We start from the raw sequence: 576,716 nt of genomic DNA, 5'->3' as shown, positions 1-576,716 counted from the left end.
ACATCCATGAAAATGCCTAGAGATTAGGGTGTATTTAACAGGAATTGGAACATCGAATGATAATCCGGCTATAAACTAAAGAGAAATTTAATATTCATGCCTCTCTTTTATGTCCCTCTTGATTTTCAAGAGAAACGGGCAGTATTCTTAATTACCTATTTTTCCTGCTTCTTCATCCTCACTGCCACCACCCTCTTTTGGGTCTTAATTTTGACTCCCCTAGAATTTTTAATAGCCTGTAACTGACCTCTGTGGCTCTAGTGCAAGGCAGACTGAAGTTTCTGAAATTCAAATTCAATGTGACGCCGCCATGTAAAACCCCTGAATACTCTCTACGGTAGAGATGCCTTGTCTGCACTCCTTTTCCTACTCACCTCCTGTCCTAGACCTTTTTCACTTCTGCTGAGCTGGCAACTGCCCAAATATTCCCTGCATCTTTATACTTGCTAGTTCTGACAATTCCTTGCCCTTTTGCAGCCTAGCCAACTCATTCTTTAAAATCTACCTCAAGTATTTCTCCTGTGAAGCATTTATCATCTTATCCCACAGTCTAAGTTAAGCATGTTGTCTGCATCTCACATAGCACCAGTATTCTAATGCTTATAATGTGGTTTTTGCAGTTACTTCATTCCACAGATGGCCCCAGCTAGACTGAACTTCTTTAGTAGAGGAAGCATGCTAATACATGTCTATGTCCCAAGCTCCTACTATAGAGCCCAGCACATACTAAACAAAATGTTTCAAATAAATGAAAATGGCCCTCTTAAGCAGCCAACAGTGGAAACAGTCCTGAAAGCTGGTAAAGCTCTGCAACTAGCTCCCTGCATGCAATACCATCTCTTTGATTCTGCTTTCTTCACCCATGTACCAGGAGATAGATAAGCCTAGTCACTAATGTGATTACAGTAGATGCCTAAGTTTTTCTTCACTGTTTGGACGGGAAGCAAAAATTACTTAATTTTTTTGTCAGATTCACAAAAGCTAGATTTTAAAATTTAATTTAGAGATAAAAAAAATTTTAATTTATTCTTTTTTAGTAACTTAAGAATAGTTAATTATTCATAAAGAGTTTATGACAAACATGTAAAAGAAACTACTACTCACATATTCCCATGACGATGGAACAGTGGTTAAGAGTACAGGCTCTGGAGTCAGACTGCCTCAGATCAGTTCCTACCTCTGCTCCAAGTTATATGACCTTAGGCGTCCTAACCACATTGTGCATCAGTTGCTTCATCAGTAAAATAAGAATAGCAACTAAACCTACAGTAAAGAATTTATAGGGGGCTTGTGAGTCAGTACTGATAAAGAACTTAAAATGTGTCTAGTACCATTGCTCAATACATGGCAGTTCTAATTAGCACATTCCTTAAAGAACTTAAGCCCCATTTCATCTCTCAGGATCTGTAGAGTAGATGGCAATGAGAAGCATGTCTGATTTGTCCTGTTACTTCATATAGCAAAAGGTAGACAACAAAGGAACAAGATTGTTCTGGCTAAACTGAGAAAATGTAAAACTTTGAAAGGTAATGAGCTACACGTTCTGCTGACAAATTGTAGAGTTGAGTTTTTTAACATAAAACATTTACTATCATCATGTGCTCTTCCGGTACTTGGTACACCAAGCCCAGTACAATGAAAGTAGAGATTAGAGATGGTGATGTGGCTAAATCTCCATGGTTACTCTGGGTTCCTCAAGAGCTACATTGTACCCCCCACCCCCCGCCCAGACCAAATATTCAGAAACTCTCTTACCAATAGATGAAGACTTTTTTTTAAGTTTAAAATCTAGTTCAAGCACAACAAATAAATTTGTCTTCAGGATATAGAGAAAAGTGGCATAACTAGTGGGTTACTTTAGTCTCTTCATACTAAACCAGAGGTTGAAGAAGACTTTCCCTAAAATGAGGCTAAAGCCCCAATGCTGAAAGCAACAGGTATTAACTAAATGCCTCTATATTCTAAAACCCACCTAGCAAACCTCTGCAGGACTCATTACGATGCTAGTAGCAGCAGTCTCATCCACAGCCCTCAAGATACATACAAAGAAGATGACCTCGGGCTGACCTGGGAGAAGTGAGCAAGGGTAAGATGTTATGGACTGAATCCACCTCTCCCAAGCCAAACAATGTTATGTCCAGAAGAGAGTCAAATACAGAGATTAAGAAACTCATTACATTCCACTGAATATCTGCTAACACAGTGGACTTACTGATGTGCCGTCTGTGTCTGAGCAAAGAGAAAAAACAGTGAAGAGGGATTGGCAGTGAATCACCTGACAAGGAGCCTCACCATTTGCAGGGCAGGGATATATATTCTTACAGGACAAGCAGACCCCTGTTGAGGCAGCTGACCTTGAGCCATCTTGTCACAAGAACACAATACCCCAATACAAAAGGACTATGATTTGTATGCCACTGGACCAGGCATGAGGGAACCCTGCCACCGAATATTTTCTGTCAGTAACAGTGAAAAGAAAAAAAAGTTAAAACAGCAAGAGAAAAAACATACAAGGGAACCCCCACAGGGTTGATTTTTCAGCACAAGTTTTCAGTAGGAGTGCCATGATATATTTCAAGTGCTAAAAAGTAGAACTACAACCAAGAATTCTCTATTTGGCAAGGTGATCACCGAAAATTAAAGACAGAATTTCCCAGACAGGCAAAAACTTTTTAAAGAGTCCATCACCACTAAACCAGCCTCATAATAATGTTAAAGGAAAGACAGAAAAGGGTACATGGAGAAATAAGAAAATATATAAAAGGGAAAAAGTTTATATCACTGGTAGGCAAAAACATAGTAAAGGCAATGGATCAACCACTTAAAGAGCAAGGATCAAGGTTAAAAGACAAAAAAAATCAGCTATCACTACTAGGAGTTAAGGGATATAAAAAAAAATAAAAAGATACTAAATATGATGTCAAAAGCATAAAATATTGAGGTAATGTGGTAATAAAAAAAACCTAAACCTTTTAGAATGTGTTCATACTTAGGTGACTTCTAGCTTTAAACAATTGAACGTCATGGTAACCACAAAGCAAAAACGTATCACAGATACACACAAAATAAAGGAACCTTTATGACATTAAAGAGTCAAACGACAAAAAGGAAGATTTAAAAAAGAATAAAGAATTACAAAGGCAACCAAAAAACATTTAACACAATGGCAGTAAAGATATACTTATTGATAATCACTTTAGATATCAATGGACTAAATGCTCCAATCAAAAGACACAGGGTGACTAAATGGATAAGGAAACAAGACTCATATATATTGCCTACAAGAGACTCATTTCACTCACTTTATGACTCATTTAAAGACACCCAAAGGCAAAGCAAAAAGATGGGAAAGATATTCAATGTAAATGAAAACAAAAAGAAAGCTAAGGTTTAAAAAAAAAAAAAGCTCAGATAGCAAGACTTATATTAGACAACAGACTTCAAAATGAAGATTATAGGAAAAGGAAGAGCATTACATAATGATAAAGGGGTCAATCTGAAGATTCAGAAATACTAACTCACCCAGTACAGGAGCACCAGAGCATATAAACCAAATGTTAGCAGACATAAAGGGAATAAAGGGAGAAACTGACAGTGAGGCTCTATACAGGCAGCAAAAACAAGACCAGGAGCTGACTGCAGCTCAGATCATGAGCGTCTTACTGCAAAATTCAGACTTAAATTGAAGAAAGGAAAAACCACAAGGCCATTCAGGTACGACCTAAACCAAATCCCTTATGATTATACAGTGGAAGTGACAAACAGATTCAAGGGATTAGATCTGACAGAGTGCCTGAAGAACGATGGATGGAGGTTTGTAACCCTGTACACAAGGCAGTGACCAAAACCATCCCCAAGAAAAAGAAATACAAGGCAAAATGGTTGCCTGAGGAGCCTTACAAATAGCTGAGTAACGAAGAGAACTGAAAGGCAAAGCAGAAAGGGAAATATACACCCATCTGAATGCAGAGTTCCAAAGAATAGCAGGAGAGATAAGAAAGCCTTCTAAAGAACAGTGCAAAGAAATCCAGGAAAATAACAGAATGGGAAAGACCAGAGATCTCTTCAAGAAAATCAGAGATACTAAGGGAACATTTCATACAAAGATGGGCACAATAAAGGACAGAAATGGTAAGGACCTAACAGAAGCAGTAGATACTAAAAAGAGGTGGTAAGAATACACAGAATTGTACACAAAAGGTCTTAATGACCCGGATAACTACGATGGCGTGGTCACTCATCTAGAGCCAGACATCCTGGAGTGTGAAGTCAAGTGGGTGTAAGAAAGCATTACTACAAATAAAGCTAGTGAAGGTGATGGAATTCCAGCTGAGCTATTTCAAATCCTGAAAAGATGATGCTGTTAAAAGTACTGCACTCAATATGCAAGCAAATTTGGAAAACTCAGCAGTGGCCACAGGACTGGAAAAGGTCAGTTTTCATTCCAATCCCAAAGAAGGGTAATGCCAAAGAATGTTCAAACTACTGCACAACTGTTCTCATTTCATGCTAGCAAGGTAATGCTCAAAATCCTTCAAGCTAGGCTTCAACAGTACATGAATGAAGAACTTCCAGAATTTCAAGATAAATTTAGAAAAGGCAGAGGAACCAGAGATCAAATTGCCAACATCCGTTGGATCATAGAAAAAAACAAGAGAAATCCAGAAAAGTATATGCTTCAGTGACTACACAAAAGCCTTTGACTATGTGGATAAGAACAAACTGTGGAAAATTCTTAATACCAGACAACTTTATCTGCCTCCTGAGAAACCTGTATGGAGGCCAAAAAGCAACAGTTGGACAATGAACTGGTTCAAAATTGGGAAAGGTGTCCATCTAGGCTGTATATTGTCACCCTGCTTATTTAACTTATATGCAGAGTACATCATGCACAATGTGGGGCTAGATGAAGCACAAACTGGGATTAGGATTACTGAGAGAAATATCAACAACCTCAGATATGCAGATGATACCACACTAATGTCAGAAAGGGAAGAGGAACTAAAGACCCTCTTCATAAAGGCGAAAGGCAAGAGTGAAAAAGCTGGCTTAAAACCTAATATTCAAAAAACTAAGATCATGGCATCTGATCCCATCACTTCATGGCAAATAGATGGGGAAAAAATGGAAACAGTGAGAGACTTTATTTTCTTAGGCTCCAAAATCATTGTGGACAGTGATTGCAGCCATGATACACAAAGATACTTGCTCCTTAGAAGAAAAGCTATGACAAAACTATACAGCATACTAAAAAGCAGAGACATCACTTTGCCAACAATGGTCTGTGTATTCAAAGTTATGGTTTTTCCAGTAGTCATATATGCATGTGAGAATTGGACCATAAAGAAGGCTGAGCTCTGAAGAACTGATGCTTTCAAGCTGTGGTTTGAAACTGTGGTTTCGAACTGTGGTGCTGAAGAAGCCTCTAGAGAGTCTGTTGGATTGCAAGGAGATCAAACCAGTCAATCTTAAAGGAAATCAGTCCTGAATATTCATTGGAAGGATTGATACTAAAGCTGAAGCTCCAATACTTTGGCCACCTGAAGCAAAGAGCACACTCATTGGAAAAGACCCTGATGCGAAGAAAGATTGAGGGCAGGAGGAGAAGGGGGTGACAGGGGATGAGATGGATGGATAACATTATTGACTCAATGGACACGAGTTTGAGCAAAATCTGGGAGATAATGAAGGAGAGGGAAGCCTGGTGTGTTGCAGTCCACGGGGTCATAAAGAGTCAGACATGACTGTGCGACTTTCACTTTCACAAAATAGAAACAGATCCACAGATATAGAAAACAAACTTACGGTTATCAAAGGCTAAAGGAGGTAGGAGGGATAAATTAGGAGTTTTGGATTAATAGATACAAACTACTACATATAAAATAAACAGAGTCCTACTGTAGAGCACAGCAAACTATGTTCAATATCCTGTAATAAACCATAACAGAAAAGAAAAAATACCTTGAAAATGAAAACAGAAATACAACTTTTCAAAATCTATGAGATACAGCAGAAGCAGTTCTAAGAGGAAAGTTCATAGCAATGCATACCTATATCAAGCAAGACATAAGAGAAAGCTCAAAGAACATAATCTTACATTTAAAAGAATTAGGAAAAGAAAAACAAATAATCACCCAAGGTTAGTAGAAACAAGGAAATAATAAAGATCTGAGTAGAAATAGATAATATCAATTAAACTAAGAGGTGGTTCTTTTAAAAGATAAAATTGGCAAACCTTCAGACAGATTCTTCAAGAAAAGAGGGCCCAAATAAAATTACAAATGGAACAGCAGAAGGTACCAATGATACTGAAGAAATAAAATTAATCCTTGAACAATACAAGAGTTAGTGTACTGACCCTCCACACAGCCAAAAATCTGTGTGGACCTTATAGTTGGTCCTCTTTATTCATCATTTCTCCATATCTGTGGTTTCACATCCAAATTCAACCAATCATGGGTCTTGTAGTACTGTAGTATTTATTATTGAAAGAAATCTACAAATAAATGAACCCATGCATTTCAAACCACTGTTTTTCAAAAGTTAATTGTACAATCATAAGAGACTACTACAAAGATATGCTAACAAACTGTACAACCAAAAAAAATGGATACATTCCTAGAAACATAATTTTCTAAGAGTGAATTTAAAAAAAAATAGAAAATCTGGCCTGACCAATTACTAGTAATGAAATTAAATCAGTAATCAAAAAAACCAGAAACTCCCAGAAAACAATGACCAGGACCAGAAGGCTTAACAGGAGAATTCTACCAAACATTTAAAGAGGAGTTAATGCATATCTTTCTCAAATTGTACCTAAAATAATCACAGAGAATGAAGCACTTCCATACTATGAGACCAGCATTACCATTATACCAAAACCAGACAAAGATCAGACAAAAAAATTCTCAGTAGAATATTAGCAAATGGAATTCAACAATACATTAAAAAGGTCATACACATATGAGCAAGTAGGATTTATTCCAGGGATCGAAGGTTGATTCAGTATTCACAAATCAATGTGATACACCACATTAACAAAACAACAAACTCACAGCTAAATCATACTCAATGGTAAAAAGCTGAAAGCTTTTCCCCTAAGATCTGGAATAAAAAAAAGATGCTCACTGTCACTACAAGGGACACAGGTTCAATTCCTGGTCTGGGAAGAGTCCAAAGCCATGGATCAACTAAAGCCTGTGCATCATAATTTTTTAGTCTTCACTCTAGAACCCGCAAGCTACAACTAGTGAGCCCACATGCTGCAACTACTGAAGCCTGTGTGCCCAGAGCCTGTGCTCTGTGACAAGAGAAGCCATCACAGTGAGAAACTCATGCACAGCAACAGAGTAGCCCCTGCTTGCCACAGCTAGAGAAAGCCCACGTGCAAAGACCCAGCACAACCAAAAATAAGTAAAGAAAAATTAGGAAGGGAACAAGTAAAACTGCAACTATTAGTACACGACATACTATATACAGAAAACCCTAAAGACTCCACAGAAAAACTATTAGAACTAAACAATACCATTTGACATAGTGATTTGATATTTTTATACATTACAAAATAATTACCACACTGTACCACTACAGTACACAGATTAATACACTGAAATTTGTTCAGTTTTATACACTAAAAACTATCAGAAAGAGAAATTTAGGGAAAAATCCATTTGCAGTTGCATTAAAAAAAATAGCGAGGAACAAATTTAACCAAGATATGAATGACCTATACTCTGAAAGCTATAAGACATTAAGGAAAGGAACTGAAGGCAATATAAATAAATGGAAAAACAGCATGCTCATGGATCAGAAGAATTAATATTTTGAAATATCCATACTACCAAAAGAAATCTACAGATTCAATGCTATCACTATCAAAATACTCGAGGCATTTTGTAATAGAAATAGAATAATCCTAAAATCTTAATGTAACCACAAAAGACCCCAAATAGCCAAAGCAGCCTAAAGAATAAACAATAGAGTTATCATTATCATCTTTCTAAATTCCATATATATGTGTTAGTATACTGTATTGGTGTTTTTCTTTCTGGATTACTTCAATCTGTATAATAGGTTCCAGTTTAAACAACAACAACGACAAAAAATTAATAGAGTTGGAGGTATCACACTCCCAGATTTCAAACTGTACTACAACACTACAGTAATAAAAGCAACATGGCATCAAAACAGACACACAAATCAATGGAACAGAATACATAGGCCAAAAGTAAACCCACACTTATATGATAAATTAATCTCTGACAAAGGAGGCAATATATAATGGATATAGGATTCAATATATAGTGAAGAAAAGACAGTATCTTAAATAAAGAGTTAAGAGAACTGACAGGTACATGCAAAAGAATGAAAGCAGACTACATTTATACACCATACACAAAGATCAGTCAAACACTTAAATTGAAGACCTGAAATCATGACACTCCTAGAAGAAAACATAGTATGATCTTTGGCATTGGTCTTAGCAATATTCTTTTTGGATCTGTCTCCTTTAGGCAAGGGCAACAAAAGCAAAAATAAATGGGACAACATCAAACTAAAAACCTTTTACACAGCAAAAGAAATCATCAGTGAAATAAAAAGGAAACCCACTGAATGGGAGAAGATAGCTGCAAATGATATATTCCATAAGAGGTAATAACCAAAATATACAAAGCACTCATGTAACTCAACAAAATAAATAAACAATTTGAATAAAAACGGGCATAGGACATAAATAGACATCGTTTCAAAGAAGACATACAAATGGCCAACAGGCACGTGAAAAGATGCTCAATGTCACTACTCACCAAGGAAATGCAACTCAAAACCAAAATGAGATAGCACCTCATACATCAGACAAGAAACAAGTGTTGCTGAGGATGTGGAAAAAAGAGAAACCTCAGGCACTACTGGTGAGACTGTAAATTGGTATGGCCACCATGGAAAACAGTATGGAGGCTCCTCAAAAAATTCAAAATAGAACTACCACACGATCTAGCAATTTCACTTCTGGGTATTTTTGCAAAGAATACAAAAACACTAATTTGAAAAGATATATGCATCCCCCCATGTCTATTGCAGCATTTTTCACAATAGCCAAAGAATGAAAGCACCCTAAGTGCTCATTGCTAAATGAATGGATAAAGATATGGGGTGTGTGTGTGGGTGTGGGTGTGTGTATGGGGGTGTGTGTGTGTGAAATATTACTCAGCCATGAAAAAGAATGAACTCTTGCCATTTGCAACAACATGGATGGACCTAGTGGATATTATGCTAAGTGAAATGCGTCAGACAGAGAAAGACAAATACCATATGATTTCACTTATATGTAGGCCCTAATACACAACAAACAAAACAGAAACAGACTCGCAGATACAGAGAATAAACTTGTACTCACCAGAGGATATGGTGGTGGAAAAATGGGCAAAACAGGTGAAGGGGATGAAAACGTACAAACCTCCAATTATAAAATAAGTCACAGAGATATAACGTACAGCATAGGGAATAATAACTTGGTATTACTAACAGGCAGTAACTAGACTTATAGTGGTGATCATTTTGTAATGTATAAAATATCAAATCATTATGTCAAACATCTGAAGCTAATATTGTCAATTCAACCTCCATTAAAAAAATAAAAGACAATAACCTAGTGAGTGACCTCCTAAAGAACCCGGACATTAACTCAATGACAGAGTTTACATTTAGGGACTTACTACATAGAGGAAATAAAAAAATGCACTACAATAGCACTCGTGAAGCAAAAAAAATGTTGCTCCCTTAACTCTTCCTCCCCTGTCCCAGTACTGAATAATCAGAAACATAAATGTGAAGCAGAAGAGTAGAAAAGAGTAAATCTTGCACCTTCTCTTCTCCAATCCCTGAGGTTGAAGCCGAGCAGGATTGGGAGACAGTGGACAGGATAGATTGAATTAGAATGTTAATAACCAGACAAGAAAAAAGAGAACCAATCATCAAAAGTAGCAATTAGAGAAAAAACATCATACATTATTATCTTCGCAGCTCATTAGTTTCAAAGTGCTCAGTTAATGGATTACTAAAAATAAAGCAAAAATCCTTTCACTTCAAAGAGATTTCCAAGTTTCCTTAGCTTAAAGAAAGAAAAAAAAAAAAAAATCAAATGCAGGTGGCCATCATTAGAGGGTCCTTTTCTGGGAAGATGCTGTGAGCTGGGTGGATCCATTTTCTTTCTCTGGAAAAACTTCCTGCCTGGCAAGTTCAATCGTCCAGCCCTTGAGCTGCAAACTCTGGCTAACTGCCGCCCCCATCCGCAACGGTCTCTTCACTGGAGATCCTCTCCTCGTCACCCAACAGTTTAGGGTCCACTCTCATCCCCAAATCTCCCTTCAGTGCACACATTCCTTCTCCTCCAGTAACTACGCAAAGCTCATGTGTTAGCTTGTTTAGGGAGTAAATATATGGGGCCTAAAATAGAACATCTGGCAGCATCTTACCCAGAATATCAGTGACAGTGCTGAAATTACTCTCAAATAGAGCTGAACTTTTCCCTGAAGAAATGTTCCAATGTAAAATGCAAGGTATCTTTGCGGAAAATTAAAGTTAATCACAGACACCTAGGCCCTAAGGCTATTCAGACATGAGTCAAAAACAGCAGTGCCAAGGTACTTACTCGTATGAATGTTTAATCAAGAGCAACTGGCAATATTATTTATCTGGAATTTCTTGCAAAATAAGGGAGACTCGATGGTCAAAAGCAAGACTAATGTATCTCTATTGGACTTTTTAATCAGTGCTAACATCATTAAACATTTATACAGCACTCTGCGCTTGGGAAAGTTTGAGCTTTCGTTTTCAAGGTTATGTTTCCCAAATCTCTTACGAAATGGGAACAATACACTTGGTATATTCTCTTCGCACACAGAGAAAATTGATAAGCCAGAGAACAAAAATGAATTTCCCTCAGTCGCTCGACAATTTCCAAGCACAGACAATTATAATGCATCAATTAGTCCCACTCTACACACTAGATATTAAAAACAGACCTAAAAATACTCAGGTAAGATCTCAGCAATCCTTCCGTGGACGAGAAAGGGATCTAAAAGTGAGTGAGTTGCCTTCACCTCTTACTGTAGCAGGAGTGGGCCAGGACAATAAACGCGTTTGCTTCCTTACTAGTTGTTTTGCTTTTAATTCAGAATGATTTGGTAATTGGTAAACAGTATCAGCAAAGTAAACAGAATCAGGTAGCTGAAGGTGAACTATGCACTGGAAGTTCTGCAAAGTGATCAGCGGTTTGAGAATTGCAGAGCAATCTGCATTTCAAAGTGGCCTAGCACTATGGGTCATTTCAGCTAGCCAAGGTCAATGTGTATAAATAGCTATTTTGTTAGTAATCTGCTGTGTATGTTAAAAAGAGGCAAAGAAAAGGGTATGTTACAGCATGCCATTTCTCAGCCAAAGTGGTTAACTGCTTGATTCAGTGAGAAACCAATTAACAAGAAAAGGGAACAAATTAGTATTCTCACAGGTTACATCAAAAAACGTGTTTCATTTGTGAAGCTCCCGTGTGTAACACAGAAACACTTTTGGCCCCCAGGCTGTTAATCTCTGAGAGGCTATAAACTTGTTAAGGACACTGCAAATTCAGCTTGAATATACTTTGCTTTTCACATTAATAGCACGTAAGGACACTTACGCCTCTCATCATCACTTCAGCACCTTGAAAAGACCAATGTTCTTATTCTCCTCTCAAAAGACCACTATTACTTCAGCGCGTGACTTCTCAATCCTTTGTGATATTAACCCCTTAAATTAAACTCACTTGGAATTGAAGATTGGCTCAAGAGCACTTGTTTTCCTTTAGAGTTCCACCTGTAAAATTCAGAAGTATTCAAACCCTCCACTGTTGATTAAAATCTGTTCTGATATCAATAAGGAGAGTCAAGCGTTCATTTACTCAGGAGAATGGCAGGGATTTGATAAAACATCACAGATAAAATGCTAAATCACAGCAGAGTTTAGCAGTGCTCATGCTCTAATTTTGAGTTCTTTAGCTAAGTGAAACTGCAGCATTCTCAAGATTTTACTTCATGCCCGCATTTCCTCACTTAAAGAGAAGAGTTAACACAGTAAGTCCTTTACATAGGAACAAGTTCTGTTTCTGAGAGTACATTTGTAACAACAAAGTTAGCCGAGGTACCCAACTAACACAATTGGCTACATAGTTCAGTTCAGTTCAGTTACTCAGTCGTGTCTGACTCTGCGAACTCATGAATCACAGCACGCCAGGCCTCCCTGTCCATCACCAACTCCCGGAGCTCACTCAGACTCAAGTCCACAGAGTCGGTGATGCCATCCAGCCATCTCATCCTCGGTTGTCCCCTTCTCTTCCCGCCCCCAACCCTTCCCAGCATCAGAGTCTTTTCCAGTGAGTCAAGTCGTCGCATGAGGTGGCCAAAGTATTGCAGTCTCAGCTTTAGCATCAGTCCTTCCAATGAACACCCAGGATCGATCTCCCTTAGAATGGACTGGTTGGATCTCCTTGCGGTACAAGGGACTCTCAAGAGTCTTCTCCAACACCACAGTTCAAAAGCATCAATTCTTCGGTGATCAGCTTTCTTCACAGTCCAACTCTCACATCCATACATGACCACGGGAAAAACCATAGCCTTGACTAGACGGACCTTTGTTGGCAAAGTAATACTGTAATGTAATAGCTTTATAATACTTTTTACACAAACAGTACATAAAAAGACAAACACACACAATAAATAAAACATTTTTAATCTTACAGTACCTTACCTTGAAAAGTACAGTAGTACCAGCCATATTACCACTGCTTTTATGCCTGCATCTGGACATCCTGGGCTGGAAATAAAGATACTGTACTACTGTACTCTGTAAACTACACGAAAGCACAGTCGCTTGTAGAGGATGCACTCACCTGACAAAATATGCCAGACACATGAACCAGCTTACATGAGTGGATGTGCGAACACTGGTTCAGTTCAGTTCAGTGGCTCAGTCATGTCCAACTCTGCGACTCCATGAACTGCAGCACGCCAGGTTAACATCTTCTAAAGTCCGCACCTTGAAGGTTGGTATGTAGGGGCCTTACTATATGACAGAGACACAGTAAAAATTCATGGGCAAGTTTAAAAGACTTTAAATGGCTTTGGTGATGCTCTCTACATTTTTTAAAGTATATATTCCTAAATTATTTACATGTTTTTATTTTTTACAAAGACCAGGAACCAGAACTCTTTCATTGATTGTTTATAGACTATTTTTTCTCAATCGCTCTAATAAACTATCTCCACATATTGTTCCACATCTCATCCAAGTTCTTAGAAGGCAATTCCAGAAACTTGGTCATCTCATGGGAAAGCCCTGAGAAAGCATTCTTGCCTCCAACAATATCCATCCATAAATTCAGAAGTCATTAGTCCACGATCTCCTTCTTGTCATATAAAGACACACGAGAAATGTTCTGCCCTCATTCAAGTCAGATCAATGACTGCCATTTTTTGTTTTTGAAACTCTAAGCAAGTCATATCATCTCTCCAGGCCCGTTTCCTCATCTACAACATATCAAGTATCAACTAAACTTTTTCTATTAGATTCTTTCAAATTTACATATACCTGGGGAGGAGAACATTACCAAAATGGCAACATAAGAGACTCTTGATTTTCCCACCTCCCACAGATGTACTGAATATATAGAGGTACACAACCCAACCTAAGAGAAATCCAGAAACTAGTTGAATGACTCCTACACATTGGACAACTGAGAAAATCTAAATACATCTAAACAGAAAAGCTAATACACTCTTGCCAAAAGCCCAATAACAGCACAGCACCATTCAATCTCAGAGAGAAACCCCAATTCCAAGCTTCTCCTTGAGGAGTGAAGGGGTTGATAAAAGGGTACAAACTTCTGGTTAGAAGCTAAATAATGTATAAGAATGTAACCACAGTTGATAATATGGTATTATGCAACTGAAATTTGCCAAGTATGACCTTTGTTTTCACCAAAAAAATAAAGGTAAATATAAGAGGTATGGATGTGTTGACTAACTTGATTAACTTGATTGTGAAAATGCTTTCACAATGTCGATACATATCAAATCATCAGGTAGTACACTTTAAGTATATTACAATTCTATTTGCCTATTATACTTCAATAAAGCTGAAAATAGAGAGACATGAAAAAGATATATCTAGATGGCAAAATGTTCTATATAAACTATTTTGGAGAAGGAAATGGCAACCCACTCCAGTGTTTCTTGTCTGGAGAATTCCATGGATGGGGGAGCCTGGTAGGCTACAGTTCATCAGGTCACAAAGAATCGGACATGACTGAGCACACACACACACAAACTGTTTAGCCTCTTGATCAGTACTGTGAAGACAATTTTGAAAACTTGCATTTCCTTGACATTGGAGAACCGGTGTTGTCGTTTTTCAGCTGCTAAGTCATGTCCAACTCTTTGCGACCCCATGAATTGCAGCACCCCAGGCTTCCCTGTCACTAACTCCTGTAGTTTGCTCAAACTCATGTCCATTGAGTCAATGATTGCCATCCAACATCTCATCCTGTCACCCGCTTTTCCTCCTGCCCTCAATCTTTCCCAGAAGTGGAGAAGTTAGCTCAATGACACACGAGTTATATACACCTGATCTGATTGTTGGGACCCCTATCAATAATAATCCAGAAGCACATGCATGACATGTTTTAGACAAACATATACTTTCAGTTGAATTTCAATAATGCAGGAATTTGGAAGTCAACAATTTAAGGCAGAACTGCTAGGAGACTTCTGCACCAGCTTTCACCTCACTACATGGATGTCTCTGGTATGTTATTAGGTGATTAACTTTAGGGACTTCCTAGTTTAGTTCTGAGTAAGATTAGTGACGTTTTGTTTCCATCAGGGCAGTAGGTTTGCTATAAATCCCTAAGTGTTAAGTTTTGGGAGCCCAGAGATAAGTAGCAGCAGCTGAGGACTTTGCAGTCTCTTCTTTTATCTCAAGACACCCACAGCACATACTGCAAAACCTACCCACTTGAAGAAACCTTTAAAGCAAATGTGCCAAGTGTGAACTTATTTGAGGCATTATGGATGAGTTATTTTCATGGATCGGTAGACCCGGAAGGTCTCTCAAGAGCTCACCCTGTTTGGCTTCCCGACCTCATTGCTTTGTCCTTGTTAAGAGATATGCACACCACATGCCATCCAGAACCAAGCTTGCCTGGATTTCTTGACTAAGAGCTGTTTGCTATTCTTGGTCAGTTCATAACATTCCTTCCAACTCTAAGAGGGAATTCATAGCCTGCACAGTAATTTTTAGTTATATAAGCTGAAAGCAAACACATATTCTTAACAGATGACCCAAACTTCTGGTCATACGAAAATTTTTAAAGTATCTTTAGAGACAATTATGTTTCTTTAATATATAGGTTAAAATATAAATATTCTATATATATTCTAGCTCACTGTGAGTCAAATATTACCAATGCTTCACCTGCTAAGATGGATTATGTTTGACTCACTGGTTCAAAATTGGAAAAGAAGTACATCAAAGCTGTATATTATCACCCTGCTTGTTTAACTTATATGCAGAGTACATCATGCAAAATGCCAGGCTGGATGAAGTACAAGCTGGAATCAAGATTTTCGGGAGAAATATCAATAACCTCAGCTATGCAGATGATACCACTCTTATGGCAGAAAGTGAAGAGGAATTTAAAAGCCTCTTGATGAAGGTGAAAGAGAAGCTGCCTTAAAACTCAACATTCAAAAAATGAAGATCATGGCATCCAGTCCCATCACTTCATGGCAAATAGATGGGGAAACAATGGAAAGAGTGACAGACTTTATTTTCTTGGGCTCCAAAATCACTGTGGACAGTGACTGCAGCCATGAAATTAAAAAACGCTTGCTCCTTGGACGAAAAGCAATGTCAAACCTAGAAAAAAAGCAGAGACATTACTTTGCCTATAGTCAAAGCTATGGTTTATCCAGTGGTCATGTACAGATAGGAGAGCTGGACAATAAAAAGAGACTGAGCACCAAAGCATCAATGCTTTCAAACTATGGTGCTGGAGAAGACTCTCGAGAGTAGCGTGGACAGCAAGGAGATCAAACCAGTCAATCCTAAAGGAAATCAATCCTGAATATTCCTTGAAAGGACTGATGCTGAAGCTCCAATACTTTGGCCACCTGATGCACAGCACCAACTCATTGGAAAAGACCCTGATGCTGAGAAAGACTGAGGCAAAAGGAGAAGGGGACAATAGAGGATGAGATGGTTGGAAGGCATTACCGACTCAGTGAACATGAGTTTGAGCAAGCTGCAGGAGATGATGAAGGACAGGGAGGCCTGGCGTGCTGCAGTCCACGGGGCTGCAAAGAGTCAGACATGACTGAGTGATTGAATAACAATAACACACACACACACACACACACTCTCTCTCTCTCTCTCTCTCTCTCTCCCTCCCTCCCTCCCTGTGAGTCAAATATTATCAATGCTTCACTAAGGTGGATATTTTTGACACACTGTCAAATGGAAAATTCCACACCACATACCTTTACTGATAAATGTTAATATTAGGGACAAACAATTGTAAACTCTCTATAGTAATTTTACATCAATTAACTGTATGTGTGTATATGTCAGTGCATTGAGAAAGGATGTAATCTGAAATTGGTTTAATTGAAAAATATCCCGAAATACTAGCTGTGTCATCATTAATGATTCTTTACATGATGATGAGAAAGATAATTGAACTATTTGTGACCTAGTTTCCTTATCTATAAGGAAAAAATGGTACTACAGACTCTCATTTATTTAAAATAACTTGGGAAAAATTAAATAAGCATTATCTTGAAAAGTTCTGAAAAGACTATTCAAAATTCATTAATAATATCATGGAAGGTGCACTGCTTTGACCACTGTGAATGAGTGTGCTCACACATGGCTAGTTATTCCATCTTTAAAGCGAAGGTAGGAGGCATTTCTTGTGAGACAGTCACATCCTTACTTGAGGCACCCTCCTCCCCTGATACTAATCGGCACACAGCAAATCTCTTTAGTCGGTGTTAAAATTGTGACAGTCTGCTGCGCCTGCTGTCTTGACATAGCAATTACAGTGCAAGAACAAGACATTATTATCAATCTCTAGCTGCTGAACCAGTGACAGTCCCCCCCAAAAGAGAGTAAATCAGAAGAAATGGAAGAAAAAGACAAGGAGACAACTGCATAGAAAGGACGAGAGTAAGGGAAGGCAAGACACAGAGATAAAACAAAGCTCTAGAGGAGAATAAAGATATTAGAAGGATGGAGAAAAGATGGCACCAAAAATCCACTGCTGAGCCTCCTTTTATTTTCAACAGGCATCTTTAACATATTGGATTAGAGTTAATAAATAAAACTTATCAGAACATGTCAAGTAGGAAGTAAGCCTGCAATTTATTTTCCACCATTAGAGATCTGAAATGAGAGTAGGAATAATTTCAAGGAAAAAGTATAAAGGAGGAAAAGGTCATTCGGGAAGGTCATCCTTTCCATTTCATTCAACACACATTTGTTGAGAGTCTATATATCCAGTGTCCTATATAAAATAATGGAAATGAGACACAGTCCTTACTTCGAGGTCTGGGGATGTGGTGGGAAACATAACGAGTTAGAATGGAATGAATCAAGGATCTACTTGCAAGTGTGAACAGTCTCCTTGTTGTTGGTAACACTTAACCCAGAGGATGGGTACCCTTAGGGCAGCCATCCTCAACTACACACTCAGGGTTAGAGGTCCTTTTTAGCTTGATTCTTTCTGGCAATCCCCCATGCTCTGGAATTTTCTCATCTTTAGTATCCTTGTCCAAGAATATTCCTGGAAATTTCTGCAGGACCACTGCTGCCTATTACCTACCAAGCATAAAAGAAACTTCATATTGTAATCTAGGAGCATCATCTAGAAATTTAACATATCTAGGAATTAAAGGTATTGACTTGGAGTCAGGCAGCAGGTAGTCAAAAATCACTGAACTGCATCTTACTAGTTTCATGATTTTTGACAAGTTACTCATCTTAAGTATTTTCCATAGTATTTACCTCATAGTAAAGTTGAGAAGATTAAATGAGAATATAGTAAATGCTTATAATGGTAGCTATTATTTTCTATTTGGGGGATTGTATTAGTTTGCCAGGCTGCGATAACAAGATACCACAGACTTCATGGCTTAAACAACAAAAATTTATCTTCTCACAGTTCTGGAGGGTAGAACTCCAAGCTCAAGGTGCCATCAAGGTTGGTTTCTCCTGAGATATGTCTGCCTGGTTTGCAAATGATCACCCTCTTGCCCCTCTTCACAGGGTCTTCCTTCTGTGCACACATGACCAAATTCCTGTGTGTTTCTGTGTGTGTCCAAATTCCTCTTCTAATAAGAATACTCGTTAGAACGGATTCACACCCATGTAACTATAATTACCTACTTAAAGATCTTATCCCCAAATACAGTTACATTCTCATGGGGTCAAGACTTCAACATATGAACTTTTGGCTGAATTTAGTCTATAACAGAGTGTATAACATGCTTACAGTAAATTTACACACACACACATATCTGTAACTACATCTTAGAAGATGACAGAAATTTTTCCTTCATTCGAAATGCTCTATCATGTGCTATCCCAATCATTAAGTGTATAACATGCTTACAGTAAATTTACACACACACACACATATCTGTAACTACATCTTAGAAGATGACATAGAAATTTTTCCTTCATTCGAAATGCTCTATCATTTGCTATCCCAATCATTACTATCTTCTCTTCTAGAAATTACCATTAGTTTTTATTTCATCATGATAAATTTTACCAGTCTTCGAACTTCATTTGGGCTTCCCTTGTGGCTCAGCTGGAAATGAAGCAGCCTGAGAAAGCAATATATAGATTCAATGCAATCCCTATCAAGCTACCAACAGTATTTTTGACAAAACTAGAACAAATAACTTCACAATTTGTATGGAAATACAAAACACCTCGACTAGCCAAAGCAATCTTTAGAAAGAAGAACGGAACTGGAGGAATCAACCTGCCTGACTTCAGACTATACTACAAAGCTATAGTCATCAAGACAGTATGGCACTGGCACAAAGACAGAAACATAGATCAATGGAAAAAAATAGAAAGCCCAGAGATGAATTCATGCACCTATGGACACCTTATCTCTGACAAAGGAGGCAAGAATATACAATGGAGAAAAGATAATCTCTTTAACAAGTGCTGCTGGGAAAAGTGGTCAACCATTTATAAAAGAATGAAACTAGAACACTTTCTAACACCATACACAAAGATAAACTAAAATGGATTCAAGATCTGACATAAATCACAGCAGGATCCTCTATGACCCACCTGCCAAAGTAATGGAAATAAAAGCAAAAATAAACAAATGGGACCTAATTAAACTTAAAAGCTTTTGCACAACGAAGAAAACTATAAGCAAGGTGAAAAGACAGCCTTCAGAATGGGAGAAAATAATAGCAAATGAAGCAACTGACAAGAATCTCAAAATATACAGGCGGCTCCTGCAGCTCAATTCCAGAAAAATAAACGACCCAATAAAAAAATGGGCCAAAGAACTAAACAACATTTCTCCAAAGACGACATACAGATGGCTAACAAACACATGAAAAGATGCTCAACGTCACTCATCATCAGAGAAATGAAAATCAAAACCACATGTGGTACCAGCTCAGGTCGGTCAGAATGCCTGCTATCAAGTCTACAATTATAAATGCTGGAGAGGGTGCAGAGAAAAAGGAACACTTTTACACTGCTTGTGGGAATGCAAACTAGTACAGCCACTATGGATAACAGTGTGGAGATTCCTTAAAAACCTGGAAATAGAACTGCCATACGACCCAGCAATCCCACTGTTGGTCATACACACCAAGGAAACCGGAACTGAAAGAGACACATGTACCCCAGTGTTCATCGCAGCACTGTTTACAATAGCCAGGACATGGAACAGAGAAGGTGATGGCACCCCACTCCAGTACTCTTGCCTGGAAAATCCCATGGACGGAGGAGCCTTGTAGGCTGCAGTCCATGGGGTCTCAGAGTCAGACACGATTGAGCAACTTCACTTTCACTTTCATCCATTGGAGAAGGAAATAGCAACACACTCCAATGTTCTTGCCTGGAGAATCCCAGAGACCGGGGATCCTGGTGGGCTCCTGTCTATGGGGTCACACAGAATCAGACATGACTGAAGCGAGTTAGCAGCAGCAGGACATGGAAGCAACCTAGATGTCCATTGGGAGACAAATGGATAAGAAAGCTGTGGTACATATACACAATGGAATATTATTCAGCTATTAAAAAGAACACATTTGAATCAGTTCTAATGAAGTGGATGAAACTGGAGCCTATTATACAGAGTGAAGTCAGAAAGAAAAACACCAATACAGTATATTGATACATATATATGGAATTTAGAAGCCAGGAAATTAAGAGACACTTACTCCTTGGAAGGAAAGTTATGACTAACCTAGAGAGTATATTAAAAAGCAGAGACATTACTTTGCCAACCAAGGTCCGTCTAGTCAAGGCTATGGTTTTTCCCGTGGTCATGTATGGATGTGAGAGTTGGACTGTGAAGAAAGCTGATCGCCAAAGAATTGATGCTTTTGAATTGTGGTGCTGGAGAAGACTCTTGAGAGTCCCTTGGACTGCAAGGAGATCCAACTAGTCCATTCTAAAGGAGATCAGTTGTGGGTGATCATTGGAAGGACTGATGCTAAAGCTGAAACTCCAATACTATGGCCACTTCATGCGATGAGTTGACTCACTGGAGAAGACTCTGATGCTGGGAAAGGTTGGGGGCAGGAGGAGAAGGGGACAACAGAGAATGAGATGGCTGGATGGCATCACCGACTCGATGGACATGAGTTTGAGTGAACTCCGGGAGTTGGTGATGGACAGGGAGACCTGGCGTGCTGTGATTCATGGGGTCGCAGAGAGTCGGACACGACTGAGCAACTGAACTGAACAATGACCCTATATGCGAGACAGCAAAAGAGACACAGATAAAAAGAACAGACTTTTGGACTCTGTGGGAGAAGGCGAGGGTGGGATGATTTGAGAGAATAGCATTGAAACATGTTTATTACCATATGTGAACTAGATCACCAGTCCAGGTTCGATGCATGAGACAGGGTACTCAGGGCTGGTGCACTGCGACGACCCTGAGGGATGGAATGGGAGGGAAGTGGGACGGGGCTTCAGGATGGGGAACACATGTACACCCAACGCTGATTCATGTCAATGTATGGCAAAACCCACTACAATATTGTAATTAGCCACCAGTTAAATAAATTAACTAAAAAAAAAGAATCTGCCTGGGAGACCTGGTTTGATACCTAGGTTGGGAAGATCCCCTGGAGAAGGAAAAGGCTACCTACTCTAGTATTCTGGTCTAGAGAATTCCATGGACTGTATAGTCCATAGTGTAGCAAAGAGTTGGACATGACTGAACTTCATTTAAAGGACATTATAAAGTATGTGCTCATTTGTGTGCCTGGCCTCTTTTCGTCAACAATATATCTATAAAATCCATCCATGTGGTTGGTCCCATGCTGCAAGAGTCTCTTCTTTTTAGCTGCTATGTATGAATATATCATATTTTGTTCATTTACCCAGTAAAGGGCAGTTTATTTTCTGTTTAGGGATATTATGAATAGAGCTGCTATGTACATTCTTACAAATTCTCTTGGTAAACATATGCATTCATTTCTCTTGCGTGGAATTGGTTCTCTAGAGATATATTGCTTAATTTACAGAAAACAAAATGATTATCTTTTTATTTCTAATTTAATTCTAAAGTAGTTAGAAAATATACTATGTATTGTTTTAATTCTTGGAAATTTATTGATATTTGCTTTGATGCCAGTGTATGGCCAATTTTTATAAAAACTCCTTGCAGTTGAAACAATGTCTGTTCTGCAACTGCACAGTATGATATTCTATAAATGTAATTGGAACCAATTAAATTAAGTTGGATACTTACACTTTTTTTTTCATTTCTTATATGTTTTACACTTTTGATTGTTAAAATCTCTAGTGAATTATGTCTTTTGTCTATTTCATTTTTTGTTTTACTAACATTATTTACAGGCTTCCCAGGTGGTGCTAGTGGTAAAGAACCCACCTGCCAATTTGGAGGCATAAAAGATGTGGGTTCGATCCTTGGGTCAGGCAAATCTCCAGGAGGAGGGCAGGGCAACCCACTCTAGTAATCGTCCCTGAAGAATCCCATGGACAGAGGAGCCTGGCAGGCTACCATCCATTGGGTCGCAAAGAGTCAGCCACGATTGAAGTGACCTAGCACACATGCAACCTTATTTATAGACTTCCTACATGGCACAGTGGTAAAATAGTCACCTGCCAATGCAGGAGATACAAGAGATGTGGGTTTGATCCCTGACTCAGGAAGATCCCCTGCAGTAGGAAATGGCAACCCACTCCAGTATTCTTTCCCAGAACATCCCATGGACAGAGGCGCCTGGGGGTCACAAAGAGTCAGACATGACTGAGTGCACATACACACATACAACCTTATTTATACATTCTGAAAACTACGGTATTAGTTGCACATAAATCTGGGCTGTTACACATTCCTATTGAATTGACTTTTATCATTATGAAATATTCCTATTTCTGATAATATTTCCTCCTTAAAACCTATTTTTCTTCTACAATAAAGCCACAAACATTTTCTTTTGATTAATGTGTTCATCATACATTTTTTCAATACTTTTAACACTTCTTTCTCTACATACTTAAAGTGTGTTTCCCATAAATATATATAACTATGTTATTAGCCAGCAAGATCATCTTTATTTTTTTAATTGGAGTATTTAGACCAAATGAACTGCAATTAATTAATCATATACTTGGGTTTAAGACTATGGTCTTGCTATTTGTTTTCATATATTTTTGTTTATGAATTTCTTGATTTTTTGCCTTCCTTTAAATAAACTTTAAAAAATCATTCCAGTTTTTTATTCCATTATCAGTTTTTCAACAATACAGTCATTTTTCTCTTGGTAATTACTAAAGTTACATTTTTCTGTTTTAAAACTGAATTTATCTGACTTACATTTATAAAATCCAAGTATATTCTGAAAGTACAAACACATTTCTCTATTTTCCTGAACATACTAACTGCATTCATTTAAAAATCTTTTCTAAAAAAGACTTTTCCTGAAAAAAAATCTAAATCATCTCTGTGTCTATTAAGTGTTGTTTTGTTGGTTTTTTTTTTTTTTTTGCTTATTATTCTGATTGTAAGCTAGACGTTATGGATGGGAACTGTAGAGGTTCTTGTTTTAGAGTTCAGGTGAATCTAGAATTCTAAGATGAGTTTTAGTCTGTAATAGGTCTGAAACCCTAGGATATGATCTTTTGAGGCCTACAGGAATGTGCAAGTGTTTACTGGAGTCCTCTAATTTAACAGGATTTGAACATCCGCCTGTAGGTCCCTCAGAGAGCACTGAGATCTCTACTAACCTCTTCAAGCTCCCACTGCTGCTGCTATTTTCATGGTTTTGTAAAATCTTTCTCTAGGCAGTTTAGGAGTCAATAAGGTAAGGTACACTCATACATGAAATTTTATCCTCTCTTCTCTATGCCTCCTTTCTCTCTGGGACTGTACCCCTCTTATATCAGCAGCACTTAAATTGATATCTTCAGCCCATAAAAATCAATGTTTGGGTTTGTGCTCTATTCTCTTGCTTATTTTCTGTCCAGTATCATTACACACACACACACACACACACACTCTCTCCATTTCTTATTTGTTGGTCAATGGTTTGATCCAACACCAGTTACTCATTCATGAACAGAACAGGCACTTACTTCCAGGCTACCGTTTTTAATGTATTAGTGTGATTTCTCCCAGATTTGACATTTATTTGGGTTTTAAGAAGGGGTGGGCTTCCCTGGTGGTAAAGAATCTGCCTGAAATGCAGGAGACCCAGATTCAATCCCTGGGTCAGGAAGATAACCTAGAGAAGGAAATAGCAGCCCACCCCAGTATTCTTGCCTGGAGAATTCCATGGACAGAGGAGCCTGGTGGGTTACAGTCAACAGGGTCGAAAAAGAGTCAGATACAACTGAGCAACTAACACTTTCACTTTCAGGAAGTGTACACCAAGAAAAAGTGAATAAATGAAATGAGAGTAGATTAGGGAGTTGGTAATTATGTGAAAAATGGATGTCAAATAAGTATCAAACAAGTATGAAGTATTTGTGTATTAGTTCTCTACTAGACACAGCGGTAAAACTGAAGGCTATTTATTTCAGAGTATTTGATCCCAAGAATTTTACAGTTTTCTTGAGCAAAAAAAATTACACGGAAAATTACAAAAAAAAATTCAAACACTATACAGCAGTTTAGAAACATAACAAGATTTTTGGAAGAATTACAAAGTAGAACTCAGCATGTCCATCATATATTGAGCTTAAAATAAGCTGAAGTTAATAAGACAAAAAATGAGGATATTTAGTTCCACTTATCAGCAGGATAAAAACTTAAGTTTCTGTACCTTCCAAAAATGAAATAATGCCAACCTGCACTTTACCACATGGGCTGGGCAGGGCAGAATACACCAGTCTGCATGCCTTAAATGAAAATGTTATGGTTCAAATGAGAGCTTTTGTTTTGCTCCCTTTCTTTCCTTCTTTTTTACTATCAACAAATTCTAGGACTAATTAGATGCTGGTTTGTAACATCTTAGACTTGGTGCACCACAAGATTTTTGAGGCCATGAGAGTATGGGGACATATTTGAAGTGGGATTAAGAGTTAATTCCATTTATACATGGCTGCACCCTAAGTTTACTGAATCACGATCTCAAAATTATTATCACCAAGCTCTAAAAATTTCTCTAACACAGAGCCAGGTTTACAAACCATTGTTTCAAACTAGAAATTACATTTTACCACTCCTGAATTCACACAGAGGCATTCAAAACTGAACACAGAATACACTTGCATGTTCAACTTCAGTAAGATATTTTATGAGTCCAAAAGTTAGTGAATACATTCCTCCCAAAATAAAATTAATAGATAATTCCAAATATAAAGAAATCTTTTTTGACCGTTATGACTTTCATATGTGATTCACACAGAAGCAACTTCCATTTTTTATGTTTCAGAAAATAGTATGGAATTTCTGGTCAGGCAATATGATTATCTGTGGCACTGAAATATTTCCTCCTAAAAGTAAAAATGCTGAACACAATAAAAGTAATTGGAAATTCATAACAGGGCTTACAAGGATGGAAAGAAAATCTCAAGGTGCAAGAAACAAAGAGCAAACTGAAACTATGGTAATAAGCACATGAACTCATATCATTGCTGCTCAAGGGGCTGTTACTATTATGAATCATGCAGGAGAGGACTGTGGAGCTGAAGACTCTAGAGTCCCTTGGACAGCAAGGAGATCCAACCAGTCAATCCTAAAGGAAATCAACCCTGAATATTCATTGGAAGGACTGATGCTGAAACTGAAGCTCCAATACTTTGGCCTCCTGATGAAGAACTGACTCACTGGAAAAGACCCTGATGCTGGAAAAGATTGAAGGCAGGGGGAGAAGGGGACGACAGAGGATGAGATGGTTGGATGGCATCACTGACTAATGGACATGAGTTTGAGCAAACTCCGGGAGATGTTGAAAGACAGGAAAGCCTGGCATGCTGCAGTCCATGAGGTTGCAAAGTTGGACATGACTGAGCGACTGAGCAAACAAACAAATGGGGGGGGGTCTTATTTTATAAAATTCATGTCAAAGAAAGTTGATAGGACTGTGGGCCCTTGCAACATAGGAACTAAAACTGAGATTCCTACATAAAGCTAGGATCTCACAAGGCTAAAAACTTAGCAAAAGGCAGATTGTTAAAAAAATGTCTGCACATCAACACAGGGTATTGGAAAAGAAGCTTACCCATCTCAACCTAGACTCTAGACAGAAAACAAGTATCCTTTGAAAATTCGAAGCGCTAAGTTTTGAAAAATCCCACATATTTAGATCTTAAAAGTACAATACCCTTAAATTGATAATGTGAAAAACAGTGCAAAATAAATACAGATCATATTTATTGTGGTAAGGAAATTTTTTTAAAATAAAGACAAAAAAGCAATAAAAATTTGAATAAGGACCAAGTAGGACATCTAGATATAGAAACTGAACAACTAGAAGATGGAGCTGATTCATTATAGTGATATTCCCAAGGACTACGAAAGAGACCTTAAAAACAAATCAAGCAGAAAGATCACATACATATGAATAAACAGACTAACAGAAATTTTTTTGCTTTCCAGCAATGAAGATATAACATGAACAAGACTAAACCTCTGTAAATAATTAACCAGGAAACTAACTGAAAAAATGTTCAAAAAACAACTGTTTTCAGACATTGGGCAATAAAAAGTTTCCAATTCAGGAACCGAAAGAGGTAAAAATTAAACAGTATATAGCATCTTATAGAGCTGAAAAATTGGAGGGGTTAAGGGAGACCAATGCAAAAGAAATCTGTGGACAGAGTTCCAGAAAAGGAGAGAGGTATGCAGAAAAATTGTCCCGCATATCTGCATTGGCCTCTCTTGAGTCTTTGCCAAGGACTATGCCTCACATGCAATAGAGTAAAACTCCACAACATAAAATGAAGAACAATGAGAGAGTTCTAAGGTGAGCAATTCCCACAGCTCACAGTGGGTAGGGAGTTATCAGAGTTCCAACCAAAGTAGGAAGTCTTCACTGATCATCAGGTCATTCAGTGGAGACCCAGCTGCTTCATGTCTTAGCAGCACAACTGAGTTATCCCTAGAGGGCAGGCTGCTCTAGACTCACTCTGGTTACTCAGTTGGGTCCAACTCTTTGTGACCCCGTGGACTGCAGCACACCAGGCTTTTCTGTCCTTCACCATCTCCCAGAGTTTGCTCAAATTTATGTCCACTGAGTCGAACAAAACTTAAAAGAAGGACCTCAAAAAGAAAAAACTTTAAATAACTATAAATAACTTACTGTTAAACAATAACCGTCAATTACTTATTATTAAAAGAAAGCCTAGCAGCCCTTCAAGTTAGACAACAAAATCCAGACCTTCAACAAGTGATCATCATAATGTCCAGCATCCTGTCAAAATTACTAGATATGCCAAAAAGCAGGAACATGTAACTCATCACTAGGAAAAATTCAACCAATGGAATCACTTGCAGAATTGTGAGAAATGACAGAACAACATAAAAGTATATCACAACAGCTATCACAGTTTGTATATGATATTGTTTAAGGAAAATATGGATAAAATTATATATAGAAATGTTAGCTATTAAAAAATAAAAGAGACTTCTAAAGATGAGACCCACAATGTCTGAAGTTAATATTTCACTGCCCTGGCTTAACAGCAAATTAAATATAGTATTTGAAGATATAGATGCAAGTGGCCCAGTGGCAAAGAATCCACCTGCCAATGCAGGAGACACAGAGACACAGGTTCAATCCCTGGGTCAGAAAAATCCCCTGGAGGAGGGAACGGCAACCCACTCCAGTATTCTTGCTGTGAAAATCCCACAGAGAAGTCTGGCGGGTTACAGTCCATGGGGTTGCAGTCATACACAACCGAACAGATATAAAACACACACACACACACACACCACACACACACACCACACACACACCACACACACACAACACACACACACACACACACAGGATTGGCCAAAACGTTAATTTGGGATTTGGTAAAACCTGAATTAACCTTTAGTTATATAAATCAACAGCATATATCTGAATGAAGCACAAAGAAACAGACTGAAAAAGCAGCAGCATCAGTTGACCTGTGATCCATTCCAAATGTTCTAACATGTAAAACTGAAGAATCAAGAGACGAGAAGGGCTTAGGAAAAAATATGTGGAGAAATATTGTTTGAAAAATTTGAAATTTGGAAGAGATTATTCCTCACTGACTTAAGGAGTATCATACCAAATCACACAATTTTCAATTCTGAAAGACAAATACTGAGAGAAAAATCTAAGCAGTAGCTCCTTCCCCATCCAAAAAGAAATATTACATATAAAGATAACATTTTTAACATAATAAAAGAAAAACTCTCAATCTAGAATCTATATCCTGCAGAAAACAAAAAACAACAAAATATAATTTTCTTTTAGATAAACAAAAGCTAAAGTCATTCAATTTAAGCCCAAGATGACTGGAAGAATAGAAACTTCCATAAAACTATCCACAGGGTAGAAGGAATTCCAGGTTTCAAGACCATTTCATTTGATGCCCAAAAGACAAGGTAACTTTTTCTAATCTTTGAGATACATCATGTTGTAATTTCAAATCACTGGGGAAAAGCTAGGCTGTCAAAAATGGCTTTGGGGGGCTTCCTTGGTGCCTCAGAGCCAAAGAATCCACCTGCCAATGCAGGAGACATGCGTTCAACCCCTGGTCCAAGAAGATCCCACATGCTGCGGGGCAACTAAGTCTGTGCAGTACAGCTACTGAGCCTGTACTCTAGAGCCCATGGGGCTAAAAAAATAAAATAAACAAAATTATAAAAAAAAGAAAGGAAGCAGTCACATTTACTGAGTAGTTAGCTCCTTGGATTCATGCACACAGGGAGACAGCTTGGTTCAATCGGGTTCACATGTCCACATGACACCAGGCATGAATAAGGAGATGTATAAGGCATGAATAAGGGGAGGAAAAGGAGAAGTTAATTCCAAGAAGAAGCCCCAAAGAGATAAGAAACTGAGGCACTGCGGGAGAGTAAGGAGATTTTAGCATCAGAAGAGTGGACAACACCATCACACTGGAAAATGGTCAGGTGAAGGATGCCCAGGAAACTGACCAAGGATGACAGGGGCTGTTTGGTGAGAGAAAGGGGTGTCTGAAGGGACATTTGGAAACTCACAGGTAACAGTGCTGAGAAACAGTACAGGACCATGGACAAGATCAGGGCACCGCAAGAGAGGTCAGCTGTCAGTTCGGCATCCGATTTTGGATGGTTTCCCACTCCAGTATTCTTGCCTGGAGAATCCCATGGACGGAGACGCCTGGTAGGTTACAGTCCACGGGGTCGCATAGAGTCGGACACGACTGAGTGACTGAACGGAACGGAATTAATATCTGCATGATTTCATATGAAAAACTGTCACACCTATTGAAGCCTGTGTACCTAGAGCCTGTGCTGTGCAACAGGAGAAGTTACTGCAGTGAGAAGCCCATGCACTGCAACTAGAGAGTAGTCCCCCCTCACTGCAACTAGAGAAAAGCCCACGCAGCAATAAAGACTCAGACGGCCAAAAATAAATCAAGTTTTGTTTTATTTTTAATGGCTTTGGGAATTTTAAAGTGTAAATTTAAGTTGCTATCTCATACAAGAAATTCGAGCTGGGGTGAAGACTTACATATGCAGGATGAAACCATAAATGTGCTAGAATACATTGTGGGAGGACTTCCCTGTAGCTCAGCTGGTAAAGAATCCATCTACAATACAGAAGACCCTGGTTCAATTCCTGGGTTGGGAAGATCCCCTGGAGAAGGAAATGACAACCCACTCCAGTATTCTTGCCTGGAGACAGAGGCAGTCTGGCGGGTTACATTCCATGGGGTCGCAAAGAGTAGGACACGACTGAGCGACTAAACACACGCACATGCGTATATAAAAAATGATGGTGAGCATGAATAAGAAAGCAACTTTAGGTATAAACTACTGTTTAAAAGGAAAAGATGACTTTTCTAACCAGTAAGCAAAAGAAGAAAACAAAGATTTCCTGGACATCTACTATGCCCAAGCCCTAAGCTAAGATCTTCTATCATCTCGTTTATTATATACAGTAATACATACAAGGAAATTAAGACTTTGCACAGTTAGATAATTTGCCCAAGGTCACTCAGCTAGTAAACTGTCAAACTGAGTTTTCTTCCTAAGGCTAGTCTGACACCAAAACTTATGCTTTATTCACTGTGCTATGAGAGAAAGTGAAAATTGCTCAGTCATGTCTGCCTCTTTGTGACTCCATGGACTGCAGCCTGCCAGGTTCCTCTGTCCATGGAATTCTCCAGGCCAGAATACTGGAGTGGATAGCCATTCCCTTCCCCAGGGATCTTCCAAACTCAGGGATTGAACCCAAGCCTCTTGCATTGCAGGCAGATTCTTTACCAGCTGAGCCACCAGGGAACCGTGGTGCTATGAGAGAAAAATACCACAGTTCCCCATATGGCTGGTCCTAATGTAATTTCCAAGACATTCTCGTTTCAAGGCCAGGCTTTTAATACCAATCCATGGCACTGAATCAGGAGGTAACTCATGTCGGTGATGAGGCTGTGGCCTCTTTGCCCCTGTCTGAGGGTGGCTTGGCTCTCTTGCTAAAGAGCTGGAGGACTGGCCCCACAGGCAGCAGTATTTCAATTGCAGGTGTGTGATTCCTAGATGTGTGTTTTCTAATCAGGTTATAAAGTACTCTGGGATTCCTCCAGATGAAATGTATCCTATAAATGCAATTTGTAGTTTCATTTACTCTATAGTTGGGAGCTGCCTGGTAATTTAATTCTCAGTGCACTGTATTTTTTAAAGTGTATTTAAAAAGCATCTTTCATCTAGCTCCAGACTTTCTAAACTGCTCTCAGAAGTTTTCAAAACAAGGGGGAAATTCTACAGCAATTTTCCCAAATAACCATTTCTTACCTCTGGACTTATTTGTGCTTGGGACTTTATACTCTCGTTCTAGCCTCAGCCTTTGAGCTGTTGTGCAGTAAAATTATCCTTCAGCATAATGCAAGATGCTTTAAGGTGAGGTATTAGAGGAGTGTGTCTGCCTTATTCAAAATTCCTAACTCTACAGTTTTAAAAACAGAAATGCCTTCTGCAGCAACAGGAGTAGCCAACATATTTTAAGCATATTTACTTTCCGAAAGCATGAGAAGCTAAATACACATGGTCTCTTTTCCTTATGGAGCTGTAACTTGACACACAAGGTAGAGCAGTAAAAAAAACTGCACTTATGTTAGAAGCAGGAAATCCTGCTTTATCTACTAATGTAATTGCATATGATTCTATAACTGTGAGCAAAGCACATCAGCATTCTGAAAAACCATCAATATGGTGATACTACAAAGCAGGGGTAAGCAGTTTCCTCTTCTGTTAAATAGACAGACATCCCATGATTCTGTGAAGCTTATAAATTGACATCAAGATATGTAGACAGTCAGGTAACTTTATGGTGCCCTTGGGTTTTTACCATGATACAGTCCACTGAAACATCCATCATTTCTTTCTGTGTGTGGTGACAGGCTTTATAAATCACTTAGATCAATTCCTCACCTAATACATAAATATTGCCCCAAAATTCCCATATGATAGAGATCCAGACTTAGTTTAACTGGTTTCCATTTTAGGTCAACCTTTAAGATTTCTTACGTGTTTTGACAGTTTTTCTACAACTGGAAAGTTTCTTAATCAATTACTGCTGTCTTTGTTAGGTGACATAGCACCAGAGAGAGACTGTTGGGCCCACAAACTGAGTGGTATGGATTTAGTTTGTAAGGCACAATATTTCTCCAAAAATGTTTTGAATTTTCTTAGAATCTTTTTTTTTAATTTATTTTTTTTTGTTTTCCTTTTTCCTTTTTTTTTTTATTGGAGGCTAATTATTTTACAATATTGTATTGGTTGGTTTTGCCATACATTGACATGAATCCGCCCCGGGTGTACATGAGTTCCCCTTCCTGAACCCACCTCCCACCTCCCTCCTCCCTTTATCCTCCCTCTGGGTCATCCCTGCACACCAGCCCCGAGCATCCTGTAACATGCATCGACCCTGAACTGGCGATTTGTTTCACATATGACAACATACATGTTTCAATGCCATTGTCCCAAGTCATCCCACCCTCACCCTCTCCCTCATAGTCCCAAAGACTGTTCTATACATCTGTGTCTCTTTTGCTGTCTCGTATACAGGGTTATCATTTGCATCTTTCTAAATTCCATATATATATGTTAGTATACTGTATTGGTGTTTTTCTTTCTGGCTTACTTCACTCTGTATAATAGGCTCTAGTTTCATCCACCTCATTAGAACTGATTCTAATGCATTCTTTTTAATGGCTGAGTCAATACTCCATTGTGTATATATACCAAAGCTTTCTTATCCATTCGTCTGCAGATGGACATCTAGGTCGCTTCCATGTCCTGGCTATTTCAATTGTGAAGAACTGATGAGATTGACAATCAAAAACATTTTGTCATTCACTAATCCAGAGTTCTTTATTACTTTTGGCTCTTTGTACTAAATGTCTTTGAAATTAATTTTCACTTATCTTTTGGTTAGATCTCTTTTCTGTCTCCCTTGAAGAAATGCATAGCCCTGCATGCATCACAGCAATTTAAAGTTGGGCAAAGAGGGGTTCAGAGACTGTAGCTATATAACACATTTTTGAATGAATGACCTCAGCTGTAGATATGAAATTGGCAGATTGGTTTAGAAATGCAGGCAGAAAGTTACTGAAGTAGATTTCATCTTCTAAGTTCAGTGTCTCATTAGGAGGCATCTCTGAACTTTTCCACAATTGAAGAATACCCTAGATTCTTCTCATTTACCTTAATAACAATAAACTCAGTATGATTCATCTGTCCCATTCTTCTGGGATTTTACTGTCTTCTTAAATGTGAATAGTATGAAGGTCTTTATCATAAGTAAAAAAAAGAAATATTACTTTATTAAGACCCAGGATATATTTCCTTGCATTCACTATTTGGTTATACAATATCTGAAAAAGAGGGTTATAAACGTATTTTACTTACAATGGAGATTTAAAAGGTACACATTTGTATATTTAGCAAAGCAAATGCAAAGTATACCGGTATTAGAACACTGCTCACAAGGTATCCAAAAGGATAATTTAGTTATTTTATTATAATATGATCCAGGACCATCTGGGGCAGTTTATGGGCATACAAATAAAACAAGGAATTAGTAGATCACCCTTATCTGTGCCTCCATTTAATCTCCAAGATTTTGGATCATCTTTACTACCATTACTCTGAATTCTTTTTCAGGTAGAATGGTTATTTCCTCTTCATTTGTCTGGTCTTGTGGATTTCTACCATGTTCCTTCATCTGCTGAATGTTTCTCTTTTTATTTTGTCTCATTTATTGTGTTTGGGGTCTCCTTTCTGCAGGCTGCCCCTCTATGGATGGGTTTGGACCAGTGCCTTAAGAAGGTTTCCTGGTTGGGTATACTTGTGCCTGTGTTCTGGTGGATGGAGCTGGGTCCTGTCTCTCTGAAGGGTAGTGCCATGTCCAGTAGTGTGTCTGGGGATGTCTATGGGCTTAATATGGCTGTGGACAGCCTTTCTGCTAATGGGCAGGTTTGTGTGACCAAGGTAAATCACCTTTAAAAAAAAATTCTCTGGGCATTCTACACTTTTCAAAGGGGTCAAACATTTTATTTCTATTCCAATTATGCAGTTTCACTTTTTCATTCACTAATTTAAAAGTATTTGGAAATGTCCACTATGTGCCAGTCTGGGTGCCACAACTAAATATTGAGAATACTATAATGAGTAAAAGCATATAGGGTACAAATTTTCATGGCTCTTTCATGGAACGGCATTGCACAGATAGAAATGCTTATTCACATCTATAATGAACTGATGCAAGTTCAGAGACAGAAAGAAATACAGTTCTAGATTTAAGGATAATCAGGTGTGTATTCAGCAGCCTTCCAAAGGTGGCCCAACTAGTCAGGTTGGGAATCTCAGACTGACACCCCCTCCCTCAGTCTTCAGACAAAAGTAATAGGGACTGCATCAAACACCTAGAATCAACCACCACTGCTAGCCTTCTAACTCTCTCTCTTCACTCCAGAGCTACCCAATCGTGGTAACAGCTCCAGAACCACATTGAGCAGGGGTACTAACAGTTGTCATTCCAAGGCGAGCCAAAGCTGAACCAATTGCACACCTCTTCCACTCTGCTAGGAAGTCTGAGGTGCTGGAGTCTGCCCCAGAAGATCCTTAAGAGCTGCTTATGTGCATGTCTTCCATTTTCAATGACATCCTGTTGATAGCTTCAAATTGGCCGTGATGTCATACAGAAAACTTACATTATGAAAACACTTAACATACAGTTTAGGGCTCCTCTACCCCAGTGTTCTTTACCACTCTGGATATACCCCATCCCCAGTGTTTTTAAGGGTCCTAGGGTCTGGAGTGTCAGATGTGAGGCACAGGATAGAGCTATGGTCAATATTACTATTATGAAGTGGGGAGGTCTGTCTATGCTAATCATTCTGGGTGAAACATCAGGCAGGTCTTCAGAAAGAGCTCAGTGCCCTTAGAACAGTCCTGTCTCCAGTCTGCTGGCCACCTACTTCCTGGGCACAGGTAGAGTGGGTTCACCATCAGAATGAGGGTCATACATCAGGAAGCTACAACAGAAACTACAGCATTTTAACATATGACTCCACATATGACTCAAAGATGCTGGACAAGTATTTAACAGAAACAGCATCACAAGGTGTGTCTCTACTGCATAAATTTCTACTTTTTTGAGAACACTGTTGTTCAATTATTCAGTACAGTGTTAATGACTGTATTCACCATGTTATACATTAGATCCTCACAATGAATTCACCTTATAACTGAAACGTTTTCTCCTTTTACCCACATCTCCCTATTTCTCTATATTCTACCACTCATACCAACCCCCCCAACCCAGTGCCAGAAACCACCATCCACTCTCTGTATCTATGACTTTTTAAAGAACTTCTACATGTAAGTGATCAGTTCAGTTGCTAAGGCATATTGGACTCTTTGCAACCCCATGGACTGCAGCACGCCAGGCTTCCCTGTCCATCACCAACTCCTGGAGCCTACTCAAGCTCATGACCATTGAATCGGCAATGCCATCCAACCATCTCATCCTCTGTTGTCACATTCTGCTCCTGCGTTCAATCTTTCCCAGCATCAGAGTTTTTTTCAAATGAGTCAGTTCTTCGCATTGGAGTTTCGGCCTCAGAATCAGTCCTTCCAATGAATATTCAGGACTGATTTCATTTAGGATTAACTGGCTGGATCTCCTTGCAGTCCAGCAGACTCTTAAGAATCTTCTCAAACACCACAGTTCAAAAGCATCAATTCTTCGGTGCTCAGCTTTCTTTATAGTCCAATTTTCACATGCATACATGACCACTGGAAAAACCATAGCTTTGACTAGACAGACCTTTGTTGGCAAAATAATGTCTCTGCTTTTTAATATGCTGTCTAGGTTTCTCATAGCTTTTCTTCCAAGGAGCAAATGTCTTTTAATTACATGGCTACAGTCACCATCTGCAGTGATTTTGGAGCTCAAGAATATAAAGTCTCTCACTGTTTCCATTGTTTCCCCATCTCAGTTCACTTGCTCAGTTGTGTCAACTCTTTGCGACCCCATGGACTGCAGCATGCCAGGCTTCCCTGTCCATCACCAACTCCTGGAGCCTACTCAAACTCATGTCCACTGAGTCGGTGATGCCATCCAACAATCTCATCCTCTGTTGTCCCCTTCTCCTCCCTCCTTCTATCTTTCCCAGCATCAGGGTCTTTTCATATGAGTCAGTTCTTCACATCAGGTGCCCAAGTACTGGAGTTTCAGCTTCAGCATCAGTCCTTCCAATGGATACTCAGGATTCATCTCCTTGCTGTCCAGGGACTCTCAAGAGTCTTCTCCAACACCACAGTTCAAAAGCATCAATTCCTCAGCACTCAGTTTTCCTTATAGTCCAACTCTCACATCCATACACGACTACTGGAAAAACCATAGCCTTGACTAGATGGACCTTTGTTGGCAAAGTAATGTCTCTGCTTTTTAACATGCTCTCTAGGTTGGTCACAACTTTCCTTCCAAGGAGCAAGCATCTTTTAATTTCATGGCTGCAGTCACCATCTGCAGTGATTTTGGGGCTCAGAAAAATAAAGTCTGTCACTGTTTTGTTTTCCCATCTATTTCCCATGAAGTGATGGGACCAGATGCCATGATCTTAGTTTTCTGAATGTTGAGTTTCAAGCTAACTTTTTCACTCTCCTCTTTCACTCTCATCAAGAGGTTCTTTAGTTCTTCATTTTCTGCTGTAAGGGTGGTGTTATCTGCATATCTGAGGTTACTGATATTTCTCCTGGCAATCTTGATTCCAGCTTGAGGTTTATCAGCCTGGCATTTCTCATGATGTACTCTGCATATAAGTTAAATAAGCAGGGTGACAATATACAGCTTTGATGTACTCCTTTTCTGATTTGGAACCAGTCTGTTTTTCCATGTCCAGTTCTAACTGTTGCTTCTTGACCTGCATACAGATTTCTCAGGAGGCAGGTCAGGTGGTGTGGTATTCTCAACTCTTTCCCAGTTTGTTTCCACAACAACAAACGTTTGTTTCCACAAAACTTTTCCACATTTTGTTGTGATCCACACAGTCAAAGGTTTTGGCATAGTCCATAAAGCAGAAGTAGATGTTTTTCTGGAACTCTCTTGCTTTTTCAATGATCCAACAGATATTGGCAATTTGATCTCTGGTTCCTCTGCCTTTTCTAAATCCAGTTGGAACATTTGGAAATTCACGGTTCACGTACTGCTGAAGCCTGGCTTGGAAAATTCTGAGCAGTACTTTGCTAGCATGTGAGATGAGTGCAATAGTACGGTAGTTTGAACATTCTTTGGCATTGTAACCATTCAGTATTTGTCTCTGGTTTTGGTGGCTCAGAGGTTAAAGCGTCTGCCTCCAATGCGGGAGAACTGGGTTCGATCCCTGGGTCAGAAGATCCCCTGGAGAAGGAAATGGTAACCCACTCCAGTATTCTTGCCTGGAGAATCCCATGGACGGAGAAGCCTGGTGGGCTACAGTCCACGGGGTCGCAAAGAGTCGGACATGCCTAAGCGACTTCACTTTACTTCTTTCACTCAGCATAATGCCCTCTGAGTCCATCCACATTATTCCAAGTGGCAAGATTTCCTTATTTTTTAAAAATAATAATATTCCATTCTGTGTGTGTATGTATATACATTTATACATAATATCACATGTATATACATATAACACTGTATCTGTGTATATATACAAATATATATATACCATTATATAAAACATTTTACATAGTTTTTCTTTACCTATTTGTCCATCAAAGAACACCTAAGTTGTTTGCATACCTTTGTTATTGTTATAACGCTGCAATAAACATGGGAATATAGGTATCTCACTGTGATAATGACTTTGTTTCTTTGGATATATATGTGGAGATGGGACTGCTGGATCATATGGTAGTTCTATCTTTAATTTATAGAGGAAGTTACATACTCTTTTCAAAGTGCCTGCACTAGTTACATACCCACTAACAATACAAAAGATTTCTCTTTTCTCTACGTTTTCATCAACACTTGTTATTTCTTGCCTTTTTGATAAAAGCCATCATTACAAATGTGAGGTACTGTCCATTTTGGTTTTGATATGCACTTCCCTGATTACTGTTGAGAACCTTCTCATGTTGGTCATTTGTATGTCTTCTTTTTTAAAATGTCTATTCAGGTCCTCTGCCTAATTAAAAAAATTTTTTTTCTCTATTGAATTCCATGAGCTCCTTGTCACCTTGGATATTAACTCTTTATTGGATGTGTGGTCTGCAAATATATTCTCCCATTTGGTAGATTGCCTTTTCATTTTGTTGATGGTTTACATTGCTCTAAGTTTTTTATGTTGATTGTTGCTTTGTTGCCTTTGCTTTGATGTCAAATTCAAAGTCATTGGCAAGATCAACAGCAAGGATCTTACCGCTCTAAGGTTTTCTTTTAGGTGGTTTATAGTTTGGGGTCTTATTCAAGTCTTCATTCCATTTTGAGTGGTGTGTGTTTATGTGGATACGATAGGGGTCTAGTGTCCTTCTTTTACATGTGGATATTCAGTTTTCTCAGTACCACTTATTAATCTTTTCTATTGTCTTTCTAGGCTTTATTTCATTTATTTCTACTCTGATATTTGCTTTTTTTCCCTTTCTACTAACTTTGGGCTGAGTTTTTTCTTTTTCTAGTTTCTTGAGGTTTACAGTTAGGTTATTTGAGATTTCTCTCTTCTTAATGCAGGCATTTATTATTATAAACTTCCCTTTTAGAATCACTTTTGCTGCATCCCATAAGTTTGGTGTGTTTTGCTTCTATTTTCATTTATCTCAAGTAATTTATTTCCCTCTTGCTTTCTTCTTTGATTGGTTGTTCAGGAGCATGTTGTTTCATACCCATGTTGGTGTATTTTCCAGTTTTCCTCTTGTAACTGATTTCTACTTTCATACCATTGTGATGGGGTTTAAATAGGATTTAAATCAGATTAAATTCGTTAAGACTGTTTTGTGGCTTAACAAATGATCCTGAGTTCTCTGATCCTCTCATTTGCTAAACTGGTCTGCTATAGAACTGCTTACTGCATTTTTTCAGTTCAGTTATTGTATTTTTCAGTTCTATGGTTTCTAGTTGGTACTTTTTAATAATTTTTCCCTGTTGAAATTCTTACTCTGCTCATGCATTGGTCTTCTTACCTCAGTGAGAATCTCTATGACCATTAATTTGAACTCACGCATTCTTATTTATCAGATAAATCACTTATCTCTGTTTAATTACAGTTGCTTTGGGGAGATTTATCTTATTTTTTTGTTTGGAACATATAACCCTGTCTCTTCATTTTCCTTAACTCTCTGTGTTGGTTTCTGTACATTAAACAGGCATTTCTATCTTGACAGGCTGCCTCAAGTAGATGAACCCTGTCAATAAGCCAGACTGAAGCTCCTACTTGCCTCTCAAACCTTTGCGATTGTCCAAGCCACCATCTTTGTAATTAGTGGCTCTCAGAAATTGAGGATATGCCAAGACCTGTCAGTTTCCCAAAGGCATGGGAAATGTCCTTATGCCTGTTCGGGCTCTGGGATGACTACTAACTGCTTGCCCCTTCAGCTCTCCAGGGCACTAACTGAAAGCTCAACTTCCAGGCAGCAGCTGAGAAAGTCAGGATGTTAGATATGCAGTCTAGCCCTGATTAAGGAGAAACTGGGAGCTGGGTATTTTGTCCAGTCACACTGTGCTGAGTCAGAGGGAGTAGTCTCTGGAATTGTTTATGCACCCAAACAGAACTGCCTCTTTAGTTTGTTTAGTCCCTGGGGACTCAAGAATGACAATCCCTGTAAAGCTTCTAGTGCTAGGTGACTTGGGAGTCACTAACAGTTGGGTGACAGCCATAACAGTTGGGGTCCTAGATAGGTAGATACGTTCCTTCCAGGGAGAAAATGGACATTTGATTTTATCATTGGAGTAAGCTGTGGGGAAACAGCAAAAGATGTGCCCACCAGCTCTCTCAGATTCCTCGGAGGATCCCAGTTAGCACCTGCAGCAATCAGAAGCCAGAACCTCAAGTAGCAGCTGGGGAAGCATGCAGTCATATCCCTTCCAAAGAAACAGGAAGATGAACATTTTTGCCTGCTCCCTCTGTGCTTAGTCCTAGGGAGACAGCTGCAGGAAGCGTTTGTTTGGCCCATTTGAAAACTGCTTTTTGTGTTTGTTTAATATGGTCCTGTAGTACTTGTAAAGGCTTCACTCGAGTCCCCAAGTTGTCCAAAGGTGTGGACAAGCTCCTTCCAGGGAGGAGATTCGGTTTTACCGCTGGAGTGAGACAGAAAGTGAAGACAGGGTAAGTGTATACTGACTCCTCTGGGCTCCTGGGAGGATCATAGTCAGCAGTTAGATTGATTAAGTCTGATCAGAATTCCAACCCTCAGGGACTAGCCCTGAAAGTACTTAGGCAAATTGCTTCCAGAAAAAGATCTCAAGAAAATTAGAGATACCAAGGGAACATATCATGCAAAGATGGCAATAAAGGACAGAAACGGTATGGACCCTAGCAGAAGCAGAAGATATTAAGAGGTGGCAAGAATACACAGAACTATACAAAAAAGATCTCATGACCCAGATAACCACGATCGTGTGATCACTCACCTAGAGCCAGATATCCTGGAGTGAGTAGTCAACTGGGTCTTAGGAAGTATCACTATGAACAAAGCTAGTGGAGGTGATGGAATTCCAGCTGAACTATTTCAAGTCTTAAAAGATGATGCTGTGAAAGTGCTGCACTCAATATGCCAGCACATGTGGAAAATTTAGCAGTTGCCATAAGACTGGAAAAGGTCAGTTTTCATTCCAATCCCAAAGGCAATGCCAAAGAATGCTCAAGCTACCACACAATTGCACTCATTTTACATGCTAGCAAAGCAATGCTCAAAATTCTCCAAGCCAGGCTTCAAAAGTATGTGAACCAGGAAATTCCAGATGTTTCAAGTTGGATTTAGAAAAGGCAGAGGAATGAGAGATCAAATTGCCAACATCTGTTGGATCATTGAAAAAAGCAAGAGAGTTCCAGAAAAACATCTACTTCTGCTTTATTGACTATGCCAAAGTCTTTGACTGTGTGGATCACAACAAACTGTGGAAAATTCTTCAAGAGATGAGAATACCAGACCACCTGACCTGCATCCTGAGAAATCTGTATGCAGATCAAGAAGCAACAGTTAGAACTGGACATGGAACAACAGACTGGTTCCAAATAGGAAAAGGAGTACATCAAGGCTGTATATTGTCACAAGCTGGAATCAAGATTTCTGGGAGAAATATCAATAACCTCAGATATGCAGATGACACCATGTTTACAGCAGAAAGAAGAACTAAAGAGCCTCTTGATGAAAGTGAAAGAGGAGAGTGAAAAACCTAGCTTAAAACTCAACATTCAAAAAACTAAGATCGTGGCATCTGGCAAAATAAATTCATAGCAAATAGATGGGGAAACTATGGAAACAGTGATAGACTTTATTTTTGGGGGGCTCAAAATCACTGCAGATGGTGACTGCAGCCATGAAATTAAACGACACTTGCTCCTTGGAAGAAAAGCTATGACCAACCTAGACAGTGCATTAGAAAGCAGAGAGACATTACTTCTCTGACAAAGGTCCATCTAGTCAAAGCTTTGGTTTTTCCAGTAGTAATGTATAGATATGAGATTTGGACTATAAAGAAAGCTGAGTACCGAAAAATTGATGCTTTTGAACTGTGGTGTTGGAGAAGACTCTTGAGAGTCCCTTGGACAGCAAGGAGATCCAACCAGTCAATCCTAAAGGAAATCAGTCCTGGATATTCATTGGAAGGACTGATGATGAAGCTCCAATACTTTGAAAACCTGATGTGAAGAACTTACTCACTGGAAAAGACCCTGATGCTGGAAAAGATTGAAGGCAGAAGTAGAAGGGGACACAAAGTATGAAATGGTTGGATGTCATCACCGACTCAATGGACATGAGTTTGAGCAAGCTCCAGGAGATAGTGAAGGACGGGGAAGCCTGTTGTGCTGCAGTCCATGGGGTTGCAAAGAGTCAGACATGACTGAGCAACTGAACTGAACTTCAGGAAAAAGACTAGGAGATGGATGCTTTTGCCTGGACCCTCTGCACTGGGCCCTGGGGGAATAGCCACAGCCATTGCTCCTGTGCCTTTTAATGACTGCCTCTTCATTTACTATGGCCTGTGAGACTCATGAATGCAAGCTCTGTTGGCTTTCAGAACTAGGTGCCTTGGGGGCCCTTCTCTCAGGTGGTAGCCTTAACAGATGGGGATCTAGATATATGGCCCCAAACTTTTGCTCCTTAAGGTAAAGTTGGGATGGGGTTCCCTCCCCATTTATGGCCCTATGGCAGAGGTAGGGTTTTTGTTGAGAGTGTGTCTCAAAGACTTTCCTGCTTTGAAATTTTTTTTTTCCCCAGTTGCCTGATGTGTACACTGAAGTGAAGTCACTGAGCTAGTTTCTGAATTTCTCTCAGAGGGAACTGATGTGTGCAGCTCTATAGTCAACGTGTCCATGGGAGGAAGAATTCAGGAGCCTCTTATGTCACCTTCTTGGTGGCATCATCCAGATTTTCACTTTTGACACAATTAAGGGCTTATTCTCCAACTGGATCCTATTAGTCAGATTGAAAAGGTGTAAACTCTATTTTCCAGACTCCCTTGCAACTTAAGATTTTTTATGTGATTTAGACCCTGTTATATGAACCAGTTTAATATTTGGAAGGCTTAAGAGAGGCAGTGTTAAGAAGCAGTGTTTATATGTCTATTCTCTTTCTTCCTCCATGTTAAGAGAGGGTTTCCATGGCAACGTCTCATATCCAAGTTTACAAAGCCTGAATCAGAACCCCAGGGGTGTTCTTAAACTCTGAACTCTAGTATTGGCCTCTAGTGAATTAACACTCTTGTGAATCAGTCCTGTATAAATCTGGAAATCAGGCCACAGGGCAAAGCTACAGCTTTCTTAAGCCCTTCGAATGATGTTCTAACCACTTAGTTTTCTGTATTAAACTTTAACTTCTGAATATAAATGGTTATAAGTGGTTTCTTTTTTCAACACATAAAATATTTGGAGTAAGAAGTTAACACAAAGATAATTATCTGGGATTATTTTACTTGGTTTGGATTAAAGGCAGTAGTGGCATACTATCATTGGAAAACAGAATATGCAAATAGAGTGCATGAAATGATCAAAAAAGCTACTTAAATTATCATACAATGTCACCTGGAATAAAGAACAGAGTTTGTTAACAATAGGTTTCCAAAATGAGCCTTGACAGAGACAAAAAGGAATACAGAGACTAAATTGGACTGGTAGCTTGTTAATTCCATCAGATACAGATTAAGAAAAGGGGGGAAGAGAAGGAGGAAAATAGGAAGGAAGGAAGGGAGGGAAGGAAAAAGAGGGAGATGGGGAAAGAAGAGCAGGCAGAGAGACAAAACAAAGGATGGTGGGGGAAAGGGAGGGTGCTTTGAAGAAAATGACAAAGTCAAAACGACAAAGTCAAGATTTTACATTCTTTGCTTTAAGATGTTACCATGTACCAGAAGCCGGTGCCTGCTCTAAAATGTTCTCTATTAGTGTGATACAGCTAAAAATCAAACGCACAGTCTGATCACATAGGCTATCAAATTAAAATAGAGATCAAAATACAGTGTCATCAACTGTCCTATACAATTTAGTGTAATTTTCCAGAAAAGTTTTTCCCAGTGTCAATGAATATACCTAGGCAGATTCAAAGGAATCTGAACTCTCTGCCCTCCAAATCTACTGATCTTCTCATGTCAGCAGAAGCAGCCTCTCCTTCCTGTCTTAAAAGGTTATTCTACTTTGTGTGGAGATTCCTTAAGTTCTCACACAAAGTAGTTACCTCATAAGCAAAAAACCCACTATCCTCATGACATGCTACAAACAGTCTCCTGACTTAGAATAACTGAATTCTGCATACCAAGGGGCCAACACCAACCAAACAAACCCAACATGGGATGAGATAGCTTTACAGCAAAATTTTAAGATTTTGCCAATGTATTTGGCTTGACCATGTAAAAAAATGTCCAAGAATAGATTCCTGAGGTCCTAAATAGGAAGAGAGCTTCAATTTTTCAGGTTAGGTCTAATCTATCAATGTGTGTACATTTTCCAGAGATTTGTAATTCAGTGTGCTAACAAAAGCGTCTGGGAGTGCTTCGAAGACTAGCTTACATGGAATGATATAGGCATTCAAGAAAATTCTTATTATGATGGAAAAAAGAATACAAAGATTTAGGAAGATAAGAATGATGGAGTAGATTTATTATCTGTAGCTTACTTATCCTAACTAAAATTACATCTGTAGGAGAACCCAAAGAGCATATTCTTCACCAAAGCACTGAGAAATGCACAAGTCAGAGAGGCACCAGCTTATTATAAGGCACTACAGAGATTGTCCCTTACAGGCCAGCATTAATGTGGGAAATGTCTCCATTTAAATGGTCTTATTTCATGAGTTGATGTATCTGCAAAAGAGAAATGTGGTGGTTAATGTTATGAGTCAGTTTTGACAGGACAGAGTGCTCAGTTATTCGCGTAAACATTATTCCTGATACTTTGTGAGGGTATTTACTAAATGAAGTTAGCAACTATAATCAGTTGACTTTAAGGGGATTAACCCTGATAATCTGGGTGACCCTCTAAAGCTTTAAGAGCAAAACTGGAGGGGATGACATCACCAATACAGTGATATACATTGTTCCAGACTTTAGAGCAAGATAACACTGAAAGAATCCTACAACATGGGGTTAAGGCTAAAACATCACCCTGAACCATAAAGCCCAAAACATACTGCGCTAGAAGGTTAAGAGAAGTGGAAATATGTTGATTGATCACCTCTCACCTAGGTCAGCTCAGCACCTTGCAGAGAAGTCTCCCTTGAGCTTCTGGTTCCTCCAATGGGAAAAGACATCAGCCCGCTCCAGCACTGTGGAAGCCCCTATTCTGATCTTTCACCACTGGGACTGCAGGGGCATCTGTGGGACCCAGGCTATGCGAATTTCACTGGGATGGAGAAGGGGGCTTGCAACATACCAGCACATGGAGCTTGAAAGACAGAGTTCACACTTCCAGTGCCCAGCAGATACCAGTCAGAGGCTTTGCTCATCCACATATCCAATTCAGTGGCATACACTGACCAGAGAATCCAGCAGGGTGCAGATCTGCCTGATGCAGATTCTCAAATAAGGAATTTTGCTGGCCCTAAAGGTTGATTTGCCCACACCCAGGCAAGGAGCTTCCCAGGTGGCACTAGTGGTAAAGAACCCTCCTGCCAATACAGGAGACTTAAGAGACATAGGTTCGATCCCTGGGTCAGGAAGATCCCCTGGAGAAGGGCATGGCAACCCACTCCAATATTCCTGTCTGGAGAATGCCCATGGTCAGAAGAGCCTGGCAGGCTACAGTCTATAGGGTCACAAAGAGTTAGACATGACTGAAGCAACTTAGCAGGCAAGGAGCTTAATCACACCTCCACCTGCTGTGGAGAATGTCTTTTGGCCACTTCTGACTAGATGGGCTGCCAGGAGCATTTGGGAGCTGTATAGCCCAGCAGAGCTGACTTCTTCCAGAGCAAAGCCAACACTGGGTACAGGTAGAGGAAGCAATTCACAGCCAAGGCTAAGGGTGGTACTCAGCTCCTCCCAACTGGAGAAACTGGGAAACTGAGAGTTGCCATGAGTGGATTCTCCTCCACCCACCCAGGCAAGGGAGCTGAGACACACCCCCACTGACTGTGGCTCCTGATCCCATCTGACCAGAAAGGCTAGGAAGAACCTGGAAGCTGTGCAGCCAGGGGTACTCAAGCCAACACAGGGGAATGCAGAGCCAATGGTTTACAGAGCAAAGCCAGTGGTCCTCTTTGGCCAGGGAGCTTGGAGCATAGATCAAGTTAATGACAAGTTAAAACAATAAACATAGTATTACCAGCCTTAGAGCTGCTTCTCCCACTGCATTCATACAAGGAAACAGGTCCATAGCCCATTCATTCCTGAATAAAGCCTCATCCCACATGACCAGGGAACTGAACCAGAGCATAAGAGAAGCTGTATAGCCCATTCAATTATGCTGCTTACAGTAGCACTTGAACAGATAGCACAGCCCATGACTGTGGCCTGTAAGGGACAGCCCATGATCAAAACTGGTCATCTCATACGACCAGGGAGTTCAGTGCACATTGTTGCTTGTTTCAGGTTCCCAAACAGTGAGCTGTACAGGCCCTTGCCAGGACCAGCGAGGGAAATCCTACCCATGGCAAAGGTCAATTGGGGAAGAGGCCTGACGGGCAAAGGCTAATCAGGACTCGAGGAACCCCCTGGATTTACCCGAGCATCTATCCCAAAGAAAATCAGAGTCTGACTGCCTTACTATCTTACGCCTCTTACCAAGTCCTCTAATACTTACGGGGGCTTTCCCCCAACCACCTTTCTCTGAAAACATTAATTCAGAGCTGTAGTTAAAAAGTTCTCCTCAGCTTAATAGGAGTGTTCCAATCCAAGCCCCTCTGATAGCTTTCTAACTTGCATGACAAGTTTGTCCAGGCTCTTACAACTACGAGTGTGACTGTTTACAGCCTCCCAGCCATGCAAGGACAGAAAGCCTAATATTCTAAAATACAGGAATTTGTTGAAGAAGTTAAAATCATTAGAATAGTACTAAAAAAGATTTCATTGTTGAATCAATGCTTGCTGCAAAGTTTCCTCTATCTATTGTATCCTTGGAAATATATTAATTACATATAGAGAAAATAAGTAGTAGCCTTTGATTTAACCACATCAGATCTAAGTTAATAAATTCCTTTCTTGTAGCTCATTACACCTTTGCCTTATAGGAATGTAACTTTGTCATGTGTCTAGCACCTGACTTTAGGAAAATCACCTTAAAAGAATATAAGCCTTTTTCTAGCTAACTAACCTTTGTTAGGAGAGAGGGCCATAAACTGTTAGCAGGCCTCCTGGCCAGAAGATGATGTAAACCACCTAAAACTTTTGTATATCACGAGACATACAAAAATAAGCCCTGATCCTGATAAGGGTCAAGATTGCTGACCCCGCGTGATTTTGGCGTGACTCTATACCACCCTTTCTCTATTTTTTATGTGCACAACTTAGGGTATAAAGGCAGCACTGGAAAATAAAGTTTTGGGCCTTGCTCACTGAAGCTTGGTCTCCCCGTGTTGTTCTTTCTCTTTGTCCGTCCTTTTCTCTATTCTCCTTTTTCTGGTTGAGATCCTTGGAGCGCCGGGCCCTCTGCGTTTACTTATCTGCCTGGGCTTCTAAGATCCACTTGCGGGGGTGCGCTGGTGGGGTGCCTCCAGTGATTCGAGAGGGCGCCTGCGGCCTATGTAAACAGAGCAAACCCGGTGTTGGGGTTTTATTGGTTTCCTGCGTAAACCAAGGAATCATCAGCCCCTGTCTCTCTCTCTCTCGCTGACGCCGACGCCATTCATCCTGAGGATACCCTGGGCCATATCGAGGCAGGTCCCCGATAGGCCCTGGATTTAATCTTGCTGTCCTGCCATGGCTGGGAAGCTAATTCATAGCCCCATGTAGTACTGAATACAGTACCCCATCTTAGTCACTTTGTGAGCCTGAGCAGAGAATCCAGGCAACTGTGGAGCCCATCCTATATAGAGCCTCACTTAGGTAGGGGACCAAGAAAGCAGTCCTATTCAACTGCTCTCAGCCAGTGGCACAGTCCAATCTTGGAATTTAAATATTTGACACACTCCCCAAACAGACAATAATAGCAGGTCCCTCTTGTTAAAAGGCATTACCACCAGACATGCCCAGAAACCCAAACTGAGTTGACTGGTGAAAATCTGTCTCTGTCAGAGCAAACCTGTAAAGTCTGGAAGAGGAACCCAGTTATGCAAATACAGAGATGCCAACATAAGGAAGAGTCATGAAAAGGTAGATAAATAGGACACCAAAGGAAATTAAAGAATTCCAATAAAGGACCGAAGGGATGATATCTGTAAGTTGTTAATTCATTTATCATTGCAACAGAAAGACAACCTAGGAATAAACCTAAGGAGGCAAAAGACTTGTACACAAAAAACTGTAAGACACTGATGAAAGAATTCAGAGATGAAACAAATAGATGTAGAGATATACCATGTTCTTGGATTGGAAGAATCAATATTCCAAAAATGACTATACTACCCAAAGAAATCTACAGATTCAATGCAATTCCTATCAATGGCATTTTTCACAGAATTAGAAGAAAAATTTTACATTTTGAATGGAAACACAAAAGACCCCAAATAGTCTAAACAATCTTGAGAAAGAAAAACAGAGTTGGAGGAACAAGCCTTCCTGACCTGAGACCATACAAAAAACTAGAGTGATCAAGAGAGTATGGTATTGGCACAAAAACAGAAACATAAATCAATGGAACAGGTTAGAAAGACTAGATTAAACCCACACACTTATGGTCACCCAATTTATGACAAAGGAGGCAAGAATATACAGTGGAAAAAAAACAGTCTCTTCAATAAGTGGTGCTGGGAAAACAATAGCTACAGGGTTAGCAGAAGGAAAGAAATCATAAAAATTAGGGCAGAGATAAATGCAAAAGAAACAAAAGAGACCATAGCAAAAATCAACAAAGCCAAAAGCTGGTTCTTTGAGAAGGTAAATAAAATTGACAAACCACTAGCCAGACTCATCAAGAAACAAAGGGAGAAGAACCAAATCAATAAAATTAGAAATGAAAATGGAGAGATCACAACTGACAACACAGAAATACAAAGGATTATTAGAGAATACTATCAGCAATTATGTAGCAATAAAATGAATAACTTGGAAGAAATGGACAAATTCCTAGAAAAGTACACCTTGCCAAAACTGAACCAGGAAGAAATAGAAAATCTGAACAGACCCATCATAAGCACGGAAATAGAGGAAGTAATCGGAAAGCTTCCAGCAAACAAAAGCCCAGGTCCAGACGGTTTCATAGCTGAATTCTACCAAAAATTTAGTGAAGAGCTAACACCTATTCTACTCAAACTCTTTCAGAAAATTGCTGAGGAAGGAAAACTTCCAAACTGATTATATGAGGACACTATCACCCTAATCTCAAAACCTGGTAAAGATCCCACAAAAAAAGAAAACTACAGGCCAATATCACTGATGAACATAGATGCAAAAATCCTTAACAAAATTCTAGCAATCAGAATCCAACAACACATTAAGAAGATTATACATCATGACCAAGTGGGCTTTATCCCAGGAATGCAAGGATTCTTCAATATCCGCAAATCAATCAACGTAATACACCACATTAACAAACTGAAAAATAAAAATCATATGATTATCTCAATAGATGCAGAGAAAGCCTTTGACAAAATACAACATCCATTTATAATAAAAACTCTCCAGAAAGTAGGAATAGAAGGGACATATCTCAACATAATAAAAGCTATATATGACAAACCCACAGCAAACATTATCCTCAATGGTGAAAAACTGAAAGCATTTCCCCTAAAGTCAGGAACAAGACAAGGGTGCCCACTCTCACCACTACTATTCAACATAGTTCTGGAAGTTTTGGCTACAGCAATCAGAGCAGAAAAAGACATAAAAGGAATACAAATTGGAAAAGAAGAAGTAAAACTTTCACTGTTCGCTGATGACATGATCTTCTACACAGAAAACCCTAAAGACTCTACCAGAAAACTACTAGAGCTAATCAATGAATACAGTAAAGTTGCAGGATATAAAATCAACACACAGAAATCCCTTGCATTCCTATACACTAATAATGAGAAAATAGAGAAATTAAGGAAACTATTCCATTCACTGTTGCAACGAAAAGAATTAAATACTTAGGAATCTATCTACCTAAGGAAACAAAAGACTTGTACATAGAAAACTATAAAACACTAGTGAAAGTAATCAAAGAGGACACTAATAGATGGAGAAATATACCGTGTTCATGGATTGGAAGAATAAATATTGTGAAAATGAGTATACTACCCAAAGTAATTTATACATTTAATGCAATCCCTATCAAGCTACCAACGATATTTTTCACAGAACTAGAACAAATAATCTCACAATTTGTATGGAAATACAAAAAACCTCGAATAGCCAAAGCAATCTTGAAGAAGAAAAATGGAACTGGAGGAATTAACCTGCCGGACTTCAGGCTCTACTACAAAGCCACAGTCATCAAGACAGTATGGTACTGGCATAAAGACAGAAATATAGATCAATGGAACAAAATAGAAAGCCCAGAGATAAACTCACGCACCTATGGACATTATCTTCGACAAAGGAGGCAAGAATATAAAATGGAGAAAAGACAGTCTCTTTAACAAGTGGTGCTGGGAAAACTGGTCAGCCACTTGTAAAAGAATGAAGCTAGAACACTTCCTAACACCATACACCAAAATAAACTCAAAATGGATTAGAGAGCTAAATGTAAGACCAGAAACTATAAAACTCCTAGAAGAGAACGTAGGCAAAACACTCTCTGACATAAATCACAGCAGGATCCTCCAAGACCCACCTCCCAAAATATTGGAAATAAAAGCAAAAATAAACAAATGGGACCTAATTAAAATCAAAAGCTTCTGCACAGCAAAAGAAACTCTAAGCAAGGTGAAAAGACAGCCTTCAGAATGGGAGAAAATAATAGCAAATGAAGCAACTGATAAAGGATTAATCTCCAAAATATACAAGCAACTCCTGCAGCTCAATTCCAGAAAAATAAACAACCCAATAAAAAAATGGGCCAACGAACTAAACAGACATTTCTCCAAAGAAGACAAAGATGGCTAACAAACACATGAAAAAATGCTCAACATCCCTCATAATCAGAGAAATGCAAATCAAAACCACAATGAGATACCATTTCACACCAGTCAGAATGGCTGCTATCCAAAAGTCTACATGCAATAAATGCTGGAGAGGGTGTGGAGAGAAGGGAACCCTCTTACACTGTTGGTGGGAATGCAAACTAGTACAGCCACTATGGAGAACAGTGTGGAGATTCCTCAAAAACCTGGAAATAGAACTGCCATATGATCCAGCAATCGCACTCCTGGGCATACACACTGAGCAAACCAGAACTGAAAGAGTCACATGTACTCCAATGTTCATTGCAGCACTGTTTATAATAGCCAGGACATGGAAGCAACCTAGATGTCCATCTGCAGATGAATGGATAAGAAAGCTTTGGTACCTATACACAATGGAGTATTTTTCAGCCATCACAAAGAATGCATTTGAATCAGTTTTAATGAGGTGGATGAAATTGGAGCCTATTATACAGAGTGAAGTAAGCCAGAAAGAAAAACATCAATACAGTATACTAACACATATATATGGAATTTAGAAAGATGGTAACCTGAACCCTGTATACGAGACTGCAAAAGAGATATAGGCATATAGAACAGTCTTTGGGACTCTGTGGGAGAGGGTGAAGGTGGGATGATTGGGGAGAACGGCATTGTAGCATGTATACTATCATAAGTGACAAGTCCAGGTTCGATGCATGATACAGGATGCTTGGGGCTGGTGCACGGGGATAACATGGAGGGAGGATATGGGGAGGAGGGAGGTGGGAGGGGGGTTCGGGAGGGAGAGCACATGTACACCCGGGGCGGATTCATGTCAATGTGTGACAAAACCAACCAATATATTAATGTAAGGTAATTTGCCTCCAATAAAATAAATTTTTTTAAAAAGTGACGAAATTCTACCATCTGGGACAGTGCAGTCAGACCTTGAAAGTATTATGCTAAATATACTAAGTCAGAGAAAGAATACAAATAGTGTACGAATTCACCTATTTATACAGAATCTCAGAAAAATATAAAACAAAGCAAACTCAAAGAGGTCAGACTTAGTGTTACCAGAGGCTGAGGGTTGAGGGAGAAGAGCTAGAGGAAGGTGGTCAAAAGGCACGAATTTCCAATTAAAAGATAAATAAGCACTAGGAGTTTAATCTATAACATGATGACTATAGTTAACACTGTTATATGATATACAGAAAGTTAAGAGTGTGGCTCATGGTAAAGAATCTGCCTGCAGTGCAGGAAATGAGGGTTTAGTCCCTGGGTTAGAGAAATCCCCTGGAGAAGGAAATGGCAACCCACTCCAGTATTCTTGCCTACCTAGCAAATTCCAGGGACAGAGTTGTCTGGTGGGCTACTGTACATGGGTTAACAAAAGAGTCAGACATGCCTTAACAACTAAACAAACAACATGATATACAGAAGGTTGTTAAGAGAGTTAACAGGTTCTCATCATAGGAAATTTTCTTTCTTTGTTCTTTTTTTGTATCTATATGAGATGACAGATATTAGCCGAAATCAAACCATGATGCTATGAGCCTCAAACCTGTACAGTGGTGTGTGTCAACCAACTCTTAATAAAACTGGGGTGGGGGAGAACAAAACTGAGATGTCCCTGAGAGAAGAAATTCCATCTGTGGACCGCAGTTAGCTCCTGCATGAGAGTGGCCAGCCTTCTGGTCTGCCCTGCAGATCTGACTTCCCAGCCCTCACAATCATGGAAACCAATTCCTTGATCTCTCTTCCCCACTGGTGCAGGCAGAGACAAATGACAGCACCAAAATCAGTAAGCATGGCTGCTGTAATAGAAATCAAGTCCAGAATATCGATCAAAATGTTTTGATAATTAGGAATCATTGGCTGTGGCTTAAAATATTTGGGTGGAATACTGTTGCCAAACAGAGTTTTCTTTGAACAACAAACAAAATCCTATCAAGCTACAGGTCTGACCTGTGTGCACCTAACTTGAATCTCCATCATTATAATGAAGTGTCACTACCTCTGAGTCACTTCCAGACAGGTTTTATCTAGACTGGCTTATCTAAGAACCTCTGAATCAGGAGATGAGGTATCCCTTTGACACTGTCACAAGTATGAAATGTAAAGCTTCTTTACAGCCTTCACAGAGGTGCTGCATCTCCTTACTAGTTACAGTCAACCAGGAAAGGACGTTGGCTCTGGGAGTCTGGATTCCAGCATGAGACATGACAGGCTGAGGGCATGGGGGTCAGGAGATACACCAAACTTCAGCCTAAGTGCATATCAGAATAGGCCGAGTGAGTCTGCAAATACACTCGAAGGTCATTTTCCTTGTTTCTGAATGCATTACTGTTACATACATACACTGCAACTAACACAGTCCTACCACTGGCTCCCTGAGCAATGGAGTGAAGGCTGCTAAAATGAAAAGGGCATATTTGAAACCCCTAAAGTAATCCTTACCCATAAAACACAGTACTGAACCTTTGGGAAAATGTCAAAAGTGAGTGCCAACATCAAGTGTTGAGAAGATATAAGAGTGCTGGTCTGGGTGAAGTTGTGTCCCCCTCCATCCTCAGCACCTCAGAATGTAACCTTATTTGGCAATAGGGTTGTTTCAGATATAATTAGTTAAATTAAGATAAAATCAGACTGGTGTGGTTTCTTAATCCAGTATGACTGGTGTCTTTGTATTAGAAGAGGAGAGACACAGAGAAGAGAATGTTAAGACACAGATCCTCACAGAGGGATGTTCCCATGGGATGATGGGGGCAGAAACTGACGTGATGAGCTGCAAGCTAAGGAATGCCAAGGCCTGACGGGCAGGGCCGGAAGCCAGGAAGAGGCAAAAAGCAATTTTCCTTCGCAGGTTTCTGAGGAAGCATGGCCCTACAACAATTTGATTTTGAATTTTTAGCCTCCAGGACTGTGAGACAATATATTTTCTGTTGTTTTTAGACACCCAGCTTATGACACTTTGTAACAGCAGCCCTAGGAAAGTACAAGAGACCTGATCCCTTTCCTATCTTCATTTAACTTCCATTTCATCAGTGAAAACATTAGATGAGTCTTGAAGAATTCAAGGTCTTAGCAGATCAGGTAGTAACCTCAATTATAGCTGACTAATCAGATGTGCCTTGCCTGAAGAAAATCAACAAAACCTCTAGTAAATGGTATGAAGTTACTGAGAAGGCAGATGGTTTATTTTTAATATTAAGCCAAGTCTATCAGAATCCATTTTCTTTCACTTGGAAGAGCCAATAGTATTTTTTACAATCTTAATTAATCTCTGTGTTAACGTTCTAATTCTCCATCATACGTAGGTCCACAGGATTTTCATCATCTCACATTTCCATCGAACATTACCTGTCTGCAACCCAGTCATTTGTGTGCCTCCTTCATGAGGATTCAGTGCGGCTGTGGTGCTGTTATCCCTCTGATAGAACTCTAACTCGGAGTAAAGCCCCAAAGGTCTGTTACTTATATTTTATATTGTACTATATTTTATTTATAGTGCTGTGTTTGTTTCAGGTGTATAGCAAAGTGATACAGTCATATATATATATATGAATTATACAGTCATATATATATATGAATTAACAAAAGCTGTTCCCGTCTTTTGATGGGGAGTTCATGGTTTATAATATAAATAGCATTATTTTGAGAGAGGGATAACTTAGGTAAGGCATTGGGTTTTTTTTTCTTTTTGCAGCTTGAGGCAGTTGTAAAATAACTTAATGTAGCTTTTTGCAACTGTGTATTCTATAGTATTTTTTTTTCATTTGGTGATATTTTAACTGTTAATGTTTATGGCATTGTGCTTTGGACCATTTATTAATTAAAGAATAATAAAAAAAAAAAAGACTTCATGTCTACCAGACTTGATGAGCATAATACACATACTATCTCAGGAAGAAAAATGCATGCAAGATAATGCACAATAAACCCCAAGAAAATTCAAGGACATGCCAGTTTAGGGAAATTTCTGGATGTCTGTTTCCAGGCATGGTGCAGTTGTAAAGGAATGACAACTGCTTCACTTTGTCCTACCAACCACAGAGAAAAGGTTAAACATTCAGTTCAGTTCAATTCAGTCAGTCATGGCCGACTCTATGCAACCCCATGAATCACAGCACGCCAGGCCTCCCTGTCCATCACCAACTCCCAGAGTTCACTCAAACTCATGTCCATCGAGTCGGTGATGCCATCCAGCCATCTCACTCTCTGTTGTCCCCTTCTCCACCCTGCCCCCAATCCTTCCCAGCATCAGAGTCTTTTCCAGTGAGTCAACTCGTCGCATGAGGTGGCCAAAGTATTGGTGTTTCAGCTTTAGCGTCAGTCCTTCCAATGAACACCCAGGACTGATCTCCTTTAGAATGGACTGGGGGCCTCTTTGATTTTGGATGCAACATAATCATATTTGGATGTGCCGCTCTATCTACCAAGTAACCTGCACAAGTTAAAGTAGAACCTAGAGTAGGTGCCCCAGCTGTCCCAGATTGCATTACAAGAGCTCTATCACCTGAGTCTTCAGATGATCAAACAGTGTTGAACTATCCCATGGGCCATAATGAGTGAAGTTGCTCAGTCGTGTCTGACTCTTTGAGACCCCATGGACTGTAACCTGCCAGGCTCCTCTGTCCATGAGATTTTCCAGGCAAGAATACTGCAGTGGGTTGCCATCTCCTTCTCCGTGGGCCAGTGGAATGCTAAAGGGAGCCTGCAGCAAACTCTATATGAGTGTTTCAGAGTTTCAAGCAATAAAACATTCTCTTCAACAACTCTCCTTTTGAGACATAGCTCTGGATTGTTACGGGTTCTAGTAGAGACTGGAAAAGTTGGTCACCAAAGAGCCAGGAGCCGGGAACCTGAACTACCCATGTTACACTGAGCATCATCCATGGCCCTAAGCAACCTGGGCATGTGGAGCAGCAGAGCAGCATCTAACAGCGCAAGAATTTTGCATGAGCAGGTGACTGATATGCATAGCGCACTTAAACCCGATGCACTGATTTCTCTCCCTTGACCCACATTTTTGGTCTCATGAGAAAGCTCCCTATGACAAGTTGACTGAAGAATAAAATGGCAACTGCTTTACCGACATTCTCTTCAAAGACATGGAAGATTTGTCCCTTTAATTTAATGTGAAGTGAAAATCATTAACAGAAAATAGAGAAGGATGCAGAAGTCTAGGTAAGTACCACAGGTGTTCTAATACATAAGGTCAGAGTGGCAATTGTACTTGTCTTGAGGGTACAATAAAGGGAGCTTCCAACAAGCGAAACAAGGCTGACTGGGGGGAGGGAGTGGGTGTATGGAAAAAACCCAGCAGGGAGATTTTTCAGAAGAGACTAGGCAAACAGGTATTTGAAATTTGAGTTAGATTGGATGTTACTATGTGTTATCTAGTAAAGAGAATTTCCACATAAGTATTTAAGCCTTCACAAAAGAATCAAGCTTTTGAACATTTAAAAAAACTAGAAATTCCTATGTGGAATTCTAACATTTAAAATACACAAAAGCAAAGACACTCTGACTGAATGGGAGACATGCTGGAAGCTGACTGCTTCCCTGTGTCGGTCTCCTTCCTACCGTTAAGCTGCCAGTGGTTTCAAAAATATCAGTGTTCATGTGTTCCTGTGTTCCCCGTGGCAGATTCATGTCAATGCATGGCAAACCAACACAAGATTGTAATTAGCCTCCAATTAAAATAAATAAATTTATATGAAAAAAAAAACCCATCAGTGTTTAAGTTTTTACTGAGAACAAAATCATACCTGCATTTTTAAAAAAACAGCATTTTTTTTTTTTTAAAGGAGAAAATTTATTTATTTATTTTTTTGTTGGCAAAGTAATGTCTCTTCTTTTTATTTTTATTTTTTTTTTTAAAGTTAAAAGTATTTTTATTAAAAAAGCACAAATGCAAAGAAATGAACAGAGGAAAATTTACGCGTCGAACCTGGACTGGTCACTTATGATAATATACATGCTACAATTCCAAAAAAAAAATAAAATAAAAAAACAGCATCGAGTTAAAATGGAAGACAACCCAAGCTTTCCCCAAAAATGTATTTGAAAATTGTAAAAATGGTAGTTATAAATTATCCTCCTATATCTTTGACAATTTTTACATTTATAAGTCTCTTATTTTTTCTGCAGTCTCAAAAAAGTCTCAGTGTGATTCCGGAAGCACAGAGTAATGTACATGCTTGAAATAAGGATAAAATATTTGTTTACCAATTGTGTCTGGGCCCCATGGGGATTTAATAGTCTTATCCTACACCTACCTTGAAGGGGGAGTTAACATTTCAGTAAAACCTATAGCAGTTTCTCAGGCTTTGTGAAATTAAATTTGTCTTGGGGGATTCAACACAGATTTTGTAGGAAAAAGGAGGAGAGGGCTGTATTTGCATGCCACACAAAAATATTCACTATAACTCCCCCCTTAGACTTCTGAGTTCTATCTCCAAAGTTCTAATGCATCTACAGTCATTTTATTTCCCTCCCATCCTTTCAGAACTCAATGTTTCCAGCTCTCTTCACTTTGGATTTCACCAACACTTCTATTCTCAGGTCTTGCTATTAATATAATCTTTCCCTTATTTCCTCCCCTAGATACAGAGCCTTACCAATTGTTCAGCAAAGAATGAAATCTCCCTACACTCCATTTTTCTGAGAAGTCAGTAAATAGCTGATTATTCTGTCATTTTTTTTCTATCATATTTTTAACTTACCTAGGTTCATGTAACTGGTGGAACAAATCTCCATTGACACCCAGTTATATATTTTTCTCACCTCCTTAATTATATAGTTCCTACCTACCCCTACCTATGGCCTCTTCATGGCATTATTACAGCAAACTTCATAATACCATACAGGCAGAAAAAGCTAGATTAAGTTATAGTAATAAAGGAATTGAAACTCCTGGTGACAGGAAAAAAAATAAATATATGTCTTGCTTTTTCTACATACCTGCTATGCCTTCCCACCACACTCCAGAATTTAATCTGATGAAGTAAACAGCATCTCAAACATTCCTGGTCACAATAACAGGAGAAAAGAGAGCTCTGGTGGCATGGAGGTGCGGGTGCTAGGCGGGGTGGGTGGTGGTTTGAAAGCAATAATTGAATGCACAGGTTCAGATGTGCTATATATTTTCTTATACCTTATTACCCATCCACAGAGAGGCCAAAAAGCACATTATTCTATATGTAGAGAAGGTGGGAAGCCAGAAATACTTGCAGTCATCACTAATGATTACCACGCTGTATTAATAACATCTCAACCCACCTCTCATTTTCAGTTCAGTTCAGTCACTCAGTTGTGTCCGACTCTTTGCAACCCCATGAATCACAGCACGCCAGGCCTCCCTGTCCATCACCAACTCCCAGAGTTCACTCAAACTCCCGTCCATCCAGCCATCTCATTCTCTGTTGTCCCCTTCTCCTCCCACCCCCAATCCCTCCCAGCATCAGAGTCTTTTCCAGCGAGTCAACTCTTCGCATGAGGTGGCCAAAGTATTGGAGTTTCAGCTTTAGCATCAGTCCTTCCAATGAACACCCAGGATTGATCTCCTCTAGAATGGACTGGTTGGATCTCCTTGCAGTCCAAGGGACTCTCAAGAGTCTTCTCCAGCACCACAGTTCAAAAGCATCAATTCTTCGGCGATCAGCTTTCTTCACAGTCCAACTCTCACATCCATACATGACCACGGGAAAAACCATAGCCTTGACTAGACGGACCTTGGTTGGCAAAGTAATGTCTCTGCTTTTTAATATGCTATCTAGGTTGGTCATAACTTTCCTTCCAAGAGTAAGCATCTTTTAATTTCCTGGCTGCAGTCAGCATCTGCAGTGATTTTGGAACCCAAAAAAATAAAGTCTGACACTGTTTCCGCTGTTTCCCCATCTATTTCCCATGAAGTGATGGGACCTCCCCCACAAATGCAGAGGTGTAATTTCTAAGGTTTTGACACTGTTTGTTCCTTGCTACTTATTTTATATCTTGCAAGGATGTACTGCAAAAACAGCTCTTTCTACTCTACCATCTCGTTTTTCTCTTATGAATCTCCAGTTTCCTTTTATCTAAATATTGTCAACAAAATATTTTATACACACTATAGAAGAGCTGGAGGATGAAATGTGGAATTTTGCCAAATTCACTCTAAAATGTTGTCTGAAAGCTTTCTTGCATGAGACTCATCAGAATATAATCTGAAGATTCTTAGCCTCTTCAATTACCCCAAGGAAAGACAAGCGAGCCAAAGATTTGTAGTGGATATAAACCAAAATGAATTTTTGTCACTTATATCATTTAGTCTAAAAGTGAGGGGAGTGTGTATGTGCACGTGCTTGGTCACTCAGTCGTGTTTGACTCTCTGCAGCCCACAGGCTCCTATGCTCATGGAATTCTCCAGGCAAGAATACTGGAGTTGCTATTAATGCTTTGGCCCAGATTCATTTGTCAGAACATATAGTTTGAATCTCAAGCCCTGAACAAATGATATGCAATAAAGGTGAAGAATACTGCAGTTACAAACATAGAGGAAGAAAGATTATTAAGAAAAGGGACTAAGTGAAAGTGAAAGTGGCTCAGTTGTGCCCAACTCTTCGTGACTCCATGGATTATACAGTCCATGGAGTTCCCCAGGCCAGAATACTGGAGTGGCTAGCCTTTCCCTTCTCTAGGGGTTTTCCCAACATAGGGATTGAACCCAGGTCCCCTGCATTGCAGGCAGATTCTTTACCAGCTGAGCCACAAGGGAAGTCCGAGGGTAGTGGCTAAAGAGGGCATTACCTGTGGTGATGGTATCAGTGACTGAAAGTGGAGGATAGTTAGGAAGAAGGGACTGAACCAAACACACCTTCACAGAATTGTGTGTATGTTCTTAGCTCCAAGTAGAGTCTTCCTGAAAATTATTAAGAAGTAACCTAGAGTGAAAAAAAAAAAAGAAAAAAAGAATACTAGAGTGGGTAGCCATTTCCTACTACTGGGGACCTTCCCGAACCAGGAATCAAACCTGCGTCCCTTGCATTTCCTGCATTGGCAGGTGCGTTCATTACCACTACCACCACCCAGGAAGCCCATAGTGAGGGGGCAGCAGTAATTCACCATTGGCTTATAATCAATTTGTAAAAATTTCTCCTTTCTATTTAGATTGGAGTTGATTGGTGGCTAACCTCAGATAAGCAGGTGACACCACCCTTATGGCAGAAAGTGAAGAACTAAAGAGACTCTTGAAAGTGAAAGAGGAGAGTGAAAAAGTTGGCTTAAAGCTCAAAATTCAGAAAACTAGGATCATGGCACCTGGTCCCATCACTTCATGCCAAATAGATGGGGAAACAGTAGAAACAGTGGCTGACTCTATTTTTCTGGGCTCCAAAATCACTGCAGATGGTGATTGCAGCCATGAAATTAAAAGATGCTTACTCCTTGGAAGGAAAGTTATGACCAACCTAGATAGCATATTAAAAAGCAGAGACATTACTTTGCCACCAAAGGTCTGTCTAGTCAAGGCTATGGTGGTAATGTATGGATGTGAGACTTGGACTATAAAGAAGGCTGAGCACAGAAGAATTGATGCATTTGAACTGTGGTGTTGGAGAAGACTCTTGAGAGTCCTTTGGGCTGCAAGAAGATCCAATCAGTCCATCCTAAAGGATATCAGTCCTGGGTGTTCACCAGAAGGACTGATGTTGAAGATGAAACTCCAATACTTTGGCCACCTGATACAAAGATCTGACTCATCTGAGAAGGCCCTGATGCTGGGAAAGATTGAGGGCAGGAGGAGAAGGTGACAACAGAGGATGAGATGGTTGGATGGAATCACCGACTCAGTGAACATGAGTTTGAGTGGACTCCGGGAGTTGGTGATAGACAGGGAGGCCTGGCGTGCTGCGGTTCATGGGGTCGCAAAGAGTCGGACACGACTGAGCGACTGAACTGAACTGATTGGTGGCTGGTATTATAAATTATTTTTTCATCAGAACACCCAATACTGATTTGCACATAGCAGGCAGTTCCAAACTGCCAGTTACATTGTACAATATAACACTAATTGCTTCTAGGAATGTTAAATAGGCTGTAGAAGCAAGAATTTTTTTTTTCTGCAAAGAACCTTTTTGATTAGAATTAATGTTAATACTCGATATAATTTACTTTCACAACAACTTTATAAGTATGTATTATTTTGCCAGATTTTAAAGTGGAAGAAAATGTTCTCAGAATGATTAAATTTCTTTCTCAGTTGTAAGTGATGATTTGGTCATCAGGAAATCTGCAACAAGAATTCATGCTTTCTGAGCACAAATCCAGGATTGCTTCCATTAATAATCTGTTATAACTCTTGAAGCCAGATATATCAATCAGGATTGGGTTTGGCTGCATATACCAACAATGGAACAAGACAGAAGTTCTCATTTCCTGTTGCCTTTATGTGGAGGTAGACAGATTTGAGCTACTGCCCTGACCCTCTGGAATGATTCAGGACCCCAGCTGCATCTTTATTCCTCATCATGGCTGCCACCCTCAGCAACAGTTTATGCTCCAAGAGCACAATTGGTCTCCTGGGGTTTCCAGCCATCACCTCCCTATTGAGGGTTAAATGGAGAATTACTAAAAATGAGCATTTCCCAACTAAGTCAGCTCTTCTTAAGTAGCATGTGACCAATCTCACTCTAAGGGTGGATGGAAATCTGTGGAATTAGTCTTTAGTTCTGAGAGACATGAACTTCGTAAAACTCATGGACCTGACACCGAGGAGGAGGGGGAAAATGGACACGGAATAGGACAATGGCTGTCTCTGCGACAGTTTGGTACCTATTTTAATCTGAATATTCTCTCCATCTTCAGTTCAGTTCAATCTCTCAGTCATGTCCAACTCTTTGAGACCCCATGAACCGCAGCACGCCAGGCCTCCCTGTCCATCACCAACTCCCGGAGTTTATGCAAACTCATGTCCTTTGAGTCGGTGATGTTATCTAACCATTTCATTCTCTGTCGTGCCCTTCTCCTGCCTTCAATTGTTCCCAACAACAGGGTCTTTTCAAATGAATCAGCTCTTCGCATCAGGTAGCCAAAGTATTAGAGTTTCAGCTTCAACATCAGTCCTTCCAATGAATATCCAGGACTGATTTCCTTTAGGATGGACTGGATGGATCTCCTTGCATCCCAAGGGACTCTCAAGAGTCTTCTCCAGTACCACAGTTCAAAAGCATCAATTCTTCAGCGCACAGCTTTCTTCAGACTCCAAATGTCACATCCATACATGACCACTGGAAAACCATAGCCTTGACTAGACGGACCTTAGTTGACAAACTAATGTCTCTGCTTTTTAACATGCTATCTAGGTTGGTCATAACATTCCTTCCAGGAAGTACACGTCTTTTAATTTCATGGCTTCAATCACCATCTTCAGTGATTTTGGAGCCCAAAAATTAAAGTCTGACACAGTTTGCACTGTTTCCCATGAAACGATGAGACCAGATGCCATGATTTTACTTTTCTGAATGTTGAGCTTTAAGCCAACTTTTTCACTCTCCTCTTTCACTTTCATCAAGAGGCTCTTTAGTTCTTCACTTTCTGCCATAAGGGTGGTGTCGTTGCATATCTGAGGTTATTGATATTTCTCCCACCAATCTTGTGCTTCATCCAGCCCAGCGTTTCTCATGATGTACTCTGCATATAAGTTAAATAGCAGGGTGACATTATACAGCCTTGACATGCTCCTTTTCCGATTTGGAACCAGTCTGTTGTTCCATGTCAAGTTTAACTGTTTCTTCCTGACCTGCATATAGGTATCTTAAGAGGTAGGTCAGGTGGTCTGGTATTCCCATCTCTTTCAGAATTTTTCACAGTTTATTGTGATCCACATAGTCAAAGACTTTGGTGTAGTCAATAAAGCAGAAGTAGATGTTTTTCTGGAACTCTCTTGCTTTTCTGATGATCCAGCAGATGTTGGCAATTTGATCTCTGGTTCCTCTGCCTTTTCTAAAACCAGCTTGAACATCTGGAAGTTCACGGTTCACATATTGCTAAAGACTGGCTTGGAGAATTTTGAGCATGACTTTACTGGCATGTGAGATGAGTACAATTGTGCAGTAGTTTGAGCATTCTTTGGCATTGCCTTTCTTTGGGATTGGAATGAAGACTGACCTTTTGCAGTCCTGTGGCCACTGCTGAGTTTTCCAAATTAGCTTCCATATTGAGTGCAGCACTTTCACAGCATCATCTTTTCAGATTTGAAATAGCTCAACTGGAATTCCATCACCTCCTCTAGCTTTGTTTGTAGTGATGCTTCCTAAGGCCTACTTGACTTCACATTCCAGGATGTCTGGCTCCAGGTGAGTGATCACACCATCTTGATTATCTGGGTCATGAAGATTTTTCTGTATAGTTCTTCTGTGTATTCTTGCCACCTCTTCTTAATATCTTCTGCTTCTGTTAGGTCCATACCATTTCTGTCCTTTATTTAGCCCATCTTTGCATGAAATGTTCCCTTGGTATCTCTAATTTTCTTGAAGAGATCTCTAGTCTTTCTCATTCTATTGTTTTCCTCTATTTCTTTGCATTGATCATTGAGGAAGCCTTTCTTATCTCTCCTTGCTATTCTTTGGAACTCTGCGTTCAAATGGGTATATCCTTCCTTTTCTCATTTCCTTTTTGCTTCTCTTTATTTCACGGCTATTTGTAAGGCCTCCTCAGACAGCCATTGCTTTCTTGAATTTCTTTTGCTTGGGGATGGTCCTGTACAATGTCACAAACCTCAGTCCAGAGTTCATCAGGCACTCTATCAGATCTAGTCCCTTAAATCTATTTCTCACTTCCACTGTATAATCATAAGGGATTTGATGTAGGTCATACCTGAATGGTCTAGTGGTTTTCCCGACTTTCTTCAACTTAAGTCTGAATTTGGCAATAAGGAATTCATGATCTGAGCCACAGTCAGCTCCCAGTCTTGTTTTTGCTGACTGTATAGAGCTTCTCCATTTTTGGCTGCAAAAAATATAATCAATATGGTTTCGGTGTTGGCCATTTGGTGATGTCCATGTGTAGAGTCATCTCTTGTGTTGTGTGAAGAGGGTGTTTGCTATAACCAGTGCATTCTCTTGGAAAAACTCTTCTTAGCCTTTGCCTTGCTTCATTTCATGCTCCAAGGCCAAATTTGCCTGTTACTCCAGGTGTTTCTTGACTTCCTACTTTTGCATTCCAGTCCCCTATTATGAAAAGGACATCTTTTTTGGGTGTTTGTTCTAAAAGGTCTTGTAGGTCTTCATAGAACTGTTCAGCTTCTTCAGCATTACTGGTCTGGGCATAGACTTGCATTACCATGATATTGAATAGTTTGCCTTGGAAACGAACAGAGATCATTCTGTCGTTTTTGAGACTGCATCCAAGTACTGCATTTCAGACTCTTTTGTTGACCATGATGGCTACTCCATTTCTTCTAAGGGATTCGTGCCCACAGTAGTAGATATAATGGTCATCTGAGTTAAATTCATCCATTCCAGTCCATCTTAGTTCGCTGATTCCTAGAATGTCGATGTTCCACTTCCAATTTGCCTTGTTCATGGTCCTAACATTCCAGGTTCCTATGCAATATTGCTCTTTACAGCATTGGACCTTGCTTCTATAACCAGTCACATCCACAATCAGATGTTGATTTTGCTTTGGCTCCATCCCTTTATTCTTTCTGAGTTATTTCTCCACTGATCTCCAGTAGCATATTGGGCACCTACTGACCTGGAGAGTTCCTCTTTCAGTATCCTATCTTTTTGCCTTTTCATACTGTTCATGGGGTTCTCAAGGCAAGAATACTGAAGTGGTTTGCCTTCTCAGTGGACCACATTCTGTCAGACCTCTCCACCGTGACCCGGCCATCTTGTGTGGCCCCACCCGGCATGGCTTAGTTTCACTGAGTTAGACAAGCTGTGGTCCGTGTGATCTCCATCTTCAACCTCCACTAAATAATGATTAACCCAGGAAATTATTATGAAATTTTAGTACTGCATTGTTATCAATTGTGAGATATACTCTTTCACCACCACCTTTTCACATGATGCATCTTATTGTCAGTAGAATCAATAAAATCAGTGAGGAGAAACTTATCATTACTTGTCCCCTTCCCTAACAGCCAGATTCTGTTTGCCTAAGTTTACCACAGATGATGCATAGATATTGCTTGTTGTGTTGTGTTAGTTTGTCAGTCATGTCCAACTCTTCGTGACCCCATGGACTGTAGCCTGCCAGGATCCTTTATCCATGCTGGAGTGGGTAGCCATTACCTTCTCCAGGGTATCTTCCCGACTCAGGGATTGAACCTGGGTCTCCTGCACTGCAGGCAGATTCTTTATCATCTGAGCCACCAGGGAAGCTCAGACATAGACCACATGGAGACTTACATTCATAAGAGCTCCACAATCTGAGCCTCTTTTGACTGAGGAAGGACAAAGCTCCATGCCCTGCCACACTTGGATAAATTAAATAATCGTTTATTAACTAATTATTCTTTCATTTACTCGATAATTCAAAAGCATTTCTTGATTACCTAAAAACAACTATTGTACTGGGTCCTGAGGACATGCCAGATACCATGTCTTTGCTTTCATGGGTTTGGCACTCTTCTGGAGACAATGTGACACAGAAAACAAATTATATAAAAATATATATACCAGAAGTGCTAAGTGCAAAGAAAAATAAAATAGGGTATGTGATAAGGGGGAGCAGGGTCATCTTAGAATTTACAGTCAAAGAAAGTCTGGTAGGTGATACCTGAGTGGGTACTTAATTGAAGCAGAGTGCCGATGTGCACACCCAGAGGAAGGACATTCCAGGCAGCAAGGGATTTAAGATTAAGCTTCTCTCTCAGACCCAATATTTGATCCAGTGACAAAAAAAGAAAAGAACTATCAAACCATGAAAATACATGGAAGAAACTTACATGCATATAGCTAAGTGAAAGAAGCCAGTCTGAAAAGGTTCTCCACTGGACGATTTCAATATATGACAGGCTTGAGAAGGTAAAACTGTAGCAACAATAAAGCATCAATGGATAGATACTAGAGGTCTGTTAGGAAGGAATGATGAAAAGTGGAAAGCAGGGCACTGAGCCTATTCTCTATGATGCTGATAGTGAACACACCGCATTATGCATTTGTCAAGACCCACAGAATGTACAACAGAGTGAACCCTAATGTGAACTATGGACTTTAGGTAATTATATTGATATTGGATCATCAACTGAAACACAGATAACACACTAATGCGAGTTGTTAATAGCAGGAATGTGTATGTGTGTGAGAGGGGGAGAGAGGAGGGTTGGGGAAACGGAGTATATGGGGAATCCATTCTTTCGGCATAACTTTTCTGTAAATTCAAAATTCTCTAGAAAGTCTTTTAAAAAAATAGCTAGGGGAAGAAATACGCATAAAAGGATAAGAAGAATCTGTGACTGCTTTTGCAATCTACCACAGCATTAAAGACCGTCTGCCAAACCTTCGGAATCATCTCCTAATTCATCTTGCCAGCCTTCTGGTCAAATGACCTAGCAACTCCAAACCCAGGCCCTGAATACAACTAACTACACCCAGGTTTCTCCACCATGGTACATTTCCTGATGTTCTTCCCTTAGCTCGAGGGCTCCAAACTCCCCTTCTCTGTGTATTAAAGTTCTTTTCATTTCTTAACCAGATTCTCTAATTTTCTCCATAAATCTTCTTTGTGTCCTTTAGTCAAAAATTATCTTCCTTCTTTTGTTTTCCAACAACATCCTGCAAGTGCCTTATTATTGATCCTGGTTGGCCTTATGTTATGCCGTTGTTGTATGTTTTTGAATCTGTTCCCCTTGAGAGCCAGTTCTTTACCTTAATTTTCTTTGATTCAATTATAACACTAAGCACAGTGCAAGGCAAGTAAGTGGGACCAAGTGACTATTAATTGGAAACAGCAATTTAAAACATAGAAGAGAAGTGATAATTTAGTCACAAAAGTCTTGTTTTCTTGGTTTCCCAAAGTAGTTTGGATTTCCTGGTCCTCTTTCACTGCTAATGACCCAAATGCCATTTTACTTATAAAATACAGAGAATGATATGGAGAGTCAGTGTATGTATATGTTATTAAATTACACAAACGATAATAGCAGCAAGTGATTTCATGTAAAGTATGTAGTGGAAAGGGAAATCGGATCTATTGAATATAAAAAATATCACGTTTAACTATGGACTATGGTGAAGGAAAATACATATAAATTATTAGCTATTAGAGCTAGCAGATTCCTATTGTAATTGACAATGCTAACACTATAAACACAGACAGAGTTTCATGAGAATGAATTTGGAGTCAATGCTATACCATTTGGGGGTACATTTTTCTTTATTACCTTGACAATCAGAAACAGTGGGGATTTGAGTTGTTGATTTTAATTGATAAGCAGATTGCTTTTTGCCAAATTTTGAGCTCTAATGGCCTAAGGTCTGCTCATTTTTTCAACATCATTTCTGTGCAATTGAATAAAATGATCAATTATTCTTTTAAGCACAGCATCTGTGTTTCGAGGGCAAGTTAAGAACGGATGTAAAAATTGACTTTGTGGATGAGTCTCAGAGGGGTACTGGCTCTTTCCCTCCAGGAAAATTCCCATCTTTGAGCAGAAGGCAGCTGCTACAATTAGGGCACAAGTGGCAGATATGTGTAGGTTTAGTACACAACCTATGGAGCAGTCTTAAACTGGTAACAACTGACGTAAGTGAGAACTAATCTAATGCCACATTAGCTGAGAAAAACAAGTGACCTAAAGAGAGCAATAACTACTCAGTGTTACATACCTAGAAGGGAAAGAAGGCCATGACCCTAAGAATACACAGCCTCTCCTGCTGCCACTGCAAGGGACATGTCGGGCAGGGACAAGAACCACGGAGGGAGAACCTCCATTGATGGGAAACTTTATCTTCTTCAAAATTAGGTAACAGCTTCACATAATCCCCTGGGCTTTGTAATATACACTTATTAATACAAATGTTTGTAGGGATGTGCTTAGTGATAGAAAATGGTGCTCACAAATGTATGTATTCTATTATATCTATATGTATATCTGTATTATTTAGAGAACGCATGTACATCTGTATATCAGTTCAGTCACTCAGTCGTGTCCAGCTCTTTGCGACCCCATGGACTACAGCATGCCAAGCTTCTCTGTTCATCACCAACTCCAGGAGCTTACTCAGACTTATCTCCTTTGAGTTGGTGATGCCATCCAACTATCTCATCCTCTGCCATCTCCTTTTCCTCCTGCCTTCAATCATTCCCAGCATCAGGGTCTTTTCAAATGAGTCATTTCTTCACATCAGGTGGCCAAAGTATTAGAATTTCAGCTTCAACAGCAGTCATTCCAATGAATATTCAAGACTGATTTACTTTAGGATGGACTGGTTGGATCTCCCTGCTGTCCAAGGGACTCTCAAGAGTCTTCTCAACACCACAGTTCAAAAGCATCGATTCTTTGGAGTTCAGCTTTCTTTATAGTCCAACTCTCACATCCATACATGACTACTGGATAAACCATAGCTTTGACTAGACAGACCTTTGTTGGCAAAGTAATGTCTCTGCTTTTAAATATGCTGTCTAGGTTGGTCATAACTTTTCTTTCAAGGAGCAAGCATCTTTTAATTTCATGGCTGCAGTCACCATCTGCAGTGATTTGGGAGCCCCCAAAATAAATTCTGTAATTGTTTCCACTGTTTCCCGATCTATTTGCCATGAAGTGATGGGACCAGATGCCATGATCTGTTTTCTGAATGTTGAGTTTTAAGCCAATTTTTTCACTCTCCTGTTTCACCTTCATCAAGAGGCTCTTTAGTTCTTCTTCACTTTCTGCCATAAGGGTGGTGTCACTGGATAGCTGAGGTTATTGCTATTTCTCCCAGCAATCTTGATTCCAGCTTGTGCTTCATCCAGCCCGGCATTTCACATGATATATTCTGTATATAAGTTAAATAAGCAGGGTTACAATATACAACCTTGATGTACTCCCTTTCCGATTTGGAACCAGTCGTTATCCCATGTCCAGTTCTAACTGTTGCTTCTTGACCTGCAAACAGATTTCTCAGGAGGCAGGTCAGGTGGTCTGGTATTCCCATCTCTTAAAGAATTTTCCAGTTTATTGTGATCCACACAGTCAAAGGCTTTGACATAGTCAATAAAGCAGAAGTTAGATGTTTTTCTGTACATACATACATAAATGCATGCATATACATATATACATAAATGCATGTATATCTGTATACATACATAAATGTATGTATATCTGTACTTTAGAAAATGTATATCTGTATATATTCTATTATTTAGAAAATAGTATTCACAAATGTATGTATTCTAAAGTGTATATGTAGAACCAAGATAACACCAGAAGAAATAATCTGTAGTAGTAAGAAAGAATCTTAGGTTATTGCATATAGCCCAGAATGTAGGGGGAAAAAATGAGCAGGACTATGATATGCATAAACCAAACTGACTTAATATTCTACATGACATCCAAGACATGCCTAGTTCGAAAAGCTCCACCAATTCACTGACATCCCCAATTTTGATTAAAAAGATACCCTCCTGTTGTTTCATTTTCAGTGATGGAGCCTAGAGCTCATCAGATCCATTCCTCTGCTGTGAACACCAGCTCAAGCAGCCATCTGTATACCTCCCCCACCCAACACACACACACACACCACACACACTCCAGCCTCAAGGGAGAAAAGATAAAATTCTTCATTTACCAAAACCATAATAAAAGTATTTATTTAGTTGTTTTGACTATTAACTGAGCCAAATTTTATAAAATGCCTTGTACATGGCAATCTCATAAAAACTGCTGTTACTGTTACTACTGCTGCTACTACTGTCTGATTCCACGGCAACACATAATCTAGGCATTAACCGTTATGCATAATGAGTTCGTTGTGATATAATGTAAAGTGCTGAACGTGGAATCACAATCAAGAGAGTTTGGCTTATTTACTCTACCTCCCTGAATCCCCACTTCTCCCTCTGTAAAATGGAGCAGTAACATTTACCTTAGGAATTGATGTACAATAATTAGGAAGTGGGTGTTGATGGATAAATGTATCTTCTGTGATCTCCTTCTAAACCTTTCCTGTGAGTGTCTCCACTTGAGACAAGAGGATGCAGCACTTGAATCAGTGGGTTGTACACCTGCCATCCCCTCCTACTCTGAGTGATGGATGAAAACCTGTTATCTCTTTCTGAGCAGCAGCTGCTGTTGACTGCCACACAAGTGTTCCTGGAACATGCTGTGAGCAGATAGTGATGCTTTATTGCCCATAGTCAGCTGACCATTTCTCTGGAGGAGTGAAAAACCCAAATACGGTATGTGAACCAATGCAGTCAACCTATTCAGAATTTGGACCTGGATGGATACGAGAGTGATCGCATCCTTAACTACCCCATTTCCAGCAACGCTGCATGCTTATGAAGCACTCAAAAGCCCATTCGTTGTAATTGTGCATTTAAAATGCCCCAGTTTTTATGTTAATCTCTAAAGCCAATTATGTTCCTAAATTTGTTTTGCAAGTTTTTTCCCAGGAAATTTCCAGTCATTCTCCAGATTTGAGCTATTGTATGACTTTTTATCTCCTTCCAACATCCTTTCCTATTCTACTGGCCACCAAGAAGTTTGTTAAGAAATTCAAGATGAATATTAACATGAATCCTGTACTAGCACTTCTGCAAAGAGGCAGAGTAATCTTGGAGGCAAGCAGGATACAGTCCTGATCGTCTCTCTGTAGGGGATCTATATCAGTTAAGCCTCACTTCTCTCAATTGTGAAACAGAGAGAAGAATGCATTCTGGTAAAGAATGGTTGATGCTTAAGTGAACGCATGAAAGGAAAATGCCCAGCACATAACTGATGCTCAACTTTTCTATGGGTCTGCCTTCTCTGCACACTGATGTCCTCAGTCTATCTTCTTGATCCCCCTGGTTAAAAACTTACTCTGGGCCTCTTGCCTAATTTTAACTCAGCCCTGTCACAACTTCAGAGAAGCAATTTGTGAGCAAGTGGCTGCAGAAATACCTCCAGCTGTGTAATTTCAGAGCTCCAGTGCTTGGTGGCAGGGATGGGAAGGATGGAGCCTTCCTGGGAAGAAGTAGTGACACTGTGGCACCACCCACTATGAGACCACAGGCAGCCTGACAGACAGGAACATTTTCCAGGTGCCCACTGGGCTCAAAGCAGCTGATTAGGCTCAGTGAGGGCAGACAAAGGAAAGAGATGATGGACCTCCTGCCTGGCTGCTCCTTCTACCAACTGCTCAGGAGCCTGAGAGAAGCCAGGGAGTCAAGGTTAGATGGAAGATGTCATACCACAATACACTCTACTCAAGGAGAGCTCATTTTGAGCTGGCAAGTATTGTCAGCACAGAAAATATTCATTCCTGGAGTAAGGAAGCTGGAAGTTAACCAGATTCAGGGCACTCAGGGGGCCTTGTAAATCACAGAGCTGCTGAACAACCTGAAAACTCCACTGAGAACAGTGAGAGTATGTATTCCAGTCACAAAGGAACACAGAAGCTTTTTGTAAACCCAGTGAAGGTAGATGCTGTGCAATCGCTTCGCTGAGAGGACAAAATCTAGGACAGTAACTACAATAAAGCCACAGTGAAGCCACAGTCCTTCTGGTGTCTTTATTTTTACTCAGTCCTTCTTAAGTTTTTGGATCTGTCATTTGTGAATACTGCCTGATCAAAAGGAAAACTTGTGTGAACAGAGAAGGGCTGGAGAGGTACGCAGAGGCCGGTCAGGGGCTAGTTTATCTCTGCAGTGGATCCGTCCCTCCGCCAGGCCTGAGGAGCTTGGAAGAGAGGACTGTTCCAGCTGGAGATAATGGGGAGCATGATCGCCCTGCTGTCTCAATTATTTCTGAAATGCAAACGTGCAAGAGCAGATTTGTGTTTAAACCCAAGCCTTCCCACACAGTTGTGGGCTTTGTTCTCCAAGTTTTCTTCTCAGAGTTCCACTCTCTCTGGGAGAACTAGATTCTCGCAGAAACTGAACCAAAGTGGAAGATTAATCCAGGTGGGTTACATGCCAGTTGTTTTTCGACAAATCTTTGAAGGTGGACGTGTAACAGACATTTCTAATTATTTATAATGACACTTCTATTACTATGGCTCTTTTCTCCTAAGGACTTAGATTTCAGCATGCTCTGCTGGTGCTGCTATTCATCACAGGTTATTTGTTTAAAAATCGAAGTAAGGTGGATATGCAATAGGCAATCTAAAAATCACATTTTATGCATCTTTCCATTATTAACATTTTTATATTACCAAGAGTGAATACTTTCCTGTGTCAATTAAATTATATTTTTAAAACACAAATTTCAAAGTTGTAACTTAAAAGATTTAAAAGCAAAGTCAACTGTAAACTTAAGTATAGGAGAAAGAACTTCAGATTTGAGACAAAACGCTAGGTTTAGTTTAACTGTACCACTTTAGAAAATGTTATTTACCCTTTCCAGCCCCAGTGTCATTAGGTATAAAACAAGGATGAAAATGTCTATGAAAATGTTGTGGTTATTAGAGTTGAATTGTAGCTGTAAGAGTTGAATATGATCAATTAAATACACAAAAGCTACCAGGTGAAACAGTTTATGATAATTAGTGTTTTCCTGGGTAGTGGTTTATGTTCACAGAACAGAAGAATAGCTTTGAACAGAGGTCCCATATTTGAGGACCATGGATAAAGTTTCAAAGATGGATTTGTCCAGGAAGTCCAAGAATACCCTGAAAACAATAAGCAAAACTTCCAGGCACCTGTGTGTGTTAGGACTCTGAGTTGCAAGTGACAGAAACTGAACCCATACCAACTTATCCAGACAAGAAATTAAAGGTAGAAGCCTGGGGAGCTTGGAAACATGTGGAACCAGGGCTTGGAATATAGCCAAGGTGCTCGACCCACTTGGTAGCTGTTTCTTTCTCAAATGGGCATTATTTGTAAGCAGATAGGGTGGGGGATCCTAGAGAAAGAGAACCAGGCATGGCTTTCTTTACATAAGAGAAACTATTTTGGCCTTAATCATTTTGTGATCTAAGCCTACCTAGAATGCTTGCTCTTGAACAGATCTCAGTAACTGATGTTCTTAAGGGAATGCAGAAACAAAGGAAAAGTAGTCAAGAAACAATTGTTCAAAATACAACAGAGTCCTGTTTCCTCCTCAAGGGATATACACAACAATCTGATACAAATCTGAGTTCTACAGGAACTAGGTCCTCCCACCCAAGTGGAGGAGGGAATGATGATGTTGACCCCTGCAAACTTCAATCAACTAAAGCTTGGACTCTGGCAACCTTTGCCCAAGTTGTATGATAAAATCTCCTCTGCTCAAGTCCCTTCAAGTACACACATACCCTTTGCTCAAAGGTTCCTTCATTTTGGTGTTGGGGAGATACTGCTTTGTGAAAGATCCCTCGTGTTCTTCATACTTGCTGCAAGTAATAATAAATCCCTCCTCCTCCTGATCTCTGGGTTGGTGTGTCTTTCAGCAAACCTAGTTTTTGGGTAACATACCCACTTTTACACAGCTGACCAGCTTCTCAAAGACATGTTGAGGGGCATGGATTCAGATTATCACTTCACCCATACTCAAAAGGAACTGGTTCTCTCTCTTCCCAAGAGGTCTCAGGAGGCGACTCCTTGGAGAGAGACTTCTGTCTTTTTAGAACATCACTGTGACCAGGAGGCAGAGTATTGAAGATGCTAATGCGTACCACTTGCATGACGCAGAGTAGGAAAAAGGAAAGCATTTCCCAGGATAAAAAGAGGTTGAGTATGGGGAGAGAAAGTTCACATAAATGGACTATTTTGTGGGAATTCTTTTTTTTTTTTTTTGGTAATTAATTTATTTTTTATTGGAGGCAAATTATTTTACAATATTATACTGGTTGATTTTGCCATACATTGACATGAATTCGCCCCGGGTTTACATAAGTTCCCCCTCCTGAATTCTTTATCAGATTTTCAAATGTTTACATTCACCATAGAAGAACCACTGCTGCTGCTGCTAAGTCGTTTCAGTCGTGTCCGACTCCATGCGACCCCATAGATGGCAGCCCACCAGGCTCCACTGTCCCTGGGATTCTCCAGGCAAGAACACTGGAGTGGGTTGCCATTTCCTTCTCCAATGCGTGAAAGTGAAAAGTGAAAGTGAGGTCGCTCAGTCGTGTCTGACTGAGTGACCCCATGGACTGCAGCCTACCAGGCTCCTCCATCCATGGGATTTTCTAGGCAAGAGTACTGGAGTGGCTTGCCATTGCCTTCTCCGAGAAGAACCACACTTACCTACAGATTTGAAAATTAAAAGGGTGTTTCCTCTTGTGGAAATGTCTTAAGGCAGGTATTTCTTAAAGAAACCCAACGGTTCTGTGACATATAAAAAGTTTTCACTTATATTTAGTTCTGTGATTAAAAAGTTAAGTTACTCACTAATACCTCCACATAAACAAATTAATATTCCAATTGACATGCACAGAAGACTACAGTTAAATTCTCAGTGGGCATCTTAGGTTCCATAAAATAGCTATTATCTGTAAATAGACATCCATTAACTTCAACAAATATTTGAATACTTGTTATGCATAAGATTTTGAGCTTAGATAATGTCAAAGTATAGCTGACCACTATAAGGAAACATCCTTAACATTTGTGATGATTAATTTTACACATCAACTTAGCTGGGCTATGGTGTCCAATCATTTGTCAAACACCAATCTTGACGTCGCTTTGAAGGTACATTTTAGACGTGATGAACACTGCAATCAGTAGACCCAGGAAAGCAGATTTGTCTCCATACTGTTCACAAACTCATCTAAACAGCTGAAGGCCTTAAAAGCAAAGACGGGTTTCTCAAAAAAGCAGTTTGGCCTCAAAACTTCAGCATAAGAACCTTACCTAGGTTTCCAGCCAGCAGATTCCCAGTTTGCAGATTTTGGACTGAATACTGCAACACCAACCCTGCCTTGAATTTCCAGCCTGCTGTACAGAGCTCAAGACTCTCTTGAGCCCCACCATCATGTGAACCAATTCCTTAAGGCAAATCTCTTTCTTTCTACTACTGGCTTGGTTTCTCTAGACTCTGGCTAATACAAGATCTCTAAAATATAAAGAGTATCAAAAATTGAGCCGAAAACCCAAAAATTAAATCAGCAGAAGAAGCAGACCTTCTGCAAGTTCACCTACCTTGACGTGGACCTCGATCACCCGCTTGAAAACATCCCGCAAGCAGCAGGGACAGCGCGGCGGGCAGGACAGACCTTCGCAGGAAGCCTGCTTTAGGTCTACGCGGCCGCGTGAGGCCGAAACCCAGGCGCCGCCCACGAGAAGCCTGCGGTGGTAACGATGCACGTGTGGGTCATGATCGTACTGCCTGAGATGGTGGTTAGCATGGGGTGGGGGGCGGGGGTGGCTGCAACTATAAGAGCTTCAGTTCAGTTCAGTTCAGTCGCTCAGTCGTGTCCGACTCTCCGCGACCCCATGAATCACAGCACGCCAGGCCTCCCTGTCCATCACCAACTCCCGGAGTTCACTCAAACTCATGTCCACAGAGTCGGTGATGCCATCCAGCCATCTCATTCTCAGTCGTCCCCTTCTCCTCCCGCCCCCAACCTTTCCCAGCATCAGAGTCTTTTCCAGTGAGTCAACTCTTCGCATGAGGTGGCCAAAGTATTGCTTCAACCAGGTGCAAATCAAGCCTGATGGGCCCCTACCTGAGCAAGTTCTCGATCACCTATAGGCCCGTGAAGCTCGTGGCGTGCAGCGGAGCCGGGTGAGGGGAGTGGACGACCCACTCCTGGGCTCAAGTAGCCTGCTCCGCCAATAAAGGCACAGAATTCTAAAAAAAAAAAAAGGAAGAAGAAAAGACAGTTCTGTGACTGTTTCACATATAAAGAAATACAAAAGATAATGTTCTTCAAGATTAGGGAAAGCACATTAACAGTAAATTAAAATATCTATATTACATAACAGAACGACAAAAAAAAAAGAAATAGTTTCAATTTGTATTAGTAAACAAATGAACTCTGTTGTTAGGTAACCACACAGAGATAATTTTTTAAACCTGTGGTCACTTAATTACATTACGGTAGTTAAAGAAAGAGACTTTCACTGTGAGAAAGCAGAGAAAGGGTATGCAAAGTGAAACAAGTTAAAAAGTTAAATGTAAAACTGCTAGCTTAAATTTGAATTGGAAAGTCATTTTTCTCTTAAAACAAGCACATTTCTTGACCCTGTCCACAGACAACACCTAGTAGCAACGAGAAGCTGTGTAGTTTGTGAATATCTCTCTCTCTCCAGTCGCTCAGTCGTGTCCGACTCTTTGCGACCCCGTGGACTGTAGCCTACCAGGCTTCTCCATCCATGGGATTCTCCAGGCAAGAATACTGGAGTGGGTTACCATTTCCTTCTCCAGGGGATCTTCCCGACCCAGGAATCAAACCCGGGTCTCCCGCATTGGAGGCAGACGCGTTAACCTCTGAGCCACCAGCTGTGTGGTTTGTGAATATAATTTCTACTAAAATATTCCAGGGCTCTTGATGAAATAAGTTTTATAGCCAGACCTGGGCCAAATGATGGGAACATGAACTTGAGACATCTTACTGTAACAGGAAATAATGAGTTTATCTAGAGCAATGTTCTCATATCAAAAGAAAACAGAAACCAAAATGTAAAGTGCTCTCTCCCAATTGGCCTAAAATGTGGAGCCCTATACCAAGGTCACAGGTATGGAGCATTGGACCACAGTCACAGGACAAAAATCTCTGGAATTTACCAAGTCCCATAGCAATTGTTGCCTTGAATCTTGTGATCTAAACTGGCCAGGTCTCTGCCCCCATGTTTGGTAAAAATACCCACGCTATTACCCACCCTGTAGCGTCCTAACCAATCACCTAATTTCACCCTTCTAGAAAGAATTTTCTCTGTCTTGAGCTATAAAAATTGGCTACTAGCCTGTGAAACAGTTTTGCTTTCCCTTGAGCAGGCCTGCTGTTCAAACAGTATCTCCCACTCTAATAAATTTTATTTTCCTCTCATTCTGCCTCGTGTTTAGAAATTCTTTTCAACCTGTACACAGACCATGATAAATAGGACAATGTGAGCATCAAAATAATAATAATGCCAATGATAGATTGAAATGCATATGATATATAAAAATCCATTAGCTCATTAATATTCCTGAGGAAAAACTATTCCTTGGTTACCATTTGGAGTTTGTAAGACCCAATGTTGTTCCTCTAAAAGTTGATGCAAGAAGAACCAGGCATCTGTTCTTCCTTTCCTATAGAAACTTTAGGGTAGGGTAACTAATTAATGTGTGTAGTTATTTATAGAAGACTCTCCTCTAATATCGGAGAAGGCAATGGCACCCCACTCCAGTACTTCTGCCTGGAAAATCCCATGGATGGAGGAGACTTGTGGGCTGCAGTCCATGGGGTCGCTAAGAGTCGGACACGACTGAGTGACTTCACTTTCACTTTTCCCTTTCATGAATTGGAGAAGGAAATGGCAACCCACTCCAGTGTTCTTGCCTGGAGAATCCCAGGGACGGGGGAGCCTGGTGGGCTGCCGTCTATGGGGTCGCATAGAGTTGGACACGACTAAAGTGACTTAGCAGCAGCAGCAGCTCCTCTAATATATGCTGAAATAATGATATAATTAGAAAATCATCATTTGTAACCTCCAGGTTATCAATGGAACTGGAAAAATGTCATCAATGGATGTTCAACCATTTGTTAAAGATTGATAGGGAAATTCATAAGAAATATTTGAACCCTAAATCTAATCATCATTAAAAGTGTGACTACTACTTAACAAGTGTTAGTGAGAATGTGGAAAAATTGCTACCCTTGTGCACTACTGGTTGCCATGTATACAACTGCTGTAGAAAACAGTACAGCAGGTCCTCAAAAAATTAAAAATAGAATTACAATATGATCCAGCAATCCCACTTCTGAGTGTATATCTACCAAAATTGTAATTAGGGTATACACAAGCAATTGAATATTATTCATGCTTAACAAGGAAGGAAATTCTGAAAATGCTACAAGATGGATGAACCTTGAGGTTATAATACTAGGTGAAATAGTCCAGTGACAAAAGACAAATATCCTGTGATTTCTCTTGTATGTGGTACTTTTGATAGTCAAAATCATAAAGACAGAAAATGTAATGGTGGATGCTAGAGGCTGGGGAAAGGGAAAGTAGGTTGTTGTTTTATAATAGTTTTAGAGTTTTAATTTCATAAGATAAAATGTTGTAGGGATGGTTAGTGTTGACAGTTGGATAACAATATAAATGAATATAATTCTCCTGAACTGTACATTTAAAAGTGATTATGCTGGTACCTGGAGAAGGAAATGGCAACCCACTCCAGTATTCTTGCCTAGAGAATCCCGTAGACAAAGGAGCCCTGGTGGGCTGCTGTCCATGGGGTCGCACAGATTCGGACACGACTGAAGCGACTTAGCAGCAGCAGCATGCTGGTACCTAGGTGGCGCAGTTGTAGGAGATGCAAGAGACATGGGCTCAATCCTAGGGTTGGGAAGATACCCTACAGCATGAAATGGCAACCCACTCCAGTTTTCTTGCCTGGAAAATTCCATGGACAGAGGAACCTGGTGGGCCACAGTCCATGGGTTCACAAAGAGTTGGACACGGCTGAGCAACTGAGCACAGCATGCAGGTACATTTATGCTATGTATATTTATCACAATTTTTTTTAAAACTGAGACTATCAGGCATGAACCTCCTGATGTGATACAAAAGGAACTACATATTACAACCTACAAGAGATGTTTGCCTAGCTAATTGCAACTAAATCTACTCAAGCTTCTGCATTTAACCATGTGTTTACAAGGAATGTATGTGCACGTACTCAGTCACTGCTGCTGCTACTGCTGTTAGTTCACTTCAGTCGTGTCCGACTCTGTGTGACCCCATAGACGGCAGCCCACCAGGCTCCCCTGTCCCTGGGATTCTCCAGGCACTAAGTTATGTCAAACTCTTTGCGACCCTATGGACTGTATCCCACCGGGCTCCTCTGTCCATGGGATTCTCCAGTCAAGAACATTGGAATGGGTTGCCATGCCCTCCTTCAGGGGATTTTCCTGACCCATGGATTAAACCCACATCTCCTGCAATGGCAGGTGCATTCTTTACTGCTGAGCCACTTGAGTTGAATTTGGAATGATAAGCAGATTGAAGTTTGATAGGAGAAGGGAGGGCTTAGAGGAAAACATTGAGAACAGGGACCACATCACAAGAATAAAGGAGGAGCAAGCATTTCCTGTAGGAAATAGTAGGCATTGAGCTGCATTCTGGAAGACCTTGAATGTAGATGTGAGAAGACACAGATAAATAAAAATAATGGCAATCACTTATGAGTGGTTTATATCCAGCAGTCTTGTATGAGAGGCGTTGCTGTCACTGTTTTACAGATGAAGAATCTGGGGCTTACAAAAGGATAAGTAATGTCCTCAAGGACGTATGTGCTCACATGCTCAGTCATGTCCAGCTCTTTGCGACCCCCTGGACTGTAGCCTGCCAGGCTCTTCTGTCCGTGAGATTTCCCAGGCAAGGATATTGGAGTGGGTTACTCCAAGATCCCCAAGGACACTCAACACTTAAAAACAAAGACGATTTCAAAGGTTCAACGTCATTGCTTTCTTGACAGTAGAATAGGAAATTCTTGAAGAAATTATTGCTATACCTCTCTAGCTAAAATGCAAATCACTCTTTGTGACTTGTCCCTGGATTATTTCTTTATCATATACTATATTTAATTGATTTAAAATACCATTAATTACAAGAGTCAACGATTTTATGTACCAAGAAAAATGCTGTCAATTAGGGTAAAATACAATGTTTCATCATTTAGAATTTTTATTTGCTACCCATTGAAGGAATTCCTATGGTATTATTTAGACATTTATTTTGCATCACATATCACTGTTATTATATATAAAATTAATGATATTAGCAAACTATGTTGGCTAAGGGTTCCTAAAATTTCTTAGCATTCAATGTGGACTCTCCTACACTGCTTTTCAACTCAGTCAGCAAGGTTTATATTCTTCTATACATTTTCCTTTGTGCCATCAAGAGCCAAAATGTACTTAAAGTCCACTGGTGTTGGGTACTTGTCTTTTTCGCCATAATATACAGACAGATAGTCTACTTTTGAGTTCCATTTAGAACTTAATCCATTTTTTTTTCATGTCCTTCCCACCACCTCCTGCAAATGCCTTTGTCCTATGAGTTAAAAGAGTGCCTCTGATTTTCCTCCAATATACTGAAATTCAATTTTGCAAGCTTTGATGCTATAAATTTTCATATTTTCTTGTAAAATGACATCTATGGCACAAACGTTGTGAGTCAAAATAAGGTGTCATTGGGTATAACTTGTATCTTGATTACAGAGGTGTTAAAATGTGAGAAAGAAAAATGCAGGCCTTAGCATTGCTAAATATGGTAGCGAAAAATAACGTATTTGCTTAAACATTATGAGATGTGGAGACAGAACCAGCGTAGCTAGCTGGGAGACTGCCTGGGTTGAATCCTCTCTTGAATTACTTACTTCCAGTGTTTCAGCCGGAGAAGGCAATGGCAAGCCACTCCAGTACTCTTGCCTAGAAAATCCCATGGATGGAGGAGCCTGGTAGGCTGCAGTCCATGGGGTCGCTAAGGGTCGGACACGACTGAGCGACTTCACTTTCACTTTTCACTTTCACACATTGGAGAAGGAAATGGCAGCCTGTTCCAGTGTTCTTGCCTGGAGAATCCCAGGGACGGGGGAGCCGGGTGGGCTTCCATCTATGGGGTCACACAGAGTCGGACATGACTGAAGTGACTTAGCAGCAGCAGCAGCAGCAGCAGTGTTTCAGCAACAGCCTCCCTTTCTCCCTAATTTCTCCCTGTCTTTCCTTTCTTCCTTCCTGCACATATTTTTTGAATGTCTGTCATGAACTAGACATTAGTATAGGTACTTGGAAGTCATTAGGAAATAAAATAAGGATCACACCCTTATCCATTTTGATTTTAATCTTAAGGAAGAGAAACATCTGAAAATTGTAGAGAAAAAGAAAGATATTTTAGATGAGTGGGCTATGCAAACAAGTAAACAATCAAAACAAAAATATTCTTCCTACAGTTTAGACTCTTCAGAGATTACTTTCTGATCTTTATATTCTTCATTTGCATATTATGTGGAAAAATTATGTATGTGTGTGTATTACTCTTTAAAATTGAAATTCATATGGAGCTATTTGTACAGAACATCATATATTCGTCAAGGTGAAGAAGAAAGACTTCTGCCTAAAATGATGATCAGTGAAATGAAAAAAAGGCAACAGCATGAAAATGAAACATAAATGAGGTTTATAAAATTATCTTGGATATATTTCTCTGTGGTGTTGTTTTCAGCCCAGATGATCCCCATCCCCCACTTTAGCACATGAGTTCTTGTTTAAATAAGATGCCTTTGGAGTTACTTTGCTGTTATACTCATGTGTGTTATGAATTTTATTTTTCCTCCCTTAAATTCATGGAGAATATGTATACTCCCGAAATGCATTCAGTCATTTTGAACTTGAAATATTTCCTTGGATTCTTTGTACAGGAACAATCTATTATTTTGTACAGGGAATTTTTTTTTTCCTTTGCCTGATGTCACAGGATAAAGAGCACATCATTTTCAGCAATTTAAATTTAAATGAATCAGTGTGGTAACTTTGATTTGCCTCTGTTCCTTCACAGCCACATATAGTAGTTTGCATTAATCAAATTAATAATAAAGGGATTAAAACTGCTAACTTCTGAGGGAAGGATGTGTCAGTGGTATTAAATGTTGCACTTGGAATGATTGTTCTTGCATGTTAATTATTAGCTGCCTGAGATACAGAGGAAGTTCAAGGAAATGATACTCTAACCTTGTGTTACCTTAATTTAGGATAAGTTCTTTTTATTTATTTATTTAAATTTATTTTATTGGGGGCAAATTACCTTACATTAATATATTGGTTGGTTTTGCCATACATTGACACGAATCCGCCCCGGGTGGACATGTGTTCCCTTTCTTGAACCCCCCTCCCACCTCCCTCTTCCCCATATCCTCCCTCCAGGTCATCCCCGTGCACCAGCCCCAAGCATCCTGTATCATGCGTTGAACCTGGACTGGTGATTCATTTCACATATGATAATATACATGCTACAATGCCGTTCTCCCCAGTCATCCCACCTTCACCCTCTCCCACAGAGTCCCAAAGACTGTTCTATATACCTATGTCTCTTTTGCAGTCTCGTATACAGGATTAAGGTTACCATCTTTCTAAATTCCATATATATGCGTTCCGTTCCATTCCGTTCTGTCGCTCAGTCGTGTCCGACTCTTTGCGACCCCGTGCTGTAGCCTACCAGGCTTCTGCATCCATGGGATTCTCCAGGCAAGAATACTGGAGTAGGTTACCATTTCCTTCTCCAGGGGATCTTCCCGTCCCAGGCATCGAACCCAGGTCTCCCGCATTGGAGGCAGACGCTTTAACCTCTGAGCCACCAGGGAAGCCCAAGTATACTGTATTGATGTTTTTCTTTCTGGCTTACTTCACTCTGTACAATAGGCTCCAATTTCATCCACCTCATTAAAACTGATTCAAATGCATTCTTTGTGATGGCTGAAAAATACTCCATTGTGTATATGTACCAAAGCTTTCTTATCCATTCATCTGCAGATGGACATCTAGGTTGCTTCCATGTCCTGGCTACTATAAACAGTGCTGCAATGAACATTGGAGTACATGTGTCTCTTTTAATTCTGGTTTCCTCGGTGTGTATGCCCAGGAGTGAGACTGCTGGATCATATGGCAGTTCTATTTCCAGTTTTTTGAGGAATCTCCACACTGTTCTCCATAGTGGCTGTACTAGTTTGCATTCCCACCAACAGTGTAAGAGGGTTCCCTTTTCTCCACACCCTCTGCAGCATTTATTGCATGTAGACTTTTGGATAGCAGCCATTCTGACTGGTGTGAAATGGTATCTCATTGTGGTTTTGATTTGCATTTCTCTGATTATGAGGGATGTTGAGCATTTTTTCATGTGTTTTTTAGCCACCTTTATGTAAATACTTAGGAATATATCTACCTAAGGAAACAAAAGACTTATACACAGAAAACTATAAAACACTAGTGAAAGTAATCAAAGAGGACACTAATAGATGAAGAAATATACCGTGTTCATGGTTTGGAAGAATAAATATTGTGAAAATGAGTGTACTACCCAAAGTAATTTATACATTCAATGCAATCCCTATCAAGCTACCAACGATATTTTTCACAGAACTAGAACAAATAATCTCACAATTTGTATGGAAATACAAAAAACCTCGAATAGCCAAAGCAATTTTGAAGAAGAATGGAACTGGAGGAATTAACCTGCCGGACTTCAGGCTCTACTACAAAGCCACAGTTATCAAGACAGTATGGTACTGGCATGAAGACAGAAATATAGATCAATGGAACAAAATAGAAAGCCCAGAGATAAATCCACGCACCTATGGACACCTTATCTTCGACAAAGGAGGCAAGAATATGAAATGGAGAAAAGACAGTCTCTTTAACAAGTGGTGCTGGGAAAACTGGTCAGCCACTTGTAAAAGAATGAAGCTAGAACACTTCCTAACACCATACACCAAAATAAACTCAAAATGGATTAGAGAGCTAAATGTAAGACCAGATTCTATAAAACTCCTAGAGGAGAACGTAGGCAAAACACTCTCCGACATAAATCACAGCAGGATCCTCTAAGACCCACCTCCCAGAATATTGGAAATAAAAGCAAAAATAAACAAATGGGACCTAATTAAAATCAAAACTTCTGCACAGCAAACGAAACTATAAGCAAGGTGAAAAGACAGCCTTCAGAATGGGATAAAATAATAGCAAATAAAAAAACTGATAAAGGATTAATCTCCAATATATACAAGCAGCTCCTGCAGCTCAATTCCAGAAAACTAAGTGACCCAATCAAAAAATGGGCCAAAGAACTAAACAGACATCTCTCCAAAGAAGATATAAGGATAAGTTCTTTTAAAGGATGAACTGCATTTCATTGGGCTTTCTAATCTGATCATGCACTAATTTAGATCAATGACCTCCAGTCCTTTAAGTCCACTATCATTGGCAGTCATTGGGAGGCTTCTGCAAAGCTGTTTACAAAGTTATATATCAGGACACAACAAAAGATGCATTTGTTTACAAAATCGAATTTGTAATTGTGTGCAATAGAAAGGTCATCTCATTAGTTGCACTGGTGAACAGATAATTTGTGGCATCCTGTTTTTGGTGTGTGGGTAGACTTGAGAAAGAGGAGAAAGTGGAAGGAACAATAAGAAAGAAATGATCACTAATGTGGTTTTTATCAATTGCTTAATTTCTTTCAGCAGCCTAACTGCTGCCACTTATGGATTCTACAACACAGATGACCATTTTTCCTTTGTTAAGCCTAGGTATACAAATAATAATAGGGCTAAATCAGTAATTGTTTGGTTGCTGTAGTGTCCATTCAATGACTTTCAGTCTAAAGAACCAGACATGCCAGAAGAAAAGAGCCTTCTTTTTGAGTCCCCTACCCCTGGATGGAAACTTGGACAGGACTCATGACTTTTTGGCTCACTGAGAGTTAATAGACAGTTCTGTAATTACTTGAAATCACAAAACATAGTCTCATTTCAGCAAGGTAGAATGTCCAGTCCAAGATATTAGTAGACAATTTGATAACTCAATCTTCATTGTGAAGGAAGGCTTTCATTTTCTATTTTGCTCTAACTAAAGCTTGAGCACAGAAGTGCAATGTGACTGCTTTTTCCCCATTCCCACCACACCCTTGCTTTGTATCTGGAGCTTTGACTTTTGGGACTTGGAGTATGGGGAAGGAGGAGGGAAAAGGCTAGAGAGGTAGGAAGTTTATTTACTGATGGTTTCAAGGTCTCTGGCTTTGGAGGATATTTAAAGCCATCTCTTCTAATTATTTAATTTTTTTCCCCTCCAATATAGCACAGTAGGTCACAGTTGCCACAAAGGAAGGAAGTAACTAACTGATCGAATTGGAAGAGGTAATGTCACACCAAACTTCACTCTATCAGTCTTAGTTGTACTGGGTCATCTGCATCCATATTGCTACAAACTGCAGTAGACTAGAACAGAGTAAGGTGAACGTACATCCATCCAATGTCTCCTATTCATCCGGTCCTGTGGTCCTTTTGCCTATGTCAGACCTTGACATGGCCATTGAGCCTGCTGACAGCGGCACAGATCCGACTTCAAGCTAGAATGAGGACCATTCCATAGGTGTTTTCCAAGGTCTTGTTTTCCAAGACCATTTCCAAGGATAACTACAAACAGCTAGGCCAGCATTTGTCCAGGAGCTAATCTATTAGACAACATAGCACCAGCACATCAGCAGTCCTCAGAGACTTTGTCTTTCTAATGCAGAAAAAGATACTGTTCATGGTTTTGATATTTTAAAAAAAAAATCTCTTTTTTTTTGCTTACTGCCTCCATCTTTGTAATCTACACTCTGTTTTACCGGGTTTCCCTGCTCTGCCATAAGCTCCAATTTGCACTCAATAGTGCACACAGAGTAATTTTCTCCTTAACATTTGCATTTTATTCTTTAAAAGACAATTGTCTCTGATGTAATCAGCATTCCTGCTATTTTACAGATGAGATGACTGAGGCTCAGGACTTTGAGTCTTGTGCTTTAGTCCTCACTGCTAAATAAGTTACAGATCTCTATTCATTTGGGAGTCCATTCAAAGCCTGCTTGTTTTTAAAGACTGCAATTTTTTCATTAAACCAATAAGTACCTCTGTCTCTTAAGAATAACCTGTGCCATTTGGGGAACACAAGAAACAAAGGACCCTTTTCTCCCTTCATACCATCATCACCATTACTTTATCTAGGAGGTAGTGGAGAGTTGGGTCTGCAGGATCTGCAAAGGTTGCAAGAGAATGTTGTGAGGGTGTGTGCATGTGTATGTCTGTTTAATAATGCCTTTCCAATTATTTGTTATTTAAATAGCCCTGTTCATATTTTCCTCTGCTTACATCGAACCTTCCTGCTGAGAACTTTTATGTCTTTAAAACTTGGTGCCTGAAATGTGAAAACACAGGAAAAGGTTAATGAAAGCAGAGAGAGAACTTTCCTGATATCTTTTGAGTTGTTGCCTGTGCTCTTTTAGATTCATGTTCCGACTTAGTGCCTGAATACCTGAGTGCTTGCTGATTTGTATGATTGTCCTAATGACCAATGACATGAATTACTGAAAACCTAATTAGGCCCTTTGAGCTAAGAATATTTTTTAAGAGACTCTGACATTTGGTGAGAAATGTGGTGTCAGCGGAATATCTAGACTGAATATAATTTCTAATTTGGGGAAAAGTATTGGCATGTAATTATATGAGCATATAGAGAGAGCAATTATATGAACCTGTCTTGAATGCTGAACTTTGGAACAATGAGAAGGGATGAATGTGGTCCAGAGCCAGACAGAACACATAATGACCCCAGTCTGCCCAGAAGCTTGTATATACACTTACAGCTTATATGCTTAAGATCGCTAAATAACTACTTGGCATTGCTCCATATAATTCTATGTGTTGATGCCAAAGTGCATTTAATGCCACACAGAAGAGTTGGAAGTCCTGGGGGGAGAACATTGGTCCCAGAAAGGTCAGAGAAGAGGGAAGCATTTCAGAAGCGCAAAAATCTAATCATTGGGGTTTTAATGAAATGTCTCTGATATTTTGAGGAAGGACTCTTTTTGATATTAATCTGACCTCAGAAGTCAACCAGGAACTTACTTGCCTCTGCAGAGGTGTGCCAGTTAGCTACTGTCACATAACAGTAGTCTCAAAACTCAGTAGCTTGAAATAACCTTCTATTATTATAACGCTCATGTCTGTGGGTCATCTGACAGCTGATGTGGCCTGGGCTCAGGTGATCTTGGCTGAGCCTGCTCACATGACTGTGGCTGGTGAGGAGCTCTGCCCTAGTTGAAGCTTGTTTGAGGCACTTGACCTGGTACAGATCTGCTCCAAAGGTTGTCAGCCTCCTACTGGCATTAACAGGCTTGCCTTGGCTCATCCTTCTCATGGTATGACAAGAAGGCAAGAAGAAAAGTGGTAGGTCTCTTGAGGCCTAGGTCCAGAATTAGAAAATGGCTACTGTGTCACTTCTATGCAATTTTATGGGTCAAAGCAAATCATATGGCTGAGTCTAGAGTCAAGGGGTGGGAAAATATGTTCCACCTTTTTCTAAGAAGAACTACAAAGTCACATGCAAAGGGTATGAAGACAACGAAGGGTAAATAATCAGGATAACTATTGTAACAGATAGACCATAGAAGGAACAGGAATACTGCCTGCAAAAGCATTTAATTTTAGGAAACATCTTCTGAAACATACAAAGACAGGAATGGAAGGAAAGGACTTATCCTATGGTAGAGCTCTGGTGTGTCTTCTTCTAAGAAGAAAATAAGAGCCAAGGACAAAATCAAAGGTTGTAGAAGCTTTGTGACATGCTTCATATCACCAAGTCATCTTTTAGCAAAAAATCAGTTAACTGCAGTTCCAAATAAATTTGGAAATACGAACTGATTTGGAGAATCAAATCATAACTGAACAGTTCCCTGTGCACCTCTAAGTTCTCAGACCTCTGCTGCTCTGTTTTGCTCTTTCATTTCTAACTTGGAATGTAAATTATTTTGGTAAAGCCCATTTGACTTTGCTTCCAACCACATTGCTTCACCATTGGATCAAAAGCCTGGAAAAAACATTTTAAAGAAGAAAATGAGAAGTCAATTTCCAACCTCAGCCTATACACATCCATATACTACTTCAACTGGTAAGAATGAGGAATAATGGAGCTAGCCCAACAAGAACTGTCTTACTGGCAGTTTTTCTGTGGTGCAATGTCAACAGTCACTGGGTAATGATACTGAGGTAATGATACTGAAATGTAAATTTCATTCCATCAATAAAACAGCACAAAAACCACAGCATTACTATTTATAAATCTGAACAACCCTTTGAATGGAACACTAATTCCATTTATTGCTATTGTCATCAGGACAACAAAAAATATAATGAGTCCTATGGCTGTCTGAGGAGACCTTACAAATAGGTGTGAAAAGAAGAGAAGTAAAAAACAAAGGAGAAAAGGAAAGATATACCCATTTGAAGCAGAGTTCCAAAGAATAGCAAAGAGAAATAAGAAAGCTTTCCTCAGTGATCAGTGGAAAGAAAGAGAGGAAAACAAAAGAATGAGAAATACTAGAGATCTCTTCAAGAAAATTAGAGATACCAAGGGAACATTTCATGCAAAGATGGGCTAAAAAAAGGACAGAAATGGTATGGACCTAACAGAAGCAGAAGATATTAAGAAGAGGTGGCAAGAATACACAGAAGAACTATACAAAAAAGATCTTCATGACCCAGATAATCATGACGGTGTGATCATTCATCTAGTGCCAGACATCCTAGAATGTGAAGTCAAGTGGGCCTTAGGAAGTATCACTACGAACAAAGCTAGTGGAGGTGATGGAATTCCAGTTGAGCTACTTCAAATCCTAAAAGATGATGCTCTGAAAGCACTGCACTCAATATGCCAACAAATATGGAAAACTCAGCACTGGCCACAAGACTGGAAAAGGTCAGTGTTCATTCCAATCCCAAAGAAAGGCAATGCCCAGGAATGCTCAAACTACTGCACAACTCAAACACTAGTACAGTAATGCTCAAAATTCTCCAAGTCAAGTTTCAACAGTACGTGAACGGTGAACTTCCAGATGTTCAAGCTGGTTTTAGAAAAGGCAGAGGAACCAGAGATCAAATCGCCAACACTCGCTGTATCATCGAAAAAACAAGAGTTTCAGAAAACACCTATTTCTACTTTATTGACTATGCCAAAGTCTTTGACTGTGTGGATCACAATAAACTGGAAAATTCTGAAAGAGATGGGAATACTAGACCACCTGACCTGCCTCTTGAGAATCCTGTATGCAGGTCAGGAAGCAACAGTTAGAACTGGACATGGAACAAAGGACTGGTTCCAGATAGGAAAAGGAGTATGTTAAGGTTGTATATTGTCACCCTGCTTATTTAATTATATGCAGAGTACATCATGAGAAACACTGGACTGGAGGAAGCACAAGCTGGAATCAAGATTGCTGGGAGAAAAATCAATAGCCTCAGATATGCAGATGACACCACCCTTATGGCAGAAAGTAAAGAAGAACTAAAGAGCCTCCTGGTGAAAGTGAAAGAGGAGAGTGAAAATGTTGGCTTAAAGCTTAACATTCAGAAAACTAAGATCATGGCATCCGGTCCCATCACTTCATGGCAAATAGATGGGGAAAGAGAGGAAACAGTGGCTGACTTTATTTTTGGGGCTCCCAAATCACTGCAGATGGTCACTGTAGCCATGAAATTAAAAGACACTTACTCCTTGGAAGGAAGGTTATGACTAACCTAGACAGCAGAAAAAAAGTAGAGACATTACTTTGTCAACAAAGGTCTGTCTAGTCAAGGCTATGGTTTTTCCAGTGGTCATGTATGGATGTGAGAATTGGACTATACAGAAACTGAGCACCGAAGAATTGATGATTTTGAACTGTGGTGTTGGAGAAGACTCTTCAGAGTCCCTTGGACCACAAGGAGATCCAACCAGTCCATCCTAAAGGAGATCAGTCCTGTGTGCTCACTGGGAGGACTGATGTTGAAGCTGAAACGCCAATACTTTGGCCACCTGATGCGAAGAGCTGACTCATTTGAAAAGACCCTGATGCTGGGAGAGATTGAGGGCAGGAGGAGAAGGGGATGACAGAGGATGAGATGGTTGGATGGCATTACTGACTCAATTGAGATGAGTTTCAGTAATCTCCAGGAGTTGCTGATGGACAGGGAGGCCTGGCTTGCTGTGCTTCCTGGGGTCACAAAGAGTCGGAGACAACTGAGTGACTTAACTGAACTGAACTGAACAGGCCAATATCACTGATGAGCATGTACAAAAATTCTCAACAAAATTCTAGCAAACAGAATCCAAAAACATATTAAAAATATCATACATCATGACTAAGCAGGCTGTATCCCAGGGATGCAAGGATTCTTCAGTATTCACAAATCAATCAATGTGATACACCACATTAACAGATTGAAAGATAAAAACCTTATGATTATCTCAATAGATGCAGAGAAAGCCTTTGACAAAATTCAACATACATTTATGATAAAAACCCTCCAGAAAACAGGCATAGAAGGAACAGACCTCAACACAATAAAAGTGGTATATGTCAAACCCACAGAAAATATTATCCTCAAAGGTGAAAAATTGAAAGCATTTCCCCTAAAGTCAGGAACAAGACAAGGATGCCCACTCTCACCACTACTATTCAGCATAGTTTTGGAAAGTTTAGCCACAGCAATCAGGGAAGAAAAAGAAATTAAAGGAATCCAGATTGGAAAAGAAGTAAAACTCTCACTGTTTGCAGATGACATGATCCTCTACATAGAAAACCCTAAAAAACACCACCAGAAAATTACTAGAGCTAATCAATGTGAGAGTTGGACTGTGAAGAAAGCTGATCGCCGAAGAATCGATGCTTTTGAACTGTGGTGTTGGAGAAGACTCTTGAGAGTCCCTTATACTGCAAGAAGATCCAACCAGTCCATTCTAAAGGAGATCAATCCTGGGTGTTCATTGGAGGGACTGATGCTAAAGCTGAAACTGCAATACTTTGGCCACCTCATGCGACGAGTTGACTCACTGGAAAAGACTCTGATGCTGGGAAAGGTTGGGGGCAGGAGGAGAAGGGGACGACGGAGAATGAGATGGCTGGATGGCATCACCGACTCTGTGGACATGAGTTTGAGTGTACTCCGGGAGTTGGTGATGGACAGGGGGGCCTGGCGTGCTGTGATTCATGGGGTCGCGGAGAGTCGGACACGACTGAGTGACTGAACTGAACTGAACTGAACTGAATCAATGAATATAGTAAAGTTGTAGGATATAAAATTAATACACAGAAATACCTTGCATTCCTCTACACTAACAATGAGAAAACAGAAACAGAAATTAAGGAAACAATTCCATTCACCATTTTAATGAAAAGAATAAAATACTTGGGAATAAATCTACCTAAAGAATCAAAAGACTTAAATATAGAAAACTATAAAACACTGATGAAAGAAATAAAAGATGGAGAAATATACCATGTTCCTGGATTGGTAGAATCAATATAGTGAAAATGAGTATACTACTCAAAGCAATCTATAGATTCAATGCAATGCCTGTCAAATTACCAACAGATTTCTTCACAGAACTAGAACAAATAATTTCACAATTTGTATGAAAATACAAGAAACTTGGAATAGCCAAAGCAATCTTGAGAAAGAAGAATGGAACTGGAGGAGTCAACCTGCCTGACTTCAGGCTATACTACAAAGCTACAGTCATCATGACAGCATGGTACTGGCACACAGGCAGAAACATAGATCCATGGAACAAAATAGAAAGCCCAGAGATAAATGCATGCACCTATATACAACTTATCCTTGACAAAGGAGGCAAGAATACACAATGGAGGAAAAACAATCTCTTTAACAAGTGGTGCTGGGAAAACTGGTCAAGCACCTGTAAAAGAGTGTAACTGGAACTTTTTAACACCATACACAAAAATAAACTCAAAATTTATTAAAGATCTAAATGTAAGATCAGAAACTATAAAACTCCTAGAGGAAAACATTGGCAAAACACCCTCTGACATAAATCACACCAGGATCCTCTATGACCCACCTCCCAGAGTAATGGAAATAAAAGCAAAAATAAACAAATGGGACCTAATTAAACTTAAAAGCGTTTGCACAATGAAGGAAACTATAAGCAAGGTGAAAAGACAGCTTTCAGAATGGGAGAAAATAATAGCAAATGAAGTAACTGAAAAGAATTAATCACAAAGATATACAAGCAGCTCCTGCAGCTCAATACCAGAAAAATAAATGACCCAATCAAAAAATGGGCCAAAGAACTAAACAGACATTTCTCCAAAGATATCCAGATGGCTAATAAATACATGAAAAGATGCTCATCATCACTCATCATCAGAGAAATGCAAACGAAAACCACAATGAGGTACCATCTCACGCCAGTCAGAATGGCTGCTATCCAAAAGTCTACATGCAATAAATGCTGGAGAGGGTGTGGAGAAAAGGGAACCCTCTTACACTGTTGGTGGGAATGCAAACTAGTACAGCCACTATGGAGAACAGTGTGGAGATTCCTTAAAAAACTGGAAATAGAACTGCCATATGACCCAGTAATCCCACTGCTGGGCATACACACCGAGGAAACTAGAGCTGAAAGAGACATGGGTACCCCAATGTTCATCACAGCACTGTTTACAATAGCCAGGACATGGAAGCAACCTAGATGTCCATCGGCATACAAATGGATAAGAAAGCCATGGTACATATACACAATGGAATATTACTCAGCTATTAAAAAGAATACATTTGAATCAGTCCTAATGAGGTGGATGAAACTGGAGCCTATTACAGAGAGTGAAGTAAGTCAGAAAGAGAAACCCTAATATGGTATATTAACCATATATATGGAATTTAGAAAGATGGTAACAATGACCCTATATGTGAGACAGCAAAAGAGACAGAGATGTAAAGAACCGACTTGGACTCTGTGGGAGAAAGTGAGGGTGGGATGATTTGAGAGAACAGCATTGAAACATGTATATTACCATATGTGAAATATATTACCAGTCCAAGTTCAATGCATGAAACAGGGCACTCAAAGCTGGTGCACTGGGACAACCCTGAAGGATGGCATGGGGAGGGATGTGGGAGGGGGGTTCAGGATGGGGGACACATGTACACCCGTGGCTGATTCATGTCAATGTATGGCAAAAGCCACTGCTGCTGCTGCTAAGTCACTTCAGTCGTGTCCGACTCTGTGTGACCCCACAGACGGAAGCCCACCAGGCTCCCCTGTCCCTGGGATTCTCCAGGCAAGAACACTGGAGTGGGTTGCCATTTCCTTCTCCAATGTGTGAAAAGTGAAAGTGAAGTCGCTCAGTCGAGTCCGACCCTTAGCGACCCCAGGGACTGCAGCCTACCAGGCTCCTCCATCCATGGGATTTTCTAGGCAAGAGTACTGGAGTGGCTTGCCATTGCCTTCTCCGCAAAAGCCACTACAATATCATAAAGTAATTGGCTTCCAATTAAAAAAAATGTTATATGGTACATGTATATGTGACATATATATGTATGTGTGTGTGTAGGAAGTACTTAAAAATGTGATGTGATATATTAAATTTAAATACAAAATTGTTTGAACACATTATACAATTACATATATAATTTCTAATATATAATATTAAAATATTTTAATATTTGTCTATTTAGTTATTTGAATATCTTGGAATAATCCTTATAGATGTTATAACCAGTTCATGTACCAATTGATATTTCTCAGTTTTACATATGATGAAAAGGAGGATCTCTTTATTAAAGAAGTGTGGAAACTATAATAGATTCTGGTGAGCCCAGCCTTTAGAATCAGATCTGGTTTGATACCTGACTTACCTACTTAGAAGCTAAATGTACTCAGGAGTTATAGTCTCTCTCTAAACCTTAGCTTTCTTCTATTAAATGGGGGATATTTAATACTACTTATAACTGTTAAGGGTTAAATAAGATAATATATAGATGGGCAGAGCTCACAGTATGGGCTCAATAAATATTAATTACTTTCTCTGGCATGCTGCAGTCCATGGAGTCACAGAGTTGGACATGACTGAGTGACTGAAATGAACTGAACTTCTTCTGACACACATAGCTAGCTTTACCTTATTTTGAGGGGGAGGCATTTCTAGGTTCACTCCTGCTGCTGCTGCTGCTAAGTCGCTTCAGTCGTGTCTGACTCTGTGCGACCCCACAGACGGCAGTCTACCAGGCTCTGCCATCCCTGGGATTCTCCAGGCAAGAACACTGGAGTGGGTTGCCATTTCCTTCTCCAAGGTGTGAAAGTGAAAAGTGAAAGTGAGGTTCACTCCTAGGTAATGTCAAATAGTATGCTGAATGGAGTGTTAGAGAGGAAGTGAAGAAACCGGCAAGGGTCCTCTTAATTCAGTTCCAAGGACAGCCATATGGGACACCCACAGTAAGCATGATCCTATGGTTGAAAATGGAGACACACATTATAGAAATCACCACTTGTGAAATCAAGGACTAGCTGAAGTGGCCCACCTGACATAATAGGAGGGCAGAGACAATTTTATTTTGCTGTGTTACCTCTCCAGGGAGATGGGGACGCACAATGAGTTATCCACTCTATAATAATGACAACTACTTTCTATCCATCGACATTGTAGTTTAGACAAGAGGCAGACCAGCTGTGAGAGACGTGAAGACATATTTCAGTTTTATTATTTTAGGTATAGATGGGTATGTTAATCCATTTCCACATACAATTCCTGTAATCACAGATAGGGAGTGAATCTTGAACTGGCAAAACCTGTCTGCTGTTATCAAAATGTTAAGTTGTAAAGATTGAACCTCAAAGTTGAGAATTGGTGTATCATCTTCCTTCCCAGCCTTGCTGTGCTGATGGCTGCCGGCACACACACAAGCTTTCCTTTTTATCCAGGCACTGATCCACTAATAACAATGTTGTCTCTTTCTTCCCCCTGGCAAACTTTCTGCTCTCAGTCCATAGCTCAGAGTTTCCCATGTTCTGCTCTCTAGGTTGACAGCTGCTTTCAGACTTAACCATAGAAGCCAAGAAATATAGTATAAAACTCACTTTCTATTGTCACATTGCTTCTTTCTGCAAATATATCTCAGGAGTTAAAATTTGAACCTTTGATCTCTCACACCAAGAGAAAAAAATATTTATAGGAAAGTAACTTAATTTTAGTGTTCATGGTTTACTATGGAAAGGAGGTGTTTAAAATTTTTAGAATTTTTTTTAACAAAATTCTAAGATAAAAGAAAAAAAGAAATCACAGTATTTACAGAGATAACAGAATGGCATAGCCATGCAGAACAAATAACTTTGGTTTTTCCCCTTTCACTTTGGTTTAAATATTGACCAAGATTCAATTTCTTTCCTGCCAAATAAAACTTCAATAAATCAAAGTTTAGAGGCAAAAATAACATATTTTTTTTCCCATTATATTTTATACAGCATTGAGTCTAATAGGATATTTTATGTATTTAATTCATACCAATACACTATAGGAAGCTTTTATTAAACTGAGTCACTATTGCTCAGACAGCAAACGGTTTACAAATGTACAACAATGTGTATTTCTAAATAATGCAAAAGTGGCAAAGTATTTATTCCTAATCTTCTTCTGACTTTAACCTTTAATTTATTTTTCATTGTCTTCCTAATTAATTATTCCATCAATCTAAAAAACAAACACCAGTTTTCCTTTCCTCCCAAAGAACACAGTTCTATACCTGGAAATCTGATGTTCATTTTTTTTCGATAAAGTTATGTAAATCCTGGGATAAAAATGGCCATGCCATGTTCTCCCAGAAACCAGGCTTCTGCTTAAAAGAGCAAAGTTTAAAAGTCTAGTCACAAGTAGCTATTGGCCCATATCCAGTCTACCTCAAAAAGTTTTCATTTAACACTACCACCCTATAGAGTTCCTCCAGCATAAAACATGTTTATAAAGTTACAAATTTGAATGTAACTAAAGATACATAGACATTTTATTATTACACTTTAACATACTGCTTGATAAATTATGTACCAGTTAAAAACACTAAATGATCTCAAGGTGCATTCAATATCTGTAGCGTAGTTAACAAAAACACACACGAAAAAAATATATATTCTATATTCTGTGGAAAATAACACAGCTTTGATAATGATCACTGTTAAAAATCTCCAATTCTGACTGATATCTTTTTTTAAAGTAAATAGGTATAATTTTAAGGCAGTGGATAACCCAAAGGATTTAACTCCAATTTTCAGTTCCAGTGATTTACATTGTAACCTATGAAAATGGGAATGTTAGCCATGAGTTTTCCAAACTGTCTCGCACATATTGGCTTTTTTTTTTCTTATTTTGACAGAAAATAATTTACTAGCATGTGTCTCTAAATGTAAATGCTACCCAAGTTCTTCGTGATGTTTTTTTTCAGAACAGGCAAAAGCGTCAGTTTGGGAGTACTATTTATTATTATGTGTGTGTCCGTATGTGTGTGTGATTGCTTCTGAGAGTCAGCTGGCGGCACATTCACAGAAATAGTTCATCTGGTGCTTATCAACTTGACTCTCTGCCTCCTCCTCCCTAGAGATAAAAATCAGTTTTTGATTAGGGCAATGTGTGTCCCCAATCTTCACAAGCTTCCACCTTTGGGATTTAGGTGCTTGTGAGAAAGTTTGGGGGCATTACTGATAGCAATCAGAATCAGAAAGGTACCTGCTCAGATTATTCATATAAACAATTGAAATAAAAACATCACATTATACATCAGATTAACAGCAACTCCCAGAACAAAGCTTACAGTGTATAAAAATAGCTACGTAAAAAATTTACATAAAAGGCAAACCAAAAAGAAATTCTCAGTGCAGACATTTACAGAAAAAAATCAAACCAACACAATATATGACCTATCATCATGGCTGCCAAAACTTGTTATTGTTTGTAATTTCATTTCATTGTTTCACTTGAGATAATTCTCTGAAATCCTGTGACAGTTTGGTAGAATGAACTGCTTAATACTTGAACCATGAATTGCTGTCAGTGTCTTTGTATATGTCTTAAATACAATCCATGTTCATGCTTCAATTGTTCTATATAGTTTTTTTCTGAAATTATAAAAAAAACGACAATTCAGATAAGTTACCATAGCAATCACTTTTCACAATCAGTATATGCTTTATACTAAACGTGATACTTCACAAGAACTTTTTATAAAACTCCATCATCCCTGAACCTAGCTGTAATTCCAGGTATTGTTGCAGCTCTTCAACTAATAATTTTTTTTGAATTGTTGAAAGTCTTTATTTTGGGGAATCCTGCTTAATTCTTATGAAAATTATAAGGTTTTCCAGGAAAATATTTCATTCTGTTTCTCTTCAGGTTAAAAATCTCATTTATCCCTTCAAATCACACCCCATTTTGTAGGCTTTGAACTCAAGCTCAATTTTCCTTTGAGAATTTACTTTATCTGATTTTGAAGAAAACAGAAGGCAAACTCTATGTTTATAAAGGATTGAGGAATGAATCCTAGAGAAGCAGAAATAAAAATCAGGTGGGAATGTTGCATGCTTGGCCTCCAATGGAAGGCAGGATAGGGAAGGAATTCAGTTTTTACTCCTCTCACCCCATCATTTTGAAATTCTGGTTTTCAGATATTCAGTTCAGTTCAGTTCAGTTCAGTCACTCAGTCGTGTCCAACTCTCCGCGACCCCATGAATCACAGCATGCCAGGCCTCCCTATCCATCACCAACTCCCGGAGTTCACTCAAACTCATGTCCACAGAGTCGGTGATGCCATCCAGCCATCTCATTCTCGGTCATCCCCTTCTCCTCCCGCCCCCAACATGTCTTATTTCAGTCATTTTATTTTTCTTTCCTGTGTGCATCCTTCTAATTTCAATTCCTCCCCTTGTTCTCATCTCCTTTATGGGATAAACTTAGGTGACCTACTCAAACTGTTTAACTTGTGGTTTACTTACAATCAACCAAATTTCACTGTAGTTGTTGGGGACTTTTACATATATGAATAAAGTACAGTAACACTTATTCTCAAGGACATAAAAAATAATTTGTCCAAATGACTTCTCTGGACTGGCTTGAGAGAACATAAATAAAAATAAAATGTTCAAACTACAAGTGGCAATACCATGGAAACATACTGTCTTTAAAATCATACTCATATAGCTATTATATATAGCTATATGCAATATATATGTATATATATAATATCAATATGTGCATTACATACACAAATATATGCATATATTGGAGAAGGCAATGGCACCCCACTCTAGTCCTCTTGCCTGGAAAATCCCATGGATGGAGGAGCCTAGTAGGCTGCAGTCCATGAGGTCGCGAAGAGTCGGACACGACTGAGTGACTTCACTTTCACTTTCACATGCACATATAGATACACATATATAATATATACACTATTTGGAAAAGTTGTGTGTACACATACAAATTTGTTAATCTTTTCATTAATTTAAGAAATGGCTGCATAAATACACTGACACGTCTAAGTATATTAAACCCTTGGATTAAAATTTTTATATTTTAAAATTGTTCTCATAATTGCTTTTTAAAGTAAAATATGAGAATGGCTCTTACCTAACCAAAACATCAATTTATAAAATTAAGCTTTTTGCACTAAGCAAAATTTTTGGCATTAGACTGAAAATGCTCATTGAATGTTAAAATCTCTAAATTGAGTTCAGTTATCCTGAGGATAATGATTTTCTTGAGGGGGGGAGTCCATTGAAATTCCATTCTTCTGAGAATACCTTTCTGAGTAACCAAAGTTTTCTTTGGAAAAAATCTCTCCCTATTTTTAAGGCTGCAATTATAATGCATGTTAATGTCAAAGCCTTCCCTTTCATCACTAGAACGTTTCATATTTTCCTGAGAATTATCTTTGTAAACCTCACACAGCCTACCCACCTGGACGACAAGTGGAACAGTTTCTCTCTTAGGCTTCTGTTTTGTGATTGTTTTCTTCTAACTTTTTGTTTTCTTCCATATTACCAAGGTCCTTGTTTACATGTTTTGATGCAGTCCTACAAAAGAATTAAATACACATTATCACATTGACAAATAAATTTAACTTTTCTTAAAAGCTGTTTTAAAACTCAACTTTCAAAACACAAAGATCACAGCATTCAGTCACTTCACTTCATACCAAATAGATGGGGAAACAATGGAAACAGTGACAGACTTTATTTTCTTGGGCTCCAAAATCACCGTGGACGGTGACTGCAGCCATGAAATTAAAAGACGTTAGCTCCTTGAAGAAAAAACTATGACAAACCTAGATAGCGTATTAAAAAGCAGACACATTACTTTGTTGACAGAGGTCCATGTAGTCAAAGCTATGGCTTTTCCAGTAATCATGTATGGATGTGAGAGTTGGACCATAAAGAAGTCTGAGTGCCAAAGAACTGATGCTTTCAAACTGTGGTGTTGGAGAAGACTCTTGAGAGTCCCTTGGACTCTAAGGAGAGCAAACGAGTCAATCCTAAAGGAAATCAGTCCTGAATATTCATTGGAAGGACTGAGGCTGAAGTTGAAGCTCCAATACTTTGGCCACCTGATGTGAAGAGTCAACTGATAGGAAAAGATCCTGAAGCTGAGAAATAGTGAAGGCAGGAGAAGAAGGGGACAAAAGAGGAGAAGATGGTTGGATGGCATCACCTACTCAATGGACATGAGTTTAGGCAGGCTCCAGCTGTTGGTGAAGGACAGGGAAGCCTGTCCCATGCAGACCATGGGGTTTCAGAATCAGACACGACAGAATAACTGAATGGCATTTTTAATATTAGAGTTTACATTAATGTATCTTTGAAAAGCAAATGTCTTACATCAAATACACATATCCCCTTAGGATGAACAATTCCACATCTGTGAGCCTAGAACACATTCCACTGAAACTACGTTGGACAAGGGGTTGCATTAAATATATGCTAAGAGAAATAGAAGTCATCAGGGAAACCACAGTGACGGTACTTCAAATTATTATTGCTTTATAATTCCTAGTAATTGTGATTGTTGTTCAGTTGCTAAGTCATATCTAACTCTTTGCAGTCCCATGGACTGCAGAACGCCAGGCTTCCCTGTCCTTCACTTTCTCCTGGAGTTTGTTCAAACTCATGTCGGTTGAGTCAGTGATTCTTAGTAATACTTATACTTTTAAAAATTATATAATACCAGATGTGTTTCTTGATTGAGGAAGCTGGGGTAGAAAATGCCATTTTTCCGTAAAAGTGAAAAATTTTAGGGAATTTGCTATGCTTTAAATAGAATTCTGTAACTCATTTGCTAAGAATCACAACTTAATAGTGTTAATAGTGTTTAAGAGTGTATGCTTTATGTCCAAGTGAGATAGACATATGGCTCACTCATACTGGGACATTCATTATATTTAGCCTAAATTTAATTTGTGATTAAAAAAACTTTAATTTAGCTTAAACTGCTGCTGCTGCTAAGTTGCTTCAGTCGTGTCTGACTCTGTGCGACCCCATAGATGGCAGCCCACCAGGCTCCCCCATCCGTGGGATTTTCCAGGCAAGAGTACTGGAACGGGGTATAATTGCCTTCTCCATAGCTTAAACCACAGTCTTCTAAATTGTTCATAAGCAGGAGAGCAGCCTCAAATCCTGCCAACATGACTGAGTCCTATAATATGAAACAGGATAGATATGAATTTACATATATAATATAAAGGTATATATACCATATATATATAATGTAGATGGTATATATATATAATGTAGATGGATATATATCCAGTAATTTTGGCTGGAGAATCCTGTGGACAGAGGAGCCTGGTGGGCTGCTGTCCATAGGGTTGCACAGTCGGACACGACTGACGTGACTTAGCATGCATGCGTGCACTGGAGAAGGAAATGGCAACCCACTCCAGTATTCTTGCCTGGAGAATCCCAGGGACAGAGGAGCCTGGTAGGCTGCTGTCTATAGGGTCACACAGAGTCACATACAACTGAAGTGACTTAGCAGCAGCAGCATACATATCGCAGATTTTTTGAGTTCTATTCTTTTTCTAATTAGTTACTTTGGGTGTGTGTGTGCTCAGTCACATCTGACTCTTTGCAACCCCAGGAACTATATCTCACCAGGCTCCTTTGTCTCTTAGGGTTTTCCCAACAGGTATATAGCAGTGGGTTGCCACTTCCTCCTCCATGGGATCTTCCTGACCAAGGCATCAAACCCATATCTCCTGCATTGACAGGTGGATTCTTTACCATTGAACCACCTGGGAAGCTTAATTAGTTACTTAACTAGTAACAAATAAAATCTTAGTAATCTCAATAATGGAGTTTTCCAGGTGACTAAGTGGTGGTGGACAGGGAGGCCTGGCATGCTGCCGTCCATGCGGTCACAAAATGTCAGACATGACTGAGAGACTGAACTGAACTGAAGTGGTAAAGAATTCACTTGCCAATGCAGGAGACCCAGGAGATGTGGGTGTGATCTCTGAGTCAGAAGATCCCCTGGAGGAGGAAGTGGCAACCCACTCTAGTATTCTTGCCTGGAAAATCCCATGGACAGAGCTACAGTCCATAGGGTCCCAAAGAGTTGGATATGACTGAGCAACTCAGCATGCACACATGTAACCTCAATAAAATCCATAGAAAATAATGTACCTATCAAAGGTGTACAATGAATTTTCAAAAGTGGATGCACGAATGTAACTGGTAACTGGCAACTAGCTCAAGAAACAGAATGGCTTTAGATGCAAAAGTCCCCCATTATACTCCCTTCCAGTCACTGCTACCTCCCCAATGATTATCACAATCCAGATTTCTCACAGAATGGTTTTATCTGTTTATACAATTTGTTATAAATGAAATCGTACCACATATATTCATTTCTATCTGCCTTTTATTTAAACTCAACTTTATGTTTGTGATATTCACATATAATGCTGCATGCAGTTGTAGGTTGTTTATTCTCATTACTGTATAGCTTGTAACTGGGCTGATTTATTTCATAAATGATGGACATTCTTGCTCTTTATTCTTTCTGGGATTTCACTTATGTTGATACATAAGTTAGACCTATACATGTGTCCCACATGTCTCTTATTCTCTTAAGCATCCTATCTATTCTTTTCCTCTCTGTGCCTCAACCTCTATGTGTTCTATTGATCTGTATTCTAGTTTGCTTCTCTTGTGTTCTCCTGTGGCCAATCTACTTCTAAATTTATCCACCAGAGACGTATTTTTAATAACCTAAACCTTAACCCTTTATCGAGTCCATCTTTGCATGAAATGTTCCCTTGGTATCTCTAATTTTCTTGAAGAGATCTCTTGTCTTTCCTATTCTGTTGTTTTCCTCTATTTCTTTGCACTGATCGCTGAGGAAGACTTTCTTATCTCTCCTTGCTATTCTTTGGAACTCTGCATTCAGATGCTTATACCTTTCCTTTTCTCCTTTGCTTTTTGCTTCTCTTCTTTTCACAGCTATTTGTAAGGCCTCCTCAGACAGCCATTTTTCTTTTTTGCATTTCTTTTCCATGGGGATGGTCTTGGTCCCTGTCTCCTGTACAATGTCACGAACCTCCATCCAGAGTTCATCAGGCACTCTGTCTATCAGATCTAGTCCCTTAAATCTATTTCTCACTTCCACTGTATAATCATAAGGGATTTGATTGAGGTCATATCTGAATGGTCTAGTGGTTTTCCCTACTTTCTTCAATTTAAGTCTGAATTTGGCAATAAGGAGTTCATGATCTGAGCCACAGTCAACTCCTGGTCTTGTTTTTGCTGACTGTATAGAGCTTCTCCATTATTGGCTGCAAAGAATATAATCAATCTGGTTTCAGTGTTGACCATCTGGTGATGTCCATGTGTAGAGTCTTCTTTTGTGTTATTGAAAAAGGGTGTTGCTATGACCAGTGCGTTCTCTTGGCAAAACTCTATTAGCCTTTGCCCTGCTTCATTCCGTGCTCCAAGGCCAAATTTGCCTGTTACTCCAGGTGTTTCTTGACTTCCTACTTTTGCATTCCAGTCCCCTATAACGAAAAGGACATCTTTTTTTGGGTGTTAGTTCTACAAGGTCTTGTAGGTCTTCATAGAACCGTTCAACTTCGGCTTCTTCAGTGTTACTGGTTGGGGCATAGGCTTGGATTACTGTAATATTGAATGGTTTGCCTTGGAAATGAACAGAGATCATTCTGTCGTTTTTGAGATTGCATCCAAGTACTGCATTTCGACTCTTTTGTTGAATATGATGGCTACTCCATTTCTTCTAAGGGATTCCTGCCCACAATAGTAGATATAATGGTCATCTGAGTTAAATTCACCCATTCCTGTTCATCTTAGTTAGCTGATTCCTAGAATGTCAATGTTCATTCTTGTCATCTCCTGTTTGACCACTTCCAATTTGCCTTGATTCATGGACCTAACATTCCAGGTTCCTATGCAATGTTGCTCTTTACAGCATTGGACCTTGCTTCTATCACCAGTCACATCCACAACTGGGTATTGTTTTTGGTTTGGCTCCATCACTTCATTCTTTCTGGAGTTATTTCTCCACTGATCTCCAGTAGCATATAGGGCACCTACCGACCTGGGGAGCTCCTCATTCAGTATCCTATCATTTAGCCTTTTGATACTGTTCATGGGGTTCTCAAGGAAAGTATACTGAAGTGGTTTGCCAAGGGAACATTTCATGCAAAGATGGGCTCGATAAAGGACAGAAATGGTATGGACCTAACAGAAGCAGAAGATATTAAGAAGAGGTGGCAAGAATACACAGAAGAACTATACAAAAAAGATCTTCACAACCAAGATAATCACAATGGTGTGATCACTCACCTAGAGCCAGACATCTTGGAATATGAAGTCAAGTGGGCCTTAGAAAGCATCACTACGAACAAAGCTAGTGGAGGTGATGGAATTCCAGTTGAGCTATTTCAAATTCTGAAAGATGATGCTGTGAAAGTGCTGCACTCAATAGGCCAGCAAATTTGGAAAACTCAGCAGTGGCCACAGGACTGGAAAAGGTCAGTCTTCATTCCAATCCCAAAGAAATGCAATGCCAAAGAATGCTCAAACTACCGCACAATTGCATTCATCTCAGTTCAGTTCAGTTTAGTTCAGTCACACGCTAGTAAAGTCATGCTCAAAATTCTCCAAGCCAGGCTTCAGCAATACATGAACCGTGAAATTCCATATGTTCAAGCTGGTTTTAGAAAAGGCAGAGGAACCAGAGATCAAATTTCCAACATCCGCTGGATCATGGAAAAAGCAAGAGAGTTCTAGAGAAACAGCTATTTCTGCTTTATTGACTATGCCAAAGCCTTTGACTGTGTGGATCACAATAAACTGTGGAAAATTCTGAAAGAGATGGGAATACCAGACCACCTGACCTGCCTCTTGAGAACCCTGTATGCAGGTCAGGAAGCAACAGTTAGAACTGGACATGGAACAGACTGGTTCAAATAGCAAAAGGAGTATGTCAAGGTTGTATATTGTCACCCTGCTTATTTAACGTTTGTGCAGAGTACATCATGAAGAACGCTGGGCTGGAAGAAGCACAAGCTGGAATCAAGATTGCTGGGAGAAATATCAATAACCGCAGATATGTAGATGACACCACCCTTATGGCAGAAAGTGAAGAGGAACTAAAAAGCCTCCTGATGAAAGTGAAAGAGGAGAGTGAAAAAGTTGACTTAAAGCTCAACATTCAGAAAACTAAGATCATGGCATCCGGTCCTATCACTTCATGGGGAATAGATGGAGAAATAGTGGAAACAGTGTCAGACTTCATTTTTCTGGGCTCCAAAATCACTGCGGATGCTGATTGCAGCCATGAAATTAAAAGACACTTACTCCTTGGAAGGAAAGTTATGACCAACCTAGATAGCATATTAAAAAGCAGAAACATTACTTCACCAACAAAGGTCTGTCTAGTCAAGGCTATGGTTTTTCCAGTGGTCATGTATGGATGTGAGAGTTGGACTGTGAAGAAAGCTGATCACCGAAGAATTGATGGTTTTGACCTGTGGTGTTGGAGAAGCCTCTTGAGAGTCCCTTGGACTACAAGGAGATCCAACTAGTCCATTCTAAAGGAGATCAGTCCTGGGTGTTCATTGGAAGGACTGATGCTAAAGCTGAAACTCCAATATTTGGCCACCTCATGCGAAGAGTTGACTCACTGGAATAGACTCTGATGCTGGGAAGGATTCGGGGTGGAGGAGACGGGGACGACAGAGAATGAGATGGCTAGGTGGCATTACCGACTTGATGGACATGAGTTTGAGTGAACTCCGGGAGTTGGTGATGGACAGGGAGGCCTGGCGTGCTGTGATTCATGGGGTGGCAAACAGTTGAACATGACTGAGTGACTGAACTGAGGTGAACTGAAACCCTAACCTATTTTAATATATTTTCAGACTTATTTTAATATATATTTTAATATTATATAATGTAATATGGTGGTTTAGACAGTGGCTCAGATGGTAAAGAGTCTGACTGCAATACAGAATTATATCATATTTAATATTATATTTTAAGAAATACTTTAAAGTTCATGTCAATTTTTAACTCCATCTCCCTGGCCATCTTTTCTTTCACTTTCAATATATTATTTATAGTTTTAGTAATATCCTTGTCTGTTAAGTACAGTACACAAATAAAGTCTGTTTTTCCTCTTGATTATTGATTATATTTTCTTGACTTCTTTGTACATCTAGTCCTTTTTATTTTGCATGACACCATATACGAAATAACAGAAGAGACTACACACAAAGTTATTTTCCATCCCATAAGGTCCCCCCTTTACTTTGTTAAGGAGAAACGTGAGCAGATAGGATGACTTCAATTTGGTCAGGGTTTGAGCTAGGTTGAAGCTCAGTTGCAGTTTTAGTAAGATTCAGTCTACATCTGGTTTGTCCCTATCCATAATCATGGTCTTCTCAAGCTTCTGATTGAGATTCTGACGTGTCTTTCTTTCTCCAGACCTTAAACATAGAGAGATCCAGTTCTTCCCATCAGAGAGTCTCCACCCCAGTCTCCAGGCATCTGTCCTGTGACATTTCAGATGTGGTCAATCTCTTTAGTCTCCATGACTTGAATGTAAATTCCTTGATAGTAAGGACCATATTTTATTTATACCTTCTTGTCTGAATAAGGTAGGCACCCAAAAGATATTTCTTTTACTGAATTGAACTAACTGGCCTTATTACACTTCGTATGTAATTTCCTTTTACTGTTCCTTATAATATTAGTGTTCACCAATATCAAGTCTAATCTGAAGAGACACTTGACAAGGGTGAAAAAGAGAGTGAAAAAGCTGGCTTAAAACTCAATATTCAAAAAATTAAGATCATGGCACCAAGTCCCATCACTGCATAGCAAATAGATGGGGAAAAAGTGGAGGCAGTGACAGATTTTCTTTTTTGGGGCTTCAAAATCACAGCAGACAGTGACTGCAGCCATGTAATTAAAAGATGCTTGCTCCTTGAAGGAAAATAATGACAAACCTAGATAGTGTATTAAAAAGCAGAGAAGTCACTTTGCCAACAAAGGTGCATTATAGTCAAAGCTATGGTTTTCCAGTAGTCGTGTATGGAAGTGAGAGTTGGACTATAAAGAAGGCTGAGTGCCAAAGAATTGATGCTTTTAAACTGGAGAAGTTGGATGCTGGATGCTTTCAAACTGGATGCTTTCAAGTTGGAGAAGACTCTTGAGAGTCCCTTGAACAGCAAGGAGATCAACCAGTCAATCCTAACGGAAATCAACACTGAATATTCACTGCAAGGACTGATGCTGAAGCTGAAGTTCCAATACTCTGGCCACCTGATGCAAAGAGCCAATTTATTGGAAAAAAATGTGATGCTGAGAAAGATGGACGGCAGGAGGAGAAGGGGACGACAGAAGATGAGATGTTTGGATGGCATCATCAACACAATGGACGAGTCTGAGCAAACTCTGGGAGATTGTAAAGGACAAGAAAGCCTGGCTTGCTGTAGTCCATGGGGTCTCCAAGAGTCAAACACAACTTAGTGACTGAACAGCAACAATATAAAGTCAATACACACCTATCTGCTTTTTCACAGATAGGTAAAATAGAGAGAATACTTTTGACAGCAATCAGCATAGTGATCGCCTAAGGGAAAAAGGATGACAGGGCTGGATAGGAAGGAATTCCACAAGGGTAATGGGGTGTTCTATATCATGATTGGAGTAATGGCTACAATGGTGTATACATTTATCAAAACACATTTAATTGCATATTTAATGTAAGCAAATTTTACTCGATAAAAAAATATTGTATAGAGAAAAACTAAAGCGTTATTCTCATGGCCAAGAATTGCAAGAATCAGGTAAAAAGTACAATGAGCAATTGGATACCATTCCCAATTCCAATTCTATTCACCTTCTGGGTGGATTTAGTATTTGTGTAGGGATGAAGGGTAATTTCTGTGATTCAAAACTTTCTATCAAATAAAAGAAGGGGGTCTTGAGAGGAAGGGAGTGACTAGAATTCTAAGGAAGTTGTGGTTTTCAGGGCAAATCACAATATTTTTCAGCATATTGGTCAGATAAAATCAGGCTAAGAATCACTGCTTACAGTTTGGCATTATGAAAAAGAGTTTGTTAAGGGTAACATGAAACATATTTGTAGAATACGTTTGTAGAAGAAGAGTTGAGCAACTTTAAACTGATTATTTTTAAAATTAAAAAAAGGAAAAAAATTTCCCATCTTTTCTTAATCTCACTATCCAAAAAAATAACTGCTAAAACTCTTATTATGCCTCAGTATTTTAGCTTTAGGATACCTCTGTTTTACATTGAAGTACACTAATAAACTTGCTTTTGGTTACACGGCTAGCAAACAGCAAAGCCAGGATTCAAACTCCAGTAGTCTGGCTCCAGTATCTATGGGCCAAGTTACACAGTTATACAAATATGCTAAGTGTTAACCACTGTGAAATGTATTAAATAGAAATAAAATAGTGTTGCTGCTGGGGGAGGGAGGTATTCACTGACTGCATGTATGTAAGATTTACTTGAAGTTTTCATGATTTCTCCATTTTTCTTACTGAGAGTCTGCTCTCTCTAGCTGGGAAAAAACTCTAGAACTTACTCTGATTACTTTTGGGCTCAGTTTTGAGATTGATGTGGTAAAAATAAATATAATTTTATGGATGTGTCATTTTTAATTTATAGAAATTTTAGAGGTTTGAAAGCATTATACAGGTTAGAAATCTATGTACTACTGGAAGAGAACAAAGCTTTATTTAAACCATTCTTTTGAGCAATATTTTCAGTCAATATTTTTTTCTAAGTTGATTGATTTAAGGAAGGAGGTTAATGCATTTATAAAGAATGAGCATTTCAGTTAAAATACAAATTATTATAGTTACTTGTCTGAAGAGTTATGCATCAGTCAGCTTTTTTATAATTTTAAAATGAGATAAAATTTAAATAATAGAATAAAATAATATTGGAAGAAGCTCTGGAGGTGACCCTCTAATCAGTAAAGTGGAGAGAAGAGTCTTAACCCTGGGGTTAGTAAACCTGGGGTCTAATCCTCATGTGCCAAGTCTGAGCTGTGAGTCCTTAGACAAGTCCCTCCTCTTAAGATGTTTGCTCTTCTGTAAATGGGGACAGTAGGGTCGACTCCCAGGGCTGGTGTGAGGATAAATGTAGCATATATGTGAAATTCCCCAGAAAGTGACAGGGACTCACAAAACAATGGTGAGTCTTGGATTGTTGCCCAGCCACATAGCTACTGAGTGGCTGAAGAGAGTTCAATCCTCGCTCTCAACTACTCTTCTGTGTTATTTCTATAAGTGCAGCGCTATTAAGCATTCAAGTTACTTTTAAGTAACATTTTAGAAGATTCTTTAAGTTTTTTGTGAGTTTTCCCTCAATACTATAAATTTGTTTCCAGATCTCTTTGAAAGGAGGTAGGGAACTAAATCTAGCAGTGTCTTCTAAATGTGCCTTTGCTTTAGAGTACTAAGAGATGGGATAGAGATGTTACTAATGCTATAGTGGAAATCATATTGCAGTATATAAGTGTAAATCAACACATGGTTCACTTTAAATTTATTCAATGTTATACATCAATTATAGCTCAACTGACATAAATTTAGAAGGGGATAAAGGAGGTAGGAAAAGTGAAGGGGGTAGGAATGGCAGACATAGCCAATATATCATAATCTTGGAATGTGGTGTCATTTGAAAGGATACATAAAGTGCTCTAACAGAGTTGCACATTTGAAAAATAAAAATAATAGCTATGTATAATAACTTATACATGAAAGAGTTCATAGGACTTTAGGTTTTCCAAATGTAGGTATATGTATAACAAATTTGAAAACTGAGAGGCAACATGAGGAATTATTAATACTTCTCAGTTTAAAAGGGCATTTTCTATGATTTCTACTTTATAGCATGCCTGGAACACAGCACAGAAGGGCACCAGGATCACATGTATTTACGACTGGGACCCTGGAAGTATGGAATTGTCACTCTCAGCAAACTGGCTATTGATACCTGTGCAGGTAATCAGGGTCATAACCATGAGAATAGTTATTTTTCTTGATTCCTTGGTCACAGCTCTCAGCAAAGTAAGCTTCCCCCTGGGCTAACGTTAATAGTTAGGAGAGGAGGGCTCTAAAGCCCCACATCTCAGAAGGACATATGTCCTTGGGGTTTGAAGAAGGAAAGAAAGAAACATGAATAGTTGGGCTTCTTAAAAGTTTTGATTTAATATCCTTAGCATTTCTTCAAATGACTCTCCAAAGAAATTCTCTACCAAAATAGGAAATCCTAATATCCTCAGTGAAAAATAGAAGATACCCTTTTATTTGGGCAATAGCAAATATGGAAACCACCATTATGTTAGTGGATCAGTGGATCAAAATAAATGTAACAACAGTGAATGTGCATGAAAGCAGGATGCCACTGGCATGTATTCAGCATCATGGTTCAAAGCATTTCCTTTAGGTGGGTGATTTAGGTATTTCCTTTAGGTGGGTAATGTGGTAACAGTATGGGCAGAGGCAGAAACTTGAGGAATAGGACTTCCCTTCACGTTTGAAACAATGATTAAAAAAACGCATGAAATTAAAAAAATTAAGTGAAATGCTGAAAGACACTTACTCCTTGGAAGCAAAGTTATGACCAACCTAGACAGCATATTAAAAAGCAGAGACATTACTTTGCCAATAAAGGTCCGTCTAGTCAAGGCTATGGTTTTTCTAGTGGTCCATGTATGGATGTGAGAGTTGGACTATAAAGAAAGCTAGGCACAGAAGAATTGATGCTTTTGAGTTGTGGTGTTGGAGAAGACTCTTGAGAGTCCCTTGGACTGCAAGGAGATCCAACCAGTCCATGCTAAAGGAGATCAGTCCTGGGTGTTCATTGGAAGGACTGATGTTGAAGCCGAAACTCCAATACTTTGGCCAACTGATGCAAAGAGCTGACTCATTGGAAAGGACCCTGATGCTGGGAAAGATTGAGGGCAGGAGGAAAAGGGGACGACAGAGGAAGAAAGAGATGGTTGGATGGCATCACTAACCCGATGGACATGTGTTTGGGTGGACTCGGGAGTTGGTGATGGACAGGGAAGCCTGCTGTGCTGCAGTTCATGGGGTTGCAAAGAGTCAGACATGACTTAGTGACTGAACTGAACTGAACTAAACTGAAGTGAAATGCATATATATAGACAGGCTTCCCTGGTGGCTCAGTGGTAAAGAATTCACCTGCCAATGCAGGAGACACAGTTTTGATCCCTGGGTGAGAAAGATTCCCTGGAGAAGGAAATGGCAACCCATTCCAGTATTCTTGCTTGGGAAATGCCATGGACAGAGGAGCCTGGTGGGCTACAGTCCATGGGGTTGCAAAGAGACAGACAGGACTGAGCGACTAAGCACACAAAGAGAGATAGAAATGGAAATTTTGATGCTATCTCTTTCTGCTGGAAATGTTTCAGTTCACATGCAGTAGGAGACAGCAGGGCCATGGACAGTTCTGCCCTTTTAAGGGGGCCATGACCTTGTGACTGACTGAATGGGGACTCCAGCATTCCCATATTATCTTATTTCCTCTTTAGTTTCTTCCATTATTTATGCTTTGAGAGAATAATGGGGTATTGTCTTTTCTTCCTCTTTTGGCTGCCTGCCAGGCTATGGGGTAGTTAAGGAAAAAGAAACCATAGCTTGGATTAGCTTGATGTCTAATATAAGGCAAGAGGCCACATCAGTCTGCACTTGAAAACACATCCTTCCACCCCTAGCATTACATAAAATGCCAGCAGGCAATTAAAGTCAGAGATGAAGTTTTAATTCCATCGAAGTCCTTGTGAGGCAGCAAAATATATTTGAAAGTTTATACGGGATATGGAATAAGATACTGCATGCATTAGCTTGGGCAGGTAATATTCACTGAGCCTTAGATACTATGAAATATGTTTAATTAAACTTACCTCATTAAATTTTGAGGATTTCAGTTATGTAGTAATACACTAGGAAAGTCACTCAAAATGTGCCATAAATGGTCCTTCAGCCCTGTATTTTCAAGTCATTCAGTGGGGAGTCAATCTTTCTTTATGGGAACATTGATTTTAGAGAGAATAGTGATTGAAAATAAAATTCAGTTAAAATTAAATTTCTTGCAAGATCCTCTTCCATATACTAAGAGATACTAATGAGAAGAGTTTTAGAAAGGCTTAATATAACAATATTTCTTAAAGTTTTGGGGTTAAAGACTAGTCTTTTTTAGCCTTTTGCCAATTTAGGACTGTCTGGTTTTTTTCCCTAAGACAGTAGGAGAATAGTAAAGCATTATATAAGGCAGAACTGACAAAGGATATTTGTGAATTTTAGACTTCCATATTGTCCTCATATTGTACAAAAACTTCATGAAAATAGTCATGAATTCCACAGCTGCAAAAGATAAATCTCTTGGTAAATTTCCAAGATCCATACAACATGTATTTTGAGATTATAAATGTTTGGTTAATGCTTACTTTCAGTTTAGTGATAAGAAGTATGGTGGCCAAGGGTCTCTTAAATGCAACCAATCAGGAAATTATGGTTTTAATATACTTCTGAATAAGCTTGTGGCTACATCATGCTGCCTTACATTTTTTCCTTTATCTCTAACTCTTTCAATTTTTCAGCAGTTCTTGTACTATAAAAAATGCAGGAGAGAATTTAGAACTCAAAAAGTAACATTTAACATCCTCCAGATACAAAAACAATGTTCAGAGAACATGATGGAGTGAAATGGAGTAAATAATTTAAAAAGTCATTGAATTATTTCTAGGTCTAGGTCTTTATGTTTCCATGTTTCCTATTAAACATGGCTCAGATGGTAAAGAATCTGCCTGCAATGAAGGAGACTGGAGTTCGATCCCTGGGTCAGGAAGATCCCTTGGAGAAGGGAATGACTACCCACTCCAGTGTTCTTGCCTGGAGAATTCCATGGAAAAAGCAGCCTGGTGGGCTAGAGTTCATGGGGTTGCAAAGAGTTGGACATGACTGAATGACTAATAGTTTCACTTTTTCACCTGTCAAACAACTAGATATGAACTGGGTTTAGTCAGTTAATACCTTTTGCCTGGAAATGACAGTTAATACCCTGAATGCATAGGAAATGATGAGTCATCATTCTTACTATCAAAATATCTCAAATTAAAAAAAAAAATTCCAGTGAGAAGTTATATGAATCAAAACAGTAGAGAAAGCACGAGTCCTTATTCTACAATGAACATACTATATCACAACGTCAAGCACAACTGCTAAGCATTTCCTGCTGAAGTTTTCCATATTTAAAATAGATATAAAAATATGTATCTTATATGAATGGAATGGGGAGTTCCTGTTGTTTGAGTAGTCACTAGGTATGTTGTACTCAAATTCTACTTGGGCATAAAAGATTGTTTCTCTCATTTCTCTCTCCACTGATGCTAAATTGCCAATGCAAAGAACTAATATAATTGTTGCTACAAGTTGTTTGCAATAATGGGTGACTCACTAAGATTGTTGATGGTATCATTTCACAGGAGGGTAAACACAGGGGTATATTTCTTTAGGTATCTGAGAAAAAAGTCTGAACCATATCTTTATTATTAAATTCTCTCATATTCATATAAAATGGTGATGAATTTAGCTAAACATAGAAATTAAACTCATATTGACTTGTAAAGGTGAAGTTACCTAGAAGAAAAGGAAGAAAGGGAGTATAGTGGACCCAAAAATAGACTTAAGCATTCTTAACCTGAAAGCTCTTATTATGAATCTGCACTTGCTCTGGGCATAAGTATTAACAATAACTCATATAGTAAAAATGCTTGCTTATCTCAGAGGACATTAAAAAGAATAGCTAGTCAGGAATGTGAAGCACTTTCTAGGAGAAGGAAATGGCACCCACTCCAGTATTCTTGCCTAGAAAATCTCAAGGATAGAGGAGCCTGGCAGGCTACAGACGATGGGGTCACAAAGAGTTGGACACGACTGAGTGAGCACAAATGTGAAGCACTTAGCAAATCTGAAGAGTTCTGCAAAGTCCTAATAAAAACACTTTGATGCTTGGGGTAAAAATTGCAATTAGTTATTTTGATTACCAATAATACTGACTGTAGCAAAGCTGGTGCACTTTTCAATTAATAACAGTTATTTAGACAAATGTTCAAGTCAGATGGTAAAATAAGCACTTCATTAAATGAAGTACTTCAAAAGAAACGCATTCAATCTTAATCCTTAAACTAAAGACACTATGAAGCTAAATGTCCAGCATTCATTTATCCATGATTTTAATTCTGGGTTACCATATGGTAATATCCAATGACATAACTTAAAACACAACAATCTTCCTGCCCTCCATACACAATTTTTTTTTCCTATTCATAGAAAGACAAATAGGATATGATGAAATATTGGAAATCAGAGTAGGATGATTAAGGACACTGGAGAGCGCCATGAATTTCACATTCATTTGATCATAATGTAGAAGACTTGTTTATTTTCCAGTGTAATTCCAGGATACAGAGAAATTTTATTTTTATTCTTTAACAAGTAAAATTACTTTGAAGTACCCTAAATAAAAATTACATTCAGAAATCCTAAATAAATAAAACAAAAATAATTTAGAGGCCAAGTTGTTAGATTTGTGAGCACCTCATTGCAGATTATAAAGGAAGGATAAGATTTTGATAGGAAACTTAGACACATAGAAGAATTTCTAATAAGATAGATACCGCCTCTGGGAAACTGCATATCCTTTCTTCTACATGGTACAGACAGTCTTCTAAACTTTCCATACAAACCATGGGTACAAAGCAACAATGAGGAGTTTGTTGGTAAAATGTTCACTGAGAAAAAAACCCACATTTGTTATCAAGTGATAGTGTGGACTGTTCAAGACTGAGGACTGAAGTGCCAAGACTAGCAGTGGCTGTGCCCTAGTGTGACAGTGGACATGTGTATCAACTACAATATACAACAGGAATGTGTTTCTGCCTCTTTGAAGAGAGGAAAAAGTAAGGCATAATGAGAGAAAATAAGACTTAGGGATTAAACATAAATATTCTAAAACACTACTGCCGTAAATAAAATACAATTCTGTCCCTTACAACTGTATGATCTTAAGCAAGCCTTGTAACCATCCTCTGCGTTAGTTTTTTTCCAAAGTGAAATATGTATAATAAGATTATCTACTTCAGGGATGGACTGTGAAAACAAGGCAGAACTCAATCCATGCTCATATTATGTGAGTTTAAATATTCTAAGCTACTGCCTTCCTTTGATGGCAGATCTGTTCAAATATTACCTCACTGAAATTTGTATCTGTAAAGAGTAGAATCATGGATCTGATTCAGTCTGTTTTTTCTTTTGATTTTAATTTGACTCAACCTGAGTTGCTGATAGGGGTTGTATCAAAACATCAAAAAAATACAAAATAAAGTCCAAAGTTGCCACAAGCTACACACATTCCCTTGTAAAATAAAATTTCCTCATTTATAAGACACAGGGGTTTGAAACCCATGATTGAAACCAAGGGTATGCCACAGAATCACTAATGGAATTTTTATAAAATGCAATGCAAGAACCCCATCTCTGCCCAATTGCATCTGAATCTAGGGTCAGAGCTGGGGCAATGAGGAGTACTAGGCACACGTGTATGTTAAGAATCTTCACTGTTAAGGGTGAAAGAAGGAGTAAAAACATGTGCTTAAAACTCAACATTCAGAAAACTAAGATAATGGCATCTGGTCCCATCACCCCATGGCAAATAGAAGGGGAAAAAGTGGAAACAGTGACAGATTTTATTTTCTTGGATTCCAAAATCACTGTGGATGGTGACTGCAACCATGAAATTAAAAGACGCTGGATCCTTGGAAGCAAAGCTATCACAAACCTACACAGCATATTAAAAAGCAGAGGTATCACTTTGCCAACAAAGGTCTGTATAGTCAAAGCTATGGCTTTTCCAATAGTCATGTACAGATGGGAGAGTTGGATCATAAGAAAGGTTGAGTGCTGAAGAATTGATGCTTCTGAACTGTGGTGTTGGAGTAGACTCTTGAAAGCCCCTTGGACTGCAAGGAGATTAAACTGGTCAATCCTAAAGGACATCAACCCTGAAAGTCACTGAAAGGACTGATGCTGAAGCTAAAGCTCCAACTGGGCCACCTGATGCAAAGAGCCGGCTCACTGGAAAAGAACCTGATGCTTGGAAAGATTAAGGCAGGAGAAGCACGACAGAGGATGAGATGGTTGAAAGGCATTGCTGACTCAATGGACCTGAGTTTGCACAAACTCCAGGAGACAGTGAAGGACAGGGAAACCTGGCATGCTGCAGTCCATGTAGTCCAAAGAGTTGGACATAATTTGGCGACTGAACAACAACGGTTAATTGGGTTTTCATTATAAAACACTATTAGATGATTTGTGAGGTTGACTCTATATGTATTATTGTATCATTCTAATAATCTTTCATCTAAAGTCCATTTAGTCATTTTAAAGTAATTTTATTACTTTAATCATTTTTTTTAAAATTCAACACAACATAATGACGACTTTTTCCCTGAATTAGATCCTCCTATGAAACAAAGTGACCTAACCAGAATCTAAGAGGAGTAGTGACAGCAAGACAGCTTGACCTCACCAACAATTTCACTGCTGGCCAAACCTGTCACTGTAAAGACACCTGCTGTACCCATGGGATGTACTAACCACTTTCAATTAATGTCCACAAACCTCAGTCAAACAGTTCAGAATGGCTGACTCCTAGGGACTATGTGCTTTTTAAAAATCTACCTATGCATTGAGAAAAATAAGATAATTCAATTCGGACTACTGACTGAGAAAAATAAGGGGACACGTGTGAAATCACTCCAAGCCATGTCCCCAGTGTTGGTAATGTAGCCACAGTGAGCTGAAGGGAAAACATCATCAGCCTGACTTTGGGCAAAATGTCTTTCCTCTTAGAGAAATTTACATGCTCAGCTGAAATAAACATAATGAACACATTGAATTTTCTCCCCGTGAAAGTCAATGAACAATGAAGATTTTTTTTCTTCAACTTACTTTGATTTCTTCATGTATAGCCAATAGACGACACCAGCAACTAGGGCAGCGAGGAGGAGACCAACAACAATTCCCACAATTAGTTTTGCCTGGTCATTAACCTTTTCTTTGTTTTCATCTACAACAAAGAAGAAAAGCCCATGCAATTACAGACAATGCTAAGCATTTCTGAAAAGAAGTCAATCTAGTTATTATTTCTGATTAAAAATGACCAAGGCTCACTACTAAGAGTAACATGCAAACTTGTGCTTCTAAATGATTAAAATTTTAGCATTCTTACTACCTCGTCTCATTTGCTATTTTAATTCAAATCAAAATGTGGCAGCTAGGAAAATTACTTATGCAATGACACTTCATAAATCTTGAGCAGATAGTCAAGGAAGAAGAGCCAGCAGCATAGTACCTACCACTTATCTCGTCTGCCTCATCGTGTTCTGGAATACTTACTGAAATGAAAAATGTTAATATGAAATTAAAAACAAAATTTGTTGATATATGAAAGTCACCTTTACCATTTTAGTATGATGTAATAATACTCAAAGATAAAATATCTATTTGACAGCTGAGGGTAGAAAAATTTACATTTAATAAAGCGTGAAGTTCCATACAAAGAAATTCATCTTATTTTAAAGAAAGGACAGTAGCTAAAACTGCAAAGGTATTGATCTACCATAGAAAGCTTCACAACTGACAAGCTAATAGTATTAATCTGAAATCTATATTAACTTTCCCACTATCTACCACCTTTTAATAGGATTTCTTTTTTTAGGAGAAACAAGTTGCAGTGCATGGAATCTACAGTGTTGTGTTTCTCAACTTCAATTTTCCTGCCTCAGTGGAGGAGAATTTATTTTCATACTCTAGTGTCAGAAATTTGCCACTTAGAGACATTTTCAAAGTGGTAGGGGTGGTGGTTAAAACTGGGGCCATCTCAGAGGTGAAGGTGCAATATATGTGATGCTTGTAAAAGCCCTCAAAATGACTAATAGCACTATGATCCTGGCCCATTTAAAGGATTGTCACTGTGGTGGATTATCATTTAATATTAGACTAAATAAATATTTTTCTATGAACATGGGCTTGTATCAGAATTTTCAGTGATGAAGATAAAATGCAGATTCCTACAATATTGGAATTTTAGGAGGTGCTCATTGACTTTGAAAATGATGGTATTAAATGTTGATCAAACCACTGCAAGGTCTATAAAACCACTATTCAACGGGTTAGAATTAAAAAGAGAGACTTGTGTTCAGGAAGAAAGGATAACTTCTCTTTTAGGTAGGACAAATCAATACTCACTGAATTGAATTCAGAGAAGTCAATGCTCCTATTTTATAGTTAAATTCATTTGATTCTTTTCTCCTGTCAATCCAAAAGGCTTTTATATTCCAGTCATATTCTGTTAAGGGCCATTATCTTTAGAAAATTATTTTCTCCTAGCTTCAGCTAATTCCTAGCCAGTATATCTCAATCTTGCTAAAATCATGTAGAGGATTCCAACTGACTGAAGAATGAAAGTTTGGAGAGTCAGTTAGTATCCTGTACAGATCTGAGTCTCAGTCTAGGCCAGCCCTGATTTAAGACTAACACAGCAAAATAAAGAATTATAGAATTGAAGATGAGACATAAGTACAACTTAAATAAAGAAGCAGCTATTGTTATATATCCATTACCTTGATTTCAGCATTGACAGATTTTTTTCACTTTCTCTGAGATTATCTCATTTGATTTCTAACCTATGATCCAAATATGATATTTAAATGCATCAATTTTTGAAACTAGATTTTTGGATTCCTGATATCAGTTTTACTACCAATTTGCTGAATGACTTTAAGCATGTGGCATTCCTTTGCAAAATAAGAATAGGATAAATACCACAAAGAATTGAAACGCAAAATAATAGATTAAAGGGAATTAAAAATTTACTAAAATTAAAACTGTTGGAGAAATGTTTTCAGGTAATCTTTGAATCATGTGTACTCTGAACACAAAACATGGATTAAATAAGAGCAACATAGTCCTTATCCTCTGTTGATCTTGGAAATATTCCTGTACAAGATAAAGTCTCTGATCCATAAAACATGAAATGATTTAACTGTGAAGACAAGGATTGTAAAGAATGGACACCAGGGAAAAAAAAAGAACCTTATGATGATGATACCAAATGCAAAATAAATGAATAAAACTTACCATAATGCAGTACAGGAAGATGGAATTGAAGATTTTAAACTAATGAAGAATAACTTCAAATTTTCTTACTTTTTTTAATGCCAGAAATGAAATACTCACTAGCAGAGACATTCAAGGAGTTTACTGTTCTCTCCAGCTGGTTTTCTGCTGTGCAAGTTAATGTAACATTCTCTTCAGGGGAAATGATAATTTTACTATAGTACCTGCCATTGATATATGGAGATTCCTCTGTCTGGAAAGAGAAAAGGAAAATGACTTTAGAAATGGAAATGAATTAAAAACATAGGAAAGAGTAGCACTGGATAAAACAAGATGGGTGTGGGGCTATGTGGCATCACCTGGCATGCAAGAGGACATGTAAGTTCACAGATGAGGCCAGTTCAGGTTTGCAACTACATCAGAGAGGACAGAGTGGTGAATCCATACTTGGATTTCTCTTTATGTTTCTATTATTAATTTTAATAATCAAACTAACTAAGCTCTTCTTTTTCAATAGATGCTCAAGTTAGTCTATATTTTGGCATGATAGTACCTATCTCAAAATAATTAATTAGTGAGTTAACCAACTCATCACGTTTTCTCCTAATAAACTTATGAGTTTAATTCTATTTGTAAACTACGTCCTCATTTAGTAGAGCATGGAATTCTTAATCCCAGGGTAATGGGTTCGTGCCCTAAGTTGGGTGGTTGCTCTCCTATGTTTAGGGCTTCCCTGGTGGCTCAGCAGTAAAGAATCTGCCTGGAGTGCAGGAGATGTACGCAGGAGATGTGGGTTCAATCCCTGGATCAGGACGATCCCCTGGAGAAGGAAATAGCAACCCTTGCCTATATTCTTGCCTGGGCAATCTCAAGGACAGAGAAGCCTGGTGGACTACAGTCTGCATAAGAGTTGGACATGACTTGTCGACTAGACAACAAAACTGTCATTCCCCTCCACTATCATGGTGAATTCTTTTGTTTTACACCATGATACATATGTGAATATGTATGTATGGTTTTCTCATGGGAAAACCAGACTCTCTCTCTCTCTCTCTCTCAATTTTATTGAGTTAAATATAGAGGATGGGTTCTTTTTCAGTGACTGGTGATGAGGGTAACCACTGCTATTTAATTTCTTCAAACATAAGAGACAATCCACACTACTCTCTTCCCTAAGACTTGGATTCTCAGTCCAACTCCACTAAAGCAAGCATGTACTTGCATTGTTTTCTGAGACATATTATACACACCATGTCCTCTAGTCCTCTATTGCTCTATATTTGCTTCCCTCTCAACTGCATTGTAAAGGCCTTGAGGACAGGAGAGAGTTTCATGATTAGAGATATCATGGAGTCCCTGGGATAGGGGTGGGACAGAGGTATCAGTAGTTGTAAAATAATAGATTCACCATGTGATTGAGGAGGGAACAAATAAAAAAATTATGGCTGGATCAGCACAAGCCTAGGACAAGAAAAATAACATATCACATAGTGGGCCAGAATCAATCCTTCTCCTTGACAATGAAGAATGGAATTATTATTTTTATCCTCATAGTAAGTTCACCTGCTATTTTTCCAATTCCCGCCAGTATTTTTCCTATGACTTTCTCACTGGACTTTTCTCATATGACTTTTTTTGTTTTTATTACTTTTATCTCTATAAAATGCATTTGCTTATTTCTAGGTTGACCTTTTAAATCTTTGTATCTTTTCCTTCATTAAACACTTATCTGATACTTATTTTTCTATTTTTTATGTTGCATTACCCAGAAACAGAAGGTTTTTTTGATGTAATTATTATTAAATTGAACTAGAGAGCAAAAAAAGAATAAAGTAGAATAGAAACAGTCATATTTGATGCTAAAAAAGAGACCTAAACATTGTCAGCAATTCAGGTCTTTATTCTGAAATCAAGAGCCTCTTTGTCATCCTCAGGCATGTTCTCTTGCTTGTGTGTTCCATTACATATAACCAAATCAGGAAGCTTGCTTGTGTCCACTCCTTTAGGGACATTCCCTACTTGAGTTATGCAAATAAATATGCATCACTCATAGTCGAAAGAGACAAAATTAACCATGTTCTGCAAAACTAGACTATATAAACTAGACCAGTAGCCTACCTTCCCTAGACAGAGAAAGAGTGGACACTTTAAATTACAATTCTGGTTTATGCATGCCTTCTCAGATTTCAACTGAGTCAAAAGCTGGGAAAGAGGGAACACAGAAGATTCAAATAATCAAATGGCTCATGTGGGTATTCCTGAGGAATCTTTAAGTGGCTCCACTGAGAAAAGGGACATGAAGACTGTCGTAGAGAGAAAGGAATTAACCAGTATATCAGTAACCCAAGCTGACTGGCAATTTAATGGGATTACAACTCTGAACAGTTTGTGATAAGATGGATTCTCATATTTTTTTGTCTAAGAGAAAATTATTGGTAGTGTTCATACATTCTTAGCCTTTTACTACTGCAAACTAAAATGGTGTGACAAAGGTACAAATATTACTGTTATTATATACAAGTTTGTTAAACAGAAATAATCCTAATACTATATATTTAGCTAGCCTTACTTTGGCCCTAGTACACACAGATCAGACCATATGTTCACAGTAACTATGTTCTTCACCATTCCCCAGGGCCCAGTCTCAAGAAGAAATAACCCATAATGTGCATAAAAGCAAAGTGTAAGTGAGGCCACTTATACTGAGATGTGGAAGTTCAGGATGTAGGTAAATGTATACCTTAATGTTTTAATCACCCAAATTTCAGGAATTAGTGACCATGGGATAATACCTAACTTATATATTTTTAAAATTTATTTTTAATTGGAGGATAATTGCTTTACAATGTTGTGTTGGTTGCTGTGGTACAACAATGTGAATCAGCCATAAGCATACATATATCCTCCCACTTGAGGCTTCCTCCCACCCCTACCCTATGACACCCCTCTAGGTCATCACAGAGCACTCTATGCTATATAGCAGCTTCCCATGAGATATCTCTCTTATACATGGTCATATACATATGTCAATACTACTCTCTTAATTTGTCTAGACACTGACCACAACAAAATAAGTCTTCTGTGCTCCATGACCCTAGGATTTTGAATTTCTCTTTGAGCTATGGTCTTCCTTTGGGAAAATTAAGAAGTTAGCAAAAGCTTCCTCTGAGGATATACTATGAGTTTCGTATTGATAATAAGTTAGCCTACAGTTTAGGTACCTAAATAAAACCCCACACTGGACCAAGTACAGCACACAACAAGAAGACAAATACTTGCTTGGTTTATGACACTTCCACTGCCAGTAATTGTCCACTGTATAGCTGGCTTCGGAAAACCTTCCACATGGCAGATTATTGTTTTAGACAGTCCACTAGGATCAGTCTTCTTTGTCATTTTGATTTGAGGTTTTCCTAAAAACATTACAATTAAAATAAGATGTTGAACTGAGATCATAAAAGAGACAGATATTAAACTCTCAAAGAAAATTTTAAATTGGTGCTCATGTATTTTATTACCTTCTACAATCAGAGTCAATGACTCTCTTTTCTTTAATCCTTCAACCTCTTGCAGAGCAGTTTCACAGACATAGTTTCCAGCATCCTGATAATGAAGACTAGAAAATGATGGGCTAGATCGAAGCTTGATGTTATCCTAATTAAATAAAAAGTTAATTATGTCACAAGGCACAATTATAGCTCTCCATGTATAATAATAAAGACTGAAATTTTTCTTCTAGGTCTAATGAAAATGAAAACTTCTTTTCTTAACTTCAAATGCTTTCACAAATAGATTTCCTTTTCCCTCTATACTTTTAGAGTTAGACAAATCAGAGTTTTATTTCAGACTCCTCCATTTACTGAATTTATATTTGGAACAAGTTCATAAACTTCTGAGATTCAGCTTCCTTACTTGTAAATAGGGTAGAATCTTACCATATTAAAGACAGTTATCAAGACATGGAATCTATTACAGGACAATTAAGACAAAAATGTTTTTTAAAGAAAAATTTTAAATGGCTTACTATACTAAAATTTCTATGAGCAAAGAAAATGCAACATTTAACTTTGAAAATAATTTGATATATAGAAAATAATACTATTTACCAGGAATTGAAATGCTCCTAAGGCAACTAAACACAATCTTAAGATTATATGGTCTTTGTACACTATAATTTTTTTTCCATTTCCATCAACTAACCAATAGCCAGGCAATATTGATCAGCACTACTGATATAAGTTATTCAATCAACAACAGTGACTGCAGCTTATGTGGAAACTGGTTTAACCAAGTAAACTTAGCTTCTCTAGTTCTGAGTAAAATACACCATGAGTGTTCATATACAAAAATCCTATCAAGCCCTTTGACCATTAACTACCACAAACACATCATGTTAAGTATTCAGTCTATGGAGTGACATTTTAACTATCTGAGCAAATGAAATGTTGTGATGAGGCTGTGTTTAGAGAAAATGAAATAATAAACTGAGTTTTAAGAGTTAAGATAACAAGTAACAGAGGATCTGGCATGAAAAGAGATCAAAAACCAATAGAAAATAATTTACATTTTCATCTAAAAGAAACTGGAACAATACATTTCCCACAACTTTTTACAAAGATAATCCTTGTCAACCCCTATTTTAAGTGGTTTGATGTGTTTTTGTCAACTCATTACTGGTTAAGTGCTTCTGCTACATGTCACATTACAGGAATAAACAGACTGGGTGTTTAGATATACTAGTTAAGGATTTGAGTGGAGGGAACATAGTAACAACCTTTCCCTTTGTTGATAAAGAAAGAAAGTGAATGTGAAGTCGCTCAGTCATGTCCAACTCTTTGTGACCCCATGGACTATAGCCTACCAGGCTCCTCCATCCATGGGATTTTCCAGGCAAGAGTACTGGAGTAGGTTTCCATCGCCTTCTTGAACCAAGGTCTCCCACATTGTAGGCAGATGCTTTACCATCTGAGCCACCAGGGACAACCTTATCTATGTTGATAACCTTATTTAATAACCTTATCTCAAATTAGCAATTTCCAATCCTACTGATTTCACTCTAAAAAGATAACAGTAATGCTTGGGTCCCCAGGTAATGACCTAATGACCTACATTTCAGATGATAACAAGAATATAAGCACTCAGGACAGCATATTAAAAAGCAGAGACATTACTTTGCTGACAAAGGTCCATCTAGTCAAAGCTAGTAGTCATGTATGGATGTGACAGTTGGACCATAAAGAAAGCTAAGCACTGAAGAATTGACACTTTTGAACTGTGGTATTGGAGAAGACTCTTGAGGGTCCCTTGGACTACATGGAGATCCAACCAGTCAATTGTAAAGGAAATCAGTCCTGAATATTCATTGGAAGGACTGATACTAAAGCTGAAGCTCCAATACTTTGGCCACCTGATGCGAAGAACTGACTCATCTGAAAAGACCCTGATGCTGGGAAAGACTGAAGAGGGGAGAAGAAGGGAACAGAGGATGAGATGGTTGGACGGCATCACCAACTCAATGGTCATGAGTTTGGGTAAACTCAGGGAGTTGCTGATGGACAGGGAGACCTGGCGTGCTGAGGTCCATGGGGTCACAAAGAGTCGGACACACCTGAGCGACAAAGCTAAACTGAACTGAAACACTCAAGAAATACAGACTAAGCTCCTAATATGTTCCAGGTGTTCTACTATGGCCCAGGGGTGAAAAGAGATCGCTACCATCAAGGAGCTACCAATTCATGGAACCCACATTCAGACACTTAAGGTCAGTCTCAACAGAAAGGCAAAAAGAAGGTTATGTGACTAAAGTGTGGTGTTCATGCTGGGTAAGGCCTGAGCTTGAGCCTCTACTCTGTTACCTATGAGCTCTCTGATTTCTCTCACTTCAAGTTCTCTCAAATAATGCAGGGAACTAACCATTTTCTTGCATATTTCACAGGGTTGTTATAAACACATTGTTAGCAACATAATGGGTTAAAACACACTGAAAATTGTTAACCCCTAAAATATATAACTGTATATGCGTGTGTGTCCATATGCATGTGTATATGTGTATAATTATTTAGTAGATACACATAATTAAATTAATGCCCCAAACTCAGTTTCAGAGCAACAATTATGGATGTCATAGTGATGCCGAGTACCTCTAAATTTTATTGTAGTAATATTTATTATAATATATAAAAAAAGAGAGTATGAGTTTGGGTGTATAAACATATTACACATGAATATACAAGAGAAGCCTAAAAGGAGTCAGTCCAAAAGTAGAACATTACCAAGAATATTACTTACTTTCATCCATACCACAGTTGCATTCCTACTGGCAGATATTGTGCATGACACAGGCAGAGCATCGCCAATCTGCTTGGTCACCTCCCCACTTGGGTTTAAGGACAAATCCAAATCTGTGAATCAGAAGAATCTGCTTGAAATACAACTCCAGAAAGTAAGACAGTCAAAATATTTTTGGAGAAAAAAATAGATGAAAGAAAGAAAAACTCCTGCTAACTCTACTTGAAATTCAGAAGTGATTTATATGACTGAAATAACTCAAGTGTAGCATAATCACTCTAGTTTTTCAAGCCAGTTTTGAGACCAGTTTGGACAAGTGCGAATGGTCAATTTAATTGATTATGTGTTTATATGCAGTTAACATGATTGATGTTTTGAATGCATGTAAGTATTCATCTGGAGTCTATCACCTTCAGAAAAAAATTCTTAAATCACTTCTGGAAGAAAATAAAGAAAGATGATGACTAAGTAAATATTATGAAAAGAATTGATAAGACATACCATGGGAAATCAAGTATATTTAGACAGCAGGTGATAAACTAAAATATCATATCAATAAAATATGTTTCTTCAGACAGAACTAACTACAGTAGCTAGATATTAAAAAAAAATGCTATCCCATTTCTCATGCAGGTGAAATTTTAAACTTAAATTTTTTTTTGTTGAAGGATAATTGCTTTATACAATTTTGTTGTTCTCTGTCAAACCTCAACATCAATCAGCCATAGGTATACATATATCCCCTCTTTTTAGAACCTCCCTCCCATCTCCCACCCCATCTCACCCCCTAGGTTGATACAGAGCTGCTGTTTGAGTTTCCTGAGCCATACAGCAAATCCCCGTTGGCTATCTATTTTACATATGGTAACATAAGTTTCCATGTTACTCTTTCCATACATCTCACCCTCTCCTCCCCATGTCCATAAGTCTTTTCTCTATGTCTGTTTCTCATTGTTGCCCTGAAAATAAATTCAATACCATTTTCCCAGATTCCATATATATGTGCTAGCATATGATATTTATTTTTCCCTTTCTGACTTACTTCACTCTGTATAATAGGCTCTAGGTACTAGAGCTATTATTACCACTGGCTCAAATGCATTCCTTTCCATGGCTGAGTAATATTCCATTGTGTATATGCACCATAACTTTTTATCCATTCATCTGTCTATGGACAACTAGGTAGCTTCCATGCTTTAGGTATTGTAAATAGTGCTGCAGTGAACAATGGGATACATGTGTCTTTTTCAATTTTGGTTTCCTCAGGGTACATGCTTAGGAGTGGGATTGCTGGGTCATATGGTGGTTTTATTCCTACTTTTTAAAGGAATCTCCAAACTGTCTTGCATAGTAGCTGTATCAATTTACATTCCCACCAACAGTGGAAGAGGGTTCCCTTTTCTCCACACCCTCTCCAGCATTTACTGTTTGTAGACATTTTGATGATGGCCATTCTGATTGGTGTGAGGTGATATCTCATTGTAGTTTTGATTTGCATTTCTCTAATAATGAGCGATGTTGAGCATCTTTTCATGTGCTTGTTAGCCATCTGTATGTCTTCTTTGGAGAAATGTCTGTTTAGGTCTTTTTCCCACTTTTTGATTGGGTTGTTTGTTTTTCTGGTATTAAGTTGTGTGAGCTGCTAGTATATTTTGGAAATTAATCCTTTGTCAGTTGTTTCATTTGCTGTTATCTTCTCCCATTCTGAGAGTTGTCTTTTCACCTTGCTTGTAGTTTCCTTTGCTGTGCAAAAGCTTTTAAGTTTAATCAGGTCCCACTTGTTTACTTTTGTTTTTATTTCTGTTACTCTAGGAGGTGGCCAGTCCAGTACTCTTGCCTGGAAAATCCCATGGATGGAGGAGCCTGGTAGGCTACAGTCCATGGGGTCGCAGAGTCAGACACGACTGAGTGAGTTCACTTTCACTTTTCACTTTCATGCATTGGAGAAGGAAATGGCAACCCACTCCAGTGTTCTTGCCTGGAGAATCCCAGGGACAGAGAAGCCTGGTGGGCTGCCGTCTATGGGGTCACACAGAGTTGGACACAACTGAAGTGACTTAGCAGCAGGAGGTGGGTCATTTAGGAACTTGCTTTGATTTATGTCATCAATTGTTCTGCCTATGTTTTCCTCTAAGATTTTGATAGTTTCTGGTCTTACATTTAAGTCTTTAATCCATTTGGAATTTATCTTTGTGTATGGTGTTAGGAACTGTTCTAATTTCATTCTTTTATATGTAGCTGTCCAGTTTTCCCAGCACCATTTATTGAAGAGGCTGTCTTTGTGCCATTGTATATTCTTGCCTCCTTTGTCAAAAATAAGGTACCCATAGGTGCATGGGTTTATTTCATTGCTTTCTATCTTGTTCCATTGGTCTATATTTCTGTTTTAGTACCAGTACCATGCTGTCTTGATGACTGTAGCTTTGTAGTATATCTGAAGTCAGGAAGGTTGATTCCTCCAGCTCCATTCTTCTTTCTTAAGACTGCTTTGGTTATTCGGGGTCTTTTGTGCTTCCATATGAATCATGAACTATTTTGTTCTAGTTCTGTGAAAAATGCCATTGGTAATTTCATAGGGATCGCAATGAATCTGTAGATTGTGTTGGGTATTATAGTCATTTTCACAATATTGATTCTTCCTACCCAGGAATAAGGAATATCTCTCCATCTGTTTATGTCACTTTTGATTTCTTTCATTACTGTCTTATAATTTTCTGTGTGCAGTTTGTCTCCTTTGGTAAGTTTATCCCTAGATATTTAATTCTTTTTGTTGCAGTGGTGAATGGGATTGATTCCTTAATTTCTCTTTCTGATTTTTCATTGTTAGTACATAGAAATGCAAGTGATTTCTGTGCATTGATTTTGTATCCTGCAACTTTGCTAAATTCACTGATTAACTCTAGTAATTTTCACATACTATCTTTAGGGTTTTCTATGTACAGTATCATGTCATCTGCAAACAGTTTACTTCTTCTTTTCCAATCTGGATTCCTTTCATTTCTTTTTCTTCACTGATTGCTGTAGCTAGAACTTCCAGAACTAAGTAGAACAATAGTGATGAAAGTGGACACCTTTGTCTTGTTCCTGATCTTAGGGGGAATGCTTTCAGCTTTTCACCATTGAGAATAATGTCTGCTGTAGGCTTATCATATATGGCCTTTACTATGTTGAGGTAGGTTCCTTCTATGCCCATTTTTTGAAGAGTTTTAATCATAAATTGGTGCTGAATTTTGTCAAAGGCTTTTTCTGCATCTATTGAGATGATCATATGGTTTTTATCTTTCAATTTGTTAATATGGTGTATTGCATTGATTGACTTGCATATATTGAAGCACCTTTGCGTCCCTAGAATAAACCCAACTTGATCATGGTGTATGAGCTTTTTGATGTTTTGCTGAATTATGTTTGCTAAAATTTTTTGAGGATTTTTGCATCTTGTTCATCAGTGCTATTGGCCTGTAGTTTTGTGTGTGTGTGTGTGTGTGGTCTTTGTCTGGTTTTGGTATCAGGGTGATGTTGGCCTCATAGAATGAGTTTGGAAGTGTTTCTTCCTTTGCAATTTTCTGAAAGAGTTTTAGAAGGATAGGCATTAGCTCTTCTCTATTTGATAGAATTCTCCTGTGAAGCCATCTGGTCCTGGGTTTTTGTTTTTTGGGAGATTTTTGATCACAGCTTCAATTTCAGTGCTTGTCATTGGGTTGTTCATAATTTCTATTTCTTCCTGGTTCAGTCTTGGAAGATCGAACTTTTCTAAGAATCTGTCCATTTCTTCCAGGTTGTCTATTCTACTGCCATAAAGATGTTTAAATCAGTCTTTTATAATCCTTCGTATTTCTGCATTGTCTGTTGTAACCTCTCCTTTTACATTTTAATTTTGTTGATTTGATTCTTCTCTGTTTTTTTCTTGATGAGTCTGGCTAATGGTTTGTCAATTTTGTTTATCACCTCAAAAAACCAGTTTTTAGTTTTATTAATCTTTACTATTGTTTCTCTCATATCTTTTTCCATTATTTCTGCTTGGACCTTTATGATTTCTTTCCTTCAACTAATTTTGGGATTTTTCTTTTCTTCTTTTTCCAGTTGTTTTAGGTGTAAAATTAGGTCGTCTATTCAATGTTTTTCTTGTTTCTTGAGGTAGGATTGTACTGCTATAAACTTCCCTCTTAGAACTTCTTTTGCTGCATCCCATAGGTTTTGAGTTGTCACGTTTTCATTGTCATTTGTTTCTAGAAATTTTTTGATTTCCCTTTTGATTTCTTCAGCAACCTGTTGGTTATTTAGAAATGTGTTGTTTGATCTCCATGTGTTTGTGTTTCTTACACTTTTTTTCTTGTAATTGATATCTAGTCTCATAGTATTGTGGTCAGAGAAGATGCTTGATACAATTTCAATTTTCTTAAATTTAGTGAGGCTTGATTTGTGACCCAAGATGTGGTCTGTCCTGGGGAACGTTCCATGTGTACTTGAGAAGAAGGTGTATTGTTCTGCATTTGGATGGAATGTCCTGAAGATATCAATGAGATCCATCTCATCTAATGTATAATTTAAGACTTTTGTTTTCTTATTAATTTTCTGTTTTGATGAACTGTCCATTGGTGTGAGTGGGGTGTTAAAGTCTCCTACTATTATTGAGTTATTTTTAATTTCTCCTTTTATGTCTGTTAGTGTTTGTCTAATGTATTGAGGTGCTCCTATATTGGATAAATATTTATGATTCTTATGTCTTCCTCTTGGATTGATACCTTGATCATTATGTAGGGCCTTCCTTATCTCTTGTACTCTTCTTTATTTTAAGGTCTATTTTGTTGCTATGAGGATTGCTACCCCAGCTTTCTTTTGCTTCCCATTTGCATGGAATATATTTTTCCATCCTCTGATTTTCGGTCTACATGTGTCTTTAGGCCTGGAGTGGTTTTCTTGGAGATAGCATATATATGAGTCTTGTTTTTGTATCCATTCAGCCAGTTTGTGTCTTTTGGTTGGAGCATTTAATCCATTTACATTTAAAGTAATTACTGACATATATTCCTGTTGCCATTTTCTTAATTGTTTGGGGTTGATTTTGTAGATCTTTTTTCTTCTGTTGTATTTCTTGACTATATAAGTCCCTTTAACATTTCTTGTAAAGCTGGTTTGGTGGTACTGAATTCTCTTAAGTTTTACTCCTCTGAAAAGCTTTTTCTTTCTCCATCAATTTTGAATGAGATCCTTGCTGGGTACAGTAATCTTGGTTGTAAGATTTTTCCCTTTCAGTACTTTAAATATATCCTGTCATTCCCTTCTGGCCTGTAGAGTTTCTACTGAAAGATCAGCTGTTAAGCATATGGGGTTTCCCTTATATGTTACTTGTTGCTTCTTCCTTGCTGCTTTTAATATTCTTTCTTTGTATTCAGTCTTTGTTAGTCTGATTAGTATGTGTCTTAGCATGTTTCTCCTTGGGTTTATCCTGTATGGGACTCTTTGTGTCTCTTGAACTTGAATGACTATTTCTTTTTCCATGTTGGGGAAATTTTAAACTATAATTTCTTCAAAAATTTTCTCATACCCTTTCTTTTTCTCTTCTTCTTCTGGGACCTCTATAATTCGAGGGTTGGTGTGTTTGATATTGTCCCAGAGTTCTCTGAGACTATCCTTAGTTCTTTTCATTCTTTTTACTTTATTTTGCTCTTCAGAAGTTATTTCTACTGTTTTATATTCCAGCTCACTGATTCATTTTTCTGCTTCAGATATTCTGCTATTTATTCTTTCTAGAGTAGTTTTGATTTCAGTAATTGTGTTGTTTGTCTCTGTATGTTTATTCTTTAATTCTTCTAGGTCTTTGTTAATTGATTCTTGCATTTTCTCTATTTTGTTTTTGATGTTTTTGATCATCTTTATTATCATTATTCTGAACCCTTTTTCAAGTAGTTTGCCTATTTCCTCTTCATTTATTTGGACTTCTCCGTTTCTAGTTTGTTCCTTCATTTGTGTAGTATTTCTCTGCCTTTTCATTATTATTTTTTTTAACTTAGTGTGTTTGAGGTCTCCTTTTCCAAGGCTTCAAGGAAAGTTGAATTCTTTCCCTTAAGAAGGTTGAATTCTTTCTTCCTTTTGGTTTCTGCCATCCTAAGGTTGGTCCAGTGGTTTGTGTAAGTTTCCTATAGAGTGAGATTTGTGCTGAGTTTTTTTTTTGTTGTTTGTTTTTTTCCTCTGATGGGAAAGACTGAGTGAGGTGGTAATCCTCTCTGCTGATGATTGGGTTTGTATTATTTTTTTGTTTGTTGCTTAGATGAGGTGTCCTGCACAGGGTGCTACTGGTGGTTAGGTGATGCTGGGTCTTGTATTCAAGTGGTTCATTTGTATGAGCTCTCACTATTTGATACTCCTTAAGGTTAGTTCCCTGGTAGTCTAAAATTTTGGAGTCAGTGCTTCCACTCAAAAGGCTCAGGCTTGATCTCTGGTCAGAAAAAAAGATTCCACAAGTGGTTTTTTTATGGTATTAAGTGAGATTAAAACAAATATCCAAAAATGAGAAACCAAAGAAGAACCCCAAATGGCAGTTACAAAATCAGGCAAATAATAATTAAGATAATGGATACACACACACACACATATATACATAAACCCATGAGCAAAGTCAAAACTGTCCAACAAAAATAAAGTACAGTTGATTGACCAGCAAATAAAGAAAATAAAAATTATATTTACCAGTTAAGAACAAAACTAACTAAAGCACAAACTCAAAAAAAAAAAAACTAAAGTAAGGTGCCAAACGAGGAATGAAGCTATGAAAACAAAACTAACAAATATGTTGAGAGGAAAGAAAGAAAAGAAAGAAAGAATAGATATGCAAAGTTAAACAGAGATAGATGAAGAAGATTTATACTTATTAAAGATTAACTGCAAGGGGAAAAGAACAGTAGGAAAGGCAAACAAAGGAATAAATGTAGAGAAAATAGAATCGGTTTAAAAAAATTAAAAATTAAATTATTAAAAAGAGAAAAGAAAAAAGGAAAAAAAACAGAAGAAGAAAGAAAAAAGGAAAACTCCACTGAACTTCAAAAGCCCAATGTAGAGGCAGAGGTTTATAACAACAATAAAAAGTGTGACTGAATATATACATTACATATACACCTATAAGCAAAATCAAAACAGTCCAACAAAAGTAAAGTACAGTCGATTGACCCAGAAAACAAAGGAAATAAAAAATTATATCTACCAGAACAAAACTAACTAAAGCACAAACTGGAAAACAAAACTAAAGCAAGGTGCCAATTGGGGAATAAAGCAATAAAAATAAAAGTAACAAATATGTTGAGCAGAAAGGAGAGGAAGAAAAGAAAGAAAAAATAGATATGCAAAGTTAAATAGAGGGAGATAAAGAAGATTTATAATGTTAAAGATTAACTGCAAGGGGAAAAGAACAGTAGGTAAAGCAAGCAAAGGAATAAATGTAGAAAAAAATAATAGTAGTTTAAAAAAATTGAAAATAAAAAAAGAGAAGGTTAAAAAAAAAGGAACACTCTACAGAATGGCAAAAGCCCAAAATAGAGGCAGAGGTTTATAACAATAATAAAATGTGACTGAGGAAAAAAAAAAAAGCTCAAAAACTTAATTGGATTTCATAATGCCAATAAAATTGACAACTACAACAGAGGGGGTTCAAAAAAGGAAAACAAACAGAAAAAAATCCAAAAGATTATACAGAACAAGTCAAAACATAAGGATAATAAATGTTTTTCTTGAGTCACTGCTGTCAGGGTCCCTACCCTTGCTGGGAGTCACAGTCCACCTTACCTCCCTAGGATGCCCTCCAACACTGTGTTGATCTCTGGACTTGCTGTGAGGGCAGCTCAGATTCTAATCTGGTCCTAGTCCTGTGTGTTCTTGCCTCCAATGTCCACAGCTATCAGAACTAGTGTGTTTTCTTTTGTGGGAGCTCTCAATGACCTTTTATATATTCCATAGACAGAGTGTGCCTAGGTGATTGTGTGGATTTAATCTGTAGCTTGCACAGCTGGTGGGAAGGTTTTGGGTCTTCCTTAACCACACTGCCTATGTGTTTCAATTGTGGTTTTATTTCCACCTTTACACGTAGGTCATCCACTGAGGTTTGTTCTTGAGGCTGCCCTGGAGTACTTGGATTTGTCCCTATGAGAGCCAGGTGGAGGTGGTGCAGCTGCTTGGGTCGCAGGGGTTCTGGAAGCACTGGGTACCCAGGGGAGTTAGCAGCTAGGGCAGCAGGGAATATAGTGCTTTAGAAGGGTACAGCAACCAATATTGGCCAATACACTCCAGTATTTTTGCCTGGAGAATCCCCCTCCATGACAGAGAAGCCTGGCAGGCCACAGTCTACAGGGTCGCAAAGATTCGGACAGGACCGAAGTGACCGTGTGTGCATAGATGAAAGATGTTTTTTGCCTGTGGCAGCTCTGCCCCAGTGAGTTGAGTGTGAAGGTGGCGCAGCTGTTTGCCTTGCGGGGACCCTAGCAGTGCCAAGTGTGCAGGGACACAGACTGCCTCCGCTGCAGGAGTTATGGCCCTATCAGGGTCTTTTTTCGAGCCTCTTGTAGCTGGCGATCAGAAGGCCTCTTTGGCCAGTCTTTCTCCGTAGCTCCACCCATTCAGGCATTTAGTGGGTTCCCTTGCCTGGGGCCCTTCTCTGTTGTTCGGCACATCAGGCACATAGAGGGGCCCCCTGGCTGGGTTCCTACTCTTTAGATTGGTGTGTCAGGTACTCAAAGGTGCACCCTGGGTGGGGTCCTACTCTAGTTCTGCACCTGCGTGGGGTCCTACTTTGTAGTTCAGTGCGTCAGGTGTACAGCCTCTGTATTGTTCGGCTGCTGATGCTGGCAAGTGGGGAGAGAGGCTATGGTGATGGCTCCACCCCCTACACGTGACTCAGCATTACTGCCTTGCTTCCATGGCTGCCTGGCTTTCCTCCACTGGCATTTCCCACCACAATCTCCGCCCTCACATCCTCTCGATCTGTCTCTGTGCAGTCAACAGCATCCCTTGCTCTGGGATTGCTCCACAATTTCTAAACCCCAACTCCCAGCCGCTGTGCCTTCCAGGAGACCAACATTCCTGTCTGAGGTATGTATGGCTGCATCAAGGACTGTCTGATTCTCATTCCATTTAGACTGCCAAGGATCAGCTGTTTCACTCTCAGCCTTAAATGTTTCTCCTCTGACTCAGACAATTGTCTTGATGTAGAGATCGGACCATTGCTTCAGTTCCCCTACCCAAGAAGGGCAAGGCCAGTCCTACTAATACTGCTGTTTTTTCCCCTAGTTCCTTCATCCTACTGAGCTTGGCATGGTTTTATATATTCTTTTCCACTGGTCAGGTACTCCTATCTGCTTTCAGCTGGTGTTCTGCATGCACTTCTGTGTCTGAAGGTGTATTCCTGATATATGCGTGGAGAAAGATGTGTTCCACATCCACCTACTCCTCACCACCTTGTTCTCTCCAGTTGAAATTTTAAATAAGATTTATTGTTAGGTACATTGTCAGCAGATACCATTTTTTAAAAACAGCATAAACACATCTAAGGAAGTATAATCTTTCAGATGGAAAGTAATTTCTATAAAAAACTGCTGTCATAGTATGATTTGTATGAGGAAAATGCAGTTCAATAGAACCTTTATTGTACAGCTACTATGTTCCAAGCACTGACAGGAGATACTGAGGTGAATAATGAGCTTACAATTCACAATTTGAAGTAGAGGTAATATTCACTCAACTATGTAACGACACTACACAGCAGCATGAAATCAGCATCTAGTGGTAAATGTGCTATAGATCAGGAGCTCAAGAAGTATTTGCTGAAAACCTAGAGTAAAGGCTACAGACAGAGGTACAAGCAAAGACTTACAGGAGAGTGGAGAACAGAACCAAACTGGGTTTCAAGGCAGTAATAAAGGCTTTGTATGGGAGGTGATATCTGTTTATGGTTGAGAAAGCCTTTGATAAGTGGATATGTTGGTAAAACTTCTGCCACAGAAGCAAAGGCAAAGAGGTGAGAGAGGGTGGTGGATTTCACAATGGTGAGTAAAATGGTATGAATGGTTAAAACACATGGAAGATAAACATATACAAGTAATTAAGGGTAGCTATGAAGGACTATGCTTGCCATACTAAGTGAAGTGAAAGTGCTAATCTTTGTAACCCCATGGACTGTAACCTGCCAGGCTCCTCTGACTTTTGAATTCTCCAGCAAGAATTATGGACTGGGTAGCCATTCCCTTCTTCAGGGGTTCTTCCCGACTCAGGGATTGAACTTGGGTCTCCTGCATTGCAGGTGGATTCTTTACTGTCTGAGCCACCAGTGAAGTCCATTTCAATTTGGTGATTTAGATGTATTCATTCATTAGTTCAATAAACATACAGAGATGACAAAGCTTATTAGACATTATTAGAGTTATTGTTATGGGCTTCCCTGGTGGCTCAGAGGTTAAAGCGTCTGCCTCCAATGCGGAAGACCCGGGTTCAATCCCTGGGTCAGGAAGATCCCCTGGAGAAGGAAATGGTAACCCACTCCAGTATTCTTGCCTGGAGAATCCCATGGACGGAGAAGCCTGGTAGGCTACAGTCCACGGGGTCGCAAAGAGTCAGACACGACTGAGCGACTGAACGGAACGGAAGGGAGAGTTATTGTATGCGTGTGTGCTAAGTTGCTTCAGTCGTGTTTGACTCTGTGTGACCCTATGGACTGTAGTCAGCCAGGTTCCTCCTGTGTCCATGGGATTCTCCAGGCCAGAACACTGGAGTGGGTTGCCATGCCCTCCTCTAGGGAATCTTCCCTACCCTGGGACTGAACCCACTTCTCTTAAGTCTCCTGAACTGGCAGGCGTGTTCTTTACCAGTAGCACCACCTTGGAAGACTGCCATACAGAGTTGGGACTTTATCCTATGGCAGTGAGGATTCGCCATTGCACCTTGTCCTTCCTGTTGGTTTTTCATGTTATAATCACAATTTGTTGATTGTTTGCAACATTATTTTTAATACTTGTTTCACCTTCTAGGCTATAAGCATCATGAGGGAAGGGACCATGACCTGAGTTGTCACTGTGTATCCACAGTGCCTGCCACATTGTTCAGTTCAGTTCAGTTCAGTTCAGTCACTCAGTCGTGTCCAACTCTCCGCGACTCCATGAATCACAGCACGCCAGGCCTCCCTGTCCATCACCAACTCCCGGAGTACACACAAACTCATGTCCACAGAGTCGGTGATGCCATCCAGCCATCTCATTCTCCGTCGTCCCCTTCTCCTCCCGCCCCCAACCTTTCCCAGCATCAGAGTCTTTTCCAGTGAGTCAACTCGTCGCATGAGGTGGCCAAAGTATTGCAGTTTCAGCTTCAGCATCAGTCCTTCCAATGAACATCCAGGATTGATCTCCTTTAGAATGGACTGGTTGGATCTCCTTGCAGTCCAAGGGACTCTCAAGAGTCTTCTCCAACACCACAGTTCAAAAGCATCGATTCTTTGGCGATCAGCTTTCTTCACAGTCCAACTCTCACATCCATACATGACCAAGGGAAAAACCATTGCCTTGACTAGACGGACCTTGGTTGGCAAAGTAATGTCTCTGCTTTTTAATATACTATCAAGGTTGGTCATAACTTTCCTTCCAAGGAGTAGGACGTCAAAAACTATTGTTGAATGAAGTGAAGAAGCATGTTTCTCAGTTTCTCATTAATGTAAAAATATACTTTATCACATAGAAAAGTGGAGTTTCCTCACACTATTTTGTTGAGTTATATTTAGATGAAAATTCAATTCAGGTAGAGTTAAAGCCTTTATTAGTTGGACAGATAACTTGACAGTGAGAAGACAGAAGTTATTTTAAAGAATGATGATGGACTTTGAAAGCTCAGATGAAGAATCTATATGTGAATGAATCAGCAGAGGACTAGTACTTTAGCAACTATGATTCTGTGGACTGAAAGCCTGATGAGAGATCTGTTCTGCTATCATGTGCAAGTGGTGGTGGGCATGTCTCTATCCACTCCCTTTAGTCATCTACGAAAAGAAAAGTAATCATGCTTTTTTTGAAACAGTTTAGGATAAGTAGGCTAAAACATGATTTTTATGTTTTCATTTCATGTGAAAGTGAAAGTGTTAATTGCTCAGTTGTGTCTGACTGCGACCCCATAGACTGTAGCCCTCCAGGCTCCTCTGTCTATGGGATTTTCCAGGCAAGAATACTGGAGTGGGTTGCCATTTCCTTCTCCAGGGTTCATTTCATGTAATTTAGAGTAAAATCTTGATTTACTTGCAATGCTGGTATCTCAGCTGGTAAAGAATCCACCTGCAATGCAGGAGACCTGGTTCAACTCCTGGGTCAGGAAGATCCCCTGGAGAACAGATAGTCTATCCACTCTAGTATTCTTGGGCTTCCCTGGTGGCTCAGCTGGTAAAGAATCCACCTCAATGAAGGAGATCTGGGTTCAATCCTGGCTTGGGAAGATCCCCTGGAGAAGGGAATGGCTACCCACTCCCAGTATTCTAGCTTGGAGAATTCCATGGACTGTATAGTCTCTGGGGTACCAAAGAGTAGACATGACTGAGCGACTTTCACTTCCTTCACTACTTAAGCTTTTAAAGAGCAATACAGGCTTTAAAGCCCAGTGTTGGAGCCTACTTTTCAAAACCTAAATGTACATTTCTTCCAAGTTATTCATTTTATTGCCATATAATTGCTGATAGTATTCTCTAATAATCCTTTGTATTTCTGTGTTGTCGGTTGTGATCTCTCCATTTTCATTTCTAATTTTATTGATTTGGTTCTTCTCCCTTTGTTTCTTGATGAGTCTGGCTAGTGGTTTGTCAATTTTATTTACCTTCTCAAAGAACCAGCTTTTGGCTTTGTTGATTTTTGCTATGGTCTCTTTTGTTTTTTTTTGCATTTATCTCTGCCCTAATTTTTATGATTTCTTTCCTTCTACTAACCCTGGGGTTCTTAATTTCTTCCTTTTCTAGTTTCTTTAGATGTAGAGTTAGGTTATTTAGTTGACTTTTTTCTTGTTTCTTGAGGTGTGCCTGTATAAGTCTACATGCAATAAATGCTGGAGAGGGTGTGGAGAAAAGGGAACCCTCTTACACTGTTGGTGGGAATGCAAACTAGTACAGCCACTATGGAGAACAGTGTGGAGATTCCTCAAAAAACTGGAAATAGTACTGCCATATGACCCAGCAATCGCACTCCTGGGCATACACACCGAGGAAACCAGAATTGAAAGAGACACATGGACTCCAATGTTCATTGCAGCACTGTTTATAATAACCAGGACATGGAAGCAACCTAGATGTCCATCTGCAGACAAATGGATAAGAAAGCTTTGGTACATATACACAATGGAGTATTTTTCAGCCATCACAAAGAATGCATTTGAATCAGTTTTAATGAGGTGGATGAAACTGGAGCCTATTATACAGAGTGAAGTAAGCCAGAAAGAAAAACATCAATACAGTATACTAACGCATATATATAGAATTTAGAAAGATGGTAACCTTAATCCGGTATACGAGACTGCAAAAGAGACATAGGTATATAGAACAGTCTTTGGGACTCTGTGGGAGAGAGTGAAGGTGGGATGATTGGGGAGAACGGCATTATAGCATGTATACTATCATATGTGAAATGAATCACCAGTCCAGGTTCGACCCATGATACAGGATGCTTGGGGCTGGTGCACGGGGATGACCTGGAGGGAGGATATGGGGAAGAGGAAGGTGGGAGGGGGGTTCAAGAAAGGGAACACATGTACATCCGGGGCGGATTCATGTCAATGTATGGCAAAACCAACCAATATATTAATGTAAGGTAATTTGCCTCCAATAAAATAAATTAAAAAAATAAATAAAATAAAATGAATCCTGAACAACAACAACAACAACAACACCTAAATGTATTTCAATCAAATCTAATTAAATTGCGCTGAAATTTAATTAAACTGTTGCATGCTTTTAATTTTTTCTTTAACCACAGCTGATCACTGAATTATTATGCAGCTGCAGCCAAACCTTTTGCCTAATCCTTCTGCTCTCTCTCCCTTTCTGCCTGATATCGAAGTGATAAAATGAGAGTTCTCTTTCTTTAGGGTTCTGAGTAGCTAGTATCTCTTAAACATAACCACATTGTACCATCTCTAAGCACTGGATTATTGGTTACTGGTCCAAAGATCTCATGAGCAATGATTACAGAAAGTTATTCCACAGGCAATTCTATCTACTGGTTATACTCCCTCACTTCACGTCTTTTTCCCTATGGAGCAAAATGGATAAATGATCCCAGGACAGACTAGTTCTCGGAGAAAAGGTAGCACAGTTGTTATCTGAGAAGTTGCTGCTTTCTCTCTAACTCACCCCTGATGATGACACATTCTGATCTGTTCAACGTGAAAATGAGCAGACAGAGAAGTAGCTTGGTTGTGAATCTTAGTATTTGACTGTCACCACAGTGCCCTCCAGGTGTGCTCCCAACGTGAGACACTCAAATGCAACTGTCTGGTTACTCTATTCCCCAATGTACTGCCTTACATCTCCTTCAAAGCTTTAACTCCTCTCCTACATGTCTTCCAAGCATTATGGGTAAAGTGAACGATTTAGAAACATTTTTTCAGAACAGTTTCTAACATCTCTTTTCATTTTGAAACAAAGAAACACTCATAATGAATGGGATTGTAATGGATCATGTCTAGAGAAAACTTACTTTTCCATTGTAATGGATCATCACTAGAGGTGTTGCTGGGCACAAAGGACTTATTAAAAATTTTGATCTATATCTCCAAGCAAAACTGACATTTGCCCAAAGAATGCTGTGAATTCTAGTGTCACCAGGGAAAAGTTCAAATTAGTTTCCCATTTCTACAATGCATTGGGTACATCAGTAATATAGACAGTCAGGAATTACAAAAAAAAGAATTGAAATAAAGGACTATTTTCTATATATATTTATTATTTTCAATCTACTGGAATAAATATAACTTTTGGAGCATTTGGAGTATAAAAGAGGGTTAAAAAGTGTGTTCAGGGTGATTTTGAAGTTATGTTTCCAGAAAATTTCTGTCCTTCTGTACAGAGACCATTAAACTCTTGGTGGTATCCACCTAATCCTCCAAAGTTGAGTCTATTCAACTTTATGTTGCTTGGGTTGAGGAATTAAGAGTACTCTGTAAATTAAAAAAGATACTTAATCTATACTTTTCTAGGCCAAATGAAAACCTTTTAAACTTCAAGAATACTCTAAAATTGTCTTAAAATATAAAACAATTTGTTACTTTACCACGTATGTGTTGTTGTTATTGTTTAGTTGATAAGTTGCATCCGACTGTTTGCGAACCCAAGGACTACAGCATGCTAAGCTCCCCTGTCCTTCACTACCTCCCAGAGTTTGCTCAGATTCATGTCCATTGAGTTGTGATGCTATCTAAACGTCTCAAGCTCTGCTGCCCCCTTCTTCTTTTGTTTTCAGTCTTTCTCAGCATCATGCTCTTTTGCAGTGAGTTGGATCTTCGCATCAGGTGGCCAAAGTACTGCAACTTCAGCTTCGGCATCAGTCCTTCCAATGCATATTCAAGGTTGATTTCTTTTAGGTTTGACTGACTGGATCTCTTTGCAGTCCAAGGGACTCTCAAGTCTTCTCAAGCGCCCCAATTCAAAAGAATCAATTCTTCGGCACTCAGCCTTTTTTGTGGTCCAACTCTCACATCCGTACATGACTACTGGAAAAACCACAGCTTTGACGATACACACAGTTGTCTGCAAAGTAACGTCTCTGCTTTATAGTACTCTATCTAGATTTGTCAAAGCTTTTCTTCCAAGGAGTCAGCATCTTTTAATTTCATGGCTGCAGACACCATCTGAGGTGATTTTTAGCCCAAGAAAATAAAGTCTGTCACTGCTTCCATTGTTTCCCCATCTATTTGCTGTGAAGTGATGGGACCAGATGCCATGATTTTTATTTTCTGAATGTTGAATTTTAAGCCAATTTTTTCACTCTCCTCTTTCACTTTGATCAAGAGGCTTTTGAGTTCCTCTTCACTTTCTGCCATTAGAGTGGTAACATCTGCATATCTGAGGTTGTTAATATTTCTCCCAGCAATCTTGATTCCAGCTTGTGATTCACCCAGTGCGGCATTTTGCATTATATACTCTGCATATAAGTTAAAAAAGCAGGGTGACAATATACAGCTTTGATGTATTCCTTTCCCAATTTGGAACCAGTTGATTGTTTCATGTCCAGGTCTAAGTGTTGCTTCTTGACCTGCATACAGGTTTCTCAGGAGGAAGGTAAAGAAGTCTGGTATTCCCACCTCTTTAAGAATTTTTCAGTTTGTTGTGATCCATGCAGTCAAAGGTTTTAGCATAGTCAGTGAAGCAGAAGTAGATGCTTTTTCTGGAATTTCCTTGCTTTCTCTATGATCCAATGAATGCCAGCAACTTGATCTCTGGTTCCTCTGCCTTTTCTAAGATCAGCTTGTAAATCTGTAAGTTCTCAGTTCACACACTGCTGATGCCTCTCTTGAAGGATACTGAGTAGAATCATTTGAAATGAGCACAGCTGTGTGGTAGTTTGAACTTACACACAAGAACTATACAAAAAAGTTTTTAATGACCAGGATAACCACAATGGTGTGGTATCACTCACCTAGAGTCAAACATCCTGAAGTGTGAAGTCAAGTGGACCTTATGAAGCATTGCTACAAACAAAGCTGGATGGAATTCCAGCTGAGCTATTTCAAATCTTAAAATATAATGCTATTGTGAAATGAATCGCCAGTCCAGGTTCGATGCATGATACAGGACGTTCGGGGCTGGTGCACTGGGATGAACTGGAGGGATGGTATGGGGAGGGAGGCGGGAGGGGGGTTCAAGATGGGAAACACATGTACACCCGGGGTGGATTCATGTCAATGTATGGCAAAACCAATACAATATTGTAAAGTAATTAGCCTCCAATTAAAATAAATAAATTAAAAAAAAGAATAAAGTGCTGCACTCAACATGTCAGCAAATTTGGAAAACTCAGTAGTGGCCACAGGACTGGAAAAGGTAGGTTTTCATTCCAATCCCAAAGAGAGCAATGCCAAAGAATGTTAAAAGAAAAAGAAGCACATGAATATTTTGTTAATACCACAAATTGAAGACATTTAGATAGAAGACAGAGGTTTATCACTGCCAACAGTTACCATTATTAGATCTGTTCAAGATTTTAATACTGTAGGGCAAATTTAATATTGTAGGGCAAAGGGTAACATCAGATATGCAGATGTTACCACTCTAATGGCAGGACCAAATTTGGGTTCACTCTGATGGTCTCTAGTACATCTATTGAAATCACATTATTTAAGAAAAATATAATGCAATTTATTTGAAAAGACAGCAGAGTTAGACTATGAGAAAAGGCCTTTCAAGTGAAGTTAGTAAAGAAGAAATTGACTTACAGTGAACTGTGATGGCTGCTGAAGCAATCATGCTTTTTTTGTCTACCAGGGAGCATTTATAGTCTCCTGTTGCATTGCGTTTCACATCTGTCAGTGTGTAAGTATTTGAACTTCTAATTCCTTCAGGCTGTCCCTTTTGATAGAGGCAAAAACGTCAGATGATTATACTTGGTAGCTACAATAAGAACAGTTGTATTTGCTGATAAAAATGACATTTTTCTCAGATAAGAAAAAAAAAAAGGAATGTGTTTCTTCAATTGGAAAAATGATATTAGATTTTGTATGATCTGAATCCTGGGAAAATAATTGATAATTTGATTCTAAGGAAATTGAGAAGGTAATTTACATTGTATTGATGGCATATATTTTGACATTATGGCTTGTGTTAAAGTAAAATTTAAAAAATAGCTAATATTTTATTTTTACATTTATCTCTTAATTTGACAAAAAGATTTGAGGGTGCTTAAAAGAAAACATAACATATATTCAAATTAAAGAAAGCAAGCAAGGAGGGAAAAAAGAAAGGAAGGAAGAGGGGAGAAAATAAATTTTTAAAAGAAAAAAGAACTAGTAACTAAGAATTAAAAAATATATTTTAAGTATTAGGAGTATATATTAACAAAAAACATAGTGACTGCTAAAAATAAGACACAAATTTGGCTCTGTAATCCCTGAAAATCAAGGTAGAAACATAATTAGTTTCAAATTTTCATTTGCATATCAGACAAAAACACTATGTCAGTTTATTAGGATACATAGAATCATCTGTCAACATTTAAATATAAAAGTGAAAGTGAAAAGTGTTTAGTTGCTCTGTTGTGTCCAACTCTTGGCGATTCCATGGACTGTAGGCTACCAGGTTCCTCTGCCCATGGAATTTTCTAGGCAAGAATACTAGAGTGGGTTGACATTCCCTTCTCCAGGGAATCTTGACACAGGAATTGAACCTGGGTTGCCTGCATTGCACGTAGATTCATCTGAGCCACTAGGGAAGCTTCTTAAAGGAAATCACTTATACTTGTCTTCTGAGTAATCAGTGGTTGATAGTCTTAAGCATTACTGAACTATGCAGTGGGTGGCATTATGAACAGACCCCTGCAGTAAACACAGTAAGAGTTGCATATGGCTCCTCCCAAAAGAATGTTTTGTCAAATACAAACCTGAGAAGGCTGTGGGAGAGCAAGCAAGTGTCCTCAGACGTAGCTCTCATTTAGCCTGGCTCCACAACACTATGACATCTAGAACACAGCCAAATTATCCTCTAGACATCACTTCTTTCAGTTCCAATACTGGTAAAAGTTAAGAACATGGTCCTTCAAGACTATGTATGATGGCAAGATATAGCCAATTGCTTTCCTCTATCAAGCTAAATATAATGGGTAACACAAGTGTCCCTATCTTGAAAATGCAGGGACATGTTCAGGAACACCCTCTGTGTGGATTTTGAATCCACATCAAATCATTTGCTATCATCATTCTACGTTTTGTATTTGTCTGCTTATGAAGAGCAGATTCTTATAGTTTATTTAGATAATGAGACTTTGAGTTTCTACCATTATGGTTTCCTATGATCAGTTCTTATCCTTTTTGTCCCTGATTCCACTTAACATTGAATTAAAAAAGGCAAGAACACTGGCATATGCCAAAAAACTTTTAAAGGACATTCCACAGGTGTCTGTTGTCTCCAAGAATAACATCCTTTCTCACTTAAGCTGCCCAAGAACATACAATTCTTAATGTCAGCCAACTGCCAAACAATAGGACAGAATGATAGCAGTCTAGCTCACGTAGAAATCCTAAATCACTTACTGGTAAGTAAAACAAAAACTCCTCAGGAGGAGGGTTACCATTTCCCAAGCATTTAAGAGTGATATTGTCCCCTTCTTTGATGGCATTTTTTGATGGCAGCACTTGTATTGTCACCTGCTCTGTAGGATCTGCAAGAGTCACAAACACAAGTTAACCATTTCATCAAGTACCAAATTACTTTGTACATATAATGTAAGTGACTAAATTATACACAATTTTCTCAAGAAGCTAGTAATGGTAATTACTTAAATGTATCTTTTTATAGAAGGACTGAAGTTAATAGCTGCTTGCTATAACAAGTACTAATCTTGGTTAGAGCAAACTACAAAGAAGCTCTGTTACATAAAAATCAATTTCTTCTTAGCAAAATGTCTTTACCTGAAATAGGAATGACCATAATTATTTTATGTGTAAAGGTCCAGTAGGAACAATCTCATTGTATAATCTCATTATAAGGACATTTAACTATATTACACATATCTTACAGTTTGGAAAGATTGCTAGAAAAAGAGCTAAAACTATCAGGCACCCCTACACTCATATTACACAATAATATTTTATATTAAATATAAAGGGACATGGGCCAAATAATACCAGGAAGATTTTTGGTCTGAAGAAGAGCAGATTTGCTTTCAGAAAGATGAATCCCATAAACAGAGCAAGACCCTTAATATAATACAATCAACAGAACTGTGAATGTATTGTAATTCTTTTCTGTTCATTGGAGCCAAGATGCAACTTTAAATTCCACTTTGGTCATTTTTAAGGAGAAAATAGGGCTAAAGGGTATTCTTTGGTCAAGGTTACTGCTCAACAGTAGAAAGCTAAAGGAATTAAAAGCTGGATGCACAGTGGACCATATCTACCCAACAGGAAATCAAAGGAGGCGGAGTTGGCAGTTATAAATGAGCCACTTTCTAACATATTCACTTGCTATGTAGCTGATAATACAATGAACAATGAATTTTGAAATCATATAATGTAAAGGTTTATTTTAGAGAGCCTTTTCCACAAGGCTTAATAACTACTGAGGCATGTGTCTATATTTCTAAACTGGCAGCACTAAAAATAATCCATCTATGAAGACTTACTTTGCTATTAGCTAATAAAGTGAAATGAATAAGTGGTAGACTTTAAAGCTGTTTTTTCTTCTATCTCTTGCAATCATTTACTTGCCTTTCTAAGATTAAAGGCAGAAAAAAAAGAAACCCGGAAGGGTTGTTATAGATTGCCTCTGACTTTTTTCATGCTTGGGCATTTTTGAATATTTTCCCAGAAGGCTCTGAGGCTAAACAGTAATTGACTTAATATACTTGTTCATTTTTCTGAATTTGCCTGAGGTAGTTCCCTGACCAGTTCTCAGTACAGTGGGAAAGTAAATAGAGTTTGTCCCCCACTGGCCTTCCATTTCTAGGCCTCCCTCACTCATTCACATGGCCCTTCTCTGCCTGGTTTGGTCTGTCTCGCGTCACTGCAGCACATCTCTGACCAAAGCTGACACCAGAACTGCTAGAAATCGTAATCGATCTGACTTTCTGCTTTATTTTAACCCTGTTTCTCGGTATCCCTTCTTCAATAGGCTCTGCTCTGTACTGGAGAGTTGAAGACCCAGACTGAGATCAGGGGGTTAAGGTAACAAGTTGGAGTTTTAACAGTGGCTTTCTGGATGCCCGCTAATGTGTGTCCAATGAAACTAATGATTGCATACTCTCCCTTTGACTTTGAATTTTACTCTATTAGTAAATCATCAGTCTGCCAGTTACTCCAGCTTTCTCCTTTGCCCTCTCTAATCCACTCAATCACCCAATCTTAATGACTGATCCTTATATTTTGCATCTGATTCTTCCCTTCTATTCTCCCAACACTTCCCTAGTAAAGGCTCTAATTAATCTACATCTGAAACATTGCCACTAAACGTCATTTAGTTCCACACCATAAGCCTTTCTCTTTTCTACATCTTTATACATATTTTCTCTAAATCAGTTTTGGAAATAGTGCTTTGACTATTACAATGATATTTAAAAGTCTTCATGCATGGCAACCCACTCCAGTACTCTTGCCTGGAAAATCCCATGGACGGAGGAGCCTGGTAGGCTGTAGTCCATGGGGTCTTGAAGAGTCGGATATGACTGAGCGACTTCACTTTCACTTTTCACTTTTCTGCATTGGAGAAAGAAATGGCAACCCACTCCAGTGTTCTTGCCTGAAGAATCCCAAGGACGGGGGAGCCTGGTGGGCTGCCGTCTGTGGGGTCGCACAGAGTCGGACACGACTGAAGTGACTTAGCAGCAGCAGTAGCAGCATGCATTCCCAACAAGCAAAGATTGAAATAAAAATTTCTTAATCTGGTATCCACAACTGCTTTGAACTTACTTTGGGTAAGAATCATATATCTCACTACTCCATATATACCCCTGCTGCTGCTGCTGCTGCTGCTAAGTCACTTCAGTCGTGTCCGACTCTGTGTGACCCCACAGACGGAAGCCAACCAGGCTCCCCCTTCCCTGGGATTCTCCAGGCAACAACTACATAATAACAAATGGGTCTACTCAATTTCTCTTTTTCTCATCTCTCCATTTATCTTATGTTCATTCATTTGGTTAATACTTGTTTAGTTTAAGTACTAACTGCTGGAGTTACAAAGCTGAAAACAGCAATTCCCTGTCCTTAGTGAACTCTCAGTTTATTTATGATGACATCAAACTTATAAATTAAGACTGTAACAACATTAAAACTGCCTAAGATGCATAAGCATAGCAATCACTGGTAGCTTATAGATTCACCAGATGAGGAAGCTTCCAATAGGAGTTGACCCCGGAGTTAGGTTTTGAAAAATAAGATGTTTGCTGGATAATAAAGGTGACAGCTTAACAGCATATGAATAGGAATGTACACAGTATTCTACAGGAGGAATCTGGAAAATAGAACAGATTACAGAAGGCAGTGAAGTGGTGAAGGTTGAGAAAGGAAAGGACCACAGCTATAGGAGACTCAAGGCATTTTGAAATTGAGAATGTAGACATCATCCTGAGAGATCTGGGGAGTTGCTTAAGAGTTTTCATCACAGGAGTAACATGTTCACATTTGTGTTTTAGAAAGATATTTCTGGCAGCAGTTTGCAGGGCAGTTTGGGGTGAATAGACAGGAAAACTATTTTTGAAGCTGTTACAAAAATACCAGCAAAGAGGAATGGTGGCATAATCTTAGGCAGTGTCCAAAAGGCACAATTAGATACACACAGATGAAAGAGGTATACTGTAAATCAGATATACACAGATGAAAGAGGTAGATTCTATAAAACTTTCAAGATGAATTGATCACATTTCTTTTTCTTGAGTGTATACTTCTGTACTTTTCATTTAGCTCCTCCTTCTCTTCTCTGAAGTCATCCTGGAGCAATGAAAATCGCTGAGTCATGTCCAACTCTGTGACCCCACCGACTATACAGTGCATGGAGTTCTCCAGACCAGAATACTGGAGTGAGTACCCATTCCCATCTCCAGGGGATCTTCCCAACCCAGGGATCGAACCTAGGTCTCCCGCATTGCAGTACCAGCTGAGCCACCAGGGAAGCCCATGAATACTGGTATGGGTAGCCTATCCCTTCTCCAGCGGATCTTCCTGATGCAGGAATCAAACCAGGGTCTCATACCTACTGGATGAGAAACTCTAGAGTCAGGTCCAGTAGTCTGTATTCTCACAAGTCCTTCAGGGGTTTCTGATGCACACTGATGTTTGGGGATCACTGTTCTTGGACACCTGAATTTTAGGACTATTCACTGTGTCTCTGTGGCACTTACCAGCTGCAGCCGGGCACTGACAATTTCCTTCTGATGCACGTATCTTCTCTATTGGAGAAACCCCTTGAATGTCAGGACTAGGTCTTAAATACTTTTGGGTCTTAGCTTTGAAGGCCAACACTGCATACATTGTACCTTCTCAAAAGCTCTGCCAAATGTGCCCCGCACAGCCAGCCACAGTAAAATCATTTCCTTCTTATTCATCCAAGGACTTTTCTGCCCATCTATTTCCCCATGCCTGATATTCACATATATTCTGTTCTTTCTAAGCCAATTTTCCAATCCTTTTCACTCATCTTGATGTTCTTTCCTATCTTGTACTTCTGTACTTACACCAAGATAGTTTATTTCCAATTGAATATCTCTGAGCAGAGTTCTGCCTCCACATACAGAAATAATAGTTTGATTTTAGATAAGCTGTACATGATGAAATCCTCTCAATCCTTGCTTTTAAATCAAGTTGAAACTTGTTTACAAAGTTTAAGGCAAAACATCTCATGATGGTTAGAGCAAGTGGAATTTCAGTTTCGCTCTTTATATAAGATTCTGCACTTCATGGAACCCAAATAGAAATGTAGCCGAGATAAAACTCTCTGAAGGTTTAATGGGCATTTCTACCCTTTCTCTCAAATAGATGTAGAAGTATTAGGTTATTCTACAACATATGACAGTATTATGGGAATTTCTAATTCATTAAAAATAGTAAAATATTCTGTATCATTCCCTGAAATATATCTTGTCTATATGCTTATTAGGTAAAAATGATAATAATACTTACTAACAGGCATCTAATGTTCTACATATTGTGCTATTTTAGATTTATTGTTTCACTTAATCTCCATAACACCACCATGAGGTAAGTATTATATTTTTCTTATTTCAAAATATGAAAACTGAGACAAAGTAGTTAAGCTTCTTTTCTAGAAATACATAGTAACTAAGAGCAATGAAACTGGATTGACAGCATCTTTGCTCTAAATCATATTATCTTGACTTCCGTCTTACAGGAAGGAACACAGCATTGAAGAAAAGGATTCTAATCCAGTTGCTAAAGCTAATTTAGTGCAAGTCTCTGGGTCTCATTTTGCTGTTAAATAAAATAATGGACTTAGATCAGATGATCAAGAAAGTTCCTTTGTAGTCTAATATTCCAGGTTTTAAAATCTGTGGTATAAAGATAAAATACCTTGAAATTCAACATCCTATCTAACTTATGCAATTGATCGCACTATTAAAATATTTCTCTTTATTAAAATGGAAATTCCATATCTAGAAAACCAGTCAGTCATAAGTCTCTATTCATCTGTCATTCATTCAGAAAAACATCAGGCGGCATTCTCAACTCCTACAAAATCCATGACTATGTGCCAGGGTTGAGAATTAGCAGAAGAAATCAGACTAAGTTAGAGAATACAAAGGAGATGATTATAAATAACAAAGTAGAAACTGAAAGCTATCATAAGATGAGTGAGAATTTATTCTATAGGTCTTGCAAAGAGGAAGATATTACTTGGGTACTATGGAATAGGGATGGGAATTTGGAAATAGATTCCAAAGAGCTTATGAATTGGGCCTTAAAATAACATTGGAACATTTTTTCTAATACATTAAAATTGTATAATTATATTGAGTTACTTACAGTAAATATCAAAAACTGCTTGTTCAGAGTAAACTGTTTTCTGGCCAGACGGTCCATAATATGTCACAGAGCAGGTGAATGGCATTTGTATGTCAGCCTTGGTTGTCTTGTACTCCAGGGATGAAGTCATGGTATAGAGCTGAGTTACTGGGTCCATTTGCTTTCTAAAAATTATGACCACCACTGAAGAAAATAAAGAACACTAATGGTAGAATCTTTCATCGGAAAATCACAGCCCTTAATTAACTGTCATAGCAACTTTGAGAAGTGGTTTTGTCCTTCTTACTGCATTTAACAGGAGGGAAAATTGACATGTAGTGAGGTAGATGTCTTTTTAAAAGCATGAATCAGAGACATGGACAGAAATAGAATCCTGGGAATTTTATCTCCCACTCACTTTAATTAACTTTTAGAACATGCCATATACAGAAATAATTTTCTCTGCTCTTGATTCTTCTGCACAAGGTCTAAGATGATGTTTTAAAAAATCCCTTTCTGATTTAATGGATACTTAAGTAACAAAGAATATAGAGTCATAAATCAAAAGAGGGCAATGCATTTAGACTCAGGATAGTCTAAAGAATGCTTAGACAAGAGAAAGGCAAAACAGGTCACCTGAATTTATTGCCCACTTCTTACCCACCTCCTTCAAGAGGTTGCAGAACTTTTCCATTCCTGTACCACGTGATGTTGCCATCTGGATAACTGTCTTTTGAAATGCACTCACCCAACTGCAATATAGAGAGGAAATATTACAACCGTGGTTCATCAGGGGTTGTCCATTTGAAAGCCCCAGACTCCTCAAGGGATGCAGAGTTACTCCAATGATTTCCTGACCCATTCATTTTACAAGTCCCAACTAAGGACTGAATGAATGCACTCTGACATAAAAACACTGTCTTGTGTTTAAAATTATAGTCTTGCCCATTTTAAAACGTGCAGTAGATGCTGCCACCATTAATAAAATCACATTCATTTAAAAGCATTACCCAATTCATTCTGACAGTATTCATTTTTAACATTAACTAAATAACATAACAGTATTAACATTGGCTATTACCATGGTTGATAGATCTGCATTTGAAAGAATCATTAACGGTGTTAAAATGAGGCTGCCTCTCCAACTTCATGCTACATTTCAGATGACATATACTTACCACGAACTGTAATCCTCACCACTGTACTTCACATGTGTTTTTAATATTTGTGTGTGCGTGTGTGTGTGTGTCTGTGCATGCACTTACGTGCTCAGCCATGTACAATTCTTTGCAACCCTGTGGACTGTAGCCCACCAGGCTCCTCTGTGCATGGGATTCTCCAGGTAAGAATACTGGAAATGGAGTAGGATGTCATTTCCTACTCCAGTTTTTAATATTTCAGTTCAGTTCAGTTGCTCAGTCGTGTCCGACTCTCCGCGACCACATGAATCACAGCACGCCAGGCCTCCCTGTCCATCACCAACTCCCGGAGCTCACTCAGACTCATGTCCACAGAGTCGGTGATGCCATCCAGCCATCTCATTCTCTGTCGTCCCCTTCTCCTCCTGCCCCCAACCTTTCCCAGCATCAGAGTCTTTTCCAGTGAGTCATGTCGTCACATGAGGTGGCCAAAGTATTGCAGTTTCAGCTTTAGTATCAGTCCTTCCAATGAACACCCAGGATTGATCTCCTTTAGAATAGACTGGTTGGATCTCCTTGCAGTACAAGGGACTCTCAAGAGTCTTCTCTAACACCACAGTTCAAAAGCATCAATTCTTCGGTGATCAGCTTTCTTCACAGTCCAACTCTCACATCCATACATGACCACGGGAAAAACCATAGCCTTGACTAGATGGACCTTAGTTGGCAAAGTAATGTCTCTGCTTTTTAATATGCTATCTAGGCTGGTCATAACTTTCCTTCCAAGGAGCAAGCGTCTTTTAATTTCATGGCTGCAGTCAGCATCTGCAGTGATTTTGGAGCCCAAAAAAATAAAGTCTGACACTGTTTCCACAGTTTTTCCATCTATTTCCCATGAAGTGATGGGACCAGATGCCATGATCATTGTTTTCTGAATGTTGAGCTTCAAGCCAACCTTTTCACTCTCCTCTTTCACTTTCATCAAGAGGCTTTTGAGTTCCTCTTCACTTTCTGCCATACGGGTAGTGTCATCTGCATATCTGAGGTTATTGATATTTCTCCCAGCAATCTTGATTCCAGCTTGTGCTTCTTCCAGCCCAGCGCTCCTCATGATGTACTCTGCATATAAGTTAAATAAGCAAGGTGACAATATACAGCCTTGACGTACTCCTTTTCCTATTTGGAACCAGTCTGTTGTTCCATGTACAGTTCTGACTGTTGCTTCCTGACCTGCATACAGGTTTCTCAAGAGGCAGGTCAGGTGGTCTGGTATTCCCATCTCTTTCAGAATTATCCACAGTTTATGGTGATCCACACAGTCAAAGGCTTTGGCATAGTCAATGAAGCAGATATAGATGGTTTTCTGGAACTCTCTTACTTTCTCCATGATCCAGCGGATGTTGGCAATTTGATCTCTGGTGCCTCTGCCTTTTCTAAAACCTGCTTGAACATCTGGAAGTTCACGGTTCACATATTGCTGAAGCCTGGCTTGGAGAATTTTGAGCATGACTTTACTAGTGTGTGAGATGAGTGCAATTGTGCGGTAGTTTGAGCATTCTTTGGCATTGCCTTTCTTTGGGATTGGAATGAAGACTGACCTTTTCCAGTCCTGTGGCCACTGCTGAGTTTTCCAAATTTGCTGGCATATTGAGTGCAGCACTTTCACAGCATCATCTTTCAAGATTTGAAATAGCTCAACTGGAATTCCATCACCTCCACTATCTTTGTTCGTAGTGATGCTTTCTAAGGCCCACTTGACTTCCCATTTCAAGATGTCTGGCTCTAGGTCAGTGATCACCTTATCGTGACTATCTTGGTCATGAAGATCTTTTTTGTACAGTTCTTCTGTATTTAGTGTTTATCAAATAATATTATGCAGTCAACATTAATCTGACTCAAAGAATTTTGAACTTGCTTTTTCCTCCAATAAAGGAAATTTGGGCTATTTTAATTAGTGAAAATGAGATTATGAATCAAGTGATGTGCTCATATATGGAACTCCAGTTTTGTCCTTCCTTCAAATCTCCACTAATATGATTGTACAAATCTGATCTCTTATCTTTACTTCAACTTTTCAATGGTTTGTCAGTAAGATAGAGACCAAACATTATACATTCTGCTGCTGCTGCTAAGTCGCTTCAGTCGTGTCCGACTCTGTGCGACCCCATAGACGCAGCCCAACAGGCTCCGCCATCCCTGGGATTCTCCAGGCAAGAACATTGGAGTGGGTTGCCATTTCCTTCTCCAATGCACGAAAGTGAAATGTGAAAGTGAAGTCGCTCAGTCATGTCTGACTCCCAGCGACCCCATGGACTGCAGCCTACCAGGCTCCTCCGTCCATGGGATTTTCCAGGCAAGAGTACTGGAGTGGGTTGCATTGCCTTCTCCAAAACATTATACATGACAGAAGGTTTGTCATAATCCAGCCTCTCTTAACTCTCGAGATTTACCTCTTACTGGACTCTCTTGCCCACTGACCGAGCACCCAAAATTCCAGCAGTACAAATAATGTGTTTCCAAACCATGCCATTTCCTTTCACATGGTGTTATTTCATATTGCTGGAAAGCCTGTTCTGTCTGTGGTGTTCAGAAAATGTACTCATTTACCATGACTTCATAAAACATTCAGTTCTTTCAAACAAGAAAGACTTACGCCTTTTAAAAAAAGAAACTCTCATCTCCCTCTCCTCCCTTCAGAAGTAACCACACCTTCCTCTATGTTTCCTTTCTACCTTGTGCAGACTTTCTAACTGGTGCCTGGAACACTGACAACTCTACAGAGCAAAGTCTACCTTATTTGTCCTGGCATCTGAGGACAAGAAAGGCATTCAACAATAGGCTAAGGAAAGGCAATCAATCTAAAGTAAGTCCTTACCTTTTTAAGCTTGTCTGTCTCAAGAAATGGGGCTTTGCTTACAATTTCAGGTTTAGATGGATGCTCTAAAGTTAAACAGAGAAATATTTTAAGTATGCATGGAAGAAGAAAATGGACATTTGTGATCTGGTTTACAGAAAAATAATTAATTTACTCAAAGTAGAAAAATAAGCAACACAATAAAGTTTTTCCATATAATCTATAATTAAGAAATCTGGTTAGCTACCCATTCCAGATATTTGCTTTCTTACATTAAATATTATTTTAAATGCTTATTACTTCTGTGAATAAAATATTGGTAACATTTTCTGGATGCTTTATAAATAGTGAGTATGGTTTAGATGTCAACAGAGATTAATGTATTAAAGAGGATATATTATCTGCAATGGATTACAATAGGCACTTTCTACTTATCAATAATTTCCAAATCTTTAGATGAAAACTGGAGTTCACATGAATTTGAATCACAGGGGCACTTATTTAAAATACAGATTTCTGAGCTCTACCAGGCCAACTGAATAATATCGAGGGGAAATCCTATAAACCTACTTTTAAAACAAGTTCCATCGGGGATTTTGGGGCACAGCGTAGTTTAAGAATCACTGCTCTAAAATCAAGGGAAATATATAGTAGTTAAGGGATGTAGAAGCTCAAGTTTCCTATTATCCCAAACCTTGTCTTTTAAGTGAACTTATATTCAGTTCAGTTCAGTTCAGTCGCTCAGTCATGTCCGACTCTCTGTGACCCCATGAATCACAGCACGCCAGGCCTCCCTGTCCATCACCATATGAAACTATAAATGTGAGAAAATCTTTCAAATTTGGAACCTAAGATAATGGACAGAGGCATTTTCAATATAGGAAGTTCTATAAGCATATATTCTAATAGAGGCTTTGGGAAAAACTGATTACAAATTGGATCAACGTGGTATTATTTAAACTTATTTTATTCTAGCCTTTAGTTGTCTATCATTGATGGATTTTTTTAACTTATTAATTAGCTCTAACAATTAGTCTATAGAAAATGGATATTTCCTCACATTGTCATTGATTTCTGTGAGTCTTATGGAGAACTATTCTATTCTCAAATAAACAGACAAAGACAACCAGATATCCTTTCTTCCATAATCTTACTGTCTACCATCACTGTACTTTTACTACCAAATTAAACTCGCTTTTCTATAATTATTATTCAGTTTGGAATTCAGTTATCAGACACGTTACCTAACCAGACCATTATAGGAAACATAAAAGAAGACAAAAAGTCTTTGGAACAGCAAAATGGGTATCACCAAGATTCCAGGCAAAAATAATGTAATCTTCTTCAAGTTACTATCCAGAGTTAATTTTCCCTTTGCAATTATTTTATATTAGAAATTAGAATAATGAATAATAATAGTGAATTTGCCTATGTGTTGAACTTGCACTTCAATTATAGGAGGCCTGCTGCTGCTGCTAAGTTGCTTCAGTCATGTCTGATTCTGTATGACCCCATAGACGGCAGCCCACCAGGCTCCCCCATCCCTGGGATTCTCCAGGCAGGAATACTGGAGTGGGTTGCCATTTCCTTCTCTAATGCATGAAAGTGAAAAGTGAAAGTGAAGTCGCTCAGTCGTGTCTGAGTCCTAGGGACCCCATGGACTGCAGCCTACCAGGCTCCTCCATCCATGGGATTTTCCAGGCAGAAGTACTGGAGTGGGTGCCATTGCCTTCTTCGGACTATTTACTATTAATTCTAGAAATGTAATTTTCTTGATACAGTTTCCTGAAGAGCAATTATCTATATTCTAAATGCACAGATTGAAAAGAAAATATAAGAAGGATTAAAGAGTAGAAGAAAAATAGAAAAATAGAAAAGAATAACAAACAATTACATTAACACAAATAAGAAGTGACCTGGCTACCTGATTGTTAAGAATGTGACCAAAAATTATGAAAAACTGAAAAAATACTCAACATAAATAGCAATTTCTGGGAAATATGTAGCCTTCTACACTTCAGCAAGTCTTAATTTTGTCACTATTTTAAAATACAATCATTAATGTTCATAATTACAACTTGAGTTATTGATAAAAACTTAAATTATGTTCAGAATCCAATCCAATATTTTATGGCAAATGTCCAATGCCTTTGCGATAGGGCTGCATCCAAAATATTTAAACAGAACAAAAATTTTGGGGTTTGAGTAGTGAAAGTTCTCTGGGAACTAAAGTCAGTTACTCAGTGACACATCTCTCAGAGGTCAAAAGAGGTAGGGTATTAAATTAATTTATGTGGTTGATGAAAAGTCAAGATTAACAAGAAAAAAAGAGCAAATAGTTTTCTGTTTCCTCTTCAGTTACTATCTATGCCTGGAATATATATAGATTTGAAAAGATCCTCTAAAAAGTTAGATTTTTAATAGAAAGTGCAGGTGTGCAGTTTTGTTAGGTTGCACTAATGTCTAGCTCATGAAAATCAGATGACAACTTGGTTAGCCACATATTTCCTCTAATGTAGAATATATTCCTCTACTGTAATTTATAAACTCTGTATCACTGTCAATACTGGTGTGGTAAAATTGTTGGTCTTTTCCACATGTCCATGTGTGCTTGTTTCCATAAACACTCTGTAAAATTTATTATTTCAATAAAAGAAAGCTGCAGCAAACCCAGGGAAATCTGATGAAAGGATACTTAAAATTTAGTTCTCTTTGTACAGTTGTTCATTTTTCTATTAGAAGAGAGAGTCATACTGAATATTGAGACATTAATGCTAATACCAATTGCATTTCTTTGAGTTATTTTCTCAAACTTTTGTTTCAAACATTTCATATTAAATACATATTTTGCAGGTAACTTTCTCTCATATTAGCTTATAACAATCGATGAGTATCGGTTGGAGGACCATGAAAGAGGACGTGTACTATTTTAGCCAAATTGCATATTGATTCCAAAGTGTTTAAAAAAGCTTTATGTGAATTACATCTTAATATGATTCATGGATTCATAACTAAGTATAGAATTGAAAGGAAAAGTCATGTTACAAATGTATTAGCATTATTAAAATAATTTTGTCAAGGATTTCACAGCCAGGTGAGGATGAAGTGATGAACACAAAACTAGTCTATATCACCCACAATGCACTAGAGTTATTCTCAGAAACCACACAGAGGGCAGCTCAATTTGATATGGGAGAAGAGCACAAAGAGGCAGGTGCACTGGCTGCAGTGAGTCAAGGATGCTTCTCTCAGTATTTCCTCGACAATCACCTCTTGATGTACTTTAAGTAATCATCATGAGCATGAAATTATAGTTTATTTTCCTTATGAGATGGGAAGAGGTATTATTTTTTACATTTAAACGATCAAAATGAAATATAAGGGTAGATCTCATTTGTTGAAAGGGTTATTTTCTGCTTCTTTCATTAAAAAAAAGAAGTGACTTGCCGTTGAAGTTGAATAATTTTCACAGGGAGGGTTGGAGGAGTGATGCTCAGTTCTGACAAATATTGAGCACAGTGTCCAAATGAAAGCTCTAAAATAACACTGTGATGTCAACGATTACTCGGAGAAGAGCTGGCTGGTCCAGGTAGACAGACTCAAAGTCACAGAAATAGTTTTCCTTTTAACACCACACACACCAGTGTAGAAGGTTAGGCTGGACTGTGATTTTCAAAGGCTTTTTAGTGCTCAAGCCCTTCTCTCTTTTTTTTTCCCCTGAACAAAATATCATGAAAAACCTTTGAAACATTGAGTGACTAGAATTCTAGTTAATCAAGTAGAAGCAGCTCCTCACTTTCCTCAGCCTTATTCATTAGCTCCTCAAGAGAATCTTAGGAACAGAGTGGGAAAATCAGCACCTAATCTGAAGTACTCACTTACAGATGAGGAGATACTCGCACCCCTTGCCCTGACTGGTGAAGTCACTTGTCCAAGGTCAGAAATTAGTAGCAGATCTAACAAAGCTAGATCTCCTGATGACCAGTTCAGTGATTTTCCTATTATACCACCAACAGCCATTCAGCCATTTGGCTCTCTGGGCACGCATTCAACCTCTAAGTCTTTTGCACAATCACAACAATGAATCTTTGGGAGAACTTTTAAAGGTTTGCTCTTGCTAAGGGGTAGTTTTATTAACTTCAAATGTACATTAAATGCAAACAGTCTGATTTTAGTGCCATGTAACTACCAAACAAACAAAAATGCCTTATTAGTGGTGACAAAGCATGGGACTTATTTTGGATCTGGTCTGTTTTACCGACATGATTTCTTGCATGAGAGATATAGCTTAGAACTGAATAAACAAACCTTCATCAGAGTAATAAAGTCATCAGTCATGGCCTCTAGTTTGAACGAAAACAGTTTGACTTTGCTTATGAGGCGGACATTCTGCAGCAAACTGATTTGAGATTAGCTCACGTTAACCATACTCATTCTGTGGTACACAATGCATGTTGCTAGGTGACACGACAGAAGGAAACAGAGGACTGATTGATGAGCCTAGTAACTCTTAAGTGACTGCAATATATACATGCACAGAATGAAAGCCTCCATGTCACAGCTGCTATTTGCTTCACAAATAACGACCCAAAGTAAATTCATTATTTTTTAAAAAAGCAAAGTCCCTATATGCTCTTGCAAACTCTTTCTTTATCATGAGCTGTGCTGTTTATTTAATTGGACTTGGAGGGTCCCACAGTTTCTAGTATAAAACCCCATTTTCAAAAATGTATAAGTCATCTATTTAAATTCTCCCTGGCCCAGAGCCTGGAATGCAAATTCTGTTTCTGAGAATCACTTTGTTTTCAACAACATTCAAAAGAGAAGGGGGGTAGCGGGAGCTGATGGTATGCAGGGTGTGAGTTTGTTTTTACAATCATAGATATCCCTTGTATTCCAAAGCAGCATACAAATTTTATTGAATTAAGCCAACTGAATTTCTGGGCATTTAAAAAATTATATTCTAAAAATTGTATTCTGAAAATGGAACAACCTGGATTTTCTCAACTTTCTTGTAGACTGTCTTGATATTTGGTAATTTTAACATAATAACAAGAAATGTGACAATGACATCAATACACATAATCTTTGGAGTGATGTGACTTAATCTCTGTACCTACTGCAGTATATTCCTGTATACTTATATTTATGACATCATGGTCTAATTAAAAGATTTTGGATGATCTCTTTAGAAAAAGTGTTTCTAGCAGTTCAAAATTCATCTTCCTAATAACATAAAAGTGAAATAAAAGGAAAGAAAAAAAATACATGGGACATTGGCAAATACAGGATGGAGATTATTTGCGGTGTTTACTAGAAGGAGGCATAACTGAGAAATACTTGGTACTTGGTTTGATCCATAAAATAATTGAGTTGAGTTGATGGTTTCTGGAAAGTGCCTTCTAAGCTGAAAGGTAATCAACTGAAACATGTAATATGCTTTTACACGGTTCTTCTGGAGAACAAAGGCTTCTTTGATAGTATAAGCACTCTTTGAATCCTTGTCGTGAGCCCAAAGGAGCTTTGAAGTCCATATAAATGCTTAAGGGACCGTCCTACTTAGTTGCATGGGCTATTACAAGAGGAACAGGAAAAATCCAAGGTTACTTGCTGTAATAGCAAGGCCCTCTGGGTTTCTTTCTTCCCTGTTTATTTTAATAATTTCTAGGTGCTGTCAAGTTATCAGAAAACAGTGGAAAAAAACTGAAAAGTGAGACCTTCTTCCCTAATTAAAAAAGACTGGCATTCTGAAACCTTTGAGACCTACTTTTCTCCCCGTAATTTCTAAGATATTATGATGTAATCAAGGTGGGATATTTTATTTAAATGTTAAAAGATAAAACATTTTAATTAGAACTTCTCAAGTCATTTATTTTCAGAGCTATTTGCACCCTCACATTAACTACATAGTATCATTAGCAAAGTAACCTACAGTAATTATTCCAAGCTTCTTTACAACTTTCTCTTCTTCCAATCCTACTCTACTTTTTCCCACTGATGGATTCTACATACACCTTCAGAGTGTGGTGAACTTCTTTATTTTATGGCAATTTTCAAAACCACTGGAACACTCAGAACGTAAATCAAACAAGCATTAAGAGCTTAAGGTCAGAATGTGTGTGTGTACACACACATATACATATATGCATATACAGAAAACTTAGGTCTCCTGCTTGCATTTTGTTATTTTTATACATCAAAATGGAAATTTTATATGGTTTAGCCTAATGCATATTTATGTATGCATTGATATGCATAAATATGTGTATCAAAAATGTTCACATTTTTCTATAACATTGTACAGAAAATCCCAATGAACTTTCTGGCCAACCCAATATTATGTATCTATGTATTAGTATCTATCACATAACATTTATTTGTACATTTCAGTGAAAGTAAAAGTTCACAGGATAGTTTTTATTTAACAGTACTTCATATCACAGGGATTTTTATCCAACAAAACAGAATATTGTTTTATATCCTCACTGCAAATAAAATAATATTGTTTCTTTGCAAGATAAAATTCTTATTTGAATTTAAGGTTTTTGTTTTTCTCATTGACAGCATGCATGAGCAGAATGAAGATCTCTAGAAGTCCTCTTATATGATACCTGCTGTGGAGACACTACAGAGAGCTCAGCCTTCTTTCTAAAGAACATTTTCTAGGACCAGTCGTCAATCCCACTTAGCAGTTACACTCGGACTACTTACTGAACACCTTGACTACTGTAGGAGCCTCAAACACGTCGTCCTCAGTTACTAGCATGCACACAAATCTCTTTTCATCACTGATCCTTGCATTACTGATAGAGAGAGTGTAGTTTTCTGAGAGGTTCAATCTGTCTTTGTATTCTGGTACATCGTCGTACTGCACACTTTTCTTTGTAGAGGACCTGAAGGCAATAAATACTGGGGAGCCATCGGGCTTTTCCTAAAAGTTAAAGTAACAATACATTAAAAAACAGGTATATTTAGACATTTCAGAATTATAGTCAGAGCAACAAAATTTTCTTGGCCATGTTATTCCATCAAAATTTGTAGTTCTGTCCAAGAAGAGTAATTTTGGATATGAGCCTCACATAAATCTTTGGTTACAGAGGATCACTCTTCATAAGGGAAAAGCTTTAAGTTCTTTTACAGGTATCAGTAAGTATACAAACATGAAAGGATGGAGCTTAAGGGATCCCAGCTTTTCTTGCATCTGAAGGACAGAATTGGTATCTGTTTTGAAATTGACAAGGGTTGCCCTTATGCCTAATATAAAAGAAAAATAGGTGAAAACAAACATGTTTTGTGTTATGTTACAAAAGGATTTTCAGCTAACCATCACAGCAACATACAGTTGAGCTGCAAACACTCATTTAGAAATCCTAGGCAATTATCTTTAGCATGCTCATTACTTTAATCCATATACTTTATGTGCCTACACTTTTCAGTTTCAGTCAGAACTGACACAGCTGACCTTTACACATAACATAGTTTAATGAATCTTCATGGAGGAACAGTATATTTGCCCTTGCAAAAGGATCATGTCCATTAAAGCAATAGAATCCGATTAATCACTGAAACCCATGGTTTTGCTATCTGAGTCATAAAACTTAGGTCAGAGGGCTTTAATACAAAAACTTATTATCAAAATAAAATATAATCTGGCATATACACTTATGCCAAGAGCACTGACACATATAATTCATTTCTTCCTTTGCTCTCACAAACATTCTCTTACCTAATAACAATAATCAAAAATAAGGGCCAATCTCTTTTCTACTTGGGGCTTCCCAGGTGGCGCTAATGGTAAAGAATCTGCCTGCAATGCAGGAGCCACAGGAGATGTGGGTTTCATCCTTGGGTCGGGAATATCCCTTGGAGGAGGGCATGGCAATCCACTCCAGTATTCTTGCCTAGAGAATCCCATGAACAGAGGAGTCTGGCAGGCTACAGTCCATGGGGTTGCTACAGTATTGGACATGACTGAGCAGCTGAGCATGCATGCGTGTACTCTCTTCTACTAACCTCACAAGGTCTTGAAGAAAATAAAATATAATAAAACATTTTAAAGTTTATGACAAATTTCAAGGTATTAAGAGAAGTAACATTTTAAAAATTATTTTATTTACTACTGTTATGAACTCAGTGCTTGTGACCCTCCCGGAGCTGTATGTCTAAACCCTAACCCCCAGTGTGGGCCTTTAAGAGATGATTAGGTTTAGATGAGGTCTTGGGGATGGTACCCTCATGATGGAATTAGTGCCCTTATAAGAAGAGGAAGAAGCACAAGCGCTCTCTCTCTCTCAATGAGAAAACAAAGAAGAGGTCCTGTGAGCGCATAGCAAGTGGCTGCTGCTGCTGCTGCTAAGTCACTTCAGTCGTGTCCGACTCTGTGCGACCCCATAGACGGCAGCCAACCAGGCTCCCCCGTCCCTGTGATTCTCCAGGCAAGAACACTGGAGTGGGTTGCCATTTCCTTCTCCAATGTGTGAAAGTGAAAAGTGAAAGTGAAGTCGCTCAGTCGTGTTGGACCCTTAGCGACCCCACGGACTGCAGCCTACCAGGCTCCTCTATCCATGGGGTTTTCCAAGCAAGAGTACTGGAGTGGGGTGCCATTGCCTTCTCCAGGTGTTGGCAAATTGGGAACAGGGCCTTCTTCAAGAACTGAATTGGCTGGCACCTTGATTTTGGACTGCTCAGCCTCCAGAACTCTTAGAAATAAACATCTGTTTATTGAAACTACCAGTCTGTGGTAGTTTGCTATTGCAGCCCAAGGTGACTAAGACAATTACTAAGCTAAAATTGGAATCCAAAAGGTTCAGTTGGTTGAATATCTGAATATATCAGTAACATTCTCTTTAAATCTTTTAATATTGCTACAGGTTTACAGCGCAAATACTTGTACTAAATCATTCCTTCATTAAGAAAAATATGTTAGACCAGTATCTTAAATTTCTATAGCTGTTCACTCATGCAAAAAATGACAGTTATTACATTTTGAGTACTCAACTATAAGCCAGGGTACTTTCTTTGGGCTTCCCATGCATTAATGGATTTAATACTCATAACAACCCTGTAAATTACACATAATACTGGCCTCATTTATAGACAATGGAGACAGAGGTTGGTTAAATAACTGGTCCAGGGCCCGAGCCAGTGTATCTCAGCAGGGCCAAGACTGGAGCTTCACAGCCTGGCTCCATTATGACTATATTATATCACTCTTGACAGCCTCAGACGCTTCTTCTGTACCAGGCACGGAGATGGATGCTGGTGATGAAGCAGAGGGAGTGGGATAGGGTGGGGTGCACAGGGAGGTATGATCTCCATTCACAGGGAGATTACCATGCAGTAAGAGAGAAACGAATCCATCTTTCCTCTGGGTTTGCTCCCTTTCACTCTTTCCAAATCTGCTCTTTGTCTTTCAGGTTACATTAAATTAGAGGTTGTATACTGCATCTGGGAATCAAGACTGCTTTCAGAGCATATGGCACTTCAAATATAGCTCATTAGTTTATTGCTAAAGCTTTTTATTTCATTAACAGTTTGAAACCTGCCATTCTTGTTTGTTTTCACTGCCATTGTGCCAGTTCAGTTTAGGTGAAAAGTATTCCCTGGGCATCAGAAATGTCGATAATCACAGAAGTTTTTCACCACTGGATTCCATTTATGTTAGCACGAAGTTTGACTCTAGGTGGTAGCCTCCCAGACCCTTGGGATTTTAGGATTGTGAATAGACTTTGTCCTCATAGGCCTTAACTTTGTATTTCCATTTTTATACGGAACCAGAAATAGTTAAAAATTACCCAGGGTGAGCTGGTTATTAGCAGGAGGGAACAGGGAAGCACCATGCCGCTTTACCTTCTTCTTCTGCCTTCACCTGCCCCATCACACACTGTGTTTATAACTCAGTGGTACTACACTCACAACAGTTTACACTTTTCATGCAATTACCATGTGCCAAGTACTAGGTAAGTATTCTTATATGAATTACTTCATGTAACTTTCACAACAGTGTAAGGAAGATTATCATTATCATTATTACCTCATTTTTTTCCCATGAGAAAGTGTAGATTAATTCACTTGTCTGGAATTCTATAGCCAGTACATCATAGATTATGTCAGTCTGACTTCAGAGCCTGTACTTTAAGAGATTGTGTTTCACTACCCCTTGGATGTAACTATGCACATTTCTATTCTGTGGAACATTTGTTCTTTCAGATATCTGAGAAAAAGTTGTGTGGTTCAATAAACCTAAGAAATGAATGAACTCAGACAATTCATCACATACCTGTATACAGGAAGGTCTCTGAGAAGTATTGTAATAAAACAGTTTTCAAAAATTATTGGACCATCAAATCCTTTTCCTATTCAAATATCTTTAAACATTTCAAGGACTGAGGGAAAATTTGCCAATTGTGTTCAATGAAACATATGTCCTCTGTTCAAACTTGCATACTATTGTGTCTTATGTGATCTAGCACTGGGAAATGGGGCCACACAGATACTTTTTGTTGGTTTTGGTAAATAGATTGAGGTATTTTATCAGTCAAAGTTTTCTAGCCTTTCCACTTCAACTACTAGGATAGCTACCCTGCATTCCCAAACCTATCTGTACCTTGATACCTGAGAAAATCTGATTTTGCTATCTGTAAGAAATGAATGGATGAGATGGTTGGATGGCATCATCAATTCAATGAACATGAGTTTGAGCAAGCTCCGGGAGTTGGTGATGGACAGGGGAGCCTGATGTGGTGTCAATGGGGTCGCAAAGAGTCAGACATGACTGAATGACTAAACTGAACTGAAAAAATGAATAAAATCAGCAATGTTAAATTTTAAAAGAAGCTACCACATCAACTGAGTTGTAAGAACAAGTACCAGAAACAGGCTTGTAATACTGATGACTGGTTTTCAGTGAACATTTGAATGCTCTGGTTTCTGGTACATCTTGCCTTTAAAGTAACCACACCAAACAAAACATGAGTATGTAGAGAATGGCAACCATTTTCCTCTAAGTTCTGTCATATACTCCCTGAGTTTATTCTAGAATTCTGCCATTTCTTTTGCTTTGAACACTTCAGGGTGACTCTTTCAGACTAATTTGAGCTAAGAATTATCTGTTTATTGACTTTATTTTAAAATAGCATTTGTTATATAAGGAATTATTCTTTTGATATACTCAATACATTCATTTCATTTTCTTACATTTATACCCACAGTTGAATATTATCATTATGTTATTTGAAATTCACATTTACTCATAGAAGGAATTTTCTTTAAAAGACTAGAGGCAACTAACCAAGTCCTAGATAGGTCACACTTACATATTTCCATTTGCCAAACATGAGATTCTGAGGTACATCAACTCTGCAAGGCATGATAATGGTATCTCCATATGCTGAGTTTACAGTGTACCATCCAAGACCTTTAAAGGAAAGGAACAAAAGAGAGACAGAAGAGTTCAAATATTCTCTTGAAGCAGCAAAGCAAATAACTTCAGTACAAGATGCAAGTCTTAGTGAAGGTTATGTATTATAATTTTATCTTAAATGAAATACAATAAATTATGCAGTTAGAACATGCTGCTAAGTCACTTCAGTCACGTCCGACTCTGTGTGGCTCCCCCGTCCCTGGGATTCTCCAGGCAAGAACACTGGAGTGGGTTGCCATTTCCTTCTCCAGTTAGAACATATTTCCTATTTAAATATCAACAGCTCTTATTTAGCTACTAAGTCTTTGAATGTCATATGATTCAAATCTATAAAACTCTCAATTTTACTAGGGAATAGATAAGTGCACAGGTGCATGATAAGTTGCTTTAGTTGTGTCCGATTCTCTGTGGCCCTGTGGTATGCGGCCTGTCAGGATCCTCTGTCCATGGAATTCTCCAGGAAAGAATACTGGAGTGAGTTGCCATGCCCTCCTCCCGGGAATCTTCATGATGTAGGGATAGAGCCTGCATCTCCTGCGGCTCCTGTATTGTAGGTGGATTCTTTACCACTGAGCCACTGGTGAAGCCCCATATAAATAAGTAGTACATGCCAAAGGAACTATATAGCATCTAGGGTTTATTTTCACCTTCAACTGTATTATATAAGGAGAAAATTCACTGTATTTCATAGAAACATAGGACTACACAAAGAGATTAATATGCTTAAAATTTTCAAAACTAGGTTCAAATATATTTGTGCATTTCATTTGAAAATACTCTTAAATTTAACTTCTGGAAAATGGCAAAAACTATCAAAAACTAAGAACAAGTACAAATAAGCCCACAACTGAATCTTAATTATAAGTGGCAAAATGAGCATGGAAGTGTCCTGCTTTACTGTAGTAATGATTAAAGTACTAGTTTTCATTTTAACTATACACAAAATATTAACATGATAAGAATCTGTAGGGAATTCCTTGGCGGTCCAGTGGTTAGAACATTGTACTTTCACTACTAGAGGGAGGGTTCAATCCCAGGTTGGGGAAACAAGATCCTGCAAGCTGGGAGAGGGCAAAAAAAGAAAGATTTGTAGTATGAAATTTCTTCATGAAAGGATTACACTGCTTTTTTGGTAGACAATCTAACTCAAACAATTGTTTTGTTACTAAAGTACAGAAAACTTCCTTATTTAATTCTTTATTGAAAAATGCAAATTATAACTAATTGAATTATCAGTAATTCTCACATTTTTCATAGACATGTAACATACTATTCAAATTTATGACATTTAAAGAAACATAGGCATTTAACTTGGCAATAATATAGTATTTAGGAATTCTAGCAGATCTTTTTACCTTACTTTATTTACAACTGTCTTTAAGATTAGATACATTTACAACTATTTAATTGTATTAAATGATTTAATATCTATTAAGATACCTCACAATGGGATGCAGAGTGTGAAGGGGCTAACTAAACGGAAGAGAAAAATAAACGATATTTTGTCCACCAGGTGGTGCTAAAGTGCAAAGCTAAGGCAAAGTACAATACATAAACAAGACCATCTTATGACTTTCTAAAGAAACAAGACAGGGTGGACACTATCTTTCACTGTTACCCATCAGTCACATGTACAAAATTTCATATTAACCTTAGTCAAGAAAGAAAAGGAATTCTGTCAACTGAGAAAGGTACTTTCCTTTAAAGCAATTTTGCTCCAGTGAACAAAAACATTACTGAGATCACAAATTTCCACAAAAATAAACCACACAACTACTTTTCAGGATTTTTAACATCGTTAAAATGAAGAATACAAAGTATAGTATAAGCCATAGAATGTGTTTTTAACTTGCTATTAGAGACAAAATTTGACTAAAACTTTCATTACATATTATTTTATAATGAAAAATTAAATTTTTCCATTAATAATTTTCAGTTGTTTAGTGTCAATCATATTGTGATTTAAATTCCTTTTTATGATAAATCATTGAAGAGCATAAGACTGTAGATGAAGAAATGGTCTTTTCAGCTTTATTAAAATAAAAATTGTAAGGATTTAGACATGTGGTTGCAATAAGCAAACTTATGGCAGTTAAGAAACTACTTTATTTCACAAAATAGAACTTGGTTTTGTACAATACTTTGGATTCTAAATGTGGAATTTGTATCATGTATTTTAGGATCTGTTCAAGCACTGTACACAGGGTTTTCCAAGCCATGGAAACAATTTTGTGATTTAGTATTTTGTTTTTTTCATGACTATATAGCAAGACACTTGAATATGTAATGACTCTAGAAAGTTGTGAATCTCTTTCTTAAATTATGGCAAGACATGCATGTCTAATTATTATCTGTATTATAAAAATATCTTCTTTTGACAACTGATGGTGTTCCCATGGTTGGTCCAGGAGTGAAAACAGATTACAGGGCCTATGTACCAATGAGGTGATCCTTTGCTAGGTATAGAGAAATAAAAAATGCCTTTTCCAAAAAATGTAATGCTCTGCTCTATCTTACAGACCATTTTTCTTTCCTCTTCTCTATAAAGTTTCAATATACAGCAAACTTTATAATTGTATAATTGATTTAAAAATTTAAAATGTTATAATTTTATAATTGAAATTAAACCTATATGAATTTCAAGTACATAATATATTAGCATGATGAAAGCACAATTACAGCAGGGAAGGGAACACATTTTTTTTAACCACAGTATCCCAGAATAATTTCTGGCATTTAATGGACATCTAAAAGATAATTTTTCATTTGAATCTTGTGGAGTCCTTTCCACTTTAGTTATCAAATTAACATCTTTGTTAATTTGATTGGCAACACTGGAACTTTCAAAATTCTTATTCTTGTCACCTACTGTAAAGGCTGTCATGTACTGTCTTCAATGTTTAGGGAACATGGATTTGAGCTTGAATGGCATGCTCTTTCTTGAAGAGAAACAAACACAAATTCGATGTTTTTATGAGCTTATGGGTGAAACTACAGGAGAGAACATTTCTTCTTCCCTTTCAAAAGAAATGAAGGACTGTTTGTACTCCATGATTTGCAAAAGTCCCTAAGAAATGCCTTTTCCTTACCTGTGAGGACAGTAACACAGAGTTGTTTTTTAAAGTATTTGCAGAGTTATGGATTGGGTTTTTTATTGACACCTCGATATCCAAAATTAGCCATGAGGGACTTCCCAGAAACATAGAGCAATAAGACATTTGACAAGAATGAGCCCAGTAGGTAAAAGAGCAAGAGAGAAGAGAGCGAAGCCCTGGTCCACAGATTGAGGGCAAAATGAGTGATAATCATTTGGAAGGCTAATGGAGCCACAATCACAATGATTTTAGAAATAATTTTCAAGTTTGTCATATTCATCAACTTTCCTCTTCAGGAAGGAGTATAATGGCTCCCAGGTTCATCTGAAAGAAAGACTTGTACATGTGGGAGAGCTAATATTGTTAACCCTCTAGGGATAAAGTAGCTATAAAGACTACTATGATTTCATGATACACTGGCTTCCTGACACCTCTAGGGCATCTCAGTCTTTGAGATGAAGTGCCAGGTAGACCCTAAGCACCTGTCAACACAAACAATTCTGTTTATACTTTTCATGGAAGCAAGAGATTTTATCTTTGAATTGCCAAGTCTGAATTAAACTTAGCTTACTAGAATCCCCCTGCAATTACTTCCCTGTAATATTAATTTGTTAAATTATTCATGGTTTTGTAGTCTAGAGATAATTGGATATTATTGAAAATGTAGAATACCTATGATGTCCTTTCTCAAAGAGGCTAAATATATAATATAGAAGGAAATGTGTGTGTGCACAAAGGTTTGCATTTCTGTTCTATACATGTCTATATGTAAATGCATATATCAGAAGATACTTTAAACTGGGCTAAATCACCTTCTGTATTAAATGTGTTCTAAAAATTTAGTGTAATGTTATTCATTATTATTACTGTTGCTATCAAAATGTCATGACATAGGATAAAACATAAATATATGCTATACTTGAATAGCATTCTGTAGTTATTTAGTCATTCTTATGAAGAGTTATTAGCTACAGATAAAGAACTATAGAACTAGAAAGGTGACATAGGAGAATTCAGTGAGAAAAAAATAAGACAAGCACAACCCAAGAAAAATCTCTTGATCAAATAATCTCACATATAGAATTCTCAGGCAAGTGATCATAAAATACAAGATAATTATAGTTATGCATTTTATACAGCAAATAATTTAAAGAGGCACTAAAACAGACTCTGGCAACCTTTTGAAGTCAGGTGAATGCTTTATATTTCTAATTAAAATAATAAAACTGTAATAATTTGGGCCATATTGGTGAGAATTTCTTTTTCTGTGTAAAGTAATTCTTAAGGATGATCAATGTCCGAGTAATCATTCTCTTTGCATTGTTGACAAATAGACATCTGCATTGAGGTCACTTAAAAGTCAATCTGCTACCATATTTCAAGCGGAAGTGCAGCAAATAATATAGAATAGTATAAGACCAAAATTCATCAGAGTCTGTTTTACATGCTGTAATTTAGTGTGGTTAATTATTTTTTATTGCACTGATACTTTGAAAGCATCATCATCCTTAAAAGCACTTTTATTTTTAGCTCTGTAGCTCAGGTCAGTGCCATAGAAGGGTAAATCATTTTACAATGGGCTCACAGCTTATGACATAAAAACTAAATTCCAGTTCTACAGAAATGTTAGAGAAATTTATTTGTGCAAATGAACTGTTGGGGGAGGAAGCAGGTAAAAATGAGAGTTAGCCTTAGAAGTTACTTTCATAGGTACTTGACTGATTTTGACAAACATGCCAGTGTCCCTATTTGCTTTATTAATGAATTAAGATATGTACAACTCTAATTAAAACAGGGAGTGTTTCTTAATTTCATCACTGTTGACACTTGGGGCTGAATAAATCTTTACTGTGGGGGGCTGCCCTACATAATTCTAGCAGCACCCCTGTCTCTGCCCCTCAGATATCAATAGCACCTTCTTCTTACTAAGACAACAGGAAAATCTTCAGTCATGGCAAATGTCCCCAGGAGGCAAAACTGCCCTCAGAAATCCCAACTAGTTAAGAATGACTGGTTTAGACCTTCATTCATTTAATAAAACTGTGGTTTCCAATAAAGGGATCATTGCTGTAAAATAGAATCTTAGTGTAGGACTAAATAATCACTGAGTATGAACAAAGGGATGGAGGAAGCAATTGTACATAATAACATCTGGTTATTATCAAATTGGTTTTCTTCACAAAAACATATTAAACTAAGATAGGAGGATTGATTTCTGACTTTGAAAAATTGGGATACAATCCAATCTAAGAAATTACAAAAAGTCAATTTCATAGAAATCTACTTCATATGTTCATTATAATGAAGCACAAATTGTATCTACTATAGGAAACGGTAACCCACTCCAGTATTCTTACCTGGAGAATCCCATGGACGGAGAAGCCTGATAGGCTACAGTCCACGGGGTCGCAAAGAGTCGGACACGACTGAGTGAACGGAATGGAACGGATATATGCTTTCTAAAGTGTATATATCACATGTATCTTATTTGATATGATAAATATAATAGCTCTACTGACAGAAGATTAAGCTGATGTCTTTAAAGAGTCTTCCAAAACTGACTTTATGATTCAATAACACATAATTATATCTCATAATTCCTCTCGTAAACTATTATATTAAACAAGAGTTTAAAATATTTGTCAAGGTCATGTAATAAACAAGTAAGATTTCTGTGTGTGTGTGTGCATGCGTGTGCATGTGTGATATGAGTTCTTGTAATTCCCAAATAACTTGGTTGCATGGCAGATGGGAGAAGACATCTGAGAGAATCCAATGTCACTTTGTGAAACTGAGAAAACAGCTATGCAGCCCCCTTTTCCTTGTTCAATTTCCCTTCATAAACATGGGTAATTGGGGGGTCAAGTTGGGTCTTTGCTGAATCAGAATTAGGAACAGTTTTTCAAAGTTTATTTTCTACATTGCCTTTCATAAGTATCATATATTATAATGTAGGTATAGTTGTGCAATGCCTACATAACAGAAAAATAGTAATTCTTCCTTTCTTTTTTTTAATTTAATTGGAGGCTAATTACTTTACATTATTGTATTGGTTTTGCCATACATTGACATGAATCTGCCCCAGGTGTACATATGTTCCCCATCTTGAACCCCCTTCCCACCTCCCTCCCCATCTCATCCCTCTGGTTCATCCCAGTACACGAGCCCCGAGCCTCCTGTATCATGCATTGAACTTGGACTGGCGATTCATTTCACATATGATAATATACATGTTTCAATGCCATTCTCCCAAATCATCCCACCCTCGCCCTCTCCCACAGAGTCCAAAAGACTGTTCTATACATCTGTGTCTCTTTTGCAACATAGGAGCACCGCAATATGTAAGACAAATGCTAACAAGTATGAAAGGGGAAATTAACAATAACACAATAATAGTGGGAGACTTTAATACCCCACTCACACCTATGGATAGATCAACTAAACAGAAAATTAACAAGGAAACACAAACGTTAAATGAAACAATAGACCAGTTAGACCTAATAGATATCTATAGGACATTTCACCCCAAAACAATGAATTTCACCTTCTTCTCAAGCACACACAGAACCTTATCCAGGATAGATCACATCCTGGGCCATAAATCTAGCCTTGGTAAATTCAAAAAAATGAAATCATCCCAAGCATCTTTTCTGACCACAATGCAGTAAGACTAGATCTCAATTACGGGAGAAAAACTATTAAAAATTCCAACATATGGAGGCTGAATATCACACTGCTGAATAACGAACAAATCATAGAAGAAATCAAAAAAGAAATCAAAATATGCATAGAAATGAATGAAAATGAAAACACAACAACCCAAAACCTATGGGACACTGTAAGAGCAGTGCTAAGGTGCAGGTTCATAGCAATACAGGCATACCTCAAGAAACAAGAAAAAAGTCAACTAAATAACCTAACTCTACACCTAAAGCAACTAGAAAAGGAAGAAATGAAGAACCCCAGGGTTAGCAGAAGGAAAGAAATCTTAAAAATTAGGGCAGAGATAAATGCAAAAGAAACAAAAGAGACCATAGCAAAAATCAACAAAGCCAAAAGTTGGTTCTTTGAGAGGGTAAATAAAATTGACAAACCACTAGACAGACTCATCAAGAAACAAAGGGAGAAAAACCAAATCAATAAAATTAGAAATGAAAAGGGAGAGATCACAACAGACAACACAGAAATACAAAAGATCATAAGAGACTACTATCAGCAATTATATGCCAACAAAATGGACAACTTAATGGACAAACTCTTAGAAAAGTACAACTTTCCAAAACTGAACCAGGAAGAAATAGAAAATCTTAACAGACCCATCACAAGCATGGAACTTGAAACTGTAATCAGAAATCTTCCAGCAAACAAAAGCCCAGGTCCAGACAGCTTCACAGCTGAATTCTACCAAAAATAATTCTTTTTTTTCCTCTCACTAGTTACTACAATTTTAGAAATTCATTGTGTGCACACATGCTTCAGTCATGTCTGACTCCTTCAGACCCTTTTAACTGTAGCCTGCTGGGCTCCTTTGTCCATGGAATTTTCCAGGCAAGAATACAGGGTGGATAATATTCCCTTCTCCAGGGGATCTTCCCAACGCAGGGAGTGAACTCACATTATCTTGCATCTCCGGCATTGCAGATGGATTCTTTACCACTGAGCCATTGAGGAAGCCCCATAAATGCATTATATTATGTCTTTTAGATAAATGGTTAGGCCACTGTGGAATCACATTTAGATGAAAAAAATCTTCTTACTAAATTATAAAATACTGCTAGTATTCAGGAATACACTATAATATATATGTTTTTAACATTACTTACAAGTTTTGCATGTTATAATGCTTAATATATTTATTATTTTAGTGGAGTATAAGTCAATTTAATAATTCATATTATATCACAGAAGGGACGTCTAGAAAAACAATATAATTTTAAAGAATATAGTAACCAGTTTGCATTACTGTGCTGAAAATTACCTTTTCAATTTACCATGTGAAAGTAAAAGTGAAAGTCACTCAGTTGTGTCTGACTCTTTGTGGCCCCATGGACTGTACAGTCCACGGAATTCTCCAGGCTAGAATACTGAAGTGGTTAGCCTTTCCCTTCTTCAGGGGATCTTCCCAACCCACAGATCGATCCCTGGTCTCCCGCATTGCAGGTGGATTCTTTACCAGCTGAGCTGCAAGGGAAGCCCGAGAATATTGGAGTGGGTAGCCTATACCATATGCCTCATTGTATAAATATCCTAAACATATAATGATCTATGAGCTTGATAAGTCACACTTATTTCCACTTAGTCTAGGTTTTACTTCATCTCTGCTTCATTTTTTTTATCATTGCTCCTTGGGACCATGTGCTTTGACTGAATTCCTACATATTCTTTAAGGCCCATCTCAAAAAAATCACCTATTTATACATTAAACAAGCATCAAGTGTTTACTGAACACCTACTACAATCAAAACCTACTACTGCTATCAGGGCTTCCCTGATAGCTCAGTTAGTAAAGAATTTGCCTGCAATGCAGGAGACCCTGGTTCGATTCCTGGGTTGGGAAGATCCCTTGGAGAAGGGATAGGCTACTCATTCCAGAATTCTTGGGCTTCCCTTGTGGCTCAGTTGGTAAAGAATCTGCCTGCAATGCAGGAGACTGGGGTTTGATCCCTGGTTTGGGAAGATCCCCTGGAGAAGGGAAAGGCTACTTACTTCAGTATTCTCGCCTAGAAAATTCAATGGACTGCATAGTCCATGGGGTTGCAAAGAGTCAGACACAATTGAGTGACTTTCATTTTCACTACAGTCAAAGTGCTAGATGTTCTTTGTGGGCGAAATATATAAATAAAATAATGAGGCCTACTTCTCAAAGAACATGATGGAATTTGTACATGATGGAATTTGTAGGAGGTGCTTACTAAGTAAAGTAAGTGGTATGGCAAAGCAGAGAAAGGAATCCAAGCAAGGAGTTTGAGGATATTGGTTAAGGTGTCTTAGAGGAAATTTTATTTGATGTGAACACTGAATTTCTGTGATTGGAAAGATGAGAACTACTTCACTGGCCTGCCATAACCAGGGACCATGTAGACGCATTGAGTGATACTTGGTTTTCTGTCTTATGGCAGAAATTATTATATATTATAGTAATTTTGACAAATTATATCTTTGATCATCATAAGGAACATGTCCTAAAACTGGCAGTTTACCCAAATTCATAAATGCACATAAAATTTTCTTAATAAAATGCAATAAACTGTTACATTTTTTAAATTTTTCTTTCCTTTCACCATCAACACCATGATTTGGATTCCATTTGGGGTCACTTTTAAATTATAAAGCAAAAATTTTACTTAGAAATGATTTAAAAGCAATGGAAATGATTTAATTTATGGACTTTTTTCTTACTTTCTGTGAAATGCCTCAAGAATTTTAAACCAGCAAAACACAAACTCTACCGTACTTGTGAGAATTTCTTAACTTGGGATCCATAAATGGACTTTATGGCATCTATGAATCCTCTAAAGATATTTTTTAAAAAACCCAAATTGTGGTATATTGAAGCATCTATTTTAAAGAAAGAGAATTCATAACTTTTATTAGATTGTCAAAGATTGCTTTGAGTTAAAAAATAAAATATTTAAGGTTCATTCTAAATTGAATAGATCTTATGGAAGTGTAATTTGATGGTATCTATCAAATTTTAAATGCTAATACTCTTTGATCCAGTAATTATACCATTGAGGATCTAGCCGACAAAAAGTTTTTGCACAAGTGCATGACTGTATATAAAGATAACACAGAATTATTTTGAATACTAAACACCTGAGGAAACTAATGTTCATTAAAACAGAAATATAAGCTAGAGGGTGTATCTACACATTGCTCTCCATGAATCCACTGAAACAAATAGGCAAATACATCGTTTCCCGTTTTGTCTGTATATATTTCAATATTTATTCTTTATCATTCATTTATTGGCTATTGAGTGCTCGCTTTGTGCCAAGGGCTATCTAGGGTAGGCGATTCATACTGATAAAAGGAAAACACCCTGCATTCAGAGTTTAAATTCTAGACATATACATATATATATTTATATGAAGTTTAATTTCTTTTCAAAAGAGGGAGAAATTATCGGTTTAATTTATGCTGCAACCTATTTGAAGGAAAAACCTACAGTGCCCTCACTTTGAAATTCATCGCAGCACCATGCAGGTTGCAGGTGCTCAATAATGGTAAAATAAAGCCCCATTGCAGTGCACTGAAAGGAACTCTATCAGATCATACTCTTACAGCCCTTAATTTTCAGTCTTCATTTAACATTTCAGAAAACCATATACTATTCTTTGGGATTCTAGGGAATCCGGGAAGGTGGGGATAAAGCAGATATTGAAGTAATTAGAATTCAGTATCTTAGCATTGTCCCCCACCAAAAAGCTACTGTGTTTTAAAAATATTTTTAATGGAATTAAACATACACTCAAAACAGCGCACCGACCTAGATTTACATTTGAAATGTCACTAAGAGCGTCAGGATTTAGAGTTTCTTTGACAGTTCTCTTCACACTCTTTGTTCTGAAGATGAGACTGGGGTTTCCAAAAATTTGTTTCCCAGGGGAGCTGTGTGTCCCCAAGTCCTCATTCCTCAGTGATGAGGTTTTGACCGGACTATACAGTCTTGGTAAACACTGGTCCCTTTGTGGGGACAAACTCAAATAAAAATACTTAAAAATACTTCATGCTCGATGGCGAGGCAGGGGGAAGGCAGGAAGACTACACTGAACCAGAAATTTAAAATTTGTATATGAAAATAACAATCCTCTATATTTTATTTTAAAATGGATATTTTAGTAAAGGACACTAAAGAAAAGAATGTTTAATCATGTTTCCCTTTATATTCTACAGTTCACATATTATAATAATTACAAATATTTATGTAACTAATCCAAAATCACTGCGGATGCTGATTGCAGCCATGAAATTAAAAGATGCTTACTCCTTGGAAGGAAAGTTATGACCAACCTTGATAGTATATTAAAAAGCAGAGACATTACTTTGCCAACAAAGGTCCATCTAGTCAAAGCTATGGTTTTTCCAGTGGTCATATATGGATGTGAGAGTTGGACTATAAAGAAAGCCGACTCAATGGACATGAGTTTGAGTGAACTCTGGAAGTTGGTGATGGACAGGGAGGCCTGGTGTGCTGTGATTCATGCTGTGATTCATGGGGTCGCAAAGAGTCAGTCACGACTGAGCGACTGAACTGAACTGAATGGAAATTCATAAAGTTGACTATTTTCTACTATCATGCTTCTCTGCTAATTATCTAGGACTTGATGCTGTGTCATTAAGGAGAATCTACTCAGACAATTAATCAATAAGAAAAGAATCAGTAAAATATTATTTTCCTTTTGTTTCTCTCCCCCAATTCAATTTCCAGAATTATTTCTTGCAATGTCTCTATTCAGATCCTGAGGACTTCATTTGTGAATCAACTTAACTAAAAGAGGTAGGTAGAAGAAACCCCTATTTGAATACTGCCCCATGTTAGATGCAAAGGAAAGATGAAAACACTTATGCTCCAAGTTTAACTAAGTGTGTCAGTTCTATTTATACTAAAAAGTTACATTTTCCTATGCATTTTCCCACATAAGTTGTATTGAAATTGTGAATATGACGTAATTATTTTAGCAAAGACAATAACTGTGTTGTATTCATGAAAATACTAACAACAGGAAAGCATGCACAATGCTTCACAAAAGACCTTAAGTGCATCATCTGAAGTAATGGAAACTTTTGGAATTTAGACTAGAGCCTGTCTTCAGAAAGAGTTCATAGTTATTGTGACATTATTAAACTTGTTGTCTGCAACTAATTTAATGCCATGACAACAAAAAGACCTCTTGATTAGAGATAATCAAAGCTGTCCTTGATAACACTCTCCAACTCCCAAACAACAAATTCCTAATAGCTTTTACATTTCTCAAATGTCTTAGAAAAAACATATCATAAATATCTTTAGCCAGTAAGATCATCATTGTTTTCAGAGAGCTTCTGTTAATAACAGCTTGTGCTAATTTTATTGCTTTAGCATTTAAAGTACTATTCAATAGCATTAGAGAATTTTACCCAATAATTGAGGTAATGAATTACGGGGGGATAGCAAATAAATTGTCAAGGCTCCTGAACGAGCAGAGTAGTAAACTTTTGCTTCCTAATTGGTTGAGTGATCTTGTCCAGGATGCCTGCTTCTGGAATATTCCCTGTTAAGTATTTAACTAGGTACCGAAAAATGTTTACATAGGTTGAAATAGTTTTTTGCTCTTTTCTTCACATGAATCCCACTTAGCACTGCCTATGTCTCCTGAGGATATAGATTTGTACAGTCAAACATGGTAAGTAATAAAGGTTAAAAAGCTATTTAATAATTTCCCCACATATTTCGTGAAGTTTGCTGGCTGATTTCCAAGACTTAGATTCATGTAAAACCATGCTTTTAAATTGACAACTTCCCACAGGGGTTGTAATATCAGTTAAGGTCATAGGAAGAAAATGATGCCTTTCTAAGGCATTTGCCCTTTTTTAAGAACTAAACTCAGCTTACTATGAAATCTAGTTTTCTAGTTCTGATGAGAAAGAAGAAATAGAAACATTTGTACAATATATTTTTTGAAAGCAATTAAGACCACAGGAAAAATAAAATTTTCTTTAAAAAATTTTACAGTAAAACAAACAGTTGCATAATAGGAAACTGGCATAGTCTACCACATAAAAATGAAATCATCCTCCAGTCTTAAGAGGTTTTGTGTTGCTTCAAGGACAGGTAAGCACAGAGAATGGTACCTCCACTGTAACCTGTCCACAGCACAAGCTCAGTGGTGTTGCTCTGAAATGCATGAACTTAGACAATATTAACAATAACTTTGATATATTCCACTTTCCCTGACAGTTGTCACTCTTAATTGATGAGTGGGAGGAAAAGTGGGATAGAGAACAAGATAATTTAGGAAGGCAATGAGTAGAAACGAGAAATATAGGAAGTTGTATCGAAAGGTAGTTTTATCATTTCTAAGGATATCAGAATGGGGGAATGATTTTAAAGAGCTTGTAAAATCTGGACCTTAATTTGGCTGAGCTTTGAAACTCTCCCTTACTCTCAAAGATTTTTAACTTGCTGAAAACTTTGTAATCCCGTAGGCTCACTGTAACTTTAAAATGTGTCATATTTATACTGTGATTTAGGAAAAGGTTTAATGAGTTGCAGAGTTTTTGGAAGACTAGCCATCATGGACAAAATGGTAAAAACGATAACAACAACAAACACCTAGAAAGGTGAACAAGTCCTTACAGCAGGAAATGGCTCTTCTTCATTCAGTTGAATTCTCTAGGCCAAAATACCAAAGTGGGTAGCCTTTCCCTTCTCCAGTGATTTTCCCAACCCAGGGATCGTACCCAGGTGTCTTGCATTGCAGGCAGATTCTTTACCAGCTGAGCCACAAGGGAACTGACCCTCTAAAATTAGTAGGTTATTGGATCCTAGAAAATTCAGATTGCAATAGTAGTGAAAAAAAAAAAAAACAACCTACAGTTTGATTAAGGAGTTAGCTAAATTAAAAGCAAAAAATACATTAGAGCAATTGTAGCAATAATAATGGACATTTTATCATGCTTTATAGTTTGTAATGCTCTTGTATGTATATTGTACATTTTTACATTTGAGTCTCACAATAGCTCTATATGATGAACAAATAAAGATTTATGGTGAACACATCCTATGATGCTTCCTTTGCTGATGAGATCCTGTTCACCCTTCAAAGCCAAGAGACTACTACACAAGAGACTACACCAACAACGTCAAGCCAGTATGTAGTGAAGCTAGAGTGCCAAATTAATTCTCACCTGAAGTCCAATACTCATCACTATTAGATACATAGAGAATGATGACATGTTCTTATTTCATTTTAAATTGTGGTTAAGCTAGGAATATTGTTTGAAAAGTATAAAATGTTTCCATATGTATTATTAAATAAAACTTTCATATTTAACATTATAAAACCTATAGATCAGAAGGACAGAAGGACTAGCAAGAAAATAAACTATCAAGTTTACCACCTCTTTATCAATTGGATCTTATATACCAATCGAACATTTATTGCCAGGAAATATGTGAAGTCTTGTCTATGACAGCTCATCTGATTCTCAGAACACAACAGAAAACTGCTAATATCTGAGATAGATGTCTTATATATAAGGAGTCAGAGGTATAATAAGGCTTTTAAGTGTAGACAAGGCACATTTGACAGGTGGAGTAGCACTTTATTTAAGCATTTCAAACACTCAGCACAGTAGAGATAATAGAGCAGACTACCAAGAAAAAATTATTGGATGAATAAAATGAAGGTTAGGATTCAAATCAAGTCTAACTTTAAAACTTATCCTTTCCTCTCCATCAAAAATAGTTTTCACAATTACAAGTTTTTGAAAATTTGTTACTTTTTTTTGGAGTATAGTTGACTTACAATGTTGTTTTAGTTTCTAGTGTAGTAGTTGTAGTTTAGTCCCTAAGTCATGTCCAACTATTGTGACCCCATGGATTGTAGCCTGCCGGGCTCCTCAGTCCATGGGATTTCCCAGACAAGAATACCAGAGTAGGTTTCCATTTTCTTCTCTAGGGGAACTTCCTGACCCAGGAATTGAACCTGGGTCTCCTGCATTGAAGGAAGATTCTTTCCAGAATGAGCTATGAGGGAACTTCATCAAAGTAAATAACTTTATCAACGTAAATCAGTTATACATGTACATACATCCACTCTTTTTTTGATCCTTTTCCCATTATAGAGTATTGAGTAGAGTTGTTGTACTGAGTTGAAAATGTTTAAGTTCACAAAAAACCTTAACATAATGTTATTCATAATTGCCAAAATCTGGAAGCAACCAAGATGTCCTTCAGTAGTGAATGGATAAACCAGGTGGTACATACAATGGAATATCAGTAATAAAAAGAAATGAGCTATCAAGCTCATGAGCTCAAGCTCATGAAAAGGCAAAGGAAACTTAAATGCACATTCCCAAGTGAAAGAAGTCAATCTGATTGATCTTCTGTATCAATCTGTACGACTCTGACATTATAGAAAAAGGTGAAACTATGGAGATAGTAAGGAGAGGAGTTCCCAGGGGTTTGATGAGAGGAAGGATGGGATGGATAGACAGAGCACAGAGAATGTTTTGAGTAGTGAAATTATTCTGATACTATGATGGTGGATACAAATCATACATTTGTCAAAACCAATAAAACAAACAACACAAAGAGGAAAACATATATAAATTATAGATTTTACTTAATAAGAATAATGTGGCAATATTGACCCCTCAGTTGTAACAAAGTACCACACTTATGCAAGATGTTAATAATAGGGAAATAGGGGGGTGGGAAATGTTTAAGAGTATAGGGGAACTCTCTTCTTTCTATTGAATTTTTCTATAAACCTAAAACAGATAAAAATACTCCATTAATTAAGAAGAACAATGCACATAGTTTCTTCAGCCTATGGAATGTATACATTCTATATTCAGACCATCTCATTTAAATTCCCTTGGTTAAGATGGAAGGAAGGAGATAAAATCTTCAAGGGCAAAGCTTTGCATCCACCAGCAAAGGTGATCTCTGTCTAACCAGCTGCATCCCCAGGCAGTTCTCTGCAGGTGCTGACAACATCAAGACCTCTGCTGAACAGTGTCCTGGGTGGTTGGGCTGCTGCAAGAAATGGTGTTTTATGATTATGTTTTCTACATATTCTCAATCCCACCAAGGTGCTAATATATTTGGTTCATTTTTGGATTAAAAGAGATAATGTCTTGGTTACTGCTCGGGAAGATGATGATGCTCAAAATTCCCCTAAACTTCATATTATAATATTACCTCCTTGGCTCTGTTATTCTTAACAGTTTTTAAAGACAATAGTGTCATTCAGTTTAAAAAAAATTAACTGTTCCTACACATTAAAAGAATACCAGGTTACAGAGATGAGCTGCTGGAGTGTTAGCAAGGCTTCATGTTATATCATGTGTTTGGTTTATGAATCTTATTTGAGTCCTATAACTGAAAATACTCCTAAGGCTTCCTCTCAAGGAAGAAATTAATTAAAAACAAACAAACCAAATAGAAACGACTGGGATGCTTACACTGTGTCACTGTCTGAAAATCCAATGGCAATTTTCAAGTTCAGTTCAGTTCAGTTCAGTCGCTCAGTAGTGTCCAACTCTCCACGACCCCATGAATCACAGCACGCCAGGCCTCCCTGTCCATCACCAACTCCCGGAGTTCACTCAAACTCATGTCCACAGAGTCGGTGATGCCATCCAGCCATCTCATTCTCTGTCGTCCCCTTCTCCTCCCGCCCCCAACCTTTCCTAGCATCAGAGTCTTTTCCAGTGAGTCAACTCGTCGCGTGAGGTGGCCTAAGTATTGCAGTTTCAGCTTTAGTTCCCCCTTAAGAGCTTTACCAAAACATGCTGTAAGTGTGCATTCTTCAGCTACAATTTTACCTGTGTATATAGAACAAATGATAAAGAACGTCTCTGAAATCAGCTTTAAAATGTTTTCTTCATTATCATTTTTCAATTGTCAGTATCCTCAACATACAAGTATGAATATTGATGCATATTCAATCTCTCTCTATATATATATATATACATATATCTATATTCCATAACTTTATAGGTAGTCAGTGTGATTTTAGAGTTTGTTATTCAGAAATTCATTGTTTCTTACCTTTAATTTTAAAAACCAAGAGATATTTTACAAAGGAAATTTCCAACACAACATCATACCTAGTAGTCACCCAAGGTAAACCTATACAGTCAATGAAAATAACTCATACACAAGTACTTCAGAAAGATATCACTAGCTGCTAAGTTAAGTTGCTTCAGTCGTGTCCGACTCTCTGTGACCCCATAGACGGCAGCCCACCAGACTCCCCCGTCCCTGGGATTCTCCAGGCAAGAACACTGGAGTGGGTTGCCATTTCCTTCTCCAATGCGTGAAAGTGAAAAGTGAAAGTGAGGTCTCTCAGTCGTGTCTGACTGAGTGACCCCATGAACTGCAGCCTACCAGGCTCCTCCATCCATGGGATTTTCTAGGCAAGAGTACTGGAGTGGTTGGCCATTGCCTTCTCCGAAGTGTGCTATTCATTCTAAAACTTTTATAGCTAAAAGATAATTTATAATGATGTACATTGGAAAGCCAGTGCAATCTACTGAAAGTGGAAAACTGCATGTGCCTGAAGAATAGTCTATAGTAATTACAAGTTAAACATTTATTGTTGATGTAACTGAGAAACTATAAAAGATATATGCTAAACACCAAGCTCCACAGTTTGCATCTCAATATAAACATTTTATTATTGACTTGTGCCATATTTTCCTTAATTTTTTCTAAAATCCTATGAAAATAAAATTTCCTTAAATTTTCCAAAAGATTCTATTTCAGGTAATTTATAAATGCATTGGCATCTGGTCCCATCACTTCATGGGAAATAGATGGAGAAACAGTGGAAACAGTGTCAGACTTTATATTTTTGGCTCCAAAGTCACTGCAGATGCTGATTGCAGCCATGAAATTAAAAGACACTTACTCCTTGGAAGGAAAGTTATGACCAACCTAGATAGCATATTAAAAAGCAGAGACATTACTTTGCCAACAAAGGTCCGTCTAGTCAAGGGTATGGTTTTGCCAATGGTCATGTATGGATGTGAGAGTTGGACTGTGAAGAAAGCTGATCACTGAAGAATTGATGCTTTTGAACTGTGGTGCTGGAGAAGACTGTTGAGAATCCCTTGGACTGCAAAGAGATCCAACTAGTCCATTCTAAAGGAGATCAATCCTGGTGTTCATTGGAAGGACTGATGCTGAAGCTGAAGCTCCAATACTTTGGCCACCTCATGCGAAGAGTTGACTCACTGGAAAAGACTCTGATGCTGGGAGGGATTGGGCGTGGGAGGAGAAGGGGACGACAGAGAGTGAGATGGCTGGATGGCATCACCGACTCGAAGGAGGTGAGTTTGAGTGAACTCTGGGAGTTGGTGATGGACAGGGAGGCCTGGCGTGCTGTGATTCATGGGGTCGCAAAGAGTCAGACATGGCTGAGCGACTGAACTGACTGACTGAACTGACCATAAAGCAATTGGTTGGCTATAATACATCAGATACTGTATTCCTGTTCGGCACACAAACATAAATAATCTATTTGAAGGAGATTAAAATCTAGAAAAAGAGGCAACAGACAACACTACACAGGTATAATTCCAGTCCTGATACTAAGAAGATAAGTGACCTACAGAGTTATTTGTACTGTATGTTCTCATGTTTTCCAACCATTAAATGGAAGATAATAGTATCAACCTCAAAGGGTTATTTTGAATATTAAATAAAGTAATGTGTAAACTGCTTAAAGGGCTTCTCTGGTGGCTCAAACAGTAAACAAAACTGCTTTCAATGCAGGAGACCTGGGTCCAATCCCTGGGTTGGGAAGATCCCCTGGAGAAGGAAATGGAAACCCACTCCAGTATTCTTGCCTAGAGAATTCCATGGACGGAGGAGCCTGGTGGGCTACAGTCTCTGGGGTCACAAAGAGTTGGACATGACTGAGTGACTTAACACACAAACTGCTTGAAAGAATACTTCCATATACAAATGCTCAGTAAATGTTAACTATTAATAAAAAATGCTCAATATCATTAATCATTAGGGAAATCAAAACCACAAGATACCACCTCATACCTCTTAGGATAGCTCTTACTAAAATTGTCAAAAGGTACGTGTTAGTGAGAATGTGGAGAAAAAGGAATCTTTGTACATTGTTGGGTGGAATGTAAATGGGTACAGCCATCATGGTAAAGTAGAGATATAAATAGAAATACCATATGATCAGCAACCCCACTTCTTGGTATAAATCCAAGAAAACAAAATCACTATGTCTCAATGATATTACACTTTCACAGTCACTGTGGCATTATTCACAGTAGCCAAGATATGTGAACAATTTAAATGTCCATCAATAAAGAAAATGTGATCCACACACATACATACAACCACATAATACAATGTTATTCAGCCTTAAAAAAGAAGAAAATAAGGAAATTCTGCCATTTGTGACAACATGGATGAATCTAGACATTTCACTGAGTGAAATAAGCCAGACACAGAAAGACAAGCACTGCATAATCTCACTGATAGTTGAACATAAAAAGCCCAACACATAGAAACAGAGAGTAAAATGGTGGTTGCTAGGGCCTGGGGGAAGGGAAAATAGGGACATACTGGTCAAAGGCTACAAACTTTAAGTTATGAGTAAGTTCTGGATACCTCATGTACATGCATGTGTGCTTAGTTGCTCAGTCATGTCTGACTCTCGTGACCCTGTGGACTGTAGTCCACCAGGTTCCTCTGTCCATGGGATTCTCTAGGCAAGAATACTGGAGTGGGTTGCCATACCCTCCTCCAGGGGATCTTCCCGAACCAGGGATCAAACCTGGGTTTCTTTCATTGCAGGAGGATTCTTGACTGGCTGAGCCATAAGCGATTATAATTAATAGTAATGTACACCTGAAATTTGCTCAGATTAGATATCAAGGTTCTCATGATATCCCCCCAACAACACACAAAGGGAAACTATGTGAGGTGATGGATACACTGATTAGCTTAAATGTGGTAATCACAATGCAATATGTGTATCAAAGCATCATGTTACACACTTGGCACATATACAATTATTTTTCTGTCAATAATATCTCAGTAAAACTTAAAAATGTTAGCTATTATACCTCTGTCTTTTATTATTTAGTGGAATTAAAGAGATTATGTGCCAACTGTTGTACAAGCAGAGGAGATATTAATGAATAGACTGAAGAAGGCTTTATTCCAAAAGGACATTCATATTGACCTTCACAGACAAGGATTTCTTCAAGTGAGAAGGAGAATGAAGGAAAGTGCATGCAGATGAAACGCTGGGAACAAGAGGTATGATCTCATTCAGCCAGTGTGGCTAAAATTTAGGGCATGTGGGAAGTAATGGAAGGAAATGCAGCTGGGAATGTTGCTTCTGGAGTGATACTAGGAAAGCCCTTAAACAATAGCTTAAATAATCTAGATTTTACCCTATAGAGGAGAAGGCAATGGCATCCCACTCCAGTGTTCTTGCCTGGAAAATCACATGGACGGAGGAGCCTGGTAGGCTGCAGTCCATGGGGTCGTGGAGAGTCAGACACGACTGAGCGATTTCACTTTCACTTTTCACTTTCATGCATTGGAGAAGGAAATGGCAACCCACTCCAGTGTTCTTGCCTGGAGAATCCCAGGGACGGGGGAGCCTGGTGGGCTGCCCTCTATGGGGTCGCACAGAGTCGGACACGACTGAAGTGACTTAGCAGCAGCAGCAGCAGCAACCCTATAGAGAGTGTGGAAGCAATAAAAGGGTTTTTGGTGTATTTTAAGGATGGCAGTGAAGTGGTCAGATTTTTGCTGCTGAAAATTCTCTTTATCAGTATTGTGGAATATAATCAACTGCAGAAGGGACCAGGGGATGGTAACCTTGTTAGAAACTTAAAATGTTTAGAAGGTCAAGTAATCATAGTGAAATATGGCAAGAGAATGAAGAAGAGAAAGCACACTGAGAAGGAGACATTTCCAAAGTGGAATCTATGTGAGCTTCATGTGATCACAAAGTTCACATTTCCCAGCCTAGCTGGGTACACTGCTCATGTGAAGAAGAGGTAACACTTTGTCTTGTAGAAGCACATCATGCACCATGTGTGAAATCACACACGAACTAGGCAAATAGGAGAGCTGCCTTTTTATGTTAGCTTTTTCCAAAAGCATGAGACTAAACAATCAGAACTGTCCAAAGCAAATATTAAGTCTGGTGGTGTTAAGTGCTTGGATTTCTAAATGCAAATTGTTAATGTAACTTGCATTTTGCTTTTAACACATGTAAGCCCTTTTCAGTAAACACCACAAAATACAGATAGAGAAAAGCCATGGTGCTGGAACTTATATAGTCCTAAAGAAATTTTCCTGCTTATTGTTCCCCTAAGGCTTTGTGTTTACCAGTTAGAACTTTTGATGAAAAAAGCAAAAATGAAATGTAAAAGAAAAAGACCTACAATATTGAGGTTTTAGGTCACTACTAATTTTTCTTTTTTAGAGCAGTTTCTGAATTCAATTGGGATTCCAGAAGTGTTTCTTCAAGCACTGATGAGTGGGTCAAGGACCTCATAAAGCTCTGATATAAAGTACAAAGCCTGATACTATGTATAAAATAGATAATGAATGAGAATATAATGTATAGCACAGGGAACTCTGCTTAATGAACTGTAGTGACCTGAATGGGAAGGAAGTCCAAAAGGAAGGGCATATATGTATATGTGAGCTTCCCTGGTGTCTCAGATGGTAAAGAGTCCACCTGCAATCCACCTGTAGGAGACCCAGATTAGATCCCTGGGTCGGGAGGATCCCCTGGAGGAGGAAATGGCAACCCTCTCCAGTATTCTTGCCTGGAGAATTCCATGGACAGAGGAGCCTAGTGGGTTAACGTCCATGGGGTCACAAAGAGATAGACATGAACGGGTGACTTTCACATTTTTCATGTGTATATGTTTTTGGTACAGTAGAAACTAACACAACATTGTAAAGCAATTGTACTCCAATAAAAATTAATTAAAAATACAAAGCCACTGTACTATTATAGTTTAAACATTCCAATTCAAGTGACAGTGTGGCCAAAGATGGTTGCCAAAGACTATAAAGGGAGAGGGTGGAAAATATTACTTCTATATCTTTCAAATATCCCTTTCAGAAGTTGCTGGTAGCTGGGAGTTAGCAGCCTCTGGTGTTGTTCTCTTTCTTTCCTTGCTGTACAAAAGCATAATCGAACAATCTGTGCCCTTGTCTGCCAGGAAGTCAATCAATTCGGCTAACCAGCACATGCCTGTCTAATGTCCTTTCTCCTGTTCACCATTCAGCTGCTTCTGTGTGCTCTCTTTAAATGCCTGGACTTAGGAAATGATTTCCAAATTATGGCCTCAAGTCCCCAAGATCATGGACTGTTATCTCCATCCACTTTTTCATTCTTAAAATGTCTGTCATTAATGCGATAGAGTAGATTATAAACTGTCTTTATTAAAAATTCAGTATAAAATATCGAATCTACAACACATAGTTGAAAAAACGCTGGTGTGGTAGTCTAGGAACCTGAGTTGAGAATCTGCTTTCCCAGGCCTCTATTCATGTATAATATGATATAAAACAGGGTTTAAATATTCTAGGCTTAAGGTTCCCAAAAATGAGAAAAGGATTCCCATATTGGATTCTCATAAAGGATTCTCGTTAATTTTCAGCTGGCATTTGAAGCCATATTACTTTTTAAAAATCTTTTAAAAAAAGAGAGAACATGTCTGATTTCTTATTTTCACTTTATAACTTAATTTGCTGGTGGCATTTCCAGTGAATATTTTAGAAACTTGACACCGACAAACTTTGGTTTTGGTTTCTAACTTCGCATCAATCGATGAGTGTTTTTAGATTTAATTTTAGTTTGTTCTATATTGGTTACCAGTATCACTCAAGGATTATTAAAAACTCTTATTACATTGGCTCAGCATGTAGTATGTTTTGAGTATTGGCATGTATCATATTTTGCATTACTCCAACAGTATGCAATACTATCATAACAGGCTCATGAGTCTAGACAGTGTTGCAGAAAATTCTAAACTGAGCACATAATAATTCTGTTTAATTGTGGAGCAAAATGAATTAATATTATTTTATCTTAATTACTCCTACTATAGATAATAAAAAATACTGCCTTTCAAAATTAGAGTAGCACTTCATATATTTAGGATTACTCAGATATAATTTTTAGGTAATTGAAATCTACCCCATTATGTACCATATTACATTAAATTTTTAATTTTTTCAGATGGAAAACATTTGTATCACATTGCATACTGTCCTGAACTTCAAATCAAATTATATGATAATACCTAACATTTATATATTACTTAAAAATGCACTTTCCAAGAAATTATCTCTTAAACCAAATATTATTCAGAATATAAATGAACTTTCTTGTGATAATTCAGTTATTTCTATAAGCACATACTGTGCTATAATTCAGAGAGGATCTTGGAAACTACTGAAATGATTAAACCTATTTGCCCTAGCATGCTAAACAGCAGAACCCAATAGAATTTTGACATCACTATGTTTGTCTGAAATGATTTATCTTTTCTCTCACTGTTCCTGTCAGGTGTCATTCTTACTAATGAAAACAGCTCAGATTTGCACAGTACTTGAGAGTCTACAAAGCACTTTCCCATACATTGTTCCATCTCGTGATTGCCTAGTAGTCCCTTTCCAAATTGCCAGGCCTTTGAAAACAAGATAATCAAACTTAAAAAGAGATTCTATTTAAAGAGTAAACAATCTCTGAGTGAGGGCCCCAAGGACTTTCCCAAAGAATAAGGTTAGGAATGCTCATGGACACCAGCATTTATTTTGGCTGCTGAGAACCTATGTGTTTCCCATAGATTCTTGGCTGGGCTCTAAATGGTTGAATTTGGCAGATAAGAAGCCTCTGACTCAACAAAATATTCTGTTATTGCACTTTATACAATGAATTGTCTAGTGATTTAAAGGCATTGTACGTTGGAATGAGAAATAACCTTAGAGATTATTCACTACAGGTTCAGTTCAGTTCAGTTCAGTTGCTCAGTCGTGTCCGACTCTCTGCGACCCCATGAACCACAGCACGCCAGGCCTCCCTGTCCATCACCAACTCCCAGAGTACACTCAAACTCATGTCCACAGAGTTGGTCATGCCATCCAGCCATCTCATTCTCCGTCGTCCCCTTCTCCTCCCGCCCCCAACCTTTCCCAGCATCAGAGTCTTTTCCAGTGAGTCAACTCGTCGCATGAGGTGGCCAAAGTATTGCAGTTTCAGCTTTAGCATCAGTCCTTCCAATGAACATCCAGGATTGATCTCCTTTAGAATGGACTGGTTGGATCTCCTTGCAGTATAAGGGACTCATCATACAACTAAGGAGGCTGAAGACTAGAGCATTTTTAGTGCTAAAGGTAGAACTGACTTCAGGAAACAACTCTTCTGCTCCCAATCAATGTTCTCTCTATTAACACTACAATGTGCACTTGTTCTAAATCTCCCTGGTATTTTTAAGATACTGAGCTTTAGGAATCTAGCCAAATGATATGAAGATAATGTATTTTCAAGTGTATGAGTATGACATACAGTTAAGCATGTAACGGAATGACTGCCTTTCCCACTATTAAACTGTAAATACTTTTTAGGTATTTTCTCCATAGTTTCAAAAGTTGGAAAGAAAACATTGTAAAAGACATACTGAGTTTTGAAAAAAATGTTACCAGACTACTCCCACATACAAAGAATATATTTTGAAAATACAACATCCTAAAATAAAAGGAAAAGAAAAGGAGTGAGAAAGGGAAGAAGGGGAAAAAGTAGGAAAGGAGAGAAGAAAGGAGGGAAGAAAGGAGGGTGGAAGGTTGAAAGGAAGGGGAGGAGTTGGGGAAAGTAAATCATTCTTCGCATTTTAATATTAGGGAAGTGTAGCAATTTTCGTGTTTCAGTAATTTTCTCCCATTCTATTAATAATATGAACTGTAATTAGTTTACAGTTAAACCAGCATAGATGTTTCAATTACAGCTTTCTGGCAGCAGGGAAAGAGTGGCTCTATTGGTCACTTGTATTCTAAGTGATGGCGTGTGACAAGACTGACTACTATTCCCCCTAAATGCTTCACTTTCAACTAACCAACACAATTAATACCAAACATTTTGGTGTTCAAGTGAGTGACAGTTTTGACTTGATATTTAATTCTTCTCAGGTGTTAAGAGTAGGAAGAAATAATTGCCTATTACAATCTATTAGTAGTTCATTCTGACAAACGATCCTGTTTGTCAAATGACAGCACTGGAATAGAAGAAAAATGAATCAAGTACTTTAATATTTCATTTTAATAAAAAATGCATAATGAAATAAAAGCAGACTATATATTTCACTGTAGAAAAGTCAGTTGTTTTGTTTTTATTACCTAACAACTTTTTACCATGGTCACACTTAACAACAACAACAAAAATGAAAGTACACTTTTTTCCTTGGTTAGGAGAAACTGACTTGAATATTTGCAGATTTTTTCTCATGACAAATTAATGAGGATTCACATATTAGCTTTGGAAGTAGAATTCTGGAGAAGAAATTCTACTATCAATTAATGTAGAAACTGTGCTGGTAAATCAAATATAACATCTGAGAAATAAATTGGAGGACTTTAATTGGTCAATATGTGTCCTAAACAAAACCTATAATGAGAACCTTGAGTAGACTGTGTGAGTTAAGCAAATCCACAGCAGGTTTGTCTTCTTTAAAGAGGCTCCAAAAGCAAAGTGGTTGTTAGCTAAAATAATTTGAAATAAAAAACAGGCAATATCATATTAATTTAAAGAACCAGCATTCACCAGTACAGCAATTTTAAAATTCCCACTTTTAAAAGTAGCTCTCCTGGGGATTCCAAGAGTTAAGTGGAGATGGAGCAGTGAAGAATGTATCCATATCTGAACTGAGGTCATTAGGGTAAGATGTTCTCTCTTGAAAGCACATCAGCTTTCCACCTAAAGATACTGAGGATATATGTTTGGTTCTGTCTGCTACCATTTAATTATTTGATCATGTGTTTAAAAACAATAGATCAATTACACCAAACAACCACATTTCTACCTCCAGAAGACTATAACCAATGAATACAAATTAGTTGGTAGGTAGAAAGATAGATGTGAACTAATTTATAGAACATATCTTTAAGGTAAAACATATTTCTTGTCACTAGAAGTTCAGTTCAGTCACTCAGTCATGTCCAATTCTACGACCCCATGGACTGCAGCACACCAGGCTTCCCTGTCTATCACCAACTCCTGGAGTTTATTTAAACTCATGTCTATGGAGTCAGTGATGCTATCCAACCATCTTGTCCTCTGTCGCTCCCTTCTTCTTGCGCCTTCAATCTTTCCCAGCATCAGGTTCTTTTCCAATGAGTCAGCTCTTCGCATCAGGTGGCCAAAGTATTGGAGTTTCAGCTTCAGCATCAATCCTTCCAATGAATATTCAGGACTGATTTCCTTTAGGATTGACTGGTTGGATCTCTTTGGAGTCCAATGGACTCTCAAGACTTCTCTAACACCACAGTTCAAAAGCATGAATTCTTCGGCTCTCAGTTTTCTTTAGAGTCCAACTCTCACATCCATACATGACTACTGGAAAAACCATAGCTTTGACTAGATGGACTTTGTTGGCCAACTAATATTTCTGCTTTTTATTATGCTTTCTAGGTTGGTCATAGCTTTTCTTCCAAGGAGTAAGTGTCTTTTAATTTCATGGCTGTAGTCACCATCTGCAGTGATTATGGAGCCCCCCAAAATAAAGTCTGTCACTGTTTCCATTGTTTCCCCATCTGTTTGCCATGAAGTGATAGGAGCAGATGCCATGATCTTAGTTTTCTGAGTGTCGAGTTTTAAGCCAACTTTTTCACTCTCCTCTTTCTCATCAAGAGGCTCTTTAGTTCTTCTTCACTTTCTGCCATAAAGGTGGTGTCATCTGCATATCTGAGGTTATTGATATTTCTCCTGACAATCTTGACTCCAGCTTGTGCTTCACCCAGCCCAATATTTCGCATGATGTACTCTGCATGTAAGTTAAATAAGCAGGGTGACAATATATAGCCTTGACATACTCCTTTCCTAATTTGAAACCAGTCTGTTGTTCCATGTCCAGTTCTAACTGTTGCTTCTTGACATGCAAACAGATTTCTCAGGAGGCAGGTCAGGTGGTCTGGTATTCCCATCTCTTGAAGAATTTTCCACAGTTTGTCATGATCCACACAGTCAAAGGCTTTGTTGTAGTCAATAAAGCAGAAGTTTTTCTGGAACTCTCTTGCTTTTTCGATGATCCAAAGGATGTTGGCAATTTGATCTCTGGATCCTCTGCCTTTTCTAAAACCAGCTTGAACATCTGGAAGTTCACATGCTATTGAAGCCTGGCTTGGAGAATTTTGAGCATTACTTTGCTAGCGTGTGAAATGAGTGAAATTCTGTAGTAGTTTGAACATACTTTGGCATTGTCTTTCTTTGGGATTGGAATTAAAACACTGGAAGGATAGAATTAAAGGACTTTTGTATTCATAAGCCATGTTAATATTATGTGAATATTTTTGGCCTGGGGATTTGGGAAAGAATTAATAAAACATACCTTATCACTAAACTGATAATATTATAGTATGAAGATAAAACTGCATGACTTCTATATACTGTTTTAGCTATAATTTAACATTCTAGTCTGATCTTTGTCTTAACTGATAATCCACTTATCAATTTCTGGTTTTCGCTTTCCTAAGTTCATTTACTCTTTGGGGATATGAATGCAGGCATATTTTAATTTATTTTCTAGGTCTTAGATATTGAAGATATGAGATCTCCATTCTACATGGCTTTGAAAATTCTACTTTGCTTGGATTTTTACAGTGATTTAAATATTATTTCTAGTCAGCTGGTGTATTTTAAGCACTTTCATGAATTCAGAAATAATTTGTGACATTGTACCATCAAATTTTATTGCCATTCATTTGCTTTTAAAAAGGTGAGATAGGTTGAGTCCTTCTCATTCCTAAACATATACATCATTTTTACCATATACAATTTAAAAAACTGAAAAACATTAGTATTTATATAATCTAATGAAGAAACTGTTTCACCTATTTTAGAGCAGCTTATGATGAATTACATCTTCATTAATGGAACAAAGCCACTATCTAATATCACATTGACCATACCATGGCAAGACAGAAAAATGCATATTATACTAACAGGCAGATAAGGTACTTCCCCATCCCCCTCCCACGCCCCCCCCCCCCGGCCCCGCACACACACACACAGAACAAACTGACAAACAAAACATGCTGGTAAAAATGTTGTCAAACTTAAGAAAAACTGCATGATTCTTCTCTATTTAGTATGGAGACCTAAGTCCAGAGCACACTATTCACACATTCAACATTTAGAAAACTTCTCAGTAATGCTGATGATTAACATTTAGTTTTTCTGACCAGAAAGTGTAATAACAAGCAGAATATTATACAGCAGGGGTCCTTGACCTCTGGGATCTAATGCCTGATGGAGCTGAAGAAATATAATAGAAATAAAGAGCACAATAAGTGTAATGTGTTTAAATCATCCTGAAACCATCCCTCCCTAACTCATCTCCACCCCTGATATTTGGAGAAATGTTAGGGACTGCAGCTATAGAGCATGAGGGAAAAGCCCAAAGTTTTGCTTTTCAAATGTTCTGGTTTGAACCCTAGCATCATGACTTCCTAGATGTAGAAGTCTTGAATATATCATTTAATCCTCTGTGTTTCTCTACTTCACAAACTGTAAAATGGGAAAAACTGTACCTCTCTTCCAGCGTTAAACAGATAATGAATGTAAGACATCAATCACTCTGACATGGTAGGTGCTTCACAAAGGATAGCCCAATTTTCACTTTCAAACAATAAAAGCCGAGGAAATTCTGCTTGGCAAACATATGAATTCAGTGACCACATTTTCCAAATGAAAAATTGAGACATAATCTGCCAAGTATGAATGCATTTTTGGTGACAGCAGGACAGAGCATTTGAAACTGGAAATGTCACTGAAAAACCATGATGGGTGTTTATCATGCTATGAGGAATGTAGCCATCAGGAGAACATCCAAGAACATTCATTTTTAAAGGAATTTTATTTAACAACCTTTGGTATTTTCACTTCAAGAAGAAAGGAGACTAACTAGAGCGCAATACACACCCCAAAAGTCATTTTCTCTGAAAAAGATATTCTTATGATACATTTCATGTTGTTATAAATTGTAGAGATGAGCAATTCTGATGAATTGTATATAGAGTCAAATATAAAGAACACTTAAAGGAAGCTCCTTATCAGTTAGGATGCTTTCCTTCCTTCTCTACCTCCTTTTTCTATTTAGTGTCTAGAGAGAAACCATTGCTTATCTTCAGTGCATTCCGTGACCTTTCAGAAGTTCCCCTTACCTAGCAAGAATGATTTGATGTTGTTTAAAGAAAAAAAAAGAGAACATCCTCATGGTTTTCTGTGCTTCAGTGGGAAGTACACTTTATTTGAATTTCTTCCTTAAAGGATACCATAAAACTTTCTTTTCTTCATTGACTCAATTCAAATATAGAGTAGAAAACTTTTTTTTTTAAGTCTACATTTTTAAAAAATTATTTATTTTTATTTTTATTGGAGGCTAATTATTTTACAATATTATATTGGTTGGTTTTGCCATACAATGACATGAATCCGCCCCGGGTGTACATGAGTTCCCCCTTCCGAACTCCCCTCCCACCTCCCTCCTCCCCTTATCCTCCCTCTGGGTCAGCCCCACAAAACAGCCCCAAGCATCCTGTAACATGCATTGACCCTGAACTGGCGATTTGTTTCACATATGATAATATACATGTTTCAATGCCATTCTCCCAAACCATCCCACCCTCACCCTCTTCCACAGAGTCCCATAGACTGTTCTATACATCTGTGTCTCTTTTGCTGTCTCGTATACAGGGTTATAATTTGCATCTTTCTAAATTCCATATATATGCGTTAGCATATTGTATTGGTGTTTTTCTTTCTGGCTTACTTCACTCTGTATAATAGGCTCTAGTTTCATCCACCTCATTAGAACTGATTCAAATGCATTCTTTTTAATGGCTGAGTAATACTCCATTGTGTATATGTACCAAAGCTTTCTTATCCGTTTGTCTTCAGATGGACATCTAGGTTGCTTCCATGTCCTGGCTATTATAAACTGCTGCAATGAACATTGGAGTACATGTGTCTCTTTTTTCTTTCATTACTAAGAATAGTTAGAGCGGGGTAATAGAGTGAAAGAGGAGACGTAAAAAGCCTATACATTTCATATTTGAGGGCTAATCTTTACTGAATTTGTTCATTGCTCCTTCTTGTCTCTTCCTTATACTTCTGCCATAAACACATACATGCATATTTTTTAAAAAACTGGACAACCAGAATATCTAACCTCACTGAGTATGGTAGAAAGTAATCTCTTTATAAACTATCTCTTCTAGTAATAATTTTATCCCACAACTTTACCAAAGATTGTCTTATTTATATCAGTTACTGTATTCTGTTATTGTATTTAACACCAAGAATGTCAAAAGACCTTGTAGAGAATGGAGAATGAGAGAGTGTGTGCAGAATGCTGTCTGCAAAGTCAAACAACACTGAAGATAAGGAGGGAGCTAGGAAATATGTATTTCTTCTTCAGTGATTGAGGAGGGGAAACTTTTTTTTAAACTCTGTTTAGATGATAGTATTTAAAGATGTAATTTTTCTTCTTTCCCTCCATCCTTAGTCCGTATTTCCCCCCTTCTTTGCATACACAAAATAAGAAGCAAAATTCTTTGTAAATTCTTGGAAAAGAATTGATTTTTTCTTAAAGGCTATCAAATCCATTTTGAACGACATAGACAATAACATGAAATGTACTTAAGCAATGAAAATATACTAGCAGTATCACGCCTCTATCTAAACTAAAATCATTGGCCAAGAAATCATTCAACTGATTTGCAAAATCTAGATATATTCCTCTACATCACAAATATTATTTAATGTAAAAAACTGCAATGTATTGATGTACTTTGTTGTCATGATGTGCAATGTTTCATATGTAGAAGAAATTCTCTGATCATATTTTACTTTTTATAGCTCCTATAAAGTCATGCTCAAAATTCTCCAAGCCAGGCTTCAGCAATATGTAAACCGTGAATTTCCAGATGTTCAAGCTGGTTTTAGAAAAGGCAGAGGAACCAGAGATCAAATCGCCAACATCTGCTGGATCATGGAGAAAGCAAGAGAGTTCCAGAAAAACATCTATTTCTGCTTCATTGACTATGCCAAAGCCTTTGACTGTGTGGATCACAATAAACTGTGGGACATTCTGAAAGAGATGGGAATACCAGACCCCTGACCTGCCTCTTGAGAAACCTGTATGCAGGTCAGGGGGCAACCGTTAGAACTGTACATGGAACAACAGACTGGTTCCAGATAGGAAAAGGAGTACGTCAGGTTGTATATTGTCACCCTGCTTATTTAACTTATATGCAGAGTACATCATGAGGAACGCTGGGCTGGAAGAAGCACCAGCTGGAATCAAGATTGCCAGGAGAAATATCAATAACCTCAGATATGCAGATGATACCACCCTTATGGCCGAAAGTGAAGAGGAACTCAAAAGCCTCTTGATGAAAGTGAAAGAGGAGAGTGAAAAGGTCGGCTTGGAGCTCAACATTCAGAAAACAAAGATCATGGCATCTGGTCCCATCACTTCACGGGGAATAGATGGGGAAACAGTGTCAGAATTTATTTTTTTGGGCTCCAAAATCACTGCAGATGCTGATTGCAGCCAGGAAATTAAAAGATGCTTACTCCTTGGAAGGAAAGTTATGACCAACCTGCTGCTGCTGCTGCTAAGTCGCTTCAGTCGTGTCTGACTCTGTGTGACCCCATAGATGGAAGCCCACCAGGCTCTCCCATCCCTGGGATTCTCCAGGCAGGAACACTGGAGTGGGTTGCCATTTCCTTCTCCAATGTGTGAAAGTGAAAGTGAAGTCGCTCCGTCGTGTCCGACCCTTAGCGATCCCATGGACTGCAGCCCACCAGGCTCTTCCATCCATGGGGTTTTCTAGGCAAGAGGACTGGAGTGGCTTGCCATTGCCTTCTCCATGACCAACCTAGATAGCATATTAAAAAGCAGAGACATTACTTTGCCAACAAAGGTCTGCCTAGTCAAGGCTATGATTTTTCCCGTGGTCATGTATGGATGTGAGAGTTGGACTGTGAAGAAAGCTGATCGCCAAAGAATTGATGCTTTTGAACTGTGGTGCTGGAGAAGACTCTTGAGAGTCCCTTGGACTGCAAGGAGATCCAACCAGTCCATTCTAAAGGAGATCAACCCTGGGTCTTCATTGGAAGGACTTATGCTGAAGCTGAAACTCCAATACTTTGGCCACCTCATGCGACGAGTTGACTCACTGGAAAAGACTCTGATGCTAGGAGGGATTGGGGGTGGGAGGAGACAAGGACAACAGAGAATGAGATGGCTGGATGGCATCACCGACTTGGACATGAGTTTGAGTGAACTCCGGGGGTTGGTGATGGACAGGGAGGCCTGGCATGCTGTGATTCATGGGGTCGCAAAGAGTTGGACACAACTGAGCAACTGAACTGAACAAGTTTTTCTGATAGAAAAATAATTAGGTAATTTCAAAATTTATTTATTTTAAAGAAAGATCTTGACATTTCTAATAAGCATTTTAAACTTAACACAAACAGAAGTATTTATGCTTTGAGAACAGCCAACTGAAAGTTAAGAAAAAACAAGAGATGGAAGGCAGAAATAGTTCAGTTTTCTTTTATTAAAAAGTTTATATGCATGGCTCATAAAATACACTCTGTAATTCTATGATTTTCCATGCCCTTAACATTTTTTTATCTTTATATAGAATCATGAACCCATTCTTAGATAATCATTTATTTGCTGTCAAACATAGTCAATGGCACTTGATCTTGTTTGCTAATTTTAGACATAAATTGACTCTAATCTCTTGCTGCGCTGTGTAAAATGTATCCCACCCTGCTTGCATATTTTGAGTACAACCTCAAACTCCTACGAAAACAAATTCTTATGTTCCTTTTTTTGTTTTTACAAGTTTGGCATCTGATTCTTCCATTGCTGGTGTTTGAGTCTGTCATTTTTTTGGAACCAGGACTCTGTCTCTCCCAGATTCCCTTTCTGTCTACAGTCATCATCATGTTCTTCTCCTGTAGAACAAACAAGCTTCATTCTCCCCCTCTTCATACCAAAATGTCCTTGTATTGCAGTTCATATCAAAGAGGATCCTTCTTAAAGAGAGATGAAAATACAGCCAGCCCCTAAGTGGCCTCAAGGACTTGCAGCACCAAACAGGAGGAAACCAAAGGGCTACAATTACTGTTGGTCCTCCAGATTTCTGATGTGGAATGCGGGGTCAGGTGAAGCATCAAAGAGACCTCAGAGCTCTCAAGAGCACGGGCTCATCACCTCAGACATCTCTCAGACACGGAACAAGTGGTGTTATTCTGGTAAAGAGGATATAAAATGTTCAAAGCTCCCAGGTTAAACAAAAAAAAGAAAAAAATTCTCCCAACCTGAATGAGTAAGGAGGAAGTTAGGAAAGCTTTTGAAAGAAGGGAGAAAGAAGCATTAATGCATCAAAGACAAGAGAGGCATCTTGGAGTAGCAATATAAATAAGAGAGAAGGCAAATAGATGAGAAGCACCGTAAAAGTAAGGATAAAGCATTGCTGCCTGGCAAATTGGCATTGAAAAATTTTTTTTTAAAAAGAGACAACTTTTTTCCTTCTTCTCAGATACACAAGTTTAGCTACTTAGGCTGAGGAAAACAAAAAAGAGAAGGAATGAGAAAAGGAAGGAAGAAAGGAAACTCCATCATCAAATAAAAGATCCTTTGCTACATTCTAGAATATGTCATATTAGTGATGTTATGCTTAATTATTCCCTTATAAAATATTATCAACATCATTCATATTACAAGAAAAGTAAAGTTGATGATTTTAAAGAGATATAACTAATTTGGCACAATGAGCACAATAATTTTTTTCTAAAGGACCCAAAATCCTCACAGATATCCTCATTGGCCCTTCTTTCCAGCAGGTAACTGGCAAAGAAATATTGATTTCATTCCATGGTAGGAAAAATGAAACTCTTGCTTGGTTTTGATATATAAAAGGATTTTAAACATATCATCTTTAGAACAAAACAGTCCAGGGATCAAATGCTGGCTTCATCATTTACAAGCTAAGCTTGAGAAGTTATTCAAGCACCCTAAACCTCAATTTCCTCATGTATAAAATGAGGATAATGATAGTCTTTATTTCCTAGGGTTGTTGTGAGTTCAAAATGAGTTCATTTAAATTACTGTAGCAGAGAGCCTAATACATCAGAATTTTTTATTGCTGCTATAACAAATTACCACAAATATGAAGCAAAGTGTTAGTTGCTCAGTCATGTTTGACTCTTGCAACCCCATGAACTGTAGCCCATCAGGCATCACTGTCCATGAGGTTCTCCAGGCAAGAATACTGGAGTGGGTAGCCATTCCCTTCTGTAGGGGATCTTCCTGACCTAGGGATCAAACCCGGGTTTCCTGCATTGCAGGCAGATTCTTTACTGTCCGAGCCATTAGGGAAACCACAAACATAGTGACTAAAAACATAAGAATTGATTATGTTATAGTTCCTGGAGGTCAGAAGTCTGGCCTGGGTCTCACTGGGCTAAAATCAAGGTGTCAGCAAGGTTATGTTCCTTTCTGAAGGCTCTGTGGGAGAATCCACTTTCTTGCCTGCTGTGGCCTTCTAGAAGCTGTGCGCAGTGCATTCCTCTTCTTGTTACCCGACTCCTGCATCGTCAAAGCCAGCAAGATTGCCTGTTTTTCTCATTGTAGCATCAAAGCTTCTCTGCTTCCAAGAACTCATGTAATTAAGTTGGGGCACCTGGAAAATCCAGGATAATTTCCTCTTAATCTCAATGTCCTTAATATTAATCACATCAGCAATGTCCCTTCTTCCATGTAAAGAAATATATTTCTGGGTTCCAGGGAACAGAAGGTGGACATCTTGGTTGGGGTCAGGTCATTACCCTACTTACCACAGCTTAGTACCTCAGAATTTACTACATAAATGTAATTACTTTACTATATTTATCATTACCATTACTATTTTTATCATTACCATTACTATTTTTATTGGCATTAGCGTGGTCATATGCCTACAGACTCTCATAACAGGTATTATTCGTGACTCTGATCTCCCATACTTATCCACACCTCTCATTTCACAGTTGAAGAATTAGAAACCAAGAGATGGGAAATGACTTACTCAAGGCCATCCAGCCAATTGATGCCGATTTTCCTCAATTCACCTCATTCTTGGCTCCACATAGTGCTTCCCCAATATTACACGGCTGAGAACAGTAATCTAAAAAGTACACCTAATATTTATACTGAAGTTTATTTGCATAGAGCCTCAAAAATATCAAACCAATTACTTAATTAGCATAACCAACAACATAAACTAAAACAATAATTATTCTACTTTTCATAGAAAAGATATATTAGGGAGGATGCTTATAATTGCTAAACTTCACTGAAGCCAGATTTGAATTTTGATTTAGAAAAAGTGAGTTTTTAGAGCACAGATATTTTATCTGTAAGCCTCTCCTTTCCTTGCTTGTTTTTTCTTGTATATTTCTTTCTTCATTTCGTACCCATAGTTCTGAACGAATATGTTTGTTCAGCAGGAAAAAATTAACACCACAAGAAGACAACAATTTATTTAATTTCTAATTTATGATAGCATTATATCACTAACCTATTATTCTATTTTTTTTCCAATTTTATTTATTTATTTTTTTCAAGTTGAACAGACTAAATTTCTTTAAACAAACTTACTTATACTCCAGAGTCCTTTAAAAACTTAATAGCATTTATACATTGAAGGTATTTGATTTTCTTGTAACTAGCACTTCAAATGCAACAAGCATTTGAAGCAACAAGCATTTGAAGCAACAAGCATTTGACCCAACAAGTAAAACTTTCTACAGTTCATAACTTTTATAAATAAAATAAATTAAATATACAGTAAATAAGTTCTCTGAAATATTTCAATATTTCTGCAGGTTTAGTAACATCGTAAAATACATTTCAACTAAAATTCACAAATCTAAAAACCTGTTAGGCATTTTTAGGCATTTTAAGATGGAAATGAAGACCAATGTTACATCGTAATATGCCAATTACAAATAGTACTTCAAATAGCAAATACTACAGTTTGTCCCAAACTTTAAAAACTATTCATGAACTCAACACTGAACTATTGATGGCTATGAGAATTGTTTCCTAGCCTTTTTGAAAATTTCAACCCATTTACGTTTAAGGTAATTATTGATAAGTACGAATCCCGTAGCCATTTTCTTTATTGCTTTGGGTTCAAGTTTATACACTCTTTCTGTGTTTCCTGTCTATAGAAGATCCTTTAGCATTTGTTGGAGAGCTGGTTTGGTGATGCTGAATTCCCTCAGCTTTTGCTTGTCTGTAAAGCTTTTGATTTCTCCTTCATATTTGAATGAGATCCTTGCTGGGTATAGTAATCTGGGCTGTAGGGTATTTTCTTTCATCACTTTAAGTATGTCTTGCCACTCCCTTCTGGCCTGAAGAGTTTCTGTTGGAAGATCAGCTGTTATCCTTATGGGAATCCCCTTATGTGTTATTTGCTGCTTTTCCCTTGCTGCTTTTAATATTTGTTCTTTGTGTTTGATCTTTGTTAATTTGATTAATATGTGTCTTGGAGTATTTCGCCTTGGGTTTATCCTGTTGGGGACTCTCTGGGTTTCTTGGACTTGGGTGATTATTTCTTTCCCCATTTTAGGGAAGTTTTCAACTATTATCTCCTCAAGTATTCTCTCATGGTCTTTCTTTTTGTCTTCTTCTTCTGGGACTCCTATGATTCGAATGTTGGAGCGTTTAACATTGTCCCAGAGGTCTCTAATATTGTCCTCATTTCTTTTAATTCGTTTTTCTTTTTTCCTCTCTGTTTCGTTTATTTCTACAATTCTATCTTCTAGTTCGCTTATCCTGTCTTCTGCCTCTGTTATTCTACTGTTTGTTCCCTCCAGAGTGTTTCTGATCTCATCTATTGCATTATTCATTGTATATTGACTCTTTTTTATTTCTTCTAAGTTCTTATTAAATCTTTCTTCCATCTTCTCAATCCTTTTCTCCAGGTTATTTATCTGTAACTCCATTTTGCTTTCAAGATTTTGAATCATTTTCACCATCAAAATTTGAAATTCTTTATCAGGTAAATTCCCTATATCTTCTTCTCTTGTTTGTGTTGGTGGGCAATTATCTTGTTCCTTTACTTGCTGGGTATTTCTCTGCCTCTTCATCTTGCTTATATTGCTTTGCTTGGGGTGGCCTTTCCCTCTTCTTGCAGTTTGTGGAGTTCTCTTTATTACGTAGTTTCTTCGCTGTGTGTGGAGTTGGACGGGTGACTTGTCCGGGTTCCCTGGTTAGGGAAGCATGTGTCGGTGTTCTGGTGGGTGGAGCTGGATTTCTTCTCTCTCCTTTAGAAGACAATGGGCTGCTTTTCTGGGAGCCTGATGTCCTCTGCCAGTATTCAGAAGTTGTTTTGTGGACTTTACTCCGCGTTCAAATGTTCTTTTGATGAATTTGTGGGGGAGAAAGTGGTCTTGCCATCTTATCCCTCCGCCATCTTGTTTCTTCCTCCCCAGAACACTAGATTCTTATATTCCACTTGGTCGTGGAGTATCTCTTCCCAGTTGCTCCAGCAAGGCGCAGCCGCTGTACCTTACCTTGGACGAGGGGTATCTCCTCAAGGCCGCGCCTCCTGCTTTGAATGTAGATCAGCTCCTCTTGGCCCTCCGGTGCCCAAGCAGCCACCGCCTCCTGAACATGGTACAGCTCCTCTCGGCCACCGCCCTAACCCTGGGCGCGGGGTAGCTCATCTCAGCCACGATTCTGCACGTGGTCGGTTGCACCGCCGGAGCCGGGCGTCTCCCGCGTCTGCCTATTATTCTATTTTTATTCAAAGAGTTTCTATGTTGATTCAAATAGGTTACCCTTTGGGATTGTTTAAAATATTCTGGGTTATAGTTTGAAAATATCTACCTGTATACCTTGCTACAGGGAAACAAGCACAGACTAATGATATATTACAAATCTAAAAGCCAATGGTCTGTTTTGGTTCGATAGACACTTTATATAGACAAATTTTAGACATAACTATGTTTCTGTTCTCTAATACATATCAATCACATTATGATAAGGTGTTTGATGAATATCCTTTCTTAGTCCCCTAATAAATTCATGCACTTCACTTTTTAGTTGTTCTTCATGGCAACCCACTCCAGTGTTCTTGCCTGGAGTATCCCAGGGACGGGGGAGCCTGGTGGGCTGCCATCTATGGGGTCGCACAGAGTCGGACACGACTCAAGTGACTTAGCAGCAGCACCAGCAGCATGGTATTCCCAGTTGGCACAGTGGTAAAGAATCTGCCTTCCAATGCAGGAAACACGGGTTCAATCCCTGGGTCAGGAAGCGCCCCTGGAGAAGGAAATGTCAACCCACTCCAGTATTCTTGTCTGGAAAATTCCATGGACAGAGGAGCCTGGTGGGCTACAGTCCAGGGGGTTGCAAAGAGTTGGACACAACTGAGCATGCACTCCTAATAGGCTACCTTTTCAAATTTCTAGATATCTGATGCATGGCAGTATTGAATTTACTTGAATAAGAAACAAAGTACCAAAACTACCTCACAATTGCATTCATCTCATACGCTAGCATGGAGAAGGAAATGGCAACCCACTCCAGTATTCTTGCCTGAAAAATCCCATGGACAGAGGAGCCTGGTGGGCTACAGTCCATGGGTCCTCAAAGAGTCAGACCAGACACAACTGAAAAACTAAGCACGTACATGCTAGCAAAGAAATGCTCAAAATTCTCCAAGGCAGGCTTCAACTGTGGGTGAACTGTGAATTTCCGGGTGTTCAAGCTGGATTTAGAAAAGGCAGAGGAACCAGACATTAAATTGCCAACATCTGTTGGATCATCAAAAAAGCAATCTCCAGAAAAACATCTACTTCTGCTTTATTGACTATGCCAAAACTTTTGACTATATGGATCACAACAAACTGTGGAAAATTCTTCAAGAGATGGGAATACCAGACCACCTGACCTGCCTCCTAGGAATCTGTATGCATGTCAAGAAGGAACAGTTAGAACTGGACATGGAACAACAGACTGGTTTCAAATTAGGAAAGGAGTACATCGAGGCTGTGTGTTGTCATCCTGCTTATTTAACTTATATGCAGAGTACATCATGAGGAACGCTGGGCTGGAGGAAGCAAAAGCTGGAATCATGATTGCCGGGAGAAATACCAATAGCCTCAGATATGCAGATGATACCACCCTTATGGCAGAAAGTGAAGAACTAAAGAGCCTCTTGATGAAAGTGAAAGAGGAGAGTAAAAATGTTGGCTTAAAACTCAACATTCAGAAAACTAATATCATGGCATCCAGTCCCATCACTTGATAGCAAATAGATGGAGAAACAATGGAAACAGTGACAAACTTTATTTTGGGGGGCTCCAAAATCACTGCAGATGGTGACTACAGCCATGAAACTAAAAGACGCTTGCTCCTTGGAAGAAAAGCTGTGACCATCTTAGACAGCATATTAAAGAGCAGAGACATTACTTTGCCAACAAACTTCTGTCTAGTCAAAACTATGGTTTTTCCAGTAGTCATGTATGGATGTGAGAGTTGTACTATAAAGAAAGCTGAGAGCTGAAGAATTGATGCTTTTGAATTGTGGTGTTGGAGAAGACTCTGGAGAGTCCCTTGGACTGCCATGAGATCAAACCAGTCAGTCCTAAAGGAAATCAGTCCTGAATATTTATTGGAAGGACTGATGCTGAAGCTGAAAGTCCAATACTTTGGCCAACTGATACAAAGAATGGACTCACTGGAAAAAACCCTGATGCTGGAAAAGATTGAAGGCAGGAGGAGAAGGGGACGACAGATGATCAGATGGTTGGATGGCATCACCGACTCAATGGACATGAGTTTGAGCAAGCTCCGGGAGCTGGTGACAGAGAGAAAAGCCTGGTGTGTTGCAGTCCATGGGGTCACAAAGAGTTGGACACGACTGAGCGATGGAACTGAACTTAACTGAACTGAATGAGAAATATTAATAGAAAAGTTCTATCAATAGCTAAATAAATCATTCTTAATCATTACTCTTTTGTGTAAATTCTTCATCCTTTTTTTTTTCTTTTAGGACACTGTAGGAAAAGGTTAATATTTATTAACAGAATAACTGGTATTGTCTGGCCAGAAGCCTATCCAAGATAAATTTAGCTATTTGAAATTTCTAGGTGACAGAATTCCTAGTTCACATGTAACTGATAAATGGCAAGTACATTTTTCCACAATGTTCCTGCCTTGTTGAGTATATCTTCTTATGGAAGTGCTCATATGTGCTCAGTTACTCAGTCATGTACAACTCTTTGCCACCCCATGGACTGTAGTCCGCCAGGCTCCTTTGCCCATGGGATTTTTCCCAGAAAGAATACTAAAGTCAGTTGATATATCTTCCTCCAGGGGATCTTCCCGACCCAGTGATTAAATACACATAGCCTGCATTGGCAGGTGGATTCTTTGCCACTGAGTCACCAGGGAAGTATTATATTCCTTAATATCCAAGTGTCCTAAGTATATACAAGTATAGCAAACATGATACTTACAGTATGTATTATTCTGTGACAGACTGGATTTTTTGGATAATTCTTCCTTGTTAATTTGCATTGAAATTATAAGTTAACATTAACAAGAAACTGCAGACACTGGAAATTCATTTCTCATTTACAGGAGCCTATACAGGGTCAAAGATAATGGCTATTCAGAAATGTTAGTGCCAAAAACACCCACGATTTACTGAGTCCAATTCAATAAATGATGAAGAGGGAAACAGTCCAATAGGAATATATTTTAAATTTAATTTTACATGAAAAGAACATTTAGAGACCACAATCCTAAATCCTAATGTATATCCTACTTTTTTCTCACCCATTTCTTCCAACCAACACACACACACACACACACACACACACAGAGTTACATTTCAAATAACAGAAAATATACAGGAAACAAAGAATCACAAGACACAAGTGTGTACTTATGAAAGTAATATTTCACTTCTGTTTTCAAAGGTACTACAGGCTAAGAGAATTCAGTGTTACAAAGTAAACCCGAATAGTTATCTTTATTTATCCAATTTCTTTCACTAAGTGTTAAAATAATTCTATTGAGTACAGTCATTTGACATCACTCTTCTAGCACAAGGCATCGACCAAATGTTTGTGAAAGGCTAGGAACATAAGAGGCTCAAACATTTGGTATTTAGAAAATGAGAGATTATAAAAACTTGACTACAATGCCTAAATAAGGAAGACACTTGCAACCTAGAAATTCTCAATAAAGAAGACTTTCAGAAGGGAGGACACTTGCTGCCTAAGATGTCATATATTATTAGCCTCACTTCTCCAAATTCCTTAGTTACTTTGCTAGGGAAACAAAAGTTCTTAAAATGTACACTGGAATCAGACCTGAGAGGCAGGAACGGATAGCAGCACTAACTCTACTTAGAAAGTGCTATTGGCACAACGACTGGAATGCGAAAAACAAAACAGGTGAAAATCATTAAATGGTGACCTAGCTAAGTGAGTTCAAGTGATGGATGGGGAAAAGTACCCAGATAAATTTTTTTATGGTAATAAGTCTTTTCTCTATGCCAAGACAGTCTTCAGAAAATGCAGTTTATATTCTGTCCCATAAAACAGATTGAATTACACCTAAAGGCAGCATAAATGTACATATTTACACTGACACTTCTTTTATATCTTTCCCTGGAGAATAAAATGTTCTGGATGAGAAAATTTTCAAGATAACTAAATCATACCCGTTTAATTATAAAATTATATCAACAAAACATGTTTTGACATTTTGGGTGGCGATTTCTCTAAAATGCACTGAACATTCCATTGATTTATCCATCAAACTTGATCACATTCTAAACAGAAACTATCCTATTTTAGATGATATAAGGGTCAAAATTATTGCTCTGTTATTTAAGCGAATGAATTCTCTAGGAGGTACCGTGCAATTTGAGTGATGGTCTATCCACTAAATGCCTTCTGGATTGCTGTGTTTCTCTAGATTCTGATACTTCAATCTCCTTTATTACTGTCAACCATCATTTCTTTATCATGTCTGGTTTGATTTTCCCTTCCTTTCCTTGCTTCTTTTAAACTATGCTCACTAAAATGAACTAAACCATAAGAGAGAATCAGACAACTGAGATATAATTCAGGAGTCTTAAATAATCACCAAAGAACCTCCAGGTAGCACTTTCTTCTTCTTGCATAAGGATAGATACAGAACTAGTTTTGGATGAATATTATTGAAATAATTGTTAAAAGCCTGACATGAATATTATATACATGAATTTGCTTTCTTTTACCTCAAACTATTAGAATATTAATATGCATTAGGATATGAAAAATGTGGTACTTATTGATATCACATGGGCGTTTGCTAGAAAAAAGCTCAGTACTATTCCATCTTGAAATCTACTGAATCAGAATTTTGACAATATCCCCACAAGAACTTTATGCATATTAAATTTAAGAAAACACTGATTTAGAACATAATACTCTCCAACAACAGGCTCTCCAATGATGAAATTTCATTACTACCACCTGAGAAATCAGGAATTTCTGTTCTGAGAACTCAATTTTTCCCTTTAATATACTTCAATTTACCTTCATGGATTATTTTTACTATCCAACATACCCTTAGCAAATCGTTATTTTCAAGAAAAAAACCTGAGTTGAAATAAATTTGTTGCAGATAAAGGGATATATTACTCAATTCATTTAGAGCCAAGAATCATAGATTTTTAATTATTTGCGGAACATTATATATTTTCAGGATCAATCTAATCCCCTCAATTTGCACAAGAGAAAACTGAAGTCCAGAAAGATGAAGCGACTTGGTTTAACACACTAATCAAGTATTAACATGCTTTACTCTATCTTAGTCACAGATCCACTCATTCAGTTATGTCCACTCAATTCATTTTGTTTGCTTAAAATTTTTTTTTCTGTTGAAATTCATGCACTCTTTTCTACACATCAGTGTCAAAACTGTTCAGTGGGTTTATTCTCCCTTAAACGCTACATATCTTTATCAAGACTTATAGTAGGAGTCCCATGTATTTATGCCTTAGTTCAATCTCCATCCAGTATTCTTGCCAGAAAAAATCTTATGGATAGAGGAACCTGGCAGGGCTATAATTCATGGGGTTGCACAGAGTCAGATACAACTGAGTGACTGGGTCTAAATTAAAGCTTTATTCATTTTTCCACAGAGTTTTCCTGATCTCCATTTCTGCCTGGATTGACCTTTGCATTCAGGTTGGTGGCACTCTATGCAAGCTCCTTAAATTTTACTGGCTCAGCCTAGGAACTCTTCTTAAGGTAGCAACTGAATCTTTCTCTACTACATCATCAGCTCTTAGGAGCTAATCTTACTCTCTACCTTTATAAGTCTTTAGTCACATCTTGTAGGGTTAGGATAAAAAACTCAACTCTACCTTCCTCTCAGACCTCATAACAATAAAGTACTAGTGTTAGTCATGGCAAGGGCATGATTGTAGAAGATTATGAGCTCTGGTGAAAGAAATAAATATTAAGAGCTTTTTTGTTTCTGACCTCTCTTTCTTGAGACCTCTTATAGCTCTTGGATTACTTGTTCTATTTGCATTATTTTCTCTTATTCTTTCTATGCAGCTAACAGGTGAGCAAAGGACAGGAATACATCATTTTCTTCTCACAAGCCTATGCCATAAACCAGGAAAACAGGGAATAGGAGTTGATCCCAAAATTAGATTTTAGTCTCAGGCTTATTTAGCCTTATCTGTGCTCAGCCCAGGAGCACAGATTCCATATGGCTATAAGTTTAAATCTAATTAGTAATAAAAGCTATACTTTACCTAGAATCTCCCTCACACAGGACTCTCCATGAGGATTTGGGAGATGGATGTGAGGGGAAGAAAAGAAGGAGGGGCTTCTTATTAAAAATGTCAATAGGTCCCAAACAGTTTTTTACAGTTAGATTTTTTAAAAATAGTTATTCCACCTCTAAAATGTATGCTCTTGTATCTTATCTGGTTTTCCCAAATCCAAATGAAAGCTTTCTTTCTTGTGTGGCTTATAGATAAAACTCTTGCAAAACTAGGCAAAAATCCTCTTCCTTCATTGGTAACCTATTTTGAATCTGAGCCTAGCACAGCAACTAAATAAATAAACATGTCTGTAGTCTGCTCAGAGAGATAGCATAAGAATAATTCACTGTTAAAAATAACCTAATTTTTAATGCAGGTGTTTATTTTCAAAATAAAATTCATCCATTTTAAAGTCAGACTTCATGCTAACCAATTTGAAAATTAATGTTGAAAGATAAATGTAACCTAATTCCTAAAGTATTTTTCATCCGTATTTTTAGGAATGCCTTCGGATTGGTTAACTATCAGAAGCTGGCCTTTCTAAATGTCCCATATCTAGCAAATTAATTTAGCTGTCAGTATATGTATCTTGTTCTGTGGTAAATTATTAGTGAACAACCAGTGCAATTATAATAGATGAATACTCACTAAAATGCATAAGATGAGAATTCAAAATGATGCAGAACACATTCTCTCCTTATTAAAAACAAATACTAATTCCCCCTAGTATGGACTTTGTTTTGCATTGTGTTCTCTTTCTATTGGCCTCTCCCTTAAAGAAGAATTACTGAGTTACAGCTAAGCATAGTATAAAGACACAACTGAAGTTTGTTGAATGCCCACTTGGAAGGTAGAAAATATATCAGGCTTTATAGCTGATATAATAGTTTTATTTGGAGAATTGCAATTCATGCAAAAATTCAGTAAGTGCCACATCTTAAATAACTGAGTACAGTAAGCATCCACTAAGCATGAAAGCATTTTTAAAGAATCAAGCTGAGCTTTAGAAGTATCTATCACAATATTAAGATCTTCATTCAATAAATTGGATTGGTGTCTCTCTCAGTAGGATGATCATTGTAATGACACTGCCCAGCAGGATACTATTTTATAAAGCATAGGAAGATCAGTGCTTTCATCTAAAAATGTTAAATTTAGAAAGGTTCAAAGTTGCTACAAATAGGTTAACTCTTTCAATGCTTTAGCTAAATGTTACTGAAAGAACTGTTTAATCCAAATAGTTCTGTAAGCAATAACTTTCTAAAAAGAGATGTGGTCTTGCTATTTTGGTAGCTGGTAAAATATCAAGAGGAGCAAGCTCTTGCTTGACAGATTGTAAAAATTATTTTTTGGTAAACTGATATAATCTGTGTAACAGAGTCAAAGTTTAAATTTGCACATCATTATTTGGATTCATACATTAATATATTTGCACTTTTCTTAAATTGCTTTTATAAGCTGTTGATTAACACTTACCATTGGAGTATGCAGGGATGAATCAAATACCAGATTCAAAAATATGAAATAGCCCCTTTTTCTGAGGTAAAAAATGGCCATAAGTGGATAATTTCATATTGTTTAACCTAAAGCCAAGGTTAGTAGATATATAATTTCATTAATATCATGATTACTATTCAATAACTCAGATGTTTGGTCTGTAGCCTACCAGGCTCCTCCCATGGGATTTTCCAGGCAAGAGTACTGGAGTGGGTTGTCATTTCCTTCTCCAGGGGATCTTCCTGACCCAGGGATCGAACCCAGGTCTCCCACATTGTTCAGTTCAGTTCAGTTCAGTCGCTCAGTCCTGACTGACTCTTTGCGACCCCATGAATCACAGCACGCCAGGCCTCCCTGTCCATCACCAACTTCTGGAGTTCACTCAAACTCATGTCCATCGAATCGGTGATGCCATCCAGCCATCTCATTCTCTGTCGTCCCCTTCTCCTCCCACCCTCAATCCTTCCCAGCATCAGAGTCTTTTCCAGTGAGTCAACTCGTCGCATGCAGACCCTTTACTGTGTCAGTTCAGTTCAGTTCAGTCGCTCAGTCGTGTCCGACTCTCCGCGACCCCATGAATCACAGCACGCCAGGCCTCCCTGTCCATCACCAACTCCCGGAGTACACTCAAACTCATGTCCACAGAGTCGGTGATGCCATCCAGCCATCTCATCCTCCGTCGTCCCCTTCTCCTCCCGCCCCAAACCTTTCCCAGCATCAGAGTCTTTTCCAGTGAGTCAATTCGTCGCATGAGGTGGCCAAAGTATTGCAGTTTCAGCTTTACCGTGTACTACATATTTATTGAATGAATAAATAGTGGAGAGTTAACACAACTCTTTCATCTATCAGTCTTCTTATAGACAACGCTTAAATCCAACTTTCTGGGTCAAACTACATTGATTTAGTGTATCTTCTATATTCCAGAAAGCACAGAAGCAGATGAGTTTCTTCTATATTTTTTTTGCTATATGCTCTTATCTCTACTTCTCTCTTTTCTTCTCTTTCTTCTTCCCCCTCCTCCCTTCCCTATCTCCTTCCCTCTCTCAAACACACACACACACAAACACACACACACACTACAGTCCTATCTGACATCTCAAAAATAATCCTAGACTATTGACTGTAATTACAAGATTTCTTTCAAATATAAATCAGTGAAGTACTCAAGGCAAAACACAAGGGCATTTTTTGACCAGAAGCAGTCTGTGTGTGAGTGTTAATGCTAGCAACTGAATGCATCATCCATAGGCTTCTTTTCGTCCTGCATTCGAGATGCAAATATTTGGTTCTGCAAGAATATCTTTTACTTTTGTCTTCTAAGTGGAATTTATTTTTTTAATTCAATATTTGATCTTTAAACACTGGACAATGAATAAAAGACTGCTATTCATTTTAATTTTTGAGCAAATGTTCAGGGGATGTTTGGTAAATACTGCGAATGTTTTCAAGATTTCTACTATTTTCCAAAGAAATCCATCCTGATTTTAAGTTTGTTTATAGGCTTAATGAAAATTATCTGCTTTCCTAAAGTATGAGCATGGTCACTAGCTTCTGAATAGTTTCTCTAGTTGAGCTGTTTTCATTTTGGTGGCACATTTCCACAACAGCTGTTTATTCCACATGTTAATGTTGAAAACATATTAATCTGAGCACCTGGATATAATTATCATTATGCACAAATGTCTTTGGATGTTAATGATTCCTCTTATGCCCTTTCTCTATTGTCTGAAACCTGATGCTATTAGGAACTAATATCTTTGTGTCATCGTGGTACTGCTAACATCCTGAAAGTCATCCACATTGACTTTGGGTTAAGAAAGCTTGAGTTCCGGTAAATATTCTTCAGTTAACTGTGTATAACTCAATAAATAGATATTTCTTTTTTTTTTCCCATGGGAGTATGTATTAATATTGACTTGGTAATAATAATATAACTCACTGATCTTTGTTCATCTGGGAACATTTAGATTTAACAATTTTTTCCTTGAGATCTAGGTGTGACAAACATGTAAGATGCCATTTGGATTAAGCTGTTACAGAAAACATCGCCATTGCTCAGATTATTGATATTCTTGATATGGTTTCCCAGTTGACATAATGAATGTAATTCATCTAGTAGAGCAAACACAGCAAAAGTTGCTCTCAAATTTTACTCCTTATATTATTTCAATATTTCCTTCCATGGTTGATATTCTGATATATGACATGAACTTGACATATGATGGCTCTACTTGTCTACTTCTATCCCCTAGGAAATTGCTTCTGGTCAAGAATGCTTACCTGTTTACTTTCAATACTGTACATAAAATATTGGCTCCTGAAGAACCACTTTATTGAGTCCCTAAAGTTTATAAATAAAAGAAAAAGATAAAGACTCATTGAGACTTTAAGAACATTCAGCTTGTTAAAAAGCACTTGTAACTTAATTGAGCTCTGACATTCAGGATAAAGAAAACTATAAGCCTAATAAAAATTATTCATTACCACATGTACTTCATTTCATCCCTTTCACTTGTGGTCACATGCATTTTAAAATTGAAACATGTATGTTGTCATATGTGAAACGAATCGCCAGTTCAGGGTCGATGCATGTTACAGGATGCTCCGGGCTGGTGTGCAGGGATGACCCAGAGGGAGGATAAAGGGAGGAGGGAGGTGGGAGGAGGGTTCAGGAGGGGGAACTCATGTACACCGGGGGCGGATTCATGTCAATGTATGGCAAAACCAACCAATATAATATTGTAAAATAATTAGCCTCCAATAAAAAAATTAATTAATTAATTAAAAAAAAAACTTTGTGGTAAAGCTTTGGCATGAAGTAAGATGTGGCTATTCTGGATTCCAAATATCATCAATAGTTCTGGAAAGGGAAGCTATGTCAGAAAACAGCATCACTCAATGACTCTTATTGCCTGAAGATTTTTTGGAAATGTATATGAATATGAATATATTAACTCTAATATAATTCTCTATTAGAACCAAAAAAAATAAAATAAAATACATATTTCTTTTTTTTAGCTCCATGGTATCTCGCTCTCCTGATACTCTTCTATCCTCTCTGGGTTATCCTTTACTTTCTGTATCTGCCTGGCTGTTTATGTTGTATCAACTGCATCCAGTTGCCAGAATCTGTCAGTCAGTATATTCAGCCCTGACCATGCTTCTGTGATCCACACCCTATTTGCAATTGTTCACAAATCTTCTTCACCAGAATGTTTCACACACATCTTAAACTTAATATGGCCCAAAATGAACAACTATTTTCTGTCATCCATAGGCAAATAATTCTTCTCCTATATTTTCTACTTGGTTACTAATTCAACAATCTATACAAGCAACCAAATTGGGCAGGTGAATGTCACTCTAGATTTCTCTACCACTCTCAGTTCCGCACACCTAATCAAACACAAAGTCCTCCTGGCACCTTACATGGATGTCTGCGTGTGTCTTGTCCTCATTCTCTCCCTTCTACCACAGCTCACTGTAATGCCTGTGTAAACACATAATATGTGCTTTATAAATTTTTATGGATGAATGACTAGAACGAGAATGAACAAATGAATGATGACTAAGATATCGTTCCTACCCTCATTTAGCTCACTGTCTAGCAAACGGAGAAAGACAAAGAGATATTTTTGTGATGCACGATATTCCAAGAAAAGTCATATATAAGAGGTCACCTAAGCTGGGGCGTGAGGAAGTCTTTCTGAAGAACAAAAACCTAGGTAATGAATAAATTTACTTACTCATTTATAATCTATTTAGTTTTCTACTAATTTCTTCAGATTTAGTAGGGGAGAAATTTGGATGGGCTTTCCTCATGGCTCAGAAGGTAAAGAATCTGCCTGCAACGCAGGAGACCCGGGTTCAATCCCCAGGTTGGGAACATCTCCTGGAGATGGGAATGGCTATCCACTCCAGTATTCTTGCCTGGAATATTCCATGGACAGAAGAGTCTGGTGAGCTACAGTCTATGGGGCTGCAAAGCCGAACATGACTGAGTGAATTTCCTTTTCACTTTGGGTGGTAACAAAAGGAAATGCAGTGGTTTCCACAAAGACCAGTTTGGCTTTTCTGCCCCCCAGGTAGCCATGACTGCTTAGATATTCTTGGGCACATTTTTTCCCTAAAAGACCTATGTCTGTTTTACAAAATTAATGACTCACAGAAAAAGACTTAGCCCCAGATTTTGATCAAAAATCATGAAACATGAGGCTTTCATTAATTAGCAGGTTGCTGCTGCTGCTGCTAAGTCACTTCAGTCGTGTCCGACTCTGTGCGACCCCATGGACGGCAGCCCACCAGGCTCCGCCATCCCTGGGATTCTCCAGGCAAGAACACTGGAGTGGGTTGCCATTTCCTTCTCCAACGTGTGAAAGTGAAGTTGCTCAGTCTTGTCCGACTAGTAGCGACCCCATGGACTGTAGCCCACCAGGCTCCTCTGTCCATGGGATTTTCTAGGCAAGAGTACTGGAGTGGCTTGCCATTGCCTTCTCCGAATTAGCAGGTTATGTTGCTCTATAAACCTAAATGAATTTAGATGAATCCTTATGTTTTAATATAAAGCACAGGCTGCACAAATACACTGATAAAGCTATAGGATAAGATTCAGCTTCAACCTTCGTGTGAGATGAACTCCATGGGCTGGTCTCAGCTATTTATAATGACACTCAAAATGAACAGGTATTTCTAGTGGTCTTTACTACTTTTATTTGGTCTGAAATGGGCAAATTATGTATTAACAATAATAATAGTAATAATTCAAATTTTCCTAATCTACTTTATAGAAAAAAATCTCCTTGAAAATTTAGAAAATTCTTCCCATATAATATTCAATATGAATTAATATTAGTAGTAAATTATCAAGTTTCAAGCAGTATTTCCTGGCTCTACTTTAAAGTTTATTTCCCATTAAATTTTCTTTTCAGGGTTAATTAGTCTACAGTGTATGAAACCTATCAAATAATAACCTTGTTTACTTTCTAATTACCAGACATGATTCAGTAAATAGTGAAGAGATCAATAGATTTAATTCTCATTTTTAATTTAAACATACAAATTATCTTTAATGAATCAGTCTAGCACCTCAAATAACACCTTTAGAGTTTCATAAAGAAAACACTAAGAAATACCTAAACAACAAAGGGAAAACATAGCTTTCTTTTACATTTTCCATCAAGAAAAACTCTCATCACTAAATTTGTGCAACTCTCTGTCTTAATTCAGTGTATGAAATATGTGGAGAAATTTATTAAACAAAATATTCCCCTATTTGTTTCCTTTTTGTAAAGGCACTATTTAAAATCTGTATTTAATGCCAAATAGCCAAAAGAATCTTGATAAAGAACAACACTAGAGGTATCATGCTCCCTGATTTAAAACTATAAAATACAAAATTATAGTAATCAAAACAGTATAGCATTAGCATAAAAACAGATTATTATATATTATTGGAACATATATATTAATGTTATATAATGAGATATATATTAATGGAACAAAATAAAGAGCCCCTAAATAAACTCACACATATATGTTCAATTAATTTACAACAAAGAAGGCAAGAATATATGATGGGAAAAGGACAGATTCTTCAGTAAATGATGTTGGGAAAACTAGATGCAAAAGAATAAAACTGGACCAGTCTCTTATACCATATACAAAAATTAACTCAAAATGGATTAAAGACTTAAATGAAAACCCCAAAACATAAAACTCCTAGAGAAAACAAAGGTGGTAAGCTCTTTGACATCAGTCTTAGCAACATTTTTTGGGGATCTAACTACAAAAGGCAAGGGAAACAAAAGCAAAAATAAATAAATGGGACTACATCAAACCAAAAAACTTCTGCAGAGTGAAGGAAACCAACAAAAAATAAAAAGGCAGCCTACTGAATGGAAGATGTTTATAAATCATAATCTGATAAGGGGTTATCATCTAAAATATATAAAGAACTCCTACAATTCAATAACAAAAAACAAACAATCCAATTAAAAAATGGGTAGATGATCTGAACAGACATTTTTCCAAAGAAGACATACAATGAATAGGTGTATGAAAAGATGCTCAACATGACTCATCGTGAGGGAAATGCAAATCAAAACCACAGTAAGGTATCACCTCACAACTGTGGAAAAACTATTATCAAAAAGACAATATAACAAGTGTTGGTGACAATGTAGAGAAAAGGGAACCCTTGTACACTGTTGGTATTATTGCAAATTGGTGCAGTAACTATCAAAAATAGTATGGTGGTTCCTCAGTTAAAAATAGATCTACCATATATGATCTGGCAACTCTACTCAGTAATTTTCCAAAGGGGGAAAGAAAAACACACACACCAATTCAAAAAAGATCTATGCATCCTCCAGTGTTTGCTGCAGCATTATTTATAATCGCCAAGAAACGGAAGCAATCTAAGTATCCATGGATAGATGAATGGATAAAAGAGATATAGTGCATATATACTGTACAGTGGAATACCAGCAAAAAAGAAGAATGAAACCTCGTCATTGTGACAACATGGATGGTCCTTGAGGTTGTCATGCTAAGGGAAATAAGTCAGAGTAAGACAAATACCACATGATTTCACTAATATGTAGAATCCAAAAAATAAACAAATAAAAAAACTAGAAACAGACTCATAGATACAGGAAATAGCCTGGTGGTTGCCCGAGGGAAAAAGGATGGAATAGGTGAAAGAAGTATAAATTTTCAGTTATAAAATAAATACATCATAAGGATATAATGTACAGCATGAGAAATATAGTGAATAATATTATGTTAATTTTATAAGGTGGCATATGGTTACTAGACGTATTGGGATGACCATTTCACAATGCATACAAATGAATAACTATGTTGAACACCTGAAACTAATTAATATTATACGTCAACTACACCTCAAGAAAAGACCAAATCATTTTATAGTAAGTTAACTGAAAAGGCAAAGTAATAAAATAAAATCTGTATTCAGTCTGGACTACTTGTAGAATTAGTTTTGAAAAAGATGATAAAAATACTACTAATTCAGAATTACACACCACATTCTATCATCATTTCACTTACTTTTACTTTCTTTCCATGGAAAAATTACATTTTTAACTTAGTATCCTATAACTTTTGCTATGAATGATCTAGCTGTTAGAAAGTAAAGGGAAGGTATCACATCAGTAAAAAATTAAATTCCAGTTATTTCTCAGTATGGGAAGATGAATAGCATTAAGCTATGTATAATATGTCTGCCCTTGTTCCCCTCACAACTGTTGAATAACATTGAAAAGGTGTTTATGGACTACAGTTACGTACTCAGTTTTTGGTTTTAGGAAATAAAATATATTTATGTCTCGCTGCTGCTGCTAAGTCGCTTCAGTTGTGTCCGACTCTGTGCGACCCCATTGACGGCAGCCCACCAGGCTCCCCAGTTGCTGGGATTCTCCAGGCAAGAACACTGGAGTGGGTTGCCATTTCCTTCTCCAATGCATGAAAGTGAAAAGTGAAAGTGAAGTAGCTCAGTCCTGTCCGACTCTTCGCGACCCCACGGACCGCAGCCTACCAGGCTCCTCCGTCCATGGGATTTTCCAGGCAATAGTACTGGAGTCGGGTGCCGTCACCTTCTCCATTTATGTCTTTAAGTGCAAAGTCTGATAGCATTTGCTTTATTGGCCCCATTAAGTAACCCAAACTCACCAATTTTCTCAATTTCTTTGGCTAAAAAATACATCCTATTTTCCACTATCATGACTGCTAATGGCTCTATTCTTATAAATAGTGTTAGGAAAAAAAAAAAACAAACAAAACAACAACAGAACTTCTTATATCCCAAGGTTGTGCTACTTTCAGCCTCTGTGAGGGTCAATAGATAGGGCAATGAGAGAAGTTATGCACTGTCACAGCCTGAACAAAATCTCATCAATCAGAGAACAAGATTTCACTCTCTGGTGCTTTCTTTTCGCTGGAGTGGAAACAAAGGAAAGAATCCCCAAACAAGTAATTCTGATGAATTACTGTGTAAGACTATGAAAACAAATGGCAGTGCTTATATCTCAAGTATGCAGTTTCCAGCATGAATAAATCATTCTTAGGAAATACATTTTATCTGAATTTTATTTCATAAACACAGGCGGTCCAAAGTAACAGCACATAAAAGTTAAAAAAATTCTGAAGTCAAGCTTAATTCTATGTATGGAGAACAGAAATGTTCTCATCCTGACAAGAACTTTTTTTTTTCACTGCACGTTAGCCTAGCACACCCCTTATACAATATCAGATGTCTGGTTGCAGTGAAGTCATGCTTTGGAGGGACTTTGATCTGAGCTCTATGAGTCTGTTAAGTCAATGGGTCAGAATTCAGTTCCCTTCTCAAACCACCTCTTAGGAACTGCTTCAAAAACTTTACAATATGTATATACATACACACATACTCCAGCAAGCCAAGGATTAAAAAGCACAAAATAAACCAGAAATTTGAGGCCAATGAATGAATAAACTTTTAATTTATTCTTACTTCCACGGTTTTTCCCATATATCTTTGTTAACACATTATGTCAAAATGTGTATATTCATACTGTTAGGATGGGTAGTAAGGAATACAGAGATTCTATATTCAAGGTTGTGCCTGGTATAGGGTAGGAATAGATTAGATATAACTGAGTGGAATCTCTACAGTACATGATCTGTTCAAAACTTTGCAGACATAAACATTAGGCATAATTAAATTTTAGGAGATTGATTCTCAGTATCAAAACTCATAAAGAATGGCTATTTAATCCAACTAAAAAGAAATAGTTTCAAAATAGTTGTATGTAAAACAAGATTGACCTTGCTAATAGCAAGCATAAAAACATGCAATGGATATTTTATATCAAATAAAATAGACCCAAACCAAGAGTATTACTAATATAAAAGAAACATTTCAGGGTAATAAGAGAATTAAGAAGATATAAGCAGTCATAAATGTATACAAACCTAATAACAGAGCTTCAAAGTACATGAAAGCAAAAATATATAGAATTAAAGGGAACAATAAATAATTCTACAATCATAGTTAGAGACTTTTAATATCCTCTCGGCAACTGATAGAACAAGTAGTCACAAAAACACAGTACAGAGATGTATAATCTTAAACAACACAGTCAACTACCTTTGCCTATTGATATTTGTATAATATAAATATAAGACCTTAAAAGAAAGGAATGTGAATATAAAAAATAATTATGAAATTGGGTATCTATTTTTGCTACACTTCCAAAAACATTATTATTTTCCAAAACTCATTAATCAGTCTTTGGTAGTCAGTCTTTTAACAATCTTTTCACTGATTGTACTTACTTGTAAATCCATTTGCGATTATATAATTAACCTTAGGAAGAAATCTTTGTTAAATATGTATAATACATTGTACAATAAAAGGAAAGCGTTTGCAAAATACTGATTCTACAATTTAAAATACAGTAACAACAATTTGCAACCAACCTGATAAAACATCAAAAAAATATTTAATTCAATTCTTTAAGTGTGAATGACAGAAAGCTTTAAAAAGTCTCAATAAAGCTCTAAACATTTATTTAACTTACATAATCAAACATTTATTTTGTATTTTGTTTTAGTTTTTGAAGCACTTATCTTTTAAAATCTAATTAGAGAGGAAAATTTTCAATTATGTATTTAGTAGCTTGATTATTATTTTTAAAATATCCTCTATGTACATGTGAGGCATTATTCCAGAAGCTAGGGATATATTCATAATCTCTGCTCTAATAAAGTTTATATTCTAATGAGGAAGTAAGAAAGCAAATAAGAATACAAAAATAGCTAACTATTTAATTATAACGGTGCTATAAAAATGAAGTAAACAGTGATGCCTGGAGAAGGAAATGGCGACCCACTCCAGTATTCTTGCCTGGAGAAACCCATGAACAGAGGAGCCTGGCAGGCTACAGTTCATGGGGTCGCGCGAGTTGGACACGACTTAGCGACTAAACCACCACCACCATCCAACAGTGATATCAAAGTATGTGGTAGGTAGCCCCAAGAGACAGAAAATGGAACTGAACTTTGAAGAAGGAACAAAAGTTAATCAATGAAGAGAGTCTAAGAAAGGGAAAAATACGTGAAGCTTGAATCAGAAAGGGGAAAATGTGTTTGAAGGACCCTAGGAAAAGCCTGCTGATGGATCACAGAAGAAGGAAGAATGGTTTCCAGGTAAGGCAGGCAAGGTTAGCTAAGCCTGGTAGACCAAGTAAATGATTAATAGCTTTTTCTCTAGTTGCAATGGATGGTCAGTTAAAGCACTTTAGACAGGCGATTTAAAATTGAAAAGCAGATATTCTGAATTTGGAGAGTCAAAGAGAACAGCAAACTATAGTTCCTAGGTTTGTAGCCTAAGCAACTAAGTGGATGGTGATCCCACTTGCTGAGATGGGAAAAATAGAAAAGGTAGAAATCTGTGGAAGAATTAGAGAGTACTTGTTGGGACATACTGAATTTTAGTGGAGTTGCTGTAAGACATTCAAAGGAAATTTTTATGGGTACAACTCAATACAGAATTGTATATAAGAGAAATGTTTTAGTTTAGAAGTGTAAATTTTAGGGATCATTATCACACAGATGGCAATGAATGCTATGACTGTGAACAAGAACATTTAGAGAAAGAAAAGAATTGTTATCAAAATATGCCACTTGAAGCTCAAGCAACTTTACCACTTGGAGAAGGTTAGGTAGACGAGATAAGCCAGCAAAGGAAAGAAGAAGTGTGTGCAGTGTGGTGAAGGGCAAGAAAGTAGTGCCGAGAGGAAGGAATCATCATTAGCTTGTGGTGTACAGAGAAGCCATGCAAGATGAAGAACCCCAAATCCTGTTGCTTTAACATATGGCCTACTATTGGTCTTATAGTGAATCACTTTTTTTGCTGGAGGGATGAAGCTTGGAGGAAAATTAGACCTGATGAAAAAGGCATGTGCTATTAAAAAGGAAGCTGGGTTGTTAAAAAGGAAGGAAAAGAAGAAGGTGGCCATTGGAAGAGTGAAGAAAAGGAGGGTTATATTGATCGAAATACATTATTATTTTTTTTAAGTTGGCATCATTTTGAGAATGGTGATGAAGGCAAGGGTCAAGTTCAGAGGGAGAGAGTATAGACAAAAGAGAGTATAAAGCACCTGAGAAACTGAGAAAAGCTATGACAAAGTGTGAGTTAAGTTTTCAGTTAGTCCAATAATCAGAGACAACATTTAGAAGAGTTTTCTCTTAGATTTATTCAAATAATCTGATATTTTATTGAGCATGAAACTTATCATAATTATATTTGATGCTGAAAAACTTTACTGCCAAATTATGTATGTGATTAAGTCTTCTTTATTTAAAATGTATGCTCCAGTTAATGAAAAGTTACAGATATGTCTTATCTACTTAGCAAAGACTACTTTAAAGGGAAATGTTAACTTAACCAGCAAATTAGTTTTAAGCAAGTATACAACTGAAACAGATGAACAGAACATATATTGCAATTTACTGTTTTATTTCTGGAGATTTACCTGAGTGATTTCTCCTCAGAGAAACCAGTGTGTTTTTTAAAATCTCATTTAAAATTTTTCTAGCATACAAGCCAACCTCATATGAAGGATGTTATATAATTATTTGTACCGTTTAAAATATATTCATCGAGGAAACTACAAACCTAAAGCCTTCTGCATTAACAGACTTTGCTTGATGGTTTTAATTCAGAATATAGGCTTTAAAACAAATGCCCTCTACCCACCTACACCATCAAGAGTATAATAGGTTAGAAAGTGCACTGGCAGATTTTTACCCACAGCAGGGGGATAAGTAGGTGACTCTGGATATAGCTACAAGAGCATAGCAGTTGTAGATATTCAGATATTGTTTCCTCCTAATTGAGCTGCTCTGGGGATGATCTTCAATGAGCTAGTTGAATGAATGGACTGTCTGTAACATATTTTACATGTGACACAAATAAAAAGAACCAGGAATCCAAAGGAGACTTAAATATAATAATTCTAATGAATATAATAATAAGTGAAATATTACAGCTTTATAATTTAAAATTATGGGATGTCTACTGCAGGGGTGGCTCAGTGGAAAAGAATCTGCCTGCAAATGCAGGAGACATGGCTTCGATCCCTGGTTCAGGAAGAACTCCTAGAGAAGGAATGGCAACCAACTCCAATATCCTTGCCTGAGACAAGAGCAGCCTGGCAGGCTACAGTCTATGGGGTCACAAATAGTCAGACACGACTGAACGACTGAACAATAACAACAAAAATGAATAAAGGTACATATGGTTGCTGTAAATCTCAGGTAATAATCTTATGTCCTGGGGACAGTTTAACCGAACGATCTCTCATAGAACAAGGGAACATACATTGTCATAAAACTTTCCACATAACACTTCAATCTAGTCTACAAACTGCAGTGTAGAACAAGTTGAAGCACATACACAAACACACGAAGCGGTTTCATGAACACCACAGAGAAAAGCTGACATGCAGATTGCATTCCAATAGTTCTATTTAGTGTCTAATTTCATATTTAATTCAAAATTATGGGAGGGCAAGTGACAGAACAGCATCAGAATTCTTGTAACAAGGTCTACATAATCTATTTGATGTTGTTGGAAAAACAGCATATGTTTTGGGTAATTGCTGAAATCTCAAAGGATATTTTCCCAACTTCTGAGAGTGAAACTAAATGCTACAAACCCCAACCACTATCTGTGATACTGATGGAACCACAGGTACATAATCACAGTGATGGGGGTCAATAATTAAGTAGCCATTAACTCTTAAAAGCATGGTTTCAACCTTGAATGTAACTCTTTGAATAACTGGGTATAACAGACATTTGAAGACAGCCACTTTCACTCTTTAAAGAAAAACTGTCCTGTTTCCATTGTTAGCAGCAGCCCACATTGGCTAGTGGCTTGATTGACCTAAATACCTCTCCAGGATTTAAGAGGGAGAGAATGGAGCAGGAGATGGAATGTGCCATGAAACTACGGGTAGCAGCATTATACATACATTCTTTAGTCATAATGCTTTTTAGTGAGAAATGTAAGCATATAAGAAAGTATTTGCTGACCTTTTAACAGCACAATAATCAAGCTTTTTACAGCCAAGATGTTCTTAGAAAATGACATTGTTACTTCCCATAAGTTTCTTTTTCAGGTAACTTTTCCCCTTTTCTAAACAGCTTGGCCAAAGTAAATATAAATTCTGGCTTCCAAAAGAGAATGATTTAACCATTAAACAATAAAGAATCTTATTCCCCATGCCATCACATTTGACCTATTCCACGCTAATAAAATTTTCCAAGCGATATTCTAATTAAATAAAAATAAACCAATAAATTAACCTAAATGTATAAGAATAGATGGTCCTCTTATTTCTCCTATTTTCTTCCTTCTCCTTTCCCCAGTCTCATTCTTTGGGGGGAGTTGATATTGAGAAGGACAGAAAATTAGTATAAAGTAAATGTATCATTTCACCGAGAAGCTTCAAGAGCTGAAAAATTCTTTATATACTAACAGTACAAACTCAGAAAATGGAACATTTTAATTAAATTTTCTAGTGAACTTAAACTATGGAGGAAAAACAGTCTTTAAATGTTTCAATTCTTCTTTAAAACCTTTGAAAGTGATTTAACCCCTTTCTTGGCTTATTAATTATAATCTATGGAGAAGAAAAACATATTTGATGAGTTAGATTGTATGAATCAGAATCACTGTTATGAATAATAATTCTCATTGAACATTTCTGGGATGATATCAAAGTTTGGACTGATCATATAAAGTCTTCAAAAAATGCCATAGAAAGTTATCTTCTAAGTAAATCCTGTTTATCACTTGCTCTTTCTCTCTCTTTTTTCTTTCATTTAAATCTGCTGCTGCTGCTGCTAAGTCACTTCAGTCGTGTCCGACTCTGTGTGACCCCATAGACGGAAGCCCACCAGGCTCCCTCGTCCCTGGGATTCTCCAGGCAAGAACACTGGAGTGGGTTGCCATTTCCTTCTCCACATTTAAATCTGAGCACTATAAAATTCTGATAAAGTGAGAACTATAGTTAATTCTATTTATAGTAACTTTAACTTTTATATGGATAAACAATTTTTAATTATCATAATATGAATTATTTTAATTATATTTTAACCACTAAGCGCTTGCTTCCTAACTTCCAGTAACATGGTTGATTAACTCATTATTAACACAAATATGTTCATTATTTATTGTGGCAAAGGAACACCTGGAATGATGGTTCTATTTATTTATAAATTAATTGTGGAAGTTAATTCTCATCCTGGTAAATATATGAAGAACTTTTAGGATGGGAGCGATTACATACTGTCTTAATCTGTAATGTATGGAAGATGGAATGCTAATCCAAAGGAGAGGAGAGAAGAGCTGCATAGTCATGCTTTTTTTTTTTAAGAATGATTCTCAGTTTATCTATTTATTAAATAAAAATATGAACCTACTATGTACAAAGCACTCTTGAATTCTGGTACCCAGTTTCCACCTTTTAAGACTTTAGAGAATAATTGAAAAAAAGGATGACTTTCGATTTAGGTAAAAATTGTAGACAGAAATTAAACCTATCTTTTGCTGAGTACTTACCAAGTATCAGCCACATTAAAACACTATATTTATATACACACATACATATGTGTGTGTGTGTATATATATATATAATGTTATATATGATATACATATATATCACACAAAACCCCACACATACAACATAACATAGTGTCTCTAGGGAATAAGAGTTATTATTTCTGTGTTTATAGATATAAGAACTGAGGCTCAGTGAGGTTAAGTAAACCAGAGAGTTTATGAGTTCATGCTTTAATATGAGACGATCACACTGTCAGCTAGAATAGTAATGGTATATATTTTCTGCACACACCTTATTTATTTGGTCCACAGACAAAATCCTATAAAACCAAGAAACATATGAATTTATGAATTTGCCCGTGCCATTATCTATTTCTAAGTTCAACTCTCAACTCCTCTACTTTCTGCTTACTTTCGGTCTCTTCAGTGCCTTCAAGTTACATAAATAACAGTAAGACCCATCGTCTTACTGACTTATCAAAGCAGAGTTTGGAGCTAACAGCATCTGAAGCAGGGTTGGGTGGAGGAATCTTGGAAAGGAAAAAGCTGCAGAGAGGCAGAGGACAAATATTGTAGACTAAACTTGCCTAATACCTAGCAGAGCCCTGAACTATATGCACACGAGCATTGAAAATTCTAAGAAACCCAATTAAGGCCAAAAGATATGAAAAAATTGTTAGCTACTTTCCCAAGCTGTGGAGACAAAGCTTGAAATTAATTGCCTCATAAAGCAAGCAAATAAAAAACACTCTTTGGGAGAATATAACAGAATCTAGAGTCTTTACAATGCATTCATTATTCACAAGTCCTGAACTTGTGTATAATAATAATGAATAATCCAATATTATCACACATATAAAGAAATAGAATAATGTGATTCACATGTAAGGAAATGATGGTCAAAGAAAACTGGCCTTTGTGTGACCCAAATGTTCAAATTAGCAGGCAAGGATTTTAAAGCATTCCATTATAATTATACTCAAAGATATTTACTAAAAAATTAGTAAACAAATAAGAAATGATACCAAGAAATAAAAAGAAAGCAAATAGAATTTTAAACTGAAAAAGTCAATATCTGAAATAGGAGGTTGAAGTGGACCTACAACAGTCATTTAGATAAATACCAATGTTTTCAGACATGCCAGCTTCACATTTTAAGTATGAACTCACAATAAAACTAAACTGAATATTATTTTATGAACTCTCAGTCATTGTTTATGACTTTGTTCAGTCCTGTTAGTAAGAAATTCTTTTTCAGAAAAGGAATAGAGGTGACAAAGTAAATTATATCAGCAACTAGTCACATGCACTGCCCACGAGACATGAAACCACAACTTTTTCACAATGGACATGCAGTTTCATGGGTTGATTTTCCTGCAATGCTGACAGGATGCAAAAAGCATTCATATGATCTATTCCTCTATAAAAATAACATAAAGAAATGGTTTTTGATCAAGTTTACAGATACAGTCTATAAAAAAAGTTCACTATATGATATTGCTTAGGAGGGGTATCAAATAGTCAAAGTCATTAGATCTCTTAGCATTAATCTCTAACCAACAAACGGTTGATCAACCAAACTTCTTACTAACTAATCTTTATTAAGTGTCAGTTAGTAAGGTAGTTTTATTATATATTTTATAGTTATCCTGGTCTGTAGCAGAGAAAGAGAGTAGTAAAGCCGAGAGTTTGGTAAAAGGCTGTTTTATTATTTCTTGAACAAACATGTTGTTTGTTCAGTTTGAACCATTTTCCTTCTCCTAAAAACCACAATTTGTTCTGCAATTACACCATATACATGGCTCAGTGATGAAATTAGCCCATTCTATTGTAATTGCCCTTTTCTTACCTACGTCCTTCATCACATTCAAACTTCTTGAGAGAGGTATAAAGTACTGCTTTCTCATTGGCCAACAGGCAACCACATGGAAAGAATCACAAAAATTGACCCCTACTTCTTCAACAAAACTGAAAATTTTAAATGAGAGATGAAAAAGTGAAAAAAAAAAGTTTTTCAAGATATCTGAGGCAGTGGTGGACAGATGTAATAAAATTGTAAGTACCACAGTGTTATTCTGCAAAATGAGATTCCTCATTTGTATTGCTCATAAGTGTATTTTTTACTTGGTACACTGCAGGCACCAAATAATTTTTCTCACTTCAGAATCACGGTCTGAAAATCACCTGAAATTTAAGCTAGGAAGAATCAATATAAATCTGAAGAAATGATGCTGAAAAATCATTTATTTATTTCAGAAATAAATCTGAAAAAATTTAAGGAATCTCCAAACCTCACTGAAGATCTTGAATTTTTTCCTAATTAAAAATATGTCACAAAAGATCAGGAGTCAAATTATTTAAGAAAGTCACCTTCTAGGAAAGACTATACTATGAGAAACATACAATTAATAAGGAATATTGAAGAATAAGAGTTACATAGTAAAGTTTCTGTATGTCTCTTACACACTCTATGGGACAGTTTTTTTTTAAGACTAAAGTCCAGTGTTAGTTATCTACCCAGAAATATTCCTAGGTTGAAGAAGATTCATTTCATTAAGGCTGCACTAGATGAAAATGTCACTCTTTATATTACTCTGTGTTTATGAACTCTGTGTTTATAAATAGAGTTAACACTCTATTTAATCTGTAGACTGACTTTCTGAAGGAATCTACCTACTAGTGCACCAAGCTCTCATTAGGTAAACACTTCTGTGCTTAACAGGAATGAAGAAAAATAAATCAATATTTACTTAGCCAATAATACATTCCAGAGAAGTTCCTCTGCAATTTTCATATATAGTCTAAGTAATTCTCAGCAGAGTCCTGCATAAGTATTATATTCATTTTACAAATAGGTAAATTAAATTCAGAGGGATTAAATTATATATCCAAAGTTACACAGCTGTTATATGGTGAGGTTCAGAATTAAACCTCATTCTACATGGTTCCAAAGTCCATACTCTTTCTTTTCCACTGTAAATTGATAAAATGCCATTTTGCTTCATAAATCAAATTCTGATGAGCCTGCTTAGAGCAAATCACTTCTACAGAGTCTATTTAATTACCCTATGTGGAATTGATAAAATCAAAAGTCTAACTCATTCAAGCAGTTGAGATTAGACCTTGAGTCTCCTGGTGGAAAAATCCAACAACCAGGCTTCTGGCATTTGAGGCTAGAAGTCAAATATCTGCTTGCTCATTTGACCTGGATCTAGACAGAATCAATTCAGGTCATTTGTCACTAATTAATATGTGCTGAAACAATGTTCTAAACATTTAGGGTTTATAACCTTTTCATTCTGCATGCCTCAGAGATGCCAGAGTACAGTCACCTCTTGATTAAGCTGGATGGACAAGTTAACCTTTGAGTTACACCCTGGAACATGAGAAACAATGTCTTTGTTAACAAATGGAGCTGGGAAGAGAAGGATGTTTTTTAATATAAAAAGAATAGACATAAGAAGAACACTTAAACAGTTCTTATGCAGAAGCAGACTCTTTAGAATATATGCAGCCTTAATCAATGAGTAACCATTAAATAAAAATGTGAAGATGGCACAATGCTAGAGAATGCTTTTGCCTGATCTCTGGCCCCTGATGGCTGAAATAGCTTGTGATTTGCACTTAAGAGCATAGTCACCCTGGCCTAGTCATCCATGATTTTTTAGAGAACATTCAAGATGACCAGAATGGCACTTATTAGGTGCAGAGAGCACTGGGAATTAGGGGAATCTGGACCTACAAGGACAAGAGCTCCCCCAAATATTGAAGAGTTAAGAAACCAATCATAAAGCAGGGGTAATAGAATAGCTGTCATCACATTGTTTCAGTTAGAAATCAAGGGCCAAGAAATAAATGGTGGCAGAAATTTTTAAAAATTAGATACTAGGGACTATTTGAGTGTTTTGAATAAAAGATGAATGCAAAATTAATGTTGTATGAAGATGATGGCCACTTAGAACTGGCATTGCTTTGATTTTTTAATGAAATCATCATAGATCTGAGGTTTGATGGACAATGACCGCCTCTCTTCTTGCAGTATTTTTCTTGGTGTTTAAAATCAAAACCTATTTACCTCTTTGGTAATACACAGTGGTCTAACTCTCCTGTTGTTTAGTCATCAAGTCCTTTCCAAGTCTTTTGTAACCCCATAGACTGTAGCCCTCCAGGCTCCTCTGTCCATACGATTATCCCAGTGAGAATACTGGAGTGGGTTGTGATCTCCTCCTCCAGGGGATCTTCCAATTCAGGGATTGAATCCATGTCTCCTGTCTTTGCACGCAGATTCTTTACCACCGAGTCACCTAGTAAGCCCAGTCTAGCTCTCTGCTGCTGCTGCTAAATCGCTTCAGTCGTGTCCGACTCTGTGGGACCCCATAGACAGCAGCCCACCAGGTTCCACCGTCCTTGGGATTCTCCAGGCAAGAACACTGGAGTGGGTTGCCATTTCCTTCTCCAATGCATGGAAGTGAAAAGTGAAAGTGAAGTTGCTCAATCGTGTCTAACTCAGCAACCCCATGGACTGCAGCCTACCAGGCTCCTCTGTCATGGGATTTTCCAGGCAAGAGTACTGGAGTGGGGTGCCATTAGTCTAGCTCTCTACTCAGGTTTAACTGCGACAAAATTTTTATGAAAGATTAAAAGCTACAAAAATTCTATGTTTAGAAGGATTTCATTAACAAATGTGTTTTAATGCTTATCTATAATAACTCTGGATGGAGGTTCGTGACATTGTACAGGAGACAGGGACGAAGACCATCCCCATGGAAAGGAAATGCAAAAAAGCGATATGGCTGTCTGAGGAGGGCTTACAAATAGCTGTGAAAAGAAGAGAAGCGAAAAGCAAAGGAGAAAAGGAAAGATATAAGCATCTGAATGCAGAGTTCCAAAGAATAGCAAGGAGAGATAAGAAAGCCTTTCTCAGTGATCAATGCAAAGAAATAGAGGAAAGCAACAGAATAGGAAAAACAAGAGATCTCTTCAAGAAAATTAGAGATTCCAAGGGAACATTTCATGCAAAGATGGGCTCGATAAAGGACAGAAATGGTATGGACCTAACAGAAGCAGAAGATATTAAGAAGAGGTGGCAAGAATACACAGAAGAACTGTACAAAAAAGATCTTCACGACCAAGATAGTCATGATAACGTGATCACTGACCTAGAGCCAGATATATTGGAATGTGAAGTCAAGTGGGCCTTAGAGAGCATCACTATGAAAAAAGCTAGTGGAGGTGATGGAATTCCAGTTGAGCTATTTCAAATCTTGAAAGATGATGCTGTGAAAGTGCTGCACTCAATATGCTAGCAAATTTGGAAAACTCAGCAGTGGCCACAGGACTGGAAAAGGTCAGTCTTCATTCCAATCCCAAAGAAAGGCAATGCCAAAGAATGCTCAAACTACCACACAATTGCACTCATCTCACAAGCTAGTAAAGTCATGCTCAAAATTCTCCAAGCCAGGCTTCAGCAATATGTGAACTGTGAACTCCCAGATGTTCAAGCAGGTTTTAGAAAAGGCAGAGGCACCAGAGATCAAATTGCCAACATCCGCTGGATCATGGAGAAAGCAAGAGAGTTCCAGAAAAACATTTATTTCTGCTTCATTGACTATGCCAAAGCCTTTGACTGTGTGGATCACAATAGACTGTGGAACACTCTGAAAGAGATGGGAATACCAGACCACCTGACCTGTCTCTTGAGAACTGTACATGGAACAACAGACTGGTTCCAAATAGGAAAAGGAGTACATCAAGGCTGTATATTGTCACCTTGCTTATTTAACTTATATGCAGAGTACATCATGAGGAACGCTGGGCTGGAAGAAGCACAAGCTGGAATCAAGATGGCCGGGAGAAATATCAATAACCTCAGATATGCAGATGACACTACCCTTATGGCAGAAAGTGAAGAGGAACTCAAAAGCCTCTTGATGAAAGTGAAAGAGGAGAGTGAAAAGGTTGGCTTGAAGCTCAACATTCAGAAAACTAAGATCATGGCATCTGGTCCCATCACTTCACGGGAAATAGATGCGGAAATAGATGGGGAAACAATGTCAGACTTTATTTTTTGGGGCTCCAAAATCACTACAGATGCTGATTGCAGCCATGAAATTAAAAGATGCTTACTCCTTGGAAGGACCAACCTAGATAGTATATTAAAAAGCAGAGACATTACTTTGCCAGCAAAGGTCCGTCTAGTCAAGGCTATGGTTTTTCCCGTGGTCATGTATGGATGTGAGTGTTGGACTGTGAAGAAAGCTGATCGCCGAAGAATTGATGCTTTTGAACTGTGGTGTTAGAGAAAACTCTTGAGAGTCCCTTGTACTGTAAGGAGATCCAACCAATCCATTCTAAAGGAGATCAATCCTGGGTGTTTATTGGAAGGACTGATGCTAAAGCTGAAACTGCAATACTTTGGCCTCCTCATGCAACGAGTTGACTCACTGGAAAAGACTCTGATGCTAGGAAAGGTTGGAGGTGGGAGGAGAAGGGGACGACGGAGAATGAGATGGCTGGATGGCATCACCGACTCTGTGGACATGAGTTTGAGTGAACTCCGGGAGTTGGTGATGGACAGGGAGGCCTGGCGTGCTGTGATTCATGGGGTTGCAGAGAGTCGGACACGACTGAGTGACTGAACTGAACGAACTGAACTGATAATAACAACAGTAAAAAACAAAATGAAAAATCTCCTAAATTTGCTGAAAGATTATCAACCTTGTTTTGTTCAAATAAACAAGTTGTTTCTTTAAATCAGGTAGAAACTGGAGATAGCTACTTCAGATATGCTAAAAATGGTCCTAAGCTCTTCAAACCACAGCTACCAGAGGGTGTAAATGTCTTACTCATAGAAACTGCCATTTCCTTGATCCTTACCAATTTTTTTCTCTGTGTATTTTTTAGTATGCTCCGGGAGTTGGTGATAGACAGGGAGGCCTGGCATGCTGTGATTCATGGGGTCGCAGAGAGTCGGACACGACTGAGCGACTGAACTGAACTGAATTATCATTACAATTTTGATCATTTCCTGAACTCATCTTGCCCATAACCAATCTTGGCTAAATTATGTCTTCTTATTTCTCTGAACCTACTCCAGCTCAGAGCATTCTGGAAAAAGTCATGTAACAGTGTTGACTGACAGGATTATGAATTTACGTTTACACATCTTTTTATCTCCAGTTCAGAATAGATATGTTTCTACTTTTTCAAAATCACATAATTACTTATGCCCTCTCTCTTGAATCTTCTAGCTCTTTCTCTGTACAAGTTCTTCCCCTGAGTCCATGAACAATATAAGCAAGTATCCTGACAAAACTTCTTGCCTCTTCTAACTACCAGGTATTACTATTTTTTCTCATTATCAAAATTTCTAAGTATATATCATAGTATTTCATTTATACCCAAATCAAGAACAGACAAAACTAACCTATAATAATAGAGAACTTGAAACAGTGATTGTCTCTGGGCAAGGGTACAGGAGATTAACTGGAAAGGACATGAAGGGAATTAGCTGGGGTAATGGAGATGTCTTGTATATTGGTTAGGTTGGCTGACTGCATTGTCAAAACTCATTGAGCTGTGCAATTAAGATCTAAATTCAAGTTACATCTCAAAAATATATTCACAAAGTACAGCATTTCTGATATTTCCTTCACCAAACTACTCACATATTTTCATCTCTTGTTAGCTATTTCTACCACAATATAATTTTGTAGCTACTTTTCCAAAGACAACCACAGTCCTCATGTTCAGTTCAGTTCAGTTCAGTCACTCAGTCGTGACTGACTCTTTGCGACCCCATGAATCACAGCACGCCAGGCCTCCCTGTCCATCACCAACTTCCGGAGTTCACTCAAACTCATGTCCATCGAGTCGGTGATGCCATCCAGCCATTTCATTCTCTGTCGTCCCCATCTCCTCCCACCCCCAATCCTTCCTAGCATCAGACTCTTTTCCAGTGAGTCAACTCGTCGCATGAGGTGGCCAAAGTATTGCAGTTTCAGCTTTAGCATCAGTCCTTCCAATGAACACCCAGGATTGATCTCCTTTAGAATGGACTGGTTGGATCTCCTTGCAGTACAAGGGACTCTCAAGAGTCTTCTCCAACACCACAGTTCAAAAGCATCAATTCTTTGGCGATCAGCTTTCTTCACAGTCCAACTCTCACATCCATACATGACCCCATTAATCAGCAAATGTAGTCACCTATTCCGGGAAGGATTATTTCTTGATAAGCCTTTTTTCTTTCCTTCTTTCTTTGATGATAAAACAGTTTCCTATAAAGTGGAAAATTAACTACATTATTCCATGGGCATCCAATGCAATAAAATTTGCCCCAGTGTGCTTACAGTTATGAAGGAGAATATATGAAAAAAAACTAGGACCCTCACTTGAAGACACTTGAAAATCTCTTTGTAGATTGAGATTTGACTGGTTTGAATAACCAAAAGTAACCAACATTTTTTAAAATTTCCTTTCTAAAATGCTCTCTCTCTATATATATGTTTTACTAATTTTTTTTAAAGCTCTGTACACAGAAATTTTGTTTGGGAACCAGGATTATGCATAATATAAACCATGCTAAGTTATTAATTATTTTCAATTATTGTTCTATTACACTGTATTTCATAGAGTCAAATATTCCTCTACATAGAAGCTTTCAGTGAAAATTTTGGTGGAAAAAATATGAATTTACTAACACTCTAAATATGCTTACACAAGAAAATAAATGTATTTAACTATCTAAGACAGGACTGTCTCTGTTCTATGCATTACCTTGCACTTACATGGAAGTTGACAGATTGGCTCTTGTAGAGCAGCAGATATTTACAGGCACTAAATACTGAGAAACAAACTGCACATCTTGTTAGCTTATTTTAACCTTGTTTGTGGTGAACAAAATATCTGCTCATTATAAAAACCTTCCTTAGGAAGGATACAAATTTTATAAATTGCCAATCCTACAGATAAAATAATCTGCAGTCCCTGGGAAATTGCTATTCCTTCTATTGACTGAGTGAGTTCAAGGAAAACACTTCAGTAACAGAACAAAATCTCGCATACTCCTAAATAGCTTCATTGCATCTCTGAACCCCAATATTCCACAGGTACACATTATAACACATTCACTATGAAAAATGTAATAGACATCTGTGTTATCTCCAAAAGTCAACAAAGGAATTTTTTAGAGTAATTGCAAATTTTAAACTTTTCAAGAGAATTAGTTTAGCCTTGTGATGCAGGATGTACTCATTGAATAATCCTCCTTTACAAAACACCCTCCAAACTCTCAATTCATATAAATTGCAAATCAAACAACTTAACGAGAAAATTTTATATTTTTATAAAAATGCTTTAAGAAAGTGTCTTTAGTTGTTCACTGTTGGAAAATTCTGTTCTTAAAGTTATGTCACTTAAAGGTTTCTGCACCTTTACCTTCTTAGTATATAGACTTACTGGGCACAGAAATAGACAAATTAGAAATATATGGTGAAGATAAAAATTCCATCACAGCAGGCAGGAAAATGTATGCAAGAGAACCATCATTAAATAAACAACCACCCTAATAGCTGCTGCTGGAGATAATGTTGTGCTGACACAGTAGAAACAGGGCTGAGGGAGGTGAAATATTACTGAAATTCAAATGCTGGGAAGGTCCTTTTGGGTATATAGTTTTTAATAAAAATTATTAAGTGATACTGACTTTTATTCCTTTTCATGATTGAAATATGGTTTTCTGAAAGGTATGCAACAAAATAAGGTTAAACTGCATTATATTTGTTATGCGGTATGTCAGCTATGAAGGAGTAGCTTTAAAAAAAATAATATCCAAGATACAGATTTAAGATGGTCATGCTGACACTTTATTTTTCTTGTACATATGGATCTGATCTCTCTCAATTTTCAAGTTAAACTTGGAGAGTGCAAAGCTAATATTCTGTGTGTCTTGGAACAGTGCCTGGAAAAGAAGACTGTGAGAAATGGATAGAGAAGTTAGGCTAGCAATATAGCATTTTTGAGTAGAATGTCACTATGCAATACAAGCTTTGTAAGTACATATTTTATATTTTATATATAAGTACATATTTTATAACTACCTAGACTTCAATGTTTTTGGAATGGTTTTCAACTGTTTTATAATGTTTTAAGAGTAATACTAAGTTTGAAACACCAACACAGACTTTTGCTAGTTTTATGTATAGCAATTTATTTTGCTATGGGCAGTGAACAATTGAATAAAACTTTTCCTACCAGTACTTACTCATATTCATTGATTAGCAATGTAATTATTCTTTAAACACATTACATTTTACTCAGTTAAATATGGATCTTTTGATATATATGTCAATCTGTAAAATAAGTATATATCTCAATCTATAGTTTAGAAAGTATAAAAGCATCTGCTTAAAATAGAATGTCAAATATTTTTAATACTTGTATATTACATAAAATGAAATATTATATGTAATCAAAAATATTTGGGTGGATATACCAGTACTGCTCCCATTCTCCAAAATAGTTGTTTTTTCTCTTTTATGCTTCTCTACCTATCTCTCTGCAAATCTATGTGACACATTCTCAAGGGCATGAAAGATAAGAAAGAAAAGTATATAAATATTACTTATACTGATTTTAATATTTGTCCATGATAAGTATTCATTTGATAGTTGTTGAATGGAGTTTATTCATTAACTGACCAAAAGTTTGGCTATCCACTTCTAACTTTTTACACACTTTTGATGAACATGAGATGGTTTTATGTTCATTTGCTTCTAGAAATAATTTGACACAATTATATTTGACATGCTACAGAATCTTATATACAAAACATTACTTTTGATTATACTTTCACAGAATTATGGAAATTCTCAAATAATTCCACCTTCTTCTAGAATAATTGAAGTATATCTATGACTGTCCATGTAATCTGTGTCCATATGCATGGGAGACCATGTATTAACAGGAATTGTCATATAGAGTCTGAGGTAGTACATGGAACATAGTAGGTATTCAATAAACATTTAACTACTTAATGAATATCTCTATTTTATCCCAAGTCAAGATAGGAGGTGACAGAGCATGGAAAAGAAAACAATGGACTAGGGGTTAGAAGAAATGGTTTCTGTCCTTTCTTTGTTCTCACTTAGTATAAGCTATTCACTTAGCTTATTTGTCTTCCCAATTTATTTCCAATAATTTGTCTTCCCAAGTCATCTCTAGGCTTCAAACTGCTTTTGCATAGAATGTTGGCCCCCCTGCTTACTGTGACTAATAGCCACTCATTTTTATTAAACTCATTAAGTTTCAGGTATCATCACACTCCTTCACATAATTCTGGTTTAACCTCAGCCAGCATTGATCTCTTTCCTTTTACACTTATAAGTTCCTTAACATGTTGTAAGTCTTACTTCCCCAGTACAATCTCATGTTATTCAAAAATTTATAAATAATTAGAAGCTGATATCCAAACTTCAATAACAGTTTGGTCAGTTATGAATAAATTCCACGCAGCAGCCATCAAATGAATATGTACCATCAGGGACATCCAGAGGTCTCAAACTTACAACTGAATTGTCTCAAACATGTGTTTTATTTGACCATCACACAATTTCAATGTTTAACCAGTTACAGATATTCATGTGAGAAAGTGTGACAAAAAATAGTTTTCTAATTTCTCTTAGGAAAATACAAAATCTGGTCCCACTGGGCCTGCTTCTTGTTTGGCAGTGATCAGTCAGAGCTGAATAACTACTGCCCATTTAGTCCAGGCACATACTTACATTAATCCCCACCCAGCATGAACCTATGGGATACGTGAGATTTGAACCCCTGATGATACTTCATCCTAATATACGCACCCTCAACACCACTCTCAAACATCCCCCCCATACACACAGACTCCAAACTTACTTGAAGTCTCTAAAAAGACCCAAGGTCTCTATCTATATATCTGCTAGGCATTTCATATTTTAAATGTTTTAAATTTTAAAAGACTATCTAAATTGTCAGGTTATCTTCCTGTTTCCTACATGTCCGTAAAGTGAGATTCAACTTAAAAATGGTGTTGAATCTACTTCTTATTTCCCATCTTCACTAATGGTATATTGAGCAATTAGAAATCAAAAAACTATTTCGACTTCTTTGTTTACATATCGGTATCGAGTGATTTCCCAAGTTCTGTCAGATTTACTGGCAGAGAGAGCAGTTAGGGTGGTCGTGGTGGTGGGAGGGGGACTCATTTTCTCCTCTCCATTCCTATTGCTTCTTGCCCTCAGAGTTTGCACTTGGTGAAACAGTGCCCCTCACTCTGTGAGGCTACCTGTCCTTAAAATTAACAGAACTGCACTAAGCAACTCCATTTAGCTTTGATTTCAGATTCCAGAAACTAGAGTCAATTTATAGTCAACAGTAAAAGAGTTGTTTTAGAGCCCAAATTCACTTTCATGGAGCTTGCAAAATGGCACTTCGAAACATTTACAATGATCTAAGAGACGAATGGTGAAATGTTTTGGCACCAGCAAGTCTGCTGTGTAGCTCTCAAGACAAGTGGCATTTCAACCTATATCCTACTTGACTTTATTAGAAGCACTGTATGTGAGAGAAACAGGAAATCTGCACAGCACTTTTAAAGTAATGTGGTGAATTATAAATTAATGAGGGTTTAGTATGGGAAGGGAATAACATCTGCAGAAGAGCGGATTTCATAAAGACAAAAGGGAAAAAGGTTTCCCTTAATAAAACATAACCTTTCTGCATGCACAATCAATTCTCAATTAGTCATACCAGAGAGAGTATCCACCATAGACTGTCAAACTGCCTCACTTTAACTGCTTCCTTTCCCCCACACTGTTTTCTGATTCTGCCTCCTCTCACCCAAGATGCTCCTTGAATTAATATTTCCAACAATTTTCTTCAATCTGTTTCTGCCATCAAAAAATCCAATTTTCTTTTTATTTCAATGGAGTCTCTATTGCATGATACAGCTTTTCCTCCCACAGTTTCCTGGCCTTTCTCTGCTCAAGCCTAACGTTTAGTCAATCAAAGTGGGTAAGAAGCCAGAAGAGAACAGGAACTCAGAGGAGAAATGATTTCCCTAGGAAGTTCTCCAATTCCTTCTTTATACCTCTTTAATGAGCATACAGCAATGAAGTCATCACTTTGGAAGTTCAAACAGACAACAGAGAAATTTTTGGAGTGCTTTCAAAGTTCAATTCAACAATTATGGATTGAGTACTTACTTACTATGTGCAAAGCCTTTAAGTGCATACATAGGAAAAAGAACTCTCTACCCTACAGGGCTTATACTCTAACTGGAAGGGGAAGTAGAAGATAATTTTACAAATAACCAAGACCCACACCATGACTTGTATCATAGTAATACCATCAATGTTTCATTCAATAATGTCAGTAGACAGTAACCAAACATTCACTACTTGTTAGATGCCCTATAAAGCCCTGGGGATACCAGGATAAACAAGATAATACCCTATCTTCACAGTCTATTAGGAAAGCAACGCAAGGAAGCAGTTACAAACATCAAGATTAAAATGGTCACTTAAGTGCTATGTAGAAAAACATGGCTATATGTGTGCCAGAGAGAAAGTTTCTATCTCTGCCCAGAAATGGGCAGGAGTGCCAAGAAAGTTTTCACAGAGAAGGAGCTGCATCTAGAAGGGCAAAGAGAGAAAGGCATTTAATACTGAAGCACCAGGATGTGCAGAAGCTTGGAAGTATGAGAGAACATTCTGCATTCCAGAAGAGTTCATGGTTCTGTAAGGTTAGTGTACTCACAGGACCTGACCACAGGGTACTGGGAGATGAAGCAAGCAAGAAATATGATCCTGGAAAGCTTTTATGAGTTAAGCACCCAGCACAGTGCCTGGTACAAAAATAGCTGTCAAAAATTTGTGCAAATGAATGAGTGAATAAGGAGTTTGGCTTTTATCCTAAGGGTGTTGCATATGTATAGAAGGATTTGCATTTGGGAAAAAATTCCAAAAGGTGAATGTGATGGTTGGATTGGAGGGGCTAAGATGAAAGGTACAGAGACCAGACAGGACATTCCTGCAGTTGTCCATGTAAGATGATGTGCATGTGTGCATGCTAAGTTGCTTCAGTCATGTCTGACTTTGCAACCCTATGGACTATAGCCCACCAGGCTCTTCTGTCCATGGGATTCTCCAGGCAAGAATACTGAAGTGGGTTGCAGTGACCTCCTCCAGAGGATCTTCCTGACCCAGGGATCAAACCGAGTCTCTTATGTCTCCTGCACTGGCAGCTGGGTTCTTTACCACTAGCATCACCTGGGAAGCCCCATGTACAATGAATGATATGAGCCCTCAATATAGGGAGAGCTGAAAAACCGGAGTAGAACTGTTTCAGAAGTTAAATGGCATAGCTTGCTGAATAACTGGATATGAGGAGGTAAGAGAGAGCTCAAACATGAAGATGTTTTTCAGGTTTGTAGTTTGGATAATTGAGCAGATTTTGGTGCCCTTCATGCAGATAGGGAATTTGAGAAGAAAAGCAGATTTAATTCTGCCTAAGCTACCACATGCTCAGCAGAAATTCCTTAGGTACTTATTTGAGGTTCATTTGATCTTTACTTGTGGGCTTCCCTGGTGGCTCAGATGGTAAAGCATCTGCCTGCAATGTGGGAGACCCAGGTTCAATCCATGGGTTGGGAAGATCCCCTGAGAAGGAAATGGCAACCCACTCCAGTACTCTTGCCTGGAAAATTCCATGGACTGAGGAGCCTGGTAGGCTACAGTCAACGGGGTTGCAAAGAGTCGGACACGACTGAGCAACTTCACTTTCTTTCTTTCGTTATTATCTTTACGTAAATAATTTAAAAATAAGCCTAAATATCTAGTTTACCAATTCAGCATAAGTTAGAAACTGAAATTTTTGAGTAGGTAGGTTTCACAGAGCATTAAGAAATGAGAGCCAATAGCTTAAGAGAAAGAGGCAAAAAAATCTTAAAAGCAAACAAAACCACCCAACAGGTGCAGTTTTTATTTCTGGCATTGCTTAATGACATTTACCATTTCTCTATGTGCTGAAGTAGAATGCCACCTTGGCCCGCATATGCCTGGTTTTCCATACAAAACTTAACTGTACACCCAGCTTCACTAATGGGTTAAGCACATGGCTCCTCATTTAAAGGAGCAGCATAGAATACTGCATTCAAGGTTACTTTCCTTGGAAAGTAACCTTGAACTTAATACTGCTCAATACACAGTAGTGCTACCTTCTCTGCAGTTTTGATTTCCATGGTTTCAGTTACTTTTAGTCAAAAACAGTCTGAAAATATTAAATGGAAAATTCCAAGAATAAACCATTCATACATTTTTGAAATTGCTGGCTGTTCTGAGTAGTATGATGAAATCTCACGCCGTCTGCTCCATTCCACCATTCCTGGAATGTGAATCATCTCTTTGTCTAACGTATCCAGCCTGTAAGTCACTGGGTAGTTGGTCCCTTAGTAGCCATCTGAGTTATCAGATCAACTGCTGGGCTATCACAATGCTTGTGTTCAAGTATCCCTTATTTCATCTAATAGCCCCAAAGCATAATAGTGATAATGCTGGCAATTTGGATATGTCAAAGAGAAGCCATGAAGTGCTTCCTTTAAAGCAAAAAGGTGAAAGTTCTTGAATTAATAAGGAAAGAAAAAAAAAAACTATGCTGTGGTTGCTAAGATATATGATAAGAAGGAATCTTCAATCCATGAAATCATGAAGAATGAAAGAGAAATGTGTGCTAGTTTTGCTGTAGCATCTCAAACTGTAAAAGCTATGGCCACAGTGCAGGATGAGAGCCTAGTCAAGATGGAAAAAGCATTCAATCTGTACAGTAAGATATTTTCAGAGAGAGACCATGTTCATATAACTTGTATTACAGTACAATGGCTATAATTATTTTATTTTATTATTGTTATTGCTTTCTTACTATGCCTAATTTATACATTAAACTTCATCATATGTATGTATGTATAGAAAAAAACATTGTATATATTTGGGTGTAGTATGTTGGCAGTTTCAGGCATCCATGAGAGATTGCTGTATATCAAAAATCTGGATTAAAGAACTTTTAAAGTTCCATAATGATTCCTAATCCAACCATTCCTATAAAATTTATTTTCTGAGTTAAATGATTCCCCTAGATGTAGATGTTGAGCTGTAGTGTGTTGGTTCAGCTATAAAGTTGTTTTTCTGAACTGCATGTACAGTAAGGATGATTATAAGAAATAGTTCTAGGAAACTAGCTTTTCTTAATCTTTCTAATGAGTGTATTGCTTAAGAGGTTCTTTAGTACAATACCAGTACCCTTTCATTCATTGAAGATATATTCATTGATTATTTGTAATTTTTCAGAGACTGTGCTAGGTTTTGGAGATAAAATATGATGAATAACACAGCACCACTGCTATTAAGAAACTTTCAAAACCATGGTGGAGAAAGATGATTAAACAAGTAATTATAATACATTGTTGTAAATGCGATGATACTGATATGTCTCAAATGACAGTACTGTGGAGGAGGGGCACCTAACAATGCCATTGTAGGGATGCATGCGGAATTTCTAAGTGCTCTGAGTAAGTCAGTGAGAAATGGTACGACATGCCAGGTAGAATTAGCATATGGGAAGGCATGGAAACACCGTAACGTTTTTCTCAGTACCAGAATAGCTCTGATTCTTCTGCACATCTGAACATGAGAACGTGAAGCACATATGACATCTCCCTGTTTTTGCAGGCTGCTAGTCACTTGTTCTTTTCTCTTACAAATGAATAGCACTAATACACACTTTGTACTATTATCATCCCCAGCTCATCTTACTGGTTTTACTTAATTCATCTGTGTCCTGATTTCCTTGCTTCTTAACATTATTTTAAAGTCATTAAAATGCATTTTGTAAGGAATATTAAACCCTTTAGCATAAAGTGGAGTATAGCTAAATAAAAAACTCTAATGGGGGTCATGATAATAGTAACATTTTTTAGAACAAAGGCAAATTAAATAACCACAAACACTTGATCATCGATGTGTAACTGATATTCATGATGTTCACCCCTAAATCAAGAAAAGTTTAAACCTTTTATGTTCTATATAATAAAGTTCATTTGTTTTAAATTTAAAAATGGTTAATTTAACATATTAGCATGAATAAACTTATAAACCTTTAGATTGAAAACATGCCTAACTGGAATTGCTTTTCCCTGAAGTCCATAATAAGTAGAAACTTTCATGTGCTTGATTGAGAAATACTTTTAATATAATGTAAAAATCTACTTATGGACTCTAATTAAGTGTAGTAGAGTCCACAGGTAGATTTTTAGCTACATTATATTAAAAATATTTCTAAATCAAATATATGAAAGCTTCTGCTAGTGAGCTTCCCTAGTAGCTCAGTTGGTAAAGAATCTGCCTGCAGTGCAGGAAACTGGGTTTTAATCCCTGGCTCGGGAAGATCTCCTGGGAAAGGAAATGGCAACCTACTCCGGTACTCTTGCCTAAAGAGTTCCAAGGACAGAGGAGTCTGGCAGGCTACGGTCCATGGGATCACAAAGAGTCGGACATGACTGTGCAACTAACTTCCACACTTAATTAAGAAGAAACATACCACATTTATGTACTTGAATGAGTTTGGGCTGACTATAGATCCACATGTAAAATATAAATAGGAGTCCAGGGAAAACCCATGTTATTGCTTTATAAGTCTCATTCAAGCTTGAATAAACACATTAAACAAACTATGAATATGCTTTTGCTGAAGAAAATCAATAAGAAATGATGCTTTGCACCTAAAATAACACTGGAATTATTTCTACAGGCTCAATTAAGTGAGTAACTTGTCAGTATCTATTTGCATTTTGTCATTGGCAATTTATAACTTTTTAAGCCATTCAATTTACACTTTCATGTTTGTTATTTTACATTGCCTTTTTATATTTTGAACTTATCATCTCTAATAAATTATTTTACAGAAATCATAACTTGGGTAAAATATCACTGCTCATCCAACCAAGCTTATGAATAATATTTAAAAAACAGGGGTTTGCCTAAACCTCTTACAGTAACTGAAGTACTGTTTGTTGTTACAGGATGTCATTCATTCAACAAATTTTAATGAGCATCTACTGTGTTGGTACCATTCCAGGTGCTATCTAGTAATAAACAATGAGGAAGAGTATACTCAGAGCTTCCCCTTCTGATGGAATGTTACTGGAAATTATGTTAGTAAATGAAGAAGCCAGTACCAAAATACAAGCTTACTGACTCACGGTCTACCTTCTAAGCCTTTGAGATACTCAACTTCCCATGTTGAAAATGAAGTTGATACAGAGGAAAGCATGTTGACATATAGCAAGAGACAATATTCTGATGACATACTTTTAGTACCTGGATCCAGCCATATGTACCCTGTACTTTCTAGCACTCCAAGCCAATAAATTCTCTTTTTAGCTTAAAATAGTTTGTTTACTGTTAGTTGCCACTAACTGAAACCTAGCTAATAATCTGTTGGATAATTTTGTGATTAGTCCCTGAGTATGAATAAATTAAGGAAAAGTATTATTTGATTATAGTATTAGTTGATAAAAGCAAAGCACCTGTCATAATCCTGCTAGAATTTTCAGACTTACATTAAAAATATTATAAATATAATGCTATCTCCCTTTCAATTAGATGACTTGAGCAAGTCATTTAATCTCCCAGTGTTTCAGTTTTCTCATATGTATAATGAGTAAAGTACTAGCATATAGGGCTGATTTGAAGATAAGATTAAATGAAATAATACATATTTTATTCTAAAACATAAAATTGTACCTGACAAATTAAAAGTACTCAAATAGAATACAAGTATTTTTATTAGTATTCAGTTCAGTTCAGTCGCTCAGTCGTGTCCGACTCTGCATTAGTCTTCTCAAAAGGGTTTCTGGCACCCACACAATTAAAGAAACACTGCCCTATATTTTCATGACTTTTATTTTAGAAAGTATGTGAAACCAAGATTGATTCAAAGTATTTAAATTTTTTTTTAAATGCCCATTTTAAAAGGGCATTTACTCATTATAAATGCTCTTTTTAAAAGGCCCATTTATGGGCCTATGTGAGGTGGTGTTGGGAGATGACAGTTGGCCCAGGACATTGAGAAGATGAAGAATAATCTGAGATCTGCAAATCTGCATACCAATTTTTGTAGAACTTCTACCAAAATGCATCTGCTTCTGCAGAGCAAAAGGAATGACATGGCGGGATAATATAGAATCTCAGCCAAGATCAGGAGGAAAAGAATAAAAGAGGAGATTCCAACCACAGAAAACAAAAAAGGAGAAGAAAATACCATGACCCTGTGATTTAATTGGTGGAGTATCTCAACCATTAGTTAGATTGGCTACTCTATGTAACATATGAAGTACCTTCAAACTGATAAATTTGTGGTAAATATTCATGGTACTATTATTTGAACTATTATTAGTAGCATTTGGAAAGCAATAAGTAGTACCCAGAAGGCAGTAACCATGTGGAACACTTTTTGCTTCAAAGACACAAGGACCTATCATTCTTTAATTTTTAATGAGAGGTGTGGTAGTTTGGCATAATAGACTAGTTTGGATTCAATTAGCAACATTTTTTTCAAATTCATCATTTAGGAAAAAATAGTATACTTCCATTGAAGTACACAGCAATACCACCATTCTCTTGGTGATTTTCCTCCTCTATTTCTCATTAGCTTCATCCCATTAAAAGTTTTGACAAATATAAATCCTATAAGGCTGATTGGTTTGATTAACCTAATAAAGAAAAAAAGTCAGCCACTTATCAACCTTCACCTGACATTGACATAAAGTCTTTACATGGCACAGTTCCTGGGCTTTGTCATTTGAAATGGGGCAAGGGATAGCTTAGTAGAATGAAAAGGGTTGCAGTGCAACAGATTAATTAAGCAGCTCACAGGAATGATATTGAGAGGTAACTGATTAATTGAACATTGAAGCCATCTAATCAAATAGACACAATAAATATGCTTCTTCAGAGATAAATTATGCCCTGATTAGCATATTCATTTATAGAGTTGAATTAACTCTTTATCTGCTTTTAACACTTTGCTTAGCTGTAAATAATTACCTCTTTCATGTCGTTCTAAAAATGCCTGGTGAACATGCCTGTATCCTTCAAGATTTGAGCAGTTTATTCATTAATTATGCAAGCTTTCTGTTCACAAAAGAGGTAAAAAGTCCACTGAGTCATTATTATTACTATTCCACACAACCACAGGCAGACAAAGCATACAATAGAATTGAAGATGAATCAGTAAGAAACCAAAACCTAGGGTTTAATAAGAAAGGGAGAATAGATAGCTGTGAAAATATTAAAATCAAAGATCTACTGAGTCATTTATAAATGAAAATATGCCTTTTGAAGTGTGAAAGCATGGTAATTATTTTTTTCATATGAGCCTATGGAAAAGATGGTTACTTTGCATCTATGAAGTTTCAGTAAAATAAAGGGTTGAACTTAAATCAGGGCAACTGGGGGAAGATGAATTCACAGAGCGTAAAGCAGTTCATTTGTACTTAAACTGTCTTCCCTTTTGCTAATACTGAAGCCCTGCCCCCTATTTTTGACACTCGGACAGAATCCAGTTGTCACAGCTGTGTAGCTCAATGAATAGTAAGAGTCTGCTCCCTGTGCTTGTGGATGCTCATCATCAAAGAGGGTCTGTCACCCCCTAGTCCAGAGGCAAGTTCCCTGCCAGCCTGAAGGAACTGAGCTTTATGGGGGAAGGGCAGTAAGTCCCAGAGATAAGAAATGTGGCCTTGTCAGCATCTGAGCCCTGGCAGCATCTAGTCCTAATGCAGAGTCCTGATTGAATTCCTGTGTCAATGATTTTCTTACAGAAATTCAAGCTCTACCCAAGGAAGAGCTCTCCAGGAAAGAGGTCCTGTGAATGCCTCTGCTGCCACAGATGTCATGTAGAAAATTGGTTGGAGCCATGGTTACTCATCTCTCTGAGTTGGAATTGGCTAAAAGGGCAGCATCATGTGTAGAGGCAAGATGTTACAGAGCTGTTGGCTGAAAAGGGATTCAGAAGATTACTGGAATTATTTATTCTAATGGAAACTAAAGAACTATAAGTGAGATTTTTTTCTTTCAGCTTAGAAGAATTTCAACATATCGGGGTGAATAATCTTATACTGCCTAATATTTTATGCATATATTTACATTTTGTATATATATGTACAGATGAAGATTGCTTAAAATTGATCAGAAAGAGTAGGTCTCTCTCTGTGTATCTCACTTCCTCTCTGTTTTTTATTATTTATTTACCACATTTCTACAGTTAATAAAATCCTAAAGTTGAAAGTTTTGTAAGCAGAAAGAAATAATATGTAAGATGTACTTCATATATATGATAATTATTTTAAATTGATCAGAACAAGAAAGTCTCTAAAGTGGAACTGAAATGATTTCAGGATGTTACTGAAATACTTATCAACTTCAGATGACTTTTAAATAACTAACCTCTAAAAGAAAATAGTGTATCCTTTACCATGAGAACTTCACAATCACAACTGCTTTTATTTGGTCATGGTGGTATCTACATATCGAGGGTTCATGTCAAACACATCCAATTGCAATAATCTATAAATCTATATAAAAAATATAATCAGGACAATCAAACATATTTCTCCTCATATTTTTGATCTACTCCTTAGAGCATTATGAAGATAAAGTGAAGTACATCTTTTCAATCTATTTGTGTGTTTATTGGTAACAATGATGTGAAGGAAGACAGAAACCCATTCCACTGCCAAACACCAGCATTATTTGATAACAAAAGGAGAACACTTGTCAAAAACAAGCTAGAGCTTTGAGGATTATATTTTTCAAAATTATAACATAAACTTGTCTTCCTTTTAATAATACAGGTGGTGATTTGCCTTTAAAAATATATTCAATCTCATTAAATTCTGAAATTTACTGCTGCACTGAAATGACAACCCTTTTACATCTTTCCCTCTTAGCTAATCCTTTCAATTTTTTAAAGATGAAAATTACTTGTTCATGTGTTACTTAACCAACATTTATTGTATTTGAATATGTGGCAGCTGTGTAATGGAGTGAATTAATTTACGTCTGTCTTCAGTGTTAATTCTCCAATTATTTTTGTTGTTGTTCCTCTTTAAGTTCATTACAAATACTATTATTGTCTGACAGACTGAGATGGATGAAGGTCACAAAAATAATTTGCTTCATAAATCATTCATCAAAAAAACTGCTAGTTGTTTCCTAGATGTATTTGGAATGTATGAGTTATATACATTTGTGTATATATATCAGTTGAGTTCAGTACCTCAGTTGTGTCTGACTTTTTGCAACCCCATGGACTGCAGCACTCTAGGCTTCCCTGTCCTTCACCAACTCCCGGAACTTGCTCAAACTCATGTCCATCAAGTCGGTCATGCCATCCAACCATCTCATCCTCTGTCGGCCCCTTCTCCTCCCGCCTTCAGTCTTTCCCAGCATCAGGGTCTTTTCAAACGAGTCAGTTTTTCACATCACGTAGCCAAAATATTGGAGTTTCAGCTTCAGCATCAGTCCTTCCAATGAATATTCAGGACTGATTTCCTTTAGGATGGACTGGTTGGATCTCCTTGCAATCCAAGAGGCTCTCAAGAGCCTTTTCCAATACCACAGTTCAAAAGCATCAATTCTTCGGCACTCAGCTTTCTTTATAGTCCAAATCTCACAATCCATACATGACTACTGGAAAAACCATAGCTTTGACTAGAAAGACCTTTGTTGGCAAAGTATTGTCTCTGCTTTTTATTATGCTGTCTAGGTTGGTCACAGCTTTTCTTCCAAGGAGCAAGCATCTTTCAATTTCATGGCTGCACTCACCATCTGCAGTGATTTTGGAGCCCAAGAAAGTAAAGTCTGTCACTGTTTCAATTGTTTCCCCATCTATTTGCCATGAAGTAATAGGAGCAGATGCCATGATCGTAGTTTTCTGAGTGTCGAGTTTTAAGCCAAATTTTTCACTCTCCTCTTTCACTTTCATCAAGAGGCTCTTTAGTTCTTCTTTGCTTTTTGCCATAAGGGTGGTATCATCTGCATATTTGAGGTTATTAATATTTCTCCCAGCAATCTAAATTCCAGCTTGTATTTCATCCAACCCAGCATTATTTTTTTTTATCTTTGTCTTCTCCCAGTTTCTTTTTTTTCCCTTTATAGAAAAACTTTTATTATTATTATTTTACAGTTAATAACATTTATAAATAAAATAAATTAAATGTACAGTGAATAAGTTCTCTGAAATATTTCAATATTTCTGCAGGTTTAGTAACATCATAAAATACATTTCAACTAAAATTCACAAATCTAAAAACCTGTTAGGCATTTTTAGGCGTTTTAAGTTGGAAATGAAGACCAATGTTACATCGTAATATGCCAATTACAAATAGTACTTCAAATAGCAAATACTACAGTTTGTCCCAAACTTTAAAAACTATTCATGAACTCAACACTGAACTATTGATGGCTGTGAGAATTGTTTCCTAGCCTTTTTGAAAATTTCAACCCATTTACGTTTAAGGTAATTATTGATAAGTACGATCCCGTAGCCATTTTCTTTATTGCTTTGGGTTCAAGTTTATACACTCTTTCTGTGTTTCCTGTCTATAGAAGATCCTTTAGCATTTGTTGGAGAGCTGGTTTGGTGATGCTGAATTCCCTCAGCTTTTGCTTGTCTGTAAAGCTTTTGATTTCTCCTTCATATTTGAATGAGATCCTTGCTGGGTATAGTAATCTGGGCTGTAGGGTATTTTCTTTCATCACTTTAAGTATGTCTTGCCACTCCCTTCTGGCCTGAAGAGTTTCTGTTGAAAGATCAGCTGTTATCCTTATGGGAATCCCCTTATGTGTTATTTGCTGCTTTTCCCTTGCTGCTTTTAATATTTGTTCTTTGTGTTTGATCTTTGTTAATTTGATTAATATGTGTCTTGGAGTATTTCGCCTTGGGTTTATCCTGTTGGGGACTCTCTGCAACCCAGCATTATGCATGATGTACTCTGCATGTAAGTTAAATAATCCGGGTGACAATATACAACCTTGACATACTCCTTTCCCGATTCGGAACCAGTGTGTTGTTCCATGTCCAGTTCTAACTGTTGCTTCTTGACCTGCATACAGATTTCTCAGGAGGCAGGTCAGGTGGTCTGGTATTCCCATCTCTTGAAGAATTTTCCACCGTTTGCTGTGATCCACACAGTCAAAGGCTTTGGCGTAGTCAATAAAGCAGAAGTAGATGTATTCCTGGAACTTTCTTGCTTTTTTGATGATCCAATGGATGTTGGCAATTTGATGTCTGGCTCCACTGCCTTTTCTGAATCCAGCTTGAACATCTGGAAGTTCATGGTTCATATACATTTAAACTTCTTTTTAGGGTTGTTGTTGCTCTTCAGTCACTAGGTTGTGTCTGACTCTTTGTGACCCCATGAACTGAAGCATGCCAGGCTTCCCTGTCATTCATTATCTCCCTGAGTTTGCTCAAACTCATGTCCATTGAGTCAGTGATGCCATCCATCTTTCTAGCATAGCTTTCAATATTTTCAAAATGAAAGGTCATTGTTCATATTTGTTAAGATCCGCATAGGTGATTACTTACCTGACTGCTTATCTTTTAAAAAGAGCAGAAAAATAAAAAGCATGAATATTTTTTAAAAGTATATACAACAAAAATAATATTACTAAGCATTTTGGTTCTAATTATAAAGATGAATACCTTGCACATTGGAGGGACCAGATTTAAATAATCATGACATTTTGAATTATTTTTTCATCTTTAGAACAAATTTTAAATGTGTTTTGTGGCTTTTTGAATTTATTTTATTTGGTCAATATTTTTGTTTACTTAAAGAAAAATCCCAAATAATCTAATATAACTGATTAAGGGAAGAAATAAAAAATCTAAACACCAATCACTAGTAATAAAATTGACTCAATAATCAAAAAACCCACCAAATGAAAGTTCAGAACAATATGACTTTACACCAAACTTTTATAGATGAGATAATACCTATCCTCCTCAAACTATCCCTCAAAAACTTAAAAGGAAGGAATGCTTCCAAACTCATTCTATGAGAGTGAGTTACCATTACCCTGATACCATAACCAGATAAAGACACTACAAAAAACAAATATTAGAGTTCAGTATGCCTGATGAATATACAGGTAAAAATCCCCAACAAAATATTAGCCAACAAAAGTCAACAATGCATTAAGTAGATTATATAGCATCATCAAATGGTATTTATTCCAGGGATGGTTCAGTATGTGCAAATCAATCATGTGATACACCACATTAACAAAGTGAAGGAGTAAGAATCCTATGGTCATCTCAATAAGTGGAAACAAAGCATTTGAGAGAATTCAACAGCCATTTATGATATCATTGTCAACAAAGTGCGTGGAGAAGGGACATACATCAGCATAATACAAACTATGTATGATGAACCCTCTGAAATCAGGAGCAAGACAAAAATGCCTAGTATAACCTGTTTTAATCAAGATAGCATTGGAAATCCTAGACAAAACAATAAGACAAAAAAAGAAAAAGAAAAAAGGGAGAGATAAAAGGTATCCAAAATGAAGAGAAAACAAAATAGTCACTATTTGAAGATGACATTATGCTATATGTATAGAAAATTTAGGTATTTTATTCTTTATGATGCAATTTTTTTCTTAACTTCTCTGTCTGATAGTTCTTTATCAATGTAGAGAAATGCAACAGATATCTGTATATTGATTTTTTTTATCCTGCAACTTTACTGAATTCATTTATCAGTTCTAATAGGTTTTTGGTGAACTCTTTAGGGTTTTCTATACATTGTATAATGAAGAAAATCCAAAAAATAGGGGGTATATGTATATATAGATAGATAGATGATTCACTTTGCTATACAGTGGAAATCAACACAACCTTATAAAGCAACTGTACTTTAATAAAAATTAATTTAAACAAGAATAAAATACCTAGGAATAAATTTAACCAAGGAAATGAAAGACCTGTACTCTGAAAAATATAAGACATTGAGGAAAAAATGTGAAGATGATGCAGATAAATGGAAAGATATACCATGCTGATAGATCAGAATTAATGTCATTAAAATGTCCATAACTACCTAAAGTAATTTGCAGATTCAATGTAGTCCCTATCAAAACATACATGACATTTTTTCACAGAACTAAAACAAGTAATCATAAAATTGTATGAAATTCCAAGAACCCTAATAGCCAAAGCAAACTTAAGAAAGAAAAATTGTAGCTGGATGCATTGTGCTCTCTGATTCCAAAGTATACTACAAAGCTACAGCAGCAAAAATTGCATAGTACTGGAACAAAAACAGGGACATAGATCAAGGTAACAGAATGGTGATCCCAGAAATAAACTCACACTTATTTTGTCAATTAATTTATGGTAAAAGAACAAAGACTATACAACCAGGAAAAGAGAGTCTCATAAATAAATGATATTGGGAAAACTGGACTGCTACTGCTGCTAAGTCACTTCAGTCGTGTCCGACTCTGTGTGACCCCATAGACGGCAGCCCACCAGGCTCCCCATCCCTGGGATTCTCCAGGCAAGAACACTGGAGTGGGTTGCCATTTCCTTCTCCAATGCGTAAAAGTGAAAAGTGAAAGTGAAGTCTCTCAGTCGTGTCCGACTCTTAGCGACCCCATTGACTGCAGCCTACCAGGCTCCTCTGCCCATGGGATTTTCCAGGCAGCAACATGCAAAAGAATAAAATTGAACCACTTTCTCACACCATATGTAAAAATAAACTCAAAATGGATGAAAGACTTAAAGGTAAGACCTGAAACCATAAAACTCCTCCAAAAAGACATAGACCGTGTACTCTTTGACACTCTCATTACCAGCATTTTTTTGGATTTCCCTCTTCAGGCAAGGGCAACAAAAGGAAAAATAAACAAATGGGACCGCATCAAGTTAAAAAGCATTTGTGCAGCAAAGGAAACCATCACAAAATGAAAAGGCAACCTACCTAATGGGAAAAGATATTTCAAATCATATATCTGATAAAGAGTTAACACCCAAAACATATAAGAACTCACACAATATCAGAAAAAAAAAAAAATCAACAATCCAAATAAAAAATGGACAGAAGACCTGAATAAATATTTTTCTCAGGAAGACATACCAATGGCCAACAGACACATGAAAAGATTCTCAACATCACCAATCATCAGGGTAATACAAATCAATACCACAATGAGATATCACCTCACACCTGTCAGAATGGCTGTTACAAAAAAAAAAAAAATCAAGTTTTGGCTAGGATATGTGTAGTTAGTAAGACTGAATACTGTTGCAGCTACTATGCAAAACAGCATGGAGGTTTAAATTAAAGATTAAACTTCCCTGTGATCCAGCAATTCCACTTCTGGATATTTTCCTAAAGGAAACAAAAACACTAATTCAAAAAGGCATCTTCCCCACTTGTTACACTGCTATATACAATAGCCAAGAGATGAAGACAAAACTGAATATTACTCAGCCATAAGAAAGAATGAAATCTTACCGTTTGCAATAACATGGGTGGACCTAGAGAATATTATGATGAGTATTGATATATGTCAGACAGAAAAAGACAAATACTGTATAAGTTCACTTATATGTGGAATCTAACAAAACAAAAAAATGAACAAAATGAAACAAAACATAATCAAATTCAGATACAGAGAACAAACTAGTGAATGCTAGAGAGGAAGGAGGTGAGAAGTTGGGTGAAATAGGTGATAGGAATTGAGGAACAAACTTCCAGTTAGAAAATGAGTAATTCACAAGGATGTAAATGTATAGCAGGGGACCCCAACTCCTGGGCCATGGACTGCTACCATGCATGGCTGGTTAGGAACTGGGCCAAACAGCAGGAGGTGAGAGGCAGGAGAGCGAGAGAAACTTCATCTCCATTTGAGGCCACTCCCCATCGCTTGTATTACCATCTGAGCTCTGCTTCCTATCAAATCAGTGGCAGCATTAGATTCTCATAGGAGTGTGAACTGTATTGTAAACTGCAAATGCAAGGGATCTAGGTTGCGTGCTCCTTATAAGAATTATCCGAAACCATTCCCACTCCTGGTCTGTAGAAAAATGTCTTCCATAAAACCAGTCCTTGGGGTCAAAAGTATGGGGACCACTGATGTACAGTATTGGGGATATAGTCAATAGCACTGCATTACCTTTGTATGGTAACAGATGGTTACTAGACTTGTGGTGATCAATGAATAACATATATAAATGTTGAATCACTATGTCCTAAACCTGAAATAACATAATGTTATATGTCAACTATATTTCAATTAAAAATATATATGTCTATTTATAGAAAATAAATTGCAACACCACTGTAAAAGCAAATACAACTACTTTTATTTTGAATGATTATAAAAGGCAGTATTTCTTGCCCTGTTATGAACAAATCATGCTATCCTTACAGTCATTTTTTTTAATTAAATTTATTTTTAACTGAAGGATAATTGCTTTACAATATTGCATTGGTTTCTGCCACATATCAACATGAATCAGCCATGGGTATACATATGTCTCCTTCCTCTTGAACCTACTTCTCGCCTCCCACCCCTTCCCACCCCTCTAGGTTGTTACAGAACCCTGGTATGAGTTCCCTGACACACAGCAAATTCCATTGTCTATCTATCTTACATATGGTAGTGTCTATGCTTCCATGCTACTCTCTCCATTGTTCTTTTTAAAGGCCCTTTAAGAAACTAGTAGTGTTTTCATTTTATTCAAAAGGAATAAAATCAGTTCAGCAATAGACTACACTACACAATTATCCCAAATTCTTTTTATCATATCAGAAACTTTATTAAAAATTTAGTCTATGTTTTTGGCATCATGACAACAGTCCTCTGAAACTGGGTATAGATTGAATGAAAGTAGGCATTAAAGAAACATTTGATTTATCTTTTAATACTGTGAAAGTAAGAGTTCTAAATTTGATTCAAGGTATGAAAGCTATAACTGGCCTGATTTAAAATTACTCATGTCAGCAAGTTTATATGCAACTTCTCTAAGCCTATTTTAATAACAAAACTTCTCTCAGCCTCTTTTTATAACAAAGATATTTCATTTTACATTTGTCCAATGTTGAAGACATAAGCGTACATATATTTTTTTATTATAATTTCAAGAGAAATCATATTTTCTAGTTTAAAAAGCCTATTATTTTACACAAACCTCAGCTATGGTTTTAATTACTGAATTATTGAATTTGATTATATACCTTTTATTATTCAATGTCTTTTGTATAGCTGTGATTTAATTCATTTTTCTGCTTTCAGGAAGCTCATTTGTACAAAACCCTTTACTCAGAAACATTGCACATGGGCAGTATGATTTTCAATGCAATAGAAATGAGGGAAACAGGGAGGCTGCTGCTGCTGCTAAGTCACTTCAGTCGTGTCCGACTCTGTACACCCCATAGACGGCAGCCCACCAGGCTCCCCCGTCTCTGGGATTCTCCAGGCAAGAACACTCGAGTGGGTTGCCATTTCCTTTTCCAATGCATGAAAGTGAAAAATGAAAGTGAAGTCGCTCAGTCATGTCCGACTCTTCGCGACCCCATGGACTGCAGCCTACCAGGCTCCTCCGTCCATAGGATTTTCCAGGCAAGAGTACTGGAGTGGGTTGTCATTGCCTTCCCCGAAACAGGGAGGAGGCATTTCAAATTTAGAGAAAGCTGGAGAGGGAGGATGCAGTTTGTAAAAGGTACCTTTAAGGATCATGATTTAAACCCTATGAAAATATGCTTGTCCTCATACAAAAATTAACAACTAAATGAATAATCTTTCAATTTAGTTTTCCAATCATACATACTATTTTAATAGTATATTTTAGGATGCACTGAAAAGCGAAATAAGAAAAAAATCCTTAGGTTAAAACAACTCTCTTTATGAAAAAGTATTCTATTGATACTTAATAATGTTTTGATATATTGTATGCTGCTTCCAATCTGAGAACTTTGAATTTATTTATTTTTAAAAAAGTAATTCTTTAAAAAAGTCTTTTTTCCCTTAAAATATTTTATTTTTTCTTATTTATCCTAAGACACAAAGTGAAAAGATATCTTCATTATTACCCTGCAGTGGAAATGTTTTAGTTTAAAATAAATTTGTAAAATTACTTGGCTCACATCCTTCAACGTTTTAATACACTTTGAAAATAGTAAATGTCATTAAGCTCATGATGTCTCTGAGAGTTAGGATGGCCCTAAGTGTACCCTGGTACCTCAAACCTGGGAAACAAAAAGAGGTGCAAAGGCCAAAGATAGATTGGCTCTGGTCATATTCTAATTCTAATTAATAATATAAAAATCTCAGTTAACCTCAAAACCAGCATCGACCCATTTATAATCTTTCAATCTTCTACTCTTCCCAGTACTTTCACTATATGTTTGTGTGCTTGTGTGTGTGTGTGTAAATCCCCTTGGTTATCTTACAAAGCAGAGAACAAAAAGTCTTCACCTGTAGTAAATGATAAAAATTGAGGCTTGACTATAAAGTATTGAAGTTTGAAAACAGGTTCTAAATGCCATTCCAAAAGAACAGCAATAACCTACGTGTATTGGTAGTGCCCTTGGAATAAACGTATTGTCACTCAGTGTGACTTCTTACAAGTATGTAGCATTCATTTAGATATTTAAGTAGAGTTGGATTTCTTCAAATATCAATCTTGTTAACATTATCTTATAGTCATACTTCAAAATTTAGAAGAAATGCTAAACCCTTCTTTTATTAATATAATGAGGATTTGGAGCCTGTTACAGGGGAAAAAAGTTTTGCAGAAGTTTTAGATAATATGTAGAAAAACAGACATTTGAAGGTGAGTTGTGAAGGGGCTGGAATATTATTTCATTTATTGATCACAGGATTTACAAGAGGCAACGTGGGAAAGATGCATAGTCAAGGTCAGCTGCATCTTTACATATAAGTTCACATATTAACTGATGAGCTATGGCTCTATATGTTTCCTACTGGAAATCTGTGAAGGTTTTTTCTTTCAATTGATTAAAAGCAAAGGAAAGTTGACAGGGGAAATAATGAGCTATGCATAATGAATAAGGTGGCAATGTTCTCTTCTAGTCAATCTTCCCTTTTATAAAAATGGGAGCAGAAACCTGATTTTATGCATTGCCATAGAGGCTGATCTGTAAACTTCGGCCTCTGTAGCAACTACACTGTTAAGAACCTTCAGTTACCACAGTTAAAAAAGATATGTAAAAATGAAAACAAAATCAGTTATCTGATTCTGGGCTAAAAAATGGTGAACCCACAAGAAAAGTCAGATCTAATATTTAGAACTTGTGTTTCCTTTTATTCTTGTTTGGTCACAAAGTACATTGTTTCTTTGGCAAATGACCAAATGATATTTGGGCTTCTATTCAAAATCCAGTGATCATGGCTGATGTATAGAACCACATTGTAAATTCAGGTCTTATTATTTATTCAGGTCCTATTAGCTCAGGCTTTAGCTGGACAAGGAAATGGTAAACCAACCCAGTATTCAGTCAGTTCAGTTGCTCAGTCATGTCCTACTGTTTGAGATCTCATGGACTGCAGCACGCCAGGCCTCCCTGTCCATCATCAACTCCTGGAGCTTGCTCAAACTCATGTCCATCAAGTAGGTCATGCCATCCAACCATCTCATCCTCTGTCGTCCCCGTTCCTCCTCACTTCAATCTTTCCCAGCATCACGGTCTTTTCCAATGAGTCAGTTCTTCGTGTCAGGTGGCCAAAGTATTGGAGCTTCAGCTTCAGCATCAGTCCTTCTAATGATATTCAGGACTGATTTCCTTTAGGATTGACTGGTTGGATCTCCTTGCAGTCCAAGGGACTCTCAATAGTCTTCTCTGACACCACAGTTCAAAAGCATCAATTCTTCAGTGCTCAGCTTTCTTTATGGTCCTTTCACATACATACATGACTACTGGAAAAACCCCAGTATTATTGCCTGGAAAATTGCATGGACAGAGGAGCCTGGTGGGCTATAGTCCATGGGGACGCAAAGAGTTGGGTATGATTTAAACGACAGCATGCACAAGGCCTCAGCAGCTTAGAACAAATGCTCTTGAAAGGGTTTTCTAACTCATACAAAGACCATAGGTCAAGTTTTTTTAAAAGAGGAAGTTTCTTTTCTCTGTTTGCACACCGTCATTCTGTTACCCCAAGAAGATTCACCAAGACCCAAACGGCCCGGACTTCCAAAGAAACTCACACCTTTCCTCCACTGCCTGAAAAGAAATGTTCTGGGGCAGCAGATCTGAGATAGCAATAACAGAAAAGCAATTTGTTTGGTTATCTGATGGAGGTAATTTATGTAGAAGTGTGCAACGACTTACATTTCCTGCCTGACTTGCTTTTAAAAAAAGGGATTATTAACATAAATGAATCTTGATTACTGACAGGAGGTGGTAGGCTCAGTGCTCTTTGCTAAAGTCTTCCCTAGGGCATGTTGGAGGTAAGAGGTCAGTAACTTGGCAACCCTTTAAAGACTGCACTGACTTTTTAGTTGAAAGTCTCTTATTAGATGGCCTCTGAGTGAAGTGCCGAAGACAGGGTCATAAAAGACATACTCCAGTCCCCAACCTTGAAAAGTTGTAACTTGAGGAGGTTGTCTTCTCACCATCTCCCCTGCTCAAGCAAGCACAAAAAAACTAAGCAAAACAGAGCAAAATAAAACAGGTCTGAAAAGGCTCAGTGCTACTCCAGGATGGGCAGCAGGATAATCAATAAATATTTTGCTTTTTAGCTTTAGAGTTGTTCAACAATGTTTTTTTTTTCTCTAATCAAAAGTGGTACCTCTTAGGAGTTTCTCTTTCCTGTTTCATTTTCCTTTGACTTTCCTGCTCTGGTGTTCCCTTCAGTTCACTCGCTCAGTTGTGTCTGACTCTTTGTGGGCCCATGGACTCAGTATGCCAGGCTTCTCTGTCCATCACTAACTCCTGGAGCTTGCTCAAACTCATGTCCATTGAGTCGGTGATGCCTACTCAAGGTTCCCCTACTTGATTTTGGTGTTATTGCTTGTGCTGACCACAGCTAAACTACTCCCAGGTGTAGTACTACTCTCATTCTGAATTTGTTTTCTCCTTATCTTGTTAAGAGTTTTATCCTTATCACTTTAATATGCATTGATAAGTATTGTTCTTTGCAAATATTAAATGCTCCTTACATATGACTGAATGAATGATATACAACTGATATTTTTCCCATAGGAAAGAAGTAATACTGTGTATCTAAATCATCTTTAGAAAGAAAAGTTTACCCAAAGTAAGACCATAACTTCATATGCGTTTAGATGCAAGATAGTAAGTCAAATGCTGCAATCTATGAAAAAATTTTCTTAATTTGTATTAAGATGGAAGAAGAAAAGAATTAAAAATAACCATTAATGAAAAAATTATTCAAGTTTTAATTAACCTTTGACTCAACAAAATAATGAAAATTGATTTTGAAGCATTAACAGTTGACTGTCTTCACAAAAGCACCATAATGGAAAAGTACATCTTTAAAATTTTGTCATTCTTATCTGTTTTTTTATTTTTTTAATATTTAAAAATGAACCTAAAGGACACCACTTCAATTAACCAGGATAGTATTCATTTAAAAAATTTCTCCTGTTATAGTTAAATATTACTAGATGATTTTAAATTGTTTACTGGGCCAATAAACAATTATTATAAATGACTTATAAATATTTTATTTTTAGTCATAAATCATAAGGTAAAAGAAAAATAACAGCTTGTCTCCCTTGGTATTTTGAACTTAAAGCTAAATGGAAAATAACTACCATCTTTATGACTAATGGTACTATAGGTTGAGGGCTTTTATTCAAAATATTGATTTAATTGATTTATGCCCTGAACTAAATAAGTGAGGAAATGAGAAAAGAGAAATAGCATGGACATTCAGAAATTATTGAATATAATGCACAATTCTGAAAAACAAATTGCAAAGGTACAGCAATAAAATAATTTGCTTTTTTAGAATACAGGATCAGTTCAGTTCAGTCGCTCAGTCGTGTCCGACTCTTTGTGACCCCATGAATCACAGCATGCGAAGCCTCCCTGTCCATCACCAACTCCTGGAGTTCACTCAAACTCATGTCCATCGAGTCGGTGATGCCATCCAGCCATTTCATTCTCTGTCGTCCCCGTCTCCTACCACCCCCAATCCCTCCTAGCATCAGACTATTTTCCAGTGAGTCAACTCGTCGCATGAGGTGGCCAAAGTATTGGAGTTTCAGATTCAGCATCAGTCCTTCCAATGAACACCCAGGATTGATCTCCTTTAGAATGGACTGGTTGGATCTCCTTGCAGTCCAAGGGACTCTCAAGAGTCTTCTCCAGCACCACAGTTCAAAAGCATCAATTCTTCGGCGATCAGCTTTCTTCACAGTCCAACTCTCACATCCATACATGACCACGGGAAAAACCATTGCCTTGACTAGACGGACCTTGGTTGGCAAAGTAATGTCTCTGCTTTTTAATATGCTATCTAGGTTGGTCATAACTTTCCTTCCAAGGAGTAAGCGTCCTTTAATTTCCTGGCTGTAATCAGCATCTGCAGTGATTTTGGAGCCCCAAAAAATAAAGTCTGACACTGTTTCCACTGTTTCCCCATCCATTTCCCATGAAGTGATGGGACCAGATGCCATGATCTTCGTTTTCTGAATGTTGAGCTTCAAGCCAACCTTTTCACTCTCCTCTTTCACTTTCAGCAAGAGGCTTTTGAGTTCCTCTTCACTTTCTGCCATACGGGTAGTGTCATCTGCATATCTGAGGTTATTGATATTTCTCCCAGCAATCTTGATTCCAGCTTGTGCTTCTTCCAGCCCAGCGTTCTTCATGATGTACTCTGCATATAAGTTAAATAAGCAAGGTGACAATATACAACCTTGACGTACACCTTTTCCTATTTGGAACCAGTCTGTTGTTCCATGTCCAATTCTAACTGTTGCTTCCTGACCTGCATACAGGTTTCTCAAGAGGCAGGTCAGGTGGTCTGGGATTCCCATCTCCTTCAGAATGTTCCACAGTTTATTGTGATCCACACAGTCAAAGGCTTTGGCATAGTCAATGAAGCAGAAATAGATGTTTTTCTGAAACTCTCTTGCTTTCTCCATGATCCAGCGGATGTTGGCAATTTGATCTCTGGTGCCTCTGCCTTTTCTAAAACCTGCTTGAACATCTGGGAGTTCACGGTTTACATATTGCTGAAGCCTGGCTTGGAGAATTTTGAGCATGACTTTGCTAGCGTGTGAGATGAGTGCAATTGTGCAGTAGTTTGAGCATTCTTTGGCATTGCCTTTCTTTGAGATTGGAATGAAGACTGACCTCTTCCAGTCCTGTGGCCACTGCTGAGTTTTCCAAATTTGCTGGCATATTGAGTGCAGCACTTTCACAGCATCATCTTTCAAGATTGAAATAGCTCAACTGGAATTCCATCACCACCACTAGCTTTGTTAGTAGTGATGCTTTCCAAGGCCCACCTGACTTCACACTCCAAGATGTCTGGCTCTAGGTCAGTGATCACGTTATCGTGACTATCTTGGTCGGGAAGATCTTTTTTGTACAGTTCTTCTGTGTATTCCTGCCACCTCTTCTTAATATCCTCTGCTTCTGTTAGGTCCATACCATTTCAGTCCTTTATCGAGCCCATCTTTGCATGAAATGTTCCCTTGGAATCTCTAATTTTCTTGAAGAGGTCTCTTGTTTTTCCCATTCTGTTGTTTTCCTCTATTTCTTTGCATTGATCACTGAGGAAGTCTTTTTTATCTTTCCTTGCTATTCTTTGGAACTCTGCATTCAGATGCTTATATCTTTCCTTTTCTCCTTTGCTTTTCGCCTCTCTTCTTTTCACAGCTATTTGTAAGGCCTCCTCAGACAGCCATTTCGCTCTTTTGCATTTCTTTTCCATGGGGATGGTCTTGGTCCCTGTCTCCTGTACAATGTCACGAACCTCCGTCCAGAGTTCGTCAGGCACTCTATCAATCAGATCTAGTCCCTTAAATCTATTTCTCACTTCCACTGTATAATCATAAGGGATTTGATGGAGGTCTTATCTGAATGGTCTAGTGGCTTTCCCTACTTTCTTCAATTTAAGTCTGAATTTCGCAATAAGGAGTTCATGATCTGAGCCACAGTCAGCTCCTGGTCTTGTTTTCGCTAACTGTATACAGCTTCTCCATCTTTGGTTGCAAAGAATATAATCAATCTGATTTCGGTGTTGACCATCTGGTGATGTCCATGTGTAGAGTCTTCTCTTGTGTTGTTGGAAGAGGGTGTTTGCTATGACCAGTGCATTCTCTTGACAAAACTCTATTAGCCTTTGCCCTGCTTCATTCCATGCTCCAAGGCCAAATTTGCCTGTTACTCCAGGTGTTTCTTGACTTCCTACTTTTGCATTCCAGTCCCCTATAATGAAAAGGACATCTTTTTTGGGTGTTAGTTCTAAAAGGTCTTGTAGGTCTTCATAGAACCGATTAACTTCGGCTTCTTCAGCATTACTGGTTGGGGCATAGGCCTGGATTACTGTAATATTGAATGGTTTGCCTTTTCCAGGGGATCTTCCCAACCCAGGGATCAAACCTAGGTCTCCTGCATTGCAGGCAGATTCTTTACCAGCTGAGCTACCAGGAATCTTTGATTTACATTTTAGCAGTAATTATTGATATGCATTTTTCTTATGATGATATTTCAGAGCAAGGAAAAGTAAAGAATACTTATGAAAATAGAGTGGATATGTTCTACAAATTCTGCTAGGAACTTTCACATGTCTAATTTTATTTAAAGACAAATTAAAAATCAAAAAGAAAAATTACTGGCATACACAAACATGGTTCCTATAGTTTAATGCAAAATAAACTGTTATAATAGTAGAATATTTATTAACACTTTAAGCTTTATTTTTGATGATACAGACCAGAACTGAACTGTAAAAGTATTCCTTTAACCACACTTTTCCTTTCATGTTATAGCCAATAAAGACAATGACAACAACAACAAAGTAGCAAGTTTTGTAGTCACAGGGAATTCTGCTCTCTATGAAGCAATTATACTTATTGTCCTGACCTGCAGCCTGGAAGATTCCTTCAGGAAATATAAAATAGAATACAGAAATTACTCACTCAGCACTGGGATTGGATTCATTCTGTGCTCTGCTTACTTGTATCCTGATCTTACTGCACCTGACCTTTTAGATTCTAGATCAATACTTGCTCCAACTTTCCATTTTAAGATACAAGAAGGTCAGAATTCCACACTGAGTCCAGATTCTTTCCATCCCCAATTCTCATTCATGTGTTTCATTATCTTATGGCTTTCTTCCCAACAGAATCACAAGCTTATTTTAGAAAGAGACTGTTTCTTTACCCAGACCATAGTAAGTATTATTTGTTGAGTACTTACCACATAGAAGGTGAATTTCATGATTTTCTATACATACCAACAACAACAAAAAAAATCCCAGACATATAAAGTTTTTTTGTTTAGTTTCATTTTACAGTTGATCCTTGAACAACATGAGTTTAAACTGCTTGGATCCAGTTATATACAGATATTTTTCAATAATAAATATTACATAAACTGTGGTTGGCTGAATCCAAGGATGCTGAGGAATCTTGGATATGGGGGACAAACTATAAATTACAAGCAGATTAACCACTGCATTGTCAAAGGGTAAACTGTTTTACTTTGTCATTTTTATTGATAATGAAACTGAGTGAGTGATAAGTCGCGTTAGTCATATCTGACTCTGCGCAACCCTATGGATGGTAGACTACCAAGCTCCTCTGATGGGATTTTCCAGGCAAGAATACTGAAGTGGGGTGCCATTTCCTCCTGGAGGATCTTCCCAACCCAGGGATCTAAACTACAGCTGTTAAGTCTCCTGCATTGGCAGGTGGGTTCTTTACCACTAGCCACCACCTGTGAAGTCAATGATTTTTTTTTTTTTTTCTGAAAGATGAGTGTGAAAAAAGCCTGAAAGATGACTGTGTTATATAAGGAGTTGTTCTGCAGAATCATATATTTACAAATAGGGTCTGAGTTTAGGCTAAAACTTTTCTTTTAAAATTTAAATGGGGCCTAAATTTAAAATTGATAAAAATGAAATTTTCCTTCTATGAGAAGTGAGGAACCTTTTCATATTCATGGATGTAAAAATAGGTTGCTTCTAATTTGTATATAATGGTTTAAATATGATATTTTGTATTCATTTGTAACAAAAATGAATATAAAATGAAAAGGAATTCATACCACTGTAATAAATTTTGGGGTAGATTTTATTATTTTTTAAATTTTATTTACTTTTGATTTTTTAAAATCTTTATTGGAGGCTAATTTACATTATTGCATTCGTTTTGCCATACATTGACATGAATCCTCCCCGGGACACATGTGTTCCCCATCTCGAACACCCCTCCCACATCCCTCCCCATATCATCCCTCTGGGTCATCCCAGTGCACCAGCCCCAAGCATCCTGTGTCATGCATCAAACCTGGACTGGTGATTCGTTTCACATATGATAATATACATGTTTCAATGCCATTCTCCCAAATCATCCCACCCTCGCCCTCTCCCACAGAGTCCAAGAGACTGTTCTACACATCTGTGTCTCTTTTGCTGTCTCGCATACAGGGTTATCATTATCATCTTTCTAAATTCCATATATATGCATTAGTATACTGTATTGGTGTTTTTTCTTTCTGGCTTACTTCACTCTGTGTAATAGGCTCCAGTTTCATCCACCTAATTAGAACTGATTCAAATGTATTCTTTTTAATGGCTGAGTAATAACTGGAAAAGAGTCTGATGCTAGGAGGGATTGGGGGTGGGAGGAGACGGGGACGACAGAGAATGAGATGGCTGGATGGCATCACCGACTCGACGGACATGAGTTTGACTGAACTCTGGGAGTTGGTTATGGACAGGGAGACCTGGCGTGATGTGATTCATGGGGTCGCACATGGAGTCCGACATGACTGAGCGACTGAACTGAACTGAACTGAACTGAATACTCCATTGTGTATATGTACCACAGCTTTCTCATTCATTCGTCTGCAAATGGACATCTAGGTTGCTTCCATGTCCTGGCTATTATAAACAGTGCTGCGAAGAACATTGGGAGTACATGTGTCTCTTTCAATTCTTGTTTCCTTGGTGTGTATGCCCAGAAGTGGGATTGCTGGGTCGTATGGCAGTTCTATTTCCAGGTTTTTAAGGAATCTCCACACTGTTCTCCATAGTGATTGTACTAGTTTGCATTCCCACCAACAGTGTAAGAGGGTTCCCTTCTCTCCACACCCTCTCCAGCATTTATTGCTTGTAGACTTTTGGATAGCAGCCATTCTGACTGGCGTGAAATGGTACCTCATTGTGGTTTTGATTTCCATTTCTCTGATTATGAGGGATGTTGAGCATTTTTCATGTGTTTGTTAGGCATCTTTATGTCTTCTTTGGTGAAATGTCTGTTTAGTTCTTTGGCCCATTTTTTGATTGGGTCGTTTATTTTTCTGGAATTGAGTTGCAGGAGTTGCTTGTATATTTTTGAGATTAATTCTTTGTTAGTTGTTTCTTTTGCTATTATTTTCTCCCATTCTGAAGGCTGTCTTTTCACCTTGCTTATAGTTTCCTTTGTTGTGCAGAAGCTTTTAAATTTAATTAGGTCCCATTAGTTTATTTTTGCTTTTATTTCCAATATTCTGGGAGGTGGGTCATGGAGGATGCTGCTGTGATTTATGTCGGAGAGTGTTTTGCCTATGTTCTCCTCTAGGAGTTTTATAGTTTCTGGTCTTACGTTTAGATCTTTAATCCATTTTGAGTTTATTTTGGTGTATGGTGTTAGGGAGAGTTCTAGTTTCATTCTTTAACAAGTGGTTGACCAGTTTTCCCAGAACCACTTGTTAAAGAGACTGTCTTTTTTCCATTGAATATTCTTGCCTCCTTTGTCAAAGATAAGGTGTCCATAGGTGCATGGATTTATCTCTGGACTTTCTATTTTGTTCCATTGATCTATATTTCTGTCTTTATGCCAGTACCATAATGTCTTGATGAGTGTGGCTTCGTAGTAGAGCCTGAAGTCTGGCAGGTTGATTCCCCCAGATCCATTCTTCTTCCTCAAGATTGTTTTGGCTATTCGAGGTTTTTTGTATTTCCATACAAACTGTGAAATTATTTGTTCTAGCTCTATGAAAAATACCATTGGTAGCTTGACAGGGATTGCATTGAATCTATAAATTACTTTGGGTAGTATACTCATTTTCACAATATTGATTCTTCCAATCCATGAACACGGTATATTTCTCCATCTATTAGTGTCCTCTTTGATTTCTTTCACCAGTAATTTATAGTTTTCTATATATATATTTTTTGTTTTTTTAGGTAGATATATTCCTATGTATTTTATTCTTTTCGTTGCAATGGTGAATGGAATTGCTTCCTTAATTTCCCTACTATTTTCTCATTATTAGTATACAGGAATTCAAGGGATTTCTGTGTGTTGATTTTATATCCTGCAACTTTATTATATTCATTGATTAGCTCTAGTAATTTTCTGGTAGAGTCATTAGGGTTTTCTGTGTAGAGTATCATGTCATCGGCAAACAGTGAGAGTTTTACTTATCTTTTCCAATTTGGATTCCTTTTATGTCTTTTTCTGCTCTGATTGCTAGGGCCAAAACTTCCAAAACTATGTTAAATAGTAGTGGTGAGAGTGGGCACCCTTGTCTTGTTCCTGTCTTTAGGGGAAATGCTTTCAATTTTTCACCATTGAGGACAATGTTTGCTGTGGGTTTGTCATATATAGCTTTTATTATGTTGAGGTTATGTCCCTTCTATTCCTGCCTTCTGGAGGGTTTTTATCATAAATGGATGTAGAAATTTGTCAAAGGCTTTCTCTGCATCTATGAGATAATCATATGGTTTTTATTTTTCAGTTGTTAATGTGGTGTATTACATTGATTGATTTGAGGATATTGAAGAATCCTTGCATTCCTGGGATAAAGCCCACTTGGTCATGATGTGTGATCTTTTTAATATGTTGTAGGATTCTGATTGCTAGAATTTTGTTAAGGATTTTTGCATCTATGTTCATCAGTGATATTGGCCTATAATTCTCTTTTCCTGTGGCATCTTTGTCAGGTTTTGGTATTAGGGTGATGGTGGCCTCATAGAATGAGTTTGGAAGTTTACCTTCCTCTGCAATTTTCTAGAAGAGTTTGAGTAGGAGAGGTGTTAGCTCATCTCTAAATTTTTGGTAGAATTCAGCTGTGAAGCTGTCTGGACCAGGGCTTTTGTTTGCTGGAAGATTTCTGATTACAGTTTCAATTTCCATGCTTGTGATGGGTCTATTAAGATTTTCTATTTCTTCCTGGTTCAGTTTTGGAAAGTTGTACTTTTCTAATCATTTGTCCATTTCTTCCAAGTTGTCCATTTTATTGGCATATAGTTGCTGATAGTAGTCTCTTATGATCCTTTGTATTTCTCTGTTGTCTGTTGTGATCTCTCCATTTTCATTTCTAATTTTACTGATTTGATTTTTCTCCCTTTGTTTCTTGATGAGACTGGCTAGTGGTTTGTCAATTTTATTTATCCTCTCAAAGAACCAGCCTTTGGCTTTGTTGATTTTTGCTATGGTCTCTTTTGTTTCTTTTGCATTTATCTCTGCCCTAATTTTTAAGATTTCTTTCCTAACTCTGGGGTTCTTCATTTCTTCCTTTTCTAGTTGCTTTAGGTGTAGAGTTAGGTTATTTAATTGGCTTTTTTCTTGTTTCTTGAGGTATGCCTGTATTGCTATGAACCTTCCCCTTAGCACTGCTTTTACAGTGTCCCACAGGTTTTGGGTTGTTGTGTTTTCTTTTTCATTCGTTTCTATGCATATTTTGATTTCTTTTTTTATTTCTTCTATGATTTGTTGGTTAGTCCGCAGCATGTTGTTCAGCCTCCATATGTTGGAATTTTTAATAGTTTTTCACCTGTAATTGAGATCTAATCTTACTGCATTGTGGTCAGAAAACATGCTGGAATGATTTCAATTTTTTTGAATTTACCAAGGCTAGATTTATGGCCCAGGATGTGATCTATCCTGGAGAAGCTTCCGTGCGCACTTTGAGAAAAAGGTGAAATTCATAGTTTTGGGGTGAAATGTCTTATTGATATCAATTAGGTCTAACTGGTTTATTGTATCATTCAAAGTTTGTGTTTCCTTGTTAATTTTCTGTTTAGTTGATCTATCCATAGATGTGAGTGGAGTATTAAAGTCTCCCACTATTACTGTGTTATTGTTAATTTCCCCTTTCATGCTTGTTAGCATTTCTCTTACATATTGCGGTGCTCCTATGTTGTGTGCATATTTTGGTCTCTATTTGCATGGAATATTTTTTTTCTAACTCTTCACGTTCATTCTGTATGTGTCCCTTTTTTTGAGGTGGGTCTCTTGTAGACAACATATATGGGGGTCTTGTTTTTGTATCCATTCAGCCAGTCTTTGTCTTTTGGTTGGGGCATTCAACGCATTTACATTTAAGGTAATTATTGATAAGTATGATCCCACTGCCATTTACTTTATTGTTTTGGGTTTGAATTTATACACCCTTTCTGTGTAGTCCTTTAGCATTTGTTGGAGGGCTGGTTTGGTGATGCTGAATTCTCTCAGCTTTTCCTTGTCTGTAAAGATTTTGATTTCTCCTTCATATTTGAATGAAATCCTTGCTGGGTACAGTAATCTGGGCTGTTGGTTATTTTCTTTCATCACTTTAAGTATGCCCTGCCATTCCCTTCTGGCCTGAAGAGTTTCTGTTGAAAGATCAGCTGTTATCCTTATGGGAATCCCCTTGTGTGTTATTTGTTGTTTTTCCCTTGCTGCTTTTAATATTTGTTCTTTGTGTTTGATCTTGGTTAATTTCATTAATATGTGTCTTGGAGTATTTCACCTTGGGTTTATCCTGTTTGGGACTCTCTGGGTTTCTTGGACTTGGGTGATTATTTCTTTCCCCATTATAGGGAAGTTTTCAACTATTATCTCCTCAAGTATTTTCTCATGGTCTTTCTTTTTGTCTTCTTTTTCTGGGACTCCTATGATTTGAATGTTGGGGCATTTAACAGAGGTCTCTGAGATTGTCCTCATTTCTTTTAATTCGTTTTTCTTTTTTCCTCTCTATTTCATTTATTTCTACCATTCTATCTACTATCTCACTTATCCTCTCTTCTGCCTCTGTTGTTCTACTGTTGGTTCCCCCCAGAGTGTTTTTGATCTCTTTTATTGCATTATTCATTACATATTGACTCTTTTTTATTTCTTCTAAGTCCTTATTAAACGTTTCTTCCATCTTCTCAATCCTTTTCTCCAGGTTATTTATCTGTAACTCCATTTTGTTTTCAAGATTTTGGATCATTTTCACTATCATTATTTGGAATTCTTTACCAGGGAGGTTCCCTATCTCTTCCTCTTTTGTTTGGGTTAGTTGGCATTTATCCTGTTCCTTGACTTGCTGGGCATTTCTCTGCCTCTTCATCTTGCTTATGTTGCTGTGTTTGGGGTGGCCATTCCATATTCTGGCAGCTTGTGGAATTTTCTTTATTGTGGAGTTTCCTCATTGTGGGTGGGGTTGGATGGGTGGCTTGTCAAGGTTTCCTGGTTAGGGAAGCTTGTGTCGGTGTTTTGGTGGGTGGAGCTGGATTACTTCTCTCTGGAGTGCAATGAAGTGTCCAGTAATGAGTTATGAGATGTCAATGGGTTTGCAGTGACTTTAGGCAGCCTGTATATTGAAGCTCAGGGCTATGTTCTTGTGTTGCTGGAGAATTTGTGTGGTAGGTATTGCTCTGGAACTTGTTGGCCCTTCGGTGGTGCTTGCTTTCAGTGTAGGTATGGAAGCGTTTGATGAGCTCCTACTGATTAATGTTCCCTGGAGTCAGGAGTTCTCTGGTGTTCTCAGGATTTGGACTTAAGCCTCCTGCCTCTGGTTTTCAGTCTTATTCTTGCAGTAGCCTCAAGACTTCTCCACCTGTCACTTACAAGGCAGTTCCCTCTGTTTTAGCTTCTTCTGTTTGCTGGTCTCTTCAGTGTCTAATTTCTGCCCTGACACAAGGGGGAGGTGGTGGACACTTTTATAGGCTCACTTGTTCAGTCGTGCTGTGGGGAGGGAGGAACGCTGCAAACAAATAACACTGGCATCTGTGCGAAGTGCTCACAGTGTCTTGGCCACACTGGGTTTGCCCCCGCTCACAGTGTGTGTGCTTTCCCTATCTATACTGCTCAGGCTCTAGGTTGCTCTTCCAGGAACTGTTTGAGGTGGGCCCTGGTTTGCATGTACTTCCCAGGTCAAAGCCACTCAGGTTCAGGTACTCGGGTACTCCACAAAGGCGCAGACTTGGTTGGGCCTGTGTTTTGTGCCCTTCCCAGGTCCGAGCAGCTCAGGTGACCAGGTGTTTGGCGAGGGTGGTCACTGAGACTTATCGCCTCCCCGGTCCTTGCCGCTCGGTTTTCTCGGTGTACAACTGGCACACCTTCTCAGGCAGATGTCGACCATCCAGAATCCCAAGAAATCTTGGTTAGCAACGAAGCCTCCTTGCAGTTTGGTAGATGATGCCTCTCTGGGGCCACGATTGCCCCCTTCTGGCTCTGGCTGCCCTCCCCTTCCTGTCTCGGTGGGGGCTGGGCCGTCTGCAGCCGGCTAGTTCTGTTCAGTCCTTTGTTCTGTGAGCGGGAATGGCAGTGTCTTAGGTTAGGGCTTTTCCCCTTTTCACAGCTATCCCGCAGTCTGCTTTGCTATCTCAAGTTAGCTCCCTCAGATTTCCCTCAGGGCATTGAGGCCCAGTCCTTACTCTAAGCAATGCAGCCCGCGCCTCCCTGCCCAGCCCCTGCTTGCTAGCGGCAGATACGGGCACCTGTGCTGCTTCTCCGCTGGGAGTTACAGCTGGGCACGTAACCTGTGGGTTTTGATTATTTATTTTTCCTCCCAGTTATGTTACCCTCTGAGGTTCCAAGGCTCACCAAGGACTTGCCAGTGAGAGTGTTTCCTGGTATTTGGAAACTTCTCTCTTTTTAAGACTCCCCTCCCGGGACGGATCTGCTTCCCTACCTCTTTTGTCTCCCTTTTTATCTTTTATATTTTTTCCTACCTCCTTTCGAAGACAATGGGCTGCTTTTCTGGGTGTCTTATGTCCTCTGCCGGCATTCAGAAGTTGTTTTGTGGAATTTACTCAGCGTTCAAATGTTCTTTTGATGAATTTGTGGGGGAGAAAGTGGTCTCCCCATCCTATTCTTCCGCCATCTTAGGACCGTCCCCTCTGGGGTAGATTTTAAAAGAGAAACTTTTTATGTTAACTTACATCCTTTTTCTCTCTTAGAGGAAAAAAAAAAGTGTTAAATCAGATTCAGGAAGACCCTATTACCCAGGAAGATGATATGCTACTAGGACAGTAGTTCCTTTAATATTATAGCTAACCAGATTTTCCTATCAGCTACATACCAAAAGATCATGAAATATAGTTGAATTAATTTAAATATCCTTATGCATTAAATTTCCTTACTTATTAGCTGTTGTGATGAAGTGTTCTAATGTTTTAACATGTAAGAACCAGCCAGCACTTCTTTCACAAAACACCTAGGATTTAAAAAAAAAAAAAAAGAATCCTTCCAGGTAATATCAAGAATGTTACGGAATAGTCTTTAAAATTTTTCCTTGTCTCAAGAGATCTGGGGGCCCTGAGGGGTAGAAGTGATAGAAAAATAAAAACTAATTTTATCTTTCCCATGAAGTTATATACTATCATGGCAACAGCAGTCCAGAAATTCAAAAAGGCTATTCTAAAGAATACTGAATGAGATCCCCAGAAGGTATATAAAAATAATTAAGCTTTTTACTAATAAAATTAAACAAAGATTACAATAATCTTTGATATATTACAGGTTTAAAAATTCGGTTATTAAGTTTTTAGAGGACTATAATTATTATAGTCAATAATCAACTATAAAGAGAATAAAATAAAATTCTTAGTATTTCTCCTCAAAATCATAGTGTGTGGAAGTGAGAAACGAATTAATGCAAATCCCCTCTTGAATCAAACTTGAATTCAGTTCCCATATCATGATATATATTATACCAGGTATCATGAGCTGAATGTTTAGTGTTAGTTGCTTAGTCGTGTCTGACTCTGTGATCCCGTGGACTGTAGCCTGCCAGTCTCCTCTGTCCATGGGATTTTCCAGGCAAGAATACTGGAGTGGATTGTCATTCCCTTCTCCAGAGGATCTTCCTGACCCAGGAATCTAACCGTGGTCTCCTGCATTGAAGGAGAGCTCTTAACCCTTTGAGCTACAGGGAAGCCCTACCTTAAATTTACATGTTGAAGTCCCAACTTCAATATGATGGTATTAGGAGGTGGGGCTTTGGGAAGTGATTGTGTCATAAAGGTGGAGCACTCTTGAAGGAGATTAGTGTCCTTATAAAAGAGACCCCAGAGAGTTCCTTTGCTCCTTCCACCACATGAGGACCCCCCCCAAAAAAAAGATCATTTATAAATCAGGAATTGGGCTCTCATCTGACACTAAACTTGCTGGTGTCTTGAAACAGGACTTCTCGGTCTCCAGAGCTATAAGTAGTATTACATGTCTATTGTCTTTAAGCCAACGAGCCTATGCTATTCTGTTACAGGAACATATAGGTGAAAGTGAAAGTCACTCAGTCATGTCCAACTCTTTGTGATCCCATGGAATTATCAAGACAAGAATATTGGAGTGGATTGCCATTTCCTTCTCCAGGGGATCTTCCTGACCCAGCAATCAAACCCAGGTCGTTGCATTGCAGGCAGATTCTTTATCATCTGAGCTGTGAGGGAAGCATGAACAGACCATAACATTATTTTGCCAGAGGTCAACACATATTTGGTCTCTCCCACCTGGGCTCCAAAATCACTGCAGATGGTGATTGAAGCCATGAAATTAAAAGACGCTTACTCCTTGGAAGGAAAGTTATGACCAACCTAGACATCATATTAAAAAGCAGAGACATTACTTTGCCAACCAAGGTCCATCTAGTCAAGGCTATGGTTTTTCCAGTAGTCAAGTATGGATGTGAGAGTTGGACTATTAAGAAAGCTGAGCACCGAACAATTGATGCTTTTGAACTGTGTTGTTGGAGAAGACTCTTGAGAGTCCTTGGGACTGCAAGGAGATGCAACCAGTCCATCCTAAAGGAGATGGGTGTTCATTGGAAGAACTGATATTGAAGCTGAAACTCCAATACTTTGGCCACGGGATGCGAAGAGCTGACTCAATTGAAAGGACCCTGACACTGGGAAAGATTGAGGGCAGGAGGAGAAGGTGATGACAGAGGATGAAACGGTTAGATGGCATCACCAACTCAATAGACATGGGTTTGGATTGATTCCAGCAGTTGGTGATAGATAGAGAGGCCTAGCGTGCTATGGTTCATGGGGTCACAAAGTCGGACACGACTGAGCAACTGAACTGAACCAAACTGATGGGCAGGAAATAGGGATAATCACAAGGTGTACTCTAAGAAATGTCTAGCAGTGTTTTTGTTCTGTTTTTAATTTACTCATATTAAATTTAAGAAGGAGAAAAAATAGCATTATTTTTCTGTCAACAGCTCTAGATGGTATGTTTTACCTTGTGTGACTTGCCACTAGTGGCTTCAGCTGTGCTGACTACAAAACTGAAGTAAAATAATTAATCATTACTTTTTTCTGTCAATAGCATGCCACCATTAGCATGGTTTAAAAACAGAAAGAACAATCCAATCTCCAGAGAAGGAACTGCAATTTACTAAATCATACGGAAGCCTAAAATTGCTTGAGGAATCAACACATGTGCCCTCATTTCACATTTGAAGAAAGTTAAGGGTTTTGCCTAGTGTCATATCCCTGCCTTGTAGCAGAAGCAAAGACTAAAACACAACAAACCATACTAGGATTTTACTTATTTTCATACTATAATTTCTCTTCAGAGACTTCCTTTTAAATTACAAATGTAAGAGTTTACAATATTTAGTTAGGCTTAGAATTCTATTCACATATAGAGAACTGGTTCACAATTTCTACATATATTTATTATCATTAGGCAGAATTTCATACTGCGCACTACTAAAGAAGAGTTCAATAAACAATAATTTTATTAGCACCTTCAAAATTCTAACATAAGCTTATACAAGAGTTAAGAAATAAATAGCTTTATTTCTGGAGAATTAGTTATCCTTTAGATCAATAGTTCATAATTTACCTAATGCTACTTAATGTCCTGATAAATTTAATTTATGTTTTCTTACCAGTAAGAACAGGTCTATGAATTACTTTAGTACTTGCCCAAGAAGATAGAAAGGCCAATGTAGAATATTTACATATATTTACATATATGTACATATTTACATATATATTTACAAATATTAAAAGATATAAAACTTTTAGTAAAGGAAACTCAAAATCTGAGATAAAATATTCTCTATATTACACTTTCATAAAAAGGACAAATCATTTAAATCAAATCTAATTTAAAATAAATCCTGTATGTTCAACCTAAGTGAGAAAAGGATGATTTGGGAGAATGGCATTGAAACACCTATGTTGTCATATGTGAAACGAATCACTAGTTCAGGGTCAATGCATGTTATAGGATGCTCGGGGCTGGCATGCGGGGATGACCCAGAGGGAGGATAAAGGGAGGAGGGAGGTGGGAGGGGGGTTCAGGAGGGGGAACTTATGTAAACCCGGGGCAAATTCACATCAATGTATGGCAAAACCAACCAATATAATATTGTAAAATTAAAAAAAAAAAAAGAATTTTCCACAGTTTGCTGTGATCCACACAGTTAATAAAGTGGAACTAGATGTTAAAAAAAAAAAAAAAAGAATTTGAAAAAAAACAGATGCATGTATATAAATAACTGAATCACTTTGTTGTACACTTGAAACTGACACAACAATGTTCACCAACTATACTCCAATACAAAATAAAAAGTTAAAAGAAGAAAAATAAGTATATCTTAGCAAAATGAACTTTTCACATTTCAGTCTCATTTACCATGAACTCCAGTATTCTTGACTGGAGAATCCCATTGACAGAGAGCCTGGTGGGCTACAGTCCATGGAGTTGCAAAGAGTTGGACACGACTGAGATATTTTTGAGCTCCAAAATCACTGTGGATGCTGATTGCAGCCATGAAATTAAAAGACGCTTACTCCTTGTAAGAAAAGTTATGACCAACCTAGATAGTATATTAAAAAGCAGAGACATTACTTTGGCAGCAAAGGTCCGTCTAGTCAAGGCTATGGTTTTTCCAGTGGTCATATATAGATGTGAGAGTTGGACTGTGAAGAAGGCTGATTGCTGAAGAATTGATGGTTTTGAACTGTGGTGCTGGAGAAGACTCTTGAGAGTCCCTGGACTGCAAGGAGATCCAACCAGTCCATTCTGGGGGAAATCAATCCTGGGTGTTCACTGGAAGGACTGATGCTAAAGCTGAAACTCCAATACTTTGGCCACCTTGTGCGACGAGTTGACTCACTGGAAAAGACTCTGATGCTGGGAAGGATTGGGGGTGGGAGGAGAAGGGGACGGCAGAGAATGAGATGGCTGGATGGCATCACCGACTTGATGGACATGAGTTTGAGTGAACTCCGGGAGTTGGTGATGGACAGGGAGGCCTGGCATGCTGTGATTCATGGGGTCACAAAGAGTCGGACACGACTGAGCGACTGAACTGAACTGAACTGAGAGATTAAAATTTTACTTTTTTCTTTTTTTTTTTACCATGAACAGAAAACTAAGACAATTTGTTAAGATAAAATCTTAGGTATTTGAAAGCTTTCCCAAAATTGAACTTTTTTTTAAATGTTTTCTCACTTCTATGTCAATCACAAAATTTATGAAAGTGAAAGTCGCTCAGTTGTGTCCGACTCTTTGTGAACCCATGGACTATAGTCCATGGGATTCTCCAGGCCACAGTACTGGAGTGGGCAGCCTTTCCCTTCTCCAGGGGATCTTCCCAACCCAGGGATCGAACCCAGGTCTCCCACATTGCAGGTGGATTCTTTACCAGCTGAGTCACCAGGGAAGCCCATTAATATATAGTCATATTAAATTAACTATAGTATGAGACAACAAGTGCTTTGAAGTTCCTGGATGAAAAACTCTGTTTTAATGCAACACATTATTAATTTCATAAATGCCAAAGAATTTAAAAGAGAAAGTCATTTTATGGGGAGAATAGATTTTGAAATTGACAAGAATCATAAGAAATTCTTACTATCAAGGGCACCTTACTCTTATATTTTAAGATCAGTTAGTCTGATAATTAAGACCCTTCCATATATCCCCAGTGGTGGGACAATGAAGTAAGTAATTTGGGGGGGAAGAAAATATGTAGAAACTCTTCTATTGCTCTTAATTAATCACTCAGTCTTCTTTGAGGCAGCAGATCCAGGAGCACTTCTCTGCAGTGAGATAAAGCCTAATTGGAGGATTCACTTTGACCAGCTCATCATAGGTCTATCACAAAATTTAAAGGCACTGTCTATTATCCACATACAGGGTGTCAGTTTGTCTGAGAGTGTACATATATTTTCATACTGTGAAGGAAGTTATGTCAAGCTTTGTTTAGAAACTTCCTCAGCACATTCCAAACATGGTAAATGAGGAATTTGGTAGTTTAGACATAACTTTTTCATGGATTCTATGAAACAACATTCATGGTCTTGTAGTGAAAAACTACTTGTCCGGAGTATCTGAATGTTTCACTGAATCAGAGGAAGCTCTGATTTGAAATTGCACACTGAACATCTATTTATTGATAGAGCCTATTTGTCCTTAACAAATCTTGGCATTGAGGACCTGGCATCAACTAGGATATTCTGTGACAAGCATCCAGCAATAACAGAAAAATTAAACCAAGAATGGTTCTTAGAAATGTATCTAACATAGTACCTGATTATTATAGCAATAAGCAAGAATTTTCATTGTCTCTGGAAGGAGGAAAAAGTGATATCTAAACTGAAGTGTAGAGGGGAAGGAACAAGATGGCGGAGGAATAGGATGGCGTGACCACTCTCTCCCCCACAAATTCATCAAAAGAGCATTTGAACACGGAGTAAAGTCCACAAAACAACTTCTGAATGCTGGCAGAGGACATCAGGCACCCAGAAAAGCAGCCCATTGTCTTTGAAAGGAAGTAGGAAAAAACATAAAAGATAAAAAGAGAGACAAAAGAGGTAAGGACAGAGCTCCATCCCAGGAAGGGAGGCTTTAAAAAGAGAGAAGTTTCCAAACACCAGGAAACACTCTCACTGGCTAGTCTTTAGCGAGCCTTGGAATCTCAGAGGGCCACATAACCAGGAGGAAAAAGAAAGAAATAATTAAAACCCACAGATTACCTGCCAAACAGTAACTCCCAGCAGAGAAGCAGTGCAGACGCCTGCATACGCCATTAGGAAGTGGGGGTTGGGCACGGAGGAGCCAGCTGAACTTCTTAGAGAGAGGACTGGGCTTGAATGCCGCGAGAACAATCTGAGAGAACTAACGGGATAACAAAGCTGACTGGGATAGCTTCCCCAAGAAAAGGCGGAAAGCTCTAACCTAAGACTCCGCCAGCCCCGCTCACAGAAAAAAGGGCTGAGCAGAGCGAGCCGGCTGCGGTCGGTCCATCCCCCATCCCACGCCGAGACAGGCAGGGAGGTCAGCCAGAGCCGGGGGGCGGGCAACCGCGGCCCCAGAAAGGCATCCGATACAAACTGCAGGCAGGCTTGTTGCTAATCAAAACTTCTTGGGCTCGGGCCAGTCGATATCCACCTGAGAAGGTGCGCCGGTTGTACACCCAGAAAACCAAGTGGCAGGGACTGGGGAGGCGATAAGTTTCAGAGACCGTGCTCACCAAACACCTGGTCACCTGAGCTGCTCAGACCGGGGAAGGCACAAAACATAGACCCAGCCAAGTCTGGGCCTTTGTGGAGTAACTGAGAAATTGAACTTGAGTCGCTCAGACCTGGGAAGTGCATACAACCCAGCGCAGGCATTGGACAGTTCCCAGCAGAGCAACCTAGAGCCTGTGTAGTGTAGACTGGGACAGCACATGCGCTGAGTGGGGGCAAACCCAGTGTGCCTGAGATGCTGCAAGCACTCCCCACAGACGCCAGAGATATTTGTCTGCAGCGTTCCTCCCTTCCCAGAACAGGACTGAACAAGTGAGCCTTAAAAAGTGTCCACCCATCCCCTAGTATCAGGGCGGAAATTAGACTCTGAAGAGACCAGCAAACAGAAGCTAAAACAGAGGGAACCACCTTGGAAATGACAGATAGAGAAGTCTAGAGACTATTCCAAGAATAAGATCAAAAACCAGAGGCAAGCGGCTTAAGCCCGAATCCTGAGAACACCAGAGAACTCCTGACTCAGGGAACATTAATTGATAGGAGCTCATCAAACACCTCCATACCCACACTAAAACCAAGCACCACCCAAGGGTCAAGAAGTTCCAGAGCAAGACATACCACGCAAATTCTCCAGAAACTCATGAAAATAGTCCTGAGTTTCAATATACAGGCTGCCCAAAGTCACTCCAAACCCACTGACATCTCATAACTCATTACTGGACACTTCATTGCACTCCAGAGAGAAGAAATCCAGCTCTACCCACCAGAACACCAACACAAGCCTCCCTAACCAGGGAACCTTGACAAGTCACCCGTCCAACTCCACACACAATGAGGAAACTACATAATAAAGAGAACTCCACAAATGGCCAGAAGACAGAAAGGCCACCCCAAGCAAAGCAATATAAGCAAGATGAAGAGGCAGAGAAATACCCAGCAAGTAAAGGAACAGGATAAATACCCACCAACACAAACAAAAGAGGAAGATATAGGGAATCTACCTGATAAAAACTTCGAATTTTGATGGTGAAAATGATTCAAAATCTTGAAAGCAAAATGGAGTTACAGATAAATAACCTGGAGAAAAGGATTGAGAAGATGGAAGAAAGGTTTAATAAGGACTTAGAGGAAATAAAAAAGAGTCAGTATACAATGAATAATGCAATAGATGAGATCAGAAACACTCTGGAGGGAACAAACAGTAGAATAACAGAGGCAGAAGACAGGATAAGCAAACTAGAAGATAGAATTGTAGAAATAAATGAAACAGAGATGGAAAAAGAAAAAGAATGAAAAGAAATGAGGACAATATTAGAGACCTCTGGGACAATGTTAAATGCTCCAACATTCGAATCATAGGAGTCCCAGAAGAAGAAGACAAAAAGAAAGATCATGAGAGAATACTTGAGGAGATAATAGTTGAAAACATCCCTAAAATGGGGAAAGAAATAATCACCCAAGTCCAAGAAACCCAGAGAGTCCCCAACAGGATAAACCCAAGGCGAAATACCCCAAGGCACATATTAATCAAATTAACAAAGATCAAACACAAAGAACAAATATTAAAAGCAGCAAGGGAAAAGCAGCAAATAACACACAAGGGGATTCCCATAAGGATAACAGCTGATCTTTCAACAGAAACTCTTCAGGCCAGGAGGGAATGGCAAGACATACTTAAAGTAATGAAAGAAAAAAACCTACAGCCCAGATTACTGTACCCAGCAAGGATCTCATTCAAATATGAAGGAGAAATCAAAAGCTTTACAGACAAGCAAAAGCTGAGAGAATTCAGCATCACCAAACCAGCTCTTCAACAAATGCTAAAGGATCTTCTCTAGACAGGAAACACAGAAAGAGTGTATAAACTTGAACCCAAAGCAATAAAGAAAATGGCAATGGGATCATACTTGTCAATAATCACCTTAAACATAAATGGGTTGAATGCCCCAACCAAAAAACAAAGGCTGGCTGAATGGATACAAAAACAAGAACCCCATACATGTCGTCTACAAGAGACCCACCTCAAAATGAGGGACACATACAGACTGATAGTGAAGGGCTGGAAAAAAATATTCCATGCAAATAGAGACCAAAAGAAAGCAGGAGTAGCAATACTCATATCAGATAAAATAGACTTTAAAACAAAGGCTGTGAAAAGAGACAAAGAAGGAAACTACATAATGATCAAAGGATCAATCCAAGAAGAAGATATAACAATTATAAATATTTATGCACCCAACATAGGAGCACTGCAATATGTAAGACAATTACTAACAAGTATGAAAAGGGAAATGAACAACAATGCAATAATAGTGGGAGATTTTAATACCCCACTTACATCTATGGATAGAAAATTAAGAAGGAAACACAAACTTTAAATGATACAATAGACCAGTCAGACCTAATATATAACTATAGGACATTTCACCCCAAAACAATGAATTTCACCTTTTTCTCAAGTGCACACGGAACTTTTTCCAGGATAGATCACATACTTGGCCATAAATCTAGCCTTGGTAAATTCAAAAAAATTTGAAATCACTCCAAGCATCTTTTCTGACCACAATGCAGTAAGATTAGATCTCAAGTACGGGAGAAAAAAACCATTAAAAATGCCAACATATGGAGGCTGAACAACACGCTGCTGAATAACGAACAAATCATAGAAGAAATTAAAATATGCATAGAAATGAATGAAAATGAAAATACAACAACCCAACACCTGTGGGACACTGTAAAAGCAGTGCTAAGGGGGAAGTTCATAGCAATACAGGCACACCTCAAGAAACAAGAAAAAAGTCAACTAAATAACCTAACCCTACATCTAAAGAAACTAGAAAAGGAAGAAATGAAGAACCCCCAGGGTTAGTAGAAGGAAAGAAATCATAAAAATTAGGGCAGAGATAAATGCAAAAGAAACAAAAGAGACCATAGCAAAAATCAACAAAGCCAAAAGCTGGTTCTTTGAGAAGGTAAATGAAATTGACAAACCACTAGCTAGACTCATCAATAAACAAAGGGAGAAGAAACAAATCAATAAAATTAGAAATGAAAATGGAGACATCAGAACCGACAACACAGAAATACAAAGGATTATTAGAGAATACTATCAGCAATTATATGGCAATAAAATGAATAACCTGGAAGAAATGGACAAATTCCTACAAAAGTACAACTTTCCAAAACTGAACCAGGAAGAAATAGAAAATCTGAACAGACCCATCACAAGCACGGAACTAGAGACTGTAATCAGAAATCTTCCAGCAAACAAAAGCCCAGGTCCAGACAGCTTCACAGCTGAATTCTACCAAAAATTTAGAGAAGAGCTAACACCTATTCTACTCAAACTCTTCCAGAAAATTGCTGAGGAAGGTAAACTACCAAACTCATTCTATGAGGCTACCATCACCCTAATTCCAAAACCTGGTAAAGATCCCACAAAAAAAGAAAACTACAGGCCAATATCACTGATGAACATAGATGCAAAAATCCTTAACAAAATTCTAGCAATCAGAATCCAACAACACATTAAGAAGATCATACATCATGACCAAGTGGGCTTTATCCCAGGAATGCAAGGATTCTTCAATATCCGCAAATCAATCAACGTAATATACCACATTAACAAACTGAAAATTAAAAATCATATGATTATTTCAATAGATGCAGAGAAAGCCTTTGACAAAATTCAACATCCATTTATGATAAAAACTCTCCAGAAAGTGGGAATAGAAGGGACATATCTCAACATAGTAAAAGCTATATATGACAAACCCACAGCAAACATTATCCTCAACGGTGAAAAATTGAAAGCATTTCCCCTAAAGTCAGGAACAAGACAAGGGTGCCCACTCTCACCACTACTATTCAACATAGTTCTGGAAGTTTCGGCTACAGCAATCAGAGCAGAAAAAGACATAAAAGGAATACAAATTGGAAAATAAGAAGTAAAACTTTCACTGTTCGCTGATGACATGATCCTCTACACAGAAAACCCTAGAGACTCTACCAGAAAACTACTAGAGCTAATCAATGAATACAGTAAAGTTGCGGGATATAAAATCAACACACAGAAATCCCTTGCATTCCTATACACTAATAATGAGAAAATAGAAAGAGAAATTAAGGAAACTGTTCCATTCACTGTTGCAACAAAAAGAATTAAATACTTAGGAATATATCTACCTAAGGAAACAAAAGACTTGTACATAAAAAACTATAAAACACTAGTGAAAGTCATCAAAGAGGACACTAATAGATGGAGAAATATACCGTGTTTGTGGATTGGAAGAATAAATATTGTAAAAATGAGTATACTACCCAAAGTAATTTATACATTCAATGCAATCCCAATCAAGCCACCAATGATATTTTTCACAGAACTAGAACAAATAATATCACAATTTGTATGGAAATACAAAAAACCTCGAATAGCCAAAGCAATCTTGAGGAAGAAAAATGGAACTAGGGGAATTAGCCTGCTGGATTTCAGGCTCTACTACAAAGCCACAGTCATCAAGACAGTATGGTACTGGCATAAAGACAGAAATATAGATCAATGGAACAAAATAGAAAGTCCAGAGATAAATCCACGCACCTATGGACACCTTATCTTTGACAAAGGAGGCAAGAATATAAAATGGAGAAAAGACAGTCTCTTTAACAAGTGGTGCTGGGAAAACTGGTCAGCCACTTGTAAAAGGATGAAACTAGAACACTTCCTAACACCATACACCAAAATAAACTCAAGATGGATTAGAGAGCTAAATGTAAGACCAGACACTATAAAACTCCTAGAGGAGAACATAGGCAAAACACTCTCTGACATAAATCACATCAGGATCCTCCAAGACCCACCTCCCAGAATATTGGAAATAAAAGCAAAAATAAACAAATGGGACCTAATTAAAATCAAAAGCTTCTGCACAGCAAAGGAAACTATAAGTAAAGTGAAAAGACAGCCTTCAGAATGGGAGAAAATAATAGCAAATGAAGCAAATGATAAAGGATTAATCTCCAAAATATACAAGTAGCTCCCGCAGCTCAATTCCAGAAAAATAAATGACCCAATCAAAAAATGGGCCAAAGAACTAAACAGACATCTCTCCAAAGAAGACATAAAGATGGCTAACAAACACATGAAAATATGCTCAACATCCCTCATAATCAGAGAAATGCAAATCAAAACCACAATGAGATACCAGTTCACACCAGTCAGAATGGCTGCTATGCAAAAGTCTACATGCAATAAATGCTGGAGAGGGTGTGGAGAGAAGGGAACCCTCTTACACTGTTGGTGGGAATGCAAACTAGTACAAAACCTGGAAATAGAACTGCCATAATATCCAGCAATAGCATTCCTGGGCATACACACCGAGGAACCCAGAATTGAAAGAGATACATGTACTCCAATGTTCACTGCAGCACTGTTTATTATAGCCAGGACATGGAAGCAACCTAGATGTCCATCTGCAGAAGAATGGATAAGAAAGCCTTGGTACATATACACATTGGAACATTCATTGGAAGGACTGATGCTGAAGCTGAAACTCCAATACTTTGGCCACCTGATGTGAAGAACTAACTCATTGGAAAAGACCCTGATGCTGGGAAAGATTGAAGGCAGGAGGAGAAAGGGACAACAGAGGATGACATGGTTTGATGGCATCACTGCCTCAATGGATATGAGTTTGAGTAAACTCCAGGAGTTGGGGATGGACAGGGAGGCCTGGCATGCTGCAGTGCATGGGTCTCAAAGAGTGAGACACGACTGAGCGACTGAACTGACTGAACATACTCATTTATACCAGTTATTTATTTCGTTCAGACTCTGAAGGACAATTTACTTTCTAATATGCATTTTCCAATGCCTACATTTAGACCAAAGTTTTGGTATATGGCAGATAATCTCAACCTGAGAATAATAGATATACGGACACTGTCAAGTGACTGAAAGACTTTTTTTAAAGCTAGTATTGGGAAGTAAGGTATTAAATAAACATAAGATTATATATATTAGTGATATCAAATTATTACTAATGATCTTCTTATGTATTAAGCACAGTACTAAGTTTGACAGCCTATCATTTAATTCTCATTTAAAACCATATAAGATAGACTCTTAACTTCCTTTTTACAGATAAGGTAACGGGCTCACAGAGGATAAAAACCCTAGCTAAACCAAGTTTTCAAAAGACAGAATGAAGATTTCAACCCAGCCATTCTTGGATTTTAAACTCTTATCTTTTTCACTACAAAGTGCTACCTCAAACATTAGCAGCTTTCTAAGACAAGTGTAACAGAAACTGCTTCTTTTAGGATTGTATTTAGAATATGAGATGTTAACATATAAGTTTATATTTAATTACATCTCATACATTATTTTCAAATGTTTTAAGAAAAATATCTATTTATTTGTTTGTTTCAATTTTCCTACAGAAAAAATAAGATTGATATGCATGAATTCTGAAAGGTTTATTTTATTTCAAACAAACCCTACAATAACAAATAGGCAAGTTGCATATTTTCCAGTTGTCAATAACGCTATTTTAAAGAACATTTCCATGGAGACCTCTTTAGAAGTATGAGTTTATCCTTTCCTGAATATTCACTAAGAATAGATTATTCATATGTCTAATTCTGGCATAAATGTATATGGGGGAGATTTATAGGCTTAGCTGATTCTTTCATTTTACAGACCTGTTCATTATTACACTTCAAATTTTGCTGCATGAATTTCTTATTCATATTGAAAACACACTCCTATTAAAAAGCTTTTGTTCAATAAGATTTTCTTATAATCCTAGATGTGTACAGAATTGAAAAGTAAATTACTCTCTTATACTTTTAAATGATTTGGTCCTCAGTTTGGATAGAACAGCTTTTGAAACATGACAGTTAATGATAGCACTGCACTGCCATTTACTTTCATAATTCATAACAAAAACAGGGTGGAAACACTTTGAAAACAATAAACACACACCCAGGAGAGCTTAGACACTTTTTCTTGCCTAGTTAAGCTCCATAGATTGATTGCTTTAATGGCCCTACTTTGTACCTCTTCCTGTACAGGTTATGCTTGCCACGTGACCTTTTAGTTCTGCTCGCTAAGGAGGCACAGATCTTTCTCTCTTAAATTTGGGCTCACATTGAATCTTGCTTTGACCACTCTAATGATAGCAAATGTGATGCAAGCAAGAGTCTTCAGAAAAGTGCTTACACATTCTTGCTCACCCTTGCCCAGAACATGGCCAGACTGGTCTGCTTCATGAAAAGAGGTCTTGGATTGGAGCTAATTTGCCTCGGTTAAGCTCCCTGAGGGTTTCACTACTACTACTATGCTCCCTGAGCCAACTGATTCCTTTGACCTCTCTCCCTCCACTCTGACACCTGCACCTAAGTGAACCCAGCCAAAATCAGCCAAGTTTGGACCAGACTGGCTGAACTCCATGGACTCACAAGCTATATAAATGTTTATTGCTATTTGCTGCTAAATTTTAGTGGTTGTTTATAATGTCACATTACTGCAGCAATATCTAAATTATACACTCTGTCTCGTCTCCTTTTTCCTTCTTTCTAAGAGTATTAAGTGGGGATCTGCAATTAAGAAATAAAGTAAAGTAAAGTAAAGTCACTCAGTCGTGTCCGACTCTTTGCGACCCCGTGGACGGTAGCCTACCAGGCTTCTCCGTCTATGGGATTCTCCAGGCAAGAATACTGGAGTGGGTTCCCATTTGCTACTCCAGGGGATCTTCCTGACCCAGGGATCGAAGCTGGGTCTCCCGCATTGTAGGCAGACACTTTACCATCTGAGCCACCAGGGAAGTCAATTAAGAAATAAGTTCATCTTAATAAAGTACATTTTATATTTCTTAATTAGGAAACAACCTATAAGCACATTTCTATATCCAGGTTTCTATTAAATTACCATTTACTGAGCATCTACTATGTTTCTGGCACTGTGCTAAGAACTCCAAATATAAATAGTTCAAAAGAGATGTCTGGAACTGTTAGAGCAACAAAATAAGCAGAGTAGTAAAGAAATATGATTGAAGGCATAAAAGAAATATGCATGAGCATATACAGATATAAATGATTCAGTTCAGTTCAGTTGCTCAGTCGTGTCCGACTCTCCACGACCCCATGAATCACAGCATGCCAGGCCTCCCTGTCCATCACCAACTCCCGGAGTACACTCAAACTCATGTCCACAGAGTCGGTGATGCCATCCAGCCATCTCATTCTCCGTCGTCCCCTTCTCCTCCCGCCCCCAACCTTTCCCAGCATCAGAGTCTTTTCCAGTGAGTCAACTCGTCGCATGAGGTGGCCAAAGTATTGCAGTTTCAGCTTTAGCATCAGTCCCTCCAATGAACATCCAGGATTGATCTCCTTTAGAATGGACTGGTTGGATCTCCTTGCAGTCCAAGGGACTCTCAAGAGTCTTCTCCAACACCACAGTTCAAAAGCATCGATTGTTCGGCGATCAGCTTTCTTCACAGTCCAACTCTCACATTCATACATGACCACAGGAAAAACCATTGCCTTGACTAGACGGACCTTGGTTGGCAAAGTAATGTCTCTGCTTTTTAATATACTATCAAGGTTGGTCATAACTTTCCTTCCAAGGAGCAAGCGTCTTTTAATTTCATGGCTGCAATCAGCATCTGCAGTGATTTTGGAGCCCCAAAAAATAAAGTCTGACACTGTTTCCACTGTTTTTCCATCTATTTCCCATGAAGTGATGGGACCAGATGCCATGATTACATAAATAATAAGGGAGAAGAGATAAATGTCCCATGCAGAATGTGTGCATGTGTGCATGCATGCATGCTCAGTTGTGTCTTACTCTTTGCAACCCTATGGACTGCAGCCCACCAGGCTCCTCTGTTCGTGGAATTTTCCAGGCAAGAATTCTGGAGGGGACTGCCATTTCCTAGTCCAGGGGATCTTCCTGACCCAGGGATGGAACCAGTGTTTCCTGGGTCTCCTGCACTGGCAGGCAGATTCTTTACCACTGAGCCACCTGAGAAGTCTATGTAGGATAATTCTGAATAATTTAGGTAGATACTTCACACTTAAGGAGGCAGAGAATAAATAACCTGTCCTTAAGTGAGGGCTGCACATAGTGACTTCTTTCCAAAATGCATGGTATAGAAAGAAGGAAAAAGTGTAACTTCACTGGGCAGAAACCTGACATATACCAACTCAGCCAGGTGTCCGAGGTAAATAATAGCAGCTGTTAATCATGTTGATAGTATGAACTTCTGATATGAAGGGATGAGAATTGCATTTTGCCTCTTTGGTTTTCCTCCTCAAAACCTAATATTTCAATCCCAAAATTATCACAAGAAAAAAAACAGTGAATCCCAATAAGGAATATTCTACTAAATAACTGACCAGTACTCCTCAAAATTGTCAAGATGAATAAAAAGGGGGGTAGGGTGGGATTTCGGAGAAGGCAATGGCAAGCCACTCCAGTACTCTTGCCTAGAAAATCCCATGGACGGAGGAGCCTGATAGGCTGCAGTCCATGGGGTCGCTACAAGTCAGACATGACTGAGTGACTTCACTTTCACTTTTCACTTTCACACATTGGAGAAGGAAATGGCAACCCACTCCAGTGTTCTTGCCTGGAGAATCCCAGGGACGGGTATGGAGTCACACAGAGTTGGACACGACTGAAGTGACTTAGCAGCAGCAGCAGCAGAATGGGATTTGAGCAACTGTCATAGTAAAGAAAAAATTAAAGAGGCATGATGACTGAATGGAGAGGGTTGTTCTAATGATATTAGGCAAAAAATAAGAAATTCTGAATAAAGTATGAATATAGTATGAATTATAATTAATAATTACTTAATTATTATTCATTCATTCATTGTGACAATGTACCATACTGGTACCCAGGGAAAACTGGTTATGGAGTATAGGGGAATTCTGTGCTATTTTCACAACTTTTCTATAAATTCCAAACAGTCTGAAATTAAACTTTTATTAAAAATATAGTGTCCCTGAAAATATGTAACAATTAGTATGTGTTTTTTATTTTTTATTTATTTATTTTTTTATGTAGTTAATTTATTTTTTATTGGAGGCAAATTATTTTACAATATTATATTGGTTGGTTTTGCCATACATTGATATGAATTTGCCCCGGGTTTACATAAGTATGTGTTTTTTTAAAGCACATGTACACCCAGGGTGGATTCATGTCAATGTATGGCAAAACCAATACAATAATGTAAAGTAATTAGCCTCCAATTAAAATAAATAAATTAAAAAAAAAATGAATCATTCAGTGCTCTACTGCACAGATGGAGGATTTTGATTGATTATACACATTTTGTTTATGTATTATTGACTTGTTTGCTATCTGTTTCATTATCTAGTAAGATTCTCTTGAAATTTCAGACATAGTTTTTCTAAAAAAATCTGAAAATTGTAATTTCCCAAACAGTGTTATACAGAAATGAATTTTAACAGATTGCTAATTTAATATAAATCACTAGTAAACAAATAGTATCTCATTCTGAATTTTGTAGGTTAGGTAATTTTAATTCTAAAATGAATTTAAATGAACATATCGCACACTGTTTTAACATAATTTTGAAAGTAAATTGTAAATTGAATAATCACTTAGTTTTCACTATCATTTTCTAAAATTATGGTCAAATATCACTTCTTTTCACAGTTTTTCTGGAGAAGATTAATGGTAAGATCACAGAGATACCAGCTGTTTAAATGTTCATTTTATTTACAAAGCTAGCTTAATAAATAACCAGTCTGCTTAGCAACTATAACCTTTTTTTCAGCTGCAAAACTTTCATGAAAGTCCCCTATATATATGGAACATTATTATTTTTTAACACTAGGTTATTATCCGTAATAACTTAGAGGTATGAGACAAATGTTCATTGAAGTGACAGAAATAACCACTAGCTCATATGTTTGGTGGCTTTAAAGAAATGAAAGCTGTCCATTGAGCTTTGGTAAACAGGTCTAAAAGATAAAGGAAGCAGGTGTAGAAGACATTTAATAAAACATGCCTCTCATTTTTATCCCTTTTCTGTTTGGTTTCTTGGGAGTCTCTGTTTGACTGTGAACTGCAGTATATTTGCTTCAGGCAGATACTTTTGTTCTTTCTGTCTACTGACGTGGCAACCAAGAAAAGGATAATGGAAGAATAGTTGACACCTAATATTGTCTTAAAGAGCAAAATAGACTTTTTGCAGATAGGATTATAGTGTGAAACAATTTAAGATGTTGGGTTTTGCTTTTTATGTGTGTATATGTGTATGTGTTTCTGGCTGTGCTGTATGGGGGATCTTAGTTCTCCAACCAGGAATCAAATCCATGCCCCCTTCAGTGGAAGCATGAAGTCTTAACCACTGGACTACCAGGGAAGTCCAAGACATTGGTTTAGTGTTTATTATCTGAAGTTGGCCATAAAACGGAAGCATAGATTCCAAAGGTTAGAAGGCAATCATGTTATGCTTGGTATTTTTTTTTAATCTGGAAGGAAGAATGTTAACATAAATTCACTAAAAGTGTTTTGCTCTGTCCAATGTGAAGATTATATTGAGTATAAATGGACAAAGGTAAATCACTAGATCATAAAGATTAAAGATTTGTTCTTCCTTTCTTAAGGACCTGGTTACACCAATTCCCTTCTGGAGACCAACTCCAGCACACTGTGGCACCAGTTTGGTTTTTTTGCGTGCCCTCACAAACACATGTTTCAGTTTTAATAAATATTTTTGGTTAACGGTTTCAGACACTAATAGTGTTAATCGACCTTTGCTTTGTATAATGGTCCATATAACTACCATGTCTCCATGGGAGATACAAATAGTGGAATTATTAAAAGATATATAAATGCAGTGTTCCATGAATTACCTTTTAAAAGTAGAAATCCTGAATATTTATTAGAAGACTGTAATATCTACTATTGCACTTTGCTCAATATCTCATTCCTTCTTTAATGAGATTAGCAGAAATTTTATATATAATAAATTTATATATATACATAAAAATGTTTGTATACACATTACTAGTATTTATAGTACATGCATTATATGTAGTATTCTAAAAATATGTAGAGAGTACTCAACTAATCTCTTCCAGTACCAGAAAACACGACTATCACAGAAGATAGTCATAGTTGCAAAGAACAACCATTAGAATTTTTTTTCAAATAAAAAAAAAAGTTGCTTATAAGGGTAAAAAATAAGAGGTAAAAAATACCCCGATGTCCCTGGTTTTCTTTTTTTTAGATTTTATTGTTTCCAGGTTAATTAAACCTTAAGAAGAACATAAGAGCCTTTTAGCCCTGGAAAACGTGTAGATCGAAAAACTTAAGCCTCTGATTCTAAGGTCGCCTGATAATATTTATGCAGTCATGGGAGTTTACCAAGGATATGAGTAGTGTGATTCTAAGAGCATACAGCAACTCATGGTCTTTCTAGGCATTCTAATGTTTAGTTCAGGTGCTTCAAGGTTATAAATCAAGGATTTTAAAATGTTTTTCTTTCTTTTTAAAAATTGTTTTGTGTAGGGGCTAGAGGGATAAAATATATCTCACCTCAATCTAACCTTTGATTTGCCTATCATTTTAATAAATATTATAAATTGTGTCTAATTCTAAAATTAGACACATCTGGATGAGCATGTCTGGATGCTCATCCATGCTCATCCATCTTTGGATGAGCATTTCTGCTAATGTCTGGAAACGTCCTTTGCATACAATTTGTAAACATTTTCCAATGGAAAGAATTGTGCACATAGTAGTTAAATTTCCAGGAGAGCTGAGAGAAGAAAAATAACAGGTGATTAAGAGTTGGCAAGGAGAAATCAAGGAAAGAGTTAAAAAGTACACATGGGTTAGGTTATACTGAACCAAAATGAAGTCCAGGTTAATCTAAGAATCTAGTCAATTCTATGTACTCTCTCCACACAAACCCTCAAAAACACTCTAAACTTTGCTAAAGAACATTGTGAAGCTCATTTAAGGACTCCCTTCCAGAAGCTCAGCTGTTAAAGAGTCCTTGCTTTAAGTAAAGTGTCAGACAAGGCAGGGAAATAGATACAGAATGGTAGATACTGAGGGGACTATAGTTTCACTGTCTCCAGGTTCATTCTTTCCTTCACCACTCAAAGGCAATCTTCAGCCTGTGATGATGAAACAGTGTGAACAGAGGGCAAGAAGTAGCAGCAATGGAAGTTTTAAGGCAATCTAAATTAGAGTTTGCCCTTCTACCCACATCCCACCTTTTTTCTCTCTCTGCCTCTCAGTTCTTCCTCTCCCTTCTCCTCTATCTCTTGATTACAGATGAAAGAAAGACACAATTGTGTCAGGGGCAGCTGCATTGTGTCAGGGACAGCCGCAGTTTACCAGAAAAGGAGGAGCATAGCCAATAGGAGTCTTCTGGTAAGAATGAGAAAGATAACCTTGGCCAGCAATTCTGCTTTCCTAGTCATCCTGACTGCCCTCTCCCCACTTCCCTCCTGTGTCTGCTTTCCCTCCATTTCCCTACCGTGCAAGGAACTACTAGGAACTAGAGATAGTTCTTTGGAAAGGATGGGCAGTGGTGAAGGAAAGAAAATGATATCTTTTATTTCTCCTTCCTTTCCCACTCCTTAAAGATTACTTCACAGACAGACACTGGCACTGAGGAAGGCAGCAGAATCTCTGTGTCTGTCCAGAAGAAATGACTGTTCAACTGTAAGGGAACTATCTTAATCATTGAATCATTGTATATAAAGACAAAACTACCTGCATTGTTAAATTATGTTAATTTTTGATCAATAATGGAAACATTAAAACAATACATTTACAAAAGTCTAGTGATTCATTTTTGCTGTTAATTCTAGTCGTATTTATAATATCCAGGGAACAATATGTTGTATGCTAATTTATATTTTGCATTTGAAGCAAATAGTAATTCTACATTGTCCAGACCTTCAGGCTTCCCAGATGGCTCAATGGTAAAGAATCTGCCTGCCAATATAGGAGATGCAGGAGACACAGGTTTGATACCTGAGTCAGGAAGATCCTCTGGAGTAGGAAATGGCAACTCACTCTAGTATTCTTCCCTGGGAAATCCCATTGACAGAGGAGCCTGGTGGGCTACAGGTCATGGGGGTCACAGGGAGTTGGGCACAACTGAGTGACTAAACAGCAGCAGCAGACCTCCTTTAACATATCCAAGATCAGTTATATCCCCAAGGAAATCCCTTCACAAAAGCACATAATGTTATACACTCTTGAATTTTTTGGCCAACTGTTATATTCTTTCCTCCATTTTCTGTTAATCTTAAAAGTAACCAAAAAGATAGAAACAATCATCACTGTCCCAGTAAAGATGTCTGGGGATTGATTCTAAGTCTTCCTAAATTCTAGGTAGGCTTATGAACTTTATGGTATTTTGCCAAATGAGATCCAAAGTCTAATTCAGAAGAACCCTCATTGCTTAAGCAGTTAACAAACTGTGTAACTGGAAAGCAACTGAAACTTTTTCTTCATGTCAGAATATTGAGGGGTTGCTTTTTAAAACCCTTTTAAGTATTTTTGATTTCTAAGATAATACTGAAATAACTTAGGGGCCAAGAAACTTCAAAAATAGAATAAATATAAAACGATTATTTTTATTTGATACCAACTATAATTTAATTCAAACTGCTAGTTTGTCAGCTCAAAAACTAAAGAATATATAACTTAAATGATTTACCCAAAGTCACTCACCAAGTTAAAGTCACTATATATAGACCAAAAAATACCCAAACTTTCACTCAAATTAAGTTTCTAGTTTATAACCCTAAAATGAGGAACAAGTGTATAACCTAAAATGAGCAAGACAGCACCTACAAAAATAGCAAAGTAGAGTTTAGTTTTGCTATGATCTTAAAGCCAGCATTCCCTTCTATTCAAAGCATAGGTCCCCTATTAGAGTAAATCATTAAAATCTTCCAAAGATATCATTTTTGAAAGAGAGACTTCTACTTTTCTAAGAAACAAACAAATCAGCAACCACAGAGCAACACGGTAAAGTCTGCTGCTCATGTTCTGACAGAGTATTCTGCCATTCCAATAATCATGTGATGGATACTCCAATTCTCCAGAATCTGCCCCCACTTTACTGTAAAAAGCATCAAACTATGCCAGCAAAAACTGCCTACTAGTTGTAGTATTAATCTTTTTACTATGTGCATACCAGTGGCTATTTAGTCTATGCCTAGTTATTATGTTACTGAATGGTACATTTAAAACATAAGTTTACAGCTAATCAGAAGCTAATTAAAAACTTTACACTATAATTTTCTCTGCTTGCTTTCATTTGCAGTTTTACAGGAATAATTATGTGATTTTTATAGTGTAATCTATTTGATTTTTACAGTGTAATACATTTATTCTTTATGATAAATTATTCTTTAAATCATTTCTGGAGAACAAAAATCAGTCTCCTAGACTCAAAAAGTGCTCAGCTGAAGCTCTAAAAGAACAATATTCCTCTAATAGAAGCTCCTCCTCTGACAATTTGAGAGGGTCTCCTTTGGCTGAAGAGAAAATTCCTCAACCCTAACTAGTTATTATACAGACACACGAAAAAAAAAGTAAAGCAAATGGAACCATTGTGTCACCAAACATATAGCACAGCCTGAACTCAAGTAAGAAAGTAATCTTTTCAGAAAGACTAGCATTTACACTGAAAGAATTATAGAAGTACTTAATAATTATGAAGCACAGAACATGACTACAAACATTCAGAATTTTAGCACTTATTCTTCTATTTATGGTTATAATAACTTGCATCTTTGAGCTCCATTCTCCCTATCTCTAGAATGAAACTCAAAATAGCTGAACATGCTGCCACCCACATGTAGGAGGCCAGAGTTCAAGTTCTAGTTCTTCCACCTACTTCAGGTTACTTAGTGCAATGGCAGGTACATAGCAGGTGCTCAGTTTTTTGGATACGTCTAAAGGTGACGAAAAACAGCAGGTTTCTTTGGGAAAGGACAAGATTAGCAAGAGAAGTAGGATGACCTCATCAGAATATTGATGTAAAGCCCCAGCCACACTAAAATGACATCAAAACAATGAAATCATGTTAAAGAAACAAATCTTTGCTGATAGATTATGATAGGTGAAGAAGAGGAAAAATAACTTACTCTCTAACCTGAGAATCTGGCTTCATTCACTTAGCAGGCGTGCTCAGTCGTATCCAACTCATTGCAACTCCATAATTGTACATAGCCTGCCAGGCTCCCCTGAGCATGAAATTTTCCAGGCAAGCATACTGGAGTGGGTTGCCATTTCCTTCTCCAAGGGATCTTCCCAACCCAGGGATCAAACCCATGTCTCCTCCTATATTGCAGGTGGATTCTTTACCACTGAACCACCAGGGAAGCCTAGAATACCGCAGTGGGTTACCATGCCCTCCTCCAAAGGATCTTCCTGACCCAGGAGTCAAGCTGGTGTCTCCTGCATCTGCTGCATTGGCAGGTGGATTCTTCACCACAGAGGTACCTGGGAAGCCCAAACTGACTTTACAATTATTTAATATTATCTACCTCAAATTCTAAGATAAGGAAAGTTAATTCTTCAGTATAAGACCATAAAAGTTCTCATTCTATACCAACATGTTTTGCTCTGAAATGCCCTCTCATTCTCAGCATAGTAAAAATAACATGATTTTTGGATTCAAAAAATTCTGTTTTAATATGAATTCTGACATTTGACTAGATGTATAATTTGTAAGGTTACAAATTCAGACTAAATACTTAATAAGCTTTTTTGAGAGGATTAAATGAGATAATAATGAATAACAGACATAATTTATTGAGAGCATACTGTGGCTAATACCCAATTCAATTCCATTATATATGTATTTAAACACCACGTTTTTTACAAGCATCTAAACATGTATGTATTTACAGGTATGTAAAATGTATTTACATGTTTTACATGTATTTAAATACCACCCTTATGGTGGAAAGCGAAGAAGAACTAAAAAGCTTCCTGATAAAAGTGAAAGAGGAGAGTGAAAAAGTTGGCTTAAAACTCAACATTTAAAAAACTAAGATCATGGTATCTAGTCCCATCACTTCATGGCAAATAGGTGGGGAAACAATGGAAACAGTGAGTCTTTATATTTTTAAAGTGAGAAACTTTATTTTTGGGGGTTTCAAAATCACTACAGATGGTGATTACAGCCATGAAATTAAAAGACGTTTGCTCTTTGGAAGAAAAGCTATAACCAACCTAGACAGCATATTAAAAAGCAGAAACATTACTTGGCCAACAAAGGTCTGTCTAGTCTAAGCTATGGTTTTTCCAGTAGTCATGTATGGATGTGAGAGTTGGACTACAAAGAAAGCTGAGCACCGAAGAATTGATGCTTTTGAACTGTGGTGTTGGAGAAGACTCTTGATAGTCCGTTGGACTGTAAGGAGATCCAACCAGTCCATCCTAGGAAATCAGTCCTGAATACTCCTTGGAAGGACTGATGCTGAAACTGAAACTCCAATACCTGATGCGAAGAACTGACTCATTTGAAAAGACCCTGATGCTGGGAAAGACTGAAGGCGGGAAGAGAAGGGGATGACAGAGGATGAGATCGTTTGATGGTATCACTGACTCGATGGACATGAGTTTGAGCAAGCTCAGGGAGTGCTTGCTCCTGAGCACCTGGCGTGCTGCGGTTCATGGGGTCGCAAAGAGTTAGACACGACTCAGTGATTGAACTGACTGACATGTATTTATATACTTGATATTTGCAATAACCCTATGAAGTAAGATAAGATATCATTTCTCATACATGAGGAAGTTGGGGCACGGAAAACTAAAGCAATTTTCTAGTAAAGACGTGTGATTTCCGAGCTGGCACTGTTAACTTCTAAAAAACATATGTATCTGGAGTAGTAGTATTCCTGGTATATGCACTGAAAATGTTACTAAATGAACAATCTGAAATTTTAATAAGAAATAATTTATTTAAAAAAACACTAGGTATATTTTCCCCAACCTATTCAAATACAGGTAGCTTATTTGACACAAGATAAAACAGTTGCCATGAATCAAAGTTACTATATATATGGTTTTTCCAGTGGTCATGTATGGATGTGAGAGTTGGACTGTGAAGAAAGCTGAGTGCCAAAGAATTGATGCTTTTGAACTGTGGTGCTGGAGAAGACTCTTGAGAGTCCCTTGGACTGCAAGGAGATCCAACCAGTCCATTCTAAAGGAGATCAATCCTGGGTGTTCATTGGAAGGACTGATGCTGAATCTGAAACTCCAATACTTTGGCCATCTCATGCGACAAGTTGACTCACTGGAAAAGAGTCTGATGCTGGGAAGGATTGGGGGCAGGAGGAGAAGGGGATGACAGAGAATGAGATGGCTGGATGGCATCACCGACTCGATGGACATGAGTTTGAGTGAACTCCGGGAGTTGGTGATGGACAGGGAGGCCTGGCGTGCTGTGATTCATGGGGTCGTGGAGAGTCGGACACGACTGAGCAACTGAACTGAACTGATATATATAATTAGACTCTTATAAGCTCTATTTTCCCTCTATGAAAAGTGTATGAACTCTTAACTATAGGATCAAGGTTTATTAATGTGTGGATTTCTTTAGACTTAAATACTAAGGGACCTTTTCTTTATATTAAATTAGAACAGCATTAATTTGTAGAACAAAATGACATGAGTGTATATAATTTTCTAGTAAAATCTATGAAAATACTGTTACCAACTAAAGTAATTTGGTTACTAAACTAAACACAAATTTTAGTCATTAGAGAAACAAACATGGTCCTGACAAAGAATAAGAATTAGTACAGAACTTGACGCTTGCTCCTTGGAAGAAAATCTATGGCAAACCTAGACAGTGTACAAAAAAGCAGAGACATTACTTTGCTGACAAAGGTCCAAATAATTAAAGCTATGGTTTCTCCAGTAGTCATGTACAGATGTGAGAGCTGGACAGTAAAAAAGGCTGAGTGCCGAAGAACTGATGCCTACAAACTGTGGTACTGGAGAAGATTCTGAGAGTCCCTTGGACAGCAAGGAGATCCAACCAGTCAATCTGAAAGGAAATCAACCCTGAATATTCACTGGAAGGACTGAAGCTTAAGCTGAAGTTCCATTACTTTGGCCACCTGATGCAAACAGCTGACTCACTGGAAAAGACCCTGATGCTGGGAAAGATTGAAGGCAGGAGCAGAAGGGGATGACAAAGGATGAGATGGTTGAATGGCATCACCAACTCAATGGACATGAGTTTGAGAAAACTCTGGGAAATAGTGCAATTTGATTAGCTTCATATGATAACAGTTTATTAAAAATAGAATATGTGGTCATTGAGATTTTATATTTTCAATGTTATACTCAACACAGAATCTTCATGGACTGCAAAAGAAACACAGCCCAGATATTATTCTATTTTTTCTATTAATTCCACAGTGTTTTCCTCCTATCATATGTTCTTGTCTTATATTTAATTCAGTCAGCTAGAATGTTAGTGGTGATTAGTAACTGTGACCAGTGCCATTTGCTTACTCTCTCTGAAGCTATTTCTTTCTCTCTGAAATAAAGCTAACAACTCTTATCTCAGAAGGTTATTGCTACTATTAAGGGAGATAGTATAAGTAAAACACATCATATCTAAAATATATTTCAAATAGACTATGAGGATTATAAACAAATGTTTACTAAATTATTTGCCCACAGGTTACCAATCCTGAAAAAAAAAATGCTCCAAGGTTTCTACTAATTTATCATTCATTTCATGCCTTAAAATGCAACCAAACTGTGTTGCATTTAACCCTGAATCTTTTAACCCATACTCCCACAGAGATGACAAATCTCTGTCCTTCTGCCTTCCTCTCTTCTGCACAAACATCTTCTATACCTCCACCAAAATATATTGCTCCCTCATTTATGTTCCCGTAGCAATATTTCGATTATTATCCCCATCCTAGTGCATTATAGCTAGCTGTGAATATGCGGGTCATTTTGACTGCACTGAATACATCCAGAGAGAGAACCTGGCACCTTCTGGAATGCCATCACCGAACTGAATGACTCAGGAACAGCATTAAGAAATAAATGCTCTATGAGCTGAGGAAGATAATAGTAAAAATTATTATTTGATGGGAAACAATTTTCAAAATTCAAATGTATAATTCCAAATGCTCTTGTCTACCAAATCAGTTCAGTTCCCTGAGAGTTCAGTCTGTGGTTAGTTGATTCTGGCTGAAGTTTAGATGCAAGATTTCCTCAAAGCTAACATTCTTGGAACTAGATTTTGATTCTCTTATAGTGGATAGCAACTTGTGGAACCTGTCCTTGAATCTTTCTAAGTTAAAACAGTCTTTCAATGTTCTTTGATATAGAACTCTGAGAATATAATAAAGGGCATTACATATCTAGGCATAAACACTTTTGGAGCACATTTTTTAAAAGAAAGGCGAGTTTTGTCTAAGTTTCTGCAAGTGTTCTATACATGGCAAGTTGGAAAGAAGAAAGCAGCTCCTTCTGGAGCAAAAAAAGAGCAGGCTTCTCATTTTTCACATCTGGGATACTCAGGAATCTTCATTCTTTGTAACTGTTTACTAGTCTGTGTGCTACTTGTGGAATGAAGGAACTTCAGGAACTCTTAGTGAGCACAACCCTGAATCAATTCCTATCCAGTTCTTCCTAAAGGACAATTCAGATGTGTGGTATTTGAGAGGGGCTTCCACAGAGATGTGTAAACATTCACTTTCTATTGGCTTTTTTAAACTTTCTCTCTATTATACTGGATTTTGTCCTTTCAGAGGTAAAGGCCTTTTTGAGAAACCAAGAAAAGCAATGAAAATTCTCTTCAGAAGAATGCAAGTGAGCAGATACTGCAACCTGTTTGTGAAATCCACATTAAGAATCGCTGTATTTATGTTGAGTCATACCAAAACAACATGTATGCATCATATCAGTTTGGGTGTCCACAAACATGACTTAAATTGAGTTATATGTCAATGAATTGTTCTAAATTGTTATTGTTGAGAACCAATATAAATGCAATCACTCGAAGATCATGTATACATGAAGAAGAGGAAAGGAAAAGAGGAAGGAGAACACCCAACAGTGACTCTACAATGTGGGGTAATTCAGTTGTCTATGGGAAAATTGGAGCATGAACACTTTAGGAAATTAGTATTTGCTAATCTCTCACTTTAAAATATGAAATAATATTTATGATTCTTCAAAAATTCTGAAAAAGGTTTTATATTTGATCTTATATATATATATATACACACACACACACACATATACAAGCCCTGTCCATCTTCCACATACATATCCAGATGGCTAAAACAGAAGCCTATAGATGTGCCAGGCACACAGTAGGCACACAACAAATGCTCATTTCGGGAAAGGAAGCTCAATTCTTTTTTAAAATTTTTAATTTGGGTATAGTTGTTTTACAAAGATGTGTTAGTTTCTGCTGTACAATGAAGTGAATCAGCTATATGTTTACAAATATCCCCTCCCTCTTGGACCTCTTTCCCTCCCTCCATCCCACCCATCTAGATCACCACAGAGCACAAAGCTGAGCTCCCTGTGCTATACATCAGGCTTCTCACTAGCTGTCTGTTTTGCACATGGCAGTGCACATAGTTCAGTCCCAAACTCCCAATTCATCCCTCTATTGTCTGCGTCTCTATTTCTGATGCAGATCAAAACTACAATGAGGTATCACCTCATACCAGTCAGAATGGCCATCATCAAAAAAAAAAAAAAACAACAAATGCTGGAGAGGGTGTGGAGAAAAGAGAATCTTCTTGCACTGTTGATGGGAATATAAATCAGTAGAGCCACTGAAGAGAACAGTATGGAGTTTCCTTAAAAACTAAAAATAGGAAGGTTGATTTCTCCAGCTTCATTCCTTTCTCAAGACTGCTTTGGCTATTTGGGGTCTTTGTGTTTCCACATGAATTGTGAAATTTTTTGTTCTAGTTCTGTGAAAAATGCCATTGGTAATTTGATAGGGATCACACTGACTCTGTAGATTGCATTTGGTAATATAGTCATTTTCACAATATTGGTTCTTCCTATCCAGGAACAAGGACTATCTCTCCATCTGTTTATGTCACCTTTGATTTCTTTCATTAGTGTCATAATTTTCTGTGTACAGATCATCTCCTTAGGTAAGTTTATTCCTAGAACTAATTATTTTTGTTGCAATGGTGAATGTGATTGATTCCTTAGTTTCTCTTTCTGATTTTTCATTGTTAGTATATAGGAATGCAAGTGATTTCTGTGCATTGATTTTGTATCCTGCAACTTTGCTAAATTCACTGATTAGCTCTAGTAATTTTCTGACACTATCATTAGGGTTTTCTATGTATAGTATCACGTCATCTGCAAACAGAACTTTACTTCTTCTTTTCCAATCTGGATTCCTTTTATTTCTTTTTCTTCTCTGATTGCTGTAGCTAGGACTTCCAGAACTATGTTGAATAATAGTGGTAAGAGTGGACACCCTTGTCTTATTCCTGATCTTAGGGGGAATGATTTCAGTTTTTTACCATTAAGAATGATGTTCACTGTAGGCTTATCATGGCCCTTACTATGTTGAGGTAGGTTCCTTCTAGGTCCATTGTTTGAAGATTTTTAATCATAAATGGCTGCTGAATTTTTTCAAAGGCTTTTTCTGCATCTATTGAGATGATCATACAGTTTTTATCTTTCAATTTGTTAATATGGTGTATCACATTGATTGATTTGTGTATATTGAAGAATCTTTGCATCCCTGGAATAAACCCAAATTGATCATGGTGTATGAGCTTTTTGATGTGTTGCTGAATTCTGATTGCTAAAATTCTGTTGAGGATTTTTGCATCTATATTCATCAGTGATACTGGCCTGTAGTTTTCTTTTTTGTATTGTCTTTGTCTGGTTTTGGTATCAGGGTGATGGTGGCCTCGTAGAATGAGTTTGGAAGAGGTCCTTCCCCTGCAATTTTTTGAAAGAGTTTTAGAAGGACAGGCATTAGCTCATCTCTGAATGTTTGATAGAATTCTCCTGTGAAGCCATCTGGTCCTGGGCTTTTGTTTTTGGGGAGATTTTTGGTCACAGCTTCTATTTCAGTGCTTGTGACTGGGTTGTTCATAATTTCTGTTTCTTCCTGATTCAGTCTTGGAAGATTGAACTTTTTAAAGAATCTGTTCATATCTTCCAGGTTATCCATTTTATCACCATATAGTTGTTCATAATAGTGTCTTATAATCCTTTGTATTTTTGCACTGTCTGTTGTAACCTCCTCTCCTTTTTCATTTCTAATTTTGTTGATTTGATTCTTCTCTCTTTTTTTCTTGATGAGTCTGGCTAGATGTTTGTCAATTTTGTTTATCTTCTCAAAGAACCAACTTTTAGTGTTATTAATCTTTACTATTATTTCTTTCATTTCTTTTTCATTTATTTCTGCTCAGATCTTTATGATTTCTTTCCTTCTACTAATTTTAGGGGTTTTTTGTTCTTCTTTTTCCAGTTATTTTAGGTGTAAAGTTAGGTTGTCTAGACATTTGATGTTTTTCTTGTTTCTTGAGGTAGGATTGTATTGCTATAAACTTCTGTCTTAGACCTGCTTTTGCTGTATCCCATAGGTTTTGAGTTGTCATGTTTTCATTATCATTTGTTTCTAGAAGATTTTTTCTAGAAATCTAGAATAAACCTTCATGACTTCAGTTTATACCTCAAAGCTACAGTCATCAAGACAGTATGGTACTGGCACAAAAACAGAAATGTAGACCAATGGAACAAGATAGAGAGCAAAGAAATAAACCCATGCACCTTATTTTTGACAAAGGAGGCAAGAATATACAATGATGCAAAGACAGCCTCTTCAATAAATGGTGCTGGGAAAACTGGACAGCTACATGGAAAAGAATGAAATTAGAACACTTCCTAACACCATGCACAAAGATAAACTCAAAATGGTTTAAAGACCTAAATGTAACACCAGAAACTATAAAATTCTTAGAGGAAAACAGAGGCAGAACACACGATAACATAAATCAAAGCAAGATCCTCTATGACCCACCTCCCAGAGAAATGGGAATAAAAACCAAAGTAAACAAGTAGGACCTGATTGAACTTAAAAGCTTTTGTACAGCAAAGGAAACTATAAGCAAGGTGAAAAGACAACCCACAGAATGGCAGAAAATAATAGCAAGTGAAACAACTGACAAAGGATTAATTTCCAAAATATACAAGCAGCTCATACAACTCAATACCAGAAAAACAAACAACCCAATCAAAAAGTGGGAAAAAGACCTAAAGAGACATTTCTCCAAACAAGATATACAGATGGCTAACAAACACATGAAAAGATGCTCAACAAAACTCATTATTAGAGAAATGCAAATCAAAACTACAATGAGGTATCACCACCATATGAAGTTCAGTTCTACTTTCGCTATGTGACCCTCATCACAATGTGAACTATGTGGTACTACGCTTCCTTGCATGTCATTATTATTTACTCATTACCCAGGGAAATTAAATTTTTCATAACCATCTGTTTATTTTGACCACCACATACTGTTATAGCACAGATTAGTAGCAGATACTCCAACTGGAAAAATAAGATTCCTTTGAGACCACTCATAATTTCTAGTATGTTACATTTTAAAAAGTTCTCTATAGGAAATTTTATTACCATCTACTTTAAGGCCTAACAAAATTTGGAACTTCATGTTCATTTTCCTTCATTATCTCTGGACTCTCCCTGTCAAAATGACCTTTAAAACATTGCAGAGTTATTGCACTCCCTGTGACGTGGTTAGGGGCATCACTTTTATCACTTCTCAAAGTGAATGTACTTCTCTTGACTTATTACCTCATTTTTCTATTAGTGCTCTAGAAACATTATTGTTTCCTTGACTCCTATTTTCTGTTTTCATTTTTATTAGTTATGTCTGTTATAGTCCAAACTTAAATTTTACTTTCTCAAATGCAGCAATGAAAAGAAGTGGCACCAATCTGAATGTGACTCAGAAATCAAATTGCCTCCTGAACTTAAACACTTTCCAGATTTCTTCCCTAACCTAAGTTTCTTTGGCCTCACTGTATCCTTTAGGAAAGTAAATGATAATTCAAACTGTAATTATGTAATGTAGTGAATTCTTTTACATTTTTGAGAAGGAGGATAAATTTACTATTTTGTACATATAAAAACTATATAGTAAATTTTTATCTTACAGCATCCTCTTTTAGAAGATTATAAAAATCAGAGGCCTTGTAGATGTGCTGGAAATGCGGGGAAAGACAAATATCTTAAAATACAGTAAAGTATATCAACTGTTCAATGAAACATAAATGGAAACTGATAAGGAATTTTATTTGTAAGAAGGCAAGAAAATGGTAGAAGTGAAAGAGCAGTTAGATATAATACATAAGGAAGGAACTGGAAATGTTTTAGGACTTGGTATAAAAAATAAAACTCAGAAAAAACTCTGTTTACAACAATTTGCACTTCTGGGGTGAAAAATATTTAGGAGACTCAAGGAACTAAACATATAACTGAATACATAAAATAGGAAACAGTAGCTTTTTGTCCTAACTGTAATTTTTATAACTCCATACTCTTCATTGTATTTTGGTTATTATAACTTTTTTAATGCAAAAACCCTCCAAATTCTGAGCCAGATGAACCTTAATGTATCAAATTAACTTAGTAGCAAAGCCAGACTAAATCAACCAAATAGACAAACACAACCACACAATCAGAAGAAAAAAAATCCAATTCTCAATCATCACAATTCCATTGTTTTAGAAAAATTTACTCTATGACGTGAATCTGAACTGTCATTAATTTTTGTAAAATCTCATTGTAGAGCAGACTGATTGAACGAAGCACATCTGCTTTACTGCAGAATCAAGGAGAACTGGTGTCATACTCAGCCTATCAGCTGTTTCTTAGTGGAGAATTAACTTCAAAGCTTTTTGAGCATTTAAATTCTTACTCTAAAGCTAACCAACACTCACAGTGCCCTATGAAAGAAACGGAAATATGATTTTTAAATGGACAGCTGGTGAAGATTGCATTTTAATATTCTTAAAACCAAAACAGTCACCTCCTCAACCCCCTTATTGTCTGTTTTACCTTTAAAAACAAAGTAAGAAACATTTTCAAAACACACAAGACTTGCATTAAAGCTTATACTTGATGAATGCAAAGACCTCTGTAAGAGAGAAAGAGCACAGCCATGTATCATAGGAGGAAATGAAGACAAAATACATATCTTCACTTAGGGTGAGTCAGCATCAATGCATCAGTCCCCTCAAATTAACCAGCAAAAGGACAATCTCTTTTTTGTGGTATTTCTAACCATAATATCATGTCCTAAGGTTACAGTAAAGAAAATAATACTCATTCTTGAAGAAAATGGGGGGGTTAATAATTCCTCCATTCTCAGAGGCTCATCATCAATCATTTAAAGAATACTGACCAGAAAAAGGAACAGATTTTGTTTTGTATGTCCTGGGAGAGTATACAATGAAAGGGCATGAATGCTTCACACTAATCAAAATTACTGCTACTTCAAGAACAAGTGGTGTGATCACTCACGCAAGCCAGACATCCTGGAGTCTGAAGTCAAGTGGGCATCACTACAAACAAAGCTAGTGGAGGTGATGGAATTCCAGTTGAGCTATTTCAAATCCTAAAAGAGGATGATGTGAAAGTGCTGCATTCAATATGTCAGTAAATTTGGAAAACTCAGCAGTTGCCACAGGACTGGAAAAGATCAGTTTTCATTCCAATCCCTAAGAAAGGCAATGCCAAAAAATGCTCAAACTACTGCACAACTGCACTCATCTCACATGTTAGTGAAGTATTGCTCAAAATCTCCAAGCCAGGCTTCAGCAAAACATGAACCATGAACCTCCAGATTTTCAAGCTGGTTTCAGAAAAGGCAGAGGAACCAGAGATCAAAAAATTGCTAACATCTGCTGGATGGTCAAAAAAGCAAGAGAATTTCAGAAAAACATCTATTTCTGCTTTATTGACTACAACAAAGCCTTTGACTGTGTGGATCACAATAAACTGTGGAAAATTCTGAAGGAGATGGGAATACCAGACCACCTGATCTGCCTCTTGAGAAATCTTTATGCAAGTCAGGAAGCAACAGTTAGAACTGGACATGAAACAACAGACTGGTTGCAAACAGGAAAAGGAGTATATCAAGGCTGTATATTGTCACCCTGCTTATTTAACTTATATGCAGAGTACGTCATGAGAAACGCTGGGCTGGATGAAGAACAAGCTGGAATCAAGACTGCTGGGAGAAATATCAATAACCTCAGATATGCAGATGACACCACCCTTATAGCAGAATGTGAAGAACGAAAGAGCCTCTTGATGCAAGTGAAAAACTTGGCTTAAAGCTTGATGCAAGTGAAAAACTCGGCTTAAAGCTCAACATTCAGAAAACTGAGATAATGGCATCTGGTCCCATCACTTCATGGGAAATAGATGGAGAAACAGGGGAAATGGTGGCTGACTTTATTTTTTGGGGCTCCAAAATCACTGCAGATGCTGATTGAAGCCATGAAAGAGAAAGACACTTACTCCTTGGAAGGAAGTTATGACCAACCTAGAGAGCATATTAAAAAGCAGAGACATTACTTTGCCAACAAAGTTCCGTCTAGTCAAGGCTATGGTTTTTCCAGTAGTCATATATGGATGTGAGAGTTGGAGTATAAAGAAAGCTGATCGCTGAAGAACTGATGCTTTTGAACTGTGGTGTTGGAGAAGACTCTTGACAGTCCCTTGGACTGATGTTGAAGCTGAGACTCCAATACTTTGGCCACCTGATGCGAAGAGCTAACTCATTTGAAAAGATCCTGATGCTGGGAAAGATTGAGGGCAGTAGGAGAAGGGGACGACAGAGGATGAGATAGCTGGATGGTATCACCGACTCAATGGACATGGGTTTGGGTGGACTCCAGCAGTTGGTGATGGATAGCGAGGCCTGGCGTGCTGCGGTTCTCAGGGTTGCAAAGAGTCAGACACAACTGAGTGACTGAACTGAATATATAAATGGAAAAAATGAAGTAATAGTCATAGAATATACACTATGTTAACTGCTTTACATGTTACTTTATTTAACTTTACTAGTCATCATAAGGGTAGTATAATTATCTCCCAATTTCCTGATTTAAAACCAAAAAACAAAGAAACCCCACAGAACCTGAGACTAAACTATTTGTTCAAGGTAACAGAATCAGCAAGCAGTCAAGCTGTGATGTGAGTCTAAGTCTCAATGGTTAGCAAAAGACTATTATCTTCTCATTAGAGTTAATTCATTTAATCCAGCAAATATTCACTAAATATCTATTACTCACATATGTTATGTATTTGGCCAAAATGGTGAAAAAAATGGAATTGCCATTGTCCTCAAGAAGCTTAAGAATCAGTTGGAGAACACCTTGCCCAAATGACTAAACACAATAATGTAGTGTAAAATCCTAAGAATTTAGGCCAGGAGGGCTTGGAATGGAGAGAGAGAGGGAGCCATCAGGAAAGGTTTGGGGAAAAGTTCCTAGAACTGAAGGGAGTTAACCAGGAAAAACAGAAATTTTAGGTGCAGAGGAAATGGTATGTGTAAAGATCTTGGGTGAGAGAGTAAAGCAGGGAGATTCAGAGGGAACAAAACAAGTTCAGTAAAGCTGAAGCTCGGGTATACAGGAGATGAACATCACTAGGGAATGTCACTAGCCCACAGTGTTGTGCTTTTCCATAGTTCCTAACAGGGATTTTTGTAAGAAGTTATAATATGCTATTAAAATATTTTAAGCAATGGATGACACAGATTTTTTTTTTTTTCTAAAAAAAATTTCCAGCTATGAGAATAGACTGTAGAGTTTACAAAGGAAATGTGGGGAAATTAGTTAGAAAGTTGTTGCAGTAGATCAAGGAAGAAATGAACTAAGAATAGACCATTTCTTTCTCATAGAAATGGAGAAAGTTTATTGAGACAGATAACTAGAAATAAAATCAACACAATTTGCTGATTAACTGTGGAATAAGATGGATAGAGTGATGTCAAGAATAATTCAGAATACTGGTCTAAAAACTGATTGACTAGTTATGCCACTTATCAAAACTGGGAACACTAAAAAAGGGGCAATAAGGGGCAATTTCATTAAGATAACAGTTACTATTATCAATAAAATAATGTTGATAACCAATTGTTGAATGCTGTGTAGCAGAAATTTTATATGCATTTTCTCATATTCTCACAGCTGCCCTCTGAAGTTGCTATTCGCATTATGTCAGTTTTATAAGTGAAAAAATTTAAGACAGGAAAAGTACTTTAGTAACTTACCTACAAGTATGAGCCAATGCCAACTAGGAGGATGTAAGAAAAAAAATCGTTAAAGAGAGATTAGATGCTATATTTCGAAAAAGATCAAGGCATTGTTGAAGTCTCCTCTTAGTACTCTGTCTCCTAAGGGGACATCCTAATGCATTTATTCTCCATGGGAAATCATTGGTCAGAAGACTCTACAATGAATCCTTGAAAGAGACCAAGGTCAAGTTGAGAATGACAGATGGAGCAAAGAGTCAGGAGCCAGATAAAAGCTAAAGGAAAGGGCCAAATTTGGAAACAAGCATGATTGTTGGAAGACTACCCCAAATAGCATTACCCAGCACACTTGCCTTGTCTGTTGGCAGGAATATAGTGCATGAGAGTGCCCAGTTGTCTTACAGAGATACACTAAAGAATTTCAATAGGAAAATGTACTAAAAAGAAAATAAAACATATACTTTACCTCAAAATATGAGTAATTCTCACTATATTTTAACTGTACAACCTACAGAATAACACTATGAATGCTCTCAGTAAACTCCTTATGGTGGCACCAAGGAAAGTTCAGTTCAGATCCTCAGTTGTGACCGACTCTTTGAAACCCCATGGAAGGCAGCATGCCAGGATTCCCTGTACATCACCAAGTCCTAGAGCCTACTCAAACTCATTTCCATTGCATCAGTGATGCCATCCAACCATTTCATTCTCTGTAATCCCCATCTCCTCCCTCCTTCAGTCTTTCCCAGCATCAGGGTCTTTTTCAATGAGACAGCTCTTCACATCAGGTGGCCAAAGTATTGGAATTTCAGCTTCAGCATCAGTGCTTCCAATGAATATTCAGTACTGATCTCCTTTAGGATGGACCGGTTGGATCTCCTTGCAATCCAAGAGACTCTCAAGAGTCTTCTCCAACACCAAAGTTCAAAAGCATCAATTCTTCAGCACTCAGCATTCTTTATGGTATAACTCATATCCATACAAACTACTAGAAAAACCATAGCTTTGACTAGACAGACCTTTGTTGGCAAAGTAACGTCTCTGCTTTTTAATATGCTTTCTAGGTTGATCACAGCTTTTCTCCAAGGAGCAAGTGTCTTTGAATTTCATGGCTGCAGTCAACATCTGCAGTGATGTTGGAGCCCACCAAAATAAAAATTAAAAGCAATAAAGTCTCTCACTGTTTCCACTGTTTCCCCATCTATTTGCCATGAAGTAATGGGACCGGATGCCATGATCTTAGTTTTCTGAATGTTGAGTTTTAAGCCAACTTCTTTCACTCTCCTCTTTCACTTTCATCAAGAGGCTCTTTAGTTCTTCTTCGCTTTCCACCATGAAGGTGGTGTCATCTGCATATCTGAGGTTACTGATATTTCTCCTGGCAAAGTTGAATCCAGCTTGTGCTTCATCCAGCCCAACATTTTGCATGATGTACTCTGCATATAAGTTAAATAAGCAGGGTGACAATATATAGCCTTGATGCACTCCTTTCCTGATTCGGAACCAGTCTGTTGTTCCATGTCCAGTTCTAACTGTTGCTTCTTGACCTGCAAACAGATTTCTCAGGAGGCAGGTCAGGTGGTCTGGTATTCCCATTTACTTCAGGATTTTCCACAATTTATTGTGATCCACAGAGTCAAAGGCTTTGGCATAGTCAATAAAGCAGAAACAGATGTTTTTCTGGAACTCTCTTGCATTTTGGATGATCCAGCGGATGTTGGCAATTTGATCTCTGTTTTTTCTACCTTTTCTAAATCCAGTTTGAACATCTGTAAATTCATGGTTCACGTACTGTTGAAGCCTGGCTTGAGAACTTTGAGCATTACTTCCCTGGCATGTGAGATGAGTGCAATTGTGTGGGAGTTTGAGCATTCTTTGGCATTGCCTTTCTTAGGGACTGGAATGAAAGCTGATCCTTTCCAGTCCTGTGGCCACTGAGTTTTACAAATTTGCTGTCATATTGAGTGCAGCACTTTCATAGCATCATCTTTTAGGATTTGAAATAGCTCAAGTGGAATTCCATCACCTCCACTAGGTTTGTTCGTAGTGATGTTTCCTAAGGCCCACTTGACTTCAGACTCCAGGATGTCTGGCTCTAGGTGAGTGATCACACCATCGTGCTTATCTGGGTTATGCAGATCTTGTTTGTATAGTTCTCATCTGTATTCCTGCCACCTCTTCTTAATAGCTTCTGCTTCTGTTAGGTCCATACAATTTCTGTCCTTTATTGAGCCCATCTTTTCACAAAATGTTCCCTTGGTATGTCTAATTTTCTTGAAGAGATCTCTAGTCTTTATCATTCTGTTGTTTTCCTCTATTTCTTTGCACTGATCACAGAGGAAGACTTTCTTATCTCTCCTTGCTATTCTTTAGAATTCTGCATTCAAATGGGTATATCTTTCCCTTTCCCCTTTGCCTTTAGCTTCTCTTCTTTTCTCAGCTATTTGTAAGGTCTCCTTGGACAACCATTTTTCTTTTTGCATTTCTTTTTCTTGGGGATGATCTTGATCCCTGTCTCCTATACAATGTCACAAATCTCCGTCCATAGTTCTTCAGGCACTCTGTCTATAACATCTAATCCCTTGAATCTATTTGTGACTTTCACTATATAATTGTAAGGGATTTGATTTAGGTCCTACCTGAATGGTCTAGTGGTTTTCCCTACTTTCTTCAATTTAAGTCTGAATTTGGAAATAAGAAGTTCATGATCTGAGCCACAGTCAGCTCCCAGTCTTGTTTTTGCTGACTGTATAGAGCTTATCCATTTTTGCATGCAAAGAATATTGTCAATCTGATTTCAGTATTGACCATCTGGTGATGTCCATGTGTAGAGTCTTCTCTTGTGTTGTTGGAAGAGAGTGTTTGCTATGACCAGTGCATTGTCTTGGCAAAACTCTGTTAGCCTTTGACCTGCTTCGCTTTGTACTCCAAGGCCAAATTTGACTGTTACTCTAGGTATTTCTTGACTTCCTATTTTGGCATTCCAGTCCCCTATAATGAAAAGGACATCTTTTTTGGGTGTTAATTCTAGAACTTCTTGTAGGTCTTCATAGAACTGTGCAAATTCAGCTTCTTCAGCATTACGGTCAGGGCATAGTCTTGGATTGCTGTGATATTGAATGGTTTGCCTTGGAAACGAACAGAGATCATTCTGTCGTTTTTGAGACTGCATCCAAGTACTGCATTTTGGACTCTTTTGTTGACTGTGATGTCTACTCCATTTCTTCCAAGGGATTCTTGCCCACAGTAGTAGATATAATGGTCATTTGAATTAAATTCATCTGTTCCAGTCCATTTTATTTCACTGATTGCTAAACTGTCGACGTTCACTCTTGCCATCTCTTGTTTGACCACTTCCACGCCATTGGTAAAAGTATAATGAAGCTGTATCCTTTGACATAAAATTGTAGGGTTGATTTAAGAAGAAAGAGCACAAAGACAAAAATCTTGATGGAAAAGGATTTTTTTTTCTTTCTTTTTTTTTTTATTATCAGTAACACCTTCCGGGGTTAACATTCTCAAGTAAAACTAATTTATATGTGGCTACTTTGATTCAATATACTTGCTGGTTCATGTTGTTTCCAGAAGAAAAACCAATAAATGTTTTGACCATTTTCATTAATTTGGCCATGGGGCTGAGCACCAGGTTGTTTTTTGAAGGGAATATCTATAAACTGTTGTCAGTGGACAGAAATCTTCATTTCCTTGCAAAAGCTGCTCCTTAGGAGATCACTTATCTGGAGATCTCTACTTATCTTTCACTTCACACAATTTCTGCCTTTTAAAAATTTATTTCCAAAGCATAGACTTGAGATACCTATAAGATTTATTTGTTTCAGGAAAACTATATGTCCCATAGTTTTTCTTTCTAAAGAATTTTATCTCAACTAATTAATCCATAAAACCTCCCTGAGACCAAAGTGGTGAAGGCAAGTAATTCATGTTTATCGAGAAAGAGCAAATTTAGGCATCTTGCCTGGAGTCTCTCAGTAAATAAGCTTGGAAAAATGGGCATCCATCAGATATTCCAATATGCTCTCTAAAGAAGACTCTGCAACAGTTTCAGGCTGCTAGCCCGACAGTGCATGCAAAACAGTACTCTAGAGAGAAGCCAAAATTTCTGAGCTGGCAAGGATCTTGCTGGTGCTTTATCTAATATTTCTCTTGAATCAGCTCTACCAGTTCTGCTCTCAATGCTGTCGATCAGATTGAGTTTGTCTCTTACCTTCATTATAGCTTCTTAAATGCTCTTCTTCTTTCTAAACTTTCTCCCCAAACATACCTTAAATACTATCATCATCTTGCCTTTCTCAAATACAAGTAGTCTCTTTATTCCCTTAGTCAGAAAAGCTTTTGATATGTTTACAAAATAAGCTCTACACCCCTTATCTTAGAATTCAAATCCTCCTCCAGTTTAACTACAACTTTATTTTTGAACTTTATCTCCCACTACACTGACTCTTAAGTCCATCTTTTACCAAGAAACACAACCATACACACATACATGTGCATACACCCTATATTCTCTGAACATGTTTTCAGTTCAGTTCAGTTCAGTTCAGTCGCTCAGTCGTGTCCAACTCTCCGCGACCCCATGAATCACAGCACGCCAGGCCTCCCTGTCCATCACCAACTCCCGGAGTACACTCAAACTCATGTCCACAGAGTCGGTGATGCCATCCAGCCATCTCATTCTCCGTCGTCCCCTTCTCCTCCCGCCCCCAACCTTTCCCAGCATCAGAGTCTTTTCCAGTGAGTCAACTCGTCGCATGAGGTGGCCAAAGTATTGCAGTTTCAGCTTTAGTATCAGTCCCCCCAATGAACATCCAGGCTTGATCTCCTTTAGAATGGACTGGTTGGATCTCCTTGCAGTATAAGGGACTCTCAAGAGTCTTCTCCAACACCACAGTTCAAAAGCATCGATTCTTCGGCGATCAGCTTTCTTCACAGTCCAACTCTCACATCCATACATGACCACGGGAAAAACCATTGCCTTGACTAGACGGACCTTGGTTGGCAAAGTAATGTCTCTGCTTTTTAATATACTATCAAGGTTGCTTTCTCAAATTTGAGTTTATTTGATCAAGCTGTTTTGTAAAGTACTCTTAAACTTCATAGCAGCCTTCCCACACTTCATAGGTCAGGTGCATAAAGAAGCTACCCAATATATCCCAGTTTGAAAAAATCTATATTTCTCTTCTAAACTCACAGTACTTTGAATGTGCATCTCTTCAAATACTTTCACTGCTTATCTTAAACTTTGTGTTTCTCTGCATCACTGGATTTTAAATTACTAAATAGAAGAACTTTATCTAAGCTATTAGTACTTATATTTATTCCCATCCATCAGTGTTGGGCATGATATTTTACATATAGTAAGCACTGCATTTGCTAAACTTAATAATGTTTGATAAATGACATCATAGCACATGTCCATTTTAGGTCTAGGTAAAGATAATTATGTTCTATACTATTTTCTGCCATTCATTGAGTGCAAAAATTCAATAAAAATATTTCACATTCTATTTTACTACTTTTCATTTGTGTTTCTTTGATACAAAGAGATTGTAACTAAAAGGGAGCCTACAATGATCAAACCGATGTTTCAATAAAAAGGAGCTGTGGATATATTACCTATCCAGTATTAAGCCTGCTCTATATCAAATAGAGATTCTTGGCATTGTTACATTGATAATTCCAAGCAACTTGTTAAATATCAGTCCTTTCATTTTACAGATGAGAAGGACAGAAATGGAATATGTGACTTATCCTGTGCTCAGTTATTAGGTTCCAGAGCAGGATCTATAAGTCAGGTATATTTTACCATAGAGTCTAGACATGTTCTAGACTACAGCACAAATTCCCAGGTCTACAAAATTGAAATGCAGTGCAAATATGTATAGAAGAGATGGAGAAACTATTTTTCATCCATATTTGTATAGCAAATTTATAGAGAGATTTAACACGAGAAAGAACTACTAAACAAATATATCTTTCTATAAATGTCCCAGCCTATAATATTTAACCTAAAATATATGATGTTACTATCAGATACATATTTTAAATCATATGATAATTTTAAAATATAATCTTTGCAGACATAATAAATACCAGTTACTGTGCCAAGCATTTAATTCACTAATTAATCATCACAAGAACACTAAGGTAAATACTACCACTATACACATTTTACAGATGAAGAAATGGAAACTCAGAGATGGTATTAACTTATCCAAAATCACAATGCTAGCTAGGGGTGGGATATTGATTTAGAATCAGGACTGCTGGAATAGCAAGATATATTTCCTAACTATATGTGCAAGTTTATATAATCCAGGCAGAACTTAAGCATCTGAAATGTTAAATTTAGATAAATCTTTTATTATTGTTTATCATATGATAAGGAGTTTACATGCATGAGATTTATAATAATTTTGTTCAAAATGTTTCCTTGGAGAAATTCTAATTAATATCCTCATTAATATAACCTTTGGTTGTTACTGAGTATTTAATATAAAATATTAAACATAGTGTATGAACATTAACTTATAGTTCATATTTTTATTTACATGCTGTTCTAGTATTTTCCAAAATTAGGAGCTGAGGGAAATTTTTTCTTAAACTAGACAAAATCACCATTTGTTTTCTGTTCTTGTTGACTTGTGGCACTATATCTAAGTCATCTTTCTTCCAAAGAACATAGCACTTAAGACTATAAATCACCTCATGTGTAAAAGAAACAATATGGCACTTAAAAATATGATTCTGAATTAAAATTTGAGCATTTCCCAAACACAAAAATACAATGTAAGATTAATAACTCGCAAGACAAGAAGTGCAAATGGATCACTAATTTTACTGCTTTTAATAAAAAAAATCACTATTTTACTTCTAACAGTGTTACTATGAGAGGAATCAGAATATATTTGTTTAAATTTTGAATACCACATTTCAGACTAATTATAATTATGCAATTTAAACATCATCTACCATTTCAGTTAACAATGAGAATAAGGCACATTTGTTTCTAATAATTTCGGCCTTCAAGTTTTTCTTTAACTACATGCTTCAAGATTGTTAAGGTAGAAATGCTGAATGTCCTAATTATTTGGTCACATGAATCTCTTTCTCCCCTTATGAGTACAATTCTGTGATATTAAAAATTTAAGAATTACTTTATACTATGCACTCAGAGGTCTGTAAATGACTCTAGAGGTTTATCCTCTCATTCTCCAGGTTATTCATATCATTCTATATGTATGCTATTAGTCCTGATATTAAATATCTCAAAGGGAAAAGATTTCATTTCCTTCTTCAGCTATTTGTTGCAGTTCATAAAATGCCCTAACCACTATGGCAGTTTTTCCATTCTTCCTATTTACAATATAAATGTTACATGTGATTAAATCATTTTATACACTTTTCACCTGAAAGATAAATACATTCTACTCCATCATCCCTGGTGGCTCAGATGATAAGGAGTCTGCCTGCAATGCAGGAGGACACAGGGTTTGATCCCTGGGTTGGGAAGATCCCCTGGAGTAGGAAATGGCTACCCACTCCAGTTCTTGCCTGGAGAATTCCATGAACAGAGGAGCCTGGCAGGCTGCAGTCCATGGGGTCAGAAAGAGTTAGACATAACTGAGCAACTAACATACCTACTTCCTCCTTCATTTTAGGTTATATTTCTCTCCTAGATTATGAAACCCCAAACACAGAGGACTGTAGAAACTTATATATATTCTGCTCCTTAGCATTAGAAGCTGTTCATGTCAGTAGTTACTCATGGAGTCAAGTGAGGACTTCTGTTGCCTTAAAGGCAGCATTGTTAAGAAACCCCTGTTCAGCTCTGTACAGATGATAATCAGATTATATACCAATTATATACCAATTTGCCCTTAGTCCCTTTACTGATTTTGATTAATAATTTCCTCATAGATAATCTCCGTACAATGGGAATAGCCCATGTTTTAGGGGTTAATTTGAGAATTAAATGAGTTAAAACATGTAAAGAGCTTATAATAGTGCCTGCACATAGTAAATAATCAATAAATGTCACTTGTTGCTCCTAATACCATGATACTATGTCAATTACTCCTATTATTTACTACTATTGCTCTTTCTACTACTACTGCTGCTACTGTGAATATTATTACTACTACTACTATTGCTATTACTATTACTTCTTTGATTATCTTCTACTGCCATAAGACCCTAGCAGATGCACTTTCTTCTACCATGTGGGTCATCCAGAGTGAGCTTTAGGGAACTGAACATCACTTCTTCCCAACTCCTAACTCCTCTTAATCGTATAGTTGAGCCAGGCTCTCCTTGATCACATGGCCTCTAACGTAATTATTATCCACAGTTGATAAAGACACTGCAGCAAATTTATACAGATCAGGGCCTCTAGCTTTTCTGGCCCTTCATCCTTCCTGAGAGCTTTCTGACAGTCTGTCATTTTGTAAGATCTGCATTAATGTTCTTCCATTAACATGAATAATTAAAAGTTGCCTAACAGAAATATATTTCAATATTATATGATGTTTATCAACTTCATAAATGGGCTGTGATGTTTTGTATATAAGTATGTATAAAATTATAAGGATAGGCCAAAAATTAAATTTCTTAAAAACTGCTATATTGGGAAAATATTATACCCTTTTTGTCATAAGGTGATGTCAAAGGAAATTTTGAAAATAATTAAAAATACTTTTTTAAAAAGCAATTTGAATTTTCAAAATGTCACACAATCATTCTTAATGTTTACTCCTTAAACAAATCCCCATGGGAGATTATGTCATCATCAAACTTTTTCACAGATGAAAGGTCTAACTTGTAGATATGAAGCCACTTAACGATGAGTCAAACTGTGACTAGATTTCACAATCTCTAAGTCACTAGCATGCTGTTAAGAGTACTGAAGCACTGCCTGGCATGGAAAGGTAACAGAATAAATGAGTTAGCCTTCAGATTTCCAAATAAACCAACAGTAGACCATCAACCAAGTAAGTAAAGCCTATTTCCATGGAGCTACAAATAATATCAGGGTACATAAACACATATACATCATAGACAAACATATAGACACACATGTACAAAGGAAAAATGGGCATACTCCTCTGCCCTGATTTGCTTTGAACCCACTCTGATTCTCTGATGGATTTTATGGAAGACCTCGCAGCAGATACTACCTCCTTCCCATTAATGTTAGACAACTTGCCTTTGTGACTTCTAACGCAGCCTGTCCAACCTGCCTTTCCCATTGTGCTAGTTCTGGGTGACCCAGATTGGTGATCTTAAGAGGCTGAAACTGCAAATGGACGGCTGTTCAGATGGCCTTGTTACAACATCAAAGGTGACTGTAAGGATAAAATAAAGCCAGTAAAGTTACAAGGAGCAAATTAAAATTCATGTAGGTATTATTACTAAAATATAGACCAATCTGTCCTATATTCATTGTCATCATATAGCTCCTGTTAGCAAGGTATGGCACAGTAAACTATTTTTAGGACAAGAAATTCCTAGTACTATGATAAAGTGTCTTGAATTGGCACATTTCTTGACAGAAATTTCCATTGAGTACAAATGAAAGAACTAGATTATGTAACAGTAAGTTGTTTCACTTGTTTTCTGTATAAGCCATATATTTGAAGTATTTCAGTATTATTTTTATCATTCTCTTTGCTTGGTGTTTGTCATTATTCATTATCTCAGAATTACATAGTGTTTCTCTTCTCTGCTTTTCACTCTCAAGCAGTGGTTCTTGATCATAGCTACACATTGGAATCAACTCCAAAGTTTTTTTTTTTTTACTTAATTGCCTGCAGCAAAACTCAGTTATTAGTATTTTTTAAGACTCCCTAGATGATCCTATGGTGCAGTCAGTGTTGAAAACCACTGATCTACAGGCATTTACTTTGTTTCCGAGAATCAAATCATTATCTAATAATGATTAAAGGCAGTAGTCACTGAAAGGATTACAGTATGGGAGTGGAAACTTTACATAATTTATTCTACATGGTACAAAGAATACACTACAAAAGAGTTGAAATTATTAATTTTTTTTGACAGACTTTAAGTTCTGTGAAAGTAGGGACTATGTCTATCTTGGCTACTACTACATTTCCAGGTGTTCAGTTCAGTTCAGTTCAGTTCAGTCGCTCAGTCATGTGCGACTCTTTGTGACCCCATGGACTGCAGCCCACCAGGCCTCCCTGCCCATCACTAACTCCCGGAACTTACTCAAACTCATATCCATCGAGTAGGTGATGGCATCCAACCATCTCATCCTCTGTCATCCCCTTCTCCTGCCTTCAATCTTTCCCAGAATCAGGGTCTTTTCAAATGAGTCCTTATTAATAACATAATAAACACTTGCTGGATAAATGAATAAACAAACAACCATACTGAATTTATTGGGAAGGAAAACAAATTTCTTACGAGAAAATTATCTGAATATGATCTTCTCCTGAAGATTCTGTCTAGCTCCTCCAATGTATTGCTCCTGTGTCACAGTCCTTTAAGCAGTAAGGGACTTCTCAAGTAGTTGTATATAGAAGTCAGCAAGATTTATATGTCTCAGTGGCGCTCCATTAAACACATGATACAAATTCCAGAGACAGCTATTACACTTTTAAGTTCAACTTGAAAACAGGAGTAGAATACATATAAACATACATGCATATAAAATTTGTATATAAGAATAAAGAATAAAGGTATCAATATACCTGTGTAGGTGATGGTAGTGAGGGATGGAGTAAGGGAATTTAGAATAACATTTGCTACTTTTTAAGAGCAGTTTTTATACAAAGAGATGGAGGCTGCCTGCTAAACAAGTTAATTTAAGCCAGTGGTTAAGAATACTCTGTATTTTCAGGCCAATGGCAACTCTGTTGAAAGAAAGCCAAAGTTTTCCAAACAGAGTGACCCTTGTTGTCTTTGTGTGAACTGACCAGCTCTTTTGGATTTTCCAGGGAAGGCAGGTTTTCACAGTTGGGTGGTCAGAAAACTTCAACCTGTAAGACTAGACGAAAACACAAAACCATAGTGATAGATAGAGCTGTGAACAGTTATGAGACAGAGAAAGTAACAACAATAACTAGATATAATCTTTTGCTTATTTCATTCACTGTTTATATTGAAATTTGATAAGGAAATTTAGAGTTGTAGACAATAAATCCACATAGGTCTAATATGCGTATATATGTGCAATACAATGTTAATTGAGACTAGGTATTTTTTGTTAGCTATTTTGAATTTTTTAACTAGTTTTTTGGCAAATGAATAATAACTAAGAATCTTTTAATTTTTTACACAGTATTATATTTCATCTTTTCAAATTTATAAAATTTAAAATGGAAGATGAGTATTGTAAATGTGGCAAGCTATTTTAAGCTTCAGAGAAATAACAGACCTGCAATTTCCTCTGAAGCTAAAATGTATAGAACAAAAATAGTCAGTTCAGCAAATATTAACTAAATGTATTTTGCACTATAACAGATACAGAAATAAGGTGACAAGTGTCCAAATTTTATCTGAATAATTCCTATAGAATCTAAGATTCATTCATTCTGAGATGGAAAAGAACACCAAATTCAAGTAGCATTTTTCAAAATTGATAAAAGTTTATTGCTACCGGTATCTTATGTTAGTTTCAAATATACCTTATAAGAAATTCACATTTAAGGCTGTATTTCAATGTACTTTGGGTAAACTGTCCCAAATCACTTAAGATTCCCAAGGGAAAGGGCTGAGACTGAGAACAAAATAAAGGAAGTGTAAAGGTAGTTAAAAAAAAACGCTTATGAAGGCTAGAGGCCCTTTTCTTTTGCTGCTCTTGGCAGAAGGAACAAAGTGAAAGGCAATCTTCAGTGCTAAGAAAAATGCAGACATGAATAATGGTGATTAAAAATTGGTAAATACTACGAGCTTCTTTATAAATACCTCTCCTAAATGTACTATGTTTAATCATTTAGTATACAAAAGATATGACCAAAGCAAAAGCCATAAAAGAAGTTTTCATGCTAGGAAAATAATTTATACAACAAATACAAGTGTAGTCATTCTAGCTGGCATGCTGCTATCCATCTTAATTATTGCAATAAATGAACTGCTGGCCATCACTTTTAAACGACTATGGAAATCTGGAGGCTTACCAAAAGATCAGAAAGAAAAGCTTTATGTTAAAATAAAGTGATGATTAAATTGGAAATCAAGCTGTAATGCTGATGACACATTTTCCTGGGATAAACAAGGTGCCTTTGTCTTTGAAAACTGTATCTATCTGACCTTGTAAATTTCTTGATTATTTTATAAGCAACTACAAAATATGTGGGCTATCCAAACACCAGACTGCATATATAGAAAGTATACGTACTGCTGAAAATAACTACAAAGGGAGTCCTGCAATGGGCAGGGGTCATCAGAAGGTAGGCTAATTGGAAACTGGGTTCAGTTCAGTTCAGTTCAGTCGCTCTGGGTAGATAGACAATATTGCCTTCCTCTGGCACAGCACTTAACAAAGTGCGGTTCCAGGAACTGCAGCACCAGCAATATAAGGGAACTTGTTAGAAATGCAAATTCTGGACCCCATATCAGAAGTGCTGAATTAGATATTCTAGGCACTGGACCCAACAATCTATGTTTTAGCAAGCTAACCAGGTCCTTCTCTGGTTATGCATGTCTGAGTTTGAGAACCATAGTTTCACTGAAATGAAAGCTCCATGGGACCAATTTGTGTTTGCTGCTGATCCCCACCACTCAACCTAGCACAATGGCTAGCCCATGGTAGGCACTCAGATATTTCTTGACTGAATTCATTAAAAAGGAACCTTTTTCTGAAATAAAGTAGACTTTATTTAAAAGATATCCTAAATCATCATTTTAGGTATTTCTAGTGCTATAAATAAATAATTTCATTTACATAAGTTGAACTTTTTAAAAAGTTTCATTTAAATGGAAGCATTCTAATTCAGATTTAGTCAACTGCTGTTGAAAAATGAAATGTTCTTTAACAAGTATCATGAAAATCATTACATAAATAGTTTTGAATTTATGAATGGGTAGTTTGTTCATTTTCTGTTGGTACTATTGGAGGGAGGATTATTTGAGGAGGAATTGGTCTTCTTGAAAAATAAAATCTATTACCTATTATTCTCCATAACTGACATAAATTATTTATTAAACTTAGTCATCCATTTAAACTTTTTAGCTATAATTTCCTGCTATTCAACATAATTTAATATATTCATTAAATTCTGTGTCACAAAATAACTAGCACATTGGATAGCTTCAATTCATATATATTGATACATGTGCAAAATCTGCAAAAGGTATCCTTTATTTTTCAAAATCAGTGCTCACAGAAGATGAACAAAAATAAAACTTGAAAATAAGAGTAAGATTTGTAACTGCAAACTCTAAACTTATATTTCCAGTTAAACAAGGAAACAAATGCCAAGAGGACAATTTATGAACCTCAAGGGGCAGAATAATGGCTGTCATCATTTCACAAAGTACAATTTTAGGAGACATGCTTTTATTGCATTTTTGTTTGAATTATAAACTTTAACAGAAAATGAGAAATTGAGCACAGTCATATATTTTAACTTTAGCAAACCATGTGATATAGCCTCACAAAAATGTTACTTCAAAAAGTTAATTCCATTCATCTGCAATAGGAAACCTGTCACCAGGATCTGAAAATTGGCTGAAAGCCAACAAATAGAAAGTCAATAAACAATGTTTAATGCTTAAAAATATGCATTCCCTTTATATAAAAATTACTATTTCACATGCTGATGTATAACAAAAGAGCTATAGAACTGCTATGAAATGAATCCAGAGGCTATGAACTTTGGAAAGGAATGAAAAACCGTAATGGAACAATCTATTCTCCTGAATGTCATCAGTGGTGTTAGCTATGCCAATAATTGCTGACACCAGGAGCATCTAGGGCAGGAGAAAAGAACAAAAGAAACAGGGGTCCAGGTAATGAACAAAGCTATGATTCCATCAAATTTTAATTCCTAGGGAGTACATATCACTGCAGAATGTCAAAAACTTTATTAAGCCCACTACAAATCTACTTTTAAAACCCAGCTGATATTAATGCCTTGATCCACCTTTTGTTTTCTCCTCTGAGGAAGAAGCCCAAGTTGCTAAGCACTCTATTTTCATTTCTTGGCTCCTCCTCCTCCAACTTTAACAGTTTGCTTATCAATCCCCATTTGCTCCCAAGTCTAGTTCTGCCACTTCAGCTTGCTCCATCTTCTCTGTTGACACACACACATATTAAGATATCTTCTTTTCCAAACATACTCCATTGAATCAAACCCCTTAGTTCCTTGACCTCCTATTTCTCTCCTTATCATTACCAATCTCCGTTTTCTGTCTGCACTGTACTCGAATGACTGGTGCCGTTGCTGTGTTCCTCTTACACCTTTTGATGTAGTAACTATCTTATTTGTCTTTATCCAGCACAATAGCTATATGCAATGGCATGCTCCTCATGGATGTCCAATAAATATTATTAATTAAAGTACAAGTATTATTGTGCAAGTATCACATAGTATTAAAACTTACTTGCAAGTATTATATAGTAAAGAAAAGTATTATTGTGCCTGTCCAGTCCCTTCTATTATCACATTCCCAATTTTTATGAAACTGTGCAGAAAGCTGTCAACTTTCCCTCCTCCAATCGTAGCTGCTTGGTCTGAAGTCAGTATCTGATCCAAGCTAAGCCAAAAAGAATCTTTTCCATGCTAATTTGGATCTGGAACTAGGCAAACCATGCTGGTTAATTTACTGAGCGAAGATGAACCAAATCCAGGCGATATAGCCTAACCTTCATCATAAGAATCAAAATATGATAGTCTGCAGAAAGAGAGAAGGCACACAAAGACAAAGAAGAACTAAGAAATGGAGAAAGAGAACTGACAGCGATCATGCCCTTGATTCTATTCAGTCCCCAGTCCTAAATCCTAGGTGGATCATTTCCCATTGTTATACAGATATTTTGTACTCTCATTATAGCCCCCATTTTTTGCTTAAACTACACAAAGTAGACCACTGTCACTGCAATAAAAGATCCTAACCAAAACAGGTACCAGAACCATGGGTCATATTTAATTACTTTTGACTTAATAAGAGAAACGTATATTTTCAGGGTAAATAAAATAGAAAGCTAATGTGGAAAAGTCACTTGAAATCAAACAGAACAAATATATAACATGAGTATATACAGAGTAAGAAAGTAATAAAAACCATATATATGTGGGAAGTAGGAATCTATTTGTCATTTTGGATTTTTACACATTTGTATATTCTCAGAAGACAAAAAGCTCTAGCTATCCATTTTACTGTATAGGATGAGGGTGACAATATGTGGACTATTGCCATGAAAAAATTCCATTGAATATGGTTCAACATAAAATGTAAAAGTGTACTCTGTTGTGGTCACTGTTGTTCAGTTGCTAAGTTGTGTCCAACTCTTTGTGATCTCATGGACTGCAGCATGTCAGGCTTCCCTGTCCTTCACCACCTCCTAGAGTTTGTTCAAACTCATATCCAATTGAGTCGGTGATGCCATCCAACCATCTCATCCTCTGTTGTCCAATTCTCCTCCTGCCCTCAATCTTTCCCGGCATCAGGATCTTTTCCAGTGAGTCAGCTCTTTGCATCAGATGGCAAAAGTAGTGGAGCTTCAGCTTCAGATCAGTCCTTCCAATGAATATTCAGGGCTGATTTCCTTTGATTGACTGCTTTGATCTCCTGGCTGTCCAAGAGACTCTCAAGTATTCTCCAACAACACAATTTGAATGCATCAGTTCTTCTTTATGCTCCAACTCTCACATCCATAAATGACTACTGGAAAAACCATAGCTTTGACTATATAGACCTTGTTGTGGTCACTAAATGTACATATTTTTAGTGGACAGCTATAAAGTCCAGAGTAACTGTTAAAAATTTCAATAGTACAAAACCTTTGTCAATAAGTTAGCAGGAAGGTCACTTCATTAAATCACAGATCTTACTTGTTAACTTATGATAAGCTTTAGGTGCAATTCTGTGGTATGTGATGCATACTTTACTCACAATGCTTACAACTTATGACCTTACAAAAAACTATATATGAACCTGGTTATTATTAACCTACCCTGAATTTGTTTCACCAATTATAAAACTACTTCTACTTTCCACATTAATGGAAAGGATAATAACATAAAGCAAAACCTTATGAAAACACCATGATGGATTCTGAAAAAGCAAAGGCAATCTTGTAAGCTACTGAATTATTATTAAATAATTTTCCAAAATATAGTCATTGGCTTGCCACACTTTCTACATGGCTGCAGTTAATCTTAAAATGAAAAAAGAATCATTTGCCAAACTAAATAAGTTTGCTCATGACAATAAATGCATGAGACCCATAGACCATAAAGCTGCATGATATAAATCTGAAATAAAAATAATTTTGTGGAGTACTTTGTGGAATATGTTTAATACCTTGTATTTTCTTAAAAACAGTGATAACTTATTAAAAGTTCTCTGGGACAAATGTCTGTTTTACAAAGTCAGCCTAGGTTGAAAGAAAATCTTTGAAGCCCTAGTAAATGTAAATGGTAGCAAAGAAATGTCAATTGAGAAGCAAGCGATGTGCCTTTTGAAGATGGAAAAGCCCAAGCATCCGGGAGTGAGGGTGGAGGCTGACTGACCAGGGTTGTGTGCATCTGTAGTAGCCACCTGGAAACATATCAAGATGCCTATGCTTCCTTCCTTGCTCGAATATCCAGTTTGTGTGTGCCTGCTCACTCAGTCATGTCCGACTCTTTGCGACCCCATGGACTGTAGCCCGCCAGGCTCCTCTGTCCATGGAATTCTCCAGGGAAGAATATTGGAGTGGGTTGCCACTTCCTTCTGGTTTAAGTACCATCATCTCACACAGATGCACACAAGTAGTGAGTCAGGTTTTATGGGCTACATGGAAAAGGAAAAGAGGAACTAAATACACTCACCTTACTGCCTCAAACTATTCTGTACCTTCTTAGTGGGTTCAATGATCTAAGAATTAATTTTAATTCTTTCAGCTTTAGGTGTTTTACATACTGTTACCATACTTGGTGAAAGTTCTATAGTATTCTGCCTACTGATGTGGCATTCTTGAGGAAATGGACTATAATCACATTTTAAAAACACACAAAGGCTTTTTGTTTGCTCCTGTAGCTATGGGATTACTATGGCAATTTGAGGGGATTCATAATGCCTTTCAAATACTATTCATCCCAGCTCATAAACTGAAAGCACTTTTACTTAAATCAGCCTGGCTTCTATACATGACAAGTGAGATCAGTTATAATACTCTGGAATTGCTGATTACCTACAGGCAGGTGTTCATTATATTTTTCAATAAAAAAACCAAAAACCTTTTACTCCCTGTCTTAATTTTAGTATCTTATTCTTTCAGTTGTTTCTTTTAATACAGTTTATGTGTGTTTTACAGTCTAATCTCTTTTGAATTAGCTCTTGAATAGCTGTGAACTAAATGTCAGATACAAAGGAGGGCCTGGAAATCAGAACAATTTGTATTTCTAAATGCCAGAATACAATCTAAAAGTTAAGACACCATTAGACTGCTAGTACTAAAAAGAATCATTTTATGAGTGATGTTTCTGAAAAATGCCAGAGATAACGACCATAGAGAGATTGTGGCACAAGTGGTGTCTCATGAATCAGGTGAATTATAAATACGTTTTGTATGAATCCACACTTGAAAAAAATCATCCTTTGTTGTTAGAAGGGTTGTGAGGAGGCTTAACTCTGCCTCACAGAAACTTAGCTCTGCCAAATTCCTCCAATGAAGACTTAAGATTTAATATTCTTCCGTTCCTCTAAGCACTCCTTAAATTAGGATAACAAAAAGTTTTATTTGAAGATATTTATGCAGATATTTGAAATTTTCTGATTGATAAAAACAATTTGGTAATACAATTTTTCTATACTCGGTGTGGTAATATTGTATCTTTGATAACCCCTGAGTCCTCTAGCTTCTTATGAGGTGCTAAGTATTCAGCATACCAGGCAAAAAATAATGAAAATAATACAATTATTGTTGGCTACTTCTCCAAATTTAAAATTAGTATTAATTTAAGTAAGCTTAAAATTAAAAACTGGATGATATAAATTCCAAATTATGAAGAACTCATATGCAGCTTCATAGAAATTCATTGTGTAGACTTCTTTAGCAGGCTATTTTGCTCTTCTGTTGCATTTTTATTTTTATGCAGAAATATAGTTCTAGATGATACTAGAAAGCAAATAATCTTAAATTTGGAAAATATGTTTCATTTGTGTAATATATTTTATTTGTAAATGTGAATAGAATAATGTTTCCTAAGCACTGATTCTCCAAGTGTCTAAAATCAGACACCAGATTAAACAATGCTAAACAAATTTCTTTACATCAGACATTAGTAAAGCTTATTTGTATACTGAATTTTAAGAGTGAGTATAAATGTGTACCATATCACAGATGAATTTCATGATGGCCTAATTATTGGGATCATAAGAGTCTAAGAAACATTTCTCCAGGACTACAATTCCACAAGCTTCTAAATTTATCAATTTCATAAAAAAGATTCAATAACCTTTGGTGTCAGAAAATTATCACTGATACAAAATTAAAATTTCTCTTCTTATTAGTTTTCTTCTCAGGCTCATTTGCTTATCTACACAGATGTGAATATGTTACCTATATGCCTGAACAATCTTTTAGTAGGTATCATATAGGCTTATATTTATATTTGCAAGTCACTTCAAAATACCAATTAACAAGAAACCTGTAATATTTAACTTATATACAGAGTACATCATGAGAAATGCTGGGCTGGAAGAAGCACAAGCTGGAATCAAGATTGCTAGGAGAAATATCAATAACCTCAGATACACAGATGACACCACCCTTACAGCAGAAAGTGAAGAAGAACTAAAGAACCTCTTGATGAAAGTGAACGAGGAGAGTGAAAAAGTTGGCTTAAAGCTCAACATTCAGAAAACTAAGATCATGGCATCTGGTCCCATCACTTCATGGCAAATAGAGGGAAAAGAGCGGAAACAGTGGCTGACTTTATTTTTTTGGACTCCAAAATCACTGCAGATGGTGATTGCAGCCATGAAATTAAAAATGCTTACTCCTTGGAAGGAAAGTTATGACCAATCTAGACAGCATATTAGAAAGCAGAGATATTACTTTGTCAACAAAGGTCCGTCTAGTCAAGGCTATGGTTTTTCCAGTAGTCATGTACGGATGTGAGAGTTGGACTATAAAGAAAGCTGAGCACCAAAGAACTGATGCTTTTGAACTGTGGTGTTGGAAAAGACTCTTGAGAGTCCCTTGGACTGCAAGGAGATCCAACCAGTCCATCCTAAAGGAAATCAGTCTTGAATACTCATTGGAAGGATTGATGGTGAAGCTGAAACTCCAAAACTTTGGCCACCTGATGTGAAGAGCAGACTCATTTGAAAAGATCCTGATGCTGGGAAAGATTGAGGGCAGGAAGAGAAGAGGAAAACAGAGGATGATATGGTTGGTTGGCATAACCGACTCACTGGACATGAGTTTGGGTAAACTCCGGGAGTTGGTGATGGATAGGGAGGCCTGGCGTGCTGCGGTTCATGGGGTTGTAATGAGTCGGACACAACGGAGTGACTGAAATGAACTGAACTGAACTGTAATATCATCTTAAATTGATTTAAAGTTAAATATGGACTAGTATTTTTTAAAACATCAATAGAAATGAGGGGTCATTTTAATTCCAATATATTTGTAGGTTTACTATAATAAATCAAAAAACTTTCATGGGCCTAAAGAAAAGAAACAGAAGCAAGAAACAGGCAAAAATGAGTATAACTGTTACTCTAAAATTTTATAATAATGGATGGCACTATATGCAGAGAAATGTTCTAATTTCTCAAGTCAAAATAAATACATTACTTACTTGAGAAGATGTATCTCTTCTATAGTTTTGGTATTTGTACTATTGTTTAATAATCTTTGTACTAGTAGCTTATTTAAAAATATACAAACTATAAATACTCAAATTATGTAAAAGAATATACAGTTAAAACAGAAAAAGCCTCCCTTCTGTCTCGTATCCCCTGCCCTCCATTTCAGAGATAGCCATTACTAAATGTTCTTGTATGTTTTCTAGAAAAATATAGATTTATATACACAAGCATGTTAAATGATTGTGTCTCTTCAAGGACATATTCCGTTTTCTTGCAAATGAGCATATCATATACATAGTTCTGTCACTACTTTTTTCTGAATAAAAAAAGGATAAAGAAAACTATAGTGGGATAATTTTTCACTTTACATGAAAATTTTTTCCTCTTATCTATTATATTTGCATATATATAATATTTAAACTTTTCCATGGAAGATTTAGCATATTAAAACATTATTTAAATGTTGACAACAATGGCAGTACTAACAATAGTAGATAACATTTCAGCCTGTACTTCTTGCCATTCAATTTGCTAATCACTTTACAAAGATTATCTCATTTAGTTCTTTCAGCAACTCTGATATTATTGCTACTTTCACATTACAGATGGACTTCCCCTGTGGCTCGGCTGGTAACAAATCCACCTGCAATGCAGGAGACCTGGGTTCAATCCCTGTGTTGGGAAGATCCCCTGGAGAAGGCAAAGGCTATCCACTCCAGTATTCTGGCCTGGAGAATTCCAAGGGGTCCCAAAGAATAGGACACGACTGAGTGACTTTCACTCATTCACTCACATGACAGACAAGGAAACTGACCTAGAGACATTACATAACTTGCCCACCTAAGTATCTGTTTCAGTTATTCATTCTTCCTCTTTTCTTTCACAAAATCCTTAATATAACCACTCAATTTATAGTGTCTATGAGTGCATGCATGCTCAGTCACTTCAGTCATATCTGACTCTTTGCGACCCTATGGACTGCAGCCCACCAGGCTCCTCTGTCCATGGGGTTCTCCAGGCAAGAATACTGGAGTGGGTTGCCATGCCCTCCTCTAGGGGATCTTCCCAACTGGGGGATCAAACTCACATCTGCCTTCGTCTTCTGTATTGCAGGCAGATTTTTTACCCACTGAGCCACCTGGGAAGCCTCTATGGTCTTTATATCTTGAATATAAAGTCTCAGGTCTCTGAAACCTAAAGAGCTAAAAGATCCACAGGGTCTGGTTAGACTCATTCGAAATCTAATTATTAAGTTCAAATCTACCCATGTGGGGCTTCCCTCGTGGCTCAGTGGTAAAGAATCCTCCTGCCAGTGTGGAGGACATGGGTTTGATCCCTGGTCTGGGAAGATTCCACATGCCGCAGAGCAACTAAGCCCATGCACCACAACTACTGAGCCTGTGCTCTAGAGCCCAGGAGCCACAACTACTGAGCCTATGTGCCACAACCACTGAAGCCCACAAATCCTAGAGCCGTTGCTCCACAACAAGAGAAGCCACCAAAGCCCATGCACCACAACTAGAAAGTAGCTCCCACCTGCCTCCACTAAAGAAAATCCTGCACAACCACGAAGACCCAGCAGAGCCAAAAATAAATAAGTAAATTTTTTAAATCTACCCACTTTATCTTTTAAAAGAAAAAGAGAAGTCTGATCTTTTAAGCTAAGTTTCCTAAAAGGATATTTCTACAATTGAATATTAAGCTAAGGTTAGGATCCAACATTCCAACACTCAGAAATCATAGACAATTTGAACCAGAGGGATCTTAAGTTACAGTTTCCATCATGTAACAGATAAGAAAAACAAAGTGTTTATCACCAAGTTTATTATCCTTTCATACTGATCTCTGCATTGAAAGAGATATCAGAAAAATCTCTGCCTTGATTATGAAATACATATAAAACATCCCAGACAGACAATTGGCTATAACATTTTGTAACACTATCAGAGACAGCAGTCTCTGAGTCATTCTCAAAAGCAGCAAACTCATAGTCAAGGAACTATCTTTTTTCAGTAGCTGAATCCTGTGTTGTGATTATTGATGTAGGACAGCTGTCTGTGAAAACAGAGTCATGGATCAGTGTTTTCATCACAGCTATTAATTCACAGTTTACGCCTTCCTTCTCCAGACTTTAACTCTTCCTCATAGGACCTGTATTCTATAAGGTTTAATCAAGTTTACTGTTTTTCTCTGCACCGAATCTAACTTCTCTATATCTTTATTTCAAATATTGAGATCAAAATGAAAACATGATAGTGTATTCTCATCAAGTATGTTCAGTGTTGACTAGGGGAGAAGTTATATCCCTCCTGTCTGCCATAATTTCACACACTGAGAATTCTTGTCTATACTTTATTCTTTATTTCTACAGTTTATTATTTTATTTATGGGACAATGTGATTGGTAATCTCAAACTGCAAAATGTTACATGGCTAGCTCTTAATTGAGCACATTGGTGAGAACAAAAGAATAACAATTAATACTAAGATAGGCAACACAAAGATCCTTTTTATCTGGCAATATAATTAAATCACACAACACTTATAATCACATGGAAACACCTACAGTCATATGAAAGGAAACTCACCCGTTACAATCAGTCACATGTTCTGGCTTAATATCATCATTGAGCAACCAAAGAAATAGAAAGCAACAAAATCCCTGGGCAGAACTGAAACTTGGGGCTCTTATTTCCTCTCCAGTCTCCTGCATCACTCTGCCATTGATCACTGGCAGTCAAGCCTCACCAAGTAGGAAAGCTCCTGGTCACTGTTATCAACACCACAACGATCCTGGTTACTGTTACTGATTCAACAATGATAAACAAACACTCACTATTAAGTATTGTCTAGTTTAATCAGTAAACAACAAAGTTAGAGGAGTATATGAACTGTTTGCATGGCTGCTGTTTCCTTAGCTTCTTTTTCATTTTATTTTACTATTTGTGAAGCAACTATAGTTAATAATGTAGTTATGTGGCTAACAAGTACACACAGGTTCTGTTGTGAGAATCAATGTCATTTTTTAAAAACTTAGTAGTACATCCCATATCCTGCAAACATCTAACGAGAAAAAACTAACAGATTGTGCAATATTTCCAGAAGGCAAAGTAAATAACCACAAAAAAGTAAAGGATGATCTTATGTTTGAACTGTTTCTGGGCTTTGTTTGATGGTATTTTGTGGGGAGTGGAGAGGTTTGTTTAAATATTTTATTTTTATTTCCGCCTGCCATTCCTGTAGCAAACTCATGTGGAAGTTCAGCCTGTTTGACTACTAAACACTGCTGTGGAAAATGTAATTACCACTCAGTTATTTTAATTTTTAAGGAGAAATCTCTAAATATCTATCTAGAAAATTATCTGAGGTGAGAAAAGAAGATAAAACTCAAAACTTATCAATTTGAAGTACCATTAACACTTAATATGATATGAACCAGAGTGAGATTAAAACTACTGGGAAAATAATGTTTATTAGGTAACTTGATCATACTACCTTTGACCGTGTTTTCTTGTTAAAGTATTAAATTCAGAAGGATACCATTCTAAACATTAGAGATTATGCTTGAAAAAGGAATACAATGATAACAAATTATTTGGTAGTTCTTGAATTGGGCTTTGTGTCCAAACAGGCATGTGTCTCATAAACGTGTGTAACTTTATAGGAAATAATAAACATCTCTCACACTATTTTAATTTTAAAAAAATCCAAAACTCACTTAAAAATCTACTAAATACATATATTTATTTTAATATAATGAGAGGCCAAGTTGAGGCTGTCAGGAAGCAGGGTCTAATATCTCAGGATAAAGACAATGGGGAAAGAGGGTAGGAATGTGGCATGTGGGGAAAAGTGTCACAAAATCTAAGCATGGGGAGTAATGTCCCAGCCAATAAGAACTATTTGGCTGAACTCTTGCCTTATGAATAAACCAGGGGAGGGAAACTGTAAGTAGAACCAAATTTGCAGCTATTGTGGTCTTGAATTCAGTCGGCTTAAGCATGAGCCATTGTGCAGCTGATGCCAAACAGATGTAGAGGCACCTGTTCTAACCAAAGATATTTCACTGGTTCATTTTTGTATACCTAACTCTGGTTTTCTAATATTCATTTCTTCCTCCTTCAGGATGTCCACCCACCAGACTTCCTTTTCCTTTCCCACTTATCTTTCTGTTATACTCATTCCTCTAACTTTAACTTCCTCTGCAAACTTGGGAGTTAAACTCTTCATTCCAGCCCAGACCCACTCTTTGAAACAGAAGCTCAATGCTCAAGTCTTATCTCAGGCCCACTAATCCCTAGGTTTAGAGCAGATCATTTAATACTATGTTAATAGCATATGCTCCATCCATCTCTGGCGGGAGTAGTTTCAAAAACACTGTCTTAGTAGATTCTCACTGGTTTGTGTAGGGAACTGGATTTGTATAAATACGACTTCAGCACTCATCATAGATCAGAATACACATAAATATGCTTAGTTGGAAAATGACAGTTATATTGAATATTTATATAATTTCACTATTAAATGATATGCCCTAGAATTACTTTAACTTCAGTTGATCTCTGTAATTCAGCAAACTAATACCATTCAGAATTCCCCAACTTTGATAAAGAACCATAATTTCACATTCTGCTATTGTAGTACTGGATAGACACTGCTAAATTTGGTCAATAATTATCTGGGTTTCAACAGAGATTTGCATCAAAATTTCTCCATAAGAAGTTTCTTTCCAGCCATTGTTCCCCCTTCTCCAAGATAAAAAAAAATATTAAGTGATTTTTAGTTGTTGAGAAGACAGATTCAAGTTTGGAATTACTAGAGTGTATTATCAACCAGGTGCTGAGCTGAAAAGAAAAATTATTTTATGGTATGATGCTACTGGTCCACATAAGCAATCTGTGATCATCTCTTTTTAAATAGCAATTTCTCTTTCATGCTAGCATTCAAGTGTTGTCTCTCTTTTCTCTCTGTAGAGAGGTCCACTCATTCACTCAGATTCCTCAGTAGTACAGGCTGCCCCCTTAAGCATCGCTTGTCTTTTACAGCATATACAAAATACTCATTTTTTTCCTGTAATCACATTTTCTAAACCTATTCACATAGAATAAAATAAGGCTCATTGATATGGAAAATTATTTCATTGTATTAACCTTAGATTCTGCATCCATAGAAAATTGAAAGCTCTATGATTTATATATTGTCTGACACAACCGTGGGATGATTGCTTTGTTGGATCACAATATTGTTAATGTGGAGCCTATAGTAGAACCCTAGAATTCATAAAACATTTGTCACAGAAATGAGTAATATTTTTTCAAGCAGTAGAAGAAATTAAAAAAAAAATTCTCATGTGGACTATTTGATTAATACAGACTCTTGACAGGTCATTGACATGGCCCAACCAGTTTTATATATATAAATAAAAAGTCTCATTTACTTGGCTTTATTTGAGACTATGTTTACATTGATTAATTTTTGATACATATGCTATATGCATCCAACGCTATACACATTCAAAGTCCTATATTGTAAAGGCTGAAAGTGACAGTAGACTTTGTAATTCAAAAAATAAAATAAAAAGTATAGTCTTTAAGCTTAAAATTGATTATACAAATATATTAGTCATTCTTTTCTAAGGTACTACTGTGCATGGAGCATACCAGGTGTATAATCTGTGGGAACTATTAATGACAATGTGTTGCATTTGTGTTGGTTTATTTGGACAAGTACTTTTATAATATATTAGAAAATATTAGAATTTCTCTAATTTCTCAGGACTTGAGTATCAGAGACCATACATGTAAAAATTTACTAACAAGGTATTCTATAGGAAATAACAGAATAAAGCCATGATAGGAAAGTTAAAATTCCAAACAACTGGGGAGGAGCCAAAGTAAAGTAAAAATGAATAAATAAAGGTTTATGTTAAAAAAAAAACAAAAAAAACTTTAACTAGAAATCTTATAAGGATTAAGATTACTTTACCCAGAGAAAAAAATCGAAGTTTCAAGTGCACAAGGTTTATTTTTCAGTAAAAACAAAATCCATTTTTTTCATGAACTTTTCTCTATCTGTGCCTACATTTTAAAAATTCTTCAATAATAAATACTTCTGCAGAAGTAACACTAGATTTTCTCCAAATTATCTCCGATATTTTACTGTTAACAGCCTTCAAGGCATGGCCCACAATACATATATATCTCTTGTGATACAAATATATTCAATATTGCCTTTGTGACTAATCAACTTCCAATGAAATCTTTTCTATCCTGGTTTTGCCATAATCAGGAAAATGCCCTGATCCAAAGTTTTAAGAATTCTAAAACAGGAGAAATAAAAATATTACCAGTCATTTACTGCCTATTGAGGATGTGATCCTACAATTTTCCTAGAAAAACTTAGTCTTAAAAACAAAAATCAGTTTAAATACACTTCTGTATTTCTCTGGATTATCTTACATTTAATGTTCAATGTCTATGAAAACTAAAGGAACACAGATTAGACCAACTTTATTCCACTTCTTTTTATACTTCATTGCATAGCTTGGGTGAAAAAGTGAGAGAGTCAGTCGCTCAGTCGTGTCCGTCATTTTGTGATCCCATGGATTATAGCCCACCAGGCTCCTCTATCGATGGGATTCTCCAGGCAAAAGAATTGAATTTGGCAGCTATTCCCTTCTCCAGGGAGTCTTCCTGACCTAGGGATGGGGTCTAGGTATCCTGCATTGCAGGCAGATTCTTTACCATCTTAGCCCCCAGGAAAGCCCGTAGCTTGGGTAAAATATGGCAAATATTTCTTTCCAAGAACCATAATTCAGGAGTTTAGCCATTCTCTAATTGAATTTCTAAAAAACCATTGAAAAATTGTCCCCATACAGATATTCATATGTAAAATATATATATATAGGCTTTTTTAAGATTTCTAATTTTACTTAATGTATTTATTCAATCTTCGTATATGTATGGGGGATATGGTGTGTATCAGTAGACAATGAGTAGGAAAAGAGATTAAGACATAGCCCCTGCCTCCAGAACAAAAAAATCCTCTAAGGTAGAGAGAAATGAGTAAACAGGCATCGGGCAATAGAGGAAATTAGCTTTAGATATAGAGAGCATACACTTGAGGGCAATCAGGGAAGAATTTCTGAAGAAGATGGCATCTAAACTGTGTCTGAAGGATGGAGATGCCAGTTATTTTTCAGGCAAAGGGATGGTGATGGAGGAGGGTAGAGAGAGAAATCTGGAATAAGACAGTGACATGAATAACAACACAGGGTCAAGAAGGTCATGGCACACTTAGAAGTATGACTGGAGCACAGGTTTCCAAGAAAGACTGTGTCAAGAAATGCATGAAGGACCTTAAATGTTATGCTTAGAAGTTTGTATTTTATCTTTACAGTAAGAGAGAGCCACTGAAGTATTTTAAGCAGAACAGTAACAAGATTCTTTCACATCTTAACTTCATTTTAATGGCAGATAGAAGAGGCTGGAGGGGTGCTAGACTGAAGCTTGGGAAAACAGACTATTTTTTTTTTTACTTCCTTAAAATTGCTTATAATCACTACTCTATTGTACTCTGAATCTAGAGTCTACATAAATCTGTCTTAAGCACATACACATTTTCTTACTCTTAAATTACCTCTGGCCAACTTACAAGAATGACCTAAAACAACAATATACTTTCAGACACTCTGAACTACAGTCTGGAGTTTTAGCTTTAATTTTACCTCTAAATTTAGATCACAATGCAATTATTTTTTATTATCAGATAAGAATTGTGTCATAATGAATGTGATACTAATAATTAATGGATAAAGTCTAGGCATTTGTGAATGACGTTTCATATAACAAATTAATTCAAAGTTACTGACTAATAAATAACATGAAATCACTGTCACTCATAGTCTACTTCTTGAATAGAGAAAAAAGGTAGATTGGGGAGGAGCTATAATTGTCAATTTTATAATTTTGAACAACTTGAGACCTCTCTTTTTTATGTGTTATATTAGTGGGAGTAAGTTGGGTTTATAATTATATTTGGGGGAAGCTGGAGATTAACTGAATTTAAATATTTCAGTAATATTAACAATGTACTGAGAGCAGATTATTTGACAATCACACTACTGAATGAGCTTGTCCTTATTGCATGCATTATTACAGAAGAGGGATTAAACAATTTGCCCAATGTCACCCAACTAGGAAGGTGAAGAGTGGAGATGAGGTCTCAAAACCACTCAATTTGCCTCCAGAAGCCACACTCTCAAAACTCTAATCTAAACAGAAAGAAAGCTAAATTAAACAAGCACTTACTTCAAAGAATGCTTAAAACCATAATGAGTAAGTTACAGGCCTCAATCCCAGGCTGCCCTACTTGCACTGCCATGAGAGCACACATCTAACTTTAATTTATGAAATGTTTAAAAGATGTCTCTGTGTTGACAATTCTTACACATACTGGGCCATTTTTTTAACTGATAGCATTTTTAAAATAAATTAAGAGGTGACTTCCCTGGTGGCTCAGATGGTAAAGCATCTGCCTATAATGCGGGAGACCTGGGTTTGATCCCTGAGTTGTGAAGATCCTCTGGAGAAGGAAATGGCAACCCATTCCAGTACTCTTGACTGGAAAATCCCATGGATGGAAAAGACTGGTAGGCTACAGTCCATGGGGTCACAAAAAGTCGGACACGACTGAGCAACTTCACCTATATACAGAATTAGGCAATTTTCTGCAGAACTCATAATTTCTGTTTTGAATAAAAAGTAAATAATCATAATTTTAAAACCTTTTACTTAATTGGGCCTCCAGTAAAAGTTATTGATTACTACTGATTCAAACCTGGATAAATTTTTCTAAATCAATGTATAATTTTGAATCTTAGAATTTTTAAGATCTTAGAAATTGTATGAGACAATACTTCCATGACAAAAGTGAACCCCAGAAAAGGTAAATGAATTTTCAGGGTCAGACACAAGTGACAGATTTCAACTTAGATTGAAAATACAGTTGGAGCTATCTAAATCAAGGGGATATTTGGAAAAATAAAAAAGGACGAAAGATATGAGTATAGGCCATTTACACATAGAAATCTATAATCACTTGATTAAAAATCTAGGCAGAGTATGAAAAATACTAGCTATTTTTCCTCTTCTATTCCAATATATAACTGTCTTATTTAACAGATAACCACAAAAGTAATATCAAAATATTCATTATTTTATCACTGGAAATAAACTTGTCCTTTGATGCCTTGCTGTATTAATTTGAAGTATGTTTCTCAAGAGTATACCTACTTTAATTTCCTCTAGTGATTTATTATTCAGTCCATTCTAAAGGAGATCAATCCTGGGTGTTCATTGGAAGGACTGATGCTAAAGCTGAAACTCCAATACTTTGGCCACCTCATGCAACGAGTTGACTCACTCAAAAAGACTCTAATGCTGGGAAGGATTGGGGGCAGGAGGAGAAGGGGACGACAGAGAATGAGATGGCTGGATGGCATCACCGACTCGATGGACATGAGTTTGAGTGAACTCCGGGAGTTGGTGATGGACAGGGAGGCCTGGCATGCTGTGATTCATGGGGTCGCAAAGAGTCAGTCACAACTGAGTGACTGAACTGAACTGAACTGATTTATTATTCAAAGACTATAGAGAACCAAGAACTAGGGTTTTAAAACATATATTATTTTGAAGAAGCACTTTTTGAATTCCATTAATTAGAGGAGGATATTGTTCAATTTCAAAAATATCATTAATATGAAAATTATAGATTTTTAATAATTTTATTATTAAATTAGAAGTCATCATAAAATCATAATAAATAGAACCATCCTACAGTACTCACAAAAGTAAAGTAGTGGAGCTCCCTCTATTGAATTATGGTTGAGAAAATGCATCTTATATTTAAAATCATAATTTTATCTTCAAAACAACTCTATAATATTGTAAAACTTTTCCCTTTCTAAGCTCTAATACTTTTAAAATTATAGAAGCACATATGCAATATCAATTTCTAAGAATAATATAAATTGCTTATGTCTTTATAATTTTACAAAGTGTTATTTTTCTTTAACGATTTTTGTTTGTAGGAAATTACATTTTAAGGCTGCCATTTTCAATTTGTGTTTTTCTTTTGTTTTCCTTCAGTTCATAAAACTGAAAAGTTACTTGACAGATACTGGGACTATGATACATCCTAATAAGAATATGAATTCCAATTTTGTTATGGAAACTCAAAAATGTACTTTAATGGAACTAAATATATCTTCCAACCAGTAAAGTGAGGTATTTCACATATTTTTCTGTTACAAATAAACTGACATTTATTATAATATTATGAACACTGAAAAATGTGATTCATAATGATTATTATTGGTTGAGAGTCCACTTTGGGCCAGGCACTGAGTCATGCACTATGCATTCATTACCTTCTTGAATATTCACATCAGATGAACTTTATAGTATTGTAATCCTCGTTTTACAAACGAGAAGATAAAGGCAAGAGACAGTAATCAAACTATTGTTCTGATCCAGAAGCCAAGTTCTTGAGCTCTTGTGCAATGGAATATATGCTATGTATTGACAGTCTGTAAAATCTGTAAGCAGAGACAGTCTACAAAAATTAAGCAATTATTTTTTAATACCACTGAGGTATATCCACAGTGTACACACACACACAAAAATCACTACTCAGGTAATTCAAATCCTTTTTAGCTCAATATTGAGGATCATTTCTAGAAAATGATAGCCTCCAACCCAAACCTGGAAACTCTACTCTTTTTACAGTTTTATCATTTATTTTAGAAAGAAGACATACCTCTTATCAGCAAAGAGAAAAACAGCTGAGTTGATGCAGGTTTTGTTTTAATAAACATATATATTTGCCATTCCAGTATGATAAGAAAAGTAGTTTTATCATATACTAATCTGTCATTTCTAAAGGAAATTTTCTATTTGAGAATTAGATTATGATACACTGGGGTTGGGCTTCATAGAGGATTAATCCAACAGGGTAAATCCAAATACATATTACATTTTACTCTTAGATCTGATATCAAAAGCATTATTCATTATTCATATTTTGCTCATCTCTGCAAAAATATAGAACCTATGGCTTATGACCAACATAAACATTTTTCTTAGAAAGTGTCATACCTATCACCAGGTAGAGAAAATGCCTACAGAATGAAGGCCACAAGTTTGAATATTGAAAAGTAAATGCTAGGCAGAAATTGCTTTATTCATAAAATTACAGTATGTACAAAGAGTAAATCCATTATGAGCATTTGTTGCCTTTTAAAAATACATCTTCAGCATATACTTGTTGGAAACTTCATGTATATATTTTATGGTTTCTCCACATAAAAGTGATTATAAAATTATACTTTACTCATTTCCATACTCAGGCCAAAAATTACAGGGTGAAACATATGTAATAGCACTGATATTTTTTATAAACTTATGGAAGATGGTATTTTTATCAGCTCAAAAACAATTTTGACAATCCTGTTAAAACAAACTTGGGAGAACTGTTCAAAATATGATTTACTTAAAAATGAGGTCTGTTTAGTAAAACTTATTAAACAGGGTTTAGAAAATGGCGTTAGTGAGACTACCCACAAATGTATATTGCATCCACGAAGAACTAACACGAATACTTGGAAACCACTTGTGTAATGAAAAGCATTATCAACTACTCTTAAGGTTCACATCTTGCTCCCTCTTAATCCACTGCTTCAGTTAATCTCATCCCACAGAGTATGAATCTTCTAAAATGGAAAAAAAAATGGCTTATGATTATATGGTTTATGTTCTAAAAGTTACCCATCTTATGTGGAAATAGCAGTGATAATAATTCATAAAAAATGCACTTTCCTGCATTTGCGGCTCCATGGTCATGACTGAGCATGCACACACCCTCCTGTATATTGGGGCTTCCCAGGTGGCTCAGGGGTAAAGAATCAACCTGCCAATGCAGGAGACATGGGTTCAGTCCCTGGGTGGGGTAGATCTTCTGGAGAAGGAAATGGTAACCCACTCCAGCATTTTTGCCCAGGAAATCCCATGGACAGAGGAGCCTGGCAGACTACATTTCATGGGGTCATTAAAAGAGTTGGACACAACTTAGCAACTAAACAACAGCTCTGTGTATTCACGTTAGACATCAAACTGTCTAAAGTTTTCCCTTACATAAAGATGTGTGCCAATTATTCCTATAATTCTCACTTTTCCCATAAGCTCTAAATAAATAAGAATCAACATATTATCCTGGTTTTTTAAAAGCTATAGTAATAGTAGAGAAGTATGGGAAAGGTGCATCCGCATATACCTTTGTTGCGATTAAATATATGTCCCTGTGTGCTAAGTCGCTTCAGTCATGTCCAACTCTTCACGACACTATAGACCACAGCCCTCTAGGCTTCTCTGTCCATAGGATTCTCCAGACAAGAATACTGGAGTGAGTTGCCATGTCCTCCTCCAGGAGATCTTCCAATCCCAGGGATCAAACCCAGGTCTTCTGAGGCTCCTGCACTGGCAGGCAAATTCTTTACTGCTGAGGAAACTTCTCAAAGATACATATTTCATTTTTAAATAGAGATATAATTGACGTATATTTGTTTTAGGTGTACAACATAAGGATTTTATAGATGTATATATTGCAAAGACCATCAACCACAATGTTTAGTTAACCATCATCTCCACACCTAGTTACAATTATTTTTTCTTTGATGAAAACTTTTGAGATCTACTTTCTCAGCAACTTTTAAGTATACATTTCAGTATATAGTCTTTGAATATAATTATTCAAATTATAATAATTTATAATATAAATTATTCAAATTCTTTGAACTGTAATTATTAATAGAATCTCTTTCTAAATGTAAAATACATATATTCTTTGATTTAGCGATTTCACTTCAAAGATATCTTCCTGCCAACATAATTGATCTTATGAACAAGAATCAGAATTAAAACGTCCACTACCATATTGTTTGTAATAAAGATTAGGAAAAAAATCTATATTTCCAAGAACTGGGAAATGGTTAATTATGGTATACACAATAAACTCCAATGCACCAAATGAAAAAATGAGGTAGAGATGTGCTAACATTACATATTCTCTTATTCTCCAAAATGTGCTTCTAAATGAAAAAGGAAAAGTACAAAATAGTATGTAGAGTATGTTTCCCCAAGGTATTTTTAAAGTGGAGAAACTATACATGCAAATATGTGTTCAGTTCAGTTCAGTTCAGTTGCTCAGTCGTGACCAACTCTTTGCGACCCCATGAATCACAGCACGCCAGGCCTCCCTGTCCATCACCAACTCCCAGAGTTCACTTAAACTCATGTCCATCGAGTCGGTGATGCCATCCAGCCATCTCATTCTCTGTCGTCCCCTTCTCCTCCCGCCCCCAATCCTTCCCAGCATCAGAGTCTTTTCGAGTGAGTCAACTCTTCGCATGAGGTGGCCAAAGTATTGGAGTTTCAGCTTTAGCATCAGTCCTTCCAATGAACACCCAGGATCGATCTCCTTCAGAATGGACTGGTTGGACCTCCTTGAAGTCTAAGGGACTCTCAAGAGTCTTCTCCAGCACCACAGTTCAAAAGCATCAATTCTTCAGCGCTCACCTTTCTTCACAGTCCAACTCTCACATCCATACATGACCACTGGAAAAACCACAGCCTTGACTAGACGGACCTTTGTTGGCAAAGTAATGTCTCTGCTCTTTAATATAATGTCATTAGTATACAAGAATTTGAATAAAATCAGAGATCCTCTGCTGAACCCCACAACTGGTAAGTAAATTAGGGAAATTACAAAAAAGAATTTGGACAATGTCAAGGAATTCCTGGTTACTTCCAGTAGTGAGAAACATATTCCTTCTCCTTAGTGTATTCACTCATCTCATTCCTTCAGTTCATATTTTCTGCTTAATTATCTCTCAACTTTAGATATCACTTCCTGAAAGAACCTTTCTGATTTGTTTTCCTAACCTCCAGACCAAATTTGGCCACAGTGATGTAAAATGTTCTTAATGCATCCTTGTAGTACTTAGCAAAAGTTCTATCCAATAATTACATAATAAGTTGACTTATGTCTGTTTCCCAGAGGGAACATAATTTCTTGACATGAAAGACTTGGCTATTTAGTAGCTAGTTTATTACTGTATCCCCAGCACCAAGCTCAATGCTTTGCACATACCGAACACAATTTGAATGCTATTATATATGTTGAATGGTTAATTGATAAGAGTTTTAATTAATTTTGGCTTGGTTATATGACCTTAAGCAAGTAGCTAAGTACCTTTAAGGTTCTTCATAGCTCTAAAACCTTGAACCTATGGGTCTAAACATAGGTCAAACTAAAAACATTGTTGTCCCCCCACATGGTGGTTAAGTTTCTTTTGAATTTTACTATTCTTTACCTGTATCTTCCTCTATCATAGCTGTCAAATAGAAGAACTGAACAAGACGGAAGTCTAAGACACCTTCTCAGTTTCCCAGTAACCTCTCTTCTACCACATTTTAGCTTCTGATCATGAATTGCATGCCTTTAACCCTTCAGTCTCTCTCTCCACATACACATACACATACACATACACAGATTAAACCTGCCATAATTTTATTCCAGGGGAAAATTAAGTTTGAACAGTGGGCAACAGTATTCTTATTGGACATTGCTCTACAATATATGAGCCCCTATAATATTTTGTGCCTAATAATCTGGAAAAGAAAGGTGTAAACTGTGGATATGGAGTTAAGGATCTGTAGGAAGGATCCCTGCTACTGCCACACCCCTCATTACTATTGTGAGAGGCAGACTGAATGCAAAAATAATACTAACCCTCTCTCCTGGTCTTTATCAACCCTTTAGCAAAGTGATTTTTAGCTCCTTCCATTCAATAAATGGAGATGATTTCCCCACCCTTGTATTTGAGCTGGGCTTGAAATTTGTCTTTACAAACAGAATGTGGCAGAATGGTTTTCCAGAAGACTTACACACTTCTGCCTTCTCTTAGAATCCAGCTTCCATCAAGAGAACTAGCCTATAGAAGCTAATCAGAAAATGAAAGACCATGGAAAATAATTAATTTTTCCTGAACAACAACCAGTTAAATCCCAAATGCAAAGCTACACAGGCTGACCCACAGCAGACTACAGTAGAATGATATGGAACTAAAACCAGAAAAGCACCCAAATGTCTAGTCTAAATTGCCAAACTGAAAAATAACAAACTACATGAGACAGTTGCTGTTTTAAACTATTATATTTTGGAGTACTTTATTATGTGGCACAGTTAACTGACACATTATGGTTCAAAATTTTAATAAGAGTAGCAAGACTTCTTCTTGTTTTTTGCTTGATTTGGAGCTAGGTAAATTTTATACCCAGAAACCTCTCAACTATTAGGGAAAGTACTTAAGAATATGCTGATAAGAATTTTAGCCACAGTGTCCAATGCCCTCTCCCTTCAATCTATCCCATTAATAAGGACAAATCTATGGCACCCTTTAACTGTGAGTTTAGATAATAGCCTCTCACATTTCCTACCTTCATTTGCTTTGGGAGTTTTCTGAGTATCTGAGAACCTCGGAGACAGATGAACCAAACAACCTGTGAGTGACCAATTAGGAATAGTCAGTCTTGACACCGACTGTCCTGGCCATGTTGTTGGCTGTTGTAAGTCAGGTCACCATATCTAACTGATACAACTGAAGCTCACATGTACAAAAAGACTTGAAACCCTCCTTCAATTGTATAGATATCTTTGGTAATTTACTTTTAGATCTAAATTGACAGTGGAGCTACTGAGAAACTTTACAGAAGAACAGAATGAGAATTGTGCAGCTGGCTAAGAAAGGATTTCAGAATCAAACTGAAATAGGCCTTCCCTAGATAACTCCATGGCTAAGTATAGCTCTCAGGTGAATTTCAAACACCACTACTCTCTTGGCATCTCAGGTTGATTTGATTTCCACTCCAATCCATGAAATCCTTAATGTTTCACACATACTGCAATATTCTGGGGTTCTAGCCATAACCTTATATCTCTGTTGAACTTGACATTAAAGAAACATATAACCCCTTATTGATACTTCACTGTAGCTGATACTTAAATTTAAAAGGTTAGAAATAAGCAATGTGTCAGGATGAGGAATGCCTTAACTGTAGTATTCTAACTTAAGTATTCTAAGACAGACACATAGACAGTCAAGTCATTAATAATTATTGTGACCATATAATTTGCCATCCAAACTGCACTCGTGAGAGTGAAAGGGTACCATTAATAATTGAATAAACCAGGCATAATCCAGGAGTGTCTTGGATCTACCATGATGTATGGGTCATGGAGTGACAGAGAACAGAGTTTTAGGGAGGAAAAAGGCAGGGAAGCAAGCCACAGAAACTGGACAGCTGTCTAATTTCTGATTAGACTTCTCCCACAATTTAATTTCATTATATTGCAATACTATGAATTCTTAGAAGGTCAGACATAGTCATGTTCATCGAAGTACCTCAACTCAAAGTTGAATTATGTAATCCTTTGATTAGAAATTTTTGGATTTTGCACAACTCTGATTGTTCCTTGAATAGAATGGATAATTGGGAACTGACTGGATAAATAAAAGAGGAAGCACTAAAAGCTAATTTCATTCTTGGAACATACACTACAATAATGGGATCTGATAATAGGTTACCATAAAACAATTACTGAATACTATAGCACATTTGGAACTACTCCTAGCTGAAATATATATGGTATTCTGTCTAATACGTTCAGGGAAAAGAACATAAATTTTGTTATTTAAACAGAGAAATTAGCTGGATGAAAATATCAGTAACTATAAATATATGATCATATTTTGAAAACTATAGGGATACTTGTAATAACTGTAGGATTTAACCTTATCAAAAGCCGATAATATCCTTTTTTTAGACATATTTTAGTCTTGGCTTTGTTCTCCACAGGAAAAGGAAACTTCTACACTAATAAAAAAGTAATGAGAAATATAAATGGACATTTTTCCGGTCTTTTTCAATCTGTATTGAAAATAAAAAGGAGCTGATATCCAAAAGTAATAATCAAATAAACATTAATTCATCACTTACCACTCCCAAGAAATTTTCTTTAGTATTCCAATAAGTTAGCTCAATTCTTAATATGCTATATAAAATCATATGTGAGAAATAAAACAGGCCTTTGTGAAAACCTAACAATTAAGAATAAAATTAACACTTTGAGAGAAATTAAAGTTTCTGTATATACACACAGGCACGGAGTTACTCTTTTATCATAGATGCACCTATGTTACTCTCCTGTATATTTGGGATACACATTGCATGTGTCTACTTGAGTGAATTATCCCAGAGAGCTAGAACACTTTGATGATGTTTTATGTGAAACAGATGACTAGAACAAAAAGAGGTGTGCTTGGGAAAATAAAACAAGGTGATTATAAAGCATTTAAAATACTATATGACAAAAAGCTGCCATCTTACACTAAGTAATGCTGACGACTTAGAGCTTGGTTTTACAAAGGCCTGTATTTAGTGTCATGAAAACTTGAGGGTAAAAGGGGAAAAAAAGAAAACATTTTTGCCTGCTTTTAATAAAAAGGTCAAAGTGATAATTAAGTGAAATAAATTTAAAAGTGTTACTCTATTAAAGATATAATAAAGGTTTTAATACACCATGTTTTACTTGAAAAATTCAAAATGCTGAGCAAGGGAGTTACTAATCTCACCAAAGTCAGAATGATGCACTGCACAGGGAGATAATTTTACAGATGGGAAATAAAAAGGAGTAGAAAAATAACTTTCTCAAGGTTACAAAATTCTTATGCAGCATAGCTACAAACTGAACACATAAGTACTAATAGCAATATAAAGAATTTTTTGTTAACTTTTAGGAGTCTTAGAGTAGGTTTTTGTTGATTTTTTTTTCTTTTTAATAAGTCAACAATAGAGAAGCTTTTCTTCTAAATTGCTATTTTTAAAGACAAGCTAGTTTACATTTTCTAAAAAGTCAGAAAAAGTTTAGAATCTAGTCATAAAAATATTTGGGATTTCTACAGATTTCAAAATGACACAAAAGCATTATTATATTCTATTTCCTTCTGTATTGTACATATAACTATGAAGCAAATTAAGTTTGTTTAGGAGCATTTTTAATGTATACATAAAAAACTTTGAACATATTAGCATAAACCATGACTTACATTTTATTCTAGGACCTATATATGAAGTTTAAATACAGCCAGTCTTCCAGAGGGATGGGCTGCAGTAAAGGGTTTTTCTGTTTTTGCTTTTTTATGACCTAAAGCCTTTTCTGACTGTTGGGATCCCTTTTACCAGGAGAATGGGAGACTAATTCTATTAAATTCTATTATACATTTTTTAATAGTCTGATTCAGGCCCAGAGGAGTAAGCACAAGATAAGAGTTTAAAAAGAAGGAAAAAAGATGGAAAACTAGCAATTGGGAGCCACTCACATTTTTCTAGTAATAGCATTTATAGGAATTGTGTCTGTCCAGACTGTCTGAAAGCATTAGAAAAATACAATTGGAAAATGACTCTGCCTTGCCTAAATGTGCTTTTTACCTTAGGTCATTAGAAACAGAATTTTGAGCTGGCAGAGCTCTCAGCAGAGTCTCAGTCCACCCTTTTCCTTATATATGCGGATACTGAAGCCCAAGATGGTGAAATGACTTGCTCAAGTGCCTGAAGGTAAATGGTCCTGAAACAAACCTAGGAAAGCAGTTTACTTTAAATAGTGCCCCATTAAATTATAAATTGCTATTGGATTAAATAAATCATCAAGGAAACAGCAATATTACTGGCTTCTAAGAAGTTTGCAGTTTTGAAATTATAAATTTTAATAGTCCCACATCAGGTAGTCTGAAAGGTCATTATTTGATGTTTTTCCCAAGACCTGTTGAGATAAACAGATGCATTCCGAACATAATATTTCACGGGGGCGGCGGGGGGGAGCTTCAAGGGTGCTTATGTTTTGGAATGAACCTTATATCAGTGAGCAATTCAGAAACATTGCAGAGAGGAGTGCACACAGATGACCCAAGAGAACAAATAGTTAACTACAGGACCCCACCTTCCTGTAAATAACCAAGGAAAGCCTTTTTAAAAGCAATACAAAATGTCACCACAGGCTGACGCTCTTTCTACGAGAATAATGAGATTCTTTCTCCCTCAGATGCTGAGCACATATTTCATCGCCTTTATCGCCGAATTCATTTTCCGTGGTTCATAGATAATTCTCCTCCTGCCTTCAAAACAGACTACATACCATGCCTACAATATATTGATTTCAATGCTATATAGTGACTATAGATGGAAAGACCTGCAGGGGCAGTTTCACAAACTCTAGGTCTAAACACACTGTCAAAACGGCTCCGGAAATGAAGGGCTGCACGCGGGGCAGTCAGTTAGTCCCTTTGCCTAAGCCAGCTATAGGCACTGCATCCCCACACGACTCTGCTGTGCTGAGGGATCCGAAGGAGGCGCGCTTGCAGTCCAAGACTTGCGTCCAGAGTCTGGACATGGCGGTTTTAGTGTCATAATCCTTTCTTTCAAAACACACATGCCGTAGAGAGAATCTGGAGCATACGTCAGCCGGGTAAATTCAAGGAAAGCACCGATCTGCGGGTTAGAGCCTTCCGACAGACCCGCAGATCAGTCGCGGGTAGGCAACGGTAAGGGAATCCTCCCGGGCTGGCTGGAAGCGCGCAGTTGGGGTGTCGGAGAGAAACGAGAGCTTGCCGCGCCAAAAGAGTCGCCCCAAGATCCGAAAGAGGAAACTCTCCCTTTTTAGCAGTTACAAGTGCGGAAAAACCTGTCCTCCGAGGTGGCCCAACTGAAAATAAATTCCAGCACTGAAAAGGAAACGGCGTGTGCGTGTGGTCTGGGGATGGGGGGTGTAGGTGAGACTACACTCTTAAGGTGGCGAGGGGGTTAAAACCAACTGTAGGTGTATGGATCTTTGCATTTTACAAACTACAGCACCCTCACACTTCCTCCTCTCCCCTCGGCTCCTGAGTGAGTGCCCTTCCTTCCCACATCGGACACTGGGATCTGGAAAAAGTGAGATCTGTACAGTGTCTGACCCAAGGCGGGGGTCTCCCCTTCCTTCTTCTCGGGTGTTCTCGCCCCACCCCACCAGCTTTCAATCCGGTTCAACTCTCTCTTCACACTCCAAGCCCCAGAGCCGGCGATCTGTCACAGACCCCTCTTTCTCTTGCCTCAGAACAGCAGGTGAGCTCATTACCTCAACTAGAAATGTAACTTTAAAAGAGACCAGATCTCGGGAGGGCACCCACCTCCTGCGTACCACCACCACTAACACACAGCGGTGGCAGTTCACCAACACCAAGGATCTTCAGGCTCTAACCCCTAGACTCACTCTTCCCCCCTTTCCTGGGAGGGATCCAGAGGCTTTCAAACCTCTGCTTTGACCTGAGCTTGCCAACAACTAAAGGTATGTGCAGAAATAAAAGATGCGAAAAGCAAGTGAGTTTTCCTTTGATAAAAACTTAAGCAAGGAGCAAGAGGACAAACAGAAGCCGGAATAACAGGAAGTAGGAGTTTTATCTTCAACTGTCTAGGAGGGGCTACAGATCAAAACTTCAAAGGGAGAAAAGAATGCCCCCCTAAATCCTCAAATCAAGGGAAAAAATTAACCTGCTGCTCTGTCAAGCGACTGCGAGCACGCGGAACGCCCTGTGAGGATCAACTCCTGTCAGCCACCCAGCGGGTCTCGAGGATGACAGCGCCAGGGGACGTCCCTAAGGGTGAGGAAAGGGATTCCCAGGCGAGATATATCAGTTGTTGGTTGTTTTTTTTTTTTTTTTCCTTATGAGTCTCAATACAGAACTGAAAACTGAGGTCGGATCACAGGTCCTGACCAATCCTCAGCCTCTCGCTAAGGGAGCACAGACCTGGCTGCGGATTCCAGTCCAGGCTGCGTCCTTTGCCCGCCGTCACCCCCCACCCTCACAACCCACCCAGACAATGGAGGAAGGGGCTTCCAAGCCGCGGCCGGAGCTTTTCAGCGGTTCCAAAGAGGAATTCTTCGCCTCTCACCCAGGGGAAGTTACAGGGGATTTATCACGAAAAAGTGCGAGTTATTGCCTCTGAGAGCTAAGCTAAAGGAAAACTGCCCAGAGCGCAGTGACGTGGACTTTGATACCCGAGGGGTTGTCAGAGGGCGAGAGCTCGCCACCCAGGAGGGAGCCGTAGGGGGGAAGGGGAGAGAACCAGACGAATCTCGCCTGCGGGCCCCCTGAAGCCCCGACCCCAGCCGCACCCAAACTTCCTGGAGATTCATCCAGTGCTCCCAGTCGCTGCCCCAACTTGAGCCAACCGATCGAACTCAAACATGCGGCACAGGTGAGGGAACCCAGGGCCAGCTGTGTGCCCGCACCACCGGTCCCCTGCCTCCCCCATCCGCCTGTGCGCGCCGCCCACGGGGGTGGGGGGGCGCGAGGCCGGGGACCTAGGAAGCTGCCCCCCGGTCCAGGCCGCCCTGGGGCTGCTCCGAGGCCCCTGTTCTTACCTGGCCTAAGGACAGCAGCGGAGATCAAGAGGCAGAAGACCAGACGGCAGGAGGGGGCCGCCTTCGAAGCCATATTCCTCCTCCTCGGGGACCACCGGCTGAGCCCGCGCCGCAGGAGGGGGCGTCGTCCCGGCCCCGCGCGCTCGCGCTCCGGACGCTGGGGGCAGAGGCTTCTCCCTGACACACTGCCCTCTGGGCTGTGGTGCTGCACCTTCCCGTCTCCGCCGCCCGCAACTTTCCACCACGCAGTGGCCCAACTCCTCCCGCCTCCGCTTCCACACCCGCCCTCGGCCTCTTTGGCCGCTCCTCCCGGGGCCGGCGACCCTGTCTTCCCGGAAGACACTTGAGTAATTCGTAAAGGTATACGTGGTTCTTTTTAGCGGGTCTGTTGTTTTCCTTCTCTTGGAAGAATAATAATGGTAGTGGCAGTGTGCATAAAAAGCCCGGTGTTAGGAAAGAACTGCCGGGGGTGGCAACCGAGGGGCGACAGGTCCAGGCGGTCTCCTCAGGTGGCGGCGGCGGCAGCGATAGCAGCGGCAGCGGCGCCAGCGGCGGTCTCGGGGCTGCTCTGAGTGGAGGGACTGGAAGGCGTGTGTAAGCTGCCGCTCTCCTCCTCCCTTCGCCTCCTCCCTCTCTCCTCTCAGCTCCCCGCTTCGCAGGAGGTAGAGCCAAGCGCAGGTGGTAGGAGCCGGATCCGCAGCCTAGAGGCGCTGCAGGACCAAGTCCCAGACCGAGGAGGGATCTGGAACTCCTCTGGGAAGTCGCGCGCGCCGCGTCCCGGAGCCCCAAGTGGGCGGGGTCCTTTAGTGGCTCCGCCCCGGGGCCACGCCCGCCAATAGGAAGCGGCCCCAGAAGCAGCCGGCTCTCTGCAGGGCCTCCGAGACCGCCACTTGCAGTGACGTTACCAGAGCTCTGTTCAGACCTCCTCTCACTTAACACTGCCCACGCAGCTTCGCAGCGGTGCAGATTGCCCTTTTTTGCCCCCAGATGCCTGTTCACTGGCTCATTCCTCAGGGACTTTTCGGCCGTGTTATCGCAGCTTGCTTGTTCTGTAAAGCGAGTAGCAGGGCAGGGAGGTGGGGGTACGGACTTCGCCAGGGACTCTCACTTTGGGTCCAAGTTGGGGGCGGGGGAGCAAAAGAGGGAGGAAGGGGCTGGAGGAGGTAGCTAGGGTGAGAACTTGACTCCGAGAAGTTAAAATGAACAGCTACTGATTGGCGGGGTGGGGGGAGCAACTCATTAGGCTGAGTCTTCCTTCTACCCACCCCCCCCGCCCACGTGCCTTTCTCGCACACACCTTTTGCAGGCAGATCACTTGGGTCGACTGCCCAGTTGCAAATTAAAAATATTTGCTCTTTCCCGGGGGGGGTGGGAAATTAAATCAGGAATTTCTAAATCCATACTTCGTCACACAGATTTTCCCAATATCTGCAAAAGCCAGAGCGTGTGTCTTTTTATTTTTAATTAAGCGGCGACTTTAAGTTACAAACCGAAATCGTCAAGTTACTCTAACAGCCAAGCTTCTTTTCCGTTTCAGAAAGCCAGGCATCCCGGCAGATGGACAGGCTTCTCCGGCAGTTTCTAAAGATTAAACCACCTCCCAGGCGGAACATTAGGAAGCTGTGTTGCTTTCAGATCAGGCAGAGAGCATGAAGGAATATTTTCCTCTAGAACACCTGGGTGGAGCTGTCGAAGCCCTTAGTGGCTCTAAATCCGGGATGTGGGATCACAACTCTCATCCACGAAGCATAATAAAATCTTGGTCCCAGAACCATTTCGCCAAGGCATTGAATAGCATTCCGTGCATCACAGGGTCACCCCTGTGTGAGGCTAGTCTCCAGAAGAGAAAATGTCAACTAGCAATCTTCACATACTGCGCTTTCATCAAAAGGATTGAATCACCAGCTAGATGGGGATGAGGGGAGTTGGTGGCAGGAGAAATAATAAAACAAGCGGGAGCACGGCCGCGTGTGCACACACAAGTCTTTGAATTCTTTTTCTTTTCATTCTGAAATCTCTAAGCTCCGTCTTCCGCTGTGATTTTTATGATAAAGGCTGCCGGTCTTGTCTTCCTGGTTCTGTCCTTACATTACATTCACATTATTCTAGAGTTCTTATATTTCTTCTCTCTAAATAAGTAGTTTCTCCCTCCTGGTTTTAAAATGAACATTTCATTTTCACCTATGGCCCTACAAGAAGGCAAATGCTATAAGCCAAACGCATTTTAATTCAGTATTTCATGAGTTAAGTTTGACTGCATCGCTAGCATTCCAATGGGATCCTGTAGAAATCCTTTAGGGAATTGTTTCCCTTTTAACAGCAGTTCTAAGTAGCTTTACAAGGACAAATCATCCTAACTACATATTTAACCTGGACCCCTCTCCCCCTCATCTCTCTCTATCTGATCCCCTTTATTTTGGAATGAGAGTTAATATAGCATAATTGTTAAAAAGTGGATCTGCAAAAGACAGAGTGTTTGATTTGAGTTTTGACATTTATCAGCTGCATGATCTTGATGAACTCAACCTCTCTAAGCCTCAGTTTCTTAACTTGTAAAAAGTGATAACAATAGTGAGATTGCTCTCATGATTAAATGAAATCACACAAATAGTTGGCTTGGCACAGTAGAAGGAGCTTGGGCTTTAGGGACCAATCAGAGTCTAGTTAAAACTCCTGTTCTGCACAAGTGAGTGACCTTGAGCAAAAGTCAGTCTCATAATCAAAGTGTGATGACACATCAGAGTGACAGCTTCAAAGGTGTGCAGCTAAATTGGATCAAAATACATTCTATAAATTGAGCATGCTATACATACTTACATTTAGGACAAGTATGATTGTATGTAGTGCTCAGTTGCTCTAGTATTCCGTTTAGAGAGGAATTTGTCCTATCCTAGGAAAATACCTTAACATGCCACTTGGAGCAGTAACTCCAAAAGTTATTAGTCATCTATAGCTAAGTTCACAAAAGTGATGGTGAAACTACTCTGTGTTCAATCACATAATAAAAAAAATGAGAAATTACAAAATAATAAAAATAAGAATTTGGCAGGGGAGTGAAGACAGCGATGTTGAGAAAAGAAGGGACAAAAAAAAAAAAAAAAAGAAGGGACAATGACTAAGCCACACAATTCTAAACTGAATTGGTGGAAGACCTTTAAATATATTATAAATAACATTAATAACAGTTATTGAACACTTACTCTTTGTTAGGCTATTCTAAACAATTTATATGAATTAGTGGAATAATCCCCGCTCAAAAAACCCTATGAGGGAGGTGCTAATATTGTATTCATTTTACTCATGAAGAAACTGAAGCCCAGAGACATGAAGTAACTTTCCCAAGGTCACACAACCATCCATGATTCATAGTAATGGTAATGCCACAATTCTACTCAAGGCATTTTGATGTTAGAGCTTCATTTCTATTTACTTGCTTATCACTATCCACTTCATTTATCAGAAATGTGTAACAATAAATTTGACTTTTTTTGCTTGAGGGGGGTGTTGATTAAGTATAAACTCCTTTATAGTCCCAAAGCTTTAATAAAGCCTCCTACTCTCAAATACATTTCCCTTGAGGAAAGATTTCTAGTAATTTAGCATAAGTAAGAGCTCAGAATTGGAAAGAAGCTTGAAATGTAAGTTCCACAAAACAATGTAGTAGAGTATTTGTCCTTCACAATCTAAGGAATGGAGAGTTGGAACCACTTTACCTAGTTCTTAACAGAAGACCTTTTCCGGTGCATCTGGATCACAATTGCTTTTGTTACAACCTAGAAAACAGTATTCCAATGATATTTACCAGTTTAGTCATGCATCAGAGCATCATAATGGGTACTTCTTATTGCAGGAAATAAAATGAATAATGTTCAGCCAGAGAAAAACATATTTCTTGTTACCTGAAACATGAGAAGCATTTTGCATATCCAGTATAAAAGAATTCATCATCAGTCAGGACAGTATGCTGAAAGCAATAACAGCACAGTAGACAAATTTTCAGTTTAGAATCTGTTGAGATCAGTTCTCAGGATCCCAGAGGCTCAGGTCAGGAACTTTTGCCCCATCTGTACTAACCCATCAGTATGTGACAATACAGCTATGTGGGGCATGTGAGCATTTAAAAAGTTGAGGTGATTTTTTCTTTGATCAATGTAAACAGTTTCCCACTGCAGATGAAATTTCCCAAAGATAGTTTTGGAGACTGGGGATGCTCTTTACTTACTACCTTTGTCACAGTGTTTTGTGTGCCTTCCTAGTTTTTAACAAAAGGTGTATGCAATTCAAGAACATACCACAAATCTGACTCACTTTGTCCCCACCCCAACCTCCCCAACAATGAGTGCACATTTCTGGCCAATACTTTGCAAATACTTAGAGTACTCTGTAAGTATGTAAGTATGAAGAAGGATACTTAATGAGAAAGAGTTCTTTCTAGAACAGAAACCCTGAAACAAACTTAACAGGAAGAGTGAAAAATAGAGATGAAAAGTGTTTCCACTGTGTCTTCAATGATCAGACTAATATGTTTTGGTACCAATTCCAAAGTGTGGGGTTTTTTTCACACATCACCAAGGAATTCTTGGACACTAGCTAAATGTTCTACAATTCAACTCAATTCTGACAGTATCAGCCTGGTTATAGTCTTAAGCAGACAGAAGAAATGCCTAGGGCAAGTTGTGTGGGAAGGAGAGAAGAGCTTCCTTGCTCTCTAAGCAGGCCTCTCTCCCCAAATATCCACCTGTTTACCAACCCAGAAGCTCTTGGAACCCAGTCCTTTCAAGTTTTTATAGAAGCTTCATTACATAAGCACCGTTGATTACATTCTTGGCCATTGGTGGTTGAACTCACTGTCAAGTCCCACTCCCCACCCAGGAGGTCCAGAGTGGGACTAAAGGTCTCACACTTTAATCACAGAGTCAGATCTCCTGGCAACCAAGAACAATACTTAGGTGACCTAGGGCTTTCCAAAGTCACCTCATTAAAATAGCAAAAGATTCCCTTTTCCCTCTCCTTATTTAGGAAATCCCAAGAGTTTTAGGAGCTGTGTGCCAGGAGTCAAGACCAAATATTATATTTCTTAGTATCACATACAATATTACATCTAGGCAGACTAAGATTTAGGAAAGGCAAAGAGAATGAGTCAAGTCCTAGTTACCATAGTGAAAACCTTGAAATATAAGCTGAGAAACTTAATCTACAGGGAGAAGAGAGTGGAAGAAATTATTTGTCATCAGTGAGAAGAAAACAGAAAGAGCTGTGCTGAGAACAGAAGCCTAACTAGTGAAGTTCTCCAGTGAATGGACAAGGGCCTTGTCTAACGCATTGATGAGAGACTGAAATAGATTAGACTGAAATGATAAGTGGTATTTATATTAAGTCTAGAAAGATATAATTATTTTAAAGAAGCACAGGGTTCACACAGGTATAAGACAAAGCTCTGTTTCATTTCTGGACCCTAAAGGTTTTTAAGTCAATGATGCCTAAAATGACTCTAGACATGGACTGGGAAACAGAAGGGTATCTGTCCTTCTATAAAATTTTCTATTGAATTTTATTGTTTAATTTTGATTAATAGTAATATAAGTCATCACTTAAATAAAATTTTGCAACTCACATCTTCAATAACATTAGCTAATAAAGCTGCATCACTGGAGCTCAGGAGGGCAAAAACTTTCAAAGTCTATGGTAAACACTAAGTTCTTATTTCAGACTGTGGATCACTCAGTGTCTGGGTACAAAAAGAAATTCACAGCTTTTTCAATCAAAGCAGAAATCCACTTAGTCATTTCCTTCCTGTCTTCTACATGAGAAATGGAGAAAGAATCTAGTAAGCTCTTTGACTATGAAATATATACCGTAACTATAAAACAGATGCCAAAACTCTTAGTGTATTGAACACTCATATTTCATTAGTGATTTCACTAGGTGCGTAAAATTTCCTCAAAAATTATAACAGTCTGAGTTCATCCTATAGGTTGAGAGTTTCTCTTCCAAGGTCTTTATGTGTTTTCAACTTTTAACTGAAACATTTCATTCTTTCAGTTTTGGGTAATTGGAAAGTGACTAAGAGTGTGATTATTCAAATTTTTGATACCTCAAAAGAAGTTTCAATGTGATTACCTCTCCAAAAATTCTCCAAACTTTTCTCTACTTGCTCTATCGTATGTCTGCTGTGCTCAGTCCCTCAGTCACGCCGACTCTTTGCAGCCCATGGATTGTACCGTGCCAGTCCTCTTCTGCCCATGAAATTTTCCAGGCAAGAATACTGGAGTGGATTGCCATTTTCTACTCGAAGCATAAGTCTGCTAGCGATTATGATTTATTATAATTTCATTCAGGAATTTGAAGAGAACAAATAATGACTATAGAAATTGAAAATAATGTATTTTTGATTTTCTAAACCAAATCATCATGGATTTAATGGACTTCTGGAAAACTGAATTAATTAAATATTAACTAGGCCTAGGTTATCTATACCATTTTTCCGTAAAATAATTAAGATACTTGAGTTTACAGAAAAACACTAAGAAGAAATTCTTGCATAAATTTATTATCCCTAAGGACTGAATTTTTAGGAATGATATTAATTAGCAAAAAAAGATTAATAACACTGAATAATGTCTCATTGATTATGTAACATGAATCTTATCATTTTAATGTTTCTTAGGGACTTACAAGCAATTGAGATGAAGAGTTTTCATTCTTTATTTAAATACAAAGTTTTTTTTTCTAATGTAGGCTTACTCTGAAGTCCAGTTTCCTATTTCCCCATTTGATCCATTCAAACCACCTACCATATTCTCACAATGGGGACTTTGTACTCGCTATTTCTAATCCTTGATACTCTTTAACCGAGTTATTAGTGTAGCTTACTCCATCATCTTTTTCAAGGTATTTGTTCAAATGTTACTGTCTCATTGAAGTTTTCCATGAATAACTGTTTAAAATTTCAACCCCCAGCCACAATACTCTTTATCTTCCTTTCATGTTTCATTTTTTTCATGTTTCATCAACTCTATCACCATATAACATGATAGCTTGAAAGCTCAATGAGGGCAGAAATGTGTGTTTGTTTTATTTTCTGCTATATGACTAGAATAGACAGACACATTAGTAAGCACACAATACACTTGACTAATGAGTACATCAAATCATGAATAGTTGATGAGTAATAAATTACTGTGAAAGGTAATTAATAAACTGAAACAGGTGGGGCTGCTTTTACTGAAGTTTGATAAAGCAGCCTGAAGTTTCACTTCCTCGTTTAGATACTTCAAATCTTTTCAGCATAGTTAGGAAACACACCAGGCCAGCGTAACTGTATCATATGACAGGTGAGGTAATTGAGGTCCCAGGATCCAGAAGACTTAATCAAAATTTACACAGATATGGGTAAATACCATCTTGCTTAAATGCAAAAGGACCACTGTCTGGCAGAGTAAATACACAAGATCCTCTGTAACTTTTAAGTCAAATAAACCAACATAAAAAAATATTTGGATGCTATCAGGTATTATTAGTCAATTTTAAATGCAGTGTATTTAACCAAATTTTTTTGGAACAGACATTTTAAATAAAGTTCTATATAACATTTCACTAAGACATGATTATGGATGCAGTACCAATATTGCAAAGTCTACAGAGGTGGTTCAGTATTCAAGATTTTAAGCCTCAGTGTTCTTTATACTTTGTTCTTTACAGGGTGCATTTGGCAAAATTATAATTCAGAGCAATGTATTCCACAAACATAGATGATTCATAACCTATTCAGCTAACAGTGCTATAGGACAAATATTTAATTTAATTTAATGTCCAGCATTTTAACATTACAGGGAGGTGTTTAATGTGCTTACTTTTCTTTGTAAGGGCAAGAAATCCACTTAATAATTGTACCTCAAGGTGAAAGCTTAAGAGAAAATACAATACATTTTAAAACGGCTCTATAAGCTAGTGCACAAGAAGATTTATAAACATGTATGTGCTTTCATTGAAGTCACCAGAATATGTGATGTGTGTGTGAGCTGGCAGGGAAGGAAATGATTTTTAGCTATGGCTTCCAGTTTTGAAATTCTGTTAAAACTAGTTAATTGACACATCTATTAAGGAAAATGATTTGCCTTTTTATAAAACTGACATCCAAGTTATAGAGTGAAGCATAATGTCCAAGAGCAGTTAACATATCAAGGTAGGAGATAATGCCCAAAGTATGTAACTCTCAATCATTTTTCCCAGTGAGTGCTAAGTCACCTAAGTGTCTGACTCTTTGGAACCTTATGGACTGTAGCCCACCAGGCTTCTCTGTCCATGGGGATTCTCCAGGCAAGAAGGATATTTCAAAAGAGAGCAAGGTCCATGGTTATTTCTCAGATTTTCTCAGGACTGAGACAAATCTTGAGTTTCGGATTAAATGATCTCTAAATTCAACACTTAAAGGCAAAGGGACATCTAAGAGCAGCTTGAGAAGTGTGAATGGAAGGGGAATCATAGTCATCTATCCTTACAGAGAAGGTAATAGCCTTAATTACTCGGGTTTTTCTCCCACAGCAGCAACTGAGTCATCTTCTATTCTCACTTCTGCTCTCCTCATGTCTTCAACTTCTGGGATCTTCCCAGAAAGTCTAAGTAAAACTCCCAAATTACCCTATCTTGAGGTGATTTTTCACCATCCGCTCAAATTCCTGCCATGAAATTTAAGATGTGAAGCCATTTTTTTCTAGTACTGATATGTCTTTCCAGTTCTAAAATGATCAGTATTTCCTTCTCTTGTTTTTTTCTCCTAACTGAGTGTCTTGTCTTTGGCCAGTTCTGTGAAAGCTCAGCTTCAAATACTAAAGTCATGACAATTTATGCTAAAAGGAAGAAATGTATTATGGTCTGGATATCAATGAAAGAAAGAGATATTTAAAGAGAGGTGAGTCATAGGTCATGAAAACACACAATTAAATAAGAATTATCTTAAAATATAGACCAAAAAAGGGAATTTAGTTCTTGGTATTTCCCCTTCCCCTTTCCTTCTGCTTTTTATTTACGTATTTGAGATACAGAGACATTGTTTTGATAATGCCAGTCAGCCAGCAAGAGTTTGTCATCATGTTGGGAAATTTTTACTGAAGTTTTTATAATGGTCAGGATATTTTCAACTGAAAAATGACAAAATCACGGTCCAAAGAGTATAACTGAGAAAAAAAAAAAAAAAAGAAGAGGAGGAGGAGGAGGTGACTTACTGGTTTAAATGACTGGGAAACCCCAAAGTATGTATATGTTTAGGCATATCAGGATCAAAGCATTTGAACAAAGTTGTCAAGACTCTTTGGTCTTTTTTCCATATTTCAGCTCTATATCCCTTTGCTTGTCTTGGACTGTTTTCTTAGCTTCTCTGCTGTGGCCCACCTTCCTTCATCCAAAAAGATAGCTTCAAACCCACCTTTGACCAAAAAGATACCTTCAAACTTAAGCTTATATTCATAGGGACTGAAATTCTAAGGGAAGAAATAGCCTCTAACTCATGGGAAAACGTGGGGCTTCCCAGGTGATGCTAGTGGTAAAGAAACTGCCTGCCAATGCAGGAGACATAATGAGACAAAGGTTCAATCCCTGGGTTGGGAAGATCCTCTGGAGAAGGGCATGGCAACTCATCCAGTATTCTTGCCTGGGAAATCCCGTGGACAGAGGAGCCTGGTGGCTATAGTCAGTAGGATCCCAAAGAGTTGGACACGACTGAATCAACATAGCATGCACGCATACATGGAAAAGTGTACAATTGGTTTTACCCATCTCTTCAGTAATTTACTGTAAATAAGAAGATCCAGGACCATGACTGACCAGTCCTGAGTCATATGTCTACCTCTGCAGCCAGAAGGCAGGTGGGCATTACATTTGACGCTACCTCAGAATCGCAGGGATGGGGGCCATTCCCCAAGGAGAAGACAAAAACGGTAGATGTACATTGTATTTGCTTTATGTTATTTTTTAACTGGTTCTTAGAACCAAGATGCTTTCTGTTCAGATTGTGTACAAGAGCTTTTGATTATGAAGGTGAAAAACAGAAATATTCTGTAACATAGGAAAGCCTAATCTTGTCTTCATCCTTGCTCCTTTCTAAGGGCTAGATCATTGGCACAAAGAGAAAACAGGCATTACTTGCAAATTCTTACTAATGGTTTCCCAGGTACCTCAGTGGTAAAAAAATATAATGCAATGCAGGAGACAACGGGAGACGCCAGTTCTATCCCTGGGTCAGGAAGATAACCTGGAGAAGGAAACGGCAACCCACTCCAGTATTCTTGTCTGGAAAATTCTATGGACAGAGGAGCCTGGCAAGTTGCAGTCCTGGGGGTCACAAAGAGTTGGACACAACTGAGCGACTGAGCATACATGTCCAGTTCACACTCTGTTTATGTGGGGAAGGAGTAAGCATTAGTGTTGTTCTATGCTTAGAAGGATGTGAAACAAAGTGACAAAATAAATATTCTGAAGTATTCACAGATATGCTTATTTCCTCTGAGAGTCTGCCAAACAAGCAGGTATTTCCTCAGGACTTCTTTTGAAGGTGAGCTGAGTAACTCCTTTCAACTTAACTGTCCATATATTTGCTATAGTTCATTTTCCATCAGTTTATCACTGTCATCAGTCTGCTGTTGTCCTTACGCAAAGAAAAAGTAGAAAAATAGCCAGAAACTCATATTGGCCAATCTCTCTGATTCATCTAGGCCCAATATTTTCAGTTTCAGCAGTCCTTAAGACAAATGCCTGTAGGAAGTCAACATTCTGGCCTTTTTTAAAGCAAACTGCCTCTCCCCCAGGAATGGTGATTTTAAGCAAGGAGCTGCCAGCAGCCAATCCTCAATCACACATTCTACTGGATCCCTCTACAATTAGCGCAATCTATCTTCTTGAGTATAACTAAATTAATCCTCTTTCCAGTCTCCATGAATTATCCCTTCTTTCTTCTTGAATCACCACGAATCATACCCCTTTTCTAGCACATGGCCCAAAGCTTCCACTCCTCCATGGCACTGTTGTAGACTTCTCCCCAGAAATGCCTGTGTGCAGTGCTTCTGAATGCCACCTTCAGTACATCACATTAGCAGCTTGAAATTGTCATCGTGGGAAATGGAAATTGGAAATTACAAACAGTACAAATCCGGGCTGGTTTTGGTTTTGAGAGATGGTTATTTTCAGTTCAGTTCAGTTGCTCAGTTGTGTCTGACTCTTTGTGACCCCATGGACTTCAGCATACCAGGCTTCCCTGTCCATCAACAATCCCAGGAGCATGCTCAAACTAATGTTCATCAAGTCGGTGATGCTATCCAACCATCTCATCCTCTGTTGTCCCCTTCTCCTCTCACCTTCAGTCTTCCCAGCATCAGGGTCTTTTCCAATGAGTCAGCTCTTCGCATCAGGTGGCCAAAGTATTGGGGTTTCAGCTTCAACATGTCCTTCCAATGAATATTCAGGACTGACTTCCTTCAGGATTGACTGGTTTGATTTCCTTGCAGCCCAAGGCACTCTCAAGAATCTTCTCCAACACCATAGTTCAAAAGCATCAATTCTTCCACACTCAACTTTCTTTCTAGTCCAACTTTCACATCCATACATGACTACTGGAAAAACCATAGCCTTGACTAGATGGACCTTTGTTGGCAAAGTAATGTCTCTGCTTTTAATATGCTGTCTAGATTGGTCATAGCTTTTCTTTCAAGGAGCAAACATCTTTTAAATTCATGGCTGCAGTCGCTATCTGCAGTGATTTTGGACTCCAAGGAAATAAACTGTTTCCATGATTTTCCCATCTATTTGCCATGAAATGATGGGACTGGATGCCATGATCTTAGTTTTCTGAATGTTGCGTTTTAAGCCAACTTTTTCACTCTCCTCTTTCACTTATATCAAGAGGTTCTTTAGTTATTCTTCACTTTCTGCCATAAGGGTGGTGCCATCTGCATATCTGAGGTTATTGATATTTCTCCTGGCAATCTTGTTTCCAGCTTGTGCTTCATCCAGCCTGGCATTTCTCATAATGTACTGTGCATATAAGTTAAATAAGCAGGGGTTCCATGCCCAGTTCTAACTGTTGCTTCCTAACCTGCATACAGATTTCTCAAGAGGCAGGTCAGATGGTCTGGTATTCCCATCTCTTTCAGAGTTTTCCACAGTTTGTTGTGATCCACACAGTCAAAGGCTTTGGCATTGTTAATAAAGCAGAAATAGATGATTTTCTGGAATTCTCTTGCTTTTTGGATGATCCAGCGGATGTTGGCAATTTGACCTCTGTTTCCTCTGCCTTTTCTAAATCCAGCTTGAACATCTGGAAGTTCTCAGTTCACAAGAACTTCATGAACTGTCGAAGCCTGTCTTGGAGAATTTTGAGCATTACCATGCTAGTGTGTGAGATGAGTGCAATTGTATAGTAGTTTGAACATTCTTTGGCATTGCCCTTCTTTAGGATGGGAATGAAAACTGACCTTTTCCAGTCCTGTGGCCACTGTTGAGTTTTCCAAATTTGTGGCATATTGAGTGCAACTCTTTCACAGCATCATCTTTTAGGATTTGAAATAGCTCAACTGGAATGCCATCATCTCCACTAGCTTTGTTCGTGTGATGCTTCCTAAGGTCCACTTGACTTCAGACTCCAGGATGTCTGGCTCTAGGTGAGTGATCACACCATCGTGGTTATCTGGGACATGAAGATCTTTTTTGTATAGTTCTTCTATGATTTCTTGACACCTCTTCTTAATATCTTCTGCTTCTGTTAGGTCCCTACCATTTCTTTCCTTATTGAGCCCATCTTTGCATAAAATGTTCCCTTGCTATCTCTAATTTTCTTGAAAAGATCTCTAGTCTTTTCCAGGTTATTATTTTCCTCTATTTCTTTGCACTGATCACTGAGGAAGGCTTTCTTATCTCTCCTTGCTATTCTTTCGAATTCTGCATTCAGATGCTTGTTTTAACTACTAGCATATCATACTGCCCTTGGAATTGACTTTATTCTTCACTAATCACTTTAACAGTGCTTGCAAGTCTGAGGGTCATGTCAGATATACTCGAGTTCTGGTTCATTGATCTAGTATTTATGTGACAGTGAGTTGTTTCACCTGTCTGAGTCAGTTTCCTTAAGTAAAACAACACAGGTGAAGTTTCTGGCACAGAAAAGTGCTGAATAAGAGTAGCTATTTCTTCAATGGAACTTGATCCTTCAAGTGTATTCCATTCATAGTTTGGATCAGCTATGTTTCTGGACGTATGTTGATGTCTTTTGTATTTGCTTTCCTTCACCACAGAACCCCCAGGGTTAAAAAGAATCATCAGAGTATCTTGCTTAGTGTGCTTGGTAGATAGTGAATCCACAGTAAATACTACTGTAGGGTGTATTCATAGAGTAGTCAATCACAGAGTCAAAAATGTGTGGCCAGTGATGTCTGACCGCATTAGGTTAAGAGTGCTGTGTGTGCTGTGCTAAGTTGCTTCAGTTGTGTCCGACTCTTTTTGAACCTATGGACTGTAGACTGCCAGGCTTCTCTGTCTATAGGATTCTCTGGGCAAGAATACTGGAATGGGTTGCTATGCCCTCCTCCAGGGAATCTTCCAGACTCAGGGATCTAACCCGCATCTTCCAGGGATCAAGCCCCCATCTTCCGTGGATCGACTCTGATGTTTCATGCTTTGGCAGGCAGGTTCTTTACCACTAGAGCTACATGGGAAGCCTAGATTAAGAATGCCTGAATTTCAATCTCAGAACACAGCATACTAAATTGTAAGAACTCCTGGATCAAACATCTCTACTTTTGAATCACAGTTCCACCTCTAATCATCTATGCTGACTTCAACAAGTTACTGGCCTCAGCTTCAGTTCAGTTCAGTTCAGTTCAGTCACTCAGTCGTGTCCGACTCTTTGCGACCCCATGAATCACAGCACTCCAGGCCTCCCTGTCCATCACCAACTCCCGGAGTTCACTCAAACTCATGTCCATCGAGTTGGTGATGCCATCCAGCCATCTCATTCTCTGTCATCCCCGTCTCCTCCCACCCCCAATATCAGTTCAGTTCAGTTCAGGCCTCAGCTTCTTCACATGTTAAATGGATGAAAGAGTAGCTTTGTACTTAGTGTCACAGTTTAGGAAGATCCCTTGTACTAAAAGATGCTAAATGTGTGGACAGTTTTAATAAAAAGTGTCTATTACCATTCTTCCACTAGTTGGTCCTGTGGTTTAATCTTCCTAAGCTTCATAGACTTTAACTATATCTATAAAAGTGAGAGGGTTAATTTGGTGGTCTCTTAAGAGAACTTTTTTATTTTGAATAAGTTTCTTTACATCAAAAACCCTTTATTCTAGAAACAGAAGTCCTAATGCCAATATTCTTTGGTGAACAAAATCTCTCCCTTTGAGTCTCACTACTCCTAGCCCTGGACCCTATCACTGTACAGAAATTTTCCAACCAGTCACCTACCACGTGGCTCTACTTTTCATCCTCCAGACCTACCTGTGATCTTCTTAGACAGGCAGACTACACACACACACACACACACACACACACTTGATGTGGCATTCCCTTTCTTTAATGTCTCTGCTGGGATCATTTTACCTACAAATGAAGGTTAACCTTCTGAGCAAGATCTCTAAAGCCCTTGACATTCTTGTCCTGGTTTCATATTTGCCCATCTTGGTTTCATATCACAACCCTCTCTCATGAGCACTATGCTTCAGTCAGGTTGAACTCACTGTTTCCTAAACATACCCTGGCAGCCTTTCACAACTTGTGTCATTACACATATGGTTCTTTTGGCAGCCTGAGATGCACCTACTAGCCTACCCCTTTGTTTTCCTGGGATACTCGTACTCATATTTCAAGCCCCACCTCACATGTCAAGTTGTCTTTTAAAAAGGTTTTTCTGATTTCCCCAGGCAGTGTTAGTCATGCTGTCTCTGTATTTCTACAATGCTAGCACTTTCCTCTTTGAATTATATTTATCTGTTTACAAGTCTGGCTCCTCCACTGGAACAGTAACTTCTCAGTAGTGATGTGCCACAAGTCTGGAGTCAGACTGTCTGGTTTATAAAACCCTGAACCAACACATAGTAGATGAATGAGCTTGAGAAAGCTACTCAACTTCTTTAATCGCCCATTTTCTCACCTATAAAATAGAATGTTGCATTATCAGGATCCTTATAGTAATTAAAAGAGAAAATGTATGTAATGCTCCTACCCATATGCCTGGCATAAATTAAGGACTCAATAACTTAATCATTCTCAATGTTGATGGTGATGACAAAGGAGATGGGACAGCAGCAGTGGGAGAGAAATTGATGGGGGAAAAAAGAAAAGAAAAACCCTCATTTATCTTTGCAGACCCTGGACCCGTTCCCAGTCTGGCATCTAATAAGTACTCAATGCGTGTTTGTTGAATGAATGGTGCTACTTTATAGCACACCTAAAATGACAGATACCAGCTCTTTTCTCATATGTGAGTCCAAGATGTTGAATTAATTTTTGAGATGCCAACAACTGAGTTGCTGATGGAGACTCGGAGGAGAGAAAAAGGATGATGGAGGATAGAGAAGGAAAGTAGTATGTTGGACATGCTCTTCATAACTTCGTCTAAGCAGTACTGTTATTGTCATTATTAAGAGCGGAAACTTTCTTTTTTTTAAAAGAAGTTAAATGGTGAGGATTCCCAGTCTAGAGAGCAGCCCCACCAATAGGTATCACTTGTGTGTGAGGGCAGTCAAAGCAAACTCCTTTGATGTGATAGCAGAGCCAGAGGGCAAAACCGCAGGCAGCGAGGGGTTGGAATGCAATGGGCTCAGAACGAAAATCCTTTCTTATTATCGGGAGGGGCCGAGATCATTTAATGATGAAACCCCTGGACTAGAAAGGACTGAAACATTGAGAGTGGAAGTCCTGATTAGCGAAACAGTAAATTCCGGAGGCATTTACACAAATTAAAACCAAACAAAAGCCTAATACACAGGACATTTTTTAAAAAAAAGACAAATTTTTTCAATTAATTCCAAAGAACAGCTGGAAATCAGACTAGGGGTGCTGCGAGAACGGGATATCAGAATTTAAAGTGGGAAAGGAGAAGAACGGAGGAGGTGGAGAGAGAAGCGGTGCCGCTGAATTTATCTCAAAGAAGAAAAAAGAATAAATACATGCTCTCTTGTATCCATTAAACGTTGGATGCTCCCCAGACCAGAGTATCAGCTGATTCCCTTTTTGCGCTCGGTAGAGAAAACAACACACAAACAAAACCAGAAATAAACAGAAAAATAAAGGCATGCTTTCGTCTTCTCCTTCTCCCTTCTTCCAGCTGAGTCCTTCCCCACAAGCAAAGGTTCGCCGTCGCTGTCCACGGCCCGCGTCCTTCCAGACCGCCAGCAGCTGGCCTTGCTTTCCATTCTCGAGCCCCGAGCTAGGCTTGGTCCCCAGATCTCGCAGTCCCGGCAGCTGACCCACTTCTCTCTCCTTCTTTTCTCCCCTCCCACTTCCCGCCTCTTCCCTCCGGTCCGTCTGCTCCTTTGCCCAGCTGCCACCGGCTCCCCTCGCTCCCCACGCCTACGCCCCGAACCTGCGGCTGGGAGGAGGGCCTGCTGACGCTCGGCAGAGTTGGCAGGGTCCCAGAGAGAATCCCCGCTCTTCCTCTTTAGCAAACCACAGTCTTTCGCAGCGGAAACTGATTTCCACTGACGAGGACCGTCCAGTCTGCGTCCGTCGGGACAGACCGAGAGAGAGCCAGCGGTTGGTCTTTGGCTCCTGACTCGGAACCCGGGAGAGCCCGGCCGGCCCCGGCCGCGCCCTGGCTCGTCCCCAGCTGCCTCAGAGACGGGGGCATCGCCAGCCCCCAGGTTGGATAGCTCGGTTCCGCCTCGCACAGAAGAGATCATGATTAAGGTCTGGTCCATTGTAATCCTCCGGTACTCTGTTCCTCTAGATGAAGGGCCCCAGCCGGCCTCCTGGGTCAGAAGCCGCCGATTCACTGTTTCTGAGAATTGGATTGATTGATACACGTAGAGGAATCAAGCCCACAAATACGTTAAACAAAATAAGCAAGTGCATGCCTATGTCCTGTCATTATCACTGGCAAAAAGAAGTCTAGGATTTTCCCAAGTAAAATTCTAGTAGCCCTACTCTCCCTCATAAACTCCCATTATTAGTGACTGTGCGTCTGTCTCAGTCGTGTCCAACTCTTTGCGACCCCGTGGACTGTAGCCCCCTAGGCTCCCCCGTCCATGTTTTCCAGGCAAGGCTACTGGAATGGGTACTCCGAAATAACTCTATATTCCAGATAATATTTAAAAATGATGATAGTACTTTAATCAATATCTGATTAAACCAACCTACCCAGATTAAATACAGCTATCTTTACTGGAAGGAATTCCTCAGCAAAGCAGAATGTATAACTTATGGAAGGCTACTACTAGAATTTTCCTCTGGAAACCAGAGACCGGGTTGTCAAATAACTGACAGTGCAGCTGAGTTGGTTGCAGTAAGTGAAAGGCCTGCGCATGTCTTAGGGGTTCTGGGGGACTGTTTTTATATTTAGGTGCAAATGCTGATTTTGTCATAATTGATACATAGAAAGTTATGAATTGATGTAGGAAACAAAAGCAAAAGAAATCCTTGGGCAATATCTGAAAGAGCATTTAACTCTCTGTCACTCAAGAAAAAGGAACAGTTCAGTTTTCAGAATGTATCTACATTATACAGTCAGCCAATAAAACATAATCCCCACTTAAGCAATTAGAGGAGGGCCCTGGGGTTGCAGTTGGGATTTTTAGCTTGGTTAAAGCAAATAAAATACTGTGGGAAGAATGAAATCATACTTGTTGAAACTTGGATTTACAGAAATATAAGGTAGCTTGAAGAAGATGAATTCAGGTGGAAAATGACCTTTCTATCATGTACAGGAAGGCATTAGAATGTCAGGAGAAATGCTGAAAAGGAGATTTATTACCATAAGCACAGTTGACAAGTTCCATTTTGTTGAGTACCTTGGAAGGAGGAAGGAAACCAGTATTTCAGGAGGTGATTAAAAAAGTTCTGAAAAGAGTGTTTAGTAATCCAGGGAGACCTGAATGGTGGAGGAATGTGTTGCTCCTGGTCTGCTAAGAGGCTCCTGGGTGTCTCAGAGTCCCCCTGATTTGCTTATTCCTTGTCTGAATATTTGTACTAGATGAATTACATGTGATATGAGATGGGATAGAGACAATGTGTGTGTGTGTGTATCCTTACTCCCTATAAAAAATTCTTCCCACTCCCCTCCCTCTCTTTATCTGTGTGTATGTGTATACATGTGTTTGTACAAGCATATCTATCTACATATATATTCAGAGATGAGGGAATTTTCAAAACTATATCATTTTTTTGTGGTAAAGTCGCACTTATATTGCTTTACATTTTGAAGGCCATATTCATCTGAGACATATACATACCTTGTGTGGCCTAGAGGGCTTATGTTACTTTTCCAATGCAATGATGAGGAAATGAAGATCAGAAAAGGGAAATCATATAAATATTGTTTTGTTTTGAAAGCCACCTTTCAGTTGAAACATACACATGCCTCGTGTGGCGTAGAGGGCTTGTTTAGGAGCCCTATTTTAAAGATGAGGAAATAAAGATAAAGAAGGGAAGTGATTTTCCCAATGTCCTTTTCAAATTTGCCACGAAAGCTTTCACAGTACTTGTGATTCATAAGCACAAACTTTAAAACCACGCAAGAACTCAACACATCCTCTTTTCTTGAGCATTTTCTGTCTCTCCTTTTTAGTTTGAACATTTAGTTAAAATCAGATAAAAACTTCAACAAGTCTCCATGCACACTCACCTCCTATTTTTTTTTCCTTGTTTTGTTTTCCTCCTTAGCACTTCTGACTCTCGAACACACCTTGCATTTTACCTATTCTTCTTGCTTTTTGCATGTGCTTTTCTGCTCCAAAGATATGCTCAGTGAAGACGGGAATGATTTTGAGGGGCAAAGTGGGGACTGTGGTTTTTCTGCTGTATCCTCAGTGCCAAGAAAAGTGCCAAGCAAATAGGAGGCCCTTAATAAATGTCTGTGAAATGAATGCCCACGTGCATGAATGAATGAGGACTTGAAAATAGTCCATGTAAATCTACCTAGCATCTATCAAGCCACTACTCTTTTGTAAGGGAGGGGTGCTCACTAGTTACCTGTAAGAAAAATAATGAAAGGACCTCACTGCTGGTCCCTGGACACTTGATGTGAAGATAATATTCCTTATTTGTCTTAGTTTTTTCTGTTAGCAAAATATGGTTGAAACCTCACTTCTGAAGGCCAAATGATGCCTCTGCTGTGGCTGGGAAATTTTTTGTATGTCTTATGTCTTTGTTGCCTCCTGCTCTACCTTCACCTTTCTCTCATGTTGCACAACCCTCAGGAAATGCCCTCTGCCTACAACCCATCCAGGAATGTATTTTTCCTGGACCAGTGCCCTTTACTTAGGATCTTTCCAGACCTTTTCCTCCATCATTAAATTTTACCTATGTTTTCCCCCATTCCCTCTGGTGTCTACTTTCCATACTGTTTTATGCTTCCTAGGTAATACATTTTTATTTTGTTAGAAACAAGTAGTCTTAGAATTATAAGACCACACAGTACAGATTCTCTTTCAGTGATCCAGGTCTTTCTACGGTTTTGCCAAGTGAGAAGCGGTGTAAGTGAGAACTCAGTCTCCAGATATAAGATGGATAAGCTTTCTGCCTTTCATGAATTATGTGACTTTGGGCAAATTATTTGACCTCTTAAAACTTCAGTTCAGTTCAATTCAGTTGCTCAGTTGCATACGACTCTTTGCGAGCCCATGGACCTCAGCTTGCCAGGCCTCCCTGTCCATCATCAACTCCCTGAGTTTACCCAAACTCATGACCACTGAGATGGTGATGCCATCCAGCCATCTCATCCTCTGTTGTCCCTTTCTTCTGTCCCCTTCAGTCTTTCCCAGCATCAGGGCCTTTTCAAATGAGTCAGTATTTTGCATCAGGTGGTCACAGTATTGCAGTTTCAGTTTCAACATCAGTCCTTCCAATGAACACTCAGGATTGATCACCTTTAGGATGGACTAGTTGGATCTCCTTGCAGTTCAAGGGACTCTTAAGAGCTTTCTCCAACACCACAGTTCAAAAACATCAATTTTTCTGCACTCAGCTTTCTTTATAGTCCAACTCTCACATCCATACCTGACTACTGGAAAAACCATAGCCTTGACTAGACGGACCTTTGTTAGCAAAGTAATATCTCTGATTTTTAATATGCTGTCTATGTTGGTCATAATTTTTCTTCCAAAGAGTAAGCGTATTTTAATTTCATGGCTATAGCCACCATCTGCACAGATTTTGCTGCTGCTGCTGCTAAATCGCTTCCAAATCTGTGCAACCCCATAGACGATAGCCCACCAGGCTCCCCCATCCCTGGGGTTCTCCAGGCAAGAACACTGGAGTGGGTTGCCATTTCCTTCTCTAGCACTGATTTTGGAGCCCCCCAAAATAAAGTCTGTCGCTGTTTCCAATGTTTCCCCATCTATTTGCCATGAAGTGATGGGATTGGATGCCATGTTCTTAGTTTTCTGAATGGTGAGTTTTAAGCCAACTTTTTCACTCTCCTCTTTCATTTTCATCAAGAGGCTCTTTAGTTCTTCTTCACTTTCTGCCATAAGGGTGGGGTCACCTGCATATCTGAAGGTATTGCTGTTTCTCCTGGCAATCTTGATTCAGCGTGTACTTCCTCCAGCCCAGCGTTTCTCATGATGTATTCTTCATATAAGTTAAATAAGCCCGTGACAATACACAGCCTTGATGTACTCCTTTTCCTATTTGGAACCAGTCTGTTGTTCCATGTCCAGTTCTATCTGTTGCTTCCTGACCTGCATACAGATTTCTCAAGAGGCAAGTTAGGTGGTCTGGTAGTCCAATCTCTTTCAGAATTTTCCACAATTTATTGTGATCCACACAGTCAAAGGCTTTGGCATAGTCAGTGAAGCAGAAATAGATGTTTTTCTGGAACTCTCTTGCTTTTTGGATGATCCAGTGGATGTTGACAATTTGATATCTGGTTTCTCTGCCTTTTCTAAAACCAGTTTGAACATCTAGAAGTTCACAGTTCACGTATTGTTGAAGCCCAGCTTGGAGAATTTTGAGCATTACTTTACTAGTGTGTGAGAGGAGTACAATTGTGTGGTACTTTGATCATTCTTTGGCATTGCCTTTCAAATTGGAATGAAAACTGACCTTTTCCAGTCCTGTGGCCACTGCTGAGTTTTCCAAATTTGCTGGTATATTGAGTGCAACTCTTTCATAGCATCATCTTTTAGGATTTGAAATAGCTCAACTGGGATTTCATCATCTCCACTAGCTTTGTTAATAGTGATACTTCCGAAGGCCTACTTGACTTCACATTCCAGGATGTCTGGCTCTAGGTGAGTGATCAAACCATCGTGGTTGTCTTGGTCATGAAGATCTTTTTTGTATAGTTCTTCTATGATTTCTTGCCAACTCTTCTTAATATCTTCTGCTTCTGTTAGGTCCCTACCATTTCTTTACTTTATTGAGCCCATCTTTGCATGAAATGTTCCCTTGCTATCTCTGATTTTCTTGCAAAGATTTCCTCTTTCCCATTCTATTGTCTTCCTCTGTTTCTTTGCACTGATCACTGAGGAAGGTTTTCTTATCTCTTCTTGTTATTCTTTGGAACTCTGCATTCAAATGGGCATATCTTTCCTTTTCTCCTTTGTTTTTCACTTCTCTTCTTTTCACAGCTATTTGTAAGGCCTCCTCAGAGAGTCATTTTGCTTTTTTGTGTTTCTTTTTCTTGAGACTGGTCTTGATCCCTGTCTCCTGTACAATGTCTTGAACTTCCGTCCATAGTTCATCAGGCACTCTGTCTCTTAGATTTAGCCCCTTAAATCTATTTCTCACTTCCACTGTATAATCATAAGGGATTTGGTTTAAGTCATACCTGAATGGTCTAGTGGTTTTCCCTACTTTCTTCAATTTAAGTGTGAATTTGGCAATAAGGAGTTCATGATCTGAGCCATAGTCAGCTCCTGGTCTTGTTTTTGCTAACTGTATAGAGCTTCTCTGTATTTGGCTACAAAGAATATAATCAATCTGATTTTGGTGTTGGCCATCTGGTGATGGTCATTTATACAGTCTTCTCTTATGTTGTTGGAAGAGGGTGTTTGCTATGACCAGTGCGTTCTCCTGGCAAAACTCTATTAGTTTTTGACCTGCTTCATTCCGTGATCCAAGGCCAAATTTGCCTGTTACTCCAGGTGTTTCTTGACTTCTTACTTTTGCATTCCACTCCCCTATAATGAAAAGGACGTATTTTTTGGGTGTTAGTTCCAAAAGGTCTTGTAGGTCTTCATAGAACCATTCAACTTCAGCTTCTTCACTGTTACTGGTCAGGGCATAGACTTGGATTACCATGATGTTGAATGGTTTGCCTTGGAAACGAATAGAGATCATTCCGTCATTTTTGAGATTGCATCCAAGTACTGCATTTTGGACTCTTTTGTTGACTACGATGGCTACTCCATTTCTTCTGAGGGATTCCTGCCCACAATAGTATATATAATGGTCATCTGAGTTAAATTCACCCATTCCAGTCCATTTTAGTTCACTGATTCCTAAAATGTCGATGTTCACTCTTGCCGTCTCCTATTTGACCACTTCCAATTTGCCTTGATTCATGCACTTAACATGGTCCATGGACTCGAAGCTTCAGGCCCTTCATTTAAGACTGATAACAAAATAGATCTCATCCCCCAGGGCCATTCTATTAAGTAGAATATGTGGGATAATGTATCAAATAATTCCTTGCCAGTAGTAACCACTAATAAATAGCTATTCCATATACCATTTCAATGCCATCAGTATTGGGACAGAAATCTCTACTTCCCTGAGTCAATCAGTTCTTATTTGAAGATACATTGTCCACCTCCTGTAAAGATCCTTTACGGTTAGCCCAAACCTGCTCCCTATTAGCTTCTACCCATTGGTCCCCAGTGTTTACTTGGAGAAACAGAGTTGGTATGTGCTGTTATGATCTGAATGTTTGTATTCCACACCCCTTAAATTTATACACAGAATACATCATGAGGAATGCTGGGCTGGAAGAAGCACAAGCTGGAATCAAGTTTGCTGGGAGAAATATCAATAACCTCAGATATACAGATGACACCACCCTTATGGCAGAAAGTGAAGAGGAACTCAAAAGCCTCTTGATGAAAGTGAAAGAGGAGAGTGAAAAGGTTGGCTTGAAGCTTAACATTCAGAAAACGAAGATCATGGCATCTGGTCCCATCACTTCTTGGGAAATAGATGGGGAAACAGTGGAAACAGTGTCAGACTTTTTATTTTTTTGGGCTCCAAAATCACTGCGGATGCTGATTGCAGCCATGAAATTAAAAGACGCTTACTCCTTGGAAGGAAAGTTATGACCAGCCTAGATAGCATATTAAAAAGCAGAGACATTACTTTGCCAACCAAGGTCCGTCTAGTCAAGGCTATGGTTTTTCCCATGGTCATGTATGGATGTGAGAGTTGGACTGTGAAGAAAGCTGATCGCCGAAGAATTGATGCTTTTGAACTGTGGTGCTGGAGAAGACTCTTGAGAGTCCCTTGGACTGCAAGGATATCCAACCAGTCCATTCTAGAGGAGATCAATCCTGGGTGTTCATTGGAAGGACTGATGCTAAAGCTGAAACTCCAATACTTTGGCCACCTCATGCGACGAGTTGACTCACTGGAAAAGATTCTGATGCTGGGAGCAATTGGGGGTAGGAGGAGACAGGGACGACAGAGAATGAGGTGGCTGGATGGCATCACCGACTCGATGGACATGAGTTTGAGTGAACTCCGGGAGTTGGTGATGGACAGGGAGGTCTGGCGTGCTGTGATTCATGGGGTCGCGGAGAGTCAGACACGACTGAGCGACTGAACTGAACTGAACTAAATTTATATGATGAAGCCCTAGCCCTCAATGTGATGGTGTTTGGAGGTAGGGCTGTGGGGAATTAATTAAATGTAGATGAGGTTAGGAGAGCGTTTTCCTTATGTTGGATTGGTACCCTAAAAAGAAGAGCGAGAGACAAGAGAACTCTTTCTCCAGAAGCATGCACTGAGAAAAGGACATATTAACATACAACAAAATGGCAGTCATTGCAAACCAGGAAAAGAACCAAATCTACTGGCTTGGGCTTCCCAGTCTCTTGAATTGTGAAAAATAAATGTTGTTGTTTAAGTAACCCAATCTATGGTATTTTCTTAGAGTAGCCGGAGATAAGACATGTGCCTTCTCTTTTATGATTTTTTAAAGTTTCTAAAACAACTTTTATAATCTATCTACATCTTCTCCATTTTAAGCTAAGGTTTTCCAGTTCCTTCAACTACTCTTCATCTGTAATGGTCTCTCTTTTCCATTACCAACTGATTGCTCACAATGACATCTACTTTACCTGTGTGCCTCTTTAAGAGCTGCACCTGAAAGATATACAATACAAGTCATTGTATAGCTAACACAAATTACAGGGTCAGTATTATCTCATATGGTTTGGACATTATATTCTTGATGGAGACAGACCTCATTAGGTTCCTTGGCAAAGATATCACACAGTTGGAAGCATGTCTATCTTGTCAAACACAGCTTAGAAACAAAGTAAGAACTCCAGATCCTTTTCACATGAAGCACTGATAAACCAGGTCTAGCCTGGTCTTCACATGAGTAACTAGGAGTGTGCCTAAGAGCAGGGCTTAATATTCATTCCTTTTAAGTCACACTAAAGGAACTTCTGGAAATAATGTCTTCAATCTATTGTTCCCAACTTTTTTTTTTTTCCTTCTCAGTACAAATTAATGATGGTATTCACATGAAATACAAACACAGGCACACCCATGATTATTTTAAATTCCCATCTCCTGTTTTTAACTCCACCCTTCACTCTTCTGTGCAAAAGAGCATATCAGAAGTTGAGTGAGTAAACTAAAGAACTAAATGTGAAAAGCAATATCCAGCGCTTTTGGGAGATTACATAGGTTAATATCTTCCTGATATTAGAGGAAAAAAAAGAATTTCTTACACAATGTCAGAAAGAAAGCAAGCAAAAACAATAAAGGAAGTTGAGACATTTGGTTTTATTAAGCCAAAAAATTCATTGATCCCCATAAACAGAATGAAAGGTATTTGCAACACACACTTGATAAAAGCACTAGTGAAAGTGTTAGTCACTCAGTCATGTCTGACTCTGTGATCCTGTGGACTGTAGCCTGCCACGGGCCTTTGCCCATGGGATTCTCCAGGCAAGAAGTAGGTAGCTATTCCCTTCTCCAGGGTATCTTCCAGACCCAGGGATAGAACCTGGGGCTCCTGCATCGCAGGCAGCTTCTTTACCATCTAAGCCACTAGGGAAGCCAAAGTATGTTCAGTTCAGTTCAGTTCAGTCGCTCAGTCATGTCCGACTCTCTGCGACCCCATGAATCACAGCACGCCAGGCCTCCCTGTCCATCACCAACTCCTGGAGTACACTCAAACTCATGTCCACAGAGTCGGTGATGCCATCCAGCCATCTCATTCTCCGTCGTCCCCTTCTCCTCCCAACCCCAACGTTTCCCAGCATCAGAGTCTTTTCCAGTGAGTCAACTCATCGCATGAGGTGGCCAAAGTATTGCAGTTTCAGCTTAAGCATCAGTCCCTCCAATGAACATCCAGGATTGACCTCCTTTAGAATGGACTGGTTGGATCTCCTTGCAGTATAAGGGACTCTCAAGAGTCTTCTCCAGCACCACAGTTCAAAAGCATCGATTCTTCGGTGATCAGCCTTCTTCACAGTCCAACTCTCACATCCATACATGACCACGGGAAAAACCATTGCCTTGACTAGACGGACCTTGGTTGGCAAAGTAATGTCTCTGCTTTTTAATGTACTATCAAGGTTGGTCATAACTTTCCTTCCAAGGAGCAAGCGTCTTTTAATTTCATGGCTGCAATCAGTATCTGCAGTGATTTTGGAGCACAAAAAAACAAAGCCTGACACTGTTTCCACTGTTTTTCCATCTATTTCCCATGAAGTGATGGGACCAGATGCCATGATCTTTGTTTTCTGAATGTTGAGCTTCAAACCAACCTTTTCACTCTCCCCTTTCAATTTCATCAAGAGGCTTTTGAGTTCCTCTTCACTTTCTGCCATAAGGGTAGTGTCATCTGCATATCTGAGGTTATTGATATTTCTCCCAGCAATCTTGATTCCAGCTTGTGTTTCTTCCAGCCCAGCGTTCCTCATGATGTACTCTGCATAGAAGTTAAATAAGCAAGGTGACAATATACAGCCTTGATGTACACCTTTTCCTATTTGGAGCCAGTCTGTTGTTCCATGTCCAGTTCTAACTGCTGCTTCCTGACCTGCATACAGGTTTCTCAAGAGGCAGGTCAGGTGGTCTGGGATTCCCATCTCTTTCAGAATGTTCCACAGTTTATTGTGATCGACACAGTCAAAGGCTTTGGCATAGTCAATGAAGCAGAAATAGATGTTTTTCTGGAACTCTCTTGCTTTCTCCATGATCCAGCGGATGTTGGCAATTTGATCTCTGGTGCCTCTGCCTTTTCTAAAACCTGCTTGAACATCTGGGAGTTCACGGTTTACATATTGCTGAAGCCTGGCTTGGAGAATTTTGAGCATGACTTTGCTAGCGTGTGAGATGAGTGCAATTGTGCGGTAGTTTGAGCATTCTTTGGCATCACCTTTCTTTGGGATTGGAATGAAGACTGACCTCTTCCAGTCCTGTGGCCACTGCTGAGTTTTCCGAATCTGCTGGCATATTGAGTGCAGCACTTTCACAGCATCATCTTTCAAGACTTGAAATAGCTCAACTGGAATTCCATCACCTCCACTAGCTTTGTTCGTAGTGATGCTTTCTAAGGCCCACTTGACTTCACATTCCAAGATGTCTGGCTCTAGGTCAGTGATCACGTTATCGTGACTATCTTGGTTGTGAAGATCTTTTTTGTACAGTTCTTCTGTGTATTCTTGCCACCTCTTCTTAATATCTTCTGCTTCTGTTAGGTCCATACCATTTCTGTCCTTTATCGAGCCCATCTTTGCATGAAATGTTCCCTTGGAATCTCTAATTTTCTTGAAGAGGTCTCTTGTTTTTCCTATTCTGTTGTTTTCCTCTATTTCTTTGCATTGATCACTGAGGAAGGCTTTCTTATCTCTCCTTGCTATTCTTTGGAACTCTGCATTCAGATGCTTATATCTTTCCTTTTCTCCTTTGCTTTTCGCCTCTCTTCTTTTCACAGCTATTTGTAAGGCCTCCTCAGACAGCCATTTCACTCTTTTGCATTTCTTTTCCATGGGGATGGTCTTGGTCCCTGTCTCCTGTACAATGTCACGAACCTCCATCCAGAGTTCATCAGGCACTCTATCAATCAGATCTAGTCCCTTAAATCTATTTCTCACTTCCACTGTATAATCATAAGGGATTTGATTTAGGTCATATCTGAATGGTCTAGTGGTTTTCCCTACTTTCTTCAATTTAAGTCTGAACTTCGCAATAAGGAGTTCATGATCTGAGCCACAGTCAGCTCCTGGTCTTGTTTTCGCTAACTGTATACAGCTTCTCCATCTTTGGTTGCAAAGAATATAATCAATCTGATTTCGGTGTTGACCATCTGGTGATGTCCATGTGTAGAGTCTTCTCTTGTGTTGTTGGAAGAGGGTGTTTGCTATGACCAGTGCATTCTCTTGACAAAAGTCTATTAGAATTTGCCCTGCTTCATTCCATGCTCCAAGGCCAAATTTGCCAGTTACTCCAGGTGTTTCTTGACTTCCTACTTTTGCATTCCAGTCCCCTATAATGAAAAGGACATCTTTTTTGGGTGTTAGTTCTAAAAGGTTTTGTAGGTCTTCATAGAACCGATTAACTTCGGCTTCTTCAGCATTACTGGTTGGGGCATAGGCCTGGATTACTGTAATATTGAATGGTTTGCCTTGGAAATGAACAGAAATCATCCTGTCATTTTTAAGATTGCATCCAAGTACTGCATTTCGGACTCTTTTGTTGTCCATGATGGCTACTCCATTTCTTCTAAGGGATTCCTGCCCACAGTAGTAGATATAATGGTCATCTGAGTTAAATTCACCCATTCCAGTCCATTTTAATTCACTGATTCCTAGAATGTCGACGTTCACTCTTGCCATCTCCTGTTTGACCACTTCCAATTTGCCTTGATTCATGCCGGCCCTGGCAGCGCAGACGCGACACGAGAGACGCCGGCCCCGGCGCAAGGAACCACGCAAAGAGGCGCGGCCGTGAGGAGCTACCCCACGCCTGAGGTCAGGGCCCGCGGCCGAGAGGCGCTACCCCACGTCCAACAGGTGGTGGCTGCGCGGGCGCAGGAGGGCCGAGAGGAGCTACTCCACGTTCAAGGTCAGGAGGGGCGGCCTTGAGGAGATACCCCTAGTCCAAGGTAAGGTACAGCGGCTGCACTTTGCTGGAGCGGATGTGAAGAGATTTTCCACGACCAAGGTAAGAGAAACCCAAATAAGACGGTAGGTATTGAGAGGGGGCATCAGAGGGCAGACAAACTGAAATCATAATCACAGGAAACTAGCTGATCTGATCACATGGACCACAGCCGAATGTGGTCCACTGGAGAAGGGAATGGCAAACCACTTCAGTATACTTGCCTTGAGAACCCCATGAACAGTAACAAAGGGCAAAATGATAGGATACTGAATGAGGAATTCCCCAGTTCGGTAGGTGCCCAGTATACTACTGGAGCTCAGTGGAGAAATAACTATAGAAGGAATAAAGGGATGGAGCAAAAGCAAAACCAATACCCAGTTGTGGATGTGACCAGTGATAGAAGCAAGGTCCGGTGCTGTAAAGAGCAATATTGCATAGGAACCTGGAATGTTAGGTCCATGAATCAAGGCAAATTGGAAGTGGTCAAAGTATGTTACCTTAAATTAAAATGAATTTTTACAAATTATTAAGAAAAAGACAACCAATGGAAAATTGGGTAAAAGACTTAAATATGTACTTTACAAAAGACTCCTGACTGAATTAAAAATTCATGAAAAAATTAGCAATATTATTCAGGAAAATATAACTTAAAACTCAGTGAGCTCTAATTTGATACTCAGTAGATTTGCAAAAGTTAAACTAATTGACAATACCAAATGTGAGGGAGGAGTTACAGTAAGGAGAACTATTATACTCTACTGGTGGAAATGCTAATTGACATAGCCAGTTTGGAAGATATTTTGGCATAATTTAGTCCAATTAAATATATGGCTATGCTATATATTACATAAGTTAGAGGTCAAGGCACTGACAAAATCCCAATGTCATTTGCCTCTCATATTAACAGTCCCAAGTGACTTAAAAAAAAAAAAGTTTATTTATTTATTTTTGGCTGCTCTGCTTCTTTGGTTCTATGCATGGGCTGTCTCTAGTTGTGGAGGGCGGGGTGCATGGGCCCCTCATGGTGATGGCCCCTCCTACTGGGGAGTAGCAGCTGCTACAACAACAAACAGGGTAGACGGTAAAAAAACAATTTCATCAAACCCTATGTCATAGAAATTCTACTCCTAGGTCTGGCTCAGCTGGTGAAGAATCCGCCTGCGATGTGGGAGATCTGGGTTCAATCCCTGGGTTAGGAAGAATTCCTGGAGAAGGGAACAGCTACACACTCCAGTATTTTGGCCAGGAGAATTCAATGAACTGTATAGTCCACGGGGTAGCAAAGAGTTGGACATGACTGAGCCACTTTCACTTTCAGGTCTGTATCTAGAGACTTGTTTCTAAATATGTACCAGGAGACACTGTACATGAATATTCATAGCAGCACTGTTTTAGTGACAAAAAAAATCTGGATTTTATTTGGATTATCTATCAACCATGCACAGAATAAGTGAATTGAGGTGTACAATGGAATACAAACTGAGGCTACACATCAACACAGATGAATGTCATAGCAATGCTGGAAACATAAGCAAGTCACAGAGTATACAGATTGATTTATTGGCTTTAAAGGTAAAGAATCTGCCTGCAATGCAGGAGACCTAGCTTCAATCCCTGGAACGGGAAGCTCCTCTGGAGAAGGGAATGGCAACCCTCTCCAGTATTCTTGCCTGGAGAATTCCATGGACAGAGGAGCCTGTAACTGGCAGGCGACAGTCCTTGGGGTCGCAATGAGTTGGAAACAAGTGAGCGACTTTCACATACATACATATATACATACATGGAATATATATATAGGATGATCCACTTGCATTAAATTTAAAACATGGAAAAACTGAAAAATGTAGGGAGAAGGGGACGACAGAGAATGAGATGACTGGATGGCATCACCGACTCTATGGACATGAGTTTGGGTGAACTCCGGGAGTTGGTGATGGACAGGGAGGCCTGGCTTGCTGTGATTCATGGGGTCGCAAAGAGTCGGACACGACTGAGCGACTGAACTGAACTGAACTGAACTGAACTGAACATGGTAATGGAGAAGGCAATGGCAACCCACTCCAGTACTCTTGCCTGGAAAATCCCATGGACGGAGGAGCCTGGTAGGCTGCAGTCCACGGGGTTGCGAAGAGTCGGACACGACTGAGCGACTTCATTTTCACTTTTCACTTTCATGCATTGGAGAAGGCAATGGCAACCCACTCCAGTGTTCTTGCCTGGAGAATCCCAGGGATGGGGCAGCCTGGTGGGCTGCCGTCTATGGGGTCGCACAGAGTCAGACACGACTGAAGGGACTTAGCAGCAGCAGCAGCAGCAGCAACGTGGTAAATTGATGAAAAATGTGAAATCTTAAAAGTCAGGATAAGTAGCTGGTTTTTGTGCAAAAGGAAGTTTATGACTTTGGGAAAAAGCACTCAGTAGTATTGGCATTGCTCTATTTCTTAAATATTGGTGATAATAACAAAACTTTCCCTTTTTTTCTGTGTATATGTGTTGAGCAACAAAACTTTTCCTAAAAAAAGCAAATTTAAAAAGTAAATAGTTTTTAAGGTTCTGTATTTTAAGTATATAATTAACTAATTATTAGTGACATGCGTCTAGATGACATAATCATCATTTTACCCAGAGGATGGATTTATAAAAGGAATTTCAGCAATTCTGGGGCCAGGCTTCAAGGAAGACTTTGAGGATGGGGATGTTGGGGAGTGAATGCTTTTTCTATCATATAGTGCAGACTCGATGTTTCTGTCTTCTATTCTCTGCGAGGTCAAATTGTTCAGGGCCCACCTGTATGTATATCAGAAAAGAATATCGACTCCATACTAACCACAGTTCTGATTTTAACAAGTAGCAAGCCTATGTCAGTGTTCTCATCAACTCCTTCAATGCAACATAATGATGCAAAGATGGTTCTAGAATCAGAGTGTTTAGGTTAAAATTCTGATTTTTCCCAGTAACCACCGACAATCATTTTAACATCACCAAGTCTCTCTGTTTTTTCATCTATAACATGGAAACTTTAATAGTACTTACTAGGGTAATTGCGGGGTTAAATAATATAATGAATAATGATTTTACACATATCTGTTTTATAGTAGGTGCTTAAAAATGTTAAGTTAAAAAACACAATAAGAACATTTTTTCATAATTGGTTAATACCAAGAGATATAGAAATGTAACACACTTCCGGGCCAAATACAGAATCTTTTACAATTTGTTACATATGTGCATAAACTAGTTTTAACCTGGTAGTCCTGGAATGTAATGGGTACTCAATAAATCTTAGCTTCCTTTTATTTTGGGATATTTATAAGCTTTGTCCTGTTTCTTTCAATGTGCTATTATCCATGAATCTACTAATTAAAATCACAAGTTATACTTAGGAGGTGAATATCCTGTAACCTCTCTGAAGTGTTGAAAATTTTTGTTTAAAAATATTTGCTTGTGTCTAGGGATCAGAATCTCAAGGAGTTAATGATGAAAAATATAACGTAAACTTAAATGTGATAACTGTATGTAAGCTTCTAGAACTTTAATTGTATATTATAAGAACTTAGGACACTTAATTTTCTTTCCCTCACTTGGAGTTACTTTTGATGCTGTATAAAACACTAAAATAAATCCTTAATATATCTTTGCTTTTGGAATTTGAGTTTGATTTTTGGAAAAAGCTCAAAGCCATTCAGAGCCAACTGTCATGAATAATGTAAGTGAACAAGTTGTATAATACCATTTTTGGTCAAAAAAATGAGTTGTGATGAAATTAATGAGATTTTTTTTACTTGTGCCAGCTTGTAAATGGTCTCTGAAGACAATTCTAAAAAGGAGTTCCACATGTGGCTTAGGCAATGACAATATCTTTGGAATATATTTTAAGACTCCTATTCCTCTCATCAAGTCATGTTGACTTCACCCTGATATACTACAGTCATATCAGTTTTAAAAATATTAAAATAATTATGGACTGTAAAGAAAGCTGATCGCCGAAGAATTGATGCTTTTGAACTGTGGTGTTGGAGAAGACTCTTGAGAGTCCCTTATACTGCAAGGAGATCCAACCAGTCCATTCTAAAGGAGATCAATCCTGGATGTTCATTGGAGGGACTGATGCTAAAGCTGAAACTGCAATACTTTGGCCACCTCATGCGACGAGTTGACTCACTGGAAAAGACTCTGATGCTGGGAAAGGTTGGGGGCGGGAGGAGAAGGGGACGACGGAGAATGAGATGGCTGGATGGCATCACCGACTCGATGGACATGAGTTTGAGTGAACTCCGGGAGTTGGTGATGGACAGGGAGGTATGGCGTGCTGCGATTCATGGGATCACAAAGAGTCGGACACGACTGAGCAACTGAACTGAATTGAACTACTAACAGTGTTAGTATTAGTGCTATGTGTTAGTCGCTCAGTTTTGTTCAACTCTTTGTGACCCCGTGGACTGTAGCCCACCAGGCTCCTCTGTCCATGGAATTCTCTAGGCAGGAATACTGGAGTGGGTTGCCATTCCCTTCTCCAGAGGATCTTACAGCCCCTGACCTAAATTCCCAGCTGTCACTGCCCCTGCTGCTGCTGCTGCTACTGCTAAGTCACTTCAGTCGTGTCTGACTCTTTGTGACCCCATAGACGGAAGCCCACCAGGCTCCCCCGTCCCTGGGATTCTCCAGGCAAGAACACTGGAGTGGGTTGCCATTTCCTTCTCCAATGTATGAAAGTGAAAAGTGAAAGTGAAGTCGCTCAGTCGTGTCTGACCCTTAGCGACCCCACGGACTGCAGCCTACCAGGCTCCTCCATCCATGGGATTTTCCAGGCAAGAGTACTGGAGTGGCTTGCCATTGCCTTCTCCGGTCACTGCCCCTACGTTAGGTTAACTCATAGAGATCTCAGTCCTGCTTAAACACTACAACAGGTATGAATACTGATTGGTTGATGCCTGTACCATTCAGTCTGCTAATTATTTTGAATGTCTCTACTGTCTGTCATGCTGTCTGACCAGCAATTTCATGGTACTGGCTATACTCATTTTGATGTTAGGCTTGGGTAGTTTGTGTAACATCAACAACAATATATTTCTGAGATGACTAGAACAGAATATTAATAGTTCTTCTTTAGAATAACTGATCACCCTCAAAATTCTTTCCTTAAAAAAGTGCTGCATGCATCAGATTAAGCCTTCAGGTGTGTTTATCTTCAACAAATAAGTGTTTTATTGCTGTTTGCAGTACAGACAGAAAAAGATCCTAAATAGTTAATTTCAACACCTTATAAATGATAAGGCATAATTAACTCTGCCAATGATACTTCCATGGAACTCCTGTATATGATAAAAAAAAATAGAATGAATTCCTAGATGCTTATAAAGCAAATAGTAAGATCAATCTGGAGACAGAGTAAGAAAAAAATCTTTGAAAATCCATATATGTATTATGGTCGATTTATTTTCACAATTTTCAGTTGTTCTCCATTGAACTTACTTCTTTGATATTTTTATTGGTTACAGAATGGTGATTCTTTCATTCTTGTCATAAATCACCCCACTTTATTGGCAATTTTCTATCACGTTTTCATTTGGCATTAATTGCAATTGCCAGCTATTGGCATCATATGATCATACATTCAGGCCATGGCTGAAGTTTACATCCTCTAATCCCAAAGAAACTGTATTATGAGGTAAGCACTGTGTTATAAGTGTTATAAATAAAGTGTTATAAAAAGTGCATGCCTTTTTTATTATGTATTCTTATACATACATTTGGAGAAGGAAATGGCAACCCACTCCAGTGTTCTTGCCTGGAGAATCCCAAGGACGGGAGAGTCGTGAGGGCTGCCGTCTATGGGGTCACACAGAGTCGGACACGACTGAAGTGACTTAGCAGCAGCAGCATACATACATTTGAAAGTAATTCTGCTTTCCTTTTCTGTTCCTGGCAGTTTAGAAGAAAGAGAAAAAAAGAGAAACAAGGGAAAAAAGAACTAAAGAACCTTTAAGATTGCCAGAGTCTCCGGCACCTAACACTGTCCCTGGCACATAAAAAGTATTCAATCAATAGTGAGTGAATGGAGAACTATTTAAGCATAGAAATCATGTGTCTGAAGTACTTTCCTCAGTTACAATTTTGGAACTCCTGGCCTCAGGCTCTGTGGTAGCCAAGAGTGGAGGCTGGAGCTGTTAAGGCCCTTGACCTTCCCCCACTTAATTTTTCACTTGGGAGGACTGTGCAGTAGATACTATGTGGGAGGTTTCTGGGCTCTGTTGTCAAAAGCTTTCTCATTTTGAAAAAATGAGCCACTTTGCAAGTTATGGAGTGAAAGTGTGATAAAGATGTCCAAGTAGAGACTGATAGACTTTCCTATAGTGTTGTGTTTGAAATAGCTAGGCTAAAGAAGCAAGAAGAAAATGGAAACCGAAAGATGATTATCTGTTTATTGCTAAAGGGGCTAATACCTTGAGCTCTTTGTCACAAAGTGATAAAGTCTAAGGAGTAAATGGTTCTCAATACAGGAGCACACTGATATACTATGAAGCGTATAATTTCATTCATCCCTTCTCTGAATGACACAAACTTAGTGTTTAATAGTTGGCTAAGATGACATCACCCTTATGGCAGAAAGTGAAGAGGAACTCAAAAGCCTCTTGATGAAAGTGAATGAGGAGAGTGAAAACGTTGGCTTGAAGCTCAACATTCAGAAAACAAAGATCATGGCATCTGGTCCCATCACTTCATGGGAAATAGATGGAAAAACAGTGGAGACAGTGTCAGATTTTATTTTTTCAGGCTCCAAAATCACTGCAGATGCTGATTGCAGCCATGAAATTGAAAGACGCTTACTCCTTGGAAGGAAAGTTATGACCAACCTAGACAGCATATTAAAAAACAGAGACATTACTTTGCCAACCAAGGTCTGTCTAGTCAAGGCTATGGTTTTTCCAGTGGTCATGTATGGATGTGAGAGTTGTACTGTGAAGAAGGCTGATCACCGAAAAATTGATGCTTTTGAACTGTGGTGCTGGAGAAGACTCTTGAGAGTCCGTTGTACTGCAAGGAGATCCAACCAGTCCATTCTAGAGGAGATCAATCCTGGGTGTTCATTGGAGGGACTGATGCTAAAGCTGAAACTGCAATACTTTGGCCACCTCATGCGAAGAGTTGATTCACTGGAAAAGACTCTGATGCTGGGAAAGGTTGGGGGCGGGAGGAGAAGGGGATGACAGAGAATGAGATGGCTGGATGGCATCACCGACTCGATGGACATGAGTTTGAGTGAACTCCGGGAGTTGGTGATGGACAGGGAGGCCTGGCGTGCTGTGATTCATGGGGTCGCAGAGTCGGACACGACTGAGTGACTGAACTGAACTGAACTGATGGTTTTACTATTTGGAAAAAATCAAACTAGAATGATGTATTAAGTATTTAATGTTGTATAACAAATTACCTAATACTTAGTGAAAGCAAACATTTGTTACTACTATTTTAGTAGGTCAATAATTTGAGAGTGGATCAGCTCAGCAGTCTTGCTCAGGGTCTTTCATGAGACCAAGTGAAAATGGCTGGGGCTACGATCATATGAACGCTTGAATGGGCCTGGAGGATCCACTTCCAGGATGGCTCATGCACACAGTTAGCCAGCTGGTGCCTGTTGTTGGCACGAGGCCTCAGTTCCTCCCCACAGCAGCTATCCTCAGTGCTGCTTGAGTGTCCACCTGGCATGGCTGCTGGCCTTTTCACAATGAATGATGCAAGAGCTGGTACTAGCACAGCACTTTCTTCATAACTTAGCCACAGAAGTCATATATGGTCACTTCTTCAATATCTTGTCAAGCAGAACAGCCTTAGTCATTTCAGGAGGGAACTACATAAGGATGTGAATACCAGAAAGAGATCATAATTTGGGGATCATCTTGGAGGCAATCAGAAATGCCAGAAACTTAAATGTAAACACTGCACTGGAGGGTTAGGAAATGGTTGTATCCTATTTTCAATTATCCATCTCTCTAAAAGTTTTCATTATTTTTTTGTGCACTAAGACTATTGTTTTAAATTACACCTTAAAACCATAAGTAAGATATATTATTGGTCCCATTTCAGATAAGAAAATGGAGGCCTAGAGTGATTAAGTAACATATAAAGCTATACATCTAGTTAGTAATTGAGTCAGCATTTCAATTTACTTCCACTTAAACAAATAGATGATAATACTGTAGCTATTTAATAAAAATAAATAAAGTTGAGATAGTTAGGGGGTTTATGATCATGTATAAGATAATACTCAGGGCAGATTTTGCCTGAATTTCTATCAAAGTTAGATAACCTCTCTTAATCATTAAACTAGGGTGTCTTTGCATGCTGCAAATGTGATTTCACCTGATTCTTGCATTCAAGTTATTTAAGTGTAGGAACAATGGATTTATAAATTCAAATTCTAGGTAATTCACTTATAATATGAAATATAATTGCTGGAACAATTAGGTGTTTACTTCAACTGATTAGCACATTCTTCCCCTGTGGGGAGTTAGTTAATTGTATCATTTGTGATAATCTAGATTGTGCTGCTATAACAACCTCACAGTTTCAGTGGCCTGAAACACAGATTTATTCTTTGCTCCCCCTTGTCCATACTTTAGTGGCAGGGTGATCTCATTGTAGTACATCAGGAAACTAAGCTGATATAGGCTCTGTCACATGGCAGGACAGATTCAAGATATGTGGGGTCTGAGATTTGTACTGTCTTGCTGCTGCTGCTGCTAAGTCACTTCAGTCGTGTCCGACTCTGTGCGACCCCATAGACAGCAGCCCACCAGGTTCCCCCGTCCCTGGGATTCTCCAGGCAAGAACACTGGAGTGGGTACTCTTTTTAAGAAATATAATGCAAAATCATATTTTGAATATTCATTGGAAGGACTGATACTGAAGCTGAAACTCCAATATTTTGGTCATCTGATGTGAACTGCTAACTCATTGGAAAAGTCCCTGATGCCGGGAAAGATTGAGGGCAGAAGAAGAGGGTATCAGAGGATGAAATTGCTGGATGGAATCACTGATGTAATGGGCATGAACTTGGGCAAGTTTTGGGAGATGGTGAGGGACAGAGAGGCCTGGTGTGCTGCAGTCCACGGGGTTGCAAAAAGTTGGGCATGACTGGGCAACTGAACAACAACAACAATACAAAACTAGAAATAGAGAATTAAATATAGAGCTTTGAAATGGGCTGATGCAAATGAGGGGCCCTGAAACTTAAGTGTTTTTAAATTAACCTCACAATCAGCTTCATGCTTCAGTGATTTCCAGTGCAGAAAAAAGCAATGTGGTGAATCACACACTGTTCAAGCTTCAGTCTGGAGGTGACATAGCCCAAGTTCAAAGTGGGTTGGGAAGCATAATTCTACCATGTGTCCCCAAGGAGGAGAGTGGGAATATTTTGTAAACAGCAGTAATAGTTACTACGATAATCAAGGAGCAGAGGCAGGAGAGATACCTGATTTGAATGCATGGTCATATTACTTTACAACTTAAGGCATCCACTTGTCCACTTATGCAAAATGTCATTACATACCTCTCAAATAGAATGCAACCACAAGCTTTCTTGGACCTCCCCCCACAAGGATAACACAAAGATGAGTACAGGCAATGTTTGTTTCCTACATTTCTATCTTTTTAAAGTCATCAGTTCCTTTTCATATTGATACATTCTTTCTTAAATATTATACCATCTTTTGTCAAATTAAATGATATTATATCTGTAGGTATATATACAGATACTGTACTATCAATATAATACCACAGTATACTATATATATGTGTGTGTTAGTTGCTCAGTCATGTCTGACTTTTTGTGACTCTGTGGAGTGTAGCCCACCAGGCTACTCTGTCCATGGAATTCTCCAGGCAAAAATACTGGATTGGGTTGCCATTCCCTTCTCCGTGGGATCTTCCTAACCCAGGGATCAAATCTGGGTCTCCTGCATTGCAGGCAGATTCTTTACCGTCTGAGCCATCAGGGAAACCCATATATATATATATGTATGTATGTATATGTATATATATATATTATAATATACTCTCTGTGTATACAGTTGACCTTTGAATAATGTAGTCATTAGGTGCTCCCATCCTCTGCACAGGGTGTTATATCCTCTGGATGTAACATAGTTAGCCCTCTGTATCTGTATTTCCATAACCATGTGGAATCAACCAAACATGTAATACTGTAGCATTTATTGTTGAAAACAATCTGTATATAAATGGACCCATGCTGTTCAAATTCATCTTGTTCAAAGGTCAAATGTATACTATCCATATATAGTATGTATATAGATAGACATACAGTTTAGACAGTATATATAGATGTGTGTATATATACACACACAGTATAGCTACATATAGTATATATATTATATAACAGCATGTATACTATATATTACAAATAGTATAGATATATAGATAGATGCTGTGGACTTATATAGCATTCAATATATATACTCTGTATACTATATATATATACACTCTGTATACTATATATATATATTACATATATATATATATATATATACTCTGTATACATATATATATATTATATATACTCTGTATATATAATATATATATATGTCTACTATATTTTACCAAGGTTTTTTTGGTCTCTTTAATGTGGTTTTATATATAATCTTTGCTACTATACTATATGTAGCTTTTCTAGTTTGGTGCAGAATCACCTTACTTTCAATTTCTTGGAAATATACCGCCTAAAATATCTTCTAGCTTTCTTATAATGATGCCCATGCCCCAAATTAGCAAGTATAATTGCTCTGAGTAATAGCTGCAACTGTGAGGATATGAAATAATCAGCAGAATCAGATTTAGTACAAAGAGAAGAGGAATATGTTCATCAAAAGTTGGGATTTTTTTTGTCTTTTATTGGGTATTCTGGGAAAGTATAGTACAGAGATAGAATTCACAGTTAACTACCATTTTTGAAATATGTATGAATTGGAGTCCTATTTTATAGTTGCATATTGACAATTCTTATAATATTGTTTGAAAGACAAATCATGGTGCTTATTTGCTGTTAATCTAGAAATATGCCAAAAATTCATGTACATTAAAATGTACATGTTAATCTATTGAAATGATTGTAATAAGTCATTTGCTTTCTTTGATTTCTTGTATTCAGTTCTTAATCATCTACTTTAACAAAAGGCTGCGTTTCAAATAATTTTAAAAATAATGACAACAGAAACCTAAAATGTGTTGTGTGTGTGTGTGTGCAGCTCAGTCATGTCTGACTCTTTGCGACCCCATGGATTGTAGTCCACCAGGCTCCTCTGTGTATAGGATTTTCTAGGCAAGAATGCTGGAGTGGGTTGCCATTTCCCTCTCCAGAGGTATTCCCAACCCAGGGATTGAATGTGTTGAGTTTCCATTAATGGAATAATAAATTATTTAAATTCATGCTACTTGGGTATGATATTTTACTGTATTTTATTTTATTTTTAATGTATTCTCTATTGTTTGAATTGAGCTGCACTGAACTTTCAATCTCTACTACAATGAAAAGGAGCTTTGGCATAAATAATATTTGAAAAAAATAATGACAATGTTTAAAATGTGCTTTGTGTGAGGCATGGTGCTACCTAATGTATGTAATATCATTTCATTTGCTCATAATGACTCTGTGAGGTAGATCTGACTTCCCCCATTTTACAGGCTGAGACTCTAAGAGATTAATGAATTTGGCTTCACACAGTCAATGAGTGATAGAATAGGCAAGCCTAATTCAAAGCTGCTGTAGATGATTTCACCAATTATTTTTGCAGTCTTCAAATCCTGAATAAATGGGTTGTCAGTAAGAGAAAGGTATTTAAGAGCCTTTTATAATAAGCAAATTATTCATCTCTAGATAATCTACAAACGGGGGTTGATTATATATTTTTTAAGAAAGCACAAAAGAAGGAAAATTGAACAAACAAGTAAACATGTAAGTAAATATCCATAAAATACAGTAATTGGTGGATGCTGGAGAGGTTATCAAGAGGACATGACCACTGGTTGACCAGAGGGCTGAACTTTCACAAAGGAAGATGCCTCACTTCCTCCTCTGTCCTCAGAATGTATGTTCTGCCCACTGTTCCCACAGCAGGAGCAGTTCCAAGGACAAAACCTTGAGAGAACAAGATGTTGAGACCATGTGGACTGAATACATGACTGAACTCAAGATCTCTCTATGAATTTTAAGGTTCTGGTAGGCTGGTGAGGAAATCTACAAGCCTCATATGTAAGTTCCCTTGCTTAATGAAAGTGCCACTTACCAATCTGAAGTGGTCTGTTTTCTTTCTTCTGTCTCTCCAGGGCCTCAAAATGCAGGAACCAGATTGTGAAACAATGTTTGGCAAGCCAGCCAGGAAATCAAATAAATGGGTCTTGAGAAAAAGGCATCCAAGGGCAAATCCTGGGTTGGCCACTGACTTCTGTGCAGGGAGGGATGACTCATATGTTCAGTGCTTGTGGACCACTGTGTGAGCGTGGTGAAGCCTGGAAAACAAAGGCTGGTTTAATGCACTTGTGTGAGGAACTGCACATAGTACACCATGGCTAAGAAAAGAAATAAATAGCTGGTATGCTGGATTAGCTTCCAATACCCAGCTAGAGGCTGAAGCTTAAATTAGCAGTTGGAAGAAGACCTGAGATTAGAGAAGGACATGGGGTGTCATCTGCTCTGCTAGCTTGGGGCTGGCCGACAAGGTAGGAGAGCAGGATAAGAAGCTGCAGAACTTAGTGAGAATTTGGCAAAGCTAGGACGGTGGAACGGAGAAGGCAATGGCAAGCCACTCCAGTACTCTTGCCTAGAAAATCCCGTGGATGGAGCAGCCTGGTAGGCTGCAGTCCGTGGGGTCGCTAAGGGTCGGACACGACTGAGCGACTTTACTTTCACTTTTCACTTTCACACATTGGAGAAGGAAATGGCAACCCACTCCAGTGTTCTTGCCTGGAGAATCCCAGGGACGGGGGAGCCTGGTGGGCTTCCGTCTATGGGGTCACACAGAGTCGGACACGACTGAAGTGACTTAGCAGCAGCAGCAGCAGGACGGTGGAATGGAGAAGGAAATGGCAACCCACTCCAGTGTTCTTGCCTGGAGAATCCCAGGGACGGGGGAGCCTGGTGGGCTGCCGTCTATGGGGTCGCACAGAGTCGGACACGACTGAAGCGACTTAGCAGCAGCAGCAGCAGCAGGACGGTGGAATGGCCACAGATTAAGGTCAGAGCCCTTATTACAAAGCCTGATTGGGATGCTAAGAGGTGGAACACCTGGGAAAGTGGAGAGGAGGAGGTTATGATGATTGACTATGAAATGGAAAAAAAGCCCCCTTCCATCCAACTCCTAATACACAGAAAAGGCAAAGTACACTAACCACAACCCCAGCCAGCAAGACAGGCCCCCAGTAGGAGGATTTGCTCCTATTGAACAAATAGGAGAATTTGCTCCTATTGAGCTTATTGAACTAGCTGCCAAGTTCCAGGTAAAGTCCAAGGGAAGTCTCCAGGTCTGGTTAGTGCTGCTCTGAGATACAGGATCAGATGTCATTTCCCTGACTGGGCAGGAGGCAGAGAAAATGAGCAATGTTACCACACACCCTGCCCTCTGGTGGTGCTTGTGTGGTGATCAGGGGGTTCAAGTTACCTACTGCTTTGCAGACTGAGTTATTCTGGGTGGAGTGAGGCTTGAACCAATGAGGGGGATCTCCCTGGGCACATGGGACACTGGAAATCTATAAAGAAAGTACAACAAATTCTTAGGGAGCTGGGAATGAGACAGGCCTTCTATGCCTCTGCCTTTAAAGGTGCTGATCCAATCATATTCACTATGGGAGTGAAATCCAAGATACTCTAGTCTGCCCTCAGCACCTGCTATGAAACACCAATTGATATCCATGCCTAGCCCAGTCATGGGACAAGGCATTTATAAGGTTGTGCAACCCACTGCTGATTTGGGGGAAACTGAGAAATCTAGGGACTAGATATTGGTTGTGAGTATGGCCCAAGGTAGAGGATGAACTCAAAAAGCCCAAAATCTATCCCAATAAAGTCTGAAGGGTTCAGTAAAAATAAACCAGAAGTAAATATGGTTTAATTCACAGCTACTGGGACCCAAGCTGAACAATTAAACTGATAATCCAGCACTATGTTGGTTGACCTCAACCAGTCCTTTGAGAGGACTGAAATTGCTTCATCAGTTCAGTTCAGTTCAGTCACTCATTCATGTCTGACTCTTTGCGACAGACATGTCTGACTCATGTCTGACTCTTGCGTGAATCACAGCACGCCAGACCTCCCTGTCCATCACCAACTCCCGGAGTTCACTCAAACTCAAGTCCATCGAGTTGGTGATGCCATCCAGCCATCTCATTCTCTGTCATCCCCTTCTCCTCCTGCCCCCAATCCCTCCCAGCATCAGAGTCTTTTCCCGGGAGTCAATTCTTCCCATGAGGTGGCCAAAGTATTGGAGTTTCAGCTTTAGCTGTAATGAACACCCAGCTATGTTCATGTTCCAATGAACACCCAGGACTGATCTCCTTTAGAATGGACTGGTTGGATCTCCTTGCAGTCCAAGGGACTCTCAAGAGTCTTCTCCAAAACCACAGTTCAAAAGCATCAATTCTTTGGCGATCAGCTTTCTTCACAGTCTAACTATCACATCCATACATGACCACTGGAAAAACCATAGCCTTGACTAGATGGACCTTTGTTGGCAAAGTAATGTCTCTACTTCTTAATATGCTATCTAGGTTGCTATCATAACTTTCATACTGTGATCCTAAATTTTACATTCAGTATATTCCCTAATACTCAGTGATCAATGCAAAGAAATAGAGGAAAATAATAGAACAGGAAAGACTAGAGATCTCACCAAGAAAATTAGAGACACCAAGGGAACATTTCATGCAGAGATGGGCACAATAAAGGACAGAAATGGTATGGATCTAACAGAAGCAGAAGATATTAAGAAGAGGTGGTAAGAATACACAGAAGAACTGTACAGAAAAGATCTTCATGACCCAGGTAAAAACCATGGTGTGATCACTCACCTAGAGCCATACATCCTGGAATACAAAGTCAAGTGGGCCTTAGGAAGCATCACTATGACAAAGCTAGTGGAGGTGATGGAATTCCAGTTTAGTTATTTCAAATCCTCAAAGATGATGCTGTGAAAGTGTTGCAGTCAATATGCCAGCAAATTTGGAAAACTCAGCAGTGGCCAAAGACTGGAAAAGGTCAGTTTTCATTCCAATCCCTAAGAAAGGTAATGCTAAAGAATGTTCAAACTACCTCACAATTGCACTCATCTCACAGGCTAGCAAAGTAATGCTCAAAATTCTCCAAGCCAGGCTTCAATAGTATGTGAACCATGAATGTCCAGTTGTTCAAGCTGAATTTAGAAATGGCAGAGGAACCAGAGATTAAATTGCAAACATTAGTTGGCTCATCAAAAAAGCAAGGGAGTTCCAGAAAAAAATCTCCTTCTGCTTTATTGACTATGCCTAAGCCTTTGACTGTGTGGTTCACAACAAACTGTGGAAAATTCTTAAAGTGATCAGAATACCATACCACCTGACCTGCCTCCTGAGAAATCTGTATGCAGGTCAACAAGCAACAGTTACAACTGGACATGGAACAATAGACTCGTTCCAAATTGGGACGGGAGTACGTCAAGGCTATATATTGTAATTCTGCTTATTTAACTTATATGTAGAGTACATCATGCAAAATGCTGGGCTAGATGAAGCACAAGCTACAATCAAATTTGCTGGGAGAAATATCAATAACCTCAGATATGCAGATGACACCACTGCATAGTGAAGAATAACTAAAGAGCCTCTTGATGAAAGTGAAAGAGGAGAGTGAAAAAGTTGGCTTAAAGCTCACCATTCAGAAAACTAAGATCATGGCATCTGGTCCCATCACTTCATGGCGAATAGACTGGGAAACAGTGGAAATAGTGGCTGATTTAATTTTTCTGGGCTCCAAAATCACTGCAGATGGTGATTGTAGCCATGAAATTAAGAGATGTTTACTCCTTGGAAGGAAAGTTATGACTTACCTAGACAGCATATTAAAAAGCAGAGACATTACTTTGCCAACAAAGGTCCATCTAGTCAAGTCTATGGTTTTTTCAGTAGTCATGTATGGAATGTGAGAGTTGGACTATAAAGAAAGCTGAGCATTGAAGAATTGATGCTTTTGAACTGTGGTGTTGGAGAAGACTCTTGAGAGCCCCTTGGACTGCAAGGAGACCCAATCAGTCAATCCTAAAGGAAATAAGTCCTGAATATTTATTGGAAGGTCTGATGCTGAAGCTGAAACTCCAATACTTTGGCCACCTGATGTGAAGAACTGACTTATTGGAAAAGACAGTGATGCTGGTTGAAAAGATTGAAGGCAGGAGGAAAAGGGGACGACAGAGAATGAAATGGCTGGATGGCATCACTGACTCAATGGACATTGGTTTGAGTAAGCTCCGGGAGTTGGTGATGGACAGGGAATCCTGGCATGCTGCAGGCCATGGGGTCACAAAGAGTTGGACACGACTGCGTGACTGAACTGATGATTGATGATGATATTCCCTAAAGTATACCTTTAGAAATATTTTTATGACAAAAAACCCCCCAAAATTGAGAAAACAAAAGAAAAAAGCCATCATTCTTAGAAAAGTGAGGGTCATCACTCTTTTACTTTGAGAGTGTTGATTTAACTGTGGAAAGCCTTAAAACCTGAACAGTGGCTCGGAGCTGTTCCACCTGCCCCTACCATGGCTAGGGTAGGGGCCCCACCTGATCTTGCAAAGGCCTCAGGGATGCAGTCCTACTCAGTGTGGGTGCCTGCACAGTCTGAATGTTGGATGCACCTCAGGTGAAAGCTCTTGGACATATTTGGAGCTTGTGTTGAGCTCACTATTCACTGCTTTCCTAGAAATAAGCAAAAGGTTATAGCTCTGTACTCTAACATGTGGTCACCCAAGAAGTTTTCTGGCCCCCTCATGCCATGGATGGTTGTTTGTTTTGCTTTTAGTTGCTAAGTCATGTCTGACTCTTTGTGACCCCATGGACTGTAGCCCACCAGGCTCCTCTGTCCATGGAATACTGGAATGGTTTGCCATTTCCTTCTCGAGGGGATCTTCCTGACCCAGGGAACGAACTTGTGTCTCCTGCTTGGCAAGCAAATTCTTTACCTGGGAAGTAACTGATGGTTATGGAGGGCAAACAGTTATGGTCAGGAAGGTCTTGTTGACACTAGGGCATTCTACCCCATGAGAATATGAGGTTTTTAATCTCTTCAATACCAGAGAACATATGGGGCACTATATCCTACAGGGCCAAATTCAGCAGACCTCTATCAAGGATTCTGTCTCTGGGTTAGATTAATCAAACCAGTGCTGAGAAGAAACACCAAATGGGAATCAGTAAGCCACCACCTTGAAGAATGGTAACTTTACAATACTAATGACCTGAGTGACCATAAGGAAATAGGAGAAACTATGGAAGAACTGCACTGAGTGTGCATTGTACATCCTGCACATAGTGTTTTGAATAGCCCAATATGACCAGTTAAAAATCCAGATGATTCATGGTGGATGACCAAGAACTACAGAGAACTGAACAAGGCAGTAGACCCAACCCTGTGGCTGTGCCTAACACTGCCACCATCTTAGATGCCTTGGCTCTGGTCACAGGAGTGTACCTTGCTGTACTGGGCTTCAGTTCAGTTCAGTTCAGTTCAGTCGCTCAGTCATGTCTGACTTTTTGCAACCCCATGAAGCATGCCAGGCTTCCATGTCCATCACCAACTCCTGGAGCTTACTTAAACCCACGTCCCTCAAGTCTGTGATGCCACCCAACCATCTCATTCCCTGTTGTCCCCTTCTCCTTTTGCCTTCAATCTTTCCTAGCATCAGGGTCTTTTCCAATGAGTCAGTTTTTCACAGCAGGTAGCCAAAGTATTGGAGTTTCAGCTTCAGCATCAGTCCTTCTAATACATATTCAGGACTAACTTCCTTTAGGATTGACTTGTTTGATCTCCTTGCACTCCAAGGGGCTCTCAAGAGTCTTTTCCAACACCACAGTTCTAAAGCACCAATTCTTAGGCATTCAGCATTTGTTATAGTCCAACTCTCACATTCCATACGTGACTACTGGAAAAACCATAGCCTTGACTAGATGGACCTTTGTTGGCAAAGTAATGTCTCTGCTTTTTAATATGCCTCCTGGGTTGGTCATAGTTTTCCTTCCAAGGAGCAAGCATCTTTTAATTTCATGGCTGCAGTCACCATCTGCAGTGATTTTGGAGCCCAAGGAAATAAAATCTCCTACAGTTTCCACTGTTTCCCCATTTATTCGCCATGAAGTGGTGGGACCAGATGCTATGATCTTAGTTTTCTGACTGTGGAGTTTTAAGCCAACTTTTTCACTCTCCTCTTTCACTTGCATCAAGAGGCTCTTTAGTTCTTCTTCACTTTCTGCCATAAGGATGGTGTCATCTTCATATCTGAGGTTATTGATATTTCTCCCAGCAATCTTGATTGCAGCTTGTGCTTCATCTAGCCGGGCATTTTGCATGATGTACTCTGCATATAAGTTAAATAAGCAGGATTAAAATAGGCAGCCTTGCCATACCCTGTCCCAATTTGGAACGAGTCTGTTATTCCATGTCCAGTTGTAATTGTTGCTTGTTGACCTGCATACAGATTTCTCAGGAGGCAGGTGAGGTGGTCTGGTATTCTGATTTCTTTAAGAATTTTCCAGTTTGTTGTGATCTACACAGTCAAAGGCTTTGGTGTAGTCAATAAAGCAGAAGTAGATGTTTTTCTGTTCTTGGCTTACCAAATGCTTTTTGCAGTGTATCTCTTGTGATTGAGTCACAAGATCAATCTGCCTTCACATTGGAGCGGAAACAATGGACCTTTTAAGTGTTTCCCTGAAGCTAGTCTCCCAGCCCCAACAATCATCATGGGACGGTAGCCTGAGAACTGTCCCTGTTCTCTTTTCCCAGATAGTAAAATGGGCTCATTGAATTGATGATATAATGTTAACATATGAACACTTGCCTAAGTTGCAGGACACTCTCAAGACTTTGCTTGAGTATCTTTGAAAGAGAAGATGGATGATAAACCACAGAAAATTCAAGGCTCAGGCACTACCATAAACTTTTGTGGTGTCATTTTGTCTGGAGAAGGCAATGGCAACCCACTCCAGTACTCTTGCCTGGAAAATCCCATGGACGGAGGAGCGTGGTAGGCTATATTACATGGAGTTGCAAAGAGTTGGACATGACTGAGCGACTTCACTTTCACTTTTGTTGGGTAAGGTACTCATGGTCTAAGAAACTGTGATTGATAAGATACAAGTCTATGCAACCCCTAAGAACATGAAAGACATGCCAGCTTCCATGGGGATTTGGGGGGTTTGGAGAACTTTTCTTCCTTATCTTGAACAGTGCCTTCATCCCTTATACCACTTGATTGAAAAAGGGTATGTGTGGGACTGGGGATCAGAGCATCAAGCCACTGTCCAGAAGGCAGAAATACTACTGCAGCAGATGAAAGCTCTGGGCATCTCCAGTGCAGGGAAAGCATCTGGGTAGTTGTATCTGAGACTCTAGAAGGGACAGAATGTGGCAGAGAAACAGGAGGTAGTACCCCTAGGATTCTGGTCCCTGCTCTGGAAGGGGGCAGATTCCCTACATACCCACAGAGCAACAGCTTCTAGCAGTGTACATGGCACTCCTCCAGGAAGAACCTCTTATGAAGGAACAGGGTAACATGGTAAGAACTTCCCTTTCTACGAAGAGCTGGGTTGAGAATGCCATCTATCTACCCAACTCTGCAATGGCCCACACTTCCAAGATGATTGAGTGACCTACTTGCTGCAGAGGCCACTCTGCCCACCAATCACTGTCTCTAGAAATGTGGGTTCTGCTAGGTCCTGTGGAGTATGTAGATCCTCCTGCCCTTGTTCCTGCAGAGGCCCCTGCAGCCTGTAAAGAGGGAATAGGGGAAACTCCCACTGATGCCCGCTATACACGTGGGTCTATTTGGGGCAACCGGTAAACATGGATTGTAGTCACCATTCAGCCCAACACTGACACCATCTGATGGAAATAATAACAAAGCATAGCTGCCAGTGGGTTCAACCTAGAGGGGTTTGCCTAAAGATTACTCTTGACTCCTGATTGGTAATTCTTTGCATTGACAATTGGGCTGTTCTAAAGGCATTGACGGAGAAGGCAATGGCATCCCACTCCAGTACTCTTGCCTGGAAAATCCCATGGTTGGAGGAGCCTGGCGGGCTGCAGTCCATAGGGTAGCTGAGAGTCGGACACGACTGGGCGACTTCACTTTCACTTTTCACTTTCATGCATTGGAGAAGGAAATGGCAACCCACTCCAGTGTTCTTGCCTGGAGAATCCCAGGGACGGGGGAACCTGGTGGGCTGCCGTTTATGGGGTCACACAGAGTCGGTCATGACTGAAGCAACTTAGCAGCAGCAGCAGCAAAGGCATTGATGGCAGAAGGGAATACCTGACCACCTGACCTGCCTCTTGAGAAACCTGTATGCAGGTCAGGAAGCAACAGAACAGGACATGGAACAACAGACTGGTTCCAAATAGGAAAAGGAGTACGTCAAGGCTGTATATTGTCACCCTGCTTATTTAACTTATATTCAGAGTACATCATGAGGAACGCTGGGCTGGGAGAAGCACAAGCTGGAATCAAGATTGCCGGGAGAAATATCAATAACCTCAGATATGCAGATGACACTACCCTTATGGCAGAAAGTGAAGAGGAACTAAAGGCCTCTTGATGAAAGTGAAAGAGGAGAGTGAAAAGGTTGGCTTGAAGCTCAACATTCAGAAAACGAAGATCATTGCATCTGGTCCCATCACTTCATGGGAAATAGATGGGGAAACAGTGGAAACCGTGTCAGACTTTATTTTTTTGGGCTCCAAAATCACTGTGGATGATGATTGCAGTCATGAAATTAAAAGACGTTTACTCCTTGGAAGGAAAGTTATGACCAACCTAGATAGCATTTTAAAAAGCAGAGACATTACTTTGCCAACAAAGGTCTGTCTAGTCAAGGCTATGGTTTTTCCAGTGGTCATGTATGGATGTGAGAGTTGGACTGTGAAGAAAGCTGAGCGCCAAAGAATTGATGCTTTTGAACTGTGGTGCTGGAGAAGACTCTTGAGAGTCCCTTGGACTGCAAGGAGATCCAACCAGTCCATTCTAAAGGAAATCAGTCCTGGGTGTTCATTGGAAGGACTAAAGCTGAAGCTCCAATACTTTGGCTACCTCATGCAAAGAGTTGACTCACTGGAAAAGACTCTGATGCTGGGAGGGATTGGGGGCAGGAGGAGAAGGGGACAACCGAGAATGAGATAGCTGGATGGCATCACCGACTCTGTGGACATGAGTTTGAGTGAACTTCGGGAGTTGGTGATGGACAGGGAGGCCTGGCGTGCTGTGATTCATGGGGTCACAAAGAGTCAGACGCGACTGAGTGACTGGACTGAACTGAACTGAACTGAAAGGCATTGACCCTATGTCCTGGACAATGGGAAGCCAAGGGTGACTGGTCATGAATAAGCCATCTTGGAGTCAGGATATGCAGGAAGACATTTGGATTTTGTCTACAAAAGCCTGAGGCAGTCCCTACTGTCTTCAGTGTTCATGCTCCTAAGATGTTGACACCCCCTGGCAATCAGGAAATCGATGTCCTAGGTCTGGTGCAAGCCCTAGAAACTGTATTGCCAATGATGACAGATTGTTCTAGAAATACCATAAATTGTTTAACACAGTAACAGCATGTCCTATGTGTTCTAAGTAATGCCCAAGGCAAATTCCAAAGGATGCCAAAGGTCATTCACTAGAGTTCCCGGCTGGTGAGGAAATGGCCAATTGATTATAATGCCCCTCCCTCTGAGCCTCTCAAATTTAGGTTCTAAATTTGCCTTTGTGTAGACACTGCACCTGGGTTAACTCTGGGGGCTTATTACCAGGCAAACCTGGCTGCCATCATTAAAGATTAGAGAAGCCAATTTACCATGTACACATACACTTGTTAAATGGACAGTGGTTAGGGGTCACATTTCAAAGGTCTTGGTGAGTAAGACTGGACAAAAGAACACATTAAATGGAGGTTTCCTCTCTCCTGTAACTTGTAAGCAGCAGAATTAACAGAAAGGAGAAATGAAATATTAGAACAGCAGATGCAATTACCAATAGGTAAAACCACCGAGGCCTGGTGGACTAAAGTGCTCTCCAGGGCTGTAATACATTTCAACGATTGAGTAGGGTCTGTGGCTCCATACAGCAGATTGCTAGCGCCTCTGTTGCTGCTGTAGTATTGGCTTCCAGCACAGCCAGAGAGCCATCAAACGAGCCATCTCCACGCTGGTGGGACCCCTGACTGACACCTCCAGGCACATTGCGGAGGAGAACGGCCGGTCACGAGGGTGGAGGGTTGGAGCAGGTCATCGAGAGGACGTGAGCTCCAATTGACACGGGAGCTGGACATTCAGTGGCTCCACACCCCCTCCCCTGCCCTCGGAACGCCCACCCTTCCCATGGCTGGAGCCATTTTCAAGGCCGCAGCCCTCTCAGAGCAGGGTGTAGTTAGACCATCAGGACGAATACTGTGACTGAGCTCAGGTAAGGTGTCTGTGTAAACTTTTGAGATTCTGGCAGGGAAGTGGGTGCGGGGATCTTTCGCAGCGGTTATGGCCAAGCTTGGCAAGTAAGTTCTCATAATTGTTTATTAGACCCGCCACCTACAGTCTGGAGTGACTGCCTCTTTCTCCAGTCTCTCCTTGCCCCCCATATGCAGGGGCCAATTTGGGAACAGACAGGGAAATATTCAGAACTTAACTTTCATGAGAATTAAAATCCTGTTTGGATTCTTTCCTCCCTTTAACGGGCTATGATTAGAGAAACCTGCTATTATAAAATGGGAGTAAACATGGCAACTGTGTTTTTGAGTTATTGCTTGTAATTACTGTAGAGATAGGGATATTAGAAAAAAACAGCTGAAAGATTTATTGCTGTTTCATCATGCATAGAGAAACTAAGTACAGATAACTTAAAGTTTGCCTAAAGGATCTATGAATTAATGTTATGGTATATTGTTTATTTTCTGGTGTTCTTTATATTAATATGACGAAAAAATATTCAATAGGGGTTAGGGAAGGAAGAGGAGAAAGATAAATTCAAAACCACAAGATATGTCTTATAAAATTAATTTCTCTCCCGCCAACTCCGCTATCTTATTTAATTAAGTGGCTCTGCTACTTGGTTTTCCTTAATCTAATATACCTAATAGTAGAATATATATAGACTGTAGGTTATACAAATATTTATTTTACAGGAATGTGCTTAATACTATCACCAGTTCACATATTCTCAGTGTGTTTGAAATTACACCATAAACATGTATAAAAAATAGTATCAGCCTGTTACTGTTTCAGGACCTGCAATCATGTGACAGATTATTTGGACTCCTAATTTGCAGTTAGAATATCTGGTCAACTGTGTTTATGCCACTCACATTTCATGTATCATCTTCCTTCCCTTCAGTCCATAGTCTTATCTTAACTCTAAATTTTAAAGCTTGATTATTTGTAACATTCATTTGTGTTTCATCCACATTTTTTTTTGAAATTCCCTAAATGGGTTTCCAGATTTTAACTCATGAGAAGTTAATTGATGTAGGGGAATATATACTGTTTTAAAAAGCTTCAATGAGACTAGCAATTAATATTTGCTGAATGAAGTAATAAAACACCAGTTATTTAGTCAACAAAAAGCCTCTTTAGAGTTTGTGTTGATGTTATACACTTTAGTAGAAAAGGTTCATCCATTAATAAATTTAGTAAAATTTATTAAAAATATATTTAACCAGAAAAATTATAGATTAAAAAAATGAAAACAGTTCTTTGGCACTTTTACCTATTACAAAGCAAAAAACAATACATGGTAAAAATGATTTCAGAAAAATTATTATTAAAAGAAATGAAGACAGCATAGATTGCAGCACTCGTAATTTCTGTTCAGTGTTCCATAAAGCACAAGTATAGATTCTTTTAATAAAAAAGTAAAAGTGGAAAAACACAAATGTCAAAAAAAATTATTTATGTCAAGGTTGAGATTTGATAGCTAGATGACTTCTTGCATATTATTAAATTAAGTCACTAGTTCATTTTCGAAAATTCATTTTCTAGGCGGTTCACCATATGTTTACTAGTCAGTTGTAAATGGAAATGCATATTAAAATAGTTTGGATTATTAATATGCAGCACAATTTGTCCAGAGATGGAAAAGATTCGATAGAGTGGCAATCTCAGTGTATTTCTTTGAAAATAGGATTTTTAAAGTTTATAATGAACTCAAGGAAGTTGGAAGGGAGGTCTTACTATTTGCCAGATACTTTTCTAAGTGCTGTTTCATGTATTCTATCATCTATTCAATATAATACTATGTTGTTGTTTAGTCCCTAAGTCATGTCTGACTTGTGACCCTGTGTACTTTAGCCTGCCAGGCTCCTCTGTCCATGGGATTTCCTAGGCAAGAGTACCAGAGTGGGTTGCTTTTTCCTCCTCCATAGGATCTTCCTGATCCAGAGATGTAACCTGCCTATCCTGTGTCTCCTACATTGCAGGCGGATTCTTTACATCTGAGCCATCGAGGAAGCCCATACGATACCATGGGGTAGACGTTATTGTGATCCTCATTTTAGAGCTAACAAGAATGAGGTTTCTAGAAAGATACTTTAATCAAGTAGTGTGTGAGGTTGTAATAAGCTCTTCTAGGTGCTATTTCCTGCCAACTCTTCCATGCTTGTGTTTACTATCACTATTTTCTCTGCTTGCAGTATACTTAACCTGCTGGTTCTTTGTCTGTAAACTCTTTTACATTCTTCAAAATCACTGATCTCACCTCATGCCTAGTTCTCCTTCCTGAGGGCTCACAGTCAAGAGTACTTACTGCCATACACTCAATTAATCTATTGAATTTACCTGGGGCAGCTTTCACTTGGCTGTTAAATTGCTGAGGGCAGGGACTGTGGCTTACTCATCTTTAGTCTTAGCAGCAGTTTCAGGCAAAATGTAACCTGTTATATGCTGTACCTTATAGAAAGATGCAATTTCAGGGCAGAAGTCATGTGTGAAAGGGGAAGTGGGACAGGGAAGCGGAGAAAGAAGACATAAGCCTATTGATCTGAGATGGTCACATCTTCACAGGACAATGCAGCTGGTTGCTCAGCCACATGGGATGTCTTCCAGGGTGTGTGGAAACAGTACACCTTGGAAAAGTCACATGGGAGGAAGAAGGATTGAGAGTTTTTCTACTCCATCCTGTCTCTTGCCTTGCACTGGTTAGAGTTAGACCTCTTGAATGTTACCACTCTCTGCACTTCTGAATTGTTCCCTGGTACGCATAGGGCAGCATTTTACCTGATCTTCATAGTTGTGGGAGAAACCATAATTAACATTTTTATTTTTTTTTGTTCACTGTGGATTTTGCATTAACTTGATTTTTTCAAAATATACTGAATTTTTTGCAGCCAATTAAAATTTGCCTTACCCTAGTCCCAAACATTCTATAGAAGTGCATATTCTCACAGGTGTAGGTTGTTCAAGACACTGGTTTAAATTGGACGATTTTCAAATCACCAGATGCAGAAACGTGAAGATCCCCAGGCTTCTGACAAAGCCCAAATCGCCCTGTCCACTTTCATCAATTAATCAATCAATTCATTAATTGAACAAATGTATATTAAGGTTCTGTGTGCCAGTAAAGATGTTAGCAGACAGCTGTGAAAATGACACTGTAACTACTATATTTAAAAATGTAATTTCTATTGTGATAACTTTTAATTATTTTTGTGGAAATTTGCATTGGTACATCACTAGTTTGATTGCCTTATATAATTAAAATAGATGACATACCCAACACTTTTCAGGAGGAACCAAAGCATCACATTCAGCTGTTTGCTTTCACATCAAAATTACCATTTTACAGAAAAAATGTTGAAAGCAGTGTCTACACGCATGCCTTACTCAAGAGTGCATATTCAAATAACTTTCAATTACAAACTATTTTTTGGTTTTTACAGGAACCTTATATTCAAGTACATATACTATTGCAGTATCTTATGTGTTAATGTTCTAAATTTTATTTATACTTGATATATGACTTCTATTAAAATTTACATTTTGTTGAGTTTGGATATTTGTTTTATTCTTTGCTTTTTTCTTACTGCATATGTTACATGACAGAAAATAGGAAATATATATATATGTATATATATATACTATCTATTATATTTCAAGGTGAGAGAATGATCTAACAGTATAGAGTTCAGAGAAGGGTAATGGTAATGAATTTCCTTGTAGCTGAGCTTCCCACGTTGAAACATGATGTTCAAAATCACTAATATTCTACTTATGCACTAATATACATACTAATATAACTCACTAGTATATCGAGTATACTTCTGTCATTCTCTGTAAGGAAATGAAATAATTTGAAGCATAAATTGATTTACTACTACATCATATAATTACTTAAACAAAACTCAAATTGTCTTGAGTTGATATTGAGGATATGCTTTAGTAGATAAAGAGCAGATGTATACTTGAATGAGTGACTAAGAACATATGGTAAGAAGAAGCTCAGAAAGATGAGCTAGGTTATCATTGGGAATTTTAAATGAATTGAGGGAAAAAAATCACTGAATTTTTACAACAAAGAAGGTATCAGGAGGGTACTGTGATGAGATAAATAGGAATACCTGCAACAGCAAGTTTTTTCCTCTTCTGTTAATTGAAGCCTAAGGCTCCTATGTGTTTGAAGATTAATAAACAAACCTGCAAGACTGGGGTAACTGATATGTAGTGTGTGTGTGTGCTCACCTGTGTCTGACTCTTTGTGACCCCATGGTCTCTAACCCTCCAGATTCCGCTGTCCATGGAATTTCCCAGGCAAGAACACTGGAGTGGGTTGCCGTTTCCTACAATAGGGGATCTTCCTGACTCAGGGATCAAACCTGTGTCTCCTGCATGAGCAGGTGGATTCTTTACCACTGTGCCACCTGGGAAACCAGTTGATGATGTAGCAGGACACAAAAGGCAATTTTTTCTACCTAATTTTTCAGAAGTTGTTATTCTTTTTTAAAAATTATTTATTGTAAATTTTTCTACCTATTTTATCTTCAGGGCAATAAAGCAAAAGTTGAGGTGTTAGAAGAAAAGGTAGTAAAAGGATTCATCCCAAATGGCCTACCACTTTGTCCTAATGAAGGAGAAATATATTAAGGTGTTAAAATAGGAGATTGATTATAAATTGTTCAACATGATGAATGCAGTTAGAAAATTATGACCATGCCAGAAAACATAGCAGTAATAGTGCTTGTTCTGTTACAGACACCATGACCTAAGGAAATCTACAATAAAAATGTACGAGAAATATTGTTGACAACCTATATCTCGAGTATGTTGCATGTTTCCTAATTTTCTTTTGATGAGTCACTTTGTGTTATTCTAACAAGTCAGTGCATGACAATTACCTGTGTATTTTCTCATGCTATTAAGATTCTTTGAACACTGTTGATAATCAGCCCTGATTAATCAGAATAAATTAGTGAAATTAAATTTGCTCACATATATCACCTCCTGTTTTCATATTCATATTTATAAGAATCAGGCACAAAATAAATCCTTAAGCAATCTTCCATTCAGTTGCTCTTTTAAAAATAGGTCTTTAGTCAGACTGGTGGATAGGTAAAGCCTCATTCAGTTCAGTTCAGTTCAGTCGCTCAGTCGTGTCCAACTCTTTGTGACCCCATGGATTGCAGCACACCAGGCCTCCCTGTCCATCACCAACTCCTGGAGTTTAATCAAACTAATGTCCATTAAGTCAGTGATGCCATCCAGTTATCTCATCCTCTGTCGTCCCCTTCTCCTCCCGCTTTCAATCTTTCCCAGCATCAGGGTCTTTTCCAATGAGTCAGTTCTTCACATCAGGTGGCCAAAGTACTGGAGTTTCAGCTTCAGCATCAGTCCTTCCAATGAATATTCAGGACTTATTTCCTTTAGAATGGACTGGTTGGATCTCCTTGAAGTCCAATGGACTCTCAAGAGTCTTCTCCATCACCACAGTTTAAAAGCATCAATTCTTTGGCACTCAGTTTCTTTATAGCCTCATTAATTTTTTTTAATTAAAAATTTTTTAAAGCCTCATAATTTTTCTATAGAAGTGCATCCCATTTTTATGGACTATTTTAGATATTTATTAAAGACAGTGCCATGTAGTAAAAATCCCAGATTTCTTGAGGACTTCTCATTTTTCAATACATTTTATTTTATGTCTAGTGCTTATAAAGCAAGAGGCAAGTAAGATACTCATACTATTGCAATAAATATGTCTATATTTATTAGCAGGATAGTTCTATTAATTGCAAACATTTTTAAGGGGAATACTCAGAATATGCCTCACTGTGACCAAAAATTCCTTGATTGCTATACTTTTAGAGTGATTTAAATAGTTTAGGAGATAACATTATTTATGATTATCTCTTTAGTCTCCATTTAAAAAAGCAATTTAGGTACATTTGTTTTAATTACTACATGTTATTTCAAAATTATCTCTACCATTATTATAGCAAAACACTTGGAATTTAGCATTATTATACCACTGATGGATTGTTTCCCTGGTTTATACACCTTAGGACATCTCACCCACACGATTAGTGATAGCTTGTGAATGAAATTCCATCCATGCTTCTTAGCATCTGTGTAGTAGTGCTAAGGACTCTGAAAAATTCTTTTAGATAATATTTTACAATTATTTTCATTTAAGTCCCAGTAACTTACCATGGCTTCAGAGGACTCCTTTTTAAAATATGAAGTTTGTAACTATTAACACCAAACCAGAAGCAATTTATAAAAAACTAATAGTCACTCCAGGAAAGTAATATTAGAAGCAGTTTTGTGGTTATTCAGGAGTAATAGTGTGATAAACATGATCTTGGACACCTGAAATCTTACTGTAGTTTCCAAACTCAAAAAATGGAAGAATCTAGCATAATAGGAGAACTAGCCCTTGGGTAAAGAGATGATCCCTGTACTTTGTTTGGATAGGACCTCAAGTGAAAGCTTAGTTCCTGTGGTTCAGTGAAGCATTAGGTAATGGAGATTGGCATGACTTGGTGGAGTTTAGGATTACTGCCTTTGAAGAGCAGAATATTAACGTAATTATTACAGCCTGCCCCCTTCCCCCCCCAAAAAAAAGGCATGTTATGTCACCAGTTTCTTGTACAGGTGTTTTCCTAGTCTCGGAGCAGAGGATGACTTTTGAAACAGAGACCTGTAAAGACTGTTGTTAACACCCATCCCTATTTTGTTGAAGATTGGTATTTTGGGGGATTGGGGAAGGCTATATATGCAGAATTCTTCTCTCATTATAGTGAGAATATATGCAGGGTTCTCACAGCTCATTCAGATAAAAAGGAAAAGCCCCATGCTTTCTGTCATACACAGCATCCTCATCTGTCTCTTTGAATGATCTGTCTAGTCCAGTGGGTTTGTGTTCTCACTGCTAGATGAGCAGCTATGTCAGTGTTGAAGTTCAGTTCAGTTCAGTCGCTCAGTCATGTCCAACTCTGGGCAACCCCTTGGATTGCAGCATGCCAGGCCTCCCTGTCCATCACCAAATCCTGGACCTTGCTCAAACTCATGTCCATAGAGTTGGTGTGCCATCCAACTATCTCATCCTCTGTCATCCCCTTCTCCTGTCTTCAGTCATTCCCAGCATCAGGGTCTTTTCCAATGAGTCAGTTCTCCACATCAGGTGGCCAAAGTATTGGAGTTTCAGCTTCAGCATCAGTCCTTCCAATAAATATTCAGGACTGATTTCCTACAGAGTTGACTGGTTTGATCTCCTTGCAGTCCAAGGGACTCTCAAGAGTCTTCTCCAACACCACAGTTCAAAAGCATCAATTCTTTGGTGCTGAGCTTTCTTTATAGGTCAACTCACATCCATATATGACTACTGGAAAAACCATAGCTTTGACTAGACAGACCTAAGTTGGCAAAGTAATGTCTCTGCTTTTTGATATGCTGTCTAGCTTTGTCATAGCTTTTCTTCCAAGGAGCAAGTGTTTTTTAATTTCGTGGCTACAGTCACCATCTGCAGTGATTTTGGAGCCCCCTGAAATAAAGTCTCTTTCTGTTTTTTTGTTTCCCTATTTGCCATGAAGTGATGGAACCAGATGTCATGATCTTTGTTTTCCGAATGTTGAGTTTTAAGCCAACTTTTTTCACTCTCCTCTTTCACTTTCATCAAGAGGCTCTTTAGTTATTCTTCGTTTTCTGCCATAAGTGTGGTGTCATCTGCATATCTGAGGTTATTGGTATTTCTCCCTGCAATCTTGATTCCTGCTTGTGCTTCATCTAGTCCGACATTTTGCATGATGTACTCTGCATATAAGTTAAATAAGCAGGGTTACAATAGACAGCCTTGATATACTCCTTTTTCTATTTGGAACCAGTCTGTTGTTCCTGTCCAGATGTAACTATTGCTTCTTGACCTGTACACAGATTCTCAGGAGGCAGGTCAGGTGGTCTGGTATTCCAATCTCTTTAAGAATTTTCCACAGTTTGTTGTGATCTACACAGTCAAAGACTTTGGTGTAGTTAATAAAACAGAAGTAGATGTTTTTCTGGAACTTTCCTAAGTAAATGTTTCAGAAGTAGATTTTTCAAGTAGATTTTTTTCTGAAACTACTTTTCAGAAGTAGATGTTTTCAGTGTGGAAGAGGAACTCTAATTAGCCAGCCTGGGGCGAGGAAGACACCACTTAACTACTTCGTGCACCCTAGAGGTAGAGAAAAAGTAGTTCCCCAAAGGAAGGGATAAAAGGAAAAGGATAAAGTGAAAAGATATATCTTCCAAGGATGACTCAAATCTCCTCTGAAAGCAACTAAAATTTAATTATTGAGTTGTGAGAATGGAATTCTTTTTCTTTTCCATGCAGGGAGTCTGTTTTCAAATATTATTTCTTACCAAATATTTCTTTGGTTGGACTGTTGTACAGTTTTTTACCCAGATAGAAGAAATATTGTCACATGCCTTACCTTCTTCACCCTGAGAGGATTAGGGGCTGCGTCATTTGATGGAATAAAAACAACTCAGAGCAAGAGGTTTGAAAGGCAGCCCTGGCTGATTAAATAACCTGTGGAGGTTAAACCTGAGTAAATCCCCTACAGTTAAGCTTTTCTCCAGTATCTGCAGCCCAGTCAAAGTTGTATTTGATGCCAGGAACCTGTGGACAGATTGTATGGATTGAGGCAGGAAGTTGTGTTGGAGTCTTGGGAAGACCAGAGGTGTATAAATTATCCATGCACAAGGAATAGTCTGAGTGCTGTACTTAAATTTCAGTTCAGAGCTTTCATGAGAGATTTGCAAAAGAGCTCCTTTATATAGGTAACTTCTTTTAGAAATGCACTTATTATCTGTTCTCATCTTAGCTGCTTAAAATGGACTTCAGTTTTCCACTATCAACTGAAGCTGTTGTGGTTTCCTTCTTGCCAAATCTAAAAATGTTTCCTCTGTTTTCTTTGTCTTGACCACTTTGAGATATCTTTAGACCTTTGTTTTCTTTGCAAACTCTTCCTCCTTTACATTTAGTATCATTTTTTCTTGCTTTATCAATATTTTCTTGCTTTATTTCTACAACTTGGTTTGAACCAATTCTTACAGTCCTTTTGTGACTCATTATTCCTTATTCTCTTGCTAGGGCTATTAACAAAGACAGCGTTTAGACTCTGGTTTTTATTTTCCTTTATTTCTGAGATAGCTGCTGCTTTCCACTCTCTCGCCCTCCCGCTTTCTCAGTATCTGTCTTTCTCAGCTCCCTCCTTTCCTCCTATTTTTTCCTTTTCCCCACTACCTCCTTCTCTCCCAACCTCCCTGTGATTTTGGTGTTTTTTCTTTTGTTTTGTTTCTTAAGGGAGAGCCATCTTTAATGTCCTTGTATAGGCCATGGCTCACACATGTTTCCCTGGAGAAGGGCATGGTAACCCACTCCAGTATTCTTGCCTGGAGAAGTCTATGCACCAGAGACGCCTGGTGGGCTACAATTCATAGGGTCGCAAAGAGTCAGACACAAGTGGCTTAGCATGAACGCACTTATATTATAGGACCCCCTTGAGTGGTTAATTTGTGTAATACCTAAATATATTTAAAAACTGACCATCTGAAAATACTGAATTAATCATGCTATTTTCAATTCTTATATATTCCAGTAATTTCTCTTTGCATCCACCTTTTTCAAGTGGGTCATTAAAGACAGTTCACAATCTGATCTCAGATTGTAATTTCTTCTTTAGATTGGTCCTATCTTTGTGTCAAATTCTATTCTGGCTTTAAAGTCCAGTAATAATATTAGCTTTTAATGATATCTTTCTCACTAATTCTGGCTCATTGGTTTCTCATGTCTCTCAAATCCTAGTGTTTGTGCCACACATTTAATATCCCTCTCTCTCTATGTCTGTCACTATTTTTCCATCTATCATCTATTGTATAATATTATCTTCATGTTTTGTGTAGTATACTTATCTATCTCATTATGCATCGTCTCATTTAATCATCAAATATCCCGATTTTTATTCCTATTTTAAATAATAGAAAACTAAGGCTTAAATTTTTAAACTGTTTCCCTGAATTGTGTTGAGACATGTAAGATTAAAAAATCTTTGACTTCAAAAGTGTAATTTTCCACTATACTATACAGAAATGTTTTGCCTTGTATTACTTTATTAGTCCTTAATAAAATCCTTTAACCAAGTGGGTATACTAAGAACATGAATATAATGAATGAATGGATGACAGTTTTAAGATTTTAAGTCTAAGATTCCTAAGTGGATGATAAGCAACTTAAAGCCCAGGTTCATGACTTATATCAATGTGAATATCCCTAGCATCGTTGTAATTATAGACACTATAAATACTAGTGCTTATTAAAGCTTGACTATCGGACAGCCATTCTGTATATACATTTTCTTATTTAATTATCAGAAAAACCTAATTAGATAGGAGTTTTCCCAGTATATCCGTCAGAAGAAACAGAATTTCAGATAAGTTAAATAAGTTGCCAAGGACACACAGCAAGTACCAGAACATTCACTTCATATTGTTTACTTTGCCTTGCAGCTTCTCAGTCAATACTTGGTATTAAAATACATGTATCCTCCTGAGCTCTCCCTGGAGCTTGAAAGAGCAGACAGTCAAACCAAGTCTGAGCATACCCTTTCCCATGTACATGGAGTCTGCTGGCTCCAGTGCAGTGCCATCCTGCACCTGGAGGTGTATCCCAGGTGGTACCGCAAGGTCTCTTTCCAAGTGTGTTTGTCTAAGTGGCCATTTAGACCTTTCTAAGTTTTCTTTGGGTTTCCCTGGTGGCTCAGCTGGTGGCTGCAAGAATCTGCTTGCAATGTGAGAGACCTGGGTTTGATTCCTGGGTTGGGAAAATCCCCTGGAGAAGGGAACGGCTACCCACTCCAGTATTCTGGTCTGGAGAATTCCCCATTGTGTCCATGGGGTCACAAAGAGTCAGACAGGACTGAGTGACTTTCACCCACTTTACTTCTGGGAAGAATTTGAAAATATTTCAGTTCTGCAGTATGCTGAATCTAGGGTGAGTATAATCACAGAAAAGTTGATAATCACAGAACACATGTGCATCCAGAGTGAGATTGGGAACATTTTGGATAAGTGGATGAAATGAGTACCTATTTATATAGTTATATATCTAGATCATATTTGTTATAATCAAATTGAAAACATAATCTACACTTGTGAGATTTTTGCTTTGTTGTTAGTTATTACCATTTATTATTTTGTTGAAAAGAATATAGGCTTTGGCTTTTGTTTTAAAATGTACAGGGTAGATTAGGGTGTTGAGAATGAAATAGAAAATATAAATTACATGGAATATACAAATAATTCTATATAGAGAATCTTAAGAACGATACAAAGCTTCTGGGATGGAGCTTGCCACTCTGTTACTGATTCAGAGACATTGTAGATAATGAATGAGGCTAAGTTATGGACCAAAAATAGGGATTTTCAAAACATGAAAAAAAGTCATTTAAGAGAGTGCTGACTGAGTGGGAGATAAATCATGTTATTCTTGGCAAAGTTATTTTTTGAAATTTTTGACAAATTGAAAGTCAACAGGTAAACATTTTCCCTATCTTAAGCACAGAAAGTGTATATTTTTATTTTTTGTCACCTAATTACTGATATTTCATATTAAAAAGATCACAAATATTATATCATCACTTTCACATTTCTATTTCTAGTTCAATGAGTAATGAAGGTAAATAATACTTCACTCAGTTAAATGTTAAAATTCAAAAGAAATATGAAACATGCAGACTACTAGCACATCTAATATTTATGAGCAAAAGTGTTTGGCTGGTCTATACGACATTAGCATTTTTCAGTGATCACAGAATTTCAAGCCAAAAGAAACAAACAAAAACTATTTAATGCAAATCAAAGGATTTCAATCAAATTTAATAAACTTAATATTGGCAGGAAGGGTAGTGGGGGAGTTGTGAAAGATACCAGAGGGCAGGGAAGGTTAAGAAATGCCACTGTTTTGAAATAGTATGGTTTCCTATCCATTTATTTCAACTCTAACTCTATAGTTAATGTTCTGTGTTTCATTACTTGAGTCTACACTGTAAGCAGTATGCCAGAGCTTGTTTTCAGATAACTGATGCCAGTAAAAGCTGTACTAAAAAGACACACATGAAAATCTATATGAGAACAGATTTGTAAATGGGTGAAATATTTTGGTATATGTTATGTTCCTTGTCAACACAGATGTTCAGGGGTCTTTTGTGGCATAAAAATGACATAATGTTTTAAGACTTATTGCATGTCAGGAAGATGAAAAATTCAAGTGTCCATTTCTGCAAATCACAATGGTGAAATGAAATATAAGGGGGGTGGGGGTGGGTTGTCCACCCAGTTAGCGCGCCAGGGTAAGGAGATGCTGATTGAGTCCAACGCAGTTACTTATCTCTCCTTAGCAAGAGCTCAAGATGTTCTTTACCCCAGGATTGTATAAGGCCAACAAAAAGTTTCTATCAGTTATATAAAACTGGAGTGTTACTATAAAGAAAAATATATGAAATAGATTATAAATGCATTATAAAAATAAGGTATATCTAGATATGTCTTTTTTAGTACAAATATTTACTGATGAAATGACATCTTAATATGTTCCATAACCTTTCCAAAAATTACTTTTTATAGATGGAGTAACTGAAGTTCAAGGGCAAAAGAACTTTGCCAAGATCACACCATTGACTGGCTTGAATCAAATTTTGATCCCTTATAGATCAGGATCATAAGAAAACCTCTTGTACAGTTTATTATATTATACTGATTTGTGTACTCAAACACTCCTGCTTACTTGGTGAATCTAGTAGTGTTTCTGTCCAGCTCTGACACCTCTTATATAGTTTTTGGTCCTTTTATTTCTTTAATCCATGTTGTTCCTACTATATCTAATGTTATCTATTCTGGTTTCATCCAAATCAATACGTTCACTGTAGTGGACTAATATTTTACTTTTACTAATATTTAGAATTTGTTTCCTAGAGTATTAGACTTTTGACTTTAGCAATAGAGGTCGTGGTGCTATTGCTATTTTTCTTTCTTTTTGCTTGTGTTTTTACTTAAATCACAGCAAACAAAGAGAAACAATATATATATTTCATGTCCCTGAAATCTTTCTTCTAGACTGAGCTATGGCTCTGCTGGAAGGGTTTGATAAGTAGAAGAATACCGCTGATTTGGTTCCTTTTTCTCTTACTTCTCCTCATCTTAATACATCCTCTCTTGTTTTATCTTCCTCTTATGCAGGAAACTACAGCTTTCCTGTATTTCTCTGGGCTCCAAAATCACTGCAGATGGTGACTGCAGCCATGAAATTAAAAGACGCTTGCTCCTTGGAAGAAAGATAATGACCAACCTAGACAGTATGTTAAAAAACAGAGACATTACTTTGCCAACAAAGGTCCATCTAGTCAAAGCTATGGTTTTTCCAGTAGTCATGGATGGATGTGAGAGTTGGACTATAAAGAAAGCTGATCGCTGAAGAATTGATGCTTTTGCACTATGGTGTTGGAGAAGACTCTTGAGAGTCCTTTGGACTGCAAGGAGATCCAACAAGTCCATCCTAAAGGAAATCAGTCCTGAATATTTATTGGAAGGACTGATGCTGAAGCTGAAACTCCAATACTTTGGCCGCCTGATGTGAAAAACTGACTCTTGAAAAGACCCTGATGCTGGGAAAGATTGAAGGCAGGAGAAGGGGACAACAGAGGATGAGATGGCTGGATGGCATCACAGACTCAATGGACATAAGTTTGAGTAAACGCCGGAAGTTGGCAATGGACAAGGAGGCCTGGCATGCTGCAGTCCACAGGGTCGTAAAGAGTTGGACACGACTGAGCAACTGAATTGAACTGAACAACTCTCTTTGCCCAGGCGTCCTCATGTTTCTTATCTTGAAAGGGCCACTGTGTATGGCTCATCAAGGGGTTTTCTTCAGTGAAAGTGTTTGCCATCATCTTTTCACTTAAGTAGGGTTTTTTTTTTTTTTTTTATGCTATGCTGGAAAAGTAGTATGTCAACCAAGTTACCAACTTCTTTTGTTTTCAAGCTGAAGCAAATGCAGAGCCTTGCCCTGGAAAGAATGAGTCTCCAATGGCTTCAGCAAGTGTTCAGGTTGTGTTTGTGAAAAAGATTGATTAGAAATGAAAGAGCTAAAAATTATTCAACCTAAAATAATTTTGAGAAATACAGGAAGTGATTCAACCTCGTTTCTCTAGTCCTATAACAAGGGTGAGAAAAGAGTTTATGACTTATTAATTCGCACAGATATATAAAAGGAGGAAGGTAGTTTATTTTTACTTTTCAACTTTGTTTATTTGTTTATTTTGACTGCACTGGGTCTTTGTTGCTGTGTGGGTGCTTTCTCTAGTTGTGGCTACTGGGAGGCTACTCTATAGTTGCAGAGCAAGGGCTTCTCATTGCGGTGGTTTCTCTTGTTGCGGAACATGGGTTCTAGAATGCACAGGCTTCTGTAGTTGTGGTACATGGGCTTAGTTGCCCCAAGGCATGTGGGATCTTCTTGGACCAGGAATGGAACCTGTGTCCTCTGCATTGGTAGGTGGATTCTTAACCACTGGCCCACCAGCAAAGTCTGCTGCTGCTGCTGCTGCTGCTAAGTCACTTCAGTCATGTCCGACTCTGTGTGACCCCATAGACGGAAGCCCACCAGGCTTCCCCATCCCTGGGATTCTCTGGAAGGTAGTTTAAAAGATTAGTGACACTGAAAGATTGGAGAAAAACTGTTCATTATGCTGACTCAATTCTTGTATTCTTTCCTTGATATTCCACAGTTTATATTCATTTTGAGGATTTTGTTAACGACAACAAAAAATAAAATGGAGTACATGTTATAGCTTTTGGCTTGCTAACAAGAAAGGGAGCAGGGATTGGACTGGCAGTTAATGTCACCTTCCTTGAATACATGGCTGCATGGTAGGAGGTGGAAATTCAATGAAACTGGATCACTGACATGAGGAAGGTGGTGTTGGTGACTTAGGAGTTGAGAGTTAGGTGATGAATTACCAGAATGTATGAAAAATTGTCTCTCTACATACATGGTCTACAGGATAAATCAAAGAGCTATATCTAATGAAAAGCTCAGCATTAATTAATAATAATCATCTTTTTGGTTTGGCTCAATTCAAGAAATGGATATTTTTGTCAAGGTTGAAAGTGACTACTGTCCCCATAATCTTAATCTATCCTCCATGTTGTGGTTCCTGATGCCGACCAAAAGACAGAAGAGAAATGGTTGCTTTAATTTTGCAAATAACATTCTGAGTCCAAGGAATTATGACAAATCCTTTTAACTGTATTTTTGAAAGAACTGTGGGTAAATTAATTTTGACTACACTGAGCTTAAACTGTGCCTCCCAACCCCCATCTCTTCATCGAGACTTCCAGGAAGTTGAAAAAAGCTAAATAAAAAAAAATAATAAAAGTAATTGGCAAAGTTAGAGAGACAACACCTCAAATGGAATTCAGATGGAGTCACACATAAATGTATTAGATTCAAATCTTTTATAAATAACTTACTCTTTAAAAAATTGAATTAAATCAATGGAAGTTCTGGGTGCAGCCATCAGTTCCAATCCAATAATGAAGGTAGAGTGGAGAATGCAATTTCTCATGGAATTACTTTTGTAAGATAAATGATTGACTTGAAATCATCTAATGAAGATGAGGCATATTATTTCCCTAGGTTTTAGTTTTATGAGTACTCATCTGCATTTTCTAACTTTGAGGATTTTCTTAAAGCTTGATCCAGTAACCTCACTGATTTAAAAATTTAAAGCTAAAAATTAAAAATTTTTTTTAAAGAATTTCTCAGTCTCAACACTGACTGGATCATATCAATGTAATTGTAAGTAAAATTTAGGCATATTTGTCTCAGGATGGACTCAAATTTTAATACCCTTTACATTAATGAAAAACCCTTTATCTACCCCAAATTAGAAAGCCGTTTAATCCTGAACACTCTCACAGAATACAATGCTAATCTTTCTCAAGAAATTTTAAGATTGGATCTTTATTATCTTTTGCAGTGACTATGTTCATATAATCGATTGACTACTGATATGCTATGAATACAGACATTCTTATAATACAAAAAATGTACAGAAGTATGTTAACAGGAATACAAGAGCCACTTAAGAGAACTATCTATTGATTAATACATGAATCTTGACATGAGTTAATTATAACATTTCAGTTAACTCTATACTTAGTGTTTTAAATTAAAATAAATTTGAATTTTTTGGTTTGTTTGCCAAAGGGAAAAGAGCTTTCCTGTCATATTGAAAGGTTTGATTTAACAGATTCAAGAGTAAATATATTGTTAAAAGCTCTTGTGTACCTTCAAATCTTCCTCTATTGGCTTATGGCTGTGGTCTTGTTTTAATGTTTTTTAATATACCATTAAATGAATTTTATTGGCAGCTATGGTAGGTGTGAATAATGGCTTCCCCACAGTGGCCACATCCTAATGTCTGAAACCAGTGAATACATTTTGTAAAATGGCAAAGGAGAATTGAGGCAGCATACGGAGTTAAGATGGCTCATCAGTTAGCGTGGAGATGGGGGGAGCTGCCTGGGTTACCCAGGTGGGCCCAGTGTAATCACAGCATCTGTATGAGTAAATGATGTTACTTTTCAGTTGCTCAGTTGTGTCTGACTCTTTGTGAACCCATGGACTGCAGCATGCCTGGCTTCCCTGTCCTTCACCATCTCCTGGAGCTTGCTGAAACTCCTGTCCATTGAGTTGGTGGTGCCATCCAACCATCTCATCCTCTGTCATCCCTTTCTCCTCCTGCCCTCAATCTTTCCCAGCATCATGAGTAAATGAGGTAACAAAAAGTCAGTAGGGCAGCTTCTTGAAGCAGAAAAGCAAGAAAATATTGTTGGCCAAAAAGTTCATTCGTGTTTTTCCATAGCATCTTACAGAAAAATATGCACAAGCTTTTCTTCCAACCCAGTAAAATATCCTCCAGAGTCTCCAAGAGGGAATACAGCCCTGTTGAAACCCTGATTGTAGCCCAGTCATACTCATTTTGCAATTTGACTTCCAAAACTGTAGGTAAGGAATTTGTTTTGCTTTAATTCACTAATTTTGTGGTAATTTGTTAGAGCAGCAATAGGAAACTAGTATAGCAGGTATTACTCTGGGTAGGTTTAAAATTTTCTCCTGGTAATTTTAAGTATGTTCAAGTAAAAGATATTTGAAGCTTATAATTCTTACCTGTCCTAATAAGATTTTATTCTGGAAATAATATGACTTCTCTTCCATATTTCCCAGAGGTGGATGGGGCAGGCGCTTGGTGTTGATGATCTGATGGTTGTGATCTCGATTGATTATTTCTTTCAGATTTTGTTTAAGCAGGCTTGCCATAGCTACAAATCCATTTCATCAAATACACTGTCCCCAGGGCCCCAGGAAAAATAAGATTTAAGTGTCTAGGGTTTGGAATCCCTTTATCCATTCTGGTAACATTGTCTTCTGTCTTGCTGACTTTTTCCTGACATTCTCCTTTTCTGCTGAGCCCTCTGATGGAAACCTCAACAGTTCTTTTTATTTTACTCTAGGACAGTATCTGTCATACCATTTTCAGTTCTATAATATGCCCCTTTGGGGTCAATTTCACTCAACTGTAGGCTCAAGATCCAAGGCAATTGCTTGTCTATAAGGGAAATTTAGATACATTCAATATTTGTCTCTCTGAGAGAAAACAAAAGCGTGGCTGTATGCCAACACCTGTCTGAGACTTACTTAGGTACAGTTTAGGATGTCTGTCTTGCTGAGAATACATCAGGCTTCTAAATTTTTAACATAGATTTGCTGGCTGCCTGAACATTTGGTATCTAAGGTACTGGGTTTCTTTCTAATAAACAAAATATAGAATCACTTCTTCAGGCGTCAGGAAGTCTGATCAAGGATTGTCTGTGATCCAACAATTTCCATCATCTCTGTTGAGATACGATAATGGAGACTGAGACTGTATTAACTATTCATTTCTCTAGGTTTTCTAAACTGAGTCTCTGTGTCAAGTTAGATCAGCCAGAATAGCAAACCCGAGTGAGATTAACTTGATTCCTTTCAGAACTACTTTCACGGGTATATGGTTTAATGCTGTGCTCTAAGCCTTTATAGAAGGTTGATATATGAAATCACTGTTTGGACACTTCTTTATATGTTTGGAAGATATTGATGACATTGTCCATTATGTAACCTAGAATCTCTCATAAAAGACTCCACATGATAAGGACTTCCTTAAGTTTTGTGTTGGGGGAAAAATGTCTACCAGACAAACTTTTACGTTTCTTTTAATCAGTAAGTAAATTAAATTTTATAAGACAAATTTCATTTACAATGACGGTATGTAAACAAGCAAATAAACTTCTTGAAATAATTCAAAATAAAGCTCTTTCTATCAGTTTAACAAGAAGTGTCCGAGAATAATTTTTCAAAGTCAAAACATTGATTTTGAACACAACCCCTTTTCTTACCCCATCCTTTAGGGAAATATTGTTATTGTTCAGTTTCCCAGTTGTGTCCAACACTTTGCGACCCCATGGACTTCTGCACACCAGGCCTCCCTATCCCTCACCATTTCCCAGAGTTTACCCAAGTTCATGTCCATTGCATTGGTGATGCCATCCTGCCATCTCGTACTCTGACACCCTCTTCTCCTTCTGCTCTCAATCTTTCCCAGCATGACAGACTTTTCCAATGAGTCAGCTGTTTGCATCAGATGACCAAAATACTGGAGTTTCAGCTTCAGCATCAGTCCTTCCAATGAGTATTCAGGGTTGACTTCTCTTAAGATTGACTGGTTTGATCTCAGGGAAATGGGACTCTGTGTCAAAATACAAATGGCAGGTGAGGCCTCTCAGAAAGATGTTCATTAATCCCCCTGCACATGAGCTTGAGAGGAAGCAGTGGAGCTTCTCTGTTGAGTAGGTAACACTCTGATTTAACTAAATCCCAAATTATCCCACTTATTATCTGAGACCTTGGGCTATTGACTTAACCTCTCATATCTGCCACCTGGGATTGTGGTGAAGATTAAATGAAGTAATTCATCTGAAGTACCTAGCACAGTGCCTTGCATATAAGGTACAAGACTCAGTAGTTATGAGTACTGTATATATGGATGTGGTAGGTGGTGATGATAGCATTAGTGAAGGTTGGCCTACCTGAGGACAATTTTCTCTTTTTGCAGTGTCTTCTTTTTTTTTTTTACCTCGCATCATGGTGTTTCATGTTAACTTTCTGCTGAGGAAACACCTGCTCTTAGGCTGAATACACCCAGGTAGGAAAAATGAAAGCTTCCTCAGGAATAATTCTGGACTATATTTCAGAGAGAAGTGTAAAAACGTGTTAGAGGTTTTCCTTTTCTGTGAGCTGTGCTTAGTCGTCAGTCGTGTCCGACTGTTTGTGACCCCATGGACTGTAGCCTGCCAGGCTCCTCTGTCCATGGGGATTCTCCAGGCAAGAATACTGGAGTGGGTTGCCATGGCCTCCTCCAGAGGATCTTCCCAACCCCGGACCGAACCCAGGTCTCCCACATTGCAGACAGATTCTTTACCATCAGAGCCATCAGGGAAGGAATAAGATTTAGATTGAATGGGCTTAAAAAAAAATATCCTCTTGCCAGTTCTGCAAAGACAGGTATGTTTAATCTTGAGAAAACCAAGGGCCAAGCTCTATTTTGTGTTGGGTGAAAGAAATATAAAAGGGGCTCTTTGAAGTCCATGCTTGGTCTCACTCACATCATAAGGATGAGTGACCACATAAAGATTTGTGAGGAATCTCCAGCCAGAATGAAAATGTATATATTGCGTAGAACAGTGGTTTGCAAACTTTTTGGCCTTAGGACTCTTAAAAATTACTGAAGGTGATAGAGTTTTGTTTTTGGATTATGGTTGTTGATATTTACTGTACTAGAAATTAATATTGAAAATATTTAAATATTAACATTTAAAAACAGTAATCCTTAGCCCATTATGTGTTAATATGAAACTTTCTTATGCAAATAACTATTTTCCAAAGCAAAAAATGTACAGTGGCATTATTTTACATTTTTTTCAAGTTTACTTAATATTTGATTTAATAGAAGATAGCTGAATTCATATATCTTCATCTGTAGTCAGTCAGTTTTGATGTGATTCAGCTGTAGTAAACAAAGTGAATCCAGTGTTCAAATACAGGTAGTTGGAAAAGCAGAGAGTATTTTTTAAAAAATTATTTATTTTTAATTGAATGATAATTGCTTTACAATATTGTGTGTTAATATTATGCCGTATATTAACATGAATCAATCATAAACTCCCTCCCACCTCCCATCCCATCCCACTCTTCTAGGTTATCACAGAGCACCAGTTTGAGCTTCCTGAGTCATACAGCAAATTCTCATTGGCTATCTGTCATACATACGATAGTGTATATGTTTCCATGCTACTATCTCCATTCATCCCACCTCCTCCTCCCTGCCCCTTTGGATCCACAGTCTGTTCTCTGTGTCAAGCAGGGAGTATTTTAATGGATTTTTGAAGCAATATTGGGTATTTTCACTCATTCACACTTAAAAGTGGTCATTTCTTACAGGTTAGTTGTAATGTGGACACTAAAATCTTAATGAAATTTTCAACTCTGTGACAATTAATATCATTAGATAATCTTTCTATTGTGCTTGGTCTTATCATGCATTTGTCATTTGGAAAATGTTGGTCCATTGAATTATGCAGATTTCCATATGTTGAAACATTTTATTATACATTATTACATAGTAACATTTGTTAATCTCTTGAGAAAAGTCTTTCTATATTGAGAAGGTGTCAATCTAATAAAGCCAGATACATACATTTCCCAAATTCTGTTTTTTTCTTGAAAGCTCAAGAAATACTGTCAGTTGTTTCCTTGAAATATCAGGCTCCCTCTGTTCATTTTTGAGAGACTATCTGCCAAGTGCCTGAGTCTGAATAACCACACTCTATCTGTCTACAGTTGTTTCAGTATTCCATGATAAAAGCAGCTAGTTCAGCTTGCAACTCCAAAAATGGCACAAAAGATTTTTCTTGATCCAAACATCATGTATCAGTGTACACTGAGTGATTTATATTAAAAAATCATGCACTCAAAGGTTGGGATGAAATAAAATTAATAATCTTTAATGCTTCATTAAAGACATTCTTAAACAAAATTGGAATTTTTATTGCAAGTGTGTAGCCAGTGGAGAATGTAATGACTACTAATGTAGTCATAATGTAATGACTACTACTATTATTTGATGTGATTCCTTCATTTTCTGCTTAGGCATCAGCAGTTTCACCCACTTTTGCTTTTACAGCATCAGGGCAAATATTAAGACAGTAAAATAGGCAAATAATATCATTATTATTATTAACTATGATGTTTATTTTTGGAAAACGAAGTGAGCTGATAAGGTATTATGTAGACTTGACTCAGAGATTTGGGATGGAGATTTACAAGAACATGGACGAAGACTCCAAATTTCTACTTATTTGTATAAAAGAGATCAGTTTTTCTGGTTCTTAATTTAAACACTACGGCAAGGAGAAACAAGCAGACTCTGATGTCATTATTTTAGTTTATTTTAGCATTAATTTGATTACTTTTGATGAGGATAACACAGAGTACACAATTAAAGAAGTATCTGTGTTTACCAACTATATAACTTTACAGTTATCTTGGTTTAGTTCAGTAGCTCAGTCGTATCCAACTCTTTGCAATCCCATGGACTACAGCATGCCAGGCTTCCCTGTCCATCACCAACTCCCAGAGCATACTCAAACTCATGTCCATAGAGTCAGTGAAGCCATCCAACTGTCTCATCCTCTGTCGTCCCATTCTCCTCCCGCATTCAATCTTTCCCAGCATCAAGGTCTTTTCCAATGAGTCAGCTCTTCACACTAGGTGGCCAAAGTATTGAAGTTTCAGCTTCAGCATCATTCTTTGCAATGAATATTCAGATCTAATTTCCTTTCAGATGGACTGGTTTGATTCCTTTGCTGTCCAAGGGACTCTCAAGAGTTTTCTCTGACACCACAGTTCAAAAGCATCAATTCTTCAGCGCTCAACTCTCTTTATAGTCCAAATCTCACATCCATACATGACTACTGGAATAACCATAGCTTTGACGAGACAGACCTTTGTTGGCAAAGTAATGTCTCTGCTTTTTAATATGCTGTCTAGGTTGGTTATAGTTTTTCTTCCAAGGAGCATGTGTCTTTTAATTTCATGGCTGCAGTCACCATCTGCACTGATTATGGAGTCCCCAAAATAAAGTCTGTCACTGTTTCCATTGTTTCCCCATCTGTTTGCCATGACGTGATGGGATAAGATGTCATAATCTTAGTTTTCTGAATGTTGAGTTTTAAGCCAACTTTTTCACTCTCCTCTTTCATTTTCATTAAGAGGCTCTTTAATTCTTCTTCACTTTCTGCCATCAGGGTGGCATCATCTGCATATCTTAGGTTTTTCATGTTTCTCCTGGCAATCTTGATTCTAGCTTGTGATTTATTCAATCCAGCTTTTTACATGATGTATTCTGCATATAAGTTAAATAAGCAGGGTGACAATATACAGCCTTGACCTACTCCTTTCCCAATTTGGAACCAGTCTGTTGTTACATGTCCTGTTGTAACTATTGATTCTTGACCTGCATTCAGATTTCCCAAAAGGCAGGTAAGATGGTCTGATATTCCTATCTCTTTCAGAATTTTCCACAGTTTGTTGTGATCCACACAATCAAAGACTTTGGCGTAGTCAATAAAACAGCAGTAGATATTTTTCTGGAACTCTCTTGCTTTTTGGATGATCCAACAGATGTTGTCAATTTGATCTTTGGTTCCTCTGCCTTTTCTAAATCCAGTTTGAACATCTGGAAGTTCATGGTTCATGTACTGTTGAAGCCTGGCTTAGAGAATTTGGAGCATTACTTTACTAGTGTGTGAGATGAGTACAATTGTGCAGTAGCTTGAACAATCATTGGCAGTGCCCTTCTTTGGGATTGGAATGAAAACTGACCTTTTCCAGTCCTGTGGCCACTGCTGAGTTTTCCAGATTTGCTGGCATATTAAGTGCAGCACTTTCACAGCATCATGTTTTAGGATTTGAAATAGCTCAACTGGAATTGCATCACCTCCAGTAGCTTTGTTCATAGTGCAGCTTCCTAAGGCTCCTTCGACTTTGTATTCCAGGATGTCTGGCTCTAGGTGAGTGATCACACCATCATGGTTATCTGGGTCATGAAGATCTTTTTTGTATAGTTCTTCTGTGGGTTCTTGCCACCTCTTCTTAATATCATCTGCTACTGTTAGGTCCATACCATTTCTGTCCTTTACTGTGCCCATCTCTGCATGAAATATTCCCTTGGTATCTTTAATTTTCTTGAAGAGATCTTTAGTCTTTCCCATTCTATTGTCTTCCTATATTTCTTTGCTTTGATCACTGATATGGAGTGTAATTAGATTTATTGCGTTTCCTCAAAATTCATATGTTTAAGCCTTAACCCCTAGTATCTAGAATATGATTAGTTTTGGAAATAGGGTCCTTAAAAAGTTGTTAATATATAATGAGGTCATTATATTGGGCCCTAATCCAATATGACTGGATTAGGTGTCCTTATAAGAAGAGAACACATACTTACATGGTTTTTCCAGTGGTCATGTATGGATGTGAGAGCTGGACCATAAAGAAAGCTGAGTGCCAAAGAATTGAAGCATTTGAACTGTGGTGTTGGAGCAGACTCTTGAAAGTCCCTTGGACAGCAAGGAAATCAAATTAGTCAATCCTGGAGAAGGAAATGGCAACCCACTCCAGTGTTCTTGCCTGGAGAATCCCAGAGACAGGGGAGCCTGGTGGGCTGCCATCTATGGGGTCACATAGATTTGGACACAACTGACGTGACTTAGCAGCAGCAGCAAAGGAAATCAACCCTGAATAGTCATTGAAAGGACTGATTCTGAAGCTGAAGCTCCAATACTTTGGCCACCTGATGTGAAGAGTTAACTCATTGGAAAAGACCCTGATGCTGGGGAAGATTGAAGGCAAGAGGAGAAGGGGACAAAGGAGGGTGAGATGGCTGGATAGCATCATCGACTCAATTGACATGAGTTTGAGCAAACCCTGGGAGATAGTGAAGGACAGGGATCATGGTGTGCTGCAGTCCATGGGGTCTTTAAGAGTTGGACATGACTTAGGAACTGAACAACAACATATTCATACAGAGGGAAGACCAAGATATAAGGAGAAGACAGTCATCTCCAAGTCAAGGAAAACAGTCTAGAAGAAGCCAACCTTGCCAACACTGTGAATTAAAACTGTTAGCTTCCAGAACTGTGAGAAAATAATTTTTTCTTTAAGCCACCCAATCTGTGCTACTTTGTTATGGCAGTCCTATGAAACTAATACGTAGACCACTAAAATTATTTCTATCATCATTAAAGAAGCATAGGAGATCAAGATTAAAGTATATTCAGTCAGTTTGAAAAGAAAAAAGCTTTGGATACTGACTGTAGCTATTTAGTATTCATACCTAAAACTTCCACTGCCAGTTCTGCTTAGGCTCTGGGATTCAATCTTGCTTCTTATGCTCCTTATCCAAACTTTCAGTTCCCAAGCACACACTCTTCAAGTAAATAGGCTGTACTTTCAAATGTTATTTTTCTTGAAAACAAAAACCTCAACAACACTAATAGAATCTACTGTCCAAAAAGATTACAGATTTTACAGTGTTCAGCTATCAGTTTAGTGTGTTCTCAAGTCTTTGCTATTCAGAGCGCTTCTGCAGGCCAGCACCATCAATATCGTGCAAGACTTTGAAATACCGTCTTGGTCCTCACCCTAACCCTACTGAATTAGCATCCACATTTTAGAAATAGTCCCATATGATTCTTACACACAGTAAATTTTGAGACACACTGCGCTAAAGGAATATGTCTAGAAAGATATCGTTTCCTTTATTGCATTCAAATATTCTATAGAAAGACAAGGCTTGGAATTTCCTGAAAGAATGTGCAACATATGGGAGTTTTCCAGGGCACATACAGTACAAATTTTTTTTTTAAATCATTTTTACAATATTTCAATCACCAGGGTGACATTATATTTTGCTTGACATACGACTGCTCTTTCTAAGAAACTCCAGGACATGAGGTTGTCCTGCAGTAAGCAATGACATTTCTCTTTCAGTGTCAATACTTCATGGGGAAAAGCATTTATTACTGTAGTTGTCAAAAAAGAGAGAGAATCTCTTATATGTATTTTCAACAGTTAAGTATTTCTCATTTCTGCTGTCTTTTTAAAAGTATTAAGTGAGACATCCCCAAATTCCGTGCATATACAATGTATTCAGAGTGCATATTTCCTTCTGAGACCATTAGTAAGTTGTGTGTCTGTACTATATTTGTTCAGAAGTTATTCAGCAATTTGATGAGTCTAGGCTAGAGTCCAGCAGTTTACTACAAAGTTTTAAAGAGTTGGTGTCTTAGATATTTCTCCTAAATGTTTTGTAGATCAGAATTTGAATGTATTTTCCCAGAAAGTATACTCTGAAACTAAGAGCATCTGCTAAAAATTTCCTCTTTGTCAGTAGTAGTGTTTGATCTGGATATATATTTACTCAATGAAAGCACTTTTTATGATGGTAACACTATCACCAACCTGTCAATGTGAAAAAAGAGTTTTTTTCATCATCATACAGTGCTGTGATTGAATATCCATTCTGAAGAAGTTGCCAGTTGTATCATTTTATTTATAGATTCTAAAATAATGGCTACTGGCAAATGCTGTAACCGATGTTTAGGTCTGCCATATGTTGTTTGTTACTTTAACGACAGTATTAGTTTGTAGCAACAATTTCCACCTGTGAAAGTTACAGCATTTATTCGCACCTTTCAGTTGTTTGTACACGTGTAAGGATGAATTTAAACTTAGACATAGAGTGATGTTGAATGATGGCGGTATCTACTGCTAATCCTACACAGCATGACTTTCCAAAATCAAAATTTCATGTGCTGACATTTGACAAACCAGATGGTCTGGCTTGCTCTTAGAAACCATATCATCTTTTGTGTCCTCCCAGATGTTTCTAGCAGATATTTGCAAAAACTTTCCCAAATACAAATGGGATAATAATAGAGGCACTGGAGATCTTTCCAAAAACTTTAGTAGAAGCTTTCTTTATATTTTCAACTCAGTTATTTTTAACATGATATAATCATTAGGCATTTGAAAGCTTACATCTGGTATCAGTTAATGATCACCGGCATCTTTCATATTTAACAATAATTCCTTTTGGTTGAATGAGCCAACCTTGGAATATATAATGTAGCTGTACAGGCATCCAGTGATTTTTCAACAGTTTCATTTTCAATAGCTATACTTCTAAAAGATAAATGTAAACACATGGCAGTAGGTTACAATTAATTATCCATTTTCTTTTCATAGAATAAAATGAACTTAGGAAAATGCCATTAATAATGTAAAGTTACCAACTCCTCAAGATTTTCTAAAGAAAATTTTTGAATTGTTAGTATATTTGTAACTTTCTTAGAAATTTGCATCAATGTGCTATTTACAATTATGTATAAATACTAAAGCTAAAAGAAATATAGTACCCATTTTCTCTTCTTTTTAAAAAGATAAGGAGTATTGAGTTATTAGTACTGTATTTATATACAATAAAATTCACCCTTTTAAGCATACATAACTATATGCAGTTGACTTGGCGATATCATGAACTAAATGAAAATAAAAATATGTCAAATAACTTAAACTATAAAAAACAAAAGTTTATATAATTTTATACAACTATGTTATATAGTTATGGCAGTTACACAGTCATATACATTTGACGAGTGATAGCCAATGTATGGTTGTGTAACTTCCACCAAAGTTGTCATGGGTGAAGTGTGCCTCATCCAATTCATGTGTTAAAGGCCGCCTATTCCCCAGTACCTCAGAATGTGACTATATTTGGAGATTGGACCTTTAAAGAGGTGCTTAGGGTTGAACACTCGTCCAGTATGACTAGTATCCTTATAAGAAGACAAAATTTAGACACACAAAGGGACACCAAAGTTGTCCCTGCACACAGAAAAGACCATGTGAAGAGGAAGCAAGAGGATGGCCTTTTCTAAGCTTAGGAGAGAGACCCAGAGGACGCCAGTGCTGCCAGTATCTGGAATTTAGACTTCCCACATCCAGATCTGAGAGAAAATGAATTTCTACTGTTTAAGCTACCCAGACTGTGGTATGCTGCTGTGGCAGCCACAGTCCACTAATGCTGCTTATTTGCTAAGTCGTGTCTCTTTTGCAACCCCGTCGGCCATAGCCCACCAGGCTCCTCTGTCCATGGGATTTCCCAGGCAGGAATACTGGAGTGGGTTGCTGTTTCCTTCTTCAGGAGAACTTAATAACCCAGGGATCACACCTGCATCTCCTAATACAACAGTCAGAATATAGAACCTTTCCATTACACTCTCAAAAATCTCTCCTGCCTCTTAGCATTCACTCCCTTCTCTGTACTCTCACCTGCTGCTTCTGCTGCTAACTCACTTCAGTCGTGTCCGACTCTGTGCGACCCCACAGACGGCAGCCCACCAGGCTCTCCCGTCCCTGGGATTCTCCAGGCAAGAACACTGGAGTGGGTTGCCATTTCCTTCTCCAATGCATGAAAGTGAAAAGTGAAAGTGAAGTCGCTCAGTCGTGTCCTACTCTTAGCAACCCCACGGACTGTAGCCCACCAGGCTCCTCCATCCATGGGATTTTCCAGGCAAGAGTACTGGAGTGGGGTGCCATTGCCTTCTCCGACTCTCACCTGCTAGTAATCACTAATCTGATAACTCTTGCTACTCTTTTAGCTTTTTCCAGACTAGAATGTCATTTTAATTATAGTCATACAGTATGTAGGACTTTTGGAGTTTGGCTTATTTAACTAGATAAAGTTTTAGATATTCATTCATGTTATTGTGTGTATTGCTAATTTAACTTTTTATTGTTGAGTAGTATTCCACTGTTCAGTCTTAAAGGTTTTTCTGATCCAAGGTTACATGCTAATGAACTCGGGTTTCTGATTTTTGTATCCTCTGCTTTTGCAATAAAGCGATTTGGTAGAAAACAATTTAGTTAATTCTTTGCTGTATGTGTTCACTTGATCAGTGGTGTCGGACTCTTTGTGACCCCATGGACTGTAGCCTGCTTGGCTACTCTGTCCATGGAACTTTCTAGGCAATGATACTGGAGCAGACTGCGATTTCCTACTCCAGGGAATCTTCCCCACCCAGGGATCGAATCTGTGTTGGCAGGCGGATTCTTTACCATTGCCCGAACAACCTTAAATCCTAACTCTAATTACCTGAAAAGGCATGCATTTTATCTAACAGTTATTTGGTTGTTTCTAGTTGTTTGATAATATTGATATAGATAAAATTAACTTGACTATGTTTGTGAATATCCTTTTTGAATTATTAGTTTATTTGATAAATAGAGATTTGGAGAAGCGAAATTCATTGTTCAAAAGTTCTATACATTGCTTGATCTTTGTTTTTAAATATATATATAACAGCAGTGTTTTAGGGTTAATTTTATTTTAAATCCACTAGCATTGATTACTCACGTTTTAAAAATCTTTGCCAATTTAATAGGATAAATGATTATATTACTGCCTTGATTTTTATTTTTTCATTATAAATGCAGATGAATTTTTCACACATTATTTACTCATTGGATTTCTCTTTTCAATGAATTGCCCACTTGTATTTGTTTTCTATTAGTCAGTTTATCTCCTTAGGGAAAATAAATCAGGACACAAATTATAACTCTGAGTAAAAGAGTTTATGGATTGTAGTTTTGATATTTTCAAATCACCATCTGTGAGCTTATGCCAATTTACCTTTCCATGTTTCCTTATAGTCACTGAGCAATAAAACTTTTTCATCATTGCTTACCTGACAAGACAAAATGAATATCCTGTTTCTTTTTTCATTTATTTTATTATGAATGAGATTTTAACATCTTTACAGATATTTAACAGCCATTTTATTTCTTTTTCTTTAAGAAAATTTCTAATATATTTCAAAGGCTGTTCTTTTTCCTTTGAATTTTATTTATGCTATGTTTTATGCAGATGTTTTGAGTCTTTTTGTTTCAGTTTATTATATCATTTTTTTCTTAAATAGTTTCTGTTTTTATTGTCATACTATAATGTCTTTTCCAATCAAGCAATAAAAAAGGAGTCTTCTAGTTTTTTCTTTTTTATATCCTTAACATTTTTTTAAGATTTAAGCTTTGGTCATATGAATGTATCTTATATGTAAAAACATGATAGATAATTACTTAAATTTTTTCAAATGTCTACCCAGTTGTCTAGAAACTACTTAATGACCAAGTCATCTTTTGTTCACATATGGACCTAACAGAATTAGAAGATATTGAGATGAGGTGGTAGGGATACACAGAAGAACTATACAAAAAAGATCTTAATGATCCAAATATCCATGATGGTGTGATCACTCACCTAGAGCCAGACATCCTGGAGTGCAAAGTCAAGTGGGCCTTAGGAAACATCACTATGAACAAAGCTAGTGGAGGTGATGGAATTCCAGTTGAGCTATTTCATATCCTAAAAGATGATGCTGTCAAAGTGCTGCACTTAATATGCCAGCAAATCTGGAAAACTCAACAATGGCCATAGGACTGGAAAAGGTCCATTTTCATTCCAATCCCAAAGAAAGGCAATGCCAAAGAGTGTTCAACCTACTGCACAATTGCACTCATCTCACACACTAGCAAAGTAAGGCTCCAAATTCTCCAAGCCAGGCTTCAACAGTACGTGAACTGAGAACTTCCAGGTGTTCAAGCTGGATTTAGAAAAGGCAGAGGAACCAGAGATCAAATTGCCAACATCTTTCAGATCATCCAAAAAGCAAGAGAATTCCAGAAAAACTTCTGCTTCATTGACTATGGCAAAACCTTTGACTGTGTGGATCACAACAAACTGTGGAAAATTCTTAAAGAGATGGGAATACCAGACCACCTTACCTGCTTCCTGAGAAATCTGTACATGGGTCAAGAGGCAACAGTTAGAACTGGACATGGAATGAATAAACTGGTTCCAAATTGGGAAAGGATTACCTCAAGGCTGTGTATTATCATCCTGCTTATTTAACTTATATTCAGAGTACATCATGCAAATGCTGGGCTGGATGAAGCACAAGCTGGAATCAAGATTGCAGGGAGAAATATCAATAACCTCAGATAAGCAGATGACACCACCCTTATGGCAGAAAGTGAAGAGGAACTAGAGCCTTTTGAATAAAGTGAAAGAGGAAAGTGAAAAAGTTGGCTTAAAACTCAGCATTCAGAAAGTGAAGATCATGGCATCTGGTCCCATCACTTCATGGCAAATTGATGGGAAAACAATGGAAACAGTGATAGACTTTTGTGGGGCAGGCTCCAAAATCACTGCAGATGGTGACTTCTCCATGAAATTAAAAGACACTTGCTCCTTGGAAGAAAAACTATGACAAGCCCAGACAGCATATTAAAAAGAAGAGACATCACTGTGCTAACAAAGGTCCGTCTAGTCAAAGCTGTTGTTTTTCCAGTAGTCATGTATGGATGTGAGAGTTGGACCATGAAGAAGGCTGAGGGCCGAAGAAGTGATACTTTTGAACTGTGGTGTTGGAGAAGACTTTTAAGAGTCCCTTGGACTGTGAGGAGATGAAACCAGTCTGTCCTAAAGGAAATCAATCCTGATTATTCATTGGAGAGACTGATTCTGAGGCTGAAGCTCCAATTCTTTGGCTACCTGATGTGAAAAGCCGACTCATTGGAAAATTCCTTGATGCTGAGAAAGAGTGAAGGCAAGAAGAAAATAGTATGACAGAGGATGAGACGGTTGGATGGCATTACTGACTCTATGGACATTTGTTTGAGCAGCTCCGGGAGATGGGGGACAGGAAAGCCTGGTGTTCTGCAGTTCGTGGGATTGCACAGAGTCAGACATGCCTGAGGAATAAACAAAGATACTAGCTTCATTTCATTTCAGTTCAGTTCATTTCAGTCGCTCAGTCGTGTCCAACTCTTTGTGACCCCATGAATCACAGCATGCCAGGCCTCCCTGTCCAAACAAATTGGGTCTTGTTCTGAACTATATTGTTTTCCATTGTTCTGTCTATTCAAGTATCAATACTATGTTACTTTTAAAGTAGAACTTTATAATATTTTAGTGTGTTACAGAATTTGCTGGTTTATGGTGTATATTTTCTCATATGTTCATTTCTCATAATATAATATCACATATATGTATATGTGTATGCTGTGCTGTGCTTAGTCACTCAATCGGTGTCCGACTCTTTGCAACTTCATGGACTGTAGCCCACCAGGCTCCTCTGTCCAATGGGATTCTCTAGGCAAGAATACTGGAGTGGGTTGCCATATCATCCTCCAGGGAATCTTCCCAACCCAGGAACTGAACCCATATCTCCCTTATTGCAGGCATATTCTTTATTGTCTGAGCCACCAGGGAATCCCAACAGTACTGGTGTGGGTAGCCGATCCCTTCTCCAGGGGACTTCCTAACCCAGGAATTGAACCAGGATCTCCTGTATTGCAGGTGAATTCTTTACCAGCTTAGCTACCTGGGAACCCTGCATGTATATGTGTGTGTGTGTGTGTCTGTATATGCTTATGTGTGCTCAGTCGTGTCTGACCCTTTGCAACCCCATGGATTTTAGCCCACCAGGCTCCTCTGTCCATAGAATTTTCCAGGCAAGAATACTGGAATGGGTTGCCCTTTCTTACTCCATGTGATGTTCCCAACCTGCATCTTTTACATCTCCTGCATTGGCAGGTGGATTCTTTACCACTAGTGCCAAACTTTCTATCATTAATATTGTTTACAATTTTTCTTATTTATTTCCACCTGTTTATTTTACTACATAAATTCAAATATTAGCTTTTCAATTAAAAATTCATTAAAATGGTGGTAGTCTTTTTGATAATATAAGTAATTTGAGAAAAATTGGTACCTTTTAAACATAGTAATGGCTTCCCTGGTGGCTCAGAAGTAAAGAGTCCACCTGTCAGTGCAGGAGATGAGGTTCGATCCCAGAGGGGGAAAATCCCCTGTAGAAGGAAATGGTAACCCACTCCACTATACTTGCCTTGGAAATCCCATGGATAGAGGAGTCTGGTGGGCTACGATCCTGGGTTCACAAATAGTTGGACATGACTTAGCAACTAAACAACAACAACACAAAACTTAGTAAAATTTTATATAGTAGAAACATGTCCAGCCCTGAAGCTAAATTTTTCAGACCAATCTGAATAAATGAATTAGGCCTCATAAGCTCTTGGTACTGAAGAAAGCCAGAGAAATAGAGGCTGTAAATGCTTGTGTATCATCTATTCTTGATGTTCTTTCTGGGTCACTGACTTAGATTTCCAGAGACACCCAAACCACTTTTTCCATATCCTTCAGGAACATATTCAAAGATCAGTATCAATATTTTTCCTTTATATGATCTATAGAAATAAGATGTAGGGTCCTTTTGGTTTCTATTTTTTTCTATTTGTTGGAAGAATTGTGACTTTGTCTTTGATATATTATTGATAAATTATTTTTGGTCCAGTGGAAAAAGACAGAGCCAAGCTGTTAAAAAAAGAGAAGAAATCTCAGAATTTGCTCTATCAAAATTCTCTATTAATTAGTTTTTATAGATCTCAACAGGCGTTACTAAGGAGAAGCATGTATCATTATCTTTTTTTTTTTCTAGTAAAAAACACTTCAGACTTCACTGGCAAACTTGTATTTAGCTCACATTTTGTGTGTCTTAGCTGTATAGGCTGGATTCAGCTTGGTGGCCTTCTATTGCTCCTGGCTGGATTCACTCATGTATCTGTAGTCAGTTCCCAGTCAACTAGCTCTGCTTCTGTAAGTTGAGTCTTAGTTGATTGAGAGAACAGTGGGCCACCGTTCCACAACATCCTGAAGGTTTTAACTTAGCTTCTTTGCACGACGCCAGTGGAAGAAGTCCCTAGAAAAGCAAGAGAAGTGGTAAGGCTTCTTGAGACCTTGGTTTGTAATTTTCATAGTGCCAGTTCTAGCACATTCTGTGGATTCAAGCCAATCATGTGTCCAGCTCAGATAAAGAAGTGAGGAAATGGACTCAACTTCTTGATGGGAGGAGCTAAAATTATTATGACTAATTTTGAAAACTTCCACAAAGACCCATGACTCTTCCTAGAAATGACAGGTTTCGCTACATGGGTGTGCAACTTTGCCTCATGGTCTTGTTTGAGGAAAGCATTCCTTGGATCTTAGTGGTGCCTAAGGTTCTGCATTTCCAACAAACTTTGAGGTGATGGTGGGGCAGCTGATCTGATCTGCAAAGCACACTTGCAGTAGAGAGCCACTAGAGCAGTACCACTCAAGGTATAGTTGGTGGATGGACAGCATCAATATCACCTGTAGGAAATGTGAATTCTTAACCCTACCTCCCCAACTAATGAATCAGAATTTCTGAGTAGGGTTCTGAAGTCTGTATCTTGGCAAGCTTTCGGGGGATTCTTACGTATACTAAAGTTTGATAAGCACTGCCCTAGAAGGCATTGGGTAGAAAATAATGGCATGCAGGTGAGGAGGAAGAGGATCACAAGAAATCTAAATCACTGGACTTAGATAGTACTTGCAAGCTTTTCCCACTAAACTTGAATCCAAGTCTTTAAAAAATACATAGAAAATACAAAAAATATTGCAAAACATCAAGAAGAGGATGTAAATATAATGCTTGCTTTGGAAGGAAAAAGATGAGTAATGATGGCTGGCAATACCTGTAGAAAAATTTCCTATGTTTTCTTTATATTTTGGCAACAGTCTAGAGCTGCTCATTCTTGTGTTATGTTTTTATTAATGTTCTTATAGTGAACATTGAAGGAAAGCCTCCCTTGTGTATGACTGTGGGCCCAATCAATCAAAATTCAGGCATGCTTTACTACTATCAGTTATCATTTGCTTTTTCCATTTTCTTGCCATGGAATTCTGATAAACTCATTCAAAATGGTCCAGAGTAGGTAAATATACAGCAGTGCCATCATTGCTTATATTTTTTGCCCAATATGATAGACTCTAGCACAAAACTTGGCGCATAGAAGGTGTTCATAATACAGTTGAGGAATTATATAGAATTTGTAGAATTTTATGAGATACACAACTGAAATTTAATCCAAAGGCCAAGGCATTTGTTGAGGAGTTTGATTGTTTAGTTGAAAACAAACTATTAGTTGTGGTGCAGGTATGAAGGACCATGGGAAAAAGTGAGGAAATGTTTCAATTCTCAGGTTTTTCCTTACACTTTGATATTTGCCTATGGACACTATTTCAGTTGATTAAGGCTTCACTTCAAAGTATTTGAAATTTGTTATGTCATTCAGGTCAGGTCAGGTCAGTCGCTCAGTTGTGTCCAACTCTTTGTGACCCCATGAATCACAACACGCCAGGCCTCCCTGTCCATCACCAACTCCCGGAGTTCACTCAAACTCACGTCCACTGGGTCACATCAAATATATAGGCTTTATTTGTAGTTATCTGCTTTCAGAGTTCACAAAAGAATTATCTTTCATTTGTCTCTTGTAATTTTCACCTATTCAGTGACACAATCCAAAGATTTCATATTCTAATCTTGTTAAACTCTTGAAGGTTCTACCTGTACTTTTATAAACAGTGAAGAACATTGGTATAGTGTTTTTATTAACCATGTGACCTAAGGTAGATCACTTACCCTCTTTAAGCTTCTTTGTATTACCTCTTACTTGATGAAAACTCCTAGAATTTCCTGACTGATCCAAATACCAACAAAAGTAATTGGTTCTGAGTAACTGGTTCTTCTACTGAGTAATTGGTTTGTTTTGATCCTGTTGACATGGTGAGTACTGTAACCAATTTAGTGAGTTGATTATATAGACAGATAAAAGCTAGCTATATTACTAAGCTAACCTTTCTTTTTTTTAAATCATGTTTCAGTGCAGAATTTTTGTGTAGTTATGAGGCCATTTTCAATAAAACAAGTAAAGAAGATGTTATTCCTCAATTTTATAGTTTGATAAAAATTTAGGAAGTCAAGCATGCAGGAATTCTTCTCTGTCTCTATACTGGCTACTATTTGGTTGTTTCAAAGTATGCATGGATTAGTTATTTTTAGTTTGACAATATATAGATATGTCCTCAATTACTTTCCATTTTCTATTATATCCTTGGAAACAAAAATCTAAGAGTGTATAATGTCACTAACAATGATTTTAGGAAGTACTCAGCCACTGTTGATGTTTATTCATAATCACATTGTGATTTAGTCTTAACTCTATCATATGCTTCTTGTATTCCATTTTGAATTGGCTGTGGGGCTAAATAAAGTATGCTGTGAAGTCAAGATAACTTCTTAACTTACTTAATATGTTAACTTGTTAACTTATTTCTCAAACAGTTTCATCATTTTACTGCTTTTTTTGTTTGTTTCTTGTAAGTTTTTATGGGTTCTTTGGAAAGAGTCAAGGAGGAATGCTAATACATTTTCTTTCCACAAGAAATATATATCCTTGACTCCCTCTAGAATGTATCCCTAATTTCAGTGACTTCAGTCATGTGAATTTTCAGGCTCTACAAACAGAAACATTTTAGTAGAAAAATTCTTTAAATTTTCACATGTACATGAGTTCATGGCTAAATACAAGAAAATATATACAAATGTATCAGAGAAAAGATTCCATTACATAAAAATTACTAAAATGAATAAACCAGGACATATTAAATCTAGAAACTCTATTTTCATAAAGCAAGTATGTGCAGAAATTGGAATCTTCTTCCTTTTTTTTTTTTTTTGGTCACTAGCAGTAATATATTCTCAACATTAAAAAAAAACCTAAGATCTTGGCATTCAGTCCCATCACTTCATGACAAATAGAAGGGGAAAAAGTGGAAGTATGACAGATTTCATTTTCTTGGGCTCCAAAATCACTGTGGATGGTGACTGCAGCCATGAAATTAAAAGACAGTTGTTTCTTGGAAGGAAAGCTATGACAAACCTAGACAGTGTATTAAAGAGCAGAAACATCACTTTGTCAACAAAGGTCCGAATATGGTTTTTCCAGTAGTCATGTATGGATGTGAGATTTGGACTATAAAGAAGGCTGAGAGCTGAAGAATTGATGCTTTTGAGCTGTGGTGCTGGAGAAAACTCTTGAGAGTACCTTGGACAGCAAGGAGATCAAACCAGTCTGTTCTAAAATAAATCAATCCTGAATAGTCATTGGAAGTACTGATGCTGAAGCTGAAGTTCCAGTACTTTGGCAACTTGATGTGAAGAGCTGACTTATTGGCAAAGACCCTGATGAAAGATTAAAAGTAAAAGGACAAAGGGGTGACAGAGAATGAGATGGTTAGGCAGCATCACTGACTCAATGGACATGAATCTGAGCAAACTGCAGGAGATAGTGAAGGACACGGGAGCCAGGTGTGCTGTAGTGCATGGGATCACAAAGAATTGGACATGACTGAGCAACTGAACAAAAACGACAACAGGAATATATTCTAGAAAATTCCCTTAAGCATTTTATGAGATTTTCCCTTTTTATTAAAAAAATCAGAAAAGAAAAAATTTGAGAAAATTCACATATAGTAGGAAGTATGACTAAGTATTATTTCCCTGGAACTCATATATTGTTTCTACAATTACAGCATAGCTTCTTAAGAACAACTCTCAATTTATCATCAAATTAAATGGGTGGTGGTTGGTTAGTCACTAAGTCATGTGTGACTCTTGCGACCTCATGGACAGTAGCTTGCCAGGCTCCTCTGTCCATGGGATTCTCCAGGCAAGAATACTGGAGTGGGTTGCAATTTCCTTCCTCAGGGGATCTTGCTGATCCAGGAATCAAACCTGGGTCTCCTCCATTGCAGGCAGATTCTTTACTGACTGAGCTATGAGGGAAGCCCAATGAAAGGGGTAGGACCACCAAGCTGTTCTGTAGTCATACCTTCATCAGACTTTCCCTCATTAAAGGCTGTCATTGATGGCCCCTTTGTGTATTTCCTAAGAAAATAAAGGTGTAAAAGACAGACAGGAAGAGGGCCTGGAACAGGACTTTCTGCTATGGATTATCCTCCATATTATACATACTTGAGTCTGGTATAAATGAGAAGTGAAAATTAGTAGATATAAATCTCACACTGGAAGCCTATTACTTATGATGCTTAATAATTCAACATGACAGAAACTTGAGGAAGTTCACGTTTATTTCATTATATGTGAATATACTTCATTCCATGTGTGGTCTACCCTTGACTCTCCTTAAAAAAACTCATATAGAGGAATTCTCATTTCACCATATCTTAAAAGATATAAGATGTCAATAAGCTTTAGTTTCTTATTAATTTATTTATTTAGTTTCTTTTTACAGTAAGACACTTAGTGTTTGATTTTTTTAAAAAAGAGATTAAAATATACATTCTGTTTTCATTTGATGATATGAAAGAAGAGTGTGTATCCTACATGTTCATTCTTTAATTTGTCTCAGAAATTCTTCAACAGAACATGAGAGCTCAAATCATATCTTCTGTAGAATTGAATACACAGAAACATATGATTTGAGGCAGTTAGTGAAACTCTTCAGATTTTCCCTACTGTTTTAACTATGGGTGGGAGGTATGGCAAAGCTTAGCATTCACTAAGATTAAGGCAATTTTATATTTAGAAAAAGATGCATTATTTAAAGATTTAGCATATATTCAGCGAGACTCTTTGATTTAGTTCCATCTGCGTCCTCTGTGCTCAGAGCACTCTGTTGGCAGTTGCAGAGTAGGCAGGAGCATGGGAGGCCCCACATGGCGCATTGCATCACAGCATATATGTTCTTTGTGGCTGTTTCTTAAACCATTAAGCTACAGTCCTGGAATCAGTTTTCTCTAAAAGTTATTTTAAAATTAGGTTTAAACTGTTGTCAATTTTTCAACTTCCTTTCTGTTGATTTAAATTGCTACTTATTTTAGAAATGTGTTGTTTTATTTTAGATTGTTGTTGTTTAGTTGCTAAGCTGTGACCCCATGGACTCTAGCCTGCCTGGTTACTCTTGTTCATGGGATTTTCCAGGCAAGAATACTAAAGTGGGTTGCCATTTCCTTCTCCAAGGGATCTTTCTGACCCAGGGATAGAACCCATAACTCCTGCATTGGCAGGTGGTTATTTACCACTGAGCCACCAGGGAAGCCCCTATTTTAGATTCAGTTCAGTTCAGTCACTCAGTCGTGTCTGACTCTTTGAGACCCCATGAATCACAGCACGCCAGGCCTCCCTGTTAAAATTTATCAATTTTGAGTATGTGGTTGTTTCTGAATTACAGATTCCAACTTATTATCCTTTATTAATTTAAAATTTCTTATAATTTATCCTTATTAATTTCAAAGCATAATGACCTAAGGTCTGCCTTCAATTGAACTCCTTTCATTTTTTTATTGCAATTTTTTTGACTTGGCTTTCTGGTCTTTGAGATCACGGCTAATTTGAGAAGGGCTAAGAACTCTAATCTGTGAAGTAGTTACAATACTCCATGTATCTAATTTTCAACACATGCAGAATTAGTCAGACTTCAGAATATTGAAGCAGAGATCATCCATATTCATATAACTATAGAACATTTAGGTGTGAGTATGATAGGTTGTAGTTTAAATATGAGTTTAAGCCTTCTTTGAATATAGCAGGTCATTTCCTAGAATGGTGTTCCTGTTTGAGCCTCAAAAGGATGACTGAAGAGAGATTAAGGAAGTACCATTTATATTTGTAGGCAAAATTAAAGGAATCTAATGAGGATGGTCCAACCAGTCCATTCTAAAGGAGATCAGTCCTGGGTGTTCATTGGAAGGTCTGGTGCTAAAGCTGAACCTCCAATACTTTGGCCACCTCATGCGATGAGTTGACTCACTGGAAAAGACTCTGATGCTGGGAGGGATTGGGGGCAGGAGGAGACGGGGACGACAGAGAATGAGATGGCTGGATGGCATCACCGACTCGATGGACATGAGTTTGAGTGAACTCCGGGAGTTGGTGATGGACAGGGAGGCCTGGCGTGCTGTGATTCATGGGGTCGCGGAGAGTCGGACACGACTGAGCGACTGAACTGAACTGAAGTGAATGAGGATGGTGAAGCACACTGGGACTGGCAACAGCAGGAAGGTATTACCATCGTTGGATCCGAAGGACAAGTGATTATCAGAGTGGAGAGAGGGGTTTCTGATGAGAGCTCTGGCCTGTAGAAGAGGAAGTCATCTCGGCTGCTGTCTCTCTTCCTGCCTTCTTATCTTCTAGTGCCTTCTACCAGCTAAACCCAACTAGAAGTCACAAGCAAGGGAGAGACCCAGGGCAAAGAGAAAGATGTTGAAGGATGCTGAATCTGGCAGGGCAAAATTTCCATCACAGACTACCTCTTTTTTCCCTCAGCATCCATTCTTTTTTTTTTTTTTTGGGCTTCAAAGGTTTTTTTTATTTTGTCTCCTTTCAACTGTTGGCTCACATTGATTAGTTTAGAAATAGTATTTTGTAAAGAGGCAATTTTAGAGTCTCAGATATGCTTAGAGGCCTCAAGATACCAATTGAAAATGGTGTCCCGTTTGTTTTGTTTCATTTTACAGCTTCAGTCTTCTAATCTGGTTCTAAGAGAAGCAAATTTGAGGAGATAGAAAGTTCCCATAACGGCAGTTATCATAAGTGACCAGTCCAGGTTCGACGCATAAATTTTCCTCTGTTCATTTCTTTGCATTTGTGCTTTTTTAATAAAAATACTTTTAACTGTAAAAAAAAAAGAAAATGAAAATAAACATCCAAAGACAAAAAAAAAAAAAACCAAACCAAAAAAACAAAAAATCATATACACATTTTAAACTAATTGGACCAACTTAACCAAAAACAATTCAGCATCCATTCTTGACGCTTTGTCTGAATGGAATCTGATGTTCCTATTCAGGGGTGGGAACTGATGTTCTTCAGGGGACTGATGTTCTTTCAGTCACGCTTTCCCCCCAGAAATAGAAATCATTAACCATAACTAGTGTACTTCCTGCAAAGTGGCACAACCCCTTTACTATCTATTTGTACTCTGATGAAGGGGTTTTTGTTTTTTTTAACCATTCTGGGTGACACAAATCCCAGAATATGAATTCTTACTGGTTCTGTCTTTATTAACTTGTTTACTATTGACTAGTGCTGCTGGGTAAGGGACTACTGAAGGTGCCCAGTGAACCTGTAAGTTCTGGCCATAGTCTTCCTTGCCTTCATTGTGAGGTGGCAAACCAATTTCCACTTGTTAACTGAGATGACTCACTAATTGAGAAGGATGGTATCTTTCTCTCCCTGTTCTTTTCTCTCAATCTCAGCTCCATTTAAGATAATCATAACTGTGTTCTTCAGCAGGACAATGCCTCTCCTAAGCCTAATAACTGCAAAATTCACCAATCTTCATGTACCAGAACAAAAATTGCTTAAGTGAATTATTTGACATAAAGGCCATCTCTTCTCCATCTTTCAGTTTTAGATTATATTAATTTTGACTATAGTTATGTCAGCGCCTTATGCTGACTGCTGATTGAACACTTACACTGCATCCTCAGTTCAGTTCAGTCACAGTTGTGTCTGACTCTTTTCGACTCCATGCACTGCAGCACGCCAGGCTTCCCTGTCCATCACTAACTCCCAGAACTTACTCAAACTCATGTCCATTGAGTAGATCATGGCATCCAACCATCTCATGCTCTGTCATCCCCTTCTCCTTCTGCCATCAATCTTTCCCAGCATCAGAGTCTTTTCCAATGAGTCAGTTCTTTGCAGCAGGTGGCCAGTATTGGAGTTTCAGCTTCAGCATCAGTGCTTCCAGTGAATATTCAAGACTGTTTTCCCATAGGATTGACTAGTTAGATCTCCTTGCAGTCCAAGGGACTCTCAAGAGTCTTCTCCAACAACCACAGTTCAAAAACATCAATTCTTTGGTGGTCAGCCTTCTTTATGGTCCAACTTTCACATCCATACTTGATAACTGGAAAAATCATAGTTTTGACTAGATGGACCTTTGTTGGCAAAGTAATGTCTCTGCTTTTTAATGTGCTGTCTAGGTTGGTCATAGCTTTTCTTCCAAGGAGCAGCTGTCTTTTAATTTCATGACTGCAGTCATCAACTGCAGGATTTTAGAGCCCAGGAAAATAAAGTCTGTCACTCTTTCCAATATTTCCCCATCTATTTGCCATGAAGTGATGGGACCAGATGCCATGATCTCAGTTTTTTGAATGTTGAGTTTTAAGCCAGCTTTTTCATTCTCCTCTTTCACTTTCATCAAGAGGCTCTTTAGTTCCTCTTCACTTTCTGCCATAAAGGTGGTGTCATGTATATATTTGAGGTTATTAACATTTCTCCCAGGAATCTTGATTCCAGCTTGTGTTTCATCCAGCCCAGCAATTCCCACGATGTAGTCTACATATAAGTTAAATAAGCAGGGTAACGATATATAGCCTTGCTGTACTTCTTTCTCAATTTTGAACCAGTCCATTGCTCCATGTCCAGTTCTAGCTGTTGCTTCTTGACCTGCATTCAGGTTTCAGAGGAAGCAGGTATGGTGGTCTGGTATTCTGGACTTTTATAATTTTCCACAGTTTGTTGTGATCCACACAGTCAAGGGCTTTAGCATAGTCAATGAAGCAGAAGTAGATAGATGTTTTTCTTGAATTCTCTTGCTTTTTCTATGATCCAACGAATGTTGGCAGTTTGATCTCTGGTTCCTCTGACTTTTGTAAATCAAGCTTGAACATCTGGAAGTTCACAGTTCACATACTGTTGAAGCCTGGTTTGGAGAATTTTGAGCATTGCTTTGCTGGCATGTGTGATGAGTGCAATTGTGTGGTAGTTTTAACGTTCTTTGGCATTGCCTTTCTTTGGGATTGGAATGAAAACTGACCTTTTCCAGTCCTGTGGCCACTGCTGAGTTTTCCAAATTTGCTGGCATATTGAGTGCAGCACTTTATTGCCATCATCTTCTAGGATTTGAAATAGCTCAGCTGGAATTCCTTCACCTTCACTGTATCCTAAAGGAGTATAAAATCTCAGAAACCTTATTGGATGCTGTCTCAGATGTATATCAAATGAGCCTTCAAAGGGCCATTGTGTTATTTTTCAAACCAGTTGTTTCTTAGTGATAAAGCATTGATAATGTGGATGTGGGCCCAGTTTTACTATTCTTCGACTATAAAGTAAGTTGGTCTGTCAGAGTTGATGATGCAGCCGAAGGTATTTCCTAAGTCCATAGGTGGTGGAGCTGGCAAAATCATCAAAGGCAATGAAAGCCAAAGATAGAAGATGTCCACTGTGACTTGCTGGTCCCCTAGTGAATTGTGTCATATTAGGAGCTCACTGTTTGCCTCAGCATTTTGGGAAAAGGGAAGGGAAAGAGTAAACAGAACTCAATGAGAGCTCTAGCATAGGGGAGGTATAGCCCAGGAAATATCAAAGAAAAATAGCTACTTACACAATGAAGATCATAAAAAAAAAATGCTGAAGAAGAAATACCCTGGGTTATCTTTCCTCCTACCTTTGCATTTCCTTCTGGCCATATATATCTACAAGCCAGAGGGCAAGTTCCTTTGATACAATTCATAAAGTCAGTGTCCAGAATACTGGGGATGGGGTCGGGTAGAGAAAGTTGGAGAGTACATCTCCAAAGGTAAATGGAGAACTTCCCAAACTGTCACACAGTCTGTTGAGTAAGCAGAATCAAATCTGATGTAGCCACAATACTGAAAGCTTTTAAAAACTCTGAAACTCAATAAGCCATATTGAATTATTATCAAACATCTCTTGATATCAGCCTGACTTCAAATCCTGTTTATTAGTTGAGTAACCCTGGACAAGTTTCTTAAGCTGTCTGATTCCTGTCTCAAGATATTTTAAACAATGGGTGCCATACATACTCTAAGTCAGCCTTCAACATGTGGTATTGTTTTTCCTGTAGCCAGAATTCACAGGTCCAGGAGTCAAGGAGTGGAAATGGGAAAGGCTCCACTCACCCCTAGTGATCCATCAGCAAAATTTTTGCTTCCAGTTCCTGTATCCTTATGCTCTGCTGGCCTAGGGTGTTCGTTCCAAAGAGATGAATCATTCTACTGATGGATACCACAGTGAGTCAGTGAACCGGTGATTGAACCTGCCACCTAATCATTTTGTGTTTCTCATGTTTCTGAATCAACAGAGAAAAGACTTATCATTGTTGTTCAGTTGCTCAGTCATGTCCAACTCTTTGCAATCGCATGGACTGCAGCATGTCAGGCTTCACTGTCCTTTACCATGTCCCAGCATTTGCTCAAATTCATGCCCAGTGAGTCAGTGATGCCATCCAACCATCTTGTTCTCTGTTTTCCCCTTCTCCTTCTGCCTTCAATCTTTTCCCACGTCAGGGTCTTTTCCAATGAGTCGGCTCTATGCCTCAGGTGGCCAAAGTATTGCAGCTTCAGTTTCAGCATCAATCCTTCCAATGAATATTCAGGGTTGATTTCTTTTAGGATTGACTGGTTTAATCTCCTTGGTGTCCAAGGGACTCTAAAGAGGCTTCTCTAGCACCACAGTTTGAAGGCATCAATTTTTCAACTTCCCTGGTGGCTCAGACCGTGAAGAATCTACCTGCCATGCGAGAAACCTGTGTTCAATCCCTGGTTTGGGAAGATCTCCTGGAGAAGGGAATGGCACCCCACTCAAGTACTGATGCTTGCCTGGAGAATTCCATGGACAGAGGATCCATGGGATCTCAAAGAGTTGGACATGACTGAGTGACTAACATGCACACGCACACACACACACACACACATTAAAAGGCATTTGTTTTTGGAAGCTTTCTAACAACTTATGTGAAATAAACTGATAGACTCTATCACTCTAAACAAGACTTACCATACCTGCTGACAAAATTTATCCTGCTTACCAAAAGCAAATCAGACTGCTGCTACCCAATATAGGGAAGGGTGAGTATATCTTGAATGTAGAAAATCCATTAGGACTTTTCTTAGTACTACCATGTCTTAAGATTAAAATTAACAGAAAAATAAAACAACCCAATTCAGGTAGAGCTACTAGCATCCTAAATCTTCAAAACTGAAGGTTTGGTTTACTCCACCAGGCAAAGAATCACAGCCAGGTGAGATACTTGCTAAAGGTAAAGGGATTATGAAATATATAGAAGAAAATAGTTATAAATAACATTTCTGACTACATGACCAGTTTTAGATATGAGAACTATAATTGTTAAGAGTATTTCTTTCTTATTTTGTTATGAATATATTTGATAAATTTTAGGGTAATTTGCCATGATGCTGATTGCAGCCATGAAATTAAAAGACGCTTACTCCTTGAAAGGAAAGTTATGACCAACCTCAGTTCAGTTCAGTCGCTCAGTCGTGTCCGACTCTCCGCGACCCCATGAATCACAGCACTCCAGGCCTCCCTGTCCATCTCCAACTCCCGGAGTTCACTCAAACTCATGTCCATCGAGTCAGTGATGCCATCCAGCCATCTCATTTTCTGTCGTCCCCTTCTCCTCCTGTCCCCAATCCCTCCCAGCATCAGAGTCTTTTCCAATGTATCAACTCTTCGCATGAGGTGGCCAAAGTATTGGAGTTTCAGCTTCAACATCAGTCCTTCCAATGAACACCCAGGATTGATCTCCTTTAGAAAGGACTGGTTGGATTTCCTTGCAGTCCAAGGGACTCTCAAGAGTCTTCATCAACACCACAGTTCAAAATCATCAATTCTTTGGTGATAAGCTTTCTTCATAGCCCAACTCTCACATCCATACACGACCACTGGAAAAACCATAGCCTTGACAAGACAGACCTTTGTTGGCACTGGTTTTTCCAGTGGTCGTGTATGGATGTGAGAGTTGGGCTATGAAGAAAGCTTATCACCAAAGAATTGATGATTTTGAACTGTGGTGTTGATGAAGACTCTTGAGAGTCCCTTGGACTGCAAGGAAATCCAACCAGTCCTTTCTAAAGGAGATCAATCCTGGGTGTTCATTGGAAGGACTGATGTTGAAGCTGAAACTCCAATACTTTGGCCACCTCATGCGAAGAGTTGATACATTGGAAAAGACTCTGATGCTGGGAGGGATTGGGGACAGGAGGAGAAGGGGACGACAGAAAATGAGATGGCTGGATGGCATCACTGACTCGATGGACATGAGTTTGAGTGAACTCCGGGAGTTGGAGATGGACAGGGAGGCCTGGTGTGCTGTGATTCATGCTTTGTGCTTTTTGCCTGGGTTCGCAAAGAGTCGTACATGACTAAGCGACTGAACTGAACTGAATACATAATGAATACAACTTGCTTTATTGAAGAAATGTCTAAAGGTGATATAAGGCATGATTTGATCATGGATTGTCTGTATTTCTCTGTTATTTTTCCCCAAAATTCTGGATTTCATTTGTGCGTTGGGTTTGTCTACTCATGGAAGAAAAACAGCTATATTTGTTCCATTGCCTCACATCTATACAGTGCATGGTCCAAGGAAAAGAGATAATTTTTGTTCAAACTTTCCCAGAAGAAATCCTGAAATTCAATGCTATTGCGCTATCTTAAATCATATGAGCATCTCTAAAGTAATCTGAGGTCTAGGCATACGGAATTTAATCATTGGCTTGTCTTGATATATTTTGCCCATCCTTGGATACACAGATAGTCTCAAACTTATATCAGTGTTTCTCAGGAAAAGAATAAATACTCTGAAAGCAACCAGACTCCCACTATAAACACATGACATAATATTTGATATACAAATTCTTTATATGTGATAGTTATGATTATTACTTAGTTTATCCTTAGGGTCAAATATCCTCATGTATTACCTTGCAATTCATCAGTCACCCAATCTTTTCATTACTGTCTCAATGAGATGCAGACAATGCCATTATGCTCTAATCTTTTCCCCTTTAACTTCAAAGCTAGCTTTTTCAATAAAGCTTAGTAAATTTGTCTATCTCTATATGAGTTAGCTACAGCACTCACAGGCTATGTTTAAAATTAAGCTATTCTACATATTCTTTCTTGAAATTGCCTCAAGAATACTTGGCAATGTTAGGTGACAGCATATGTTTAATGTTGTTAAGAGCAGAGTCATTTTAGCAATAGTCTGGAATAGCACTCTAAACCTACAAAAGGTACACCCCACAGAGGTCCTAGAATAGCACTTAATAAGTATAGAAGGAAAAGAAGTTGGAATGTATAACATGATGTAAGATACGACGTTAGTGGTTAGAATAATTCCCAATTTCTTTTGAAGAATGTCATTTTGAGGAAAAAAAGTTTTCAGAAGTTAAATATGTTTGGAAAATGCAATGTACTATCTTGCTGTTTTGGAAATTCAGAATGCAGGTTAATGTATTAAAGGACCTAAATAGTTTTATAGTAAAGGGATTGCTTAATTTAGCTAACCCAACTTTTTCTAAACAGATTTAGAGAACAAAGTTGGATCACTTTTTTAAAAGAGATATTCATCATTAAAAAATGAAAATAATAGGGTGAAAAAATAGGGTGACTAGGGAGTCAAATGATGAAGTATGGCTTATTACTAATAAAAATGAGCTGCAAAACATGAAACTGCTTCTTTGAAGCCTTAAAGTGGTGAAAGAGGAGAAAGAACATAAGCCATACTAATTTTTTTTTAAAGCGACAATTTTCAGTTTCAGCTGAAAGAAGTAGTAATCCCATTTCAGGTTATTTGTCCCAATGATAACAGCTAAAATCCCAGTGCAGGATTTATAAAGCAACTATCTGATGATTCTGTAAAGTAATTAATAGCAGGCAGATCCAAGAAAAAAAATTAATCCCCCAAATGACTAATAATAGTAGTAAGTTTCCTGTTTTAGGATTTTTTCCTTATCTCCTGGCATAGAGTCTAGGCAGTCTGAATCATGGAATTTCACAGTGGGCATAGACAGGAAAAGTTCCAGGAAAAATTGTATTTTTCAGGCTATAAAACAGGAAGTGGACCTCTGAGGGATGGAAACTATTTGTGTATGCTTGTTTGTGTACGTGTGCTCCCATGAAAATCTCTGTATTTGTTTTTACTGTCCCCCCACCCCCTGCTTTTTCTTAAACTCTGATGGATCTGATGTGAGGCAAGCCCTATACAGGAAGTTACTCTCTTTTGTTGGCAGTAGTGGTGGCAGCAGCAGCCTCATCATTTAAAATACCTAGAGAAAACCCTTCTCTCCGAGCAGAATTTACAGAGATGTATGTGATCTGAAGTTTGTAGAAGGAATCCCAGAGTAAATTATTTTTGTTCTTTTTTCACTCATTTTTTAGTCCAAAGGAAGATCACTCTACAGGAATTGTGCACAACGTAAGGCTATCTAGTTGGAACACCAGGAAAAGAGCCCTTGGAAACCTGAAATAATGAGACAAACAATGGAAGAGAGGGGATTAAATACTTTAAACCTGAGTCTGAAGTCCTAGGCTAATCCCTGAGCTGCATCATGGAACTGAAGAAAAGCACCATAAAACTTTGAGAACTTAACTATGGTGAAGGCCACTATCCAGGTCCCAGGCTTGTCTTTGGATAGTGGACATGCAGAGTGCATCAAAGCAACTCAAACCAGCCTTGAAAGCTAAATTGATGTTGGAACCACATCCCACAAAAGATAGTTTGGAACATGTGATCTGAGGTTGATTTCATACTCTCTAGAGAATTTTTAAAAGTACAGTCTCGTAATAGTTAAAATATTAAGATACATCCAAAATTACTTGAGAAAGAACCAAAAAACCTTTAATTTGCTCAAAGGAAGAAATAATAAAAAAATAACAACTCTGAGATGAACCCAGTGTTGGAATTAGACAATATTTTGAAATAAACACCGTAACTGCTCCTGAAATAAGGACAAACACTCTCAAAATTAATGGAAAACTAGAGGTTCTCAGATAAGAATTAGAAACTACAAAAATTGAATTGAAATTTTAGAATGAAATACTGCAGTAACAAGAAAATTCACTGGATGTGCTCTGTGTAGATGAGAGAAAGGTTATGAATATGAATATAAACTAACATGAATAATTCAACATGTACCACAGAGGAAAAGCCAATATAGAAGTGAAATGAGCGTTGGGAACTTGTGGGACAATATCAAACACTCATAACATTGAAGACTGAGGAAAAGGTAAAGAGACTGATGTAAACAACTTTTTTGAGAAAATGATTTAAAACATCCCAAATTATTGAAGCACATGACATTACAGAGTCAAGGAGATCAGTGAAAATATAACAAGATAAACTCAAGCAAAATAGCACCTATATACACCATAATCAAACTGATGAAAGCCAATGATAAAGAAAAATATTAGAAACCATGGTGGTCAGAAGAGAGTAGAATGATACTTTTTAATGTGACGAAAGAGTAACTGTCGACCCAGAATTCTACAACCAACAAAAATATCCTTCAAGAATGAAAGTGAAATGAAGACAGTCTTGGATGAAGGAAAATTGAGGGAATTGATTGCCAATAGGCTTCTTCTAAAATAAGTGTTAAGGAATACCCTTTGGCTAAAGAAAAGTGATTGCAGAGGAAATTATGGATATTTAAGAATGGAGGAAGAGCAATACAACTAATAAATATATAGGTAAATATAATAGCCTACTTTTATTCTCTTAAATTTCTTAAGCATACCTCAGAGATATAGCAGTTTCAATTCCAGAACATTGCACTAAAACAAGTCACATGAATTTTTTATTTCCCAGTGCACATAAAAGTTATACTTGCATTATGTGTGTGTGTGTTAGTTGCTTAATCGTGTCTGACTCTTTGCAATCCCATATACTGTAGCCCACCAGGCCCCTCTGTCCATGGGATTTTCCAGGCAAGAACACTGGAGTGGGTTGCCATTTCCTTCTCCAAAAGGAACTATAGAAAGAAAGAAAGTGAAGTTACTCAGTTGTGTCCGACTCTTTGCGACCCCATGGACTCTACCCTACCAGGCTCTGCCATCCGTGGAATTTGCCAGGCTGAAGTTTATTAAGTGTACAGAAGCACTAAGTCTAAAAAGTACATGTTTTAATTAAAAATACTTTATTGCTAAAAAATACTTGCTATTGTCTGACAATGCAGGGTTGCCACAAACCTTCCATTTATAAAAATGCACTATGTGCAAAGTACAATAAAATGAATCACAATAAAGTGAGATATTTCTGTATGATTCCTGAAAACAAAAATATAATACTGTATTGTATGTTGGGAGTAAATGTATATAGATCTGATTCGTATGTATTCATTGTTCATCGCTGCCATAAAAATAATAACTTCAGCATCCTAAACAATGCAAATTTTTATCTGATATTCTATAAAACAAAAGTCTAACATGAGCCTCATTGGGCTAAAAGCATAGGGTCTGGTGTGTTTTTTCTTTTCTGGAAGGTGCAGAGGATCTTGCTCATTCAGGGTGTTGGCAGAATTTATTTTCTTGTGGTTGTAAGATTGAAATTCCTAGTTGCTATTAACTTATTACTGTTCCTAGCTTTTTGAAGATGGCTACCTTTGGCCTCGTTGCTCCACCTTCAAAGGCAGCAATGGTGAGTTTCTCACACTTCAAAAAAACTGCGGCCAGTGTAGGTATCACATTTTTAGAGATTTTATATGGTTAGACTGATTCCATCCAGACATTCCAGAATAAATGCAAGGTCCTTAACCTTCAGCACATCTGAAAAGTTCCTTTTACCATGTAAGGTAACATATTTAGTTACAGGAATTAGGGCATGAGCATCTTTGGTGGGGGTGGGAAGCGTCATTCTGCCTCAGTTCAGTTCAGTTCAGTTCAGTCGCTCAGTCGTGTCCGACTCTTTGCGACCCCATGAATCACAGCACGCTAGGCCTCCCTGTCCATCACCAACTCCCGGAGTTCACTCAAACTCATGTCCATCGAGTCGGTGATGCCATCCAGCCATCTCATTCTCTGTCGTCCCCTTCTCCTACCGCCCCCAACCTTTCCCAGCATCAGAGTCTTTTCCAGTGAGTCAACTCGTCGCATGAGGTGGCCAAAGTATTGGAGTTTCAGCTTTAGCATCAGTTCTTCCAATGAACACCCAGGATTGATCTCCTTTAGAATGGACTGGTTGGATCTCCTTGCAGTCCAAGGGACTCTCAAGAGTCTTCTCCAGCATCACAGTGTAAAAAATGGCAACAATAAAGTGAGGGAGGTTAAAGGGAACTACATGGTTTAAGATTTTTAATCTTTCACTTGAAAGAACAAAATATTAATCTCAGTTGTTGTTTTAGTCACTGAGTCATGTCTGACTTTTGTGACCTCATGTACTGTGTGTCGCCCACTAGGCTTCTCTGTCCATGGTATTTCCCAGGCAAGAATACTGGAGCAGGTTACCATTTCCTTCTCCAGGTAATATTCCTGACCCAGGGATCAAACCCATGTCTCCTGCATTGGCAGGAAAATTCTTTATCACTGAGCCACCAGGGAATGTATATATATCATAATTTCTAGAGCAATCAATAAAATATATACATACATACGAAATAGAGTAAAAAAAAAAACCTGATAGGTAAAATAGAAATGAAATACATGTCAGATATTTATTACTTCGGATCGCCAAAGAATTGATGCTTTTGAACTGTGGTGCTGGAGAAGACTCTTGAGAGTCCCTTCGACTGCAAGGAGATCCAAACAGTCCATTCTAAAGGAGATCAGTCCTGGGTGTTCATTGGAAGGACTGATGCTAAAGCTGAAACTCCAATACTTTGGCCACCTCAGGCGAAGAGCTGACTCACTGGAAAAGACTCTGATGCTGGGAGGGATTGGGGGCGGGAGGAGAAGGGGACAACAGAGAATGAGATGGCTGGATGTCATCACTGACTCGATGGACATGAGTTTGAGTGAACTCCGGGAGTTGGTGATGGACAGGGAGGCCTGGCGTGCTGCGATTCATGGGGTCGCAAAGAGTCGGACACGACTGAGCGACTGAACTGAACTGAACAATTTACCCCACAACATTATGGCTTAAGGCAACACACATTTATTATCTCATAGTTTCTGTGGGTCATAACATAGGTATCCGTCCGGTCGCTCAGTCGTGTCCGACTCTATGCGACCCGTGGACTGTAGCCTAACAGGCTTCTCCGTCCATGGGATTCTCCAGGCAAGAATACTGGAGTGGGTTACCGTTTCCTTCTCCAGGGGATCTTCCCGACCCAAGGATCGAACCCGGGTCTCCCGCATTGGAGGCAGACGCTTTAACCTCTGAGCCACCAGGGAAGCCCAACATAGGTATAGGTAACTGTATCTCCTGCAAGTCTGAAATAAAGGTGTTCGCTGAAGCTGGAGTCTCTTGTGAAGGTTTAACTGGGGAGGAATCTGCTTCTTGGTTAATACAGTTGTTGATACCATTCAGTTGCTCATGGGCTGTGAGTCAGAAGTTCTCAGTTACTCACTAGCTGTTAACCAGAGGCTTCCCTCAGTTCCTTGCCACATGGACTGCTATACCATGGCAGTTTACTTATCAAAACATGGAAGCCGATCAGGCAATAATGAGAGAATGCCAGCAAGGTAGAATTCAGAGTCTTTTTATAAGTTAATCATGAGTTGACATCCTATTACAATTGCTATTTTCTATTCATTAAAAGCAAGTCACCAAGTCCAACTCACACTTGAGAGGTTTGCACAGTTATTTTATTAGATTTCTCTTGTGCTTTAGCAAATAACAAAAAATGTAGTGGCTTAAAGCAATACAAATATATTAGCTGAGTTTATAGGTCAGAATTATGATACTGTGTGTTCTCTGCTGAGGATCTCAGAAGGCCTGAATCAAGGTGTAATGTGGAGTAGGCTGTTATTTGTAGGCTGTATGAGAGAGCCCACTTTCAAATTCATTCAGGTTGTTGATCAAATTCACTTCCTTATGATTATTGCTCTGAAAATCCTGCTTCTTACTGTTTGTCAGGTGGGAGCTTTCCTCAGCTCCTTGATACTATTCATATTTCTTCTCATGTGCCACTTCTGTCTTTAGCTCATCCTTGGCACATCATATCTCTGTTGTGTTTTGATTTTTATATGAATTTAATTTGTTGCATTTTTAATCTTTACAACAGGAAGAATGAGTGAAAATTAAATTATCAAATTTTACTAAGAGCAAAGTATACTGAGATCAAGTAAAATATTTTCATTTTATATTTTGTTAATTACATGGGACATAAAGAAACAGAATAAAAACAGCATTTTGGTTTATTTTATCATGTAGCTTAATAGATGAAATACTGTTTGGGGGTAAAAAAAACATTTTGTAGTAAAATATTAGATCTGTTGCTATATGTTGTTTCATAGCACAATTTTTTTTATATTATCATCCATGTGTTTCAAATCTGTTTTGTTCTTCTGATACCCACAGAAGAAAACTCTGCTTTTAAAAGGTGTCTTAAGATTAGATTAAGCTAATGAGATAATTTCCCTATTTTAAGATCAACTATGTCGTATACCATAATAATTATGAGAGTGATAGCTCATCATATCCACAGGTTCTGGGTATTAGAGTATTGAACCTTAAGAGTCATTTAGGAATCAATACCAGGATCAGTGAGTGCTAGGAGCCAAGTAAGGAGTTGTCCAGCACTGAATACTGAAAGTTTTCAAATAATACAAAAGAAGGCAGAAGTAAAACAGAGCAAGAAGATAAATTGAAAAAAAAAAAACCCACATAAATCCAACATGTCAATAATTCTATTAAATAAATTATTCTGAACATATCAACTCAAAGACAGAGATTGCCATATTGGATAAAAAGCAAAACAATAAACAAACAACATCTAATTTGCTTTATACTATCTGCAGGAAATCTAGTTTATAAACAATGATATGGATAGGATAAGTAAAAATTTGAAAAAAATGTATTGCATAAAAACGCTAACCAAAAGAAAACTGAATCGGTTATATTCATATCAGATAAAGTAGACTTTAGACTAGGAATTATTAGGGATAAAGAGGAATGTTACCTAATTACAACCTTATCAGATATTCCTTTCTCTTATGAAAATTCATAGGAATCTCCAAAAAAGTTGCTAGAAATAATTGGTATATTTATCAGTGTTGCAGTATATGACATTCAGTTCAGTTCAGTTCGGTCGCTCAGTCGTGTCCATTAGGTATTTAAAATCATTTGTGTTTCTATACATCAGCAAAGAACAATTGCAAGCTAAATAGTGAAAAACAACAACAAAAACTAGTTTAATTTTTGCTATTCTAAAAATGAAAAATGGTATAAATCTAACAAAAATATATGTAATATCTGTGTTTGGAAAATCATAGATACTCACTAAACATTTAAATAAAACCAAATAAATAAAGAGAGAGACAATATTTATGGATTGAAAGACTCATAGAAAAAATGAATTTAAATTATATGCCTAATGCAAGATGTAAAAATGTTTGGAAAAAGAATAGAAAATTTGGAGGATGTTACGTTAAGCATAGTGTCTTTATCTATCCCAAAGACGAAATACATATCAGAATAAAATGATAAATGATATGTATTAAAATTTAATTTAATTTTTTTTTTTTTTGCAAAAGACATTGTCAAGAGATTGAGAAGACTGGAGAACATGTATGCAAACCACGTATCTAATAAAGGACTTATAGGTAGAGTACATAAAGAACTTTTAAAAGTCAATAATAAGAAAACAACTCACTAAAAAGGAGCAAAAGATTTGAAGAGAAACTTTGCTAAAGAAAAAATAAATTAACTGATGAAAGATACACAAGAAAATCAGTTATTAAGGAAATGCCAATTAAGACCCCAATGAAATACACAGGTATGAAAATGGCTAAAATATAAAGTGTGAATATCATGTGCTGACAAGGAGGTAGAGAAACTCATACTCTACTACACTGCTGGTGTAAGTGAAAAATTATGTATATACGCTTGGTAAACAGTTTTACAATTTATTAAAGAATTAAACCTATACTTCCCACACTATGTTAAATCACTTCAGTCATGTCTGACTTTGTGCAGCCCCGTGGACTGCAGCCCTTTAGACTCCATCTGTCTATAGTATTCTCTAGGCAGGAATATTGGAGTGGGTTGCCATGCCCTCCACCAGGGAGGGCACTTACCAGATGACCTAGCAATCTTACTCTTGGGTATTTATCCAAAGAAATGAAGACTTACATACAATAAAAGTCATCACATGAACATTTGTGGCAGTAATAGTTTACAAAATTTGGGAAGAATTGAAATAGTCTTGAATAAATGAATGAATAAACAAGCTATAGCACATCCATGCAATGGAATAGTATACATCAAGTAAAAAACTATTGAATCTCACATATATTACACTAAGTGAAATAAGCCAACCTCCAAAGATTACATACTATATTGTTACATTTTTTATAAGATTCTGAAAAAGACCACACTATAGGAGAAGAGAAAATATCCATTTTTTTTTTAACCAGGAGTACATAGAAGAAAGGTTTGAATATAAAGGAACAGAATGAAGACATAATAGTTTTAAAAGAGACTTCAGTTCAGTTTGGTTTAGTTCAGTTGCTCAGTCGTGTTCGACTCTCTGCGACCCTATGAACCACAGCACACCAGGCCTTCCTGTCCATCACCAACTCCTGGAGTCCACCCAAGCCCATGTCCATCGAGTCGGTGATGCCATCCAACCATCTCATCTTCTGTCGTCCCCCTCTTCTCCTGCCCTCAATCTTTCCCAGCATCAGGGTCTTTTCAAATGAGTCAGCTCTTCACACCAGGTGGCCAAAGTATTGGAGTTTCAGCTTCAACATCAGTCCTTCCAATGATCATCCAGGACTGATCTCCTTTAGGATGGACTTGTTGGATCTCCTAGAAGTCCAAGGGACTCTCAAAGTCTTCTCCAACTATGATTAAGTTATAAACAAAGTTTCATGCAGATTACCTATGATTCTGTAAGGATAAAACACAGCAATAATTTGGTTTGGGGAGCTGAAAACTCTTTTGTGAGTATCTTGAAAACGATGGAAACTTTTCTTGACTGTGCCCTGTTAGACATTTTACTGCACACATGTATGCATACACACTGAAAGGTGTTAAGTTCAGGAGGTTCCCTGATGTCCTAGTTTATTTTTGTAAAACTTGATTGCCTGTAGACCACAGATTAGAACTCTTGTCCATCCAATACATTAATTAGGTTTCTCTTCATACTAAGAAATTTAAAAACTTTAACTTCATTATATTTATTGAGATATAATTGAATATAAAATATTAGTTTCACATGTACAATATGATTCAATATTTATATGTACTGACATGGTCACAAGTGGTCTAGTTAACATCCAACACTAATGCTCAGAAATACTGACATTATAGTATGGGATTTTCTTCTTCTCCAGCCTATTTTCCCACTAGCTTATCTTTTAAAGCTTGAAAACTTTATTTTAGTTCACAGGTTATTAAAGATATAATGGCTCTAAAATAGCCAAAGATTGCTGAATCTTCATTTCTTCAATAAAGGTAAAAGAGTAAAAAGATAAGGCACATGGAGCTTTATTTGGTAAAAGAACGTTCACACTTGGGAAATAAGAAAAATCTTGAAGATTCAATAAATTTGATTTGAATGAGTCCTGTGTACATTTCTCTGGAATAGGATAATAAAGGCTTTGAATCCACACACACATAATATATCTTCAAATAAGTTCAAATAGAAACCTACTTTTATGAATCATGTGAAGGGCTTGTTCGCTTTTTAATGTAGTTGGCATAATTTTCATACAAAAGAAATGTGCTCCAAGGGGTTGACATATAAGTCATCATTGGAGATAATTTCACATTACAGAGAACCATGGGAAGATTTAAAGTTTTATTTTGGAAGTTAAATCTTACCTTTTTTTCCCCAGTTGTCTTTGTAGGACTTCCTTGAAAAGAGAAATGTAAAGAGTTTATAAATGAAGGAAAGTAAATCATCTTACAAGTTCATCATCCAGTAGCATCTAGAATTCCATGTATTTTATTTCATAAGTAGGAACTTTTGTTCTAGTTTGTATAATTCTTTCAACTTTTCCTCGAAGTGCTAAAACTAAATGATATGTATTACATATTGTATTATCTGCCTCTATTATATATAGTATATGCACATACATGCATTTCTATATGGAGATTTAGAGACTATAGAAACACATGAGCTAGGCATTGATTTACAGCTGGATATGTTGTGTGATCTTTTAACATTTTCAAAATGGCTGCAGTTTTGAGGAGTTGAACATGTTTCATAATATTGGGCAGCTTCTGTACATTCAGTTGACAGAAAAGATAAAAAATGATCCCAAGTTTCCAGAGGAAAGGTAAGATGGATAGAGGTAGCTGATCAGAGCATATTTTGGTGACTTGCAACATACAAGACAATATAAACTATGAGATTGTACTTGGTGACTGAAAAATAAAATGCCTTGTCATCCATCTGTATCAAGGTAACATTGTAGCTTAATGATGTAATTTCCTGGGGTCGTGGTTCCTCTTAATATCATTTTCTCTTCTAAAATATTATACAAAAATCCTATGTAAATCTGTATATACATGTATATACAGAGTAGATTTTTAAATTGAGAAAATTTTGCATATGTTAATTTCCATGCATATGTTTTCAAATTTAGATTCTATCTAGTGATTTTCCTTTGAAAGATTTAGTTGTTTTATTTCCTAACTTTCGCAAGTATTTATGAAATGACTACCATGTGTAAATAAACTTTGGTTACTATTTCCAAGAATTTCATAATCTAACAGGGAAAATATTTGTCTTTTAAAATTATGTTTTCCTTAATCTTTTAATCTGAAGTTACCAAATCTTAGTCTCTTAGATAATTGTTTTCTCAAACATTTGGAGGTCAGTAGTTTCAGTACTTTTCCTGTGTTGATTATGAAGTACAGATAGCATTGATTATCATTTCAACAGTATACTAACATTGGCAGACATTGGAAGGTCACCATCAAGGTGAGTAGTAGAAATATTTAAAGATATTACTGCCTAACTATGTACAGTGTCATACTTTATTTTTTTGGGCTCCAAAATCACTGCAGATGCTGATTGCAGCCATGAAATTAAAAGACACTTACTCCTTGGAAGGAAAGTTATGACCAACCTAGATAGCATTTTAAAAAGCAGAGACATTACTTTGCCAACAAAGGTCCATCTAGTCAAAGCTATGGTTTTTCCAGTAGTCATGTATGGATGTGAGAGTTGGACTGTGAAGAAAGTTGATCGCCAAAGAATTGATGCTTTTGAACTGTGGTGTTGGAGAAGACTCTTGAGAATCCTTTGGACTACAAGGAGATTCAACCAGTCCATTCTAAAGGAGATCAATCCTGGGTGTTCATTGGAAGGACTGATGCTAAAGCTGAAACTGCAATACTTTGGCCACCTCATGCGATGAGTTGACTCACTGGAAAAAGCTCTGATGCTGGGTGGGATTGGGGGCGGGAGGAGATGGGGACGACAGAGAATGAGATGGCTGGATGGCATCACTGACTCGATGGACATGAGTTTGAGTGAACTCCGGGAGTTGGTGATGGACAGGGAGGCCTAGCGTGCTGTGATTCATGGGGTCGCAGAGTTGGTCACGACTGACCGACTGAACTGAACTGAACTGAAATGATGTTAAGTGATGCTTCATAATTGTTGACTACTAGTGAGCAATGACTGAACTGAACTGAACTGAACTGAGTGAGCAATGAGGTCAAACCTGAACAGAGTTGAGTGAAATGACATCTATAAGAGCAAAGGAGCTGGAAGGAGAATGAATGGTTCTTGTGAAGATACAATATAGTTTTATTTTTATTAATTCATTCGTTAATTCACTCAATAAATCTGTGAGTTCCTACTTAATTTGGTTATATCTAGACCAGTCTTTTTTTTTTCCTTTAGCTTTTCAAAAATGTTTGTTTTATGTTTTAAGCTGCTCATTTTGTCAGATAAAAAAATTAGAGGTGAATAATGGCTTACATTTTTTTTTCCTTTTTTAAAAAATTTATTTATTTTAATTGGAGGCTAATTGCTTTACATTATTGTATTGGTTTTGCCATACATTGACATGAATCTGCCCCAGGTGTACACATGTTCCCCATCTTGAACCCCCTCCCACCTCCCTCCCCATCCCATCCCTCTGGTTCATCCCAGTATTTTATACTCCTATTTCCAGAAAAACAATCCTGGTTACATATTAAAGTTGTCTGTTGCTGCTGCTAAGTCGCTTCAGTCGTGTCTGACTCTGTGCGACCCCACAGATGGCAGCCCACCAGGCTCCCCTGTCCCTGGGATTCTCCAGACAAGAACATTGGAGTGGGTTGCCATTTCCTTCTCCAATGCATGAAAGTGAAAAGTGAAAGTCAAGTTGCTCAGTTGTGTCCGACTCTTAGCAATCCCATGGACTGCAGCCTATGAGGCTCCTCCATCCATGGGATTTTCCAGGCAAGAGTACTGGAGTGGGGTGCCATTGCCTTCTCCGAAAGTTATCTAGGCACCTTTAAAAAAAATTGAATGTCTGGGTTCCTCACTACATTTATTATGCCAGACTCTCAGGACAGAGGATGGTGGTTAGTCTTGGGAATCTGTACTTTTATAAAGTTCTCTAGGTGAATACGCAGAAACATATTGAGATTAAGAACAACTGGCTTAGTTTTGGGATACCCAAGTTTAATGAGACTTTTTGAATAATTTAAAAATGGAAAATATTCATTTATATTTCTTTATATAAATTGTATTTTGTTTTAGACTTGCTTTCCTGGGTAACCCTTCTTAAAGCAAATTGTAAGGTGAAACTGTTGCTGAGTGCACTACATTCTCCGCAGGGAATATTGTCACTTTTAGTTACATAATTTGTTATCATTTAACAAGGATTAATGCAAAACGCACTCCTAAAGACTTGTTTTCATTTAAGTAAAATTGTGTTCATACTTAATACTCAAGCTTCCTCACGAACATACTCAGTTCAGTTCAGTCACTCAGTCGTGTTCGCCTCTTTGCGACCCCATGGACTGCAGCACATGGACAGGCTGCCCTGTGCACCACCAACTCCCGAGGCTTACTCAAACTCATGTCCATCGATTCGGTGATGCGATCCACATCACATCAGATATGTTTTCATTCACAAGCATATGAGACTGAATGAAACTATAAATATTAAATTTACTAAACTTTTGGGAGGTTGTATATTTTTGCACATTCAAAAGTTTTTCTGGTTTTGATGTTACCCTTATTATCTTTGTCAATTTACTATCTTGTCTCGTTAAAATAAAAAAAAACTGAATATTTCTTCTTTTTAATCTTAAAATGTCTACTATGTGTTTGAAAACACTATTGGTTTCTTAGAGTTTCTTAATCAAATTGACTTATGCTCAGTGATTTCTGAAGCATCAAGTATGAGAATGTGGTTCAGTTCAGTTCAGTTGCTCAGTCCTGTCTGACTTTTTGCGACCCCGAATGTGGTTCAGTTCAGTCGCTCAATCGAGTCCGACTCTCCGCGACCCCATGAATCACAGCACGCCAGGCCTCCCTGTCCATCACCAACTCCCGGAGTTCACTCAAACTCATGTCCACAGAGTCAGTGATGCCATCCAGCCATCTCATTCTCCGTCGTCCCCTTCTCCTCCCGCCCCCAACCTTTCCTAGCATCAGAGTCTTTTCCAGTGAGTCAACTCGTCGCATGAGGTGGCCAAAGTATTGTAGTTTCAGCTTTAGCATCAGTCCTTCCAATGAACATCCAGGATTGATCTCCTAACTCTCCATAATCTCTTTCTGAGGAAGCTCATCTATTCAATTTGCTGAGTTGGCAGCATTTGTCTACTTCCTTACAAAATGAAAATGAAAAATGCTTTTGAATCTGTCAATAAACAATGGGCTGAAGTTTGGTTAGAAATCCAAGTCAATGCATAGTTCATGTTTTTAATTACCTGAGATTTGAAAATTCCTTTTGCTTTGTCATTTTGACTGTGTATGTTCACAAATTTTACTCATATTAATTTTTTGACTTCAGAGCAATGTGTTTTGTTCATTGCTATTATAAATGGTATTTTCAATAATTATTCTATTTGCATTTTTAGCCTAGTCTGATTTTGAATTTTTAGAACTTTATTATTTTATTATAAAATAAAACAGATCAGATTTATATGTTTTTAGAAAACATCTTAGTGTTTGCAGAGAGGTGTCAATATTTATGATAATTCTAGTTTTCAGTTTGAAACACTCATGTGTCAGCCGTCTATTATCACTCATGTATGTCTCATTATCATGCACATGCAGGTAAGGATTCACTGGTCTTTTTGTTTCATGGTTGTGGCTCAGAGTGCTGAATTTCATGATATAAAACAAAATTCTCAAGCTTATCTCCAATCATCTTGCAAATAGGTGCCAACTCTTTGGACTACACCACAGTTTATGTATGATTCAAAACAGTCTCTTCACTTCTATTTAATTCCATATCCAACATTCAAAGAAGTATTAATTTTATGTAAAGGGAAGATTTCACTGAAGCGTTAACCCAGATGCTGGGTTTTGGGCAGCAGAAACTCAAGTCGCAGTTGCTTAAGTAAAAGAACATTTCTCTTTTAGCTTTGGCCAAAAAGTTCTAAGGAGACTCTGGTTGAGAACATATACCAAATCTTGAACTGATTTATCAAGGAAGATGAAATATTCTTATTGACAATATATGCTCACATGTCTACCATGTAATGGGGTGGATAGGTGGATGAAGGTCAGCTTTCATTTCAAAGTATATTAAATGGATTTCCCTAAGAGAAGATCTGAAAGATATCCTATAGTGATGTTGGACAGGAAGAGAACAACCATTCTCCACCATATGGAGTTGTATGAAAATAAAAACCAAATGAAAACAGGAAACAATGATCCTTTCAGCACTAAGATAAGAACTTTATGAATTAAATTTGCCTTTAAATTTTTATCCTAATATCTATTATGAATTGTAAGAAATAACGAGTGTATAATTTTATTTACAGAAGAAATTTTAGAAAGAATTCAACAATTCTAAGGGACCTATGCATTAGACTTGATGTTTCAAATCAGCCATATTCCAATTATGATGCTAATTTTATAAAAACTCATGAATAGAGAACAGAAGATTAGAGTACTTGATAAAATGTAAAGTACAAGTATTAGAGATAATAGTGTTTTTTGCTGTTCCTTTTTTCTTTATAACTCTCAGTTTATCCCCTTTTCCTATTATTTGTCACTCCTTTTTTTCCCTCTCCCTAATGATGTTCTTTGACCTATTATATTTGGAAAGAATCATTTGGTAGGGGATGTAAACTAGGCTTTTAAAAGTAGAGATCGACAATATGTAGGTTCAAATGACCCTTTTAGGTTGCCTGTGATTTTTCTAGTTAATTGTTATAAGCTTTTCTGTGTTAGTGCTATGAACTTCTGATACCATGAGCTATGTTTTAAAAGATTTGAAAGCAGAAACTTGCACGTAAACTGTGATCTAAACAGATTCACTTTAATGAAGAAAAAATTTAGGGAAATAAGAGAAATATAAGTTGACTAGTTCATGGAACGTATATAACTGTAACAATACTCTGAAGGATTCTTTAAATATGGACTTAAATGATGGTGACAGAACACTCTTCTGAAAATTACTGAAACTATTTTTTTTGGAAAACTGTAGAAAATGTACTATGATGCTGCAACAAATAACATAAGATAAAATATTGTATTCAATGTATTCTGAATGTTATGTGGAGGAGCTTGGTGGCAGTCTAATTCTTTCCCTTAAAGGAAGAGTTGTCACCATTTTTCTACTGGTGTAGTTATTAGAACAGTTAAGCATATTGATCTTTTCTCAATTCTTTTCTGGCTTATTGTTTTCTCATGGCATCTTTCTATGGTGACATGTTTTCTTCTAGCTTTAGGACTCATTACTGAAACCAATATTATTTAGTCTTTAATTAACTTCAGCAATGGTTATGTGACTCAGAGCTGAGTGGTCTGCATCTAAAGTGCCTTGGGATGGCTTAGTCCTTGGGGTCACAAAAAAAGTTGCACACTACTTAGCAACTAAACAACAGTGACAACTTTCACTTTCTAGAATCAAAAAGTTTCTCCTAGAAAGTGGTTTGTTGGTATGTGTATGTGCTGTGAATAAGGATGATTAAAAGTCCCTTTGGTGGCAGAGTCTGAGATGAAAGCAGTTTCTCCATTTGCATAGCACCTTGATTCTTTTGTATAACCCTATTAAGTATCCCACAGGTAATAGTGACTTAGAATACTGCTATTTAATTATTTAATATTCTAAGTCCGCATGTGCTGGTAACACTTTATACTTTATTAATCTTTCTGTTTCAACATTACCCTTCTCCCCTTGGTCCTTTCTTCACTAATTATGTGGAAGTTAAACTCAAACTTTAGAATAAATATCTGGATTTCTAGTGGTTCCTCTAATAGACTTCACTAGGTGTCATGAATCCCTTGAAATAATGTACAAAAGTTAATAATTAGGTACCTTAAGAATCAATTTACAGAATCTCAAATGGACCTTGGACCCATAACATATTCAGTCAGTTCAGTTCAGTTCAGTCGCTCAGTTGTGTCCGACTCTCTGCGACCCCATGAATCACAGCACGCCAGGCCTCCCTGTCCATCACCAACTCCCGGAGTTCACTCAAACTCATGTCCACAGAGTCGGTGATGCCATCCAGCCATCTCATTCTCCGTCGTTCCCTTCTCCTCCCGCCCCCAACCTTTCCTAGCATCAGAGTCTTTTCCAGTGAGTCAACTCGTCTCATGAGGTGGCCAAAGTATTGCAGTTTCAGCTTTAGCATCAGTCCCTCCAATGAACATCCAGGATTGATCTCCCTTAGAATGGACTGGTTGGATCTCCTTGCAGTATAAGGGACTCTCAAGAGTCTTCTCCAACACCACAGTTCAAAAGCATCGATTCTTTGGCGATCAGCCTTCTTCACAGTCCAACTCTCACATCCATACATGACCACGGCAAAAACCATTGCCTTGACTAGACGGACCTTGGTTGGCAAAGTAATGTCTCTGCTTTTTAATATACTATCAAGGTTGGTCATAACTTTCCTTCCAAGGAGCAAGCGTCTTTTAATTTCATGGCTGCAATCACCATCTGCAGTGATTTTGGAGCCCAAAAAAATAAAGTCTGACACTGTTTCCACTGTTTTTCCATCTATTTCCCATGAAGTGATGGGACCAGATGCCATGATCTTTGTTTTCTGAATGTTGAGCTTCAAGCCAACCTTTTCACTCTCCTCTTTCACTTTCATCAAGAGGCTTTTGAGTTCCTCTTCACTTTCTGCCATAAGGGTAGTGTCATCTGCATATCTTAGATAGTCCTAAAAAATAAGTCTTTATTCCTAAAGTTTAATGCTCTGAATTAGTCATATATTGGCTAACTAGAAAGTACCTACAACTCAGTACACTAAGAAATCAATTTCCCGAACTCATTTTCTAATTAATGCTTTCTATACTACTAAAAATTATGATTTTCCTCCTTTCTAGCCAAGAATTTTTCAGTATATATAATATGAATGACAGTTTCTCTTTTTGTGTCTTAAAAAAGAATTTCATTATGTTGGAGATGTATATTATCACATTTCTATCTTAATATTCTTATTTTTTGGCTTCATAGATTTGAATGTAGATGATTTGTGATTTTTCAGTTATTTTTGTCTGTGTTGTGATATTCTAGCTTCCCTTATAGTATGATCCTGTCTTGAACTAAAACAAAATCTTATCATTTTATTAAAAAAATAGGTTATTTTTTACAAACATGGGAATTATAATATGGTGCTAAAAAGAAATCATAGTCAATTCCCATATGAACATTTTCTTTTCTTAATAAAGCACTACTTACATAGTACTCAGTTAAGTGCTTTGCTACACTCATTAATTATTCATAATGTTCTGAGTTGTTAGGGGTATGATATGCTTAGGGGCTATGCTTTCACCTTAGGGAAATGTGGTCCCATAGAAAATGAAACCAAGGGTCCAGAATAAACAAACTTGATAGCCAAATTAAAATTACAGTATAGAATTTTCCTTAGATTTCAGATGGCTTCAAATTCTGTGCCTTCTCTATTCTTTTAGATATTATTATACTCTTATTTTGAAGATTATCTGAAATTTTACTTCACTACAAAGCAACAAATAACTACTCCCCACAGAGAAAAAGGAAAACCAACTTTGTTAGCCTAAGTTTGTAAGATCATGATTGTATTACATTTACTGGGAATTCAAGAATAGTTATTCAGACTTCATCCACAGACATAAAGGAATTTTCAGTTTGGGGCTGAATTTAAAAGTCAGTTCAAATAATTGCTTAGTAACCATATCTAACCAATCAGTGGTGTCTGTGTATTAGATGAAATGCAGTGCTATGTGTTTAATTATATAAGCTAAAAAAAAAATAAAGTTTAAAACACAGTGTAATTTTCCCTATGCTCTTAGCAACAAGTTATTTGGAGTGAAAAGTCCTGGGTTGAAATCATGAATAGAATGATCATTATAGCTGTGTGACCTCAAGTAAATCACATTACCTCACCATTTCTTTATCCGTAGTTAGGAGTAATAACCTGCCCTGTATGAAAATGGAAAGAAAAAGCACATGATGGAATTGCTTTGCAAAATGAAATACTCTGCAAGTTTTATTAATCACTACTACTTTTGTCACAAAATATACTTTTCTTATGAGTATGGATAGATCTTAACTGATTGTTCTCAGCAAGTATTTCTCACACTGTCTAGAGGCTTAGCAATGATGAAACTAGTATTAGTAAAGAAGCTGAAGAGGACATAGTATTTTTGCATTTTCCAATTTATGAAAATTCTACTGTCACTTGTTTTCTAGTGTCCTTGTAGCAACTGGCTTGTGCTAACTTTAAAAGCAATGTTAAATTGTCTTTACATGTGAGCATCAATATTGCATTCTTCTGACTGTGATCTTATGTGAACAAAATAATTTAAAATTTTGCTCTAAAAGTAGCAAAATTTTATACTGGTAATAATAACAAACAGATGCCTTCTGATTTCCTAGGCATGTGTTTGTTCAGTCTAATCACTTTGTCTTTACTTATATATATATGTATATAGACACACAGAGGTGTATATAGATATATGAAAATAGGGGAAAACAATAGAATGGGTAAGACTAGAGATAACTTCAAGAGAATTAGAGAAATCAAGGGAATGTTTCATGCAAGGATGAATACAGTAAAGGACAGAACCAGTAAGGATCTAACAGAAAGAGAAGAGAGATGGCAAGAATACAAAGAGGAACTATACAAAAAAGGTCTTAATGACCTAGTTAATCATGATGGTGTAATCACTCACCTAGAGCCGGACATCCTGTAGTGTGAGGTTGAGTGAGCCTTAGGAAGCAATGAAAATGAAAGCAAAGTGAAAGTGTTAATCATTCAGTCATGTCTGACTGTGACCCTATGGACTGTAGCCTGCCAGTTTCCTTTGACCATGGAACTCTCCAGGAAATAATACTGCAGTGGGTACACATTTCCTTCTCCAGGAGATATTCTTGATTCAGGGACTGAATCCATGTTTCCCACTTTGCAAGCAGATTCTTTACTGTCTGAGCCACCAGGGAAGCTCTTAAGAAGCATTGCTACAAGCAAAACTAGTGGAGGTGACAGAATTCTAGCTGGGCTATTTAAAATCTTAAAATATGGTGCTGTTAAAGTGCTGCCCTCCATATGTCAGCAAATTTGGAAAACTCAGCAATGGCCACAGGACTGGAAAAGATCAGTTTTCATTCCAGTCCCAAAGAAGAGCAATACCAGAGAACGTTCAAACTACCATATTATTGTGCTTATTTCACATGCTAGTAAGGTTCTGCTCAAAATCCTTGAAGCTAGACTTCAGCAGTATGTGAACTGAGAACTTTCAAATGTACAAGTTGGGTATTGAAGAGGCAAGGGAAACCAGGGGTCAAATTGTCACCATTCATTGGATCATGGAGTAAGCAAGAGAGTTCCAGGAAAATATCTACTTCTGCTTCATTGACTATGCTAAAGCCTTTGACTGTGTGGATCACAACAAACTGTGGAAAATTCTTAAAGAGATGGGAATACCAGACTACAGTACTTGTCTCCTGAGAAACCTGTTTGTAGCTCAAGAAACAGCAGTTAGAACTGGACATGGAACAACTGACTGGTTCATAACTGGCAAAGGAATACAGTAAGACTGTATATTGTCACCTTGCTTATTTAACTTCTGTGCAAAATATATCATGCAAAATCGTGGACTGGATGAATCACAAGCTGAAATCAAGACTGCCAGGAGAAATATCAACAACCTCAGATATGCAGACGGTACTGCTCTAATGGCAGAGAGTGAAGAGGAACTGAAGAGCCTATTGATGAAAATGAAAGAGGAGGGTGAAAAAGCTGGCTTAAAACCCAGCATTCTAGAAACTAATATCATGGCATCCAGTCCCAGCATTTCATGGCAAAAAGAAGGGGAAAGAGTGGAAGAAGTGACGGGTTTTATTTTCTTGGGCTCTAAAATCACTGCAGATGGTGACTGCGGCCATGAAATTGAAAGACGCTTGCTCCTTGGAAGGAAAGCTATGACAAACAAAGAGAGCATATTAAAAAGCAGAGACATCACTTTGCTGACAAATGTCTGTATTGCCAAAGTTATGGTTTTTCTGGTAGTCATGTACAGATGGGAGAGCTGGACCATAAAGAAGGCTGAACGCTGAAGAACTGATGCTTTCAAATTGTGGTGCTGGAGAAGTCTCTTGAGAGTCCCTTTAGACAGCAAGGAGATCAAACCAGTCAATCCTAAAGGAAATCAACCTTGAATATCCAGTGGAAGGAATGATGCTGAAGCTGACGCTCTAGTGCTTTGTCTTCCTGATGGGAAGAGCCAACTCAGTGGAAATGACTCATGCTGGGAAAGATCCAAAGCAAAAGAAGGGGCTACAATGAGATGATTAGGCAGCATCAACTCAATGGATGTGAATTTGAGCAAGCTCCAGGAAATGGTGGAGGACAGAGGAGCCTGGAATGATGCAGTCCATAGGGTTGCAAAGAGTGGGATATGACTTGGCAACTGATCAGCAACAATAATTCATATAGTTATAAATTTGAGACTAGTGCAAATGGGAAATAAAAACCTTTCTTATAGATATTTTGGTAGTGACTATAGTTCAGCCACATAGGAAGTTCTGCTTCAACTATGGAGAAGTTTTCAGGATGAAACTCTTCATACTTTTCTTAGAAAAGAAAGTCCATCTCACAGTTAAGGTGGCTGGCAAAGTAATCCAAAGATGTCATTTCTCCTTTCTTCTTCCTCTGGATCTGGCTTCATGGCCTGTTTTCCAAGGAGCTGTTTCATCCTGACAGATGATGCACAAGGTCCAGCTTCAGGAAAACCAGTCTTTCATCTCACAAGTCTGATACTATTTTTTCATAGTTTCTCTTTCTATCCTCTTTACTTCCTCATCATTGGGAAAAACAAGCTGTTAAATTCATTCTGATTTTCTTAATTATAAGTAGTGAATTTTTCTTTGAGCAGATTAAGTGATTTAAATGAATGTTACTTTACTGGCTTTATTATAGACTTTGTGTTCACTTTTCAGATTTCAAACATTACAATTTTGGAAGCTTAAAAGGTGACAGATTTTTTAATTTTGTGTGAGTGCTCTTTCTCATTTTCTAAAAAATAAAGAATAAGTTATTGGCTCAACCTATTGAAATCTAGACAAAACATATAATTTTAATTTTCATATTAATTATAGGGTGCGATAGATAAATTATATTGGTTTATAGGTAGAGAGATAAACTTTTAATGGCATAATCCAGAATATTTGGCATGTTCTGCATTTTATTCCACTTGGCAAATAAACTCAGTTATCTAAGTAAACTCACAGCTATCTATGTGTTATGTGTGGGTATGTGTGTATGTGTATACATATATGTCTATACACATACCTGTATGTACCCTATTTATAAATCTTGTATTCTAGGTAATAGGTAATAGTTTATAGTTAATCCAATTAAAATAAGTGAAAGACTTTTGAACTTGTTCCAATGAGCAAGGGAAACAATTTTAAAATCATATTTATGTATATGTAGTATTTAGTTGACAGTACCTTACATTTCAATGTATTTTTAAATTTTCTTTAATAATTGTAGTAATACCAAACTCACCCTTTCAGATTCCTGTCATTGTTTTCTTTTGCTCTTCAAATATCCATAAAGAGTATGGCAGATTTCTATTTTTTCTTTCATGATTCAGAGAATTCTTCCTGATCTGGAGAAATGCAAGACTATTGAATCAAGGCATGAACCCACTGTTGCCTATACAATCCTGTAGCCACAAAGAGCAAAACCTTTAAAAACAGGCATTCTATTTGACAAACACACACCATGGTCCAAATCAGCACATATACCTGGAACAGTAGATTAATTGATTTTTATTTTCTGCCAACATGCAACATACTAAAGCCTCATCATCATCCAAGAATGAATCATGAAAGAGTATTCTTCCTTTATTCATAAATGATAAATGTGGTTACATAAGAACGTTAATTTAAGGACTTTTACTTTTCTTATCAGGTAGTGATAATTGAGGGAAAAAAGAAATGTAAGTCTATTTAGTATTTGGAACCACATTCTGAGGCAAAGTAATTGCATATAATTATCCCTTTCTTTTTAGTTTCCAAATTCTGTTCTATGTAAATCAGATGATTGTCAAACAAAGACTCACAGGATAAAAGTTAAGGAATCTTCTTTAATCTTCTAGTGTTCCTTCTAGAATAACATACCAAGGATATACATAGTTTAACTCTTAATTTTAATCTCCTGTTTTTGGTTGATTAATATGACTTGGGCAGCCTTTTTAAAGCATATTTTTATTTTTAATTGAAGGACAATTGCTTTACAATATTGTGTTGGTTTCTGTCGTACATCAATATGAATCAGCCATAGGTATACATATGTCCCCTCTCTTTTAAACTTCCCTCCCACCTCCCACCCCATCCCACGCCTTTAGGTTGTCACAGAGCCCTGGTTTGAGTTCCCTGAGTCATATAATATATTCTTCCTGGCTATCAATTTTACATGTGGTAGTGTCTATGTGTCCATGGTACTCTTTCCATTCAGTCCCACCCTCTCTTCCCCATCCTTGTCCATAAGTCTGTTCTCTATGTCTGCATTTCCATTGCTGTCCTGCAAATAGGTTCATCAGTACTATCTTTCTAGATTCCATATATATGCATTAATGTATGATAATTGTTTTTCTCTTTCTGACTTATTTCATTCTCTAAAATATGCTCTAGGTTTATCCATCTCATTAGCACTGACTTGAATGTGTTCCTTTTAATGGCTGAGTAATATTCCATTGTATATAAGTACCACAGCTTCTTTATCCATTGATCTGTCAATGACTTGGGCAATTTTAACATTTTTAAAAATCTCAACTGGTCCTTCTAACTGAAAGAGAATTAGAATTTCCAAATACACATTTAATAAGAAATAATTCAGTATTGATGTGAAATGCTGTTTCTTATTACTAACTTCCGATGTAAGACTAGCTTTCAGACATATTGCCCAATCTGTGTCCAAACTTTACTTCTCAACCTTCCATTAAATAATCGATCTCAAGTGTTATGATTGTAAGTCTGATTATAAGTAACTGTGTACCAGTTACATCAAGTCTCTGAGTCTTGGTTCAGAAAATATGATTTCCATAGACACATAGCTTAAAGATGCCCTTCACATACTGAAAAAAATGTCCAGAGCCTGGAATGTAGGCTGACCTCTACTATAACCAAGGCCAGTGTCACTTTTCTCTCTGGATTGGTCTAGGGATAAGGAAGTAGAGATTTCAAAGCTTATTCTTATTCATATTTATATGCAAAAATATATTATGTGGAAATTATATGTATGCTTACATGTATTTTTAATAACTTGATCAGTGTATTCTATAGAACACAAATTTTATTCTGTTAAAGTGCATAATGAAGAGGCTTTTAATATATTTGCAAAATTGCACAATCATCAATATCCAATTCCAAAAGATTTTTTTCAAATGTTTAAAAAAGTGCTACACACATTAGCAGTCACTCTCCATTCCTCCTTTTATTTAGACACTGACAACTACTAATCTATTTTGTTTCTCTGTGGATATGCCTATTCTGAGCATCTCATATAAATAGAAACACACAATACATGGCCTTTTGTGTCTGACTTCTTTCACTAATCATAATGTTTTAAAAATTCATCCATTTTGTAGCATATATCAGCATTTTATTCCTTTATATGGCTGCATAATATCCCAGTATATAAATATACTGAATCTTGTTTATCAATTCAAATTGATGGACATTTGGATTGTTTTCACTTTTTGTCTATTATAAATAATGCTGCTATGAGCATTTGTGTATGTGTTTTTGCATGGATGTGTTTTCAGTTCTCTTGAGTATATACCTGGAGTGGAATTGCTAGGTCAATTGCTAATACTATTTTTAACTTTTGAAGAACTGCCAGATTGTTTTCCAGAGCTGCTGCAACATTTAACATTCTCATTAGCAATGTCTGAGGAGTTTAGTTCAGTTCAGTTCAGTCACTCAGTCATGTCCAACTCTTTGTGATCTCATGAACCGCAGCACGCCAGGCCTCCCTGTCCATCACCAACTCCCTGAGTTCATCCAAACCCATGTCCACTGAGTCAGTGATTCCATCCAACCATCTCATCTTCTGTTGTCCCCTACTCCTCCTGCCTTCAATCTTTCCCAACATCAGGGTCTTTTCAAATGAGTCAGCTCTTCACATCAGATGGCCAAAGCATTGGAGTTTCAGCTTCAACATCAGTCCTTCCAATGAACATCCAGGACTTTTAGGATGGACTAGTTGGATCTCCTTGCAGTCCAAGGGACTCTCAAGAGTCTTCTCCAACACCACAGTTCAAAAGCATCAATTCTTTGGTGATCAGCTTTCATTATAGTCCAACTCTCACATCCATACATGACAACTGGAAAAACCATAGCCTTGACTAGATTGCCAAATTCAGACTGAATTGAAGAAAGTGGAGAAAACCAATAGACCATTCAGCTATGACCTAAATCAAATCCCTTATACAATACCATGGAAGTGAGAAATAGATTTAAGGGGCTAGATCTAATAGACAGAGTGTCTGATGAACTATGGATGGAGGTTCATGAAGTACAGGAGACAGGAATCAAGACAATCCCCAAGAAAAAGAAATTCAAAACAGCAAAATGGCTGTCTGAGGAGGCCTTACAAATAGCTGTGAAATGAAGGGAAGCAAAAAGCAAAGGAGAAAAGGAAAGATATACCATTTGAATGCAGAGTTCCAAAGACTAGCAAGGAGAGATAAGAAAGCCTTCCTCAGAGATCAATGCAAAGATATAGAGGAAAACAATAGAATGGGAAAGGTTAGAGATCTCTTCAAGAAAATTAGAGCTACCAAAGGAACATTTCATGCAAAGATGGGCACAATAAAGGACAGAAATTGTATGGACCTAACAGAAGTAGAAGATATTAAGAAGAGGTGGCAAAAATATACACAGAAGAACTGTACAAAAGAAATCTTCATTACCCAGATAATCACGGTGGTGTGATCACTCACCTGGAGCCAGACATCTTGGAATGTGAAGTCAAGTGAGCCTTAGAAAGCATCACTATGAACAAAGCTAGTGGAGGTGATGGAATTCCAGTTGAGCTATTTCAAATCCTGAAAGATGATGCTGTGAAAGTGCTGCACTCAATATGCCAGCAAATTTGGAAAACTCAGCAGTGGCCACAGGACTGGAAAGGTCAGTCTTCATTCCAATCCCAAAGAAAGGTGATGCCAAAGAATGCTCAAACTACCGCACAATTGCACTCATCTCACATGATAGTAAAGTCATGCTAAAATTCTCCAAGCCAGGCTTCAGCAATATGTGAACCGTGAACTCCCAGATGTTCAAGCAGGTTTTAGAAAATGCAGAGGCACCAGAGATCAAATTGCCAACATCCACTGGATCATGGAGAAAGCAAGAGAGTTGCAGAAAAACGTCTATTTCTGCTTCATTGATTATGCCAAAGCCTTTGACTGTGTGGATCACAATAAACTGTGGAAAATTCTGAAAGAGATGGGAATCCCAGACCACCTGACCTGCCTCTTAAGAAACCTGTATGCAGGTCAGGAAGCAACAGTTAGAACTGGACATGGAACAACAGACAGGTTCTGAATCGAAAAAGGAGTACATCAAGGTTGTATATTGTCACCCTGCTTACTTAACTTATATGCAGAGTAAATCATGAGGAACGCTGGGCTGGAAGAAGCACCAGCTGGAATCACGATTGCCGGGAGAAATATCGATAACCTCAGATATGTAGATGACACCACCCTCATGTCAGAAAGTGAAGAAGAACTCAAAAGCCTCTTGATGAAAGTGAAAGAGGAGAGTGAAAAAGTTGGCTTGAAGCTCAACATTCAGAAAACCAAGATCATGGCATCTGGTCCCATCACTTCATGGGAAATAGATGGAGAAACAGTGGAAACAGTGTCAGACTTTATTTTTTTGGGCTCCAAAATCACTGCAGATGCTGATTGCAGCCATGAAATTAAAAGACACTTACTCCTTGGAAGGAAAGTTATGACCAACCTAGATAGCATATTAAAAACCAGAGACATTACTTTGCCAACAAAGGTCCATCTAGTCAAGGTTATGGTTTTTCCAGTGGTCATGTGTGGATGTGAGAGTTAGACTGTGAAGAAGGCTGATCACCGAAGAATTGATGTTTTTGAACTGTGGTGCTGGAGAAGACTCTTGAGAGTCTCTTGGACTGCAAGGAGATCCAACCAGTCCATTCTGGGGTAAATCAATCCTGGGTGTTCATTGGAAGGACTGATGCTAAAGCTGAAACTGCAATACTTTGGCCATCTCATGCGACGAGTTGACTCACTGGAAAAGACTCTGATACTGGGAAGAATTGGGGGTGGGAGGAGAAGGGGATGGCAGAGAATGAGATGGCTGGATGGCATCACCGACTTGATGGACATGAGTTTGAGTGAACTCTGAGAGTTGGTGATGGACAGGGAGGCCTGGCATGCGTGATTCATGGGGTCACAAAGAGTCGGACACAACTGAGTGACTGAACTGAACTGAACTGAAATATATATATATACATATTTATATTATATAAAAAATATAAATTTTTATATAATAAAAATAAAATGTAAATATTGTTAATATAAGTATATTAATAAATATTTAAAGATATATGTAAGTTTATTATATATTAAGATATTTATGTAACTGTAATAATATCTTTAAATATTTATTAATATATTTATTATATTAATAATACATTTTTAAAACCTGTTGAAATATTAAGGGAAAAATCCCATGTAGATAATAAACATGTTTTGAATTTTGATATGAAACAGAATGATATGAAATTTCCAGAGTATAAATCTCTGTTCATCCAAGCTAATGCAAATAATCCTATTCAATAGGTGTGTGTTGACTAGCAAGTGGGAGGCCTTTGGGGAACTTTTCTGAGAAAGAATGATTCCACGAAAAAATCTAGAGATGATATATACTTTTGAGTCATTAGAAAATAAGTTTGCCATGAATATACTTGCAGAATTTCACTGAAATTTATGTCCAAATATGTTCATTGTTGCTTTGTGTGTAATATCAACACCAACAGCAGCAATAAAGGAGTGTAGCTTCTTTCAGTGGGGTACAGATTGAACACAACTTCGCACAAAATAGTACTCAAAGAGTATGAGTTACATTACTATATAAATAGATGGAAAAACCTCTAGAACATATTTTAGTAAATGTAGAAAAGAGGATGCTTAATATGAAATCTTTATATGTATTGAATATATGTATTTAGGTATAGAAAAACTCAGTGTCCATAATCATAAAAAACTATTAAGGACAATTACCCTTGAGGAGAGGACAGAAGTTTTCGTTTTTCCTTCTGAGCCTTTTAGATACAGTTTGAACTTTCTGATGTCTATACATGTTACTAGTTTTGTTTTCCCCAACAGGTACCAACAGGGTTATATGGGTAGTTAGATTTGTTTTCTCCATACTAAAAGGTGTTGGGGTAAAAAGACAGATTTATGTACAAAAAAGGATGGGATAAAAACTGGTGTAAAGCTGGCATAACCACTGCAGTGACTTATGAAAAGATAATATAGCAATGCCCTGCTAGATATGCTAGTGCTATCTCATTAAAAGAGCAGAATTAAATGACTTGGTGATGGCAGTGGTGAAGTTCAGGGGTTGTTGGGAGTTGCAGCTCCTTATTAGAGTCAGCTTGAATCCTCCCAATCTAGCCTGCCTCCTGCCTGGCTTGTGTGTCAATAGCCTGGTGGCTGATATCCAGGGGGTGATTTAGAAATTGTGCATCCTAATTGCAGTCGGGCAAAGCCAGGCGCCTGCTAAAACAAGGTTTTTAATGTTCTCTGAGGGTTTTCAAATAGAGGACGTGAGAGGAAAATGGCACGCTAATGGAGGATTCTGTGCCAGAGAATCCTGCTCCCCTGCTGTCCCATAGTTAATCTGACTCTGAAGCATTTGTCATTTAGTATTCAACTTGGCCTTTCTGATTCTCTGCCCAACATCCTCAATCCAGAGTTGAGCCACTGAAGTGTCCTGACAGAACTGGGTGATCTGGGGACTCTGCCTAACCTCTAGCTATATCAGAAGTCAGGGTATCCTAGAAGGGGTATATTATGAAGGTAAATGAGGAAAAATTGGGACTAAATTTCTGTGCAACTTTGTACATTATTCCAGAAAACACCTGTTTTCTACTCTTCGCTATCTTGTAACCTCAGTGATGTTAATGCGCAAGGACAGTGGTGGTCCACTGCGGCGATTTCATACCCCCTCTCCTGCGACGATCGCCAGTGTCTGCAGACAGTGGGATTGTACCTACTGAGGGGTGTCACTGGCATCTAGTAGGTAACTGGCATCTAGAGGCTTCAGTTCAGTTCAGTCGCTCAGTCGTGTCCGACTCTTTGCCACCCCATGAATCACAGCACTCCAGGCCTCCTTGTCCATCACCAACCCCCGGAGTTCACTCAAACTCATGTCCATCTAGTCAGTGATGCCATCCAGCCATCTCATGCTCTGTCGTCCCCTTCTCTTCCCACTCCCAATCCCTCCCAGCATCATACTCTTTTCCAGTGAGTCAACTCGTCGCATGAGGTGGCCAAAGGATTGGAGTTTCAGCTTTAGCATCAGTCCTTCCAAAGAACACCTAGGATTGATCTCCTTTAGAATGGACTGGTTGGATCTCCTTGAAGTCCAAGGGACTCTCAAGAGTCTTCTCCAGCACCACAGTTCAAAAGCATCAATTCTTCAGCGCTCAGCTTTCTTCACAGTCCAACTCTCACATCCATACATGACCACGGGAAAAACCATAGCCTTGACTAGACGGACTTTTGTTGGCAAAGTAATGTCTCTGCTTTTTAACATGCTATCTAGGTTGGTCATAACTTTCCTTCCAAGGAGTAAGCGTCTTTTAATTTCATGGCTGCAATGGAGTCTGCTAAATTCTTACAAAGCACAGGGAGCCTCACCACAACAAAGAATTATCCTGTTTGAAAAGTTAATAGTGCTGCAGCTGAGAAACCCTGAATTAGAGGGGCATACACAAAGAATCTCCCAAAGATTTTACCAGTTTTAAGCCCTGGTAGGAAATCTCAGTGGAATTTAGATGCACTTATTTTTTTTTTTTTTGGTGGAGGGTACTCTATAGTGGCGTCTCACTGGCCATACCTTTGGTATGGCCAAAGCATGTTTTTTGAGAAGGCATGGTTTTACTGGGCTGGTATGGCTATCAACTCAGAGGAGATCTTTTGGACTCAAAGCAACACTCAGTCGGCTTGAAGGGGAGTTGACCATATCTTCTACATCTGCCAAGGAGCAGCAGGAAAGGATCGGAGCAGTCTGTTTTCGTCTAATGCTTTAGAACAGCATGTGCTTTTCTGCAGATTCTTCTATTCCAGTCAGTGTCTAGATTTTCATCTATCTTTTCTTCTTCCTTTTTGGAAGGTATTTAAAGCTTTTTTTATTTTTATTTTTATTGTGGACAGTCTTTCTTCTGCTTCTTTGTCTTTCCCATCATTTGACTTTTCTCCTTCATCTGCCTCTTTGGTCTTTTCCATTTCTGTCCTCTCTGCCCATGACTTTCTCACGTTACTTTCTTCTTAGATGTCTTCTTGTGCCTTCTGTGTTACTCTCTCTTCGTGTGTCTCTCCTCAACTTGCTCTTTTTCTCCTTCATTCTCTTGTTCTTTCTCTTTCTATCCCTCTCTTTATTTTTCACTTTTGCATTCATGGACTGATAGAGCTAAAGCATAAAGAGTTGTGCTTACTGAATACAAATTTAATCTCTTATTTTATATTCTTATCATTAAAAGAAAAGCATAATTAATTTGCATTTCTTTAAATTTTATAAGATCTTTAATATCTATTGTAAGTATCACTGTGCTTCACTCCCTCCAGCATGACAACATGGTGCCTCATTTGGGATGCACGTGTGGATGAAGGACATATTGCCTTGTAAACATCTATTGAATTTAATCACATGTAGTTCTTCATGTTCTGATTTCCAGCCCCCTCCCAACTTTTACTCTTTGTTTAAACACACACACACCCCTCATGAGCACATACCTTGAGATGCTAAAGAGATGGATTAATAGTGGTCTGTTTGACCCTTTTCAGACTTGATAGAATCACTATAGGGAAGTAGTCCTTTCACTATCTCAAGTTATAACAGGGAGGATAGCTGGGTCACTGTTGGCAGCAGATTTCTTAAGCTTGCCTCAGCTCTGATCTCAAATCCTGAGTGAATTTACACACTTATACCTAAACCTCATTGTCCTCAAACAGATTCTGAGTGGTTTACAAGTCCCCATATCCTTAGACTTTAAATATTTAAAGCTGTAAAGTATATTTCACTTTCTCTATAAGGGGAGAGGCAGACAGTGACTTGAAAGATGACTTTCTGGCAGGTGTGTGTTCTTCCAGACTGTGATTACTCTGAAGTGGGCAAATTGTCTGGAATGCACTGTGCAGGCTTCCAGGCTATACATGTATTCATGCCTCAAGAGCTATTGTTTTCACTTTATTCGTTGCAATGCATTGTGTTTATATTAGGTTATGCCTTGACTGTCAGCTTAAAAATCAAACCACGTGGTACTCTTTGATCTTCATAATGCCATGCAGACCTCAGCACCTGTAGAAAAGCTGGTGATTTTTGAGATGGCTGTTGAAACTGCAGAGATGTCATGTGAAAAATATCCATGAAGATGCATGCTTAACCCAGCCCTGGTTTCAGCAGCGCTAAAATACGTTGTCGATTTCAGGCTTTTAGGTAGATAAACTTACTAGGGTTAGAACATCTAAAAATAAATGGAAGGAAATGCCATGGAGAGATGACCTTTTGAAAGAAGTGTTCAATGTCTGAGACCTAACGTTACTGACAGAGCACATAAGCCATAGGGGTCTGACAAGAAAGCCTTAAAAGGCATCCCCGCTGGATGAGGAATGGCTTTCTTTTTTTTCCATTGCTAATTGATGACTTTCACTTTTGTTTTAAAAGAAATTTTTGTATGGCCAGAGAGAATCTGAAGGGCTGCTATTCATGTATAGACAGAATTTGACAGCTGATATATTCAGAACATGGGGTACATCTTGAAGGTAACAAGAACTGCTTCCTTTTAAATCTATATCTCACCCAGAAAATGTACATTATGAAAATATGCAAACTATTTTTAACATGATTCTCTTTTAAAACTACTTCAGACACTTTCCAGCCCGCACTAAATGTTCCACATTAGAAAGCTTCTCTTCTGTCGACCCTCCCACCCTAGCCCGGCTTTGGAACACTGATGGCAGTTTTGTTCCACTTTGGATAATGAGCAGGATGAGCTGCAAGTTTCAAGAGGATTTGTGCTATCAGTTGACATAAACAATGAAAGGGAACCTGGACTCACTCCCTGTTTCCTTTTAACCATTTCCTGGGAGGAACACCATGTAGCCATTAATGTGTCTCAGAGAGATAGGAACAGAAATGCCTGTTTAGTATATTTTAGACATATTAAATATACTTCAAAGCAAATGATTTGTTCCCCTTTACAGGTTTCTTTTTTTTTTTTCTAAAGCAGCTTGAATATTAGTTTGGTTCACCAGATTATTGGATCTTATTACCCAAACAGAGACAATATGGACCATTTGTGTGGCAGGCACTAATACTGCAGACATACCTCTTAGAGCAGTGTATCCAGACGGACCCAGCAGCCCTTGTACCCCATGCAGATTTTCTATCACCACCCCAAAATGAGCAAAAGTATCACTCGAAGTTCTCTGACTACAACCTCACTCAGTGCTGGAGAGGGATGGAAAGAATGCTCTTAACTGATCCTTCATGGGATGCTTGTGGTAGGTATCTTCCTGTCATCTCAGGGACTTCTTTCTCTCCCAGCCTGCCATATGCTCCTTTTTTTAAATCATTGTCACATTTAACATTACCTAGCATTTTGCACTATTAATGCTTTATTTACATTTTTTGAAATTAAGATTGCAATGAAATAATAACCATTACTCAAGTACCCAGTAACAATTTGCCATCTTGAAAGAAACATTGATAAATCGTTATTTATAAAAATAATTTATGCTCACTGTTTAGAATTTAAACAATATAGAAAAGTACAAGATAACATTGAGAGAAAAATACAAAGCCCACTATTTAGGAATAGTCCTCATACTGTAGTCAAACATTATTCCAGACAGAGTCCAAATAAATAACAGAACATTAATTTTATAGATACTGGATTGTGCTACAGATATCTTCAAAATAAAAAACATTAATTTTACTTTTACTTGAAATCAATGGAGACAAGGTGACTGAAATGAAATTAAAGGATCTTTTGAATCACAAGTTTATTTTTAATGAAAGATTTTCTTCTAAGTAAAAAGTTATAAAAACAGTTAAGACTTTTGGTGTCATTATGTTTTTTAAAACAATATGTTTACAGTTTAGAGCTTTCAACACAGGTTTCCTACCCCTATATCCTGGTTCTTATTGCTTATGAAATTAGTTTTGAATTTCCTAGGATTATAAAATTCACTTTTAGTTTTGTAACCATATTTTGCTTGGTTGTTTGATGATTTTATGTCCAAATGGGTGAGCTTCATGCACAAAAAGATATTATTTGAATATTTTCACCATTCTGTCCCTATCACTTAGAGTACTGCCAGTGACATAGTAGGCAGTCAGTATTTATTCGGTTGAATTTTATTTGTCTCAATAGTATTTAGGGAGTTGAGTGAATATATGGCTCTATTTTTTACTTCTCAGTCTTTTAATATAGTATCTGTATTTCTCAGATTTACATATTAATTCAAATCTAATTGTCAGATTTTTTTTTTCCTCCAGACAAGTGCTATGAGTGGCATATTCTTGGAATATTTTTTATGTTTAATAATGATTTCCTTGCATTTATCATTGAATGGTACCTTCTATGTGTATAGTGTTGATACAGTGTGTCACAGTTTCTGCCCTTAAGGACTTTGCAGGTATCAGGACGTTTTGCTGTGGTTTTGAATGTGAAGTTTTAGGTCAGAAGTCTGATTTTTTTTTTCTCTTCTCCTCTTCCTCCTCCTTCCTCGTCCTCTTCTTCTTTGTGATGTTCTTTTATTCTGCCTTGCTACTGCTGCTGCTGCTAAGTCGCTTCAGTCCTGTCCGACTCTGTGCGACCCCATGGACGGCAGCCCACCAGGCTCCCCCGTCCCTGGGATTCTCCAGCAAGAACACTGGAGTGGGTTGCCATTTCCTTCTCCAATGCATGAAAGTGAAAAGTGAAAGTGAAGTCGCTCAGTCGTGTTGGACTCTTTGCGATCCTATGGACTGTAGCCTACCAGGCTCCTCCGTCCATGGGATTTTCCAGGCAAGAGTACTGGAGTGGGTTGCCATTTCCTTCTCCGTTATTCTGCCTTGGTATGTATTTAAACCATTCTCCATCTTACTTGCTGTATTATTGGCTATTGGGGACTTTAAAATCTTAATCATAGTTATTTTAAATTTCCTATTTGATCTTTTTAACACTGGTATTATATCTAAATCTAGTCGTGTCGATTCTTTTGTATCTTAAGATATGTTGTTTTGTCTTTTCACATGCCTGTGTGCCTGCTTGCTAAGTCACTTCAGTCATGTCCAATGCTTTGCTATAGACTAGCCCACCAGGCTCCTTTGTCCATGGATTCTCCAGGCAAGAATACTGGAGTGGATTGCCATGCCCTCCTCCAAGGGATCTTCCCCACCCAGGGATCAAACCACTTCTCTTGTGGCTCCTGGCATTGCATGAGAAATCTTTACTACTGAATCACCAGGGAACCCCTTTCACATGTCTAGTTGTTATTTATTGATGACATCCATCCATGTAGGACAGTGGAGATTGAGCTACATAGTTTTTATCTCTGGAAATGGATATACTTCTCTTTATATTTGGGCTTTAGAGTGGGTGTCTGACTTAATCTGATCTGGAAATGGACTGACCTGGAATTTGATTGTTTCCTTAGTTATCCTCTATGTACTGTAAGCATCAAATACTTCTAGTGAAACCTTGTGGCTGTTGATGAGTTTCTCTCACGGTTGCTCATGCTTCAGCTTTAGGTCATTCTTTTGCACAGCACCACATGGAAGTCATCTCCATATACTTGGTGCAGTGTTCCATCATTATTAGTCTGATGGTAGTGGATCTGGTGGTAGGGGGAAGATGCATTTTTTACACTGCATAAACCTCAATCTTAGGCAGACACCGTGTTGTGGATATAAGTGCTATAGCTTTCTTACTGTTCTTGTCCCTAACCCAGCTGTAGTTCTAGGCAAAGGATGCACTTCTTTTCTTCCTCCAGAAGTCAAGATTTTTTTCCTCCTTCCTTCAGTGGGTCTCTGCCAGTGCACTAAAAGTGACAGATGTCATTCCTCTTCCCCTACAAATTAAATCTTTTGTTCCACATGGATGATGGGTGAAAGGGTCCCAATAGAGATCTGATGGTAGAGATTTGTAACCCTCCACCCCCATATCATGAAGGACATCTTCTCAGGACTCTCAGCAAGTGGGGCCCATTGAGTGAAAGTCAACAAGGGCATACAAACTCCTATATCTCCAGCATAATGGGCCTCCAAACTTTCTTAGCAGCCTACATTCACTCCTCCAGTTTGTTAACTAGTCTTGCTGAATTCTAACGTGTGGAACTGTGTCAGGTTCAGGCAAGCAAATGTTCACATGCTGTATGTTCCTTCAGACTCCTATCTCTTTGCAACTGTCCATTGTCCTTTCTTACCTGTCTCAGCAGAAACTGAAAGCCCATCTTGATATGTGTGTGTGTGTGTATACATATATATATATTTCATTCTTGAAGTTCAGATTCTCAATATGTTTGGCTGTGATCATTCTAATTTTCCTATTTGCTTCTATAATCTGTAGTCTTTCCTATTTTTTTCCCAAAGGAAATTTTCTTGAACTGCATCAGTTAATAAAGTCTGTTACTTATTTGTTCATTTTATGAGTGGGTTTCTTACTAGAGAAACAGCAATTATTATTAAAATGGAACATCTTTGTCTTGCTTAATCATCTGCTTTTCTCTTATTTCTTGAAACTCATTTTCTTTTAGTTTGTTGATAACAGTAATTCCTCTATCTCAGTTCTTCAAATTCTAAGCTCTCTATTCTTCCACTTTCTTTGTTCTAATCTAACTTATTTGTCAGTTGTCTAAAGATATTTAGTCTTCAGTTTTTTGCTTGGGTCTTAAGTCACCCTTTCTGTCTTGTTCTTTTTGTTCTATTATCCATCTTTGAATTTATGTTTTACTGTATCAGTGGATTTATTAAATTTTTATATAACATGGAGTGATTATGAGGAATTCCTATTGTTCTTGTAAGAGTCACTTTGTTTTAGTTTAGTTCTTTGTCTATTGCTTGATACACTTTTCTCTCTCTCTCTTTTTATTTAACAAAATGTAATGTACTTTTACAGGGTATTGTTCTCTGTCCAGAATCCGGAGACCACTTATACCTGCATCATCTTCCTCTAGGGCACAATGGCCAACACTTATATTCTTTCTATATGGGCATAGCTTGGTTAAGACCACTACCATTCATCTAATTTCCCAGTTCGGAAACCTAGGAGTCATTCATGAGTGATTCCTCTTCTTCATCCCCAAGAACTTTTGCTGTTATTTAGGTAAGAGATGCTGAGGTCTGATCTTAGGCAGTAGTAGTCTGGATGGAGAAGAAATGTAAGTTTGAGAAGGATTTGTGATTTATTTATTGCATGACATTGGACAGTTAATTTAAATACACTAAACTTTATTTCCCTCATTTATGGGAGATACTGTTAGTCCACATCTCATATTATGGTGAAGTTTAAACTAGATGATAGCTCTGGGCTTTTTGTACAGATTTTCTGTAGAGACTAAGACCTAGAAAAGTGCTTCAGAAAGGAGAGTCGTTGTCATATAGTCTAAGTGGATTAATACACTAAAAGCTACATAGCTTTTAGTGGCAGATATGGAATTTGAAACCGAGCCATCTGAGTTCCAACTTTAAACTTTTTTTCTTATCATGGCACACTGTTCCAGAGGTACACTGGAGAGGGCCGCAGACTAGTGGGCAGCTGAATGCCAGTCTAGCAATGGGTCAGTGTACTTCTTGTTTGGGTACATGGGGCTCTTTCCTTTGTCAGAAACCATAGGAGGATTCTATCACTGAACTTTTGAACTTTTTCTGGTCAAGATAGCTGAGTTATTATTTATGCTTTGTCTTCTGCTTTTGTGCTATCCACTGTAAGAAACCTTGCTCAAAATGCATCACTTTCACCTTCATCCATATAAACCAGGGAAGCCAAAGCTTGTCGTGGCCACACATTTTATTTGTCCCACCTGGATTAGTGGGCAGACCATAAAATTCCCAGTGCTTTCATGCCCAGGAAACCTCCAGAATCATAGATCAGTTGGCAGACAGACTGTGAAACATGCAATGTTTATGATGATCTATGTTGCACAATCATGTGAGATCGATTGCATATATAATGCTCATCAGTGTGGAGTCATCTGGGGAAGCATCTGCTGAATTTTGTTTGCCAGCTTGAGAAAAAGATATTGCCAAAAGGTTGGCAAAGGCATTTATGTTCTGAAAGTATGAAGCAAATTTACGCTTTTTACTGTGATTCCCGGAGTGGAAGTGAAGCAGTTCCTCACCTAACCACCAGGCCACACCTGCCATTCTATCCTCTCCTGAAGATATGCCATATGCTACCAAATCCTCAAGGGGATCAATAGCAGAGAGCTTTATACGACTGGAATAATTTTCTTTAATGCAAAAAACACAGCTGGAAAATATGCTTCTTAAGCAATAAGAGCATCAAAGTGTGCATACTATATATACACCTAAGGATATGAGTCTACCACAGAGGTACTTGCACTGAGTTTTAGCCAGTCACACAAATCTGTTGATAAAAGGAGAAAGCGATTATAAGGTAAAGACTATGCTATGTTTTTTTCCTGCTCATCTTTCACATAAATTACATACATCCAAAATAAATTATTCATTATAAAAGTGTATCTCTGGAAATGTATTTTTAAAGAATCTTATCAAAGCATAAATGCTTAAGCTTAGATGGAACCATAGCTCATTATAAATTGCTAAATTATGGCTTCTATTTTATCCATATGATTTAAAGAAAATTTCCCATCTCCTTATGGTTTTCAGTACAACATAGAAAATAAATATTCTTTTTTGTCTGGCTATTTTTACCATGAAAGTCTCTCACATAGTTTAATCACTTGGAACAAGGCCATCTCTGAGATGTCTCATGTTTTGAAAATATCCACATTTTCCCCACTTGGGAAGCTCCATGAAATAGAGAAATACTCTTTGAACCATATTGTAACTCAGTATTTTCTATGGGGACAGTAACTTTTGTTTGTTTATAACAGTGAATTTCAACAACACAATAAGCCAGTGGCCTATTTATAGCCTTACCATCAGTACCCTGATCAGATGAATTCAAACTATTCCTGTATAGGTATCTTAGACAAATGTATTGTCATTACCTTGTAGGATTTTTCAAAGCTCATTGAAATGATCTCCTTTAATAACCATTCCAAGATTCCTCACCAGGCCAGGGAATATAGTTTTGAGTTTCTCAAGGTTTTCAGCATTACCTCATTCTTCTTTGTATCAAAATTTAGAGGAAATTTGTTCTTCCCTTGGCCTTTATTGCTTTAACAGTGACAGTAAGTTTTCCCATTCTCTTTCTTCTACTCAGTGATGCCTCTAACCATTTTTTCATCATGAAATCCACAATCAAGATTCTTACTTCTCTTAATAATATGACTGAAATTGAAAACTTCTTGGTCATAGATGAACTGGGCAAATGATTCTTCCATATTTGCCATTGTGTTATAAATTTCTTGTTATGAGCCAGTTGCTCGTGGCATAATCTTAGTTTGAATTGCTCTACCAGTGTTTTCACTGTATTCATCTTTTTTATTACTTGTATCTGCACATAATACAAGGTGATGTCTTGTCATAATTAGTTTCATCTCTCTTATAATAAGCTTGCAAGCTAAGTTGCTTCAGTCATGTCTGACTCTTTGAGACCCTATGGACTGTAGCTCGCCAGGCTCCTCTGTCCATGGGATTCTAGAATCTGATTTCATTTCTGATAGTTTTATAGAAAGATAGGATATTAGGCATAATATTACATTATAAAATTCTCTTCTTGTTCCCATAATCTCATTTGAGTTAATTGCTATTTAATTAAGTATGTCTATAAGTTAAGAATTTTTAAATTGATATATATTTAAAAGATTGGTATGTGAATTATGTTGAGTGAAAGATTTAGAGACAAAGTTTGAGTAAGAGGCTAATTAAATAACTGGAAAATACCAGATAGTCCATCTGCAGTCTATCAAAATATAAATGCTTTTGAGCAACTTGGAGATCTAAAGAATTTTGTTGTCAATGTGACAAGGTCAGTAGATGCCAAATAAATTATTTAATATTTTAAAGAGTTGTAACCTTTTGGTCAATTTTTAGAGAAAAATTAAATTGTAAACCATTTGATAGCAATTAGTAAATTACCTCTTAAAACTTATTCAATGATAAGTGAGTAGTTAGTCTAAAAGCAGAAAATTGCCACTAATATAAAAGTATAACCTTTTACCTTTTTCTCCTAGATCATTATTTTCATGACCTATTATGCAAATGTACTTATTTGTTGATGAATTTGAAAGTGCTGTAGATAAGGTGCTTAAATAGTGCTGATTTCTTATGTATAAATATATGCATACATATGAACAAAAATATCTATTGAAAGAAAGTCAGTTCAGATCACTCGTGTCTGACTCTTTGCGACCCCATGGACTGCAGCACACCAGGTCTCCCTATTCATCACCAACTCCTGGAGTTTACTCAAACTCATTTCCATGGAGTCCGTGATGCAGCCAACCATCTCATCCTGTATCGGCCCCTTCTCCTGCCTTCCATCTTTCCCAGCATCAGGGTCTTTTCAAATGAGTCAGCTCTTCATATCAGGTGGCCAAAGTATTGGAGTTTCAGCTTTAATATCAGTCCTTCCAATGAACATTCAGGATTGATTTCCTTTAGGATTGGACTGGTTGGACCTCCTTGCAGTCCAAGGGACACTCAAGAGTTTTCTCCAACACCACAGTACAAAAGAATCAATTCTTCGGAATTGGCTTTCTTTATAGTCCAACTCACATTCATACATGACCACTGGAAAAACCATAGCCTTGACTAGACGGACCTTGGTTGGCAAAGTAATGTCTCTGCTTTTAAATATACTATCAAGGTTGGTCATAACTTTCCTTCCAAGGAGTAAGCGTCTTTTTATTTCATGGCTGCAGTCACCATCTGTAATTTTGGAGCCCCCCAAATAAAGTCTGGCACTGTTTCCCCATCTATTTGCCATGAAGTGATGAGACCCTATGCCATGATCTTTGATTTCTGAGTGTTGAGTTATAAGCCAACTTTTTCACTCTCCTCTTTCACTTTCATCAAGAGGCTCTTTAGTTCTTCTTCACTTTCTGCTGTAAGGGTGCATATCTGAGGTTATTGATATTTCTCCCAGAAATCTTGATTCCAGCTTGTGCTTCTTCCAGCCCAGTGTTTCTCATGATGTATTCTGCATATAAGTTAAATAAGAAGGGTGACAATTTACAGCCTTGACGTACTCCTTTTCCTGTTTGGAACCAGTCTGTTGTTCCATGTCCGGTTCTAACTGTTCTTTCCTGACCTGCATACAGATTTCTCAAAAGGTAGGTCAGGTGGTCTGGTAGTCCCATCTCTTTCAGAATTTTCCACAGTTTATTGTGATCCACACAGTCAAAGGCTTTGGCATAGTCAATGAAGCAGAAATAGATGTTTTTCTGGATCTCTCTTGCTTTGTCGATGATCCAGCAGATGTTGGCAATTTGATCTCTGGTTCCTCTGCCTTTTCTAAAACCAGCTTGAACATCTGGAAGTTCATGGTTCATGTATTGCTGAAGCCTGGCTTGGAGAATTTTGAGTATTAATTTGCTAGCATGTGAGATGAGTGCAATTGTGTGGTACTTTGAGCATTCTTTGGCATTGCCTTTCTTTGAGATTGGAGTGAAAACTGACCTTTTCCAGTTCTGTGGCCTCTGCTGAGTTTTCCAAATTTGCTAATGTATTAACTGCAGCACTTTCATAGCATCATCTTTTAGGATTTGAAATAGCTCAACTGGAATTCCATCACCTCCACTAGCCTTGTTTGTAGTGATGCTTCCTAAGGCCCACTTGACTTCACATTCCAGGATATCTGGCTCTAGGTGAGTGATCACACCATCATGCTAATCCAAAATTATTATGTACTGGGAAATAAACCTTATCTAGTTTGTAGTATGTTCATTTAGATTGGTTTGATCTAGAAAGTTATTAAAAGATGAAAATTTCTTTTTATTTCCAATACAGATGGATTCAGATGGATTACAGTTCAATTGTCTTGTTGTTTTATGTAGTTATGATTTCACCTTGACTTTCCAGGTGGCTCAGGGGAAAATAATCTGCCTACCAGTACAGGAGACTCAAGTTTGATCCCTGGGTTGGGAAGACTTCCTGAAGAAGGAAATGGTAAGCCACTCCAGATTCTTTTGTGGGAAATCCCATGGACAGAGGAGCCTGGTAGACTGCAGTGTGTGGGGTCGCAAAAGAGTTGGATGTGACTTAGTGACAAATGATTTCACCTAGAATAAAAACAATTTTATAAGCAATTGTAGAAGTAAAGGCTTCAATGAATAGAGGATTCATCTTATAGCCTTCAATAGGTAAAAAAAGACATCATGACCTTCCATTATAGAAAGAATAGTACTTAAAATATATACCATATGTTTATATTGCCAGTGAGTATCCTAACTACATACAAAACATATCAGATGACTTTGTCAGGCAAACTCACTGTAATTAAGATGTGGAGGAACCTTAAACCTGTGGAAAAGCTGATGCTTCTGATGTTCCTCTTAGCCTCCTTACAAATTATTTTTTTTTCACCTGGCACTCTTCCCATCACTCCTCCCTTCAAGCAAAAATGAATATTTAAGAGATTACTATTTTCACAAAAGTTCTAGGTTTAAAACTGAATTCATAGTATCCACTCTGTATAACTCTGAACCTTCTGAAGAAAAGACAAGGAATGAATCTGGTGACAGGTTACTTGGGAAAATCTTTGTTAACTATCCATCTGCTGCTGCTGCTGCTGCTGCTAAGTCACTTCAGTCGTATCCGACTGTGTGACCCCATAGACAGAAGCCCACCAGGCTCCCCCATCCCTGGGAGTCTCCAGGCAAGAACACTGGAGTGGGTTGCCATTTCCTTCTCCAATGTGTGAAAGTGAAAAGTGAAAGTGAAGTCGCTCAGTCGTGTCTGACCCTTAGCGACCCCATGGACTGCAGCCTACCAGGCTCCTTCATCAATGGGATTTTCCAGGCAAGAGTACTGGAGTGGCTTGCCATTGCCTTCTCCGAACTATCTATCTACTCTGTGCTAAATCATAGTGCAATGAGCTGTGATATGCAAAAAGAATAAGTGGCAGTTCTTTTTAAAAAGAAATTTACAGTCCATTAATTTTGCACAGTAATACCACTTGTATGAGCAGCTTTCATTTGGGTAGCAATATGCATAGGCAGCAACCAGAATATTGTATAGTCTAGATGAGTAATCCTGTCAAAATACTCCATAGGAATTCATAAGAGCAATGTGTTCAAGTGATCACAGAAAACATCATGGAGGTGTAATTGATAATTGGCCCAATGAGGTGTCATTTGCTGGTTTTCCAAGGGCAGGGCTTGACAGACTCTTGTCTATAGGCCAAAATTGGCTCACTCTCTGTTTTATATAAGTACAGTTTTATTGGGTCAGAACCACACTCATTCATTCATGTTTGTCTGTGGCTTACTTTCATGCTACAATAGCAGAGTTGAGTACTCGGATCAAAGACCCTTTGGTATATAAAGCCTATAATATTTACCAATTTACTATCTGACCCTTTTCAGAAAAAAATTGACTGCTCCCCTTTCCTAGGGGATTAAAATATTAAAATAGAAAATCTGATTAGTCAGGAGGCATAAGTTTAGGTTGAAGATGGACATAATGGCTTCGAAGTAATTGTGGGTAGGTGATGGGTATAGTGGGTAGTTGATGGGGCTCTAGAATTAGAAAAAAAAAGTGTTCCAGGCTAAGTTACTTCCATCAGAAGTGCTGTAGTTGATATTTTGTTATGTATGTATTCTGAGTTTGTAATGACAAAAAAGAGAAACAGAAGTCTAAGTATTGTTGAAATATTCTTTAAAGTATATTTCAAAATACTGAAAACAGCTTAGATTAAAGAAGGTTAAGAAGTGAGAGCTGAGAAAAACATGTTCAGGAATTTTGGTTGTAAATAGATAGAGAGAAATATATATGAGTGTAACTTGAGGGGCAGGGGAGTCTCCTAAAGATTTATTTCAAGATAAAGAATCCAGACAAATGAATATTTCAAGGCAGACAGAAAAAGTCACTGAAGTAAAAATCATGAAACATTTTGGTGAGAGGAAAGGATAAGTGAGTGCATGTACGTGTTTGTGGAAGATCCCAAAGGAATTGGTAGGGGATAGTATTTAGGAACACAGATGGAGGGGTTTCAGAGCTCTTGGTTACAAGTGACTGAAACCTAATTTGAACTAGTTGTGATTCCTGTGCCCAAACTCTCCTCTCCATCCATATCTTTGCTTCTATCTATGTCTGTTTTAATCATGGAAGCTAATTCTATTAAAAAAAAATGTAACAGACCAAAAACTACCAGCTGCTTAGGGCCCAGATATTTGCAAAATTCATCCTAAGAGAAAAGGCTTTGTTTGGGAAAATTACAAGAAAATTCTGTTGACCTAAACTTGATTCACATGTCAGTATCCTAGAATAAACACCTAGACCTTACTCCCTAACTAGTAAGGGTATGGTGCTTTCTTTGCCCCAACTTCAATCACGTGTTCACCCTCCCTCCAATTAAGCACTGTTGCTAGGACAATAAGGTAAATGATTGGTTCACTTTGGACCAGAAGTCCTCCATAGTTGTATCATTGTGTCCAGGATAATGGCAGAGCTCCAATTCAAAATCTTTCTAGAACAAGGTGGGTAACAGTCCGGTCTGTTGAGGGAATTGTTATATACTGGCAGCCACTGTGATCTATCACTCTATAATCAAGGCTGCTAGTCACTAGTATGTACCTGTTTGGCTGGACTGATTGATTGGGGATGATGTTCATATTAATTTGTTGTGGCATCTGTCATAATTAGTTGAAACTGTGTGTTAAATACTTCAAGTATTACCCCTATTTATGAGAGGATAATCTTACAAATAAATTTTATCATCTTACAACATAAGATAGGAAGAAAGGAAAAAAGAATGACTATTGACGCAAAGCTTTAAAGTGGTTAAGTAAGAAATACAATGACACACTTCACTAGATTGGACTAACTGGCAAGATAAATTTTATTTTAAAGATAAATTGCAATGCTATAAATGAATACAGACTAACACTTGGCAGTCACTGATTTAAGCACTTTGCACACTGTGTTTCATTTAAAACTCACCAGAACCTTTCAGGTAAGTGTTATTATTATTTTATAGACAGAATAACAGAGGTTTGGAGAGCTTTGAGCTAGGTTGCTATCAAGCGGTGGTGCTGTAATAAACCTGAGTTCTTACTGCTGTGTTCTTCTGATTTTCCTAAAAGCAGAAAAGAAAAACGTGCTACTTTTGTCAGAAGAAAGAAATAATCATTGTTATATTAATTAAACCACAGACTTCATTTGGGTTTTACCATTTTCCCACTAATGTCCTTTTTCTCTTCCAAGATCCACCACAGGGTCCATGTTGTAATTCATTCCTCTTCATTTTTGATCTTCTCTCTCTCTCTTCCATACCTTGTGCACATGTGTGCTCATTTTATTCCAACTTTCTCATCCTCTGATTGTATCATTTTTCCTTTTCCAGTTTTCTTTTCCTTTCCTCCCCTCATTGTTTTATTTTATCTGATTATCTCCTGCCACATTGATATAATTACGAAAAAGGAAATACTTGGACAAATATTGAACTTAACTCAGGCAGTTTCACGATGGCTTGGCAAAGACTTGTTTAACATGGAGTTGTTGTGTTATTGTAATAAACTGAGAAAAAAATGTATATCAAACTATATCAATGCAACTGTCTTTAGAACCATGACCTGGAGGAATACATTTGCATTTGCTAACTAGTTGAAATCTAAGTCCCCACAAAATAAAGTGTATATTTTTTAAAAGTAAATTTAGAAACCAACTTTGAGAATGTTACAGGATTTTAGACAAAACTTTATACGCTTGAAGATTTTAACCCCCCTGGCTACATAGATTGGCTGTTGGACTCAGGTATGTTTGTCTTGGTGATTTACTCTAAAGATAAAGCAGAATGCCATACTGCCAAGATAGAGTCTTCAGGTCAAAACAACAGGCATGAAATGCAAATTCTGAGGGGAAAGTGAAGATAGGAAGTATAGTCCATGTCATCAGTATGTATGCTCAGCTGTGTAGTCCAGTCTGTCTCTTTGTGGATCCTTGGACTGTAGCCTGCCAGGCTCCTCTGTCCGTGGGATTTCCCAGGAAAGAATACTGGAATGGGTTGCCATTTCCTCTTCCAGAGGATCTTCCCAACCCAGGGATCAAACCCGAGTCTCCTGCATCACCTGCATTGCAGGCAGATTGTTTACCACTGAGCCATCTGGGAAGCCCTATATATCAAGCAGACATAAAAGATACTCCATGCGATAAACTTGAAGATGAAAAACAACCATTACTAGAAATGTTTTTGAATTTTTCAGGGTAGAGGAAAGTGTCCATGTGAAAGTATTAGTGGAGACATGGTGAAGAGATAAATTCTAGAACCAAATCTCAGTTGAAGGTAAGAATAAAGGCTAGAGAGAAGTAAGGACAAGTGGGTGAAGGGAAAAAAACTATACTGGACATTATAGAGACAATTCTAATTATATTTTGTTCTGATTAATGTTAAAAACTGAATAAAAGGGATTCCATAAACTTTAAAAGTGATTACCAATTGAGCAAAAATTGTAAAGCCATCTTATTTTCTCTGAAAGACAGTGGCACAATCACAGTTAACTCGTTTAAGGTGACATACATAAGTGATGATGCAGGTCCCAATGAGCCTCGAGGGTACTGTACTATAATTAGATTGGCACCTTCACAAAGTCGCTTTCTTGCTTGCTTGCCCTCTGAATCTTTTAATTCGGTTAGCTTATAAGTGGGTCTAAAAACCCCACACGCATTAGAAACTTCCTCATCTTGTAAGCCCTGCAATTTAACATACAAGAAAATTACCCCTATCTTTTGCTTGTTTTATTTCTTTTCCAAGACACTGATTTTCCTTTGTTTAAATTGATGGTACTCACAAACTGCTCTGCCTTTGAGTCTACTGTGTTTATTAATTTTATTAATGGGTTTCTGGGACTGTATGGATGCTCTTAGTCTTGCAAGGTGCACAATCAGTGTAATGTATTTCAAGCAATATTAATTCATAGCAGATAGCGAACCTTTTCTTCAAGTTTTATCGAGATATAATTGACATATAGCACTGTTTACTGTCAGCATAGGGGCTTCCCCTGTGACTCAGATAGTAAAGAATCTGCCTGCAATGCAGGAGAACTGGGTTCAAATCCCTGGGTTGGGAAGATCCCCTGGAGAAGGGAAAAGCTACCCACTCCAGTATTCTGGCCTGGAGAATTCCATGGACTGTATAGTCCATGGGGTTGCAAAGAGTCGGACATGACTGAACAACTTTCACTTTTACTTCATTGTTAGCATAATGGTTTAATTCACATACATTATGAAATAATTACCAAAATAAGTTTAGTGAACATCCATCATCTCATAAATACAAAGAAGAAAATTATACTTTCCTCATGATGAGAACCCTTAGGATTTACTTTTTCAACAACTTTCATATACAACATACATCAGTGTTAGTTATATTTATCATGCTGTACATTACATCCCTGTACTTATTTATCTTGTAAGTGGAAATTTGTACCTTCTGACCACCTTCATTCAACCCCACACACACCGCCAGTAACCACAAACCTGATCTCTTTTCCTGTGTTTGTTTTGTTGTTTTTTGAAGTCTAGACTGGAAAAGAGTCTGATGCTAGGAGGGATTGGGTGTGGGAGGAGACGGGGACGACAGAGAATGAGATGGCTGGATGGCATTACCGACTTGTTGGACATGAGTTTGAGTGAACTCTGGGAGTTGGTGACGGACAGGGAGGCCTGGCGTGCTGATTCATGGGGTCGCAAAGAGGCGGACACGACTGAGCGATTGAACTGAGCTGAACTGACTTATAATACTACATTAGTTCCTGAATACAACATAGCGATTCTATGTTTCTGTATGTTACAAAATGATCACTGTGATAGAGAACTTTTAAATATACAAGGTGAGGGGTGGGCAGCAACTGTTGCCTTCAGTTCCTAAGAGAGACAACAAAGAATCTCTCAGGTAGGCTGAATATTTACCACTATGGATCAAGGGCAAGCAAAATTCTGAAGGAAGAAGATAGAAAGTAATTCATCTGGCTATATCTGATTTACATTGATCTCTTTATATGCAAGGACAGGATGTGAAAGAGCCCAAGACTTGCTAGGAAAGTGAGAAAAGGGTTTCCATCTGATCTAGAGGTTGTTTAATGGATATTGTCAGTGGTAGCACTTGGGAATGAGAATGTGTGGTATCTGTTGGCAGCAGCTTTCATTATGCAAAAAAGAGCTTTTTTTCTAGTGAGCTCTGTTCATCCTGTTGGCAATCTTTAGCATTCTTGGCCCAATCTCTAGGAGGAAATGACCTGCTTAAGGCTAGGGGTCAAGGCACAGGTAATAGGAGTTGATCCAAGGAGCTCACTTGAGCTTAGAGAAAACTTCATAACAGAAGTTATAAAGATATCAATTCAACATCTTAGTAACCAGTTGTAGTGTGGCATATTAGGAAATATTCCTCGAACAGGGCTTCAAAAATGATTGGAATTTCTTGAGTCATAGGAGGGCCCTTTGTTATTCACAAGGAACCCCTATTGATTATACCTGAGTTTATGCTAATGAGGTATCTTAGCCCCAGGGCAGGGCTAGTTGACCCATTCACTGACCTCTGGGAATGAGAAGGGACAGCTGGAGATTAAACTGTATAAAAACCTTTGAACAACAAAATTTAATGAGCTTCTAGGTCAGTGAACACATTGAGGTGCTGGGAGATGATCCACCTGGAGATGGCATGGGAGCTATGCACACCACTTCTCCCATCCCTGTGCCTTTTCCTGTGCATCCCTTTCTTTTGGCTGCTTCTGAGTTCTGTCCTTTACAATACACTGATAAATTAAAGTAAAGTGACTTCCTCAGTTCAGTGAGCCATTCTAGTCAATTATCAAACCTTAGGAAGGGTTCATGGCAACCCAGGACTAGAGATTGTTGATCAGAGGTTCAAGTGACAACCTGGGCCTTGCAATTTGTGTGTGAAGAGGGCCAGTCTTCTGGGACTGTGCCCTTACCCTCTGGGGTCTGCACTAACTGGTGCTACCCAGGTGGTACTAGTGGTAAAGAACCACCTGCCCATGCAGGGGATGCCTGAGTCAAGGGTTCGATCCCTGGGTCAGGAAGATCACTTGGACAAGGGCATGGAAATCCACTCCAGTATTCTTGCCTGGCGGGCTACAGTCCGTGGGGTCACAGAGTCAGGTACAACTGAAGTGACTTAGCACGCATGCATGACATGCCGAAACATAGGAGATACTGGTACCTGGGAACTCAGACCAGGAGTGTCAGCCTCATCTGAAAGTTTGCTGCTGCTGCTGCTGCTGTCACTTCAGTCGTGTCCGACTCTGTGTGACCCCATAGACGAAAGCCCACCAGGCTCCCCCATCACTGGGATTCTCCAGGCAAGAACACTGGAGTGGGTTGCCATTTCCTTCTCCAATGTGTGAAAGTGAAAAGTGAAAGTGAAGTCGCTCAGTCGTGTCCGACCCATAGCGACCCCACGGACTGCAGCCTACCAGGCTCCTCCATCCATGGGATTTTCTAGGCAATAGTACTGGAGTGGCTTGCCATTGTGCACAATCTCAGACCCCCCCCTCAGATTTACTGCTTCAGATGCAGCCTTTTATCAGGATCCTCAGATAATGCATCTGCACATTAAAACTTAAGAATCACTGTGGGAGACTCTACAGAATTCATCTTAAGATTTATTACCCAAATTAAGAGCCCACATTTATCCCTAGAATGAAGGCTAAGCAGTTGTGGCTCTAAGAGATTCCAAAGTAAAACTGAATTCACTTGTGAGACTTGGAGATTTTGGCCTTTATCCTCATTACTCAGGAAAGCTGCTGCTGCTGCTGCTGCTAAGTCGCTTCAGTCGTGTCCAACTCTGTGCGACCCCACAGACGGCAGCATGAACTGTTAAAATTTGTGGATGCTCACTCAGTATTCTGATCCGTTATTTAGTGTAATAGTCAGACAGGGTATAGGCTGGGTAGTATGGACTGCTCTGTCCTGTGCTTTAATATTTTTGTACAGGCAAATTTACGGGAAAACAATGAACTGTGGACAGAACTCATGGAAGGAGAGTATAAAGGGAAGGCAGCTGAAATGAGAATGGAAAAGATACATTACTTTTTATTTTATTTTTCAAATTTTGTTTTGGAGACAGTAACGGGTTTAAGAACAGAGTATGTACAGTTAGGACTGCAGATATATGTTAATGCCAGCTGGCAGAGCCATTATTCCTCTTATTGACAGTGTGGGTCACTGCCACATCCGTAGCACCCAGTGAGTGTGAATTGGTGGGTGGTGGGGAGGAGGTGCTCTTACGGAGTAAACAACTTGAGTGATTTGTTTGTTCATTTGTTTGTTTAATCTCTGTCTCCTCTGCAGACCAGGATGGTTGAGTGTATCTGTTCTCCATCCAAGTTGAACATCTTTAGATTTGGAAGAAACAGATTTCTTACAATGCTTGGTAGCTTTTGAAGTGAAAATTCTTTGCTATCTCCTTAAACATTTTCTGTTTCTATAGATTTAATGTTTTTTGTTGTTGTTTTGTTTCTTCACATTTCTGAAGTCTCTTGGGTCACTTCCTTCCCGATAATGAGACAATTTACATATATATGCAGAAAAAAACCTCACTCTTCAGGTCCAATCTCTGGGGGAGGTGGTGGGAGAACATTGTATGGAAGGAAGGAAGACAAAGTGAAATTAGAAATGAAATGAGGTGAAGAGCCGAGTAATGAAAAGGGGCGGGGATATTTAGCCATATTAGCTGAGGAAAAGCAAGGCTACGGAAATTGGTTCCTGTTCCCAATATTAACACTTTCATATCTGAATGTGTAAAGATTTGCATGCCTACTTCTTCTTTCATTCTTGACAATGGACAGAACACAGAGCGCTCTTATGTTGTAGCAGAAACAAAAGAATATTCTAGGTTCAGTTCTCCTTCCTCTTCACTTTCTTTCTGAAGAATAAGCTGAGTATCACTACAAAGGTGGTTTTGGGGAGGGGTTTATCACACACTTTTGTTCTAACTGGACTCAGGCCTGTAATTTGGACCTGTTTCACACTGCCATTAAAGAATGCACAAAAATAGGGCCAAACTGAGAGAGAATGTGACTAGTCAGCAAACTATGATAAGCCCAGATCTTCACATTTATGAAATGAAACCATTTTCTGCATCCTGTTCACCCTGACACCCAGAGTCATAAATTTGGATTATATGTCAATTATCCAGATTTACTTCTCTGTACTTTCTCCTTTGAATATGAATGCGAATTTTAATTTAAAACTTTCTTATGCACAAACTTCCCATCAGAACTATGTTTTAACTATCATCCTGGGCTATTTCATACTTGCCAAACATCTTCTCTTTCCAAGGTCATCTGTTTCACTCCATCACTGGAAATGAAGTGGGACGTATGGTTCTGTTTAATCAAATTTCATGCTCTACTGCCTCTGTCTTATGGCCTCTCTGCTAATTGATCAAGTTTTCAATTAAAGTCTTCCATCTTTGTTTTAATTCTTTGTTAAGGTTTTTATTCCATTAAATGATTTCATGATATCTGAGCTGCTCAAAGCCTGCTACCTCCCCACTTTAACTGCCCAGCGTGGAGTTTTTTTACATTGAGGAAACACAATTCTCTCTTTCTCTTTGACTTCACCCTATTTCTTACAGGTACATTTCTTTTTGAACTGGCTTTGTTGACTAGATTCAGAATCTTTAAAATTTTGACTCATTTGTTCAAGAGGGGATTTGTTTACTTTGTGTGTTATCAACAATTGAGGAAAAAAATAAAAGCAAAACAACCTTTGTACACTTTTCAACTATCTCATTCAGTCGCAATTAAACAAACTGAAGTAGCAGCTTAAAATGACTGTGGTTAATAAATGGCCAGCACGTGACATTGTCTTTTATGAGGGCACTTCTCTGTGAGGTCTTTCTAATGAGCTGTGACACTACTTGATTACCAAACCCAATTGTTTCTACAGATCAGTTAAGGTGCTAACACAACAAACATATGTAACGCTGCATCTCTTGGGCTACACTGAATCCTCTCATTTATACTTGATAAGCAAAGTGTCAGCCCCAAAGCTGCAATATATCAAATCTGCTTGAAACTCACTAACCAATGGTATATTAAAATTTAATAGCTATTAAAATCAATATATTTAATAAAAAATAGGAAAATATGCTAATGGGATCAATGTGAATAAGCTTTGTCTAGGAGGGCTTTGCTCATTGCAAAATGATTCTTAATTTCAAAATGTGGAATTTTAAGTTTGATAGTGTCCAGTGTTGCAGGACTATTCCCTAGAAACTTTTGCAAAGCATGACAGGCTATATTAAAGTTTTAGTGTTTGGAGATTTTACAATATGAAATTCTCACTTTATGGTAATCTTCACATAAGGTATGAAAGTCCATAAAATGTATTTCTTTTGCCTGCTTAAGATGCAAGGAGCAGGTATACTTTCTCACCTTGGTTACCTGCATCTTAAGAGTAGAACTCAGGCTCAGATTGGGTCAGTGGCTCTTGGCGCTCACTCTAAGGTTTGTTGTTCATCCCACAAGCAGTGGTTTCTGGAGCATATAATATTTTGCTCCTACTAGTATGTTTTAAAGATTCAGAACCTAATAATTTTAGCAAGGTTTTGTTATACTTTTGGAGCTTTTTTATTTCCATTCACTTCTTGATAAAGATGTAGTATCTTACATGGCTCAAAATGCCACAGAGAAATTTTTAGAGTGTGTCTAGGGTGCATGGATATCACTCTTTCCAAGTTGAAAAACTTAGAACTCCAAATTGTAAAATAATTTTTAACCTCATCTAAGTTTGCTGAATCAACAAAACCCAATCCCAAGCCAGTGTGCATTTAAGAATATTTTCTGGAAGGGGGAATAGAAATGTAATTAAGGAGGAAATTGTTCAACCTATTTTGAATCATCTGTATATTTTAGGTAGATAAGCCTTTAGAAAATTAAAAAACCTTAAGTGAACATTTTGCCAAGAGTATAATTGCCAGTTTTACATGAATATTTTAGAGTCCTCAGATATAAAACTCTTCAACTGTCCCAGTGGTTGCTTGTCTTAACAAAATCATTTTATTTTAAAAATTTATGATGTGTTTTGACTGATAAAATCGAACTATACCATATCATAAATTCAAAACCAATTTTGTTTAAGAATGCACACCATCAGTTACAAAGGCATTTTCCCGTATTTTCCCTTGTTTTTAAGGCAGGGATTTCCCACCTTGAGGGTGTAGGAAAATCACTGCTGGAGACCACACCTCTGCAGATTCAGGTTCAGTTGATCTGCAATAGATTCAGGGATCTGCATTAGGTCATTCCTGTCTCTCCTCCGTGTCATTCTAATGCAGCCAATTCTTACAAAGAGGCTCGAAGCACACTGTGAGGAACATAGTTTTAACAGGTCAACATGCCAGGTTCTTATAATGACCTAGAACTTTACCTATTTGCTGGAAGATGTCAGAACCTCAAACATTTCAGTTGATTTTTATGGACTGCATGGCTCAAACCTATAGAAGATTGTCTTTCTTTTCATCATAGTTCAATTTAGTATTTGTTAGTAAAAATCTAGAAAGGCAGGCTAACATGTATATTTTTATTCGCAAAATGTCTTAAAATGGTCATCTTTAATTTTTACTTATATATCTGTTTTGAGGGGTTGATGATCTGTTGTCTGGCTTGATGTGATTTCTTGCAGTGATCCTTATCATTATTTAATCTCATCAAAGGAAAAAATAACCCTTATAAGACAAACATAAACGTAGAAAGCACACCCTCTTCCAACAACACAAGAGAAGACTACACATGGACATCACCAGAGGGTCAACACTGAAATCAGATTGATTATATTCTTTGCAGCCAAAGATGGAGAAGCTGTATACAGTTAGCAAAAACAAGACCAGGAGCTGACTGTGGCTCAGATCATGAACTCTTTATTGCCAAATTCAGACTGAAATTGAAGAAAGTGGAGAAAACCACTAGACGATTCAGGTATGACCTAAATCAAATCCCTTATGATTATACACTGGAAGTGACAAATAGATTTAAGGGACTAGATCTGATTGATAGAGTGCCTGATGAACTCTGGATGGAGGTTCATGACATTGTATAGGAGACAGGGACCAAGACCTTCCCCATGGGAAAGAAAAGCAAAATGGCTGTCTGAGGAGGCCTTACAAATAGCTGTGAAAAGAAGAGAAGCGAAAAGCAAAGGAGAAAAGGAAAGATATAAGCATTTGAATGGAGAGTTCCAAAGAATAGCAAGGAGAGATAAGAAAGCCTTCCTCAGCGATCAATGCAAAGAAATGAAGGAAAACAACAGAATAGGAAAGACAAGAGATCTCTTCAAGAAAATTAGAGATATCAAGGGTACATTTCATGCAAAGATGGGCTCGATAAAGGACAGAAATTGTATGGACCTAACAGAAGCAGAAGATATTAAGAAGAGGTGGCAAGAATACACAGAAGAACTATACAAAAAAGATCTTCACGACCAAGATAGTCACGATAAAGTGATCACTGACCTAGAGCCAGACATCTTGGAATGTGAAGTCAAGTGGGCCTTAGAAAGCATCACTACAAACAAAGCTAGTGGAGGTGATGGAATTCCAGTTGAGTTATTTCAAATCCTGAAAGATGATGCTGTGAAAGTGCTGCACTCAATATGCCAGCAAATTTGGAAAACTCAGCAGTGGCCACAGGACTGGAAAGGTCAGTCTTCATTCCAGTCCCAAAGAAAGGCAAGGCCAAAGAATGCTCAAACTACTGCACAATTGCACTCATCTCACATGCTAGTAAAGTCATGCTCAAAATTCTCCAAGCCAGGCTTTAGCAATACGTGAACTATGAAATTCCAGATGTTAAGCAGGTTTTAGAAAAGGCAGAGGCACCAGAGATCAAATTGTCAACATCCGCTGGATCATGGAAAAAGTAAGAGTTCCAGAAAAACATCAGTTCCTGCTTTATTGACTATTCCAAAGCCTTTGACTGTGTGGATCACAATAAACTGTGGAAAATTCTGAAAGAGATGGGAATACCAGACCACCTGACCTGCCTCTTGAGAAACCTGTATGCAGGTCAGGAAGCAACAGTTAGAACTGGATATGGAACAACAGACTGGTTCCAAATAGGAAAAGGAGTATGTCAAGGCTGTATATTGTCACCCTGCTTATTTAACTTATGTGCAGAGTACATCATGAGGAACACTGGGCTGGAAGAAGCACAAGCTGGAATCAAGATTGCCGGGAGAACTATCAATAACCTCAGATATGCAGATGACACCATCCTTATGGCAGAAAGTGAAGAGGAACTCAAAAGCCTCTTGATGAAAGTGAAAGAGGAAAGTGAAAAGGTTGGCTTGAAGCTCAACATTCAGAAAACAAAGATCATGGCATCTGGTCCCATCACTTCATGGGAAACAGATGGGAAACAGTGGAAACAGTGTCAGACTTTGTTTTTGGGGGCTCCAAAATCACTGCGGATGCTGACTGCAGCCATGAAATCAAAACGCTTACTCCTTGGAAGGAAAGTTATGACCAACCTAGATAGCATTTTAAAAAGCAGAAACATGACTTTGCCAACCAAGGTCCGTCTAGTCAAGGCTATGGTTTTTCCAGTGGTCATGTATGGATGTGAGAGTTGGACTGTGAAGAAACCTGATTGCTGAAGAATTGATGCTTTTGAACTGTGGTGTTGGAGAAGACTCGTGTGAGTCCTTTGGACTGCAAGGAGATCCAACCAGCCCATTCTAAAGATCAGTCCAGGGTATTCATTGGAAGGACTGATGCCAAAGCTGAAACTCCAATACTTTGGCCACCTCATGCAGAGTTGACTCACTGGAAAAGACTCTGATGCTGGGAGGGATTGGGAGCAGGAGGAGAAGGGGACGACAGAGAATGAAATGGCTGGATAGCATCACCGACTCGGAGGTGAGTTTGAGTGAACTCCAGGAGTTGGTGATGGACAGGGAGGCCTGGCGTGCTGTGATTCATGGGGTCGCAAAGAGTTGGACACGACTGAGCAACTGAACTAAACTGAACTGAATGTTAGCTATAACTTTGTTTCTACTCCTCTGAGGTAGTCTCTTTTCCTTTTGTGTTTCAATATAAAGTGAAAATCGGGGAGCAGTTGCGTTAAATCTGCTGATCTTTGTACCTGCTATTTCATTGTCAGTTGTGAGTTAACAAATGTTACCTCCTTCAATGTCCATGGGCAATACTGGGTCATTGGGAGCCCAGGTTGATTAACTGGAGGGTAGAAATGAGAGTGGTTGTTGATAGATGGTCCTGACAATGCTAGTTGCATTTAGTAATAGAGAGCTGGAAAATTCCAGATTCTTATTCCTGATAAAATTCTTGACTCTTAAAGTGCACTATATTCACATTTTTATTCTGTTCTTCTACTGCTCTACACAGGCCAACCTTATAGAAGCGTTAGAGTTTTTCATAGAAGAGGCTATTCGAGTAGGTCCAAATTGCTCTGTGCAATCAAGTATAGGGCCATTTAGAGTCCTTATCTGTTAGCTAAACAGTACACACGGGAGTTTCCCTACAATACTTCTTTGGATGAGACCACCTTTTGAAGAACTTTTTCTTCATGGTAGTCTTTCTGGTTAATTATGTTATTTGAGAGATATTTTTAGATTTGAGATGGCAGGACATTTCAGGGTAGAGTTTCATGATAAATCCATTATGTTCCTCTTTCTCCCAGTCCTAGGACAGCCAACACAAGCTTTCTAATTCTCACTCCAGGTATAGCAACATGCGTCTCCAAATCCCAGGCTTCAGTTTTTCTTCATGGTGGAAAGTGGGTGAGGCATAGATTTGAAAAGGAATATGAGCCTTATTTGCTTTTAGTTCAGTTGCTCAGTCATGTCCAACCCTTTGCAACCCCGTGAAATGCAGCATACCAGGCCTCCCTGTCCATCACCAAATCCCAGAGTTTACTCAAATTCATGTCCATTGAGTCAGTGATGCCATCCAATCATCTCATCCTCTGTTGTCCCCTTCTTCTCCTGTCCTCAATCTTTCCCAGCATCAGGGTCTTTTCAAATGAGTCAACTTTTCACATCAGATGGCCAAAGTATTGGAGTTTCAGCTTCAACATCAGTCCTTCCAATGAACACCCAGGACTGATCTCCTTTAGGATGGACTAATTGGATCTCCTTGCTGTCCAATGGACTCTCAAGAGTCTTCTCTAACACCACAGTTCAAAAGCATCAATTCTTCAGCACTCAGTTTTCTTTATAGTTCAACTCTCACCTCCATACATGACTACTGGAAAAACCATAGCCTTGACTAGATGGACCTTTGTCGACAAAGTAATGTCTCTGCTTTTTAATATGCTGTCTAGGTTTGTCAGAACTTTCCTTCTAAGGAGTAAGCGCCTTATAATTTCATGCCTACAGTCACCATCTGCAGTGATTTTGGAGCCTAGAAAAATAAAGTCAGCCACTGTTTCCCCATCTATTTCCCATGAAGTGAATGGACCAGATGCCATGATCTTAGTTTTCTGAATGTTGAGCTTTAAGCCAACTTTTTCACTCTCCTCTTTCACTTTCATCAAGAGGCTTTTTAGTTCCTCTTCACTTTCTGCCCTAAGGGTGGTAGCATCTGCATATCTGAGATTATTGATATTTCTTCTGCCAATCTTGATTCCAGCTTGTGCTTCTTCCAGCCCAGCATTTCTCATGATGTACTCTGCATATAAGTTAAATAAGCAGGATGACAATATACAGCCTTGATGTACTCCTTTTCCTATTTGGAGCCAGTCTGTTGTTCCATGTCCAGTTCTAACTGTTGCTTCCTGACTTGCATATAGGTTTCTCAAGAGGCAGGTCAGGTGGTCTGGTATTCCCATCTCTTTCAGATTTTTCTACAGTTTATTGTGATCCACACAGTCAAAGGCTTTGGCGAAATTGCTCCCAAAGAGAAAGTGTGCTCAAACCTTCATTTTCTTCTGAGCTGTTCCAACTCTTTGAACTTCTGCAAGAAAGGAAGCTATATATATTGGAAGAGAGCGAGACTGAAAAAGAAAGAAAATGTAAGCATCAGAGAGAAAAGAATATTCTCAGGATATGACTTTCCTCCTTTTTAAAGATGGTAATTTATTTCCTTCCACAGTTTTCTACTGGAAGATTTGGGAGAAAGGTGTTGGATCAAACCAGTCAATTCTAAAGGGAATTAACCCTGAATTTTCATTGGAAGGACTGATGCTGAAACTGAAGCTCAATACTTTGGCCATCTGATTCAAAGAGCTGACTCACTGGAAAAGACCCCAATTTTGGGAAAGATTAATGGAAGGAGAAGAAGGGAGTGACAGAGGATGGATGGATGGCATCATTGACTCAGTGGACATGAGTTTGAGCAAACTCTGGGAGATAATGAAGGACAGGGAAGCCTGGTGTCCTGCAGTCCATTGGGTTGCAGAGTGGGACATGGCTTAGCAACTGAATAACAACAATAATAACTTAATCAGAAGGGGTTTTTCATTTAGCAATTTGGGAAAAGCAAAGAGATGAAAAGCTGTGTTACCCTACATGAGCATAAAATCAACTTGTCTTGTACCTATAATGCAATGAAATTAGCAGTGAGCTTGGAATCTAAAGGGAGGACTAGGCTGGCTGAGTGGGATCAGAGTGGGGCTGGTCAACTTATTTCTGCAAGTCTCTCTTTCTTATCTATAGGAATGTACTAACATGACCTCTCAGGGGTCTTAGGCTTTAAATTCTAAGATTTTTAAACAGGGACTGATTATATTTCCTCTTCTAATGGAGTTAGTAAATGTTTCTCCAGGATAGAAGCTTGTGTGCTTTATTTCCTCTGAGTGACCAGGCCTAAAGCACAGTACGTGCTAAGTTTCAGGTGGTTTGTGTAGCGAGGAGATCTTGTGCAAATTTAATGGATGAGTGCTTGTGTGTATTTCTGGAGATCACAGGACTTTGGTGTTTGTTTTTTTTTTTTAATTTTAAATCAGATTCTTAAAGGAGTTTATGACCCAAACAATTGCCTTAAGGAAGGAAGTGTAAAAGAAACTGTACTTGTACAAATTCTGAGAGAAACTTGCAGATATGACTGGAGGGAGTTGTAGGTAGCTTACACTTCTGACCTCCTTTCTGGGATATGCAAGTATTTAAAATAAATGGAAATTTTAAAAATATCATGCCTAAAGTAAGAAAGTGTTTAAAGCAAACAAAATAAAAACATATCCCACAATGATGACCGTATGTCAAAGGGACACAGAAGCCAAGTGAAAGAGTTCCCAGGCTAAAGCTGAAACCATTTGAGTAACAAAATAAAGGAGAGTTGTATTATAACCCAAAGTATAAAATAAATATCCACAACTTCCTTATGGACTAAATAAATTATTGAATAAGTAAATAAATAAATTGAGAAGAATAGACAAATCTTCCATGCAGAAGAATTCCAAATAATTTATGTACATGGTCTGCTCTTGATGAAGTATAGAGTACCTTACTACTCCTTAAGTGTGGACTGTGCATAATGACTTCCTTCCAGAGTGCAGGAAGTTTGGCAAGATTGTGAAAAAATAGTGACTTTATAGTAGAGAAACCTGACAAATGCTCTTCAAGTCAGATGTGCTTAGTTGCTCAGTCTTGTCTGACTCTTTGCAACCCCATGGCCTGTAGCCCGCCAGGCTCCTCTGTGGATGGGGATTCTCCAGGCAAGAATACTGGAGTGGGTTGCCATGTCCTCCTCCAGGGAATCTTCTCAACCCAGGGATCAAACCGAGGTCTCCCGCATTACAGGCGGATTCTTTACCATCTGAGCTATCAGGGAAACCCTTTCAAGTCAGATAATCAAGGTTAGTGTCAACACTGATGCATCATATTGTTAGTTTGCACCCTTGATATGATGTGATGAGAATAGCAGTTTATCTCTATTGTCTTCCTCATTAAAGCACATTTTCCCTGTTTAATTATGAGAAAACCTCAGACAAATACCAATTGAAGGACTTTTTCCAAAATATCTGACTAGTGATCTTTTAAACTGTCAGGATCATAAAAAATATGGAAAGTCTGAGAAATTGTCACAACCAAGAGAAGCCTAACCAGACAAAATACTAAATGTATGTAGTGTCCTGGAAGAGAGAAAGGACAGTATGGGAAAAGGTAATTTGAATAAAGTATGGATTTAGTTTAAATATATATATCAGTTCAGTTCAGTTGCTCAGTCGTGTCTGATTCTTTGTGACCCCATGGACTACAGCATGCCAGGCCTCCTTGTCCATCACCAACTCCTGAAGTCCACCCAAACCCATGTCCATTGAGTCAGTGATGCCATCCAATCATCTCATCCTCGGTCGTCCCCTTCTCCTTTTGCCCTCAATCTTCCCCAGCATCAGGGTCTTTTCAAATGAGTCAGCTCTTCTCATCAGGTGGCCAAAGTATTGGAGTTTCAGCTTCAACATCAGTCCTTCCAATGAACACCCAGGACTGATCTCCTTTAGGATGGACTGGTTGGATCTCCTTGCAGTCCAAGGGACTCTCAAGAGTCTTCTCCAACACCACAGTTCAAAAGCATCAATTCTTCGGTGCTCAGCTTTCATTATAGTCCAACTCTCACATCCGTACATGACTACTGGAAAAACCATAGCCTTGACTAGATGGATATGTATATTATGTAATATAATATGTTTATGAAGTTGAAGTGTTCGTTACTCAGTCATGTCCGACTCTTTGCAACTGCATGGACCAGGCTCCTCTATCCATGGAATTCCCCAGGCAAGAATACTGAAGTGGGTAGCCAATCCCTTCTCCAGATCTCCCCGACACAGGTAATGAACCTGAGATTCCTGCATTGCAGGCAGATGCTTTACCATCTAAGCCACCAGGGAAGCCCTATAATATATGTAAATATAAAACAATATACAGTAAAAATATATACAAGTATATTATATATGTATTAGATGTTTGTACATGTGTGAATCCATCCTTGCAATTGGAATGAAATTTTTTGGGGAATGTGATATTGCACAGTCATTAAGAGGATGACTTAAAAAAGAGGATTTTTGGGTTCAAATCCAAGCTCTGCCAATAATTAGAAGCTGTGTAGCTTTCAGTGTTACTTAACATCTCTCATTTTCATTTCCCTTAATTCTAAAATCAACACATGCAAAGCCCTTAGGACAGCATCTGACCCACAGATACATAATTATTATTAATTGGAAAAATGAAATGATGTAGACATGAGCTCACATATTAGCCTATGCAGGTATACTTCTGTTTAATGATGAATGTTATAACTAGTTTTAACATTTATAGTTTATAAAGCTGAGGCATGTTCATAAATTCATTGGAACCTCACAACACCACCATGAACTATTTTGATATATTATGATCCCCATTTCACAGATGGGGAAAACAGTTTAAAGAAATTGAACTTGGAGTTCATAGATAAGTGCCAGAACTAGGTGGGATACAACATATTCTCATTTAGAAGCCCATGTTATTTCAACAGTATAAGATGCCTGTTAGGCATTTTCTGTTTGCAAACTCTCCAGAAATGTTAAATTAAAAAAAAAAGTCCTGAAGATATTGTTCCAAAGTTTCATTCTCAACATTTTATTACATTATTTCTCAGAGATTCCTTAAGGAGATAGAATAAATACTGAATTCTATATTTTGCAGAGAAAAAGACAAGGGCCTAGGATTTTTCTTCTCTTCACATCAGGAATTTATTAGAGTCTGGGAGAAAATCCATGATAAGCCAAACTAACTTCTATTTTTTGCTCTATAATGATGATCTGTGCTAGATGTTCTGAGCAATACAGTGATGAACACATTAAGATTATTGCCCTTAAGAATTTAGCTGTCTATTATCTATGCCTTTCTTTTCATTTAAACCTAAACCAGGCAATGTATTTCTCATGTAGGCATTTCATGCTTAAAATTTAGTATGTCATAACATGATTATATTTTTACAATCGATTAGACAAAAGATAACCATGAATTTTTTTGCATTTTACAAAGATAAATCACTTTAAAAAGTGAAAAAATTAATGTTATTAATAAAATTAATTTGCATAAATTTGGGTTTTCTGGAATTATGTGTTTTAGCATACACATACAAATTTAATAAAAAATATACATGTATGTAGAAACATAATCCTGCAGGCATATGAATATGGATATTTTGCAGGGAGGACTAAAGGGATCATGAAAACCCAAGCTGGCAATAAGCCACTAGTATATTATTTATTATTGTATAGCATTGCCCCAGAACTTAATGACTTAAGACATTTATCACAGTGTCTGGGGATGAAGAGTCTGGGGACCTCTGGCTCAAGACTTTTTAGGAGATTTCAGTAAAATTGTTGGCTGGGACTGTGGTCTCATCTGAAGGTGCAACTCATGGAGGATTTGCTTCCAAGATGGCTCATAGGGTTCTTGGCAAAAGTCAGTTCCTGACTGGTTGTTGGATGAGAACCTTAGATCCTCCCAGCAGTTGGCCAGAGGCTTCCCTTGGTTCCGTGATCCCTGGGTCTTTCCATAAGGCAATTACAGCATGGCAGTTAACTTTCCTCAGAGCAAGAGAGCAAGTGAGAGCCCAGGAAAATCTATCTCTTTATAACCTAATCCTGGAAGTAAGTTACACTTACACTCTGTCATTTTCTTTTTATAGAAGTTAGTTACTAGCTCCAACACACTCAAAGGGAAGAAATTGCATAGGGTGCACGTAGCTGGAGGTGGGCACTTTTGGAGTCATCTTATGGTCTATTATGGTCTTCCCTCATGGCTCAGCAACAATGCAAAAGCAAATCAGAAGTATAAGACCATAACTTAATTATTGTTTAAACCAGAAGCCTTGCACAATTCTTAGTACAACGTGGGTTCTTTGTAGTTTTGGTTAAATGGTAGATGCTGAACCAAATTAGTCCGATAATAAGGGAGCTGATTTAAAATCAGTGAGTTTAAAATCTAGCAGAAGGAGTTTGAGCCTACAGCCATATCATAAAAAAGAAAATTCAGATGGTAGTATTGTATTTTGTATGTGGGTTTTTGTTGTTTTTAATGCATTGCCTTTAACCTCTAGTGTGGAATTTTAATGAAACAGGTAAGAAAATGAAAGGCCCATGTTAGGAACCTGAGAGTCAAATTTTATATTTAAGAGGGAGGAGTTTAGATCAGGGGTCCCCAACCTCTGGGTACTTCCTGTCAGATCAGTGGGAACATTAGATTAGAAATAAAGTGCACGGTAACGGTAATGTGCTGGAATTATCCTGAAACTATCCCCCACACCCCTGGTCTGTGAAGAAATTGTCTTCCACCAAATCAGTCCGTGGTGCCAAAAAAGGCTGGGGACTGCTGATTTAGAGAACCTGAAAACAACAATAAATTTGATTTACTAAGCACTTATCTTTCTAGCCTGCTTTTACTGTTGACCCAGAAATAGGTCTTCTTACCCAAAGAATACTAAGGACTTTTGATTCCTTTATAAATTACATAATGTCATGAAAATTTGTTCTGTTCTGTGTGTTTATTCCCTCCTATTTTTATTAAACAAGTCACATATTACTGTGTGACTTACTATGTGACATACTTACTATGTGCCAGGCATTGTGCCATGTGCTGAAATATTGAGATGGGAAAGATAGGGGCTATATCTTTGTGGAGTTTGGTCTAGAGAACTTAAGGAAAACCAAGGTGATCTTTTTAGCATGCTTTAATGAGTAATATCTAAGGTGTAGCACTAACAGCATAATACTTGCAAAAAATATAAATAGAAGACCACAAATTGAGGTTAATTATCCATGGATTTTTCTTCTTCATTATTGCATCCCTTGCTCCCAGACTCTGTACATTCATGTGCACCAGATTTTTTTTTTCCTTTTGAATTATTTTCCAGCATATTTTCTTATACGTTGCTCCATTTGGCTTGTCGCTAAAAAAGAAAATAATGTATGCCACATGCAGCAACCTTTTTTATGTTATTTGGATTAAAAGTTATGACTCTGCAATCAGAGATTTTGCTCAGATTTTGCTCTGAAAGGATTTTGCTTTTCTTTCTGTGGTAGACAATAAATCTCAGGGTAGGGGGCAAAACTTCTGGCTGGCAACTTGGAGTAGAGCAAACTACAGGATCTCTGTGGTCCTGGCAGTGGGGATAGGGAGGTGGGGACTTCAGGAAGGAAGGCCTCTCCCTGAACTTAAACATGTCCAAAGGGTTGGCAGAATAGTCAGAATCCTGCTGAGGACTAAGGTTTAATAGAGTGAAGGAAGGCTAAAGGCACAGTTTGAGGATTGCTTTGCTGTGTTTACGTTGCCTCTTAAGTTTTTTCTTGATGCTGTTGTTTCATCTGCTGCTCTCTTGCTTGCCCTCAGCTAAGAGTTAGTGCTCTGTGTACTTATGCCAGGTCTGACACTGGTCTAATGCTTGACTCAGCAGTATCTCATGTAGTACTCAGAAGAACTTTATGGGGCAGGCAGTACTGTTACCTTCACTCTATCAAAGGAGAAAGAAAGTGAATACTGGTCTGACGACTGCATGTCTAGTACGTGATGTGACAGTCTAACTGTAATGGTCTGCCTGTTGATAACTGTGTTTAAAATGAAGATTGCTCCACCATTTTCCTAGTTTTTTTTTTTTTTTACTTTCTCTTTATTAAAATTGAGAATTAGAATTGCCCTAAATATCCATGCTTACCAAATCACCTGCTTATTTTGGTAGCTTTATTTTTTTCTGTCTTCAAAATTAGTTGTATTTAATTCAGAAAATACAAGAAACCAAAAGAAGGAAATAAAAATCACTCATAACCCCCCCCATCCAGGAGCAAACACTGTTACCACCACTGATATCTGTCCAACACATATGGAGGCATACAGTTGACATCCACTGGGCCTCTCTTATATGGTAGGTCTTACAATGACAGAATGTTGATAGATTCTTTCAAGTCATGGATACATATTCAAGCTAATTCAACTGATGACATTTCATGAATGGGTGTAGACTACCCCTATAGATAGAACTTTATCTTCCTGTAGGGTAAATTTATCTTGGATTTGCTCAAAAAGTCTTCGTTCAAGCCTATTGATCCAGAATAATTATTAGCAGCATTCTTTCTCACTATTAGGGGTACCCTGATAATTCAGTTGGTAAAGAATCCGCCTCCAATGCAGGAGACCTGGATTCAATTTCTGGGTCAGGAAGATCTGCTGGAGAAGGGATACCCACTCCAGTATTCTTGGGTTTCCCTTATAGCTCAGCTGGTAAAGAATTCGCCTGCAATGTGGGATACTTGGATTCAGTCTCTGAGTTGGGAGGAGCCCCTGAAGAAGGGAAAGGCTACCCACTCCAGTATTCTGGCCTAGAGAATTTAATGGACTGTACAGTCCATGGAATTGCAAAGAGCCAGATACAATTGAGTGACTTTCACTTTTCACTTTCTCCCTGTTTAGATGATAAATAATATGATTATATTGTTCATAGGTCACTGGCAAGTTTATTAAAATTCTCCCTGTTTAGATGATAAATAATATGATTATATTGTTCATAGGCCACTGGCAAGTTTAGTTAATCATGGATCCAAAGCTAGAAAAATAAGTGAGACTGCCGTAATAAGATTATCTTAATTAGATCCCTGTCATGGGTCACAATGTTGTCATGCACAACTCAGTGAATCTATAAGCCATGCTGTTCAGGGCAACCCAAGATGGAAGGGTCATAGTGAAGAGTTCTGACAAAATATAGTCCACTGGAGGAAGAAATGGCAACCCACTCCAGTATTCTTGCTTGGAAAACCCCATGAACAATATAAAAAGGCAAAAAGATATAACACCAGAAGATGAACCTCCCAGGTCTGAAAGTGTCCAATATGCTACTGGGGAGCAGGGACAATTAGTAATAGCTCCAGAAAGAATGAAGTGGCTGGGCCAAAGCAGAAATGGCGATCAGCTATGGATGAGTCTGGTGGTGAAAGTAAAGTGCAATGCTGTAAATAACAGTATTACATATGAATCTGGAATTTCAAGTCCATGAATCAAGGTAAATTGGACATTGTCAAGCAGGAGATGGTAAGAGTGAATGTTGACATTTTAGGAATCAGTGAACTAAAATAGATGGGAAAGGGGAAATTTAATTCAGATGAACATTATATCTACTACCATGGGCAAGAATGGCTTAGAAAAAATGGAGGAGCACTCATAGTTAGCAAAAGAGTCCAAAATGCAGTACTTGGGTGCAACCTCAAAAATGACAGAATGATCTCGGTTCATTTCCAAGGCAAACCATTCAACATTGCAGTAACCATTCAATGTGTCTATGCCCCAACCACTGATGCCAATGAAACTGAAGTTGATCAGTTCTGTGAAGACTTATAAGACCCTCTAAAGCTAACATCCCCCAAAATATGTCCTTTTCATCATAGGGGATTGGAATGCAAAAGTAGGAGGTAAAGAGGTACCTAGAGTAACAGGCAAATTTGGATCTGGAATACAAAATGAAGCAAAAGCTAACAGAGTTTTGTCAAGAGAATGCACTGGTCATATCAAACACACTTTAGCAACAACTCAAGCGATGACTCTACATGTGGCCTTCACTAGATGGTCAATACTGAAATCAGATTGATTATATTCTTTGCAGCCAAAGATGGAGAAGCTCTATTCAGTCAACAAAAAAGAAGACCTGGAGCTGACTGTGGCTCAGATCATGGGTTCCTTATTGCAAAATTCAGACTTAAATTGAAGAAAGTAGGGCCACTCACGTATGACCTAAATCAAATCCCTTACAATTATACAGTGGAGGTGACAAGTAGATTTAAAGAATTAGATCTGGTAGGCAGAGTGCCTGAATTACTATAGACAGAGGTTCATAACACTGTACAAGAGGTGGTGACCAAAACCATTCCAAAGAAAAGTAAATGCAAAAAGGCAAAATGGTTGTCTGAGGAGGTTTTACAAATAATTGAGGAAAGAAGAGACGTGAAAGACAAGGGAGAAAGGGAAAGATATTCCTATCTGAATTCAGAGTTCCAGAGAATAGCAAGGAGACAAAAGTCCTTCTTAAGTGAACAATGCAAAGAAATAGAGGAAAACAACAAAATGATAAAGACAAGAGATCTCTTCAAGAAAATTGGAGGTATCAAGGGAAAATTTCCTGCAAGGATGGACCCAAAAAAGGACTGAAAAGGTAAAGACCTAACAGAAGCAGAAATTGTTATGAAGAGGTGGCACGAATCCAGAGAATAACTATACAAAAAATATCTTAATGATTTGGATAACCACAATGGTATGATCACTCACCTAGAGCCAGACATCCTGGAATGTGAAGTCAAGTGGACCCTAGAAAGCATCACTATGAACAAAGCTAGTGGAGGTGATGGAATTCCAGTTGAGCTATTTTAAATCCTAAAAACGATGTTGTGAAAGTGCTGCACTTAATATGTCAGTAAATTTGGAAAACTCAGCAGTGGCCACAGGACTGGAAAAGGTCAGTTTTCATTCCAATCCCGAAGAAAGGCAATGCCTAAGAATGTTCAAACTACTGTACAATTGTGCTTATTTCACAAGCTAGCAAAGTAAAACGTAAAATCCTTTAAGCTCGGCTTCAACAGTATGGGAGCCAAGTTCTTTCACATGTACAAGCTGGATATAGAAAAGGCAGAGGAACCAGAGATCAAAATTCCAGCCTCTGTTGGATCACAGAGAAAGCAAGGGAATTCTAGAAAAACATCTGCTTCATTGACTATGCTAATGCCTTTGACTGTGTGAATCACAGCAAACTGTGGAAAATTCTTAAAGAGATGGAAGTACCAGACCATTTGAAAAACCTGTATGTGGGTCAAGAAGCAACAGGTAAAACCAGACATGGAACTACTGACTGGTTCAAAATTGGGAAAGGAGTACGTCAAGGCTATATATTGTCACCCTGCTTATTTAATTTTTGTGCAGAGTATGTCATGCAAAATGCAGGGTTGGATGAATCACATTCTGGAATCACGATTGGTGGGAGAAATATCAACAGTCTCAGATATTCAGATGATACCACTCTAATGACCAAAACTGGAGAGGAACTAAAGAGTCTCTTGTTGAGGGTGAAAGAGAATAGTGAAAAGCTGGCTTGAAACTCAACATTGAAAACTAAGATCATGGTATCCAGTCCCATCACTTCTTGCCAAGTAGAAGGGGAAAAAGTGGAAACAGTGGCTCCAAAATCACTGCAGATGGTGACTGCAGCCATGAAATTAAAAGACGCTTGACCCTTGGATGGAAAGCTACAATAAACCAAGACACTTTTTTAAAAAGCAGAGATATCACTCTTGCTGACAAAGATTCATATAGTCAAAGCTAGGGATTTCCAATTAGTTATGCACAGATGTGAGAGTTGTACCATAAAGAAGGCTGAACACTGAAGAACTGATGCTTTCAAACTGTGATACTGGAGGACTTGAGAGTTCCTTGGACAGCAAGGAGTTTAAAGCAGTCAACCCTAAAGGAAATAAACCCTGACTAGTCTTTGAAAGGACTGATGCTGAAGCTGAAGCTCCAATACTTTGGCCTCCTGATGTGAAGAGCTGACTCACTGGAAAAGACTGATTCTAGGAAAGGAGAGGAGGAGAAGGGGATGACACGGGATAACATGGATGGATGGCATCAACGACTCAGTGCACCTGGATTTAAGCAAACTCCAGGAGATAGTGGAGGACAGAGGAGCCTGAGTCCTTCAGTCCATGGGGTTGCAAAGAGTCAGACAAGTCTTAGAAACTAAACAACAACAGTAAGTAGACTGGTAACAGGGAAAGCAAATACTTTTAAAAATTCTACCTGAATAGCATGATAAGTAGAGTAAAATTAACCACTATTTTAAAGAACATAGGAGCAGGATATGAAAGTGATCTTCCTTTTCAAGTTCAGTTCAGTTCAGTTCAGTCGCTCAGGCGTGTCCGACTCTGCGACCCCATGAATCACAGCATGCCAGGCCTCCCTGTCCATCACCAACTCCCAGAGTTAGGCTACAATATATTAAAAATAGCACCAAATAATGAGAATGGAATTAAAATGTGCCAAATGCATAAAACCTTCTTTTAAAAGTGTTTTTTGAAAGTGTCTAGGTCAGGGAAAGAATCCAGAATGTAATAACAAGAAAATGCAATGAAAATATAAATACAATATATAAGAAAGTATGGAATGTTGCCAAAAGAGCACTTAGGAGAAAATTTATCACTCAAAATACCTCTGTTTGTATGGAATAAAGGAAAAACAATGAAGTAAGTCTCTACCTAAAGTGTTTAAGAAAAGAATAAAGCAACATGCCAAAAGAAAATAAGAAAAAAGGAAATGATAAGTATTCAATAGAAATATGTGGGAACAGTAAAACTAAAAGAATCCAATTCACAGTAAAGCAAACATTAAATAGAATAAATTCAAGAGCTGAAAAGCATGCTTATACTACCAACATTTATTGTGAGAACACTAAATAAAAGGCAAAGCAAATGGTATTTCTGAATATGAAGGCAATAATATTCCAAAATGTCACTAGTTCCCAACTTACATTAAAGCAAAAGCATCGACATGATATTCTAATAAGCTGAACAAAATTTTTTTCTAAGAATGTATCTGATAGCATTCATGGGTCAGGATAGCAAAAATTTTTGTGAAAAAGAGAATTGAGAGTTATTAACTTCCATGTATGAAAACTCAGAGTAAAATGATAAAAGAAAAACAAGGTTCACTTTTTGGGGAAATAAAAGAAAATGAATAAGCTTGAAATATGTTAGAAATTTAAATATAAAAATTCATATACAGAAAATAAGAAAAAAATTGACTATTGACTAGAAGTTTGGATTGGTCACTTTGTAAGCAGAGGTGATAGGGAGTACCAAAATGGAAAAGAGCCAGAGTTTTCTGCTATGTACAAAGGAAAGAATGCAAATAAATTAAAAGAACAAATGCAGAAGCAGTTTCAGAAAAACTGAAAGCATTTTAAATCAGTCCTATATAAAAGCTTCATTTAGCATTTTAAGAAAATTTTCAACTACATAGCAAATAAAGGATATTTAAAAATAGTTACTTAGTTCAAAATATATTTATCGAACTCCTAGGTTCTCAGGATACTTATAAAAATATTATCACTGCCCTCAAGGAGCTTGCAGCTGGTAGCCATATAAACATATGGTAAATAAATGCAAATTAGAAGACTATTAAACCATTTTAAACCTACTTAACTGGTATAATTAAAGCTAAATATAAATCCTTCGTATAGATGATTTTTTTAAACCTAATTCATTCAAATTGCAGGTATCAGTTCTCAAAGTCCATATACATTTTGTACAAAATCCATATTAGCTTTTGAAATATTAAAACATTTATATTTGTGACAGCATCATTTATTCAGAAGTATTTATAGTTGATATTTTAATGTACATTCGTCTCAACTTTTTTCTATGTATCAGTTCAGTTCAGTTGCTCAGTCTTGTCCGACTGTTTGTGACCCCATGAACTGCAGCATGCCAGGCCTCCCTGTCCATCACCAGCTCCGGAGTTTACCCAAACTCATGTGCATTGAGTCGGTGATGCCATCCAACCATTTCATCCTCTGTCGCCCCCTTTTCTTTCTACCTTCAATCTTTCCCAAAAATCAGGGTATTTTCCAATTAGTCAGTTCTTCGCATCAAGTGGCCAAAGTATCATCTTCAACATCAGTCCTTCCAATGAATATTCAGGACTGATTTTCTTAAGGATGGACTGGTTGGATCTCCTTGCAGTCCAAGGGACTCTCAAGAGTCTTCTCCAACACCACAGTTCAAAAGCATCACTTCTTCAGCACTCAGCTTTCTTTATAGTCCAACTCTCACATCCATACATGACTACTGGAAAAACCATAGCTTTGATGAGACATCCTTTATTGGCAAAGTAACGTCTCTGCTTTTTAATATGCTGTCTAGGTTGGTCATAATTTTTCTTTTCTATGCATATTATTTGCCAAAATAAAAATCATAGAGTCATATTATTTCTAGTCTCTTAAGTATTTGATTATATAGTACATATACATATTTTCCATATTAATAGTATCCTTTCAAATTATAATTTTCATTTATTTCAAATTTCATTGTAAAGATATACCATAATGTATTTGATTAATCTTCTTGTTTTGGCTTTCTGTTTCTAGTTTTTTTACTATTATCCAATTGATTCATTCCGTAGGTGATTATTGCATTAATTGAGGTCTTCGGTTTTGTGGACAGGTTGATGAGCACAGCACACCTGGTGCTTTTTTCCATGGGGCTTGTATTTTTGGATTGCTGTGTTGATCATGCTCTTGTCTTTGGGCTCCAACTTGATAAGGGATGCGAACACTGGGACCACATTCTACTGTTACAATATTCTACTTTCTGAAGGGGATGCTACAACCATCTCCTGTAACATACTGTTAGACCTTGTTCCCTAGCTAATCCTTGCTGCACTTCTCCCCATAGTCAGAGAAAAAAAATCTGACCCTATGTTAGAATCAGCTGTCTTTTTATTCCAGCCTATAGTTGAATTCTCTAAATACACCTTGCTTCCTATCTCCTGGATACTGTTAAGACCAATTTCATCATGCTTAACTTCTTTTTATACTTGGTCATGTTCAAATGTGAATTCTTGCAAGCATCTAGCTGATTCCTACCTGTATTACTCAAATGCCTAGAAAAGCCTTTCTCTTTAACTTTCTGTCTCCTCCCAAGCTTTCTCATAGTTCCCTATGAAATTCTCCCTATATTACACACAGGTTTACCTATATCCCCAAATGTTTATCCTTTTTAAACCTTTATTTCCTCTGAGGAAATCACTACTAGCCTCTTACAGGCTGTTCATTTTTCTTCAGTACCCAACTACCTTAAGTTTGGATGAGAAATTGTTATTTGTAGGGTCATTATCATGTATTATTTTACATTTTCTTTTATCTCTCTTCCCCCAGGCAGTTGTTCCAACTTGTTTAATTTGTATATTTGGTTTGTTAGTGTTCTTCCAAAAATATGCTTTCTGTGTGCATCAATTTTTAATATGCGCATTCCTTGTTTTATTGTGCTTTGCAGATATCATGGTTTTCTTTTTTCTTTTTTTTATAAATTGAAGGTTTGCTGCAACCCAAGATTAAGCAAGTTTATCAGCGGCATTTTTCCAACAGCATTTGCCAATTTGGTGTCTCTGTGTCACATTTGAATAATTCTCAAAAATATTCAAAACTTTCTCATCATTATATTTGCCATGGTGATCTGTGATCAATGATCTTTGATGTTATTATTGTAATTATTCTGGAGCACCATGAACCATGTGTTAAGAACATGCAAACAATAAAATATTTTGTGTGTTCTGACTGTTCCATTGACCAGCTGTTCCCATCTTTCTCCCTCTCTTGGCTTCCCTGTTGGGAAGGCAGAGCAATTTTAAAATTGGGCTTCTCTATTCCCTGAGGCACAGCAATATTAAAATTAGGCCAATCAATAATCCTACAATGGCCTCTAAGAGTTCAAGTGAGAGGAAGAGTTGAAATTCTCTCACTTGAAATCAAACAGAAATGATCAAGCTTAGTGAGGAAGGTGTGCTGAAAGCTAGGATAGACTAAAACCCAGGCCTTTTGTGCCAAGCAGTTGGCCAAGTTGTGAATGCAAATGAAAAGTTCTTGAAGGAATTTTAAAGTGCTACGTCTGTGGACACATGAATGATAAGAAAGCAAAACAGCCTTGTTTCTGATTTGGAGAAAGTTTTAGTGGTTTGGATAGAAGATCAAACCAGCCACAACATTCCCTTAAGATAAAACCTAATCCAGAATAAAACCTTCACTTTCTTCAAGTTTATATAGGCTGAGAGAGGTGAGGAAGCTGCAGAAAAAGTGTGAAGCTAGCAGAGGTTTGTTCAGGAGCTTTAAGGAAAGATATCATCTCCATAACATCAAAGGACAGTGTGAAGCAGCAGATGATGATGTAGAAACTGCAGCAAGTTATCCAGAGATCTAGTTAAGCTTATTATTGAAAGTGGTTATACTAAACAAAAGCTTTTCAGTGTGGATGAAACAGTCTTATATTGGAAGAACATGCCCTTGAGGATTTTCATAGCTAGAGAGGAGAAGTCAAAGCCTGATTTCAATGGTTAAAAGGACAGGTTGACTCTTGATATGTGGTATGTACCATTCTGGAAATCCTAAGGCCTTTAAGAATTATGCTAAATTAACTCTGCCTATGCTTTATAAATGGAAAAGCAAAGCCTGGATGATGGCATATCTGCTCACAACATGATGAGAACTACTACTCAGGAAGAAAGATTCCTTTCAAAATATTACTGCTCATTGACAATGTGCCCAGTGACCCAAGAGCGCTGATGAAGATGTGCAAGGAGATTCATGTTGTTTTCATCCATTTTCATCCATTCTGCAGCCCATGGATCAAGGAGTCATGTCAACTTTCAAGTCATTGTTTAAGAAATAAATTTTGTAAACCTGTGGCTGCCATAGGTAGGATTGTTCTGAGCAAAGTCAGTTGAACATCTTCTGAAAAGGATTCACCAATCTAGATGCCATTAAGGATATTTATGATTCATGGAAGAGGTCAAAATGTCAACATTAACAGAAGTTTAGAAGAAGTTGATTCCTACCCTCATACATAGGAGTCCAGAAATTCAATAGAGAAAATAACAATAGTTATGGTGGAAATGACAAGAGGCCTAGAATTAGAAATGGAGCCTGAAATTGTGACAGAATTGCTTCAGTCTCATGATAACCGACAGAGGACAAGATGGTTAGATGGTGTCACCGACTCAATGCACATGAGTTTGAGCAAGCTCTGGGAGATGATGAAGGACAGGGAAGCCTGGCATTCTGCAGTCCATGGGATTGCAAAGAGTTGGACACAACTGAGTGACTGAACAACAGCAACATGATAAAATTTAATGAATGAGGAGTTGCTGCTTGTGGGTGAGATAGAAGGTGATTTCTTGAGATGGAATCTACTCCTGGTGAAGATGCTGTGGAGATTGTTGAAACGACAGTAAAGGATTTAACAGTGGCAGGATTTAAGAGCAATAACTTCAATTTTGAAAGAAGTTCTAAAATGCTAGATGCTCTAATGTGCTGAATGTTCTCAAATGGTACAAGGCTATCAAACAGCATTTCATACCACAGAGAGATTTCTTTTTTGTGTGTGAATGGGAGTTGACTGATGTGGAAAACTTTATTTTCTTATTTTAAGGAATTAACCACAGTCACTCAGACCTTCAGCAACCAAAGCCCTGATCAGTCAGCAGCCATCAACATCAAGGCAAGACCTTCCGTCAGCAAAAAGACTAGGACTCACTAAAGGCTCAGATAATGCTTAGCATTTTTTAGCCATAAAGTATTTTTAAGTATGTACATTGTTTTTTGAGACATAATGCTATTGCACATTTTATAGACTACAGTATAGTACAAAAATAACTTTTATATGTACTGGGAAATCAAAGTATTCATGTGACTCACTTTTATCGTGGCACTTGCTTTATCGTGGTGATCTGGAACCAAACCTGCAATATCGCCATGGTGTAGCTGTATATTTAAAGATATTGAACAGTGATGTCAGTAAGATGGCCCAATAAGATGTCCGATGCATTGTTCCTCCTCATAAACACACATAAAACAATGCTGTTTAGCCCAAAATATCTTTCAGAGAACTCCCGATACCACTTAAAAATGTTCAACATTCCAGACAGGAAAAAAAAAAAAAAACAACAACAACGAGAAAAACCACTTTGAAACAGGTAAGAAGAGCAGTTTCACTTTACCAGTGTCAGCCCCAAGTAGGCACAGTTTGGTGCTGAGAGATCCACTTGGCTCAGGATTTCACCCTTGAGGAGAAAGAGTAAGTTAGGCATGCATTTGACATCCCTGCCTTTGGGGATTATGCCCAAGGAATCTTTTGCAACCAGCAGGTAGCATGCCCTAAGGCAGCTAAAAACAAAGAAAAGGGCTAGGCAGTTCTCCTTAGCCTGCAGGGCCCTGCTGAACTGAGAGAAGGTCCACAATTCTGAGATTTCTCTTTCAGGAGACAAGGAGAGAAGTGGACCTGGCACCCAGCCTCCTGTCATATCAGCCTGCTCCCTTCACTTCAGTTCTATCTCTCAGTTGTGTCTGACTCTTTGTGACCCCATGGATTGCAGCATGCCAGCCCTCCCTGTCCATCACCAACTCCCAGAGTTTACTCAAACTCATGTCCACTGAGTCGGTGACGCCATCCAGCCATCCCATCCTCTGTCGGCCCCTTCTCCTCCTCCCGTCTTCAATCTTTCCCAGCATCAGGGTCTTTTCCAATGAGTCAGTTCTTCGCATCAGTTGGCTAAAGTATTGGAGTTTCAGCTTCAACATCAGTTCTTCCAATGAATATTCAGGACTGATTTCCTATAGGATGGACTGATTTGAGCTCCTTGCAGTCCAAAGGACTCTCAAGAGTCTTCTCCATCACCACAGTTCAAAGGCATCAATTCTTTGGCACTCGGCTTTCTTTATAGTCCAACTGTCACATCCATACATGACTACTGGAAAAACCACAGCTCTGATTAGATGGACCTTTGTTAGCAAAGTAAAGTCTGCTTTTTAGTATGCTGTCTAGGTTGGTCATAACTTTTCTTCCAAGGAGCAAGTGTCTTTTAATTTCATGGCTGCGGTCACCATCTACAGTGATTTTGCAGCCCCCCAAAATAAAGTCTTCACTGTTTCCCCATCTATTTGCATGAAGAGATGGGACTGGATGCCATGATCTTAGTTTTCTGAATGTTGAGTTTTAAGCCAACGTTTTCACTCTCCTCTTTCACTTTCATCAAGAGGCTCTTTAGTTCTTCTTCACTTTCTGCCATAAGGGTGGTGTCATCTGCATATCTGAGGTTATTGATATTTCTCCCGGCAATCTTGATTCCAGCTTGTGCTTCATCCAACCCAGCGTGTCTCATGATGTACTCTGCATATAAATTAAATAAGCAGGGTGACAATATACAGCCTTGAAAATATACTCCTTTCCTGATTTGGAACCAGTCTCTTGTGCTCCCTTAGTGAAAAGTAATGGGTGCTCTCCATGGCTAGCAAGGTGCTGCAAGACTGAGAGAAGGTGTGAGATTCTGAGACTTCTCCATGAGGAAGGAGAGAGAGAGTGGACTTGGACTCAGCCTCCTGGCATTCCAGTCCACTTCCCAAAGGAGAGAGTGTGTGGACCTCAGCGGACTGCATGGCTTTGCAGGACTTAGAATGAGTGCTGTCCTGAGACTTCACCTTTAAGAAGAAGGAAGAGAGACAGAGCTTGCACCCAGCTCCCTGGCATTTCAGTGCACTGTGTAGGAAAAGAGAGTGATTAGTGTTCAGCAAGCAGTGTGATTCTGTGGGATTAAGAGAAGAGGCCTCTTTCAGGAGGCTGGGAGACAAGGGACGCTTGGGTGGCTGTGAGCAGCCAGCGCATCTGTGCAGGATAGGAAAAAGCATATATAACCCAGCATCTTATCCTAACAGAGGAAGGGAAAGAGGTGGAACTTACACCCAATATCCAGGAATTTTAGAAATGAAAGAAAATATTTGCACATCATAAATCTCATAAAGGGATAATAGAACTCATACAGCTCAATTGCAAAAAAAAAAAAAAAAAAGCAAATCAATTAGAAACAAGAACTGAATAGACATTTTCCCAAAGAAGACATACAAATTGCCAACATGTGTATGAAAAAGTGTTGAAATTACTAATCATCCTGGAATCGCAAATCAAACCAAGATGAGTTATTGCTCCATAACTGTTAGAATGGTTATTTTTAAGAAGTCAAGAGATGACAAATAGTGAGGATGTGGAGAAAAGAGAACCTTTGTGCATTATTGATAGGAATGTAAATTGGTGCAGACACTATGGAGAACATTATGGAGTTTCCTCAAATTAAAAGTGGAACTAACATATGACCCAGCACTTCTACTTCTGGATATATATCTGAAGGAAATGAAATCACTGTCTCTAAAAATTACTTCACCCCAGTGTTAGTTGCAGCATTGTTTTCGATAGTCAAGACATGGAAACAACCTAAGTGTACATGAAAAGATAAATAAAGAAAATATGTGTGTATACACACACACACACACACACACGGAATATTTCTCAGCCATTAAAAGAAGGACATTTTGCCATTTGTGACAACTTTGGTAAACCTTGAAGGCATTCTATGTCTGTTTCTGTGCATGTGCTCAGTCATGTCCGACTCTTTGCAATCCCATGGATTGTAGTCCATCATGTTCCTCTGTTCAAGGGATTTTCCTGGTACAAATACTGGAATAAGTATTCATGTCCTCCTCCAGGGAATCTTCCTGACCGAGGGATTGAACCTGCATCTCTTATGTCTCCTGCATTGAGAGGCAGACCAGCACCACCTGGGAAGCCCTTTGAAGGCAATTATGCTAAGTAAAATAAGGCAGAGTAAGACAAATACTTATGATCTCACCTACATGTAAAATCTAAAAAGCTGACCAGATTAGTGGTTGCCAGAGGCAAGGGGTGGTGAGTGGGTGAAATGTGAGAAGACTGTCAAAAGGGACAAGCTGAGTTATAAAATAGTAAGTGCTCGGGATTGTAGCATGGTGACTAAAATTACTGATAACAATGTTGTATTTGAAAGTTGCTAAGACAGTAAATCTTAAAATTTCTCATTATAAGAAAAAAAAACAAAGAAAGTGGTCAAATAGCAAATTCCTTGTACATTATCTTTGAAGGAGAACTGTAGGAAACATCATCTTATTCACAATATTCTAGTATTTGTAAAAATATTTCAGCCAAATATTTGAACTACTGTCTGTGAAGAACTTCCCTGTAGCACTGCTTCAGGCCAAATTCTAGTAGAACTGGCTCTCTTGCTTGTCAGAAAGTCCTTTTTTGTCCGCATCAAGGCTAGAGATGGGAAGTTGGATACTACAGGCTGATTTGATTATTCTCCTGTTCAGCTTTGGCAAAATACACTTTAATAATAGGAAATACATTTTAACATAAGAAATAATAAGAATGAATTTCGTGTTAGCTTCAATTTGACTTCCTATTTTCTGCATAGTTACATGCAGGAATCTCAGAGGCCTGGGGTAGGAACATGCCTGTGGATATTCGAATGGCAGCTGCTGCTGCTGCTGCTAAGTCACTTCAGTCGTGTCCGACTCTGTGTGACCCCATAGACGGCAGCCCACCAGGCTCCCCCGTCCCTGGGATTCTCCAGGCAAGAACACTGGAGTGTGTTGCCATCTCCTTCTCCATTGAATGGCAGACATTCTTTAAATGTCTGTGGATTCTGAATGTTCAAAAGGGTGTATCAACATAGTGCAAACCATATCAACTACACTTGAATGTGGTGTACTCATACTATGGAATATTATACTCCTGTTAAAATGTGAGTTAGTTTGTTCTACCTGTGTGTATGTATAATGTAGGATCCATGGATAAAAAGGATTGACTATATGTAATCAACTCAGTATTTGTGAATTCTACTTGCTAAAATGTGTTTATAACAAGCAAATTGATACTTAAGGCACTTTCATAGTTGTTTGTGGACACATGCATGAGAGGAGTGGTAAAAAAATTTGAATTGCACATGTTACTAGCTGAGACTGAATAAGAGGATAATTCTGCCTTCTTATTCAAGCTCATACTGTAAATGCCAGGCTACAGACCATGGGGTTGCAAAGAGTCAGACTTAGAGACTGAACAACTACTACAAATAAAGGGTCCTTTTTTGTAGTCTATTTAGAGCCATGTTGTTTTTTTTTTTTGACAGCCATGTATTAGTGCTGTATATTGGTTTTGATCTTTATTTTTTTTCCACTTATTCCTTTTTTAAAAAAAATTATTTATTTTAACTGGAGGCTAATTACCTTACAATATTGTATTGGTTTTGCCATACATTGACATGAATCCACCCTGGGTGTACATGTGTTCCCCATCTTGAACCCCCCTCCCACCTCGCTCCCCATATCATCCCTCTGGAAACATGTATATTGTCATATGTGAAACGAATCACCAGTCCAGGTTTGATTCATGATACAGGATGCTCCGGGCTGGTGCACTGGTTTTGATCTTAAATGGCCCCCAAGTGTAGGGCACTCTATCTATAATCATAAGGGATTTTATTTAGGTCATATCTGAATGGTCTAGTGGTTTTCCCTACTTTCATCAATTTCAGTCTGAATTTGGCAATAAAGAGTTCATGAACTGAGCCACAGTCAGCTCCTGGTCTTGTTTCTGCTGACTGTATAGAGCTTCTCCATCTTTGGCTGCAAAGAATATAGTCAATCTGATTTCAGTGTTGACCATCTGGTGATGTCCATGTGTAGAGTCTTCTCTTGTGTTGTTGGAAGAGGGTGTTTGCTATGACCAGTGCGTTCTCTTGGCAAAACTCTATTAGCCTTTGCCCTGCTTCATTCCGTGCTCCAAGGCCAAATTTTCCTGTTAATCCAGGTGTTTCTTGACTTCCTACTTTTGCATTCCAGTCTCCTGTAATGAAAAGGACATCTTTTTTGGGTGTTAGTTCTAAAAGGTCTTGTAGGTCTTCATAGAACCATTCAGCTTCGGCTTCTTCAGCGTTACTGGTTGGGGCATAGACCTGGATTACTGTAATATTGAATGGTTTGCCTTGGAAACGAACAGAAATCATTCTGTCGTTTTTAAGATTGCATCCAAGTACTGCATTTCGGACTCTTTTGTTGACCATGATGGCTACTCCATTTCTTCTAAGGGATTCCTGCCCACAGTAGTAGATATAATGGTCATCTGAGTTAAATTCACCCATGCCAGTCCATTTTGGTTCACTGATTCCTAGAATGTTGATGTTCACTCTTGTCATCTCCTGTTTGACCACTTCCAATTTGCCTTGATTCATAGACCTAACATTCCAGGTTCCTATGCAATATTGCTCTTTACAGCATTGGACCTTGCTTCTATCACCAGTCACATCCACAACTAGGTATTTGTTTCGCTTTGGCTCCATCCCTTTATTCTTTCTGGAGTTATTTCTCCACTGATCTCCAGTAGCATACTGGGCACCTACAGACCTGGGGAATTCCTCATTCAGTATCCTATCATTTTGCCTTTTGATACTGTTCATGGGGTTCTCAAGGCAAGTATACTGAAGTGGTTTGCCATTCCCTTCTCCAGTGGACCACATTCTGTCAGAACTCTCCACCATGACCCATCCGTCTTGGGTGGCCCCACACGGCATGGCTTAGTTTCATTGAGTTAGACAGGGCTGTGGTCCATATGCTAAAGCTGAAACTCCAGTACTTTGGCCACCTCATGCGACGAGTTGACTCACTGGAAAAGAGTCTGATGTTAGGAGGGATTGGGGGTGGGAGGAGATGGGGACGACAGAGAATGAGATGGCTGGATGGCATCACCCACTCGATGGACATGAGTTTGAGTGTATTCCGGGAGTTGGTGATGGACAGGGAGGCCTGGTGTGCTGTGATTCATGGGGTCACAAAGAGTCGGACATGACTGAGCGACTGAACTGCACTGAACTGAACTGAAGTGTAGGGCAGAAGTGCTCTGTAGTTTTCTCAGGTGCAAGAAAGTTGACACGTGCCTTATGGAGAAAGTATCAGGGCTAACTAGGCTTCTTTCTGGAGAAGGCAATGGCACCCCACTTCAGTACTCTTGCCTGGAAAATCCCATGGACAGAGGAGCCTGGTGGGCTGCAGTCCATGGGGTCGCTAACAGTGGGACACGACTGAGCGACTTCACTTTCACTTTTCACTTTCATGCATTGGAGAAGAAAATGGCCACTCACTCCAGTGTTCTTGCTGGAGGATCCCAGGGATGGGGGAGCCTGGTGGGCTGCTGTCTATGGGGTCGCACAGAGTCGGACACGACTGAAGCAACTTAGCAGCAGCAGCAGGCTTCTTTCAGGTGTGAATTACGGTGCAGTTGTCTGAACTGTACGGTGCGGTGCTCACCATATGGTGAGTTCGGTGCTAGTGAATCACTAATATATACATATTAACTGAAAGTGTGAAAGTGTCAGTTGCTCAGTCATGTCCAACATATGGACTGTAGCCCATAGACTCCTCTGTCCATGGGATTCTCCAGGCAAGAATACTGGAGTGGGTTGTCATGCTCTTCTCCAGAGGATCTGCCCAACCCAGGGGTAGAACTCAGGTCTCTTGCATTGCAGGCAATTCTTTACCATTTGAGCCAAAAGGGAAGCCCAATTAAATAAGGTGTTTTAAATAGAAACACACAGGAAGCAAAATTATATATTGATTGGTTGATGAAAATATTGAAGTTAGAAGCTTTCAGTAACCTAACCTATATTTCACCTAGGACAAAGATTTCAGTATTAGCTAAAGCAATATTCAGGGCAAGTTTATAGAAAGTAACTACCAAGAATAATGAAAATCTACTATTTTTCTGGAAGGTTAACTGAAGTGTATTAGAAAAGCAAATACAATAAATACTTTCTTTTATTTTCAGTAGAAATAATACAATTTCTGCCAGTTTTGTACATATATTTGCACATGTTTGTATAACTGTGAAGAAAAGCATGGGAAGATATGCATGATGATATTAATATCATTTGCCTCTGAGCAGTGAGAATGGAGTAGGTGAGGAAAGATTGTTAACTTTATTTCTTTATTGATTTTTTTTTTATGTGGACCATTTTATAACATCTTTATTGAATTTGTTGCAATATTACTTCTACTTTTTTTTAAAATTTTTGTCTCCAAGCTAAGATGTGTCATCTTAGCTCCCCATCCAGAGATCGAACCTGCACCCCCTGAACTGGAAGGCAAACTCTTAACTACTGGACTGCCAGGGAAGTCCTTGGATTGTTAACTTTAAAAATATGTACCTTTCTGTAAATTCTCTTATCACATACTACTTTTACTAGAAAATTTAAAAATTAATTGCCCAAGATCAGAGACTTAGTGACTAAAAGTGACATGACAATTTTCTTTTAGTTATTAATTTGTGATTCATAATCTAGGGTCATTTTCACCACATCATGTTGTCATTAATACTTGGGTGGATTTTATCAATACCTAAATACAATGAACAGAAAATAATATTGTGTTCTGATGTTCTATAGATGATGTGTAGATGTACCTATAAGGGAATTTTATGAATTTCAAGTTCAGTCATATATTCATCCATTTTTTCCCTTTTAAATTTTAATGTAAAATAATAGCAGCAGTATAGTGAGGAGGGTAATGTATTTCATTATACAGATTCCAAAAAATATCCTGTCCCTTTGTGTAATACCCTAATCAGTATAATAATTTATAAAGAGTACTTCTTATTGAGTACTTGTTGAGTACTTATTAAGTCAGCTACTTGACATATGTAGTTCCATAATACTTCAGATGCTAATTTAAGGTTAATTTCTTCCTGAATTTTCTTTTGTATTTATTAAAAGAGGCAGCTTTGCTCATCCTTATTCCCTCAGATGAGATAGGAAGAAGGGCAGGAGATGGAAATAGTTTACATATTTCTCTGATTTTTATGTTCTATAAGTCAGAGGCTTGAGAAATATTTGGATACTTTTCAAGCTAGGCTTGGGTCATATCAAATACTATTAGATCTCTCCAGTATCTATTTTTTCCTTCTTCCATAGCAAGAGTTCACTTTTAGTCCTAGATATTTCTGTCCTCCAAAATAATTATTAGCTAGCCCTATTTATCTCTTCAAGAAAATTAGAGATACCAAGGGAAAATTTCATGCAAAGATGGACACAATAAAGAACAGAAATGGTATGGACCTAACAGAAGCAAGAGATATTAAGAAGAGGTGGGAAGAATACACAGAACTATACAAAAAAGATCTTCATGACCCAGATAATCACAATGGTGTGATCACTCACCTAGAGCCAGACATTCTGTAATTCAAAGTCAAGTGGGCCTTAGGAAGCATCACTATGAACAAAGCTAGTGGAGGTGATGGAATTCCAGTTGAGCTATTTCAAATCCTAAAAGAGGAATCCTAAACATGCTGCACTCAATATGCCAGCAAATTTGGAAAGCTCAGCAGTGGCTACAGGACTGGAAAAGGTCAGTTTTCATTCCAGTCCCAAAGAAACGCAATGCCAAAGAATGTTCAAACAACCACATAATTGCACTCATCTCACATGCTAGAAATTTAATGCTCAACATTTTCCAAACCAGGTTTCAACAGTTCGTGAATCGTAAACTTCCAGATGTTCAAGCTGGATTTAGAAAAGGCACTGAACCAGAAATCAAATTGTCAACATCAGTTGGATCATCAAAAAATAGAGAGGTCCAGTAAACATCTGCTGTATTGACTATGCCAAAGCCTTTGCCTGTGTGGATCACAGCAAATTGTGGAAAATTCTGAAAGGGATGGGAATACCAGATCACCTGACCTGCCTCTTGAGAAATCTGTGTGAAGGTCAGGAAGCAACAGTTAGAACTGGACAAGGAACAATGGACTGGTTCCCAATTGGAAAAGGAGTAAGTCAAAGCTGTATATTGTCACCCTGCTTATTTAACTTATATGCAGAGTACATCACGCAAAATGCCAGGCTAGATGAAACACAAGCTGGAATCAAGTTTGCTGGGAGAAATAGCAACACATCAGATATGCAGATGACACCACCCTTATGGCAGAAAGCAAAGAACTAAAGAACTTTTTGATGAAAGTGAAAGAGGAGAGTGAAAAAGTCGGCTTGAAGCTCAACATTCAGAAAACTAAGATCATGGTATCTGGTTCCATCATTTCATGGCAAATAGATGGGGAAACATTGGAAACAGTGACAAACTTTATTTTGGGGGGGCTCCAAAATCACTTCAGATGGTGACTGCAGCCATGAAATTAAAAGATACTTCTCCTTGGAAGAAAAGCTATGACCAACCTAGACAGAATAATAAAAAGCAGAGACATTACTTTACCAACAAATGTCCATCTAGTCAAAGCTATGGTTTTTCCAGTAGTCACGTATGGATTTGAGGGTTGGACTATAAAGAAAGCTGAGTGCTGAAGAATTGGTGCTTTCGAACTGTGGTATTGGAGAAGACTCTTGAGAGTCCCTTGGACTGCAACGAGATCTAACCAGTCCATTCTAAAGGAGATCAATCCTGGGTGTTCATTGGAAGGACTGATGCTAAAGCTGACACTCCAATACTTTGGCCACCTGATGTGAAGAACTGACTCATTGGAAAAGACCCTGATGATGGGAAAGATTGAAGACAGGAGGAGAAGTATACGACAGAGGATGAGATGATTGAATGGCATCTCTGACTCAATGGGCATGAGTTTGAGCAAGATCGGGGAGTTGATGATGGACAGGGAAGCCTGGCATGTTGCAGGCCATGGGGTCACAGAGTTGGACATGATTGAGCGACTGAACTGAACTGATTTGCAAGCCAGGTGTGGACATGGAAAGAAATTTTGTCCAAGGTAGAGACTCCTACAGCAGATTTGGACACTTCCCTTCAAATAGGTCTGTGCGTTGCTCTGTTTATTTTGTCTCTTCCGTCTTCCTAGCATTCAGAATGTGGCCTTGATGGCTGAAGCCAGCGCAGCCATCTCTGACTATGGTGATGGTGATGGTGGCCTTGGTTGGTGAAACAACATGGTAGAAAGATTCGGTGGAGCAGATACACCTTCGTTACTCCTCAACAGCCTACTGACTTTTGCCTGAGAGAGCCTGTACTTTTATTTAACTATGGTTGGTAGCTTAGATGGCAAAGAATCTGCCTGCAGTGCAGGAGATTCAGGTTCGATGCCTGGGTCAAAAACATCTCCTGGAGAAGGGAATGGTGGCCCACTCCAGTATTCTTGCCTGGAGAATTCTGTGGACAATGGAGCCTGGTGGGCTACAGTCCATGGGGTCGCAAAGAGTTGGACAAGACTGAGTACTAATACTTTCACTTTTCTCACTATCCTCAGCTTAGCTTATTCCTAACTGATACATGGATATGTGGGGGGACAAGGGTAATGGAAAACAAGCAGAGAGAGCAGGCATTTCTCACACAGACCCCAGGGATGTTTTCTACAACTAAGAACTCAAGGTGGGGCAGATGGGACCTGCATTCTTTCTAAGCCAGCAAAGAGTGACTTCATGCTACACCTGTGAGGGTGGACCCAAGCAACCTCACAACAGATGCTGTGCTTGACAGAGAACAGAGAAACATTATAAACACCTATGCCTTATGTATGATGTGATTGTGGGAACAGTCAAATACTTTTAAATATTCAAATCATAGTGTGTGTTTGGTAATTCTTTTCTCTTTTAGCAGTGTAACATGAACCTAGTGCCAACACCTGCGTAAATTATTTCATCTAATATTTATAATTCTTATAAGATAGGGATTCACACTGGTAAAGAAAACTGAGGGTTAGGACTTCCCTGGTTGTCCAGTGGTTGGGACACCACACTTCCATTTCAAGGGGCATGGTTTGATATGTGGTTGGGGAGCTAAGATCTTGCATGCTGCATGGAGAAGCAGAGAATAAAATGAAAGGATTGAAGAGTTTAAGTATTTTGTCTAAGGTCACATAGCTATAAAAATCATAAGCAAGCTAGCTTTCAAACACAGGTCCATCTTTTTCTGAGCTTCGTAGTTGAAAACATGAATAAAAACAAACTTACTTTGAATATGTTAGAAATTATTAAAGGGAAATATTAACAGAATTCTAAATCATTGAATTCTTGATTGAAACATGATACAGCACATTGGTTAAATGTGTATAATATGTATAAATACAAGTTAATTACTTAAAGAAATCCTAAAGAAGCAAAGAATATTTTCATATTTTACATGCATTTTAGCAAGTGAAATTCTTGTTTAGTAGATCTGGTAGTCTAATATCACTAGTACCAGGAAAATAACACTATCTATCTATATATGGCAACCCACTCCAGTATTCTTGCCTGGAGAATCCCAGGGACAGAGGAGCCTGGTGGGCTGCCGTCTATGGGATCGTACAGAGTCGGACACAACTGAAGCGACTTAGCAGCAGCAGCAGCATCTATCTATTTATCTATCTTCTATCTAAAGTAATGGTATTTAGACAGATAATTGGTAAGAATATGTTCTTTAACATGACCATATGTAGAGAGAATAAATGTCTTATAAATAAAAAATTGTTAGCTGCCCAGACCTTTGTAACCCCATGGAATGTAACCTGCCAGGCTCCTCTGTCCATGTGTTTCTTCAGGCAAGAATACTGTAGTAGGTTGCCATTCCCTTCTCCAGGGGTCTTCCGAAACCAGAGATTGAACCTGAGTCTCTTGCATTGCAGGGAGATTCTTTACTGTCTGGGTCATTAGGGAAACCCCTTAAATGTTATATCGCAATGTTTTTCTGAATAAAAAATCTCACTAGATTCTCCAGTTTTTCAATGTTTATAGGAAATAAAATCTCAGTCATGCCTCTTGGTGGCTACTGTTCCTTTTCTAGGATTATTTATGATCTCTGAGAGATTTAAAGTCCAGAAAATTTGGGAAGCAACTTTTGGTTTTCTAGATTTTCATTGCCATTGTGATCCTTATTGCCCAGTGTGGTTCATTACAGGGAAATAGTTCTGTTCCCACTTTCCAAGCTCTAATAGTTACTTTCTATTTCCGGCTAGTGTAGACACCCCAGTGATAACATATTGCTCCCAGACTTCATTTTGTAGCAGGAATCTTATCTCCTATTTATGCGCAGGATCACTTGTTTCCACTGGTATGACAACTCCTTTCTTTGACTACTGATCTACTAGAATAAGTGTCTCAACCTGGTAGCAGATGTTTTTTGGTTTTTTTTTTTTTAAGCTGGATTCCTACTGTATCCAATGTGGAAGAATCATTTCTCTGGAAACCAGTGTTTCTAGCTTTAATGAAACCAAATTTGAGAGGATGGGAAGCACTGATTCCAAATTGGTTGTTGAGACTAAAGATGAGTAAGATGAATGATGTCACTCCTAATTTCCCATCTTTGTTCATGAACTCATGCATTCTATCTAATGGGATACTGTACCATACAGTGGCCATCAGGTTATGCCTCTTGAAGGATATTTCTCTGTTCTTGTGGGGTGTTTTTTCTAAGCTAATGTATCACCTACAGCCAGGGTCCACTTTATCACTTTCTGACTAGACGCTTATGAATAATATTTGGTATGTAATCCCTGCAGATGTCATTTTCCCTAATCCACTTGTTCCTAAAATTCCCATCTTGCTTCTTCACATCCCTGACCAACCAGTTAGGTAGTGAGGCACTGCCCATGAACCTGTGCAAATCCTTATCATGGGACAGTTTTATTTTTATAAAAAGTAGCTGATCAAGTATACAGTAGGAAGCTCTGTGCCTTGATTTGTCTTTCAGGGTTACAACTTACAGGGGCTGCAGTTCAGTAGCAGTCATCACTCATCTTGGACTTGTATGTCAGACAGTCTCAGTCCATGAACCAAGCTTGTGTTTTTTCTTCCTCTGATAGGTGATCATAGGGAACTCTCTATGAAGCTGTAGGTGTGAGCGAAGAAAGAGACATAGAGGTAAAAATAGTAGGTGACACGGAGATCTGGACCACTTATTTGTGTAACTCACTTAAGTCCTTTAGACTTCAGTGCAGTCCTAGATGTACTGTTTGTATTTTAGGATATATTTCTTTTTGGCTCATGCCAATTTATAACTTTGTACAATTGGGAGCACTCAGTTATGGACTGGAGTGTAAGATTCATCAACCAACAGTGTGCCCATTCTGACTTCCTAGTCAGAAATTGGAAAGCAATCACAAAACAAGTTTGGGTCAGAACTCCTTTTATCACATAATCCTATATACCATTTACCCTAATAGGTGGGTTATGATCTTTGAAAATCCAGCAGTCTTCCATAGGCTATTTGGTATTCTTCTTTATCCAATTGTGTTTACTGATAAAAAGTAGGAGGAGCCTTTGGAGAAGGGCTTGGGACTGCACTGACTTGTCCTCGCTTGGTCTGCTTTGTGATTACAGTATGGCTGCTGTGTTTCTGGAGAAGGCAATGGCACCCCACTCCAGTACTCTTGCCTGGAAAATCCCATGGATGGAGGAGCCTGGTGGGCTGCAGTCCATGGAGTCGCCAAGAGTTGGACACAACTGTGCTACTTCACTTTCACTTTTCACTTTCATGCACTGGAGAAGGAAATGGCAACCCACTCTGGTATTCTTGCCTGGAGAATCCCAGGGACAGTGGAGCCTGGTGGGCTGCCATCTATGGGGTCGCACAGAGTCAGACACGACTGAAGTGACTAGGCAGCAGCAGTAGCAGGTGTGTTTCTAGGCCTTAGATACAAATATTACAATGTCAGCATATATGTCCTCATTTATATCAGTAAAGAAACTTTCCTCTGAAGTCCTCAGAAGACTTTCTTTCATTTTTATTCGCCAGAAATTGTGTTAAATGCCCTTGCTAATACTGGCTATTGAAAGGGGAATGGAGGTTTCATGACTGGCTTAGTTCAATCAAGATTTATTCCTGAAGTTGGAAACAGGGCCAGTTTCATCCGAATTTAAAAGATGAAAAAAAAAAATTTGTTAACATATCTAATTTAATTCAAGTCTTCTCAGATATTATCCTTAAAACAGTCACCATCAAGTTTTCTATCAATTAACACGTAGCGCACATGACCTAGGATAGAAACCACAAGACTTTTTACCCTCTTATGCACCAATATCGGAGAAGGCAAAGGCAAGCCACTCCAGTACTCTTGCCTAGAAAATCCCATGGATGGAGGAGCCTGGTAGGCTGCAGTCCATGGGGTCGCTACGAGTCAGACATGACTGAGCGATTTCACTCTCACTTTTCACTTTCACACATTGGAGAAGGAAATGGCGACCCACTCCAGTGTTCTTGCCTGGAGAATCCCAGGGATGGGGGAGCCTGGTGGGCTGCCGTCTATGGGGTCGCACAGAGTTGGACACGACTGAAGTGACTTAGCAGCAGCAGCATGCACCAATATATGTTAGAATAGAGGATAATGAATATTTCTTTGAAAAGAAAGAAAAAAATAAGCCTGATCACTGTTTAATGCTTGTTAGTATGTAAACAAAATGATATAATACAAAATGATATAAAAATCTATATGTCTGGTGGAAGTTTTATTGTAGTAACCTTTTTTTTTTTAATGCTGTTCCCAACAAGTGAACCAATGTAGTTAAGAAAGTTAATTTATCTGAGTGGATCTGTTAGCATCATTTGACAGCAAAACAACGACAATGAGTGATTGTAAATTGTTCAGAAGATATTTTTAATACCCTCTCCACATGCACACAAGCACACACTCTATTCCAGGAAAGAAAATTTTCTGTATGATACTTAGAGACTTAGCTGACCTGAATGTGAGTTATTTTCACACGGGCTTAGAAAGTTTGATCCCTGGGTTGGGAAGATCTGGAGAAGGGAACAGCTAACCACTCCAGTATTCTGCCCTAGAGAATTCCATGGGCTGTATAGTCCATGGGGTCGCAAAGAGTTGGACATTATTGAGCAACTTTCACTTTTCTAGAAGATAAGCTAGGAGGACATCCTTAGGCTGAGCATCCTTACTACCTACTGGGTACCTGTAGAGTTGTTAGGCATCCTGAAGACAGTTGCTTTCAGCCTCCTTAAAGTGGAAGGACTCTGGTATTGTTATTATAGTATTGTTTAGCTTAAACCAGGTGCTAAGTGCATGAATTTGTCAGACAAAGACTGCCGCCGGAGATTAAGGAATATTATCTTTTAGAAATACTATGTTCTGCTTTTGTGAATAGCACAGTCTCATGACTGGCTCTTTGTAAACATTTTCTAAAGACATAAAGCATTTGTGACTTCAAATTGCACCCATTTTGAAAAACCTGAAAGCTGTTTCAGAAAGGAAATGCCAAATTTATTGCAAGTCAGTACAAAAGGAAACACTTGTCTGTTGAATATGTTTCACAAAACTGGATAGTTAGTTGTCTTTTCAGGTATAAAATAATAGCCTGATGTTTTTGTACATTGTATTTTGATGGCTGGTTATCTATGGAGCCAACAGAAAATCAAATATGGCTTTGTGAAACTGTAAGGTTTTCCAGCATTCTTATGCTGGATGACTGAAAACAAACAAGTGAACAAATAAACACACAAACAAATTTTTAAATGAAGTGATTTGAGAATTGCTGACTGTAGTTAGCTATTTTCCTTCTTGCAATATTTAAAAAACAACCTATGAGTCCATGGTTTTATCTATTTTATTTGTATTATACAAAGTGATATATTATTATTAAGCAAATGTAAATTGTTACATATATCCCAGTTAGGGCAAGATTTGCTTTTTCTCTTATAGAATACATATCTTAAAAAAAAAAAAAACAAAACAGTCAACAATTCAATGTATAAGTCCCAAAGTATCTGCGTTACTGCAGGCTACATCAGTAAATTAGAATCATTCTAGGTTTGTGCCCTGAGTCTTTATTGAAATTATTGTTTGTAAATTGATTGTTGATTGCTATAGTGAAAGTGGAGTGGGTGTTCAAGATTTATTTGACTTGATTTTCTCCATGAACTGTAGAAAATATGGCCTCCGTGGCTTGAGAGGAAGGATAAATGTCTCTGACTCTATATTGTAATATCTTTTCTATGGCAATCTTGCCAGATCAAGGAGGTTTAAACAGATTCATTTTAAGGGTTAACACCCAAGTAAGTTTCTGCAAACCCCATTTTTTTTCTCCCTATGAGAAGGGAAATAAAGATGGTGAGAAGAGGATTATAAGCAAATTAATTCCCTTGAAAAATGGAAATCACCATTCCTCTGATTTGGGGTAGGCCATCTCAGTACCAATTGGTACCTGTTACCATTTGTCTTCTGAGAGAGAAAAATAGCAGAATTTAGTATGTGGTTACCTTACGCATCATTACTGTGGTATATCAGAATTAAAATTAATGTATGATGGAAGGTCTCAATGAGGTTAACCCACAAGACAAGAAGATGAAGTCCTAAAGGACAAAAAGATTAATTAAGGGAAACCTGGCCTTTTTCTCAGTCTCTGATACTTTCCCTGCTCTCCCACCTTTGCTCTTCCCTACTCCCCCTCTACACTCTGCTGAGGTAAAGTCATCCATCATTTCTTTTATGTCTGCTTCCCAAGTCTGGTCACAGGTGACCAAGATACCTTCTTTTTTGTGAACAGCAGCACTATTAGTCTACAGAGCAGATGGGCAGCTCAGTTTGAGCAAAATGTCAAGCTAACTGTGGAAGTTGACCCCATCCCTCTGAGAATGACTAGTCAGACACAGCTGCTAGATTTAGTCACCTGAAGTTAAACTAGGCTCTCTTATGGATCTCACTCTTTGCAGTCAAATTTAAAGTGAAGAAAAACAATAGAAAAATTACTTTGACTTAAAATCTAATTGGCATGAAGCTCTAAATTGATTTGATTTGCTATCTGCTTTACAGCTGCCTCTGAATACCTTCCTGGCAAAGTTTTTACATCTTAAACTCTGTTCAGAAAACTATCATTTTTCACCCACTAATTAACCCTCCTGTCCAAGTTCTATATTTGTGCCAACTACACTATTATCCTCCCCATTTCCTAAGTGAACTATTTGATATTATTCCTTCTTTCATTCATTGCATGTATATTTTCCAAAGCCTGGACAGTCATCCTTTACGAGAACTTTTAGATTTATGCTTTCCTCCCCAGTTTCACTGTTAGCACTGAGATACAGGCTCCTAACTCACAATACCAAACCCTTTTACCTGGTGCTCATCTCTAGTGCCTTTTTGTTGTATCACATTTGCTCCCAGAATAGGCTCATCTGTTATAATACTTGATGATGTTAAAAGTTTGGGCAACAAGAGATATTTTGTGGGATTTATCTGGTTTTATGAGAGATTACATAGCAACGGTAAGCAAGTCAGGTAACCCTGTGTGCCCCAATATTTTACCTGTTTCTGAGGTTAACGATCTGTGTTGTTGCTGTTGTTCAGTCGGAAAGTTCTGTCTGACTCTTTGCGACCCCATGGACTGCAGCATGCCAGGCCTCTCTGTCCTTCACTATCTCTCGGAGTTTGTTCAAATTCACGTCCATGGAGTCGGTGATGCAGGCTAACCATCTCATCTAATATGATCTATCTTAGAGAGTTTCTATAAGAATTTTAAGAAAACTTCTTTAACATATTTCTCACATGAGAAGAGCTACATGTGTTTGTTGTTTTTGTTGTATGTTTTTTATAAAAAAATCCACTTTTATACAGACTGATTAAAAGTCTAGAACCGTGAACTCCCAGATGTTCAAGCAGGTTTTAGAAAAGGCAGAGGCACCAGAGATCAAATTGCCAACATCCGCTGGATCATGGAGAAAGCAAGAGAGTTTCAGAAAAACATCTATTTCTGCTTTATTGACTATGCCAAAGCCTTTGCCTGTGTGGATCACAATAAACTGTGGAACATTCTGAAAGAGATGGGAATACCAGACCACCTAACCTGTCTCTTGAGAAACCTGTTTGCAGGTTAGGAAGCAACAGTCAGAACTGGACATGGAACAACAGACTGGTTCCAAATAGGAAAAGGAGTACGTCAAGGTTGTATATTGTCACCTTGCTTATTTAACTTATATGCAGAGTACATCATGAGGAACACTGGGCTGGAAGAAGCACAAGCTGGAATCAAGATTGCTGGGAGAAATATCAATAACCTCAGATATGCAGATGACACTACCCTTATGGCAGAAAGTGAAGAGGAACTCAAAAGCCTCTTGATGGAAGTGAAAGAGGAGAGTGAAAAGGTTGGCTTGGAGCTCAACATTCAGAAAACAAAGATCATGGCATCTGGTCCCATCACTTCATGGGAAATAGATGGGGAAACAGTGTCAGACTTTATTTTTTTGGGCTCCAAAACCACTGCAGATGCTGATTGCAGCCAGGAAATTAAAAGACGCTTGCTCCTTGGAAGGAAAGTTATGACCAACCTTGGTAGTATATTAAAAAGCAGAGACATTACTTTGCCAACCAAGGTCCGTCTAGTCAAGGCTATGGTTTTTCCTGTGGTCATGTATGGATGTGAGAGTTGGACTGTGAAGAAAGCTGATCACTGAAGAACTGATGCTTTTGAACTGTGGTGCTGGAGAAGACTCTTGAGAGTCCCTTGGACTGCAAGGAGATCCAACCAGTCCATTCTAGAGGAGATCAATCCTGGGTGTTCATTGGAGGGACTGATGCTAAAGCTGAAACTCCAATACTTTGGCCACCTCATGCGATGAGTTGACTCACTGGAAAAGACTCTGATGCTGGGAAAGGTTGAGGGCAGGAGGAGAAGGGGACGACAGAGCATGAGATGGCTGGATGGCATCACCGACTCTGTGGTCATGAGTTTGAGTGAACTCCAGGAGTTGGTTATGGACAGGGAGGCCTGGCGTGCTGTGATTCATGGGGTCGCGGAGAGTCGGACATGACTGAGCGACTGAACTGAACTGAATTGAGTTTTCTGCCAGCTCTTGGATACAGTTTTTAATCTGGTTGTATAGACTATTATTTTGTCTTTCCTTGCCTAAGTATTGTTAATCTTTCTCCTCAGCTCCAGTTAAACACTCAGCTGCAGTCTCTGCTCTTCCCTAGAAACCCAAGACTCAAGCCCAACCTTGTGAGTGTTGTCGCTTATTTAGAAATTCATCTCCCTTCTTTTATAACTGGGCTTTGTCTCAACTACTTCACACAATATTCTTGGAGGAATCCACCCACGGTGGTTCTATATTGCTCCACAACTGAAAAAATTAAACATACAACTTGTGCTTTAATTCCTTCTGGTTATTTAGAGATTTGTGATAGCACTGCTCTCTAGTTTTTGCATTTATACAGATCTTCTCAAATAGGTTATAAGTTCTCTGAGGGTAAGAGCCATGTCTTCTGCCTTCTTGTGTACCTATAGTGCCAGGAATAATAAAGCACACAGTAAGTGACTTTCATGCATTGGAGAAGGAAATGGCAACCCACTCCAGTGTTCTTGCCTGGAGAATCCCAGGGACGGGGGAGCCTGGTGGACTTCCGTCTATGGGGTCACACAGAGTCGGACACGACTGAAGTGACTTAGCATTAGCAGCAGTAAGTGACTAATTAGCACTTGTCAAATTTAGTTGACAATTTGGAAGTTTTTTAATCAAGATTCCTTTGTATATACATTCTTGGAAAAAGTCCAGAGAGAGGAAAAATAAAACTTTTTGATTTGACTTTTTATAGTTTAAAATAGCTAATTAAAAGAAAATTCCCTACTTAAGAAACTGGCTAACTAGGGAGAATGTGTTTGTCAAGAAAAGAAAAAAAATTTTTAAGCTTGTGAAAGGGCCGTTTTCCTTTCTCCCTCTATAGTTCTCAACCACTTGCTTGATCCTCTCTTTTCTCCCCAGTTCCTTCATCTAACCAAACCCTTCAGTGGGGTTCCTTCCCATCTTCCAAGCTCATGCCTGCCATTCTCCCTTTTCTTACAACCAAGCTATGTTGCCTCCTTTCTGTTCCTTAAACACACCTGGTTCTTTCCAGAGACCTTAGGACTTCTGCATTTATAGTTCTGTTGGCCTAGAATGCTCTTCCTCTGACTCTTCTATCTACTTCTCCCTTACATTCTTCTAGCAAAACTCAAGGGTACCTTTTCAGGAATCACCTCCATGACCACCACGTTCAAGAGAAGGTGTTATTCTTTTCCCATTATCCTCTGTCGTATGACCCTGTTTATTTCCTCTACAGCCCTAGCCACAACCTGGGCTCATCATGTCTACTTTCTCCTGGTTGCTGTCTTCTTACACTGGTGTGTATGCCCCACAGTGGCTGGGACCTTAGTCTCCATGTTTATTATAATGTTTCTTGTACTTTATAAGAACACCTTATATACAGTGGTCAGTCACATGATAATTGAATGAACAATGAACTTATAATAATAAGTTTAAGCTGCAAAAATGCCTATATTATCTATTGAGGTATAAAATAAATATTCTTAAAAGGGCTGTAGTGAGGCATGAGGATACAAAACACTGACTGCTTACATATTTGCCCACAGAGAGAAAAGGGGTACGGAGTGAAGCTAGTATCATGTAATAAACCAATTCCTTTGATAAAGCAAGGTTTCATTTCTCCCCAACTGTGAAAGGACTAATGGACCTTGGGTATATGTGTTTTTCTCCCATGTGTTTCCTGTCTATTGTGTAACAGATGAAATGAAGGGAATTATTTTAATAGCTGCTAATGTTTTCAAGCAAAAGTAAAACATGTCTTGCCCTCAGAGCTTGCCAGGGTTTCTGACTAACTCTGCCAGTTAGTGTAGAGAGGAAATAAAATTTACCTCTGCAATTTCTGCAGATTCTCATAGATGTGGAAACAAAACAATGTCTTAGCTTACGGTGTAAGAATTTACAGCATGACATTTAATATATAAATTATGTACTCTTACTAATCTAGGGAGACTTATACACTTACTTTTTTGCCCTCCTAGCTATCCATGTTTATCTCCTGCTGTCAGCTCTCCATTTCTCCCAATATACAGTTCTCAATCGCCAATAAAAGTCTGATGTTTATTCTTTCCTCCAAGTCTTGGCTGACATTATTTCCCTGGCCTACATTCACCAACTTTATTTCAAGGTCCAGTCCAAGTCCTCTGTCTTCTCTGAATTGTTCTTTTCTAATCTTATCTTTTGTATTTTTTTGCTTGTGCCCTAAATCATTTGATGTTAACGTTTCCCACTTGAAAAAAGAAAGTCTTTATGTATTCCTCCTCTAATAAAGATTTGAAGATTCTCTAGGGAAGAAACTATTCCATATATATCTTTTTCAACCCCTGGAACTCCTAGCACTGTCTACATTCATCACAGGTTGGTGCTTATTAAATATATGCAGAATTGAATTGGCTTGTAAGAGACCCTGGAGACGATGGAAAATAGAAGTCCACATTGTATAATTGAGTTCAGTTAGGCCTGTGTTTCTCATCTTCTTGCCCACTAAATGTTTGCAGAGAGTTTCAATGAAGTTATAAAACTAACTTTTTTTCTTATAAAATCAAAGTGTCAATAAGAATGACCAGGGGCTTCCCTGGTGACTCAGTAGTGAAGAATCTGCCTGCCAATGCAGGAGACACAGATTTGATCCATGATCTGGGAAGATCCCACATGCTGTAGAGCAGCTAAGTCTGTGTAACACAAATATTAAGCCAGTGCTGCAGAGCCTGGGAGCCACAACTGCTGAGGCCCACAGCGCCCTAGAGCCCATGCTCAGCAGCAAGAGAAGTCACCATAATGTGAAGCCTCTGCTCTGCAGCTAGAGAGTAACACCTGCTTGCTGCAACTAGAGAAAAGTAGCCAAAAATAAATTTAAAAAACAATGACCAGAGGACAACAGTCTGTAATACAAAAAGGGAAACTTTAGCTATTAGATCAGTGAGATTATTCTTATTAATTTGAATCTCTAATTGTCTTAAAATTTGTTTTCTGTGGATAAATATATACACAGTTTAGGAGGCCCAGAAGTAGCTAAAGAGAGATTTATTTTACAGTGAAAGTGAAAGTGAAAGTCACACAGTCGTGTCCGACTCTTTGTGACCCCATGGACTGTCCATGGAGTTCTCTAGGCCAGAATACTGGAGTAGGTAGCCTTTCCCTTCTCCAGGGGATCTTCCCAAACCAGGGATCGAACCCAGGTCTCCTGCATTGCAGACAGATTCTTTACCAGCTAAGCCACAAGGGAAGCCCTCATATTAAAGAAATGTGGTCATACGGATTAAAGCAAAGACCGTACGATGTCTGTTTTAGTTATTTTATATGTTCAAAAGACCCACACTCCTTTGTTTCTCTCGGTCCCTATTCAAAGAAGAAACCCTATATTTATCCAGAGAATGAATTACTCAACTACTGGTTCCTTTCAGCTCTCCTGTGTAGGAAAGGATAGTCTCTGGTCAGATGAGCATTCTAAATTCTGACGATGAGAATTCTACTTTTCCTTCCTTTCTGTTGGTAAATAGGAAGGTTCAGACTTCCACTGGACTCTTCCTGAGCTTAGATTTTATGGCATAATATTTTTATTTCTCCACTTCTCATATACCCAAGTCAGTATTTCTGGTGAGTTTTTAAAACATAGTTTTAATTTCACTATTTCTCTAATTTTAAATTTCACAAAACTTTTTGCAAAGTAGGTGGAGCAAACAGTATTTTTTGAAGATCCTGACATACCATTACAAGTGAATTAGTTCCGTTCAGTTCAGTCGCTCAGTCGTGTCCGACTCTTTGCGACCCCATGAATCACAGCACGCCAGTCCTCCATCACCAACTCCTGGAGTTCACTCAAACTCATGTCCGTTGAGTTGGTAATGCCATCCAGTTATCTCATTCTCTGTCGTCCCCGTCTCCTCCCACCCCCAATCCTTCCTAGCATCAGACTCTTTTCCAGTGACTCAAGGTAATACCCTATCCTAAATAAAAGTGCAATGGAAGGTTCTTCTTCTTCTTCTCCTTTTTTTTTCAAACTGACATACTTTCCCTTTGGCAAAAGGAGAAGGGGGTGGCAGAGTATGAGATGGTTAGGTAGCAATACTGAGTCAATGGACATGAATTTGAGCAAACTCCAGGAGATACTGGAGAATAGAGGAGCCTGGTGTGCTATAGTCCATGAGGTCGCAAAGAGTCAGATAATTTAGTGTGCCTGAAAACAACACTTCTTCCAACTTGGTTGCTCTAGATTGCACTAAATGTTGCTGTCCCCTGAAAATATGTCATCACATAAGAGTCTCATACTTACTCTGGCCTTCAGAAGGAGAGGTAGGAAGTAGCCTCTTATTTCTGTGTAGCACCATGAAAACAAACTCCATCAAGTTAGTGATTCCAGCTGACGGGGAACAAAAAATATCAATGCAGTGTCAATAAGGGAGATATATTTTTCTTTCAGAGATGAGATATTGTTTATGAACTGCCTGAATCCAGAGACACAACTGGGCAGGAGAGCAGGATACCTACTTTAGTTCTCTTGACATGCAACTTTGAAGAAGGGGCTCAGAGAAGAGAAGACAGGGGAAGACTGGCAAAATCCTCTCTATTTATGTGTATTTATAACCCATATTCTGCAGTATTGAATTAATCCAAGAGAAACATAAACTTCATCTCTGGGAACAGAAACATTATAATATCTTCATCTAACATTGTATTTGTACCATTCAGAATTCATGTTGCCTGATCCAAACCAGCCAAATATGGATGAGTCTATTTCAGAAGAAGAAATATCATATTGTCTCTTTAGAGATGGAAAAATCTATATTGGAATAAACATTATAATAAGTGTTATTATGTTGATATAGCAGTAATTTATATACTATAATGGAATACAATGATTTCAAGCCAGTACGTTTTCTTGATAACCCAATTTATTCTTGTTTATTGCGGCTTTACATTTTAGTCATTTGGGGTGGAAGTTATTCTAAAGTGTATTATATAATGATTTGCTTCTTTAAACAGAGCATAATGATCATTATATGCTCATTTTATTAATGATCAGAGTCATCTGAATGAAGAATAATTATTTTTTCTTAGCATAGAAATATTATTTACAGTTCGAAGTGAGCAGAACCTTCTCAGTAGCTCAGTCATAGAGTACAGCGAGGAACTCGGTATTCTCATGGCATGAGAAAGAAAATACTATTCCATAAGGAAGAAGTTGAAAGGTTAAATGATTAAAGTCTGGAATTAATATTGAGGTACAAACAGCTTATAGAAATACTGGCCTCATGACACCAAAACTCAATATTACTTCACTGATTCAAAGGTAGATTGAGGTATCTTGAGATAACTTATTCTCACACTTCCTTTTAAAGTGAAAGTAAATGGTCTGAAATGGGCATAACTGCTGCACAAATGACATTACTCTCCCCTGCACCCACAAAGAAAAAAGATGGCTCTAGTTTTTTTATTGTTTTCCACTTTGATTATGTCTAAATGCATCTTTCAGTGAAATTATTCTACCTTTCTTAGAGTTGTAGTTATTTTTCAGTTATTCTTGAAAGGTCCCTGTATTGCTTACGAGGATCATTAAAGTTGTTTTGGTTAAATGTTAGTTGTGGGAATACTCTCTAGTGTTATTAGCTTCAGTGTAGTTTGGGTGATAAACAGACAGTTTCATATCGGGTCATAAATAAATGTCTCCTTTGAAGGAAAGGACATTGCTTTGCTGGACTAATTCCCCTTCTCCCAGTACAACTGAAAAATTTAAATAGTGGTATCCACTAATGAAACTTGTTATGATGCTTTCCCAAGAGATTTGTTGCAGAATCCAAGCTATTTCTCATTTTAATTTTTCAGAAAGCTTTTCTGACCAAGTCTATTTACCCAGTGGTTAATAACATAGCATTCAGATCTCACACACTCTTTCACTAAAGGAAGAACTTTGCATCTTTTCCAGACTGCAGTCCTCTTTCCTGCTCTATACCTCTGATCTGATTAACAATGTTAAGACATTTCAGAAGAGCAAAGCTGCTCTTTCTTTGTAGTTAATGGCAGATAATCTTAGGGAAACAAGCAAGTAACAATTTGATCAGAGACAACTATAATCCTTCAAATAACAGCTCCTAGCTCTTTATCACACTCCAACTTGGTTTTTGCTAAATAGCTGGAATCTGTACATTTCTTTCTAAAAAAGGCTTACCTTTCTAATAGCATCGAAAAGTGGCCTTGTGGAGGAATGTTCTGTAGCACTGACTAGTAATAGCTTTTTCTCTGAACTCCAAGCCCTCTCAACTGAGAGACAGATAAAACCCTATCATCTACTTCATTTTCTCTAATTCTTTTTTCCCCTTGCCTCTAGGAAAAAAAAAATTAGAAAATAGTTGGCAGCACATTAAGGACACAAAACAGAGAAAAATGTAGGTTCCTGAAATGTTTAAGGGAGATGAAAATCATCTACGTTTGGGAACCGCCTCATGGAATTTAGCTGGTGGGTTAGTTATCCAAATTACTTCTTGCTTTTATCGCACAGACAATATACAGCTGAATTGTTAAATGATGTGCACTTTTTTTTTTCCTGAGAGCAAGATTGGGTACTTAATCAGGTCAATAATTATTCACACATTAGCACAGTCTTCTTCTTAAAGTGTAACGGTGACTCATTGGGTATATAGTCATTATTACTGATTAGAAGGAAATTATTTTTGCGCATCAGTGGTTCATGTGAAAACAGCTAAATTTATTATGCTGAGTTATTTAATAGTTGGACCATGTGAAAATTCTGGTGTTATTAGTGTGATTAAGTCTTTATGCATATACCAGGAGATAACTATGAAAAAGACCATACTGCATTTACTGTTAAATTTGAATTTTGCTACTAAGAGACCCAAATTTCTGTAGTTTGGTACTAAACTTGGACATCCATAATGCACATCCATAATGAAATTTCTTTATTGGTAAATTTATTTGACACAGAAATAGGGAGCAAGAAGGTAAATAATATGAAAAAAAGATGAAATATGAATATAGAGAATAAGTATAAAAAAGAGAAAATAAGTGAATAAGGAAGAGGAAAGAATGAGAGAAATACAATTTCACTTGGTTTGAACTGTTAATTGGATTTCATATTTGGTGAAATATCTGAAATTCTACTTGGTTTGTGCAATTAATTTTTAATATTATAAGTGAAGGACAAATCCTACATTTCATTTCAATTATTTTACATAGAAAATATTCCAAGAGTATTATACATGTATTCCAAGAATGTGCTGTAAATATAACAGCATATATTGCTAAAAGGTAAGGATTCCCTTTTAAACATACCTACAGTATTATCTTAAAAATGCATTAGAAATAGCCCATTAATATTATCTGATAACATGTCCATGTTCAAATTTTCCTAGTTATATGATAGTTTATTTACAATGAGTTTGTTTACATCAGTATTCAAATAAAGTCAAAACATTGTATTTATTTTGATGTATCTCCTTAGTATCTTTAAATCTTAATTACCTTTCCTATTAATTTTTATTCTTGCAATTTATCTATTTAAAATTAGATTATTTGTATGGCTTGATCTGATTGAAGCTTGTTACTTTTCGCAAAAACACTTTATATATGTTGTATTTTTTATCAACTGGCACATAGTATATGATTGTCTCTCTTTTGAGGCTATTAGTCAAGTATTTTGTTAAGCATTTGTTTTATATGGGAGAAACATGTTAGATACTTGATTATTTCCCTTTATTTACCACTTTCTTGCCTGGAGAATCCCAGGGACGGGGGAGCCTGGTGGGCTTCCATCTATGGGGTCGCATAGAGTCGGACACGACTGAAGTGACTTAGCAGCAGCAGCAGCAAATAGTGAATTAGTTAAATGTTATCATCTAAAATGATTAGTATATTTTCAATATAGTTTGAATTTGTGGATTTTAACATATTTGCTTGTCATCAATCCTTTGCAGTTATTTTGTTATACACAAATCTATTATGCTAAAATAAATAGCATTTCTCTTTCTTGAATTGTTTCCTCATGATAAATTGTCATGATTGGAATTACTGAGTCAAAAGATATAAAAATCTCCATAGTTTTTGCTATTCTGTGACATATAGTTTTTCAAATAATGCCAGCTTAATACTACTAGAAGTAAGTAGTGAATTCTTTGTAGCTATGGATTTTTAATTACAGATTAAGTGTGCCTTATGTAAAAATAAATCTTGGAAATGTTTTAAAAATCAAAATGTAATATATAAAATGTAAACTGTAGTCTCCTGTCCATCCTTTCCAGCAACAGTTCTGTACTCCCCGGGGTATGCCACTTTTAATTTTAAAAATATTTTCTTTTTTATTTGGCTAGGTTCTAATGAGTTAAAATAACTCATTTTTAATATCTTCCCAAATTTCAGATATTGTATATTGATTTCCTACTATTGAAACTGAAAATTTAGCTCTATTAAACTGCTCTCACATCTTGATGTTCCTCTTACAGATATGTGTATCTCCTCTTCCTAGCTAATGAACCCAGTTTTCAGCATTCAAGTTGAATCTTTCTTCAGAGTTTCTATTTATTATGGCCATGTGAATATTGTTTAATTCAGAGCCAAACTGAGCACACACACAGTATTGAAACTTTTTTCTTGCAAAGCTTGTATTCATTTGTGGAATTAATTTCCCATTATTATTTAGTACTTCTTATAATCTATGACTAACTTTTCCACATTGTAGGAAAGTAAAGAATGTTTTACTGTATAGTAGCTGAAAATGCTGGGCTTCCCAGGTGGCTCAGTGGTAAAGAATCCACCTTTGAGCACGAGACATTCGATCCCTGGGTTGGGAAGATTCCCTGGGTTGGGACAATTACCTGGCATAGGAAATGACAACCCACTCCAATATTCTTCCCTGGAGAATCTCATGGACAGAGGAGTCTAGTGGGCTACAGTCCATGGGGGTCACAAAGGAGTTAGGTATGACTTAGTGACTAAATAACAACAAAGCTGAAAATGCTAGATTCTCATTTTCTCTGATACCATTTCACCCGGGATGCAGATGTGTGAGCTAGGATGTCTCAGTCAAATGTGTCCACGGCCAACTTTAACTTGGCTTAGGATGGATAAAGGAAGGAGCAGGGAATGCTCTTCTCCACTGGTTTCAGAAATAACACTGTAAGGAACAGTTCTTTCTATAGGTAGGGGCAACTCAAGACCCCCAGTCAATTCTTGAAAGGAACTCGAGTAGTTAGCTGCCCTCTCTGATTCCCATTCTCACTGCTTCTTTTGAGCTGCTACAGAAGTTTGACTATCTGGAATCCTGCTGAAAACTCTAGATCTGTAATCATGTGATACACAAACCAATTGTTTTTTTCTTACCTCACTTCCTACCAAGTGGCTGGAGCCATATGTGTCTAGGTTGTGATCTCCGAAGTCTCCACTGATACCCAGTGATTTTGTGTACAGAATAAAAAAAAAGCTTCAGTGATTTTTTTTAATTTTCATTTTGTTTCATTTTCTTAATTACTTACATCCAAAATCGTTAATAACAAGGCAGGATCTTGGGTTAGTTTTTGGAGCTGCATTCGTTTCCAAGGCAAACCATTCAATATTACAGTAATCCAAGTCTATGCCCCAACCAGTAATGCTGAAGAAGCCGAAGTTGAACGGTTCTATGAAGACCTACAAGACCTTTTAGAACTAACACCCAAAAAAGATGTCCCTTTCATTATAGAGGACTGGAATGCAAAAGTAGGAAGTCAAGGAACACCTGGAGTAACAGGCAAATTTGGCCTTGGAGCACGAAATGAAGCAGGGCAAAGGCTAATAGAGTTTTGCCAAGAGAATGCACTGGACATAGCAAACACCCTCTTCCAACAACACAAGAGAAGACTCTACACATGGACATCACCAGATGGTCAACTTCGAAATCAGATTGATAATATTTTTTGCAGCCAAAGATGGAGAAGCGGTATACAGTTAGCAAAAACAAGACCAGGAGCTGACTGTGGCTCAGATCATGAACTCCTCATTGCCAAATTCAGACTTAAATTGAAGAAAGTAGGGAAAATCCACTAGACCATTCAGATATGACCTAAATAAAATCCCTTATGATTATACAGTGGAAGTAACAAATAGATTTAAGGGACTAGATCTGATAGATAGAGTGCCTGATGAACTCTGGACGGAGGTTCGTGACATTGTACAGGATACAAGGACCAAGACCATCCCCATGGAAAAGAAATGCAAAAAAGCAAAATGGCTGTCTGAGGAGGCCTTACAAATAGCTGTGAAAAGAAGAGAAGCGAAAAGCAAAGGAGAAAAGGAAAGATATAAGCATCTGAATGCAGAGTTCCAAAGAATAGCAAGGAGAGATAAGAAAGCCTTCCTCAACGATCAATGCAAAGAAATAGAGGAAAACAACAGAATAGGAAAAACAAGAGATCTCTTCAAGAAAATTAGAGATATCAAGGGAACATTTCATGCAAAGATGGGCTCGATAAAGGACAGAAATGGTATGGACCTAACAGAAGCAGAAGATATTAAGAAGAAGTGGCAAGAATACACAGAAGAACTGTACAAAAAAGATCTTCACGATGAAGATAATCACGATGGCGTGATCATTCACCTGGAACCAGACATCTTGGAATGTGAAGTCAAGTGGGCCTTAGAGAGCATCACTACGAATAAAGCTAGTGGAGGTGATGATATTCCAGTCGAGCTATTTCAAATCCTAAAAGATGATGCTGTGAAAGTGCTGCACTCAATATGCCAGCAAATTTGGAAAACTCAGCAGTGGCCACAGGACTGGAAAAGGTCAGTCTTCATTCCAATCCCAAAGAAAGGGAATGCCAAAGAATGCTCAAACTACCACACAGTTGCACTCATCTCACACTCTAGTAAAGTCATGCTCAAAATTCTCCAAGCTAGGCTTCAGCAATATGTGAACCGTGAACTCCCAGATGTTCAAGCAGGTTTAAGAAAAGGCAGAGGTACCAGAGATCAAATTGCCAACATGCGCTGGATCATGGAGAAAGCAAGAGAGTTTCAGAAAAACATCTATTTCTGCTTCATTGACTATGCCAAAGCCTTTGACTGTGTGGATCACAATAAACTGTGGGACATTCTGAAAGAGATGGGAATCGCAGACCACCTGACCTGCCTCTTGAGAAACCTGTATGCAGGTCAGGAAGCAACAGTTAGAACTGGACATGGAACAACAGACTGGTTCCAAATAGGAAAAGGAGTACATCAAGGCTGTATATTGTCACCCTGCTTATTTAACTTATATGCAGAGTACATCATGAGGAATGCTGGGCTGGAAGAAGCACAAGCTGGAATCAAGATTGCCCGGAGAAATATCAATAATCTCAGATACGCAGATGATGCCACCCTTATGGCAGAAAGTGAAGAGGAACTCAAAGGCCTCTTGATGAAAGTGAAAGAGGAGAGTGAAAAGGTTGGCTTGAAGCTCAACATTCAGAAAACTAAGATCATGGCATCTGGTCCCATCACTTCATGGGAAATAGAAGGAAAAACAGTGGAAACAGTGTCAGACTTTATTTTTTGAGGCTTCAAATTCACTGCAGATGCTGATTGCAGCCATGAAATTAATAGACGCTTACTCCTTAGAAGGAAAGTTATGACCAACCTAGATAGCATATTAAAAAGCAGAGACATTACTTTGCCAACCAAGGTCCGTCTCGTCAAGGATATGGTTTTTCCCGTGGTTATGTATGGATATGAGAGTTGGACTGTGAAGAAAGCTGATCTCCGAACAATTGATGGTTTTGAACTGTGGTGCTGGAGAAGACTCTTGAGAGTCCCTTGGACTGCAAGGAGATCCAACCAGTCCATTCTAAAGGAGATCAACCCTGGGTGTTCATTGGAAGGACTTATGCTAAAGCTGAAACTCCAATACTTTGGCCACCTCATGTGACGAGTTGACTCACTGGAAAAGAGTCTGATGCTGGGAGGGATTGGGGGTGGGAGGAGACGGGGACGACAGAGAATGAGATGGCTGGATGGCATCACCGACTCGATGGACATGAGTTTGAGTGAACTCCGGGAGTTGGTGATGGACAGGGAGGCCTGGCATGCTGTGATTCATGGGGTCGCAAAGAGTCGGACACGACTGAGCAACTGAACTGAACTGAACTCTGTCTGGTTGGACTTTGGCATGCTGGAACCTCTGGTCCCACAAAGGGTTTGGTGTGGCCATGCTGTTCCCCAGGCCTTGCCAAAATGCGTTTATACCTCCCTGCTTTTGTGAGGCCCAGAGAGCAGGATGGTGCTGCAGCCCTTGGGGGAGTCCAGGGCCATCTGGTTGAAGGTGAGGATCTTACCCCTGGCCTTGAGGATGTGATTTCACCCATGTCTGCTCATGCACTGAAGTCCACAACTTCAGTTTGGGCATTTTCTGGATATGCACATTGTTCTCCACTATAGTCCCGGCAGCCACAGCTGTTTTGTCCTCTGGGGCCAGGATGCTTCATCTTCTGCGTCATCAAGGAAAGGGACAGAGCATCGCCAGTTGGTGTGACTCTTGAAAAGTCTCTTCAGCACAACTTGATTGAAGGTGGTATTGATCCTCTGGCCAGAAATCTGTACAATTTAACCAACAGACTTTGTTAGATGTACAGGATCTTGGCTTCCTTGAACTGAACCTTTCATTCTACCAGCCCCCACCCCACTCCCACCTCCACCACTCCTTGAGTGATGAAAAATGTCACATTTCTTTGGGGTCAGTGCAGTGGTATGGCTTGTTTTTCTAGCACATCCAGTGATTCTACAAGTGACACATATCTTTCAGATGATGCTCTTCATCTAGGTAATCATCTAGAACTCTCTTTGGTTGTTTGAAACTAGGAACTCTGATAGAAAGTTGGAAGATATATCGTACTTTCCTTTCTTATTTGTTCAGTCGCTAAGTTGTTTCTGACTCCTTTGTGACCCCATGGACTGCAGCCCACCAGGCTCCTCTATCCATGTGATTTTCCAGGCAAGAATACTGGAGTGGGTGCCATTTCCTCCTCTAGGGAATCGTCTCAACTCAGGGATAGAACCTAGGTCTCCTGCTTTAGCATTGGAAATTCTTTACCACTGAGCCACCAGGGAAGCCCTCCTTTCTTATTTCCTCCCTTGTTTTGCTTTAGAACATATTCCAGCAGCTGCTGGTGATTATATGGAGGGAGAAATTATTTGAGATCATGTATATTGGAAAATGCTTTTCTATTCTCACAGCTGATAGATAGTTTAGACTTAAATTTTTAAGTAGCAAATCATGCTTGGTAATTTAAAAGCATGTATACCTTGTTGTTAATCCTCCTTCTCCTCACACACAAAAATCTCCCTGTAAGGTCTCCTAAATCTGTAACAACTGCCCATTTGGCTTCCAGTATTCTAAAATTTAGTTAATATCACTACATTGTTCTAGTTTTCTTTGGCTTTGTGAGTCTGTCCTTTTTTTATGAGACTGATTCACTGCCTACTCTGCTAAGGAGGCAGATGAGTCTGTTCCTTTTTAATTGCTTGTGTGTGTGTGTGTGTTAGACAGAATAGAAATAAATGCATGTATTAAATTCGCAATGCTTAACAGAAAATTCTAAGTATATTTCTTTCATAAGCAAAAATCATATGCTAAAGAATCCTTCCATGGACAGATTGGATAATAAAGCTTAGAGTGGAATGGGAATTCTGAATTCTATTAACTCTTCCTGGGCTTTCTCATATATCTGCTCTTATCTGCTCTTCATTGATTGACACTGATTGGAATTGGTTTATTCTAGAATTGTATATTTTCTACTTTCCCTCTCTTACCGTGTTCAGTATTAAAAATGTGTTGATATTATTTTGTCTTATATGCCTCATTTTTGTCTCTCTTTCTTTCCATGGATAAGATCAATATTATCAAAAGGTTATAAATTCTGTTCCTTACATCCCAAATTCTAGTTCTGTATTCTGTAACTTGACTGAGTCCACTTATTGAATCTGTGCTCCTGAAGTTACTCTACTACAATACCTATGTTCAAAAATACCTCTTTCTCCTTGCCCTTTGAAATTTCACTTCCTTTCTGTGTGCATGTGTGCTGTCTCTTTAGTCATGTCCGACTCTTGGGGACCCTATGGACTGTATAGCCTGCCAGACTCCTCTGTCCATGGGATTCTCCAGGCAACAATACTGGAGAGGGTTGTACTGTCCTCCTCCCAAGGATCTTCCCCACCCAAGGACTGAACATGCCTCTCTTACCTCCAGGCAGGTTCTTTATCACTAGCACCACCTGGGAAGCTCCTTGTTTCCTTTCTAATGTAACATTTTAAGATTATAAAATGCGTTAAATAATATTTATGTAACTATTATGTTTTATTAATAATACATATAAGGCATTCTATCCTCTTATTTTTCTTTCTACTTAAAAACATTGTAAGTACCTAGCAACTGTTAGGCTTCTCTGGTAGCTCAGCTGATAAACAATCTGCCTGCGATGCAGGAGACCCTGATTCAATTCCTGGGTTGGGTAGTTCCCCTGGAGAAGGGATAGGCTACCCACTCAGTATTATTGGGTTTCCCTGGTGGCTCAGACAGTAAAGAATCTGCCCACAATGTGGGAGACCTGGGTTCAACCGCTGGGATTGGGAAGATCCCCTGGAGGAGGGCATGGCAACCCATTCCAGTATTCTTGCCTGAAAAATCCCCATGGACAGAGAAACCTGGCGGGCTACAGTCCATGGTGTTGCAAAGAGTTGAACATGATTGAATGACTAAGTGCCTGCAGCAAGTGTTAAACATTGCAGATAGAAGGAAAACAAGAATGTGGAAAGATTAGAGAATGTGAATTTATCAGACATAAAGATGCACAGAAAGAAAAACAGGGGAAAAATAACAGGGTAGTCATTATAGTTGTAATTATCCTCTTGATAATTTTTGGATATTTGTTTTTATTTAACTATAATTATATAGCATATAAAACCTGATTCTTTTTTTTTCTTTCAAAATAAGCTATTGGGAAAATTATTGCTAAGTGTTATTTGTCGCTACAGTGTTACCAGTAGCAACTGTCCAGAACTTCATACCTAATAGAGTGCTTCCTTATGAAGTTAATCTAAATGGAACCAAGAGACAGAGTATATTACACATTCTTTTTCTAATGTCCATGGAATACAAGTAAAACACTTGTCAAATGAATAAATACCAAATAGGTTGCTTGGAACGAGGAATTCCTTTCTATAGACGTTTATACAAATTTATTCTAACAACCCTCTGCTCGCCAAGCTCTCTGGAGGGAAAAGAGTTCACAGAATTACCTATTGAAGTCTCCTTAATGTGTTTGTCATTTCAACTTTCCTTTCTCTGTTCAAGATTACAAACAGAATACACTGTTGTAAAGAGACATGAATGAAGATAGTCTGGTTTGATAGAAATTTTGCAGCCATTGTGATACGATAAACTGTGAAAACTTTTGAAAGAGACAGATAGCTACTTTTCTAGCATGTGAACTCAATTTCTCTAAAATATGAACTGAAAGAAATATGAGAAAATACAGAAAACAAATCCACAGAAACCTCCTATATATAAAATTTAAAAATTTCAATGGCTTGTTTTGTTATGAAAACCACTAGGTAAAATGCCTATCTATCCTACAACGGAGAAGGCAATGGCACTCCACTCCAGTACTCTTGCCTAGAAAATCCTATGGATGGAGGAGCCTGATGGGCTGCAGTCCATGGGGTCGCGAACTTTCACTTTTCACTTTCATGCATTGGAGAAGGAAATGGCAACCCACTCCAGTGTTCTTGCCTGGAGAATCCCAGGGACATCAGAGCCTGGTGGGCTGCTATCTATGGTGTCGCACAGAGTCGGACATGACTGAAGCGACTTAGCAGCAGCAGCAGCAGCATCCTACAATAGCTTTGAAAGTGAAAGTCGCTAAGTTGTATCTGACTCTTGCAACCTCATGTACTGTAGCCCTCCAGACTCCTCTCTCGGTGGAATTCTCCAGGCAGGAATACTAGAATGGGTTGCTATTTCCTTCTTCAGGGGATCTTTGCAATCCAGGGAACCCAGGTCTCCCACATCGGAGGCCTGTTCTTTACCATCTGAGCCATGAGGGATACCCTTCAGTTCAGTTCAGTTCAGTCGCTCAGTCGTGTCCGACTCTCCGCGACCCCATGAATCACAGCACGCCAGGCCTCCCTGTCCATCACCAACTCCCGGAGCACACTCAAACTCATGTCCACAGAGTCGGTGAAGCCATCCAGCCATCTCATTCTCCGTCGTCCCCTTCTCCTTCCGCCCCCAACCTTTCCCAGCATCAGAGTCTTTTCCAGTGAGTCAACTCGTCGCATGAGGTGGCCAAAGTATTGGAGTTTCAGCTTTAGCATCAGTCCCTCCAATGAACATCCAGGATTGATCTCCTTTAGAATGGACTGGTTGGATCTCCTTGCAGTATAAGGGACTCTCAAGAGTCTTCTCCAACACCACCCTTACAATAGCTTTAAAATAAATCAAAACAACTTACACAGGTAGAAGAAAAAAAGAAGATATTCAGGGTATGAGTTTAAGTAAATAAAAGATGACTAAATGTCTCCTGGCTCTGTTGCTAGTCCAGTATTACCATAAGCACTCTTATCTAGTTTGAGAATATCTGCTTGTTCTTGACTGAGGTGACAGTAAAACCTTAAAGTATGTCACTTTTGTATCCATATTGAAAACTTTTCTAAGGGTTCACCTTCCACCCCCTTTTGTTATTAGACAAGCAAGTCTATTTGCTTTCTTACATTTTTGTTTGTTTAAGTCAGGAATCAAAACCTCAGATTTTTAAGACAAGAAGTTCATAAATCAGTCAGACTTGGGAAATAGATATTTTAACTTTCTGCTTCTTTTCTTATAATGCTTTTTACTCTAATCCTCGTGGCACCTTGCCCTGGTCACTGAATTGTTTGCTTCATGTTGATTGAACTTGATACTGTGTTTTCATTTTACACATATAGAAATTTCCAGGACAGATCCTGAAGAGTGTTCACATTGTTTAAGGGTTTAACACTCTGCTTTAAGAAAAAGATAACACAGAATTGTCCTCCATTTTCTTTTGTTAAATATCAATACTTCTTTTACGCTTTATCATTACCAAATTATATGAACGGTTTTCTTCCCTTCTAGACTGTCTGCTCCGATATGAACAGGGTTTCTCTTTTAGGTCACTGTTTTATTTCAAATATCTAGCATCCTGTCTTTCACATAATAGACACTTAATAATTCATCCATTATAAGATGCCTGCATCCTGCCCTTTCATAAAAGGCACATAGTACTTGCTTTTCACTTTCCATATTCTGTAATATTGTTTTGATATTTTTAATTATGGGAATTGGATATGAAAAATGATTGCTGAATTGGCTTTTCAACCAAAGTGGTGGTGATGAGTGAATAACAATACCAGTATTGTCTTATTTCACAGATTTCAAAAGAAATTTAACCATCTTCCTCCTCCCACATTTTGACATCTCTGATATTGGAAAGGATCTACAATAATGGCATACCATGATTTAATTGTAGACTCTTCTTACTTCCTCCCTCCACTCCTTCCTTTTCATGGATCATAACATAGTGATGATATATCTTAGGATCGATGCAAACTTTTATTTGATTAAAGAGCATAACTACAATTAGATAAACTCCTATTGTATGTTAATGCACATGAGATCTTATTATTTTTTCTATTTTACAAATCAGGAAATTTATGTCCAAAATTTAGCAACTCACTCGAGGTTATATATATGGTGGCATCTGAGCTGATATTGTTCTAGTCCAAAGATTGTGTCTTTTTACATAACTTAAAGATACACTATTCATTGTATGTGAAGTATAACTGAAGTTATAAAAATAGAATCATATACGTTAGAGCTGGAAGAAAATTTAGAGAGCATCTATTCTAATTCCCTTATTTTAGAGATCAGAAAAGAGCTCCAGATAGGTTAAGTGCTCTGGGTAATAAATCTAGAAGTTTCCGAACATAGGACTATGAGAAAAATCATGCATACTCATAGTAACAAACTGAAATACTACAGAAATATATGATGAAAGAAACAATCTTTCTGTACCCCAATTTGGACATATTCTACCTTTCTGAGATATACTATACATGTATACTAGTTTTTAAATATAGGGTTTATGATATAAGATCTATAAAGCTCATTCTTAAAATTATTTTGGAAGTCAAAAGCTAAATATTGATACACATACAACTTCTAATATGTTTCTTGTAACCTTCATTTAAGGAAGAATTGATGCAGAAAACATAGAATGAATTTCAAAATATACTGCATCACAAAGTTTTGAGATGAAAGCTAGCTATTTGTGAAGTAACAAGAGGTTAAAGAGGAAAGCAACTTGCCAAAGGTGCAAGGATGAAATAATTGAGGACTCAGAATCTTTGGGTCATGTAAACCCTGGTTAAATAAAGTTCTGGCTGATGATAGATGTAATAACTAATGGATAATGAGAGAAGAAAGCCAAAGATATTAGTGAAAGTCCCAGGATCAATCACAGAAATGAGGCCTATAGAAGCCTTGTATGCATACTTGTATTTGACTGTATTTTATATGTGTGTGTATGCACTTATTTGTATCCTACAATTTTCTTCATATCTCATCTTATTCGCTGTGTCATATAAATGCTATTGGCAGTTAACTTTATAATTTAGTGTTTAAGTAACAGAATATTCTGAATACTGAGGAGCAATCAACATAGCCATTGATGTACAATGACTTTTTGGACTGTTTCTCATTTGGAGGAAGTAATGCAATCTCTTTTAAGAAGCATTACTCTACATTATTATGTAGTGATATAAAGTTGTTTTACTGTATGGGCTCTAAAATGTGAGCAGCAGGAACCATGCAGAAGTTGAGAGTCAAAGAAGTAGACTGTGCTCCTTATCTATCGATTACCTATGTGCTCCAAATTAACACTTTTTGTCTGCTCTGTGAAAAGGGATCTGGACCCTTTGACAACTGGCACAATGTTAAGCCTTATCAGAAGGATGAAGAGTTAATGAAGAAGGAAGGGCTTTGTTTTCCGGTTTTGGAGTGCTTGACCAGTGGTCTCCAATAATGTGGATGGCTTCTTCATTGCCTGACTTCTGCAGCCCCTGAATTGTGCATCTTCTCAGTTAGTCCTGGCTCCTGCAGTGCATGGCAGCCAGCAGCATCTAGTAACCAGTAGCTTCCAGGTGTCTGGTTTTGCAGTGACAGGCATGTCTCTGTGAACAGCTTTCACAAGCAGCACATTAGACCACAGATATCCATCAAGTTCTGCCAGCTAGGCACCACAGAAAATTCATGGCTGTGACTTCCTCACCTTCAATGTCTATTTCTTAGTCCTGGTGGGGGCAGGAATTCTTTAGGGTGTTCTCTCTCAGCTCTAAGAGTAGTGATTGCTTCTTATGTCTGCTATTCCTATATTTTTTAGTTCTCTTTATGTTTTACTAGCCAACACCTCCTTATTCCAATCCTTCATTGTAGTTAATAATTCATTATATTAAACTTTCCTTTTTCAAATTATTGTATGGCTTCTCCTGATTAGACGTAAGACTGTCTGACATCTATTTCTAGGCTTTTAGACCATTACCACTGTTCCTTACCATTAACAGGGATAAATTAAAATGGATAATAATAAGGCTTTGCATAATTTTAAACATAAATAATTAATACTTCAGGTAGTAGAATCATAAAATTTGCAGGTGGGAAGGAACATTAGAAATGATTTAATGTAGTCTTCCTTTATTGAGATATGGAAACTGAGGCCAAAATAACTTTTAAAATGAGGAGATCCATGTTCTATCTGTTTTTTATAACACCATTGTCTATCATAGAGTCAGTGTTCAGTGACTGTGAACTGAATTGAATTTAAATAAGGGAATTAACTTTGAAAATATTTATTGAGCACTGTGATTTAGACATAGTTCTTTCTCTCACGTGATTTTCAGGCAAGTAGCAAATCTGGAATCAGAATTATAACTTTGGTTAAACCTATGCCTTTATTATTGTGGTTATTATCACTAATTTAATTGTGGATTGAAATCAGAAGTTGGTTTTCTTTGTGTTCTCTTTGTACATGTGTCTAAATTTTCATTGGAAACAAGATGACATGGGCATATTTAAATCTAAGTTAATTTAACTCTGATATGGTTATTATAACCGTCCATCTTCCAGGACAAGTGTTGTATCAGTTCAGTTCAGTTCAGTCACTCAGTCATGTCTGACTCTTTGCAACCCCATGAATCACAGCATGCCAGGCCTCCCTGTCCATCACCAACTCCCGGAGTTCACTCAAACTCATGTCCATCGAGTCGATGATGCCATCCTGCCATCTCATTCTCTGTCGTCCCCTTCTCCTCCTGCCCCCAATCCTTCCCAGCATCAGAGTCTTTTCCAGTGAGTCAGCTTGTCGCATGAGGTGGCCAAAGTATTGGAGTTTCAGCTTTAGCATCAGTCCTTCCAATGAACACCTAGGACTGATCTCCTTTAGGATGGACTGGTTGGATCTTCTTGCAGTCCAAGGGACTCTCAATATAGTTACCTGTAAAATCTCAATTTCCAAAACAAACATGTATGGTTTTACTTTTTCATTTATGGGAATATTATTTTTATACAAGAGTCCTAAACTCATTTTAGATTTTAATTTGTCAGAAACCTTCTATTCCACTTCCTAGAATGATGGATGACAGGAAATAAGGCCACAATCTTCTAGGGTCAGATTGTGAAATACCTTGTTTATTTAGCTTATGTGATTTTAATAAATCTTGCCTGAATTGGTTTATGAATTCTTATAACCTTTATAAATTTAATAGATGTCTATCTTTAGCATGTCTTCCTGGATATATTTCTTTGATAACAGTTTGTTATACTCTACACTATTTATTTTGTTAATGTTGATTTACCACTCCCCCCATTTGCAAAAGAGATTAAATTGTATTTGAATCCGTTAAGATTTTTTCAGACAAATTCTGTTGCATTTTAATCAAATATATATTTTAAAACTTCTTGGTATAAAGATAGGGACATTATAACTTTGTAATCTTCATAAATGGTTGTGCTATCCTGTACTTCATGTAGATATTTTGCTTCAAATCATTGAATGGGGTTGGGGGTGACTCAGTATCAGAATATCTCACAAAACTTGGAATAAATAGTTCAGTTCAGTTCAGTCATTTAGTCGTGTCTGACTCTTTGTGACCCCATGAACAGAAGTACACCAGGCCTCCCTGTCTCTCACCAACTGCCAGAGTCTACCCAAACCCATGTCCATTGAGTTGTTGATGCCATCCAACCATATCATCCTCTCTCATCCCCTTCTCTTCCTGCCCTCAATCTTTCCCAGCATCAGGGTCTTTTCAAATGAGTCAGCTCTTCGCATCAGGTGGCCAAAGTATTTAAGTTTCGGCTTCAACATCAGTCCTTCCAGTGGACACCCAGGACTGATCTCCTTCAGGATGGACTGATTGCATCTCCTTGCAGTCCAAGGGACTCTCAAGAGTCTTCTCCAACACCATAGTTCAAAAGCATCAATTCTTCGGTGCTCAGCTTTCTTTATAGTCCAACTCTCACATCCATACAGGAAAAACCATAGTCTTGACTAGATGCTACTGGAGATCGTTGGAGAACTAACTCCAGAAAGAATGAAGCCAAAGCAAAAACAACACACGGCTGTTGATGGGACTGGTGATAAGAACAAGGTTTGATGCTGTAAAGAGAAATATTGCATAGGAACCTGGAATGTTAGGTCCATGAATCAAGGCAAATTGGAAGTGGTCAACAGGAGATGGCAAGAGTGAACATCAACATTCTAGGAATGAGCGAACTAAAATGGACTGGAATGGGTGAATTTAACTCAGATGACCATTATATCTACTACTGTAGGCAGGAATCACTTAGAAGAAATGGACTAGCCATCATAGTCAACAAATGAGTCTGATATGCAGTACTTGGATACAATCTCAAAAACGACAGAATGATCTCTCTTCATTTCCAAGACAAACCATTCAATATCATAGTAATCCAAGTTTATACTCCAACCAGTAACTCTGAAGAAGCTGAAGTTGAATTGTTCTATGAAGACCTACAACACCTTTGGATGTTGTATCCCCCAAAAGATGTATCTTTTGGATACCCCCAAAAGATGTCCTTTTCCTTATAGGGGACTGGAATGCAAAAGTAGGAAGTCAAGAAACACCTGGGGTAACAGGCAAATTTGGCCTTGAAGTACAGAATGAAGCAGGGCAAAGGCTAATAGAGTTCTGCCAAGAAAACACATTGGTCATAGCAAACACCCCCTTCCAACAACACAAGAGAAGACTCTACACATGGACATCACCAGATGGTCAACACCAAAATCAGATTGATTATATTTTTGCTGCCAAAGACGGAGAAGCTCTATACAGTCAGCAAAAACAAGACCAGGAGCTGACTGTGGCTTGGATCATGAACTCCTTATTGCCAAATTCAGACTTATTTGAAGAAAGTAGGGAAAACCTCTAGACCATTCAGATATAACCTAAATCATATCCCTTATGACTATACAGTGGAAGTGAGAAATAGATTTAAGGGACTAGATCTGATAGATAGAGTGCTGGATGAACTATGGAATAAATAAATGAGGAATAAATCCTACCTTTAAAAAGCAGAATTTCTAATAATTAATATATTTTAGATAGAAGAATTATCTGGTATAAAGCTTTTTTCTTACATAAAATTCATTAGTGAATAAGCAAACTGAAGATCAGTAAATGGCTCTTGTAACTCCATATCATTTTTTATTATAAATAACGTTCAAACTACCACAGTTACACTCATTTCACATGCTCATAATTCTCCAAGCTAGGCTTCAACAGTACGTGAACCAAGAACTCCAGATGTTCAAACTGGATTTAGGAAAGTCAGAGAAACCAGAGATTAAATTTCCAACATATGTTCAATCATCAAAAAAGCAAGAGCATCCAGAAAAAACATCTGCTTTATTGACTATGCTAAAGCCTTTGAATGTGTGGATCACAGCAAACTGTGGAAAATTCTTCAAGAGATGGGAACACCAAACCACCTAACCTGCCTCCTGAGAAACCTGTATGCAGGTTAATAAGCAACAGTTAGAATGGACAGGGAACAATGGACTGGTTCCAAATCTGAAAAGGAGTACATCAGGGCTGTATATTGTCACCCTGCATGTTTAACTTATATGCACAGTACATCATGGGAAATTCCAGGCTCGATGAAGCACAAGCTGGAATCAAGTTTGCCGGAAGAAATATCAATAACCTCAGATATGCAGATGATGCAATCCTTATGGCAGAAAGTGAAAAGGAACTAAAGACCTTCTTGAGGAATGTGAAAGAGGAGCATGAAAAAGCTGGCTTGAAACTTAACATTGAAAAAAATAAGATCATGGCATCCGGTCCCATTGCTTTGTTGTAAATAGATGGAATGTCAATGGAAACAGTGACAGACTTTATTTTCTTGGGCTCCAAAATCACTGCAGATGGTGACTGCAGCCATGAAATTAAAAGACATTTGCTCCTTGGATAAAAAGCTATTATAGACCTAGACAACATGTTAAAAAGCAGAGACGTTACTTTGCCAACAAGGGTCGTCTAGTGAAAACTGTGGTTTTACCAGTAGTCATGTATGAATGTGAGAATTGGACCATAAAGAAGGTTGAGCACTGAAGAGTTGATGCTTTTGAACTGTGGTGTTGGAGAAGACTCTGGAGAGTACCTTGGACTGCAAGGAGATCAATCAATTGTAAATTAAATCAGTCCTGAATATTCATTGGAAGGACTGATGGTGAAACTGCAGTACTTTGGCCACCTGATGTGAAGTGCCGACTCATTGGAAAAGACCCTGATGCTGGGAAAGATTGAGGGCAGGAGGAGAAGGGGATGATAGAGGATGAGATGGTTGGATGGCATCACCGACTGAATGGACATGAGTTTGAGCAACCTCCAGAAGATGGTAAAGGGCAGGGAAACCTTGTGTGCTGCAAGTCTGCTGCTGCTGCTGCTAAGTCACTTCAGTCATGTCTGACTCTGTGTGACCCCATAGGCGGAAGCCCACCAGGCTCCCCCTTCCCTGGGATTCTCCAGGCAAGAACACTGGAGTGGGTTGCCATTTCCTTCTCCAATGTGTGAAAGTGAAAAGTGAAAGTGAAGCCGCTCAGTCGTATCCGACCCTTAGCGACCCCACGGACTGCAGCCTACCAGGCTCCTCCATCCATGGGATTTTCTAGGCAAGAGTACTGGAGTGGCTTGCCATTGCCTTCTCTGGCTGCAAGTCTATGGGGTCACAAAGAGTCGGAGGCTACTGAGCGACTGAACAGCAAAAGCAATTTTATGTAATTTGAGATGCTAAGAAAAGTGACCAAACAATATCTTTATCAAATAGTGGTTTTAATATCCCTTGTTTCAAGTAATAGCTTGTTGTGAAATCATAATTTAAATCACTTTGTGTTCAGTGTCATTTTTTTATTTGCATTAATACTTAAATTGGTGATATAAATTTAAAATCTAGGATGTCATGAATATTTTGGAAGGTATCTCCTTTTTTGCTTTACTGTCTCTTTGTGCTTCATATTTCCATGTCTATCTTGATTATTCTATTTCTTAAATTCAATTCCCCTCACACTTATTCCCCTCATACTTATTCCTTGGCTGTTCAGATCTCCTGCTGACCTCTAAAAGTCATGGCAGACAAATTCGATATGAATATGAGAGTAAGGATTTGGTCCTTTACTTCTACTGGTTCCTCCAGAGGTCATTTGTTTTGTGATAGCACTTTAAAAATGCTCCATATTTTTTAAACGATTTGAAAATACAATGGGCAAAATGATAAAACATAAAAATCTACTATAATTTATAAAACAAGAGAAAACATAGGTACCATCTTCATGGATTTCCTCTAATTTCTTTCTGTTCATTATGGAGATATAATTAAGATTAAACTTTATAAAAATTAGGGCCATGTAGCTTTTATTTTGGGGCTTCCCATGTGGCTCAGTGGTAAAGAATCTGCCTCAATGCAGGCAACGCAGGTTCGATCTCTAGGTTGAGAAGATCCCCTGGGGAGGGAAATGACAACCCACTCTAGAATTTTTGCCTGGAAAATCCCAGGGACAGAGGAGCCTTGTAGACCACAGTCCAGAGTGTCACAAAGAATTGGACACTACTGAGCACACATACAACTTTTATTTTATATTTTGGAAATTTTCCCATTAGTAAGTAATCTTCCAAGATTTGATTTCTAGTAGCTTTATGACATTTCATCATATAGAATAGTTGCTTTTAGATGCAAAGGTAAAAGTGTTTCCAAGGAATCATACAGTGAAAGAGGTGGGCTGTCCTGAAATTAAGCTTGGAAACATTTAATATGTTTCACCTAATCTGAGGGAGGTGGCAGACAAAGCCCCAGCCAATGACATTCTTTACCAACAAGAACATGTCCCTCTTGTATGATTGGCCTGAAGGGATCAGAAAGGAAAAGAGACATACCTGCCTCACAGAATTGTTCCCTTCAGTGAAGAATGGAACAAAAGGGTGAAACTTGTCTTCCTCTCTAGCATGATAATTGCCGAACATGGAATCCATAAAAGGAACAATGAAAATCTAAGATGATTATATAAATAATTTATAGAATAGTCATCATTCAAATTAAATCAATATTATATTTTGATCTTAATGCACTAAGAATGTTGCAATCTTTGGTTACATTGTTTTCATCAACTAACCCCCCCATTCTAATTTTTACAGTGCGGTCAGTTCAGTTCAGTTGGGGTAGTAGCCATTAAAGTAACCCTAAAGTTGCCAGTGTGTCTGGCTTACTGTAAATGGTCATTGGAGATGAAAATTAAGTGTAACACCTCTCAAAAATGTTTAAGTTTCCATAAAATCCGAACTCTTTCTTGGAGTAAAATTTTTCACATCAGCAAATATAATGCTAAGTACAGAGGGGTTTTTCTAGAGTGGAGAGTTTTTTGTTTTTTGTTTCTTTCCCCAGTAATAATTGTAGGCTGAATTCTCTAGCCAAGTTTATTGCTTCCAGTGGTATATTCATGCTGGTCATGATCAGTCAACAGGCATCAGCATGATACAAATAAATGGAGGTTGGTGACTATTTTGAAGTTATCTATTTTGCGTATTTTAGTCTCATGATAAAAATATCTGTGACTAATATTTAGATTTGAAAAACCTTTTTACACGAAAAGATTATTTTCTGTCCTTGGAGTACACAAATAGATAAGCTACTTTGAAAATAAAAGTTAAATGAAATGTTCATGTATCTATTTAGATGATAGAACAATTTGATGGTTTTCATAAAATGCATTTGGAATTATTGTTTTGAGATAATGCTGTCTATTTATATAATGGTGATATTACATCCTTAATAAATATTTGAGCTATTTGACTCCTGGTGAGCATCTTTAATTGAAGTTTACCCAGATGTCTAAATTTAGCAATTGGAGGTTGTTGTTTTTTTTTTTTTTTGGGCTGAGATTGGAGTTGCAATCAAACCTTGACTGTAATTTTTCATAATTATTTTGAAGTTAACGTAATGGAGGAAAACAAAGAGCACGTATGTATGGGAGAGAGACAGACAGAGAGAAGAAAAGCAAGGCCATATTGTAAAAAAGCATTTGATGGTTTACTAGGAAAAAGAAATAAACTTACCCATTAATGTTAACAAACAGTAAACAACTCATGCAGGATTTTAAAGATTATTATACATTTGTTCTTTATCATTTGTATAGTGTGCAATAACTTTAACAGATTATGTGTTTGTTTGTTTCCCTTTGGGACCAGTCATTTCACTGCAGCGAAATGCATTGATTCTGGCTTTTAGGTATGTGGTCAGAGTAAGACATTTTAAAAAATTTGCTTTTTATCTAATTGAAATCTATAATTAAAAAAAAATAAAAAGCAAAGGAAACAAATTTTTGCCCCCTGGATTTCTATGTGAACTGCAAACTTTAGAGCTTGAATGAATTTAGACCTCATCTAGTCCAATAGTCTTCCTTTAACAGATGAGCCTTCTTATCTCTAGAAGGTGGTCTAGTTTTCATAAAAGCTCCTTGGAGACATGGTTGGGAGTGAGTATAAAGTGTTTGTAGTCGGGCAGTTCCTTGGCTAACACCCTGTGAAGATGAATTTGTTCTTATTCTTTTGTTTAAGATCTTGTGTATTTATAGGTCCCAGGCAAGCAAGTGCTTTATCATAGCAATTTCACTCATTATCCCTTTATAATAATATGCATGACCGACATTCATATATATTTTTATTTTCTGTTAGGTAAATTTCTATTTTAAATTGTATATTAAAAACATAATTTTTCTAAAACAGTGTCTTAAGTATCAACGTGAAGAAATAGGAAGATTTTGTCATCCAAGAGCAGGCAGCATTATAGTGGGGTTATTATAGTGGGGTATAATAAATACCCCACTTATTTGTGATTATAACAAATAAGTATCTAGGAATGCTGATCAGCTCCTCTTCTAAACATTACTAGAGAATTTTTAAATGACTTGGATAAGTCCCTTAAGCTATTAGCACTTGTATTTCTTTATTGCAAAACGGTGATAATAGCTGTCCTCTGGCTGTTAACCTTTAACCAATATGTTGTATACACACTGATTCCTCTTTTATTGAAATATTAAGTTTCTTGATGTGTCTTTGTTCATGACTAGGCTGAATATTTTTAAAGTTCTCTCAGCAGGGCTATTAAAAGAAGACTGAAAAATAGATGAAAATTGATTCTCAAATTGGAATTTTGATTATTGCTGTGAACATTCCCTAAGAATCATTTGATCAAATGCAGCTAGCTGAGGACAAAGTTTATCCTAAAGTGGAATACCATGATTATCTAAATCAGTGGCTTTCAAATGGTGATCCCTTGACCTGAGGTACCATCACTTAGAAACTTATTAGCAAGCAAATGCTTGGGTCCTACCACAGTTGTACACAGTCAAAAACTCTGGTTGAGACCCAGCCGTCTGTGTCTTAATGAGGTCTACACATAATTGTGATGTATGCTAAAATTTGAGAACCAGTGGTCTAAACTAAAAGAAAACTAAAAAAGATAAACTCATGGAAGTCAAAACATCTCAGACTTGGCAATAGAACTTATGAGGTGTTGGATAGTTATTTTTTGATATTCCTTCAGGGGACAAGAGACATTGTGTTAAGCTCACTTGGACATCTTATTCTAGCTTCAGTTTATCACTGAAAATGTTGGAAGAAGTCAGGAAAATTTTAAAGTTTTTATAGCAAAGCATTAGGTCATTAAAGAAAATATTATTGCTGCTGAGACATTGGTATCAGAAATCTAATAATTTGTTCTGTATACAAATAAAAGCTAAGAAAGGGGGCACTCTGAAAGATTTAGCACATGTTAAAAGGCTTTGATCATCTGAGTGCTACTCATTTAGCACTTGTTTTTATAAGTAAAAGTTTGATTTGCTATTATAATAATGATGGTCTTCAGTTTTGGGGCTTCCCTGGTAGCTTACCTGGTAAAGAATCTGCCAGCAATGCAGGAGACCCTGGTTCGATTCCTGGGTCAGGAAGATCCCCTGGAGAAAGGATAGGTTCTCCACTCCAGTATTCTTGCCTGGAGAATCCCATGGACAGAGGAACCTGGCAAGCTATATTCTGTGAGGTTGCAAAGAGTTGGACATGACTGAGTGAGTAACACTAACACTTCAGGTTTAATTTAGCTCTTTGAGATTAAGGAAATTAAAAAAGCTAGAAAGATTTGCTTCATTACGAAAGTATTAAAAGTTTATATTCTTTATACATGAAGTATTTTTTGTAGTGGAAATAACTTTTTTTTCCTGAGAAGAAGAATTATAAAACTAATTCAGTGGTGGACAGTTATGATAGTTTGAGCTTTTTTTCTGATATTAACTTGAAAGAAGAATGATTCTGGCAAATGTCCAAGGCTAGGTTTGAGCAAGGTGGCTGAATATCAGTGGTTCTCAAAGCAGTTGTTTTGGTGTGACCAAAGGTAAAGTGGTGAGTTTGTCAAATTACCTGGGTATCTTCTATTAAGTTATTTATGTTCTTCAACATCTCACATTCTCCCAACATCCATTTACAGGGCATCCATAAGAAACATAATTCATAGATTATGCTAAATCTAATATGAATTTGTACTTAAGAATAAGTCTTATTGTGTTTTTATTTCATTTATAATATTCAAGTATCTATCTAATGTAAGTGGAACATATTACATATCAGCTAAACTTTAATATAAAGTGTTTCCATAAACATAGAGGAAGAAAGAAAGCTTAACCATTTCAAACTGATTTCTTTTTATATCTTTTGTAAGCTATCAGGATTTTTCTACCTAGGATGGATAGTTAATTTTTTCTCCAAATACTTCTCCCTTTCTGTTATTCTAAATAAAGTCATAAAATATATTAAAAATGAGATTTTTAGTATTGGGGAGGTTGGAAATTAAAGTGAGATTTTGAGTGTTGGGGAGGTTGGAAGGTCTGTCTTGGCCAATCAATAGATCTTTTTAAGGAAGATGCCTATAAATATTAATTGTTTAAAACCCTACTATTGTCCCTAATCTTTTAGATTCATTATCATTAATGGAATGATGGAAATATGTTAATACCCAGTTTTTTGAGGATGCTGATTTTGTGAGAAGAAATGAAAGTCATCACCTTAGACGTTTGAATATGGAAAGCTGGTTAAATGAGAGGTGTAGAGCCTTCTTCATCTGATCTTAGGTGAACTGCTGTCATTGTTTCTCAATCTTGATTAATTGCTTCCTGTCTGTCAGCTCCATGGACAGTTCTACCGGGTCTTCTCTGCTTCAACCCAAATTAGCGCTCTGGCCAGGGCCCTGGGTCAGCCTTGTTCTTACATGGCTGCCTTCTTCTCTCTAGACATTCTTTTCCATCCATAGTCTCTGTTGCCCTCTCATCAGTATCATCAGTTGCTCTGTCAGGTCAAGTCGGATCACGACATTCTTTTAAAGTTCCAGCTCTCTTCTGGAAAATACACTAACGTCAGAAATAATGCTGAGACAAGGTATAATCAATGTCGATGCAATAGACATATACCCTGAACTTGAGGAACACAATATACGTTCAGAAATAAGGTATATACCACACAGTGGCAAAACACAAGATCCCTCTGAAGACTTCAAGTCATCTGTTATGTGCTGTTCTCTTAACATTCTTCTTAATAACTCAGTTTCTTGTATACATTGCTGTGAGTACCTGATTAATATCTCAAAAATATATTTTATAAGGGCATGGTCTGTAGCTGTTTGGTGTGCTGTATGTGGACTCTGATCTTAGTGCTAACTCAAGAGTGTTTAAGAATATGAACTGGAAGGGTTCTGAAGAAGAAAACATCACTGAGAAATAGGGAAGCAAAGGAAATTTTATCATGTGACATAAGATGAATCTGAATACAGTGTAGAACTATTGGTAATATTAATATATGGGCTGGTGGGTACTATCTAGATAGAGACGGTTGTCCTGTAATTCCAGTGAGGGAAGCGTCATGGAAACAAGAAACAAGGCCAGCATGCGAAGGATGTTCTTATTTAGCTTGAGCAGAGAGTTCCCATATAAAATGATAGAAGAGGAGGTTAAATGTATGAAGTGGATGGTGATGAAACACTTGGCTTAATGTGATTTAAACTGGTTCCTGGGAGCCTATTTGGCTTATCTTTTCCCACCTTTGGAAAATCAGCCATAATGAGAGCATTCGCATGGTAGAAATGGAAAAATGGTACAAATTAGGGCTCCTGCTCTTCCAATAAGCCACCCATACAGAACCAGTTGCTAAACATTTGTAAGCAAATCACTATGTTGGGTCTTAGGTTTCAAAGGTGGTGCTTGTTTCCAGGTTCAAGTAAGATAGCAAGATGAAACTGAAATATTTGTAAGATTAAAAGACACTATTTAGCACCATCATAGTGTGGAACTATTGCAATGAATAAAAACTAAAAACACTGAAGCTACTAATTTCAGTTAGAAAATAACACGACAAAATTGATAGTTTAGGAAGGTTTGCTTGTTCTGGCGCTTTTGCAATAATCTGTTGTCTTGATTTTTTTTCCTTAAGTTTCTTCAGATCAGTGAAACCCCTCCTGTTCTCAGAAAATAATCCTGTTTTAGGATAACTTCAACCCCATAGAGAACTATGACACTGAGATTTTAAAAATTGATTTACTTTTATATTTACTCTAATTTTCCTTTTGAAAAAGGAAATTAAACTATTTCTTACATAAATAAATCATTATAAATATTGAGTAATGCATAAAAGTAAAAAGAGCAATCACCCATAGCATATAGATAGACAGCCATTATTAAAATTTTTTTATTAAGAATAAACCAATAATTCCAATTTGCTTTCATTTTTCTTTGTAATACTTACTATTGTCTAATCAAAAATACTTAAATTTTTATTTATTCTTTCTCCTCTTTGAAAATATATCAGAGTTCAGTTCAGTTTAGTCACTCAGTCATGTCTGACTCTTTGTGAGCCCATGGATGGCATCACGCCAAGCCTCCCAGTCCATCACCAACTCCCGGAGTTTACCCAAACTCATGTCCATTGAGTCGGTGCTGTCATCCAACCATCATATCCTCTGTCATCCCCTTTTCCTCCTTCTTTCAATCTTTCCCAGCATCAGGGTCTTATCAAATGAGTCAGCTCTTTGCATCTGGTGGCCAAAGTATTGGAGTTTCAGAATCACCATCGGTCCTTCCAATGAACACTCAGGACTGATTTCCTTTAGGATGGACTGGATGGATCTCCCTGCAGTCCAAGGGTTCACAAGAGTCTTCTCCAACACCACAGTTCAAAAGCATCAAATCTTTGGCACTCAGCTTTCTTTATAGTCCAACTCTCACATCCATACATGACGACTGGAAAAACCATAGCTTTGACTAGACAGACCCTTGTGGTAATGTCTGTCAAAGTAATGTCTCTGCTTTTTAATATGCTGTCGAAATTGGTCATAACTTTCCTTCCAAGGAGTAAGCGTCTTTTAATTTCATGGCTTCAGTCACCATCTGCAGTGATTCTGGAGCCCCCCAAAATAAAGTCTTCACTGTTTCCCATCTATTTGCCATGAAGTGATGGGACTGGATGCTGTGATCTTAGTTTTCTGAATCTTGAGTTTTAAGACAACTTTTTCACTCTCTTCTTTCACTTTCATCAAGAGGTGCTTTAGTTCTTCTTCACTTTTTGCCATAAGGGTGGTGTCATCTACATATCTGAGGTTACTGATATTTCTCCTGGCAATCTTGATTCCAGCTTGTGTTTCTTCCAGCCCAGCGTTTCTCATGATGTACTCTGCATATAAGTTAAATAAGCAGGCTGACAATATACAGCCTTGACGTACTCCTTTTCCTACTTGGAACCAGTCTGTTGTTCCATGTCCAATTCTAACTTTTGTTTCCTGACCTGCATTGGAGAAGGCAATGGCACCCCACTCGAGTACTCTTGCCTGAAAAATCCCATGGACAGAGGAGCCTGGTGGGCTGCAGTCCGTGGGGTCGCTAAGAGTGGGACACAACTGAGCGATTTCACTTTTACTTTTCACGTTCATGCATTGGAGAAGGAAATGGCAACCCACTCCAGTGTTCTTGCCTGGAGAATCCCAGGGACAGGGGAGCCTGGTGGGCTGCCGTCTATGGGGTCGCACAGATTCAGTCATGACTGAAGTGACTTAGCAGCATCAGCAGACCTGCATACAGATTTCTCAAGAGGCAGGTCAGGTGGTCTGGTATTCTCATATCTTTCAGAATTTTCCAGTTTTCTGTGAACCACACAGTCAAAGGCATTGGCATAGTCAATAAAACAAAAATAGATGTTTTTCTGTAACTCTCTTGCTTTTTCGATGATCCACTGGATGTCGGCAGTTTGATCTCTGGTTCCTCTGGCTTTTCTAAAATCAGCTTGAAGATCTAGAATTTCATGATTCATGTATTGCTGAAGCTTGGCTTGGAGAATTTTGAGCATGACTTTACTAGCGTGTGAGATGAGAGCAATTTTGCAGTAGTTTGAGCATTGGTTGGCATTGCTTTTGATGGGATTTGAATGAAAACTGACCTTTTCCAGTCCTGTGGCCACTGTTGCATTTTCAAAATTTGCTGGCATATGAATACAGTACTTTCACAGAATCATCTTTTAGGATTTGAAAGAGTTCAACTGGAATTCCATCACCTCCACTAGCTTTGTTCATAGTGATGCTTCCTAAGGCCCACTTGATTTCACATTCCAAGATATCTGACTCTAGGTGATTGATCACACCATCATGATTATCTGGGTCGTGAAGATCTTTTTTGTACAGGACTTCTATGTATTCTTGCCACCTCTTATTAATATCTTCTGCTTATGTTAAGTCCATACAATTTCTGTTTTTTATTGAGCCCGTCTTTGTATGAAGTGTTCCCTTGGTATCTCTAATTTTCTTGAAGAGATCTCTAGTCTTTCCCATTCTGTTGTTTTTCTCTGTTTCTTTGCACTGATCACTGAGGAAGGGTTTCTTATTACTCCTTGCTATTCTTTGGAAAAGCATTCAAATGGGTACAACTTTCCTTTTCTCCTTTGCTTTACATTTCCCTTCTTTTCACAGCAATTTGTAAGCCCTCCTCAGACAGCCATTTTGGTTTTTTGCATTTCTTTTTCTTGGGGATGGTCTTGATCCTTGTCTCCTGTAAAATGTCACGAACTTCCGTCCATATTTCATCAGGCACTCTATTAGATCTAGCTCCTTAAATCTATTTCTCACTTCCACTGTATAATCCTAAAGGATTTGATTTAGGTCATACCTGAAAGGTCTAGTGGTTTTCCCTTTCTTCAATTTAAGTCTGAATTTGGCAATAAGGAGTTCATGATCTGAGTCACAGTCAGCTCCCGGTCTTATTTTTGCTGACTGTATAGAACTTCGCCATCTTTGGCTGCAAAGAATATAATCATTCTGATTTTGTTGTTGATCATATGGTGATGTCTATGTGTAGAGTCTTCTCTTGTGTTGTTGGAAGAGGGTGTTTGCTGTGACCAGTGCATTCTCTTGGCAGAAGTCTATTAGCCTTTGCCCTGCTTCATTCTGTACTTCAAGGCCAAATTTTCCTGTTACTCCAGGTGTTTCTTGACTTTCTACTTTTGCATTCCCGTCCCCTCTAAGGAAAAGGACATCTTTTTGGTTTGTTAGTTCCAAAAGGTGTTGTAGGTCTTCATAGAACCATTCAACTTCAGCTTCTTCAGTGTTACTGGTCGGGGCATAGACTTGGATTACTATGATATTGAATGGTTTGCCTTGGAAATGAACAGAGATCATTCAGTCATTTTTGAGATTTCATCCAGGTACTGCATTTCAGACTCTTTTGTTGACTATGATGGCTACTCCATTTCTTCTAAGGGATTCTTGCCTACAGTAGTAGATATAATGGTCATCTGAGTTAAGTTCACCCATTCCTGTCCATTTTAGTTTGCTGATTCCTAAAATGTCAACGTTCACTTTTGCCATCTCCTGTTTGACCACTTCCAATTTGCCTTGATTTATGGACCTAACATTCCACATTCCTATGTGATATTTCTCTTACAGCATTGCACCTTGCTTCTATCACCAAGCACATCCACAACTGGGTGTTGTGTTTGCTTTGGCTCAGTCTCTTCATTCTTTCTGGAGTTATTTGATATATAAAATATATCAAAACAATATAAATCACCAGTTTTTTCCTCCTAGTTTCAAGATTATATTATTTAAATATAAATCCATTTATGTATTAAATAAAATTTGAAATAAATTATGAGATTGGCTTCAATATTTCTTTTTAAATTTCATCTTCAGATGTCCTAAACCACTCAATTGCTGTTCCATTTAAATACCACTGTAGCCATATCCTGAATTTTTCTATGTACTTTCCTATGTAGTCCTATGAATTTTCTATGTACTATGCGTTTCTTGTTTTATATTAATTTCATTTTTAATCATTCATTGTGTCACTCATCCAACAAATACTTACTAGATATTACTGTGTACCAGGCACTGCACAGGTTGAATGGTATTGGGACAGTTAATTCCATCTCTGATTAACTCAGAGTTCTTTTTAAAGCTCTACATATTTCAGTTTAGCTTAGTCTAGTGACTAGTGAGTTGGTTTCCTTTTAAGTTTTTGCATGTGAGTTGAAGATTTAAGTAGCGAAGTAATGGACATGAGTGTGATAATGAAATCCAAGGGGAAAGAGCAGGGGGAACATGGAGGAAAATAATCTATATTTAAACTCTGGGTTAGAGATAGAATTCTCCTAAGTAAAATATTTTTAAAAAATTATCTTTCAAAATTCACATTCATTCACTTATTTGTGGGAAAAAATGAGGGCACATATAGAACAAATTTTAGTGCAATAAATTTAAGAAATTAATAAGATAAATTCTTGTATTTATGAAGCTTACTAATTTATCAGCTAAGAAGTAAGAAATAACAGATATAGCAGTGGGGATACAGTAACAAAAACATGCCAAAGGCAATTTCATCAAAGCCCCAGAGGGAATGGATTGGCTTTCCAGAAGACAAGTGAACTTGAGCTGGATCTTCAGATTTGATTATGAGTACTTCAGAAACAGAAGAGGAGAATGTCATGCAAGCTCAATGATTTGTCTAAATTAGAGATAGAAAGTGTGAATTTTAGGGAAGAAAACTTTAGCAATAGTTCAGAAAAAAAAAATTACTTGTGCTCATAGAAGGGCTAGTTGCCTGATGCCTCTAAATAGTTCTGTTGTGTAAGTTGAGGAAGAGGATGCTAAAGAATTTTAGCTTGAGCCATTTCTTAGAAGACTTTGTGTGAAAGACTGTTGGCTACATACATAGTATTCATTGCAACCTGTTTTTCTTACAAATGACACCCTAAATTTTTTGCAGCCAATGATGTGCCCAAGAAAATGTACATTCCTAAGGATTCTGGGAATGATCAGATTACACAATTTCTTATGTGTTTAATTTATTTTAACAGTTATTTATTGGTATCTTCTCTAAGCCAGGCACTCTTTTAGGCACTGGAAATACAGTAATTAAAAAAAAATGAAACAGACAATATCTAATCTGGATGAACTTAATTCTAGTAGGGGAAAGGGAGGCCATTCAACACAACTCCCTTCAAAAAGTAAATATATAGTAAGCTGCACAAATACCATGGGGAAAAAACGGGCAAGAAAATAGTTTTCTTTTTAAATAGGATGGTCATAGAGAGCTCTGTTGTTGGAACAAAAATTTAGAGGTAAGGAAGAATTCCTCATTGATTTCTGGGTAGAGAGGTTTCGAGGTAGAAGGAACAGAAAGTGCTGATACCCCAAGTCAATGATGTGCCTAGTGTATTCAAGGAAAATCAATAATAGTAGGAAAGACAGTCAGAGAGGAACCCAGAGGGTAGATGCTCAAGAATTCTGTGGGCGTTTTACTCAGTGTGAGATTGGAAGCCATTGAAAATTTTGAGCAGAGAAATGGCAGTCTCTGATTTGACTTTTAATAGAATCTCTCTGGCTCCTGTGTTGATGGTAGACTTTAAGGGATTAAGGTTAATAGAAGAGAGGCACATTATGAAGTCATTAGAGTCATCGGTGAGACATGCTAGTGGCTCAGACCAGGATGGAAGTAGGGAAGATGAAAGGAAGTGGTCAGAATCTGTGCACATTGTATTTTGAAGACAGGTAGTTTGCTGAGAGCATGTGGGTGTGAAAATAACATAGGAGTTGGAGAAAATTATGAGCATCTATTCTAAACTAATGGTAGATTGTTACGATTGTTAACTGAGAAACCCAGATGGGAAAGATTTGGGGGAAACAGGGTTTTGTGGTTACTGTTCTGCTTTGGTTATTTATTTTTCAAAGGTGTAGACATCAAGGATTCAGTTTGGGACTTGTAAAACTGAGAGGTCTAGTCACACTTTTATAGAGCTGTCAAGGATTTAGGTAGGGGAGAAATCTTTAAGGGAAATATTTATTTGTATCCCTTCAGCATCGGAGAAGGCAATGGCAAGCCACTCCAGTACTATTGCCTAGAAAATCCCATGGATGGAGGAGCCTGGTAGGCTGCAGTCCATGGGGTCGCTAAGGGTTGGACACGACTGAGCGACTTCACTTTCACTTTTCACTTTCACACATTGGAGAAGGAAATGGCAACCCACTCCAGTGTTCTTGCCTGGAGAATCCCAGGGACGGGGGAGCCTGGTGGGCTTCCGTCTATGGGGTCACACAGAGTCGGACACGACTGAAGTGACTTAGCAGCAGCAGCATCCCTTCAGCATAAAGGCAGTGTTAAAGTACTGATACTATGAAAGGTTGTCAAGGGACTGAATGTACATAGAGAGGCAAAGGGAAGAGCTGAGTCATGGGGGCTTTCCCTGGTGAAGAATTTGAGTTGGGAAGGGAACTAGCAAAGGAGATTGAGAAGCAACCAGAGAGGTAGGAAGTAAACTGAGAGAGTAGGGTGTTCTGTATGTCAAGGAAGTTTCAGAGAGGATAGAGAGATTAACTATTTCAAATGCATGCTGTAGTACAAGCTAGGAGAGAACAGAAAATACCCATTGAATTTAGCAATGTGGAGTTCATTGGTGAGCTTGGCGAGACAACTGAGTGGAGTGGTGAAGTTAAGATCTGGCTTAATTGAGGTCAAGAGAAAGTAGGGAGAGAAGTATTGGAGAGAATTGTGATACACAAGTCATTTCTTCAAGGAACTGTGCTATTAAAATAAAGGTCAAAGAGGCAGTTCTAAAAAATATGATACAGTTGAACTTGTGTACAAAACAGAAACAGACTCACAGACTTAGAGAATTAATTTATGATTACCATGGGAGAAAGGTGGGAGGGAGGGATAGGTAGAGAGTCTGAGACTAACATGTACACACTTCTGTGTTTAACCAACAAGGACCCACTGTATAACACAGGGAACTCTGCTCAATATTCTGTAACGGCATAATTGGGAAAAGGCTTTAAGAGAATAGATACACATATATGTATAATTGAATCACTTTGTTGTATACCTGAAACCAGCACAACATTGTTAATCAAGTGTACTCCCAATATAAAATAAGTTAACAACAACAAAAAAGGGCACTGCAAATGAGATTTTTCTTAAACTAAGGTGAGAAATGACAGCATGTCTATTTGCTGATGAGAAATAATAAGAGACAAAACGGTATTCTCTGGTGGATGAAATAGACAAATATTATGCACAAGAGGAAGTTTTGGAAAAATATTCAGTCAAAGCTGGCAGGTGAGAAGATGTGGAGATGGAAGTTTATGGAAAATTTCTATTACTTGTTTCAGGTTTTGTAGGCAAATATACAGCAAGCTCATAAGCTGAATGTGAAGATGTCCTGTGGAGATATGGAGGCTTAAGTAGAGGAGAATGTGTGAATTAGGCCTTGTTGGACAATGGGGAAATGAATGAACTAGGAGAGGCTGCTGAGTACCAGGAAGCCCCCTTTCCACTCTTGCCTGCATGGATTGAGGATGTAGTGATGAAGGCACAGTAGCTATCTTGCAATTATGGTATAAGAATTGTGTGGCCAGCATTTCACATGAGTAAATGAAAAGAACCATTCATTTGTTTGTAATTTTGGAGACATTCTACGTTTCCTTCACTTACATCTAGACTTCCCAATGTATGAGAAAAATAAAATGTCTGGGTAATCTTTGATAGTTCTTTGATCTCCTGAACTCTGTTCTAAAATATACTATAAGCTTGGCCTTATTTATTTGTTGAAGGAATTCACCAAAGTTTTTGAAAAAGAATATGACATGACATGCAAAATGCTGGGCTGGATGAATCACAAATTGGGATCAAGATTGCTGGGAGAAATACCAACTACATCAGATATGCAGAAGATACCACTCTAATGGCAGAAAGTGAAGAGGAAGTAAAGAGTCTCTTGAAGATGGTGAAAGAGGAGAGTGAATAAACTGGCTTAAAACTCAACATTAAAAAAACAAATATCATGGCATGCATTTTCATAACTTCATGGCAAATAGATGGAGGAAAAATGGTAACAGTGACAGACTTCATTTTCTTGGGCTTCAAAATCACTGTGGACAGTGACTGCAGCCATGAAATTAAAAGACACTTGCTCCTTGGAAGAAAAGCTATGACAAACCTAATGTGCGCTAGTCACTCAGTCATGTCTGACTCTTCAACCCCATGGACTGCAGCCTGCCAGTCTTCTCTGTCCGTGGAAATCTCCAGGCAAGAATACTGGAAGGGGTAACCATTCTCTTCTCCAGGGGATCTTCTTGACCTAGGGATCAAACTCAGGTCTCCTGCATTGCAGGCAGATTCTTTGCTGTCTGAGCCACCAGGGAAGCCCCTAAGTGTGAAAGTGTTAGTCGCTCAAGTCATGTCCAATTCTTTGTGACCCCATGGACTGTAGCCTGCCTGGCTCCTCTGTCCATGGAATTCTCCAGCCAAGAATACTGGAGTAAGAAGCCATTCACTTCTTCAGAGGATCTTTCCAACCCAAGGATCTCTTGCACTGAAGGCAGATTCTTTACTGTCTAAACCACCAGGGAAGCCCCCAAAACCTAGACAACATATTAAAATGAACAGACATCATTTAGCTGACAAAGGTTTCTATAGTCAAAACTATGGTTTTTCTAGTAGTCAGGTATGCATGTAAGAGTTGGCTGATTCTTTCAAATTGTGGTACTGGAGAA

At 38.1% G+C, this 576,716-nt stretch overlaps 1 protein-coding gene across 2 annotated transcripts; it reads right to left on the bottom strand.

Moving 5' to 3' along the window:
• Positions 1–98,041: 98,041 nt before the first annotated feature.
• On the bottom strand, positions 98,042–347,394 carry ALCAM (activated leukocyte cell adhesion molecule). Of its 2 annotated transcripts, XM_055417571.2 has the most exons (15): positions 347,181–347,394; positions 164,093–164,193; positions 159,489–159,708; positions 152,799–152,863; positions 149,449–149,536; positions 148,806–148,988; positions 143,367–143,494; positions 141,558–141,690; positions 124,128–124,240; positions 121,358–121,493; positions 121,115–121,252; positions 117,960–118,088; positions 116,078–116,116; positions 115,671–115,788; positions 98,042–98,157 (listed from the first exon to the last, which is right to left on the bottom strand). In XM_055417571.2, exons 1-15 carry the CDS (start codon positions 347,251–347,253, stop codon positions 98,070–98,072), a joined length of 1,752 nt encoding a protein of 583 aa, XP_055273546.1. In that variant the 5' UTR covers positions 347,254–347,394; the 3' UTR covers positions 98,042–98,069. The 2 variants fall into 2 exon arrangements, with proteins under 2 accessions (XP_055273546.1, XP_055273591.1); XM_055417616.2 differs by lacking the exon at positions 116,078–116,116.
• Between the last annotated feature and the right edge of the window lie 229,322 nt (positions 347,395–576,716).

This window comes from Moschus berezovskii, chromosome 1, assembly GCF_049115385.1.
Source record: "Moschus berezovskii isolate FMDL1 chromosome 1, NW_MosBer_1.0, whole genome shotgun sequence".
Classification (NCBI taxonomy): Eukaryota; Metazoa; Chordata; class Mammalia; order Artiodactyla; family Moschidae; genus Moschus; species Moschus berezovskii.
This window is presented reverse-complemented; position numbering and strand designations above follow the sequence as displayed.

What these genes read in the sequence shown, in the direction of transcription:
- ALCAM (XM_055417571.2), bottom strand. Translation starts at nt 347,253, where the DNA reads ATGGCTTCGAAGGCGGCCCCCTCCTGCCGTCTGGTCTTCTGCCTCTTG. An exon ending in TGTTTGGCAAATGGAAATAT is followed by an intron (nt 159,709 to 164,092) that starts GTAAGTGTGACC and finishes TTTAACTTTTAG; the next exon opens with GAAAAGCCCGATGGCTCCCC. An exon ending in AGACAGACAAGCTTAAAAAG is followed by an intron (nt 149,537 to 152,798) that starts GTAAGGACTTAC and finishes TCTATATTGCAG; the next exon opens with TTGGGTGAGTGCATTTCAAA.